The sequence below is a fragment of the Leucoraja erinacea genome, chromosome 7 (assembly GCF_028641065.1).
Source record: "Leucoraja erinacea ecotype New England chromosome 7, Leri_hhj_1, whole genome shotgun sequence".
NCBI classification, from domain to species: domain Eukaryota; kingdom Metazoa; phylum Chordata; class Chondrichthyes; order Rajiformes; family Rajidae; genus Leucoraja; species Leucoraja erinaceus.
The window spans coordinates 68,925,551-69,501,574 of record NC_073383.1 but is presented as its reverse complement, the minus strand read 5'-3'; the positions used below and the strand labels follow the sequence as shown (position 1 = coordinate 69,501,574).

The 576,024-nt window shown below is 44.3% G+C and overlaps 1 protein-coding gene and 1 long non-coding RNA gene across 4 annotated transcripts; one reads left to right on the top strand and one right to left on the bottom strand.

Moving 5' to 3' along the window:
* Positions 1-91,803: 91,803 nt before the first annotated feature.
* On the bottom strand, positions 91,804-140,738 carry LOC129699093 (uncharacterized). The gene is made up of 3 exons (XR_008723780.1): positions 140,462-140,738; positions 100,624-100,674; positions 91,804-92,524 (listed from the first exon to the last, which is right to left on the bottom strand). It is a non-coding gene; the product is annotated as an uncharacterized LOC129699093 (long non-coding RNA).
* gli2a (GLI family zinc finger 2a) lies at positions 123,740-566,428 on the top strand. 3 transcript variants are annotated; one of them, XM_055638741.1, is made up of 16 exons: positions 123,740-124,345; positions 195,711-195,769; positions 251,169-251,316; positions 350,319-350,567; positions 403,491-403,596; positions 438,809-439,020; positions 443,930-444,121; positions 487,245-487,446; positions 490,188-490,401; positions 491,432-491,545; positions 496,426-496,566; positions 506,111-506,260; positions 529,109-529,273; positions 552,906-553,187; positions 561,338-561,671; positions 562,753-566,428. In XM_055638741.1, the coding sequence occupies exons 3-16, from the start codon at positions 251,199-251,201 to the stop codon at positions 565,248-565,250; spliced, it is 4,977 nt and encodes a 1,658-aa protein (XP_055494716.1). In that variant the 5' UTR covers positions 123,740-124,345; positions 195,711-195,769; positions 251,169-251,198; the 3' UTR covers positions 565,251-566,428. The 3 variants fall into 3 exon arrangements, with proteins under 3 accessions (XP_055494716.1, XP_055494717.1, XP_055494718.1); XM_055638742.1 differs by lacking the exons at positions 123,740-124,345; positions 195,711-195,769; positions 251,169-251,316 and adding an exon at positions 346,703-346,833; XM_055638743.1 differs by lacking the exons at positions 123,740-124,345; positions 195,711-195,769; positions 251,169-251,316; ... (1 more) ...; positions 403,491-403,596; positions 438,809-439,020 and adding an exon at positions 443,030-443,224.
* The last annotated feature ends 9,596 nt before the right edge of the window (positions 566,429-576,024 follow it).

Sequence of the window (576,024 nt, the reverse complement as noted above, 5' to 3'; positions counted from 1 at the left end):
TCCCGATGTTGGGGAAGTCCAGAACAAGGGGTCACAGTTTAAGGATAAGGGGGAAATCTTTTAGGACCGAGATGAGAAAATCATTTTTTACACAGAGAGTGGTGAATCTGTGGAATTCTCTGCCACAGAAGGTAGTTGAGGCCAGTTCATTGGCTATATTTAAGAGGGAGTTAGATGTGGCCCTTTGGCTAAAGGGATCAGGGGGTATGGAGAGAAGGCAGGTACGGGATACTGAGTTGGATGATAAGCCATGATCATATTGGATGGCGGTGCTGGCTCGAAGGGCCGAATGGCCTACTCCTGCACCTATTTTCTATGTTTCTATATTTCTATGAAACAGGCCGTTCGGCCCACTGGGTCCGTACTGATCAGCCAACCTCGCACATTAACACTGCCCTACACACACTAGGGACAATTTTACATTAATACCAAGCCAATTAAACTACAAACTTGTACGTCTTTGGAGTGTGGGAGGAAACCGAAGATCTCGGAGAAAACACATGCGGTTATGGGGAGAACGTACAAACTCCGTACAGACAGCACCCGTAGTCAGGTTCAAACCCGGGTCTCTGCAAGCGCTGTAAGGCAGCAACTCTACTGCTGCGTCACCGTGCCACACTTTCATTGTATTTCTTTTTTTTTTTCTTTCCATTAGTCAACAATGTACTGCACAGTTTGTACTGAATACTCTTATAAACCTCCAGCAAACCTTCTCTCAAATCCATACCCTGGGCATTATTGTTTGTCCTTTTAACTCTATGGTCAGTGAGTCATGGTGTCATACACAGGGACACAGGGCCTTCGGCAAATTTGCCCATGTCAATCAAGATGCCCCATCTACATTAATCCCACCTGCCTGCATTTGACCCATATCTCCTTAAACCTTTCCAATCCATGTACCTGTCCAAATTTTGTTTTACGTGTTGTTAACGTTATTTCCTTTCTACATAGGGTATGCAGATCAGAGAGAGAGTGAGAGAGAGAGAGACAGAGAATGTGTGCATGCTTTCACACGTTCACAAGTTTTATGAGTAGAATTAGGCCATTCGGCCCATCGAGTCTGCACCACCATTCAGTCATGGCTGATTTCTGCCTCCTAATCCCATTTTCCTGCCTTCTCCCCATGACCCTTGACACCTGTTCTAATCACGAATTTGTCTGTCTCTGCCTTAAAAATATCCAATTTGATTATGAATGTGAGAGGGAAAGACAGAGGAAGTGTGTATAGAAAAAAGAAATCAATGGGAAAGAGAGAAAGTGTGTGACACAGAGTCCAATGTGTATCAAAAAGAAAATTAGTGTGGGAGGAAGAGAAAGCTAAGTGGGAGATGTATTGAGAGAGAGGGAGAGGCTCAATGTGTTATGGGAAAGGAAATCTGCAACCCTATGAAAGAGAGAGAATGAGAGAGAGAGAGAGAGAGAGGGAGAGAGACATGTGCCAAGGCCAGGACAGATCTTCAGAGATTTGCCTGCTCAGGAACTTGAAGCTGTTCACTCTCTCTAACACAAACCCATCAATGAAAACAAGTTTGTGGATCCCTGTCTTTCCCCTCCTGAAGTCAACTGTCAGCTTCGTGGTCTTGCTAACATTGAAAGCACTATTCAATCAGATTATCAATCTCGCTTCTGTACACTGACTCAATGTTACCCATTAGTTTAGTTTAGTTTAGTTTAGTTTAGTTTAGTTTAGCTTAGTTTAGTTTAGTTTAGTTCAAAGATACAGTGTGGAAACATTCCCTTCGGTCCACCGAGTCCGTGCTGACCAGCGATCCCGATCCTACCGACAAACTATCCTACACATAGGGCCAATTTACAATTAACCCACCAATCCGTACATCTTTGGAGTGAGGGAGGAAACTGGAGTTCCCGGAGAAAACCCACGCAGGTCACAGGGAGAGTGTACAAACACTGTACAGGCAAGCAGGACCAGAGCCAGGTGTCTGGCGCTTGAAGGCAGCAATTCTTCCGCTATGCCACCATGCCGCCCATTCATCCAACAACAGTGGTGTTGTTGGAGAATTTAAAGAGGACGTTGGAGCCGCATCTGGCTACACAGGCGTGGATATAGACAGAGTATTGCAAAGGACTGAACACACAGCCAGCCTTGAGGTGCACCTACGTTGATTATTGAAGAGGAAGTGCCGTTGCCAATTCATGCTGACTGTGGTGCGCCGATGAGGAAGTTGAGGATCCGATTGCATCGGGACAAGCAGAGTCCCAGCTCTGAGTCTGATGATAAGTTTGGAGAGGACTGCGGTGTTGAATGTTGAACTGTAGTTGCTAAACAATAATCCACCGTGCTTACTGTTACAATAAAGCAGTCGTGGTTGATGGAAAGGCTACATGGACAACTTAATGTTCCAGGGTGTAGAAGTTTCAGACGTGATAGAGGGAATGCAAAAGAAGAAGGGGTGTCATATTGTTGATTAAGGAGAAGATAAAGGCAGTACTTAAAGAAGATGTTCAAGAGAGATCTTCAAAAATGAGGCCATCTGGATAGGACATAGAGATAAGAGATCACATTGCTGGGGTTATACTAAAGGCCTCCCAATAGTCAGAAGGAATTAAAGGAATAGGTATGTAAACAAATTGGAGAAAGATGTAAGAGCAATAGAGAGATGCTAGTGGGTGATTTTAACCTTCCTAATATTGACTTGCAATATTAACTGGGATTGCTTCATTGCTAAGGGCTATTTGGATATGTTCAATCATTTTATTTACATAATATGTAGAGGGTCCTAGTTGAGTTGGAGTAGTACTCAACTAGATATTAGATAATTAAACTGGCCAGGTTGTGGCTGTGTAGGAAGGAACAGCAGATGCTGGTTTACACTGAGGGTAGATACAAAATGCTGGAGTAACTCAGGGGGACAGGCAGCATCCCTGGAGAGGAGGAATGGGTGAAATTTTGGGTCGAGATTCTACTTTGGTCAGGGGAGAGCGAAACTAAAGATACGGAAGGGCACAGAAAGAATGTAAAGTGAGAAAAGGTCAGATCAAAGCAGACGATGGTCAAGGAAATGTGGAATGGTTCATTGTTGGCTGAGGGAAAGGTGACAACCGCAAAATTAATCAGGAGGACAGCAAAACTAGTTGGAGAACTATGTCGGGGGATGCACGGAGAGAGAGGAATTGGGTAAGGGGAGCACTTTGGGAACAGTGACCATACACAAGAAATAGAGGGCGCTAAGGAATATTGATGAAGAAAGGGAAGGAAAAAAATTGGCATGTAGTAAAGGTAATGCTACGATTGTTATGGGAGATTTCAACATGCTGGTAGACTGGGAAAATCAGGTTGGAACTGGACCCCAAGAAAGGTAGTTTGTGGAATGCCTCGGTGATGGATTCTTAGAGCAGCTTGTAATGGAGCCTACCAGGGAGAAGCCGATTCTGGACATAGTGTTTTGCAAAGAACTGGATTTAATAAAGGAAATCGAGGTAAAGGAACCATTAAGAGGTAGTGACCATAATATGATATTTTTTAATCTACAATGTGAGAGGGAGAACGGTAAATCGGAGGTGTTGGTATGACAGTTGAGCAAAGGGGCCTATGGAGCCATGAGGGAGGAGTTGGCCAAAGTTGACTGGAAAGATACTCTAGCAAGGATGACAACAGAACAACAATGGCAGGTATTTCTGGGAATAATACAGAAGGTGCAGGATTGGTTCATTCCAAAGAGGAAGAAAGATTCCAAGGGGAGTAAGGGGCGACCGTGGCTGACAAGGGAAGTCAGGGAGAGTATAAAAATAAAAAAGAAGAAATATAACATAGCAAAGATGAGCGGGAAGCCAGAGGATTGGGTAACTTTTAAAGAGCAACAGATGATAACTAAAAACGCAATAAGGGGAGAAAAGATGAGATACGAAGATAAGCTAGTCAAGAATATAAAGGTGGATAGTAAAAGCTTTGTTAGGTATGTGAGGATGAAAAAACTAGTTAAGGCCAAAGTTGGACCCTTGAAGGCTGAAAACGGTGAATTTATTTTGGGGAACAAGGAAATGGGAGATGAACAGGTACTTTGGATCCGTCTTCACTAAGGAGGACACAAACAATCTTCCTGATATAGTAGTGGCCTGAGGATCTAGGGTGGCGGAGGAACTGGTGTTGGGTAGACTGCTGGGACTGAAGGCTGATAAATCCCCAGGGCCTGATGGTCTACATCCCAGTGTACTTAAGGAAGTGGCTCTAGAAATCGTGGATGCATTGATGATCATTTTCCAATGTTATATAGATTCGGGATCAGTTCCTGTGGATTGGAGGGTAGCTAATGTTGTCCCACACTTTAAGAAGGGCTGCAGAGAGAAAACAAGGAATTATAGACCAGTTAGCCTGACATTGGTGGTGGGGAAGGTGCTGGAGTCAATAATAAAAGATGAAATAGCAGCACATTTGGATAGCAGTAGCAGGATCGGTCCGAGTCAGCATGGATTTTCGAAGGGGAAATCATGCTTGACTAATCTTCTGAAATTTTTTGAGGATGAACCTGGACCTGGACTTTCAGAAAGCATTTGATAAGGTCCCACATAGGAGATTAGTGGGAAAAATTAGAGCACATGGTATTGGGGGTATGCTGCTGACATGGATAGAAAATTGGTTTGCAGACAGGAATCAAAGAGTAGGTATTAATGGGTCCCTTTCAGAATGGCAGGCAGTGACTAGTGGGGTACCGCAAAGCTCGGTGCTGGGACCACAGTAATTTGCAATATATATTAATGATTTGGATGAAGAGATTAAAAGTAACATTAGCAAATTTGCAGATGACACAAAGCTGGATGGCGGTGTGAACTGTGAGGAGGATACTATGAGAATGCAGGGTGACTTGGACAGGTTGGGTGATGTGGATTTAACGTGGATAAATGTGAGGTTATCCGCTTTGGTGGCAAAAACAGGAAGGCAGATTATTATATAAATGGTGTCAAGTTGGGAAAGGGGGAAGTACAACGGGATCAGGGGGTCCTTGTTCATCAGTCACTGATAGTAAGCAAGCAGGTACAGCAGGCAGTGAAGAAAGTGCATGGCACGTTGGCCTTTATAACAAGAGGAGTTGAGTATAGGAGCAAAGAGGCCCTCCTGCAGTGGTACTAGGGGCACTAGTGAGACCACGCCAGGAATATTGTGTGCAGTTTTGGTCTCCAAGCTTGAGAAAGGACATTATTGCTATTGAGGGAGTGTGGCGTAGGTTCACGAGGTTATTCCCGGGCTGGCGGGACTGTCATATGTTGACAGATTAGAGCGGCTGAGCTTGTATACTCTGGAATTTAGAAGGATTTTGAAGGATGGAGTAAATGACGTGCTTGAGGAGTATAAAGAATGTAAAAGAATCTTAAGAAAGAAATTAGAAAAGCTAAAAGAAGATATGAGGTTGCTTTGGCAAGTAAGGTGAAAGTAAATCCAAAGGGTTTCTACAGCTATATTAATAGCAAAAGGATAACGAGGGATTTTTATTTTCTTCGGTATTCACCAAGGAGAAGGATATTGAATTATGTGAGGTAAGGGAAACAAGTAGAGTAGTTATGGAAACTATGAGATTCAAAGATGAAGAAGTACTGACACTTTTGAAAAATATAAAAGTGGATAAGTCTCCAGGTCCTGACACAATATTCCCTAGTACATTGAGGGAAGTTAGTGTAGAAATAGCAGGGGCTATGACAGAAATATTTCAAATGTCTTTAGAAACGGGAATAGTGCCGGAGGATTGGCGTACTGGGCATGTTGTTCCATTGTTTAAAAAGGGTTCTAAGAGCAAACCTAGCAATTATAGACCTGTTCGTTTGACGTCAGTGGTGGGCAAATTAATGGAAAGGATACTTAGAGATAATATATATAAGCAACTGGATAAACAGGGTCTGATTAGGAACAGTCAACATGGATTTGTGCCTGGAAGGTCATGTTTGACTAATCTTCTGGAATTTTTTGAAAAGGTTTTTTAGGGAAATTGGTGAGGGCAAAGCAGTTGATGGTGTCTATATGGACTTTAGTAAGGCCTTTGACAAGGTTCCTCATGGAAGGTTGGTTAAGAAGGTTCAATTGTTGGGTATTAATTGTGGAGTAGCAAGATGGATTCAACAGTGGCTGAATGGGAGATGCCAGAGAGTAATGGTGGATGGCTGTTTGTCAGGTTGGAGGCCGGTGACTAGTGGGGTGCCTCAGGGATCTGTGTTGGGTCCACTGTTGTTTGTCATGTACATCAATGATCTGGATGAAGGTGTGGTAAATTGGATTAGTAAGTATGCAGATGATACTAAGATAGGTGGTGTTGTGGATAATGAAGTAGATTTCCAAAGTCTACAGAGTGATTTAGGCCATTTGGAAAAATGGGCTGAAAGATGGCAGATGGAGTTTAATGCTGATAAATGTGAGGTGCTACATCTTGGCAGGACAAATCAAAATAGGACATACATGGTAAATGGTAACGAATTGAGGAATGCAGTTGAAAGAGGGATCTAGGAATAACTGTGCATAGTTCCCTGAAGGTGGAATCTCATGTAGATAGGGTGGTAAAGAAAGCTTTTGGTATGCTAGCCTTTATAAATCAGAGCATTGAGTATAGAAGCTGGGATGTAATGTTAAAATTGTACAAGGCATTGGTGAGACCAATTCTGGAGTATGGTGTACAATTTTGGTCGCCCAATTATAGGAAGGATATCAACAAAATAGAGAGAGTACAGAGGAGATTTACTAGAATGTTGCCTTGGTTTCAGCAACTAAGTTGCAGAGAAAGGTTGAATAAGTTAGGTCTTTATTCTTTGGAGCGCAGAAGGTTAAGGGGGGATTTGATAGAGGTCTTTAAAATGATGAGAGGGATAGACAGAGTTGACGTGGATAAGCTTTTCCCACTGAGAGTAGGGAAGGTTCAAAAAAGAGGACATGACTTCAGAATTAAGGGACAGAAGTTTAGGGGTAACATGAGGGGGAACCTCTTTACTCAGAGAGTGGTAGCAGTGTGGAATGAGCTTCCAGTGGAAGTGGTGGAGGCAGGTTCGATTTTATCATTTAAAAATAAATTGGATAGGTATATGGATGGGAAAGGAATGGAGGGTTATGGTCTGAGTGCAGGTAGATGGGACTAGGGGAAAATAAGTGTTTGGCACGGACTTGTAGGGCCGAGATGGCCTGTTTCCGTGCTGTAATTGTTATATGGTTATATGGATGAGAGGGGATCTTATTGAAACATATAAGATTATTAAGGGTTTGGACATGCTAGAGGCAGGAAACAAGTTCCCAATGTTAGTGGAGTCCAAAACCAGGGGCCATAGTTTAAGAGTAAGGGGTAAGCCATTTAGAACAGAGATGAGGAAAAACCTTTTCACACAGAGTTGTGTGTGTGTGGAATTCTCTGCCTCAGAGGGCAGTGGAGGCTGGTTTCTCTGGATGCTTTCAAGAAAGAGTTAGATAGAGCTCTTCGGGATAGGGGTCAAGGGATATGGGGAGAAGGCAGGAACGGAGTACTGATTGTGGATCATCACATTGAATGGCGGTGCTGGCTCGAAGGGCCGAAAGGCCTACTCCTGCACCTATTTCCTATTGTTTATTGACTTGGGACTTAAATCCATAGATCCTTGAAAATGCCAACAAAGTCAATAGAGTGGTGAAGAAGGCATATCACAAGTTATAGGAGTAGAAGTAGGCCATTTGGCCCATCAAGTGAGTACTCCAATGTCGGTACACCTCGCAAATAAGTACTCCTGTTTGAGTACGGATGGGGGTGACAGCCTACCCGGGGGTAGTGACAGCGGACGGGCCTCCAGCACAGAGACCGGCCCTGTTGCTCCAAAAGGTAGGTAAAAAAAGAGGGCAATAGTAATTGGGGACTCTATTGTTAGGGGGGTCGGATAGGCGATTCTGTGGACGCAGTCGGGAGACCAGGATGGTGGTCTGCCTCCCTGGTGCCAAGGTCTCGGACGTGTCTCAACGCATCCAAGATATCCTTAAATCAGAGGGAGAGGAGCCTGAGGTCGTGGTACATATAGGTACCAATGACATAGGAAAAAAAAGGGAAGAGGTCCTGAAGGGAGGATTTAGGGAGTTGGGAGGAGAGTTAAGAAAAAGGACCAAAAAGGTAACAATCTCAGGATTACTGCCTGTGCCACGCGACAGTGAGAGTAGGAATGGAGCGAGGTGGAGGATAAATGCGTGGCTGAAAGACTGGTGCAGAGGGCAGGGATTCAAGTTCCTGGATCATTGGGACTTCTTTTGGGGAAGGTGGGACCTGTACAGAAAGGATGGGTTGCACTTGAACCCGAGGGGGACCAATATCCTAGCGGGGAAATTTGCAAAGGCTGCTGGGGAGACTTTAAACTAGAATGGTTGGGGCGAGGGACTCAAATAGCGAAAGGTAGTAGACAGAATGGGAGGCAGGAAGCAGAAATGGGAAGCACTCGGACACAAGAGGAGAAAGAAAAAAAAGGAAATAAACAGAGAATAAGAGACGGGGGTTTTCTTAAATGTGCATATTTTAATGCTAGGAGCATTGTAAGAAAGGTGGATGAGCTTAGAGTCTGGATAGACACCTGGAAGTATGATGTTGTGGCGATCAGTGAAACGTGGTTGCAGGAGGGCTGTGATTGGAAACTAAATATTCCAGGATTTCGTTGCTTCAGGTGTGATAGAATTGGAGGGGCAAGAGGTGGAGGTGTTGCATTGCTAGTCAGGGAAGATATTACTGCTTTGGCAGGATAGATTGGAGGGCTCATCTAGGGAGGCTATTTGGGTGGAATTGAGAAGTGGGAAAGGTGTAGCAACACTTATAGGGGTGTATTATAGACCGCCAAACGGGGAACGAGAATTGGAAGAGCAAATATGTAAGGAGATAGCAGAGATTAGTAGTAAGCACAAGGTAGTGATTGTGGGAGATTTCAACTTTCCACACATAGACTGGGAAACACATTCTGTAAATGGGCTGGATGGGTTGGAGTTTGTAAAATGTGTGCAGGATAGTTTTTTGCAGCAATACATAGAGGTACCTACTAGAGGAGGGGCAGTGCTGGACCTCCTGTTAGGAAATGAGACTGGACAGGTGGCGGAGGTATGCGTTGGGGAGCACTTCGGGTCCAGTGATCACAATACCATTAGTTTCAATATAATTATGGAGAGGGTCAGAACTGGACCTAGGGTTGAGATTTTTGATTGGAGAAAGGCTAACTTTGATGCGATGTGAGATGATTTAAAAGGAGTGAACTGGGACATTTTGTTTTATGGGAAAGATGTAGAAGAGAAATGGAGGACATTTAAAGGGGAAATTTTAAGAGTACAGAATCTTTATGTTCCTGTTCGGTTGAAAGGAAACAGTAAAAATTGGAAAGAGCCCTGGTTTTCAAGGGAAATTGGACATCTTGTTCGGAAAAAGAGGGATATCTACAATAATTATAGGCAGCATGAAGTAAATGAGGTGCTTGAGGAGTATAAGGAATGTAAAAAGAATCTTAAGAAAGAAATTAGAAAAGCTAAAAGAAGATATGAGGTTGCTTTGGCAAGTAAGGTGAAAGTCAATCCAAAGGGTTTCTACAGCTATATTAATAGCAAAAGGATAAGGAGGGATAAAATTGGTCCATTGGAGAGACAGAGTGGACAGCTATCTGCAGAGCCAAAAGAGATGGGGGAGATATTGAACAATTTTTTTTCTTCGGTATTCACCAAGGAGAAGGATATTGAATTATGTGAGGTAAGGGAAACTAGTAGAGTAGCTATGGATACTATGAGGTTCAAAGTAAAAGAAGTACTGATACTTTTGAAAAATATAAAAGTGGATAAGTCTCCAGGTCCTGACAGGATATTCCCTAGGACATTGAGGGAAGTTAATGTAGAAATAGCCAGGGCTATGACAGAAATATTTCAAATGTCATTAGAAACGGGAATAGTCCCCGAGGATTGACGTACTGCGCATGTTGTTCCATTGTTTAAAAAGGGTTCTAAGAGTAAACCTAGCAATTATAGACCTGTTAGTTTGACTTCAGTGGTGGGCAAATTAATGGAAAAGATACTTAGAGATAATATATATAAGCATCTAGATAAACAGGGTCTGATTAGGAACAGTCAACATGGATTTGTGCCTGGAAGGTCATGTTTGACTAATCTTCTTGAATTTTTTGAAGAGGTTACTAGGGAAATTGACGAGGGTAAAGCAGTGGATGTTGTCTATATGGACTTTAGTAAGGCCTTTGACAAGGTTCCTCATGGAAGGTTGGTTAAGAAGGTTCAACTGTTGGGTATAAATGCAGGAATAGCAAGATGGATTCAACAGTGGCTGAATGGGAGAAGCCAGAGGGTAATGGTGGATGGCTGTTTATCGGGTTGGAGGCAGGTGACTAGTGGGGTGCCTCAGGGATCTGTGTTGGGTCCTTTGTTGTTTGTCATGTACATCAATGATCTGGATGAAGGTGTGGTAAATTGGATTAGTAAGTATGCAGATGATACCAAGATAGGGGGTGTTGTGGATAATGAAGAGGATTTCCAAAGTCTACAGAGTGATTTAGGCCATTTGGAAAAATGGGCTGAAAGATGGCAGATGGAGTTTAATGCTGATAAATGTGAGGTGCTACACCTTGGCAGGACAAATCAAAATAGGACGTACATGGTAAATGGTAGGGAATTGAAGAATACAGTTGAACAGAGGGATCTGGGTATAACCGTGCATAGTTCCTTGAAGGTGGAATCTCATAAAGATAGGGTGGTAAAGAAAGCTTTTGGTATGCTAGCCTTTATAAATCAGAGCATTGGGTATAGAAGCTGGGATGTAATGTTAAAATTGTACAAGGCATTGGTGAGACCAAATCTGGAGTATGGTGTACAATTTTGGTCGCCCAATTATAGGAAGGATGTCAACAAAATAGAGAGAGTACAGAGGAGATTTATTAGAATGTTGCCTGGGTTTCAACAACTAAGTTACAGAGATAGGTTGAATAAGTTAGGTCTTTATTCTCTGGAGCGCAGAAGGTTAAGGGGGGACCTGATAGAGGTCTTTAAAATGATGAGAGGGATAGACAGAGTTGATGTGGACAAGCTTTTCCCTTTGAGAATAGGGAAGATTCAAACAAGAGGACATGACTTCAGAATTAAGGGACAGACGTTTAGGGGTAATATGAGGGGGAACTTCTTTACGCAGAGAGTGTTGGCGGTGTGGAATGAGCTCCCAGTGGGAGTGGTGGAGGCAGGTTCATTGGTATCATTTAAAAATAAATTGGATAGGCATATGGATGAGAAGGGAATGGAGGGTTATGGTACGAGTGCAGGCAGGTGGGACTAAGGGGGAAAAAAAAAATTTGTTCGGCATGGACTTGTAGGGCCGAGATGGCCTGTTTCCGTGTTGTAATTGTTATATGGTTATATGGTTATAAGTCTACTCCACCATTCAATCATGGGTGATCTCTGCCTCCTAATCCTATTTTCATGCCTTCCCACCATAACCCTTGACACCCATTTCAATCAAGAATTTGTCTATCTCTGCCTTAAAAATATCCATTGACGTGGCCTCCACAGCCTTCTGTGGCAATGAGTTCAGATTAACTACCCTCTGACTAAAGAGGTTCCTCCTCACCTCCTTTCTAAAGAGTGCCCTTTAATTCAAAGGCTATGACCTCTTGTCCTAGACTCTCCCACCAGTGGAAACATCCTTTCCACATCCATTCTATCTAAGCCTTTCATTATTCCGTAAGGTTCAATGAGGTCCCCACCCAAACTTCTAACCTCCAGCGAGTAGAGGCCCAGTGCTGTAAAATGTTCCTCATATGCTAACCCACTCATCTCTGGGGTGGATTAGGTGGGGGGAAAGGGCATGTTTCTGTGCTGTATCTCTAATCCCAACTAATCAGAGAAGAAAAGAAACATTGCTCCACAGATGGACCTAAATACGAATGACTGAAGTCTTTGGGTAATTTTAACAGCCTGGAGTTATATTTGTCCCATTACAGATGTATGTGATAAGTGGATAGTGCAGAGAGGCAAGTGGTGGATGAGTTTTCTCCAAAAAAAAGGGTCCAATGGTCTTATTTTCCTTTCATGATGTACTGTAAGTGGTGATTGCATACATGTTGATTTGGTAGATCGCATCCTGATTTCATTTTCCACTCTTGGTCTAGCTAATAGTTTAACAAAGGGTCGCCAACTTGAACCAATAACTCTGTCTCAGTCTCCACAAGTGCTGCCCGACCTGCTGAGCATTTACAGGGCATTTCAGATTTCCCTCAGCAGAACTTTAGGCTTTAGAGAAACAGGCCGTTCGGCCCACCAAGTCAGCGCCGGCAAGCCCCCCCCCCCCCCCCCCCCCCCCCCACTGTACAAGTTCATTCAAGGGCTCTCCCGAGTTTGCCCTGATTCAAACTCGGAGATTTACGGTAATGGCCGCTCGCGAGTACTCGGGGCTCTCGTGGACATTTTTCAACGTTGAAAATCTTCACGAGTCTTCCCGAGCTTACCGCGTTTCCCAAGTACCTGCCGTTAGCGTTATGAGCCGCTAAGAGACGCCCCCGAGCTCCGACGTACCCGCTACGTTCATTCTACGTGCTTGCCACGAGTTTGATTTGTTTCTAAAACTGCGGAGAGGTCTTGAATGAACTCGTACAGTGGGACAGGGCTTTCACACTATCCTACACACTAGGGACAATTTACAATTTTGGCAAAGAGAGTTAACCCTCAAACCTGTACATCTTAGGAGCGTGGGAGAAAAACAAGGGCACCCAGAGAAAACCTACGCCGGTCACAGGGAGAGCGTACAAACTCCGTAGAGAGCACACGCAGTCACGTTCGAACCCGGGTGTCTGCCGCCGTTAGTCAGCAACACGACTGCTGTGCCACCATGCCGCCCCAACTGTGTTTTGAACGATGAATCGTGATTTGTAGTCAATAATTAACCTCAAGATATAAAACGTTTTTTGTGGCAAAGCAAAATGGCGTAAAGTCAATCCACTCAGACAGGGGCAGAATGGCAGATGCGTGCTTGTGGCCGTGAGCTGGGTGAGGAAGGGAAGAGGTTATGCGGTCTTGGGTTACATGCAATTACAGCGAAGGGATGTGCCAAGTCGAGTCTGGGGTCTTCCCCATGGGTAGGGTCACCCGAGGCAGATCTCACACACCTCCCTCGCAGCCAATTTCCGAGCAGCATTACTAGAAGCCTGGGTGTAGTTGACACCTGCCCTTCTCTGCTGGATATCGATGCATTATCAATGTATAATCCTCCCAATGATGCTACAATCTTTTTTTCAAAAAGTCATTAAAATCCTTTTGTCCTCACAATTGTCGACATAAACATGTGACTTCTGCTTACTCCTTACTTTAAGAAGGCACAAAATCACTGCGCAAAATATTCCACCACGTTAATGGAACTGGCCCAAACCATAGCGGACCATTTGGTCACAAAGCAATTACAAAACTTTCTTTGTGTATCTCGGTGGACGACAATGAATGGGAGTTGCAGGGAAATTTGCATTAACTGCCTTGTGAATGTTGGCTCGGGTCACTCTGCTGCACACTCCAGAAAGTCAGGTTGTCTTGACAGTGCTGGCAGCAGCCACTGTTGCTGCGACTGGTGCCAAATAAAGCAGTCGCTGCATGCTGGTGACGTCATGATGTGTGGATGTACATGGGAGGTAATGAAGGTCTTGCTGCTTTCTCCCCCATTTACTCTGAAGCAAATCTCTACAAAGTTACATTCCATTGTGCGAGTGTATTTGTGGGTAGTACGTGTATGCGTGTATTTGACTATATGTCTGTGTATGTGAGTGTTTGTGTTTGTGTGTTTATGTGTGTGTCCATGTGATCGACGGTGTGTGTGTGTGCTTGTTTGTGTGTGTGTGTTTATGTGCGTGTCCAAGTGATTGACGGTGTGTATGTGTGTGTGTGTGTGTGTATGTGTGTTTGTATTTGATCGTGTCTGTGTGTGTGTAGAGTATGTGTTTGTGTATGTTTATGTGTTTGATTGCGTTTGATTGTTCCATGTTGACTGTATGTGTGCATGTGCATTTAACTTTGTGTGTGTATTTGACTGTGTGTGTGTATGAATGTGTGTGTGTTTAACTATATGTCTGTGTTTGTGTGTGTGTGTGTGTGGGGGGGGGTTGTGTGTGCATGTGTGTTTGTGTGTGTTTATGTGTGGGTTTGTGTGTGCATGTGTGTTTGTGTGTGTTTGTGTGTGTGTGTTTGTGTATGTGTGTTTATGTGTGTGTATGTGTGTGTGTGTGTGTGTGTGTGTGTGTGTGTGTGTGTGTGTGTGTGTGTGTGTGTGTGTGTGTGTGTGCATTTGTGCATGTGTGTGTATGTGTATTTGTGTGTGTGTATTTGTGTGTGTGTATTTGTGTGTGTGTATGTGTTTGTGTGTGTGAAAGAGTATTTGTGTGTGTGTGTGTGTGAGTATTTGTGCATGTGTGTGTGTATGTAACCCACATCTGTTTGATTTAGTGCATCAATTGAACCACCGCTGACTGTAATTCGCAGATATTATTTCCTTGATTCTAGGAGTTCATATTGCATGGTGAAACTAAATGAACAGAGTCGCATTATCATAAGCTGTTTGTGTGTGCAGAAATCTTCTAAAAATAAAAAGCAAATCTGGATTGTTTCAACTCATTGTATTTGAGTTATGGCATTTTAATAGTTTTGTTACATTAATCTGCAAAAGATCATTATATCTTAATATGATCTCTGCCTGTGAAAATACTTCTCCTTAAAAATAGCCACGTTGTCAAGTAATTTGACATGAAAAAATGACACGTATTTAATTGTAACTTTAGATGACAAGGGAAGCTTTTTCCGTCAGCAGCAGATCACAGGTATTTCAGTATCGAAACCAGAGATCAGATTTCAATCCACATTAGTAAAACAAAAAACGCGATTCTTCTCCTGGTTTGGGGCATTTCAGAAAAATTAATTGAGGTGTTATTAAAGTTTACTTGAAGTGAAATTGTGATTGCTATTGTCTCCCTACATTTCTCAGGGAACTAAATACCCATTCACACAGTACATGTTTTATTCCCCCTACGTGAATTCTCCTTTTTTTACTCCTGTGGTTTAACCCGAATTACCTTGGACACGAATTGCTTGGTTCTTAAAGTGACCTGTCCTCAGGAACATTCCGGAACATTTCTTCACATCACAATTCCGTACGAAAGGGTAAATATCGCGATTAGCATTCACGTTTGCACGTTTTGCGCGGATTATTCGACTGAGGAGAAATCTTTTTAAATTTGTGTTAAATGAGCTTAAAAGTGGTGAAAATGTCCGAATTTTTTCATTAAATGATATCGCGGCAGTGCCGTCCAATTAGTGGAAATGTCTTTCGAGGAGTGAAGTATCAATGGGAGAATGAGGTTCGGATGCGAGCTAACAGCTGCTCTGTAATTGACAGCTTTTGTCAGCCCAGCTGGCAGTGTTAGGTTAGTGGGACTCCAGTCACAACACTAATCTGCTTTATTAGCCCCACTAAAACCAATTTGTAAGCAGACTGTGGGATCAGACGGGGCAGCTGTCAGGCAGTACAGAAAGATTACAGCATTTCATTTTATTGCAAAAGATTGGAATTATAAGTCAATTAGGAATTTTCAGCACTCTCTCCCCACCCTCCTCTGCCCCCCCCCTCCCCCTCCTCATCCCCCAAAGAACACATACTTTCTCAGCCTTTCAAACTACTTTCGTAACTTTTGCTTGGCAGATTATTTTCTTTCTCTCTCTTTGGCCCTTGGCAGAAATATTCATTTGTATCAGTAAATGACAACAGTTCCAAAGAATAAGGTTTCCTTTTTTTTTTAAAAACTATTTTTAGGTCCCTTTACTGCTGCATTATGATCAGCACCACTCCCTTCTCCTATTCCATCTTGACATCTCAACAGCTATCCTGACTTCACTTAATCTTACTCACCTGTGACCCACACAAATCTGCAATCGAGATCTTGGTAGCAAAAATGCTCTGGTTTTAGAAATAAAATGAGCGTAGTCTTCCACTGCTTCCCAGTTTGTGTTGTCTTAATCTGTCTTTCCAGTGACGCTATGTTTCAAATCCGGTTTGTCGACAAATCAGGCTTGAGGTGATGCACTTCACTGGTTTATTTTCGTTAAATGTCAATGCTTTTGTATCACCATCGATGAAAGAGTCAGTGGAAAGCTCAGGGTCAAACTGTGATACACAACAAGTAAGTGGATACCCACATATCAACAACTTTTGTCATCTGGAATATACCATGTCAAAGTCGAAGTTGAGGTCAATATTTACTTTTCCTCAAATTGTATACTGAATGAAAATGAAAGGAGAAGTTAACTTTTGAGCAGACATTCCTTGTAATGCTAACTGTTAAGATACAATGCTTATTGTATCTTAGCAGTTCACGTTACAAGGATGATTATTGTAGATCCTTTGTGTTTCAGGAGCACCTGGTGGACAGTGCGAAAGCCAAATGGAGAACTTGCTCAGAAGTTCTGCTGTATTCTTCATACTGAGGGTACCAAGCAAAATGATGAATTCATGTGGCTGGTACATCATGCATTTCCACAAATTCTCCTCAGTCTACACAGCGTTTAATTGTTCATCATCTTGGATAGGCACAACATTTTGGAGTTACTCAGCGGGTCAGGCATCATCTCTGGAGAAATGGAGCAGGTGACGCTTCGGGTCGAGACCCTTCTTCAGACCCGAAACGTCACCTCTTCCTTTTCTCCGGAGATGCTGCCCGGCCAGCTTTTTGTGTCTGTCTTCAGTGTAAAGCAACATCTGCAGTTCCTTCCCACACATCATCCTGGAGAACATGGTATAGTTAATTAGTCAACTGAAAACTAACCATATTATGCACGTTTGCAAAGATTGGAAGAGATGTAGGCAACGGCAACATTGAAAAGAAAAGCCCCTAATTTTTTTAAATTATCTTTTTAATCTTGGTCTTTTCTAATTCTCTATACCTATCCTGCAAATAGTGAATGCTCCTGTGTATCTACGTGGATGTATGAATGTACAGCTCTGCATGACTGTGAAGGATGACGCACAGAAAGGCTCGTCTCAACTCTCCTGAAAATTGTGGAGTCAAAAGGGCAATGTTTTCATCGTGGTTTTCCCTCTCTGTGGTAATGATACAATGTCACCGCTGCTTGTAAACAGGCCTGTTCATACCACGATTAAGTTACCTATTCACATCTACAAAAAGTAGCACTTGCATTTGTATTACTGGTGAATTTGACCAGAACTGTGTTGTTCAGGTCATGAGCATCTGAGTCATCTCAGTAAATCATTCATTCAAGATTGAGGGGGGATCTTATAGAAACTTACAAAATTCTTAAGGGGTTGGACATGCTAGATGCAGGAAGATTGTTCCCGATGTTGGGGAAGTCCAGAACAAGGGGTTACAGTTTAAGGATAAGGGGGAAATCGTTTAGGACCGAGATGAGAATTTTTTTTTCACATAGAGTGTGGTGAATCTCTGGAATTTCTCTGCCACAGAAAGTAGTTGAGGCCAGTTCATTGGCTATATTTAAGAGGGAGTTAGATGTGGCCCTTGTGGCTGAAGGGAATCAGGGGGGATGGAGAGAAGGCAAGTTCAGGATACTGAGTTGGATGATCAGCCATGATCATATTGAATGGCAGTGCAGGCTCGAAGGGCCGAATGGCCTACTCCTGCACCTATTCTCTATGTTTCTATGTTTCTATGTTAATAAATTTCCTCAACACAGAGGCGACACGGTTGCGCAGTGGTGGAGCTACTGCCCTACAGCGCCAGAGACCCGGGTTTAAAGAAAGGCTTCTGTTTTCTTGGTATTATAAAAATGATCATATGGCAAATTGCCTAGATATCCCTAGATTATTGGCCAATATTTAATCAATCAGAGTAATTCGCCATGAAAACAGGCCCTTCAGCCCAAATTTCCACACTGACCAACATGTAGCAATGTTACAAAATTTTGAGATTTAAAAAATCAAGTCTTTAATTTATCCCATCAGATAAAGCATAAAAAGAAGTTTAATTTGGCACCTAATTCACTTTCATATCTCAAGTATTTAAAACGTTATGGCCATTTTCATATTCAGAAATTAGCATCTTGTTCCCTATTGATTTTCTATGGACATAACAAAAAAGCTGTGATCGTGAACAGTCAAAAGCACATAACCTTCTTAAAAATTAAGAGAACTGAATGAAATTTTCAGTTATCATAGATTGAACCATTCTGAAGCAAATATAAAATAATCTTACTCGGATGACCTGAAATTAAAGCATATAATTAGTTAGTTACCCACTTGTAGCTAATTTCAAATTCAATTACTAGATCTAAACATCTATCCATTTCTTAATAAATGATTAACATTTTTAAATAGCCTAAGTGTCCAAATAATATTCTCAAATAATTCACAATAAAACATGATTTTTAAATCTCATTTACATTAATTTATAGGCCAAATGGAAGGAATTTAGTGTTCAATTGCCGTGAATTAAAGTCCATTTTAAATCAGCTTTCTAGTGGGTCCCTGTGAACGCGCTGGTTTAGAACGTTCACATTGCGGTAGATTTGTGCCCTCAAATGCCCAGAAAAATACTGTGGGATATAATGGTCCCAAAATTAGCTACTCGCAATATTAAACTTTGTATAAAGTGATCTTAAGAAGCTTTTTTAATGTAAAAATATACTGCTACCCTTCAGATTTCTGCTCTATAGACCCAGCTGGTTGCGAGCCGTCGGGGGTTTAGAGGTTAATTTTTAAACTATTATAGCACTTAGGAAAAACTCGTAAAACTAATAATAGCTCATGTGAGGGAACCTACCAGCGAATTTTCGTTAATAATTAACTAGGCTGAACAAACTCGATTTGAACAGCCTAGTGAAAATCGCGTTTTAAACCCGCCCCCCTCTAAACGGCGCCAAAATCGAGCACACGGGCTGGGGCAGATTTTCAGTAACGCTTCAGGTACGCTTTGCAACATACCTACAACATGTCCTATTGACAGTAGTTCCACCTGCCTGCGTCTGGCCCATATCACTCTTAACCTACCCTATATATTTACCCGTCTAAATGTTTCTTAAATGTTGTAATAGTACCTGCTTCAATTATCTCCTTGGCTGCTCGTTTTGTGTAAAAAAAGCTGCTCTTTAGGTTTCTATTAAATCTTTACCCCGCATCTTAAACCTATGGCCTTTGGTTCTCGGTTCCCCAAATCTGGGTGAGAGACTCTGTGCATTTACCCAAATTCTGTAACATTGCTACATAACACATACCAAGAGACATTAAAACAAACATTCAAGACATACTTAAAATATTAAAAACAGAGAAGGGACAAGACAGACTGCTGGAGAGGCTGCCATTATGGGTGCCACCCGGTGGTTTAGTCAGTGTTTGTAGTGTTCAATAACCTGATGGATGTGATGAAGATGAGCCTGAACCTGGATGCCATGGTTTTCAGGCTCCTATATTTTCCTGACGCTGACAGGCGTGGCCCAGGGTAGTGTGGGCTGCCGATGCCTGCCTTTTTGAGGAAGCTCCTGCAATAGATCCATTCGATAGTGGGAAGACAGACACAAAATGTTGGACTAACTCAGCGGACCAGGCAGCATCTCTGCAAAAAAGGAATAGCGGACGTTTTGGGTCGGAACCCATCTTCAGACATCTATTAATGATTCTTTGAGTCTTCATGATCTTCTAAGCATAGGGATCATGGTAGACCATGAGATTTGTACCAGGTCTGAGACCTTGCTCTTCAAATAGTTGTTTCAATCGAACAAAGAATTCTAGTGCTTCATTGAAAGTAGTGGTGGATTTCTTCATGGATGTCCAATATCCCCAAGAGCTTCTTCCCTTGAAATGGGAAGTGGTCCAAGTTTTCCAGTCTCATTTGTGAACTTTTACCAACGGAGGACATTTGATGCCATGGAGGCAAGTTGGTAGAGGATTTTTCTCATGTGCATGTTGAGTGTGAGGCTTTTCTTCTTGTGTGCTTCAGTGAATGAGTTGCAACGGCTTGGAGCTCAGCATCTGAGGGTGCACAAACTCAAGCAGATTCTCTATCCCCCAGTTTGACTACTGAATCTCAGTTGTGTCATCAGAACAAGGTTGAACTATTTTTCGATAGTTCTGAAGATTATTTCAACTACCAAAGCGGGTTTGTTGGATGTGAAGTCCAACATTGTGGAGCCAAAGGAGGACCAAGTCATCAGGCAACTGAACCATCCTACCAACAACTATAGAGCAGTCCTGAACTACTGTCTACTAACTATACTAACTATTATCTACCGCGTAAGAGTCCTCGGACTATCTTTGATGGGACTGTACTGGCTTTATCTTGCATTATATGTTATTCACGTTATTCCCTTTATAATGTATGTACACTGTGGATGGCTCGATTGTAATTATGTATTGTCTTTCCGCTGACTGATTAGCACACAACAAATGTTTTTCCCTGTACCTCTGTACATGTGACAATAAACTAAACTCTTAAAAAAAGACTCAACCTTGTTTGACACTGTCATAGATTTTATGGTTAGTATCATGGCCTGCATGCTGCCATGCAACGTGTAAAATGAGGATGAATTTCTGTGGGCAGCCCAATTTCAGAAGAATGTTCCACATTTCTTCGCAATTGATAAGAGTTCCTTGCTTTGGTGAGGTTAAAGCAGGCCGTATAAACCTGCCAGTGCTGCTCAGCATTGGCATATGGTTAACATTATGTCCACTGTGCTTCTGGGGGGACAGAATCCACATGGACGTGGGGAACTGCTCTTTGCCAATGTGTGGGGGATGGTGCTGATGGACCATATAGCCATATAACCATATAACAATTACAGCACGGAAACAAGCCATCTCGGCCCTTCTAGTCCGTGCCGAACACGTATTTTCCCCTAGTCCCATCTACCTGCACTCAGACCATAACCCTCCATTCCTTTCCCGTCCATATAACTATCCAATTTATTTTTAAATGATAAAATCGAACCTGCCTCCACACCTTCACTGGAAGCTCATTCCATACAGCTACCACTCTCTGAGTAAAGAAGTTCCCCCTCATGTTACCCCTAAACTTCTGTCCCTTAATTCTCAAATCATGTCTTCTTGTTTGAATCTTCCCTACTCTCAGTGGGAAAAGCTTGTCCACGTCAAGTCTGTCTATCCCTCTCATCATTTTAAAGACCTCTTGATAGAGGTCCCCCCATTAACCTTCTGCGCTCCGTTGAGGATTTTCACTGTGACAAACATCAGGGAGACCCCACTGTCATTACCACAGACAGACATCGTCCTTCTCTTTATGACGATCATGACTATGGCATCTTTGAGGTTCCTTGATGGTATGTCCTGCTACCTCCAGGAGAACGTGGTCTTGTGGCCGATGATCTTTGCTGTCTGATTTTGGTATTTTCAAGGGTATGCTGTCTACGCCTGAGGTCATTCCTCAATTGGACCATGACTTTCTCAACGTGTAGGAAGGAACTGCAGATGCTGCTTTACATCGAAGATAGACACAAAATTCTGGAGTAACTCGGTGGGTCAGGCTGCATCTCTGGAGAAATGGAATAGGTGACGTTTCGATTCGAGATCCTTCTTCAGTCATGACTTTCTCGACTTCTGGTCAGACAGGTGGGATAGCAAGTCTGGAGAGAATACGCTGTTGTGGGACAGAATCAAAGGTGCTCACATCAAGGGCAGAGGTAGTCTTCAAATTATAGTGGACGTGCACAATTACAGTCAGAGTACAATACTGCATTGAGGGTGTTTACGTCAGAGTACAGTAAAGGGTATATTAAACAATTATTAAATCTTTCATGCTTATTAAGGCTTATTCAAACACCAATACTTTATTCTGGAGAGACACAATGCATTATTAAGAGCCTGTCCCACAAACATGCAACTCCATGCGGCAAGCGCGACCTAACGTGGTCGCTTGAGCCGTACGGCCTCGCGGGGCCGGTCGCACTTCAATCGCCAGAGCCATGTGGAGTTGTGCGGAGCTGGTCCTGACATCGCACGGGGCTCCGAAAAACTGACCGTGTTCAAAAGTTCCGCGCGGCAATGGCCTGCCGGACCGCAGCCACATTGAGGCCGTACGCACCGCCTCGACGGGCATGTGCATCGTTTCGACACCATAAGCAGTGTCTTGACTGTGTACGTACGAGTGAACTTCCCGCGGACTTCGCTCGAACTTCACGTCACTCACTCGACCTCCGCGCGGCCCCCGTTTCCGATTCGGTCGCCCTTGCCGCATGCAGGCGCATGCAGGTGGGACCGGCCCTGTACGGGGATCAGTCGAACTTCGTGCGGCCCCTGCTTCCGGTTTGGTCGCGCTCGCCACATGCAGGTCGCATGCTCGTGGGACAGCCCCTTAAGTATGTGGTAAACCTCTGGGAATAGAATTCAAAAATAATTCTAGAATGCCTGAATTGTTGAAATATTTAACCAATGCATAACAACTTTCAAACACATATCACTTACAAACAATGAGATATATTGAACACCTTTTATGCTATATCATTAACATTATCCACCTCACCCCTCCATTCACTGGTTCATTGTTGCTCAAATGAAACATCATTAATAATCATACCCAATAATTTTATTATGTCTCTGTTTGAAAGGTGGCTTGCTTTTGTGTAACCCAAGAGCGGAATTATTTTAATTTCCAGAATTGTATGGTCTTGCACTTAAGATGGTCCGATCCCATTAAGCGATCTACCTCCTAGTCCTAAGATAGGAACAAAATACTGGAGTAATGGGCCTGTCCCACTGTACGAGTTCACCCAAGAGCTCTCCCGAGTTTTAAAACAAATCAAACTCGTAGTAAGCAGGTAGAGTGTACGTAGCGGGTACGTCGGAGCTCGGGACGTCTCTTAGCGGCTTGTAACGTTAACAGCAGGTACTCGGGAAACGTGGTAAGCTCAGGAAGACGCGTGAAGATTTTTTAATATGTTTAAAAAGCTCCACGAGAGCCCCGAGTACCTACGAGCGGCTATTACCGTAATTCTCCGAGTTCGAAATACGGGAAACTCGGGAGAAGTCTTGAATTAGCTCGTACTGTGGGACAACCGCAGGTCAGATAGCATCACTGGTGAAAAAGTATAGGCGATGTTTCATGTCATTTCTGGAGAAAAATAATAGGTGATGTTTCATGTCAGACTGACCCGCTGATTTACTCCAGCATTTTGTGTCTTATCTTCGGTATAAACGAGCATCTGCAGTTCCTTCCTACACGTTTTGTTTCCTCCCAGTCCTTTCAGTTTTAGACTAGATGAAGAAAGACCATTGCTTCTTAATTTTCCCAAACACTTTAAGGCAGTGTACTATTAATGCAGTGTACTATTCCTATACACTTGTACTTAACTAAGATCATGCTTCCTGTATAACAATACCTTTACTTAACTGAATGCAAAAAAGGAATTTCACTGCATCTCGGTACATGTGACATTAAAGTACCATTGCACCATTGATCTTAGTTCTGCATATGAGAAATATTCCAAATCAGTCGCTGCTTAGCTTGTTTAAACAGGTCTTGCAAATAGCTAATGCTGGCATTATATTGTGAGATTCCCGTCATGTGATCTTTAGATCCGCAATTGCAAAGTGTATTTGTAAAAGAATACTGACTTTATAAAAGAAAGGCTTGCATTTATATAGCATCGTTCCGAACATCCCAACAAACTTTACAGTCTATAAAATAGTTTTGAAGTCATAGGGTCATAGTCATGGTGATGGACAACACAGGAACAGGCCCCTCGGCCTAACTTATCCATGCTGATCTAGAATGGTGCGTATTTGGCACATGCACCCAGGTACAGTGAAATTCCTTTGCTGCGTATAGTTCAGTAAATTTCGTTGTCTCTGTACTGTACACTTACTATAATCTGAATCTGAATCTAAAATCTTACTATACGCAGGCACAATGGTACTCAAGTACAAGAGTGTAAGATTAGTGGATTACACTGAGGGAGTACACAAGAGTTGACACATTTCCGGCACCATCTTGTATTGTTCAAGTTCAGAGTTGTTAAAAATGTTAGCATCCTAAATTGGCCATGAAGGCTAATCAACGCTAGTCCCATTTGCTCACACTTGACCCCGTATCCTTTTGAAGCTTCCCAATCCTTAAACCTGTCCAGGTGTCTTTTCAGTGTTGTTATTATGCATCTCAACCACTTCTTCTGGCAGCTCATTTCATATACCCACCACCCTCTCAGTGAAAATATTGCCCTTCAGTTACCCTGTTAAGTCTTTCCCCTCTCACCTTAAACCTGCGTCCTCTGGGAAAAAGATTGTGTGCATGTGCCCCATCTATGACCCCCATGAAGTGTGGTCACTGGTGTAGTTAAGGGCCTGTCCCACATTGCGATTTTTTTCAGCGACTGCAGAGCGTCAGTGACTGATGCCCGTAAAACCGTCAAGTTGCACGACATACGCGCTGACGTATGCTGTCATGCGGGCGACCCAGTTAGGGACCACAGATGGGCTGTAAAATATTCTTCCTTCAATGCATGGATTTTAAACATTCATATATTAAAATTAATATAATATAAACAATTGTGCAAATGAAAAGATGTCTGAGTCATTCAGTTTTATTTACATAGAAACATAGAAACATAGAAATTAGGTGCAGGAGTAGGCCATTCGGCCCTTCGAGCCTGCACCGCCATTCAATATGATCATGGTTGATCATATTTAGAGATGTATTCGTCCGCTTCTTGATCCAATCACCGTCTCTACAACTTTTCACAGGGATGGATTCAGTGAGTGTACACTGAACTCCCCTCCACTCCCCTCTTCTCCCCTTCCCACCCCCATCCCTCCTTCTCCACTGCCCCCTACCCTTCTCCCCTCCCCTCTCCCCCCCTTCTTCCCTTCCCCCCTCTTCCTCCCTTCTCCCCGCTCCACTCTTATCCCCCTTCTCCACTCCACTCCCCCTCCCCTCACAGCCCCTTCTCCCCCTCTCCCTCCGTTCTCCCATTCTCCAACCCCCCCCCCCCCCCCCACTGCCACTTTCCCCCGATTCCCCCCCATTTGTGGATCCAGCCTGCGACAAGCGATCCCCACACATACTATCCCACACACGCCAGGGACAATTTACGACAAACCTGTGCTCCTTTAGAGTGCGGGAGGAAACCCAAACCATAACCCTATTAGCCTTAACCCTAACCCTAACCCTAGGCTTGGTATAAGTATAAATTGTCCCTAGCGTGTATGGGATGGTGTGCGGAGGATCGCTGGTCGGTGCGGACTCAGTGGGCCGAAGGGCACTTTATCTCTGAATTAAATGTGACACGGGGCCCCAGGGGTTGGACTTGAACCCCCAATGTTTTGCCTGCTCCTCATGGGAACTGAACTGTTGGCCACAAGTTGTCCCAGAGGCAGATCTCTCTTCCAATGGTCTCTCCAAACCCCCAGAGGCAGCGGGCTTTTCAACTGGGTACAGGCAATGTTCTCAATGTACCAGCGCTACCCACATGGTCCGGCCACTGAGTCTAAATACCCACCACCCATTTTGAAGCAAGGTGAGGGGGCGGAAGGGGGGGGGGGGGGGGGGGGGGGGGTGAGAGGGTGTTGTTCCCAAAGTCCGCATTTATCCCATAGTCAATGTTACTAAAACAGATGATGGGGCGTTTTTGCAGTACTATTAAGGGGATCTCGCTGCCGCAGGTCGGGTCCACAAATGGGGGGCGTCAGGGAAAGTGGGGGGGGGGGGGTTGGAGAATGGGAGAAAAGGACGGAGAGATGGAGAAGGGGATGTGAGGGGAGGGGGGGGAGTAGAGAAGGGGGAGAAGAGTGGAGCGGGGAGTAGGGAGGAATAGGGGGGAAGGGAAGATGGGGTGGAGGGGAAGGGAGAAGGATAGGGGGGGAGTGGAGAAGGAGGGATGGGGGCGGGAGGGAGGTTGGAGGGGAGCTGGGAGTTCAGTCTACACTTACTGAATCCATCCCTGTGAATAGTTATAGAGACGGTGATTGGACCTGGATGCAGACCAATGCATCTATAAATAAAATTGAGCGACTCGGACATCTTTTCATTTGCACAATTGATTTTCTTGTATTAATTTTAATATATTAATGTTTAATATCTATGCATTGAAGGTAGAATATTTTACAGCCCATCTGTGGTCCTTAACCCCAACCCTAACCCTAACCCTAACCGGGCGTCACCCGCAAGACAGCATAGACTTCAGGAAGAATAAAACAGACATGGTACCATTGATTATCAGAGGGGACTGTGTGGAGAGGGTGGTGGATTTCCGCTTCCTGGGAATCCATATTGAGGAGGACCTGACGTGGAGCGTGAACACCACTGCGCTGCTGAAAAAGGTCCAGCAGAGACTGCACTTCCTGAGGGTGCTCAGGAAGAATAACATCACTCAGAGACTGCTGCTGTCCTTTTATCGGTGCTCCATTGAGAGCATACTAACATACTGTGTATGCGTGTGGTACACCAGCTGCACAGCGGCTCAGAGGAAAGCGCTCCAGAGGGCCATTGACAACGCCCAGAGGATTGTCGGCTGCCCTCTCCTTACCTTGGAGGACTTACACAGTTCCCGCTGCACCAAAAAATCCCAGAGTATCATAAAGGACATTTCCCACCCCGGACACTCCCTGTTTGAACTGTTGCCGTCAGGCAGACGGTACAGATCTACAAGGACAAGGACGAACAGACTAAAAAACAGTTTTTACCCCACTGCTATAAATGCACTAAATGTAGCCGCCAAGGAACGCAGGGGCGAGACATACTAAGGGACTGTGGTACACTGTGAAATCGACAGAAGGATGGAGGGTTGGGTGTTTATGCGTGCTATTTTCGTGATATTTATTTAGTTGTTTATCATTTAATATTTTACCTGGTATGTATCGTTAGCTTTTAGAAATGTTTGAATGGTGCACTGACTGGCTGACATTTTTAAATTTTGTTGTACATGGCTCATGTTACAATGACAATAAAGAAACTATTCTATACGTCAGCGTGTGACAGGGCGACAGGGAGTCACCGCGCGCCACCTACGTGTCACCGCGCGTCACTACATGCGTCACCACGGGTCACATCCCGACCACGACGCGCCAACCTCTTTCCAGGCTGTCACCGAAAATGTCGCCCAAGTGGGACAGGCCCTTAAACGATTCAAGTTTCTTCTGTGATGCGACACGGTAGAATTGTTGCCTTACAACGCTTGCAGCGCCAGAGACCCGCGTTCGACCCCGACTACGGGTGCTGTCTGCACAGAGTTCGTATGCTCTCCCTGTGACCGCGTGGGTTTTCTCCGAGATCTTCGGTTTCCTGCCACACTCCAAAGACGTACAGGTATGTAGGTCAATTGGCTTGGTGTATGTGTAAAAAATTGTCCCTAGTTTGTGTAGGATAGTGTTAACGTGCAGGGATCACTGGTCGACGCGGACTCGGTGGCCCGAATGACCTGCTTCCACGCTGTATCTATAATCTAAACTGAACCAATAGCAAACCTTTTGACAGAAACCACAAAGCTACCAAATGAGCCACTACTGTGACTTTCAATTGGTATACTGTTCTGAAATATTAACTTGAGTACTGATACTCTTCATCTTGGCCCAAAACATCACCTATTCCTTCTCTCCAGAGATTCTGCCTGATGTGCTGAGTTACTCCAGCATTTTGTGTCTATTTTTGGTGTAAACAAGCATCTGCAGTTCCTTCCTACACATTGAACTACATGTCAGGCATTTGAAAGCTGAGGAAAAATACCTGTGTAGGAAGAAACTGCAGATGCTGGTTTACAGAAAATCCTGGAGTAACTCAGTGGACCAGGCCACATCTCTGGCGAAAATGAATAGGTGACATTTTGAGTTGAGACCCTTCTTTCTATTTGGTTGTTAAATGAATGAATGAATACGTTTATTCACATACAAGAAATTTGGCTTGGTGCTCCGCCCACAAGTAACAACATGACATACAGGGACAGTTACGAATGACACAACAGCACAGCCAATAGACGCACAAATTCATGAGTTTTCTGTTTTCACTTCTGAACCTTCCTGGTAACATGGTCAACAATTTGGTCATTTTAACGCATTTTAATATATTGCAAATTAATCCCCAACTTGAGAGCTATACTCTTCTGTTCTTTGCTTTAAGTTCAAAGAGTAGGAGTAAACGGGTCCTTTCCACAATGGCAGGCAGTGACTAGTGGGGTACTGCAAGGCTCAGTGCTGGGACCCCAGCTATTTACGATATATATTAATGATTTGGTCGAGGGAATTGAATGCAACATCTCCAAATTTGCGGATGACACGAAGCTGGGGGGCAGTGTTAGCTGTGTGGAGGATGCTAGGAGACTGCAAGGTGACTTGGATGGGCTGGGTGAGTGGGCAAATGCATGGCAGATGCAGTATAATGTGGATAAATGTGAGGTTATTCACTTTGGTGGCAAAAACAGGAAAGTAGACTATTATCTGAATGGTGGCCGATTAGGAAAGGGGGAGATGCAAAGAGACCTGGGTGTCATGGTACACCAGTCATTAAAAGTAGGCATGCAGGTGCAGCAGGCAGTGAAGAAGGTGAATGGTATGTTAGCATTCATAGCAAAAGGATTTGAGTATAGGAGCAGGGAGGTTCTACTGCAGTTGTACAGGGTCTTGGTGAGCCCACACCTGGAGTATTGCGTACAGTTTTGGTCTCCTAATCTGAGGAAGGACCTTCTTGCCATAGAGGGAGTAGAGAGAAGGTTCACCAGACTGATTCCTGGGATGTCAGGACTTTCATATGAAGAAAGACTGGATAGACTCGGTTTGTACTCGCTAGAATTTAGAAGATTGAGGGGGGATCTTATAGAAACTTACAACATTCTTAAGGGGTTGGACAGGCTAGATGCAGGAAGATTGTTCCCGATGTTGGGGAAGACCAGAACAAGGGGTCACAGTTTAAGGATAAGGGGGAAATCTTTTAGGACCGAGATGAGGAAAACATTTTTCACTCAGAGAGTGGTGAATCTCTGGAATTCTCAGCCACAGAAGGTAGTTGAGGTCAGTTCATTGGCTATATTTAAGAGGGAGTTAGATGTGGCCCTTGTGGCTAAAGGGATCAGGGGGTATGGAGAGGAGGCAGGGATGGGATACTGAGTTGGATGATCAGCCATGATAATATCAAATGGTGGTGCAGGCTCGAAGGGCCGAATGGCCTACTCCTGCACCTATTTTCTATGTTTCTATGTTTCTATATCTCAATAACTTCTCAACAAACCAAAATTGCTCTAGATTTGCACAGTTTTATTTTATTTTGTCACACTTATCTTAGAATGCAAGAAATGAAATATCAGGTCTGGCCACTGAAATCCATTCATGTTTTAAGCCAAGAATCAGATTTGGTCTGGTTTGTTTTATGGCGAAAATTAGTGAGGGGAAAAAAAATGGTGTTTTACGATTCGGCTATTTCTATTGCAGATAACAAACCTCTTTTGTTTTTGAGAGAATAATGCGCTTAGCGAGAATAATATTTAAATCTCATCCACAATCAGGATGATGTATATTGTTGACTAATCCTGATTTTAAGTCCTAATTAAAACAGCTTGTGGTTCCAACAAGATAAAGTAATTACAATTTAAAATGAGGATTAATGAAGGCCACTAACATACTAATCAGTATTGGGAGTCTTGTGGTTCCCTTTACTTATCCTGGGGGATCATAAAAAGCAGATTGAAATTCAAGAGACCATTGCCATTTCTTAATTACTTACAGAACTATCTTGAAGTCATGACCTTTAGAATTCCCAACCACTAAACACACTTACGGTACTCTTGCTAAGCTATATTCTCATTTCATACAAAGGGCCTTAGTGTTCATTATATTGTGATAGATGTGTATCACAATGTATAGATAAGAAGCACACACTGGACTCTTGATTGAGCATGATGCAGTCCAGTAGTACACAAGTGAAGTAAATGACTGGTGCGATGTTATATGAGAAATCGCATCTTGCCACTGATAGACATTTTTCTATATCGTATTATACTTTAACAAAATAAAATCTGAGCTAAAAATATCCAATTATTTTGCATTTCATTCGATAACAGTTCACTATTTGTAGCCATCAGTTTCTTTGATATCTAATCCCTCCATGACCTCTCTCCAAACTACCTTCCCTAGCCTAAAATAGACACAAAGAGCTGGAATAACTCAGCGGGACAGGCAGCATCTCTGGAGAGAAGGAATGGGTGACATTTCGGGTCCCAGACCCTTCTTCAGACCCCAGTTTAAAGAGCCTACTTCTCTGGATGTTTTCAATTCATATTTCTGCCACATTTCTTTTCATTTCATCATAGATGACTTAAGCTATTGAGACCCTAATTGCTCTGGAATTCCCTTCTTAAACCATTTTGCCTCATTTACTGTAATATGCTCCTTAAAACCTAAATCTTTTAAAACTAAGCTTTTGGCCATTTGCCCTAATATCTCATTTTGTAGCTATTGGACTCATTTCATAGTGCTTTTACGAGGTGCCTCGGGATATTTCGGTAGTTTAAAATTACTAAATAAAAGCAAGTTTTTGTTGATGATGAATTACAACGTTACATATAACTCTGCAGGCCAAGAATTACCCATGGCGAACAAGGGGTGAACTGAGTTGGGATAATGATAAGTTTAGTTTAGTTTAACTTAAATAGATTAGCTTAGTTTAGTTTTAGTTTAGTTTAGTTTAGTTTAGTTTAGAGATACAGTGTGGAAACAGGCCTCTCGACCCACCGATCCCGTGCTGCCCAGTGATCAACTACACAGTAGTTCTATCCTGCATGCTAGGGACAATTTACAGAGGTCAATTAACCTACAAACCTGCACGTCTTTGGATTGTAGGAGGAAACCCACGAGGTCACAGGATAAGCATACAAACCTCGTACAGACGCCACCCATAGTTAGGATCAAACCCGGGTCTCTGGTGCTGCAATGTAGCAACACTACCGCTGCGCGACTATGCCGCCCCTGTGCCACTGTGCCCCGTCTCACTGTGCCGCCCTAGAGTGCTGTGTGAGAGTGGTGTCATTCAAGCCTTAGTCATTTGCAGCAGTTATTGAAGAGGCTGAGGCACATCGAGGTTGGTCCTTTGAGCTTAATGGGAGCCCAGAGGTCCAGCGGAGCATCTGTGGACATTTTGGAAATTAAGAAGGAAAATTACAGTGGAGGCGCTAGCAACAGACATGATCCATTTAAGTCAGCCAATTAGAAACATAGAAACATAGAAAATAGGTGCAGGAGGAGGCCATTCGGCCCTTCGAGCCAGCACCCGCCATTCATTATGATCATGGCTGATCGTCCCCTATCAATAACCCGTGCCTGCCTTCTCCCCATATCCCTTGACTCCACTAGCCCCTAGAGCTCTATCTAATTCTCTCTTAAATCCATCCAGTGATTTGGCCTCCACTGCCCTCTGTGGCAGGGAATTCCATAAATTCATAACTCTCTGGGTGAAAACGTTTTTTCTCACCTCAGTCTTAAATGACCTCCCCTTTATTCTAAGACTGTGGCCCCTGGTTGTGGACTCGCCCAACATTGGGAATATTTTTCCTGCATCTAGCTTGTCCAGTCCTTTTATAATTTTATATGTTTCTATAAGATCCCCTCATCCTTCTAAACTCCAGTGAATACAAGCCTAGTCTTTTCAATCTTTCCTCATATAACAGACCCGCCATCCCAGGGATCAATCTCGTGACCCTACGCTGCACTGCCTCAATCACAAGGATGTCCTTCCTCAAATTAGGAGACCAAAACTGTACACAATACTCCAGAAATTAGGTTTAGGTTTAGGTTTATTATTATCATGCATATCGAGGTATGGTGAAAAGCTTTGTTTTGCATGTGATCCAAACAGATCAGATGTACCACACATACCTACAATCAAGTCAAACTCAAGTACGATAAATAGAACAAAGGGGAAGATACAGAGTGCAGAATATAATTCTCAGCATTGTAGCACATCAGTTCCATAGACAAAGTCTAATGTCCACAGAGATAAATCGGTCAATAAACTAGCTTATGGGAGGACCATTCGGAAGTGTGACAACAGAGGGGGAAAAACTGTTCCTTAGTCTGATGGTGATCTCTTTTAAGCTTCTGTACCTTCTTCTGGACGGGAGCAGGGAGAAGAAGGAATGACCAGGATCGGACCAGGATCGGTGATTATATTGGCTGCTTTACTGAGACACTGTGAAGTGTAGATGCGGTCAATGGTGGGAAGTCTGGTATGTGTGATGGACTGGGCTACATCTACAATTCTCAGCAATGCCTTGCTGCCTTGGGTATAGCTGTCCCAAAAGAAACCCATAATATGCTTTGTAAGTATACTCAATTCTTAAGTAATGGTACAACAACATATGAATGTTTAGTTTAGTTTAAAGGTGCAACATGGAAATAGGTCCTATGGCCCACTGAGTCTCTGATGACAATCCATTACCCATTTTACACTAGTTCTATATGATCCTACTTTCTTATCGAGATTATAGGCAATTTTACAGAGGCGCATTAATCTGAAAAGCCCACACTTCTGTGGAATGTGGGAGGAAACTAGAACACCTGGAAGAAACTCTTGTGGTTACAGGAACAACATGCAAACTCCACACAGATAGCACCCGAGGTCAAGATTGAACCTGGGTCTCTGGCATTGTGGAGGCAGCAGCTCTACCAGCTGCGCCACTAGACCGCCCGGTCATACTCTCCGTTATGCTCTGCTCCTTAAGGTACTATTACGCTCTGTAAGATATTGATTCATACGTGTGTCAGGGGTTACGGGGAGAAGGCAGGAGAATGCGGTTTAGAGGGATAGATAGATCGGCCATGTTTGAATGGTGGAGTAGACTTTATGGGCCGAATGGCCTAATTCCGCTCCAATCATTTATGAACATAATATAAACATACTATCCCAATCAGAGTAATTCTGGAAGAACTCAACAGGTCAGACAGCTTTCATAAAAAAAACAAAGACAAAGTTTCAAGTCAGTGACCCTTTATTACCAGAAAATAGACACAAAGCGCTGGAGTAACTCACGGGACAGGCAGCATCTCCGGAGAGAAAGAATGGCTGACGTTTTGTGTTGAGACCCTTCTTCAGACCTGAAGAAGAAGAGCCTTGACCCAAAACCTCACCCATTCCTTCTCTCCAGAGAACGCTGCCTGTCCCGCTGAGTTACTCCAGCATTTTGTGTCTATCTTTGGTTTAAACTAGCATCTGCAGTTCCTTCCTACACAGCTCGTTACCAGAACTGGAAATGTGAGAAAAAAGGACCTGTTTTAAGTTGGAGAAAGAAAGGAGGGGGGGGGATGAACAGGGGGAATTGCTTGTAATAGGGTGGAGACCAAAGTTGCTAAGGTGACCTTTAATTTAAATACCAACAGATAGAATAAATGAGTGAAAAAAAACATGGAACAAAACATAAAATGACATATTCAGCACCAGCCATGGAAAAAAAAACTAATATTTGGTTACCTGAAACTATTGAATTCAGTAATGATTCCCAAGGGCTATAACATGCCCAGATGGAAGGTTAGGTGCTGTAGCTTGAAATTACATCATTCATTGTGGGAAGTCAAATGCAGAGAGGTGGGAGTGGGGAAGAGCCCCAGCCTGAAGAAGGGACCCAACCCGAAATGTCTCCTATCCACATGCTCCAGGGATGCTGCCTGGCCCACTGACTTAGACTTAGACTTAGACTTAGACTTAGATCCTTTATTTGTCAATCAGACCTTTCGGTCTGAACAAAATGCCGTTGCCTGCAGCCATACATATAATAATAAACAACAAAACACACAATAAACACAAATTAACATCCACCACAGTGAGTTCACCAGGCACCTCCTCACTGTGATGGAGGCAAAAATCTTAGGGTTACTGTCTCTTCCCTCCTCATTCTCCCTCTGCGCTGAGGCGATATGTTGTTACCCCACCGGGCGATGGTAAGTCAGTCCCACGGCTCACTGAGCACAGCGAACGGGCCGGTTCAACCTCCGCGGCCCGGGGTGGTCGAAGCTGCCGCCCTCTAGTCCAGCAGACGCAGCTGTTGCCGCGGGAGCTCCGGAAAACAGGCACCAGCCTGCGACCTGCGAGCTCCCGACAATGTCGTCTACTGGCCCGCGGCCGAGCCCCGGATTCACTGCTTTACTCCAGCACTTTGTGTCTTTCCGAGATTGGAGTGGAAGTGGAACTGAGAACTGAAGTCACAGCCCATTAGAAGCTCAGAGTCACCATTACAAACTGCCTCTACCAAGCAAGGTTTTACATAATGGTTACCTTAACAACTTCAATCTCCACCCCTTCACAAACATTCCTTCTCCTCTTTGTGCCTCCTGCTTTCTGCAACTTAAAACTTTATTTTGTTTCCATCACTTTTCTTTGATCTGCCTGTTTCGCTGAGTTTCTATATTTTTCTGATTCCACCATCTGCAATTTTTTATCGAGTCCAATGAGCTTGCTGCTGGTGAGATGTATTATTCCTTGTTTCTCCCTCGGTAAGATCACCAAACCTCCATTCTTATCCCCACAATGCGGCACGGTGGTGTTCGATCCTGACTACAGGTGGCTGGCTGTGTGGAGTTTGTGCGTTCTCCCCGTGACCACTTGGGTTTTCTCCAGGTGCTCCAGTTTCCTGCAAAACGCAAAGTGATGGAGGATCCCAAAGGGTGAGGCAGCTCCTGTGGACGGAATGGGCAGGCTGTGTTTTGGGTCAGATCTCCTCGTCAGACTTTAATGAATGAAATATTCACAAATTTATTTGAAATATAAATTTCAGGTGGTGCAACGGCAGAGTTGCCTCCTTACAGCGCCAGAGATCGGGTTCGATCCTGACTACGGGTGCAGTCTGTATTGTGTTTGTGTGTTCTCCCCGTGACCTGCGTGGGTTTCCTCTGGGAGCTCCAGCTTCCTTCCACATTCCAAAGATGTCTAGATTTGTTGGTTAATTGGCTTGATAAAATTGTAAAATTGTCCCTAAAGACTGTAGAATGATGCTAGTGTACGGGGATCGCTGACGGCATGGACTCGGTGGGCCGAAGGGCCTGTTTCTCCGTTGTATCTCTAAACTAAACTAAGCTAAACTAAATACGCTACTTCACTGTAGGTTCAGGTTAGCAGTGTAGTCTGACTTGGGTAACATTGGCTTCATTGAATGGGATGAGTTAATGCTAACATAATGATGGGCACAGTTAAAATGATTTCATGGGAGGTGGTGAGAGGGTACAGGAAAGGGGATAGGATGGGAGTGGTGAGGATACTCAGCCCATCTAGTGAAACATTGATGAGACCTAGCCTTGAGTATACAACTATTTTGATCTAAACGAGAGAGAGAGAGTTCAAGTGCGATTCAGATACCACTTCTACTCCCCCAATCCTTCAGGGCTCACTGTCCTATTAAACAATGTCTCAGGTTCAAAATTCTCATCATGGTTTTTAAAGAATCAAGAAGTGCGACATGGTGGCGCAGCTGTAGGATTGCTGCCTGACATCGTCAGAGACCCGGGTTCAATCCTGACCACGGGTGCTATCTGTACAGAGTTTATACATTTCCCTGTGACCTGGTTTTTCTCTGGGTGCTCCAATATCCTCCCATATTCCAAAGAGGTACAGGTTTTTAGGCTTGGTAAATGTATGAATGAATGAATACGTTTATAGGCCAAGTATTCATATACAAGGAATTTGCCTTGGTGCTCCGCCCGTAACATAATAAATTGTCCCGAGTGTGTGTAGGATTGTGTTTGTGTACGGGGATCATAGGTCGGCGTGGACTCGGTGGGCCGAATGGCCTGTTTCTGGTGATGTATCTCTAAACCAAAAGAATCAAGTTAAAAACAACGTTTGAGAGGAGCTCAATGGGTTAGATAGCATTTGTGGAAGGAATGGGCAGGCACTGCTCTGGATCGGAACCCTTCTTCAGGCTGAGGAAGGGTCCCAACCTAAACATCGCCAGTCCTACTGCCTGACCCGCTGAGTCCTCCAGCACTTTGTCGTTTGCTCAAGATCCCAGCATCTGCAGTATTTTGTGTCTCCAAGAGTCAAGACTATACACTGGATATAAATCAGAACAATGGAATTATTACCGCTGCAGTATTACAGGCAAATTGGATACAACATTAACAATAATATATATGCAATAATTTCAGTTATTCTTCATAATCCTGAGTAAATTGGATCATGGTCCTATCCATGTCTATCGCTGCTGCTGTAGAATCATACACACTGTAGGAAGGTCGAATAAGTGGCAGGGCAGCTGCCTCATAATTTGCATGTATATGGCATCTTTTAACTTTGTAAAATGTCACAGACTTTGGCCTTTAGTCTTTGGACTTTCGAGATACAGAGCAGAAACGGGCCCTTCGGCCCACTAATTCCACTCTGACCAGCAATCATCCCGTACACTAACAATCTCCTGCACATTAGAGACAATTAACTATTTTACAGAAACCAATTAATCTACAAACCTGTACATCTTTGGAGTGTGGGAGGAAACCAGAGCACCCGGAGAAAGCCTACGTGGTCACGGAAAGAACGTAAAACTCCATACAGACAGCAACGGCAGTCAGGATTTAACTGGGTCTCTTGCGTTGTCAGGCAGCAACTCTACCGCTGCGCGTCTGTGCCACAGAGTGTAGTAGCGTTATCAAAAACAACTATTAGAAAAATTATTATTGTCTGATCGAAGAAGTAGGATTTAGGATTAAGTGTCTCAAAGATGAGAGTTGAAGATATGGAGTGGTTTAGGATGAAGTTCTGGATCTTGGAGCCCGTACTTTTGAAGACATAGTCACCAATGAATAGAAATTGCAGAATGAAAATTGTGGATGAGTAAGGTGAATAATGGAGGAGAGCAGAAGCACTGTTGGGCAGAAAGGGATGTTTGGGCAACTGAACGGTCCTCTTCTCAGCCACTCTGTGCTCCTGCCCTATCATCTATCACATCAGAGACCTTTGAACTCTCTTGAATTGGACTTCATCGGACTGCAATATTATATCTTGCACTAAATGTTGTACCCTTTATCCTTTATCGACACACAATGCTGGAGTAACTCAGCAGGTCAGGCAACATCTCCGGAGAAAAGGAATAGGTGATGATTTGGGTGGAGACCCTTCTTCAGACCCAAAACGTCACCTATTCCTTTTCTCCAGAGATGCTACCTGATCAACTGAGTTACTCCAGCTTTTTGCATCTACCTTCTGCGTAAATCAGCGTCTGTAGTTGCTTCCTACACCCTCATCGTTTATCTGTGCTTGCTGGAAGGCTTGGTTGTGTTCATATATAGCCTTTCCTACAGTTTTGGTCTCCTGATCTGAGGAAGGACATTCTTGCCATAGAAGGAGTATAGAGAAGGTTCACCAGACTGATTCCTGGGATGTCATATGAAGAAAGACTGGATAGACTCGGCTTGTACTCGCTAGAATTTAGAAGATTGAGGGGGGATCTTATAGAAACTTATAAAATTCTTAAGGGGTTGGACAGGCTGGATGCAGGAAGATTGTTCCCGATGTTGGGGAAGTCCAGAACAAGGGGTCACAGTTTAAGGATAAAGGACAGAGATGAGAAAAACATTTTTCACACAGAGAGTGGTGAATCTCTGGAATTCTCTGCCACAGAATGTAGTTGAGGCCAGTTCATTGGCTATATTTAAGAGGGAGTTAGATGTGGCCTTTGTGGCTAAAGAGGTCAGGGAGCATGGAGAGAAGGCAGGTACAGGATACTGAGTTGGATGATCAGCCATGATCATGTTGAATGGCGGTGCAGGCTCGAAAGGCCGAATGGCTTACTCCTGCACCTATTTTCTATGTTTCTATGTTTCCTTTGACTGGATAGCATGCAAACATAAGCTTTTCACTGTTGCTCAGTACATGTGCCAATAATAAAATTAAGTAAACCAACAAACAAGGGAAGGAACAGCACAGACAAGGGAGGATTTAAAGGGTTGAGACAGCTGTGGTCGCAGCTTTGTCAACAGGGCGTGCCCATGAAGTGAATGGATTCCTGCCCATGGCTTCCGAGAATTTAAAATGATTTAAGCCATTTATTTCTGGAATAATCCACGTCCTGAGATTCCCCAACATTGCAGCTTGTGGTCCACTCCACCTTGCGCTACGGGAGTGGGCATTGGGAACTGCGCAATTACAAAAGGAGGGATCTGATCAGAAGCAATGAGTAAGGTAGGGGAACCCGGTTGACCATGGTCAGGGCCCATTACTGGTCCTGGAGATATTCTTGAGTCAACGGTTTAAAGATAAACTGAGCACACAATATGACTTGATTGGACTTGGTTCGTAGGCCAGGTCACAAACACGCTGTAAAGATCATGTGGTGAGCGTTTGACGGCACTGGGCCTCTACTCGCTGGAGTTTGGAAGGATGAGGGGGACCTCATTGAAGCTTACCAAATCGTGAAAGGCCTGAATAGAGTTGATGCGTAGAGGATATTTTCACTTGTGGGAGCATCTAGGATCAGAGGTCATAGCCTCAGAATTAAAGAACGTTCCTTTAGGAAGGAGATGAGGAAGAATTTCGTAAATCAGAGGGTGGTGAATATATGGAATTCATTGCTACAGAAGGCTGTGGTGACCAAAATGGATATTTTTAAGATAGAGATAGATAGATTCTTGATTAGTACAGGTGTCAGGGGTTATTGGAAGGAGAATGCCTCTCTTTTTCACGCAGTTATGAGTCTGTGGAATTCTCTGCCTCAGAAGGCGGTGGAGGCCGGTTCTCTGGATACTTTCAAGAGAGAGCTAGTTAGGGCTCTTAAAGATAGCGGAGTCAGGGGATATGGGGAGAAGGCAGGAACGGGGTACAGATTAGGGATGATCAGCCATCATCACATTGAATGGCAGTGCTGGCTCGAAGGGTCGAATGGCCTACTCCTTCACCTGTTGTCTATTGTCTATAATGGGGTTCAGAGATAGATCAGCCATGATTGAATGACAGAGTAGATTTGATGGGCAGAATGGCCTTTCTCTTATCACTTATGAACTTATGAAGATAGCACGTTGCAACTGAAACAATTAGATACATCATTTGTTGCAGATATACTTAGATGAGCGACGAAAAGCTCATATAGATCTCAAGGGCTGTAAACAGTAAAGTTTGGCGTGAGTAAACAGGAATTATTCTGATTCCCATTCCCTGATAAAGACTTGATCTATAACAATATGATTATTTTAATGTACATCACTGGTTAAGCTGATTGCTCTGAGTTAGCTGCAATTCAAATCTACCTAGACACGTGAATGCAGTATTTAATTTGCAGCTAATTTAATGATTCTCAAGGAAAACATTGCTAGCCTGTATCCTGTGTCTTGCTTTTGTCTGCATTAAGTTACAACCATTCTGGACTCAAGTTTAATTGTATGGACAGCGTGTCATAAGCAGATTTTACATCAGTCTCAGTTGACCTTTTCATTGAGTTCAATAGCACAGGTCCCCACACTTTGCCTAGAGGGAGGTCAAAAATGACAAATTGAATCACTTCTACAGACCACATGTGAAATAAGTTACTTGAACAAAGCTTACTGAAACTGATATTTCTAGTACATGAAGACGCAATTTCGAAATGTTACTAACGGCTTAATAAATCCTCAGGTCATAAGGGATAAGAGTAGAATTAGGACATTCCGCCCATCAAGTCTACTCCGCCATTCAATCACGGCTGATCTATCTTTTCCTCCTAACCCCATTCTCCTACCTTCTCTCCATAACCTCTGACACCCGTACTAATCAAGAATCCATCTATCTCTGCCTTCAAAATATCCACTGACGGCCTCCACAGCCTTCTGTGGGAAAGAATTCCACAGATTCATCACCCTCTGACTCAAGAAATTTCTCCTCATCTTCTTCCTAAAAGAACATCCTTTAATTCTGAGGCTATGACCTCTAGTTCTAGATTCTCCCACTCGTGGAAACATCCTCTCCACATCCAAGGTAACTCCAAGACATAGGCAAGACGACAGTGCATTTATCTGTATGACTGCATAATTTGCTTGAAATCATTTTCACAAGCTTAAGAGCCCTTAAGACTCAATAACAATGTGAGATGTTAATCCTACCGGTATCAGATGATGGATTTTAAATATTCATTGTTTTCACAAATTAAACATTCCTTGGTAAATTATACTTATCATGTTGGCATTATTTATTTTAATTCCCTTACAACTCCTTCCAATTTTTCCCCTCACCTCCTCTCCATGATAATCTAATTTAGTCATCTGTATCTGTCTTTATTCTTTACTAAATATTTATAGTGATCTTCAACTGAGATAGAATTTAATTCTCTTAATGGAAATATGTTCCATACATATTGTGCTTAGAATTGAAAAAAATAATTTCATATATTCTCTCGGATTGCAGAACATCAGACAAAAAAGTAATTCTCCCTTCTTACTGCCAGAACCTGTGCATAACATAAATTCATAAATTGCGGATTGCAGGCGGATTGGATGGTAATGGAAAAAGGGGACTGCTCCCCGAGTAATATAGGAGCGACTATCCTCTCACCAATAAATTTGAATAATAAAAATTATAATAAAAATCCAATTATACATAACACAATTAGAACATGGAAACAAATAAAACAAAATTTAAAATTAAGAAACCTATCTCTTTTAATAACCAATAGTCAATAATCCATCGTTTAAACCATCAATCATAGACAAATCATTTATACAATGGGAAAGAATGGGAATCAAAACGCTCGAAGATCTGTATGAATTGGGGAAATTACTATCATTTCAACAATTACAACTGAAATATAATTTGAAAAATAACCAATATTGTAAATATCTTCAAATTCGTGATTATCTGAAAAAACACACAAAAGACTATCATAATATGCCTTCCGATTGGATGAAGCAATGAAGACAAAGGCGGAATCAGCTAATCTAATATCGTACCTATATAATATCATTTTAAATATAGAAATACCCACAACAGATGGAATTAGAAGAGATTGGGAACAAGAATTAGCTATAAAAATTTCAAAAGAGAGCTGGGATAATCATTTACTACAGGTGCATAAATGTTCGATCAACGTACGACATACGCTCATCCAATTCAAAACATTACATAGATTATATTATTCAAAAACTAAATTAAATAAAATCTTCCCTAATGTTTCACCAATCTGTGATAAATGCCTGTGTCAAGAAGCTACCATAGCGCACTCTTTTGTTTTTTGTACAAAAATCCAAAAATTCTGGTATGAAATATTTGATTTCTTTTCAAAATTAATCAAAATAAAACTGGTACCAAAACCAGAATGGATTATTTTTGGAATATCGGAAGGTAACCCTGAACTAAACGTGTTTCAGAAGAATTTATTTAATTACGGGCTAATAATGGGAAAAAAGCTTATACTTAAATTCTGGAAAAATGCGCCCACACCAACAATAAAAATGTGGATATCAAATATGTTTGAAACATTACATCTGGAAGAGATGAGATTCCTCTTAGCAGGTAAAGCAGACCAATTCCAAAAGACGTGGTCTATGTTTCTGGACCTATTACAAGTATGAGGTGCAATAGTAATTTTTTTTAAATAAATAAATAAATAAATGGTATCAGGACCTGGTAACGGGAGGTAAAACAACAAAAACAGACTTGGTTGGTAGTCCCCTTTCTGCGGAGTTTAATGTTATAATAGAGCGATTGTTCCTATTTTCTTTTTCTTTCTTTTCTAGGGTCTACTTTCTCACTTTACTTCCTTCTCTAACTTCTTTTCTAAGGGGCTTTCTTTTCCCAACACTCTTGCACTTCACGACTCTTGCGCACTTTCTTTCCTTTCTTTACTTCTATCTTTTACTTAAAGCTCAAAAAAAAAATGAAGCGGTACAAAAAATGTAAAGATATATGTGTTGTGTAGTACTGTAATTTACCGTACTTCTAATTAAAAAAAAATTTAAAAAAAAATTTTTTTTAAAAATTCATAAATTGATGCCATAGGAGCAGAATTAGGCGTTGGGTCCATTGAGTCTAGTTGGCAATTTTATCGTGGCCGATCTATCTTTCCCTCTCAGCCCCGTTCTCCTACCTTCTCCCTATAATCTTTGACGCCCTTACTAATCAAGAACTAATCAAGAAACTATCAACCTCCACTTTAAAAATATCAAAAGACTTGGCCCTTACAGCTGCCTGTGGCAATGAATTCCACAGATTCACCACCCTCTGACTAAAGATGTACTCGACTGATCACATTAGACCACTATTCTCTCTTTAGTTGCAAAATAAAGTCACTGAAGAATATCAGGTCTTTAAGGTGAGAGGGGCAAGCTTAAGGTGAGAGGGGCAAAATGTCCCCTTCGGGAAGCTGAGGGGCAACTGTTTCACTCAGATATGGAACGAGCTGCCGGAGGAGGTAGTTGAGGCTGGACTATAACAGCCTTTACAAGACACGGACAGGTATATGTATAGGAGAGTTTTAGAGGTATACTAGACTAAGTGGGACCCGTTGGGTCCCATTCTCACACAGGATGCCAGGACCCCAACGCAATATGCCACCTCTCCGCCAATTCCAATATTCCACCACTCACGCATAGCCCCCAACTGTGCAGGCACAGGTGACGGTTCCCGTTGTGACGCCCCTGATCCCCCCTCCTCCCCTTATCTCCTCATCCCCCCCTCTCCCCACTCCGCCCCTTGCCCTTCCCCCTCCCATGCACTCGCTCCATCCCTCCCTCAAACCTCCCCCCCCCCCCCAATCCACTCTTAGCGGCTCTCCGGTGGCACAGCCATTCCCTCCCATTGGGATGGAGAACAAGCAGTTATTACTGCGCAGGTGCAGCTGACGGGCACGACAAGTGGAAAAGGGATTTATTAAAGCTTAAAATGTGGATAACTGTTAAAATATAACAACAATATAAACTTTAAAGAGGAGATTTATTCAGGCCTTTCTTTCTTGTTGCATCTCTTGTTGCATTCTGCAGCAGGGGGAGGGGTTTGGCTTCGGGCGGGGGCTGTCGGGGGCCAGTGGAGGGAGCAACCTGCAGCCTGGGGAGGGACACGGCTTCAGGCATGGCTGTCGGGGGCCGGTGGGGGAGCATCCTGCAGTTGGGGGAATGGATTCTTGGACTCACAGTTCACTCACTCATGGCTGGTGGACTCACAGTTCAGTCACTCACGGCTGGTGGACTCACAGTTCACTCACTCATGGCTGGTGGGCTCACAGTTCACACACTCATGGCTTGTGGACTCACAGTTCAGTCACTCACGGCTTGTGGACTGACAGTTCTGGACAGTCCGGAAGTCGCGCTTGAGTCCAGAAGTCGCGCTCAGTCCAGAGGTCATGCTCAGTCCATAAGTCGGGCATGAGTAGAGTCAAGAGAGTTTTACTGTCATATGTTCCAGATGTTTGTGTGATGGAGGGTGTGTGTGTGATGGAGGGTGTGTGTGTGATGGAGGGTGTGACTCAAGCGTGACTTACAGACTCGGACTCGAACTTCTAGACGCTGGTTCGACCTCCGGACTCAGGCTCAACGTCTGGACTCAGGCTCGACGTCTGGACTCAGGCTCGACTTCCGGACTCAGGCTCGACTTCTGGAGTCGTCTCGACTTCCGGACTCAAGCGCGACTTCTGGACTGAAGAGCGACATTCGGACTCAAGCGTGACTTCCGGAATCAGCACGGCTTGTGGACTCACAGTTCAGTCACTCACGGCTTGTAGACTCACATTTCACTCACTCACGACTTGTGGACTTGCAGTTCACTCACTCACGGCTTGTGGACTCACAGTTCTGGACTCAACTCTCACTCACGGCTTCCACGCCGACTGACTCATGTCCAGCCTCCGGGGCTTTATTCACCTCGCCCCCTGACAGGCGAGAAGACCATTCTGCTGATCTCACAATTTTTAAAACCTTCATAACTTTTCTAATATTCCACCGATTGGAACAATACTTGGTGCGCTTGGAGCAGAGGTGAACGATGAGTAAGGTGGCAAAACATCCTAGCGACATAACGTAGTGTTTTTGTGCAAATTTTAAAACAACACAGACCGGAAGTGGTCAAGATGAGAGTTTTAGTAATAGTGTAGATAGATGGGACAATTGCAGCAAATGGATTCATTTAGATGAGGTATCTTGGTCAGCATGAATATAACCATATAACATTTACAGCACGGAAACAGGCCATCTCGGCCCTTCTAGTCCGTGCTGAACACTTATTCTCACCTAGTCCCATCTATCTGAACTCAGACCATAACCCTCCATTCCATTCCTGTCCATATACCTATCCAATTTATTTTTGAATGATAAAATCGAACCTGCCTCCATCACTTCCACTTTTGAACCAAATGAGTTGAACCAAACAACCTGTTTCCTTGCTCCATAACTCTCTGACATTAGTTGTCAAATTTCTGTTTTTACCAGATATGTTAGAGACATTATGATCCTAATTTTTTGGATCTCTTATCCCACAGGTCTATTTAAAAATTCAGTGGTGGTTGGTGCGCTAACTATAATACAATGTTGCTGTAGCTGAGCGAGGTTGATCTCTCTGGCTCAGCTACCGGTTGGCTGCTCAAGGTCTCGAGGTGAGAGACCTTGAGCAGCCAACCGGTAGCTGAGCCAGAGAGATCAACCTCGCTCTAGCCCATGACGTCACGTGCCCGCCCTCGTATCTCCTGACGAGGGTTCGAGCATGAGTGGCCCGTGTTTAGGCTGACGCCACAAGACCACCAAATATGCTTGTGTCCATTACTGTAGTGATACAGATTTATGGTGTAGAGTAGATTTTAGACGTTAGACTTCAGAGATCCAGCGCAGAAACAGGATCTTTGGCCCATCGAGTCCGCATCGACTAGCGATCACCCTGGACACTAACCTACACACGCAAGAGACAATTTTAGAACTTACCGAAGTCAATTAGCCTACAAACCTGTACATCTTTGGAATGTGGGAGTAAACTGGAGCACCCAGAGAAAACCCATGCGATCATGGGGAGAACATACAAACTCCGTACGGACAGCACCCGTAGTGATTAGATGCAGTTGATTAATGCAGTAGCGCTGTAAGGCAGCAACTCTTAACTTTGCCTCCCCGATACCACTGTGTCTCAGCTAAGAGTAAGAGTAATGCTCCTGCTATTAGAACACCTGGGTCACATTTCTTCCTCGTTAGTGGCTCCAAGGCAAACTTTCTAATATGCTGGATATGACCCTTAGGTTTAATTCCATCTACACTTCATGCTGCCTTGGGAAAGCAGCCAACATAATCAAGGACCTGAAGGAGACGAAAGAGAAGAAACATCACCTATACATGTTCACCAGGGAAGCTGCCTGATTAGTTTAGTTTAGTTTAGTTTAGTTTAGAGATACAGGTTGGAAACAGCCCCTTTGGTCACCAAGTACATGCTGACCAGCGATCACCTGTACACTAGTTCCATCGTACTCTCTAGGGACTTTACAGAAGCCATTAACCTATAAACCTGCAGAATCCTTCATCATACTGGGTCTGAGGTTGCCAGTCTGAAGAAGGGTTCTGACCCAAAACGTTGCCCATTCCTTTTCTCCAGAGATGGTGCCTGACCCGCTGAGTTACTCCAGCACTTTGTATCTATCTTCAGTATAAACCAGCATCTGCAGTTCCCTCCTACACCTAGTTTTAGAAACCTGCCTTACTTCCATTTAGATGTATTATTGTTTTCCATATTATGGTCAATATCAAGCAAAAACCCAAGTCTATTGGGTTCCATCTCTTAACACTTTTAAAAAAACTTTATATATATATTTATTTTACAGAACCATGCACATGAGGCATTTTTATGGACGCACCTAGCACTTTTTACTATTACCTGATTTTGGAGAGTCAAATGCAACAAAATTTCATTCAAGGTGCACTGTGTCTATGTGTATATCTGAATGACAATAAAGTTTTCATTCATTCATTCATTCATCTCTGGCAATAAATTTAACAAATAACCTTGCATGTTGTATTGATGGAAGTGGTCGGGTTTGCTGTATCAATTTCATCAAATTCTGGAGATTAGCCAAACAAAATATCCCAGAATATACTTGGAAAAAGGACAAAAAAAAATCTACTGCATCTATTATTTTTGTAACAGTTGATTCCAGTCATGGAACAAAACACAAATTACATTTTCCTTCAAATCCGTTGGTGAATTAAATGGAGGTTCCAATCCCACAGCAAACCTTAGAGTCTAAATGGTAATCTGCAGATTTCTGACCAGCTACCCCTTCTACGCTTCTCACAATTTTATGCACATCGATCAGGTCTCCCTTCAACCTCCAACGCTCCACAGAAAACAGTCCAAGTTTGTCCAGCCTGTCATTAAGGCAGCATTCTAATTAATCACTTATGAACCAATATACAATAGACAATAGGTGCAGGAGTAGGCCATAGGGCCCTTCAAGCCAGCACCGCCATTCAATGTGATCATGGCTGATCATCCCCGATCAGTACCACGTTCCTGCCTTCTCCCCATATCCCTTGACTCGGCTATCTTCAAGAGCCCTATCTAGCTCTCTCTTGAAAGTTTCCAGAGAACCATCCTCTGAGGCAGAGAATTCCAAAGACTCACAACTCTCTTTGGCTTACCCCCTATTCTTAACCTGTGGCCCCTGGTTCTGGACTCCCTCAACATCGGGAATGTGTTTCCTGCCTCTAGCATGTCCAAACCCTTAATAATCTTATATGCTTCAAGAAGATCCCCTCTCATCCAGAATTCCAGAGTATTTGCAAATTCAGATCTAAATTCCAGAATAATTCTAAAGCCTCCCTATCCTTCATGTAAGGGGATGACTAGATACCCTTTGGCAGAATTAAATATTAGAGCTACACCATCGATACACCTACTCAGTTTAGCCTACAAGAGAAGCAGTTTCAAACAATGAGAATAGTTCAAACAATCTGTGAAAATCAATAAAAGTACTGAACAACGTGTAAAAAATTGTGCCTGCACGTACATAATGCAAACCCGTAACCCATAATGCAAACATAATGCAAACATGTTTCTCAACCTGAATATTAAACTTCATTCTCTCTTCCCAGATCCTGGTGCCTAACGTGCTGCAGCACTTTTTGTTTGTATGATTGCATCCATTAACATTAAAGCTAGGTGGGAGAACGACCTTGGTATAGATCTGTCTGAGGAATGCTGGACAGAAGCACTGAAAAGAGTCCATTCCTCGTCATCATGTGCTAGATTGGGGCTCATACAATTTAAAGTTTTACACAGGGTTCATTTAAGCGAAGCCAGGCTTGCTGACATATCTCCAGGGATAGACGCTGGCAGTGACAGGTGCTCCTTCTCTCCAGCCAATCTAGCTCATGCATTCTGGTCTTGCCCCAAACTTGGTGACTATTGGGCAGTGGTTTTTAAAACCATCAGTGAAGTCCTTGGGATGACAGTGAGACCTTGCCCGCTTGTAGCTGTATTTGGTGTAGCAGATAAAACCCTGGGTTTAAACACAACCCAGTCTGATATCATTACATTGACATCACTTTTGGCCCATAGGAGAATCTTGCTGGTCTGGAAATCTACCACTCCTCCATCTGCTGCTGCTTGGCTGGAAGAAGTGATTTTTTTTTAAGGCTAGAAAAGATTAATTCACATTGAGTGGGTCTGTGAAAAGCTATATTTGAAATGGGAACCCTTTTTTAAAATCAAACTTTAAGGGTCTAAAGGAACTACCTATTGACTGAGGGCACTTGACAGTAAGTGGGGAGCTGCCTTTATTCTGCTTTGTTACTTTATTATTGTTAAAATGTGCATTTGATTTTGTGATATATTTGTATTGTGAAAACATTAGCTGCCAAGGGGTGTTTAGGGAGGGTGGGTTAGGGTTATTTTGTTATTATTATTTATTAAAAACAAAATGGAGGGTAATGTAATGCCATACGTCAGATGTACTGTAATTTTTTTTTTCCTCCAATAAAAATAAATTTAATAAAACAAAAAAAACATGTGTTTCTGGTCGATGCTTTACAATTCCCTCTCAATATTTATTTTGTAAGACTAGTGCGTCAAATAAAGTACGCACCTCCAGATTGGTGCTGTAGTTGAGCGGTTGATGGAATTGGCCCAGGGTCTGTGTGCGCTGGAGCACAAAACCTCAGGGGAGAGCGGCAGTGGAAGGTTAACTCAATGAAGGAATCACTTGAAAGTACAGATCATTGGTCAGTTCAACATCGGAGCTCCAAACACCAGATCTTAAAAAGGCAGCCAGCATCATCAGAGACCCACACCACCCTGGCCATGCTCTCATTTCACTCCTCCCATCGGTTAGAAGATGTAGGAGCCTGAAAACTGTAACATAGAAACATAGAAATAGAAATATAGAAATTAGGTGCAGGAGTAGGCCATTCGGCCCTTCGAGCCTGCACCGCCATTCAATATGATCATGGCTGATCATCCAACTCAGTATCCCGTACCTGCCTTCTCTCCATACCCCCTGATCCCCTTAGCCACAAGGGCCGCATCTAACTCCCTCTTAAATATAGCCAATGAACTGGCCTCAACTACCCTCTGTGGCAGAGAATTCCAGAGATTCACCACTCCAGGTAACGTCCAGGTTTAGGAACAGCTTCTTCCCTGGAGTCATCAGGCTATTAAACACTACAACCTCACATAAGCTCTGAACTACATAGACTTCCGAGCATTGTCTTTTTTCACTATTATTGCGTGTGTGTGTGTGTGTGTGTGTGTGTGTGTGTGTGTGTGTGTGTGTGTGTGTGTGTGTGTGTGTGTGTGTGTGTGTGTGTGTGTGTGTGTGTGTGTGTGTGTGTGTGTGTGTGTGTGTGTGTGTGTGTGTGTGTGTGTGTGTGAAATATAGAAACATAATCAGGGCAGGGAGGCACAGATCAGGGAGCCCACAGTCGGTGTGTATTACGAGCCCTGATTATGTTTCTGCAGCCAAAGGTGGGTCCACAGCCTGACTTGTCCATAGTAAAAACATCACTGTAATTAAATTTTCTACTAAATTGGATTTTAAATGGAAATTAAGTAATTAGATTTGCTTGCATTACACTTCAACCCAGCTTACCATTTAGAGTCAATGCAGTATGGTAGGTATAGAAAGGGTTAATGAGTAAAAATGTTGCTCAATCCTCTGCTAATAGTGATTTATTATTCTCTTACTTTTAAGGGCTTTGGGCTTGCCATGTTTTTTATCACTATTTACGTGCTGCTTGTTAAGCATGGAAATATCTTTGGCCAGCCAGCATTTCTGAAAGAAACAATGAGGGAGAGAGGGAGAGAGGGAGAGAAAGAGAGAAAGGGAGAGAGGGAGGGAGAGAGGGGGAGAGAGGGAGAGAGGGGGGGAGATAGAGATAGAGATAATGGGAGAGAGCGAGGGAATGAAATAAAGAGAGAGAGAGAGCGAGAGAGAGAGAGAGATAGAGAAGGAAAGAAAGATAGAGGGAAGAGAGAGAGGGGAGAGAGCGAGAGAGAGATAGAAAGAGAGAGGGTGAAAGAGTGAAAGAGAGAGAGAGAGATAGAGACAGAGAGGGAAAGACAGAGAAAGAGAGAATGAGAAAGACAGAGAAAGAGAGAATGAGAAAGACAGGAGAAAGAGAAAGAGAGAGAGAGAGCAAGAAAGGAAGAATTAGCATTTGCAATTTGCTTTTATTAACCTGAAGATGTCCCAATGCTCACAAAAGCCAATTATGTCATTTTGTGATGCAGAAAATGCTGTATTGATGGGAAACAGGATGTCCACTTCATGTTCACCAAGGTCCCAGAAGGAATAGCATCACAAATGTGCCCGTCATCAGACTAATTGCTAATGAATCCGTTATCTCATCTCTTACAGCGGTGAATCATGAAGCATTTGCAAATCTCTCTTTGTGATGGTGTCAGGAAGCTCAATGCATGAAAGGCTGAAGCAAGGAAGTTTTCAGTCAAGCCTGCCCAGACTGTGGCGTGTAGGAAGGAACTGCAGATGCTGCTTTACACCGAAGATGGACACAACAAGCTGGAGCAACTCAGCGGATCAGACAGCATCTCTGGAGAAAAGGAACAGGTGACGTTTTGGGTCGAGACCCTTCATCAGACCCGTCACCTGTTCCTTTTCTCCAGAGATACTCCAGCTTTTTGTGTCTGTGGCCAGAGTGTGGACTTGGTGCTGCCATTCAGCTAAGGCATCTGTCAGTAATTTATCATTTTATATATTTTTGTAACGTTCCAAATCCTTATGATGAACAAATCCAATTCCTGTGGTTCATTGGGAAACAAGTAATCATCGATGAGTGAGCCAGTGGCATCTGCCCTAAACGAGAGCCCATTTTTGGATTGGATCCACAAGTCCCTCGACCTGTTTTTATTGCTGGACTGCCTCAGGAAACATCTGTTATTTCATTTATTTAGAAGCTTTCGGAACTGGTATCAATTTATTTCAAAACAAAAAAAGTGGCAACAAAACTGGCAACAGCAAGAGGGGAAGGGAGTGTCCTATTCTGTGAGATTGTGAAACGCACTGCCCAGTAAGATATTAGAAGCAGATTATAATGGGAATAATGAAAAGGAATTGGATTTACATTTGAACATAGCCTAAGCTTTAAGAGGGGAAAAAGGAGGGGCAAAATACAAGAATCAGAATCACACTTTATTCACCAAGTATGTTTTGCAACATACGAGAAATTTAATTGGTCAGGTCAGTCATATAATTAAATCTGAAGAAGGATTTTGGTCCGAAAAGTTGCCTATTTCCTTCGTTCCATAGATGCTGCTGCACCCGCTGAGTTTCTCCAGCATTTTTGTGTACCTTCAATTAACAGTAACAGATCACTTCAAAAACATATTTTAACATGAACATCCACCACAGTAACTCCTACACATTCCTCACTGTGATGGAAGGCGAAATGAAGTTCAAGTCATTCCCTTAGTTCTTCCTCGGTCGTGGGCCTCGAGCCCCCGTTGACGGGGCGATCTTGACTCCCGTAGCCAGCGGCGTTCAGGCCCTCCGCGTCGAGGCGATCCGCTTCCACATCGGGGGGGATGTCAGCTCCCCCGCGCTGGACGATCAAACCTCGCGTCGGGGCTGGTGAACCTTCCGCGACGTTGGAGCTCCCGACTTGGCCTCACCCGAGACTGCGGGCCCTAGATGGCAAGTCCACGGTGGCCACGGTGGGAGTGATCCCAGGCAAGGGATCAGCTCCAATGTTAAGTCCGCGCTCCGCGTTGGAGCTCACAACAGTCCGAGGAGGCTTCCAGCTCCAGCGACGGTAGGCCGCAGAGCCTGGAGAATGTGATCCGAAAAATAATCACATCTCCGGCAAGGTAAGAACCTGAAAAAAAGTTTCCCCCGATCCCCTCCCCCCTCCCTCCACATAAAACAAGCCGAAGAACATTAAAACAAAACTTTTAACAAACTAAAAAATAACAAAAGAATGAAAAGACGAACAGATTGCCGGCAGGGTTGCCATCTCCCAGGCAATCCTGTACCAAGGAGGCAACGCAAATGATGGGCCCAATGGCCAACTTAGTTCAGAGACACAGTGTGGATACAGACCCTTCGGCCCACCAAGTTCATGCCCACCAACAATCACCCATACACAACACACAAGGGGCTTTTTTTTTTACTGTGGCAAATTAACCTGGAAAGCTGCATATATTTGTGGAATGTGGGAAGAAACCTGAGAATCCCGAGGAAACCCATGCACTCGCAGGGAGAACTGTGCAAACTCTGTGCAGACTGCACCTGCAGTCAGGATTGAGCACTGGTCTCTGCCGCTATAAGGCCGCAACTCTACCGCTGTGCCAACTTGCCGTTCTTACACAGCGAAGAAACAGGCCTTTTGACCTACTGAATCTACACACTAGGGCAACTTTTTTATAGAGGCCAATTGACCACGAAACCTGTATGTCTTTGGAAACGGGGAGGGAACTGCAGCACCCGGAGAAACCCCACACAGTCACAGGCGGAATGTGCTAACTCTGTGCAGACAGCACCCATAGTCAGGATTGAACATGCTTCTCTGGTGCTGTAAGGCAGCAACTCTACCATTGCATCATTGTGCCAACCATCTTCTGCGCTGCAAGAGTCCATCATCCTATTGGCATTACACAGCTTTCAAAATAGTCAATTGTATTCATATAATGTTGTTAATGCTGCTAAAAGATATCTTATGCCAAATTCAAATGGTCCAAATATAAGATGAGAAGGCAGCAATAAAGCACATGCTTGAAGTGTTAAAGTAGTCATTTCAAATTCTTCACTTTCCACTTCAAAACTTTCATTGTATTTACAGTGTCTTCCTCTGATAACATTGCAGCATACATTTTGGTTAAGTATTTAGCCCCAAGAGCAACAAAGTGCTGTTCTGACTTGTTGCAATGTTCCCATTGAGGTGATGACTCAAGGTTATTAATCACAACTAGACTTTCATCAATCAGCTTGGAAACACAAGAGTCAAGTCAAGAGGGTTTTATTGTCATGTGTTCCGATGAACAGTGAAATTCTTGCTTGCAGCAGCACAACAAGCTTGTAAACATAGTCATCTGTGAAACCCGTAATAAATAAATAAATAAATAAATAACCACACACACACACACACACACACACACACACACACACACATACACACACACACACACATATGTGTGTGTGTGTGTGTGTGTGTGTATATATATATATAGTAATATATATACAGTATACACACACACACACACACACATATATATATATGTGTGTGTGTGTGTGTGTGTGGTTATTTATTTATTTATTAAGGGTTCAAGTCAAGTCAAGTTTATTTGTCACATACACATACGAGATGTGCAGTGAAATGAAAAGTGGCAATGCTCGCGGACTTTGTGCAAAAAGCCAAACAAACAAACAACCAAACAAACGACAAACAGAATGTAACAGAATCACATATTCTTTTTCATATTACAGATTACTATGTTTACATGTCTGTTGTGCTGCTGCAAGTATATATATACATATATATACTGAACAGAAAAGTAAATAATAGGGTAATGTTAAAAATAATGCTATTGCCTATGTAGTTTGGAGCCTATTTGGCATAGTGTTGTAGGGAAGTCAAGTCAAGTCAAGTTTATTTGTCACATACACATACGAGATGTGCAGTGAAATGAAAGTGGCAATGCTCGCGGACTTTTGTGCAAAAGCCAAACAACAAAACGACCAAACAAATTATAAACACAATCATAACACACATATTCTTTTACATAATAAATAATGGAAGGAAAAACGTTCTGTAGAGTTAGTCCCTGGTGAGATAGGCATTTACAGTCCGAATTGCCTCTGGGAAGAAATTCCTTCTCAACCTCTCCGTTCTCACCGCATGGCAACGGAGGCGTTTGCCTGACCGTAGCAGCTGGAACAGTCCGTTGCAGGGGTGGAAGGGGTCTCCCATGATTTTGCTTGCTCTGGAGTTGCACCTCCTGTTGTATAGTTCCTGCAGGGGGGTGAGTGAAGTTCCCATAGAGCGTTCGGCCGAACGCACTACTCTCTGCAGAGCCTTCTTGTCCTTGGCAGAGCAATTCCCAAACCAGATGGTAATGTTCCCGGACAAGATGCTTTCCACTGCCGCTGCGTAGAAGCACTGGAGGATCCTCGGAGACACTCTGAATTTCCTCAATTGCCTTAGGTGGTAAAGGCGCTGCCTTGCCTTACTCACGAGTGCTGAGGCGTGTGATGTCCATGTCATATCCTCAAAGATGTGGACTCCCAGATATTTAAAACAGTTCACCCTATCCACAGGATCCCCATTTATCCTCAATGGAGTGTACGTCCTCGGATGATGTGCCCTCCTAAAGTCCATGATCAGATCCTTCGTTTTTTTGATGTTCAAGAGGAGGCTGTTATCCTGGCACCAGAGTGCTAGATCAGCCACCTTTTTGATGTTCAAGAGGAAGTAGCTACTCCTGAACCTAGACATTACAGTTTCAAGGTAGATCAGATGTAACTTAATATACAATAAACCCTTGTTATATTAAACTGGGGGGGGTGGGGGGTTGGGATATGGTGGCTGTTATTGCCGATTGTCCGTTATAACCGAGAAAGGGTTAGTCCCCCATTGTAATCACTGCCCAGGTGCCGGGTCAGAATGCTGTCAGCCCCGTCATTGAGAGCCCAGTGGGACCTCGCTAACCACACAGAGCACAGCGGCACAAGATGGCTGCCCGGCACCACCGCAATGGCACAAGATGGCCGCCCAACACCACCTTGCCCAGCGCAGCTGGGGAAAGGCGAAAACCGCTGCCCCTGCTGCTGATTCCCGCATTCAGAGATTGAGAGAAATTCTCGAGTTCTGTATTAGTCCACTGCAGTTGTTGAAGTTAAGGAATATTTGAACCATAGAAACATAGAAACATAGGTGCAGGAATATGCTATTCGGCCCTTTGTGCCAGCACCACCACTCAGTATGATCGTGGCTGGTCATCTAAAATCAGTACACCATTCCTGCTTTTTCCCCATATCATTTGATTCCTTTAGCTCCAAGAGCAAAATCTAACTCTCTCTTGAGGAAGGGTTCACCGGCGAGACTGAAATTAAAATTGTTCCACATATCCCTGGCTACACCTGTGATCCAGAGAAAGTGAGTGGAATTGAAGAAGTTGGTCAAATTATGACAAGTTCAACCAGGTAAATGAGTGTGTTGCTGGAGATAGATTGATAGGGTGTCCATTCAAGAAAGAAGCAAAGGGCTCTCAGATCATCCTGGTAAGGGATGCAGATTAATTATACTTCCACGGCAAAAATTAACGGATTGGGACAGGCAATTGGAAGTTGCTGGGAGAGACATCAGAGCCAGTAAATAGAAACAGTGAATTGCAGTGCTGGTTTATACCAAAGATAGACACAAAGTGCTGGAGTAACTCGATTGGAGAGCAGCATTTTTGGAGAAAAAGAATGGGTGACATTTCGGGTTGGGAGCCCACAAGTGGTAGCTCTACTCAATAACCAAAAATCTGTAGCCTTCTTTTGCTCTGGTATTTTATTCACATGTTTAATCAATAATGTTTATTATTAATGTTTATTGTTTTATGTGTCATTCCTAACTGGCACTGTGTGTCGTGTTGTCACTTGCGGGCGGAGCACCAAGGCAAATTCCTTGTATGTGAATACTTGGCCAATAAACTTATTAACTTAAACTTAAAATTTAAATCTAGTTCACTTTTTGCTCTCTTGTCATGCTGGGCATCTATGACAGCCCTGCACATCACAAGGATATTCCCACCATTTAACTACCCCTAGTTCATATATTTTGTTCATTTTCTCATGCTCTAACTGCCCTCATTAACCCATCGATTGATAACTTACCCCCACCACTACCATGGCCCCAAACTTTGTCCTATCCATCTCTCCTTCAACTTAAACAAACTAGTTTTCGCTTATCTCTCCTTCTGACAAAGGGTTTTTGACCTGAAATTTAAATGTTATTTCTATTTCCACAGGTGTTTTCAGTTTTAGTTTTCACTTGAGTTTGACTTGATTGTATTTATGTATGGTATATCTGATTGATTGGATAGCATGCAAAACAAAGCTTCTCACTGTACCTCGGTACACGAGACAATAAAATATCCCACATGCACACCTAAGCGCCATAGTGATACAGAGTCAGCACTGTCCAACGATCACCTGTTCACAGTAGTTCTATACTTCACACTAGGGATCATTTATAGATGGGGCGGCACGGTGGCACAGCGGTAGAGTTGCTGCTTTAAGCCCCTGTCCCACTTGGACGACCTAAACAGCAATTTTGGTGACCGTGCCTGCAACTAATGGTCGCTGCAAGGTCGCCACGAGGTCACAGGAGGTTTTGGTCACTCACCTGGAAAGCCTCGCGCTGGATCGACCGGCCGCGTTGAAACAGCGAGCTGGATCGACCGAAGCGTGAGCTGCATCTACAGACCGCACACACACACACACACACACACACACACACACACACACACACACACACACACACACACACACACACACACACACACACACACACACACACACACACACACACACACACACACACACACACACACACACACATCGAGATAGGGGGCCATGGAAAGCAGAGGGAGGCTGTAGGAGAGAGAGAGGGAGGGAGAAAGAGACAGAGATACAGAGATGGGATGAGAGGGGGAAGGGGAGAGGGGGGGGAGAGAGTGAGAGAGAGAGATGGAGAGAAAGAGAGAGAGGGAGAGAGAGAGGGGGGGAGAAGGGGGAGAAAAGGGGGGAGAAGGGGGGAGAAGGGGAGAGAAGGAGGGGGGAGAAAGAGTGGAGACAGTTTTAAGAAGTTTAATAAAGTTTAGCAGACATTTTACCTACCGGTGGGTCTTCTAGGTCGTGAAACTCCAATGAGCAAATCAAAACGGCCGCTCAGCGAAGGAGATTGCCTTCGACTGCCTGTAAGTAAATAGCGACCTCACTCCACTGGCTTCGACCAAACGGCAAACTATTTTTAGTCGAGGCTGGTTTTAAACATGTTGAAAAAAAAGCAGCGACCTCGATGAAGCCTCGACCACGCTGAAACCATTTTCGAGCATTAGTGAGAGTGACCAAAACCTCCTGCGACCCCATGGCAACCTTGCAGAGACCATGGGTTGTGGGAAAGGTCACCAGAGGTTGCTGTTTAGGTCGCCCAAGTGGGACAGTTGCTTTACAGCGCTTGAAGCGCTGGAGACCCAGGTTCTATCTCGTGTACGGGTGCTGTCTGTACGGAGTTTGTACATTCTCTCCATGACCGTGTAGGTTTTTCCCCCGAGATATTCGGTTTCCTCCCACTCTCCAAAGACGTACAGGTTTGTAGGTAAATTGGCTTGGTATAAGTGTGTGTAGGATAATGTTGTTAATGTGCGGGGATCGCTGGTCGGCATGGACTCGGTGGGCAGAAGGGCCTGTTTCCGTGCAGTATCTCTAAACTTATCTAAACTAAACCTACATGTCTTTGGAGTATGGGAGGAAAACGGAACACCCAGAGAAAATCAAAGATGTCACAGGGACAACATGCAAACTCCGTACAGACAGCACGCAAGGCCAGGATCGAACCCAGGTCTCTGGCTATTGTAAGGCAGCAACTCTACTGCCGCACCACCGCACCAATTAGGTGTTGCCTAACCTGCTGAATGTCTCCAATGTTTTCTCCTTTCATCCCACTTCACAGCTAATTAATTAGTCCATTGCAATGGGAAATTAGTCATCACAGGTTAAAAATGATAAAACTCCATCGAATAAAACCTTCCGTCGGTCAGATAACCAAGACCGAGTTGGCAGCAGGAGGGGTGGAAGATTAAACAAGTGCCCAATCATGCTGAGTATTATTTCCTTCAATCCCCGCAGCATAAAATGTGACAGTCGCTGCCAAGTTCCTGCCATCCGCCTGCCTGTCAAAGATACACTTGGGATCTTTGCATTATTTTTAGGTGCTGCATTTTAATTACTTCTGCTGGTGTTATTTATATGAAAACCACAAAAATAAACAAGAGACGTTTTGCACTCAGAGGAAATAACAGAAGCTGGCGTTACCTCCATCAAAGCAGCGTGCTCCTTTGTGAAAAACAAATGTCACCTCTTCATTGTGTAGGGAGTGGAGCCGCTCCAGCTACTGAGCAGGCAGCTGATCTTCAGAGAAACGAGGAAGTGCAGTTGCTGGAAGCTTGAGCAAAATACAAAATGCTGGAGGAAACTGAGGGGTCGGGTAGCGTCCGAGGAAGGAATGGACAAGCAAAGTTTCGGTACGGGGCTCTTGTTCAGAATAATTCAGTCCTTTAGGCCAAGTCGAGTATTATTTTTAAGGAAAAGATAAATAGATTCTTGATTAATACAGGTGTCAGTGGTTATGGGGAGGAGGCAGGAGAATGGGATTGAGAGGGAAAAGTAGATCAGCTACAATTAAATGGTGGAGTAGACTTGATGGGCCGAATGACCTAATTCTTCTCCTATCACTTATGACCTCATGAACATCATATTGGATGGGGAGGGGGGTAGGCACGAGGGGCCGAGTGGGTTTCCCATGCTCCTATTTCCTTAACTGGTCCAAAGAAGGATTTCCGCCTGAAACGTTGCCTATCTCCTTCGCTCCATAGATGCTGCTGCACCCGCTGAGTTTCTCCAGCATTTTTGTGTACCTCCTATTTTCTTACCTCATAATAGCTGAAGAGGCCAGCTGTTGCTGTTGAGACTAATTGTTCCTGCTCTTTTATGCATGCACACATATTGTGAAGTGGAGAGAGGGTTGGGATGGGGTTTAACTGGTGGTAAGCCTGTTCATCACTCTGCACCCTTCCCCTGCCCTAGATATGTATATATGATACTGCATGTCTATTGAGTGATAGTCTAAAAAGTCCTAAGTGTTCATGTTCCTAGCACTGACTTTGAAGTGAGGGCTCAGGACAATTATGACAGGTAACTTTTTTTACACAAAGAGTGGTGGGTGTTTGGAACGAGCTGCTGGAGGAGATGGTTGAGGCAGGTACTATCACAAAGTTTAAGAAACATTTAGACAGGGACATGGATTGGATAGGTTTAGAGGGATATGGGCCAAACGCAGGCAGATTGGAGTAGTGTACATGGGACATGTTGGTGGGTGTGGGTAAGTTGGTCCGAAGGGCCTGTTTCCACACTGGGTGACTTTGTGACACAAAGAACACACAGTTGCTTCAGCAAAACACAAAGTGCTGGAGGAACTCAGTGTGTCAGGCAGCATCTGGGGGGAGGGGGTGGGGGGGGGGGGGGGGGAGGAGGAATGGACAGACGACGTCACGAAGGGCCGAATAGCCTACTCCTGCACCTATTGCCTATTGTGTCGGGGCCCTTCTTCAGACTGATTTAGCCACCTTTTTTTAAAAATATTTTTATTAGAAGCAATGTACAATAATATAAAGCATGAATAACATAATACATTTCATGTACAACTTCTTGTTTTTAATTTAACTACAAAAAAGTAACAAAAGCAGGAAAGAGAGAGAAAGAGAATATTAAATAAAGTAGTGATATTGATAGTTCATGAACCAATAGAGAGAAAGAGCCCATAAAGCTGTAAAGTGGCATGGCGGCGTGGAAGTGTGGGCGTGGAAGTGGCGGCGGCGTGGAAGTGGAAGTGGAAGTGGAAGTGGAAGTGGAAGTGGCGGCGTGGAAGTGGCGGCGTGGAAGTGGCGGCGTGGAAGTGGAAGTGTCGGCGTGGAAGTGGAAGTGGCGGCGTGGAAGTGGCGGCGTGGAAGTGGAAGTGGCGGCGTGGAAGTGGAAGTGGAAGTGGCGGCGTGGAAGTGGCGGCGTGGAAGTGGCGGCGTGGAAGTGGCGGCGTGGAAGTGGAAGTGGCGGCGTGGAAGTGGAAGTGGAGGTGGCGGCGTGGAAGTGGCGGCGTGGAAGTGGCGGCGTGGAAGTGGAAGTGTCGGCGTGGAAGTGGCGGCGTGGAAGTGGCGGCGTGGAAGTGGAAGTGGCGGCGTGGAAGTGGAAGTGGAAGTGGCGGCGTGGAAGTGACGGCGTGGAAGTGGAAGTGGCGGCGTGGAAGTGGCGGCGTGGAAGTGGAAGTGTCGGCGTGGAAGTGTGTCGGCGTGGAAGTGGTGGCGTGGAAGTGTGGGCATGGAAGTGTGGGCGTGGAAGTGGCGGCCTGGAAGTGGCGGCCTGGAAGTTGCGGCGCTGTTAACAGCTGCGGCTCGCCTGCAGTCCGTCTGTCTTTACTTTTTTCTATTGTTTTTTTTGTCTTGTTTTGGTTAAGTTTTAGTTTGTTGGGTTGTGTTAGAGAATGGGGAGGGTGAAACATGTTCTCTGCCTCTTCCTTCGGGGGAATGCGACTTTTTCGTGTCGTATCCCCCTTCTCTGCCTCCGTCTGCGCTGAGACCTAATGGCGGAGCTGACGGCCTCTAACCTGCGACCGACCCCGAGGCTCCGGAGGCAGAGCCAGCCAGGACTTACCAACGAGAGGCTGGCCGTCTTCGGGGCTAAGGCAGCGGTGGCCCGACTTGCTGGTGCGGCGTTCTGGCTTTCGGCGGCGGCCTGGAGCTGATGCAGCGGGGTTCGGAGCTGAGACTGCGGGACCCGGAGCTGGGGCAGCGGCCTGGAGCTTGGGCGGCTGCCCGGAGCTGGGGCGGCGGCCCGGAGCGGAGACTGCGGGATCTGGAGCTGGGGCGGCGGCCTGGAGCGGAGACTGCGGGATCTGGAGCTGGGGCGGCGGCCCGGAGCGGAGACTGCGGGACCCGGAGCTGGGGCGGCGGCCAGCTGGAGCGGAGACTGCGGGATCTGGAGCTGGGGCGGCGGCCTGGAGCTGGGGCGGCGGCCTGGAGCTGATGCTGTGGCGGGCCGTCTCGGAGCGGAGTCGGCGTTCCGGCTTTCGGTGGCGGCGACATCACCACGGAGGTCCGCTGGAATGGAGAGCGGCATCTTCGGCCTGGATCGATCGCCTCAGCGCAGAGAGAGAACAAGGAGGGAAGAGACGGAGACTAAGACTTTGCCTCCATCACAGTGAGGATGTGCTTGGTGAACTCATTGTGGTGGATGTTTAATTTGTGTTTATTGTATGTTTTGTTATTATTGATTCTGTGTATGACTGCAGGCAACATAATTTCGTTCAGACCGAAAGGTCTGAATGACAATAAAGGATCTATCTATCTAAAGCCCAAGAGAAAAAACAAAAGGGAGAGATGAAACAACAACAAATAAGGATAGAGAAGAGAAAAAAAAGAAAAATTAAAAGGGATATACCGATTTAGTCACCTTCTGACTAAAGGAATTCCTCCTCATCTCCTTCCTAAAGGAATATTCTTTAATTCTGAGGCTATAACCTCTAGTCCTAGACTTTCCCACTAGTGGAAACATCCTCTCCACATCCACTCTATCCAAGCCTTTCAATGAGGTCCCCCCTCATTCTTCTAAACTCCAGCGAGTACATGCCCAGTGCCATCAAATACTCCTGCTTGATCTATGCCATCTTCCAGTTTAGTTTTATGTTTTAGAGATACATCGCGTAAAACAGGCCCTTCAACCCACCGAGCCCACGCCGATCAGCGATCCTCGCACTTCAATACTATCCTACACACACTCAGGACAATTTTTTTACATTTATACCAAGCCAATTAACCTGCAAACCTGTAAGTCTTTGGAGTCTGGGAGGAAACCGAAGATCTCAGAGAAACCCCACACGGTCATGTGGAGGACGTACAAACTATAAACAACTCTACTGCTGCGCCACCGTGCCGCACTTTTGTGCAAGGGAAATAAAGGATGGGATCCAGGTTGATGCACCTGGGAAGACCACACCTCACTTGAGGACGATCTGAGGAATACACAAATATAACTTGAAAGGGGCAAAGTTTAGGGGATATTTGCAGGACTACGCAGAAAGTGGAGGGTGCCTGGAATTTGGAGCTAGGGCTGGTGGTAGAGGCAGATACATCAGGGGCATTTAAGAGGCTCTTAGATATGCAAGGAATGGGGGAGATACTGATCAGGAGATGCGTTTAACTTGGCATTATGTTCAGCATGGATATTGAGGGCCGAAGGGCCTGTCCCTGTGTCGTTCTATGTTCTGTGCCATCCTTAAGTAGGGCCCTTTGCATCTCCAGAGAACCATCAGAACCTGGAAAATCTTCATATATTTCCAGGGGCTGATTAGCAGATCCAAAGAGTTTACAAAGAGTTTTAGAATAAGGGGTAGGCCATTTAGGACTGAGATGATGAAAAGCTTTTTCACCCAGCGAGTTGTGAAACTGTGGGATTCTCAGCCACAAAAAGGCAGTGGAGGCCAATTCACTGGATGTTTTCAAGAGAGTTAGATATAGCTCTGAGGAATAACGGAATGAAGGGATATGGGTAAAAAGCACAAATGGGATACTGATTTTGGATGATCAGCCATGATCATATTGAATGGCGGTGCTGGCTCGAAGGGCCAATTGCCTACTCCTGCACCTATTTTCTCTGTTTCTATGCTTAAAAGTATGCTTCTACTCCATTGAACGCATGTTGACCCAAGACACTGGGCTCTCGAAGCAGATGGATTGTTAAGAAATCAAAGGTTAGTAAGCACAAAATGTACAAAATCAAGAGGCAAATCTCGTCACTTGAGATTTGAATGGAATGCAAAGTAGATAGTCAACACCCTTGAGAGAAATGTGTTGGTCACACAAATATATTGGTCTAATAACATGTTTTTATCAGTCATTCCATTCTTAATCACAGACTCTGAGGAAACCAAAAAGCTGAACTCAGGCATAAAGGGCAGAATCCATGGGATAAGTGCGGCAGGAAAATGCTTGTGGGACAGTGAGGGTCAGAATACTTCTTCCAAACCCAGCAAGCCACCCATAGAATCCTCCTCCTGCCATCAGCCTCCTCCTCCCCAATGGGACTGTTGTCACCATCAGACCCCCCCCCCTCCCCCCTCACTTCCCCCCATAGTTTAGTTTAGTTTAGAGATACAGTGTGGAAACAGGCCCTTCAGCCCATCAAGACCCTGCCGACCAGCGATCCCCGCACATTACAAGAATGATCCCAGGAATAAGTGGGTTAACCTATGGTGAGTGTTTGACGACAATGGGCCTGTATTCGCTGGATTTTAGAAAAATGCGTCACTCAAACATACCTAATAGTGATTGGCTCAGAAAGAGTGGATGTGGAGAGGATGTTTCCACTAACGGAATACTCTAGGACTAGAGGGCCTAGCCTCAGAATTAAAGGACGTTCCTTTGGGAAGAAGTCGAGAAGGAATTAATTTTGTCAGTGTGGTGAATTTTTGATTAATACGGGTGTCAGGGGCTATGTGGAGAAGGCAGGAGAATGGGGTTTGGAGGGAGAGATAGATCAGCCATGATTGAATGGCGGAGTAGAGTTCAAGTTCAAGTTCAAGTTCAAGTGAGTTTATTGTCATGTGTCCCAGTATAGGACAATGAAAATCTTGCTTTGCTTCAGCACACAGAACACAGTAGGCATTTACTACAAAACAGATAAGTGTGGCCATGTACCATAATATAAATATATACACACATGAAAAAATAAACTGATAAAATGCAAATAACAGATAATGGGTTATTAATAATCAGAGTTTTGTCCGAGCCAGGTTTAATAGCCTGATGGCTGTGGGGAAGTAGCTATTCCTGAACCCGGTCGTTGCAGTCTTCAGGCTCCTGTACCTTCTACCTGAAGGTAGCAGGGAGATGAGTTGATGTGCTGAATGGCCGAATTCTGCTCCTATCACTTATGACCTTATGACCTTATGACCAAGCCAATTAACCTACAAACCTGTACGTCTTTGGAGTGCGATAGGAGACCGAAGGTCTCGGAGAAAACCCATGTTGTCTCGGGGAGAATGTACAAACTCCAAACAGACAGCACCCGTACTCGGGATCGAACCCGGGTCTCCGGCGCTGCAAGCGCTGTGAGGCAGCAACTCTGTTGTCTCGGGGAGGATGTACAAACTCCAAACAGACAGCACCCGTAGTCGGGATCGAACCCGGGTCTCCGGCGCTGCAAATGCTGTGAGGCAGCAATTCTACCGCTGCGCCACCGGGCCGCCCGCCGTTCACTGTTCGACCAGTGGATTTGAGAGAGTTTCTGAGAGATATTCACACAGCACAGAAGGACTAGTCTCACTGTGACACCACTTCACCCCACCTCGCACAACATTTGCCTCCTGGCCACAAGCCAGACAGCGACAATATATCTGTTGTTGTGTAAGGAAATAACTTCCTCAAATCAATAATGCTCTGTTCTTAAGTTGCAGGCCTGGAAGACGAGACAATCTGGAGTATCATTTGATCTGACTGAGCGCTGCATTTTCACAAAGGTGCTATATAATATTTGGTGTGAATGGTTGATTAATTAATAATTAATTTGGAAAACAAAACACACCTCCCTTGCAAGGGCTGTGAGGAAGTTTCAGGACATTAAGACATTTAATGAATTGCATCTTTTACCGTCACTGCGTAAGTCTTCTAGTTACTGTGTTATCCGTTACTGATACTCAAATCCACATGTTGAACAGAGAAGCACTGAGAAATTTGGACTGCTGCTGCAATTTGCCTTAAGGCAGACCAATTTGTTAAAATATTATTCAGACTTACTGTCCTACTGACTTACTAGTGTTAACACACTAGTACCCCGTGGAGTGCAACCCATCAGAGCCATGGTTTGTTACAGCACTCTTCACCCACCAGTGTAAACACACACAGGTAAGTGTTTCTAACTTGGGCTAAGCACTGTTTAGTCTAGTTTAGTTTAGAGATACAGCGCGGAAACAGGCCCTTCTGCCCACCGAGTCCATGCCGACCATCGATTCCAGCACACTGGCAAGAGAGCCAATTTGCAATGAAACCAAGCCAATTAGCCTACACACCTGTACGTCTTTGTAGTGCGGGAATGAACCCACACAGGTCACGGGGAGAATGTTAAAAACTCCGTACAGGCAGCACCCATAGTCAGGATCAAACCCGGGTCTCTGCTGCTGTAAGGCAGTGCTCCTAAAACTATTTCAGTGTCATTCACTCTTGAGTCTTTATCACAAAATTTTATTCACCCTCGACTAAATCTTCTGATGTTTTTTGGTAATTTCCGTCTTATTCTCCCTTGTGTATAATTTTATATATGATTTATTTTGTCACATGAGCAAAAAACATAAATTTAACTCATTCCTTAAGTGTTTATTTTATTCGACCTTTTGAACATCCTAAAAATATGTAAAGAAAACTAGGAGTGAAAAAAAAGTTTAACCACCACTGGAGTTGGAAAATCATTCTATTAGAATGATAAAAAAACATTCCAAAGTCTAACCACTGGGCTTCAGCCCCATCCTACCCTTTCGGGCTTTGATTGCTGCAGTTTATTTCTTTGAAAACTAGCTCAAAAAACCATGGAGTATGTTAGATTTGATTAGATTAGATTAGATTAGTTTCGTTTATTGTCATTCAGACCTTTCGGTCTGAACGAAATTCTGTTTCCCTGCAGTCATACATATAATTTAAAAAATGACAAAAACACACAATCAACACAAATTTAACATCCACCACAGTGAGTTCACCAAACACCTCCTCACTGTGGTGGAAGGCAAAATCTTAAAGTCTCTGTCTCTTCCCTCTTTGTTCTCCCTCTGCGCCGAGGCGACGGTTCAAACTCCACGGGTGGTCGCTGCCTCGCCACAGCTCAGAGGCCGAGTCAGGTCTCCGCTGCCGCCGCCGCCGCTGCCACAGCCTCGGGGCCGAGTCAGGTCTCCGCTACCGCTGCCGCCGCCGCCGCCACAGCCTCGGTGCCGAGTCCGGCCCCCGCCGCTGCTGCCGCTGCTACAGCTCCGATGCCGCCAGCTCTGCCATTAGGCCTCGGCGCAGACGGAGACGGGGGATACGACCGAAGAAAAAGTCGCATCCCCCGAAGGAAGATGCCAAAGCATTGTTTCTCCCACCCCACCCACACACACACACAACCCAACAAAACAAAATCAACCAAAACATGACAAGGAACAAAACGAAAGAAAAAAAACAGACGGACTGCAGGTGGGCCGCAGCTGTTAAGCCAGCGCCGCCATCTTGAAACGTGATTTAATATATTAGTGTGGTTAATATAATATAATATAATATATGGAATGTGATTTAATATATTAGTATCCAACTAATATAACTTTCTATAACTCTCCCCGACGAATCCTCACAATTTCACCAAATATCAACTTGCCATATTTGGTATACTTTTCTCCAGAAGCTCAAGAGACAAGCATCAAGAGAGTTTTATTGTCATGTGGCCCAGATAGGACAATGAAATTCTTGCTTGCTACAGCACAACAGTATATGTAAACATAATACAGAAGAGGAGATAAAAGTTCAGTGTGTCTATATACCATAGACCATATATATATACACAATGAATAAACAGATAAAGTGCAATAAGCTGTTGTTTGTTCAGAGTTTTTTTTGGTGGTGAGTTAAATAGCCTGATGGCTGTGGGGAAGTAGCTGTTCCTGAACCTGGATGTTCCTGATTTCAAGCTCCTGTACCTTCTTCCTGATTGGAACGGAGAGATGAGTGTGTGGCCAGGATGGTGTGGGTCTTTGATGATGCTGGCAGCCTTTTTGAGGCAGCGACTGCGAGAGATCCCTTCGATGGTGGGGAGGTCAGAGCCGATGATGGACTGGGCAGTGGTCACAACTTTCTATAATCTTTTCTGCTCCTGGACGTTCAAGTTACCGAAACAAGCCACGATGCAATCAGTCAATAGGCTCTCTACTGTGCACCTGCTGTAGTTCAAGAGAGTCCTCCTTGACATACCGACTCTCCGTAATCTTCTCAGGAAGTAGAGGCGCTGATGTGCTTTCTTTATGATTGCATCAGTGTGCTGGGACCAGGAAAGATCTTTGGGCAATCTATATGCACGCCCAGGAATATGAAGTTCTTGACACTTTCCATCATAAGTGGAAAGTGTCAAGGTGATATATAAGTTAATATAAACGGGATTGTGGGTCCCTATTTTACCCCTTCCAAAGTCCACAATCAGTTCCTTTGTTTTGCTGGTGTTGAGGGCCAGGTTGTTGTGCTGGCACAATTTGGTCAATGTCGATCTCACTTCTATACTCTGACTCATCACCATCAGTGATTCATCCCACAACAGTGGTGTAGTCGGCGAACTTGATGATGGAGTCCGCACTATGTCCTGGCTATAAACTGGCTCTTCTAAATCCAGGTATATTTTAAAAGTTGTGCATGTGTACTGACATGTATATGTCACATGCATGCTCAGTTCTGAATATCTGGCGCCCTCCCATCCTCCCAACCAGGAGTGACAAAAAAATTAAGAACAGAAAAGTTATGAGAATTTTTCTCGTTTACTTAAAGTAAAGTTAGTAAACAACTGTCTTAGAACTTAGAATTAGATTCTTCGAAACAATGTTTTCTTATTGCCTATGTTTACCACAAATAAATGACAAGCAGTATACTTCTACACTTACATATATGTTTTTTTATCATCACTGACTAGGATGTTCCTGTACTCCTGTGACAAGCTTCTCAAACCGAGGTTTAATTTCCTTCTCCAAAGCAACCCGCATTACCGAATCACCTTACTGAAGTGAATTCCGTTTTTTTGGATTTCAGGTCGAAAATCCTTGTTCAGACAGGAAAGTTGTTGTCATTACTAGTGGTTGAAGGGCCTTCAAGGCAATTAATTTGTATTCAGGGAAAGCAAGTAATCCAACCCAATAGTCTCCATAGTAGTAGTACATCTCAAAAGATGATTTTTGAGTGGTTATAATGAAGCTCCATCAACACTTCTGACATTGCCACAAAATCTGCTCGCTTGATAAAATCTGCTTGCTGGTGATAAAAGTATTAACTATCCACATCTGATTTTCCAAGATCCTGCAGATGCTTCTGAGGAAGATACGTTTCAAACTACAGATTGCCCAAAAAACGGGGCTCAGATCTCCTTAATATGGCTAGAATTCATATTGCTTGATGCAAATAAGTGCTGGTAGATTGAAGTACAGTAAATACATATAGAATTCTAGTTCTGGCAGAAAAGTAGCAAAATTGGCACAACAAGGTAAAGTCACTGTTAAACAGTTACCTCGGGCGATCCTCCAGTGTTGCCATTATAAAATTATGATCCCACTAGCTTGTCTAGTCTTCCCTAAATGGTTACATTACAGTAAATTGGGGATATACCCTGCTACTTTAAAATTAGAAAACCATTGGGAGAGAGAAAAAAAATCAAATTTCCAGCTCCACTGCCATTAAAACCAATAAGAGCATTACTAACCACTTTAATGGCAATGCCTTTTTTAAGTATAAAAAACTATATAAATATCTCAATAAATAAGTAATTCACCCTTCGTTCACCCCTCTAGTTTCATTCACCCCAAAATAATTTCATTTGCCCTTGGGTGAACCATTCAGCAGTTTAAGAAGCACTGTTGTAAGGCACTAACTCTACTGCAGTGCCACAGTTACTGCTACTGTTATGCTGGGAATTTGGCATGAATCCCTTCACTTCCCCTCACTGCAAAATTGCACGTCAGGAACTTACATCAATACCCGCTCCCCGAAGGTTTTGTGCTCCACTCCCCTTCACAGTGACTCAGCTGGTCAAGTTGCTGCTTCATGGTGCCAGTATCCCAGGTTTGTGTTGTCATCAGGATTCCAGTGCCTGCACTCCTCTTTGTGTCGTGAGGGCAGGGTTGGCCACACAAAGAAAGGCACAAGGCGCTGGAGAAACTCGGCGGGTCAGGCAGCATCTCCAGAGAACATGGGCGGGTGGCGTTTCCGGTTTGGACTCTTCTTCAGACTGAAGAAGAAGTCTGAAGAAGGACTTAGGGTTTCACAGTGGCACATGGGCAGAGTTGCTGCCTCACAGCACTATTGACATGGGTTTGATCCTGACTACGGGTGCTGTCTGTACCTAGTTTGTATGTTCTCCCCGTGAGCACATGGCTTTTCTCCAGGTGCTCCGGATTCCTCCCACATCCCAAAGACGTGCAAGCTTGTAGGGTAATTGGCATCTTAAATAGTCCACAATGTCTACTCATGTATGGGTGATAGCTGGTCGGCATGGACTCCGTGACCGAAGGGCCTGTTTCGATGCTGTAACTCTCTAACCAGTATCCTTAGGCGGGGGAGAGCTGTGGAGCCAGGCAAAGAGAAGGAAGAAGAGGAACTGATGGAGAGGGTGTCCGGGGTTACGGAGAGAAGGCAGGAGAATGCGGTTAGGAGGGAACGATAGATCAGCCAGGATTCAATGGCGAAGTAGACTTGATGGGCCGAACGGCCTAATTCTGCTCCTATCACATATGATCTTCCAACCCATTCAACAAGTGATGATAGAAGAGTCCCGAATCCTCCTGGGCAGGAGTGGACAATTCCCAGCAATGGCCCCAGCAGCAACGGAGAGGGCAGGTTCCAGAGACACAGTTCCCAGCACAGCAGCACTTCCAGTAACTCATGTCTGTATGTATAGTACTGTCATGACCCCTTGTTAGGACTGATTCCATCAGCTCTCTCATTCCTGGCAACACATCTTGCACGCAAAATGAAATGCCAGAGTATTGCAAATGAATTTCTAGTTTACAAGTACATAAATAGGAATACATCGGTTTGTGATTTTAACATGAGCTAATTTCTTCAAGGCATTGGATAATATTTCAGCCGTCTGACCACAGTGCTGTCTGATCTCAGGGTCACCAACTTTGGAGCTTCAAGTACATGTGTATTCGAATGCAGAAATCCCTACTAACAGAATCAAAAAACAGAACCTTCATCGAACTCTGCATGGACATTAGACTTTTAGCCGACCGATTCTGTGTCTACCAGCGATCGCCCCATACATTAGCACCGTCCTACGCATTTGGGACAATTTACAATTTTTACCGAAGCCAATTAACCTACAAAACTGCACGCCTTTGGAGTGTGGGAGGAAACCAGAGAGCCCGGTTAATCACCCGGGCTTACATTCACTAGAATTTAGAAGGATGAGAGGCTCTGAGAGAAAAATATACAATTCTTAAGTGATTGGCAGGCTAGATGCAGGAAAACTGTTCCCGATGTTGGGGGGGTAGTCTAGAACCAGGGATCACAGTTTAAGAATAAGGGGTAGGCCATTTAGGACTGAGATGAGGATCTGTGAAATTCTGTGCCACAGAAGGCAGTGGAGGCCAATTCACTGGATGTTTTCAAGAGTTAGATCTAGCTCTTAGGGCTAACAGAATTAATGGATATTTTATAGATATGTGAAGAGAAAAAGATTAGTTAAAACAAATGTAGGTCCCTTGCAGTCAGAAACGGGTGAATTGATCATGGGGAACAAGGACATGGCAGACCAATTGAATAACTACTTTGGTTCTGGCTTCACTAAGGAAGACATAAATAATCTGCCGGAAATAGCAGAGGACCGGGGGTCAAATGAGATGGGGGGAACTGAGTGAAATCCAGGTTAGCCGGGAAGCGGTGTTAGGTAAATTGAATGGATTAAAGGCCGATAAATCCCCAGGGCCAGATAGGCTGCATCCCAGAGTACTTAAGGAAGTAGCCCCAGAAATAGTGGATGCATTAGTGATAATTTTTCAAAACTCTTTAGATTCTGGAGTAGTTCCTGAGGATTGGTGGGTAGCTAATGTAACCCCACTTTTTAAAAAGGGAGAGAGAGAGAAAACAGGGAATTACAGACCAGTTAGTCTAACGTCGGTAGTGGGGAAACTGCTAGAGTCAGTTATTAAAGATGGGATAGCAGCACATTTGGAAAGTGGTGAAATCATTGGACAAAGTCAGCATGGATTTATGAAAGGTAAATCACGTCTGACGAATCTTATAGAATTTTTCGAGGATGTAACTAGTAGAGTGGATAAGGGAGAACCAGTGGATGTGTTGTATCTGGACTTTCAGAAGGCATTCGACAAGGTCCCACATAAGAGATTAGTATACAAACTTAAAGCACACGGTATTGGGGGTTCAGTATTGATGTGGATAGAGAACTGGTTGGCAGACAGGAAGCAAAGAGTAGGAGTGAATGGGTCCTTTTCAGAATGGCAGGCAGTGACAAGTGGGGTACCGCAAGGCTCAGTTTTGGGACCCCAGCTATTTACGATATATATTAATGGTTTGGACGAGGGAATTGAATGCAACATCTCCAAGTTTGCGGATGACACGAACCTGGGGGGCAGTGTTAGCTGTGAGGAGGATGCTAGGAGGCTGCAAGGTGACTTGGATAGGCTGGGTGAGTGGGCAAATGCATGGCAGATGCAGTATAATGTGGATAAATGTGAGGTTATCCACTTTGGTGGCAAAAACAGGAAAGTAGACTTATTATCTGAATGGTGGCCGATTAGGAAAGGGGGAGATGCAAAGAGACCTGGGTGTCATGGTACACCATTCATTAAAAGTAAGAATGCAGGCGCAGCAGGCAGTGAAGAAGGCGAATGGTATGTTAGCATTCATAGCAAAAGGATTTGAGTATAGGAGCAGGGAGGTTTTACTGCAGTTGTACAGGGTCTTGGTGAGACCACACCTGGAGTATTGCGTACAGTTTTGGTCTCCTAATCTGAGGAAAGACATTCTTGCCATAGAGGGAGTACAGAGAAGGTTCACCAGACTGATTCCTGGGATGTCAGGACTTTCATATGAAGAAAGACTGGATAGACTCGGTTTGTACTCGCTAGAATTTAGAAGATTGAGGGGGGATCTTATAGAAACTTACAAAATTCTTAAGGGGTTGGACAGGCTAGATGCAGGAAGATTGTTCCCGATGTTGGGGAAGTCCAGAACAAGGGGTCATAGTTTAAGGATAAGGGGGAAATCTTTTAGGACCGAGATGAGGAAAACCTTTTTCACACTGAGAGTGGTGAATCTCTGGAATTCTCTGCCGCAGAAGGTAGTTGAGGCCAGTTCTTTGGCTATATTTATTGCATCTCATTAGGGAGTTAGATGTGGCCCCTGTGTGGCCCTTGTGGCTAAAGGGATCAGGGGCTATGGAGAGAAGGCAGGAACAGGATACTGAGTTGGATGATCAGCCATGATCATATTGAATGGCGGTGCAGGCTCGAAGGGACGAATGGCCTACTCCTGCACCTATTTTCTATGTTTCTATATGGGGAGAAAGCAGGAATGGGGTACTGATTTTGGATGATCAGCCATGATCATATTAAATGGCTTGAAGGGCCGAATGGCCTGCTCCCGCAACTATTTTCTGTGTTTCCATGTTTCACACTGGGAAAATCCACGTGGCCATGGAGAGAGAGTATAAACTCTGTACAGACGGCACCCGTGGTCAGGATCGAACCCGGGTCTCTGCCGCTGCGTCACTGTGCTGCCATAGACTAGCATGGCACAGCACAATCCTGCTGCGATTGCCCAGACTTAAGGCTGGGCACCAGCTCACTCAGCCTGCAACTGCTCCAGCCTTGTGCAAGACCCGCTGGCTTACGTTGCTCAATGGAAATTTTGCAGCTGCAGGGAGAGAGATGAGAATCAGATCTGCTGCATGTTTTCATTCTTTTTACTTGCAGCAATGTTTTTAATTATTAAAAAATACATGTGGTTTTCAGTTTTTAACTGTAACTTGTTTTCATTGTTCGTATTATATTTGTGTTATTTTTGGATGCTCCTGATGTAAAGGATGTTCGGAAGCACTCAAGAGCTTGACAGCTTTATCAAGAGGCAAAAGTTAAGAGTGCTTTATTGTCATATGTGCCAGAAAGGAACAATGACGCTGTGACTTGCAGTGGCACAACAAGTTTGTAAACACAGTGCTCAATAAATAATATAATAAACAGAAATAAAACTGTTCAATAAATAAAAAGCCCCAATATAGTGTAAATCTGCTTCTTCTTGCATGTGGCGTGCACATCCTAAAGTTGTCAGACAACTTGTTTAAGAGGGAACTGCAGATGCTGGAGAATCGAAGGTTACACAAAAAAGCTGGAGAAACTCAGCGGGTCGCAAATCTATGGAGCGAAGGACCAACGTTTCGGGCCGAAACCCTTCTTCAGACTGATCGCGGGGGTGGGTGGGACAAGAAAGGGAAAAGCAGGAGGAGCCCGAAGGCTGGGGGATGGGAAAGTCAGCTAGGCAACTAAGGGGAGGAGATTCAAGGACTAACAAAATTGGGAGAATTCGATGTTCATGCCCCCGGGATGCAGACTTCCCAAATTGAATATGAGGTGCTGTTCCTCCAATTTCCGGTGCTGCTCGCTGTGGCCATGGAGGAGACCCAGGACAGAGAGGTCGGAGACGGAGTGGGAGGGGGAGTTGAAGTGCTGAGTCCCCGGGAGGTCAGCTTGGTTATTGCGGACCGAGCGGAGGTGTTCGGCGAAACGATCGCCCAACCTCCGCTTGGTCTCACATATAGATCTGCTGCATCTAGAGCAGCAATTACGCAATAGATGAGGTTGGAAGAGATGCAGGTAAACCTCTGTCGCACCTGGAACGATTGCTTGGGTCCTTGAACGGAGTCGAGGGGGGAGGTAAAGGGACAAGTGTTGCATCTCTTGCGGTTGCAAGGGAAAGTGCCCGGGGAGGGGGTGGACCGAGAGGGAAGGGAAGAATTGACAAGGGAGTTATGGAGGGAGCGGTCTTTGTGGAAGGCAGATATGGGGGGAGATGGGAAGATGTGGCGAGTGGTGGGGTCACGTTGGAGGTGGCGAAACTGACGGAGGATTACTTTTTGTATGTGACGGCTGGTGGGGTGAAAGGTGAGGACTAGGGGGACTCGGCCCTTGTTGCGAGTGCGGGGATGGGGAGAGAGAGCAGTGTTGCGGGGTATGGAAGAGACCCTGGTGCGAGCCTCATTTATGGTGGAGGAGGGGAACCCCCGTTCCCTGAATAGTGAGGACATTTCAGATGTCCTGGTGTGGAACGCCTCATCCGTGGAGCAGATGCGGCGTACACGGAGGAATTGGGAGTAGGGGATGGAGTCCTTACAGGAAGCAGGGTGGGAAGAAGTGTAGTCCAGATAGCCATGGGAGTCAGTGGGTTTATAGTGTATGTCGGTCAGAAGTCTATCACCTGCAATGGAGATAGTGAGGTCAAGGAATGGTAGGGAAGTGTCGGAAATGGTCCAGGTGTATTTGAGTGCCGGATGGAAGTTAGTGGTGAAGGGATGAAGTCAGTCAGTTGTGTGCAGGAGGTGGCCCAAAGCAGTCGTCGATGTAGCATTTCCTCCAAATACAAGGCGTAGCTATGGGCCCCAGCTATGCCTGCCTATTTGTAGGTTACGTCGAGCAATCCTTGTTCAATACATACCAGGGCCCCATCCCCGACCTCTACCTCCGCTACATCGACGACTGCTTTGGTGCCACCTCCTGCACCCGCACACAACTGACTGACTTCATCCACTTCACCACTAACTTCCATCCGGCACTCAAATACACCTGGACCATTTCCTCCCGGTGGCTCAGCACTTCAACTCCCCCTCCCACTCCGTCTCCGACCTCTCTGTCCTGGGTCTCCTCCATGGCCACAGCGAGCAGCACCGGAAATTGGAGGAACAGCACCTCATATTCCGTTTGGGGAGTCTGCATCCCGGGGGCATGAACATCGAATTCTCCCAATTTTGTTAGTCCTTGCTGTCTCCTCCCCTTCCTCAACCCCCCTGCTGTCTCCTCCCATCCCCCAGCCTTCGGGCTCCTCCTGCTTTTCCCTTTCTTGTCCCCACCCACCCCCACCCCCGATCAGTCTGACGAAGGGTTTCGGCCCGAAACGTTGCCTATTTCCTTCGCTCCATAGATGCTGCTGCACCCGCTGAGTTTCTCCAGCATTTTTGTGTAACCTTGTCAGACAACTTGTTCTATTTGTGTGCACCAGGTTGACCACATTCGTCGAAACAGGGCGGACCACGTGAAGGTTGCAATCTCCCACCCCATAGTGCGAATAAAAACCTCAGAACAAAGTGCAAAGTCCCTAGCGCAACTAAAATTATTCTTATTTTGGAGTTTAGTTGGAGTTCGTAGCATTCGATAGCCTGAAGGGTTTTTTTAATTAAAGAGATACAGGGCGGAAACAGGCCCTTCGGCCCACAGAGTCTGCGCCAGCCAGCGATCCCCGCAAATTAACACTATCCTGCACACACTAAGGACAATTTACACATACACCAAGCGAATTAACCTAAAGACCTGTCCGCCTTTGGAATGTGTGAGGAAACCGAAGGTCTCAGAGAAAACCCATGCGGTCACAGGGAGAACGTACGAATTCCGTACAGACTGCACCCATAGTCGGGATCGAACTCGGGTCTCCGATGCTGCAAGCGCCGTAAGGCAGCAACTCTACCGCTGCGCCACCGTGCCGCTCTTTTGGGAAGAAACTGTTTCTGAACCTGAGTGTAACAGTTTTCAGACTCCTATATCTTCACCCCTAAGGTCGGTCGTTTGGGTTCATGATGATGCTGCCTGCCTTTTACAGGCAGCACATCTTACAGATCCATTCAATGGTGTAGACGTCAGTACACATGATAGACCGGGCAATGTTCATTACTTTTTGTAAACAAATGTCCTTGGAGCAGAGGTAGCTGAGAGGGGATCATATATATGTATATAACTCTATAATGGATAAAAGGTTGAGACAAAAACTGAGGGAAACCGTTTTCATCCAAAGGTGATTGGAATATGAAACCGCTGCCTTGGTCCCGGGCAACCATTTGGCGTAGAAATCAATGAGACAAGTGTTGGTAAATGGGATTAAAATATATGGGCATTTGATGTTCAACGTGGATATGGTGGGCTGAAGAGCCTGTTTCTGTGTTATGTGATTCAGTGTCCCTTGTTTGTCTATTTAGTTTAGTTTGAAGACACAGTGCAGAAACATGTCCTTCTGCCCATCGAGTCCACGCCGACCAGCGATCCCCCCCCCGCACACTAACACTATCCTACACACACAAGGGACCATTTATAATTTTACCAAACCATTTAGCCTACAAACCTGTACGTCTTTGGAGTGTGGGAGGAAACCGGAGGTCCTGGAGAAAACCTACAACATACAAATTCCGCAAAGGCAAGCACCCGTAGTCAGGATTGAACCCGGGTCTCCGGTGCTGTAAAAGGGCTGTCCCACAGGCGATTTTTTCGGCGACTGCGACGTCTGTCATAGTCGGAGCAGGTCGCCGAGAAACCAGTGACTGCATCTCCCTTCGACAATGTCTACGACAAGCTAGAACAACCTACCAACTATTCGACGTCAAGCTACGGCAAACTACCGACAACCGACGACCCATTAGGACGGCCACCTATGACCACACCTACGACAGCCTACGTCCACCCACGACAAGGTACGACCCTGTCGGCGACAACTGAAGGCAACTTAAGACACTTCAGTCGCCGGTTGACGTAGGTTGAAGTAGAACCTACTTCACCAGGCACCAACCAGCGATCCCCGCACACTAACACTATCCTACACACACTAGAGACAATTTGCACTTATACCAAGCCAATTAACCTACAAACCTGCACGTCTTTGGAGTGTGGGAGGAAACCGGAGGTCCTGGAGAAAACCCCCGCGGTCACGGTGAGAACCTAAAAACTCCACAGAGATAGCACCCATGGTCAGGATCGAACCCGGGTCTCTGCCGCTGTGAGGCAGCAACTCTACCGCTGGCTCCAAACAGATCTTGGAGAACTGTCTGTTGACTCCAATGCTGTCCACAGTGACATATGCTGCAAGAATGTTAAGTCTTAAACAGGTTTAACTGAATCTGATATCAATCAACTGTTGAAGCAGCTTGAGGGAAAAGTTAACAACAAAAAATTGGAAGGCACTGCGTTTGTCCACAATGGAAACTTCGGCATGCCCTTAGTCTAATCTGATTCAGATGGAAATACTTCTGATAAATTAGAAAAACATAACAAGGACATTGCTTCATAAGTACAATGTCGTAGAATAGATGCATAGGAAAGTGTGCAAAGAGATGGAACATTGAACAGGAACGGGCCCTTCGGTCTACAATGATTGTGTTGATCATGATGCCTAGATAAACTGCTCATCCGCCTGTACATGATCCATATTGTTCTATTCCGAGATCTTCCATGTGCCTATCTAAAAGCCTCTTAAATAACACTATTGTATCTGCTTCCACCACCACCCCAGGCAATACATTTCAGGCCGCCCAAATGATTCCTGGGATGGCAGGACTTTCATATGAAGAAAGACTGGATAGACTCGGCATGTACACACTAGAATTTAGAAGATTGAGGGGGGATCTTATAGAAACTTACAAAATTCTTAAGGGGTTGGACAGGCTAGATGCAGGAAGATTGTTCCCGATGTTCGGGAAGTCCAGAACTAGGGGGTCAAAGTTTAAGGATAAGGGGGGAGTCTTTTAGGACTGAGATGAGAAAATCATTTTTTACACAGAGAGTAGTGAATCTGTGGAATTCTCTGCCACAGAAGGTAGTTGAGGCCAGTTCATTGGCTATATTTAAGAGGGAGTTAGATGTGGCCCTTGTGGCATCTTCCATGCAAGGCTTTCCAAACAGAATTCCCATTGCAGTTAACTTTGTGAAGCGATAACAGTCGGCACCAATTGTTTCGGGATCAGTCCTGCAGCAAAATCTAGCCCCATGTTAACTACAATCCCATGGGACCACCCAGAAAATTAACATTCATTTCAGAAAGCACCACATTGAATGAGCATATATTGTATGTCAAACCAGCCACCAGCAATAAGAAGCATATTCATTTGTTTGTTTGTTAAGTGTTTAGACAATGAGTATTAACTGATTAGACTGTGTCAGTTTTAAATAATTATGTGACGGTTTGATTTGAAAAGACAATTCTTCCAACAATTTAGTTAATGTACTGCCATCCTTTAAGAAGGCAAACTGGTAATTTGATCCCTAATGACTATGTAAATTAGCTCCTAATTAGAATTTAATCCTGCAGATTTGGCTGTGAGTATTAACATTAAGACATTTACAATGAATATCTCGACGCGCACAAATATTTGACTTGAAGGTAGGAATTAATCTTATCACAACTGAGACTTTAATTCTAATGCAGCAATTAAAATGTTACAAAGCTTAATTGCAATAATGACTACATTTTATTTCAACCATGCAGAGAACAGACAAAATAAGCGTAGGACTTGATTTTTTTTACATTATTCTGCAGGTGCATTGCTCATTTAAAAAAAAAAAACTACTCCTGATGTTTTCCTTGCATCTGGTGCCAACCCATTCCATCTGGTGCCAAGCACCTAGATATGCCCAATAAAACCATCACAACTCCATTTACACATATTTGTTCACATCTCACCCAGTGCGTATCACTCACTGAAGTTAGAAGCAAAGAATTTGGGAGGTCATGTTGCAGTTGGTGAGGCCTGTTACCACACTGCATCACTCTAAAGGGCCTGTCCCACTTTCACGACCTAATTCACAACCTTTTTTTACTCGTGGACATTTTTCATCATGCTAGGAAAACGCCCTGACATACTCGATGACACGAGTACCTACGACTAGCATCACGGCCTGCTACGAACTACCTACGACCTCCTACGACCACCTACATAGAAACATAGAAACATAGAAAATAGGTGCAGGAGTAGGCCATTCGGTCCTTTGAGCCTGGACCGCCATTCAATATGATCATGGCTGATCATCCAACTCAGTATCCCGTACCTGCCTTCTCTCCATACCCCCTGATACCTTTAGCCACAAGGGCCACATCTAGCTCCCTCCCTCTTAAATATAGCCAATGAACTGGCCTCAACTACCTCCTGTGGCAGAGAATTCCAGAGATTCACCATTCTCTGTGTGAAAAATGATTTCGTCATCTCGGTCCTGAAAGATTTCCCCCTTATCCTTAAACTGTGACCCCTTGTTCTGGACTTCCCCAACATCAGGAACAATCTTCCTGCATCTAGCCTGTCCAACCCCTTAAGAATTTTGTAAGTTTCTATAAGATCCCCTCTCAATCTTTCTAAATTCTAGCGAGTCTAGCGACCTAGCGACCTCGTGACCACCATGCTGCGAGTACGAGTCAAGGGCAAACTCGGCAGAGGTCGTGAATTAGGTCGTGGTAGTGGGACAGGCCCTTAACTTCTTTGTGGTTGAATCTATCTTGGTCCCTGTCCCAGGACCTTTCTAAAGGGATATTTTACAACACAATTAGCTATCCCTGACTTTTATGGGATGAGCTGAATCGTAGTTTGTTTTATAAGGCCCAGCAAATGGTTTCCATTGCACACGGGAAACATTGAGACTAGGCAGAAGGTCTCTTCTTAATCCCAATTAAGAGGCATGTTATAAACTGATGGCAGAAAACCCTATTCTGTAAACCTGTAATCTAATCCAGAATCTGAAGCATATCTGCTTTGAGATTTATTGCCAATTTGGTCACTGAAATGAAGGGTTGAAATTGAGTTGAATCTATTTGTCAAAGATTATGCCTCCAATCTCTTGTAATCTGACAGTATCATGTAGTAACCGGCAGCCTGGTGTATCACTATTTGAATATTAGGCTGTTCAGACATGAAGATCGCTTTTATAGGATTTTACAATTTAGCTCAATTTAGCTTGAGCTCTGGAAACCTTTACTTCAGACGAGCTATGCAAGATAATTGATCATGTTTCACCCATTACCCATCATATGTCAAGTTTTAGTTTAGTGTGAAAACAGGCCCTTCGGCCCACTGAGTACATGCTGAACAGCAATCATCCATACACTAGCCTGAAGACCCAGTCAGAAGAAGGCTCTCGACCCGAAACATTATCTATTCCTATTCTCCAGAGATGCTGCCTGACCTGCTGAGGTACTCCAGCTTTTTGTGTCTATCTTTGGTTTAAACCAGCATCTGCAGTTCCTTCCTACACATCCATACACTAGTTCTATCCGACACACCAGGGACAATTTACAGAAGCCAATTAACCTACAAACCTGCACATCTTTGAATGTGGGAGGAAACCGGAGCACCCGGAGAAAACCCACACGGCCACAGGGAAAACGTATAAACTCTGTACAGACAGTACCCGTGATCAGGATCGAACCTGAGTCTCTGGTGCTGTAAGGCAGCAACACTATCGATGTGCCAGTGTGTTGCCCTACAACACCACTAACAATCCATATGCATACGTGCAATAGATAGAAAATCAGTTCGTAAAACTACCCTTTTGCGCCATTAAATCTTTATTTTGAATGAGAGTTTATATTGTGAACAGCTTTCCCAATTGAAAGTCCCTGGCAGACTCCATGCTTAAAGCCTGTTAATTTTGAATTAACAATTTTTTTAGAGATACCATTTGGAAACAAGGGCATTTGGCCCATCTAGTTTGTGCCGGCCAGCGACCTCCATTCACCAGCACCATCTAGGGACAATGTTCAATTCTTACCGAAGCCAATTCATTTACAAACCGGTATGTCTTTGGAATGTGGGAGGAAGAGCTAGATAGGGCTCTTAAAGATAGCGGAGTCAGGAGTTATAGGGAGAAGGCAAGAACGGGGTACTGATTGTGGATGAACAGCCATGATCACATTGAAACTTACAAAATTCTTAAGGGAGTTGGACAGGCTCGATGCAGGAAGATTATTCCCGATGTTGGGGAAGTCCAGAACTAGGGGTCACAGTTTAAGGATAAGGGGGAATTCTTTTAGGACCCAGATGAGGAAAACATTTTTCACACAGAGAGTGGTGAATCTGTGGAATTCTCTGCCACAGAAGGTAGTTGAGGCCAGTTCATTGGCTATATTTAAGAGGGAGTTAGATGTGGCCCTTGTGGCTAAAGGGATCAGGGGGTATGGAGAGAAGGCAGGGATGGGATACTGAGTTGGATGATCAGCCATGATCATATCGAATGGCGGTGCAGGCTCGACGGGCCGAATGGCCTCGTGCTCCATCTATTGTCTATTGTCTATTGAAACCGGAGCTCCTGGGGAAAACCCACGTGGTCATGGGGACAATGTACAAACTCCGTACAGACAGAATCCATGGTCAGGATCGAACCCGGATTTCTGGCGCTGTAAAGCAGCGACTGTCGCTGCACAACTGTGCCGCCCTTTCATTATTTATCATCCATGTGAATATTCAGTGAATGCAACCTTGATGCATTCTCAGGACCGGTTAATGTGTGGGGATCGCTGGTCGGTGCATACTCAGTGGGTCGAAGGGCCTGTTTCTGCATTGTATAAACTAAACTAAACTAAGAGATCCCAATAGTCCAATCCCAATAGTCCAGGGATTCTTCATATCTGCCATAGAATGGACACTCACGGTGGTGCAGCGGTAGAGTTGCTGCCTTACAGCGAATGCAGTGCCGGAAACCTGGGTTCGATCCCGATTACAGGTGCTGTCTGTACGAAGTTTGTACGTTCTCCCCGTGACCTGCGTGGTTTTCTCCGGGATCTTCAGTTTCCTCCCACATTCCAAAGACATACAGTTTTGTGGGTTCATTGGCTTGGTAAATGTAAAAAATGTCCCTAGTGGGCATAGGATAGTGTTAATGTACGGAGGTCGTTGGTCAGCGCAGACCCGGTGGGCCGAATGGCCTGTTTCCGTGCTGTATCTCTACACTAAACTAAACTAAGAATCTCCTGTCTGCCCTCCTAAAGGGCTGTCCCACGGCGACCTAATCCGCGAGTTCAGAAGAGTTTGCCCTCGACTCAAACTCACAGCATGGTCGACACGAGGTCCTAGGAGGTCCTATGAGGTCACTGGAACTCTCCTTCATGCTCGAGGGAAGTTCCCGCATGCTTACGGCCTCAGCTAGGTCGCGGAAAATTTGGTCAGCGTGGTTCTTTTTAACTCGTAGTGCAGTGGAGTGGGGTGGCTATTTAGTTACAGGCAGTCGAGGGCAACCGTAGCCATTTGGCTCATTGGAGTTTTCAGGACCAAGGAAAACCGACCAGTAGGTAAAATGCCCGCTAAACTTGATTATACTGCTTAAAAGTGCCTCTACTCCTTCTCCCGCCTTCTCCCCTCCTTCTCTCCCCCTCTCTCTCCTTCTCTCCTCCTCTCCCCCTTCCTCCCCCCCCCCCCCTCCCCCCCCCTCTCTCCCCCCCCCCCCCCCCCCCCCCCCCCCCCCCCCCCCCCCCCCCCCCCGCTCTCTCTAAAGGACTTACCGTACACTGTGCAGCCATCTTTTACCTTCCTCTTCATCGCGGGTGTTTCAGAATTTCAGAAAGTGCTCCCCCGCTTTCCCTGGCCCCCGCCTTTGCGATGTGTGTGTGTGTGTGTGTGTGCGGTCGGTTAATGCAGCTCGCGGTTTCAACACGGACAGTCGATCCAGGTTGGGGTTTTCCAGGTGAGTGCCCTCGAGCTTGAAGGTCGAAGACACTCTTCTTAACTCTCGGGATTAGGTCTTCGCAGTGGGACAGCCCCTGAGTCTCCTACCACTATGTCTCTGCCTAATGCTACCCTTGTCCGCAGTACCTCAGAGACAGACTCTGTGCCACAGACCTGACTGCTACTGCTGCTCATCCATTATGGGCTATGCTCCCGACAGCATCCAAAAGGGTATACCAAAAGAGTGACACAGTAGAGCTTCTGCCTTGCAGTGCCAGGAGCCATGGTTCAATCCTTTTTACGGGTGCTGTCTGTATGGATTTTGCACTTTCTCAGTAGACTATTTCCGTGCAGTTGCTAATCGGGGATGTTATGGCAATACTCTATTGGACTTTTGTAAGAGAAGAAAAGTGCGTTTGCACTTCACACATGTGACAATAAAGCACCACTGATCCTGCTGCAAGCAAGATTTGCATTGTAACTGTGTTTCACTGCGCTTGTGCATATGGCAGTAACACCAACTTGACTGGACTTGACTTTAAATGCTGCATATCAGTGACTGAAGCTGGAGTGACCTTGCTTCTGTCGTGGAGGTAATGAAGGTTGAAAGGCTTCTCGTTTATCCTCTGGATTAGTTTCACTCCAACACGAAGCTCATTGGAGAGGAGGCGTTGTTGGAAGCAAGGAAAATCGAATAGAGATTTGGAGTGAGAACATGAATCTGCTTGACCCCACCTTCAACACAAGGGTGTGTCCTTTACGACACATTCAAAACAGCTGATACATGTTCTTACATCACATGCATGAGGAGTCCATTACTCACTTGCATGACTTATTTATACGTTTACACATAAATGCAACATAATGCTTCCCCTCTGACAGTAAATGTGAAACACTTTTTGCACTCAGGCAGCAGTTACAGCTTCAGTCTGTTAACTGACATTCACGGACACTTTGACCTTTTCAACTATGTTGGGGATCCTGGCATTGCCGTTATGTCTTGATCTGAAGAACGTGTGAGTCACACTTGACTCAACTCACACGATAGATATCGTCTCTTCAGTAATTGGTTCTTTATCCACTTCTGGAATAAATTCGTCATTGCATATTTTTCTAATATGCCGAGGTATGTAGATTGGTAAGGATATATAGAGTCATAGAGGGATACAGCGTGGAAACGGACCCTTTGGCCCTACTTGCTCACACCGGCCAACATGTTAGGTTGTTGCCGGGTTAAATTTAGCTCTTAGGGCTAAAGGAATCAAGGGATATGGGGAAAAAGCAGGAACGGGCCTACTGAACGGGCCCACTGATTTTTAGATGATCAGCCGATATAGATCAATAGACAATGGTGGTGCCATGGCTCAGGGCCCGAACAACCATACTCCCCAATCAGTATCTATTTTTTAATGCTTCTTAAGAGCTTCTATGTTTATCTATAGAACTCCCTCCACTACGCTAGAATCCACACTCACAATTCTCCATGGCCCATCTGACCTTTCCTCCCTATTCATGCACTTATTTTTTAATGTATTGAAGAACTGTACCTGCCCATCTGAGCTCACCATACTTATATAGCTCACCAATTTCTCATTTCTGTGGGTCATACTTGCTTGTCAGTCTTAACAATCTCAATTTCTGAATTGCTGCTCTGTCTGTCACCAGTGACTAATAATTCATCTTTCCTTTCATCTGCCACCTCTCTCGTCTTTCCTCTGAACAAGGCTACATCAAGCATGAGCTTGTTCGATGCCTGACGCCCACACTGCAAGTAACCGTGTTGCAAGGACCCACCCCATGCTCCCTAATTCTACATTCTGCACTACCAAAGAATCCCATGTATTTAGCTCCAGGTCTTTCTGAAGATAATGGAAAAAAGTAATGTTGACCATTCTCATATATGCAATGGTAATAGTGCCAAAGGGAACATCATTGTCTTTTTGAGGTACTTTTGGACCACCACTAACTCTCAGAATCTTTATTCCGTATATTCTGTGCTTGCATAAACTCAACATGATCCTCTATCGCAAGAATATTGTGAGCCAGAATTTATTTTTCCTTCCTTTTCACGTAGGCTGTGAGTGACTAATATGCTTGGTTTTGGAGCCTTGGGCTGCCTATATAGGCAGTCGTTGCTTGAGTCACCATTTTGTCCAATTTCCTGTCGATTTTGCTGTGGTCAAATCTCGTCCATCTTGGCTGAAAACAACTGATCTTTGTGTTTAATTGGAGCTGCCTGCTCAGGTTTACAGAATTAATATACACCCAGGAAAACATCCAACCCCATTTTCTCTCTCAACGTAAGTGCCACAGGTGGAGTGCCATTGACCTGTGATGATTAAAAGATGACTTTAGACTTTAGAGAAACAGTGCCGAAACAGGTCCATTGGCCCAACATGTCCGCGCCGACCAACGTATACCCCAGACACTAGTACTATCTTACACACTAATGAACATTTACAATTTTTTTTTCTCCCCAAAGCCAAACAACCTGCAAGCCTGCACGTCTTTGGAGAATGGGAGAAAACCGGAGCAACCAGAGAAAAGCCGCGTGGTCACAGGGAGGACATACAAACTCCGTACAGACAGCGCCTGTAGTCAGGATCAAACGTGAGTCACTGCGATGTTATGCCCCTGTCCACTTAGGTAACCTGAACGGAAACCTCTGGAGACTTTGCGCCCCACCCAAGGTTTCCGTGCGGTTCCCGGAGGTTGCAGGTGGTTGCCAGAGGTTGCAGGTAGTGGAAGCAGGTAGGGAGACTGACAAAAACTTCCGGGAACCGCACGGAAACCTTGGGTGGGGCGCAAAGTCACCAGAGGTTTCCATTCAGGTTTCCTAAGTGGGACAGGGGCATAAGGCAGCATCTCTTCTGCTGGCTCCAAGCAGACATCTTGGAGAAACCATCTGTTGGCTCCAATGCTGCCCACAGTGACATATGCTGCAAGGAATGTTAAGCCTTAAACAGATTTAACTGTAACCGATATCAATCAATAGTTGAAGCAACTTGAAGGAAAGGTTAACTAAAAAATTGGAAGAAATTGTGTTTGTCTACAATGGAAACTTCAGAATGCCCTTCAGTCTAAGCAGAGAAAGGCCACGCGGTCACAGGGAGAACATACAAACCCCATACAGACAGCGCCTGTAGTCAGGATCAAACGTGGGTCTCTGGCGATGTAAGGCAGCAAATCTACCACTGCGTCATTATGCCACCCTCTGAATTGGACTGTCTGTAATTGTCACTTTGCAGCAGATGCACATCAGTTGGTGTAAGGGTACTCATGGACAATAAATAAAGTGTCTGGAGTATGTGAACTAGTATTGTTTTAATGATTATCAATTAATTTCTAACTAATGTATATTCATCATTAGGAAACACTAGGAGCTTCAGACAAAGGTCGCAGACTAACAACAGCGTGCCTGCTTATGATACTATCATTATGTTATGTTCTCACAAGACCTATGTACACATTTATATACAAATATACCACAGACATTTCCCTATCACTTGCACAATCAAAGCTTCCAATCAGCAAGACTCAGGCAACCATTAAACATGTGGGTTTTGTGTCATACAGTATGTACACACAATAACATCCTTAGTCATATCACTTGCTTACACAGCTATCCGCAAATGCATCACACTGCTGTACTTTCCCTCTTTCAATGCTCTTCACACGATTCAGTCTGTGAACTGTTTCCCTTAGTCATTCAAGGCAGTGTATGGGTCTTAGGTCCTCTATCAGCAAGTATGTGACCTTTGGATTCAATTCCCTGCAGTAGATAGCTCCAGATCAGGAATGGACTCACCATCCCCCATCACTACCACCTACCGCCGGGTGGAGCCCATAATGGCAACCTCGCTTGCAGTCTGTCTCGTCCCTTCTCTGTTTTTATTATTTTAAGTATGTCTTGAATGTTTGTTTTAATGTCTCCAGGTGTGTTTTATGTGGGGGTGCGGGAGGGGAGCGGGGGAAAACCTTTTCAGTCACGTACCTCGATGGAGATGCAATTTTTCTCCGTGTCGCATCTCCGTCTCCCCCTGCGGCCTACAACGTGGAGTGGTGCGGCCTTTCCTGGAAACCGACCCGGAGCATCAAGCCGTGGACTTACCATCACGGAACCTGGGATCCTTTGCGAGGATCACCAGTGTTGGAGCTCTGACTGCGGGGCCTGTGGACTATAACACCATGAAGCAGCGGTCTCTGGTAAGAAGCGGCTCACTCAGGAGCTCCATACCATGGAGTGTTCCATTCCATCCCGACGCTGGAGTTTCGATCATCCCGACGAGAGGGCTTAAACAGCGGACCGTCGGCAACAGCCCCGTTCAAAGGCCCCGACCTCGGGTAAACAAAAGAGGACGATGACTGAACTTTAGTGCCTTCCATCACCGTGAGGAATGTTGATTCCACTGTGGCGGATGTTTATTTTAAACTTTATTTTATGTGCTGGGTGTATTTTCGCTTTGTACTTAGTGTGGCTGTATGGTAACATCAAGTTTCACTGTACCTTAATCGGTACATGTGACAATTAAATTGAATCTTGCATCTTGAATCTCATCAGAGGGCATAGGTTCAAGTTGATGGTGGAAGATAATTAATAGGAACTTGAGGGGTAACTTTTTCACCCAAAGGGTGGTGGGTGTATTGAACGAGCTGCCAGAGAAGGTAGTTGAGGCAATACTATTGTGCCTTAAATTAAAAGATTTATCAGAATTAAAGGGCGTTCCTTTAGGAAGAAGATGAAGAGGAATTTCTTTAATCAGAGGGTGGTGAATCTGTGGAATTCTTTGCCACAGAAGGCTGTGGAGGCAATGTCAGTGCATAAACTTAAGGCAGAGATAGATAGATTCTTGATTAGTATGGGAGTCAGAGGTTAAGGAGAGAAGGCAGGACAATGGGGTTAAGAGGGAGATACAGATCGAATGGCGGAGTAGACTTAATGGGCCAAACGGCCTAATTCTGCTCCTATCCTTATGTCTAAATTATTTTGGTATTCCATGAAAACCTTCCATCAAAATCCATCTCAACTCTTCAATGACATAGCTCACTGTCACATAAGTGGCTGTACTGATAGTGCTTCTACTTCACATCACTACTTGGGTCCATTGCTGAGCTCCAGTGATGTGCGTAGGGCGAGCATACATTCTCCCTGTGACCAACATCAGTTTTCTCTCACATCCCAAAGTCGGTAGGCTGATTGGTTGACCCCAGCGAGAGGACGATGGGGGTAGGATATGAGAGGCATTTCATGGCGGAGTTGGAAGAATTAAACGTGATTAATGCAGCATTGGTGTAAATGGCTGCTTGATGGGCAGTATGGACACGGTGGGCCGAAGGTTCCGTTTCTTTCCTTATATGATTCTTATTCCCAATGGTGAGTTCCAAATACCAACATGCCTGACTTCTATCCACTTGGAATGTGATTTTAATGAATGCCAGAAGATTGTTGTTTCCTTTTGACAAAGGTTGATGACAACACATTGGAATGATCAACTTAGTCAAATCCAGGTGGTGGGATCGTGCATTGCCTGGCAGGCTGTGTTCACGTGTACATTGACAGAACATCTTCCAAATCTCAGTCAATGATTATTTAATACTCAAAATAACTTCCCACCAGAGTGATTTTGCGTGCTCCTCCTCCACATCATGATCACCCAAAGCACAGATGCAAGATTTAAAAATATGTATAAAATCATGAGAGGAATAGATCGGGTAGATGCACAGAGTCTCTTGCCCAGAGTAGGGGAATCGAGGACCAGAGGACATAGGTTCATGGTGAAGGAGGAAAAGATTTAATAGGAATTGTAGAAACATAGAAACATAGAAAATAGGTGCAGGAGTAGGCCGTTCGGCCCTTCGAGCCTGCACCGCCATTCAATATGATCATGGCTGATCATCCAACTCAGTATCCAGTACCTGCCTTCTCTCCATACCCCCTGATCCCTTTAGCCACAAGGGCCACATCTAGCCAATTAACTGGCCTCAACTACCTTCTGTGGCAGAGAATTCCACAGATTCACCAATCTCTGTGGGAAAAATGTTTTTCTCATCTCAGTCCTAAAAGACTTTCCCCTTATCTTTAAACTGTGACCCCTTGTCCTGGACTTCCCCAACATCAGGAACAATCTTCCTGCATCTAGCCTGTCCAACCCCTTAAGAATTTTGTAAGTTTCAATAAGATCCCCCCTCAATCTGCTAAATTCTAGCGAGTACAAGCCGAGTCTATCCAGTCTTTCTTCATATGAATGTCCTGCAAGAGAATCTGATGGGTAACTTGTTCACACAAAGGGCGGTGGGTGTATGGAACAAGCTGGCAGATGGGGTAGTTGAGGCTGGGACTATCCCAATGTTTAAGAATGTTAGACGGGTACATGGACAAGACAGATTTGGAGGGATATGGACCAAACGCAAGCAAGTGGGACTTGTGTAGCTGGGACATGTCGGCCGGTGTGGGCAAGTTGGGCCGAAGGGCCTGTTTCCACAATGTATCACTCTATGGCTGTTAAATTCCGCAATAACTTCACCTGTTCTAATTCTGTGGAGATCCACCTCTGTGACTTCTCATCAGCAAGCTGATTTTTTTTTCAGTTGGAAACAATACTCTTAACTAGGGTTCTGAACCCAAACATCGCCTATCCATTCCCTCCACAGATGTAGACAAAAGTAACTGCAGATGTTGGTTTACGAAAAAAAGACACAGCATGTTGGAGTAACTAAGTGGGGGCAAGCAGCATCTGTGGAAGACATGGATGGGCAACATTTTGGGTTATGTCCTTTCTTCAGATGCTGACTGATCCATCAAGTTATCCCAGCATTTTGTGTTTAACTTGAGATTCCAGCAATCAAAGTTCCTTGTGTCTCCATTCTTAACTACTTGCCAGGGTCTGATCCACCCCAACCTCTCTTTTTCCAGTTTCCCTCCCTACTCTAATCAGACAGAAGAAGGATCCCGACCCGAAACATCACCTGCCCATTCCCTCCCTAGATGCTGCATGTCCCGCTGTGTTCTTCCAGCACTTTGTGTTTTGCCCCTAATTACATAGAAACATAAAAACATACAAAATAGGTGCAGGAGTAGGCCATTTGGTGCTTCAAGCCTGCACCGCCATTCAAAATGATCATGGCTGATCATCCAACTCAGTATCCTGTACCAGCCTTCTCTCCATACCCCCTGATCCCTTTAACCACAAGGGCCACATCTAACTCCCTCTTAAATATAGCCAATGAACTGGCCTCAACTACCTTCTGTAGCAGAGAATTCCACAAATTCACCACTCTCTGTGTAAAAAACGTTTTTCTCATCTCTGTCCTAAAAGACTTCCCACTTATCCTTAAACTGTGACCCTTGTTCCGGACTTCCCCAAGATCGGGAATAATCTGCCTGCATCTAGCCTGTCCAACCCCTTAAGAATTCTGTAATGTTGCTTTGTCTTTGTTGCTTTGTCTTTGTTTTTGCCTGCTACCACCATGTGCCCTTTCATCTGGCATAAGCAGTTTAATTTTGTTTAGTTTAGTTTAGTTTATTGTCACGTGCAGCAAATATGAGGCCGTTTGTGCATAGAATATAGAACATACGTAGCCAAGTACAGCACAGGAACAGGCATTTTGACCCATGGTGTCTGTGGCTAACCTGATGCCAAGCTAAACTAATCTCATCTGCCTGCACGTGATGCAAATCCCAAGATATCCATGTGCCTAGCTGAAGACCGCCGATGAAACATCGCGGAGCTGAGGGTCTGCGGAGCGGCCACCTGCGGGCGGCGGCGCCGAACTTTTCATCGGGAGCCGGGGATCTCTCGCCGAGATCACCAGTTGTGGAGCTCCATCCGGCGCTGCCTTGTTGGCTTCGGAAGCCGCGGTCTCCGGTAAGGGAGGCGCCCGTTCCAGGGTTCCCATGCCGCTGAGAGGATTCTCCCGACGCCGGAGCACCATCACCCGGCGAGAACGGCCTGGAACATCGGGCCTCCGTAAAGGCAACTGTGGAGGCCTCAATAGGCCCGACTATGGGTGGACATGGGATGGGGACTGGACATTGTGCCTTCCCTCATAATGGGAACCATTGCGGGGGGATGTTTGTATGTTTAAATTTCTTTATTACTGTTTGGTCTGTATTCTTTCTTTATGTGCTGCATTGGCAAGAAGCATTTCACTACACCTACTGTAGGTGTATGTGACTAACAAAATTAACTTTGAACCTTTGAACCTATCTAAAATAGACAACAAATGTTGTGGTAACTCAGTGGGTCAGGCAGCATTTCTGGAGGAAAGGAGTAGGTGTCTTGGTTGAGACCCCTCTTCAGACTGAGTCAGAGGAGAAGGAAATTAAAGGTATGCCTACCTAAAAGCCTCTTAAGCACCACCATAATATCTGCCTCCACCTCCATCATTCCATGCATGCACCGACCACTGTGTAAAAAAACTTGCCCCCCACATATCATTTGAACTTTTCCCCTTTCACCTTAATGCTCTGCCCTCTAGTCTTTGACATGTCATATTTGTAGTGCTGATTGAATCATTTAATCATTTAAACCACACATGAACTGCTCTCTTGCAGTGCAATCTGCAAGCTCCGCAAACTTACATTGGCAAGATGTCCAGTGCTACAATGCAATTCTTCACATACTTTGGTTGCATCTGCTGTATATGTAGCTCCCTGTTATCTTAAATGGCTGTGGGTTACAATACAGCCCAGTTTCTGGATTATCTCTGCAAAGCAAATAGCTATAACTTTTTATGGAACGGCTAAATTTGGATGTGATAATCTCTGCATCTGATTTATTTGAGCAAGCCAAATCTGTTGGGCCGTTTCGGGGCAGCTCGGTGGCACAGTGGTATTGTTTATCCAACATTTCGTATGTCGTTGTGTACTTATACTGCCTGCCTTGCTTTAGTTTCATTTTACAATCAGTAACTACCTCTTTAAGACCAAATGCGGCTGTTTCACTCAAACATTACCTCTCACTAAGTTAGTTTGCTGCTGTTCATTGTTTGGAATCTCCAACACTCAAGGTTTTTCTGTTAAAAAACAAAGCCCCAAGTGCTGGAGTAACTCAGCGGGCCAGGCAGCATGTCCTCCACAGATGCTACCTGAACCGCTGAGGTACTCCAGCACTTTGTGCAGAAAAATAGAAAATAGGTGCAGGAGTATGCCATACAGCCTTTCGAGCCAACACCGCCATTCAATATGATCAGTGTTTAAGAAGGAACTTTCAGACCGAAGATAGACACAAAAAGCTGGAGTAACTCAGCAGGATAGGCGGCATCTCTGGAGAGAAGGAATGGATGATGTTTCGGATCGAGACCCTCATGGCTAAACATGCAAAATCAGTACCTTGTTCCTGCATTCTCCCCATATCCCTTGATTCCGTTAGCCCTAAGAGCTACAGTATATCTGCCTCTCCCTTGAATATATCCAGTGAATCGGCCTCCGCTGCCTTCTGTGGCAGAAAATTGCACAGATTCACAACTCTCTGGCTGTAAAGGGTTTTCCGCATCTCAGTCGTTAAATGGCCTACACCTTATTCTTAAACTGTGACCCTGGTACTGGACTCCCCCAACATCGGGATCAATTTTTTTGCATTTAGCACGTCCAATCCCTAATGGGCCTGTCCCACTTAGGTGATTTTTAGGTGACTGCAGGTGACTAGGCTGTTCCCACATATTCGCTGGGGTGTCGCCTGTATGTTGTCGCCAGGTTAAGGTGGGTTGTCGCTGGTGCTGACTTTGTTTTTTTTGGTTGTTAAAGTAATGATTCTACTTCAAATTTTATGTCGAAGGGGGGTCCAGTGGCCAGTTTTTCGGCGACCTGCTGCAACTATGACAGTCACCGACAGTCGCCTAAAAATAGCCTAAGTGGGACAGGCCCGTTAAGAATTGTACACATTTCTATAAGATACCCTCTCATCCTTCTAAATTCCAGTGAATACAAGCCCAGTCGATCCATTCTTTCATCGTATGTCAGTCCAGCCATCCCGGAAATTAACCTGGTGAACCTACGCTGCACTCCCTCAATAGCAAGAATATCCTTCCTTTTTTCTTTGGCAAACCAGCATCTGCAGTTCCTTGTGCCTGGGCCTCTCTGTTGCTCGTGCTTTGTGATTGCAACACATTCTTGCATTCTTGCAGCTCAAATTAGGAAATATCCTTTGAAGGTGACAACGGCAAATTGTTTTTCATGACTTGTCCACAGATGGCTTTCCTGCCAGTAATTAAGATGATCCTCAGCACCTATTGCACATATTTGAAGGCAGGCCTTGGGCCTTACAGGGAGAGCGCTGGTAAGTTCTAATTATTAATATAGCCAGAAGACATCAAGAGGTTCAGAGTAGGGTGTGTACGTTATTACATACCAACAACATTTATTAACAACTAAAAAATCACATATCATGATGATGTCATCATATTCCATAGTTACATCAATTATTTACATAACTATGTACAAATGCAAGGCAGAATGGCGAAAAACTACCCCGACATGGTCTTGTTATAAATTCTGAATGCAGAACCAACAGTGTTGGAATAGTGGAACAGTGTAGGAATAGTGTGGGAATAGTGCTACAGAATAGTGCAGATACGATACGATACGATGGCACTTTACTGTCAGACCAAGGTTTGAAATTTGTTTTTGCACATACAGCCATACATTAAAATAAAGAACACAACACACAATAGAGTCCAACATAAAACATCCCCATACAGCAGAATCCAAAGGTTTCCCACTGTGAGGGGCTTCCGGAGACCTCCGCAGTTGCCGCTGCGGGCGGCCTGCCGCTCAGGCCCACTCGCTGGGATGATGGAACTCCGACGTAGGAACGGGAGGCCTACCTCAGCGGCTTGGACCTCCGAAGCGGCCGCTACCCACCGGAGTCCGCGGCTCCCGAAGTCCCCAGGCCGCGCCGGGCAGAGATTCACGCTGACGGCCCTCGGCATAGGGCCCCAGGGACTCCGCGGTGTTGTTCATCGCCGCCCGCGCTGGGAGCTCTGCGAATCACAGCTTCGCGATGTTGGTTTAAACCGAAGATGGACACAAAAACCTGGAGTAACTCAGCGGGTCAGGCAGCATCTCTGGAGAAAAGGAATAGGTGACATTTTGGGTTTGAGGTTTGGGTTTGGGTCTATCTGCACAACCAACAGGACTGCTCGGAACGGCATTTCAATGCTTCAAAGGCATCATGTACCAGAGAAATGCAAATTCAACTTTACAGTCAGTAACCGCGCATTGTAGAAACACAAAGTGCTGGACGGACTCAGCAGAACTTTGTGTTTTACTCAAGATTCCAGCTTCTTTCTTGTGTATCTGGCTGTTATTTGTACTCTGTTATTTCACTCTCCAGTTTTTTTTCCTCTATAGTTTTAAGTGGGACTTGAGGCGGCTGCAGTTCCATATTGACATCTTTTACGACCAAAGATTTAAATTCCTCCTTCAATTCCTCGGCTCTCTTGACAAGATGATGCGTTCCCACATAAAATTACACTTACTGGCTCAGGTCTCCCCAGCTTCATCATTGTCAGCTCTAAACAAACACTAAAAGGGGGAGGAGGGGAAATAGATTTTTCAACCAGATTTTAATTACAGCTATTCATTACAATTCACTCTCTGGCTAACTACTGCCAGAGATGGCAAATTACTGGGGAATATTTTCAATCTACCAAGGCACAGTGATGCCTCTTTTGATGAGTGGCTGCTGTTGAAATGCAAAGGCCTTTCTTACCTATTGACCTCAATTGACCATTGTTACTTACTGCAGTGTGTGGTCCTGTCCATGGTTATTCTCCTTGTGGGTACAGTGAAGACTAGCTGCAGCAGTCATTTCCAAGTCAACAAGGGAAGACATATGGCACAATGGGCTAAGTGTTCGGCTGGCGACCGGAAGGTAGCCGGTTCAAATCCCGCTTGGAGTGCATATTGTCGTTGTGTCCTTGGGGCAGGACACTTCACCCACCTTTGCCTGTGTGTAAAATGTAATGTAATTATGTGAAGCACTTTGGGGTCAATGCAAGTTGACTAAAAATGTGCCATATTATAACAACGTTCATGGGTGTCCACTGTCAAATGCACAACCGCGGCATGGTGACTCAGCGGTAGAGTTGCTGCCTCACAGTGCCAGAGGCCCAGCTTCGATCCTGACTACAGGTGTTGTCGTTACAGAGTTTGTACGTTCTCCCCGTGTTACCCCGTGTGTTTTTTCCGGGTGCTCCGGTTTCATCCCACACTCCAAAGATGTACAGATTAATCGGCTTCAGTAAATTTGTAAATTGTCCCCAGTGTGTGGACTAGTGCTAGTGCACGGGTGATTGCTAGTCCGCATGGACTCGGTGGGCCGAAGGGCCTGTTTCCGCGCTGTATCTCTAAGGCAAAATTAAAGTAAACTAAACTGCTGTTAACACAATTGCCCGCATTTCTTTTTTGAAGTATTGTTATTTTAGTGCGGTTTTCATAGTCAAAAGTTTTTTACAAATTTGATATTAAAAGTGCCAAATGACATTTTTGGAAACAATCACCCCACTTATACAGTTTATAATCCACAGAGCAATGGGCAAAAAATTCCCATTCACTTAACCCAAGCTGGTTTTGACAGATCAAACTAAATCTAGAACATGGAGCATTGGAACATAGGACAGTCCCACACAAGAACAAGCTCTTCGGCCCACAATGTCCATGCTGAACATAATGCCAAGACCAACTCATACCTGCCTTCATATAATTCATATCCTTCCGTTCCATAAGACTGTAAAAGCCATAACAAATAGGAGCAGAATTAGGCCATTCAGTCCATCGAATCTGCTCTGCCGTTCAATCATGGCTGGTCTATTTTTCCCTCTTAACTCCATTCTCCATAACCTGTGATGCCCTTATTAATCAAGAACCTGTTCATCTCTGCTTTAAAATACCCATTGACTTGGCCTCCACCGCTGTCTGTGGCAATGAATTCCACAATTTCACGACCCTCTGGCTAAAGAAATTCCTCCTCATCTCCATTCTAAAGATACATCCTTTAACTCTGAGGCTGTACCCTCTGGTCCTTGACTCTCGCTGGAAACATCCTCTCCATATTCACTCTATCATTATTTGGTGCATATCCATATACCTATCCAAAGGTTCCTTTAATTCCACTATCATATTGTATTGTATTGTATTGTATTCAAATTTATTGTCATTGTCTCAATTTGAGACAACAAAATGAATTTCCCTTACCATTATCATTCCCGTATCATTAAAAAAATCACAAAAAAATATATAATAATAAATAAATAATAAAACATTAAAAATAAAATTGAAATTGAATTAAAAAAAAGCACAAACACAGAAAGTCCACGACACAACATAACATAAATGGCACCAAGGTGAGGATGGCACCATAGTCCAGCCAGCCTCCCCTCCGTGTTCATCCGTGGTCGGGGCCCTCCGAGCACCCGCAGTCGCCGCCCCGGTTGGCCCGATTTTCAGGCCCTCACGCCGGGCTGGTGGAACGCCGACGCCGATCCCCGACGGTGAGCATCCTCCTCCTCAGCGGCCCGGACCTCCGAATCAGCCGCCTCCCACCTGCTTCCACCACCAACAATCACCACCACCACCACCACCAATCCTCAGGGATCCGCTCCTTCGGCCGCTTACACCAGGTGTCTGAGTGCACTTGGTCTAGTCTCCTTTAAACTTTGCCCCTTTCACCTTAAAGCTATGCCTTCTAGTATTTGATATTTCCATCCTGGGGAAAAAAGGTTGTAACTGTCTACCCTATCTATCTATGCCGGCGAAGGCTTTGCCCATGGCAGTCGATAGCAGCCTGGGTCCCTCTTGACAGAAGTCCTCAAGTACTTGTAGATTGTCCCCTTGTTTTGATAAGGCCCGTGAGGTGCTTGTGGCCGTAGCAAGAATACAAAGAAAAGGGAACTTGGGCAGCAGCAGCAGCAGCAGTGTGCACGCATGCATTTCTGAAACACCTTGGGCATGCAGTAATTAACAACTGTAAAAGCATCTCTCAGCCAGCACTCGCAGGGTGGCCCAGTTAGTAGCTGCTTTTCACAAATACAGTGCATGCCTTTGAAATTCCTCAATGCAGATTTACAACTCAGCAGCTGATATACCTCAATGCTATCATTTTAATTAACTCTGTTGTTAATGTGACCTGCACCTAGGTTCATTTTCTTTTACTGATTTGATTCCTGTTTTGAATATAAAGAGAATTTACGGCCACTCACAATTTGTGAGACTGTACAAACTTGGGAAATGAGAGAAAACGCTTCACTGTTACACTATTCACATGATGCCCTTTGTTGGCGGATGTAGCATTATTTATGACTGACAAGATCGGTCATTGGCATCGAATTTGAGGTAATTACTTTTGCTCCGTACTCCACTTGCTTCTCATTCAACTAAAAGGGATCTCGGGATTTTTTTTTTCTCTCTGCCCACTTTCAGTGAATTTCATGGCAGGGAATGAAAGGGCTGGAAATTCCTGGCACTTTAATGCGTCGCTGTGTGAGGCCCAGGCCAGTTTTATGTGTGTGCCCCCTTCCCTCCCCTCCTTCCCCCGCCCCCCTTCAACTTTGGCAATGAAATTTTAACACGTCAGAGGCCCAAGGTAGGAGCGTGACAGAATGTTTATGGAAGGACAGGTCCTCCTTTTGTTCACTACACCATTGGGAAGCTGGTGGAGGAAGTCATATAGGCCACATTGCAGAACTTGGGGGTGGATGGGGATGGAGATGGGGCTTGGAGATAGGTCTTAGAAGGTGGTAGAAGGATCCGGACAGGAGATGGGGAATGGAGTTGTCAGAGATTCATTCATCAGGTTGTTGGTCTTCTGGAGATGGTAGTTCAAGGAAGCTCATGTGGTCACCTGGGTGTGGGATTGAAAGTGAAATCAGGCTGGTGCTTAGGAAAGGTGAGGATGGAAGAAGGTCAAGTATGATGAAGGACAGGAATGACCACCAACGAGCGTATCGGCCAAAGAAGATAGACATGCACGCATTGAAGGTCCACATAGAAACATAGAAAATAGGTGCAGGAGTTGGCCATTCGGCCCTTCGAGCCTGCACCGCCATTCAAGATGATCATGGCTGATCATCCAACTCAGTATCCTCTACCTGCCTTCTCTCCATACCCCCTGATCCCTTTAGCCACAAGGGCCACATCTAACTCCCTCTTAAATATAACCAATGAACTGGCCTCAACTATCTTCTGTGGCAGAGAATTCCAGAGATTCACTACTCTCTGTGTGAAAAATGTTTTTCTCATCTCGCTCCTAAAAGATTTCCCCCTTATCCTTAAACTGTGACCCCTTGTTCTGGACCTCCCCAACATCGGGAATAATCTTCCTGCTTCTAGCCTGTCCAACCCCTTAAGAATTATGTAAGTTTCTATAAGATCCCCCCTCAATCTTCTAAGTTTTAGCGAGTACAAGCCGAGTCTATCCCGTCTTTCTTCATAACAGGCATCACTTACTGGGGGGAGAAAATGTCTTAAAAAAGAGGAAAATTCTTGACTTTACTGTAGACTTTAGACTTTAGAGATATGGCATGGAAACAGGCCTTTCAGCGCACCAATTCTGCGCCGACCAGCGATCACCCCGTGCACCAGCACTATCCCACGCACTAGGGACAATTAAAAAAATTGCCAAAGCCAATTAACATACAAATCTGCATGTGTTTGGAATGTGTGAGGAAACCGGAGCACCAGGAGTAAACCCACGTGGTCAACGTACTAACTCCGTACAGCCAGCACCAATAGTCAGGATCGAACCCTGGTCTCTGGCACTGTAAGGAAGCAACTCTACTACTGCACCACTGTGCCACCCCATTGAGGAAGTACTTAGACTCATATTCATAGAGTGATACAGTGTGGAAACAGGCCCTGCGGCCCAACTTGCCCACACCGACCAACACGTCCCATCTACACTGGTCCCACCTGCCTGCGTTTGGCCCATATCCCATCTGTCCTATCCATGTACCTGTCTAAATATTTCTTAAACGTTGCAATAGAACCGGCCTCAACCACCTTCTCCGGCAGCTCGTTCCATACACCCGCCACCCTTTGTGAGAAAATGTTACCCCTCAGGTTCCTATTAAATCCTCCCCCCCCCACTTAAACCTCTACCCTCTGGTTCTCGATTCTGAGCCTTACTTCTGAACAAAGCTGTGGCTAAAGCAAAGGCTGGTGCCTTGGATGAATGAGGATCATTCTCCTCCATCCATTGGGAATGGAGATTGCCAGGCATCTCCTCTCCTGCCATTGCCACCAAATTGTGGACCATGTGAGATATCTTGGCACCAGAAGGTGTAACAGATGGTGACTCATGGGACACAACTGTTTAGGACCTGTGGCAGGAGAACAAGATGGAATCGGTGCCAACGTTCCTCAGGGACCTACCTGGTGTTGAGGAAGAGTATCCTTGCTTCCCATTAATGATGATATTTCAGATGAATTAATTCCCGGTAAAACACTTTTCCCATGTCTTGAAAGGCCCGTGAATGTTTCTTTATTATTGCTAGAATTTATTTTTCATTTTATTATTATTATTATTCACTGCTGGGCCTCCAACATAGCATTGGGTAGGTTTGCCAGGCTCAGTAATTATCAGGCATTGCAATATAAAAGTTGCGATGCTGCCTGCAAAGGATGCCTGAAAAAGAGCTTTAACATTTTGCTTTTACTGTCACCCAGTGGCATCTCCCCTGACCTACAACTGGAGACAAATCCAGTCAGAACTCTGTGACACTCAACTTCCTAAACAGTGATTAAAACTGAAATCAGCAGCTATTCACCAAGTAGTCCAAACATTGGGATTAGAGATTACATTCTCCAGGAGTCTCCATGAAATTAAAAGAAACATTCTGATTGTTAAGGGCTTGGACACACTAGAGGCAGGAAACATGTTCCCGATGTTGGGGGAGACCAGAACCAGGGGCCACAGTTTACGAATAAGGAGTAAGCCATTTAGAACGGAGACGAGGAAACACTTTTTCTCACAGAGAGTGGTGAGTCTGTGGAATTCTCTGCCTCGGAAGGCGGTGGAGGCAGGTTCTCTGGATGCTTTCAAGAGGGAGCTAGTAGGGATCATAAAAATAGTGGTCGGGATATGGGGAGAAGGCAGGAATGGGTTACTGATTGGGGATGATCAGCCATGATCACATTGAATGGCGGTGCTGGCTCGAAGGGCCAAATGGCCTGCTCCTGCACCTATTGTCTATTGATACCTCATAACTAGCGAGCAAGGGTAGGTAGTTGGGTGTAGTTGAGGAAGGAACTGCAACTGCTGGTTTACACTGAAGATAGACACAAAATGCTAGAGTAACTCAGCGGGACATGCAGCATCTCTGGATAGATGGAATACGTGACTTTTCGGGTCGAGACCCTTCTTCAGACTGAGAGTCAGGTGAGAGGCAGAGGTTCAGCTGCACCTCCTCAAACCTCACCTTCTGTATCTGCTGTTCAGGTGTGGACTCCTATATATCGACAAGACCAAGCGCAAACTCGGCAATCATTTTGTGGAACACCTCCGCTCAGTCCGCCTAAACCTACCTGATCTCCCGGTTGCTAAACACTTTTACCGCCCCCTTCCAATTCCCACACTGACATTTCTGTCCTGGGCCTCCTCCACTGGCATAGTGAGGCCCAGCACAAATTGGAGGAACAGCACCTCATATTTCACTTGGGCAGCTTTTACCACAGCGTTATGAATATTGACTTCTCTAACTTCAAGTAACCTTTGCTTTCCCTCACTCTCCATCCCTCCCCGTTCCTAGTTCTCCGACCAGTCTGACTGTCCACCTGATTAAATGTTATCTCTGAATACTTCGTTGTCACCTTCTTCTAGCTAACAACGATCTATTCTACATTTTCCTTGATCTACATCCCATTTGATGTTTTGTTTTCACACCTTACACTTTATCTCTGTTGCTCCCTCTTTTGCAGATGACACAAAGCTGGGTGGCAGTGTGAACTGTGAGGAGGATGCTAAGAGAATGCAGGTTGGACAGGTTGGGTGAGTGGGCAGTTGCATGGCAGATGCAATTTTATGTGGATAAATATGAGGTTATCCACTTTGATAGCAGAAACAGGAAAGAAGATTATTATCTAAATGGTGTCGTTGGAAAAAGGGGAAGTACAACGGGATCTGGGGGTCCTTGTTCATTAGTCAATGAAAGTAAGTATGCAGGTACAGCAGGCAGTGAAGAAAGAGAATGGTATGTTGACCTTCATAACAAGACGAGTTGAGTATAGGAGCAAAGAGATTTTTCTGCAGTTGTACAGGGCCCTAGTGAGACCACACTTGGAGTATTGTGTGCAGTTTTGGTCTCCAAATTTGAGGAAGGACATTCTTGCTATTGAGGGAGTGCAGCCTAGGCTTATTCCCGGGATGGCAGGACTGTCATATGCTGAGAGAATGGAGTGGTTGGGCTTGTATACTCTGGAATTTAGAAGGATGAGAGGAAGATCTTATAAGATTATTAAGGGTTTGGACACGCTAGAGGCAGGAAACATGTTCCCGATATTGGGGAAGTCCACAACCAGGGGCCAAAGTTTAAGAATAAGGGGTAAGCCATTATGATCGGTGATGAGGAAACACTTTTTCACACGGAGAGTTGTGAGTCTGTGGAATTCTCCACTTCACCCTTCGTCCCTTTAATGACTTCCGCTTTCCGAGCCCCCACGCCCTCATCTTTACTGTGGACGTTCAGTCTGAAGATGGGTCTCGACCCGAAACGTCACCTATTCCTTTTCTCCAGAGATGCTGCCTGACCCGCTGAGTTACTCCAGCATTTTGTGTCTATCTTGATAGTTCTTTAATTGAAGTGCAGCGGTGGCAGGGGCTGGAGGCAGCAATGCTCGGCTAGTTCACTGAAGGGCAGGTGAAATGCTGAGAAGGATCCAAAAATTGGGTTTTATTGTGTGCGAGGAGTACAAATGCCACCAGTCTCTATTGGGTTACAACCAGGCTACTTACACTTGGACATGGACTTGAAACCACATCATGTCAGCACAAAAGGAAAGAATGTAAGACATTGTATCAGTAATAAGTAGGGCAGGATAGACTTGCAGGTTGGTATGTGACCTTTCCTGCTATGCCATACAGGTGTCACAACTCCCCCCCCCCCCCCCCCCTCCCCCTTCATTCTTCACTACCCCTCCCCACTCCATTACTACCTTTACCCAAACATACCGAGCCAGACGATAGGAGTGTGAGCGATTCTTATTCCAACTCCGTGACCATCTGTAAGTTAAAGCAAAGATAGAGAAACATAATTTTGTTTTAAAACCCTCAAAGGAATTTGTGCTGTTGCAAATATTCCTTGATCTGTAACTTTAATAAAGAGCGTGCCCTTTATTCCGAATTTGGAAATTACATTTGGAATGTTTTTTCATGTAGGGCTTGTTCAAGATGCTTTTGTCTCATGTTAGTGATTGTAGCCACACAATAATATCGTCGGTCCCAGGCTGTCTATGTAGGCTGTTAGCGTAGCTTTATTCTTGTTTCATTCCGTCGGGCCTCATTCAACAAACCCAACTATTTCTACTTTCATTTTGTTTTATTTTTGTGACTTTTCGAAGTGCTCGAGGGCAATTGTGCGGCCCGCTTCAAATTTCTCCTGTGTCTTCTACCTGCTAGCCCTTTCAGGGCTGCAAAGAGCTAATTGAATCACCTACACCCTAAATTCCAACATATCCAGCCTTAGTTTCCCTCATCTCATTTTGTAATTTAACCCTTGGAATCCAGGTTTCACGCTTGTAAACACATCCTGCACAAACTTCAAGACCAATATATCCCTCCTAAGGTGTGGTACACTGAGCTGCTCATAATACACCAGGTGCGGTTGCCTGAGGATTCTGTGTGGCTGTAACATAACTTCTATCTTCTTGTAATTCAGTCCTTTGAATATAACCCTAGATTTCATTAGGCTTTTTTAATTACTTTCTTCATTTCTCCAGGGCATTGTAATGCCTTTATTTATAAAAGTCAAATCTAACCTCTTTGAGGTGAAATTCAAGGACATAACATTGGCCCATGTTGAAATCCCCTTGCCACTTCTCCAACTATTTATTCTACGACAGAAGGGGCAGTAGTTGTACAGTTTGATAGCCACAGGGAAGAAGGATCGCCAATCTGTTGCTGAAGGTACTCCTCAGGTTGACCAGCGTGTCATGGAAGGGGTGAGCTGTATTGCAGAGATGCAAATAATGCAGATATGTCTGAGGTCCCAAACCAGGGCAGGACCTTCACGGTGAATAACCATATAACCATATAACCATATAACAATTACAGCACGGAAACAGGCCATCTCGGCCCTACAAGTCCGTGCCGAACAAATTTTTTTTTCCCCTTAGTCCCACCTGCATGCACTCATACCATAGCCCTCCATTCCCTTCTCATCCACATGCCCATCCAATTTATTTTTAAATGATACCAATGAACCTGCCTCCACCACTTCCACTGGAATCTCATTCCACACCGCTACCACTCTCTGAGTAAAGAAGTTCCCCTCATATTACCCCTAAACTTCTGTCCCTTAATTCTGAAGTCATGTCCTCTTGTTTGAATCTTCCCTATTCTCAAAGGGAAAAGCTTGTCCACATCAACTCTGTCTATCCCTCTCATCATTTTAAAGACCTCTATCAAGTCCCCCCTTAACCTTCTGCGCTCCAGAGAATAAAGACCTAACTTATTCAACCTATCTCTGTAACTTAGTTGTTGAAACCCAGGCAACATTCTAGTAAATCTCCTCCGTACTCTCTCTATTTTGTTGACATCCTTCCTATAATTGGGCGACCAAAATTGGGCGACCAGAATAACAGGGCTCGGGGGAGGGTTGTGTAGAGCATAGGCAATAGACAATAGACAATAGGTGCAGGAGTAGGCCATTCGGCCCTTCGAGCCAGCACCGCCATTTAATGGGATCATGGCTGATCATCCCCAATCAGTACCCCGTTCCTGCCTTCTCCCCATATCCTCTGACACCGCTATTTTTAAGAGCCCTATCTAGCTCTCTCTTGAAAGCATCCAGAGAACCTGCCTCCACCGCCCTCTGAGGCAGAGACTTCCACAGACTCACCACTCTCTGTGAGAAAAAGTGTTTCCTCGTCATAGGGATAGCGCACAGTGCAGATTCATAGTTCTGATCTATCTCTCCCTCCTAACCCCATTCTCCTGCCTTCTCCCCGAGAACCAGGAAAGATGTTGGTAAGCTTCAGCTTGAAGATGCTTCTTCAGAACTGGGAAGGAGAGAAACGAAGCTGGTGATGCCACAGCAAGGGTTGGGTAGGGTGTGCCAGTGTGAACAGGAGAACAAGCAGTAGACAAGGTCATCTGCCCAATGAGTGAATGGGAGCAGTTAGGGAGTGACATCATGGACAAAATAATGTAGGAGTCATGAAGACATGCTCAACAGGTCAGACTGGGCATGTGCACCACTACCAGCATGAGAAAAACAAACACAAATTGAGCCAATACATTTGTACCGGCAAGTTACTCCAGCATTTTGTGTCTATCTTTGATTTAAACCAGCATCTGCAGTTCTTTCCTACACACATCCGTACTAGACTAGGCTAGGTGAGGCCGCAATTTGGGCTCTTTGGTGCGTGCTTGCAAAGTCGTCACCAAATCTGAATTTGTTTTCATCAGTGCAGTGGAGATCTCATTGTGAACACCAACCCCATGGTATCATTAGGAGGACTCTCAGGCAGTGTATCGGCATCCAGCAGAAAGTGTCTGAAAGGTGGACAGGGGATAATGACAAAGCACAGGGGTGAGTGTGAGATTACTGCAGCAATGGCATTCGTTTGAATGTTCCTTTCTTCCCAGCAGGGCTGGAATGTGGTTAGTACTCTGCATTTATTCAGGGACATGCGTGATACAAATATGGTGACCAACCCAGGCGACTATTTGCGTGCTAGCCACAGAAGCAGATCCCCAATCACCTATTACAATTGCTCCACACTTTTAAATCTCTACTCCTGCAACAACATTATTTACTTTCCCTTTATCATGTATCTCGTACACTGTGAATGGCTCGATTGTAATCAGGCATTGCATTTCCACTGGCTGGTTAGCACGCAACAAAACCTTTTCAACGTACCTCGGTACACGTGACAATGAACTAAACTGAACTCAAGAAGATTCAAGAAAGTTTATTGTCACATGTCCCAATGAAATTCTTGCTTTGCTTCAGCACAACAGAATATAATAGGCATGAATACAGAACAGATCAGTGTGTCCATATACCATTATATACTGTAAATATATACACACATGAATAAATAAAAACAGATAAAGTGCAAATAAACAGATAATGGGCTATAAATGTTCAGAGCTTTGTTTGAGTTGAGTTTAATAGCCTGATGGCTGGGAGGAAGTAACTATTCCTGAACCTGGACGTTGCAGTCTTCAGGCTCCTGGACCATCTACCTGAAGGTGGCAGGGAGATGAGTGTGTGGCCAGGATGGTGTGGGTCCTTGATGATGCTGCCAGCCTTTTTGAGGCAGCGAGTGCGATAAATCCCCTCGATGGAAGGGAGGTCAGAGCCGATGATGGACTGGGCAGTATTTACTACTTTTTGTAGTCCTGTATCTGCTCAGTAACTGAACTGATACAGACTTTCAAAGTCAAAGAGAAAATCATGACTTCATTGCAGACATAGGGGTTGCACAAAAAGGATCAAGGCCTTTGTGCCCACAAAGTGGTAGTGAATCAAATACCCTTTGCATCATTCCTTCTTTTTCCTGCTCCCATCAGGCTAAGATACAGAAGCTTGAAAACAAGCAGCACCAGACTCAAGAACAGCTTCTTCCCCTCTGTTATCAGGTTCTGAATGGTCTTTCCATAAGCTAGGGTACTGTCCCATTCACCTATATCCCATTGCAAATATTGGACTTTGTCTATGGATCTGTCTTACAATAGACAATAGACAATAGGTGCAGGAGTAGGCCAGCACCGCCATTCAATGTGATCATGGCTGATCATCCCCAATCAGTACCCCGTTCCTGCCTTCTCCCCATATCTCTTGACTCCACTACTCCGCTATTTTTAAGAGACAATGATGTATTACAATGCTGAACACGATATTCTGCATTCTGTATCTACCACTTTGCTTTACCGATTGGACTTGAGTTTGACGATTATATGTATGCATCGTATAATCTGATCGGATTGCATAGCATGCAAAACAAAGCTTTTCACTGTACCTCAGTATGCATGACAATAATAAACCGGACTCCAGATCTCCAGATCTCCAGGTTCTACTATTATTACATTAAGGCCCATGTCTTTGGGATGCAGGAGATAACCAGGGCACCTGGGAGAAACCCAAGTGTCAGACAAGAATATGTTTATGGACAGCACCGAAGGTCAGGATTGAACCCTAGTTGCTGGGACAGCTCTGTAACGTGTCGCCTGTTCAAATAATGCAGGCGTTCATACAGCCAGCAATCTCCACCTCAGTTCACCCTGTGGAAGCAGTGCAGTGGAAGAGTTCATGTTGCTATCACCTGCCCCATTACAGCCCCTTGTCATGAATGATACATTATCTGAGGTGTTGTGGAAGGAGCAGAAAGTGGTGCAGTGGAAGTAACAACACTGGGGCTCAGGGTACAATCCCTACAAAAGTCACAGCAGGTACTTGCTGCTTGGTGGAAGTTTATAAAATTCATAAATGCATAGACAGGGTCGAGAATCAAAACCTTTTTCTCGCAAAATGGAAATGTCAAAGACTAGAGGGCATAGGCCAGAGGAACAAAGCTGTAAATGAGATGTGAGGGGTAGGTTTTGCTTTTACACAGAGAGTGGTGGGTGCCTGCAAAGTCCCATGCACGGAGTGGAGGTGGGGGCAGATATGGTAGTAGCATTTAAGCGTTTGCATTGGCAGATGGATATGCAGAGAATGGAGAGATATGGATCACATAGGCAGAGAACATTGAACATAGAACAGTCCAGGACAAGACTGGCCCTTCAGCCCACAATGTCTGTGCCGAACATGATGCCAAGACCAACTCTTTGTAAGTGTAACACTTGAATTCTGTGCACTGCATCCTTCCTCTATTCACGCTTCCTGATGTACTCATGTGTGGTATGATCTGTCAGGAGAGCACACAAAACAATGCCTTGCACTGTATTTCAATAACATGACAATAATAAATCAACACCAACCCAATCCAGTCCAATAAATGGTCTTGTCCATTGGCCTATATCAATATTAAAATCCTAAGCACAGCAGCATGGATGTATTATGTTTATTATTATGAATATATTATATTATTATCATTTATTATAGAATAGGGCGGCACGGTGGTGCAGCGGTAGAGTTGCTGCCTTACAGCGTTTGCAGCGCTGGAGACCCGGGTTCGATCCCCTTGGGATCTACGGGTGTCTGTATGGAGTTTGTAAGTTCTCCCCGTGACCTGCGTGGATTTTCTCTGAGATCTTCGGTTTCCTCCCACACTCCAAAGACGTACAGGTTTGTAGGTTAATTGGCTTGGTATATGTGTAAATTGTCTCTCGTGTGTGTAGGACAGTGCTAATGTGTTGGGATCGCTGGTCGGCGCAGACTCGGTGGGCTGAAGGGCCCTGTTTCCGTGCTGTATCTCTAAACTTAACTAAAGATAAACTCAATCATAGAGACGTGTGGAATGTGTAAAAAACTCACCAGATCCACACTGATCATCAACCACCCATTGATACTAATGCCCCTGTCCCACTTAGGAAAGCTGAACGGAAACCTCTGGAGACTTTGCGCCAGTTTTTGTCAGTACCTGCTTCCACTACCTGCAACCTCCGGCAACCATCTGCAACCTCCGGGAACCGCATGGAAACCTTGGGTGGGGCGCAAAGTCTCCAGAGGTTTCCGTTCAGGTTTCCTAAGTGGGAAAGTCTACATTAATACCATTTTTTTCCCCACTATGCCAGCAGAGGGGATAGTGAGGCAAGTATTCTCCCCCACTGAAGATGTACTCAGATGAGCACTTGAATTGTCGAGATTTAGGAGTCTGAGAAGCAAGTTTCGGTAAATGGATGAGTTTTGATGGGCTTTGATGGCCAGCATGGACACGTTGAAGGGCCTATTTCTGTACTGGATGGCGGTATGAGCATGAGCAATAACATTTGTTTATTTATAAAGATGCACATCAGTAAAACTTGCCTGTGGCTTTGCAGGGAGCAAAGGAAGACATAGGCAACATCCATTTCACTAATGGCCTGGGCTTTGCTTTTGCCATTCATGTTACATCCAGCAGCCCATAGTTTATTATTGCATTGTGTGGCCCTGATTAGTGTTCTGCTGGCAAGTGTTTGAATTTGGTGCCCTCTGCAGGGAAATCTGTGAACAGATCAAGCACAATTTTAGAGTAATGGAGTCATAGGGCACAGAATAGGGCCCTTTGTTCCAACTAGTCCATGTTGACCAAGGTGCTTATCTGAGCTGTTTCTTAGCCTTCTGCACTCTAGGGGAAAGAAGTCCCAGCTTAACCAGCTTCTATTTATAGCTCAGCAGAACAGTGGTGCTATGGTAGAGTTGCTGCCTCAGACTGAGCACCAGAGATTCGGATTCAGTCCTGACTGTGGGTGCTGTCTGTACGGTGTTTGTACATTCTCCCCGTGACCTGCGTGGGTTTTCTGTGGCTGCTCCAGTTTCCACCCACGCTCCAAAGACACACAGGATTGTTGGCTAATTGGCTTGGTAAAATTGTAAAATTGGCCCCAGTGTGTGTAGGATAGTGTTGGTGTGCGTGAATCTCTGGTCGGTGCTGGCTCGGTGGGCTGAAGGGCCTGTTTCCACGCTGTATCTCTGAACTAAACGAAACTTTCAGTTCCAGCAACAGCCTTGTGATATTTTTTCTGCATCCCTTCCAGCTCGATGACATCCTTCCTGTATCTGGGCGACCAGAACTACGCACAAAATACTCCAAGAATACTTCAGCCCCACTCTTCTGATCTTTGGGCAGGGATCTTCTGGTTAGTTTGCTGCTGGCATTCAATCCATTCGTGGGTCATGGCACCAGACAGCTGAGAGCTTCACCCGATCAAACCTCTTGTCCCTCTTCCAGGTTTACATCCACGCCAGGGTTCACAAGTTCATACGTTCTAGGAGCAGAATAACATCATTCGGCCCATCAAGTCTACTCCATCATTCACTCTTGGCTGATCTATCTTTCCCTCTCAAACCCATTGTCCTGCTTTCTCCCCATAACCCCATGACACCCGTACTAATCAAGAATTTGTCAATCTCCACCTTAAAAGTATCCATTGACTTGGCAATGAATTCCACAGCTTCACCACCCTCTGACTAAATTCTGTGGAATTCTCTGCCTCAGAGGGCGGTGGAGGTTGGTTGGTTGGATACTTTCAAGAGAGAGCTTGATAGGGCTCTTAAAGATAGCGGAGTCAGGGGATATGGAGAGAAGGCAGGAACGGGGTACCGATTGTGGATGATCAGCCATGTTCACATTGAATGGTTCGAAGGGCCGAATGGCCTGCTCCTGCACCTATTTTCATTTTTTTCCTTTTTTATAATTTTATTTATTAGTAGTGTACATTACAATAATATAAGTCAAAAATAACATAATACATTTCTTGTACCACTTCATAAGCTGTAAAAAAAAAGTAAAGAAAGTGAGATAGGATAGTGAGTGTGTGAAAGTGCTAAAAAAAAGACCCTTAGACACAGAGAAATGGAAAAAAAAGTTAAGAAGTAAGCCGTAGAAAAGGAAAAAGAGAAAAAAAAACAGAAGATATGTTAAAAAAAAAAGAGCTAAAAGGGATATACCAACCTGCATATCCTGCACCTATTTTCTATTGTCGAAAGGAAATTCCTCCCCATCTCCTTTCTAAAGGTATGTTCGTTTATTCTGAGGCTACGGCCGCTTCCACTAATAAAAATCCTCTCTACGTTCACTCCATGCAGGTCCATCCTAGATGTTCCTGAGAGAGAATATGCTGTGGCCACAAACACTTTGGCTGGCTTCTGGGTCTATTGGGCATCACAAAGGGTTGAGTGCATTTAGAATAAGAATGATTACATTTTGCGTTGATACTTGCTTGTATGTAGATTTTCTTTTAGATTTGCGTTTCCTTACAATAGTGTGTACTCGTTGCCTTTTGAACCTGTAATAAACTTAATTTTGTGAATTAAATGTGAGAACGAGAGCCATAGTCATACAGCATGGAAACAGGCCCTTCAGTCCAACTTGTCCATGCCGACCAACTAAGCTTGCCCCATTTGCCTGAAATTGGCCCATATCCCTCTAAAGACTGAAGACTGCAACAACCAGGTTCAGGAATAGCTACTTCCCCACAGCCATCAGGCTATTAAACCTGGCTCGGACAAAACTTTGATTATTAATAACCAATTATCTGTTATTTGTACTTTATCATTTTATTTATTCGTGTGTGCATATATTTATATTATGGTATATGGACACATTGATCTGTTTTGTAGTAAATGCCTACTGTGTTCTGTGTGCTGAAGCAGAGCAAGAATTCCATTGTCCTATCACTTGAACTTGAACTTGAACTAAACATTTCCTATTCATGTACCTGTCAAAATGTCTTCATTTTTCAACAGTCTTGATATGCAGAGAATAGAGGGGTATGGATCACATACAGGCAGAGGAGATTAGTTTACTGTAAATCATGATCGGCATGGACATGTTGGGCTGAAGGGTCTGCTCCTGCCCTGTGCAGTTCTATGTCTTTGACTCTTCTTCTGTTGATGTTTTTATTTTTTTTAGAAAACTTTAATAATCCTTGATTTTTTAATAACTTTTATATTAGGTATTATGTGTTCTTGAATGGCAGACATGTTCAGAAACATTAAAATAAGGTGACAATTTTGCCAAAACAGGGGGGGATCTCTCCTGGTCCACACACATATAAGACAATTCTATCACCGGGAGCCCTCCTTTTATCCACATCCTCACCACTCATCTCAAGGAACATTTTCCAGTAGAAAAAAAGTTAAATTGCAGAGAATGGAGAATGCGGGAGATGAAGCAATGGGTGACGTTTCGGGTCGAGTCCCTTCTTCAGACTTGTTCAGACTTCTCGACCCGTAACATCACCCATTCCTTCTCTCCGGAGATGCTGCCTGTCCCGCTGAGTTACTCCAGCTTTTTTTGTGTCTATCTTTGGTTTAAACCAGCATCTGCGGTTCCTTCCTACACATGTGGGAGATGGATACAGGCTGTGCGGCCCACTCAGAAGAATGCAGGCCAAAATGATGATCCAGAATGGCAGTGAAACAACCTCTCCAGTAACTATAAATATTGGCAAAGGTCTTTCCAGCAACCTTAAAGTTCAAAAAGCCACGTTTTTTATGAATGTTATTGATGTACAGATCACTCTCACAGCTCCCTACTGCCCTCTAGTGCAGGATTTGAAAATAACCAACCTTGAACCATTTAATTTATGGACTGTAGTTTAAGAACATGTAATAATAATAATACACTTTATAGTCATTGTAAATACATACAACAAAATTTCAGGTGCACTGCCCGAGCGGAGCTCCAACGTATCAGATAAATAATAACGACAATGGAAGCAGCAAAAACGGCAAGTGAAACTTCTTAAAATTCCATTTGTTTACTTGGCCATATATACATACCAAAGTGAAATTATTTTTTATTAAAATGAAGATGTCTAATGGTATCTTGAGGAAAAATCTGTAAATGTTTACTCTTCAAGTGAAATCTCCACGGCTACCATTTTAGCATGGTCATTATCCAAGCATTTTAAATCTTTCACCTCTCACCCGAAATCTGTCTCGACTCAAAATGTCATCGAACCCACCCATTCCTTCCAGCTAATCTCATTTTTTTTAAATCAATGTCCTGGAGTTTTAGACCACCCTATCTGGGTGAATATGTCCATCCACCTTATCCATGCCCCTCATGAATTAATTTTTTTTAAGGTCCCTGCTTAGCCTTCCTTGCTTCAGAAAAATAGTCCCAAACTGTCCTGGAGTTTTCAGACGGTACAGGAGCCAGGTCATCTAGGGATGAGGATAGCTTCTACCATACAATCACACTTGAACTCGGAGTCCCGCCGATAGCTCCTCCCTCCGAATTGTTTAATTTTTTTTTTTTTATTATTCTGTATCTTCCCTGCTTATTTTTTTTATTTCTTTATGTACAACTACTACGGACTGACGCAAAACTGTTGTACTCATACTTGTATTTGTGCGATGACATTAAAGTTGAATTGAATTGAATTGAATAAGCATAATCAAGGACTAGTCTCACCCCAGTCACTCCCTCTTCTCACCTCCCCTATCAGGTATAGAAGTGTGAAAACGTACACCTCCAGATTCAGGGAGTTTCTTGCCAGCTGTTATCTGGCAACTGAGCCACCCTAGCAATAACTAGAGAGCGGTCCTGAACTACTATCTACCTCATTGGAGACCTTCAGACTATCTTTAATTAGACTTTACTGGACTAAACGTTATTCCCTTTATCATGTTTCGGTACACTGTACAACCTACCAGATCCTTCGACCTCCTGCCAACCCACCTACAGCTCGCGAATTCTCGCTACTCTCCATGGAGGCTTCATTCTAGTCGCCGATAATTGTTCAACATAAAAATTGACAGCGACCATAATGAGGCCGCGACTAGTTCCCAGAATGCGGGAACTCCTCACGACCATGAAGGCGACTCCCCGGCAACCGCCCACGATCATGTGGCGACCATATGAGACCACACCTGGAGTATTGCGTACAGTTTTGGTCTCCAAATCTGAGGAAGGTCATTATTGCCATAGAGGGAGTGCAGAGAAGGTTCACCAGACTGATTCCTGGAATGTCAGGACTGTCTTATGAAGAAAGACTGGATAGACTTGGTTTATACTCTCTAGAATTTAGGAGATTGAGAGGGAATCTTATAGAAACTTACAAAATTCTTAAGGGATTGGACAGGCTAGATGCAGGAAGATTGTTCCCGATGTTGGGGAAGTCCACGACAAGGGGTCACAGCTTAAGGATAACGGGGAAATCCTTTAAAACCGAGATGAGAAGAACTTTTTTCACACAGAGAGTGGTGAATCTCTGGAACTCTCTGCCACAGAGGGTAGTCCGAGGCCAGTTCATTGGCTATATTTAAGAGGGAGTTAGATGTGGCCCTTGTGGCTAAGGGGATCAGAGGGTATGGAGAGAAGGCAGGTACGGGATACTGAGTTGGATGATCAGCCATGATCATATTGAATGGCGGTGCAGGCTCGAAGGGCCGAATGGCCTACTCCTGCACCTAATTTCTATGTTTCTATGTTTCTATGACTGCATAGTCTCCTGCAGTCACCTAAAAAGTCGCCTAAGTGGGACAGGCCCATTAGTTAATAAATTCATCTCAATTTCGCCCAAGCCATTCTGGCAGACGCTCCTCAAATGTATTCATAAAATATATCTTGTTCTTGCCTTAGTTGGAGAGTGCATACTCAGAATACCACAAAAACAGTTGAAAAGTATAAAGTACAAGTTTTACCTCAGGGTATTAATGCTGAAGTATGGCAGCTGTACACTTGAAATATTTTGCTGATAAATAATTCTTAATTTTTACCAATTCACATTTGACTGAAACTAGGATAGTTTGCTATCCACCTGGAAAACACAAAGTTTTCCAGGTGGATAGCTTCAACTTCAACTCCCCCTCCCATTCCCAATCTGACCTCTCTGTCCTGGGTCTCCTCCATTGCCAGAGTGAGCAACATCGGAAATTGGAGGAACAGCACCTCATATTCCGCCTGGGTTGCTTGCGTCCGGATGGCATGAACGTTGAATTCTCCCAGTTTTGCTAGCCCTTGCTGTCTCCTCCCCTTCCTTAACCCTCGAGCCGTCTCCTCCCATACCCCCGTCCTCGGGCTCCTCCTCCTCGTCCCTTTTTCCTTCCTTTTTCCTTTTTCCTTCCTTCTCCCCCCCATCCCCCATCAGTCTGAAGAAGGGTTTCGGCCCAAAACGTCGCCTATTTCCTTCGCTCCATAGATGCTGCTGCACCCGCTGAGTTTCTCCAGCATTTTTGTGTACTTTGGAAAACACAAAGTGCTGGATTAACTCAGTGGTCAGGCAGTATCTGGGGACCGGAAAGGCAGGCGATGCTTCAGGTCGGGGTCCTTCTACAGACCGATCCTGAAAAGTCACCTGTCCATTACCTCCCCAGATTCTCCCTGACCCAGTGAGTTCCAGCATCAACAGTCTCCATCGTGACATCTGCCTGCTGGTTTTACATGACTTGGTCTGCTTTCTCGACCTCTGTCTTTGCAGTTTTTGTTGCTGTAATCAAAACCAGAAAAAGAGGAGGACAGGAAGAGAAGGGAAGAATAAAACAGAATCATTAAAGCTCTGAGAGAGGCCATTTAGCCCGTCGAGGCCATGTCAGCTTCTTCAAGAGCGATCCATTCAATTCAATATCCTCAATCTTTCTCCAAAGCCTTGTATGCTGAATTCTCGATGCAATTACATTTTAAGGGCCCCGGTTTACCCTGTTTTCATCATCCTTTACTGACAGTGAATTCCAGAACAGCATTACCCTCTGCACAAAAAATTTTCCGAAATTTCCTTTGTGATTTTTCCCATCACTTTCAATCTATGTCCTCAGGTTCCCAACCCACTCTCTGGTGAAGACAACGTCTCTCTATTTATGTTGTTGAAACCTATCATCATCTTCTAATTTCTATCATATCTCCTCTTAACCTCTATTGATCTAAGAGCTCCAGCCCACCCTCTACAATCGAACGTTGTAACTGAAATCCTGCACCGCTGGATTATTTCTAGTAAATCTCTTCTCCAACCCCTCTACGACCATCACATCCAGAAAATATGGTGACCAGGGAGAAAAAAAAGCCAATTGAGGACAAGTTTGTGGGCGGCAATAGGATTAACAAACACATCAGAAAGGCTGGCTCCATCCTGGGGGGGGCGGAGTTGGATTCATAGGAGGTGGTCTTGGAGGGGAGGATGCTCCTCAAACTATGGAGCATCCTGGACAATACAGCTCGCTCCCCTCCATGACACACTGGTCAACCTGAGGAAAACCTTCAGCACGGCAGGCACAGGTTATTGATTGAGGACGATCAGCCATGATCACAATGAATGGCGGTGCTGGCTCGAAGGGCAAAATGGCCTCCTCCTGCACCTATTTTCTATGTTTCTATATTTCTATGTTTCTATGTTACTATGTTTAACAGACTGCTTTCACCAAGATGCAGGGCAGAACACCACAGGAGATCCTTCTTCCCTGTGGCCATCAAACTTTACAATCCTCCCCCTTCTGTTTTGGGGTAGACTGAGACTGACTCCCCTCCCGCCCCCGTTTGCACATCCACAATCCTTTCCACTCGTCAATTTAATTTCATGATTCATGTATTTTTTGTTCTTTTTGTTGGCAGTTCAATTTCCCACCTGGGATAAATAAACTTTGATCATATCATATCATAAGTTGTATTGTTTAGTTTAATTTACTGTATTGTCACATGTAGCACGATACTGTGCAAATCATTTGTTGCGTGGTAACCAGTCAGCGGAAAATCTTATACGTGATTATAATTACGCCATCCATGGTGCAAGATAGTAAGCATGCAGGTACAGCAGGCAGTGTGGAGAGCCTTAATTGTGAGAGGATTCAAGGTTAGGAGCTAGGAGGTCCTACTGCAGTTGTACAGGGCCCTGGTGAGACCACACCTGGAGTATTGTGTGTAATTTTGTTTCCTAATTATTTTTTTTTAATTTAAAAAAAAAAAAAAAAATTTTATTAGAAGTTGTGTACATTACAATAATATAAGCCAAAAATAACATAATACATTTCCTGTACCACTTCATATTTTAAACTTTAAAAAGAAGAAAAGTAAAGAAAGTGAAATAGGATAGTATAGCAATGTTACAAAATTTTGAGATTTAAAAAATCAAGTCTGCAATTTATCCCATCAGATAAAGCATAACAATAAGTTTAATTTGACACCTAATTCACTTTCATATCTCAAGTAATAAAAAAGTTATGCCCATTTTCATACTCGGAAATTAGCATCTTGTTCCCTATTGATTTTCTATGGACATAACAAAAAAGCTGTGATCATGGACAGTCAAAAGCCCATAACCTTCTTAAAAATTAAGAGAACTGAATGAAATTTTCAGTTATCATAGATTGAACCATTCTGAAACAAATATAAAATAATCTTACTTGGATGACCTGAAATTAAAGCATATAATTAGTTAGTTACCCAATTGTAGCTAATTTCAAACTTCAATTACTAGATCTAAACATCTATCCATTTCTTAATAAATGATTAACATTTTTAAATAGCCTAAGTGTCCAAATAATATTCACAAATAATTCACAATAAAACATGATTTTTAAATAACATTTACATCAATTTATAGGCCAAATGGAAGGAATTTAGTGTCCAATTGCTGTAAATTAAAGTCATTTTTAATCTGCTTTCTAGTGGGTTCCTGTGAACGCGCTGGTTTAGAACGTTCACATTGCGCTGGATTTATGTCCTCAAATTCCCAGAAAAATACTGCGGGATATAAAAAGCCCAAAATGAGCAACTCGCTATAGTAAACTTTATATACAGGGTTCTTAAGAAGCCCCTTTTAATGTAAAAATAAGGTACATACCTTTAATTGTTTGCTTTATAAAACCCTGGGGCTGCGAGAGGTTGCGGGTTGAGAGAGTGATTTTTAAACTACTATAACTATTATACAAGGCCATAAAAACGAATAATACCTTTTGCGACGGGGTCTTTCAGCGATTTTCCGTTAATGATTTACTAGGCTGAACATTTTCGATTGCAACAGCCTAGTAAAAATCGCGTTTTAAACCCGCCCCCTCTAAACAGCGCCAAAATCACACACACGGGGCTGGGACAGATTCTCAATGACGATTCAGGTAGGCTTTGTAACATACCTAGATAGTAAGTGGGTGAAAGAGTGATCAAAAAAAGACCCTTAGACACGAAAAATTCATTAAAAAAAGTTCAGTAGTAACTCATAGAAAAAGAAAACGAGAAAAAGAAAACAGAAGATATATTAGAAGTAGAAAAAAGAGACAAAAGGGATATACCAACTTCGTATTTTTCCTCACCCCTCACCAGGTCCTGAAACCATTTATTTTCAGAATTCTGTTGCACCTTATACTTGTAGTAAGTCGATAAATGGAGACCAAATCTTTTGGAAATGGTCTGGTTTGCCTGCTAGAAGGAATCTCATATCTTCCAGGTGTAGCATTTCGGACATATTTGAAATCCACATATTTATTGTTTCCTAATTTGAGGAAGGATATTCGTGCTATTGAAGGAGTGCAGTGTAGGTTCACCAGGTTAATTCCTGGGATGGCGGGACTGACGTATGATGAAAGAATGGATCGACTGGGCTTATATTCGCAGGAATTTAGAAGGATGAGAGGATATCTTATAGAAACATAAAATTCTTAAAGGATTGAACTGGGTAGATGCAGGAAAAATGCTCCCAATGTTGGGGGTCCAGAACCAATGGACACTGTTTAAGAATAAGGGGTAGGCCATTTAGGACTGATATGAGGAAAAACTTTTTCATCCAAAGAGTTGTGAATCTGTGGAATTCTCTGCCACAGTTGGCAGTGGAGGCCAATTCACTGGATGTTTTCAAGGGAGAGTTAGATTTATCTCTTAGGGCTAATGGAATCAAGGAATATGGGCAAAAAGCCAGAACGGGGTACTGATTTTGGATGATCAGCCATGATCATATTGAATGCTGGTGGTGGCTCGAAGGACCGAATGGCCTACTCCTGCACCTATTTCCTATATTCTATGTACAGATACATGATAAAAGAATAGTGTTTAGTGCAAGATAAATTCCAGTAAAGACAATAGACAATAGACTCTGCTATCTTTAAGAACTCTATCTAGCTCTCTCTTGAAAGTATATAAAGAAGTCCACTGCCCTCTAAGGCATAGAATTCCATAGACTCACAACTCTCTGTGAGAAAAAGTGTATCCTCGTCTCCATTCTAAATGGTTTACCCCTTATTCTTAAACTGTGGCCCCTGGTTCTGGACTCCCCCAACATCGGGAACATGTTTCCTGCCTCTAGCGTGTCCAAACCCTTAATAATCTTATATGTTTTAATAAGATCCCATCTTATCCTTCTAAACTCCAGAGTATACAAGCCCAGCCACTTCATTCTCTCAGCATATGACAGTCCCGCCATCTCGGGAATTAACCTTATAAACCTACGCTGCATTCCCTCAATAGCAAGAATGTCCTTGCTTAAATTAGGGGACCAAAACTGCACACAATTCTCCAGGTGTGGTCCCACTAGGGCCATATACAACTGCTGAAGGACCTCTTTGCTCTTATACTCAATTCCTCTTGTTATAAAGGCCAACATGCCATTCTCTTTCTTCACTGCCTGCTGTACTTGCATGCTTAATTTCATTGACCGATGAACAAGGACCCGCCAGATCCCGTTGTACTTCCCCTTTTCTCAACTTGACACCATTTAGATAATAATCTGCCTTCCTGGTTTTGCAACCGAAGTGGAAAACCTCACATTTATCTGCATTAAACTGCACCTGCCATGCATCTGCCCACTCATCCAACCTGTCCAAGTCACCCTGCATTCTCAGCATCCTCCTCACAGTTCACACTCCCACCCAGCTTTGTGTCATCTGCAAATTTGCTAGTGTTACTTTGAATCCCTTCATCTAAATCATTGATGTATATTGTAAATAGCTACGGTCCCAGCACAGAGCCTTGCGGTACCCCACTAGTCACTGCCTGCCATTCTGAAAGGGACCCGTTAATCCCTACTCTTTGTTTCCTGTCTGCCAACCAATTCTGTCCATGTCAGCACTCTATCCCCAATACCATGTGCCCTAATTTTGCCCACTAAGCACCTTTGTGGGACCTTATCAAATGCTTTCTGAAAGTCCAGGTACGTTACATCCACTGGCTCTCCCTTGTCCATTTTCCTAGTTATATCCTCAAAAAATTCCAGAAGATTAGTTAAGCATGATTTCCCCTTTGTAAATCCATGCTGACTCGGACTGATCCTGTTACTGCTATCAAAATGTTAATTCATCTTTTATAATTGACTCCAGTATCTTCCCTGCCACCGATATCAGGCTAACTGATCTATAATTCCCTGTTTTCTCTCTCCTGCCTTTTTTTAAAAGTGGGATAACATTAGATACCCTCCAATCGACCGAAACTGATCCTAAATCTATAGAACATTGGAAAATTATCACCAATGCGTCCATGGTTTCTAGAGCCAATTCCTTAAGTACCCTGGGATGCAGACCATCAGGCCCTGGGGATTTACCAGCCTTCAGTCCCATCAGTTTACCCAACATCATTCCCTGCCTAACGTGGATTTCCTTCAGTTCCTCCATCACCCCAGATCCTCTGGCCACTACTATATCAGGAAGAATGTTTGTGTCCTCCTTAGCGAAGACAGATCCAAAGTACCTGTTCAACTCATCTGCCATTTCCTTGTTCCCTATAATAAAATCACCTTTTTCAGTCTTCAAGGGTCCAACTTTGGTCTTAACTATTTTTTTCTTCTTCACATACTTTTACTATCCTCCTTTATATTCTTGGCTAGCTTACCTTCGTACCTCATCTTTTCTCCCCGTATTGCCTTTTTAGTTATCTTCTGTTGCTCTTTAAACATTACCCAATCCTCTTGCTTCCTGCTCATCTTTGCTACATTGTACTTCTTCTCTTTTATTTTTATACTGTCCCTGACGTCCCTTGTCAGCCACGGTCATCCCTTACTCCCCTTGGAATCTTTCTTCCTCTTTAGAATGCACCTTCTGTATTATTCCCAGAAATACCTGCCATTGTTGTTCCACTGTCATCCCTGCTAGGGTATCTTTCCAGTCAACTTTGGCCAGCTCCTCCCTCATGGCTCCATAGTCCCCTTTATTCAACGGTAACACAGACACCTCCAATTTACCCTTCTCCCTCTCCAATTGTAGATTAAACTTGACCATATTATGGTCACTCCCTCCTAATGGCTCCTTAAACTCATTCCTTTATCAAATGCGATTCATTACATAACACTAAATCCAGAATTGCCTTCTCCCTGGTAGGCTCCAATAGAAGCTGCTCTAAGAATCCATCATGGAGGTACTCCACAAACTCCCTTTCTTGGGGTCCAGTACCAACCTGATTTTCCCAGTCTACCTGCATGTTAAAATCTCCCATAACAACCGTAACATTACCTCTACTACATGCCAATTTTAACTCCTGATTCAACTTGCACCCTATATCCAGGCTACTATTTGGGGGCCTGTAGATAAGTCCCAATAGGGTATTTTTACCCTTACAATTCCTTAGTTCTATCCATACTGACTCCACATCTCCTGTTTCAATGTCACCCCTTGCAAGGGACTGAATTTCATTCCTCACCAACAGAGCTCCCCCTCCCCCTCTGTCCACCTGTCTGGCTTTTCGATAGGAGGTATACCCTTGAATATTCAGTTCCCAGCCCTGGCCCTCTTGCAGCCATGTCTCTGTCATTCCCACAACATCATACTTGCCAGTTTCTAACTGAGCCTCAAACTCATCCACTTTATTTCTTATACTTCGCGCATTCATATACAACACTTTGACCTCCCCTCTCTGGGGTTATGGAGACAAGGCAGGAGAATGGGGTTGAGGGGACGATAGATCAACCATTATTGAATGATGGAATAGACTTGATGGGCTGAATGGCCTAATTCTGCTCCTATCATTTATGAAATTATGGACACTGGACATTGTCTGTGGAACTGACGTGCTACAATGCTCAGGACTACATTCTGCACTCAGTTTCTTCCCCTTTGCTCTACTTGTCTTTGACTTGATTTTATTTATGTATAATGCATCTGATCTTTTTGGATGGTGTCGAAAGCAAAGCTTTTCACGGCACCTCAGTACACAATAACAACAAACCTAAAACTTGAACTGTTCCCCTGATTGAAAGTAGGGGCAAGGGATGCATAAAAATATGGTTTAAAAGAGATAGTTTGTGGTAGAGAACATACATTATATTTACATTCCTTATTGATCTTGGATTAACGATCAATTTTAGCAATGGAGATGACAACTATGGTACTTTGATTTTTAGTTTAGTTTAGTTTAGAGATACAGCGCGGAAACAGGTTCTTCAGCCCACCAGACCATTCAGTGAACCCACATATTAATACACGAGTGACAATTTTACAATTTACATTTATACATTCATACCAAGCCAATCATCCTACAAACTTGTACGCCTTTGGAGTGTGGGAGGAAACTGCAGGTTACGGGAAGAAGGTATAACCTCCGTACAGAGAGCACCCGTAGTCAGGATCGAACCCGGGTCTCTGGCGCTGTAAGGCAGTTGCTCTACTGCTACGCCACTGTACCACCCATATCTCTCTCTGTTGATAGATGCCTAAACAGGTTCTCCACCATAACTGTTCAAATTTTAATCTCTTATATTTAAGGAAATGGAGATAATGGATGCACCAGTGAGAATAACTGGAATTAAATAAACGACTTGTTTTAATGTGGACAAAGATATCCAAGGAAAAGAACAAGCTCTGGTTTAGGAAGTTGGGGGCAGCAGAGAGCCCATGATGAACCCTATCCATTTAACCTGGATGACCCAATGATGCTTTATTGTCACCAATACCTATTTACAGTGAAATGTTTTGCTTTTGCATACAACCTGGTAAAACCATGCAACAGACCTCACCTAGACAGTGCACGTGTAACCATGTTCCTGGCACCAACTAAGTACCAAAAGTTCAATAAACATTCCTACCTACTGCCTGCCGCTGCACATGGCAGTGGGCCTCCTCCGCAACAGCCCCCCACCCCCATCCCCCCCCGTCGGGTCCCTCTTTCGTTCTTTTGTGCATCCTTTGATGAATGCAGCTCCAACAGCGCTCGACAATTTGGACAATACAATCTGGTACTACCTGCGACTTTCATGGCCCCGTGGCTGCAGATCTAACAAATGTATTAAATAATAAGCAACACATACGTCCATCTAATGAAAAAATTACAGGACTAATTTTTATACTGGGACCATGTAATTACTTTAAAACAAATGAAGGATGACTGGTTTAGATCGAAACTTTCTAAATGTTCTGTGATTTTTGTAACTTTGTTTACTTTTATCAACGGAAAGTTTAATCAGATGATTTTTTAATGTATATACAATTACAAAATGTTGGAAGTCTGAAATTAAAAGTGGAAAAACTGAAAATACTTAATAAGATAATTACTAACCAACACCAGAATAAATTTAGAGGGTTTGTTAGGCAGAGGCTAATTAGAACATGCAAATTACTTCACGGGAAGTTATGGAGGGAAGTGTCATTTACGCTGTAAGCTGAAAAGAACATAAAATGCTTTAGATGGAGTTAGACAGAATAGGTGGGAGGGTAGTGCTTGATGTTGGCACGCTCTGGGATGTGAATATCATTGACCCTGAGAGCATTTATCGTCCATCTCCATGTGACATGTCCATGATTTATTAGGGGTGGCACGGTGGCGCGGCAGTAGAATTGGTGCCTTGCAGCAAAAGCAGCACCGGAGACCCGGGTTTGATCCCGACTACGAGTGCTGTCTGTACGGAGTTTGTACGTTCTCCCCGTGACCTGCATGGGTTTTCTCCGATACTCCAAAGATGTACAGGTTTGTATGTTAATTGGTTTGGTAAATGTAAAAATTGTTCCTAGTGGGTATAGGATAGTGTTAATGTGCGGGGATCGCTGGTCGGCGCGGACCCGGTGGGCCAAAAGGGTCTGTTTTTCCAAACTAAACTAAACTAAGTTATGAACTGAATCAGCCAGGTGATGAAGGTTTTCAAAATTAATTAATTTGAGGATGTATCCTTTCCCTCATGTAAAATGTCCTATTTCAACACTGGGGAGTTATACCTGCAGGGAATATAGACACACAATGCTGGAGTAACTCAGCGGGTCAGGCAGCATCACTGGAGAAAAGAATTAGGTGACATTTTGGTTCAAGACACATCTTCAGACTGAGAGTCAGGGGAGAGGGAAACTAGAGGCATGAAAAGGTTCAGAACAATTCAGAGCCAGCACCGAAGACCAAGGAAAGGTGGAGCCCACAATTGTCACGTTGTCTGTGGAAGAGGTGACAACAAAGGGATATATGGATGCAAACAGTGGAACCAGCAGGGAGCAACTAGTGGACATGCTGCCTCACAGTTCCAATGATCCGGATTCAAACTTGATCTCTGGGTGCTGTCTGTGTGGAGTTTGCACATTCTCCCTGTGGGCTGCCCCCAGTTACTCCAGCATCTTAGAGGAGCCTGGGTTGGTAGGTTAATTAGCCACTGTTACTTTTCCCCAAGTGTGCAGATTAGTTGTAGAATCTGTGGTTGGTCTGTGCTTTCTGTGGGGTTGATGAACTCAAATCCTAAATTACAAATTACATAGAAACATAGAAAATAGGTGCAGGAGTAGGCCATTCGGCCCTTCGAGCCTGCACCGCCATTCAATATGATCATGGCTGATCATTAAACTCAGTATCCCGTACCTGCCTTCTCTCCATACCCCCTGATCCCCTTAGCCACAAGGGCCACATCTAACTCCCTCTTAAACATAGCCAATGAACTGGCCTCAACTACCTTCTGTGGCAGAGAATTCCAGAGATTCACCATTCTCTGTGTGAAAATTTTTTTTTCTCATCTCGGTCCAAAAAGATTTCCCCCTTATCCTTAAACTGTGACTCCTTGTTCTGGACTTCCCCAACATCGGGAACAATCTTCCAGCATTTAGCCTGTCCAACCCCTTAAGAATTTTGTAAGTACTCCATAAAGTACTTGACGAGGGCGGCACGGTGGCGCAGCGGCAGCGTTGCTGCTGGTCGGCACGGATTTGGTGGGCTGAAGGGCCTGTATCTGCGCTGTGTCTCGAAATTAAAACCTAAAGTGATATCTATCTATTCCTGGTTAAGAAGGAACTGCACATGCTGGAAAATCGAAGGTAGACAAAAATGCTGGAGAAAGACTGGATAGACTTGGTTTATACTCTCTAGAATTTAGGAGATTGAGAGGGGATCTTATAGAAACTTACAAAATTCTTAAGGGGTTGGACAGGCTAGATGCAGGAAGATTGTTCCCGATGTTAGGGAAGTCCAGGACAAGGGGTCACAGCTTAAGGATAAGGGGGAAATCCTTTAAAACCGAGATGAGGAGAACTTTTTTCACACAGAGAGCGGTGAATCTCTGGAACTCTCTGCCACAGAGGGTAGTTGAGGCCAGTTCATTGGCTATATTTAAGAGGGAGTTAGATGTGGCCCTTGTGGCTAAGGGGATCAGAGGGTATGGAGAGAAGGCAGGTACGGGATACTGAGTTGGATGATCAGCCATGATCATATTAAATGGCGGTGCAGGCTCGAAGGGCCGAATGGCCTACTCCTGCACCTAATTTCTATGTTCTATGTCTATGTTTCTAAACCCAGTGGGTGAGGCAGCATCTATGGAACGTAGGAAATAGGCGACGTTTCGGGTCGGAAACAGTGCCTATTTCCTTTGCTCCATAGATGCTGCCTCACCTGCTGAGTTTCTCCAGCATTTTTGTCTACCATCTATCTATTCCTGGAACCCCTTCAATCTGCCTGTAATGCGAGGATGTACATGGATTAAACTGCAGGGGGGCAGAGGTAGGTTCCCAGCCACAGTCAGAGGAAATCGGAAACACAAACACCTGAATGATCTGCCAGTAGAGGTCAGCAAAGCACAGAAGAGCACCAGCAACTCCAGTGGGGAAAAAAAGTCTGAATTTAAAGCATCCGTAACCAATGCAGACATTGCGACGGTTTCATATGAATTCTGAAAATATAGATTTTAATATGCTGGCCTAAAAAAAATGATCACATCACACCCGTCCCAGAAAAAAAAGTAGTTGATATAAAATGATTGGAATCACAACATAACGTGTGTGTTAATTTCAGTGTTAAGAAAGAACAAAAAAAATCTCGTTCCAAAGTTACATGAATAATTTAGAAAGAATATCAAACATTGGGGAAAACGCATGGCTTTGATTCAAGGTATATACCAAATTCGTGGATTGTTTTTGTTGTTCGAAATTCGTGCATTGTGTGCATCATTCTGCATTTCTCTGGCACAATAAAAGTTAAAAAATATATAAGACTCTACATTTGATATTCAGAAAACGCAGCTTGGCATAAGGCGAAAAAAAAACCCCAAACTGCAAGAAAGTAGCTCGAAAGAATCTCTGATAAATCCATTCCCGGGTTTCTGAAACTCCGTCTTTGGGAACGAACTGCTACCGAGTAACAAATGATTGGGACTCACCGGGGGGAGAAAAGCGGGGAAAGGATCAAGTCAGACAGTCACACACACAACTACTCCAGTGAATGCTATTGCTGGTCAGAGTTATTGACTAGTGGGACTGAGAGAGAGGAGGGGAGAAAGAGAGAGGGGCAGAGTGTGTGTGTGTGTGAGAGAGAGAGAGAGAGAGGGAAAAAAAAAGTTTGGAAATTGTCCTCTGCCCTCCCTCTCGGCGAACTGAGCAGAGAGGAAAGTCTTTTTTTTTATTCCCGCGTGTATCTTGTCTAAGGAGTCACGGCGCAGGCAGACACGCCGGCAGCGGTCCCAACTCGTCAAAGTCCGACACTGAATTGAATCCTTAAAAACGCACACACACACACAGAGAACAGGCGCTGATTTCTTCGCTGTTACTTAAAACCGTTTTGGGAGCTTTACTTTTGACGTGTGGAATTTTGTTTTTTGGCAGTCTGCTTTTGCTGATAACGGTTTCAGTAGTTTCTTGTTTTGTTTTTAAAAAAACATCTTCTGTATGTGAGGTTATTTCGTTTTTTTCTTTAACGTAGTTGTTTCTTGAGTGTTTGAAGACTCGCAGCCAAGCACACGGATCAGATTTCACACCAAAATCTTCACTGCTAACCAGGTAAAAGTTTTGCATTTCCCCAGTTTGTTTAAAAAAGGACTGCACTTCCTTGCGGTACCTGCCCGTCTCGCTGTACTTTTTTTTATTATTAACTACGGCTTTCACTTAATTGATGCAACTTTGTTAAATATTGTTTATGCTCTTTTCGAAACTTTTTGCCGCTGGGTTTTGGGGGGGAAGAGGAATTGTGATTCTCAGTAAACCGTGACTTTCTTGTGCGGGGTGGGAATTTAAAAAAAAAACTTCCCCAAAAAAGTTTACAAACAAACTGCTGTTCGTTCACGCTCCTTTCCCAAACGCTGCCCTCTTTTGTCCTGATTACCTTTTATGGAATTCCAAATATTTTTTCGTTCTTTGCAACCTGATCCCAATTTTTTTTTTTTTGACGGGTATTTTGTTGAGTGTCGGGCGCCAGGCTTATTAAGGAGTTGAAATTAGAGGGGGCGGAGGGGTTGTTAGGGGAAGTAAATCTCTCTCTTTTTGTGCGGAAAGGGAGACTCGTATGGAGCAGAACAATGTTCGACGGCAACTTTCCTTATCGTTGTCACTCTCTTTAGTCGATCCCCTCCCGCCCTATGTGTAATATTGCTTTGTGCGATATTTTGATTGCTACCCTTGTACCAGTGAGTTTGGCAAAGAGGCGCCCTTGTATGTTTCCAGTTGCAATTTCGGAGCCCAAATTTTCCTTCTACCTCTCCCGGTAACCAGAAACGGGTCTTCCCCTGAGTTTTACATTACGTGAAACTCCTAACCCAATTCATGGTTACAACTATTTTAACTATCCAATTTACCATCATCCTGCGCTGGGATTAACTCTGCGCCTTGGCATCACTTTCAGCCTTTAAGAGCAAACTGTGTTAGCAACTGCGTGTTTTCTTTAAAGCAAATAAAAATCAGGGGAGCTGCAGCTGCGAAAAGTACGCTGTTCCTTCATCTAACTACCCCCAACCTCCCTCCCCAGCCGAGGCGCAAAACTTCACTGCACTGATTTGACCTTAAAGGTACAGTGCTGCAGGAATATAGCCGAGATATTGTTACTTACTAAACGTACACATGTGAAGATACTGCTGCTGCACTTCACAACGTAGAGTGATGTCAATGTAATCATTGTAATGTCTTTTTTTCTTCTTGATTTATTTTATTGATAATAATTATTAATTGGCAACTGGCAATACCCCCCAGTGAAGTGTGAGACGCTCACGGGGTACTTCGTGGACCTCTGAGAGGGAAAAATAAAGGTCTTGGTCCAATCATGAAAGCACGTGATCGTTCTATTAAGGGGGGAAAGCATTTTAACTTTTAAGATGTCTTATGTTTTGGCCAAAAAAAAACCCGTTCTGGATTAATTGCATGAAAGCTTATTTCTCTGCAAACTTTGTAATCTTGAAATTATCCAACTGCTATTTTTTTTTAAAACGTTGGCATCAGTTTGAATTGTGGTTTTCCAAATGTACTTTTTTTTTGTGTCTGTGCAGTTTTGGCTTGCAGAGAACACATTTGTGATTGCATTTAAGGATAAAAGTGGTAATTTAGTAAAGCAGCACTAGGAAATAGTTTTTTTTAAGCAAACACCCAACATATTATGTACAAATCTGGATGTCTAAATTACACTTACAATTTCTTGGATCATTCTGTGGTGTAAGGCCAATTTGAAGGGAAACTTCTATGAAGTCCAACAACATGAATCGTGTAGAACCATCTTGCTTATTTACTCCAAATCGGCCTCGTTGAAAGAACTACAGACAATTGACTGGAATTTGGTTAATTAGTTAGCTGACAGTTCAGCGTTACCATCAGGCAACATTATATTGAAAATTCGCCTTGATACCAGTGTTTACTCTTGTTTACAATGTGTATGTTTGATGCCATGTCTGATGGTTCTTAATGCCCTAGTGGTATTTTGAATACTCACAGTTTCGACATGTGGAAACGTTGATTTAATTATCTTGCATGCCCAGAAAGGCTCGTGTTGTCTTTTAGTAATATATATATTTAGTTTTCAGTAAGCCCTTCTTTATCTCTCCTGCTTGAACTGCAGCTTGTGTGTTGTCACATCTTGAGGTCATTTTGGAAAATTTGTATCAGCAGATCTTATTGGTGACGAGCACGGATGTTGTAAGATCACGTGATAGGAGCAGAGTTAGGCCATTTGGCCCATCAACTCTTCTCTGTCATTAATGGCTGATCTATCTCTCCCTCCTAACCCCATTCTCCTATCTTCGCCCCATAATTCCTGACACCTGTACTAATCCAGAATCTGTCTATCTCTTCCTTAAAAATATCAATTACCTTGAGCTCCTTGGCCTTGTGTGGCAAAGAATTCCACAGATTCACCACCCTCTGATTAAATAAATTCCTCCTCATCTTTCTAAAGGAATGTCCTTTAAGTCTGAAGCTATGACTAGTCCTAGACTCTCCCACTAGTGGAAACATCCACTCTATCTGAGCCTGTCACTATTCGGTGAAATTCAATGAGATACCTTTGATTCTGTGGTCCGAAGCAGGCTGTTATAGTGACTGAGAGGTGGTTTACAAAGGCATGCATATTTTAAAGATGTACTTCCAAGTACCCTGGGTGCCGGTTTCATAGGATAAGTTGCTGGACCATTACAGCGATCAAACATATTTTAATTCTACCATGACTTCTGGGGAATTAAAATCTAAGTAATTAAACAAATCGGGAATGAAAAGCATGTATCAATTAGAAAACTACAACGCTACCAGATTGTTTAAAAAAAAAAAATGGTATCATTCAGGAAAAGACTTAGGCTGGACAACTGTGTGATTTTAAATCTACATTTCTTCCCCCTTTGGGGCAGGTATATAGATAAAGTAGGTTTAGAGGGATATGGGCCAAAAGCAGGAGTGTAGATGGGGCAGGTTGGGCCGAAGGGCCTTTTTCCACGCTGCATGACTCTGTGACTACAGCATTGCGATTGATTCCCAACTGACCTTAAACTAATTGTAACAATAATAGTAACAACAGAGATAAGCCCCTAGGCCCAATTTACAAATGCCCAACCAATCTAAGCTAGTCCCATTTGCCCACGTTTGGTCCATATCCCTCTGAACCTTTCCTGTCCGTGAACCTGTCCAAACGTCTTTTAAATGTTGCTATTGTAAGGAAACAATTCAGGAAATAGTCCAGGAAGCAATTAGGGAAGGGCAATAAATGATGGCTGTGCACTTCTCAACAGGAGTGATAACAATTTTCGGGAGTGCTGTGTCTCCTCAGCAGAGAGAGAGAGAGAGAGAACATACGGTGACAGAGCCTGGAAATGAAAGCACAGCACAACATGTTGGACACACGGACATAATTTCTAATTGAGTGGGAAGGAACTGCGGATCCTGGTTCATACCGAAGATTGACCCAAAGTGCTGTAGTAACTCAGCTGGTCAGGCAGCATCTCTGGAGGAAAGGAACAGTTGACGTTTCGGGTCAGAACTCGAAGAAGGCAGTCTGAATAAGGGTTCCGACCTGAAACATCACCTTTTCTCCAGAGATTCTGCCTGACCTGTTGAGTTACTCCAGTATTTTGTGTCTGTCATCATTTTTAATTGCTAGGTTTGCTTGAGCAGACTCTTAACTGATTACTCGGTCATTAAAATCATTAAAATGTACTGCTGGAGGTGCTGCTATAGATTGACTTGCATACTTGCTTATAAGCTGAAGCACAAATCATGTAGCCTTCAGTTTTAATGTTTTATGAGTTTTGAGTGTGGATTTACCGCACAATTCATAATTGTAAGTTAGCAATCTAATGGCACAGTGAAAACATTAATGTGAATTTTGCTTCTGTTTTGATGTAACTCTTCAATTAAAAAAAAAAAAAATCATATTCTGGGGAGCACATGTACTGACATAAACATGAGTAATTTAATTATTATGGAGTGTGTGGACTGGCACATGAGCGATGTGGTGACTCCTTTGAGTACTGGGGCTGCGGTGAAGATTGTGGAGACTGTAAATAGGTTGATCTTCACTGGCTCTGGGGCTGCAGAGCCAGCCACTCACACTGGGGCTGTCATGACCCTTCACTGGGGCTGCGGTGACCTTCACTGGCACTGAAGATGCATTGACTGCCACTGGCTCTGGAAATATTCTGATTACCAGTGTCGCTGGAGTTGTAGTGACTGCCACAGTGGTTGCGGTGATCGGCACTGGGTCTGCAGTGTATAAAGGATCTACGGATGCTGGTTTACACTGAGGATAGCCACAAAGTGCTGGAGTCATTCAACGGGTCAGGCAGCATCTTCGGAGTAAAAGGAATAGATAACGTTTTGGGTACATGCCCTTCCTCGGGGTTTGTAGTGACTGTTAAGGGCCTGACCCACTGTACGCGGTAATTCAAGAGTTCTCCCGAGTTTGTCCGTAGCGGGTCGGTAGGAGTTTGTGGATGTCTCGTAGCGGCTCGTACGAGTAACGGTAGGTACTCGGGAAATCCGGTAAACTCGTGACGTTTTTTCAACACTGTGAAAAATGTCCACGAGTAAAAAAATACTCGTGATGAAAAAGATTGTTACTTTTTATTTGTACGAGACATCCACGAACTCCTACGGACCTGCTACGGACATTGTCCCAGTTCGAATCGGGTGGGGGGGGGAAATTCGGAGAACTCTTGTATTATCTCGTACAGTGGGACAGGCCCTTTACTGGTTCTAGGGGTGTGGTACCTGGCACTGTGGATCAGATGATTAACGTTGGATTGGCAGTGTTCTGATGGGGTGTGGAGAATGATAGCCATGCTGAGGATATGGTGACTGACAGTAAGTTGGGCATGGTTGAACTGTGGATGATGGGGATGTGCTCACTGACACTAGTGTCGGGTACGGTGATTGACATTACTGCTGGGAACCTACTGTCTAAATGTCAGTAACAGCGAAATAATAATTGACACGAATAACAGGGATATGGTCTCTGAAATTATCACTGGTGATGTTGGGACTGATGCTCGGAGGGCAATATGGTGACTGACTGTTACTTTGGCACATGGTGGCTTACAAAAACACTGGTCTTGTGCCGACTAACATTAGCTATACTCTGCACTCTGTATCTGTCCTTTGCCCAACTTGCGTTTGACTTGATTGTATTTATGTGTAATATTATCTGATTTTGTTTTGCCTGCTGTCCAATTAAGTTTTGCACTGTGCCATGGTACACGTTTAATTTAGAGATACAGCATGGAAAAAGGGCCCTTTGGCCCACCAAGTCCAGGGTGACCATAGATCACCCATTTATACTACTACAGGTGCACAACCAATCCGAAATTCCAAAAAAGAAAAGCTCCGAATAGCGGACGTTTTTTCAGTCCTTGAAGAAAGGTCCTTGAAGACATTCACTGAGGGCGGCCCGCAGAGGTGACAGCGGGACCTCCGGTCGGTCCTCGAAGAAAGGGGAACTAAATCCCCATTCATAAAAGAGAAGGTGAGGGTATATTGCGCGGGAGGGTTAATAATTGGCAATCTGCTGCTGCCTGCCCGCTGAGTTAAAACGTTCCCACGCAAGACTCACGATACACAGTGTATCGTGAGTCTTGCGTGGGAACTTTTTAACTCAGCGGGCAGGCAGCAGCAGATTGTCGCTCCCTTCAGTTTCACCCCACCTACCCCCCTCTGCTTCCCGGCCATGTTTGTGACCCCTTCCCTCCCCTCTCCAGCTCCCCGCCCATTGCACCGGCGAGGGGGCTTTGCACTGTCTTCACGTTGGCGATGCCAGCAGGTCAGTGCCAGTCACCGGAGACATCAGGACCAACAGGACACCGACCCCCAGGCCCACTGCAAGCACGGAGATCCCAGAGACCCACAGCCAGCAGCAGCCCAGCCCCGTTCCAACTCCAGAGGAACACGCTCCCCGTAGGGACAGAAGCTGATGGTGTGCAAGGTACGTCTTGTTCTTGGGTTTGCGGATGAGGGGGCGCAGCTCGGGCTGTGACGTTTCCGGCCACCCCCCTGTACAGGAGCTGAGATTGGGAACTGTGCCGCTCTTGCAGGAGAGTGGGGTTGTTTGCAGTTGCAGAGGGAGGGGGCAAGGGCGGTACAGTTCACTGTCTCAGCTCCTGTCCAGGGCGGTGGCCGGAGACGTCAGGACCAACGGGACACCGACTGCGAGCACGGAGATCCCAGAGACTCACAGCCAGCAGCAACTCTAGCCCAGCCCCGCTCCAACTCCTGAGGAACCCGGGTTGCGGATGAGGGGGCGCAGCTTGGGCTGTGGGCGAACTGCCACTTGTCGCTGTAGCGGCGCATCGAGGAGCGGGTTCCTGTTGGTCCTGACATCTCCGGCCACCCCCCTGGACAGGAGCTGAGAGACGTCAGGAGCACCAGAAGCTGCTCCCCGATGGGCCGCTACGGCGACATGGCAGTTCGCCCACAACCCGAGCTGCGCCCCCTCATCGGGACACCGACCCCCAGGCCCACTGCAAGCACAGAGATCCCAGATCAGCAACTCCAGCCCAGACCCGCTCCAACTCCAGAGGAACACACTCCCCGTAGGGGCAGAAGCTGATGGTGTGCAAGGTACGTCTTGTTCTTGGGGTGGCGCAGCTCGGGCTGTGGGTGAACTGCCACTTGTCGCCGTAGCGGCCCATCGGGGAGCGGATTCCTCTGGAGTTGGAGGGACAGGGAGACACAGCGGCTTTTGAGAATGGTGGGCAATCACTTCCAAAGTTCTGCCCACACAGTCAGTACACCTCTCCTACACTTGTCTCCCGCACTAAGATCATCTCGCAGAGAATGATCCCAGCCTAACCCTCTCTATTCTCTCCTATTCTGCAAGAAAAAACTACATTGAAGACTCAAACTCGCGATCGAGTAACTGCCGGGATCGAGGCGCAAACTCGCGACCTTGCGGATATGAGCCGAGCACTCTACCACTGCGCCAGCCGTTAAAATCTACGCTAAAAATCTTCCATTCCGAAAGTCGAAAAATTCCGAATTATGAAAAGTGTCTGGTCCCAAGGCTTTCGGATAAAAGGTTGTGCACCTGTACTGATATTACTACTACAAAATGGTGCCTCTTGCATCTGAACTCAGTGGGCTGTTCTATGCATCCTGTGATGATTGTGCTAATGTATTGAGATAGTTTTGCTGAGCTGTATGCAAAATATATTTTGCCGTACCTGGTACGCGTAACAATAAATAAACCATTGAACCATTATCCCACTTTCTCACCCACTCCCTACATGCCTGAGGCAATTTTTACAGTGGCCAATTAACCTACAATCCCGCACGTCTTTGGAATTTGAGTGGAAATGGGAGCACCCGGAGGAAACCCACGTGGTTACAGGGGGATCGTGCCAACTCCATACAGGCAGCACCTGAGGTCGGGATCAAACCTACATCTCTGACGTTGTGAGGTAGCGGTTCTACCAGATGCGGCACTGTGCTGCCTTCCAACCAGTCAAGTGAAACATAGAAAATAGGTGCAGGAGTAGGCCATTCGGCCCTTCGAGCCTGCACCGCCATTCAATATGATAATTGAGCAGTGAAGCAGTGAGAAGGAGAGGGGTGGGCGCCAACAAATAAATCTGTAGCAGACTTTGTAAACAAATGTCAACAATAACCCACTACCCTTGAAATGACAATAATAAACCTAAACTTAAACCTAACACTGGAGATGTCATCACAATAGTTGTCATCACAATAATTTTATAGGCATCTGAGGGGTAACCTTTTCACACAAAGGTGTATGGAATGAACTGCCGGAGGAGGTAGTTGAGGCGGGGACTATTGCAATGTTTAAGAAGCAATTGGACAGGTACATGGATAGGACAGGTTTAGATATGGGCCAAATGCAAGCAAGTGGGACTAGTCTAGATGGGATATGTTGTTTGGTGTGTGCAAGTTGGGCAGAAGGGCATGTTTCCACACTGTATGACTATGACTATCACCCTATGACTGTAAATGTGTCGATTCTCACTGATCCAGGGGATGTGGCGACTACCACAGGTACTGGGGAGATGGTTAATCCTACTGGTACTGTGCTGTGGTGACAATCATGCCCACTGTAGATGTGTTTATTGTCACCGACATGGGGGAAGTAGTGACTACTCGCAGAATGGGGTGAGCTCAGTTGGAAATACACTGAATAACACCAACACTGGGGATGTGATGACTGGTTGTTACATTAATGCTTTTCTGCATGTTTACTGGATCTGCTAATATTTTTAACATTGTACACCGATCCATTTACCCTTCTGGAAAAGTAACTTGAAGGATTATTTTGCAGATGTTATTGTCCCTAACTGTATCTTAGTGAGGAATGCACCACCATGATTAAGTGCTTGTAGGCAGTTTCTTTATCCACAGAACCTTGATAACTACATTAAGATGTCATTCTGGGATGTTTTGATATGAACACCACTTATTTCTAGCAGTAGAAATTAGCATATGAGGTATATTTTGACAGTAAATAATGAAACCTACACTATCTGCACTACCAATGCACTAAACATAGTTATTTTGAATTTTATCTCAGATTATGTATGGTTTACTTCCATTGTTTAGTAATATAGTGGTTAATTTGTATACATGATGTAGCTCTGTTGATTAAAGTTTATTACTTTTACCTTGAATCTATCATTGATGAAATCTCTTCTTTTTAAGGAAAATGTGTTAACTAATTCATTGGAAATATTGTGTTAAATACGGTTTACAATACCAGATATTGTAGGCAAGTTTATTTTAATTGGTTTTGGGCATGTTGGAAAAGGTGATATGATGTCTTTTTAATATCTCTGGACCAATTGACCTCTGGCTTTGTGCTCAGCTCGTCTAAACATTCCATTTTTCTTCTTTTCAATCCCGTGCCTTTGATGTTTAATGTCCTGAGATTGCTCCAGAGAAAGTCATTGCAAAAATGCTCTTTGACCACAGTCAATATAATTCCATGCTTAATCCCCCCCCATCATTTAATGTCTTCCCTGTAACCGTCCCCACTTTTCAATTTCAATTCTTAGCCCTCGTTGCCTCATCTTTTCAATGAACGACCTTCCCTCTCGTACTACCAGAGTACCCCAAGAGTGAAATCAGTCTTGATGCTACTTCACCTGTTGTCCCACCAGAGACATGGGTTCGATCCTGCTTCGGGCTTGTGACGAGGTTCCGTATGTATTTTTGCAATGGCCCAATGAGTTTCTGTGCACTAATCTCGATAGCCACTTCATGCTTCTGAGGTTGTCTATTCTAATACCTGGATGGGTGTGTGGCAGAACTCTCTTCAATGAAATGTTGGGGAAACTAAAGCCAGTTTATTTATTCTTCACTAAAGGCTGTATGTCTGTCTTTGCCTACAGCTGGCTGAAAAGTACTTGGGGATTTGTTAATGCAAAAAATATCCCTGTTGTTGAAGGGGTCCATTTGATGAGCTCTGTGGGAGCACGTATGGTCATAGAATTATGATGACTTGGAAAGAAGCCATTCAGCCCATCAAGTCCATTCTAGTTTCTCACTGGGCCTTTCTGACAGTCACATTTTCCTGCTCCTTCCATACTCCCTTGCAAACAATTCTTTTTTTCAAGCCCACCAGATTCCTTTTTGTAAGTACCAATGAATTTTATTTCCATCACCTTTTAAAAGCAGCAAATTGTAGGCTGTAACTAATTAGAAAAAAAAATTGAAAAACATTTGGGGGGAAAAAAAATATTGAAGAAAAAAACTTCTCACACTTAGGTGAAAAATTGTTCCCAGCTATTACATTCATTTTCCATGGGAGCTGATTGAGATTTGTTATAATAACATGAACAATTTAGGCTGTCAGGTTATCCAGCACAGATTTACTAAAAACAACTTGCTTGAGATGGTGGGGGAATATTTAAGTGTTTGCAGGGCTGAAGGTAATGCAGTGCCTTCCTTTCACCAGCAAAATAATTAAACAGTTTATCTATTGTGTAGATGAGGAGGAATTGGTTACCATACATTGATAATGTCCATTAACTTTGTGTGGGGTAAATTAGGGTGGTGCGGGTGGGTAGAAGTGGCGTGGGAGGGTATCTGAGTTAGGGCTGTGTTGCCGAGTAACCTGAAGTGCGATTCGGAGAGCAGGGGCAATTTTAATTATTATTACAGCAATTATTTTGGATTTTGTTGTGGAGAGCCCAATGGTTTCTGTGACTCTAGGCTTCATAGAAAGTTATTTGGTGTGAGGGCCTGATGGCAGCGATTTGCATAAGAAGAAAGATTTAGTGTGGTTGCTATTGTGCTCAATGAAGAGTTCCAGCAGTCAGGCCAGTGGGAATGAAAAGACTGCTAAGAAATGATGGGCTATTCAGGTTTTCTCACAGCCTAAAGCTGTGGTCATCTCCCTCTGAAATCGACGATCAGGATGTCACTTTCATCTTCAAGAACACCATTATGTTGCGTTTCTCACACATTCACTCTTGTCAGGGATTATTGATCAGATATTCTCTTTCTTCACTCCGGTGGAAACCTGTTGTTTTTCCGTCTTAAAAGTTTAAATAGGACCAACCCCCCCCCACCCGCTCCGAAACTTAATCTTAGGCTCCTTCGTACAATGGCGCTAAAATCATTCTCAGCCGATTGGGTCGAACTGCTGATAAGTTAAAGTATCGTCAAGGAAAGGGCACCCACATTCTTGGGACCACAGAGGGGAGTGTGGAAAATAGCAATGTGTCACCGCTGTCGTTGCTTCTGAGAACAAATGGTACGAATTGTCATTGAATGTGAGTGTCCGTTATCAAAATATTTCTTTAAAATACGAATTTACTGGTGCACCATTTTGCTGGTGGGCGAATTCTTTATCTGCTATGCTTTGACGCGTTGCGCGCAAGTTTTTTCAGTCCCGCCTGCTGTGTGTAGTCAAATATAAAGTTTAAAGTAGGGTCCCAACCCAAAATGTCACCTATCCATGCCCTCCAGCAATGCTGCCTGACCCGCTGAGCTACTCCAGCATTTTGTGTTTAACTTAATATAAAACCCTTAAGTTTTTTTTTGTTGTCAACTTTCGAGTCCTTCTACTTGCACCTCAGGGGGGCAAGCATGTGTGCAGTCATCCTGTGCTTGTGATCAAGAGAGAGTTGAGATCTACAATGCTGAAGACGGGAATTAATCTGGTAGTTCTGTGTGGGGACTTGGTCAAACAAGGTGCTGGTGATTTATCTGAGAATACAGAGGGATTCTTTTAAAAAAAACAGGTTTACGGTGGTGCACTCTATCCTTGTTCGAGTTCCTGCCTCAGCGTTTTTTGTGCTGCCCATAATCTGTTCATTGCAGGGAAAGCTATAATTAAAGTCTTGTAAAGTTACCTTCAGTACTTCAATGACTGTGAAGTAGTTTGAGTCACCCCAGAATTCAGAAAAGTGCTTTATGAAAGGGTTTTAGAGAAAAACATTGCGCATTCTACTTTTTTAGAAAACGTTCATAAGCGCATTGGTGTTAACTGTCTTGCCTTGTGTCTTGAGCTTCCAGCAAAATACAGGAGAGGAATTTACTGACCAGCGAGTGACCAGAGCAGGCTATCCAGTGGGGTTTACCCACTTTATTGTTTATGATATCCTTACAAGCAGCTGCCATGTGTCCTTATTACTGACAGTTCTCCCGACAAGTACCACATGAAAGGCTGTCAGATTTTGTTTTAAAGATCCAGATAACTCTCCTCACAGCGTCTATCAACACAGTTCTTTGTGCACGGGACAATGCGAGAAAGTCTGGCAGATCTTTTAGTTCCTGCTGTGGAGAGCTGTTTGGTTGCTGAAGTACACTTATGCTAACTTGAATTGATTTAACTTAAATGGCTGCTGGTGACCTTGAGAGGTAATGATTTCCTGATGTGTTGCCGTGCAAAATGGATGAAGTAACGGTGTATTTGTTTAAATAAATAGTTGAATTTAAAAGACACTTTGTTTATAGCAGCCTCTTTCTGTTTTCTGTCCAACTGGATTCCCTTATCATCCTGATGGCTCATCAGATAATCTGGGACTCGACCATAAAAATCCATCGGGTCCTGACTTTGGTCTATGCCCAAGTAACAGAATGAGTGCCTTTATTTCTGCTGGTCTGGGACGGTGAAATATTCAATCATGGTTTTTAAACTAATGATTGCTTTTCAGTGATTACTCCAGGAATCGCATCCAATCTTTCTAATCTCTTCCAGCGTGCACTCCTTTGAGGTCTCTGTCCTGCTCTGATTCTGGCCCTTTGATCATCCTCGAATCTCTTTCCCCTTTCCTTGTTTCCACTGCCTTCAGATGCGAAGGCTCTTTAAGTTCTCGATCTCTTCCTTTCATTTTACCCCTCCCCTCATTCTACCTCCCTTTATCTCTCATCAGTGGCGCAGTGGTAGAGCTGCTGCCTCACAGCACCAGAGACATAGGTTCGATCCTGACCTCGGGTGCTGTTTGTGCAGAGTCTTTATACGTTCTCCCTGTGACTGCGTGGGACTTCTCCGGGTGCTCCGGTTTGCTCCCACATTCCAAAGACGTGCAGTTTTGCAGCTTGATCGTTTTCTCTAAATTGCCCCAAATGTGTAGGGTGTACAAGAGGGATAACGTAGAACTTGTGTATGGGTGATCGATGGTTGGCATGGAGGGGCAGAAGAAGAACCTGTTTCCATGCTGCATCTCTGAACTTTTCCTTCAAGACATGCTTTAAAAACGACCTCTTTGAATGAGCGTTGTGCCAATGTAAATTGAATGTGTGACTGTGCTAAATGGTGTTTGGTAAAGCTGCTTAGAGGTGCCTTGAGTCATTAATGGTTCTTCATATTGTTGGAAGAATGTGTTTGTGGTCTCATGAACATCCAATTGGGAAGAAAGTAGGTTTATTGTGCACAAAGAGTGAATTCACCCTGTTTTTCTGGCATATATTGAACCCTTAAGCAGTGTCATTAAACCAGATAATGTAATTGTTAGCACATTGCTGTTTGTAGTAGCTTATACATGACGTTCTCATTTGTTAACAGTAAAGGGCCTGTCCCACGAGCAAGAGACTCCATGCGGCAAGCGCGACCTAAAGGGCCTGTCCCACGAGCATGCGACTCCATGCGGCAAGCGTGACCTAACATGGTCGCTTGAGCCGTACGGCCTCGCGGGGCCGGACCCACTTCGATCGCCAGAGCCGTAGGGAGTTGTGCGGAGCTGGTCCCGACATCGCGCGGGGCTCTTAAAAACTGACCGTGTTCAAAAATTCCGCGCGGCAACGGTCTGCCGGCCCGCAGCCCCCTCAGCGCCGTACGCACCGCCTCGACGCTGTACGTCACGCGTGAACTTCCCGCGGACTTCGCTAGAACTTCATGTCACTCACTCGACCTCCGCGAGGCCCCCGCTTCTGGTTTGGTCGCGCTTGCCGCATGCAGTCGCATGCACGTGGGACCGGCCCTTTAGGTCGCGCTTGCGGCATGGAGTCGCGTGCTCATGGGACAGGCCCTTAACTCCATTTCAGAAACATTTAGTTGGATATCATGGGTACTAAATCAATACAGGTTTCTGTCTGCAAATATGTTCAGTTACAATGAAGAAATCACTCATAAAATGAAGAAAATGTCAGGAGTTAATTCTCGGACCATAAGTTCATAAGAAATAGGAACATAATTAGGACATTCGGCCCATCAAGTCTACTCCGCCATTCAATCATGGCTGATCTATCTCTCCTCCTAACTCCATTCTCCTGCCTTCCCCCCATTATCATGGACGGCCTTACTAATCAAGAATCTATCAATCTCCGCCTTAGAAATATCCATTGACGGCTTCCACAACCTTCTGTGGCAATTAATTCCCCAGGTACACCACCCTCTGACTAAAGAATTTCCTCCTCATTGTTCTAAAGGTACGTCCTTTTACTTTGAGGCTATGGCTTCAGGTTTGAGACTCATCCACTAGTGGAAACATCCTCTCCACATCCACTCTCCGAGCATTTTTACTATTCATTAAATTTCAATGAGGCACCCTCTCATCCTTCTCAACACCAGCGAGTACAGGCCCAGTGCCATCAAACGCTCATCGAATGTTAACCCAATCATTCCTTGGAACATTCTCGTAAACCTCCCCTCGACCATCTCCACAGCTAGCATATCCTTCCACAGATATGAGGCCCGAAACTGCTCACAATACTCCAAATGTGGTCTGACCAATGTCTTATAAAGCCTCGCCACTACATTCCTGTTTTTATATTCAAGTCCTCTCATAATAAAGCAGGAAATGGTTCATACACTCCTGGACCAGACTTCTCTCAACTGCTGTCTTCATTAGTTGTGCAGAAAGAGTTGCTAAATGATTTTGATTCTGTACATGTTGTGCTCAGTAACTCTGGCCTTGTTTCCATGTTTTCTGCTTTCTTATTTTTTGGTGGTGGATATTAGGAGAGTTGCCTCTTGCCCTGAGCTGTCACTGTTGCTTGGTCTCTGAAAGCTTTTTTTTTTTTCCCCCCGAACCTGATTGCTGTTAGCGAATGTTTCCTCAGAAGCTGAAGGGTGGGGAATTCTTTAGCGATATCTGGTTGTTTCAAAGTCCGGATCTGTCATCTAGATTTCCCCCAGCCAAAATTCATCTTCCAATATCCCTTAGATTTCTCAAAGCTTGCAATTGCTTTGAATTTGCACGAACTGTAGTCAGTTTAGGATGTTCAAGGAATGGAATGATGCGTGCTTTCTGCTGGGAGGGATAATGGAGGAAAGATGGAGAGGCGTTGGTTTAGTTTCAGTGCTTCCTGAAGGTGTCGATGATAGCTGGAGTGATTTTTCCTTTCTATGTCTGTTCTTTCAGAGAGAGAGAGAAGGAAGAGAGAGAGAGAGAGTGTCATGTGGTGCCATTATACCTGGAATGTCTTCAACTGTACTTGGAGCACAGGAGGATGAGGGGTGATCTTATAGAGGTGTACAAAATCATGAAGATTTAATAGGAACCTGAGGGGTAACCTTTTCACGCAAAGGCTCATGGGTGTAATTGCCAGAAGATAACTACTTTAAAGTAGACACAAAAAGGTTATTAATTAGTATCATAAAAGTTTCTTATAGAAACTTACAAAATACTTAAGGGGTTGGACAGGCTCGATGCAGGAAGATTGTTCCCGATGTTGGGGAAGTCCAGAACAAGGGGTCACAGTTTAAGGATAAGGGGGAAATCTTTTAGGACCGAGATGAGAAAAACATTTTTCACACAGAGAGTGGTGAATCTCTGGAATTCTCTGCCACAGAAGGAAGTTGAGGCCAGTTCATTGGCTATATTTAAGAGGGAGTTAGATGTGGCCCTTGTGGCTAAGGTGATCAGGAGGTATGGAGAGAAGGCAGGTACAGGATACTGAGTTGGATGATCGGCCATGATCATATTGAATGTCGGTGCAGGCTCGTAGGGCCGAATGGCCTACTCCTGCACCTGGTTTCTATGTTTCAGCGGGTCAGGATGAAGAAGGGTCTCGACCAGAAATATCACCTATTCCTTTTCTCCAGAGATGCTGCCTGACCCACTGAGTAACTCCAGCATTTTGTGTCTATTTTTGTTGTAAACCAGCATCTGCAGTTCCTTCCTACACCCGTTATTTAGGCTGTCTGAAAAAGGGTCTTGATCCCAAATGTCATCTATCCATGTTCTCCAGGGATGCTGCCTGATCCACTGACTTACTTGGGCACTTTGTGTCCTTTTGTGTATTAACCAGCAACTGCAGTTCTCTGTTTCAACTTTCTGAATTGTATTTGGTTGCAGATACAACAATGTACACGTTCTCATTGACACCTTGACTAATACAGAAGAGCACCCTCTGAGATGGCGTAATGAGCCATGTTCAGAAGGCAATTCGGACCGAACAATATGCTGATCTTTCCAACAATGTTCACATTGAAAGACTAATATGTTTTTTTTTAATGGAATTCCAAAAAGGAAAAGTAAAATGTCTTGCAACTTTGCTTTTCGTCTAGTAGCCATTGCTGGATGTAAATTGAAGATGGCTGATCCACTAACTAGAGTGTTAAAGGTCATGCATGAAGTAAAAGCCAGTGCCGGTTTTGAATAGAATTGTATTTCTGTTTAAATGAAAATACTTTAGTTTACGGTGAGAGTGAAGAAAAATAATGAGAAACTAATTATCACCCAAAACTCCAAACATTTAACTCGGTGGTGCAGCTGATAGATTTGTTGCCACCAGTTTCAGAGACCTGGGTTTGATTCCTACCTCTAGTGCTGTCTGTGTGGAGGTTGCATGTTCTCCCTGTGACCGCATGGGTTTTCTCCAGCTGCTCCGGCTTCCACCCACGCACTAAAGACATACAAGTTTGTGGGTTAATTGACTTTGGTAAGATTGTAATTCCTAGTGTGTAGGATAGTGCTAGGTTGCTGGGCGATCGCTGGTCGGCGCAGACTCGATGGACTGAAGGGCCTGTGTTCACTCTGTCTCTAAAGTCTAAAGGGCTGTTATGTTGCATCTTTCCTTCTCAGCGAAACATCTGCATCTTTTCTATGCTATGTCGCTCTTCAAACATCTGCATCTTTTCCCCGGCAAAGCAAGCAGCTCCCAGACCACGACCATTCCTGGAGTGTGTCTTCGGTGCTTTTATTCCCCTCCTCCTCCAGCGGATCCAAAGTTTCTGAGCAAGATCATTTTCTGCTCTCCAGTGAATTAGTTGCACACACACGTCTGAAGTATCATTTCAAGACAATTCGATAAATTAGCGAGCCTGTTGCATTCGAACAGGATCCACACTTTATCTGCAGGGGGTGAAATTCCTTTCTATGCTTGAGCTCGCTGTGGCGTGATACAATTTAGATCAGCTGCATTTGATTTTTCACCCAAAGCCTTGGAGCAAAATCAGAAAGGTCTGGGGGGGGGGGGGGGGTTGGAGGGAAAGTAGTAACAAAGTTGGTTTCAGGAACACGATGCCTATCCAAATGTTTATTTACTGTACGTTTGCTGCTGAGAGTTTCCAGAGCAATTGAAGTAAGTATAATAAATGTCATCGCTGTTTGTGGTTTGTATTATCAGTAGGCATTGTGCAGATCTGTACAATGTTTACTCACCTCAACTTGGAATAGAGCTAATATACTTTCTTTCACTTTCGGCCCTCTTTGCTAAGCCTACCCTGAATAGATTGACTTGTGCTGTGTGCTACTTCCTCCCCATTCTTCGAGTGTTAGTTTAACCTTTGTTGTTCTAACGCGGAGCTCATCATTGCCAAGTGCAGATCCTCTCTCTTGTTGATGCTTCTGTACATATTCTTTCTTAAAACCAATGCAAATGCTCCATGCAGCAAACCTCTTTGGAAAGTAATGGGGATAAGGAACTTTAAGAAAGAATCTTACCGCAGAGGTGCTGCTGGGTGGAACATCTGGTAGAGCTGCTGCCTGACGGTTGCCAGAGGCTCGTGTTCGATCCTGACTCTGCTTGCTGTCTGTGCGGTGTTTGCACGTTCTCCCTGTCACCGCGTGGGTTTCTTCCGGATGCGCCGGCTTCCTCCCACATCTCAAAGGCTTGTGGATTAATTGGACTTTGTAAATTGCCCCTCGTGTGCAGGGAGTGGATGAGGAAACGGGACTATGTAGAATAACTTGTCTAAACGGGCAATGAATAGTTGGCGTGGACTCAGTCGGCCAGAGTGCCTGTTTCCAAGCTGTATCTCTATACTAATCTGCTCCATGGTACCGCCCTCTCCTTGATATACATCTTTGTTCTATGTCAACCTGCTTGCACATACATTCCCTATGCATCAAGGGGCAATTTTACAGAGGGCCAATTAATCTATAATCCCGCACGTCTTTGGCATGTGAGACGAAACCAGAGCACAAACCGGAGAAAACCCACATGGTCGCAGGGAAAACGTGCAAACTCTACGCAGCCAGTAGCCGACGTTTGGATTGAACCCGTTCTCTGGCGCTGTGGGGCATTGGTTAGAGTCATAGAGTGATACAGTGTGGAAACAGGCCCTTTGGTCCAACTTGCCCACAGTGACCAACAATGTCCCAGCTACACTAGTCCGACTTGCCTGCGCTTGGTCCCTATCCTTCCAAACCTGTCCTATCCATGTACCTGTCTAACTGTTTCTTAAACGATGGGATAGTCTCAGCCTCAACTACCTCCTCTGGCAGCTGGTTCCATGCACCCACCACCCTTTGTGTGGGAAAAAGTTACCCCTCTGATTCCTATTAAATATTTTCCCCCTCGCTTTGAACCTGGTGCTCTGGTCCTGGATTCCCCTAATCTTGGCAAGAGACTGTGCATCTACATGATCTATTCCTCTCATGATTTTCTACACTTATGTAAGATCACCCCTCATCCTCCTGTGCTCCATGGAATAGAGACCCAGCCCACTCAACCTCTCCTAGCTACGTCACCATGCTGCCTTGTGAAGTTCACTTTGCATATCTGGAGTAACAAGCTTCTAACACTGAACATAAAGCAATGTCTATAAGGCAGATATAAGAGATAAAAGGAGATTATTGTTGACTCAGGCAGACCAGGGAGGCAGTCATACCCCCATCCATGGGGGGTGGAGCGCGTCTCCAAAAATTCCTCGGAGTACATATCTCGGGCCTGCCCTCAACCCTCGCTGATCAAAAAGGCACAGCTGCGCCTTTATTTAAAGCTATGAAAGCCCAGTGATCCTGACCAACTTTTACTGCAGTACCATAGAGAGATCCTGACACCTGCTTTCACATGGTACAGCAGCTGCACTTTCTGCGACAGGAAGGCACTACAACGGGTGGTGAAAAAGCACATCTCGTGTTGCCATGGATGCCCTCCACCGAAAACGGTGTCTGAGACGGGCTGGGAAGATCATCAAAGACCCCTCACACCCCAACCATGGACTGTTTGCCCTCCTCCCATCAGGGAGGCGGTACAGGAGCCTCAGGTCACGTACTAGTAGGATGAGGAACAGCTTCTACAATAATACCATCACATTGCTGAACTCTGAGTCCCGCCGATAGATTTCTCCGGTCCCTCCGTCCCCATTGTTTAATTATGCTGTATTTTTTGATTATTCTGTATCTTCTCTTTCTATTTTTTTTTTTTTTAAATTTCTTTATGCACAACTACTACGGACTGACGCAAAACTGCATTTCGTTGTACTCGTACTTGTATTTGTGCAATGACATTAAAGTTGAATTGAATTGAATAAAATGCTGGTGGAACTCAATGGGTCAGGCAGCATCTTTGGGGGGATAAAGGAATGGGCTGCATCCTCGGTGCTGTTATTTAAAGCTATGAAACCGGGTGATGTATTCTGATGTATTCAATATGTTTCCGAAGGTGCGAAAATTCTTCAGTGTTGCACAGGAAGAAGGGAAGCCTTCTGGCAGAGGGCTTCACTACACCCTTGTACTGGTTGCTTGGAGACAGGTGGAGATGGAGGAAGGCTGTGCTTCGTGGCAAGTCGAGGATCTACTGGAGAGCCCAGCTCTGAAACGGTGACTAGGCCCAACTTGCCACACCACTGCGCAGGCCCAAACTGAGACTGCCCCTTCACCAGGCAGTATCTCTGGAGAACATGGATAGGTGACATTTCAGATCAGGGCCTGATTGTATTTGTAGTTGGAGGAAATTGGAAAAGAGGCAGGGGTGGGACAAAGCCTGGCAAGGATGGTGGGTGCAGGGGGGGGGGGGGGGGGGGGGGGGGGGGGGTGATTGGCAAATGGATGGAATAAGTGACAAAGGATATACATGAAACAAAGACAAATGTGTGTTGGATAGAGTTTACCAGTTCTAGGAGCAGAATTAGGCATCAAGTCTGCTCCATTCAATCATGGCTGATCTATATTTTTCCCTCTTGGCCCCATTCTCCTGCCTTCGCCCCATAACCCCTGACACCCGTACTAATCAAGGATCTGTCAATCTGCACAGGCGTTCGTGGAAATGAATTCCACAAATTCACTACCCTCTGACCCAAGAAATTCCTCCTCGCCTCCTTTCTAAAGGTATGTCCTTTGATTCTGAGGCATTTGCCTCTGGTCCTAGACTCTCCCACGAGTGGAAACATCCTCTCCCCTTCCGCTCGATCCAGGCCTTTTACTATTCAGTAGGTTTCAATGAGGTACCCTCTCATCCTTCGAAAATCCAGCGAGAACAGGCCCAGTGCCGTCAAATGTTCTTCATGCAACTCAAACTGAGGTCTGGTGTAAAACCAGAGGGAGGTGATTAGGTGGGTGAGGGGGGGAGGGTGAGGCATATTGAGAATGTTTGTCCGCTCCTGCAATGGGTTCTTCATACCACTACCAAATGGCATGAACCGCCTGATTATTCCGTGTCTCCTTTCAGCTGTCAAATCCGTCCGGACAATTTTCAGCCCTTTGTTCCATCTAAGAGCAGCCAACATTTTGTTTAGCATTGTGGTTTGCAAGCTTCAGACTCGTGCTCTGCTGTCTCTTGTACTTAAATAATTCGATCATGTCTTGTACACGCCCCCAGTAACAGTGGCTGTCATTCTGTGAGTGACTCTGGATAGAATAAGGAGAGGGGAGGACAAGGGGAGAGAGAGTAAGATAGTTTCAGTTTCTTTGACTCGGAGGCGGGGGGGGAGGGGGGAGGTTTGATATTTCCCCCTCTCCGCTTGATTGTTGCTCACCTCCTTTGACACCTTCCTGGAATTCTCGGAAGCATCAGCGCACTCGGCTCGAGACCACGTCTTTTTATCAGAAGAAATCTCTGGAGCTAGGGAGCGATTCCTTTGTAGCTCCGGCATCTGCTTGTACACTATCAAAAATGAAGTGCAGACTCGGAGAACTCAGTTGTGCTGCTTCTCACTGAATAATGAATGGATCTTGTTTGTCTGCTCGCTGTGATTGCGTTTTGTAGAGAGAGAGGGAGAGGGAGAGAAAAATAAATCATCACCTTTCAGATTTGTGTGCAGCCCATGACTTGCACCACAACGCACAGATCTACCGGTGGAATACTCGACCGACTGACCGAGTCAAAGGTGATTGAGAAGTTCCATCGCTGAACAACATTAAGTTTTGTGCCTCGAGTTGCAGGAATTCCTGTAATGTCGATGAGTCTGTTCATACTTCTCATTAGAGAGTAAAGTTTCAGGATACTCCCATCTTACCGGATGAATGGCATGCCGGTGGAGCTGCTGCCTCGCAGCGCCAGATAACCCGGATCGATCCCGACCTTGGGTGCTGGCTGTGTGGAGTTGGCACGTTCTCCCTGTGACTGCATGGGCTTGCTCTGGTTTCTCTCATACCACCAAGGGTATGTGGGTTTGTAGGTTAATTGCCCCCCTGCAAATTGCTCCCAGTGTGTGGGAAGTGAATGATAAAATGGGATAACATAGAACTAGTGTGAACGGGTGATCGATAGTCGGCGGGGACTCAGTGGGCCAAAGGGCTCTTTCCGTTGCTGTATCTCCAAACAAAACTATCATAAAGCCGAACATTGAAGACACGGGGAAATGCAGATGCTGGAATCTTGAGCAAAAAAACAAAGTGTTGTATCAAAATTCAGATGCAATTAACACAGCACAATAATAGGCCTTTAAGCCCACCATAACCTTGCCGATCATGAGGCCAAGGACCATCTCTTATCTACCTGTGCATCACCAATATCCCTCCATTCTCTGCATACCCACATGCCTATCCAAAAGCCTCTTAAATTACGCCATTATATCTACCCCAACCACCAACCTTGGCCACGTGTTCCAGGCACTCTGTATCTTTAAAAAAAATGTCCTGCACATCTCGTATTATACTTTGCTCCCCTCACCTCAAAGCTATTGTCTATTGAAGGCAGGAACAAGGTACTGATTGGGGATGATCAGCCACGAACATAATTTTGTTCAGACCGAAAGGTCTGAATGACAATAAAGGATCTATCTATCTATCTATCTATGATCACTATCTATCTATCTATGCTGGCTCGAAGGGCCGAATGGCCTCCTCCTGCACCCAGTGTCTATTGTCTCTGCCCGCTAGTATTTTATTTATTTTTTTCCCCATCCTGAGATTAAGATTCTAACTGCCTACCCTATATGTGTCCCTCGTAAATCTATATACTGCTATCAGGGCTCCCCGTCACCTCATGTGTTCCAGAGAAAGCAATCCAAGTCTTGTCTAACTGCCTCTCCCAATCGTTAATCCTCCCTAATCCCGGTAGCATTCCAGTAAACCTCCTCGGTACATTTTCCAAAGATTCCACATTCTTCCGAAATGGGGTGACCAGAACTGGACGCAATATTCCATATGTGGCCTAACCATATCCTGACTCCTATACTCAATGTCCTGACCTATGAAGGCAAGCATACCATGTGCCTTCTTTGCCCCTCTTATTTACTTGGGTTGCCACTTTCAGGGAACAATGAACTAGGACACCGAGATCCCTCCGAGTATCAATGCTGTTGAGGGTCATGCCATAAATTGTATATTTGACCTCCCTGTCTGCCATCTACTACATCTACCATTTCTCTGCCCATTTCTATAGCTGATGTATATCCGTCTGTACACCTTGCCAGCCTTCCTCTCGGTCTGGAACCCCATCAATCTTGGTGTCATTTACAAACCTCACAAGCAACCCGTCTATGTTTATGTTCGAGTCATTTATACAGATAAATAATTCCGAATATTTATAGATATCCAATCCCAATGGGATCTTGCAATATAAAGCTGGATCCCATTCGGATTGGATTATGTAGCTGGGATGTATGCTAGGAAGGTTACAGTCGAGAGTTACAAACCTTAAACCAGAGCTGAAAGTTTTTCGCATGTCTGAACATGCTGAGGCTCCTTTCTTCAAAAAATGGTCAGATCTTGGAAACATAAGACCCAGAGTAGGCCACATGGTCCCTCAAGCCTGCTCCCCATATAATTAAACTATGCCTAATCATTCACATCACACGCCATAATTCCTATTCTATCCGTGATCCATTTACTATCCAGAATTTGGATGATTGCTATGTTCAACACAATCAATGATTGAGCCTCCACTGCCATCTGAAAGAAGAAATCTCTACTTATTTCCATTCTAGATCACCTACACCTTCCTTTGGGGCAATGGGATGATCAGTTGGGTACCGGGAACATTGGGTACAATTCCTTTGTTGTAGAGGCATTTAGACAGGCACTCTATCAGGCAAGATATGGAAGGTTGCGGAGCCAATGCAGGCAAATGGAATTTGTGTAACTGGGCAAAATATGTCAGTATGGACATGGCAGGCTCAAGGGTCTGTTTCTGTGTTGGACTACCTATCAAATTATAACTAAGGTGGATAATAGTGGAACATATTGGCTGAGGCAAATGGTGTAGATTGTTTTCAAGGGAAACTGGGTAATTGTATGAGAAAGAAAGGGTGAGAAAGGTATACTTAGAAACATAGAAAATAGGTGCAGGAGTAGGCCATTCGGCCCTGCGAGCCTCAATATGATCATGGCTGATCATCCACTCAGTATCCTGTACCTGCCTTCTCTCCATACCCTCTGATCCCTTTAGCCACAAGGGCCACATCTAACTCCCTCTTAAATATAGCCAATGAACTGGCCTCAACTACCCTCTATGGCAGAGAGTTCCAGAGATTCACCACTCTCTGTGTGAAAAACGTTTTTCTCATCTCGGTCCTAAAAGATTTCCCCCTTATCCTTAAACTGTGAGGGTCTTGTAAGGTCGAGGGAGGAAATGTGTAGAAATACTAGAAATTTGGGCCAAGCTGCTTGCTTTGGTGCTGTTAATTCCACATTCCACATAAAGTAGCAATGTTACAAAATTTTGAGATTTTAAAAATCAAGTCTGCAATTTATCCCATCAGATAAAGCATGAAAATAAGTTTAATTTGACACATAATTCACTTTCATATCTCAAGTATTTAAAAAGTTATGGCCATTTTCATACTCGGAAATTAGCATCTTGTTCCCTATTGATTTTCTATGGACATAACAAACATTCTGTGATCGTGGACAGTCAAAATCCCATAACTTTCTTAAAAATTAAGAGAACTGAATGAAATTTTCAGTTATCATAGATTGAAGCATTCTGAAACAAATATAAAATAATCTTACTTGGCTGACCTGAAATTAAAGCATATAATTAGTTACCCAATTGTAGCTAATTTCAGACTTCAATTACTAGATCTAAACATCTATCCATTTCTTAATAAATTATTAACATTTTTAAATAGCCCGTGTCCAAATAATATTCACAAATAATTCACAATAAAACATGATTTTTAAGTCTCATTTACATTAATTTATAGACCAAATGGAAGGAATTTAGTGTTCAATAGCTGTAAATTAAAGTCCATTTAAATCAGCTTTCTAGTGGGATCCTGTGAATGCGCTGGTTTAGAACGTTCACATTGCGATAGATTTGTGCCCTCAAATGCCCAGAAAAATACTGCGGGATATAATGGGCCCAAAATTAGCTACTCGCAACATTAAACTTTGTATAAAGGAATCTTAAGAAGCCCTTTTTAACGTAAAAATAAACAGCCTACCTTCTGTTGTCCCCTGTATGAGATCCGGCCGTTTGCCGGCGGTCGAGGGTTTAGAGATTAATTTTTAACCTACTATAACAAGTATAGAAAGCCCTTAAAACTAAAAATAGCTCCAGCTACGGAATCTTCCAGCGATTTTTCGTTAACAATTAACTAGGCTGAAAAACCTCGATTTGAACAGCCTAGTGAAAAATCGCGTTTTAAACCCACCCCCCTCTAAACGGCGCCAAAATCGCGCACACGGGCTGGGACAGATTTTCAGCGACGCTTCAGGTAGGCTTTGCAACATACCTACATAAAGTTCTTGTTTGTTGTGATTATTGACGTGGGGAGGTGGTGCAAGTGATTAGAGTTTAATTATTTTCTCTCAATTCTCTGATTTCAGTGGTGGTGGAGGCAAATACGATAATGGTATTTAAGAGAGCTCTAGTTAGGCAACATGGATGTGCTAGGAAAGGAAGAGTATGGATCATCCATAGGTGGAGGAGATTGGGTCCAGCAGAGATGGGGTCAGCCTGGACAAGTTGGGCTGAAGGTCCTGTTTCCACGCTCTACGAGTATAAGAATAAGGGGAAGGCCATTTAGAGCAGAGATGAGGAACAACGTTTTCCCCCAGATGGTTGTGAATCTGTGGAATTCTCTGTCACAGAAGGCAGTGGAGGCCAATTCACTGGATGTTTTCAAGAGCGTTAGATTTAGCTCTTGGGGGCCAATGGAATGATGGGATATGGGGAGAAAGCAGGAACGGGGTACTGATGTTAAAGGCATCCAATACTGGAGTTTCGATCATCCCAACGAGAGGGCTTGAACAGTGGATCGTCGGCAACAGCCGTGTTCAAAGGCCCTGACTACGAAGGAGGAAGATGCCTGAACTTTATTGCCTTCCATCACTGTGAGGAATGTTGATTCCTCTGTGGTGGATGTTTATGGTAAACTTTATTTTATGTGCTGTGTCTATTTTCGCTTTTTACTTAGTATGGCTGTACGGTAACTCAAATTTCACTGTACCTTAATTGGTACATGTGACAATTAAATTGAATCTTGATTTTGGGTGATCAGCCATGATCATATTGAATGGTGGTGCTGGCTCGAAGGGCCGAATGGCCTACTCCTGCACCTATATTCTATGTCTCCATGGTACACAAAAATGCTGGAGAAGCTCAGCGGGTGCAGCAGCTGAGTTTCTCCAGCATGTTTGTGTACCTTCGATCTTCCAGCATCTGCAGTTCCTTCTTGAACACTTCTATGTCTCCATGACTTACTTTCCATACATTTCATCAGATACCTCTGCTGTTGAACTTTGTGGTTTCACATCTCTGTCCTCATAGCTGCTTGATGCCTCAGTCCTATGCCCAGGGAGGGCTGCACTGTCGAGGGGGTGAGTAGTCATCAGCGGAAATGTGCAATTCATGCTCCATCTCTCTGTGTGGGTGGATGTAAAAATCCCTTTGTCCTTTTAGAATGATCAAAGGAATTCTTCCATGTGCTGGACAATAATTATCCCTAAAGCAAATGTGTTTTTTTTTTCCAAGCAAAAAATGTCAGCATGTGTGCACATTGACTGGCAAGTTTCCTACGTTTGTGACCACGACCGTGCTTCAAAAGCGGGTAACGGCAGCAAAGTGCCTTGGGATGGCCTGAGGTTGTGATGGGCTGCTATGTAAATGCAGCTCTCCTTCTGAAGAAGGGTCTCGACCCGAAACGTCACCCGTTCCTTCTCTCCAGAGATGCTGCCTGTCCCGTTGAGTGTCTCCGGATTTTTGTGTCCATCTCCTTCCCACATGTCAGGGTGTCCTGAGGTTGTGAAAGGCTGCTATATAAATGCAGCGCTGCTTCCTGCGCGAATCTCGACAGGAAGGGCAGTTTGAAGGGCTAATTTCTTAGCGGGGAAAAAGGAAGGGTGCGACTTGGCATGTGTTTCCCCTTCCACATCTCCCACGGGTCACCCCCGAGTTATCTTGGCCCTGACTGGGGCCTCCCCACATGGGATTGGCTACCAACCTCTCCACTTCAACTGATAGGCCTTGCTGACAGTGTTTTCAAGGCAACAGGTACTGCCTTTAACAAAAAAAAGTTTCTAACTGACAGGGGGGGGGGGGGGGGGGGGGGAGAGTGTAGGCCATGCGCCAGAACCAGTTCCTGGAACCCAGTTCTAAATTACCCATGTGTTAGCAGGTGACGTGACAAATTTTCTCTCTTTTGTTTATTTAATGTCACAGGCTGTGAGATCGCAGGCCCCGGCACCAGAAAGTGTGATGTTTAGGATAAATATGTTTTCTTAAAGCAGATTGACAACCCGTGACAGTCGGATCAAATTGGGAACAGAGTACAGTATAAATATTTGTGAGCTAAAATGCAGCCAGACCTCAGACTCGGTGGTGACAGGCTGGAGGATGAACTACATTTGTGTAGTTAGGGAACGCAACATGCCAACATGTGTTTCTCGGCCCTTATTCCCCCCCACCCCCCGACACACTTGACGCTTAGCATCGCCTCTCGTGCAAAGGGGCGGTCTGTGTTTTTTTTTTTAATCGGTGGACTGCCCGGAAATGTCTAAAATGGTCACGACTGGCAGAAAACATCTGCTTGTTTTAAAACGTGGCCCTTGTTTTCTTTCACCCCCCTGGGTCCCATGACATGGGCGCAGCTATTCGCAGCCAGAAGGTATTCAAGGAACCTTTTTCCTATCATCAGCAGAACAAATCTCGAGCTGACCCCTCCTCTCCCTTCAGCGAATAAACTCCCTCTCCTCTTCTCCCACCCCTCACACAAAACCCCTGCCATTCACTCGCAAAGAAGTGCATTTGTAATGGACCGAAACTTGCCACCGGGCAAAACAATAGCGTACACTTGGTCCATGTTATGTTTGATGCCTGATTTGCAAAGAATTAATTGTAGTGCTCACATCATCTCTCCTATTTGGTTCAATTTTCTAACTCCTGCCCCCCCCCCCCCCCCCCCCCACACCTTGAGTATTGTTGTCTGGAATGGGACTTCGAGAATTGAGGAATTTTAAAATAAATTGTGTGGGAAGGAACTGCGGATGCTTGTTTAAACCGTAGACACACAAAAAAGCTGGAGTAAATCAGCGGGTCAGGCACCATCTCTGGAGAAAAGTAATAGGTGACGTTGCGGGTCAAGACCCTTCTTCGGACGTGATTTAAATAAGCTGTGGGCCATCTTTTTGAAGTTTGGGGTTATTTCAGAACAGAAATTAAAATAAGCTACGATTTGACGACTTTCTTAACGAAGGGGTTGTAGTAGGGTGGCTCGGTTTGTTAACATTCTTGTCCGTGTTGCAATCCTTCGTATGCAGAACTTTCTCATTAGTTTCAAAGGGGTTGCTTTTAGGCCGTGGGCTGGTGTAATTCGAGCCTGCTGTGATGCATCAATATTCCTTCTTTAACTGCTGTAATTGGCAGCTCACTAAAGTCATTGTTCTTGGACTTTATACAGATCGACAGATCACATCCATAAAACAGTGGTAACTTTCCCCTTCCTGCTCTCCAGAGTGGAGTCTTGTGTTGTGGAAACATCTGTTACACATTCAGGGAGCTTGAGGAGCTCTCACACAGGATATTGCTGTTATTTATAGGAGGTGCCGTTGGTTCCAAAGACCACCTTCTGCTTGCCGTTCACAAACCTCACTCCTTTCTCATGGCCCGCAACAAAACGTGGGCTTTGGGCTTTTTTATACGCTCGCTGAACCAGAAAGAATACGCTTAACCCGTCTACTGGTCAATAATGATTAGTGTTATGCAGCAGAGGAAGAAGAGGCTGGGGTTATGCTCCATTGTTTCAGGCACCCAACTGGACCAACAGCATGTGAATCCCAGGCCCAACCCACCTACAGCCCCCACCCCCCACCACCCACCACTCGCTCTCTCCTCTCTCTCTCTCTCCTCTCCCTCTCATCCTCCTCTCTCTCTCTCTTCCTCTCTCCCCTTCTCCCTCTCCTCCCCTCTCCCCTCCTCTCCCCCTCTCCCCCCCCTCCCCCCTCCCCCCCCTCCCCCCCCCCCTCTCCCCCCCCCCCCTCCCCTCCCCCTCTCCCTCTCCCCCCCCCCCCCCCTCTCCCCCCCCCCCCCCCCCTCCCTCTCCCCCTCCCCCCCTCCCCCCCCCCCCCTCTCTCCCTCTCCCCCCCCCCCCCCCCCCCCCCTCCCTCCCCCTCCCCCCTCCCCCCCCCTCCCTCCCCCCCCCCCCCCTCTCCCTCTCTCCCCCCCCCCCCCCTCCCCCCCCCTCCCCCCCCCCCCCCCCCCTCCCCCCCCCCCTCTCTCTCCCCCCCCCCCCCCTCTTTATTAATCAGGATTGATTAGTGCTAGAAGATAATTTAAATAACCATGGGGAAGTTGTATCTGTATGGGGAAGGAAGGGGTAACAATGTGAAAGTTATTTTTGAAGAGATTGGGATTGTTTTTCCCCCTCTCTCGTTTTCCCCCTTTTTTTTGGGCAAATATTTCTTTCAAGGAGCCTCTCTCTTTTTTGATTAATAATTGGTCAGCTCTTTTTCATATAGAGCCGTGCAGCAAGGATACAAGCCCTGCGGCCCTTCCTGTTTATGCCAGTCTTCCACCTATCCATAATGAATCCCTTTTCCCAGCACTAATCAGGTTTCTTTATTGATGGACCAGTGCAACGAAATTAGGTGCAGATAATTTAAAAGCTAACCATGGGGAAGTTGTATCTAAATATGGGGGCAAGGAAGGGGTATCAATGTGAAAGTTCTTTTGAAGAGATTGGGATTGTTTTCGAGGTGCAGTTTGTGATGATCTGTTTGATGTATTATTAGTTGCTGAAGATCTTTGTGTTCTTTCTCTGAGGAATCGTTTTCAATGGGTATGATAAACCTTTTTTGGGCAAATATTTCTTCAAGGAGCCTCTCTCTTTTTTGATTAATAATTGGCCAGCTCTTTTTCATATAGAGCCGTGCAGCAAGGAATCGAGCCCTGCGGCCCTGCGGCCCTTCCTGTTTATGCCAGTCTTCCACCTATCCATACTGAATCCCTTTTCCCAGCACTTGGCCTGTTGCCTTCTATGGCATGTTTTTACTTGTACTTATCTAAACACTTCTTAAATGTTGTCCGTGGACCAATCTTAACCCCCTCAGAGAGTTCTGGGTTTTAATCACTCTCTGGGTGAAAATACCATCCTTAATCTAGTGTGTGTAGGATAGTGGTAATGTGCGGGGATCACTGGTTGGTGTAGACTCGGTGGGCCGAAGGGCCTGTTTCCGCGCTGCAGCTCTAAACTAAACAAAATGTAGAGTATAAACCCGCATCTCACTGCTTCATAGCACAACATTTTGGCAGTGATTGAAGAAGGTACAGGAGCCTGAAAATTGTTGCGTCCAAATTTGGGAACAGCTTCTTCCCTACAGCCATTCGGCTATTAAACACTACAACCTCCAAATAAGCTCTGAACTATATAGACTAATATTGCTTTTTTGTGTGTGTGTGTGTGTGTGTGAACGTGTGTGTGTGTGTGTGTGTATATGTGCATGTATTTATGAGTATTTGTGAGTATGTGCGTAATCCTTAAACGGTACACGTGACAATAAAAGACCAATGACACCTTTATTTCCGCACACTGAACTTTTTTTCTCGTTTATTGTTTACCGTCTGCTAATGTTTACATATTCTGTTGTGCTGCTGCAAGTAAGAATTTCATTGTTCCATCTGGGACAGATGACAATAAAACACTCTTGACTCTTCTTGATGTAACCAATCACATTGTGAGGTCCTCTGCAAATTATGAGGTCCTTGCTTTAAACTGTTACATTGGACTGGATGAATTCTATGGGCCGTAAGATTTCAGCCAAAGTTTTATTTTCTTAAACGTCCAAAGCATTCCTGTCAATAGTGTTAATCTACAAAGGAATATTCTGCTTAGCTGCAGGGATATGGGGAGGAAGCAGGAACGGATGATCAGCCATGATCATATTGAACAGTGGTCCAGGCTGGTGAATCAGAGAGTGGTGAATCTGTGGAATTCTCTGCCACAGAAGGTAGTTGAGGCCAGTTCATTGGCTATATTTAAGAGGGAGTGAGATGTGGCCCTTGTGGCAAAATGGATCAGGGAGTATGGAGAGAAGGCAGGTACAGGATACTGAGTTGGATGATCAGCCATGATCATATTGAATGGCGGTGCAGGCTCGAAGGGCCGAATGACCTACTCCTGCACCTATTTTCTATGTTTCTAATATTCTGTTTAAAGCTTTGTGTGTGTGTGTGTGTGTGTGTGATTAACGTGGAAGGCATGAGGATGAAGGAGTGTTGCAGAAATCCTGCATACCTGACGAATTGAAAGATAATCAGTGTAATCGCAATCAATGTCGTGCCAGCAACATTGTTTATTTATGTACGTGACGTGACGTGCTACTTTGAATCTCCATCTATGTTTTGCAGTCGGTAAAATGCGAAGGTGGAAGGTTGCAGATTATTAGCATTATTGCAGCGTTAGTGGCAGAATTCCATTCCAGACTTATCAGCCGTGAGGCAAAACACATTCTCAACACTTTTTTTTTTGCTCAAGACACTGTACTCTGTGCCAAGCTACCAGCATGGAAATAAACGCATGTCTAAAAGTTAGTTTTGGCTGGTGTTTTGCCCAACGCGTAAGCTATCCAAATGGCGGCGCAAGGAACTGCAGATACTGGAATTGAGGGGGGAAAAAAAGCAAAGTGGCTGGAGGAACTCAACAGGATTTTGATTTCATTCTCAAGGAAAGTTAATTGGATTCGCAAAGTTAATGAATTCACTGTGTAGAAGTTTGCAAGCCCTTTCTGGTTGGTGATTCTCATCCAATAGCTTGAATATTCTTGAGTAGAAACATAGAAAATAGGTGCAGGAGTAGGCCATTCGGCCCTTCGAGCCTGTACCGCCATTCAATATGATCATGGCTGATCATCCAACTCGGTATCCTGTACCTGCTTTCTCTCCATACCCCCTGATCCCTTTAGCCACAAGGGTCACATCTAACTCCCTCTTAAATATAGCATCTGCTATAACTTCTCAAAGACAAAATCAGCTGCACAAGGGAATGTGTTGTTTATTATCACATGAACCGAGGTATAGTAAAAGCTTTGTTGCGTGTTATCCACTTAACGGAAAGAATATGCGTGATTACAATCTAGCCATCGATAGTGTACAGAAACGGGATAATGGGAATAACATTTAGTGCAAGGTAAATTCCGATTAAAGATAGTCCAATGAGGTAGGTTGTAGCTCAGGACCACTCTCTAGTTAATGATAACATGGTTCAGTTGCCTGATAACAGAAGGAACTGTCCCTGAATCTGGAGGCATGTGTTTTCACACTTCTGTATCTCTTGCCTGATGGGTGAGGGGGGAAAGAGGGAGTGACCAGTGTGAGACTTGTCCTTGATTAAGCTTGATTATACAGTGAAGAATATGTTTTCAATGTAAAGGTTCACAGAGAAGGTTCACCAAACTGATTCCTGGGATGTCAGGACATTCATATGAAGAAAGACTGGATAGACTCGGCTTGTACTCGCTAGAATTTAGAAGATTGAGGGGGGGGTCTTATAGAAACTTACAAAATTCTTAAGGGGTTGGACAGGCTAGATGCAGGACGATTGTTCCCGATGTTGGGGAAGTCCAGAACAAGGGGTCACAGTTTAAGGATAAGGGGGAAGTCTTTTAGGACCGAGATGAGAAAAACATTTTTCCCACAGAGAGTGGTGAATCTGTGGAATTCTCTGCCACAGAAGGTAATTGAGGCCAGTTCATTGGCTATATTTAAGAGGGAGTTAGATGTGGCCCTTGTGGCTAAAGGGATCAGAGGGTATGGAGAGAAGGCAGGTACGGGATACTGAGTTGGATGATCGGCCATGATCATATTGAATGGCGGTGCAAGCTCGAAGGGCCGAATGGCCCACTCCTGCACCTATTTTCTATGTTTCTATGTGGCTGAAACCTTTAGTCCCTAAATGCAGGGTCCCAATGCATTATCTGCATTTACAAACAATGTAAGCGTTATTGATCATAGACTTCAGAGATATAGTGTAGAAACGGGTCCTTTGGCCCACCGATTCTGCACTGATCAGCGATCGACTGATACACTAAGCTTCACGCACTAGGCACAATTTTCCAACTTACCAAAGGCAGTTAACTTAAAAACCTGTACGTCTTTGGAGAGTGGGAGGAAACCAGAGCACCCGGAGAAAACCCACGCGGTCACAGGAAGAATGTGCAAACTTCGTACAGAGAGTACTCGTAGTCGGGATCAAACCCTGGTCTCTGGCGCTGTAAGGCAGCAACTATACCACTGCACCTCTGTGCTTCCCATCTCTGGGATGTGGGAGGCAATCAAAGCAGCTGGAGTAAACCCCCACTCACAGGGATGAAAGTGCAAACTCCACACAGACAGCATCTGAGGGTTGGATCAAAGCCTGGTCTCTGGCACTGTGCTATACCAGCTGAGCCAGTGTGCAACGTGCCTATCCATCTGCCTATCCAAAAGCCCCTCAAATGCCATTACTGAATCTGTAATAAATACAGATGCTGAAAATATGAAGTAAAAACAAAAGATGCTGGTAAAACTCAGAAGGGCGGAGAGAATCTATGGAAAGAGCAATGGTTAATGTTTCAGGTCTGGGAACCTTCATGGGAACAAAAGTTGTGCAAGAGCCAATATATTCAGTCACACGAGCTCTTTCTTTTTGTGGTGCAATGATCGCCTGGCATTCCAACTGGCAGGAAATCTGTTCCCAAAGGATGCAGCCCAAGTTGAAAATGGACTCTGCCAAGCTCAGCGGTGAATGGGGATAGTTTAGTTCAATTTGGAGATAGCAGGAACAGGCCCTTTGGCCCACCGAGTCAGCGCCGACCAGGGATCCCTGCACATTAATACTACTCTACACACACTAGGGACAATATTTCCATTTTATACCAAGCCAATACAAACCTGTACATCTTTGGAGCAGGGGAGGAAAACGAAGATCTCGGAGAAAACCCATGCAGTTCACGGGGAGAACGTACAAACTCCTTACAGGGACAGCACCCGTAGTCAGGATTGAACCTGGGTCTTTGACGCTGTGTCGTCTGTCAGTTTTTAACACTTTACACAGGACAGTTGTGTGATCTTGCCCATTGTTGCAGGTTTGAGGCTTGAGCCATTTGGAGGGACTAGACTTTTTTGATTAAGATCTGGCTGGTAGTTAGCGCATCCCATACCAGCACTGCTTGGAGAAGGTGGGGAATCTGCTGCCTTCCCTATATAACCATATAACAATTACAGCACGGAAACCGGCCATCTCGGCCCTACAAGTCCGCGCTGAACAATTATTTTCCCCTAGTCCCATCTACCCGCACTCAGACCATAACCCTCCATTCCCTTCCAATCCATATACCTATCCAATTTATTTTTAAATGATAAAATTTAACCTGCCTCCACCACTTCCACTGGAAGCTCATTCCACACAGCTACCACTCTCTGAGTAAAGAAGTTCCCCCTCATGTTACCCCTAAACTTCAGTCCCTTAATTCTGAAGTCATGTCCTCTTGTTTGAATCTTCCCTACTCTCAATGGGGAAAAGCTTGTCCACCCACTCTGTCTATCCCTCTCATCATTTTAAAGACCTCTATCAAGTCCCCCCCTTAACCGTCTGTGCTCCAGAGAAAAAAGACCTAACTTATTCAACCTTTCTCTGTAACTTAGTTGCTGAAACCCAGGCAACATTCTAGTAAATCTCCTCTGCACTTTCTGTATTTTGTTGACATCCTTCTTATAATTGGGTGACCAAAATTGTACACCATACTCCAGAATTGGTCTCACCAATGCCTTGTACAATTTTAACATTACATCCCCACTTCTATACTCAATGCTCTGATTTATAAAGGCTAGCATACCAAAAGCTTTCTTTACCACCCTATCTACATGAGATTCCGCCTTCAGGACAACTATGCCACCGCTTTCCTAGATCCCTCTGTTCAAAAAAATTCAAGAAGATTAGCAAACATCCTTCAGGCACTGCCATTTGACTTCCTATGTACGTCCTTTATCCAGATTTGTCCTGCCAAGGTTTCTAGCACCTTTTCACACTTTGCCAGCCACTGAATTCAAACTAACATCTGCCATCTTAGAACCCTTCAAACCCAGTCTTCCAATCCTCCTAAAGAAATCTCTGTAGCCCCCTTTGGAAATCTGCAATTCATTATCCACAGGACACCTTACCTTTCTTAATATCAAACGTCTGCATACTTACTAATCCAATTTACCACACTTTCATCCAGATCATTGATGTACATGACAAACAACAAAGGACCCAACACAGATCCCTGAGGCACCCCACTAGTCACCTGCCTCCAACCCGACAAACAGCCATCCACCATTACTCTCTGGCTTCTCCCATTCAGCCACTCTTGAATCCATCTTGCTACTCCTGCATTTATACCCAACAATTAACCATGTCTTCTTTTTGAGCTTTTCCTAATTTCTTTATTAAGATTCCTTTTACATTCTTTATACTCCTCAAGCACCTCAACCCCCCTCTTAACCAACCTTCCAAGATACAAGATACAATTTATTTGTCATTTGGATCCCTTGAGGTCCAAACGAAATGACGTTTCTGCAGCCATACATTACAAACAAATAGACCCAAGACACAACATAATTTACATAAACATCCATCACATTGCTGTGATGGAAGGCCAAAAAAACTTATCCCTCCACTGCACTCCCCCCCCTCCCCCCCCCCGTCTCATTTCCTAACAGGAGGTCCAGCACTGCCCCTTCTCTAGTAGGTACCTCAATGTATTGCTGCAAAAAACTATCCTGCACACATTTTACACTCCAAACCATCCAGCCCATTTACAGAATGTGTTTCCCAATCTATGTGTGGAAAATTGAAATCTCCCACAATCACTACACAATCACAACCGCAATTCCCTATGGAAAGAGATATTCCTTTATGAAAAACTTTCTGGTTTTAGTGTCGTTTTGAGCGGCAACAGGCCCTTCGGCCCAGCAAGTCACCGCCAACCAGTACACTAGCACTATCGTACACAGACTAGTGACAACTTACAATCTTTGCCAAAGCCAATTAGCCTACAAACCTGTGCATATATGGAGTGTGGGAGGAAACCGGAACACCCGGGGAAAACCCATACGGCCACAGGCAGAATGTACAAACTCCGTACAGACGGCACCCGTAGTCAGGATCAAACCCGTGTCACTGGCGCTGTAAAGGGCCTGTCCCACTTGGGAGACCTCCACCGCGACCTCTGGTGACCTTAAACGACTAAAAGAAAATCAAGGTCGCGGTGACCTATGACCTCCTACGACCTTCCTCGACTGTGTACGACCTCCTACGACTATGTTGAAGACCTCCCTCGACTATGAAGAGGACTTCCTTCGACTATGTTGAAGACTGGCTTTGACCATGTACGTTTTACTCGAGCATGGTCTCTGGCAAATTGGTCCATGAATGAGCACGAACCCCTTGCATCTCGTCGGACCACACCGAAAACCAACAACGACCAGCGACGAGTGTCTGCAGCTCAAATGATCGCCAGATAAAATGATGTCATGTCTGCATTTTTTTTTTCACACTAAAAAAAATGCCCATCAGGTTTTTTTTTAAATCATTCTGAACCATGCAAGCAAGGAAGGAACTAGTTTGGAGGATGTTGGTTAAAAAATACAACTAGTGCTGTTTGCAGTAGCCCTTTTGCTTCAGCAGCCTTTTAAGAAAGGCAGAAGGGGAAGAGCAAGGGTGAAGAGGAAACACAAGAAGAGGTCTCAATGGGTGAATGGAGATGATGTGATGGACTGGCCCAGTACACCAGATGACTGGAAGAAAGTGACGCTGGGCTTTGATAAAAGATGGAACTTTAAGCACACATGTGGGGCAGTGGATGGCAAGCATGCCATTCTTGTCCCTGTCCCTGTACCCCTCATTTTCCTTATCGTACAGGATGGCATTCTGCTGGAACTATTCCTCAAGGTCCCCCTCCTGCTGCCTGGTGAAGGTGTAGGGCATAACCTTCCTCCAGCCCTCCCTCACCACCAATGGGGCATCTGCCTCTGATGCTGTGTCAGACACAGGAGAAAGGGCTGCGTTGCTGCCTTCAAACGAGGCTGTGAAGGATGGGGTGGTGGTGGGGACATACACTACCACCCTGGTCTCCTCCTCCAGGGGTCTCCCATGCGGGGCTACCTCCTCCTCCAATATCACCTCCTGTGGCATCACCTCCAGCCAGTCATCCTCCTGGGTGGGCAACACCTGCATGGCAGGTATTTTTGAGGGTTGTGCCATCCCCCTGCACTGCTGCCTTTTTGGTGCCATCTCTAAAATCTCCATTTGCCGTCTCCTCTCCAAAAAACTCTCCAGCTATGAATGAACATGCCTTGGAGTGAAAGAGGTGAAGTTCTGCTGTTTAAATCACCTTTTATTTTTCTACTGACCTATTTTTCACCCCGGAGCTATTACATTCGACCACCTTCGACTACCTAGGACAAGCATCCCGATCCACTACGACCGGCTTCGACTAGACCTACGACTAAAAAAATATCGATTTTTCCCGCGGCGACCTATTTTAATCGCGGCCAATTCTTAACATCTAGAAAAATACGCTGCGACCCAGCTGAAGCCTCGACTACGCGGAGACCACTCACGACCATGAAGGAGAGTGACGAAGACCTCCTACGACCTTGTGGCGACCTTTCCGCGACTATGGGTCGCGGGCAAACTCGCCAGAAGTCGCGGTTGAGGTCGCCCAAGTTGGACAGGGGCTTTAGGCTGCAACTCTACTGCTGTGCTGCCCCTGGTTATACGGGCATAGTTAAAATTGCTTCTCAGAATTACTTCTGACGAAAACAAAATATTTTTTGGCAAAGATTTTATAAGGTATTGTTGTTTTCTTAGTATTTTTCGGGGGGGGGTGGGGGAATCTCTAGCTTGTTGATTCAAATTGGAGAGTATGTCTAAACTCTTTGGAGATAGATGGACTGATTAGATTGCAGCCATGGATGCTGGAAAAATAAAGAACCACAGTGTAATGAGTGTTATGTCGAAAGGAAAAACGTATCTGAATCTGAACCTTTAGTGACCCCAGAACATGATTCCAACGTGCATTAATTTGGTGGAGTGGGAACTATTCTAATAAGGAGTAACTTTAGGATATTCTACTGTTTACATGCTACAAAAGTGTGTTGTTATTGAATCGAACTGCCCCAAGAAGATATCAAAGGAAATGTATAGGAAGGAACTGCAGTGGCTGGTTTCTACCTAAGACAGACACGAAAAGCTGGAGTAACTCAGCGGGTCAGACAACATCTCTGGAGGAAAGAAATAGGTGGCGTAGATGAAAGCTAGAAATGAAGTGGTGAGTTTTAGAAAATTTATTCTAGAAATTAAGACTTCAGCAGAAAAGTGTGTGGTTTTCAATATTAAAATTCAGGGATGAGTGAAACGTTCAGAATTAGAAGTGCTTATATCTTGTTGCGTTTTAAGGTCATAGATCACTGGAGAGAGGGAAGCAGGGCCGGATTTAGATGAAGAGAGGCCCTAAGCTATTTCACTTGTGAGGGCCCCCCCCCCAATCCCGCACCCCACGAGTAGAGGACCATGAGTACTCGACAGTGACAGTGTGATACTTTTAGATCCTACTGGATGTTGTCATTATACAGTTGGTTTTAAAATACATATTGGTTTCACCACGGAGCGAGCGATGCTTTACCTGGATCGCGGTTTGAAACTCTGGAGTGTTGGGCCTGCTGCTTCAACATCATGGAGCTGTGGTTTACGGAGCTCCCAGCATCGGGCCGCGCAGATTTCAACATCGCAGAGCCCTGCAAACCCTTTGCTGAGGGCCGCCAGCATGAATCTCCACACAGCTCCAAATTTCATGCCAGCACCGACATTCACAATGATCATGGCTGATCATCCACAATCAGCACCCCTTTCCTGCCTTCTCCCCATATCCCCTGACTGCACTATCTTTAAGAGCTCTATCCAACTCTCTCTTGAAAGCATCCAGATAATTGGCCTCCACTGCTTTCTGAGGCAGAGAATTCCACAGATTTACAACTCCCTGGGTAAAAAAAGTGTTTCCTCATATCCGTTCTAAATGGCCTACCCCTTATTCTTAAACTGTGGCCCCTGGTTCTGGACTCCACCAACATCGGGAACATGTTTCGTGCCTCTAGCGTGTCCAATCCCTTAATAATCTTAGGTACACAAAAAAACTGGAGAAACTCAGCGGGTGCAGCAGCATCCATAGATGCTGCTGCACCCGCTGAGTTTCTCCAGCTTTTTTGTGTACCTTCGATTTTCCAGCATCTGCAGTTCCTTCTTAAACCGTTAATAATCTTGTATGTTTATAGGGATTCTCCCCATATGTTTCTGGGGAGAACGTGCCATCTCTGCACAAACAGCACCCAAGATCAGGATCGAACCCTGGTCCCTGGCACTGCGAGGCTGTGCCGCTGTGATGCCCAGAAGTAATCTTCAGATATTTGCCAAAGAGAGGGATGGAAGCAGTTGGCAAATCTGAACTTTGTAATAGAAACTGAGAATGTTACTATGCCAATTCTGTCCATATAGAGCATTCATAAAAGGATTGCAACCAAAACGAAAGTTAATGCTGAGAAAGAGCAGAAGCTGGTATTAATTGCTGAGTGTGTTTCCAGTGGTCCCAATATTTGCATTGAGTTTTAAGTATTTAAAATGTTATTCAGAGTTGGTGCGCGATATAAATTACCATTTCATAAAAACTTCAATATCAGACTCAAACTAAAATAATCTCAATAGAATGGATTATTAAAGCATTAAAGAACAAAATACTACAGATGTTGGAAATCTGAAATGAAGACGGATAGCACTGGCTTTATTTAAGTTATAGCAGGTTTTATGATTATACCAGTAGTTGACATTATGATTCTCCTCCCCCTCTTCCTCTCCAGTACCCCAGAGCTGTAACAAATTCTTGCTGTCCCTTGAATGGTCTTTACTTTTAGTCTCATTGTATGCTGTGCGGCGGCACTGTTTATTGTGGGAGTCAGTGGAAAGCAAGATTGTCGACGGCTTCTCAACAAAAGCCTTTCACTGTACCTCAGTACACGTGACAATAAACTAAACTCAAACTCGCAGTGTTAGCAACCAATGTCCCTGCCTGCCTTTGAAGTGTTGAGTTGGACGTTTGGCAACATATAAAGGTGGGTGAAGAATATCTGGGAAGTTTGCTAAGGGTTAGTATGAGATTGGTGTGTCTGATAACATGCTGAGAAAGAGAATGAGAATGTAAAAAAATCTGCATCTGTTAAAACGACTCGGTCTGAAGAAGGGTCTCGACCTAAAACTTCACCCAATCTTGTGGTTTAAACTTTAAATCTTTGGTTTAAACCAGCATCTGTAGTTCCTTCCTACACAAAAGGATTTTAATGTTTTTGCATTACCGCAGATTGCATTACACTTTTTGTGACATTCTGCTGTTTGGCATAGTGTTTATTTGTTGTATCCATCATTAACATGTATACTGTTTAGTCTATGCAGTTCATGAGAACAAGGAATTTCATTGCACCCTGGTGTATATCACAATAAACTAATCTGATCTGAAAAACTGGATAACACAATGCAAATGTTTATTGTCCATTTGAATTGAAGAGTCACTTGAGATTCGGATATGTTGGTAGGTCCGGAGTTACATATAAACCACTCCAAGTGGTTAAGATAATAATAAGTTATAGGAGCAGAATTAAACTATTGGGCTCATCAAGTCTACTCCGCCATTCAATCAAGGCTGATCTATCTTTCCTTCTCAACCCCATTCTCCTGTCTTTTCCCCATAACCCCTGACACCTGTACTAATCAAGAATCTATCCATCGCTACCTTAAAAATATCTATTGACGACCTCCACAGCCTTCTGTGGCAGTGAATTCCACAGATTCGCCACCCTCTGACTAGAGACATTCCTCCTTATCTCCTTTCTAAAGCCACATCCGTTTATTCTGAGGCTATGGCCTTGGGTCCTATACTCTCCCATTAATGGAAACATCCTCTCCACATCCAAGTCAGGTTATTAATGAACGAAATTAATGCAGATGATTTGTGCCCAAATAAAATTTTTTTTGATTTATTTGAACGTGTTTATGTATCAGTGGGTCTTGAATTTTAGCTGCTGGTTAAAAGTAATGACCATTATTCTCCCATATCCTGGAATATTCTATTAAAAGTAACCTAGTACAGTGTACTTGCAATCTGTGAGGCTAAAGTTAAAGGCTTTTGGGACGATAGCCAGGATGATTGAATCAGGAGGCCATTTGGAGTGTAGAAGGAATAGAAGAAGCATAATGCAGTGGTTCAGTTTAGTTTATTGTCACGTCTGCCGAGGTACGGCGACACGCTTTTGTTGTGTGCTAACCAGTCAGTGGAAAGATAAAACAAGACATGATTACGCTCAAGCCATTTACTGTGTATAGATGCAGGGCTGCCAACATTGGGTGAGAGTTGAGAGTGAGAAATTGCGAGTGAGCGTAGGGACCGAGGGGGGAGGGTGTGTTCCCCCTCCCATAGTAGGCTCGGGAGGCAGCACCAACGCCTCCACTCACCCGGTCCGCTCCTGGCTCCGGGCCGGGGTTAAAACTCCATGGGGTGTGGACAGAGCGGTCGACGGACATGGAGGTGAGGGTGGGAGGTGTGTGCCGTGCCTCAGGGGGGAAGGGGGAGGGGGGTTGGTGTTGTGTCTCACCTATCACACCATCTGCATGGGAGAAACTAACCAACTTTTTTCCCCCCCAAAATCATCCCACAGGCTGGTAATTTGATAGCCCTGCTTTAAACCAATCCCCACTAGTGCTTGAATCGCATATCCTGGGAAAAAGACTATGCATTCACCTGATATTCCCCTCGTGGTTTTTTACTCGCCTCTAAAACAATTTTTGTTTTATTTTGAACTTTCAGCACCCGCAGATATTTGAGCGTGAGAAATTTTGTGATCAGCGTGAGAGCATGAGAATTTTGTGAAATGCGTGAGTCTCACGCTCAATGAGTGAGAGTTGGCAGTCCTGCTAATAATGCAAACATTTTATGCAAGTTCCAATTGTTTGGACAAAAATCACTTATTACTGCTTGATAACAGTTAAGTTACTTTAAGACCATTTCAGAAATGATGGCACTCAACATAAGTTGATTAACTAACAAATTAAAGCAAACTAAAAAGAAATAACATGTTCCCTTTCCTGACTCGACCTCATAAGTACTTTAACGCTGTTAACAGAGCAAAGGGATATTAATCTCAAGAATCAAAATGGGGAAAGTGGGGGCAATTTTGCTTAAATGGTCATTCTAAGCCCATTCAGATCTTCATAGAGTCAGAGTTATACAACATGTACATGGCTGGCCCAATTTGTCCATAATGATCAAGTTGGCATTCTGCGTGCCCAGGGACTGGCTGCCGTTCCCAGATCAGCTCGCGTCCCAGGGACTGGCTGCAGTTCTCAGGTCGGCTCGCCTGCCCCGACCCTGCGAAAACAAATTGAAAAAAAACGTGGTTTTTCGGGTTACGGGCCGGATTCAGCCCGTGTGCCGTAGGTTGCCGAACCCTGTCCTAGATGTTTGGCCTCATTGTGGTCCTCCCCATGTTTTACAACCGATTCACCCGGTTAGTTTTATCTCCGGCTGCTTCATGTTGTTGGCGGCTGCACATCCAACCAAGAAAGAAGAGAAGAGAAGAGATGCAACGTCACTTACAGCCGCCAACTGACGCTCTTCCCCAGACCGCACAGATCGCTGTGATGTGGCGCAAAAAGACAAACTGTGCAGGGAGACGCACACACACACACACACACACACACAGGCACACACACACACACACACGGGGAGACACACACACACACAGGGAGACACACACACACACACACACACACACGGGAGACACACACACACACACAGACACACACACACACGGGAGACACACACAGGGAACACACACACACACACACAGGGAAACACACACACACACACACACACACACCTTTCCTCCCCCCCCCCATCCTCCCCATCCCTCACTCTTTCTTCCCCTTCCTCCCCCTCCTCCCTCTTTCCTCCCCCCCCTCCCTTTCCTCCCCTTTCCTCTCTTTCCTCACCCTCCCTCTTTCTCCTTCCCTTCCTTCATTCCCCTACTCATCCCCTTTCTACATTCCCTCCCCCTGACTCTCTTTGCCTCCATCCCTCCCTTTTTTTTCTCTCTCTCTCTCTCTCTCTCTTTCTCCCCTTCCTCTCTTTCCCCGGCCACCCAATGGGGAGTCTGGCAGGCACGGTGCAGCGTGGATTGGTGGCATTGGCGCTGCCGTGTGAGTTGAAGGGCGGGAGGGAGCGAGGTTGCCGTGACAGCGCACAAAAGCGCTGACACCCGCTGCCCGGGACCGACGCGCTTCCCCAATCCGTGCAGATCGCTGTCATGTGGCGCAAAGAGACAAACTGTGCAGCAAAGATGCTATAGCTCCGCTATATAGCTCCGCTATAGGGTCTTTGCTGTGCAGGGGACTGAAGACAGCGTGAGAATTCTGTCTTCAGCGTGAGGGCGTGAGCATTGGCTGAAATGCGTGAGTGTCATGCTCAAAGCGTGAGAGTTGGCAGCCCTGAGATGCATGATCAGGGAATAAAGTCTAGTGCAAGGTAAAGCTGGTCAAATCCAACCAAGGATTGTCCCCGAGGGTGACCAATGAGGTGGGTGTAGTTCAGCACTGTTCTCTGGTTGTGGTTGATTCAGTTGCCTGATAACAGCTGTCCCTGAATCTGGAGGTGTGTGTTTTCACACTCCTACTCCTTTTGCCCGATGGGAGTGATGGAAGATCCATCATGAGAGGAACACATGGCATACGCTGAGAGTCCTATATACCTTGCGCCAGGGTATATCTCATGGTGCTATTTTCATGCACCAGTCACACAGACCTGTCAGAATCATTCTTTAGGGAGTAATGTTTGTGTTAAATGAAAATACAGGATAGACAGAAAAGTACAAGGAGTGACCCCTTCAGGTCATGGACACAGGAGTGATAAACTGAAAATAAAACAACAAATACCGGGCATTCTTGGCAGGGCAGGCAACATCTGTGGATGAAAATATATCAGGTCAATGACTGTACTTGTCTGAGTTATCGTGGTTAGTGATTGAAGTGCTATTCCTGGTCCTGCCTCCACGAATGCTGTGTTTCTGTTTTCATTTCAGATTTCCACCCAGTGCAAGTTCTTGCTTTGGGTTAAAAGGTGAATGTGTAAAGGGGAAAAAAGATATAGGATTGTTGCAGGTCGCTGTTTAAAATACATTTGGACAGGTATATGGACAGGAAAGTGTTTGGATGGATGTGGGCCAAACACGGGCATGTGAGTCTAGTGTAGATGGAGCAGCTTGGTCGGCCTGAGCTGTTTCCCTGCTGTATGACTATGACGTGGACAAGGACAATTTAAAACTGAGCAGGCAAGAGATAGAACCGAGATGGTCTTGGGTGAACTGAGCAAATTAACCATATAACAAACCATATAACAATTACAGCACGGAAACAGGCCATCTCGGCCCTTCTAGTCCGTGCCGAACACTGACTCTCACCTAGTCCCATCTACCTGCACTCAGACCATAACCCTCCATTCCTTTCCCGTCCATACACCTATCCAATTTATTTTTAAATGATAAAATCGAACTTGCTTCCACCACTTCCACTGGAAGCCCATTCCACACAGCTACCACTCTCTGAGTAAAGAAGTTCCCCCTCAGGTTACCCCTAAACTTTTGTCCCTTAATTCTCAATTCTTTAATTCAAAGAATTAAAGACCTCGAGGTCTATAATCAGGCCAACTCCATCTACACTTTACGCTGCCTCGGCAAGGCCACCAGCATAATCGAGGATGAGTCTCACCCCAGTCACTCCCTCTTCTCCCTTCTCCCATCAGCCAAGAGGTACAGAAGTGTGAAGATGCAAACCTCCAGATTCAGGGATAGCATCTTCCCAGCTGTTGTCAGGCAACTGAACCAACAACTAGAGAGTGATCCTCAGCCACTATCTATCTCATTGAAGACCCTCCGACTATCTTCAATCAGACTTTACCTTGCTCTAAATGCTATTCCCTTGATCATGTATCTGTACACTGTCTCGGTACACGTGACAATAAACTGAACTAACATCAGAATTTATAGCAACGCTTAGCTGGTGTTAAGGGCCTGTCCCACAAGCATGCGACTCCATGCGGCAAGCGTGACCTAACGTGGTCGCTTGAGCCGTACGGCCTTGCGGGGCAGGTCCCACTTAGATCGCGGGAGCCGTATGGAGTGTGCAGAGCTGGTCCCGACATCGCGCTGGGCTCCGAAAAACTGACCGTGTTCAAAAATTCCGCGCGGCAACGGCCTGCCGGCCCGCAGCTGCGTCAACGCCGTACGCACCGCCTCGACGGGCGTGCGCTCCGTCTCGACGCCGGACGTAGCGTCTTGACACTGGACTCGCACGCAAACTTCCCGTGGACTTCGCTCGAACTTCACGTCACTCACTCGACCTCCGCGCGGCCCCCGCTTCCGGTTTGGTCGAATTCGCCGCATGCAGGCGCATGCTGGTGGGACCGGCCCTGTACGGGGATCACTCGACCTCCGCGCGGCCCCCGCTTCCGGTTTGGTCGCGCTTGCCGCATGCAGGTCGCATGCTCGTGGGACAAGCCCTTAAGGATAATTATTTTTGTGAGGTGGAGATGCAGTTAAAGGAGTAAACTGCTAATGAGGGCCACCATTTTATGAGACGGTGTCACTGGGACAGGGTCCTCACAAGTTGACATGAGGAACATTAGAAACAGAATGGTCACATGGAGTAAATTTAGACACGAGCTAGATGAGAGGTTTATAATACGTCCTGAAAATCTTGAAATAATTGAAATGGGTTTATTGGTAGAAAGTGTGCTTTAGGCAATGCTGGCAAATGGGAAAGCCAAGCAAGGTATAGGGCCAAAACTAGGAAAGAGAATGGAGGGATGTATGCAAAACATTAAAGTAAGACAGGTTAGAGTTAGTAGTCCAAACAAAACATTCTTTCTCTTGAGCGTAAGGATCAATTACAATGAATTATAGGTGGTAATTAAACTTGACTTTTGGATGATCCAAACTGGGGAATAGAACATGGAACAGTACAGCACAGGAACAGCCCCGTTGGCCAAAATTAACATGAAGCCAAGGCCAACACCAACCACAGCACTCCATATAACACAGTGCTGGCACAAATGGCCTAGTCCTGCACCAATTTTCTGTTTTCTAAATGCAGAGGTGAGATGAGGAGATAGTGTGAAAATGATGAAGGACCGTGGAGGATATGACAAGCGGGTAGTGAAGAATTTTATGGGTAGAATTAAGAAATAGTATAGCTTTTAAGACTTCAAATGTAGAAACTGGCTAAGTATGGGGAAAAGGGTCTGTGATTTTAATGGGTGATATTAACTTTCATATAGATTGTAAATGGCAGTCTAGCTCTTGTCCAAACTGTAGTAAGTGCCTGTATTTTATTCAGGATCGGTTTCTGCAGAGTTAGCTGAGTTAGGAATAGACATGACATATTAGATTAGATTAGATTAGATTAGATTAGATTAGATTTGTTTATTGTCATTCAGACCTTTCGGTCTGAACGAAATTCTGTTTCCCTGCAGTCATACATATAATTTTAAAAAAATGACAAAACACATAGTCAACACAAATTTAACATCCACCACAATGAGTTCACCAAACATCTCCTCACTGTGGTGGAAGGCAAAATCTTAAAGTCTCTGGCTCTTCCCTCTTTGTTCTCCCTCTGCGCCGAGGCGACGGTTCAAACTCCGCGGGTGGTCGCTGCCTCGCCACAGCTCAGAGGCCGAGTCAGGTCTCCGCTGCCGCTGCCGCTGCCTCCGCCACAGCTCCAGGGCCGAGCCAGTTCGCCGCCGCCGCCGCCACAGCCCCGGTGCCGGGTCAGGTCTCCGCCGCTGCTGCTGCTGCCGCCGCCGCCGCCACAGCCTCGGTGCCGGTCCAGGTCTCCGCTGCTGCTGCCGCCGCTGCCACCACAGCTCCAGGGCAGAGTCAGGCCTCCGCTGCTGCTGCCGCTGCCGCTGCCGCCGCCACAGCTTGGGTGCCGGGTCAGGTCTCCGCCGCTGCTGCTGCTGCTGCCGCCACAGCTCCAGCCGGATCAGGTCTCCGCCGCCGCTGCTGCCGCCGCCGCCACAGCCTCAGGGCTGAGCCAGGTCTCCGCCACAGCTCTGCTGCCGCCAGCCCCGCCACTAGGCCTCGGCGCAGACGGAGACGGGGGACACGACCGAAGAAAAAGTCGCATCCCCCGAAGGAAGAGGCCAAAGCATGTTTCTCCCACCCCACCCACACACATACACAACTTAATAAAACAAAATTAACTAAAACATGACAAGGAACAAAACGAAAGAAAAAAACAGACGGACTGCAGGTGGGCCGCAGCTGTTAAACCAGCGCCGCCATCTTGGAATTAGCGCCGCCATCTTGGAATATTATGGAATATATTAGATATATATTTAATTAACAGCCCATCTAATGTGCATAATCATTTAGTTATTGATAATTCTACTTTAATCAAGTTCGGTGAAGTATTCAAATGAAGGCAATGGAAAGATAACCAAGATTCTAGGCTTGGGTAAGGCTTTTATTCCATCCAATGGGCCAGATAATCCCTGGTAAACTGCACACGTCTGTTAATGGTAGAGCAATAAAGAAGAAACCAAGGCTCTGAGAGCAGCAAAATCCATGAACTTGATGCTTTTACATTAGGGTCTTATAAGAAGTCGGCAAGAACATTTTGATGTCCAAATTATAATCTTCTATAGTTTCTTATTTTTGAACTCTTGGGTTAGGTTGTCATAGAGTCACACACGCACCCTTCAGTGTGACTTGCCAACACCGATAAAGATGCCCCATCTACACCAAACCTACTTGCCTGTGTTTATCCCATATCCCTCTAAACCTATCCTTTCCATGTACCTGTCCAAACATTTCTTAAGCATTGTCATTGTACCTGCCTCAACTACCTCCTCCAGCAGCTCATTCCATATATTTACCAACTTTGTGTGGTGGCACCTGGTGACAACCCAAGGTTACAATGAACCATCGGCTCTAATAATAATAATAATAAATTTTATTTTCGGGCGCCTTTCAAATCTCAAGGTCACCTTACAAAGATTAAACAGAAGAGAAAAAAAAACCATATAGTCGGAGAAAAATAAATAATAAGGACATCATCAATACACAAATTAAAGATAGAAATCGCTCCAAAGACACAAAATCAAAAAATAAAAAAAACACAATGTGAAGAGAGAGCAGCGGCAGCTAAAGCGCGCTAGCGTCCACTCTCTCTTCTGACAGCCATCTTGGACACAGACTAACAAAGTACCTTACACACAGAAAAATCATCCCCCCACAGTGGTTACCACTGTGGGGGAAGGCACAAAAGTCCAGTCCCCATCCCCAGTTCTCCCAAAAGTCAGGCCTATTAAGGCCACCGCTGTTGCCTCAACGGAGGCCCGATGTTCCTGGCCGTTCTAGCCGGGTGGTCTTGCCCCGGCGTCGGGAGAGTCCTCACAGCGGCTGGGCCACCTGGAACGGCCGCTTTCTAGCAGGGGATTGTCGGCTTCCGCAGCCGACAAGGACGCACCGAGTTGGAGCTCCCAGGCTCCCGATGTTAATGTCGGCGCCGCCCGCTCCGCTCCGCAGACCCGCAGCCCGGAGGTGTTGCTCTCGGCGGTCCAGCTCACCGGAGCTCCAGCGCGTCGATCCAGCGTGGCGACCCAGGCAAGGCATCGCCCGTTCCGCTCCGCGATGGCGCTCCAGCGCTGTGCCGCCACCGAAGCCGAGGTGCTGGGCGGTCCCCACCAGGAAACGGCGCTCCACGCCCGCTGGTAGGCCACGAGGACGGGTCGACGGGCAGCCCAGAGAAAAAGCTGCCTCACCGACCAGGTAGGGACCTAGAAGTAAGGTTACCTCCTTCCCCCCACAATAAGAAGTCAATTTCTCCGAAAAAACGACGAACAAAACTAACTAAAAACTGAAAAAAAAAATGAATTAAACGGACGGCTGCTGGTTAGCAGCCGTTCCCCAAGATGGCCCCTCCTACAGGCTCTAGAGGGCGGCGTCTTGGTGTGGGAGGTGCTAGTCACGGGGTTGGTACCTGGTTTGATATTTAAGGCCGGGCAACGTCTGTGTCCTTGAAGGAGTAGGGAGCTGTATTAGAGAGATTAAAAACGTCTAGTGCACACAACTCGTGTCTGACTAGTTTATGGCTGGACTCCTGCGAGTCCCCGCTACACTGGTGACCCCGACGTGATCCGAACACGCAGCCTTTTAAAAGTCACCCCTCTAGTTGCTACTAAATCTTTTCCTCCCTCACCTTCAATATATGTCTATGCCCTCTGGTTCTTGACTTAAACCTATGTCCTCTGGTTCTTGAACTATGTAAGAAAACGAGGGAAAACTCTACCGGTTTAGCCTAATGTCATGGTTGGGAAATAACCAGAATCTGTAATTAAAGCAGCAGAACATTATGAAAGCCTTCTGCTTCTCGCGGAGAGCCTCGATGAACATAAAAAGTAGGTTATGTATGATGTAACTATAATTTTTTTGAAGAGCCAACGCAAGTAGTGTACGGGAAAATGTTTATAGGATTTTCAAAGACTTCAAAAGGCGGTTGATGAATTCCTTCATAAGGGGCAGTTGGCAAAAGCTGTAACTCGTAGAATTGAAGGGAAGTTATTGATCAGGTGAGGAATCTATCCGAGCGGCAGGAAACAATAAGTAAATAAAAAATACAAGTTTTGATCATAAATTGTTTCTCTTTAGACAGGACTGAGGGGGGAGACCTTATAGAAGTGTATAAAATCATGATATGCATGGACAAAATGGATGGTCATTGTCCCAGGGTTGCGGAAGTTTAAAACTAGAGAGCATACATTTGTGGTGTGAGGGGGGGAAAAAAGGAACTTGAGGGGCAACATTGGTGGGTATAGAAAACAAGCTACGAGAAGAAGCTGAAGAGATGGTCCCTGTGAAAATGTTTCAAATACATTTGGACAGGTATGCAGAAAGGATATGCAAGGATATACAAAAGCAGGAAAGTGCATACCAGCAGTTTCAAGATTGCCTTATTTCCAGCTGTTATTAGACCACTGAGCTGTGCACTCATAAGCTTTTGGGCTTATGGTAGGTTGGGCTGTGAATACCATCATGTTTCCTCAAATCAATAACTAGCTCCTTCATCTTTCTCCATCTCCTTCCTGTACTCCGCCTCATCCCTGTTTGAGATCTGCACAGTATGGTGGCATCACCTGCAAATGTCTATTACAGCAGAATTTGTCGGCACAATCATGACTGTATAAGGAGTATAGAATGGGGGTTTGATCTGCGGATGCAGGGCAACAGTGTTGAGAATTATCGTGGAGGATTGATGCCACCAATCCTCACTGATTCTGGTCTATGGGTCAAAAAATCGAGGATCTCGTGACAAAGGGGGTTGGTGAGTTACTAGTTTTAGTGAAATTCGACCCACCGAGTCCGTGCCGACCAGGGATTTCCCTGCACACTTACACTATTATACACACCAGGGACAATTTACGATCATACCAAGCTAATTGGCCTACAAACCAGTACGTATTTGGAGTGTAGGAGGAAACCGGTGATTCCGGAGAAAACCCATGCAGGTCACGGGGTAAACGTACAAACTCAATGCAAACCGGTAGTCAGGATCGAACCCTGGTTGTCTGACACTGTAAGGCAGCAACTCCGTTGCTACGCCACCATGCTGCCCTTTGTTTGGGATTATAGTGTTGAAGGCAGGGCAATGGTTATTAAATTGGAGTGTGACTTGGGTGTTCTTAGAAACATAGAAAATAGGTGCAGGAATAGGCCATTCGGCCCTTCGAGCCTGCACCGCCATTCAATATGATCATGGCTGATCATCCAACTCAGTATCCTGTACCTGCCTTCTCTCCATACCCCCTGATCCCTATAGCCACAAGGGTCACATCTAACTCCCTCTTAAATATAGCCAATGAACTGGCCTCAACTACCTTTCTGTGGCAGAGAATTCCACAGATTCACCACTCTCTGTGTGAAAAATGTTTTTCTCATCTCAGTTCTAAAAGATTTCCCCCTTATCCCTAAACTGTGACCCCTTGTTCTGGACTTCCCCCAACATCGGGAACAATCTTCCTGCATCTAGCCTGTCCAACCTCTTAAGAATTTTGTAAGTTTCTATAAGATCCCCCCTCAATCTTCTAAATTCTAGCGAGAATTCTAAATTCTAAATTTCTAAATTCTAACATCTTGTTATCAAGATGTTCCAGTGGTGTGTATAGGGGCAGGGAGATGGTGTCTGTCATGGGCTTCTTGCAGTGGTAGGTGAACTGCAGTGGATCTTGGTTGCATGGGAGGCTGCAGTTAACGTGCTCCAGGATTCCCTTGCAAAGCATATCAAGATGGTGGCGGTCAGAGCCATTGGATACTGCTGTTGCGGACTTAGTAATCTGTTGCAGGCCCCTTGTGTTAGCTTTGGTTTTATTCTACATTTGAAACGCTTGGCTGAAGCACTGATCTTCTCACTTGCAACCTTGCGCGCAATTTATCTCTTAAACCAGAGCGAGATATTATAGATGGTGAAAATATGAAATAAAAACAGAAGTGCGGAAAACTCTCAGCAAGTCAGACAGACTTTGTATGGAGAGAGGAAGAGAGAGAGAATCAGGGTTAGCAACTCAATGACTAACCATGATAATTTTAGAGCAACCCGATGTATTTGCATCTACAGATGTTGCTTGCCCTGCCAAGAATGTCCAGCATTTGGTGTTTTTATTATTTTGGTTTATCGCTTGTGTGATCCTGAACTACAAAAGTCACTTATCTTACTTTTCTGTCTGCCCTGTATTTTCATATTACACAAACATGAATCCCTAAAGAACAATCCAAGCAAGTTTGTGACTGTTATACAAATGTAGCACTGTGCATCGATGACATTGAATACTCCAGAGAGAGCAATTTAAAACACACTGAAAACTGTGTAGTATTCACCAACAAATACAGCCTTTCAGTGAGTTTGCTACTTTGGTGGCAATATTAAATGCTATATTTTACCAAAGCTAATGCTACTGAAAGTCATCGCAATTTCATTCTGGAAAACATCTAGGCAAATATGCTCAAAGACAATGCACAATAGGTGCAGGAGTAGGACATTTGGCCCTTCGAGCTTGCACCGCCATTCAATATGATCGTGGCTGATCATCCACAATCAGTACCCCGTTCCTGCCCTCTCGCCATATCCCCTCACTCTGCTATCTTTAAGAGCTCTAACTCTCTTGAAAGCGTCCAGAGAATTGGCCTCCACTGCCTTCTGAGGCAGAGAATTCCACAGATTCACAACTCTCTGGATGAAAAAGTTTTTCCTCATCTCCGTTCTAAATGGCCTACCCCTAATTCTTAAACTGCAGCCCCTGGTTCTGGATTCACCCAACATCTGGAACATGTTTTCCACCTCTAACATGTCCAATCCCTTAATCTTATATGTTTCAATAAGATTCCCTCTCATCCTTCTAAATTCTAGAGTATACAAGCCCAGCCGCATCATTCTATCAACATATGACAGTCCCGCCATTTCGGGAATTAACCTTGTGAACTTACGCTGCACTAACCCTGTGTGAGAGTCTTTCAATCATACAGCACAGAAACAGGCCCTTCACCCCAACTGTCCATGCCGACCAACATGATCCATACATTTACCCATTGTTGTTTAAAAAAAAATGATGCATGTGGTTCTTGTGGGAATGTGATCAAAGTTATTTTCCAACTTAAATATCCGTGAAAACAAATGAACAGAATTACTAATATTGAATAAGTCAGAGGAAGTGTCCCGACCCAAAACGTCACCTGTCCTTGTTCTCCAGGGATGCTGCCTGAACCACTGAGTTATTCCAGCATTTTGCTTCTTCTTTTGTAAACCAGCATCTGCAGCTCCTCGTTTTTCTACTCATTTTTACCATTGTAGAATCTACACTTCCCTGCCGAATACTAACTACCCTACAAAGAGTCATTTTGGATGAAGCAATAAGAGATTGTTCAGCGATGTGGCCTTGAATATACATGTGTGCACACAGAAGCAGAATTCCAGCTGATCTATATCGCACTGTATCCTTAGACAACCATCTTCACTATCTATGATTCCACCATGTTTAGATATTTACAACTTACTGGTCAGACCATCTACACCCAACCAAGATCCCAGCACTGATCCCAGTGACACATCAATTGAGTTAGAAAAATACTTGTGCACGCTGCCTTCCATCACTAATTTTGGATCCAGTTTGTCAGCTCATCTTTGATCCCTTATTTAGTTTTTATTAGTTTAGATATACAGCGTGGAAACGGGCTCTTCGGCCCACCGAGTCTGCACTGACTAGCAATTCCCCGCACACTAACACTATCCTACACACACTAGCCATAATTTACAATTTTACCAAGCCAATTAACCTACAAACCTGTATCTCTCTGGAATGTGGGAGGGAACTGGAGCTCCCGGAGAAAACCCACATAGGTCACGGGGAGAACGTACAAACTCCAAAGAGTTAGCAACCATAGTCAGGATCAAACTGATCTCTGGTGCTGTAATGCAGCAACTGCTGTACTCTACAGCTGTACCATAGAAATAGGTGCGTAGGCTGCCCTTCGTGCCTTAACTTTCATGGATCAGCCTACAATGCACAAGGGCCACATCTTGTCAATATAGCCAATGCGTTACCCTCTGTGGCAAGAGTTCTTCTCTGTGTGCTCAAAAGGATTTCCATGTCACTTCCCTAACATCGGGACAATCTGCCTTCATCAAGAATTTTGTAAGTTTCTTAGTCCCCTCTCACTCCTAAATTCTAGAGAGTATAAACACTGTCAGTTTCAAAGTCCTGGTGAGACACTCCCTCTATGGCATAATGTCCTCTCAGCACAAACCATGTGTGACTTACAACTGCAGTCTCCCTGCATACTCAGTTTGTGCTTTTTTGCAAACCATGGCCACACTGCCTCATCAATTTTCTTAGTTACATCCATAAAACACTCAGTCAAATTGGTGAGACATAATTTCCTCTGCACAAACCCATGTTGACTTGTCATCAGTTTGTGCTTTTTCAAGGGAACGTAAATGTTGCTCCTCAGAATCTTCTCAAACATCTCCCCAACACCTGCTTCACGTCTCAATGCCTTGTGGATTTTGGTTTTATCCCTACTATCATCATCGCCGTTGAAAACATCAACGGGCACGGTGCCTTACAATGCTATCTATGACAGTGATTACAATATCTACTGAAGTGTAGATGGCCGTTGGCTCGCTAGGAGCTCATCCACCCTTTGACAGGTCTTTTTTTTGTTCCTGCTGCGAGTCCACAGCCCCCTCCTCACCTGGCAAACCAGGTGGGGGAGACGATTTAGTCGCCGACTATCTGAGCATGGAGTAGGTAGCACGGGATTACATGGTACCCGGTGGGGGGAACTCCCCCCTACTATCCCGTGTAAATAATCTGGCAACATGAGCTATTGTCCAATGTGCTGGTACTTAACCTTAGCTAATGAAGATGCCAAATTCCCAGTTCCCAAACAGTCTCCTCCCTTGCTTCCCTTAGCTTCCTGATTTTAATACCATCTGGCACTGGGGGATTTATCATTCCTGAGCCAGATTCAGATTCCCATTCAGAGTTTGATTAGTTTATTGTCAAGTACAGCAGGGTGCAATGAAATTCTCTGTCTTCAATCAAGTGGAGGACTGGAGACTCCATCTTGAACTTGTTGTCTTTTGTCTCCTAGTCATACTTAACCCTTCCCAATGCCCTTGATGGGGCACTGACCTATTGCTTGTTTGAAAGAAGAGTCTTGAAAAAGATGCTTCTGTTAACATTTCTTTAGCTCGAATGTAATTGGAATAAACCTGAAGACTGATTTTTTCCAAGGCAAAAGAACCATGTCAACCCTGGTGTGTGTCATTAGATTGGGGCTGTGGAATGCTGGCCATTATTGTGGACCATATCTTTAAGGATTTAAACATGGGTAATGTCCAGCATTTATGCCTCCGTCATCAAATTGCAACAATTTCTTTGGTGATCATATTCCAGATTGAGGGAACTTACTGTGCACTACTTGGCTATATGCTCTCTGCACAGCAACAGTTACAAGACTGTTGAATAATGTGAAAACACAGTTATTCAACAGTCAGCAAGGGGTGTGAAGGTCTTGTATAAATGGAAGCCTTTGTTTTATCTACTCCAGCGTGATCCGTGCTCCAGGGCATCATTTGGCTTGTTGCTTATGTAGTCCTCAAATTTGGACCTGTGCCCATGTGCTCTATACAAGTCTAGTTCTGTGTCATCTCCACATTCCTGGTTCTTGTTATAACTCCTGCACATGTTAAATGTTTTTTTATACACTTTGAGCCATAGAGTCACACAGCATGGAATCATGCCCTTCAGCCCAACTCGTCCCTGCCATCAATGATGCTCCATCTAAGCCAGACACATTTGGCCCATATCCCTGTAAACCTTTCCTGTACCTGTCCAAATGTCTTTTAGAGACGCTAGACACACAATGCTGCAGTAACTCAGCGGGTCAGGCAGCATCTGTGGAGAAAAGGAATAAGACGTTTCGGCTCGATGTAATTGAATGTTGTTATTGTATCTGCCTCGACTACTACTTCCGCATAAACTGGGTGTTGTTAATATGATATGGCATACAATGGACAGAGCTAAAGATAGACCATGACTTTATATAGATAATAGCTGTTTAATGATCTCACAATTTGACTTTCATAGTAATAACATTTGAAGTGATGATTATAATAATAATAATAATACATTTTATTTACGGGCGCCTTTCAAAGTCTCAAGGACACCTTACAGAAAATTAACAAGAGAGAAAAAACATATAGTCGGAGTAAAATAAATAATAAGGACATCACCAATACACAAATTAAAGACAGAATTCGCTCCAAAGACAAAAAATCAAAAACACAATGTGAAGAGAGAGCAGCGGCAGCTAAAGCGCGCCAGCGTCCACTCTCCCTTCACGGCAGCCATCTTGGACACAAACTAACATATTCACATTACACACAGAAAATCATCCCCCCACAATGGTTACCACTGTGGGGGAAGGCACAGTGTCCAGTCCCCATCCCCAGTTAATGTGCGGCATGGCGGCACAGCTGTAAAGTTGTTGCCTTGCAGTGCTCACAGCGCCCGAGACCCGGGTTCGATCCCAACTACGTGTGCTGTCTGTACACAGTTTGTACGTTCTCCCCTTGACAACGTGGGTTTTCTCCGAGATCTTTGGTTTCCTCCAACACTCCAAAGACAAACACATTTGTTGGTTAATTGGCTTGGTATAAGTGTAAATTGTCCCTTGTATGTGTGGGATAGTGTGAAAAGTACGGGGGTCGGTGCGGACTCGGTGGGCCGAAGGGCCTGTTTCCGCATGTGTCTCTAAACTTAAAAACTAAACCTAAACTCATCTCCTGAGCCTGCACATGATCAGTATCCTCCATATCCATGTGCCTATCTATAAAACCTCTGAAATGCCCCTGTCATATCTGACTCCACCACCAGCCCTAAAAGAGCCATTTAAATTGATAGTGAATGAGTTGCAAGCTTTAATGTGCAATGGAAGCCAACATGTAATGGGAGGGCCATGATACATCCCATAAACAAAGATATAGGCATAGCCTGCACTGACATAAGAGAACCAAAGCTCCAGGCCCATTAGAATGGGCATGCAAATCACCTTATTTCTTGGGATCAAATCTAGCTGAGACACAATGTCAAGCTTGTTTTTTTCGAGTGTAATATCCAATATTTAATCTAGTCACTCTGCCTAAGGCTACATAAATGGACTTGCAAATACACAGTGCAATATACAGACTGGGGCAACATTAGACCGGGGGATCAATAGCTGCACTCAGTTGAAACTTGTTGCTACTCAAGGATCCCAAATTCCTTTTGCTCGTAAACAGTAAAAATTTAGATGCGACAAGCAAAATACCATGCATTGTGGAAATAAACATCATCTGAAGTTCTAGTTTTAGCAACAATAATTTTCAGCAATAGGACGGGTTTGCTCTGTAAATGTAAAGAGAGATTTGATTTTTTTGGAATAAAGGGATTGAGTTTTTATTTCGAGATTTCTATTTACAACCGTAGGATCTGCTGAGTGTTTTTAGAAAGACGTTTTGAGGGTTAATATTGGAATCTAACCTCCATGAATGGTCTCCACTGTTGACAAAGTGTGGTTAAATTGAATGAGTCCTTCATTCAGTTACAACCCAAGGCTTGACATACACTTTAACTCGTTTGCAGTTAACAGTGCCATTTGGTGTCGGCATGACTGAGTGCCCTTTTGCTGCTAGAAATAACATTTGGCATCACTGATGACCTTAACAGGCCTTTAATGCTGGCGTTAAGAAAGAGCAGAGTGCCTTGTATTATATTCAGCCTTGTGGATGGAATGATTGATTGTCTAAAGAGCTGCCTATCTGTTCAAAGGCAAACCTCAACCATTTTATGTGCAAAGACAGCAAGGGAAATGCCAATAAAAAAAAGAGCATTTGTGCAACTGTTTGAACTGAAATGCATTAACTTTTATGCTAAAAAAAAATATCCCCAAGGCTTGGTATTTTAATATTCTGTGAAGATGTTGAGCAGTTTATTTTGAACTCTAACCTACTGTAGGATTACTGTATTTTCTGTTTAAGACGCAAAATCACTGTCCATTCGAGATGTTATATTTTATTTCATTTATAAGGGACTTCATAATGTATATAATCAGTGTTACGCAATATAAACATACAAGGCTGAAAACATTTATTATTATGCCGTGTTTCATAGAGAGGTGTTAACTGTGGAATGTGCTTTAATTTGAAACGCTGAAAGTGTGGGGGCTGCAAATAAAAGCGTGCACAAGCTGTCACTATCACTTTTCTCCGTCATCCACCATATCTTGACATCGGGAGTTTGACTGAGGGTATGGAAATGCAGACTCTCTGTAGACTGGTACCCCGCTGGCACTCTTGCCCTGCGCTGTGAACGATTGCACATACTCCTGGCCCCGATCCAAGCTTGTAGCCCAAGAAGCATTTGGAAAATAGATTTGTGTGTTCATCCGAGACCAATTCAGCCAGATTCAGTTCTGAGGGGGGGACTAAAGCTCGGAACCGACAACCCTGGACATTCAAAGGCAGGCCAAAAGGGACTTAAAAGATTGTAATATGTCCAGACACTGCAAAATCCAGCAACACCATTTGATTCATTGACTGCTTGTCAGGTACAGCATTTATACCGGCCCTTTGGCCCATCGAGGCCCTGCCGACTATCAATCACCCATTCACAACTAGCTCGGTGTTATCCTATCTTCTCAACCACTCTTTCACTTTATCTCAGTGAGCATGACAATAATAGACCAATACTAATAGAGACCTGAACTATTAATCTGGAGGGTACACAAAAATGCTGGGGAAACTCAGCGGGTGCAGCAGCCCCTATGGAGCAAAGGAAATAGGCAACGTTTCGGGCCGAAACCCTTCTTCAGGTATGAGTCCAGAGACATGGGGAATATGAATTCGTAACCAAATATCCCAAATTCAAAAATGGTAAGGCATAACGTATAACTTGTGGAAAGAAAAACAGAGTTAATCTTTCATGCCTAATCTGGACCTCTGCCTCCACAATCCCCATATGTCTGATTGTATTTGAGAATTCTACCAGAAACCCCTGAGAGTTATTTAAAAGCAGTTTTGAAAGATTTAAATAGTTTGAAAAAGCAGATTTTTAAAAAATTAAAGAATAATTCCTTTCTTTGGAAACATGCTTGCACGTTATAACTAATTAAAGCATTAAGATGAAGTAAGAGAGAGAAGAATAGTGTTTACTTGTATTTATATTTATAATCAGCCAAATACATGTGTCAGGAATCTCTGCCCTCGAGCTGGGCTCCATGACTGGATTCCATGTTAAGTCCAGAGGTGGGATGGGTACTCGCATGTAGCAGCATTGGATGCCCATCTAGTTTCTGGCTTGCAAGTTGCTGCATTATGGCACAGATGTATGTCGTGTGGACACAGCAGCCAACTGAGGGCTGTCCATGAAACCACCATCTGAAGGTCACAAATAACATGTCTCCACAATCGCATTTTCAGATTCTGCAGAACTTGGCATTAAAAGTTGGTTGCTACAAAACATGCATTAAAAATAATTATAAGCATGCTTCTATGTTATTAATTAAGGACACTTCTCCATGTTCCAGTTCTCTGAAGGTTGTAAATAAGGTTGAGTTTAGAGATACAGCACGGAAAAAGGTGTTTCGGCCCACCGAGTCCGCGCTGACCAGCAATCCACGTACACAAACACTATCCTACACACTAGGGGCAATTTACAATTTTTAACAAAGCCAATTAACGTACAAACCTGCTCGTCTTTGGAATGTGGGAGGAAACTGGAGCATCCGGGGGAAATCCATGTAGCCCAAGAAGCATTTGGAAAATAGATTTGTGTGTTCATCCGAGACCTATTCAGCCAGATTCAGTTCTGAGGGGGGGACTAAAGCTCGGACATTCCGACAACCGTGGACATTCAAAGGCAGGCCAAAAGGGACTTAAAAGATTGTAATATGTCCAGACACTGCTAAATCCAGCAACACCATTCGATTCATTGACTGCTTGTCAGATACAGCATTTATGGGAGAATGTACAAACTCTATACAGGCAGCACCCGTAGTCGGGATCGAACCTGGGTCTCAAGTGATGTAAGGCAGCAACTCTATTGCTGAACCGCCTCCACCGTGAGGGTTGGTGCACAGATTTTTTTAAATCATTAGGTTACGATAAGCTTTTCGCTGCATCTCGGTACACGTGACAATAATAAACTAAACTATTATTTCTCAAAATAACTAACCTATAAAGAAACATTTTGGGCAGAACATTTATCTTGGATATTGGAAAGATAGATGTTTTATTACTAGGATGAATAGTCTTTGTGTGACAATGAACGAGATTCTTAAGTCTAGACTGCAGCGGATAAGGAAAGCCATAATCAGGCACTCTGCCGGAAGCCAGCAGTGGTACACAGAAGATCTTTTATTAGCAGCACAGGTGGAAACAACTCTGGCTCACCACAGTTCTTTCCTGCCTTCTTGCTTGTATTTTATGATACACTGATTACTTGTAGTTTAGAAACTCTAACAACTTGGCCCAATTTTGAATGGTATTTGTAGCAATTTTCCTTTCAACTTAGCCAACTCAATTAAATTTGGACACAAAGTACTGGAGTAACTGGAGTCGGGCAGCATCTCTGGAGAACGTGGGCTAGGTGACGTTTTGGGTCTGAACCTTTCTTCAGATTTGAATTCTACCTTCTCCAGTGCTGAGTTATGCCCCTGTCCCACTTAGGAAACCTGAACGGAAACCTCTGGAGGCTTTGCGCCCCACCCAAGGTTTCCGTGTGGTTCCCGGAGGTTGCAGGTGATTGCCGGAGGTTGCAGGTAGTGGAAGCAGGTAGGGAGACTGACAAAAACCTCCGGGAACCGCACAGAAACCTTGGGTGGGACGCAAAGTCTCCAGAGGTTTCCGTTCAGGTTTCCTACGTAGGACAGGGGCATTACTACATAAATGTTATTATACATTACTACATAAATTGTGTCTTTTGTTTTGTAAACCAGCATCTGCAGTTCCATGTGTCTCACTTAAATTTGGCTTTAGGATCTGGACCATTGCGTCTAATGTGCTGTTGGTCATGTTGATATGAATGCATTAAAAGAAAAACACTAGAGATGCTGGGAAATTTAAATAATGATCAAACATAGAGAAAATAGCTGTAAAGAATGCATGCAGTGAAAAAAATGTGGGGAGAAGACAAATTAATGGGGTTGAGAGGGAAATATAGATCAGCCATGATTGAATAATGGAGTTGACTCGATGGGCCGAATGGCCTATTTCTGCTCCTATGACCTATGAACAAAGTTAATGTTCCAAGTCAATGAGCTTTCAAACCAGGCAAAACCAAACTGCTGGAGGGATTCAGTGGGTCAAGCACCATCAGTGGAAGAAACTGTGGATGTTGCAGGTCAGGACCTTTCAGCATGCTTTGAGTTACAGCAATAAGGGCAGGTTGAGTGAACATTGGAAATGTTTATAAGAGCCAGTGATGGAAACCATAATGGTACGGGAGGTGTAGGAAGGAACTGCGGATGCTGGTTTACACTGAAGATAGACGCAAAATGCTGGAGTAACTCAGTGGGACAGTAGCAAGATGAATGGAGAGAATAAATAGCAATGCTGGAAAGTGAGATCCAGAATATCACATGAAGACCATCTCGGCTAAGGATAGCAGCCATCCTTATTTGAAATGCCTCAATGAAACCACTTAATTTTTTGAGATAATTGATTAATTAATCAATTATGGATACTTGCTTTCTTTAAATAAATAAAAATGTCCAGATTTAAACACACAATGCTGGAGTAACTCAGCGGGACATGCAGCATCTCTGGACAGAAGGAATGAGTGGTGTTTCGGGTCGAGACACTTCTTCAGCCTGAAAAGTCCAGATTCCATGATCATATTGAATGGCGGTGCTGGCTCAAAGGGCCGAATGGCCTAAGCATGCATCTATTTTTCTATGTTTTTCTATTTGTTTGGTTACATGAGTCTATTTCCCAGCTGCCATGGGAGAATTGGAACTTGCATCCCCAAATCACAGGGATTTTGGCGGCCAGCCATATAATTTACCCATGATGCTTCTCTTTTCCCTAGGTATCAAATGTTGTGCCCAGAAATTGGCTGGTAGTCAATAGCGCTACACTCTCAATATATATGCATTGTACGTGATTTAATGCATTGTACTTTATCTCGCAAATTCATTCTATTGATGCTAAAGGAGTGACTTGAATGCCGTTTACAATGCTTTGGTCTAACAATGTAGCTTGTTTAGTGCTTCCAATTGGGGATAAATGTCTTGGTAGTGATGTCTCCAATGGAACTTTGTCAAGGGAAAACTTCTGGCAAAAAAAAAGTTAAGTCTGCGAATAATTGGAGGTTGGAAATGGAGCCTCCATTGTGATCTTGCCAGACCTGCCATACGGTGACAAATAACTCCTGGTCCAAGGTTCACTCATTACCTCCTCAGTAGTTTGTTTTACATTTCTGTCAGTTTTCCCCAATGCCCGAGTTAAAATTGATTTCCTCTCTCTTGCCACTAGCATTGTTGTTAAAAGAGGCCAGTGTAGCCAAACCCATATGATCTGTATTTTTCACACAGAGAGTGGTGAATCTCTGGAATTCTCTGCCGCAGAAGTTAATTGAGGCCAGTTCATTGGCTATGTTTAAGAGGGAGTTAGATGTAGCCCTTGTGGCTAAAGGGAACAGGGGGCATGGAGAGAAGGCAGGTACAGGATGATCAGCCATGATCATATTGAATGGCGGTGCAGGCTCGAAGGGCCGAATGGCCTACTCCTGCACCTGTTTTCTACCTTTCTATGAATGCTATCTCTGAATGCATTGGTTTGCAGTCTTATTCATATTCAGTAAAAGGGACCTAATAACTTCGAAGGAGAGAAACAAGGCAAAACTCAAGATTCATCTTTGACTTCTTACTAAATCCTATTCTAATCTGGTTAAGAATTTGAGGAGGTCAATAAAAGTTTAGATAGGGAGAATCAGGGAATCGGAGGATGCGGCGCTTTGGGATTTTAAGAAAGGATTTGATAAGGTCTCCGCACAAAATTCTGGAAGGTTCTATGCTGACATAGATTGAGAATTAGAATGGGAAGAAATAGATTCTGTTTGGCAGGGCAGACAATAGGTGCAGGAGTAGGCCATTCAGCCCTTCATGCCAGCACCGCCATTCACTATGATCATGGCTGATCATCCACAATCAGTACACCTTTCCTGCCTTCTCACCATATCCATTGACTCCCACTATCTTTAAGAGCTCCATCTAACTCTCTCTTGAAAACATCCAGATAATTGGCCTCCACTGCCATCTGAGGCTGAAAATTCCACAGATGGCTCATGTGGAGCCATGCACATCTGTTCTTGAGCCCTAACTATTCACATTCTATATTCAAAGATTAGGCTGAGAGGGTGAAATGTCACCCGTACAAGTTTGCTGGTGATGCTAAATTCGGTGGGAATTGCAAGGAGGATGCGAAGAGGGTTCTTGGGGGTCATGGACAAGCTGAGTGAGTAGGTGAGAACATGGGAGGTGGGATATAACATGGGGACATTTCAAAGCATGTAACCGAGGCAGAGAATCTGTTAAATGGTGGGAGAAAGGGTAGTGTTGATTTTATGATTGTGCACGCTGACGGAGATCAACATGCAGGTGAACTAATCAATTAGTTACAACGTTGAATAATGATGATGATACTTTATTGTCACTTGGTGTAAAGTATCAAATATCAGAATGGTCAGCAAATTCAACGTGATGTAGAACGGGTACTAGTATCATCCATATCATCGGAAGGGAGAGTGGACGCTGGCGCGGTTTAGCTGCCGCTGCTCTCTCTTCACATTGTGTTTTTGATTTTTTTGTCTTTGGATCGAATTCTGTCTTTAATTTGTGTATTGGTGATGTCTTTATTATTTATTTTACTCCGATTATATGTTTTTTTACTCTTATTAAATTCTGTAATGTGTCCTTGAGACTTTTGAAAGGCGCCCATAAATAAAATTTATTATTATTATATCATATGTATTCTCACTGTATGGTGAGTGGTTGATTTTCAACCATGTAAAGTCCCAGCTTTGAACCCTGGGTTCTCCTGAGCTGGTTCATCTGAAGTCTGAAAAAGGGTTTCAGCCCGAAAACGTTGCCTATTTCCTTCACTCCATAGATGCTGCTGCACCCTGCTGAGTTTCTCCAGCACTTTTGTCTACCTTCCATTTTCCAGCATCTGCAGTTCCTTCTTAAACGCTGGTTCATCAGGTGATGTTCGTTCTCCTCTCTGTGCAGTGGGGAGAGAATCAGGATGTTTACCCTCCATCGCTACCTAAATGCTAACATGAGGCATGAACAAGATCTATTCACTTCTTGCGGAAGCAAGCCAATCAAAGAAGCATTTTTTTTTTCTCTAACTGGACTAACATGAGTGCAAATAACATAGTGCCAAAACACATAAACCAAGGTATAGAGCACTCTGTAAGGTTTAGTTTCTAGGCGAAGTATGTACCCTTTTCCCTCTCAGTCAAGGGTTTCAATCAAGCCGTTCACTACAGGAGTAAAGAGGTTCTTCTGCGGTTGTCGAGGAGTAAAGAGGTTCTTCTGCAGTTGTATAGGGCTCTGGTAAGACCACATCTGGAGTATTGTGTACAGTTTTGGTCTCCTAATTTGAGGAAGGACATCCTTGTGATTGAGGCAGTGTAGGTTCACGAGATTGATCCCTGGGATGGCGGGACTGTCATATGAGGAAAGATTGAAAAGACTAGACTTGTATTCACTGGAGTTTAGAAGGATGAGGGGGAATCATATAGAAACATATAAAATTATAAAGGGACCGGACAAGCTAAATGCAGGAAAAATGGTCCGAATGTTGGGCGTCCAGAACCAGGGGCCACAGTCTTAGAATATAGGGGAGGCCATTTAAGAAACAACTTTTTCACCCAGAGAGTTGTGAATTTGTGGAATTCCCTGCCACAGAGGGCAGTGGAGGCCAAATCACTGGATGGATTTAAGAGAGTTAGAGAGAGCTCTAGGGGCTAGTGGAATCAAGGGATATGGGGAGAAGGCACGCACGGGTTATTGATTGGGGACGATCAGCCATGATCGCAATGAAGGGCCAAATGGCCACCTCCTGCACCCATTTGCTATGTTTCTAAGCCAAGTCTAAGAGCAGGTAAAGCCACTGGAAGATTCGAATGTCAAAGACATTTTCTGCCTTGACTCGGTTCTTGAACGCCATGGGCTCACGGTATCAAAATGCTGCTAATTCAGTATTAAATTGGTGATTTTATTCAGCAAGGCTGGGCAGTTTGGAAATAAAAATAGCCGCACTGGTGCAGCTGAGGGCAAGGTGATCGAGTTGAGGTAAAGGACCAAATATTTAAAAAAAACATTTTGTAACATCTAACCATAAAAAGCTGAATGTGCAAGATAGGAAGGTGTTTGACTAAACCCAATATCCTAATTTTGATGAGTGCAAAATTAATCATTAAAAATGCAGAAAGATTCAGTATCTGAAATGGTTGTCACACCCAAGGGTAAAAAAAAAATCTCATGGCCATCTTTTTTTTGTACTTACAAAGGTAAGTTCTTAAAAACCCCCCCCAAAAAAACACTGACAAACAAGTGCTAGGAAGGAACTGCAAATGCTGGTTTAAACCGAAGATAGAAACAAAAAGCTGGAGTAACTCAGTGGGACAAGCAGCATCTTTGGGGAGAAGGAATGGGTAACGTTTCGGGTTGAGACCTTTCTTCAGAACTGCTGCCTGTCCCACTGTTACTCCAGCATTTTGTGTCTACCTTTGATTTAAACCAGCATCTATAGTTCTTTCCTCCACAGAGATACAATGTAATCGGTGACAGTCACGCTGATCGGAGAACTGGGAAGGTTGAGGGGTGGAGACAGAGAAAGCAAGGATTACTTGAAGTTGGAGATCAATATTTATACCGCTGGTGTGTAAGCTGCACAAATTTGTGCTAGGCCTCACTCTGACAATGGAGGAGGCCCAGGACAGAAAGGCCAGTGTGGGAATGGGAGGGGAAGTTAAAGTGTTTAGTGCCAGGTAGGTTTAGGCAGACTGAGCGGAGGTGTTCAGCGAAACGATCGCCGAGACTGCTCTTGGTCTTGCCAATATATAGGAGTCCACACCTGGAACAGTAGATGAGGTTGGAGGAGAGGCAATTGAACCTCTGCCTCGCCTGAAAAGACTGTTAGGGTCCTTGGATGGAGTTGAGGAAGGAGGTATTGGCCGACAAGCCTGTATGTCTTTACAGTGTGGGGGGAAACTGGTACTCCCAGAGAATACCCACGCAGGTCACGGGGAGAAAGTACAAACTTCAGACAGAAAGCACCCGTGGTCAGGATCGAACCCGGGTCTCTGACGCTGTAAGGCAGCAACTCCACTACTGTGCCACTGTACGTAAAATAAATTGATCATCATACGTAATGCTTGGTACTTTAAGGAAAAGACAGAAGGAATCGTAGTAGTCTTAAATTGGAGAAGGACCTGACATTCATTTGTATTCAATGAAGAAATATTTAGTCCACAGTGCAGCATGTGGACTAAATAAACCGGTGAACATGTGGCAACAGCCAAGTCGCCCATGTCGCCTAAATAATCGCCTAAGTGGGACAGGCCCATAAGAAGTAATTCCAAACAAAAGATATTTCAATTCTTGCTACGTAGGCAGTCGGGCATTCAATGGTATTCTGATATTATTCCAACATATCAGCATGTTGTCCATTGATACAATAGTGAGACCCATAAAGAAGGAGGCAACCATGAAGTTTATAGTGGGGAGAATGTTCTGCCACTCTTTATATTGACGCATAAGCACAGTCATTTAATAATTCACACAGAAAGAGTTGAAGACCAGTTATTACTTCATTGAATGGCTTGCAAGTGTCAGTTAAGTCATACAATTATTCCATGTAACTGGACAGAACAGAGCAGGGGCATAAGTTCTGTTCCAAATGCAGGATGTAATGACACTTCCAAATCTTCGATATTAATTTGGCATTCCAGTCAGCATCCTCACAAGATCCGAAACTCAAGCCGATAAGGCATGGATTATTGCAGCAGGAACCAGGCTGAAGGCAAAGTGTTCCATGATATATGGTCACTGCTATTCGAATTAATTTATGTTTAGTTATAATCCCTGAAGGGCCATGGCAATCCTATAAGACAGGCAGAGTGTTACAGGAATCTCTTTTCGCAAGAGAAAGAAAAAAAAATATTTTTGGATGATTGTATGAATGAAGTTATTCAGGAACTCTGCAGCAGTCTGACCTCGATGAACTTGAAGCCTTATACCAGCTGTGGCTCATCAGTCACCAAACAGGCTGGCCACACAATTGAGGAAGTGCTGTCAACCGTGGGCATGTTAAATAACTCGACTAGGGCTCTTTTAGTTGGCGGGGGTGGGATGGATCGCTCTGCAATGGTTATCATCTTCCCTCTATTGTTTGCAGTTTATACTGTAGCGATCAACACGATTTTTCTTTGATGGGCACAAAAAGCAGGAGTAACTCAGCGGGACAGGCAGCATCTCTGGGGGAAAAAAAGAAATGGGCGACATTTCGAGTTGAGACCCTTCTTCGGGCTGAAAAGTCACGGGAAAGGGAAACGGGGGATAGAGACGGTGATGCAGAGATATAGAGCAATGAATGAAAGATATGCAAATAAGTAACGATGATAAAGAAAACAGGCCATTGTTATTAGCTGTTGGTTGGGCGACAAGGAGAAGCTGGTATGACTTGGGTGGGGGAGGGATGGAGATAGAGGGAATGCAGGAGTTATGAAGTGAGAGAAATTAATATTCATACCACTGGGTTGTAAGCTGCCCAAGCAAAATATGAGATGCTGTTTCTCCAATTTGCGTTTAGCCTCACTCTGACAATGGAGGAGGCCTAGGACAGAAAGGTCAGTGTGGAAATGGAAAGGAAAATTAAAGTGCTTAGCAACTGGGAGATTGCTTTGCAATGGTCACTGATATCCTAAGATGATCACAACTATAAGTAATCCACTGAGATACAGATGCTGCTGTTGCAAATATTTTTGCGGAACCCGTCAGTTAACAATGAAGATTGACACAAAAAGCTGGATTAACTCAGTGGATCAGGCAGCATTTCTGGAATAAAGGTATCTACCCTGTCCTGAACTTCAAGGATCTACAAAGTGTAAATATGGTTACTCCCCATTCTTCTAAATTCATAAGAATATAATAAATGTAATTTCTGTATAAATAAGGAACTGCGGATGCTGGTTTACAAAAGAAGACACAGGGCTGGAGTAAATCAGTGGGTCAGGCAGAATCTCAGGAGAACATGGATTGGCGACGTTTCATGTTGGGACTCTTCTTCAGACCGATTAAAGAAATGTGATTTATTTAACCTCTTGTGCTAGGGTGACCTTCTAATTCCAAGATTTAGCTTAGTGAATTTCTTTTGGACCGGTTCCAATGTCAGTATGTTCTTTTGTAAATAAGAGGTCTAATGTTGTGCACAATACTACAGACATGGATTCAACAGTACCTGGACTGTTGCAATAATACTTCCTTGTTTTCTAAACTCCAACCCTCTCACAATACAAGCCAATATGTTCTTTATCTTCCTGATGATCTTTTCCCAAAAAGCTTTTGCCATTTGTGCATACAAACATCTGGATCCCTCTGCACTCCGGTCACCTGTGAGCAAGTTTGGGCCCCATATCTGAGGAAGGACATGCTGTCGTTGGGGAGGGTTCAGAGGAGGTTTATGAGCATGATCCCAGGAATGGTTGGGTTAGCATATGACAAGGAGGAATTTCTTGTCAGAGGGTGGTGAATCGGTGGAATTAATTGTCACAGAAGGCTGTGGAGACCAAGTTAATGGATATTTTAAAGGTGGAGATTGATAGATTCTTGATTAGTAAAAGAGTTGTCAGGGGTTATGGGAGAAGGCAGGAGAATGGTAGGAGAGAGAAAGATAGAACAGCCAGGATTGAATGATGGAGTAGACTTGATGGTCCGAATAGCCTAATTCTGCTTCTCCAACATATAAACTTACCTGCAATCTTTCACCATTTTGATAATACTGTGACTTACCAAAGTACAAAACCTCATATAGTCCTATATTAAGCTACGCTCCATTTGCCAGGTTTTTGCCCACTCAGTCAAGCTATTTATATTAATCCTAATATCATAACTACAAAATGCCCTCCCATCTATTTTCCTTTTATTGGCAAACTTTGCAGTCTACACTCACCTGACTTTCCTAAATTAGTATAAATGTGGCTTTTAAAGCACGTAAGAAAACATGCTTTATTGACTCGAGACATTTTTAAGGGTATTGCAAGGAATGATCTACATTCAAAGTAAGTTCCCTTTTGCAATATATAAATTATACTCTGGGAACTGAATTTTTGGTCTTAATCGATAATAACTGAACAATCACTCTCAAAAGATCCATCTAGAATTATTTTTTTTCCTCTTAAAACGAAAATACTTTGTTGGCAATATATTTTATAACATAAGCACTTTGGTTTAAACATTCGACTTTCTGTGCAGAGAATTTTGATCAGCTGGGATTGTGCATGTATAGAATATGCTGGTCGATGATGCAAGTGGGAAACTGTGAAAGATGCCAGAGTTATAAAGATCTGAGAGGCAGTGAAAGTCATTTAATGTGCAGCATTTATTGTTGCCCAACCAAATCTTGAGGCAATTGTGACTAAATGTGGGTGCTCGAAGGTCTTTTTAATAAAAGAAGTGCCCCGTGATAATAACCAAAAGAAACTTCAAAGGACACTGAGTGCTGGAGTAACTCAGTGGGTCAGGCAGCATCTCTGGAGAACATAGATATTGGACGTTCTCCAGAGTATCCATGCTCTCCAGAGATTCCACTTGACCTGCTGAGTTAAGGGCCTGTCCCACTTTCCCGAGTTATTCACGAATTCTCCCGAGTTTTCAAACTCGCAGAATGCTCGTAACGAGTCCGTGAATACATCGTAGCAGCTCGTTATGCCAGCCATGGGTACTCGGGGCTATTTTTTTTACTCGTGGACATTTTTCATCAGGCTGGAAAAAACCTCCCGACTTACCTGATGCCTCGAGTACTTACGGTTGGCATAACGAGCCGCAGCGATATATCCACGGACTTTTACGGCCTCGTTATGAACATTCTGCGAGTTCGAAAACTCAGGCGAATTTGTGAACAGCTCAGGAAAGTGGACACTTTTTGTGTAATAACCCTTAACACTTTTTGTGTATTAACCAGCACCCACTGTCTTTTGTTTAGAAACATAGAAACATAGAACATAGAAATTAGGTGCAGGAGTTGGCCATTCGGCCCTTCGAGCCTGCACTGCCATTCAATATAATCATGGCTGATCATCCAACTCAGTATCCCGTACCTGCCTTCTCTCCATACCCTCTGGTCCCCTTGGCCACAAGGGCCACATCTAACTCCCTCTTAAATATAGCCAATGAACTGGCCTCAACTACCCTCTGTGGCAGAGAGTTCCAGAGATTCACCACTCTCAGTGTGAAAAAAGTTCTCCTCATCTCGGTTTTAAAGGATTTCCCCCTTATCCTTAAGCTGTGACCCCCTTGTCCTGGACTTCCCCAACATCGGGAACAATCTTCCTGCATCTAGCCTGTCCAACCCCTTAAGACCCTGTTTCTACAAAAGAATGCTAAATGTAACCAACAATTGTAAATTGGGTGGGGGGGGAGTAGGCCTTGTTAGTGCAAATATATATGGAGTTAAATTAGATGACCGACAATTACAGTCATGTGCAAATCCAATACAGGTGACTCCCACATAATGGCCATTGGGGGTCACAGAAATTCACCTTCGCAAAATTTGCAGATCGCCACCCAAAAATCTATAGTTTGGAATAAAATTTCAGAATTTTCTTACAGAAGCCATATGAATTTTTTTTATTTTTTTTAACATTTCGATTGACTTTTCTTGATGCATGTGCAGATGACAGGGTTTCACATTGCAGAAAGCCACGATACAAAGAGGCCAACCCAGGCCAAATATGTGCCATACAGTGAGGTACAGGGACAATGCAAATTTACCATTTTACCAAAGCCAAACCCATACGTCTTTGGAGTGTGTGGGAGAGGGGATTAGAGAAACCAGAGCACCCGGAGAAAACCCACACTGTCGCAGGGAGAACGTACAAACTCTGTATGGACAGCACCCGTAGGATCGCACCCGTGTCTGGATCGAACCCAGACGGGTCCCTGGAGCTGTAAAGGCACCAACTCTACCGCTGCGCAACCATCCTCCCCCTAAATGTTGTAACCAATCCACACTGATTGAGGTCTGCCGATGGGGAAGTTAAAAATCTAGTCGCAAAGTTAGCTTCAGGGACCCGGGTCTTGGAGCTCAGTGACAAGTTTGGAGAGGACAGCTCTGTTTAGAGGCGGGATGTAGTTGATGAACAGCAGCCTGACGTGTCTGTTCCTGTAGTCAAGATGGTCCAGAGTTGGGTGCAGAACCAGTAAGATGGCATCTGCTGTTGTGGTGATAGGCTGTAATTTTATAGAATGTACTTTGTGTTGTACAGATATAGAGTAATTATCATTTTCAGCTATAAAATGGTGACATCTGCAGTGAAAACTTTGGCAGATTTGCTTGCATTGCAGCATTGCATTGTATTAATATAATCCATTGTATATGAATTTCTTTGAGATACTGGATGTTATCTAAGTACACAAGCCTTCATTCTGCCAACGCCTTATTTGTGAGGATTTTCTTTTCAAATGGCATAATCTTACATCAAAATATTTAGTATGTAAAAGTGCAATATTATTTGGAGCTGCGTTGTTGTTGAACTCAAAGTGATTAGAGAGTAGGTGGCATACTAACTTTTAAATTTTACAACTAAACTAACAGAATGATGGAAGATCATTTTTATTGCTGCAGAGAACTGCAAGGCTTGCGGGATCCTAATAACAATTCTCCACGCATTAAAAATCTGCAATAAGGTAGTTGTTTGCAATCGACAGAGGTGGGATCTTAGAAATGGATAAGGTAGATCAAATTTGCACCTATCGCAGATTAGAATTAATGCAAAGACCAAGTTTTTTTTTTTGATTATTAAAAACGCTAAGTGTGATTTACTTGAAATTCCTGGGGGTGTTAACAATATCATTTTGACAAACAGAGGCAGGAACACCTAAACTGATAACGTCCTGTCCTGAATTTCTGATTTAATCGGCTGCATATTAAAATTCTGTGGTTCCATTATCCCTGTAATTGCCAATGTTAAAGCACTATTGCTGCCATTATAGATTTCATTAATTGCGCCTTTGAATTTTCTGTTGGCAGATGATAGCAAATACACCTCGATAAGGTGAAGAAGGCAGAGCTTCCTTATTGAACGAGAGGTGAGTTAAATCAGAATCTGTTTCCACTACTTTTTCATTATAGCTCACGTATTCAGATAGCAATTGTTTTTCCTGCCTCGTGATGTGTTTGAAATTTGTGGTACACTGTTGAAATGATGCTTTGTTAATTATGGCTCCTGCTACAACAGTGGTTCTCCACCAATATTATCAAGTTTGTGACTGAAGAACCTTCACCTGTGGTTACATAACAAGTACCGTCTGTAGTATTGTGACTGAATCAAGTATGATGATTTCTTCTATGTGACAAGTTTAATATGAATAGGACAGGCACAAAACCTATGAGACTGGATACATGGATAGGACATGTTTGGAGGGATGTGGGCCAAACGCAGGCAGGTGGGACTAGTGTAGCTGGGACATGTTGGCCGGTGTGGACAAGTTGGGCCGAAGGGCCTGTTTCCACGTTATATCACTGTGTGGCTGGAGTTGAAGTGCCTCTAGGCTCTTTTGCAGTGCAAAAACAGAATGTGGTATAGAGCTATCCTTTAATAAATGCAGCAAACTCTCAACTATTGGCAGTGTTTAAGAAGGAACTGCAGATGCTGGAGAATCGTAGGTACACAAAAAAGCTGGAGAAACTCAGCGGGTGCAGCAGCATCTATGGAGCGAAGGAAATAGGCAACGTTTCGGGCCGAAACCCTTCTTCAGACTGATCGGGGGTGGGGGTGGGCGTGGACCAGAAAGGAAAAAGGAGGAGGAGCCCGAAGGCTGGGGGATGGCAGGAGACAGCAGGGGGACTGAGGAAGGGGAGGAGACAGCAAGGACTAACAAAATTGGGAGAATTCGATGTTCATGCCCCCAGGATGCAGACTCCCCAAACGGAATATGAGGTGCTGTTCCTCCAATTTCCGGTGCTGCTCGCTGTGGGCATGGAGGAGACCCAGGACAGAGAGGTCGGAGATGGAGTGGGAGGGGGAGTTGAAGTGCTGAGCCACCGGGAGGTCAGCTTGGTTATTGCAGACCGAGCGGAGGTGTTCGGCGAAACGATCGCCCAACCTCCGCTTGGTCTCACCACCGATATAGATCTGCTGACATCTAGATCTAGACATCTATTGGCAGTGCCTGGTACAACAATGTATCAAACAACATACTGCATGATGTGCTCACTTGCATTTATATGCACCAAATCAATGAAAGAAGTATTATGGTAACTTATTTGGAAATAAATTTGTAAGTAGGTGTGTTTGTGTAAACTATTAATTTATTTTTAACATGGGACTGGATTTGCAAAGGAAGCATTTGAATCCTACCTGATAGTTCGTCCATATTCAAATCCTCTGAGAGCATCAGTAGTGTCGACATACAGTAGAAAATGTTAAATGTCATAAGTGATAGGAGTAGAATTAGGCCATTCGGCCCATTTAGTCTACTCTGCCAATCAATCATGGCTGATCTCTCTCTCCCTCCCAACCCCATTCTCCCCATAACCAATGACACCTGTACTAATCAAGAATCTATCTATCTCTGCCTTAAAAATATCCACTGACTTGGCCTCTTCAGCTTTCTCTGGCAAAGAATTCCACAGATTCACCACCCTCTGACTAAAGAAATTTCTCCTCATCTCCTTACTAAAAGAACATCCTTTAATTCTGCGGCTATGACCAAGACTCTCCCACGATTGGAAACATCCTCTCCACATACTGTATGTCCTACAAATAACGGGAGAAGCTCAGCGAGTAACTATGGACTGGTTAGGAATGGAGTGGCCGGTTAGTGCTGTAACTCCGAAACTCCATTGATCCCAGTTTGATTCTGATCAGAGGTACAGTCTGTGTTGAGACTGCAGATTCTCGCTAAGACTTTAGTTTAGTTCAATAACGAAACTCCATGGTTTCACCTGCATGCTCCAGTTTCCTTCCACATCACGAGAAAATCTTCTGGTAGGTTGCAGTCAATGTCAAGGAGGGTTTGGGTTTGAGGGGTGTGCAAAATACAAAGGTTTACAGAGAAATAAGTGGGATTGATAGACATGTTCTAAGAGCTGGCATAGAGTCAAAGGGCCAAATAGCTTCCATAGAGTCATGGAGTAATACAGTGTGGAAACAGGCCCTTCAGTCACCAATGTCCCATCTACCCTGCTCTTGGTCCATAACCCTTCAAACCTGTCCTATCCATGTACCTGACCAACAGTTTCTTAAACATTGGGATAGTCCCAACCTCAACTACCTCCTCTGGCAGTTTGTTCGACACACCCACCACCTTCTGAGTGAAAAAATTACCCCTCGGATTCCTATTAAATATTTTCCACTTCACCTTGAACCTATATTTTGCTATATTTAAGAGGGAGTTAGATGTTGCCCTTGTGGCTAAGGGGATCATGGGGTATGGAGAGAAGGCAGGTACGGGATACTGAGTTGGATGATCAGCCATGATCATATTGAATGGCGGTGCAGGCTCGAAGAGCCGAATGGCCTCCTCCTGCACCTAATTTCTATGTTTCTATGTTTCTATGTCCTCTGGTCCTCCATTCCCCTACACTGGTTAAAAGACTCTGTGCTTCTACCCGATCTCATGATTTTATATACCTCTATAAGATCTCCCCCCATCCTCGCTTGATGCACCATCATTGCTTATTAATGGCACCAGACCCACTGTGTTACTCCAGCACTTCAAGACTCCAGCATCTGCAGTCCCTTGTGCCTCCAGCTTCTTTCTTTGTTGTGACAAAAACATAAGTTGTAACAAAGAGAAATGTACTGGGACTCCGAGTGATCATTCAGGAGAGTCGAGTGGAAGTTGCTGTGGTATAAACAGCCTTGTATCATCTCTTGCATTGGTTTCCCAGCTGAATGTGTGAAGAGCCTTAAATGTAGCAGAATGCCTCCGAGGAGCTTCAGTGAAATGGTGTCTGACTGAATTTGACACTGGGCCACATAATTGGTCTGATGAATAAAGGCTGGCTGGTTCAAGGGACCAGGGACATTTAGAAGGGTGATTCCAAATTTTAAGTATTTGACATCTGACTGGATTAAAAAAAAAAAATCAAAATTCTATCATTCTCTGCCAATGTAGGCAATGGAAGCAGATAATCTCACTATATTTAAAATGACCATCAAAGCACAGAAATCCATGGACCAAGTACTGGAAATTTGGGATTAATATAGATGGGTAGACACAAAGTTCTGGAGTAACTCAACGGGTCAGGCAGCATCTCTGGAGAATAAGGATGGGTGACATTTTGATTCGGGACCCTTCATCAGACCTCCTTTATATTCTTCTTTATATATTCAATATAAACCAGCATCTTCAGTTCTTTTCTGCACACACTGCACTCATTTCAATTGCACCAACAGGCCTGCTCTGTGCTCTATGCTTTTTATGACTCTATTGTTGTATAACTCAATATTGCAGGTTAATTCTACATCCACATAGAATTTCAGGACTGCGAGGCATTTATTTGCCCAGACCTTGACTATTTAAGAGTCTAAGGGGATATTGAAAAGGGGTTTCCAATGATATCTTCGGAATGTGTCAGGATTCTTTCATTAAGGAGATGACCCGTTACAAAGGATGTTCCCAATGTAAGGCACTTTGAAGTTGCAGACTGGGATTAAGAATCATGCTTAGACCCAGGATTTGCCAAACCTTCTGTCATGCGCAAAGTTAAGAGCAGAATGAATCAACGGCATCAATAAACAAACATCCTAAAGAAGAGTCTCGACCCGAAACGATGCCTATTTCCTTCGCTCCATAGATGTTGCCTCACCCGCTGAGTTTCTCCAGCATTTTTGTTTACCTCCTATTTCTCCAGCTCCGTCTTCTGCGATCAATACATTTCAAATTCCTAATTCCTGTTTCGATTCTGAGATCTGGCCTGGTTGCATTCTTCACTCCAACTTGAGGATTGAAAGCAGTTTAATTTAATGCAGCATCACATCTTTAGACGCCTCAGTTCATTTAGGGCGGCATGGTGGCGCAGTGGTATAGTTGCTGCCTCACAGCGCCAGAGACCCAGGTTCGATCCTGATTACGGGTGCCGTCTGTACGGAGTTTGTACGTTCTCCCCATGACCTGCGTGGGTTTTCTCCAGGTGCTCCAGTTTCCTCCCACACTACAAAGACATACAGGTGTGTAGGTTAATTGGCTCTGGTAAAAATAGTAAATTGTCCGTATAGTGTACGAGGATTGCTGGTCTACACACTAAATTGGTGGGCCGAAGGGCATCCGGTATTTCTAAACTAAACTACACTAAACTTTCAGCCATGGCATGGATTTTGGAAGCAACGTGCAACCAAAGAGTAAGGAAAATGAGTAGAGAGTCTGTATTTTGGAGAGAGGGTCTGTCTATATACTCAGCTGATCCTGCAGCATTTATGTGAGAAAGAACAAAAGAGTAGTCCTCAGACCCTTGAGAATATCTATCGCTCAACCAACCTCACCGATGCAATAACCAAAATATTATAACATAGCTGTTTGCGAGCCAGTGGTGTTATCATATACCTTGGTCCAACTGATGGATTTTGGAGAGTTAATCCAGGGCAGAACATGCACAGGAAATACCTGGGCCATGGGGAATGTTGCAGAACAGAGTGACTAAGGGGTACAAGTACATTGCTCCCTGAAAGTGGTGAGACAGGTAGACAAGGTAGTGAAGAAGGCATATGGCCAGCTTTCCTTTATCAGGCAGGATATCGCGTTCTAGAGTCAAGAGTATTTTATTGTCATTTGTATCGAAAGGGAACAATGAAATTCTTATTGCAGCAGTGCAATATGTTTGTAAACACAGTGCTCAAGAGATAATGTCATAAACATTTTATTAAAAATTCAATAAATTTAAAAAAATCCAATTTGTGCAAAAGAAAAACAAGGCAAAGGCCGAAGCGCCAAGAGCAATCAAGGTAGTTGGTAGTTTATTTGGTGTCTGCAGCGTTTAATAGCCTGATGGTTGTTGGGAACAGTTGGGAATACACTAGAATAGTGTAAGCAGTTCTTGTCCCCACAGGATAATTAAACTATAGAGGGCTTGATTAGGATCAGGATAGGCTGGGACTCTTCCTCGGAGCGAAAGACGATGAGGGATGACCTTAGAGGTTTCAAAGATCTAGAGGGCATATAAAAGGTGTACTACTGGTCTTTTTGCCCCAGGGTAGAGAAGTCCAAAACTAGAGGGTATAGGTTTGGGATAAGAAGGAAAAGATAAAGGGACCTGAGGAGCAACCTTTTTCACAGATTGAATGAGCTCCCAGAGGAAGTGATTGCGATGGGCAGATACATGATTAGGCAAAGTTGGGACAAGTGCAAGCAAATGGGACTAATTCACGAGAGCATCTTGGCCAGCACAGACAAATTAAACCAAAGACCTGTTTCTGTGCTCGAAAACTCTGTGAGGATAAATTGAAATTGCCATGATAGTTAGTGAGTAGATATTTTATCAGGTAGGTTTTCCTGTCATTTTCAGAGATCCAGATACAATATCAATTGCTTAAAGAGCAAAACTGATCAATTCTATAAATAATTGTGATCACATGTTTTACATAAAGAAAAGATCTGTATTTATATCTCTATACAGTATCTCTCTATGTCGCCGTCTATCTCTCTTTTCCCTTTCCCCTGACTCTGCCTCAACACCAAACATCACCTATCCCTTTTCTCCAGAGATGCTGTCTGACTTGCTGAGTTACTCCAGCTTTTTGTATCTATCTTCTTGTATTTATATGGTGTCGTTCAAGGCTCAGGGCATCCCAATGTGCTTTAGTTGTCGCGATCTATCTTTGAAATGTTGCAGTGTAGGCAGCCAAATTGCGTTCGGCAATACCTCACAAGTGGAGAACTGCTTGTGACCAGCTAACCTTTTATTTTTGTGTTTGTGAGGGAAATCCATGGGAAACTCCCCTGCCTTATTATCTTGGGATCTTTTTTGCATCTACCTGGGAGGTCAGATATTTAAAATCTCATCCACAAGACTCCACCTCTGGGAGTCAGTGCTCCCTCGGGGTTACTTACACTGGGGCGTTAGCTTGGAATTTGTGGTTAATCCATGGGCACTTTTGAAGACGTTTGCGGATGATATAAAAGTTGGCTGTGTGTTTGACAGCGAGGAGGAGAGGCTTGGATTTTAAGAAGACATAGATTGGCCAGTCAATTGGGAAAAATAATGGGGAAATAGAATTTAATGCAGAGAAGTGGGCGCAACAGTAACACCACTAGTAGTGTTGTTGCCGTACAACTCCAGTGACCTGAATCAGGTCTGATCTCTGATGCAGTCTGTGTGGCGTTTGCACATTCTCTTTGTGACCATGTGGCTTTCCTCTGAGTGCTCCAGTTTCGTCCCACATTGGTAGGTAACCTCCCACATAGATTGGTAGGATAATTGGCCATTGAACCTTGTAAGTAGGTGAATGGTAGAAGCTGAGGGGAGTTCATAGAGTGAAACAGCGTGGAAACAAGCCTTGTTAAACCAAGGCATATCAGTCCTCTCTAGTTGATAGGGAAGATCCTAATGCCCCTGTCCCACTTAGGAAACCTGAACGGAAGCCTCTGGAGACTTTGCGCCCCACCCATGGTTTCCGTGCAGTTCCCTGAGGTTTTTGTCAGTCTCCCTACCTGCTTCCACTACCTGCAACCTCCGGCAACCACCTGCAACCTCCGGGAGCCGCACGGAAACCTTGGGTGGGGCGCAAAGTCTCCAGAGGTTTCCGTTCAGGTTTCCTAAGTGGGACAGGGACAGGGGCATAAGCAAGCAATTGAAAGATGAGCAGCGGGTTTTTTTCTAGAGCAGTGGACAATACTCATTCTCAACTAACACTACCAAACGCAGTTTATCTGCTTGTTATTGCATTGCTATTTGTGGAAGCCAGCTGTGCACAGATCAGCGGACACGTTTCCCATATTGTACCAATGTGTGTCTACAGCGATGGCCTGAGATTATGAAGGACATAAATCCAAGTCTTTTCTTTAAATAAGTAACATGGACTTAGATCTAGTGAGTATAAAGCTCTCGTTTTGCTCAGATTATTTGGTAGCGTTCTCATCTGTGAATCTGTCAGAATGAAAGAATAAAATGAAATCACTTCTGGATTTAAGCCAGTTGATCCAGTCTGGCACTGTAATGCTGATCCGGCAGATTCGTCTTCTCGTGAAATCCCTTAGGATTGAGGGTTTAGAGGTTAAGATGACTTGCTTTCAGTTCAGTTGCATGGGTTCTGAGATGGCTAATGAGGATAATGGGGGAATCTGCAAGCTGGGCCACCGGTTCAGAGAGAAATGCTTGATGGGCGGGTGGTTTGCTTGTAAGATGCTTTGCTCTCTACATTATTTTTTGTTGAACTGTCATCTACTCCTGTAACATTGAGTTGTGTCTCAGTGCCACCCAATGCTAATTATCCCTTTTTGAGCAGTTGTAGTCTGGGAATCCGTGCCATTCATGAGCATGTTGCACTTATTTCAAGAAGGCTTTAAGAATATCCTTGAATTAGTTTTTTTTAAATCTTTAGATGGAGCTTGAAATAGTTTCGTTTATTGAGTAAAACTTTTGTTCCGTACTAACGAGTCGGCGGAAAGACCCTCACATCAGTCTGAAGAAGGGTCTTCGACCCGAAACGTTGCCTATTTCCCTCGCTCCATAGATGCTGCTTCACCCGCTAAGTTTCTCCAGCATTTTTGTCTACCAGCGGAAAGGCAATATATGATTACGATCGAGCCATCTACAGTGTACAGATACATGATAACGGGAATAATGTGGATAATATTTAGTGCAAGGTAAAGTCCGATCAAAGATAGCCCGAGCACCTCCAATGAGCAAGATAGTAATTCAGGACTGCGATCTAATTGTTGGTTGGATTATTCAGTTGCCTGATAACAGGTGGGAAGAAACTCTGCCTGAATCCCGATAGCATTGGAATAGCATCCACGTTTCAGTAGTGGATGTCCAAACTTGCCTATTGCAGGTGGCTTGGATAAACCCGAGCATTAAATGCTAAGGATGTTGAGCTGGTCGAGGACACTGGTATTAGTCAGCTTGTTCTGTCGGAGGATTTGGGAGATTCTGTGAAGATATATTTGCTGTACCTCTCCAGTCCCATGTGATTCCTGCTGTTGCCAGTTAGAGAGTACATGTATTCCTCAATTTATAAATATCCCATTTATTCCTTTTCAATATAAAGCCGGTGACCTCTTGAGGTAGGCAACTTCTCACTTACACCATTTTCATGCTTTGAGGGAAAGAAAAACCGTAAGCACGTGTGAATTTCAGACAGCGCCCGCTAAACTTCCCCGGGCCCTTCTTAAAAGTGTCTCCACCCCCCCCCCTTTCCTGGACCCCGCCTTTGCGATGTGTGTTCATGCGGCATGTGTATTTCCGCTCTGACGGTCGACCGTTCCCCCCCGCAGTTTTTAAGGCGAGTGTGTGCGCTCTGACGGTCGCCGTTGAAGTGCCTCGAGCTTGCAGGTCTCAGGCAGTCCGCTGAAAAGTCGCCTAATGGGGCTGTCCCACTTGGGCGACCTAATCCGCGAGTTCTGGTGAGTTTGCCCTCGACTCGTACTCGCAGCATGGTCGACACGAGGTCGTAGGAGGTCTTCGTAACTCTCCTTCATGCTCAAGAGTAGTCTCCGCGTACTCGAGTCCTCAGCTAGGTCGCGGCGTTTGTTTCAATATGTTAAAAAATGCTCGTGAGTAAAACAAGGTCGCCATGGAAAAAATCAATACTTTTTTTACACGTAGGTTTAGTCGTAGTAGGTCGGCATGTTAGTCGTAGGTAATCGAGGGTAGTCGAAGGCAGTCGTAGATAGTCTTTGTCATAGTCGAAGGGAGGTCGAAGGAGATCGAAGGAGGTTGTCTTCACTCTCCACTATTCGGTGTTCACGAGGTTAGTCGTAGCTAGTCGAAGCTGGTCTTCAACATAGTCGAAGGAGGTTGAAGGAGGTCTTGTACATAGTCGAAGGAGGTCTTCAACATGTCATTTTTTCAAACTCTTCTAAACTCGCCAATTAAGTCGCCCAACTGGGACAGGCCGTTTTATTTTCATTGATGCCCATGGAATGTTGCCAATATTGAAAGCCTTCTCCACATTAAACATTGCAACAATCATTGCACCCTGGAATACAACTCTTAAATGGGATATTTTAAACGTTAAAGCTGGCCCGTTAATGGTATTTTGAAAAAGTGACAAAATGTTCTTCAGCACAAATAATTAAATTTATTAATCAGTGTTAGAAATTGTAATGAGTCGAGTCGTACACACGTCAAGATACAACACACATTTATTAAAGTTAACTTACAGCATTGGTCTGCAGGACATTACAGTAACTAGCAGCTACTCAGACTGAAATACGTAGGCAAGCTCTGGGTAATATGTCACATATAGGCGGAGCAACTACTAACAAGCACTACAATTGGTTAGTAGGAAATAACCAATCTACAGAAATGTCATAGTTTCAGTTGAGTATGACCCCACTAATGACGTGGAGCATCTTGCATTGGGCATAGGCTTTGTAGTGGACTATCGTATATTTGGGTGCAATCTGTTTATGCACAGTTCAAGCTATGTTGTATTGTCTTAACAGAGAGTGTATTTACAATGCCCCTTGGACAAACATGTCTGCCGTTTTAGTTTAGTTTAGAGATACAGCGCGGAAACAGGCCCTTCGGCCCACCGAGTCCATGCTGACCAGTGATCCCTGCACGTTAACACTATCCTACACACACTAGGGACAATATATACTTACACCAAGCCAATTAACCTACAGACCTGTACGTCTTTGGAGTGCAGGAGGAAACCAAAGATCTCAGAGAAAACCCACGTGGTCACGGGGAGAACGTACAAACACTCTACAGACAGCACACCTTCCTACACAATAGATTGACTCATATATTTTGTATCCAAGGTACGTCTAACATATGAAGCTTCCTCCCTTTTCAGTTCCAGACATATTGGTGTATAATTTTGCTGAGAGCTTAGGACAAGTCAAGTCTTATACATTCTACACATGTTTCAGCATGTGTCCGATCTAATCATCAAAATTTGATGAGACAGCCTCATTAAGGGTTTTGCTTTTATGTGTATTCATGGGTGATGCTTTGTGGGTTCTGTCTTTGCTGCAAAAAAGGATACTTCATTCAGATATGTATTTGCACGGTAGATAAAACAGATTTAAAACATTTGGAATATTTGGAATATGTTTAATTTAAACGTAGTTTGTCATCCTCATAGCGCATGACTGAAAGAGCAAGGATCATTTATAAGTAGGAATGAGCTGCAGATGCTTGTTTAAATAGAAGATAGACACAAAGTGCTGGAGTAACTCAACGGGACAGGCAGCATCTCTGGAGAGAAGGAACGGGTGATGTTTTGGGTCGAGACCCTTCTTCAGACTGAAGAAGGACATCAGTCTGAAGAAGGGTCTCAACCCAAATCGTCACCCATTCCTTCTCTCCAAAGATGCTGCCTGGCCCGCTGAGTTACTCCCTCATTTTGTGTCTATCAAGGATAATTTAAAAAGTACTTTACAACTTATAAGGTAATGTGGCAATGAAGACATGGTTAGAATGTAGGCAACATTGCAGTAAATTCACAGTAAATTGCCATGTACAGTAATGAAACAAATAGCCAGTCGATCTATGGTCTTCAGTGAATAATGGCTGAGGGGTCTATACAGGTTTGGAAATGCAAAATACCTCTTCTCCTTTTCAACAAATATTTCCAGTGGGATCATTATGGACAAATTAGGCAGCCATGGAAGAGACCAAGTTTTAACATTTAATGCAAAAGATATTTGAACAACATAAACAATTATGTTAAACAACATAAACTAGATGAGTTGTGGGACATCCTGGCAATTAAAAGAAGTTAGAAAGATGAAGTTGCTATTTGTGAAGAAATAATTCTGTGGGGTGCATTTCATAAAAATTCACTGGGGTACCTTGTGGCATTCCAAATGTTCATTGAGATTTCTATCAGTAATCACCATAATGTGGATATTGTCTGCCTGTCGTGTTACAGGATAAACATATTGTGAACGCATTATTTACAAACGTATGTGAATTAGATTCCCAAAGTGTATCCTTTTTTTAAAAATCAAAAATAAATGAAATGAATTATTTACAATAACATGAACAGTACAAAACAATACCAATAAACCCACCAACATGAATACAAGTAAAACAAATATTCTTAAATACTGAACGTTAAATAACTATATCACCATCGTTGTTAAGGTTGGACTCCACCACCTGTGGTGTCCAGAGGCCACGGAAATCCCCCGGGGTGCCCGTGGACAGCGCATATTCTCTCTCTAGTGACATCCGGGCACGGGCGTAGCGCTGTAAAAGGGGCAGGTAGCCAGCTCGGGCAGAGCCCTCTTCCGCCTGGCCCCGTGACCTCAATCTTAAATGACCTCCCCTTTATTCTAAGACTGTGGCCCCTGATTCTGGACTCGCCCAACATTGAGAAATTTTTCCTGCATCTAGCTTGTCCAGTCCTTTTATAATTTTATATGTTTCTATAAGATCCCCCTCATCCTTCTAAACTCCAGTGAATGCAAGCCTAGTCTTTTCATAGAAAAGGTTTATAAGAATGATTCCAGGAATGTGTGGGTTAGCATATGATGAGCACTTGACAACACTGGGCCTCCACTCGCTGGAGTTTAGAAGGTTGAGGGGGACCTCATTGAAACATACAGAATAATGAAAGGCATAGGTAGAGTAGATGTGGAAAGGATGTTTGCACTGGTGGGAGAGGCTAGGACCAGAGGTCATAGCCTCAGAATTAAAGGGTGCTCTTTTAGAAAGGAGTTGAGGAGGAACTTCTTTAGTCAGAGGGTAGTTAGTCTGTGGAACTCATTGCCACAGACGGCTATGGAAGCCAAGTCAGTGGATATTTTTAAGGCAGAGATAGACACATTTTTGATTAAAATGGGTTTCAAGGGTTAGAAACATAGAAAAATAGATGCAGGAGTAGGCCATTCGGACCTTTGAGCCAGCACCGCCATTCAATATGATCATGGCTGATCATCGAAAATCAGTATCTCGTTCCTGCTTTTTCCCCATATCTCTTGATTCCATTAGCCCTGAGAGCTAAATCTAACTCCCTCTTGAAAACATCCAGTGAATTGGCCTCCACGCCTTCTGCGGCAGAGAATTCCACAGATTCACCACTCTCCGGGTGAAAACCTTTTTCCTCATCTCAGTCCTAAATGGGCTACCCCTTATTTTTAAACTGTGACCCCTGGTTCTGGACTCCCCCAACATCTGGAACATTTTTCTTGCATCTAGCCTGTCCAATCCTTTAAGAATGTTATACGTTGCTATGCCGACCCCTGGTTTAGAGATACAGCACGGAAATATGCCCTTCAGCCCACCAAGTCCGCAATGAACAGCGATCCCTGCACATTAACACTCTCACACTAGGGACAATATATACATTCAAACCAAGCCAATTAACCTACAAACATTTGCAGTTTAATCTTTGGAGTGTGGGAGGAATCCAAAGTTCTCAGAGAAAACTCACAGAAAGAAAGTACAAACTCCATACAGACAAGCGCCCGTAGCCAGGGTCTAACCCGGGTCTCTGGCGCTGTAAGGCTGCAACTCTACCGCAGTGCCACCGTGATGCCTCATCCCAGATTCAGATTCAGATTCAATTTTAATTGTCATTGTCAGTGTACAGTACAGAGACAACGAAATGCATTTAGCATCTCCCTTGAAGAGCGACATAGCAAACGATTTGAATAAAAAAAAATAATAATAATAAGTGTCTGGGGGGGGGGGGGGGGGGGGTGGTGATTGGCAGTCACCGAGGTAGGTTGTTGAGTAGAGTGACAGCCGCCGGAAAGAAGCTGTTCCTCGACCTGCTGGTTCGGCAACGGAGAGACCTGTAGCGCCTCCCGGATGGTAGGAGGGTAAACAGTCCATGGTTGGGGTGAAAGCAGTCCTTGGCGATGCTGAGCGCCCTCCGCAGACAGCGCTTGCTTTGGACAGACTCAATGGAGGGGAGCGTGGAACCGGTGATGCGTTGGGCAATTTTCACCACCCTCTGCAATGCCTTCCGGTCGGAGACAGAGCAGTTGCCATACCATACTGTGATGCAGTTGGTAAGGATGCTCTCAATGGTGCAGCGGTAGAAGTTCACCAGGATCTGAGGAGACAGATGGACCTTCTTCAGTCTCCTCAGGAAGAAGAGACGCTGATGAGCCTTCTTGATCAGAGTAGAGGTATTGTGGGTCCAAGAGAGGTCATCGGAGATGTTGACTCCCAGGAACCTGAAGCTAGAAACACGTTCCACCTCCATCCCGTTAATGTGGATGGGGGTGTGCGTGCCGCCTCTGGACTTCCTGAAGTCTACAATGAGCTCCTTGGTCTTCTTGGAGTTAAGGGCCAGGTTGTTGTCAGCGCACCATGCTGCTAAGTGCTGGACCTCCTCCCTGTAGGCCAGCTCATCGTTGTTGCTGATGAGGCCAATCACCGTTGTATCATCTGCATACTTGATGATGGTGTTAGTACCATGTACAGGTGTGCAGTCATAGGTGAAGAGGGAGTAGAGGAGGGGGCTCAGCACACAGCCCTGAGGAACGCCGGTGTTCAGGGTGAGGGTTGAAGAGGTGTGCTTGTCTAACCTCACAGACTGGGGTCTGTTGGTTAGAAAGTCCAGTATCCAGTTGCAGAGGGAGGGGTCGATGCCCAGGTTACCGAGTTTGGTGATCAGTTTTGATGGAATAATGGTGTTGAATGCTGAGCTGTAATCGATGAACAGCATTCTTACATAAGTGTCTCTGTTGCCGAGGTGGGAGAGGGCGGAGTGAAGTGCCGTTGAGATGGCATCCTCCGTACTCCTGTACTCCTCATCCAGAAGCCTGCTTCTTTTTCACATTTAATATGCTCCAAAGGTCATCTAATTTGCATTGGTTGTGTGTGTGTGAGAAAGTTAGTGTACATGCTAAAGTACTTGGTCAAATTTTTACCACAACTTGCAAGTCTGACTCTTGACTTTGAAAGATCCAGAACAGGGAATGGCGAATTAGTCTGTGGCAAAGAACATAGCAGAGGACTTTGGCTGTGCAAGCTTAGGTACCCACAAGCCTGACCACTGGGCAAAATAGGTTCACTTGTCCCACAGGATTGAAATCATCAGGAAAAAAAATAAAGTTGAAATATGAATAGATGACAACTAAACTCCCGATCCAGTCGTTTTGTTTAAACAGCCAAGTCGTCTTCTTATTATGCAACATCCCACCCAAGATATAGTTGAGTAAAGGAACTCTGACCTAGTTCCGACTTCAAACGCAGTGGCACTTTCAGATCTTTGGCAGAGTGACTGAATGTGCATCCTCTGAACTGCTGCCAATTTTATGCTCATAATGTCTGTCATTATAACACATTTATTTTTAAATGCTGCCAACATTTCTGCAGTGATTGCAAAGCGATGCCTGGGGAACGAGATGGAAGTTCACACAGGCCTGGTAAGGTCTGGACCATTCATGATGGAACCTGCCTTTGGAGGGAAGCTAATTTATGTGCGCATGGGTTCACTTGTATCGGTTTTTGGCTGGGCAACAACTTGGGGCTCATGGTCAACCTTAGACACGCCACACAACAGAAGGTGGAAAACAAATCCCTCGGGCTTTCCACTTACCACAACCAAAGTTTGAGTTTGAGCTCAGTTTATTGTCACATATACCATAGAAACATAGAAAATAGGTGCAGGAGTAGGCCATTCGGCCCCTCGAGCCAGCACTGCCATTCAAAATGATCATGGCTGATCATCTAGAATCAGTACCCCGTTCCTGCTTGTGCCCCATAACCCTTGATTCCGTCAGCCCTAAGAGCTATATCTAACTCTCTCTTGAAAACATCCAGTGAGGTACAGTGAAAAGTTTTTGTAGTGTGCTACCCAGTCAGTGGAAAGACAATACATGATTGCAATCGAGCTATCCATCCATAGTGTACAGATACACGATAAAGGGAATAACGTTTAGTGCAAGATAAAGTCCAGTAAAGATAGTCCGAGGGTAGGTTAGGACTGCTGTCTCGCTGTTGGTAGTTTGGTTCAGTTGCCTGAGCATTATTCCATCTAAGGAAGCACTGGCATTTTATATGACTGTTTTTGTGGTTGCTGGACAAGATGACATGCTTCATGGTCAACAAATCCATCAATGAGAAATCCATTGATAGAGAAACTTCAGCAGTGAATTTGCTCCACAATTAAATAAATAACCTGGTTGCTCGTTGAGCTGAAGCTTATATGATCTCCAGGAAGAAGGGTGAATTAATTTGAATGTTAAGAAACAAAGGACATTGGAGCAGGAATAGACTATCCAATCCTTTGGGGCGCGCTTCATCATAGCTTATTCGCTAACTCCGTGCCATTTCCCCAGCACTCTGCCTATATCTATCAATCTATATTTTGAATTAACACAATAATAGAGTTTCTACAGCCAACAAGTAGGTGAATTGCAAAAGTTAACTACTCTCTGAATAAAGGAGCATCTGAGTCCCTAATGGCCTAGCACTTATTCTCAAATGTGCCCCCCGAACATAGACTCCTTAGTTAGGGAAAAAGATCCTCTTTGCCTCTGATCTGTTGAGTCCAAGGATTTCATATGTTTTGAAATGGAATATGTTTTGAAAAATGTTTTGAATTGAAAGAACAAAGCTATTCTCACGAAGCATCCCACCACAACCAGAGAGCAGTGCTGAACCACTATCAACCTCTGATTGTCCAATCCGTAATTATAAAAGCACTGGACAAGCTAGATGCAGGAAAAATGTTCCCAATGTTGGGCGAGTCCAGAACCAGGGGCCACAGTCTTAGAATAAAGGGGAGGTCATTTAAGACCGAGGTGAGAAAAAACGTTTTCTCCCAGAGAGTTGTGAATTTATGGAATTCCCTGCCACAGAGGGCAGTGGAGGCCAAACCACTGGATGGATTTAAGAGAGAGTTAGATAGAGCTCTAGGGGCTAGTGGAGTCGAAGGGATATGGGGAGAAGGCAGGCATGGGTTATTGATAGGGGACAATCAGCCATGATCACAATGAATGGCGGTGCTGGCTCGAAGGGCCGAATGGCCTCCTCCTGCACCTATTTTCTATGTTTCTATCCTGGACTTTGCTGGCTACACCTTGCACTAAACATTATTCCTGTATCATGTATCTATACACTGTAAAGGATTGATTGTAATTATGTATTGTCTTTCCACTGACTGGAAAGCACAAACTGTACCTCGTCACAATAAACTGAACTGATCACGAGTATGGGAAAAATTTGGGGAAAAAGATAAAGTGATTAAAATTTTCTCTTCGTTAGACAATGAGATTTGGAATTCCTCCCCGGTAAGGAATGTGAAAACAGGATCAATTAGAGCCTTCAGATTTAAGTTGGATTGACACTTGCACGAATAATTTGCAGAATTATGAGAAACTAGGGCAGGATGGCACCAATGGAATGTCCATTAATGGATGGGTTGAATGACCTAGGTGAATAACCCTTCTGTAATCATATTACAGCAGGAAGGGGATTTCCCTGACCAGAACTGTGTAGGAAGGAACTGCAGATGCTGGTTCACACTGAAGACTTTTTCCTGCCTGTCCCGTTGAGTTACTCTAGCATTTTGTGTCTATTTTCCCCTTTCTAAACTTCTGTTTAATATTGATGACAGGATATCTGAGAACGCAGCAGCGAGACTGATATAAAACAGAAGCAGTAACATTTCCTTCTTTCATACACTCAGTAAGATCATGAATAATCTACCTAAATTGCACTTTTTCACCTGGTCCCATCATCTTTCAATGTTTGGACTGTGAGAAATAGTTTGGATCAGTCATGAATACACACAATCCTCACTGGCAGAAAATCACAAATCATAAACCGACCTCCTCAGCTAACCCCTGGCAATCAAGCTGTTGCACTCTGCGAATATTATATTTCAATGCAATCCCCTCTTCTTCTAAACTCTAAGAACCTTATCCCACTTTAATCAACTGTTCGAATTGGCCAACCCACTTGTCCCAAGATTCAACAATTTGAACATCATAGCCTTCTTTCTTCAGGTTCCAGTTTCCTCCCACACCCCATTTGAGGTTAAAAACAGCACACAAAAACAGCACCCAGACACGTGCACTACTGCCATCTCCCAGTGACCAGTCGCTCAGGCTGTCCGCAGCCAGAGTTAAAAAGGCCTTTGCCAGCGTCAATCCACGCAAAGCTGCAGGGCCGGACAACATTCCTGGATGCGTTCTAAGAGACTGTGCCGAGCAACTGAAAGATGTCTTCACAGACATTTTTAACATCTCACTCAGCCAGGCAGTAGTGCCGAACTGTCTTAAGAGTGCCACCATCGTCCCTGTCCCGAAGAAACCAAACCCAGCCTGCCATAATGACTTTCGACCTGTGGCCCTAACACCCATTGTAATGAAGTGTTTTGAGCGACTAGTTATGCAGCACATCAAAAATAGTCTACCTGCCGACCTAGACCCACTGCAGTTCGCCTACAGAGCCAACCGATCCACAGAGGACGCAGTCTCAACAACACTGAACCTCGTATTGTCACATCTCGATCGGAGAAATACCTATGCCAGGATCCTCTTCATAGACTTCAGCTCTGCTTTCAATACAATCATTCCGCAGCAGCTGGTGGAGAAGTTGGAGCTGTTGGGGGTTGATGCTGGCACATGTAGCTGAGTCCTGAACTTTCTGTCGCAACGGAAGTTCTTAGGACTACATCTGTCTGATGACCTGACGTCCACGGCCAACACCACAGCTCTGGTCAAGAGAGCCCAGCAGCGACTTCACCCTCTCCGAAGACTACGGAAAGCAGGCCTCCCCACCACACATCTACGGACTTTTTATAGGGGGACTGTCGAGAGCACACTGACATACGGCATCACTTCCTGGTTCGGGAGCTGCAAGGCGTACGAACGGCACCAACTGGACAGGATAGTGAAGACCGCAAGCAGGATTATTGGTGCTCCACTCCCCTTCCTGCTGGACATATGCAAGAAAAGATGTATCAACAGAGCCATCTCCATCATCAAAGACCCTTACCACCCATCGCATGACATTTTCTCCATCCTCCCATCTGGGAAGAGGTACAGGAGCATTAGCTGCAAAACCAGCAGGATGCTCCTCAGCTTCTTCCCACAGGCTATAAGACTGTTAAATGGACTTTGCCCCCTGCCAAGTATCGCGCACAAACCCCCACACTGCAGCAGAGCCACTGTTGTGCCGCTGCCGGTCAGAACGGCTGTTGAATGTTTAGTAGAGTGTTAAATTTGTTCATGACATGTATTTTTTAATTTTAATTCCTATTTATTTTTTAATGCAAACTGAATGGACACTGGTTGAGCAACGTTTTTTTGTTTCCTCAGGGTATGCGAATACTCAGGAAATGACAATAAAGATTTACAATTACAATTACAATTAGACGTCCAGGTTTGCAGGTTATTTGGCTTCAGTAAAAATTGTAAATTGTCCCTAGTGTGTAGGATAGTGCTGGTGTGATTCCTGGTCGGCACAGACTTTGTGGGCTGAAGGGCCTCTTTCCACGTTGTATATCTAAAGGTCTCTACAACGTGTTCACTTGCCCCATCCATCTGTATTGTTCGGGGGCATCAGCCTAGAATTCTATCATCCAATTCCTAAACTGGAAATTAAAGCCAAAATATTTTGACTCCAATGTAACCTATGAGTAGCAGTTGGCTGCACCAAGTCTGAAGAAGGGTTCCGATCCAAAATATCACCTATTCTTTTTTTCCAGTGATGCTGCCTGACCTGTTGAGTTAGACACATTTTGTGTCAGTCTTGGGTATAAACCAGCATCTGCAGTACCTTCCTACACAATTAATTTAAATTCCTTAATTCCCACACATTTTGTCTGCCCCAAGCACCCATTGCATTTCCTCCATATCAATCAGGTTTATTGGTGTCTTGTGTACTAAGCTGCAGTGAAAAGTTATTTCTTTTAGTTTAGAGACACAGCATTGGAATGGCCCACCGAGTCCACACCGACCATTGATCATCCATTCACACTAGTTCCATGTTATTCCACTTTCTCACTTACTCGCAACACACAAGGGGCAATTAACAGAGGCCAACTAACCTATGAACCCGCACATCTTTAGGACGTGGGAGGAAACTGGACCATCCAGGGGAAACCTACATGGTCACAGGGAGAACTTGCAAACACCTCACAGACAACACACTAGGTCAGGATTGAACCAGTGTCCTTGGCGCTGTGAATCGTCAGTTCTACCAGCTGTACCAATGTGCCGCCCTCAAAATAATCAAATGCTATCCAATCAAATCAGATGGTACTCTACATAAATACAATCAAGTCAAACTCAAGTACGATAGGTAGAGCGAAGGGAAAGATACAGACAGATTCAGATTCAGATTCAATTTTAATTGTCATTGTCAGTGTACAGTACAGAGACAACGAAATGCATTTAGCATCTCCCTTGAAGAGCGACATAGCAAATGATTTGAATAAATAATAATAAGTGTCCGGGGGGGGGGGGGGGGTGATTGGCAGTCACCGAGGTACGTTGTTGAGTAGAGTGACAGCCGCCGGAAAGAAGCTGTTCCTCGACCTGCTGGTTCGGCAACGGAGAGACCTGTAGCGCCTCCCGGATGGTAGGAGGGTAAACAGTCCATGGTTGGGGTGAGAGCAGTCCTTGGCGATGCTGAGCGCCCTCCGCAGACAGCGCTTGCTTTGGACAGACTCAATGGAGGGGAGCGAGGAACCAGTGATGCGTTGGGCAATTTTCACCACCCTCTGCAATGCCTTCCGGTCGGAGACAGAGCAGTTGCCATACCATACTGTGATGCAGTTGGTAAGGATGCTCTCGATGGTGCAGCGGTAGAAGTTCACCAGGATCTGAGGAGACAGATGGACCTTCTTCAGTCTCCTCAGGAAGAAGAGACGCTGATGAGCCTTCTTGATCAGAGTAGAGGTATTGTGGGTCCAAGAGAGGTCATCGGAGAGTGCCAAAGACCCACACACCCGGGTTCGATCCTGACTACGGGTGCTGTCTGTATGGAGTTTGTACGTTCTCCTCGTGACCTGCATGAGTTTTCTCTGGGTGCTCCGGTTTCCTCCCACACTCCAAAGACATAGACGTTTGCAGGCCAATTGGCTTGGTAAAATTGTAAAATCCTTCCTAGTGTGTGTAGGATAGTGTTGGTGTGCGGGGATCGCTGGGCGGCGTGGACTCGGCGGGCCGAAGGGCCTGTTTCCTCGCTGTATCTCTAAACTAAACTAAACATTGTAGTGCACCAGTTCGAGAGACAAAGTCCAGGATCCCCCATGGGGTGGAGTTGAATTGGATTGTACCCCAACCTATGGAAGGACCGTTCAGATGTCACAGGTTACTCATGGTAGGGTGAGGTGGTTTGGACTACGACGGCTTTACGCACTTGTACAGCTGCTTTTGAATAGCTGAACAATGCCGACTGCCTGGCCACTTGAACAGAGGCTAGGCTGTGTGCCACTGTCAGCCAGCTCTCCAAAACCTTCAGGGAAAAACAAGGAAAAAGTGATGTTACTGAAATGCAGACGAGCACCAACATCTTGTTTGCACCAGGCAGTTTTGTTATTCTAGGGTATAATTTTGTTTATACACTGAGCGCTGAATTATAATTAGGGAACTGGGCTGTGAACTCGAGAGTGTGGAGAATGCCAGTTAGCATTAGCAGCTAGTCATTAATCCTGGGCGTGCTGGCAATGCTGATTTAGCTGCACTGTCTCATTCACTGTGTCATTTTGCAAGGCCTAACAATTTTGTCCAAGCGATTCCCAGTGATGTCTTCAGCATTCTGCATGGAGCAAAAATATTTACCAAGTAAACAAAGAAGGCAATTGTACTTGATCTTCCAGTATTAGGCTCTTTACAGCTCCGAGTGCTGGTCTTTAACCTTTTTTCAAAGCTTCCTTTGGATTCTCTGCAGAAGGTCTGCTGGAGGGGCCCGAATCCCTATTATTGAATTGTTCTTTGATCAGCCCGCGTGTTTTTATATTTACTCTGATAGTTGAAGACTCAGAAGCTCGGGCATTTAAGAGTAAACCTGATCCAAAGGGAGTCTTGTGGAACCCCAGGAGTTTCACGAGTCCAGTCTCCCCAATTGCGACTGAGAGTCGGAACTCAGGGAATGTGCGGTGGAAATGGATGTTGATACTACTACCGATGGGCTGCATGTTCTGTGGAAGGCAGGGAGAGTGGTTTGGCTTCTGCCCATCTGCCCTCAGTCACTCACTCTGCTCCCCCCCGCTAGTCAAAAGCCACGTGCTCCTCCTGATTGCTATCCCACCAAGATCAATCCATGCTTCTCATTCAAAACAAAATTCTCCCTCTACCGAGTCTCACAGGAAAATATATGTCTCTGGCTTCATTTAAAAGCTGATCTGTGTGCTTGCATGCAGGAAATAAAAAATATCATTATTGCTGGACTGAGCACTCCCCCGTATCATTAATGTAGAGTTGTATTTAGTTGTTTTTTTAATGCACATATGCATAATCTTTGATTTTTATGCTTAAAAGCAGATGAATATTATTCCAAATTATAGGAAGGACTGGCCAGGATTGTTCATATACATAGTGCTAGTCATATCTCAAGTTACTACCCGAGATAGACGCATAGTGCTGGAGTAACTCAGCGTGTCAGGCAGCATCTCTGGAGAAAAGGGATGGGTGGTGTTTTGGGTTGGGGCCCTTTGTCAGAGACTCGAGTTAATCTCAAATTAATCTGTTTTTGAAATTGGTTGAAAGAGCGATATTGTTCAAGACTGCGGAAGAAATTTTCCACTCTTTCAGATACTGCCAAGGGATCTTCAGTCTCCTTCAGTGCAAGAATTTAAGATTAGCATTTGATCCAGGAGACAGAGCCTCCAGCGGTAGAGCATGCCCTCAATGCAGCACTGTCGGGCCAGCCTGGATTATGTGCTCAAGACTTGGTGTCAGACTTCTAAACGATATTATTTTACTCGTAGACACACTGAGGATATTTTTATTGCAGCTGAAGTGAGAGTATTTTAGGGTCAGCGTGTCATACAGCCCGATCTACACGAATCCCACCTGCCTGCTTTTGGCCCATATCCCTCTAAACCTTTCCTATCCATATACCTGTCGAAATGTTTCTTAAACGTACCCGCCTCAACTACCTACTCTGGCAGCTTGTTCCATACACCCACCACCCTTTGTGTAGAAAAAAAAAGTTACCCCTCAGGTTCCCATTAAATCTTTCCCCCCTCTGCCCCTCACCTTAACCCTATGTCCTCTTGTTCTCGATTCCTCTACTCTGGGCAAAAAAACTGTGCATTGATCTGATCTATTCCTCTCATTCATTTATACACCCCCTACAAAATCATCATTCATCCTCCTGTGCTCCTAGGAATAGAGCCCTAGCCTGCTCAACCTTCTCCTATAGCTCAGTCGCACAAGTCCTGGTAACATCCTTGTAAATCCACTCAACGCTTTCAAGTCTGACCACATCTTTCCCATAACATGGGGACCAAAACTAAACCTGCCTTCTGCCTTCTGCCTCTGCCTCAGAAGGCAGTGGAGGCCAATTCCCTGGATGCTTTAGAGAGAGTTAGATAGAGTTCTTAAAGATAGCGGAGTCTGGGGATATGGCAAGAAGGCAGGAACGGGGTACTGATTGTGGATGATCAGCCATGATCACATTGAATTGTGGCGCTGGCTCGAAGGGCCGAATGGCCAACTCCTGCACCTATTGTCCATTTTCTATTGTCTATTGTCTAATACCCCAAATGTGACCGTGACAACATCTTATATAACGGTAATATTCATTTATTTATTAAAGGAAAAGGATCATAGAATCGTACAGCACAGAAACAAGCCCATCAACTACCCATTTACACGAATCCTATTTTTATTAAACTATTCTTATTCCCACCTTCGCAATCAACTACCTGCCAGATTCTACCATTCACATCCACACCAGGGGAAACTTACAATGACAAATCCTTAAGTATTTGGGACATGCAAGGAAACCAGGGCACCTGGAGGAGACCCACATGGTCACAGGGAGAATGGGCAAAGTTTGCACGGACAATGATTCAATGCGGCACTCGAGATCAGTCCAATCCCCAATTAAGTACATAGTGTATAGAAATAGTCCACTGAGTCCATATACAAGAGTCGCCAGGTTTTGGTGCCATTTTCAAAGTCCAAGTTGCTTTAATTGCGGCTGGCCATAAAGGCCCGTTGTCCTGGCAACGTTGCAGGGTCGGCCTGGCCCAGCATAGTTGTAGGTATCTTTCACTGCTCCGTTCTGTAGCAGGCCTCTTTCGGTCACTTAGAGCAGCGCTCGATCCAGTCGAGCCTCAGGCTGCTACAGGGCCTTCAGCTGTTGTCCTGATCCGGATCGGCAAGCTAACCGCCCTCTCGCTCCTCGTCCAGCCACCATTCAGCCTTTGGGTCCCGGAGGTGCCTCCAGCAGCCAACCTTGAGGGCACGGAAGGCAAGATCGCGGTTCATCTTAACAGCCCTTTGCCCTTGCGTCTGCTGCTGTCAACTCACTCCACCCTCCTCTCCACTTTAGGGTCATTGGGGTCAACAGAGGCTGTGCTCGGCAACCTCCCTCTACAGTCTCCATGGTGGGTGAGCTGGGCCTACTGCCAGGGGGTTGCTGTGGCACCATGATCTTTTACAGCGTGGCACCATGGGAAAAGTATACAGTTAATGGCAGGATCCTCAACATCATTCATGTGCTAAAGGATCTTGGGGTCCAAGTACAGAGAACGTACAAACTCCGTACAGAAAGCACCCGTAGTCAGGATCGATCCTGGGTCTCTGGTGCTGTAAAGCTGTAATGCCCCTGTCCCACTTAGGAAACCTGAACGGAAACCTCTGGAGACTTTGCGCCCCACCCAAGGTTTCCGTGCGGTTCCTGGAGGTTGCAGGTAGTTGCCGGAGGTTGCAGGTAGTGGAAGCAGGTAGGGAGACTGACAAAAACCTCCGGGAACCGCACGGAAACCTTAGTTGGGGCACAAAGTCTCTAGAGGTTTCCGTTCAGGTTTCCTAAGTGGGACAGGGGCATAACTCTACTGCTGCGCCAATATGCTGCCTTTGGAGAAGTGCAGATGAAATTTACCAGGATGCTGCTCAGATTTGTGGCTATTAGTTAATAGAGAGGTTGGAATAATGTTTAGAGCAAGATAAAGAGCAGTAAAGTCCGATTAAAGGGTCTCCAATGAGATATATCGTGGCTCAGAACCACTCTCCAGTTGTGGATAGGATGGTTCAGTTGCCCGACAGCTTGTACTCTCTAGAATTTAGAAGATTGAGGGGGGGAGGGATCTTATAGAAACTTACAAAATTCTTAAGGGGTTGGACAGGCTAGATGCAGGAAGATTGTTCCCGATGTTGGGGAAGTCCAGAACAAGGGGTCACAGTTTAGGGATAAGGGGGAAATCTTTTAGGACCGAGATGAGAAAAACATTTTTCACACAGAGAGTGGTGAATCTGTGGAATTCTCTGCCACAGAAGGTAGTTGAGGTCAGTTCATTGGCTATATTTAAGAGGGAGTTAGATGTGGCCCTTGTGGCTAAAGGGATCAGGGGGTATGGAGAGAAGGCAGATACAGGATACTGAGTTGGATGATCAGCCATGATCATATTGAATGGCTCGAAAGGCCGAAGGGCTGAATGGCCTACTCCTGCACCTATTTTCTATGTTTCTATGTTCCTCGTGCCTAATGGGACAGGGGAGAAGGGGGTAAGGTTTGTCAACATGCTGGTGGATTATGCTGCTGGCCTTGCAGACACAGCGTGCAGTGTAGATGGAGTCAATGGTAGGGAGGGTTTAGTTTATGTGATGGTTTGGGCTGCATCCTGCAATTTCTTGTGGTCTCCGATGGAGCTGTTCCCAAACCATGCTGTGATGCATCCCAATAAAATGCTTTCTACGGCGCCAGGGTTGGTGTGGAAGAAATACGATAGTGGTATTTTAGAGGCTTTTCAGATTCAGATTCAGATTCAATTTAATTGTCATTGTCAGTGTGCAGTACAGAGACAACGAAATGCATTTAGATAGATATGTGAATATGTAGGGAATATGTAGGGAATATGGATCAGATGGATGTTGAATTGCTTAATTTAATTTAGCATCATGTTCGGTACAGACTCCATGGGCCGAAGAGCCTGTTCCTGTGCCGTACTGTTTTCGAATTTCCATGAATCATCTACTCACCAGCTAACACAACAATTTAAATACAGTCAATTCTTCACAAATCTTGCAGTCTGAAAGGAATTGCAGCATGGTGGTGCATCATGAGCAGGACAATGGTGCAGCGGTAAACTTGTTGTCTTGCAGCACCAGAGACCCGGATTTGATCCTGACTGTGGGTGCTGTCTGTATGGAGTTTGCACGTTCTCCCTGTGACTGCATGGGATTTCTCCCGGTGCTCCGTTTCCTTCCACACTTCCACACTCCAATGCTGGAGAATCGACGAAAACTCAGCGGGTGCAGCAGCATCTATGGAGCGAAGGAAATAGGTTTTCGGGCCGAATTGAAGAAGGGTTTCGGAAATTTGTATTTCCTTCGCTCCAAGATGCTGCTCCCGCTGGTTTGGTTTGTTAGGTTAATTGATGTTTTATACAAATTGTCCCTGATCGGTTATGTTGATGTACGTTGATCGTTCGTTGGCGCAGACTCGATGGGCCGAAAGGCCTGTTTCTGCTTTGTATCTCTATAGTCTAAAGTAAACTCTAAGGAATCCCAGAAAATACACTATCTGAACTAAACTGACCAAAAGCTTATGAAAATATGTGACAGGTTTTGTTATTCTTGATTATTTTTTTTCATGAAACTTAGGCATTTGCCCAGAGTTTATTGCCTATCCTCAATTACGCTGCCATCTTGAACCATTCAGTTTGGTGCAGTTCAATGGCTTGCCCGACAAGTCCAGAGAACTGCTAAGAAATACACAATCACTGTAAAATTGGAATTGTATCTGGGTCAGACTGGGTAAGAACAGAAGATATCCTTCTCTAACATGAACCAGATGCGAGTTGATCCACAATCCAGTCGTTTCATGGTCACCATTACTGATCCTAGTCTTTCCGCTCCTGATTTACTCCAGGCCGTACCTGTTGCTTGAAGATTAGCATTTAATGAGCAGCAGCGCAGACAAGCGGGCCTTGTTAGAGTGGGTAGCTCATTGTAAACGGAGCTGCGTCTTAGCTCCAGCCCCGGCACATCCACACGCACATTCCAGAGAGTTGCTGATACCCTCATCATGCTGGCTCTCTCCCACAGGTAAGGCAGCAGATGAAAGGCAGCCAGGCTTTCACAAGCCGTGCACGGAATCGAGGACCCGCTGATCCTGCTGGTCGCCTCCTTAATGCGCGAATCCCACATGCTTTTGGGAACTGGCTAGAGAGCCGAGCCACTGTTCCTTTAATGATGATGGATCCTGTGGAAGTTTTTCAAGTCAGCATTTTATTCTGCAGAGAGTAAATGCCAGTGCGCCCATTGGCAGCTTCTTATTTAATTCAGAGGGGCTATATTTACACATGTCGGAGGCTGGTTAGACAACATGATCAGCTGCTTTGTCTCCTGAAGGGGAAGGCTTTCAATATCTAAAGTCAACTCTGTTTCTCTCAAGTGGTTTAAGTGAACTGTCGTTTAAACATCTATAAAATAACTTCTCGGCTTAAACAGTTTAAGGCTGAATAATACATTTTTTTTAAATCTTAAAGATAAAAAAAACCCCAAGATTCATTAGATAGTTGGCTCGAACAAGAAATCAATGCAGGCAGACTATCGCATCAAATGACTGCAGTAGATTTGTTGTTTTGAAAAGCAGGAAAGCATTTCCTCGAAGAGTATTAGGTTACAGAGTGTTCCAGCACAGTGCTTTCAAAGACAACAAACCTGGAAGGAAAATCATTAATCATTTCACTGAGCTTTATCCTGCATTTCAGAACTGTAGCATTGTAATGGCATTCATACTTTATCTGGGGATATTGCCTGCATTGTGCGGCATGTAAGATTTTCATTTAGCTCTATTTATGTGCTGATCAGCAGAAAGATAGGACAAACAGACAAGGGAGGGGGGGGAGAAAAATACCAAGTATTAAGTACCTTTTTCCACAGCCCGACCTTTGACAAATGCGTAATTTAATTTGCAAAGAATATGAAAGACTGGATAAACTCGGCTTGTACTCGCTAGAATTTAGAAGATTGAGGGGGGATCTTATTCTTAAGGAGTTGGACAGGCTAGATGCAGGAAGATTATTCCCGATATTGGGGAAGTCCAGAACTAGGGGTCACAGTTTAAGGATAAGAGGGAAATCTTTTAGGACCGAGATGAGAAAATCATTTTTTACACAGAGAGTGGTGAATCTGTGGAATTCTCTGCCACAGAAGGTAGTTGAGGCCAGTTCATTGGCTATATTTAAGAGGGAGTTAGATGTGGTCCTTGTGGCTAAAGGGATCAGGGGGTATGGAGAGAAGGCAGGGATGGGATACTGAGTTGGAAGATCAGCCATGATCGTATTGAATGGCGGTGCAGACTCGAAGGGCCGAATGGCCTACTCCTGCACCTATTTTCTATGTTTCTATGAAAAGAGAGTGCCGGACATCTGCCTATCAAATCTCCCCTCGCCCATGTGTAGAAACAAAGAACTGCAGATGCTGGTTAAAACACGAAGTGCTGGAGTAACCAAAATGTACAGGAAGGAACTGCAGATGCTGGTTTGCACTGTAGATAGATACAAAGTACTGGAGTAACTCAGGCAGCATCTCTGGAGAGAAGGAATAGATGATGTTTCGGGTGGAGACCTGAAGAAGAATCTGAAGAAGGGTCTCGACCCGTAACGCCATCAATTCTTTCACTCCAGAGATGCTGCCTGTCCCGCTGAGTTATTCCAGCACTTTGACTCTATCTCCCCTCGGCTATTACCAACCACCTTTTGTCCAATCTCTCCCCTTTCCCAGCTTTCTTCTTTCTCGCCCACCCCCCGAAGAGGAGAATGAACCAATCCACGTTTCCTTTTCATCGTCTGCCTGGATCTGTTGTTTTCATACCTTACCCATCCCTCTCCCCTGCATCCATATTCTCCAGGGATGCTCCCTGAGCCGTTGAGTTACTCCAACCCTTTTGTGTCAAGGCTATCCTTCAGTCTATTGATATAGGTTTGGTTTCTGAAATAAATCACTTTAAAGGTTGTGCATCTAGCTGTCCCTCCAATGCACTCTCACAGCTCCTCGAACCATTGCAGTGATCACAAGAACTTCTTTTTAGGGCGGAGAGTGACATATTCTTGATTAGTGCGGGTGTCAGGGGTTATGGAGCAAAGGCAGCAGAATAGGGTTGAGAGGGAAAGATAGATCAGACATGATTGAATGGCGAAGTAGACCTAGGGTAGACACAACATGCTGGAATAACTCAGCTGGGCAGGCAGCATCTCTGGAGATAAGGAATGGGTGACATTTCGGGTCGAGACCCTTCTTCAGATGGGCCAAATGGCCTAATTCTGCTCCCAGACCTTATGAACTATATTATCTCTGCTTCCTGATTAGCTCAGTGGACTGGTTAGTGGTGAGAACTATAGCCACGATGACCATGGGAGTCACAGTTTTGAGCTTCGAGCTTAATCACATGTGGCACCCTTGGGAGCTGACCTCAGTCTTCTTTGGCCCATGGGGAGAAGCTGCTGACTTCATTCTAAATCTTGAGTCATTTGTTTAAAGGGAATCTCACAAATCCTGATATGGGCCAGGTTTATCTTCTCCGTCTTTGAATCAGGACCACACTTTGGAGCTAAATGTCAGCTGTTTTGTGTAAGATAGTGCTGGTCAATAGTCAATAGTCAGTTTTATTCATCACATAACATATAAGCAGTGAGATGAATTTGCCAGCAGCGGTACAATTAAAAAAGAACATATAATACACAATAAGATTTAACACAAACATTCACCACAGCGTTCTTCACTGTGGTGGAAGGCACAAAGCACAGTCAGTGTGCGGGGATTGCTGGTCGGCACGGACTCGGTGGGTTGAAGGGCCTGTTTCCGCGCTGTATCTCTAAAGTCTAAAGATGGTCTTTGCATCATGTTCAGCATAGATGTCATGGGCTGAAGGGTCTGTTCTTGTCCTGTACTGTTCTATGTTCTAATAACAACTCAAACGTAATAAGTTCCTGTGCCAGGTCTCGACCCAAAACATGCACAACTCCTTTCCAAGGGCCTGTTCATGTGCTGTACTATTCGTATGTTCCAAATCTAGAGTGACGCATTGCTGGATGTGCTCCCTGGTAAATGCTCATTAAACTAAACTAAAGTCCCATCTTCTTAGCGAAGTGGAAGCAAATAAATCTCAAAGCCTTGTTCCTCATTCAGTATCGGAACAGAAAATGGTGAAAAAACTCAGCAGCTCGAATTGTGATCGGTGAAGAAAGAAGCCAATCTTATATTTGAAGTGTACGATCTTTTATCAGAAAATAAAGTTTTTTTTCCGTTTCTGAAGATGAGTCTCACACCTTGGGCTTGGGCGCAAGACCACACTAGTGGAGATGGTCCTTGATGCAATCTTTGTACTGCTTCATGGGACGCCCACAGTTCCTTTGTCCCTGGGAGAGCACGCCGTAGAAGACCTATCGAGGCATGCGGGTTTCATCCATCCTGATGAAATGGCCCAGTCCATCGGATCTATGCTTTGATGATCATTGCCTCAATGCTTGTGAAGCTGGATCTGTCCAATTCTTCTAGGTTGGCCACTTTGTCCTGCCAGCGAATGCCCATGATGGACCGTAACGAGCGCATACGGAACTTCTCACGTTGACGGATGTGATTCCTATACGAGGTCCACGTTTCACAGCGATAGAGTTTCACAGCGATAGAGCAAGCTGGAAAGCACAACTGCTTTGTAGACTTTGAGTGTAGTTGACAGCTTGATGTTGTGGTGGTTCAACACTCGTGTACGCAGTCGTCCAAGTGCTTGACTGGCTTTGCCTATTCCTTTTCTCCAGAGATGTTGCCTGACTCGCTGAGTTACCCCAGCATTTTGTGTCTATCTTCTGTGCTTGTCCAAAAGTTTCCTAAATGCCACTGCCTTATCTGCCTCGCCCATCGGTGTTTAAAACACACCGTTTCCCTGTACATCTGCTCAGACCCCCAAATCCTGGTATCATTCTGGTGAACATCCTGTGCACCCTTTCGAAAGCCTTCACATCCTTCCTGTAATGGGGCGACCAGAACTGTATGCAATACTCCAAATGTGGCTTTGTGTCATATAAAATGCATTTTGACTTCCCGTCTCTTCTACTTAATGTCCTGACAATACCTCTTATTGTTGTGTGTGTGTGTATGTGTGTGTTTGTGAGTATGTGTGGGTATATACACACATTGAACCTTTTTTCCTCTCTCATGTATTATATTGTTTACAGTGTACTATGTTTACATATTCTGTTGTACTGCTGAAAGTAAGAATTTCATTCTTCTATCTGGGACATATGACAATAAAACACTCTTGATTACCATATGCCTTCTTTGCCACTCTCATGGAGTTATGGACTTGGATCCCAAGATCCCTGTGTACATCAAAGCTATTGAGGACCATGCCATTAATTGTATATATTTCCCCTTGCATTTGCTCTACCCAAAGTGCAACACCTCATAATTGCTTGGATTAAACTCCATCTGTAATTTCAATAACAATCATTTATAAACAAAAAAATGCGATTAATAATGCCCAATTTATAAAAAATAAGTCAAGTAATGAGCAGCAATATTTGGCTGAGGGTTGAACACTGAATGCAGATGAAGGTGACTCCGCCTCACTTCAAACCTGGTATTTAAAATGCTGATGCATTCAGAAAAGCAACCAGGCAAGATGAATCAGTTCAAGGCATTATTAGCCTTATGGAAAGAAAAACCATGCATTTCTCCAAATGTCTGAAAGCTTTCACAAAGTGCTACGGATGTATTTTTTTAGTTTGTAACGCAGTTTCCAGCAATTATTGTTTCTATATTTCTAAGTAGGTAACTGAGCACATTGATGATGTGTCTAGTATGTTCAATAAACCAGAGATGTTGTTTGCTGGTTCCTCAGTTATATGGTTCTTTATTTTAATAATGCCAAAATACATATTTTTTCAGTCATTCAGGCTGCTTCCTATTTAAGTTGGGAAGGAAATGTTTGTTGGAAATGCATTGATGTGCAAATATCCAGAATCACATTCCAAGAAATTACAACTAAAGTAAAGTTATCCTTCACTGCGGATGGAACTCTAGATTAATTTGGAAATGAATATCTGAAGATGTTATCTGATGTGTTTCCCCATGCGAACTGTTTTATAATCCAAATTTCATTCCTAATGACTATTTAAAAGTGGATCGGTTGCATTTATAATCCACCCTACAAGTTCCTTGGATGCTCAAATACACTTTGTTGGGAGCAGGGTCTTTTGAAATGTTTTAATGTAGGAATTATTGTGACCAAGGTGTTGCAACGTTTAAGAAACATTTAGACAGGTACATAGATAGGGCAAGTTTGGAGGGATATGGGGGAAAAAAGCAGGCAGATGGGACTTTTCTTGCGTGCTAACCAGTCAGCGGAAAGAAAAGACACAGTTACTAGCAATGTTACAACATTTTGAGATTTTAAAAATCAAGTCTGCAATTTATCCCATGAGATAAAGCATAAAAAGAAGTTTAATTTGACACCTAATTCATAGAAACATAGAAACATAGAAAATAGGTGCAGGAGTAGGCCATTCGGCCCTTCGAGCCTTCACCGCCATTCAATATGATCATGGCTGATCATCCAACTCAGTATCCTGTACCTGCCTTCTCTCCATATCCCCTGATCCCTTTAGTCACAAGGGCCACATCTAACTCCCTCTTAAATATAGCCAATGAACTGACCTCAACTACCTTCTGTGGCAGAGAATTCCACAGATTCACCACTCTCTGTGTGAAAAATGTTTCTCTCATCTCGGTCCTAAAAGATTTCCCCCTTATCCTTAAACTGTGACCCGTTGGTCTGGACATCCCCAACATCGGGAACAATCTTCCTGCATCTAGCCTGTCCAACCCCTTAGGAATTTTGTAAGTTTCTATAAGATCCCCCCTCAATCTTCTAAATTCTAGCAAATTCTAGCGAGTGAAGGTGGGGCATATGGGCCGGTGTGGGCAAGCTGGGCCGAAAGGCCTGTTACCACGCTGTATGATTCTAAGCATTACTCACCATTGTGCTGGATTGAGTATGTTCTGCGTTGTTTGTTTGGTGCTTGAAGCCACCATCTTCTGACTGGGCATGAAGAATGCAAATCTGAAGCACATCATGACCCACAGGGAAACAAGATCGAGAGTGATAAACGGGAAGGAATGTTCATGTTTGCAACAAAGCAAAATAGTCATAAATTCATAAGTGATTGGAGTTGAATTAGGCAATTCGACCAATTGAGCCTACTCCGCCATTCAATCATGGCTGATCTATCTCTTCCTCCTAGCCCCATTCTCCTCTCTTCTCCCCATCACCCCTGACACCCGTACTAATCAAGATTCTAGCTATCTCTGCCTTAACAAATCCATTGAAGGCCTCCACAGCCTTCTGCGGCAATGAATCCCACAGATTCACCACCCAAAATGAGACCAGCACAACAGGATATCAGGCAAAAACCCTGGCACTCTGAGATTTGTCAACTGCATTGACGGTTTCTGTGCAACAAAAAATGTCAAAAGGCCTGCTACAGATCATTTAAGAAAGAAAATAATGATCTTGAGCCACATACAGAGGTATTAGGGTAGATGAATACATGGGAGTCAAGAGGTTTCGAGAGATAATGAGATTATGTTGTTCAGGCCAAGAGTGGATCAGCCATTGTCTTAATAGTAGAACAGGCTTGAGAGGTTGATTAGCTTACACCTGCTCCTGTTCCATACGCTCTTATGACCAAACACTTGGTCAAAGAAGTATCTTCATAAGTTCATACGTTCTAGGAGCAGAGTTAGGCCATTCGGCCCATCAACTCCACCATTCAATCATGGCTTGTCTATCTTTCCCTCCCAACCCCATTCTCCTGCTTTCATCCCATAACCCCTGGCACTAATCAAGATTTTGTCAATCTCCGTTTTAAAACTATCCACTGATTTGGCCTCCACAGTGAATTCCATAGATTCGCCACCCTCTGACTAAAGAGATTCCTCCTCATCTCATTTCTAAAGGTACGTCCTTTCATTCTGAGGCTATGGCCTCCAGACGCAGACTCTCCCACTCGTGGACACATCCTCTCCACATCCACTCTATCCAGGCCCTTCACTATTCGGTACGTTTTCAATGAGTTCCTTCCTCCCCTCTTAAAGGAGAAAAGTGAGACGAGAGGTTCAGGGAGGAATTTGTAAAAATAACTTCCAAAATGACTGCCAATGGTGGAGTGATTAAATTCGGAGGGAAACAAGAAGCCAGAATTGGAGGAGAATTGATTCCTTGGGGTAGAAGGGATTACAAGGTGAAGGAGGGGAAAGTCCGTAGAAGGAGTTGAAAACCGGGATGAGAGTTTTAAAATTCATCCCAGCATCTTAGTAATGAGAGGAACAGACTGTGCGGGTGATGCAGCAGCAGCTGTCTCTGTCACTCTGTTAAACTTTGCTCACGCTGTCTCTCCGATACCTTTTTAATGCGGGCACATTCCACGTAAACACCCCCACTCCTTAATGGAGGTCGATCCCCACAGGCACTACACAACAAGTCCAAAGTCGGCATTTCCTGCACTTCAGCGAGACAATGCGCCAGAATTTGTACACTGCCTGGAAGCCCCGACCTTAACTCAAATACTCAAAGAATTAACTCAAAATGTGTATCGGGTCTTCTTAAAGGAAAGATTAGGCCATCACTTGAGACTCGCTCCGTTAATAATGACTATCCCAGCTGTGATAACCCTGGTTGATAGCACCTCTGTTGTTCCTGATCTGTTTGTTTAGATGAAGCGCTGTTTATTTTGCTTCACCACTGGAACACTGCAAGGAATTTCTGAGCACAAGAGGCTTCCCCAGCTGCTGAGAGTTTGTCTCTTGAAGCAGAAATAGTGATAAAGTAGAGAGGGGAAGAGGATGGGTGGGTGGGGGGGGGGGTTTGAAAAAAGCGCAGTTCAGGCTCTTAGAGCGTCAACGCCTGTAGGTTCCTGATAAAATCACTTCTTTACATAGGAGGTGAAAGTTGTTTTCCTATGCTGTTGATTTTATTAAATGGAGTTTTTATGGTGTGACAAGATTACTCTTGTGAAAACTTGAAAACCACACACAAAAGCTGCTTTATTGAAATGTTGCTATGGTGGAAGCTCATAATCCTCAACATTGAGACAGTTCAACAATGTTTACATTGCAAAGCAAATATATAGCTCACTTAAAGGTAATCTGAATATCTGTGAGAGATGTTTTCTGGGATAGCAAAACGTCACTTGTACCAGAGTCAGTGTGTTCACTTTAGTGAAATGATGAGCTCCCATTGCAGTAAAAGTGTATGAAATATGATTGTATAATGTTCTAAGAGCTGCTATTTGACATTATTCAGACCTCAAGAAAATAAGTTGAAATTAAGACACAATGAACTGCAGATTTAGTTTGGTTTAGAGATACAGTGCAGATACACTGCACTTTGGCCCACCAAGTCCACACCGACCAGCGATTCCCTTACACTAGTTTTATCCTATACACTAGGGACGATTTACAGAAGCCAAATAACCTATGAACCTGTTTAAGTAGGAACTGCAGATGCTGGAAAATCGAATGTACACAAAAATGCTGGAGAAACTCAGCGGGTGCAGTAACATCTATGGAACGAATGAAATAGGCAACGTTTCGGGCAATAGGCAACGTCTGAAGAAGGGTTTCGGACCGAAACGTTGCCTATTTCCTTCGCTCCATAGATGCTGCTGCACCCGCTGAGTTTCTTCAGCATTCTTGTGAACCTATGAACCTGTACGTCTTTGGAGTACAGAGACAACGAAATGCATTTTGTTGTCTCTGTACTGTACACTGACCATGACAATTAAAATTGAATCTGAATCTGAGTGTGGGAGGAAACCGGAGCACCCGGGGAAAACCCACATGGTCACGGAGAGAACGTACAAACTCTGTACAGGCAGCACCCATAGGCAGGATCTGAGCCTGGGCCTTTGGCGCTGTAAAGCAGCAACTCTACCGCTGCGCCACCCTGCTGCACGTCCAAGATGAGAGAATGTTCTGCAAAAAAAAAAAAGAGTAACTCGGCAGGTCAGGCAGCATCTCTGGAAAACATGGATAGGCAATGTTTCTACTCGGGACCCTCCATCACACCGGTTGTGGTAGGGGGCTATTACAATCGGAGGTTGATAACACCCCCTACCACAATCAGTCTGAAGAATTATATCCATATAATTGGATAGTTATATGGACGGGAAAGGTATGGAGGTTTATGGTCTGAACGCAGGTGTATGGGACTAGGGGAGAATACGTGTTCGGCACGGACTAGAAGGGTCGAGATGGCCTGTTTCCGTGCTGTAATTGTTATATGGTTATATAAGGGTCCCGATCTGAAACATCACCTATCCATGTTTTCCAAACTTACTGCCTGATCCAAGTACTCGAGTACTCTGTATCTTTTTTGTAAATTGCAAATGATGCCCCGTGTGGCAAAGTTGACCTGTTATTGCCTCGGATTAAAACAAATACATACAGTCTGCCGTCTCCATGGCATCAAGACAACCAGATGAAGCTCCTTTTCGGAGGAAATGGGTTTGCCCACTTTTACTGCACCTAGATACCGCAAACACCAATGTCATTATGGCTCAACGTTCAGCTTGAAGTGCAACGACAAAGGAATTCTTCTCTGCTCTTCAATGAGATGGGACTGTGGGATTATCTTCATCCATCTGTGATCCATCCAACTATGAAGCTGAGGGGAGCTCTTACAGTAGTATATAAAATCACGAGGGGCAGTGTTAAAGTGACAGGTCATAGGTCTTTTTCCCACGATGGAGGTGTTTAAAACAAGAGGGCATAGGTTTAATGTGAGAGGGAAAGGTTGAACAACAACTCGAAGAGCAATATTTTCACATAGGTAGATGGGTATAAGCTTGGTAGGTATTTGGAACGAAATTCCAGAGGAAATTGTAGACGTAGGTACAATTATAATGTTTGACAAACAAATAGGCAGGTACTTGAATAGGAAAGGTTGGAAATGGACCAAATACAAGCAAATGTGCCAGACTCAGGTCGGCAACTTTGAAGGGATTAGATAAGTTGGCCAAAGAGCCTCTTTCCTAAATAGAGTGGATGTGAAGAGGATGTTTCCACTAGTGGGCGAGTCTGGGACCAGAGGTCATAGCCTCAGAATTAAAGGACGTTCCATTAGGAAGGAGATGAGGAGGAATTCCTTTAGAGGGTGGTGAATCTGTGGAACTCATTGCCTCAGAAGGCTGTGGAGGCCAAGTCAAAGGATATTTTTAAGGCAGAGATAGATAGATTCTTGATTCAGACGGGTGTCAGGATTTATGGGGGGGAAGGCAGGAGAATGAGGATGAGAGGGTAAGATGGATCAGCCATAATTAAATGCTGGCGTAAACTTGATGGGCCGAATGGCCTAATTCTGCTCCAATCACTGATGAACTTCCTCAGAGTTGCATAGTCATGCAGCATGGAAACAGGACCTTCGGCCCAATTTGTCCATGCTGCCCACATGCCCATCTAAGCCGGTCTCATTTGCCTGTGTTTGACTCTATCTCTAAGCGATTCCGATTTTTTTGCCGTGTAACCCTGAGGAGTAAAATCTCAAGCATTTGCACCCCCAAGCCCTCAATTCACCATTGGAGTGCCCAGATTTGTTATGGTCTTGTTCTTGCGTGTTCCCTGGGTTGTATCGTTGTGCTGCCCGCTGAGTCACTGTTGACACTAATGAGCAGGAAGTCATTTCTCTTGACTAAGCAACTTCCCGTGGGACATATACGATATGATTGTGTATTGATTATAGCACTGGAATCCCTCGGGCTGTTTTTGCCCCCATTAGAGGAAGGACACAAGTGCTTGTTGTTCTTGTTAGTAATGAACTAAACACCCCAGGTTCCAACTCCAACCTGGCAGATGCAAACCTCACTTGGGGAGTACTGTGGGGTCAACTTGACATGGTTCTTGATGAGCCAGCCATGTTATTGCCTGCTGTGATTTTGGTATGCATGTATGAGTTCAATTAGTCTGGTAATTTGGGGGATTAACAGCAGGAGTAGTGACTACAAGAAATTGCTGGGTTGTTGCAAAACCTCTGTTAGTTGGCAAGTTTATTAATGAACTTTAGGAGAGGAAACTTGCCATCTCTACCTGATCTGACCTACATGTGGTTCCAATCATACACAGCATGACTGGGTCAGAAGCTCCTTTGATGAGGTCTTGCAAAGCATCTCGTTGCTGCTCCTCACGTAAAAGTCCCACCAACTTCCCCAAGGCATTTGGAATTGCCAATAAGTGAGTCCAGGTTAGTTTAGTTGAGTTTAGTTTAGTGTCACGTGCACCGAGGTACAGTGAAAAGCTTTTGTTGCGTGTTAACCAGTCCGCGGAAAGAAAATACACAGTTACTAGCAATGTTACAACATTTTGAGATTTTAATAATCAAGTCTGCAATTTATCCCATCAGATAAAAGTACAGTTTAAAGGACAAGAGTGAGCAGCTGTTTGTGAGTCAGATCCCTGCTGATTTCTTCCAGCAGTTTGTATTGTATTGTACTTGTATTGTATCCAGGGTAAGGCGGGAGAATGAGGGCCAGGGCAGTTTACTGTTCTGGATGTCAGATGTGGGAGGTTATGAAGTCGGATAGCCCTCCAGACGTCCACATCTGCGCCAGGTGCATCGAGATGGGGCTCCTAACGGACTGTAGTAGGAACCTGGAGCAGCAGCTCGATGACCTCTGTCTGGTCAGGGAGAGTGAGGAGGTCATAGAGAGGAGTTATAGGGAGGTGGTCACTCCAAAACCACGGGAGACAGACATGTGGGTCACGCTTAGGAAGGGCAAGGGGCAGAGGCAGGGACGAGTGAGTACCCCAGTGGCTGTACACCTTGAAAATAAGTACTCCTGTTTGAGTACGGTTGGGGGGGACACAACCTGCCTGGGGGTAGCGACAGCGGCCGGGCCTCCAGCACAGAGACCGGCCCTGTTGCTCAGAAAGGTAGGGAAAAAAAGAGGAGGGCAATAGTAATTGGGGACTCTATAGTTAGGGGGTCGGATAGGCGATTCTGTGGACGCAGTCGGGAGACCCGGATGGTAGTCTGCCTCCCTGGTGCCAGGGTCTCGGATGTGTCTCAACGCGTCCAAGATATCCTGAAATCAGAGGGAGAGGAGCCTGAGGTCGTGGTACATATAGGTACCAATGACATAGGTAAAAAAAGAGAAGAGGTCCTGAAGGGAGAATTTAGGGAGTTGGGAGGAGAGTTAAGGAAAAGGACCAAAAAAGTAACAATCTCAGGATTACTGCCTGTGCCACGCGACAGTGAGAGTAGGAATGGAGCGAGGTGGAGGATAAATGCGTGGCTGAAAGACTGGTGCAGAGGGCAGGGATTCAAGTTTCTGGATCATTGGGACTTCTTTTGGGGAAGGTGTGACCTGTACAGAAAGGATGGGTTGCACTTGAACCCGAGGGGGACCAATATCCTGGCGGGGAGATTTGCAAAGGCTACTGGGGAGACTTTAAACTAGAATGGTTGGGGGGAGGGACTCAAATAGAGAAAGCTAGTAGACAGAGTGTGAGGCAGGAGGCAGAGAAGGGAAGCACTCGGACCCAAAATCTAGGGGAGAAAGAAGAAAGAGGAAATAAACAGAGAATAAGAGGCGGTGGGTTTCTTAAATGTGTATATTTTAATGCTAGGAGCATTGTAAGAAAGGTGGATGAGCTTAGAGCCTGGATTGACACCTGGAAGTATGATGTTGTGGCAATCAGTGAAACATGGTTGCAGGAGGGCTGTGATTGGAAACTAAATATTCCAGGATTTCGTTGCTTCAGGTGTGATAGAATTGGAGGGGCAAAAGGTGGAGGTGTTGCATTGCTTGTCAGGGAAGATATTACAGCAGTGCTTTGGCAGGATAGATTGGAGGGCTCGTCTAAGGAGGCTATTTGGGTGGAACTGAGAAGTGGGAAAGGTGTAGCAACACTTATAGGGGTGTATTATAGACCGCCAAATGGGGAGCGAGAATTGGAAGAGCAAATATGTAAGGAGATCGCAGATATTAGTAGTAAGCACAAGGTAGTGATTGTGGGAGATTTCAATTTTCCACACATAGACTGGGAAACACATTCTGTAAATAGGCTGGATGGTTTGGAGTTTGTAAAATGTGTGCAGGATAGTTTTTTGCAGCAATACATAGAGGTACCTACTAGAGGAGGGGCAGTGCTGGACCTCCTGTTAGGAAATGAGACGGGACAGGTGGCGGAGGTATGCGTTGGGGAGCACTTCGGGTCCAGTGATCACAATACCATTAGTTTTAATATAATTATGGAGAGGGTCAGAACTGGACCTAGGGTTGAGATTTTTGATTGGAGAAAGGCTAACTTTGATGAGATGCAAAATGATTTAAAAGGAGTGAATTGGGACATTTTGTTTTATGGGAAGGATGTAGAAGAGAAATGGAGGACATTTAAAGGGGAAATTTTAAGAGTACAGAATCTTTATGTCCCTGTTCGGTTGAAAGGAAATAGTAAAAATTGGAAAGAGCCCTGGTTTTCAAGGGAAATTGGACACGGTTCGGAAAAAGAGAGAGATCTACAATAATTATAGGCAGCATGGAGTAAATGAAGTGCTTGAGGAGTATAAGGAATGTAAAAATAATCTTAAGAAATAAATTAGAAAAGCTAAAAGAAGATATGAGGTTGCTTTGGCAAGTAAGGTGAAAGTAAATCCAAAGGGTTTCTACAGCTATATTAATAACAAAAGGATAAAGAGGGATAAAATTGGTCCATTAGAGAGACAGAGTGGACAGCTATCTGTAGAGCCAAAAGAGATGGGGGAGATATTGAACAATTTATTTTCTTTGGTATTCACCAAGGAGAAGGATATTGAATTATGTGAGGTAAGGGAAACAAGTATAGTAGCTATGGATACTATGAGATTCAAAAAAAAAAGAAGTACTGACACTTTTGAAAAATATAAAAGTGGATAAGTCTCCAGGTCCTGACAGGATATTCTCTAGGGCATTGAGGGAAGTTAGTGTAGAAATAGCAGGGGCTATGACAGAAATATTTCAAATGTCATTAGAAACAGGAATAGTGCCCGAGGATTGGCGTACTGCGCATGTTGTTCCATTGCTTAAAAAGGGTTCTAAGAGTAAACCTAGCAATTATAGACCTGTTAGTTTGATTTCAGTGGTGGGCAAATTAATGGAAAAGATACTTAGAGATAATATATATAAGCATCTGGATAAACAGGGTCTGATTAGGAACAGTCAACATGGATTTGTGCCTGGAAGGTCATGTTTGACTAATCTTCTGGAATTTTTTGAAGGGGTTACTAGGGAAATTGATGAGGGTAAAGCAGTGGATGTTGTCTATATGGACTTTATAGCCTTTGACAAGGTTCCTCATGGAAGGTTGGTTAAGAAGGTTCAATTATTGGGTATTAATGGTGGAGTAGCAAGATGGATTCAACAGTGGCTGAATGGGAGACGCCAGAGAGTAATGGTGGATGGCTGTTTGTCAGGTTGGAGGCAGGTGACTAGCGGGGTGCCTCAAGGATCTGTGTTGGGTCCACTGTTGTTTGTCATGTACATCAATGATCTGGATGAAGGTGTGGTAAATTGGATTAGTAAGTATGCAGATGATACTAAGATAGGTGGTGTTGTGGATAATGAAGTAGATTTCCAAAGTCTACAGCGAGATTTAGGTCATTTGGAAGAATGGGCTGAAAGATGGCAGATGGAGTTTAATGCTGATAAGTGTGAGGTGCTACATCTTGGCAGGACAACTCAAAATAGGACGTACATGGTAAATGGTAGCGAATTGAGGAATGCAGTTGAACATAGGGATCTAGGAATAACTGTGCATAGTTCCCTGAAGGTGGAATCTCATATAGATAGGGTGGTAAAGAAAGCTTTTGGTATGCTAGCCTTTATAAATCAGAGCATTGAGTATAGAAGTTGGGATGTAATGTTAAAATTGTACAAGTCATTGGTGAGACCAATTCTGGAGTATGGTGTACAATTTTGGTTGCCCAGTTATAGGACGGATGTCAACAAAATAGAGAGAGTACAGAGGAGATTTACTAGAATGTTGCCTGGGTTTCAGCAACTAAGTTCCAGACAAAAGTTGAATAAGTTAGATCTTTATTCTCTGGAGCGCAGAAGGTTAAGGGGGGACTTGATAGAGGTCTTTAAAATGATGAGAGGGATAGACAGATTTGCCTTGGACAAGCTTTTCCCATTGAGAGTAGGGAAGATTCAAACAAGAGGACATGACTTCAGAATTAAGGGACAGAAGTTTAGGGGTAACATGAGGGGGAACTTCTTTACTTAGAGAGTGGTAGCTGTGTGGAATGATCTTCCAGTGGAAGTGGTGGAGGCAGGTTCGATTTTATCATTTAAAAATAAATTGTATAGGGATATGGATGAGAAAGGAATGGAGGGTTATGGTCTGAGTGCAGGCAGATGGGACTAGGGGAAAATAATTGTTCGGCACGGACTTGTAGGGCCGAGATGGCCTGTTTCCGCGCTGTAATTGTTATATGGTTATATGGTTATAAAGCTTAATTTGACACCTAATTCACTTTCATATCTTCAATATTAAAAAAAGTTATGGCCATTTTCATACTCGGAAATTAGCATCTTGTTCCCTATTGCTTTTCCATTGACTTAACACAAAAGCTGTGATCGAGGACAGTCAAAAGCCCATAACTTTCTTAAAAATTAAGAGAACTGAAAGAAATTTTCTGTTATTATAGATTGAAGCATTCTGAAACAAATATGAAACACTCTTACTAGGATAACCTGAAATTAAAGCATATAATTAGTTAGTTACCCAATTGTAGCTAATTACAAAATTCAATTACTAGATCAAAACATCTATCCATTTCTTAAGAAAAGATTAACATTTTTAAATAGCCTAAGTGTCCAAATAACATTCACACAAGAATTCACAATATAACATGATTTTTAAATCTCATTGCCATGAATTTATAGGCCAAATGGAAGGAATTTAGTGTTTAATGCATGTAAATTAATGGCCATTTTAATCATCTTGCGAGTGGGATTTTGTGGAACGCGATCAATTGGAACGTTGCGGTGAATTTAAACCCCATGTCGGCAGGAAAAACACTGCCAGTTCGTATGGGGCCTAAATCACCTTTTCGCAACGTAAAATGTGGATTAAGGTAATCCTGAGAAGCACGTTTATATGTAAAATAAATGGCTTTCCTTTAGCTGTCCCGTACCTGAAATCCGTCCCTGTTGTCGGCGTTCACGGCATTAGAAGCGGCTTTTTAGTTTACTCCAGCGCTGAAATTGTCGGATGATTAAAACAAAAATCTTCAGCATAAGCTGCAGCCGGAGAAAATAAAACTCCGGCAGGCAGGAGAATTTTTTTTTTTTTAACCCCCCCGCCCCCCTCAAAGGCGCCAAAGTCGCGCACACGGCCAGTGACAGAACTGCAGCGCCGCTGAAGGTAAGTTTTGTAACATACCTACAGTTACAATCAAGCCATCCATAGTGTACACAGTGTACATCATCCCTTGACATGATAAAGGGAATAACGTGAATAATGTTTAGTGCAAGCACCAAATAATAAAATAAAAATCACTTTGGCAGCTACAAAGCCAGAATGTAATCAATATACAGGACAAAACAGCCCTTAATTCAACACAGGTTGCTACTAAAATAACAAGATAAAAATTCTGGCAAAACTCGGCTGACCCAGCAGCATCTGCCAAGAATGAAACATAGGGTAGTACGGTGGCGCAGAGTTGCTGCCTTGTAGCACCAGAGACCTTGGTTCAATCCTGACTGCAGGTGCTGTCTGTACGGAGTTTGTACATTCTCCCCGTGACCTGCATGGGTTTTCTCCGGGAGCTCCGGTTTCCTCCCACACTCCAAAGATGTACATGTTTGTTGGATATGTGTAGGAAACTGCAGATGCTAGTTAAAATCAAAGATAGACACAAAATGCTGGAATAACTCAGCGGGACAGACAGCATATCTGTAGAGAAGGAATCTCTCTGCATTCTTCAGTCTGAAGAAGGGTCTCAACCCGAAACGTCACCCGTTCCTTCTCTCCAGAGATGCTGCCTGTCCTGCTGAGTTACTCCAGCATTTTGTGTCTATGTAGGTTAATGGGCTTTGGTAAAATTGTAAATTGTCCATGCTTTGTAGGATAGTGCGGACTCCGTGGGCCGAAGGGCCTGTTTCCATGCTGTATCTCTAAATGACGCTAAAAAAGTGTGTACATTGGAAAAATTACATTGAGGTTTTAAAATGTATTCAGTGATGGGATATGGAAGTCGCCAGCATTCACAGTGCCTCCTTATTGCCTCTTCTGTGCCAAGGAGGTAATTAAGAGTCAATGTCATTTGTGGGTGAAGAGCAATAGATAGTTTAGACCAGGTCAGGATGGGAAATCTCCTCCTTAAAGGGCATTAGTGAAAGGTGATTTTTACAACAATTCAGCATGATCGGAAAGGTTTAGAGGGATAAGGGACAAAGTTTGTTTGTAGTGCAGGTGGTGCACTTTGGTCAGCATGGACAAATTGGGCAGACGTACCTGTTCCCTTGCTGTATGACTCTAGTAGTGTTCACCCCAAGTTTAAACAACATGCCGTTCCCACACGTGGCCCCCCTGGGTTGATGTCCTTTCCCTTGTTTGAGAGTTCCCTAGACCGGGCTCCATCCATCCTTCAATGTCCAGTGGTGGAAGGACCATAGATTGTGGGTCCTATCCCACAGAGCCTCCATGTTACTGTGTCCATGAGTACACATAGAAAGATCTTGCATTAACAACACACCTTTCGCTAGCTCAGACCGTCTCAAGTCAAGTCAAGTCAAGTCTATTCGTCACATACACATACGAGATGTGCAGTGAAATGAAAAGTGGCAATGCTCGTGGACTTTGTGCAAAAAGACAAACAAACAAACAACTAAACAAACTACAAACAGAATGTAACAGAATCACATATTCCGACACATCACAGACCGTCTGCAGGTACTTTTCAGTTCATGATGTACTTTTGAAAAATGGCCACTACTGTTATGCGGGAAACGTTTCAACGAACCTCCGTCATTGTAGATAATTGATTAAGAGAAGGAACAGTGTCTATGCAATCACCGAGTCAGAGGAGTAGGTGGGGTTGGCTGCAGAACAAAAGGGGTAGGTCTGTGACAAGAGGATGAGTAATTAAATAACAAAAGGGATGCAGATGTAAGCAAAAAACAGCTCATAATGGCACTAAATTGGTCACTTAGTAAAGGCCGTAACAGATGCCTGGGGAAGAGGCATGCTCTTGAAATGGGGATTGTCCTCCAGTGTTTGCAATTACTTGACACCTTCTGGGGGCAGGATGAAAGACCTTTTAACCTGCATCTGACCCAGGCACACTCAGTAGCAATAGAAAAGAACTGGGCTCATGTTCCATTGATCAACCACAATACACAGGAAAATAATAATGGATGCCAGCTCCTGAACAAAGGATCCTCCTATAAACTCACTCTCTCTCTCTCTCTCTCTCTCTCTCTCTCTCGTGTGCTTCTTCCTGTGTGCGGGATGAAGTATAAATCTGCTTGTAATTCGAAATAATTATTCGCAGATACTTTCCCCCAGAGAAAAACGGAGTTACTAAACATCACAGTAACATTCCTGGCATCCTACTTAATTTTTTTGGTTTTGACCAATTTCCCATGAGGATAAACAGCTTTCAAAATGGACTTGCTTAAGTCTAATTCCCAAAAGGTAGGTATATGCACATTAGTTACATGTGAGGCAAGCCCAGCCAAACTTTTATATGCAAGTTATTTATTTTCCCTGTAGAGTTTCACATTTTTGCTAGTTTTGCTTTCCTTGCCTTGGAGGTTAATTCTTTTCATCGTGATTCAACAATACATCGCACTTCCCTCTCTGCCCAACCAGTGCCTATTCTTCCTTTGTTTGTTCACTCTTTGCTGGCAAAGTGTCTGTTTATTGTTCTTCCTTAATTGGCCTTGAGGAGGAGATGATGAGATGCCTATTTCCAGCTGCTACAGTTCTTGTAGTCCAACACTATCTATTGGAAAGTTCCAATATTTAGACATCTTCCTAGTCAAGGTGTAATGTGCATTGTAGGGAAACCTGTTGGCGAGTTCCTTCTCTCCAGAGATGCTGCCTGTCCTGCTGAGTTACTCCAGCATTTTGTGTCCATCTGTGGTTTACACCAGCATCTGCAGTTCCTTCATACACAGTGTTCTAGTTTAGTTTGGTTTACAGATACAGAGTGGAAACATCGTGCCACCGAGTCCATGCCGACCAGCGATCTCCGCACACTAAAACTATCCGACACACACTGGGGACAATTTACAATTTTACAAAGTCAATTAACCTGCAAACCTGTACGTCTTTGGAGTGTGGGAGGAAACCAAAGTTCTCGTGGGAAAACCCACGCAGGTCACGGGGCGAACATACAAACTCCGTACAGACAGCACCCGTAGTCAGGATCGAACCCGGGTCACTGGTGCTGTAAGGCAGCAACTCCACAGCTGCGCCACCATGCTGCCCGTTGTACTTCTTGTTTGTGATGGTTGAGTTTGAGTTTAGTTTATTGTCACGTGTGCTGAGGTACAGTGAAAAGCCTTAGCTGCGTGCGAACTAGTCAGAGGAAAGACAAGACATGATTACAATCGAGCCATCCACTGTGTGCGAATACACGATAAAGGGAATAACATGAATGACGTTTAGTGCAAGATAAATTGCAGTCGGGTAATGAAAGATAGTCTGAGGGTCTCCAATGCGGTAGAGTGTGGCTCAGGACTGCTCTCTAGTTGTTGGTAGGATGGTTCAGTTGCCTAATAACTGCAGGTTTTGGAGGTGCTATTGAAGTAACTGAGGTGTAGCAAGATGTTGCAAACTGCTACTTTGATGGTAGGGGGCATAACCATTCATAAGCAAATGGATGGCTGAGCAAGCAGGCAGAATCCCAACCACTGGCCTCCTGTTACAGCCGCAATGGTTCTTCCAGTTAGGTTTCTTGTCAGTGGTGATCCTCAGGACTTCAGTGTTGATGGACTTGGTGGTGGTAATGTCACTGAATGACAATTTGTTACTTCCACCTCTTAACGTATGATGAGCGTTTGAGTACACTGGGCCTGTACTCGCTGGAGTTTAGAAGGATGAGGGGAAGGTACCTCATTGAAAATTACCAAATGGTGAAAGCTTGGATAGAGTGGATGTGGCAAGGATGTTTCCTCTAGTGGGAGAGTCAAGGACTAGAGGTCATAGCCTCAGAATTAAAGGACATTCTTTATGAAAGGAGATGAGGAAGAATTGTTTTAGTCAGAAGGTGGTGAATCTGTGGAACTCTTTGTCACAGAAGGCTGTGGAGGCCAAGTCAATGGATATTTTTAAGGCAGAGATAGATAGATTCTTGATTGGTACTGCTGTCAGAGGTTATGGGGAGAAGGCAGGAGAATGGGGTTAGGAGAGAGAGAGATAGATCAGCCATGATTGAATGGCGGGGTAGACTTGATGGACCGAATGGCCTATTTCTTTTCCTATCACTTATGACCTTACGACCTTCTAGTCTGTGGTCTCAGAGGGGTCTGTGGCCCAGTCTATAATTAAGTGCTATATTGATGCAGGAAGGGGGAGACGGAAGGAAGAGTGAGTCATAAGAGACTGCAGATGCTGGGATTTGGATCAAAATCACAAACCATGGAAGAACGCAGCATGTCAGGCAGCATCCGCGGAGGCAAGGCGGGTGGTTAATGTTTTAGGACGAGAGCCTGTATCAGGACTGAATGTGCAAATGGGTGATAGCGAATATAAAGAGGCGAGGAGCAGGCCTGAGGTACAAGCTAACAGTCTGAAGAAGGGTCTCCACCCGAAACGTCACTTTTTTTTCCTCCAGAGATGCTGCCTGACCCACTGAGTTACTAGCATTTTGTGTCTAACTTCAGAGCCACAAGGTGATAGGTGGACACAGATGAGGAGAGGTTGATGGGCAAATGGAAGGAGGTGGGGGAATAGCGACAGAGAGAAGATAGATAGATAGATAAATGGAAAGAGTAAGGGAAGGGGAGCTGAGGTCATGTACACGCTCAGCTAGAGAAAAGGGCATGTGTTAAGAACTGGTACAGTATTGAAGGAAACTAGAACGGAGGAAGTAAAAGAATAAGGCATTTAATATGATGAGCTTTGGGTCAATACAGTACCCTCCATAATGTTTGGGACAAAGACCCATCATTTCTTTATTTGCCTCTGTACTTCACAATTAGAGATTTGTAGTAGGAAAAATCACATGTGGTTAAAGTGCACATTGTCAGATTTTAATAAAGGCTATTTTTTATACATTTCGGTTTCACCATGTAGAAATTATAGCAGGTAGAATTAGAATGTAGAATGTAGAAATTACCCCCCCCCCCCCCCCCCCCCCCCCCATTTTCAGGGCACCATAATGTTTGGGACACAGCAATGTCATGTAAACGAAAGTAGTCATGTTTAGTATTTTGTTGCATATCCTTTGCATGCAATGACTGCTTGAAATCCGCGATTCATGTCCATCACCAGTTGCCTGGTGTCTTCTCTGGTGATGCTCTGCCAGGCCTGTATTGCAGCCATCTTTAGCTTATGCTTCTTTTGGGGGCTAGTCCCCTTCAGTTTTCTCTTCAGCATATAAAAGGCATACACTTCAGAATTCATTATGCTACTACCATCAGCAGTTGTATCATCAATGAAGATAAGTGAGCCAGTACCTTCAGCAGCCATACATGTCCAGGCCATAACACCCCCACCACTGTGTTTCACAGATGAGGTGGTATGCTTTGGATCTTGGGCAGTTCCTTCTCTCCTCCATATTTTGCTCTTGCCATCACTCTGACACGAATTAATCTTCATCACATCTGTCCACAAGATCTTTTTCCAGAACTGCGGTTGCTCTTTTAAGTACTTCTTGGCAAGCTGTAACATGGCCATCCTATTTTTGCAGCTAACCAGTGGTTTGCATCTTGCAGTGTAGCCTCTGTATTTCTGTTCATGAAGTCTTCTGCAGACAGTGGTCATTGACAAATCCACACCTGATTCCTGAAAAATGTTTCTGATCTGTCAGACAGGTGTTTGGGTTTTTTTCTTTATTATAGAGAGAATTCTTCTGTCATCAGCTGTGGAAGTCTTCCTTGGCCTGCCAGTCCCTTTGTGATTAGAAAGCTCACCAGTGCTCTCTTTCTTCTTAATATTGTTCCAAACAGTTGATTTTTGTAAGCCTAAGGTTTGGCTGATGTTTCTAACAGTTTTATTCTTGTTTCTCATTCTCATAATGGCTTCTTTGACTTTCATTGGCACACCTTTGGTCCTTATGTTGATAAACATCAATAAAAGTTTCCAAAGGTGATGGAAAGACTGGATGAAAGACTAGGTGCTGAGAGCTCTCTTATACCTGCATTAAGGAGGCAATTAAACACATCTGAGAAGCCATGTGCCCCACACATTATGGTGCTCTGAAATGGGGGGCTATGTATAAACACAGCTGTAATTTCTACATGGTGAAACCAAAATGTATATAAATACCCTTTAATAATATCTGACAATCTGCTCTTTAACCAAATGTGATTTTTTTCTATTTCAAATCTCAAATTGTGGAGTGCAGAGGCAAATAAATAAATGATGGGTCTTTGTCCCAAACATTATGGAGGGCACTGTATCTCCTTAATATCCATGTGTGTTGGTTTCAATTCATTTTCATGGCGAGGAAGGTTTCATTCCTGCTAAAGCCAGCTTTACCTTTTTTTTGGAGTAGATTATTTTAAGAGGCTTGACTGAAGTAATCAACAGCTAATTCCTGCTTAACTGGAAGTGTGCTTGAAGCTTTGGCATACCCTCCCGGACGTGCTCAAATGCAGAAAAATTAAATAAATATTCGAGTGATATCCATCAACTTCCAGCCTCTGGGTAGAGGCTTGGATAAAGGGCCGCACTTAGTCATACAAAATATGTGTACATTTCGCAGACCACTTCCTTGATTCATAAATCATGTCCAAATCTTTTGTTTCAGAATTACTTTTCTGTTTCCATTATAAACCTCCAACAATGCAGCACAGAATTATAATGTCTCATTTACTGTGCATTGATTTTGCCTGTGTCCTGAACCGATAAATCTCTGTAGCTCTGACCATGGTACACTGTTCCCCCCACCCCCAGGCCAATCTCTCCTTAACTTCAACACTCTCCTGTTCCCCTTTCAAGGTGGGACTAACATGGTAAATGGCTCGGGCCTTTGAGAACCAGAGAGCCACAAGGGTTTAGATACATAGTTTGATGAATCATAGAAACATAGAAAATAGGTGCAGACTCAATATGATCATGGCAGATCATCCAAAATCAGTACCCCGTACAGAGTTTTTCCCCATATCCCTTGATTCCGTTAGCCCTAACTCTCTCTTAAAAACATCCAGTGAAATGTGGACTCCACTGCCTTATATGACAGAGAGTTCCACAGATTTACAACTCTCTGGGTGAAAAAGTTTTCCCTCATCTCAGTCCTAAACGGCCTACCCCTTAAACTGTGACCCTTGGTTCTGGACTCCCCCCAACATCGGGAACATTATTCCTGCATCTTGCCTGTCCAATCCCTTAAGAATGTTATATATTTCTATAAGACAGACGTAGGTGGAGTGGTGAAGTCGCTTGTTTTCATCGGCATATATATTAGAGAAGTAGTAACTCAGCGGGACAGGCAGCATCTCTGGAGAGAAGGAATGGGGGACGTTTTGGCTCGAGACCCTTTCTTCAGACCCAAAATGTCGCCCATTCCTTCTCTCCTGAGATGCTGCCTGTCCCGCTGAGTTACTCCAGCATTTTGTGTCTGCCTTCGATTTAAACCAGCATCTGCAGTTCTTTCTCACACAGGGAAGTTGGGATGTCATGTTACAGCTGTACAGGACATTGGTAAGGCTTCATTTGGAGTACTGTGGAGTACTTCATTGAGTGCTGCATACGGTTCTGGTTTCCCCACTGTAGGAAGAGCATCATTGAACTGAAAAAGATGCAAAAAAGATTAACGAGATGTTACCGGGTCTGGAAGGTTTGAGTTTTATGAGGGCGGACAGGCTGGGTCCATTTTCCCTGGAATCTAGAAAGCTTATTGTGACCAAATTGGGGTGACCTATGGGCATTTCATAATCAACAAAGATTCCCCTTTCCACATCTGGCTTACTTTAGACCTTAGAGATACAACGAAGAACCAGGCACTTCAGCCGACTCAGTCCACACCCGCCAGCGATCACCCCGCACGCTAACACTACCCTACACTCCTCCAGAGGAGGTTTACAAGAATGATCCCAGGAATGAGTAGGTTAACCTATGATGAGCATTTGTCACCTCTGACCCTGTGCTCGCTGGAGTTTAGAAGAATGGGAGGGGACCACATTGAAACATACAGAACAGTGAAAGGCATGGATAGAGTGGATGTGGAGAGGATGTTTCCACTAGTTGGAGAGTCTAGGACTAGAAGTTATAGCCTCAGAATTAAAGGATGTTATTTTAGGAAGGAGAATTTTTTTTTAGTCAGATGGTGAATCTGTGGAATTCTTTGCCACGGAAGGCTGTGGAGGCCAAGTCAACTGATATTTTTAAGGCAGAGATAGATTCTTGACCAATACAGGTGTCGGGGGTTATGGGGAGAAAGGAGGAGAATGTGGTTAGGATGCTGAGATAGATCAGCCATGATTGAATGGTGGAGTAGACTTGGCTACTCCACGATGGGTTGAATGGCCTAATTCTACTCCCATTCCTTATGACATTTCAGATCAATACACTTCAGATTCAGATTCAGATTCAGATTCAATTTTAATTGTCATTGTCAGTGTACAGTACAGAGACAACAAAATGCATTTAGCATCTCCCTGGAAGGCGACATAGCAAACGATTTGAATACGTAGTGTCCGGGGGGGGGGGGTGGGACTAGCAGTCACCGATGGTTGACAGCCGCCGGAAAGAAGCTGTTCCTCGACCTGCTGTCGGCAACGCGTGGGCAAGTCCATGGTTGGGGTGAGAGCAGTTTCCAAAGGGTCTGTTTCTCCATGCTTTAGTTTAGAGGGACATGACTATCACTCTACGTAGATGGTACAAGCGTGGGCAAGTTGGGCCAAAGGGCCTGTGTCCACGCTGTATGACTATTACTCTACGTGGTCAACGGGCGGTGGTCGAAATATTCCAAATTTCTACGTTCAGCAAATTGCAGTTCAGCACCAAAACAGTTCGATGGTTCACTTGTCTAATGGATTTAAATTGAATATTGCAGGAAAATTTGCTTAAAGCTGACCTGAGTTAAGGGAAATGGGAAGGAGGGATACAGTTCTCTCCCATTTCTGCGGATGCTGCCTGACTTGCTGAGTATACCAGCATTCCTGTTGTTGTTTTTGATTTGCGGCATCTTCAGTTTTTTTTCATTTTTGAGTTACACAAACATTTGTCTGAGATCTCTTGCCTGTCTAGGAATGTTGCGATCTTGCCATATCTGAGACATTTTATTGTTTAAATTACAAAATCCTGATTCATTTTCCAAGGTCTTGCATATTATTCATCTCATTAGCATCTGTGGTGTCGGAAGAAACGGCAGATGGATGTGGACAGGATGTTTCCACTAGTGGGAGAGTCTAGGGATCGAGATCAGTGCCGCAGAATTGAAGGGCGTACTTTTAGGAAGGAGATGAGGAGGAATTTCTTTAGTCAGAGGGTGGTGAATCTGTGGAATTCTTTGTCACAGAAGGCTGTGGTGGCAGAGATAGATAGATTCTTGATTAGTGCAGGGGTTATGGGGAGAAGGCAGGAGAATGGGTTCGGAGAGAGAGACAGATCAGCCATGATTGAATGGCGGGCTAGACTTGATGGACCGATTGGCCTATTTCTTTTCCTATCACTTATGATCTTATGATGCTAGTATATACAGAAGATAGAGATATAATGCAGTATTAACTCAGCAGGTCAGGCAGCATCTCTGGGGAAAAGGAGTAGGTGATGTTTCGGGTGAGAACCCTTCTTCAGATCTGTGGCATCAGCCTGGATAAACCTTCGAGTGACATTACCGAACCGCCAACATTTCTAGTTTACTTGCCGTATGGAACATTTTGCCTCACTAAAATAACTTTCCAGATTTGAAAGAAAGCTGCGGTTTTTTTAAGATAAATATTAGTCCAAGCTGCAAAATTTTAGTTGTACAGTCAGTTATATTTAAACAAGCATTTCAAACCCTTGTATAAACCTTACAACTCCAAGATTTTATTCTTTTGTTTAGGATTTGAAACAATAGGAAAAGCATGGTACATTTTAAACAATAGACCAAGTGAAAACCTGAATAAATAACCAAAATGCTGGAACAATTCAGCAGGGCAGGCAGCATCTCTGGAGGGAAATGGACAGGCTACGATTCAAACTGATGGAATGGAGGGGAGGAAGCTTTAGACTTTAGAGATACAGCATGGAAATAGGCCCTTCGGCCCACCGAGCCCGCGCTGACCAGCGTTCATCCCGTACACTAGCACTATCCTACACATTAGTGACAATTTATTATAGGCCTAACCCAATTATTAACCTATAAATCTGAAGGTCCTTGGAGTGTGGGAGGAAATCAGAGCACCCAAAGAAAACCCATGCGGTCACTGGGAGAAGATACAGACTCCTTACAGACAGTAAAAGTAGTCGGGATGAAACCCGGGTCTCTGGCGCTGCAAGGCAGCATCTCTACCACTGTGCCACCAAGCTGGTAGAGAGACGTGAGGGGGAAGACTGCATTTGCAGTTTTTTGGGTCATGATTCCAGAATCGGCAGTCACTTGGTTGTCCAGGTAAATAATTGAAACACATTGATTGATTGATATTTTATTATCACGGTGAAATTCTTTGTTTTGCATACCATACACAAGGTATGCAAAGAGTCGTCACGGATAGGGTGTCGATAAAGGTATAACGTAGAAACATAGAAACATAGACAATAGGTGCAGGAGTAGGCCATTCGGCCCTTCGAGCCTGCACCGCCATTCAATTTGATCATGGCTGATCATCCAACTCAGTATCCTGTACCTGCCTTCTCTCCATACCCTCTGATCCCTTTAGCCACAAGGGCCACATCTAACTCCCTCTTAAATATAGCCAATGAACTGGCCTCAACTACCTCTGTGGCAGAGAGTTCCAGAGATTCACCATTCTCTGTGTGAAAAATGATTTCCTCATCGGTCCTAAAAGATTTCGCCCTTATCCTTAAATTTCCCCCTTGTCCATAACATGTTAAATGTAATCCCAATGGACTACATTCTCAAGTAGGAAGATTTTACTTGCAGCATAACCTTCCTGACTATGAATCTTCACTTTTTGCTTTAGTGCCGAATATCTGCTATGTTTCCAAACCATTCTGTTTGGGAATGAGGAGGGTTGTTTCTGCCAAATCTACTGGCCAGGGAGTAGCTCGATTGGAAATGAGTTTGGATGGCTCTATTGTGAGGCCCAATCAAAAATAACAGTGCGCATGATTTGACCTGACAACTCATTGGAAATGTCAGTGTGAACCAATGTCTGACCCACTGAGTTTTAGTTTTTAAGTTTCCAGTTTTAGAGATACAGTGTGGAAACTGGCACTTTGGCCTACCGATTCCATGCCGACCAGCGATCCCCGCACACTAATAGCCCTGTCCCACGATACGAGTTCATTCCAAGAGCTCTCCCGAGTTTAAAAAAAATCAAACTTGGGGCAAGCACGGAGAATGAACGTAGCAGGTACTTTGGAGCTCGGGGATGTTTCTTAGCGGCTCGTAACGCTAACGGCAGGTACTCGGGAAGACTCGCTAGCGGCAGGTAAGCACGGGAAGACTCGTGAAGATTTTTCAACATGTAGAAAAATGTCCACAAGAGCCCCGAGTACCGTCGAGTGGCCATTACCATAAATCTCCGAGTTCGAATCAGGGCAAACTCGGGAGAGCTCTTGGAATGAACTTGTACCGTGGGACAGGGGTTTAACACTATCCGACACACACACACACACTAGGGACAATTTACATGTATACCAAGCCAAGTGGCCTCTAAGCCTGTATGTTTTTGGAGTGTGGGAGGCAAACGGAGCTCCCGGAAATAAATCCACGCAGGTCTCGGGAGAACGTACAAACTACATACAGACAGCACCTGTGGTCAGGATCGAACCCAGGTCCCTGGCGTTGTAAAGCGACAACTCTACCACTGCGCCACCATGCCGCCCCACAGTTACTCCACCACTTTGCGTCCTTTTTTGTGAACCACTGTCTTTTGGGGGCCTGGATCGAACCCTGGAATCTGTTTAAATCACAGATGTGTGGAACAGGAATCTTGCAACTGCTTTGCTTGCCTGCTCCTAAAATGACCAATTGGATTCACCACATTAGACTGCCTGCTGATGTTAATAAATTGATTCACAAAGCTGTCATTATTTGCACAAAACAATGATATTGTTAGAAATATGCTACCCATTGTAAAGAATGGTTTGATTTGACAATTAGTGAATAAGAATAGATTACCAATATATTAATAAATAGGTTGGTGTACATGCTCTTCATCATTCATGCTCCCACGTTCCATAAGACATGCAGGTGTGTAGATTAATTGGCTTCTGTAAATTGCCACTGGTGTATAGGATGTGAAAGTGGGATAACATAGAGCGAACGTCGACTAACATAGATACCAGCGATTGATGGTTGCCATGCTATGTGGACCACAGTTCCTGTTTCCACGCTGTATCTCCAAACTAAACTACACTAAATTTAAAAAGTGGAGGATAAGATGGGGAAGTAGATTTTCCACTTTCATAACTGCTCATTTCCCTCCAATTTCTATTTCTCATTTCGGAGTTCCAGCACCAACAGTATTGCACTTTAAATTGCCTTTGATCCAACCAGCAGATGTGTTGTGATTAACATGAACGCTGTAAACCACAGTGAGTAGCTCCAGATTGTATATTAGGGAGTAAATACCGAGCAAGGGCTCCAGATTCTAACATATCAGCAATAACAAGTACTTTTATTTAGTTCTGTAATCATTGCTGTTTAAGGGCAATAAACATAGCAATCTGTGATCGTACTTGGCCGGGACAAAAATGGGCTCCTGTGTACTATTAAACACCTTAACTAGTGGTCTTAATGTTTATTCAAGAAAGAAGCTATTTAATTCCTCGCACACCCTATAATTGCCCAGCATATAAATGTTTATCGCTCCGTTAAGAAACTCTATGTATGCCACCTGATTCATTTAGTATTTTTTTTCTCCTGTATTTATTGTTTGAACTCGTATCTTAGGTTCCGTTTACTGAACTATGACCAGCTACCATGGCAGCCCAAGCACAGACCACTGCCTCTGAAAAGAAGGAAGGCAAGAGCTCCATCATTGAAGGGGATGTCTTCACAGAGACCAACAAAAAGTCGTCAGCCTCTGCAGCATCACGAGGTACGTAGGAAAGCTTTGTTTTTTTTCCTCTGCAGTTTGCGGGCCGCGGACATTGCCGGCATTTGTTGCCCACCCCTGTCCTTCCTTCAACTGAGTGGCTTACCAAGTCGTCTTAATTCATAAATTCACAAGGTCTGGGAGCAGAATTGGGCCATTCGGCCCATCAAGTCTACAAAACCGTTCAATCGCGGCTGAGCTATCCTTTCCCTCTCAACCCCATTCTCCTGCCTTCTCCCCATAACCCCCTCACACCCATTACTGATCAAGAATCTACCATTCCCCGCTTTTAAAAATATCCATTGACTTGGCCTCCACCGAGGTCTGTGGCAGTGAATTCCACAGGGTCACCACCCTCCAACTAAGGAAATTCCTCCACATCTCCTTTCTCAGAAGACGATGAAGTCAAACAAAATACACTGGATATGAAGCTGTACTTAACGAGACCAGGCAGGGACAGCAGTTTTCATTCATTAATGGACGTTAGTGAGCCAGATGAGGTTTAAAGAGCAGCCCTGCAGTTTCATAGTCATGATTAGTTTATTTAATTCCAGATTTGCGTAATGAACTGATTGTAAATTGCTGAGCTTTCATGGTGGGATATTGAACTCGTGCCTCCAGGTCATTAATCTAGGCCTCTGGATTATAAATCCAGACAGGTATCTGCTGGGAACCTGCACTATTTACATGAGAACCTGTACTGAATCACCCCCTCAAAATGTACAGAAAAAAAATAGTACTCTCATTCAGATGTGATAATGGCATTTAAGGGGCTGTGACAGAGGCGCATGGATATGCAGAGAATGGAGGAGTATGGATTATGTTCGGCATGGGGAGGTTAGAATACCTTGGCATCCTGTTCATCATGGCGTTGTGTTCAGTTCTGGGCACCATGTTGGTGGAAAGACGTCAAGCTGGAAAGGGTACAGTGAAGATTTACGAGGATGTTGCCAGGACTCGAGGGTCTGAGCTATTGGCAGAGGTTGAGTAGGCTAGGACTCTATTCCTTGGAGGATGAGGGGTGATCTTATAGAGCTGTATAAAATCATGAGAGGAATAGATCGGGTAGATGCGCGGAGGCTCTTGCCCAGAGTAGGTGAATCGAGGACCAGAGGACATAGGTTTATGGTGAAGGGGGATTGATTCAATAGGAATCTGAGGGGTGATGGGTGTATGGAACAAGCTGGTGATGGGCGTATGGAACAAGCTGCGAGTGGAGGTAGTTGAGGCAGGGACTATCTCAACGTTTAAGAAACAGCCAGACAGGACAGGTTTAGAGGGATATGGACCAAACAAGGGCAGGTGGGACTAGTGTAGCTGGGACATGTTGGCCGGTGTGGGCCAGTTGGGCCGAAGGACTTGTTTCCACGCTGTATGACTTCAGCACGACCATTGGGGGCCGAAGGGCCTGTTACTGTTCTGTACTGTCCTCTGTTTCATGTTCTGTTTATCCAGCACATGCCCTATTTATTAGACAGGAAACAGCCAGAAGCTGCCAGAGTGCAAGGCAGTACTGAAGGGGAGTTGTCTTGAGTATAAACACTAACGTGGGCTGCAAGGGCGAAAACACATGTTTCCGGATTATTTATTTTCTGTACAGTTTAATGAATGGCGTGCTCGAATACAGGTTGCAATTTGGCATCGCTCGTTTCTCTGAGGAATCCTCTGTCTGCGCAACGGGTTCATGTTTGACCCAAGTGGACGGGGTATTGAAGAAGGTGGATTTCTGGTCCCTGTGCAGTCACCAACCGGTGACGGACTTTACTCCTGTGGGTTGCCAATCAGCTGAGTCCTGCTGACATAAAGGCAACAAAACCAAATGATGATAACTTCATGGCTAACATTTTGTATTCACAGCTAGGTTTCCCAGATTCCACATGATTATGGAGTAGTAATTTTGAATTCTCTTTTAAGCAGAGGTAATTGCGTAAGGCATGTATTTATTTATTCCAGATCCTATAGAATGGGATAGGTTTTGTACGCATTGCACTCAGAGTTTGCTCTTGACTTGTGAAAACCCCCCAAACACTATAAACAACCCAGCGCTGTATATATTGTTTGTTTGGGCCTGGTTTCATGCCAGCGATGAAGTGAATCATCTGAAGCTTTTGGCCAGCTGTGAGCTGGAAAAGTTGTTACTTCCTGATATACACTTGAAAGGATGTTAATCTTTGGAAATGTTCTTGATTTTGGGATGACCCCTTTTCCCTCAGAGAGCGTGCAGAATGTTTTCTTTGGTGGGAACAGCAAAAGAGCTCAGCCTAAACATCTCTTTGGAGACCGGGCTTGGTCATCATGTCTTGTAACCATGTGAACAATGTAACAATGATGTGGTTGACTGATGTCGGTAAGCAGTCATTCATTTCTCTTTGCCTGTTTCGCAACCCCCTTGTAGTTATCTCAACTAATACAGTACCTTAGCGTGGAGAAACTCAGCGGGTGCAGCAGCATCTATGGAGCGAAGGAAATGGGCAATGTTTCGTGCCGAAACCCTTCTTCAGACCCAAAACGTTGCCTATATCCTTCGCTCCATAGATGCTGCTGCACCCGCTGAGTTTCTCCAGCATTTTTGTGTACCTTCGATTTTCCAGCATCTGCAGTTCCTTCTTAACCAGTACTTTAGCATGGCAGCTTATTATCGAATTTCCATTACAAAGGAAAAAAAAAACCCTTTTTGGAAGAACTCAGTGATTCAAGCAGCTTCCGTGGGGGGAGAAAGGAATAGTTGATACTACTGTTCGAGGATCTGGATCCTCGCTGCACCATCGAGAGCATCCTTACCAACTGTATCACAGTATGGTATGGCAACTGCTCTGTCTCCGACCAGAAGGCATTGCAGAGGGTGGTGAAAATTGCCCAACGCATCACTGGTTCCTCGCTCCCCTCCATTGAGTCTGTCCAAAGCAAGCGCTGTCTGCGGAGGGCGCTCAGCATCGCCAAGGACTGCTCTCACCCCAACCATGGACTGTTTACCCTCCTACCATCCGGGAGGCACTACAGGTCTCTCCGTTGCCGAACCAGCAGGTCGAGGAACAGCTTCTTCCCGGCGGCTGTCACTCTACTCAACAGCGTACCTCGGTGACTGCCAATCACCACCCCCCCCCCGGCCACTTATTATTATTTATTCAAATCGTTTGCTATGTCGCTCTTCCAGGGAGATGCTAAATGCATTTCGTTGTCTCTGTACTGTACACTGACAATGACAATTAAAATTGAATCTGAATCTGAATCTGAATCAGGACCCAGTATTTAAGGTCCGGCAGTTTGTGTTTTGCTCCAGATTCCAGCATCCACAGTCTCCTGCATTTCCATATTCTGTTACAACATAGAAGGAAGCCACTTCAGCCTGCTCGCATTCGTCCCAAATTTTCGCCCTATAAACTATTATTCCCACCAACCTGCCCCATATTGTACCCAACAGCGACACACTAGGGGCAGATAGCCGACCGATCCGCACGTCTTTGGGATGTGGGAGTAAACTGGAGCACATGGAGAAACAGATGTCGACACGGGGAGAACAAGCAATCTCTGAGACAGCTGCCGAGGGGATGCTTGAACCTGCGCAGTTTGAGTTGAGAGTAGCATCGACTAACTATACCACAGTTCCATCATGTTGGAACAGACAGGGCTTTCTTCGTTGCATCTGTTTTGGACAGGTATGGGTATAGTGAAGATTATGTTCCTCTCTATGCTATTTCTGGAATAGTGAATTCTCTGCTAGGATACTGAAAGGCTTGGGTATAGTGGATGTGGAGACGATGTTTCCACTAGTGGGAGAGCCTACGACTAGAGGTCATAGCCTGAGAGGTCAAAGGACGTTCTTTTCGGAAGATGAGGGGGAATTCATTCAGTCAGAAGGTGGTGAATCTGTGGAATTCCTCGCCCCAGAAGGCTGTGGAGGCCAAGTCATTAGATATATTTAAGGCAGAGATAGATATATTCTTGACTAGTAAAGGGGTCAGAGGTTATGGGGAGAAGGCAGGTGAATGGGGTCCTTCAGTCTGAAGCTTTTTGTGTCTATCTCCAGTTTAAACCAGCATCCGTAGTTCCTTCCTACAATATTTCAGTGCCATTGTGTTGAAATGAATCTGCCCACCCCCACAGGTAGCAAATCTCAGACCACAATCAGGCTTGGCCAGGTCGGTGGTTGGGCGAGCTCCACCTCCCTGCTTGAGTGCAACCCCGGGTGCTCATCCATTGAGGAAAAGGCAGCCCAATTGTGTGGCATGCCATCCCAAACTGAACCATTCACTCCTCCACTATTGGTACACAGTGGCTGCAGTGTGCAGCATTCCAGTTCTTTACCTAGGCTTTCTTGCAAACGGGATGTAATGCTGAGGCTCTATAAGGTGTTGGCCAGGCCATATTTGGAGTGCTGTGAGCAAATATGGGCCCCATATCTGAGGAAGGATGTGCTGTTTCTGGAGAGGGTCCAGAGGAGGTTTACAAGAATGATTCCATAAATTAATGGATTAGCATATGATGAGCATTTGACAGCACTGGGCCTCTACTCGCTGAAGGTTGAGCCGGGACCTCATTCAAACATACAGAATGATGAAAGGCATAGATAGAGAGGAGGTTACACAAAAAAGCTGGAGAAACTCAGCGGGTGCAGCAGCATCTATGGAGCGAAGGCATATCTTGAAGAGATAACGCAGTGGAGTATACACAGTGTTTAAGAGGATGTGGAAAGGATGATTCCACAGATGGGAGAGTAGCACCAGAGTTCAAACCCTCAGAATTAGAGGGCACTCTTTTAGAAAGGAGGTGAGGAGGAACTTCTTTAGTCAGAGGGTAGTTAATCTGTGGAACTCATTGCCACAGAGGGTTGTGGAGGTCAAGTCAGTGGATATTTTTAAGGCAGAGTTAGACATATTCTTGATTAGAACAGGTGTCAAGGGTTACGGGGAGAAGGCAGGACAATGTGATTAGGAGGCATAGATCAGCCATGATTGAATGGCAGAGTAGACTCGATGGGCCGAATGGCCTCATTCTTCTCCTATAACTTGTGTGAGGCTCATCCATTGAAGACAAGACAGCCCACTTGTGCAGCATGCCATTCCAAACCTAAACATTCATTCCTCCACTATGGGTACACAGTGGCTGCAATGTGTAGCGCTTCAGTTATTTGCTCTTAGGTCTTTCTTGCAACGGCACTTCTAAAGCTGTTGCATCTGGAGGTTCCCTTCCAAGCCACACCTTATGCTGATTTAGAAATATATCACTAATCCCTCACTGTGTCTAAGTTTAAATCCTGCAACTCCCTTGTTATCGACACTCTTTTGCCTCTTGTCCGGCCATCTTCCATAGCACATCTTTCCGGTCGGTCAGTGACGGTTGACGGTCGGTGGTTGCAGAATTGGCTGCTTTAGTCGATCACTGTGGTACAGTTTCTGTCGTCAGCATTGCCCGGGAAGCGCCACGTGGAGCCTTTTGCTTGCATCCCACTATCGACACTGAAACATCGAAACATAGAAACATAGAAAATAGGTGCAGGAGTAGGCCATTCGGCCCTTCGAGCCTGCACCGTCATTCAATATGATCATGGCTGATCATCCAACTCAGTATCCCATCCCTGCCTTCTCTCCATACCCCATGATCCCTTTAGCCACAAGGGCCACATCTAACGCCCTCTTAAATATAGCCAATGAACTGGCCTCAACTACCTTCTGTGGCAGAGAATTCCACAGATTCACCACTCTCTGTGTAAAAAATGATTTTCTCATCTTGGTCCTAAAAAACTTTCCTCTTATCCTTAAACTGTGACCCCTAGTTATGGACTTCCCCAACATCGGGAATAATCTTCCTGCATCTAGGAAGAAAGACAGCACCGGTTTAAGACTTCCAACACTGCCTCCTCAAGTGCATTTAAGGCCTGGACCACTTGCTGGACCACTTGCTGGCCTGGCAAGTGGTCCAGATGCCCATAAATGAATGTAAATACTAAAACAATTGACCAAATTATCCTTTAAGGTGAGGGGGGGGAGAATTAATGGGAACCTGAGTGGTTACTTTTTTTTACACAAAGGGCGGTGGGTGTATGGAACAAGCTGCCGGAGGAGGTAGTTGAGGCTGGGACTATCGCAACATTTAAGAAACATTTACGCAGGTACATGGATCGGATGGGTGTAGAGGGACATAGGCTAAAAGCAGGCAGGTGGGACTAGTGTAGGTGGGACATGTTGGTTGGTGTGGGCAAGTTGGGCCAAAGGGCCTGTTTCCACACTGCACGACTATAACTAATATTTTAATAGCACAATAAGTCCCATATTTTTTTTTTTCAACTTTTGTCAGCCCCCTCTCTCTCTGCCTATCTAATACCTTGGAATATATTTGCCCTTCCAATCATGCTGTATCCCTGACACTCTAACAATCGCACATCCCAGATTTCTAACATTTCCCATCACACTTCAGACGCTTCTCAACTCTCCATTGGCCATAAATGAGGCCTGATCTCGACACCGCAATCATACCTCCACTCTTGGCCGTCTTCCTTCCCAAGGTTCCACCTGTCCCCTGACCCTTCCTTGCCTGTAGTTTCCCCCGCTGCTCCAGTCCTGCAATGCAGACCTCCTCCTCCCCCACCCCAGCCCCAGACTCTGCTTGTCCATCACGCCATAGCCCTGTCTACCTTTGCTTTCTCTCTGCGTTACTCCCATACAATCGGCATTTTGTTTGCCTCCCTCACCCGTAGCCTAACCCCTGGACCCATGCCCAACTTAGGGGCAACACCAAGTCCCGGGTTAGATCGTGACCAGTTGCTGCCTTACAGCACCAGAGGCCCGGGTTCGATCCTGACTACGGGTGCTGTCTGTGCGGATGTTTGTACATTCTCGCCGTGAACGCGTGGGATTTTTCTGGACGCTGTGGTTTCCTCCCACATTCCAAAGACGTGCGTGCAGGTTTGTAGATTAATTGGCTTCGTACATTGTCTCTAATGTGTAGGCTTAGATAGGGTGGCCGTTGGTTGGCGCGGACTCAATGGACCGAACGGCCTGTTTCCACGCGGTATCTCTAAAAACTAAAACTAAATTATATATAGGTTGACCAGGCTATAACACTAGATCCATCTCTAATTAGACTTCCTACATCATTGACAGAATGATGGGGCTTCTAATCACTAGATAATTTCAATCAGTCCTCCCAACTACAGCTACCTGATAGATTGCTGGCACCAAAGGTCATGGACCACAACAGACTTCACCGTGTTGCTACCTTAATTAAACGCGATTGGAAGCTGATTTCCTCCTTTAATAATGTTTTAAAAAACGGATTATTTTTGGAAAGTAAAAAAGAAACCAAGCGGTGGGTCATGTGGGTTTATGTTTTTTGATCAGCACTTATTATTTTTATCATGTTTGAAGATGTCAGATGAGAAATGATAAAAGTCTGGTGTAATAAAGTTTAAAGAGTTAGTCGTTCTGAATTCAGGACCAAATCCGCTGACCATTATGTAAAAAATAGTAATGAATTACTCGATCGGCTGGCTTGCAGTAAAATTGTATCCTAATCCAAGAAAATGCATACAATCTCCCCGAATGTGTTGCAGGTGCTGATTGAAAGGCATCTTTGAAGTGGAAATTTGAATCCTTTTTTTCTCTCTTAACTTTTTTCGTTTTGATGTTCTAATGAAGAGCCTGCTAGCCTGACCCATCGAGGTAATGACTAGTACTTGATTGATCATAAGAAAGGGGTTTCGGGAACTGCTGGAGAGCAGCAGGCTTTCTTTACAAAAGAAGAATTTAACAAGTGAAGCTGGCAGGTTATTAAGTGTGCACACATTTTATTTATTACATCTTTGCGCTTGTTGCGGCTGCCACACACATCCGTGTAATAGTGACAGGCATGCACGCTGCAGAGCTAGTCGTTGCTTGCAGTGCTCTTTGACGTATTTCTGAGGGAAATAAGGTGTTCAGCTCAGTTTAGTTTATTGTCACCTGTGCCGAGGTACAGTGAAAAGCTTTTGCAGCGTGCTAACCAGTCAATAGAAAGACAATACATGATTACAATCGAGCCATTTACAGTGTATAAATACATGATAAGGGAATAACGTTTTGTGCAAGGTAAATCCAGTAAAGTCCAATCAAAGATAGTCTGAGGGTCAACAAAGAAGTAGATAGTAGTTCAGTACTGCTCCCTGGTTGTGGTCGGATGATTCAGTTGCCTAATAACAGCTGGGAAGAAACTGTCCCCGAATCTGGTGGTGTGCGTTTTCACACTTGTATACATGTTGCCTGACGGGAGTGGGGAGAAGAGGGAATAGCCAGGGTGCGACTCAGTAAACACCTCCCTTGGTACAGGATCAAGTGGTCACTGTGGTAGCTCTGCTGCTGGAAAGCCCAATGGACAATCTGCCAAAAATTGATGTTTTAACCATATAACCATATAACAATTACAGCACGGAAACAGGCCATCTCGGCCCTACAAGTCCATGCCGAACAAATTTTTTTCCCCTTAGTCCCACCTGCCTGCACTCGTACCATAACCCTCCATTCCCTTCTCATCCATATGCCTATCCAATTTATTTTTAAATGATAAGGGAATAACGTTTTGCTCTTTTTCTGGGAAAACTACACTACCGTGTGGTGAAAAAAAATCCGTGGAGATTCAAATCATTTGCTTTCAATTCAAATGAAACAAGGACATCACTGGCAGAGCCAGCATTTTTCATCTATCCCATTACTGGAGTGGCATAGTGGTAGCGTTGTTGCCTTACAGTGCCAGGTTCGAACCTGACGACGGGTGCTGTCTGCACAGAGTTCGCACGTTCTCACTGTAACCGCGTGGGTTTTCTCCGTGTGCTCCGGTTTCCTCTCACGCTGCAAAAACGTACAGGTTTGTAGGTTCATTGACTTCTGTAAATTTTCCGTAGGATGGTGCTAGTATATGAGGTGACCGCTGATTGGTGCAAACTCGATGGGCCAAAGGGCCTGTTTTGCGCTGTATCTCTAGAAAGTGAACTGAGGAAACAGATCCGCGTAAATTGATAGGTCCACAGTTACACCTACATGCAACAGCAAAGAAGGATAAGCAATCTTCTTACGCGGGAAGGAACTGCAGATGCTAGTTTAAACCGAAGATAGACACAAAATGCTGGAATAATTCAGCGAGTCAGGCAACATCTCTGGAGAATAGGAATGGCTGACGTTTTGGGTTGAGACCCATCTTCGGACCTGATCTTTCATGACAATTCAACTGTGTCACAATCATCATTACTGAGCTTAACTTTTCATTACACAGTTGTTTAGTTACGTGAACTTGGCACAGGGAGCATTGACAGTCAGAAACTTTTTCCAAGGATGGAAGTATCAAATACAAGACGGCATAGCTTTAAGGTATGAGGTGCAAAGTTTAAAGGAGATGTGTGGAGCAAGTTGTATTACACAGAGGGTGGCGAGTGCCTGGAATGCGCTGCTGAGGGTGGGAGGTAGATATGACAGTGGCATTTAAGAGAATTTTGATTATGGCATGGATTTGCAGGGAATGGAGGGATATGGATTATGTGCATGCAGATATGAGTCGGTCTTGGCATTAGTTCGGCACTGATATTGTGGACCAAATGGCCTATTCCTATGCTGTACTGTTCTATATTCTATATCGTATGAATTCCCCTGGCCACTGTGATGGAATTTATATTCATTTCCTAGATTAATGAACCAAGGCTCAAAACACTAGTTTAATAATGTTACCTCAATTCATCCATATCCATTGAATGGCTCCAAGACATTTTCCCTCCCCATTTTCTGTTTACAATTGTCATACTATAACTATGGTTGTTAGTTTCAATAATATAACACACTCAAAATTGCTTCACACACTTCACTGATGACAACTAGATTCTACCAAGCCAATTAACCTACAAACCTGTACGTCTTTGGAGTGTGGGAGGAAACCGAAGATCTCGGAGAAAACCCATGCAGGTCACAGGGAGAACATACACACTCCTTGCATACAGCACTCATAGTCAGGATCGGGGCTCTGGTGCTGTAAGGCAGCAACTACCGCTGCGCCACCGTGCATTGTAACCAATATGAAAGGTTGTTGGTTTTTAAATCAGTGCATGATACTCTTCCTCTTAACGTAGCACATGATATTTCCAATGAAAGATGTAAGCTGTGTTAGTACAAAGTACACTTGATGTTCAGTAAGGGAACAGCAAATTCTCGGTCCAGACAGCACTGGCAAAGCTCACATTGACAGATTAATTTCAATCACTAATGAAAATTGGTTATTCCTCAAAACATATTAAGAATTACCTCCTCGTGACCCTCCTGGAGGGCTGGGGCCACATTCCTGGGTTTAAATGACACAGTCTTACCGGGTTTCAGTCGATTCTATAGATGTGCACACAGTCATTGAACACACACTGATAAATTAATCCTGAAAAAGATCACTCAAAGGCCACCCCCACCCAACCTAAAGAAAACTCTTTTACTGATTCAATATTTCAATCCGAGTCTTTTTAAATGTGGTCAGGGCAAACAACAATTTTGCAATTGCAGAGACATAAATATCTTGTCATGTATTTGGTGAAGAGAATAAAATATGCATGAAGACTTTTTCCACTTCTTCTGTCCTGAAGGATGTGGGTGCTCTCAAATATTGTTAAAATACAACCTTATTACCTTCATGTCACAGTGTAATTTACTATTACAGTGTTTCTCAGGCTGCAGATGCAGAATGAGAACGTGTTCACTGCTCTGTTCCTTCAGTCATTTCAGCACCTCTCCGGCAGTCAGCTGCTATTATATCAGGGTTAGTTTACTTTCTTGTCCATTGTAATTTATTTGCACCAATTTGCTCACTATCAAAGGACACACATATTGTTCAGTTTTAATGTGTTATTTACACATAAAACAACCTATTTACAACTGTGAAAGTGCCGCGGGGAGAATGAATGGTCTTCTGCTCCCACCTATCTGTTATATCGGAGTTTAACAATCTGTTTTGCTAATAGAATCATTTATCACACTGCGGTAATTTATTGTGCGTTAGCTGTACGGGTCTCTTTCCCTCTGATCAAAAGAAACAGAATAGGTTTAATGAACTCAAGAACATTGTTTAACCCATTGCATGACTCAATTCTGCCAGATGAAAATTTATGATTATTATATCTGCAGGGTGGGAGGATAAGGAAGTACAAATTAATGACATATGCTTGAATTTTAATACTTTTGAGTTGAATTTATTTTTGTTATAAGCCCCTATCCTATATTGAAGCAGTACAAATCGTTTGGTAATAAATTCTAATTGTCTTAAAATAATCAAAGATATTGGCCAGGTCAAGAAAAATGTTGAAGACAATTGGAAGAACTGTTGGAAATGCCGGCTATTCATCAAAGACTTTTCCTTCACGTTACAATACAATACAATACAATACAATTTATTTGTCGTTTGGACCCCGTTGAGGTCCAAACGAAATGTCGTTTCTGCAGTCATACATACAAAACGAAAAAGACCCGAGACACAACACAATTTACACAAGCATCCTTCACAGCGCATCTTCTCCTCGCTGTGAAGGAAGGCAAGGTTACAACTGTGAATCGTGGCTGGAGTTTTCATCAAATGCATTCTTCACTGCAACCATCTTGTCTAATAAAACAATATTTAAAAACTCATAAATGAAACGTTAAAAAAAAAGACAAAATTGCATGGCGGCACAATGGCGTAACTGGTGTAGCCGTTCCCTCACAGTGCCAGAGAACCCGCGCTCCAGAAATTCATAGTTGAGATTATTGTTGCATAGTCTTCAAGAGTCTCATGGTTGTTGGGAAGAAGCCTTTCTTGAAGGAGTTTTTCAGGCTCCTGTACCTTCTTCCTGATGGTGGTAGCAAAATGAGAGCATGGTCAGGGTCTTTTATGATATTGGGTGCCTTTTTGAGGTGCTGCCTCTTATAGATGTCTTTAGTGGTGGGGTGGTCAGTCCCTGAGATTCACTCAGATTTACCAGCAGTTAACCGAATAACTGGAGCCATGAAGTCCAAATATTTGGCACAGTAGCGCAACAACTAAATCTGCTGCCCTGCAGCTCTAGAGACCCTGGGTTCTAGACTGACCTCAGGTGCAGATTGTGTGTAGTTTGCACGCACACTGAATTTCCTTCGGGTGCCTCTCACATCCCGAAAGCACCCAGGTTGGTAGACTTTAGACTTAAGATTTTAGAGATACAGGCACCTCAGCCCGTCGAGCCTCCACTGACCAGTGATCATCCCCGTACACTAACACTATTCTACATATTTGGGACAATTCACAATTTTTTCCAAAGCCAATTAACCTATAAACTTGTACGTCTTTGGAATGCGGGATGATACTAGAGTTCCTGGAGAAAACCCACGTGATCACGGTGAGAACGTACAAACTCTGTACTGACACCATCCGTAATCAGGATCGTACGCGAGTCTCTGGCGTGCAAGGCATAAAATCTACCGCTGCACCACCGTGCTGCCCCAAACGATGGTAGGATAATTGGCCACTGTAAATGGCCCCGGTGTATTGTCAAATGGTGGATTCTGGCCCCGGTGTATTGTCAAATGGTGAATTCTGGGACATTTGATGAGAATGTGGGCAATATAGGATTAATATAGGGTTCGTGTAAATAGGCAGTTGATGTCAATGGGAGGACAGGCCTGTTTCCGTGCCGCAAGTCTCTATAATTCTCTATGACTCTAAAGCAGCATGGATCTCTATATCTCCGGTGGCGCAGCGGTAGAGTTGCTGCCTTACAGCGAATGCAGTGCCGGAGACCCGGGTTCAATCCCGACCACGGGTACTGTCTGCACGGAGTTTGTACATTCTCCTCATGACCTGCGTGGGTTTTCTCCGAGATCTTCGGTTTCCTCCCACACACCAAAGACGTACAGGTATGTAGGTTATTTGGCTTGGTGTATGTGTAAATTGTCCCTAGGATAGTGTTAATGTGTGGGGATTGCTGGTCAGCACAGACTCGATGGGCCGAAGGGCCTGTTTCCACGCTGCATCTCTAAACTAAACTAAACTAAACTAAACTAAACCTCCCACTTGTCAAACTGTCAATCAGCAGACTGAACCTTCACCAGCATTTTGTGTCTTTATTTTGGAAAACCTGCATCTGCATTTCCTCGTGTCTCAAGAAATGGAGAGGATTTGGCTGGAACTAAAACCCATTACTTTTGTTTCTCGTTAATCAGTATTGAAACCTGAAGCACAAAATCTTGCAACCATGAGATATATGAAATACATGTCATTAATTATATCTCAAGTAACACGGTAGTTTTTGCATCCTTAAGTCAAACACCTGGGTTCAGTATGTTGTTATTTGTTGCTTAGGATCTAAAGGGGTATTTGTCAGGTATTAAAGAAGTACAAAGAGAATTAGGGCAGAAATGAAGGCACCACTAAGCAGGCAAACGTCCTCATATTAGGAACAATTAGTTCAGCTCCAGTGAGAAAGAGTAAATTATATGTGTTTCACCAGTAAGCCTGTTAATATAAGGAAACTGAAAGATATCATTGGGTTTCTCTTTATTTGATGAATTATTTTAACACACCCACACACACACACACAAGATGTGGCTATCAGGGCAAATGGAACCAAACAAAGTGCCAGAACAACACACAATTAAATTTAGTTGACTATGGTTCAGGAGACATATTCTGGGGAAAGATAGCAAAAGAGAACGAATGGCACTAGCAGATTACATGGAGTTTCACACAACAATCCAATGATAGTCTAACAGTGCAGAACCAGCCCCTTCAGCCCAGCTTGTCCAGGCTGACCAACATGTCCTACCTTCACTCAGCCACCTGCCTGTGTTTGACCCATATCCCTCTAAAACGATAACTATCTAAATGTTTCATAAATGTTGCGATAGGACCTGCCTCAACTCCCTTCTCCAGAAGCTTGTTCCAAACACCCACCACCCTTCATGTGAAAAAGTTACCCCTCGAGTTCCTATTCAATCTTTCCCCCCTCACCGTAAACCTATGTCCCCTGGTTCTCAATTCCCTTACTCTGGTCAAGAGACTCTGTATGGTTTACCTGATCTATTACTCTCATGATTTTGTACAATTTAAAAAAAAAAAGTTTGTTTCACTACTTAAAGTTAAATTTTTCAAATGCGGTCACATTTATGTTTAAACATGTCTCCGGATCAACAATTCAACCTCCAAGTATGGGTCATAAAATGTAACCACAGTGCTAACGCACCCTCGTTTGACATCAATCCTCTTAGCTTGCCAGCTTTGTTCTTTTGGCAACCTTCTTGCCTTGGTCCTTGATTGTACACAGTCAAGGATAAAATTGAGTTGACATCTTGAAGGTGTGCCACATGAAAAGATTTTGGGTTGAAGACTTACTTCTCACCATATGAAGCCTGTGAAAACCAGACTTCCCCCCCTAGGCTAGGTGTGGATTAACCCTTCATTTATTTTGTTCCTCTTCTTGGGCTTTGCGGTGTAATTTATTACTTCACTGGTGGGCAATAAGGGGCCTTGCAGTCTATTTTGTAGTCTGGCCCTCCTTAGTGACACCAACCTGGCTGACCTCTCTGTGTTTTACCATGACTTTCTGCGAGTTACAAGACATATTTGAACAGATAGTCATCAAAAATTGAAAACAAATGCTCTGAAAACAGACCCTTGCCATTGTTGCAGTGGAGAAGCTGGGAATAGCTTTGGATAAATTCATGACCAAACACAGGCATGGGCGGGGGGGGGGGGGGGGGGGGGGGGGGTCAGAAATTTTAATGATCTCATCCAAACAACTTCTAAAGCTCGACAACTGCCTTTAGTGCCCTCGATCGGGAAAGGGGGATAATTAACCCAGGTTCCTCTTCCTGATTGATATCCTGCAGCTCTTGCTGGAAAGGGGGATTATGTGGCCATCAATTAAGGATAGAATTGGCTTGGCAATGTGGCCCATTATCAACGGGTGCTCATAAAAACCTCGAGCTTCACACCTCTACTAAGTAAGCCTAAGAGCAGTTCAAAAAGTATCAAAGAGTACGTTTGAACGTTGTTTTCCTTGGATAATGTTAGATGATGAGTTGGAACATGTGACAATTGAAATAAAGTCGGAATAAATACTGCTTTTTAGAGTTTAGTAAAAAATAAATATCAATGGAGCAGGAAGGTATTATTACAGTTGATAATCTGGTTTGGAACTGCAGATAGACCAAGCAAACAAACAACTCCCAGTGTTAAATCATTCGGCTCACTGAACTGCTGTTACCTGTCAAATACATCAGCTTTCCGTGCTTCTGGGGAACAAGGAAGGGAGAGTGGAAGGGCGGAAATAATCAACTGGTTTGCAATTGTGAACCTTTGCCTAATGTAAAATACATCGAGAGGCTTTAACTATACAAACATTGTCCTCTGCTGTAAGATTTTTCGAGTTTTATTTGAACATAATATCATGGTACTCAACCATTTCTGTAGCCTTGTGCCCAGCCAGGCCTTGTATAGGAACATGAATTAAGGGTGTATCACTGATTGTATGCTGCATTGTCACCTTCCCCTCAGCTAACAATGAACCATTCTACATTTCCTTATCACCACCCGCTTTGATCTGTTGTTTTCACACCTTACCCTTCTATAAGGGTAAAAAGGGGGCGCTGTCCTGTGCGCGGCTGCCCTGCCAGCAGTTGTCTGTCTTTTCACCGTTTTATTTTTATTTAGTTAAAGTGTTTTGTTTGGCGGTCTAGACTTTTTTGTGTGGGGGGGGGGGGAAAGGGGGAAACTGCCTTTCAGGGTCCCTATCTGGTCGCAGAGGCAGCTTTTCTCCGGGCTGCAGCTTCGACCCGTCCTCGCGGCCTACCAGCGGGCCTGGAGCGGCGTTTCCTGTCGCGGACCGCCAGAACCTCAGCTTCGGCGGCGGCACAGCGCTGGAGCGCTATCGTGGAGCGGGCGATGCCTTGCCTGGGTCGCCGCGCTGGAGCTGAGACCGCCGGGTAAAACATCGCGGAGCTGCGGGACTGTGGAGCGGCCAGCTGCGGGCGGCGGCGCTGAGTTTTACACCGGGAGCCTGGGATCTTGCGACGAGATCGCCAGTTGTGGAGCTCCAACCGGTGCGGCCTTGTCGGCTTCGGAAGCCGCGGCCTCCAGTACGGAGGCGGCCGTTCCAGGGTTCCCATGCCGCTGTGAGGACTCTCCCGACGCCGGAGCACCACCACCCGGCGAGAACGGCCAGGAACATCGGGCCTCCGTAGAGACAACTGTGGAAGCCTCAATAGGCCCGACTATGGGTGAACTGGGGTTGGGGACTGGACTCTGTGCCTTCCCTCATGGTGGGAGCCATTGTGGGTGGATGTTCTTTGTGTTTAAGACTCTCATTGGTGTTATGTCTGTATTCTTTTGTGTACTGCAAAATGGTAAAAAGCATTTCACTTCATTACACCTCGGTGTATGTGAATGTGACTAATAAAAACATTTGAATACTTTGAATATACCTCTATGTCTCCCTCTCCCCTGACTCTGTCTGAAGAAGGGTCTCGACCCAAAACGTCTGAGTTACTCCAGCGTTTTGTGTCTGTTGTTGGTCTAATCTAGCATCTGCAGTTCCTTCCTACACATACCAAACATTCTTTTGTTGAGCAATTGGGCACACTCACACAGTTTTCATGCAAAATTTGCATTTAAAGGATGTTCAATTGCACCAGCTATTATTTAAAAAAATCAATTTGCAAGCATCAGAAAATTGACCCAGGAATTTCCAAATGAAAGTCACTTCCGCATGTCTGATATCAGCGGGTATCATTCAATGTGCAATAGCTTTTTCCACATTTACCAGTGGAAATTATATATTATCGGTGTGTTCTGTGATTTTTAATTCACAGTCAAACAAGAAATAAACACCATAGAGGCATCAGTTAAATAGCCCCCCATTCCAATGAAGTATTATTTCCTGAATCTTTCTGTTTCAGGTTTTTTAAGACTCACTCTCGGCCTCCCCATTTGGTCACTCTCGGCCTCCCCACTCTCACATGTGCCTGGATAAAAGATTTCCTCACCAACCGGCCCCAGACTGTGAGACTCGGCCCCCACCTCTCCTCCACTCGCAGGTTGAGTACCGGCTCCCCACAGGGCTGTGTGCTAAGCCCCCTCTTATACTGTCTCTACACCTACGACTGTAGTCCGGCCCACAACAACAACCGCATCGTCAAATTTGCTGACGACACTACTGTGGTCGGACTTATTTCAAAGGGAGACGAGGCAGCCTACAGAGAGGAAGTCCTGAAGTTGACAACCTGGTGCTCAGAAAACAATCTGGCTCTGAACACCAGGAAAACAAAAGAGCTCATTGTCGACTTCAGGAGGCACAGCACCGACTTAGTCCCCCTACACATTAACGGCGAGTGTGTGGAGAGGGTCAACACCTTCCGGTTTCTCGGTGTCCCATATCGCTGCTGACATCTCCTGGACGGACAACACGACAGCGGTCATCAAGAAGGCTCAGCAGCGGCTGCACTTCCTGAGGGTCCTCAGGAAGCACAACCTGGACTCTAACCTGCTGCTGACCTTCTACCGCTCGTCCATCGAGAGCCTGCTGACATACTGCATTACAGCATGGTATGGCAGCTGCACCATGGCAGACAGGGAGAGGCTTCAGAGGGTAACTAGGACAGCACAGAAGATCATTGGCTGCCCTCTCCCCTCCCTGATGGATATTTACACCTCCCGCTGCCTTAGCAGGGCAAAGAATATCATCAAAGACAGCTCCCATCCTGCGTTTGGACTGTTCGACCTGCTGCCCTCTGGAAGGCGCTATAGGTGCATCAAATACAGGACAAATAGACTCAGGAATAGCTGTTTTCCGAAAATTATAACTACTCTAAATTCACACATGCACTGACTTTACAGCCCAACACCCGGACTTCCATCTGTATATATGTATATAGCGCCGCAGAATTGTGCACCTATCCCCCCCCCCCCCCCCCCTTCTCCCTTTTGTTTTTTTGTTTCTGTTTTTTGTTTTTTGTACTAAATTATATGTATGCACTGAGTACGAGCAGCTTTTAATTTCATTGTACATGTATAGTGACAATAAATGGCATATCATATCATATCATCCTTTATGATACCACATTACTGGGTCTTCCATTGCTTATTTGTTAAATTTGTTTGAATTCACAGTAGAGGTCAATGCTGTGCTACCTACCAGAGCGAGGAGTCCATGTTATGGCATGAGGCATCTCATGGCGATACGATCAGGCTAGTGTACATACTTGTGGGGCTGGGGATTGGCCAGGCATGTAATGACTCGGGTTCCCCCATGCCTAACCTTGCCTCTAATGGCAGCCTTTTCTGTAGTTACTGCATAATCACCATGGTGGGAGCACTTTACAATACGGTACTGTCCAGCCTACTGTTTCATGGCAATGATGTAGCCACTGCCATCTTTTCAGGCTGCTGGCTTTTGAAACTGAAGATAAAATGTAACTGATGTAACCGCACGAATCAGTGTGAAAACAACCCTATTCGTTTAGCTGTTTTATCACTAATTGCCTGGTGCTTTTGTGAATCACCGAATTGAATGCTTATAGGGCGGCGCAGTGGTAGAGTTGCTACCTTACAGCGACAGAGACACGGGTTCAATCCTGACCACGGGTGCTGTCTGTACGGAGTTTGCACGTTCTCCCCCGTGACCTGCGTGTGTTTTCTCCGCGATCAGCGGTTTCCTCCCACACTCCAAAGACGTACAGGTTTGGACGTTAATTGGCTTGGTAAAATTTTAAATTGTCCCTAGTGTGTAGGATAGTTTTAGTGTAACGGGGATCGCTGGTCGGCGCGGACTTAGTTGGGCCTGTTTCCGTACTGTATCTCTGAAACTAAAATAAAAAAAAGCTCTATAGGTTGTGCATGTTAGATCACCAACAAAGAATGAAGTCCAGGTTTTTGCACACCTTGGGTATGCAAAATAAAGAATCTCACTGTTACATGCCATATGTGATCATAAAATATCATCCATTTTAAGCTTCGTATTTTCAGACCCTGTGCATTCACTATGCATGAGTTCTTGATTCTGTTATGTTTCAAGGACCCCCTAAGACCACTCACTTTCAGTGTTTCAATCGCCCAGCAGTGATGTGTGATGTGAAATCTACTTAAGGGCATACTTTTGATGACTGTAATTAATTTAGTGTAATATGAGCCGCCTTGTATTGTCTGCCGTTCAAGCAGCAATTGCGAGTGAATAGCCTGAAATTAAATTAGCTTGGTGCAGTGGATGTAAAGTACACACATTTCCTCCCACTGTTGGCAGCAGATGTCAATTTTTACTCGAGATCAAACAGGTTAAAAAGTCCAGTGGATGTGCTAATTTTCACAATAACAGCAGGGATCTGTCTTGTTAGCCTTTTAAAAGGAACAGGCTTGATTGACCAGTGCTGTTTTCACACAAGAAATTAAACTTTGTAAAGGTCAAGCGGAAGCCTGGTCCTTCTAGACAATAAGTGCAGCCTGACCTATCATCGTCCCTGCCCCATATGTTAACAATGAACACAAACCAATGCATTAAAGTTGTACTTGATCTCCAGAGTTAAACAAAACTTTTATTCATTTGCACATCAACCCTCACCGTACTTCCTGCAGAGAACTTCCTCCGCCTTCAAAGTAACATTTCGTGCTATATCTCTGTGTAATCCAGCAGTAAAGTAACATGCAATTGAAATTAGCGATCAGGCGATGGGCATCTCGTAGTTTAAATAAAAACAGTAGGTGCTGCAAACTCTCAGTGGGATGGACAGTGTCGATGGAAAGAGAAACAGATTTAACGTTATGGGTTGCAACCCCGTCATCAAAACTGATTTTCATCTCGGTATTTCATGTTATCTAAAATGCACGTACGCAAATAGTTAGAAGCTGGAAGTGGAGATAATAAGCACAAAGACAGACTCAGTAAATGGAGACTGGTTTATGTTTAGTCCTGTGCAGATGCAGGTTTAAACCAAAGATAGACACAAAAAGCTGGAGTAACTCAGCAGGTCAAGCAGCAACTCTGGAGAAAAGGAATGAATAGGTGACGTTTCGAGTCTGAAGAAGGGTCTCGACCCGAAACTTCACCTATTCCTTTTCTCCAGAGATGCTGTCTGACCCGCTGAGTTATTCCAGTTTTTTTGTGTCTGTCTTATGTTTTGTCCTACTCATTTAAATTCTGTTTTAGTTTTGTGCCAAATAAAATAATAGTCAATTCCCTGGCATAAAATAGTAACCGTGACTAATGTTGTTTATTGTGTATTGTTGTTGTTTGTCCTTCGTCGTCGAAGAAGACTTCAGTGTTTCTGCTTGTGGGTCCAGAGGTAACTGGTGAGACCGATCCGGGCCTGGAAGGCTCGCCCGCGTATGGGACACAGTTGGGTGGGCGCTGCAGTAGAAGTTGAAGTGGCTCGAACCTTGAGCGCGGCACGTCTCCTCTGAGCTTCTGTGTAGCGCTTCTTCTCAGCTGCACGCGCTCCTGTGGTGATCTTACTTGGCCCAGTTGGGCGGTACGGGTCCTGAAGTCATGACTTGCGCTTGACTTGGATTAAAGTGAGGTTAAAGTGGATTAAAGTTGTGCAAATTGTCAGCCTCACTCTCTTGTCCCGGCCTAATCAGGATCCAGTGGCAAGACATAGTCAAGATGGCTGGCGTTAGGTCAGGATGCAGTGGATGGCCACCAGTGGTCTACGTGAACATTGTGCCCTAATTGCGCTCCACGACGCTTTGCTAGGTCCACCTTCCTACACGTTGGACCGCCAAATGGTGGTCTCCTCCGCGTAGTCCGCCGGATCCTGTCTTCACCTTTCCTAAATAAGGTAATAACCACAAGGCAGTGGAGGTTTGCATTTGGTGTTTTCCATCACCCCTCCAGGGTGCCGTATGGAGGACACCTGCGCATGACTTTGTTTAACGTGGGCAGACTGGTGCACAGACAGCTACCCCGTGGTCCTTGACAGATCTGGGTCAGGATCCAGTGGCATGGAGTCCAAGACGACCGGAGACCCTTTTCTGCTGCAGCCTTTATCTGCCTTCCTAGCCGTTGTGATGCTCCATGTGGAGCCTTATTAAAGGCCGTACTGAAGTCCACTCAGGCAATGGCTATGACTTTGCCCTGTCAAACCTCTTGGTTACTTCTTTAAAAAACTCAATCAAATTCGTGAGACACGACTTCCCCCGTACACAGCCATGTTGACCATCCCGAATCACCCTCTGCCTACCAAAATGCTTAAACATCTTATCGCTCAGTATCCTCTCCAGTAACTTGCCTATCACAGATGTTATGCTCACTGGTCAAAGGTTGCCAGGCTTTTCCTTGTAGATAGATCTCTGAATGTGGAATTGGAGGTAGACTCAGGGTGGTGGAGCAAGTGTTGGCATGTTGGCCTCCATCAGTCAGGTAATTGAATAAAAGAGTTGCAACGTTATGGTGCAGTTGGACAAGACGTTGGCAAGGCCTCACTTGAAGTATCGTGTTTAGCTTTGGTTGCCATGCTATAGGCAAGACATTGTTGATCTGGAAAGAGTACAAAGACGATTTATGAGATTGTCACCAGGCCTTGAGGATCTCAGCTATAGGGAGAGGTTGGACTTTATTCCTTGAAATGTACGAGATTGAGGAGTGACCTTGTAGATGTATATAAAACAATAAGGAGCACATATATTGTGAATGCTCATGATATTTGTCCCCAGGGAATGGAAGTTAATAAAATAAGTGAGGACATATTTAAAGAGGGAGAGGAAGGAGACATGAAGAGCATCTTTTTTGCACAGACGGTGGTGGGTATATGGAATGAACTTGCAGCGAATGTGGTTAAGGCAGGTACAACAGCAACATTTTAAAGACATATGGAGAGATATATGGATAGGGAAGTTTTAAAGGGATGTGGGCTAAACATAGCTAAATGGATCTAGCATAGATGATAATCTTGGTCGGAATTGGACGAGTTGTCTCCTTGCTGTATCACTATTTGACTATGATTGTAAAGCCTGGCAGACCTGAGGAGTCAGGTTTCAAGTCATGAATTGGGAGGTCTCTACTGTTGAATGTGATATTTGACTTCCAGTTCTGTGGATGCCCACTTGAAAACTGAGCCAAGCGCCCAGCTCCTGATGCTGTTCAATGATTTAGCCCCAGGATTGTTTGTGGGCTCAGACTGGTGACACATTTGGATATCACGTCTCCAGTAGTACTACATACCTCCTTGATTCAGGGACAGATTGTTCCCCGCTGTTATCAGGCAACTGAACCTTCCTATCACCAACTAGAGAGCCCTCCGGACCTGCCATCTACCTCATTGGAGACCCTTGCACTATATTTAATCGGACTTTACTGGACTTCATCTTGCGCTAAACATTATTCCCTTTATCCTGTATCTGTACACTGTGGACGGCTCGGTTGTAATCATATATCATCACGCGACACACAGCTCTTTGCTGTACCTCGGTACACATGACAATAAACCAAATTAAACTAAACTAATTCACAAAGAATGAAGATTTAGGCAATCCTGGTGTAACGATATTGGCACCTTTCTGCTCTGCCAGAACTGAGAGAACCGTGCATGTGAAGCTGTATACATGTTCATATTATTAAGAGTGCAAATATGAATAAAAATGATAGGTAAAAAGTGCTCACTTCAGCAAAGAAAGGCCCCTTGCTAATTCCAAATGCTCAGGAGCTGTGTAACTTCAAAGATTAAGTGCAGCGGCACCAGAATACTTTGCATTCAGTTGATTAACTAGACTTCCCAACCTATCGCATCTGTCTTGGCACAGGCGGGTTTGGTTGCTGTGAGCAGATTGATGTCATTAGGTGTTACTGGCTCTGCCTCTGCGAGCTGAATCTTAGTCCGTGTTCAGCCTCATCCTGGGAACCACTAACGCCAGCATCACTCTCCAGAGGTCTTCCTGTAACTCCTACACCTCTCCTTTGCCCTTTAGGTAAAGTCCCACATGCAGAGTGCAGAAAGGACTTTGCCACGGTAAAAGTCGTATGATCAGGAATGTTATGATTCTTTTTAATGCAAGCTTTCTGTTATTCTGGAAACCAAATCATTTACTCTTCTCAAAGAAAAGCGTCTTGGGAGAAGTATTTATGTAAAAAATAAATAAAGGGTTGGTTGTATTTTCTCATGTTTACTTTGTTTTTATCACCCCCGCCTCGCAACAACTGCATTGGCTCAAAGGCATGAGGTTAACATTATTTGAAATGTTAAACCTATATATTTAACACCACACTTTTTCCTAATTTCTAAGTCGATTTGCAGTCCCCTAGTTGGACGTCACCCATTGCAATTATTTTCCGTGCTGGCATTAGTGGTTCCCAGGATGAGGAATACCTTATCCAGAATCGTGCAGTGCAGAAACAGGCCCTTCGGCCCAACCTGTAAATGCTCGGGATCCTGTAAGTGCTCAAAGGGCAGACCTCGGGTGGTGATCAGCCCTATCACTGGTCTTCAGAAGCTGACACAACAAGGTAGTCATAAAGCCACACAGCCCGGAAACAATGGGGCACAGTGGCGCCGTAGTAGAGTTGCTGTCTTGCATCCATTCCATTCGATCCATTCCAAGGCCGCTGTCTGTAGAGTTTGTATGTTCTCACCGTGACCTGCGTGCGTTTTCTCCCTGTGGTTTGGTTTCCCCCCACACTTCAAAAACATGCGGGTTTGCAATTTGATTGGCTCCTGTTAGATTCAGATTCAGATTCAGATTCAAATTTAATTGTCATTGTCAGTGTACAGTACAGAGACAATGAAATGCATTTAGCATCTCCCTGGAAGAGCGACATAGCAAACGATTTGAATAAATAATAATAAGTGTCCGGGGGGGGGGGGGTGGTGATTGGCAGTCACCAAGGTACGTTGTTGAGTAGAGTGACAGCCGCCGGGAAGAAGCTGTTACTCGACCTGCTGGTTCGGCAACGGAGAGACCTGTAGCGCCTCCCGGATGGTAGGAGGGTAAACAGTCCATGGTTGGGGTGAGAGCAGTCCTTGGCGATGCTGAGCGCCCTCCGCAGACAGCGCTTGCTTTGGACAGACTCAATGGAGGGGAGCGAGGAACCGGTGATGTTAATTGTCCCTAATGTGTAGGATAGAATGGGTGATCACTGGTCGGTGCAGACTTGGTGGGCCGAAGGGCCTTTTTTCCAGGACGTATCTCTCAAATTAAAGTCCTTTGGCCCTTGGGTCCACACCAACCATCAAGCACCCCACACGCATCCATTTTATTTTTAGCCTTACCACAATCCCATCACCTCATCTTCACCACCCCAGATGCTACCACTCACCTACACTCGAGGGGCAACTGACAGTGGCCAATTAACCTGGCAATCTGGAATGTGGGGAAACAAATCTGAGCACCCAAGGGAAGCCTGTGTGACAGCAGAGAGAACTTGCAAACAGCACACAGACATGACAACGGGCACTGGAGCTGTGAGGCAGCAACACCGTGAAGAGGCAGAATCTCGGTTTGCGTATTAGATTGCACCATAGTTAAATAACTGCTCCTGAGAGGAATTTATGGATGATTTGTTTGCAATATCTAACAATACTCATGCAAACTGAAATGCTGTGAAAGAATGGAAATTTAGCTCAAGAATGGAACTAAATTCATCTTTAAACCAATGGAGAGATACAGCACGTAAACAGCCCCATTGGTCCACCGTCTACATTGACCATTTGCACTAAGCTAAGCCAACTTTATTATTTCCATATTGTTATCAATTCCCTCCAGATTCTACCACTCACATACACACGAGCGATAATTTACAACCAATTAACCTACCAGCCCACATGTCTTTGGGATGTGGGGGAAATGGAACACCCACAGGGTCACAAGGAGAACATGCAAACTCCACACAGACAGCACTCGAGGTCAGGATTGAACCCGGGACTCTGGGTTCAATCCTGTGAGGCAGCAATTCTACAGCTGTGCCACCATGCTATCCATTTAAAGTATTTCATCAGCCTTTATCTATTAGAAAACAAATATTCCTTTCCCACAACTCGTCGCTTTAAATCTGTAGATTGTAATTTTTATTTAAATGATAGACTTTTGTTAGATGGTTATCTGACCTTGGACTAACTAAATACCTATTACCTGTCCATGCACACTTGACCTGTCATTTTTTGTCAATCTCCCTGGCGCCTGCATTTAAAAAGCTTCTTCTATGACTTCAGAGCTTCCCAAAATTCTTTGTAGATAGTGTAGGAAACATGGAATCCAAGTTGCAAGCAGTTTGTGAACTAACAATGGTCTGATTTAGTTTTGTCAATGTTGCTTAAGATATAAATATTGGACAGGCTTCAAGGATAACTTCCCTGCTTGTCTTTGAAATGGTGCCATGAGATTGTGTTATCACTCATTTGAGAGCGTTCGATTTAACATTTCATTTTGCAGAAACTCAGCATTCGGCGCTGGAGTTGTCTGCCTGGAGTTTTGTGGAGTGATACTTGAAATATCTCACAGAGGCATCAGTGCTTCCAGCTGAGCCTCAGATGACACTGACAGAAGAGACTGGTAACTCACCTGGGGGTTGTTGTGTTTCAGCCACAATGCAATACTTAAAGGGCTATTCTGCCACTGGACCAAATGTACGATCCAAAGCGAAAGAACAGGCCTGTGCTCCAGCACAACAACGTTTCTTCCTGAAACACAACAACAATTAGGTCAAGCGTCTGAATTGTACAAACCTCCCTTTTGTGAGATGCCCTTAATGAACATTTACAAATCGAGCTTGATGGCACTCCGAAGGCTTTTGTGGAATTTTAATTATAGCTTCACCAACAATGCAGATATTCAAAAGACCCACTTGACTGTAATGTAAAACCAGAAAAGTTGCATGCCACTTAGAGTTAATCACCTTCATGAAAATGCATAAATTATCCATTAATGGACACAAAACCATCATTTTTTTTAATCCTTGCTGGCGACCAAGACCTCTGTTTGATTATAAATAATTTATGGCGTTGCAAAGTGTGGTATGCAGCTGCATCTGGGAAGCAGAGGGACTGCTCTCAGGGTCAAAGAAGTGGCAGAGAAAAATGCACCTTCGGAAGAAAAAAATATCTGCATCCTTTATAGACATCAGGTAATGGGAGTCCGATTCACAGCATCATTAAAAGAAGTGGCAGCCTGGTGCTATCTGGCACTTGTAGTTTACAGATACGTAAACCATTCCTAGATGAGTATTTGCCCTGAAACCTCTCGAAAACAGTTTTAGAGATACAGCGCGGAAGCAGGCCCTTCGGCCCATTGTATCCACACCGACCCGCGATCCCCACACATTAACTCTAACCTACACACACCAGGGCCAATTTATATTTATATTAAATTAACCTACAAACCTGTTCGTCCTTGGAGTGCGGAAGGAAACCAAAGTTCTCGGAGAAAACTCATGCAGGTCACGGGGAGAACAGGCAAATTTCGTACAGATAGCACCCGTAGTTAGGATCGAACCCGGTTCTCTGGCGCTGTAAGGTGCAAATTATATCTGCAAATATTGTGCTAATCACTTTCTTTGAGCATGTTGAAGATAGATCATGCAGAGCCAAGGTAGCCAATCTTCCAACCTGGGGGAAAAAAAGCATTGCTAAACACAATCGTGCTTTATTACACTTTTTAAATGTCGAACATTTTTAGTTACTAATTATAAAAATAGCAAATGAGAGGAGAAAAACTCTTGATTATTAGTCCCCAGCTACCAAACTCTGTACAGTTCTTATCACAGGCTACTGAAGCAAAGCCCAGAGACTGTGTGAAGATATATGAGCATGTTTTCAAGACAGAATTGTAGATATAGTCAGAGTCACAGAGTCTGTGGGTGGCATAGTGGTTGAGCTGGTAAAGCTGCCTGCTCCGCAGCACAAGAGATCCTGGTTCAATCCTGACCTCAGGTCTGTGTGGAGTTTGCACGCCCTCCCTGTGACCGCGTGGGATTCCTCTGGGTGCTCCGGTTTCGTCCCACATCCCAAAGATGTGCGGGCTTGTAGGTTAATTGGCCTCTGTATATTACCCTGAGTGTGAAGGGAGCGGATGAGAAAGTGGGATAATATAGAACTGGTGTGGACTCAGTGGGCTGAAGGACTGTTTCCACACTGAATCACAAAACTAAACTAAAGTCTGCAGCAGAGAAAATGATCTCTCACCCTATCACACCCATGCTAAACTTCTTGCCCATCTACGCTAATCATATATCCTTGCATTAAGTTTGTTTCGTTCTATGCCTTGTCTGTTCAGGAGCATGGCTAAATGCCTCTTGAACATAGTGACTGTATTTGATTCCACCACCTTGTTCAGCGTGTTGTCCAGATGGCGTGATTGTAATCTTGTACAGTCTTTCCGTTGACTGGATAGCACGCAACAAAAAAGCTGTTCACTGTACCTCGGTATACGTGACAATAAACAAAACAAAATAATTCTTTGTGTCGGAAGGAACTGCAGATGCTGGTTTAAACCAAAGATCGACAAAAGGCTGGAGGTAACTATATTTTTAAATTCTCATATCCACATTAAAACTCCAGCCTTCACTTAGAATTATTCCCTTTTGTTTTAACACCCCAACCAAGGGAAAACAATCCTGATGATCCACCCTATCTATGACTCTCATCATTTTATATAGCTTCGACAGGTCATCACTTGGTCTCCTCTGATCCATGGAAAACAAGCCTGGCCTATTCAATCTCTCCCCCGAGCGACCGTTCTTCAATCTGGCCAATATATGGTGGAATCAGCCAGAGAAAACCCATTCAGTCACAGAGAGAACATACAAACTCCATACACACAGCACCCGTGGTCGGGATCGAACCTGGCTCTCTTGCGCTGTAAGGCAGCAACTCAACTGTTGCGCATCAACACTTGATGACAAAATTTAATTAACGCGTCTCATTGCTACCGTTGAGCAGGAGGTACTGACGCCTGATATCCCACATCACCAGGTTCAGCAACATCTACTTTCCTGCGACTATCAGATTCTTGAACCAACCTGTACAATCCCATTCCTACCTCAGCAATGGAACACTATGGACCGCCTCTTGCACTAATAGGTCTTATAGTAGGTTTTTTTTGCATTGTCTTTCTTTTCACTGTCCTGTAGAATTTATATGGAATTCATGTTTGTGTGTGTTGGCTGGGTCTATGTGGCTAGGATGCTGTTGCGAGCAAGGTTTTCATTGTGCCTGCACGTAACTACATTGACAATAAACTTGACATCCAATGAATTGCCTCTACTCTCTCTCCCAGGCCATCATGTCCTTTCTATACTGTGGTGACCAAAACTGTACGCAATATTCACGTGTGTCTGACCAGTGCTTGTAACGTTACCACATAACATCCCGACTTTTATATTGGCTGCCATGACGTATGAAGGAAAGTATGTCATATGCTCCCCTTCACCAACCTATCTGCCCATGCTGCCATTTTTCAGAGGAAACCTAGATCCCTCTGTTCATCAACATCACTTACTGTGCTGCCATTTACCAGACATGTTCTATCCTTATCTAACCTCAAAATGCAGAACCTTTGAAGTTCTGGAGAGAGACTGCATGGACAAGGATTGCTTTCTTCGGAACACTGAGGGAAGAATTGATTGAAGTTTGTAAAGTTCTGAGACACCGAACAAAAAGACCTATTTCCTTCAGCAGACAGACCAGCAATTAAGCACATCAGTTTATGCTAATTGGGAGACAGATTAAAAGTGGGGAGCCAGAGGAAAAAATGCTGTTTGCTCAACTCGTGTTGGAGTTCTGAAACTCATTACCTGAGAGGCTGATTGAAATAAGTATTATAATGCGTTTCAGGCGAAGTTGGTTAAATAAATCGGGGAGAAACAGGCAGTTAGTTATGATCGGGCTATCTTAAATCAGACCTTGCTGGAATTTTTCCCCTTTGCCATGTATCTGTACACTGTGGATGGCTCAATTGTAATCATGTATTGTCTTTCCGCTGACTGGTTAGCATTGCCTAGAGTGTGTAGGTAATGGATGAGAAAGTGGGATAGCATAGAACCGGCTTGGACAGTGGGCCGAAGGGCCTGTTTCCACACTGTATTTCTAGACTAAACTAAAGTCTACAGCAGAGAAATGGATCCCACATTATTTCTATCATGTTCACGTCAAACTTCTTGCCCATCTACACTGATCACATTTCCGTGCATTTGGTCTGTATCCTTGCCTGTGTTGGAGGTTGGCTTAATTCCTCTTAAACTTAGTGACTGAATTTGATTCTACCACCTCCTTCAGCGTGTTCCACATGGCTTGATTGTAATGTTCAAGAAGGTACTGCAGATGCTGGAAAATCGAAGGTAGACAAAATTGCTGGAGAAACTCAGTGGGTACGACAGCATCTATGGAGCGAAGGAAATAGGCAACATTTCCGGTCGAAACCCTTCTTCAGACTGACGTAATCATATGTCATTGTAATCATATACTGTCTCTCTGCTCTCTAGATAGTATGCAACAATATGCTTTTCTCTGTACCTCGGTACACGTGACAATCAACAAAACTAAACAAACTAAATAATAGAGTGCAATGAAGTAGGGTTCAGAGGTGGAGGAAGGAACTGCAGATGCTGGTTTACACCGAAGATAGACACAAAATGCTGGAGTGACTCATCGGGACAGGCAGCATCTCTAGAAAGAAGGAATGGGCGACGTTTCAGGTCAAGACCCTTCTTCAGTCTGAGAGTCAGGGTAGGGGGAGACACAGAGATAAAGAAGGGTAATGTGTAAATACGAGATCAAAGGAGATGCCGCTCAAGGAAAACAGAATAGATCATTGTTAGCGAGGAGAAGGTGACAACGAAGCATACAGAGATAAAATGTAATCAGGGGAACAGTTAGACTGGTGGGAGAACAAGGAAGGGGGAGAGAGAGAGAGAGAGAGAAAGCAAGGGTTACTTGAGGTTAGAGAAATCAATATTCATACCGCTGGGTTGTAAGCTGCCCAAGTGAAATACAAGGAGCTGTTCCTCCAATTTGTATTGAGCACATCTTTTGGGCTGAATGGCCTGCCTTAGGGCTACAAATCTTACGTAAATGCCATTTTATTTATTTGACCCCAAAAGCTGCAATTTGCCGAGAGACTTTTTCCAGTTATAAATTTTGCTGATTAGCATTTTTGGAATGAAATGCAATAAATTCAGAGAAAGGTTAAGATGTTTTTTTGTTACAGTGACTGAAGCCAAAATCCCAAGGTTCCAGACGGTGCAGTAATCTGTAATTAAAACTGCATATTTTGTAAACAGAAAGACTACATTTTGTACTGACTAAGCTAGTGTCAGTAATATTCAAATGCTTGCTCACTTGTGTGACAAGCTTGATGTCTCCCCCACATTTAGTCACCAGTGTGTGTAGGAAGGAACTGCAGATGCTGGTTTAAACCAAAGATAGACACAAAAAGCTGGAGTAACTAAGCGGGACTATGGGTGACATATCATAGATCATAGAAACATAGAAAATAGGTGCAGGAGTAGGCCATTCGGCCCTTCGAGCCCGCACCGCCATTCAATATGATCATGGCTGATCATCCAACTCAGTATCCTGTACCTGCCTTCTCTCCATACCCCCTAATCCCTTTAGCCACAAGGGCCACATCTAACTCCCTCTTAAATATAGCCAATGAACTGGCCTCAACTACCTTCTGTGGCAGAGAATTCCACAGATTCACCACTCTCTGTGTGAAAAATGATGTTCTCATCTCGGTCCTAAAAGACTTCCCTCTTATCCTTAAACTGTGACCCCTAGTTCTGGACTTCCCCAACATGGGGAATATTTCGGGTCGCGTCTGAGGAAGGGTCTCGATCCGAAACGTTGTCCCGCTGAGTTACTCCAGCTTTTTGTGTCTATCTTCAGTTATTCACCAGTTTGTTGGTCTCAGACCTGGTTCCAAGCTGACCGCTAGTATTAGAAGCAAAATACAGCAGATGCGAGAAATCCAAAATAAAAATAGAAAATGCTGCCTCTGGTTGTCTGACCTAAATGTTTGCAGCACATCTTGGTTCCACTTGTACTGTTAGGCCTAATAGGAAAGATTCAAAATGTACAGCAAAGTGAAGAATGACGAGACATTAGGATGCTTTAGGATGAAGCACATAGCTGATGAGTTCTGTGTACAGTTGTCAAGATTCCATTCATAAATTTGGCTTGACGTTTCTGTTTTATTGTGGTTTACATTCAGGACAAACAGATGTTGTGATATGCGGTGAAGAAGGTAAGCTGCTGCCAAGCTGGTGGCCATGTGGCTAGTGGCAAGAATTGCTCCCTCAAAGCACAGTGAAGTTGTGCCACATTCAACAAATCACCATAAATCATGCTCCTGAGTGCAGGCTCGAAGGGCCGAATGGCCTACTCCTGCACCTATTTTCTATGCTCATAAGTTCATAAAGTGATAGGAGCAGAATTGGGCCATTCGGCCCGTCAAGTCTAATCTGCATTTAATCATGGCTGAACTCTATCTCCCTCCTAACCCCATTCTCCTCCCTTCTCCCCATAACCCCTGACACCCATTAGTATTAGAATATTTCTATCTCTGCCTTAAAAATATCAATTGACAGCTCATTCCTGGGATCATTCTTGTAAACCTCCTCTGGACCCTCTCTAGAGCCAGCGCATCCTTCCTCTGATATGGGGCCCAAAATTGCTCACAATATTCCAAATACAGCCTGACCAGCGCCTTATAGAGCCTCAATCCTGACAACCACTGCCGAAAACCACAGGGCTTTCTCCTGTTAGCGGATGTGTTCCCCGTCACTCCTACACTGTGTATTTGATCACTTAGTGAAACAAGGAGGTATTGTTTTTTTACCAGGGTTCCAACAAATTAATAATTCTTGAGGTTTATCATTACAATTTAGAAGGAACCGCTTCTTGAGATTTCTCCCCAGGAATCATTCCCTGAAGTCCATTATTGTTTATGTAGATTATATAGGACCTGTAATGGTATTCACACATTGGAAACAAAAAGGTAGATATAATATCTGTACAGGAGAAGCACTTGTGTCTGTCAGCACTATATTTCACTAAAAATCGTTTGATCAGAAATCACCTCGGGTATTACCTCTAGGTAATGACATGGTGTATATGGGAAACTATGTGGATCAGTATATCAAAGTCTTCAGTGATAAATCTAGGGAGGCAGATTTATGCTTGAATATATTCCTGAAGAAGAATATAATTCCATTTCTGCCTAAGCTTGGCAATATTGGAATGGGATAACATGCATCTTTATGGGCAACACCTCTCCTCATTTTTAATCCACATATCTATTTCTACACAAGGATAGACACAAAATGCTGGCGTAACTCAGCGGGACAGCCAGCATCTATGGAGAGAAGGAACGGGTGACGTTTCAGGTCGAGACCCTTGTTCAGACTCTTCAGTATTTCTACATATTTGAAATAAAACCATATCCAGCCACAACTCTTTTTGATTGTGCTTTTTAGACAATAGTGTAGTGTACGTTTGATGGCTAGCTCTTGGAAAGGTTCATGTGCAAGATACCTGATCCAAGTTTGATCTTGCACAACGAGGTACATCTCACTGTAACAAAGCTGTTAACTGAAGCCAGAGCATCCACTAGGAAATCCTCACACACACGCTTCAGGGCGGCACGGTGGAGCAGCGATAGAGTATGCTGCCCTGCAACGCATGCAGCGCCAGAGGCACGTAGTCAATCCTGACTGCGGGTGCTGTCTGTACGGTGTTTGTACGTTCTCCCCATGATCGCGGGTTTTTCGTCCGAGATCATCATTTTCCTCCCACACTCCAAAGACATACATGGTTGTGGGTTAATTTGCTTGGTATAAGTGTAAATTGTCCCCAGTGTGTGTGTTGGACAGTGTTAGACAATAGGTGCAGGAGTAGGCCCTTCGAGCCAGCACCGCAGTACACTGTGATCGTGGCTGATCATCCACATTCAGTACACATTAATGGACGGGGATCGCTGGTCGGTGCGGTCTCGGTGGGCCGAAGGGCCTGTTTCCACGCTGTATCTCTAAACTAAACTAAACTAAACTACAACATGTGGGACACCACTGTTTTACTGAAGAAAATAACAGATTATTTTTGCAAATCCTAAGATGACCAGCTTTTGTATATTTGGCAATGCAGGCTTGGTGAGGTGGCAGCTTTCAGATTGCTTCTGGGACTTTTGTTTACAAATAGTTTTAAATTCCAACTTTTCAAAAGAGATTCCTTTTACTTCACTAAAGTCCATACCCATTACGCATGTAATCCTCTCTTCAATGCATCATTTTGAGTTTCTTTCTGTTGAACTGTAATTTAATTTGATTGCCATTTAATCCTGATCATTTATTTGAATTGCCAAATTCAGATAAATTCCCACAAGTACTAGGTTTGTTTTTATATATGATGGTCCTTCCAATGAGGTCATCTAATGAGGCTGTGATGCACAGACCAGAGGGATAACATTTAGACACAGAAACATAGAAAATAGGTGCAGTGGTAGGCCATTCGGCCCTTCGAGCCAGCACCGCCATTCAATATGATCATGCATGATCATCCAAAATCAGTACCCCGTTCCTGCTTTCTCCCTTGATTCCGTTAATCCTAAGAGCTATATCTAACTCTCTCTTGAAAACATCCAGTGAATTGGCCTCCACTGCCTTCTTTGGCAGAGAATTCCACAGATTCACAACTTTCTGAGTGAAAAAATGTTTCCTCATCTCAGCCCTAAATGGCCTACCCCCTATTCTTAAACTTAAATTTAATTCTCATTCATTAGTGCTGGGGTTGTATGACTGCCGTCAGATTCTGTTTAGTTCATGAGTGCTTGTGGGTCTGATATTTAACCTATTGACCCTTATTAGGTGAATGCAGGAACAACAGTGGGCAAGGATAGGCTGGGACTTGTGATTCTTCTTCCAATTGAATGTGGAACTCTTCGTTGTAGTAATGCTTGAAAAATGTAGCTTTGGTTTTTAGTTTAATTTAGAGATCCAGCGCAGAAACAGGCCCTTCAGCCCAGCGAGTCAATGCCGGCCAGCAATCCCCACTCTCTTGCAATATCCTGCACCCACAAGGGAAAGTTATACTTTTACCAGGACAATTAGCCCACTAACCTGTACTCCCTCGGAGTGTGGGAGGAAACCAGATATTCCGGGGAAAACCCATGCGGATATGGGGGGAGATTGTACGAACTGACAGCAGCTGTAGTCAGGATTGAACCCGGATCTCCGCCGCTGTGAGTCAGCAACTGCGCCACGGTGACTTTGATGTTTTTAACCAGGCAACTAGATGACTATGAGAGCGAAAAGGCAGGAGGTGGTGGCATTGTGGAGGGTGCAGAGGAGATTTATCTGAATGTTGCCTTGATTAGAGCACTTCAGTTATAAGGGGAGACGGGATCGTTTGGTTTTGACCTCCCTGGAGTTCAGGGGTCTGAAGGATAGCCTGATAGAGAGGTGTAAAAACTTTGAGGGAGGTAGATAGTAAGAATCTTTTTCCCTTGGTTGGGAATGTCAAAAAACAAAACTGATTATGGGTAAATGGTCAAAGGTAGGAAGTTTAGAAGGGATCTAAGTGGTATTTCCTGTAGAATGATTGGAATCTGGAACACAATATCTAAAGAGGTGTTAGAGGCATATCATCTCAAAGCATGTATGAAACACACGGACAATCACTTGAGTTAGGGTGGCACAGCGGTAGAGTTGCAGCCTCTCATCTCCGCACACCCTGGTCCGATCCAGACTACTGGTGCTGTCCGTACGGGCTTTTATACCTTCCTCCTGTGACTGCATAGGTTTTCTCCGGGTGCTCTTGCAAATTGTAAATGGTAGACGGAAGGGCCAGTTTTTGTGTTGTATCACAGCACCAGAGACCCGGGTTCGATCCTGACTACGGGCAACGTCTGTGCGGAGTTTGTGCATTGTCCCTGTGACCGCGTGGGATTTTGCCGGGAGCTCTGGTTTCCTCCCACACTCCTGGTTTGTAGGTTAATTGGCTTCAGTAGAAATTGTAAAGTGTCCCTAGTGTGTGTGTGCCGTATATGCTGCTGTTGTGCGGGGATTGCTGGGCAGCGTGGACCCGGTGGGCCGAAGGGCCTGTTTCCACGCTGTTTCTCTAAACTAAACTGAGCCACCTAAACTCTCCTCATTGCAGACTTCCATCCATCTGTTGGTGCATTGCCAACGTACAGATCAGTGGTCTCTAAGGTCAAACTTAAGAAGGACCTAAAAAATGTGCTTCTTGCACAGAGCATAATCAACAACTGGAGTGGCCCTTCAAGAAATGTGGTTGCAAACTGAGCACTGGACCTCTTCATGAGACAATGGGATGTCATAATGGAAAGGCGTTAGAATTGATCATCTGAAAGGATAGGATCAAGTGGGTTCAAGGGCTCTCTACATCCAGAGTTAACACATTACCTGGCACTCTTATTGATGCACTAAATCTGATAATGTTGGAATGCATGACACTAATAAGTAAACAATGAATTCCCACTGGTATGAATACTCTGAGTAGAGTATGTGGCACAACCCGTTTAAAATCCATTTGTTGTAGATGAGCCAGCTATTAACATGCAACGAAACACGTTGTAATAATTCAGTAAATAGCGTATGCTTCTATCCGAAAGATCTGATTGCAGGAAGCCAGGTTGACCTGCCTGCACTTTTCCTGCCATTAGTAATGCCACATGTTATCTCTAGTCCGATCCATTTGAAAACAGAACAATGATCACTTCTATCTCTCTGCACATGGGAAAAAAAAAAAGACCAAGCCCCAAATGTTAAGGGCAGTTGCAAGCAGCATAATGAGTCTCATGCTTGACATATTTATGTGGCTTTTATGTACTTTTGACTTGAAAAGTATCATTGCCATCCCCTTTTTATCTCGGGTTTAGCTAATAGAGTTCTAAAGAAAATGAAAGCATTAAAATGATACAATCAGCATTTGCAGGGAAATTGGAACAACATGTGGACAGAAAGTGATCCATTTTATGGAAGATGTATTGCTGGGAATTACGGCAAAAGTTAAGGCAATCCTTTTCACCTTACATTAGTTAACAGGAGCGTGGAGTTTCACAAAATATCCATTAATGCTTAACTTTGAAGGCGAATGATAGAGTTAAGCTTTTACGGCTGGACTTCTACATGGCAAACTCCTGTTAGCTGGCTGTGATGGAACTGTTACTGATTGAGCTAAGTCATGAGTCTGATTCGGCTATTCCCAGCCAAAACAGAGGTTGGAAATCACTGAGAGCTGTATGTTATGAATCACACTCTAGGGTATTGAGCAAACGGATCAGTAGTTCTGTGATACGTGTGGCATTGAGAAGAGGAATAGATTCTGCTTTTTCCACTGCGCGTTTGGACCAGCTCTGAATCACACGGAAAAGTGTTACATTAGAAAGTCTCAATATACTTTCCCCAGTAGATATCATTGTCAAATTAGGACAAATGGCTTTGGCCAATCCATCATCACATCGCATTTATTTTGTATGAAAAGGGATGAACTTGCAATTAGAAAACCAAATGTTAAGGGTGGCGTGGCAGTAAAGCTACTGCCTCACAGCGCCAGAGACCCGGGTTCGATCCTGACTACGGGTGCTGTCTGCACAGAGTTTGCACGTTATCCCCGTGACCTTCGTGGGCTTTCTCCAAGAGTTTTGGATTCCTCCCACACTCCACAGACGTACAGGTTTGTAGTTTAATTGATCGCCCCGACAGATGGTTCGACTGCCCAGACCACGGGAGAAATGAATAAAGAGGAAGAAGATTGGACTTTATTGCCTTCCATCACAGTGAGGAATGTGGGGAATCCGCTGTGGTGGATGTTTACGTTAACTTCCCGACGGGCCGCACGGCCAGAAGGATTCCCGGCGCGACGCGGCTGAGGACTGGGAACGCGGCTGGAGGCCTTTATCGAGGCGCCGCGGTCTCGATGCCTCCCGGAACTGGTGGTGAAAATTGCCCAACGCATCACCGGTTCCACGCTCCCCTCCATTGAGTCTGTCCAAAGCAAGCGCTGTCTGCGGAGGGCGCTCAGCATCGCCAAGGACTGCTCTCACCCCAACCATGGACTGTTTACCCTCCTACCATCCGGGAGGCGCTACAGGTCTCTCCGTTGCCGAACCAGCAGGTCGAGGAACAGCTTCTTTCCGGCGGCTGTCACTCTACTAAACAACGTACCTCGGTGACTGCCAATCCCCCCCCCCCCCCCCGGACACTTATTATTTATTTTTTATTCAAATCGTTTGCTATGTCGCTCTTCAAGGGAGATGCTAAATGCATTTCGTTGTCTCTGTACTGTACACTGACAATGACAATTAAAATTGAATCTGAATCTGAATCTGAATCGGAACGCCACGTAGAAGCCCGGGTTGGGGCCCAGCCGGGGCCTTGCGGATAGAAGCATGGGTCGGGCAAAGCGGCCGCTGCTGGAACCCGGATCGGCACCACGGAGGCGTGAAGGATGGCGTCGACAGGGGTGAGGCCTCGATGATGCTAGTGGTGAAGACTCGCGACGATGGGGCCTCGCTGGTGGTGAAACCTCGCGGGTCGACCCGTGGTCGACGTACGATGAGAGAGTGGAGAGCAACCGCGAGGGGGGAGGGGAAGAACAATGGAGGACCCGGCATGGGGGGACCGCTGTGAGGGGAGAGGGGGGGAACAATGGACAATAGGGGGGGGGGACAAAGGACAATGGGGACCTGTCGTGGGGGGAGCCGCGGGAGGGGAGGGGAAATGAGGACAAAGGGGGGAACCGGCTTGCTTTGTAACTTTGTCAGCTGCTATATGTATACATTACAAAGAATCTCACCGTGCCTAGTCACACGAGACAATAAAGTATTCCTATTCCTATTCCTATCTTTTATATATTTGTGTCTTATTGCTTTATTCATCATATGGCTGTATGGTAATTCGCATATCACTGTACCTTAATGGGTACATGTGACTATTGAGACGTTTGAGCCCTTTGAAACCTTTAATTGGCTTGGTATGAATGTAAATTGTCCCTTGTTTTATGTAGGATAATGCTAGTGTACGGGGATTGGTGCGGACTTGGTGGGCCGAAGGGCCTGTTTCCACGCTGTATCTCTAAACTAAACTAAATTTCATAGTTAGAATCTTTCACTTTATACAGATACAATCTTTGCAGCAACCTGTTGTTGTATTTATAGTTGCTTGCATCATCACCATAAACTACCCTGAGCTTCATGCAAACAAGGAATTTCATTTCACCTGGTGTATATGACAGTAAACTAACCTGAATCTGATTCAACAAATAATTTATAGTCGATTAATTCCTGTGCAGGTGATCTTTCTGCCTAACAGACAGACGTGATAATCAATTAGTAGACATGAAAGTCCCCCGGTGAGATCATTTGGATTAGCAGTGTTATATGTTCATAAGTTCATATGTTCTCGGAGCAGAATTAGGCTATTCGGCCCATCTACTCCGCCCTGGCAGATCTATCTTTCCTTCTCAACTCCAATCTCCTGCCTTCTCCCCATAACCCCTGATCCCCATACTAAACAAGGGATTGTCTGGAGGTAGATGGTAGGAGTGGAGAGGTCTGGTATGGGGGGATTGTCTAGAACATAAGAACACAAGAAATAAGAGAAGGAATAGCCATTTGCTGTTCAATAAAATCATTGACTGATCTTTTATGTCATCGCTACTTTCCTGTACTGACCTCATTTTTCTGATTCTCCCAATACCACAAAATACCATCACCCTTTATCTTGAATGTATTTTATACTTGGGTAGAGAATTCTGAAGATTCACTGCTCTCAGGGTATGGAAATGTCTTCTTAGCTCATTCCCGAAAAACCTGGCTACTTATTCTGATGTTGTGGCTGTTGGCTTCAGGCACCCCAGCCAGGACACCCTCAGCCTGCATCTACCATGTCAAGTTTTGTAAGAATTATGTACGTTTCAATGATATCCTCTCTCATTCTGACCTAACTGAAGAATACACACTTGGTTTGTATCAACTTTGCTCCAATGACGCTGAGTTCCATAGATGCTGCTGCACACGCTGAGTTTCTCCAGCATTTTTGTGTCCATAGATGCTGCTGCACCCGCTGAGTTTCTCCAACATTTTTGTGTACCTTTGCTCCAATTACTAAATTTCTTCATCGCAAATATTGCCATCCTTAAGCCAAAAGTCAAGAGTGTTTTTGTTGTCAAAATGGAACAATGAAATCCTTACTTGCAGCAGGAGCACAAGAGGTTTGTAAAACCCAGTGGGGGGACTAGTTGTATTCCAAGCGGAGATTTACCAGAGTCCAATGTAATGATAGAACGGTATTTTTAATGTTGTACCTGTATTCGAATGATCATAAATTCACCAACTAGAAAGCGATCCTGACCTACCATCTACCTCATTGGAGACCCTCGGTCTAACTTTAATTGCACTTTACTGGACTTTATCTTGCACTGAACATCATTCCCTTTATATTGTATCTGTTTTACAGCTTTATTGTCATCGCGTCTAGTCTTTCCGCTGACTGGATGGCACGCAACAAAAAAGCATTTTGCTGTACCTCAGCCCACGCGACACTAAGCTAAACTAAGCTGAACTACACTAGAAAAATTAAACTAAACTAAAACCAATGTACCGTTGAGTAAGAAACCTAAATGTAAATCTAAACCTAATGCACTCTGTGATTTGGAGCTCAACCACAGGGAGGAGCCAGTTGAAGAGAGCCTGATGGTGAATTTCCCTGCGGTGGCCCATTACCACAATGGGTCCTGACTCATTTCTTAAAGATCATCAAGGCTCCAACATCGGCTGATTCCAGATATGGATAATGAGTTCATGGATTTATGACTAACATTCTTCACCGTCAAGATTTAGGCCTTCAGTGGGGGATCCAAAAGCCTTATATTTAAGTTGGATATATTGCCTTCTCCATTTCAGTCAGGGGTGGCATCGAGGCTAGCTTAAATAGGTTGCTGTGAGATGGAGCCCAGAGCACTCTCATCAAAGAAGAATCATAGTTCTTCAAAGTATTCCCACTGACTGCTGTCCTTGGTGGGTTCACCCTGGTTCATTTCCCTCATTGAATTGGGGCTTGGTGTTTGTAGCGGTTTATTATTGTCATGTGTACAGTGGAAACGTTTTTTGTGCTATCCACTTAAATCAAACTGTAGATTGACACAAAGTAACTCAGCGGGTCAGGCAGCATCGCAGGAGAAAATGAATAGGTGACGTGTTGAGACCCTTCCCCACTATACATGAGTATAATCAAGCATTACACAAGTACAACAGGCAACACAAAGAGAAAATAGTGCTGAATACAGTGTTAAACGTTATAACTACAGAAAACGTGCAGATTAAAAAAAACTGCAAAGACTGCAATGAGGTAGGTTGGAAGATGTCCTTAGCTTATGTGAGGTCTGTTAACAGCATGTAAGAATCTGTTCCTGAATCTAGTAGTGCATGATTTCAAGCTTTTGTATTTAATGCCCTACGGGAGAGGGGATGACCAGGGTGTAAATAGGCATTGATGGTGCTGCCTTAGATGTTTGGACCTTAGATGGCTTTTACAAAATGCAAGAGCCCATGTATGTCGTGGCTGTCAACAGGTTACTGAGTCTCCTGGCCTCACTCCATCCACCATCTGTGCCTCAGGTCACAGGTTACACAGTCAATGAACCGCAGCCCTCTGCATCGGTCAGCTGTACTTGTTTTGGCATTCCTCCATGCTCGCTCGCTCGATTCCTCAAGTTCATTCCAATATTTATTTATTGTTCTATCCACCCAGCATTATCGCACTTTCCAAAACTGGAACATCTTGCATACTGTGGTACATGTTCGAAGAACTCTGGAGAATAGCGCAGAAGTACAGAGGCACACATTCACACCTTGATGTCTGTCGGCTGTGGGTGAATTGGTAGCACTTTCCCCTCTGGGACAGAGGCTACATGTCCCCCTTCCCAAAAGAAAGCACAGAAACATACTGAGGGAGGGGTTACAGGGACGACAGCTTAGGTGGAACATGCAGGAAGATGAATTGACGTGTCACCTTACACTTAAACTGCTCCAAAAGACAATAGACAATAGGTGCAGGGATAGGTCATTTGGCCCTTCGAGCCAGCACCATCATTCAATGTGATCATGGCTGATCATCCCCAATCAACACCCCGTTCCTGCCTTCTCCCCATATCCCCTATCGGACTTTACTGGCTTTATCTTGCACTTGGAGGAGATGTTGATTTTAGGATTTATATTGAAATGATTCTATTTAATCCAACTTCATTGACGCAATTAAATGGAGAGGTCATCACATGTAATTGCAGAGTTATAGACAGGTAAACACTCATCAATATTTAGATAGAGAGTAGCCAGAAGGAACTGCAGGTTTCTTGGACGAGTCACACCCCGGCCACTCCTTCTTCTCCCCTCTCCCTTCGGACAAAATGTACAGAAGTGTGAAAATGCACATCTTCAGATTCAGGGACAGTTGCTTCCCAGCTGTTCAGACTCAGATTCAATTTTAATTGTCATTGTCAGTGTACAGTACAGAGACAACGAAATGCATTTAGCATCTCCCTTGAAGAGCGACATAGCAAACGATTTGAATAAAAATAAAAAAAATAATAAAAATAATAAGTGTCCGGGGGGTAGGAGGGTAAACAGTCCATGGTTGGGGTGAGAGCAGTCCTTGGCGATGCTGAGCGCCCTCCGCAGACAGCGCTTGCTTTGGACAGACTCAATGGAGGGGAGCGTGGAACCGGTGATGCGTTGGGCAATTTTCACCACCCTCTGCAATGCCTTCCGGTCGGAGACAGAGCAGTTGCCATACCATACTGTGATGCAGTTGGTAAGGATGCTCTCGATGGTGCAGCGGTAGAAGTTCACCAGGATCTGAGGAGACAGATGGACCTTCTTCAGTCTCCTCAGGAAGAAGAGACGCTGATGAGCCTTCTTGATCAGAGTAGAGGTATTGTGGGTCCAAGAGAGGTCATCGGAGATGTTGACTCCCAGGAACCTGAAGCTAGAAACACGTTCCACCTCCATCCCGTTAATGTGGATGGGGGTGTGCGTGCCGCCTCTGGACTTCCTGAAGTCTACAATGAGCTCCTTGGTCTTCTTGGGGTTAAGGGCCAGGTTGTTGTCAGCGCACCATGCTGCTAAGTGCCGGACCTCCTCCCTGTAGGCCAGCTCATCGTTGTTGCTGATGAGGCCAATCACCGTTGTATCATCTGCATACTTGATGATGGTGTTAGTACCATGTACAGGTGTGCAGTCATAGGTGAAGAGGGAGTAGAGGAGGGGGCTCAGCACACAGCCCTGAGGAACGCCGGTGTTCAGGGTGAGGGTTGAAGAGGTGTGCTTGTCTAACCTCACAGACTGGGGTCTGTTGGTTAGAAAGTCCAGTATCCAGTTGCAGAGGGAGGGGTCGATGCCCAGGTTACCGAGTTTGGTGATCAGTTTTGATGGAATAATGGTGTTGAATGCTGAGCTGTAATCGATGAACAGCATTCTTACATAAGTGTCTCTGTTGTCAAGGTGGGAGAGGGCGGAGTGAAGTGCCGTTGAGATGGCATCCTCCGTACTCCTGTTCTTGCGGTAGGCAAACTGATAGGGATCCAGTGTGGGGGGTAGGCAGCTTTTGAGGTGTGCCAGGACCAGCCTCTCGAAGCACTTGGTGATGATGGGGGTAAGTGCAACTGGGCGGAAGTCATTGAGGCTTGCCGCAGTGGAGTGTTTTGGCACTGGCACGATGGAGGTGGCTTTAAGGCAAGTGGGGACAACTGCTTGGGCAAGTGACAGGTTGAAGATGTCAGTCCAGACGTCTGTCAGCTGCGCAGCACAGGCAACTGAAACATCCTACCAACACCCTGAACTACTATCTACCTGATTGAAGACCCTCGGACTTTACTGGCTTCATCTTGCACTAAACACTATTCACGTTACTCCATTTATCATTACTCTATTGTATTTGTGTATTATCTTTCCGCTGACTGGTTAGCACGCAACAAAAGCTTTTCATTGTACCTCGGTACACATGACAATAAACTCAGCTGCAAGTTTACAAATAAAGACACTAAATCAGTCTGAAAAAGGGACTTCTACCCGAAACATCACCTATCCACGTTCTCCACAGATGCTGCTTGACCCGCTGATTTACTCCCACAATTTGTGGCATGTTTCATTCATGAATATTCCTGCCTCTCCTGTCTTCTGATAAACGTACCAGATCTGGCGGCATTAGATGCCATTAACCAGCAGGGTTATATATTCAAGCAGGAATCACTGGAGGATGGAGAAGCAGGAGACTAGGCAGATATCCGGCCCTTCCTCTCATCATTCCCAACCAACCATGCTCACTTCTCCTGAGCGCAAGTGTCGCACCTGAACTGCTCCCATATAGAGGATGAATGAACTTGGAGATTCACTGGAGACTAACCTCAAGAACCAGATGCATGTTATTACTGCAGTGGTGGAACAGAGGCGCAGCGGTAGAGTTGCTGCTTACAACGCCTACATCGCCAGAGACCTGGGTTCGATCCTGGCTTGTCTGCACGGAGTTTGTACGTTCTCCCCGTGACCACCATGGGTTTTCTCCGAGAACTTTTGTTTCCTCCCACACTCCAAAGACGTACAGGTTTGTAGGTTAATTGGCTTTGGTGTAAATGTAAAAATTGTCCCTGGTGTAGGACATAGAAACATAGAAAATAGGTGCAGGAGTAGGCCATTCGGCCCTTTGAGCCGGCACTGCCATTCAATATGATCATGGCTGATCATCACAGGACAGCGTTAATGTACAGGGATCGCTGGTCGGTGCGGACTCGGTGGGCTGAAGGGCATGTTTCTGCGCTTTGTCTCCAATCTAAACAAAACTAAACCAGGTGCACGTTATTACTGCAGTGTTAATGTCAGTGCAATGCAATGCAGTAGTTCCGAATTCATATCTGCAAAATGTAAGGCTTAGAACATGTAGAGATCATAACATGTTGTTGTGCAAGGAAATGTATTCAGAGAGTCAGTTCTCAGACGACCTGCTGAGAATGTCTTATTTCATAAACCATAAATAAAGGATGTATCAGGTAGAAAGGCTGCTGCTGATTGCACTGTGAATGGAGACAGCGTATTAGCTCTGTAGATGTCCAAAGTAATCCTGCATCCTCAGATTTTGTAGCAATACCACATCATTGCAGCCACATGTTGAAAACTCTCAATTGGAGTTAAACCCTTCTTTATTTTTGTTTCAATGCTGTTGCACGGTGTATTAATGGAATAATATTTAGCACTGATGTGTCGTAGCACACACATTTGTTATTAACGAATTAAATGCAAGAAGTGGCTCGATGAGGGAGTAATTCACTTCATGTAATATGTGTTATCTTTATCATTTTAAAAAAGGATGTTTAGATCTTTTTTGTACGTGAAGAGACAGATATTTTTCTCTGCAATCCCCCTATGGGGACTGTGTTTCAAAGTACTTAATTATAGAGTCAATGTTGCATTTAGAAAAACATCCACTTATGAATAGCATTATATCAAAATTAACTTAATCGTTGTGAAGGAAACAATTGTGCCTGTCAGCTGCCTGCAGGAGAGAAGTCAGTGCCTGTACCGGAGTTGTCAAATTCCTATACATGCCTTTTAAAAAAAAAAAACTCTAATTGATCCCTCACACATAAAAGAGACATGTTTAATCTTGCTTTCCTTTATAGTGAAAAACTTTTCACGTTAATTAATGCCTTGAATCCCACTTGTTGCTAATGTTGTGTAGAGTCCATCTCCACGCCCGGCATACATTTAATTGTTACCCCCCCCCCTTTTATGTGCACATTATTTGATTGGCAATGATGTGATGGGATTAATAAATCTGACTTTATATGATCAGCAATGCAAAGTTACAGTCTAAAGGCACTGTGGATGGTGGGAGATTGGGGTAAAGGCAGGGTACAGTGTAGAGATGCATTGTATTCCTTCCTCTGTAACTTCTGTGTGGGCCGAAAGTGGTTTTCATGGGTTAGGCCTAAAACACAAGTAATCCTCCAGGAGGAAATTTTAAATCTGTGAATATGTTCCAAAAAAATGACAGAAGTTATGTTTCCACTCTCGAAAGTTATCTGTGGCCTCCGAAAATCTGACGAGAGTGCCAGATCTTGGAAACATCGGCATTTTTGTTCAGACTTTACTCAAAAATAGTTGTTCTGAAGTTGCACAAATGCCTTTCTAAACAAAATGGTTTGGATTATTATTTCAGCATTGTGGGGTTTGGGTCAGACAGGCATGCAGAAGGCACTGGGGGTGGGGGCCACTTGCCGGATGATTGCAAACAATGAATTAAATAACTGTAATGGAAGAGTCTACTTGAATTGAAATTGCATTTTTAGCTTTAACAGCAGGGAAGCAGGCATTTCAGCCCACCAAGTCCATGCCAACTATTGATCACCCATTTACACTAGTTCTACCCACTAGTTCAATCCATTCCCTGCAGAATGGTCAATTTATAGAGGTCAATTAACCTGCAAGCCCACACGACTTTGGGTTGCGGGAGGAAATCGGAGCACCCAGAGAAAACCAACGCAGTCACATGGAAAGCATGCAAGCTCCACACAGATAGCATCCATAGTCAGGATCAAACCTGTGTCTCTGGCGTGTGAGGCAGCAGCTCTACCGCTGCGCCACTGTGCACGTGAGCTTTCAGTCGGAAATATAATGGCGTACTCAATGAAATCACAGTCACGAGCAAAATCACAAAGCAGCCAGCATAATTCGCTTATCTCTTCTGGAAATAGTTTGTTTTTAGTTTCCTAATGCTAGATTGACTGAGTCAAGTCAAGAGTGTTTTATTGTCATATGTCCCGGATGGGACAATGAAATTCTTACTTGCTGCAGCACAACAGGATATGTGAATATGTAAACATAGTACATAACAGGGAGAAGAGAAAAGAAAGAAAAGAAAAACAAAAATAAACTGCATTATTTATTGAAGTGGAAATGAAGCATGCCTGCATGCATGTATGTGATGCTAACATGACTCTCTGACAGCTAGAAAAATGTTTCCTCAAGATTTAAAGTAATGCAGTGGCAGCTCAGTCATGTTCCAGCTCTACTTCATGCATTTCTCAGCTTAAAGGAGCCTCATTATTTTGTTGGGGTGGATGGTTGATATGATAATCCAGCTTGTACAAGGGATGGATTTCCTCTCTGTGAAGTTCATAGTCCTTTTTTTTATATTAAAGGTTATTGGAGTTTTGTGGACAAAATTAATTGACAAGCTGTTCCACTATGATGTAAAACTCAGTAAAGTACCCATTTTGAATCTGCCTCTGTAGCTATTTTTAAAGGGAATTAAATTGTGAACTCATCTTGTGAGAACTTTGGTATCAACACTGCATCGGCTCAGTGGCATATTACGTCGCTCACTGTTGGATAACGTTGAAAGGGCTGTTTGTTTACTTAGGGGACTATCAGATCTGAGTGTTGGAAATGCTTCTAACAACACCCCTATAATTTAACCTCAATGAATTTGTTTGAAGTTAATTGCACAATTATTTGTAATTTACTGTACAAATTTTAACTCTTGATGTATAACACTTGAATTATCGAGAAACTTTACAAAGGTACAGGTACTGTCTTAGCAAAACACTTGTTATAATCAGTTTTGAGGCGGCACAGTGGCCCATTTGGTAGAACTGCTGCCTTACAGCACCAGAGTCGCGGGTTCGATCCTGACCTCGGTTGCTGCCCATGTGGAGTTTGCACCTTCTCAATGTGACCGCGTGGGTTTCCTCCGGATGCTCCGGTTTCCTCCCACCCCCCAAAAACGTGCGAGTTTGTAGGTGAATTGGCCCTCTGTAAATTGCCTCTAGGGAGTGCATGCGAAAATGGGATAACATCAAACTAGCGTGATTGGTTGATCGATGGTCAGCGTGGACTCAGTAGGCCGAAGGGCCTGTTTCCATGCTATATCACAAAAACTAAAATTGAACAACTCTCTGAAGGGGAATTGACTCTTTTGTAAGTTGGCTGCCATCTTCTCCTCGGTACTATTTTCACTGCAAATGCTCAACTGATGCATTGACTGATTGACTGGTGCCCATGAAGGAAGTGTCCCATTTGCCATTTGTCACAACAGAATGCATCAGTGGTCGTTGTGAACTCTTACCAATAGTTTGCAATTCAACAAAACCAGAAGCATTTGTTTTTAGCCTCAACATATTGGAGGGGACAGTCTATTGACCTAACCTATTTGGACCTAACACTTTAATTTAGTTTAGAGATACAGCGCAGAAACAGGCCCTTCAGCCCACCGAGTCTGTACCGACCAGCGATCCCCGCACGTTAACACTATCCTACACTAGGGACAATTTTTACATTTACACCAAGCCAATTAACCTACAAACCTGTATGTCTTTGGAGCGTAGGAGGAAACCAAAGTTCTCGGAGAAAACCCACGCATTTCACGGGGAGAAGGTATAAACTCCGTACAGACAGCACCCACAGCCAGGATCGAACCCGGGTCGCTGGCGCTGTGAGGCAGCAACTCTACCGCTGCGCCACTGTGCCGCCCTTAGCCCTTAACACTAATGTGGTGGATTATTCTTTAATGCCACTTTATCATTTCCCACAACAACCATCATTTGCCCTTTATAATTCAAATGGCCAAGATAGTGTCAATTAGTGCGGTCTTGAGGTCAGCTTTCTGGTTTTTTGTTTTTTTTTGCTGTCTTTCCCAACACCTGGATTGGGATTGGTGAAAATCATTTTGCGTTGGACACTCAGAGCCAGCAGAAACTCAGCGGGGATTTGCAGCAAATATATTTCACGATCCATTTTATTTTTAACAGCCAGTAAATCTCAGGGTCTTTGCCAAGCCATTGCAAAATAGCAATTGTGGAAATATGGAAACTAAGATGCCATACAAGTATGAGAAACTGCAGCCAAATTTTAATTTGGAACTTCAAAATCAGACTGTTGCCATCTGCTCCAGACCCAGAGCCAAGTTGCTTGACAGCTTGGCTCATTCCTCATTTAAACCAGCAGTCGTTTAGATCTTTCGTTAACAGAGGAGATTCATTATATGCGTCACCCCAATTTATTGATGTACATTTTTATGGAACTGCTTGATTCCAATTTTCAAACCTACAGCAGCTGCTGGATCAGTCCAAATGAAACCCTACACGTTTCCTGTGTGTGTGGGTCTAGACAATGTGTTCTAGCCTGTTTTTACCTGGAGATCGAGCCAGTCATGTCCTTGCCCACTTCCTGTATATGCACATTGTCTAGCACACCTTCTACTTGTATAGTGTCCTTAACCTTGCAACAATGTTCCTGGTGCTTCTCTCTAAAACTGATCCATGTAAGGAGATATTAGAGCAGATGACCTCAAAAACATTGGAACAACCGTGGGCCATTTGGTCCCACAAACATTTTTGTCTACCTGCATTTCAATGTTCAATATGATCATGGTAGATCAATGCTGGCCCCAACTTCTTTTCTGGCCAGTTCCCCGAACCCTTAATTCCTTGGTCTTTCAAGTATTTATCCACCTCCACCGTCCTCGGTGGAGATAACTTTAGAGGTTCACTACCCTCTGACAGAAGGGATTTCAATGCACCTCAGTTTTGCATGTCCGGCTCCTTATTTTTTAGCCTTGTCTTCTCATTCGTGACTCTCCAACTCATGAAAACTCATGGAAAAGGGGCTGTACAATGATCTGTAAAAAAATTAACGTTACTGGACACCAAACGTTACTGGACACATTGGGCAATTTTCCATTATTCGTTTGGTTTAGTTCAGTGATACAGTGCGGAAACAGGCCCTTCGGCCCACCGAGTCCACACCGACCAGCGATTCCCACACACTAACACAAGCATGGTAGGGACAATTTACATTTTTACCAAGTGTACAAACCCAAGCCAATTAACCTACAAACCTGCACGTCTTTGGAGTGTGGGAGGAAACCGAAGATCTCGGAGAAAACCCTCGCAGGTCAAGGGGAGGATGTACAAACTTCCGTAGTCGGAATCGGACCTGGGTCTCTGGCGCTGCAAGCTCTCTAAGGCAGCAACTCTACCACTGCGCCACCATGTTGCCCATTGTGTGGACATTGACTTCATTAAAAAAGTAAACATCGAGAAATAAAAGGAGTAGTCAGCTCTGGGGCCCAACGCGAGTTTGCTTTGCCCTTCAATGACATTCTGGCTGAAACTTAGTCACATTCCAACCAAGTAACTATATTCTCTGGTACCCTTGGATATGCTCAAAAGCAGAGCATGCACAGTACTCTTAGGAGACAGAATTCCAACGATTTAACACTCTCTTTGTGAGGAACATATTTCTCATCTCAGCCTTAGATGGCCGACCCATTATTCTGAGCCTTTGCTGCCCAGTTCCACACTGGATAGTGCCTCAGAATCCCGGATGTCTCAATCAGATCATCTTTTATTCTTTGTAACTCCAGTGAGTGTAACCCACAAAGTGCAGGTCAGTCTTCATTATATAACTGCCGAGTCCCAGAAACGAGTCTCGTGTATCTTTGCTCAACTGGCTACAATGAGGAGAATAAACTGCCATCTATATTGATCAGAACGACATCTAGGTTTGTTATAAGTGGCTTCACCAAATCCCTGCACAAACATCAAGACGTCCTTATCGTTGTACTCACACCCTTGCAATAAAGGCTGACATGCCATTAGCCTCTCTAACTGTTTACAGTACTTGCATGATTTGTTTATTTTGAGATCTCTGAACCAGCTCACCAAGATCCCTGTGTATACCATTATCTACTGCTTTCTCACTGTCGAAAAAAAAAATTACATTTTCAATTATTCCTGCTAAGGCCTCCAATCTCAAATCATACCTCTCCCCTTCACGTTTATCTGCATAAAACTATTTTTAAACTCACTGCATGCTCGCCGAAACTCATCTTCACACACAGATTTGTGTGATCAGCGCTGATACTTATTCCTGCAGTGCTTCACCAGCCACAGCTTGTCGTCTGATTCCCACTGTCCTCTGTTTCTGCCCTGTAACCAACCCTCCATCTTGATAATACACGAACCCCCCAACTCCATGTATCCCTTTTTTGTTAAAATATAGAACGGTACAGGCCAGGAACAGGCCCATCGACACATGACGTCTGTGCCGAAAGACTTTGGCTATGCAGATAGAGGTGATACCAAAGGGATACAAGGATGAAAACAGTGGAACTAGTAGCATGACTAGGATGGGGGAGAGGGGGGAAGGGAGGGAATGCAAGGGTTACTTAAAGGCAAGGGCCTGTCCTACTGTACGAGGTGATTTTAGAGCTCTCCCGAGTTTAAAAAAAATCAAACTCATGGTAAGTACATAGAATGTACACAGCTGCTACGTTGGAGCTCGTGGATGTCTCATAGCGGCTCGTAATGCTAACGGCAGGTACTCTGGAAACGCGGTAACTCGTGAAGGGCTCTCGTGGAAAAATGTCCACGGGAGCCCTGAGTACCTATAAACGGCTATTACCGCAATTCTTCGAGTTCGAATCAGAGGAAACTCGGGAGAACTCTTGAATTAGCTCGTACAGTGGGACAGGCCCTTTAGAGAAATCAGCGTTTATACCGTTGGATTACAAGCTGCCCAAGCAAAATATGAGGTGCTGTTCCACCAATTCATTCATTCATTCCTCATCGTTGAAAACATTTGCGACACAGTGGTGCTGGTTTCCCACAGGAACGGTGACGGACGCACCACACATCTCTGTCCTCCAGTTCTTGCGTACTTCCGCCACTGGAAGTGTAGGATTTTGGTGTGCGTGCGCGTTTTATCATCACTCCTTACAATGGTACAGTTATGTACTATAGTGATCGCAACTTCTACTGTTGTGCGGATGGGCGTTGGCTCGCTGGAAGCTCATCCATCCTTTGACAGGTCTTGTTTTTGGTCCTGCTGGGGGTCCACAGCCCCCTCCTCACCTGGCAATCCAAGTGCGGGAAACAGTTTAGTCGCCAACTATTCAACCATGGGGCAGGTAGCACGCATTACATGGCACCCGTGGCGGGGGGAACTCCCCCCGAACTGACACAGGACCTTTCACCAAGGCACCAGGCATTACTCCAAACAACATGCCAAATGAGACCATGATGATTCTTACTGTGTTTCTCCACCTCATTCTCAATGGACATGCATCACTGGTAAATCAAGTATCTATTTCCCACTCCTAGTGTATGGAGAAATTGGAGGTGAGCCATTCTCTTGAATGTTTGTAGTTCTTACAGTGGAGGTACTCCTGCAGTATTATTAGGTTAACAAAAGTTCCAAGGCTTTGACCTGGTAACAAAGAGATTTGGAAAGTTTAAACTGCCCTCGTGGCTCGTGAGGAGATACAATAATTTTTACATGAGGTGCTCCTGTGGTATGATAAATTCAAGAGTGTTTCATTGTCAGATGTACCAACATTGGAATAATGACATTCTTACTTGCAGCAGCACAACAGGCCTGTAAGCACAACACACATAGAGAATGTATAATAAACACTAAATTAATAACTCTAAAACTGGTGCAAAAATGCCTGAAGTCCTTTGTGCAACCAAAGGCAGTCCATACAAGTTCACAGTTGAGGTTAGTGTTGTGTAGTGTTCAAAAGCCTGATGGTTGTTGGGAAGAAGCTATTCTTGTACCTGGTGGTCACAGTTTTCTTCACTTTTAGACTTTAGAGATGTGGTACGGCCCACTGAGTCCATGCCAACCAGCGGTCACCCCATACACTAGCACTATCCCACACATTAGGGACAATTTATAATTTTACCAAAGCCAATTACGGTAGGCGGCGCGACTCTCGTCAGCAGCGGCCTCTGCAGCCCGTCTGCGTTTTTATTATTTTTTGTCTATGTTTTTATGTAGTTTTTGTTATTTTTTGTTGGGGTGTGTGTGTGGAGGGAGGGGGTAACTTTTAATCTCTCCCTTGTCGGGTCTCCGTTGTCGTTGGGGCTGCAACGAGGAGCGGCCTCCAACAGGAAGACCGGGGGCTCTGGTGCCGACGACTCACCTCACCGTCGCGGAGCTGTCCGAGTCCAGAGCGGGTGGAGCGGTGGTGGAGCGCTGCTGCGGCCCGACCTCCGGAGATTCGGAGGCTGCAACTGCGGGTCTGGCGGACGGCGGCACCGGGAGCCCGCGGGTCACTGGAGGGAGACCGCTTTTCAGGGCTCCCGCAACGGCGACTTCTCCCGCCCGAGTTGCGGGGTCGAAGAGCTCCTGGAGCGGGGCCTTACAGCACCGCCCCGCGCGGCTTGGAATGGCCGCGGGACTCTGCGAGCGCACGCCGGGGGCTCTAACATCAAGAACCTGGTGTGCGACCTTGCATCACCCGGCGTGGCTTTAATGGCCGCGGGACAATCGCCATCGCCAGCCGGGGGCTTTGACTTTGACTCTGACATCGTGGGGGGGGGGGGGGGGGGGGAGAGAGTGCAGTGGAGAGATAAGTTTTTTTTTGGCCATCCATCACAGCAATGTGATGGATGTTTATGTAAATTATGTTGTGTCTTGGGTCTATTTGTTTGTAATGTATGGCTGCAGAAACGTCATTTCGTTTGGACCTCAAGGGGTCCAAATGACAAATAAATTGAATTGAACTGAATTGAATTAACCTACAAACCTGAGGTACACAAAAATGCTGGAGAAACTCAGCGGGTGCAGCAGCATCTACAAACCTGTATGTCTTTACTGACTCCTGTACTTTCTTCCCGGTGATAGCATGGTGTGGGTCTTTGATGATGCTGACTGCCTTTTTGAGGGTTGCTCTTTAAAGGGTTCCAAACTAAAAAATATCATCACAAGGGCAAGACTTCTGAGACGGTGAGATATAACTTCTCTGAGGTGGTTTTGGCCTCAAATCAAAGTCTCTCTCTTGCTCTACCCCCAAACTGATAACAATTAAGCCCTGTGAATGAATTGTATCATTTTCACATGTTCTAAGTCACTTTAACACAGTGAGTGATTCAAATGTTCATTCCCTTTCTCCTCCCCGAAGACGGTGTTATTCTTTGACCATAAATAGTTAAATGCTTTTCACCAAAGCATTTTTCCCACAGCAATGGGCATTTGCATGTCTAAACATTCCAGTTTGGGTTTTTGACGACAATGCAGCTTGATTGACGTTGTGTTCACATTGTCAGTGCTGAATATGGGATGCCTGCTCTCACTTCTGCTGCTTCACTCTTAAACAGCACAAAACAGCAATGTGAATGGAAGTGACCGAGCCAGAATCTACAGTGTGTGTGTGTACAATTTTCAGCTCCAGGTGCTTGTTCACTTCCTGTTACCAGAAAGTTTGAAAAAGTCTAATGTTTTCCATTCACAAAAACTGGTTTCCCCACTTGAAGTCAATGAAGCATGTTTTTTCTAAAAAGATGATCATATTTCTCAGAAGAACATCCATCGTGATAGATGATATAGATCTTGGGCAATGATTTTTAATTGGGAATCACACAGTGAGCTGTTCTTCCTTTATCTTTAGATAGTTTGCTGAATGTCTGGGTTTGAATTAGGATGTTAATAGGCGGGTAAATGTTTGTGTCTATAAATGTCCGTGTATATTTGTGAGGTTTGGTGTGTGATTTCATTGTGGGTGTGTGATTCCGTGTGCATGAGTGTGTTTCTCAGTATGTAAGCGTTTTCCTCGGCATATGAGTGTGTGTGTGTGCACACGTGTGTACATGTTCTGATGCAAGTGTATGTGTGGGTTTTTGTGTGCCAGAATTCCATCGAGGATGTGTATTTTCCTGCTTCAGACTACAAGTATCTTGACTGAATGCATCTGCATGAGTTTTGTAAGTTGCTCTTGGGAGCAGAGCCAATTTTCGGATGCTCCTTTTCCGTTGCTGCTAAGAGTGCCCTCTATTGACAAATACTACATTTCATGCATTAACTTGGAAAACTGTTCTTCCTGTCACCACAAGTCTTTACATAAACATTTCCAACAACAACAAAAAATAAAAATGCCTTCAAGATTATCCACAGTTGAATGGATTTGTAGGCTGATCAGATGGCCTTGCTTTACTCGTGGGGTTTGAGACTATACAACTCATCATCAGCTGACATCTTCTAGCTTACTGGTGACCTGATAATACAGCATTACCTTCTTTAGCAACCAAGAATCGCCTATATTGAACCACAACTATTGAAAATTATTCTTGTGAACATACTGAATAGGAAACGGCCTGGACTTCATATTAAAGCTGCATTCAAACTTTACTTTAAAATAAAATCTACTATGGACAGGCTTTGAATTCATAACTCCGTAAGTCATAGGAGCAGAATGCAGAATTAGGCCACTAGGCCCATCAAGTCTACTCCGCCATTCAATCATGGCTGATCTACCTCTCCCTCCATTCTCCTGCCTTCTCCCCATAACTTCTGACACCCGTACTAATCAAGAACTACATATTACGCCTTCATTGGTATTTGAGATGTATTACATAGAAACATAGAAACATAGAAAATAGGTGCAGGAGTAGGCCATTCAGCCCTTCGAGCCTGCACCGCCATTCAATATGATCATGGCTGATCATCCAACTCGGAATCCTGTACCTGCTTTCTCTCCGTACCCCCTGATCCCTTTAGCCACAAGGGCCACATCTAACTCCCTCTTAAATATAGCCAATGAACTGGCCTCAACTACATTCTGTGGCAGAGAATTCCAGAGATTCACCACTCTCTGTGTAAAAAATGTTTTTCTCATCTCAGTCCTAAAAGATTTCCTCTTTATCCTTAAACTGTGACCCCTTGTTCTGGACTTCCCCAACATCGGGAACAATCTTCCTGCATCTAGCCTGTCCAACTCCTTAAGAATTTTGTAAGTTTCTATAAGATTCCCCCTCAATCTTCTAAATTCTAGCGAGTACAAGCCGAGTCTATCCAGTCTTTCTTCATATGAAACTCCTGCCATCCCAGGAATTACACCGTACCGAACTAGATGTACTCCTCTATCAACAGAATTAGCAAATGCAAGTAACCAACAACAATCCATTCAGCTGATATTTCCCCATTCCTTGACATCAATATGTCATCTCAGTAAATGCAACCACGGCGATTTAATGAAAACAGTATTGCACGGAAGCAGAACATTTCAAATAGCTTCCAAAATATGGGAAGGGCTTGCCAGGACTTTGCATTGCCATTCAATTTGTGTCTGATCAGAGTGATCACTCTTCGCCAGTAAGATTTGCATTGGTCAGAATTCCACAAGTTTTCCAACACTTAAAACAGCCAAGAAGGGGGAAACAAAATATGGTTAGGAAAACTGCTTGAATCTTTATTTTTTTTCTTTCTGATTTGGGGACCACAAAGGAAGGACATGCAGAAGGTCATATAGAATCTAAACATAGCAGGCTTCGATCTGTCTTTGCGCATGTCTGTAATTAATTCGTTCTATGTACCTTTTCATATCACTCGGTTCCCTCTCCACTAACTCTCAGCCTGAAGAAGAGTTTTGACATGAAACGTCACCTATTCCTTTTCTCCAGAGATGCTGCCTGACCCTGAGTTACTCCAGCTTTTTGTGTCTATCTTCATGGTAAATCCAAGCCTCTTGGTGACTGTACTTGCTGGCCGGCGGAGTGACTAGTGTTTCATTCCTGTTCATCAATCATCTTTACGACCATCTGCTTCTGAAAATATTTAAAAGTCAGACGAGGTAAATGCGAGAACTGTAAATTGGGACGTGATGAAGATGAACCATCCAAAGCTGATGAGGTGAGAAAACCATGAACTTGGTTGTAGAATCCGCTGACATTAAGCTGCCAAGAGGTCTCTGTTTGTTTGTTGTCTTATTTGCAAAGGGCTGCTAATGAGATTTCTGACACATTTTACACTGACACTACGAATGAGAGCTACTAATATCAATTTTCTTAACAATCTCTTGAAATTATTAGAAATTAGAAACATATAAAATCCTTAAGGGATTGGACAGGCTAGATGCAGGAAAAATGCTCCCGATGTTGGGGGAGTCCAGAACCAGGGGTCACAGTTCAAGAATAAGGCGTAGGCCGTTTGGGACGGAGATGAGGAAAACAATTTCTCCCAGAGAGTTGTGAATCTGTGGAATTCTCTGCCATAGAAGGCAGTGGAGGCCAATTCACTGGAATCATTCAAGAGAGAGTTAAGGGCTTGTCCCACTTAGGCGACTGCCAGGGACTTGTTTTAATGAAATTCACCGACGACATCTGGCGACAACCCACGGCAACTACGACAACCTACGACAGCAAAAATTGTCGCCACTGTCACCAAAAAATTTTCAACATTGTGAACATTTTGCGGCAGTCCCTTTTAGTTTCCCAAAAATTCACTTAAGTGGGACAGGCCCATTAGATATAGCTCTTAAGGCTAGCGGAATCAAGGGATATGGGAAGAAAGCATGAACGGGGCACCGACTTTTGTTGGTCATATTGAATGATCATATTGAATGACGGTGCGGGATCGAGGGGGCCGAATGGCCTTCTACTGCATCTATTTTCTATGCTTCTAATACTTTGATATATATTTTGCTCAAGTTATTTTTCAACTTGTAGAAACTGCAGATGTTGGTTAGTACACAAAAGGACACAAAGTGCTGGAGTAACTCAACAGGTCAGTCAGTTTCTCTGGAGAACATGGATAGATGTCATTTCGAGTTGCGACCAGTATTGTGTGCACTGTGTATAAATATACAAGCTTTTAACATAGAGTCATAGTATCACAGAATAATACAACACAGAAACAGGCGCTTCATCCCAATGCGCTCACCAACAATGAAACTTTAACATGCTACTCAGAAATGTTTATTTGTACACAATATCTGCAATATCTCAAAATATGTAAATTACGGTACATCAGTACAGTTATTAGTGTTTTAATTGATCTATTATTTCAAGAGAACATCTCCTTTGTCAATTTGTCATGTAATTACACCCTCTCATTTTGGAGCTTATCAAATTACAATTATTTTTTGTAATTTATCCATCAATAATAATATGAAGATGAATTATTATATATGCAAAGGTTCCAAAAACAATATTTTAATGTACCACATGTTTCATCGCCATATCCTAGTAGCATTATTTTCAGCCCTTGAACTTCAGTTTATCTGAAGAACAAATTTGACGTTCATGTGCAAATCTACCCGAGATCAACCTGTACGTGTCTACAAATAGTTGTTTACAGAAACTGTATGAAATTCAGGTCATTCAAAGCTCCTCCATCCTAACTTTGGCTTGGTCATCTTCCCCCATCACCTCTGTGCTCTGTCGGCGTTTGTACCCTTGCTCCTGATTTGGCAAAGCTTTGATTTTGCAATGTTCACTCTTGTGTGGCGTTACTTCCATGGTCTAGTCCTTCCCTATCTCTGCCTATTCTTCCATTTTCAGTTCAGTTTATTGTCACGTGTACCGAGGTACAGTGAAAAGCTTTTGTTAACCAGTGCGAACCAGTCAGCAGAAAGACAAATCATGATTGCAGTCGAGCCATTTACAGTGTGTAGATCAGGGATGGGGAACCTTTTCATGTTGGAAGGTCGCAATAAGTTAGCTGTAATCTAATAAGGCCGCATCCAAGAAACTTCAATTAAACATAGGATTATTTCGTGGAATCTTCTTTTACTCTTTGGTATTTTAAATACGCTCATTTTAAGATTAAAATAAAAATAATAAAAGACGAACAAAAACATATTAATAAAAATAAAAGGATTTGTTCTACAAAATTTGGATTCATTCAAAAGGCCGCACTTAATGGCCTAGAAGGCTACATGCGGCCTTAAGGCCACAGGTTCCCCAACCCTGGTGTAGATACATGATAAGGGAATAACGTTTAGTGCAAGGTAAAGCCAGCAAAGTCAGATCAAGGATAGTTCAAGGGTCACCAATGAGGTAGATAGAAGTTCAGCATTGCTCTCTAGTTGTGGTAGGATGATTCAGTTGCCTGAATTCAGTTGGCTGTGTTACTACCAAAACCTTGTAAGATGACTACACTCCTTTTATTCTGACACCATTTTAGCTTTAGTTTATTTTATTGTTGCGTGTATTGAGATACCGTCAAGAGCTTTTGTTGCATTGGCCATTTCCAAATGTAATCGGTCCACCACAGGGAGATGTGCTGTCTAATGCAAGCTCGGCACGCCTTTCCTCAGCTTATCCGCTCCTCTTTCCATCTTCTAAATGCTCCTTAATACCCATTTCTTTGGTAAATTGTTTGGTCTTCTTCCTCAATAATTCCTCAAGTGGCTGAGTAACAATATTTTTGTCTATGAAGCATCTCGGAAGATATTTTGCCCTATTAAGGGTGCTGTGTGAATGTTGTTATATTTCGGATTGCCCCTTATGTAATAGCACTTGTTCCAAAGAGGATTCAACGTTGAATGAACTTCCTTAACACTGATCTTTTACAAATGCTTCATGCTTTAGTGTACTCTGTCTGGTTCAACTTTACCTGAAAGAACAACACATGAAAGATGCATGATTACAAGACGATCCCATCTTCCTCTAGGGGACTGATGGTTGTCAGGATTACAAAATCAAAATCAAAAATGTCTGGTTTTGCGTAGCTGATAATTAAACATATTAAAAAGTATCATTTAGTGCTGGACTTATTCCGAAATCCCACTTAATATGGGCAGGAAGTGGACGCTAACGATTCTGTATGAGGGAAGTGACATTTGAAACTTTTGTCTGATTATTTTTGAGTGAGATGGCTCTAACCCAGAGACACATTCCACTTTTATTAACAGCAACAAAAGAATTTCCTTTGCCGAGTCCATGATTACTGGGGTATGAGTGGGAAGAGACTTCGCCATAGTACATGGTCACTAATGGATAGAAAAATGCTACTTTCTTCTGATTGTTTCGCTGCACAAAAGGAACCGCTGGCCCTTTTAATTTGTAAATGGATCGCTTCACACGGACCACTCTTTTTTTTTTAGAAAGAGGGTGGTGTCGTGGGGGGGGGGGTGGGGGGTGGGTTGGGGGGAAGAAAATCTCGATTTAGTTGACTACACTTGCATCATAAAGGGCATTGTGCACGGTGACAAGGAATGAAGCTGGCTTGTGTGAGGCCAAAGCGGTTAACACTGCACATAATCAACTGAAATCAAGATGGAATTACTTGCAGCGAGTTCTTCGGTTCTTTTCTTCGGAGCAGTCTGCCAGCACTGGTAACAGCGCCACACCTTATACTTTTTTCTTTCTGTCACAAACTTGAGCTTCAGGATCCGGAAGTGAAAATACACTAACAAGCATGTCCAATGCGCAAGGATTGCTCAATGGTAACGAAGAAGAAACTACTGCCCATCGCAGCATGCTTTAAATAGTTAGAACTACTTAAAGCACTAATGAGCCTGTTTACCGGTATTATTCTCACAAGTCTGGTTGCTTTGCTTTCTACCGATGGCCTTTAATGGGGCCGTGGTAAGGTGCGAATGCGCTTGTGCGAGAATCTTGCCTCCCGTTTCCCTGACCGATTTAGAAACTTACCAATTGGCCTCTGACCAATTTAGGTGATTTTCACCTCCGCTGTTCAGTTCATAAGCTGTAGCAGCAGAATTAGCTGTGCCACAATGCTGCCATGTTGTGCCACTGACAGCAGGCTGATACATGTGACCTAGATGGCAGTCCCACCTCTGAGGATACAGTCCACTGCCAACTCCTGCAAGATTGTACAAGGGTCGCTGAAGATTCATGTCCCTGGGTACTCGGAGCAGAATTAGGCCATTCAGCCCATCAAGTCTACTCGATCCATTCGATCATTGCTGATCTGTTTTTCCCTCTCAACCCCATTCTCCGACCTTCTTCTCATAAACCCTGTATTTATATTTTACTATTAACTGTACATATGTGCATTGGTGTCGTGTTGTATTTCTTTTAACGGAGGAGAAGCAAATGGAATTCCGTTGCTCAGTTTTGTGCAATGACAATAAACATATTGTATTCTATTCTATTCTATACCCGGACTGAACAAGAAGTTAAGCAAGTTAAATGATAGGGCACAACAATTGCCCTTCTACAATCCCCTCCTCTCCCCCCTCCACCCTTTCCTCACCCTCCGCCTCTCCCCCCCCCCCCCCCCCCATCCATCCTCCTAGATGTTTAACTAGCTCCTCAAGTCTCCACATTGTACCCCTATTAATTTCATACCATCACTAGCCACCAATGAGGCAACCAGAGCATTACTCTATGGTAATTTGTGGTTGTTCCTGATCGTTCCCCACCTATAGCTCTTCAACCCCCTCTCCCCCACCTGTTGTGATGGTAGGTGAATCGCAGTCGATCAAGGCTGACCAGCCTCTTGAAACACTTCATGATGGTGAATGTCAGAGCCAACGAGCGGTAATCATTAAGGCACCCTACCTTGCATTTCGTTTTTTAAAAGTTTAATTTAGAGATGCAGTTCGGCCCACCGAGTCAGCCCGGACCAGCGATCCCCGCACATTAACACTATGCTAAACACACTAGGAACAATTTACATTGATACCAAGCCAATTAACCTACAAACCTGTACGTCTTTGGAGTCTGGGAGGAAACCGAAGATCTCGGAGAAAACCCATGCTGGTCACGGGAAGAACGTGCAAACTCCGTACAGGCAGCACCCATAGTCAGGTTTGAACCCGGGTCTCTGGCACTGTAAGCACTGTAAGGCAGCAACTGTGCTTCTTTTTTTTTAATTAGAAACAATTGCACAAAGATAAAATGTTCGGCATCTAGAGTTATACAATTATTGGACAGCTTCATTTTTAACCTTCTAACCTCAATTGAAAAAACAGTTTCACTTTTATTCCAATTTATTCTATACCCTGAGAAGGAACCAAATTGTTCTATGAGGTCTGGGATGCTGACTTGAGAGTGGGTAATATTTAAAAGTACATCGTCTGCATATAACAAAATCTTATTATTGGTATGTTTAGTGTTATAACCATGAATGCCCGGATGTAATCTTATACTTTCAGCTAAGGGTTCTATGCAACTGTGCTTCCATGCCACCCCAATGAGATGGCAATGTGATGATAGTGGCCTTCTTAAATTCTCAGAATTCAGTCGGGAGAGGTTAAAGATGTCCACGAATACTCCTGGCAGCTGGTCTGTGCAGTTTCTCCTTGGTCAATTTGTAATTTAAATGTGAGGCTAATAGTCTTTTATTAACCAGAGGCATTAATAAAAGAGGACAGAGGAAGATAGGCTGGAGATCTGTCATGGAGAGGTCACAGTTTAGGTCGGGACCCTTCTTAAAGTGGGTTAGCTCCAAACCTGAAACGCCGCCTATCCATGTTCTCCAGGGTTGTTGCCTAGCCCAGCTAGGTTACTCCAGCACTTTGTGTTTTCTTCGGTAAACCAGCAACTGCAGTTCCTTGTATCTGGAGATCTGACGCGGTCATAATGAATGAAGGGGTTTAAATGGTTTACTCCAATCCTCTCTTTATGTTCCTGATGGAAAATGTAAGCATTGTTTAAGAATGGAGAATCTTTGGCAGTCATGAGGAGAAGCAGAAGAATGGAAAGACAAACGTGGCACTTATTCATCAGTGAGGAACACTGCCTCGTTTTAGTTGTACTCTCCAGGTTTGATTTAACACTGGCATATCCCTTCAGAAGTAAACAAGCCTCACTATGTCTGAACGGGTACATAATTTATCCAGATCACCCAGATCATAAATCTCAACCAATGTCAACACTCTAAGTTCAAGAAGATACTGCCTGGTCTTTCTCTGCTTTGAAGGGTGGAAATGGAAAAAAAAAAAAAAATCACTGGGAAAGAGAGGGAGAGGGGGGTAGAGACACCAAGGAGAAGAGAGAGGGCGAGAGAGAGAGACAGAGAGACAAACAGAGAGAGAGAGAGTGACAGAGACAGTGGGAGGCAGAGAGAAGGGACGGATGAGAAAGGGGGCAGAGAGAGGGAGATAGAGGGGGAGGGACAAAGACAGAGATGGAGACAGAGACAGAAAGAGAGAGAGAGAGTGGGACACAGAGGGAGAGAAAAAAAGAGGGGGGGGGGACAGAAAGGAAGAGACAAAGAGAGTGAGATGGACAGAGAGAGTGAGATGGAAAGAGAGAGAGAGATGGGCTGAGAGAGAGGGGGGCAGGGAGAGAGTGATAAAGGGATGGACAGAGAAAGATAGAGTAATAATGTGAAAGAATAAAAGGGATTATTAAATTTATGTGAAAAAATAACTGGGTAATGAATTGGAAACAGCATATATTTTGCATTGTTCCTCTAGTGGGAATGAAAGTGAATGAATCAAGCTGCTCTGAAGATGCGAGAGTCATCATCTTCGAAGCAATTACTGTATCTCTATGAGTATCTTCATGTGTTGTGAATTGCTAAGTCGCTTGAGCCCACATTATTTCAGTTACTAAGCTCACAGTACTTAGCTTTTGTTTGGGTCCTCCCATGTTGGACTTGGCACACAATTGAAACAGCTTCATCTGTTGTAAACAATGGCGAGACAATTTTAACTTTAAATCCCTCCAAAGTGGAGGGAATGCTGGAGTTTGTTGAAATGAGTTAGTTCGGGAATTACTCCTTTTCTTCTCATGATAATAATGGTATCGGGCTACTTAAGGCTCAGTTTGTGCTGAAGAATCAAAGAAGTTCCCATTAAGAACCTTAAGGGAGGAAAAATGAATATAAAGTTTATTGATGCCAGTTTTACTGGAGCTGATAATTATATATTTCAATGCCATCAGCCTACAATTTAAATTTAACAATGTTAAATTTGGTCATTCATAAACAATCCAAGTTTGTCCAACCTCAGCATGATAGTAGACTAAGCAGACTAAGACTAGCATTTAAGAACTAAGATACAGTTTATTCCAAACATATATATCAGCCAAGGCACAAAAGCCTAACAGGAACAGTGGTCCAGATGTGGCTTGGAAGAAAACAAAGATAGTGTTAGATCAAAAGAAAAGGATAAAGAAGTTAGCCAGAAGACTTAAATCGGAATTTCTTGGGACTAAGAAATTGATAAAAAAATGGAGAGTCTAGCACGAGAATCCTAAAACAGATTGTAAATAGATGATATGACATAGGTTCAAGGTGAAGGGGAAAAGATTGAATAGGAATCTGAGGGATACCTTTTTCACACAAAGGGTGTATGGGACAAGCTGCCAGAGGAGGTAGTTGAGGCTGGGACTATCCCAACATTTAAGAAACAGTTACATGGATAGGACAAGTTTGGAGGGATATGGATCAAATGCAGGCAGGGGGCACTAGCTTAGCTGGGACATGTTGGCCGGTATGGGCACGTTTACACACTATATCATTCTATGACCCTATACGATGTGTCCAAATGAGATTTGCAAAAGTTATTGAGGACACCTGTCGGAATGAGTTTTGTCAAAATTACATTGTCAATACAGGTGTCATAGTTCTAGCCATCATCAGCCATTTCATTAATAATCTTGCCATCATAAGCTCAGCAAAATGTTCAGTTCTTCAGGAATTGAAGCAGCCCATGTTAGCAAGATCCAGACAACATTTAGGCATGGGCAGCAAGTGGTAAATACTATTTGTTCCACAAATATGACGGACAAGAGAGAGTTTAATCTACCTTCCCTTGCCATTCAATGACCAAATTCTCCACCAACAATCTCCGGGGTGGGGATGAACCGCTTGTTACCATTGACGAGAAGCTAAACCGGATCAACCATCTGCCAGGGTGGCCCGGTTGCGTAATGGCAGGGCTACTGTCTTACAGCGCCAGAGACCCAGGTGTGTTCCTTCTCCCCGTGACCTGCCTGCGTTTTCTTCAAGATAGAAACATAGAAACATAGAAATTAGGTGCAGGAGTAGGCCATTCGGCCCTTCGAGCCTGCACCGCCATTCAATATGATCATGGCTGATCATCCAACTCAGTATCCCATACCTGCCTTCTCTCCATACCCCCTGATCCCCTTAGCCACAAGGGCCACATCTAACTCCCTCTTAAATATAGCCAATGAAATGGCCTCAACTACCTTCTGTGGCAGAGAGTTCCAGAGCTTCACCACTCTCTGTGTGAAAAAAAGTTCTTCTCATCTCGGTTTTAAAGGATTTCCCCCTTATCCTTAAGCTGTGACCCCTTGTCCTGGACTTCCCCAACATCGGGAACAATCTTCCTGCATCTAGCCTGTCCAACCCCTTAAGAATTTTGTAAGTTTCTATAAGATCCCCTCTCAATCTCCTAAATTCTAGAGAGTATAAACCAAGTCTATCCAGTCTTTCTTCATAAGACAGTCCTGACATCCCAGGAACTGAGATCTTCGGTTTCCTCCCACACTCAAAAGACCTACAGGTTTGTCGGTTAATTGGCTTGGTATAAAAGTGCCTGGTGTATGTAGAATAGTGTTAGTGTGCAGGGATCGCTGGTCGGTGCGGGCTCGGTGGGCCAAAGGGCCTGTTTCCGCGCAGTATCTCTAAACTAAACTTAAAAATCTAAATATTGTGGCTACAAGAGCTGGCTGCACATTGAGTACCCTGTCGTAAGCGACACACCCTGTTCATCCCAAAGCCATCTACAATTCGCATGACAGAAAATGTGATGGAACATGGTCCTATTGCCTGGCCATACACAATTCTTGACAATTTTCATGGAGCTCAATGCTATCCAGAACAAAAAAAACCCTGCCAGACTGGCACCCTATCAACCGCCCGTAGAATTAATATTCTTTACCCTTTGCTTAAAGGTAGTAGAGAAGAGGGACACAAAATGCTGGAGTAACTCAGCGGGTCAGGCACCATCCATGGAGAAAAAGGATAGGTGATGTTTCGGGTCGGAAGCCTTCACTCGGACTGCCCCCATGCTGCTCAAAATAAATCACAGCTACAATGCTTCTTGCTCCCCCCTCACTGTTGAAATCAAAAGGCTCACTCCAACAATTCCTTCGCCTGCTCTTTCTTTCCAAAAACTTCCAGAATGTCAAATTCCTTGTCTATTCCTTGTACCATCATTCTTTGATCCATGGGTTTTTAAAACACACTTGACACCCTCATGTTTATAGAAATATTGCCTCATGAGATTTCTCACTCAAAGGAAATGTGCAAGCAGAATTTACTGTTTGGGTGGTGCACTACATCAATGACACCAGCAGCCATTGATTCTTCTGAAGTGAGGAGAGTAAAGTTTGATGTCCTTTTCACTGTTCTTTTGTACTATATTGGATTGTACAGTAAGTAGTTTTATTGTACTGTAATCCATTAACAATAATTTATCTTTGAATGGACAATGGTTTACGTTTTGGAAGGCCCTGGTTCTCTATTATAAGATCATAAGACATTGGAGCAGAATTAGGCCATTCAGCCCATCAAATCAGCTCTGCCATTCGATAGTGGTTGATCTATTTTCCCTCTCAATCCCATTCTCCTGCCTTCTCCCAAATTCTTTGACGCTCTTACTAATAATCATGAGCTTATCAATCTCTTTAAAAAAATATATCCAATGACTTGGCCTCCACTGCTGTCTGTGGCAATGAATTCCAAAGAACCACCACCCTACCCCTTATACTTTGGAAGTAATGACAGGAGACCACAATCAAACTTTAATTCTCCTTCTCATTCCCACACAGACCTTTCTGTCCGAGGTCTCCTCCATTGTCAGAGTGAGGCTAAACGCAAATTGGAGGAACAGCATCTCATATTTCGCTTGGGCAGCTTACAGCCCAGTGGTATGAATATTGATTTCTCTATCTTCAGGTAGCCCCGGCATACCCTCTCTCGCTATCCCTACCCCACCCAAGTCGTACGCACTTCTCGTTTTCACCTAACAAACAGCTAAAAATGGCCTGTTTCCTTTATCATCGTTAAGGGCCTGTCCCACCAGCATGCGATAGCATGCGTCTAGCGTGACCAAACGTGGACGCTTGAGGCATACGGCCTCGCGGGGCCGGTCCCAATTCGAAACACGGAGGAGTGTGGAGTTGTGCGGGGCTGGTCCCGACATCAAACACACCAATCAGCTGGGCAGGAGGCGGGCCGACTGAATTTGGATGTCGCACGGCGTCGGGCGGTGACGTCATCACGCAACGGCATGCCGGGCGGTGACGTCATCGCTCAACACCACACGCTAGGCGTACGGCGCCAAGACGCTGCGTACGGTCTCGATGCGGCTGCTTACGGCCTCAATGCGGCTGCGGGCCGACAGGCCGTTGTCGTGCGGGATTTTCGGACAGTGCAGGATTTTCGGAGCCCCGCGCGATGTTGGGCCCAGCCCCGCACAACTCCATACATCTCCGCCGATTGAAGTGGGACCGGCCCCCGCGAGGCCGTATGCCTCAAGCGACCACGTTTGGTCGCGCTAAACGCATGCTATCGCATGCTGGTGGGACAGGCCCTTTACCTTTTTGCATATCTTTCATTCACTGTTCCTTATCTCTCCACATCACCGCCTATATCTCTCATTTCCCCTTATCCCTAACCAGTCTGACGAAGGGTCTCAACCCGAAACCTCACCCATTCCTTCTCTCCAGAGATGCTGCCTGTCCCGCTGAGTTACTCCAGCATTTTGTGTCTATCTTCAGAAAAAATCTTACGAAGTTTTGGCAGGGTAGATGTTGATTTTCATTGGTGGGAGAGTCACGGGGAAACAGTGACAAAATAGGGGTCATAAAGCATGTAACATAGTAACAAAATAAGTGGCCAGTCATTTAAAACTGAGCATGAATTTCTTCTCTCAGATGGTAGCAAACCTCTGTAACAATCTGGCTCAGAAGTCGGTGGAGGCCTGTCTTTTGATCTATTTAAGATGGAGATAGATTGATATTTAAAAGATTGAGGAATTGGGGGTTATGGGGAACTGTCACAGAAGAGGAGTTGGGGCATGCATGGATCAAATTCATCATATATTGAATGATGGAGGAAGGAACCACAGATGCTGGTTTACACAGAAGATAGACACAAAAAGCTGCAGTAACTCAGTGGGTCCAGCAGCATCTCTGGAGAAAAGGAATAGGTGACGTTTCAGGTTGAGACTGTTCTGAAAAAGGTCTTGACCTAAAATGTCACCAATTCCTTTTCTCCAGAGATGCTGCCTTGACCCGCAGTTACTCCAGCGTTTTGTGTCTATATTGAATGGTGGGACAGATTAAAGGAGACTTGCAGCCGACCAATGTGGCAATTTTCATGTGTTCGTGCAAAATAACGAGGGGTAATTCATAATTGATGCTATATGGAGTTGCTTGCTGGTTTGATTTCAGGTTCCTAGGTTCTAGGAGCAGAATTATGCCATCAACCCAACTCCACCATTCAATCATGGCTGATCTATCTTTCCCACCCAGCCCCAGTCTCCTGCCTTCTCCCCTGACGCCCTTGCTAATTTGTGAATCTGTCAATCTCCACCTTAAAAAATATCCATGAATGTGGCCTCCACAGCTGTCTGTGGCAATGAATTCCACAGATTCACACGCTCTGACTAAAGATATTCCTTGTCATCTCCTTTCTAAAGGTACGTCCTTTTAATCTGAGGCTATGGCCTCTCGTCCTAGACTCTCCCACTAGTGGAAACATTCTCTCCATATTCACTCTATCCAGGCCTACCACTAGTTGGTAAGTTTCAATGAGGTCCCCCCCCCCTCATCTTTCTAAACTCCAGCGAGCACAGGCCCAGTGTCATCAAATGCTCATCATATGTTAACCCACTCATTCCTGCGATCATTCTCGCAAACCTCCTCTGGATTCTCTCCAATGCCAGCACATCCTCCCTCAGATATGAGGCCCAAAATTGCTCACAATTGTGGGCTGCTCACGTTTGTTAATGTCGGTCCAATTGCTTCTCCCTGACCTCTCTGGTAACCTCACCTCCCATTGGGATAGGGTGTTGTTGAAAATGTTCCATTCATTTTCCATCATTTCCAAAGAACAGATATGAAGACCCAAGAAAAGAAAAAAAATCATAGGTATTAGTGGAAGAGCACACACTTAATGTCCCGAAAGACTGGAGTGTAGTCAAGCATTGTTTATGTCACATGGAGGCTTTGGAGAAGGTGCAGAAGACGTTTACTAGAATGCTGCCTGGATTAGAGGGTATTGGCTTTAGGAGAGGATCAATAAAGATGGATTGTTTTCTCTGGAGTGCCCGAGGTTGATGGGAGACCTGATAGAGGCACAAGTTGGGTAGTCAGTCGGAACCTCTTTTCCCAGGGTAGAAATGTCAAAGACGAGAGGGCACAGCTTTAGGATCAGAGTGGGATTGTTTAAAGGAGATGAGTGCAGAGCAAGTATTTTACATGGAGATTTGCCGGTGCCTGAGACACGCTGCCAGGGCTGCTGGCGGAAACATTTATGATCGTGGCATTTTATAGTCTTTAGATGGACACATGAATATGGAGGGATATGGAACATGTGCAAGGCAGAGGAGACTGGTGTGGTGTGGCAGCATGTTGGGTTCAGACATTGTGGGCCAAAAGGAGCTGTTCCTGTGCAACGGTGACTGGCCTCATCAGCAACAACGATGAGTCGGCCTATAGGGAGGAGGTCCAGCTCCTAGCAGCATGGTGCGCTGACAACAACCTGGCCCTTAACTCCAAGAAGACAAAGGAGCTCATTGTAGACTTCAGGAAGTCTAGGGGCGGCACGCACACCCCTATCCACATTAACGGGACGGAGGTGGAACGTGTTTCCAGCTTCAGGTTCCTGGGGGGTCAACATCTCCGATGACCTCTCTTGGACCCACAATACCTCAACTCTGGTCAAGAAGGCTCACCAACGTCTCATCTTCCTGAGGAGACTGAAGAAGGTCCATCTGTGAAGTTGAATCTGAATCTGAATCTTTTCTTTGAGCAAAAGAACAGGACCAAAAAGTGTTCAGTTCTGTCAAACAATGTTCTCAGTGCAAAAGGATGAAGGGACACCTTCTGTGTCGAAAACCTCCGTGTGGCTGAGAAACCACAGAAATCACAATAGCCAGCGTCTTTGTACTGGTTAACGTGCTCTGCTGGCCTGCTGTTCAATACCATTTACGATCCTCATGTTAAAACAGGCTTTGACTGCACACCATGTCTGACTGTTCATCTTCCTTTTGTGTTTGGAACACTTCCCAGTTGGAACATTTTCAGACCCTTAAATAAAGGCTTGTTGTACCTCACAAGTGATTCAAGCTAGCGAGGTGGAGAAAGACTTACAGTCTAAGTGAAGCCAAGCAATTTCTCCCCCCTCCCCCCCTCCAGGCATAGAGCTTGATTAAACAAACAAGATAATTTATTACTTATTCCAATCTTACAATTATCATTTAATTTTCACGATGGCACATCTAGATTGTTAGGTGCTCTCTTGATCATTTTGTCAGTTACTTAGAAAATGACTGTTTATACTGTAGGTGCCATAATTATGTGGTTTTAAAAGTCAAATATTGTTTCTGAATATTTGTGATTTATGCCGTTGAATGAAATAATTGATGCTTGGATTGTTGTGCCATTAATGTTCTGATTTATAAGCCAAAACCAGCATAGAAGAGCCTAGCACACAGCCCATTTGAAGCATGCTAATTCAGTTTAGTTTAGTTTAGAGACACAGTACCGACCAGCGATCCCCGCACATTAACACTATCCTACACACAGGAGGGACAATTTACATTTATAGCAAGCCAATTAACCTGCAAACCTAGTACGTCTTTGGAGTGTGGGACATAGAAACACTGAAAATAGGACAAAACCGAAGATCTCGGAGAAAACCCATGCGGTCACGGGGAGAATGTACAAACTCAGGTACACACGGCACCCGTAGTCGGGATCAAACCCGGGTCTCGGCAGCAACTCTACCACTGCGCCACTGTGCCGCCCTAGTTCTCCCAAACAGTTTACAATCATTTGCACCTTTGCTCTTACTGCATTGTCCAACAAATTTCTTTATTTTTTAATATATATCCAATTTCCTTTTGAAGTTAACTGTTTAATCTGTTTTCAGCATTCTTTCGTTAAGCTTTCCATATCATAACATCCTTCTCATTCAAAACATCTTTCTCAAATCCCCCCAGGCTTTTTCCTCTAGTTATCTTACATCTGTGTTCTTGATTTCTTGACTTTCCGCACAGCCTGAGCATTTTCCAGGTTACCCTTTAGTGAGGGAACAAAATTCCCTCAGGTGTAACCTGAACAGTCAGTCAAAGCAATCTAATCACAGTGTTAGGTTAACACTTGTTACTTAGTTTGGTTTAGTTTAGTGATACAGCGCGGAAAAAGGCCCTTCGGCCCACCGAGTCTGCGCCGACCAGCGATCCCCGCACACTAACACTGTCCTACATACACCAGGGACAATTTCCACATACACCAAGACAATTAACCCACACAGCTGTGTGTCTTTGGTGTGTTGGGGGAAACCGAAGATCTCGGAGAAAACCCACGCGGTCATGGGGAGAATGTACAAACGCTGTACAGACAGCACCGCCCGTAGTCGAGATCGAACCCGGGTCTCCGGCGCTGCAAGCACTGTAAGTTAACAACTCTACCGCTGCCCCACTCTCTACATGGTTGAATGAGTGCAGCGGCAATAGAAAGGAAGCAAGTCACGAAGCAAGAATAATACAGCCTGCTTTCCACCTCCACTCCATTTATAACCTGCCTTTCTAAAAAATGCTCTGTAGCAACCCATCGCAGGTTCTCCATCAACTCCTAAATGCACAAGCTCTACCTCTAAGAGGTTCAAGGCCAATAGGCCCGCATGTATGGAAACATCAATTTGAAGAAGGGACATGTACATAAGAGATAGGAGCAGAATTAGGTCATTCTGCCGATCAAGTCTGCTCCGCTATTCATTCATGGCTGATATATCTTTCCCTCTCAACCCCATCCTCCTGCCATCTCCCCATAACCCATGACAGCCTTGCTAATCAAGAATCTGTCCATCAATTCCCAAACCGAGACGTCACCTATCCAAGATATGCTGCTTGACCTGCTGAGTTGATCCAGCACTTTGTGTCCCTTTGTGTGAACCGGCATCTGCAGTTCCTTGTTTCCTCATCGTTTCTCCCCTGTTGGGGATAAAATGCTGCAACTCCCTATCTAACCACATTGTGCAAACATCTTCACCAAGAATGCAACCGTTCAAGAAGGTAACTCACTGCCAACTTTTGAACAGTAATTAGGATTGGGGAATTGAATGCTCACCTTGCTGGTGTTCATGAGAAATAATATAATAATCTAAAGAGTATTTTTGATCCTCATGACTTTTCCTTAAATTTTAATCCAGTGTCAGATTTAAACAGGTTCAGGAGGGACAAGGTTCAGAGGTACAAAGCTAACATCAAACCTGACTATGGATTTGAACCTGACTACGGTTGCTGTCTGTACTGAGTTTATACGTTCTCCCCTTGACTGTGTACTTTTTTCCAGGCGTTCCAATATCCTTCAAAGACCCAAAAGTTTACATTTGGTAGAAATTGTAAATTGTCCCTAGTGTGTAGGAGGAGTGCTGGTGTACGGGGTTTGCTGGTTGGGCTGAAGGGCCTGTTTCCACACTGTATCTCTAAACTAAACTAAACTAAACTAAACAAGAGAAATGATTAGATCTGAATGCTTGTGCATTTATTGCACTCCAGATGGGGGATTCCTTCTCTGTTCAGGGAGAGCAGAGTATTCAAGGCTCCAGTTGATGGGGAAATGGAAAGGCACAGCGGTGACCAATTGCAGACATGAGGAACTGCAGCAGCTGTAATCTTGAACAAAACAGGAAGTGCTGAAGGAATTCAACGGTCAGACAGCATCTATGGAGGGAATAGTTGGTGTCCGCGGGAGAAGAAGCAAGGAAGAGATGACTTTTTTTATCTTCCATCACAGTGAGGAAGTGCTTGGAGGAGAGTCACTGTGATGGATGCTTGTGTTAAATTGTGTTTCATTGGGTGTTTTGTTGTTTTTTTCACTGTTATGACTGAATGGCAACAACATTTTGTTCAAATGTGTTTTTGAATGACAAAAAAAGAAATTCAATTCAGTTCAATAGAGAGATCACGTTTTGGGTCGGGACTCTTCTTCACACTGAAGAAATGTCATCCATCCATTCCCTCCGCAGATGCTGCCTGATATGCAGAGATCCTCCAGCACTGTGTGTCGCTAGTAAGACCATTGTTTTCTGTTCTGCATTTATTTCCCTTGTTGGTGACTCTAAAAGGGTGTCTGTGAGGAAACTGTGTTAGGTGTTGTTGGCTGGGATTCCTTACAGTTCAAGTTTGGAAGTGAGCAAAAAAGCAAACATATTAATAATTTTATCATATCAGCCTGTGGTGCAATTAAAATAACCATCATCCTGTGTGCATGGTCATTGATTAATGCTGGCTTGTGAAAATGAACAACCGCTTTCCGACAACATCTTTCCTACAACAGGGTGACTAAAAACTGAAATCCATACTCCAAATGTGGCCTCACCAATGTCACACCTGTTGTTTTTTTTTAGTCTTAGATCTCCAGGACTAAACTGGAAGGAGTGCAGCAAGGATTCACAAGGATGTTGCCAGGACATGAGGGCCTGAGCTATAAGAAAAGGTTGCACAGCCCAGGACTTCATTCCTTAAAGTGCAGGAGGCTGAGCGGTGATCTTTTACAGAGGTGTATAAGAACACGGGGAGAATAGATGGGGTGAATGCATAGACAATTTTACCCAGGGTCAATGAAATTAAGGAGGGGGCAACATAGGTTTATGCGGAGGGATGTAATCGGAACCTGAGGGGGAACTTTTTCCACACAGAGGGTGCTGGGTATAAGGAAGGAGCTATTAGCTGAGGCAGGTACTATAGCAGCATTTAAAAGATATAGGAACATTTTAGAGGGATATATTGGGCCAAATGTGATGAGCTCAGATGGGGCAGGTTGAGCAACATGAACGAGTGGGTTGAAGTGTCCGTGGCTCTAGGATTCTAAGAGTAGAAATGGATCCAGGTTACCACACTGTTTTTAAGAAGGAACTGCAGATGCTGGAAAATCGAAAGTACACAAAAAAGCTGGAGAAACTCAGCGGGTGCAGCAGCATCTATGGAGCGAAGGAAATAGGCAACGTTCCGGGCGGGTTTCGGTTGCCTATTTCCTTCGCTCCATAGATGCTGCTGCACCCGCTGAGTTTCTCCAGCATTGTTGTGTACCCAGGTTACCACACTATCAGCTTTACAGGAAAGTGAGAGTCAGCAAACACAAGAGCAGGCTACAATACAATAGCTGGGTTTACCAGCCTGCAAGATCAATGTCCAAATTCACACCTGTTGATTGGTTTTGTGCAAAATCCTGCAGATTAGTTAGCACCTGCGATGCTATATCCCGCTATAATTTAGCACCATCCAGCAAGGGTTAGGATTACCAAGCAGGGGAAAACGCACGCACATGTACAAATTATTCTTTGTTCTTCACTTTTAAAAAATCCTACCAAAGCATTCCATCGCTGTAAGTGTGAAATAGCTCGTATCATTTTTTTTTTAAAGGAATAAATCAATCCTTGCTGTGTAGCATATATTTACACCCAATCTCTTTCAGTGCATATTTTTTGGTGTGTATGTACAGGTTGTTAGCAGCCAGTTAAACACTCGGCAGCACATTGCACGGGATCTAATGAAATGTTATCCCACCATACTGTAAAACAATAAAAAATGGTCAGTGGAATTAATGGAAAGGAATAAAATGATGTCATGATTTTGCTGAGGAACACAGATATTTGAGACAACTTCAAATATTTCCCATCCAGATATCTTTTTATTACCATCAGACCACAGTCTAATTTGAACCAGAAGTTTGACTTGCCTCCTGCAGTCTCTGTTAGCATTGGGGTTTTAGATTAAAATATGCCATCGTGTTTTATTGAAAACAGAAAGTGGTTAGCTCTTCACAATATTGGGAGCAAATAATCTGTGGAACCAATCTTACAAAAACATATTTATTCTGCAACAAAAAAAGCCTCACATTATCGAGAACAATAGTGTCCACAATTATTTAGTTCCGAGCCAGGCTATACATTAGTATTCAACTTCCTGGTTAGTGTTTCCTTGCACAAAATTAAAAGACTGATGTGGAAACTAATCACGTGAGTTTACTACTTGGCGAGTTTGAAATGGAAATTGCAAAAGCCATGACCAATACTTTGAAAGCTTTGCTCACTTTTCTTAGTGGGTTAAGATAAGGGCGGCACGGTGGCGCAGCAGTAGATTTGCTGCTCTACGGTGCGAAAGCCCCGGGTTTGAACCTGACTACAGGTGCTGTCTGTACAGAGTTTGTACATTCTCCCTGTGACCGCATGGGCTTTCTCTGGTTTCCTCCCACACTCCAAAGACGTACAGATTTGTAGGTTAATTGAATTCTGTAAACAAAGTTGTCCCTAGGTACACAAAAATGCTGGAGAAACTCAGCGGGTGCAGCAGCATCTAGGGAGCGAAGGAGATAGGCAACGTTTCGGGCCGAAACCTTTCTTCAGACTGATGGGGAGTGGGGGGGAGGCGGGGAGAAGATAGGAAAAAGGAGGAGGAGGAGCCCGAGGGCTGAGGGAGAGGTAGGAAGGGGAGGAGACAGCAATTGTGAGAATTCAATGTTCAAGCCCCCAGGATGCAGACTCCCCAGGCGGAATATGAGGTGCTGTTCCTCCAATTTCCGGTGTTGCTCACTCTGGCCGTGGAGGAGGCCCAGGACAGAGAGGTCGGATACGGAATGGGAGAGGGAGTTGAAGTGCTGAGCCACCGGGAGGTCAGGTTGGTTAATGCAGAGGCTAGTGCTGGTTCACGGAGTGGTCGCTGGTCGGCGTGGATGCTGTGCGCCGAAGGGCCTGTTTCCACTCTGTATCTGTAAAGTAAAGTTATATAATGGAGACGGGAATTGCAGGTGCTGGAATCTGGTGGTCTCCATTTCCAGAGTGAGGCCACATGCAAACTGGATGAACAGCACCTCATGCTTTGCTTGGGTAGCTTATAACTCAATGGTAATAACGTTGAGTTCACAAATTTTAGGTGAGTTATCCCCCCTCCCCCCCCCCCCCCCCCCCCCCCCCCCCCCCCCCCCCCCCCCCCCCCCCCCCCCCCCCCCCCCCCCCCCCCCCCCCCCATTCCAGTGCACAGCCATTTCTCTAGTACCATTCTAACTATAACTCTTCCTCTGGTTTTACAATTCACTGTTCTTCTCCACTTATCTTTAGCATCCGACCACTCACCGGCCATTCGTGCCCCTACAACCTCGCCTGTATCCACCTATCACTTGCCAAACTTTGTCCCACCCACAAGATTTATCTGGCTTCCTATCCCCTCCTCCACACATCCCCTCACCCCTCCGGCCCCAACTACAATCAGTCTGAAGAAGGACCCAAAACATCGCTCCGCCATGTCCTCCAAAGATGCAGCCTGACCCACTGAGTTACTCCAGTGTTAAGATAAAGGTCTGCTTTTCTCTTCTATCTGGAGCCTGGTTTTGGCTTCAGTTTCAATAAATTCCATCCCTGTTACGGTTCCATTAAATCTAAGAGTGAGGGAAGGGGGGTCAGGATAGGTGTGGGTGTCGTTCAACCTTAAACCATGTACCTCATCAAAGTAAAGGCAGCTTTTCCATTCTTGCCCCAGCTGTGCTTATAAATTATACAACTGCAGCAGGGAACGTAGCATTTGGTCAATTGCCCAGAGTAGGTGAATCGAGGTCCAGAGGACAAAGGTTTAAGGTGAAGGGGAAAAGATTTAATAGGAATCCCAAGGGTAACTTTTTCACACAGGTGGTGGGTGCATTCAGATTCAGATTCAGATTCAATTTTAATTGTCATTGTCAGTGTACAGTACAGAGACAACGAAATGCATTTAGCATCTCCCTGGAAGAGCGACATAGCAAACGATTTGAATAAATAATAATAAGTGTCCGGGGGGGGGGGGGGGGTGTGGTGATTGGCAGTCACCGAGGGACGTTGTTGAGTAGAGTGACAGCCACCGGAAAGAAGCTGTTCCTCCACCTGCTGGTTCGGCAACGGAGAGACCTGTAGCGCCTCCCGGATGGTAGGAGGGTAAACAGTCCATGGTTGGGGTGAGAGCAGTCCTTGGCGATGCTGAGCGCCCTCCGCAGACAGCGCTTGCTTTGAACAGACTCAATGGAGGGGAGCGAGGAACCGGTGATGCATTGGGCAATTTTCACCACCCTCTGCAATGCCTTCCGGTCGGAGACAGAGCAGTTGCCATACCATCCTGTGATGCAGTTGGTAAGGATGCTCTCGATGGTGCAGCGGTAGAAGTTCACCAGGATCTGAGGAGACATTTGGAACAAGCTACCAGAGGAGGTAGTTGAGGCTGGGATTATCCCAACATTCAAGAAGCAGTTAGACAGGTACATGGATAGGTCAAGTTTGGAGGGATATGGACCAAATGCTGGTCCATAACCCTCCAAACCTGTCCTATCCATGTCCCAGCTACACTATTCCCTGAGCTATAAGAAAAGGTTGTTTAGCCCAGGACTAGTGTGGGACTAGTGTAGCTGGGACATGCTACGGGCCAGTACGGGCAAGTTGGGCCGAAGGGCCTGTTTCCACACTGTATCACTCTACGACTCTAATGTAAAGGAGGCTGATGGCGATACCTGGACGGCATGCGTACGGATTCTCTTGAGATGAAAAAAAAAAACTTTGTTGCAAAGGCCTTGTGCAGTCATTTTACTGCTTTGAGGAGAGCCGCTGAATGTCACTTGGCTACAAGACCCCCTTTTGTTCACACAAGAGCTTTGCGGCATTAAATCTATTTAATACCCCCCTCTCCAGTTGTCCATCATTGTGACATATGTTTTTATGAAAGATTTGGGTTTTGTTTGTTGCTACAGTATTTTGTCCCATGAGTAGCAGCTGTTGGCAGCAGCGAAATGTGCAAAGCGTGTAACAATTTGTCACATTTTACATAGTTACGAAGAGAACAAATTAGGTGTGTTTTATTTAGCTCCGATGGAAAACTTTGATGACATCCTAACAAAAAGTCGTTAGGCCATGTGGCGAGCAACTTTCACTTAGTGCCGAGATTGATTAAAAAAAGTATACACAGTAATGTTAACACACGCCAGGCTAGAAATGCAGTGCGGATGTTGAATGATAGACCACTCAGAACTGTACATAATGTTTTAACATTAGCAGCCCTCAGCGAGAAATGGGCATTCATTTCTGGTCCCATGTCATTCTCCGAGACGCATATCCTAATATGAAACCTGTCGGAAATGACTGCACTCTCTAGAATGGGGGAGGGTTCGGTTACATAGGTAAAAATAAAGTATTTTATGTATGCTTTAAACAAGACGGATAATATCAATGTAAAACACAATGGAGGCTGGCAAATGGTCCTCAGTAGGGACATTGCTCTTGAAGAAGTATTAATGCAGTTGGCTGGTGCCTTTCCTCTCAAAGTATTTCTATATTTCAACTTATGATAAAGCTCCTGTAGTACCTGGGATCCGACAATGAAACCAGGAACCCAAATAAACTTGGTTGAAATTGTTATCCTTCTTTGCAAGACGGTGCTGGTCGGTGCGGACTCGGTGGGTCAAAGGGGCTGTTTACACACTGCATGTCCAAACAGAAGCCAAACTAAGTGTGATCCCTGGTTCGCAGTTGAGAACTATGTTGTTAATCAGCCTGAAAGACCTGATAACTGCAACCCAGCGTTTTCAAAGCGTTGACAATAGAGATAGTGGGGACTTGGGATATAATCTAGAGGGTAGCAAATATGAACAGTGGTGCAGCGGTTAAGATGCTGCCTTACAGCGCCAGAGACCCGGGTTCGATCCTGACTATGGGTGCTGTCTGCATGGAGTTTGCAAGTTCTCCCCATACCCTTTGTGGGTTTTCCACTTGTGCTCCGGTTTCCTCCCGCATTTCAAAGACACCCAGGTAAAGATAGCGCTAGTGTACGGGGATCCCTGGTTGGCGTGGACTCGTGGGCATAAGGGCCTGTTTCAACGCTGTATCTCTAAACTAAACTAAACAAGAATTGACCTCCTCAAAATATAAGAGGTGGTTCATTTAGGACTGAATGAGGAATAGTTTATTCACTGGGGTTCTGTGGATGCCAGTTCATTCGAAACTGAGGCTGTTTAACTTTTGGAACTTAGAGGGTGAATCAAGTGATATGGGTAGAGGGCAGGAAAAGAGTGTTGGGATAGGAGATGATGTTAAATGGTGGATGTGGCTTGAGGGGCCATAAGGCCTATTCCTGATCCTAATCTGTATGTTCCTATTTGCACACCTGGATGTAATTGTGTGGACTGGATTGAATATCTTCCTTCCTGCCCCGGGGCCCAAACATAGGTTGCTCTCTTTCACATCAGCACTTTCTCAGAAGGAGAAATAAGAACATGGCAGTAAGGATTCAACTCCATTCCCAATTTGGCGATTATTAAAGGTTACTGCTGCTCTCTGAGTTTGTTTCCTGAGTTATTTGGCTACTGATCTTTCATCTTTCAAAAAATGCTCCCGATGTTGGGGGAGTCATGAACCAGGGGTCACAGTTTAAGAATAAGGGGTAGGCCATTGAGGACTAAGATGAGGAAAAACGTTTTCACCCAGTTGTGAATCTGGAATTATCTGCCACAGAAGGCAGTGGAGGCCAATTCACTGGATGTTTTCAAGAGAGAGTCAAGGGCCTATCCCACCAGCATGCGATTGCATGTGTCTAGCGCGACCAAAGTGGTCGCTTGAGGCGTACGGCCTGGCGGGGCCGGTCCCACTTCGATCGGCGGAGGCGTATGGAGTTGTGCGGGGCTGGTTCCGACATCGTGCGGGACTCCGAAAATCTTGCACTGTTCGAATATTCCACGCATCAACGGCCTGTCGGCCCGCAGGCGCATTGAGGGCGTACGCAACGTCTCGACGGGCGTACGCAGCGTCTCGATGTCGTACGCAGCATCTTGACGGCGTACGCCTAGCGTATGTCGTAGCGCGATAACGTCACCGCCCGGCGTGCCGTTGCACGATAACAACACTGCCCGACGCCGTGCGACGTCCAAATTCAGTCAGCCCGCCTCCTGCCCAGCTGATTGGTAAGTTTGACGTAAATTACGTCACGCATGAACTTTGCGCGTACTTACCGCGTACTTAGCGCGTACTTACCGCAAACTTAGCGCGAACTCCGCTTCCGTTTGGTCGCGCTAGACGCATGCAATCGCATGCTGGTGGGACAGGCCCTTTAGGTATAGCTCTTTGGCTAATGGAATCAAGGGATATGAGGAGAAAGCAGGAATTAGGTACTGATTTTGGATGATCAGCCATGATCATATTGAATGCACCTATTTTCCTTGTTCCTATGTTTCTGTCCATGTTCCAATGCCATTAGTGTTCTTGCAGAGGATGGCTTGAAGGGTCTAGGTTCAGTTACAAGACCCTCAGTGGCATAATTATAGTGTGTGTCTCTCACAAATAAAGTTGTTACTGCAGATCTTGTGTGGCTTTTGTCAGAGTTATTGTCACCAGCATTAGTCTTAGCAGCAATCAGACATTGGAACAGCTAAGAAGAATTACCTTGCACAGTCAGGGATCTATTTATAACTGGAGGATATCTGAGAGCACATTACACCATGCCCAGATATGAAGTTAAACATTCTGCCTTCTTGTGCCTCATAAAAGTCGCCTTGATGTTACTTGGAAGTAAAGGAGGGGAGTTCTTATGGGACCAGTATTTATCCCTAGACTAACATTACTAAAATAGGTGATCTTGGTGCTGTGTGTGAATTACCTGCTGGCATCTGTACATTTCGACAGTGAGTAGACTTAGAAACATAGAAAATAAGTTTAGGAGTAGGCCATTCGGCTCTTCGAGCCAGCACCGCCATTCAATATGATCATGGCTGATCATCCAAAATCAGTACCCCGTTCCTGCTTACTCCGGCTTCACTCCAGTTCACTCCAGAGGCCTCCAGTTCAGCTCAGCAGCTTCCGGCTGGTTGTGCTAGTCCCCACAGAAGCAGTCCGCAGGCTGCTCACTCTCCTTGAGCTGCTCAACACACTACGCTCCTTCAGCTTTTTATTCTCCTCTCTGCGTTATTGAAAGCTTCATACCTTTTGTACTATTTCACCGAGTCAAGTCAAGTCACTTTTATTTCTATAGCACAATTAAAAAACAACTCTCGTTGACCAAAGTGCTTTACATTGGTGGAGGTACTAACATAGAAACATAGAAAATAGGTGCAGGAGTAGGCCATTCGGCCCTTCGAGCCTGCACCGCCATTCAATATGATCATGGCTGATCATCCAACTCAGTATCCTGTACCTGCCTTCTCTCCATACCCCCTGATCCCTTTAGCCACAAGGGCCACATCTAACTCCCTCTTAAATATAGCCAATGAACTGGCCTCAACTACCTTCTGCGGCAGAGAATTTTTCCTCGTCATCCACAGGGAGTACAGAGAACGTTCACCAGACTGATTCCTGGGATGTCAGGACTTTCATATGAAGAAAGACTGGATAGACTCGGCTTGTACTCGCTAGAATTTAGAAGATTGAGGGGGGGATATTATAGAAACTTACAAAATTCTTAAGCCGTTGGACAGGCTAGATGCAGGAAGATTGTTTCCGATGTTGAGGAAGTCCAGGACAAGGGGTCACATTTTAAGGTTAAAGGGGAAATCCTTTAGGACCAAGATGAGAAAAACATTTTTCACACAGAGAGTGGTGAATCTCTGGAACTCTCTGCCACAGAAGGTAGTTGAGGCCAGTTGATTGACTATATCTAAGAGGGAGTTAGATGTGGCCCTTATGGCTAAAGGGATCAGGGGGTATGGAGAGAAAGCAGGTACAGGATACTGAGTTGGATGATTAGCCATGATCATATTGAATGGCGGTGCAGGCTCGAAGGGCCGAATGGCCTACTCCTGCACCTATTTTCTATGTTTCTATAAGGTGATTTAAATGTGGATGCATGGTTAGAATCCTGTCAAACACGTCATAATTGTTTTTTTTGGAAAGTAACGTTGTAAAATCATAGCTATTTCAGTTTTTTCTGTGTTGGCGAGTATCATCATACCATTGAGAAACATTGCCCTTACCACCAACAGTAGGCAGCGGTATGACAAATGGTCTTCATATGGACCATTGATGATAAACCTTCAGTAGTTTACTGGTGGCATTCTCGTCACTGAGCCAGCAAGTTTGTAGGTTCAAGTCTCACACCAGTGACTTCTGAACTAATACTGAAAGAGATACTGACCTTATGATGGAATGGTAAACCAAGGTCCACTTGAATGGATTGACAAGGTTCTTAAAGCTCGTGAACCAACCTGCAAATAGTTGTAATCCAGTGAGTATCTGGAGCAGGAATGGATGCTGTAAAAAGGCTCATTTCTTTAAATGATCGAATTTAGCCCAAGTCGATTCATTTGAGGGTACGAGTTTCATGACAACAGATAAATTAACAACTCTTGACGAGCACTAAATCTTTAATTAGATTATAAAGTCCAAACATTTAGTGCCTTCAATCTAAACTCTCCATTTTATCACCTTCTCTAACCTTTGTTTAATGCTTTACTGGTGATGTCATGGGCTGAATATCTCTTGTGGTTTTCCCATTATCTATTCAACCGCTGACATCATTCAGGCAGATGAGGCAGACATTCCTGTTTAATAATATACCTTTTCTATTGCGCATTCAGCATTTTGAAATAAGGTTGTAATCATAGGTGTCTATTGTGCTGCAGGAGTGGGAATATCTCAGTCAATGGGTAAATGTACGATTAGTATTGAGCCACCCATGCCGGAAGCTCCCACACGATCTATCTCTAGTTTATATTTAATTATGTCACCTCATATAGACATGACTACATTGTTGTTGGTCATAGATTCTTGGCTAAGATCGGGAGAAATGAGTAGGAAGGAACTGCAGATGCTGGTTTAAACTGAAGATAGACAAGAAGGGTCTCGAACCGAAACGTCACCCATTCTTTCTCTCCAGAGATGCTGCCTGCCCTGCTGAGTTACCCCAGTTTTTTGTGCCTATCTCTGGGGGGGAAATCAGCTAGGATACAGCGGCGGTGCCAATGCTAAAACATTTAAATAATCGAAATTGAGACGCAGTGATGATAAGTGAGGAGGGATATGGAGAGGGTGCGTGTAATATGGCGAAGATAGATTAAGGTAATGAAAGAAATTACAAAGTGATGCTGGTGCGTAGGCAGGTGAAGGAGAAAGAAAGGAAGGATGAAGAATGGGAAAGGGGACGGGGGAAAGACAGACAGCTAATGGAGCATTTTCTTAGCAATTAAGTAAATTATAGGTGCAGAATTAGGCCATTCGGCCCATTAAGTCTACTCCACCATTCAATCATGGCTGATCTATCTTTCCCTCCTAACCCCATCCTGCTGCCTTCTCCCCATAACCCCCGACACCTTTACTAATCAATAATCAATAATCTATCAATCTCAGCCTTAAAAATATCCATTGACTTGGCCTTCTGTGGCAAAGAATTCCACAGATTCACCACCCACTGACTAAAGAAATTCTTCATCTCCTTCCTAAAGGTATGTCCTTGGTCCTAGACTTACCCGCTAGTAGAAACATTCTCTCCACATCCACTCAATTCCTCTGCTTTACTTCCAAGTTATACTGTCGAAAATAGGGCAACTAGTGTGTACATCAAGCTCCCAAAACAGCAATTTAAGTCAATGTTGGAACTGTATTTGTAGCCATGCTCCAGGCGGGAATATTGAAGGAAAGACTATACAGCGTTATACAACCTGAGAATATCCTACACCATTTCACGAACATAGAAGCAGCTCTGAAGAGCAGTGCCCGATGCAGTATGAACAGCATAAAAGCCAATTTGGGTAGACAAACATCAACACAAGAAGTGCTGTAATGACCAATTCATCAGTTGGCTCCGATATCAGAAATGTTCTCCGACTCTTTGAAGGGGTACCATGGACCTTTTATTTTCACTTGTGAGGATTCAAAAGGCCTTGGTTTCATATCGTAGCTGGAAAACAGAAGTTCCATAATACCGCTGAATTATTAGTGTGGTCAAGTGTGTTACATTGTCTCATGTACCAACAATGGAACGATGACATTCTTACTTACTATGAGTATTGTATTAGAGGCCTGTTATGTCTCATATAATAATCCAAAAAAAAAAAATTAAAGATAAATGGACACTTCTTGAATATTTTAAATCACTGGGGTTAATTGTATTTTTTTGTGATTAAGGAAACATATTTAAGATTCATGATTTGATTCTTAAGTTGACTTCCTTTATTAATATAATTTCTTAAAGGGGCCCTGTCCCATGATGCGAGTTTACCCAAGAGCTCTCCCAAGTAAAAAAAAAAATCAAACTCGTGGCACTTCATCACGAGTATTTATCTTCTCTTGGAAATTTTTCACACTGTTGAAAAAACTTCACGAGTTTCCGCGATTCCCGGGTACCTGCCGTTAGCATTAGGAGCCGCTACGAGACATCCACGAGCTCCGACGTACCTGCTACGTACATTCTACATACTTACCTTACTTTTTTTTTAAACTGGGGAGAGCTCATTTGTTTTGGCACACAAATTAATACCAGGCCCAGCATGAATGGACCCTTATTGTATAAGTGAAGTTATACAGGTTCCCCTCATCTATTACCAAATACAAATCAGTGGGCAAATTGGTTGTTGGGAAATGCTTTCGGGTTTCTTTACTTTGACCTCAGTCATTCTCTGAGCAGTGATAGGAGCAGAATTAGGCCATTCAGCCCATCAAGTCTACTCTGCCATTCAATCATGGCTGATCTATCTCTCCCTCCATTCTCCTGCCTTCACCCCATGACTCCTGACACCCGTACTAATCAAGAACTACATCTTACATCTTCATTGTCATTTGAGATGTATTGCACTGTACTGAATTAGATGTATTGCTATCAACAGAATTAGCCAATGCAAGTAACCAACAACAATCCATTCAGCTGACATCAATCTGTCATGTCAGTAAATGCAACCACAGCGACTTAATGAAAACAGTATTGCACGGAAGCAGAACAGTTCAAATAACTTCCAAAATATGGGAAGGGCTTGCCAGGACATTGCACTGTGCATTGCCAGTTGCATTGCCAGGAATAGTGGCTGAAATCAGTACGATGCGAAAGATAGCAGCTGTAACTCCACTGAGCAGCCTTTGCTTCTCAGGAAGGAAGGAAAACGCAATGCTAGCATTTATTTGGAGAGGACTAGGAAATAAAAAACAAGGACGTAATGCTGAGGCTTTACAAGGCACTGCTCGGACCACATTTGGAGAATTGTGAGCGGTTTTGAGCCCCACATCTGAGGCAGGATGTGCTGGCGTTGGAGAGAGTCCAGAGGCGGTTTACGAGTATGATCCCGGGTTAGCAGATGATGTGCATTTGACAGCACTGGGCCTGTACTTGCTGGAGTTTAGAAGGATGTGGGACCTCATTGAAATGTACCGAATAGTGAATCTGTGGGATTCATTGCCACAGATGGCTGTGGAGACCAAAAGATTGATGGATTCTTGATTATTAAGGGTGTCGGGGGGTTTGGGGAGAAGCCAGGAGAATGAGATTGAGGGGGAAAGATAGTTCAGCCATGATTGGAAGGTGGAGTAGACTCCATGGGCCGAGACTTGACCATCAGAAACTCTGAACAATCGGATGTTGGATTACTCTCACTCTCTGGATAACTCAGCAGGTTCCAATATCCTACATTTGTTTTAAACCCACCAAACGCCTTGTTTCCCGTCCTCCTATCAAACTTCCCAGAGCTTGTTCCACGCTCCTTTTAAACATACTGTGTTTTCTTTCAACGCTGTCTGTAAACTCACATGGTCCACTGGAAAAGTTTATTATACTACTGTGTAACATCTTAAAGAAAAGTGGGTGAAAAGTACTTCATATTCCGCTTGGGTAGCTTACAACCCAGCATATGAACATTGGATTCTCCACGTTTAGACTACTAACCACCAACCCCCACCCCCCTCCCATTTCATCCTTGTGCATTTATCTCCTTATCCCAACCCCCCCCCCCCCCCCCCCATATTTTTCCTTCCATTTCCACCTCTACCTCCCTCAGGCTTTAGATTCCACACATCTTCTTTCCCTATCTCACACTCTCTTGTTTTCTTTTCATCTATGGCCTTTGTCCACCCATCTTGCAAACAAGCCCACCTCACCTCTCTGTACCTGGCTTAGTCCATCCCCCATCTCTCCTCCAGCTTCCACCCCCCTACTACAATCAGTCTGAAGAAGGGTGCTGACCTGAAACAATGGCCTTTCCATATTTTCCCGCTGAGTTACTCCAGCACCTTGTGTCTTTTTATAATTCAAAGGGGGATGGGCTATTAATAAGAGTGACCTCAATTGCCCCTGAAAATCTGTCACTACTTTATCACCAAAGTCCCATGGGTACCGGAATATCAGAGTATATACAGCGCATATTTACTTCATTGCAATCAATGGAATGGATTCAGGAATAGATTCAGGGCGGCATGGTGGCGCAGCGGTAGTTAGAGTTGTTGCCTTATAGCACTTGCAGCGTCACAGACCCCTGTTCAATCCCGACTACGGGTACTGTCCGTACGGCGTTTGTACGTCCTACCCGTGACCGCTTGGGTTTTCTCCAAGATCTTTGGTTTCCTCCCACACTCCAAAGATACAGGTTTGTAGGTTCATTGGCTTGTCATAGATGTAAATTGTCCCCAGTGCGTGTTGGATAGTGTAGATGTGCGGGGATCGCTGGTCGGTGTGGACTAGGTGGGCCGAAGGACCTGTTTTTGGGCTGTATCTCTAAACTAAAAACTGAAGGTACACATAACAAAACATGTCACTACTATTGTGCACACCAACTGGTGATGAATTTCCACACTATAGTGTATCTCACATTGTCTAGACATCCCAAGATTATTCACAGCCAATGTCTTACTATCTGCCGTACATTCACACTGGAGAAGACCTGGCTGTCAGATCTCTCAGGTGTGCACAGCTGTGGGATAACAAAGGAACCAAGGAATGATGTGAAGGGAAAAAAGGAACAAGATGATGTGAAGAAATGCAGGCAGGAGAAGTGGTATAATGGGATGAGGACATTCATTATTAAAGACTCAAACCACCTGAAGGACAGTTTTACCTGGGGGAGCTTGTTACATGGGGAAAGCCCATGGTAAGTATAAATCTTGAACGTTGAAGATGATTCCAGCTGTAGTGATTAATCTGCCTTTGTAGTGCCAGCAGCTATCTTTAAACTGTGCTGTAAATGCTCTGCACTGTTGTATCCATAAAGTCACCAGAGACAGAAAACCCATCTGTATGCATGAACTTTCCATTTTGTAGTTAATATTAACATAACTCTTAAAGATCAAACCACACTTAAAAAAACAAAATGCTACAGCAGATTAAGACTGATTTGGGGCCTCATTCACATGTTTACTGCAGAGGGTTTTTGCTTATTATTCTCCATTAAAGCGAAAAAATATTCTCAACCCCATTATTGTAGGGCAGGTACACATAAATGCTGGAGAAACTCAGCGGGTGCAGCAGCATCTAGGAGCGAAGGAAATAGGCAACGTTTCGAGCCGAAACCCTTCTTCAGACTGGGCAGCCCCAATTTTGGTGCTGCTGGAGTCCCTGGGTCCAGGTGAATTACACTCTGCAAATTCATAGATTTATACAACATGGCAACAGTTCCATTGGCCCGACTTGTACTTGCCGACTACAGTCAAAGAGTTCCCAAGGAACTAGGTCCTTTGACCCACCTTCGACCCACCTTGTCCATGCCAACCAAGTTGGCAGTTGGGCTCGTCCCATTTGGCCCATCTATCTATCTATCTATCTATATATATATAAAACTCAAATCAGTCCGCCTGCAGTACGGATCCCTTCCTGCCTTTCGATTCGTTGACGGCTGCTCCTTCCTCAGCTTCCAACACACTTCGAAACAATGTTGCAAGACAGGAACACTGAACTTTTCACTGCTGCAGCAGGCAGGGATTTTTTTTAAAGAGGCAGGGCAGTGCTGGAATCTTACTTTTGAGAACGGCTTCAGTTCCATTGGAGGAGACGGGTGCATGGTGGAATATTGGGTTGGGGGAATCACACCAATTGGGGGAGCAGACCCAACGGGTCTGCACTTGGTCTAGTATCTCTCTAAAATCCTCCTCCATATATCTGGAGGAGAGGGAAAAGAGAAGGGAAACGTGGGTCTCGGGAATGGGGGATGAGTGTAGGGAGGAGGGGAAAGGAGAGGGGTGACGGGGGTGGAGGGGAGATGGTGGGGGAAATGTGTGCGCACCGATGTGGGTGGGAGGAGGGGGCAACGGAATGGGAGGAGAGATTGGGGGGGGGGGGGGGGGGGGGGGGGGGGGGGGGGGGGGGGTTATTTATTACTTGAAATTGTAGTATTCAGTGCTCATACCGTTGGGTTGTAAGCTACCCAAGCTAAATATGAGCTGCTGTTCAGGCAGTCTGCCTGTGACCTTGCTCTGGCAATGGAGGAGGCTTCGTTCAGAAAGGTCGGTCTGGAAATGAGAAGAGGAGTTAAAATGTCAAGTAACTGGGAGCACCAGCAGGCCTTGGCGGGCAGAGCACAAGTCTCTGCTTTGTCTCGCCAATGTACAGGAGGAAATATGAAGTCCTTCTCTGAATCTGACAGTGAGAAACACAGCCTAATGTCCCTGTCCCACTTAGGAAACCTGAACGGAAACCTCTGGAGACTTTGCGCCCCACCCAAGGTTTCCGTGCGGTTCCCGGAGGTTGCAGGTGGTTGCCGGAGGTTGCAGGTAGTGGAAGCAGGTAGGGAGACTGACAAAAACCTCCGGGAACCGCACGGAGACCTTGGGTGGGGCGCAAAGTCTCCAGAGGTTTCCGTTCAGGTTTCCTAAGTGGGACAGGGGCATTAGTTAGGTAAGTTGAGGAACCTCATCCACTTGAAACAGATTCGTCAGTGGCATTGGAAAGACTTTTGGACCGGCATATGGACATGCAGGGAATGGAGGGATATGAATTATGTGCATGTAGATAAGTGATGGGCATGGCATCATGTTCAGGACAGACATTGTGGTTCTTGTGCTGTACTGTTCTAGGTTCTATCTTCTCCCCAGTTGCAGATGGATCCCATTGCTCTGGACCCTAAATTAACAGCCAGGGGATTACTTGGCTTAAAATCTTCCACCTTCATCAGTCAGTATATTGAGAAGTTGGGAGGTCATGTTGCAGTTATATAAGACGGTGGTGAGGCCGCATTTAGAGTATTGTGTTCAGTTCTGGTCATCATAAGAAATATGTTGTCAAGCTAAAAAGGGTGCAGGGATGATTCACGAGGATGTTGCCAGGACTTGGCCTGAGCTATAGTGAGAGGTTGAGCAGGCTGGGATTGAGGGGTGAGGGGTGATCTTATAGAAATTTATAGAAATCATGAGAGGAATAGATCGGTACAGAGTCTCTTGCCCAGAGTAAGGGAATCGAGTGCCAGAGGGCAGAGGTTTAAATAGAGAGAGAATAGATTTAATAGGAATCTGAGGGGTAACTTTTTCACACAAAGAGTGGTGGGTGTGTGGAATGAGCTGCTGAATGAGTTAGTTGAGGCAGATACTATCACAACTTTTAAGAAACATTAGACAGGTACAAAGATAGGAGGTACACAAAAATGCTGGAGAAACTCAGCGGGTGCAGCAGCATCTATGGAACGAAGGAAATAGGCAATGTTTCGGGTCGAAATCCTTGGCCTGTGAAACGTTGCCTATTTCCTTCGCTCCATAGATGCTGCTGCACCCGCTGAGTTTCTCCAGCATTTTTGTGTACCTTCGATTTTCCAGCATCTGCAGTCCCTTCTTAAGCACAAAGGTAGGACATGTTTGGAGGGATTTGGCCTAAATGCCGGCAGGTGGGTCTAGTGCAACAGGGACATGTTGGTCAGTGTGGGCAAGTTGGGCCAAGGGTCTGTGTTCATGCTGTATGACTCTATGACCAAGCAGAGTAAACCACTCCATATACAATTCTGAGCAGTGACTGGTGAAGAGCAGTGTGTGGCTGTCTTTGTCAGTAGATCCCATCCCTGCAACGCACACTGGAATTGAATATTTCCAGGCCGGGTGCCCACTGGTGTGTCATCCTAGGAAAGTCACAACACAGGGATGTGCAGAACTTGGGAGCTACATCTGTACAGCATATGTGACTGTTGGTTTTTAAATGCCACAAAAATATAAAGAGTTTAGATACATAGATACATAGAAAATAGGTGCAGGAGTAGGCCATTCGGCCCTTCGAGCCTGCACCGCCATTCAATATGATCATGGCTGATCATCCAACTCAGTATCCCGTACCTGCCTTCTCTCCATACCCCCTGATCCCTTTAACCACAAGGACCACATCTAACTCCCTCTTAAATATAGCCAATGAACTGGCCTCAACTAACTTCTGTGGCAGAGGGTTCCAGAGATTCACCACTGTCTGTGTGAAAAAGTGTTTTTCTCATCTCGGTCTTAAAGGATTTCCCCTCTATCCTTAAGCTGTGACCCCTTGTCCTGGACTTCCCCAACATCGGGAACAATCTTCCTGCATCTAGCCTGTCCAACCCCTTAAGAATTTTGTAAGTTTATATAAGAGTTAAGAATTTTGTAAGTTTCTATGAGAGCATGTAATAATTTTACCTATAAATGGGAAAGGATACGACAAACTGAACAACTGACTTTCTGACTAATGTGTGAATATTGGCTTCCTTGTAGCATTACGGTAGCATTACTGCCATGGAGTAAGTGGAGGGGCGTAATCAGGTCTGGTGTTGTCTCTCTTGCCCACTTTGTTGTGCCAATGGTGTAGGTAGGGTACACTGTAAGGTACGGGGTGATAGCAGGTCGAAGTAGGCTTGGTGGGCCGAAGGGCCTGTTTTGCGCTGTGCCTCTAAAGTCTAAATATGGTTCTGCCACTCCCGCCTTTCCGAGCACCGCACGCCCCTCTAATCCCAGACCTATCTGGTTCCATGTGTGCCGCAGGGAGAGCTACTACCCATGCTAAAAACCAATGTATGCATTCCGTTCCTTCAGGGAAAATAGACTATAGTTAGAAGCAAGCACTCACTGTGCAATTAAAAAAGAAAAGTGTGTGAAATTTGACTCAGTCTTAACATGCCACTTAATGTTTTTCTATTGCCACTCTACTGATCCTTGAGGTAGTTCATGAATTCATAAATTCATAAATCATAGGAGCAGAATTAGGCCAATTGGCCCATCAAGTCTCCTCCGCCTTTCAATGGTGGCTGATCTATCTTTCCCTCTCAACCCCATTCTCCTACCTTCTCCCCATAATCTTTGACACCAATACTAATTAAAAATCTGTCAACCTCTGCTATAAAAATTACCCAATGAAGGCCTCCACAGCCGTCTGTGGCAATTAATTCCACAGATTCACCACCCTCTGTCTAAAGAGATTCGCCCTCGTCTCCTTTCTAAAGGTAAGCTCTTTTATTCTGAGGATGTGCGCTCTGGTCCTAGACACTCCCCCTAGTGGAAACGTCCTCTCCACATTCGCTCTATCCACGCCTGTCACTGCTCGTAAGTTTCATTGAGGTCTCCCCTCATCCTTCTCAACTCCAGTGAGTTCAGGCCCAGTGGCGTCAAACGCTCATCAGACGTGAAGCCAATCGTTGCGGGCATCTTTCTTGTAAAAGTCCTCTGGACCCTCTCCAACGCCAGCTCACCCTCCCTCAGACACGGGCCCACAAAACTGCTCACAATACTCCAAATGCGGACTGCCCCGCGCCTTATAAACCCTTAGCATTACATCCCTGTTTTGTTTTTTTAATATTACAGTCCTCTGAAAATAAATGCTAGCATTGCATGTACTTTCCTTATTACTGATTCATCTTGCAAGTTAACCTTTTTGTAGTCCTCCTGTGCTTGAGTTTACTGAGCCAGCGATGTCCCTGAGATGACTGGTGGGGGTGGTTTGGATGGAGACCAAGCAGCCTAGGTTCAGTCTCAGGAGCAAAGCTTCATCCAACCCCGCTGTGAAAGCATGTGCCAAAATAAAATAAAATTGTACCGAGTCAACCCCCGAAACCCTTCTCCTCTTCCTCCCGCCCCCTCTCCTCACCTCCTCCCCGTTGAGGCGATGGTAAAAATAAATCAACTCATACTTATTTCAACATAACTTATTTTGTTTGCTGACTCATAAAGCGCACACACACACACACACACACACACACTACCATCGATGTTACATGTAACTTTCTCAACTCAATGGCACGTCGTTTATAAACTGGCAGTGATTAATCTACTGGGAGTTGTGTTCAGAAAGCGCTGGTAACATTTTCCTCCGTGTCTGGAGAAGGGCTTTTTTTTCCCGGCTGCTACTGTTTCAAGAGGCGGTGACTTTACCCGTTGAATTACGTGTGGTTGCTCGCTCGTTAACATGGTGTCAGCCAAACTGCGCTGGATGTTGCAAGCTACTAGTTGGTTTTATTGTTTTCTGAAATGTTATGTTACGAACTACTGGGCTTGCGGGTTTACTGGGTTTTATTTAGCTATTGGACAACACATATTGCCAATAATCTCACTTTCTCCTCTTGGTGTGAGTGGTGTGTGGCACGGGAAAATAAATGCAGTTTATTTGTCCGTGGAGAACATGTGAAAAAAAGACCTTGACATTTAATAATCACCCCCGTTTCCTTTTTCAATGTATTTATTCCTTAATTTTTTATTAGGCTTTGACCTGGCCAAAACTTATCCTCGATCAACGTGTCTGCATTCGTTGTTCTTCGAGGGATATTGATTTACACAACGCGATTCGCTGCACTATAAATAATTTGGAGGGATTTTTTTTTAGGAAGTTCCGAGGCCGCGAAAGGTGCAAATAAAAAAAACAACTTTCTTCACGCAGAAACAAAGAACTGCAGATGCTGGTTAACACACAAAGTGCTGGAGTAAAATAAATGTGTAGGATGGAACTGCAGATGCTGATTTACGCCGAAGATGGGCACAAAATGCTGGAGTAACTCAGCGGGATAGGCAGCATCCCTGGGTGGGTGACATTTCGGGTCAGTAACTCGGCGGGTCGGGCAGCACCCCCGGAGAACATGGATAGATAGAAACATAGAAAATAGGTGCAGGAGGAGGCCATTCGGCCCTTCGAGCATGCACCGCCATTCAATATGATCATGGCTGATCATCCAACTCAGTATCCTGTACTTGCCTTCTCTCCATACCCCCTAATCCCTTTAGCCACAAGGGCCACATCTAACTCCCTCTTAAATATAGCCAATGAACTGGCCTCAACTACCTTCTGTGGCAGATAATTCCAGAGATTCACCAATCTCTGTGTGAAAAATTTTTTTCTCATCTCGGTTCTAAAATATTCCCCCCTTATCCTTAAACTGTGACCCCTTGTTCTGGACTCCCCCAACATCGGGAACAATCTTCCTGCATCTAGCCTGTCCAATCCCCATAGGAATTTTGTAAGTTTCTATAAGATCCCCCCTGAATCTTCTCAATTCTAGCGAGTGTAAGCCGAGTCTATCCAGTCTTTCTTCATATGAAAGTCCTGACATCCTAGATGATGTTGCGGGTCGAGAACCAGTCTCGACCCGAATCGCCACCTAACCACGTCCTCCAGAGATGCTGCCCGAGTTACTCCAGAGCTTTGTGTCCAACTTTCTTCATGTAACCTGGTCCACTCGCCGTAGGCACAAGGAACTGCAGATGCTGGTTTACAAAATAAAGCGCCAAGTGCTGGAGTAACTCAGTGGATCGGGCAACATCTCTGGGGGACATGGATAGGCGACGTTTCGGATCGGGATCCTTCTACAGACTCATTCCCTAACAGACAAAATAATTCTGGTGTCTTAGACTGGAAAGCCGTTAGCTGGTCCGATGACTTTAATATGTAGGTAACTAAACGGGGCAGCAAGTCTGGAGGAAGGAACTGCAGATGCTGGTTTGAACCACAAGAAGCTGTAGTAACTCAGCGGGACAGGCAGCATCTCCGAATGAATGAAGGTAGACAAAAGTGCTGGAGAAACTCAGCGGGTGCAGCGGCATCTATGGAGCGAAGGAAATAGGCAACGTTTCGGGCCGAAACCCTTCTTCAGACTGATGTTCTTCAGTCTGAGGAATGGTCCCGTTCCGAAACGTCACCCATTCTTTCTCTCCAGAGATGCTGCCTGTCCCGCTGAGTTACTGCAGCTTCTTGTGCCTATCTTTAGTTTAGAAGCCGGTGTGTTGGGCGGTGCTGTAATAACAAATTCAAATACACTGTTCCAGTGTTGGGAAATTAAACACGTCCACAGTGGAGACCAAATCAGTGAATACCGGGGACGAGCAATAAAAAGGGGGGGATTTGGGGGATGCAGCCTTAAATCATCCACATCAGCGGTGGTCGTAAACCTACACGGACTTTGAGAGTGAAATATCGGGATTTTCGATTCCTCGGTGTGAAAATGCGTGTGAAAAATGCTCCTGATTCATTTGGAGATTAAAACATGCTGCGATTCGGGCAGCTGAAGGGTTAACGAAAGCAATGAGAAATGGCTCTGTCTACATGCTCCTAAAGCAATTCGAAGTTGATTTATAGAGTGGCATGTGCAAATACAAACTAGCAGCGGCGAGTTGCCCCAATTAGATGCACACACAAAAAGCCGCTCGCCGCCACATTTCACCACAGGTTACCACTGTGTCAGTAAATTGGTGTTGTTCCTGAATGTGTCGGTGATATCCTAGCGTTACCACTTCGCGCGAGTAGCTATTTAGCGTTTGTTTTTTTTTAATATAATTCGTCAATGAATAAATCTGAGTTTTTGGGGGGCAATTCGGGCGCAACGAAAACAACGCGATTATGTTGCCTTTTCTGATCAGTCAGCTGGAAAACGGGAGGTGCAAGAGCTGTAACCAAAATAGGAAGTGGGTGTGGTAGAGGCAGAGTGAAGGAAGATGTCTGGCAAATTAATATTAGTGGAGAGAAAAAAAAGTTAATTTGGCGATCTATCTGTCGTTCAGCAAAATATCAAAACCAACAAAAAGCTGCAGGAACATATTTCCACCCTAATCAATCTCCAGACCCGGTGAGATAAAGAATTTGAAGATAGACACAAAATGCTGGAGTAACTATCTTCCATCTCTAGTGATCACCAGCGTCTGTAGGTCATTGCAACAGATAAAGGATGTGGTTGTGTATTAAAGACAAGTTACTTTTAAACATTTGCCCCGTGGGAAGAGATGCAATTGTTGATGTTTTCTTCGGTAAATGTTTGCAATCCGGCGATGTGTTTTGTTTCGCTTTGTATTTGTTCGGCTCGGTTTGTTAACGACATGAATGCGGATAGGGGATTCATTTTCAGACCGCTCTCTCTCCTTCTCTCTCTCTCTCTCTCTCCGCGGCTTGCACCGTTACTTAACACGCCCATGTCTGCCTCCCTGTTTTTTTTTGTCTGCCATGCCAATTTGCATTCTTTGATGGATTGCAGGGGTCTCAAAGAGCACTTCCAGGGAAGCGCTGAAGTACCATCTCGACAAACTCTTAAGAGAGAGGCAACAGTGGTACAAGTATTTGTCCAAACTCGTTGAGTCCACTAAGGCATTCTCTGAGCCCGTGCAAAGATCAATATTGCAGTTTGCCGATGGGCTTTGTACATGCACTCACAGTTTAGGTATTTTAACAATATTAGCTCACAGCTCAATGAAGGGCCGTGCGCGGAGTCGTTAGTCCCAAGTACTGAGAGGAGCGCTCCCTTGAAAACTCGCCCCCAGTTCCCATCACGTCCTGAAATGAATAACCAAACAAAAAGTGCAGGAAAGAGAGAAGCACGCGTCCCCTTTCATTTGGAATCAGGGACTCGCTCCAAGCTGTTTCAAAATTTACTTGGCAAATATTAGCAACATACTTCCAGGCCAATAACGCCGTCTTACTTTTCTGGTTAGAACTGAAGGGTGGGATGGGGCGAGGAGCGGTGGAAAAAAAGAGGAGTCTATTCTGTTTTACTTTGGGGGCGGCTAACAGCTATGAAACATGTTGATCGCATGGTTCAAATGGAACTCCCGGCCACAATTAGCCCTGGAAGTTTTTGAAGGGAACATTTTTTTTTAAAAGAGTTCCTCTGGCTCCTTGTCATTAGGTTTGCGAGAGAACAAGCGATTCTTTTTTCACGGCTGGGTTGCCCCATTGAAAAGTTTGGGTATTGTGCGTCTAAGCCGTCGCAGTGAAAGAGTGGTGTGGGTTCGAGATTGGGCCGGGACGGGTCCTTGGAGCACAGATTGCACATTCCCCGACTTTTACAGCTTTGCCTTTTTTTTTACTGCCGAGAGAGAAAACGGGAGAAAGCTGTTTGGAAAACAATTTGTTAAAAAAAACATGCCTTAACCAAATGCACTGCAGCCAGCAGTCCCGGTGTAAAGTTTTCTTGCAATTGATGCCATTATGACCCTTTTAAGAAAAATTCCTGCGAATGTTTTCTGGAGTTATTTGTCCCACATAAACTGGAAGAAATAAACCCTTTCTTTTCAGCCGGAGTAATTGTGAAAGGATAACACAAGTTTGATTTAATGATTAGCCACCTGACCCTCTGCTCCTCCGAAACCTTTAACTAGAAAATAACTCGCCTTTTTCTAAGGGCATGGGTCTGAATGTTAATCGCACGGAGTAGGGGAGGGGAGGGGAGAGAGAGGGGGGGAGAGAGGGAGCTTCATATTGAAATGGGCTCATTGTTCTGGGTAGCATTTGAAAAGCTGTCGATCCATTCAAGGCTTTATGCAAGTTTAAGGCAAGACACGGCTCAAATCCTTCCATCGCCCGAACGAATGGTCGAAACCACCCCTGTGAGTACACGGCTAATTTTAATGACAATTTTATAACTTTCCAGGTCATTTTATTTTGCAAGCGTTCACAATTTCAGTCCATTTACCATCTGCCATGATTGTGTCCGTCCCCCCCCCCCCCCCCCCCCCCAAGAAGGAATAGCTGTCTAATTTTGAGAGGTTGTATAATTACTTAGGAGATTTTGCTTTTAAGTAAAACATTTTAATTGAAAGCTTCTTTTGCGCCAGGCTTGGGGAGTAAGACTACAGGGAGTTCGAAAGTTTGAAAGATAAAACGCTGTGTTCCTGGTCTCTTCTTGACTGTACATTTTCGGCATGTTGATATGATACAGCTGTGATGTTTAATTCTCTCCCCCCCCCCCCCCCCCCCCCCCCCCCCCCCCCCCCAACCTCCAATAAATCCTGCTCGGTGATGTATATCTCTGCTCCAGTTCGAAAACCCACAGGGAACTTACCATAAAGGAAAATGTAGAACAACCCAGAGAACAATATAGATCGATGGCACAACACACTTGTACCATTCATGCTGCAGTTAACTGCCCGGCAGCCTGTTGTGGATCTTTGATGCGCCGCGGTAAATTGCAGTTAGGAGAAAAAAAAACGCAGTCTGATAGTTTCCCGAGTCTGTTGGTGTCTGGCAGGGACATTTTCTCTCTCTCTACGATAAGGTAAACTTGACTTCTCTTTTGAAACTTAACAGGCTGTTACTATTTCTGTCGCGCTCCGCCGTTGAACTGTCTGCTGCTCTTTAAAATTTGGCAACGTTTACTTTTTCCTGTTGCAACTTTTGTGGATTTTGCTCAAAAATATTATTTGAAGCGTCGAAGAAAGTACTAGTTTAGAGAAACACTGATTTTAATTTTTGGGGTTCCGAGAAAAATGTCCTTGTCTTTTGCTGTTAACTTTTTTCCCCCCCCTTCTTCATCACTTGTTATTCAAACCTCCAGCCCAGGATGACTGAAAATACATTAAAGCTGTTTTGGACAATGTCGTGACTGTACATCTCAACAGGATCACTTGATTCCAGACTGGGCGATATCCTGATCTTTAATTTCAATTAGTGTCCTACAGAGTGGAAGCAAGCCATTCTACCCAACTTGCTCATGCTGACTAACATGTCCCATCTACACTAGTCCCACATACACTAGTCCCACCTGCCTGCGTTTGGCCCATATCCCTCTACTCGTCCTATCCATGTACGTGTCCAAATGTTTCTTAAACATTGCGATAGTACCTGCCTCAACTATCTCCGCTGGCAGCTTGTTCCACCCACCACCTTCTGTGTGAAAAAATGTTACCCCCTCACATTGCTATTAAATTTTTCCCCCTCACCTTAAACCTATGTCCTCTGGTACTCGATTCCACTACTCTGGGTGAGAATCTCTGTGAGTCTACCTCATGTATTCCTCTCATGATTTTGTACATTGGACTGTACACTAATGCCAATGCACTCTTGGGCGATGTATGGCACCAGCATCCTCTGGAATGGCACCCTCTTTGGAATGGTTCGCTAGTGCCAGCAGTGTCTGGGCTGGCATTCCGAAGTCTGTCATTACTGGCTTGGTGCATAGGTGCCAGCCACTAAGGCCAATACAGGTAGGGGTTTGGTGTAATCCCAAACACCCCCCCTTCCCCCTCACACTGGCACTGATACCAGCACCTGCCGCACTGCCTGTGCCAGCTGCAACAGGACGGTGCAAAGATGCCAGCCCCCCTGCAGGATCTTGCACTGATACCAACCCTGCCAGATGGCACATTGGTGCCAGGCCCCTGTAGGACTGTGCCCCTTGGTGTTGCTTGCCACAATGAAATTCCTCGTATGTTGCAAAATTCTTAAGGGGTTGGACAGGCTAGATGCAGGAAGATTGTTTCCGATGTTGGGGAAAGTCCAGAACAAGGGTTCACAGTTTAAGGATAAGGGGGAAATCTTTTAGGACCGAGATGAGGAAAACATTTTTCACACAGAGAGTGGTGAATCTCTGGAATTCTCTGCCACAGAAGGTAGTTGAGGCCAGTTCGTTGGCTATATTTAAGAGGGAGTTAGATGTGGCCCTTGTGGCTAAAGGGATCAGGGGGTATGGAGAGAAGGCAGGTACAGGATACTGAGTTGGATGATCAGCCATGATCATATTGAATGGCGGTGCAGGCTCGAAGGGCCGAATGGCCTACTCCTGCACCTATTTTCTATGTTTCTATGTTTCTAAAACATACTTGGCTAATAAAGTATTATTGTGATAGTGATTGATTGCCATTGGTGCTATCCCCTCGGAGACTGTGCATTGGTGCTGGGCCCTGCAGGACTGCATGTTGTTGCCAGCCGCTTCAAGACTGCATGTTGGTGCCAGTTGCTGCATGACCGTGCTTTGGTGCCAGCCCCTGCAAGGCTGTGAGTTGGTGCCAGCAGTCTCATCAGGACGTGCATTGGTGCTAGCTCCTGCAGGACTGAGCGTTGATGTTATTCGCTGCAAGACTGCGCATTGGTGTCAGCCCTATAGGGCGGCTCTTCAATGCTGATCCCTCCAGGACAGCATGGTGATACCGATACCTTGTGGCATCACACACGGATGGCAGACCATGTGTGGTGATGCCAACCTTTGAGGAGGGTCTTCTGATGCCAACCTTCACTACAGCCAGTGTGCTATTAGGAGCCCCCTGTGGAACCATGCCAGTGTTAGTGCCTTCCCATGTGCCAGGTTGCCTGCAGAAATTCACCCAATTTCCTTTTTTTGTTAAATGAGGACAGAAAATGTTGGAAACACCCAGCAGGTCAGGCAGCATCCGTGGAAGAAGAAACCAAATTAACATGTCAGATTCCCAGCAAAAAACAGTTTTGTAATTTTCCGTCACTTTTTTCTGCGGCTGCATTCATTATTCCAAAATCATTCATGAACCTGAGAGTAATTGGAAAATGTATCTGGAAAGCCTTAGAAATAATCTCACATCAATGGGTTTTACACAATTAGATGTAAAAAGAGACATGATTTTCCGAAAATTATAACTACTCTAAATTCAAATTCACACATGCACTGACTTCACAGCCCAACACCCGGACTTCCATCTGTATATATGTATATAGTGCCGCAGAATTGTGCACCTATCCCCCCCCCCCCCCTCCCCCCTCTCCCTTCTGTTTTTTGTTTTTCTGTTTCTTGTTTTTTGTACTAAATTATATGTATGCACTGAGTACGAGCAGCTTTCAATTTCACTGTACATGTATAGTGACAATAAATGGCATATCTATCTATCTATTTCAAATGTCTGAAGATCTGCATGGAGTTAGAGTGTTACAGTTACAGTTCTGAATATTATAAAATCAGTTCCAAACCTTTTCAATTTTAATTGTATTAAAAGTATTGATCAAAATCAATAGCATGACGAATACCTTAACGGCAATAAAACATATTGGGGGATAGAATTATTGCTTAAGTTTCAATAAAGATATCCATGACAGGTAAATTGTTATTGTTTCCCCTTGCTCCATACAGAAATCGAAAGCCCCTGGCCTGACTATATAAGGGAGCGCAGGAATGCAATCTCGATGCGGCCCCACGGGACAGGGCAGTCCTATTGCAAGATAAATGAAGATCCGTGCAGCTCCAGTGAAGACACTAGCTCTTCCTCAAAAATCAAGAACTCTCTGGGCTCACTGCCGCATTTAACCGAGCCGCAAACTCCCTACCGGGCAGTCTGTTTGTCAGTGGACCCCCGAAATGGCTACATGGACCAACGCTATTGTACGTATCCACTCATCATCTACTCATTTATGTTTTACACTCTCACTGGGCTGCGATTACACTTGATCATGTAAAATAGTGAATGAATCAGAATAGTAACACTTTTTTTTAAATAGACCTGGATGATCACTCATATTTGTCTGGTCCATCAAAGCCTTGTATCGCTGTAATTTCAAACTTTTTGTTTAACACTATCTATCTATCTGATGACTTGCCTGATGAAATCATTCATATTGTAAAGTGATTCTGCTGCTACATGGTAAACATTTGCATGCTGCTTTGTGTTGGGAAATGGCATGCTTCCAGAGGTACAGGTCAGTACGACTTTTGATGGGATATTTTTCAACAGTAGATGTAATTTATTATAGGAAGGTTACAGGTCAAAGGTATCTTAACTCGGAGCAAAGGCAAGATCTGTGGGGATTATCCGAGGACATTAAGTGATGTCTTGGAGGAGAGTGGATAAGCACAGCCAATTACTTTGCTATCCTTTTGACACATCTAGAGAAACTAATTGGCAATGGGCTCGCCTTTGACTGGAAGACAAATTTGTTTTTTGAATTTCTCAGGACGAGGGAAGAAGGGTAGGAAGTCCAAAATGTAATTTGCATTTGGTTATATGTTACGCTACAAGTCAAAACTCAGGAGCAGTTGCAGTTAAGATTGCGGGGAAGAAATTAAACGCTGGATTTGTTGTCTTCAAGATGATGTTAAGAATGCAGAGGGGAAATTACTGTTGACCGATACTTTGAGCTGTGTTTAGCATTGATCATTAAAGCTCAATTCCCTGCATTGTGGTAGATAGGCTACGTGAAATGCATTAAGGAAGGAAAATGCCAAAACACGTGATGGGGGCTCCACATTAAAAGTCTTCTCTAAGTTTCTCTGCCTGGTATTTTTTATCTAAATGATTTTGAGTGGCATACAGAAGCTTATGATCCAAGGCTAATTAATCCACACTGCATTTTGATGACACATTTCATGCTTTGCTGCAAAGCAAAATGGAACGATCCTTTTATGAATTTCAAATGATGGTACTGTGAGAGCACTCATGAGGAGTGAGAAGTATAAAGGAGATCTGACAATTATTTTTTTCCTACACTGAAGGGCGACTGCAATCTGAACTCACTGCCTGAGTACGTGGTGGAAGCAGATGCCACTAAATGTACAAACATTTTCAGTAGCATCTGGACAGACATTTAAATCACCAAGGTGTAGTAGACTCCAAACCAAGCATTGGTTAATGGGATTAGTATAGACAGGTACTTGATGGTTGGTGTGGATGTAATGGGATGTAATGAGTCTAATTCTGTGCTGTATCATTCTCAGACGCTTCCAACATTCCCAGTGTATTGAGGTTCAACTAATGTGAAAAAAAGACACAAAGTGCCATAGTAATGCCCCTGTCCCACTTAGGAGACCTGAACGGAAACCTCTGGAGACTTTGCGCCCCACCCAAGGTTTCCATGCAGTTCCCGGAGGTTGCAGGTGGTTGCCAGAGGTTGCAGGTAGTGGAAGCCGGTAGGGAAACTGACAAAAACCTCCGGGAACCGCACGGAAACCTTGGGTGGGGCGCAAAGTCTCCAGAGGTTTCCGTTCAGGTGTCCTAAATGGGACAGGGGCACAGCAGGTCAGGCAGCACCTCTTGAGAACATGGATAGGTGGCGTTTTGGGACGGGACTCTTCTTCAGTCCCTTCTTTCCCAGTGTGAAGAAGGGTCTGGACCCGAAACGTCACCTATCCATGTTCTCAAGAGGTGCTGTCTGACCCGCTGAGTTACTCTGGCACTCTGTGTCTTTTTTTTTGTAAACCAGCATCTGCAGTTCCTTGTTCCTCCAGGAAATGTGTAATTCTGTTAATTGGGTTTATCCAAGAATTCCAAAGCAATGGCTTCAGTTCTGTCCTTTGAGTTCCCAGAGAGAAAGTTGGGTGGTCACTTATTGGATTTCCTAAGATTATTTATGGTGAAATCCTTTTACAAACTCCAAAAGATTCGAGTTCAATTAGCTGTTTCTGCAAGTTACCAAAAAATATAAGTGGCCATTGATTTTCTCTCCAGGTGAGTCCTCAAAATAGCATATGCAGTGAGCTCTCAGCAAGTCACAAAATGTCCCAGATAGTAACGCACTCGCTTGAATTCAGCAGGAAACTTTCTGCAGAGCAGCACTTACTTCTGGCTGTGGTCAAGGTATACTATACGTAAATAAATACTGTCTAATATTCCCTAGTTGCCGATTCTCCCCAAGCGCCTTCAAAGAAAGTCTACATGTGTTCTCAGAAGTAAATGAAAATCCCCCGAAAAAAAAAAAACTGCCCGTATTGTAAATCTGAAATAACAAAACAGGAAGCCTTGGAAATGCTCAGCGGGTCAGGCAATATCCACAGTGGAAGATACAGAGTTAAAGGCTCAAGTAGATGGCATTTCATATACGTTCTGTCTGACCTGCTGAGTGTTTACAGTTTCTGCTTTTGCCCTTGATGCCATCTGAGCTTTATGTGTGGCTCAAGTTATTTCTTCTACATCCTGATATAATTAAGGTCTTAAGTGATAGGAGCAGAATTAGGCCATTCGGCCCATCAAGTCTACTCCGCCATTCAATCATGGCTGATCTATCTCTCCCTCCTAACCCATTAATAATAATTAACTTACTTTTCTCTTCCAGTTCTACTATAAAACTCTAAACATGATTTCTGTGTTTTCGAGAGAACAGACATTCCAGTAAGAAAATGAGCATCAGTTTGGAGATTAATGAGGAGAAGGGTTCTGATGGAATGGGTTAAATTGAGCGACGTACAAAATATCAGTGCACACAGAACAGTGCAGCCCAGGAACAGGCACTTCAGCCCACAATATCCATGTCGAACATGATGCCAAGTCAAACTAATCCGCTTTGCCTGCATGCGACCCACCTCCCTCCGTTCCCTGCAAAACTATGTGAATGTAGAATGTAAGTAAAGAACTGAAATGCAGTAATGTGTAAAGAAAGTGTGTTGGAGATAGCAATTTACCAGATGCACCAGACGAGCTAAAAGTGCGGAGAGAACTGACAAGGGAGAAATGATAATTTGATCTGACTCTGTCAGTGAAGTGAGAACCACACAGATTGAACCAAATTAACAGTTAAAAAAATCTTTCCGAAATAATTGAGAAAAATAGAGTCAAATTACTGTGGCCTCATTAATTGGACTGAACCTTTGACGTAATTCTTGCAAGAAGGGGCTGAAAAGGCTAAAAAATCCCTTTGATTTTTCTCAACGTTGCCACATGAGGAGTGCTGTGTCGTTAAACTCGGTCTGCATTCATTCTGTACAGTTCACTGTCGGAGGAGCATGTCTGACAGCCTGTTTACGAAGTAGTATTGTTGAAAATATGTCACTGAAGTTTCTTTAAGGTGTAGCTTTTTTAAATAGAGACTGTTTTCCTCTCTAACATAAATCATCAATGTGAGTAGTTTATTTTCAATTTACAAGCAGCAGGAGACCAAGAAGGCAATGATTATTGGGGCGGGCACGTTATTGCACTGTGCAGTGATTTGGGTGTGTTTCAGAGAGTTTATGTGTGTTTTTTTAATAAGAGAACGCAAATAGACTCCCTTTGTAAAATCTAAGCACAGCGGTCCAGAAGTAATCGGATCCGACTTTGCAACTGCATCCGTCCTACTAATTTAGCAATGATGCTAATCTAGTTGATAAATATATGAGTGAATGGTTTGCGCTGAACTGGAGGGGAGAAGAACTTCAGGCGTAGGTGTTTAGTTCTGTATTGCTACAACATCTTTTCAGTAGTTACCTACTGACTGATACCCTGGTGGCATTACTTGCTCCTCTGTGTGTCTTTTTCCCCCACTACTTGATCGGCGGTGTGCGTTTTTGTGCCATTGATCATTTTCTCTGTATCCTCCCACACTGTGGAAGAGAGAAAAAAAACTCACGGCCACCTCTTTGCTGGGAACCAAGACGTGCTTTAATCTTCTTTTTATGTGGGTATGGCTTACAACGCTGAAAGGATTGAATCACCCTTAGCCTCAGACTTTGTCAGCAGTTTTGCAGTTCAGATATCATATTTGCAGAAACAATTTTAATTAGGTTTAATGATGCTAAAATAAGGCAGTTTGGTAAATGTGATACGATTGATTGCAGTTCCTGCCATTTCTTGGCAAACTCTCCATCCTAGCATCAGGGTTTGATTCCTTAATTAGAAGCTTCCCGAGGTGGGTCTGTTCATAATTATGTTTTCCAACTAGATCTTTGTTGATTTTGTTTTGTTTATGTATTATAAAAGAAGCAATGCTGCTTAATCAAGAGGAAGTCTAACTCTATTTTGAAGTGTTCTTGAGTGCTGGTACTGAACCCGATCACATAACTGAGTTGCTGATGGCTGTAGGCATCTTCCAATAATCCTATGGGAGCCACCATTTCATGCGCCCCTCCCAAAGCAGGGAAGATAAAGACTCTTAATGGGAACACATCTTTTCCATAGATATCTTTCCCAGGAACTTGTGTCGGAAGGAACTGCAGATGCTGGTTTAAACTGCAGATAGACATCAAATCCAGCATTTTATGTCTATCTGCAGTCACGACCCGAAACGTCACCCATTACTACTCTCCAGAGATATTGCCTGCCCCGCTGAGTTATTCCAGCATTTAGTGTCTATATCCCTTTCCCAGGAACTTGCTGAGTTTTGATTGTAACTGAAGAAGAAGGGGCAGAAGTAGATGTAAAATGGCTGCCATCGCCATTGACAATTAACTCCATAGTCAGAGATTAGGGTCTGGAAATGTTAATCTCACTCTCATCTTTCACTCCTCAGTCCACCAATCTCCGACTGGCCCCTGTCTCGTGACTGCCCCTCTCATATTACTCTGCTATCCTCCCTCTCCACTCTTAGTCCCAATGCATGGTTTTGACCCAAAATGTCGACCATCCCTTTCTCCCTCATCAATGCTGATCGACTCGCCCAGTTCCTCCAGAGATTGTAGAAACAAGGAACTGCAGATCCTCGTTTACATAAAAAGATACAAAGTGCTGGAGTAACTCAACGGGTCAGACAGCATCGCTGGAGACAATGAATAGGGGACGTTTTGGGTCGGACCCCTTCTGCAGATTGAAGGGTCCTGATTCAAAACATCACCTATCCATGTTCTGCAAAGATGCTGTCTGACCCGCTGAATTACTCCAGCACTTTGTATCTTTTTTTTCCTCAAGCAGATTTTGAAGGGTCTTGACCCGAAACGTCACCTATTCCTTTTCTCCAGAAATGCTGCCAGACCTGCGGAGTTACTCCAGCATTTTGTGTCTATCTTCATTGCAAACCAACACCTGCAGTTCCTTCTTGCACTCTATGTTGCTTGGATAGATTGACTGACTTCTGTGTTTACCTTGAATAGTGAAGCATTTATGTCAAGTGAGTTAAATACTGACTTGCTGTGAACTATTCCATGCTAACGTGAGATCTACTGTTAAATTGCTAGCATGCGAGCTCCACTGTTTGGTGAGTTAGTAATTACATTGTGCGATCAGCCTAATTGTCGGAGTGTGTGCTGAGGTTAAGTGATCTCAGTCAAGGCAGCAATAGTGATACAATTTGCAACACTAACCTTGAGTTGTGAGATGGAAAATCAGTCCAAATGCATGCACTTGATCAAGATGCAATGGTCTCTGCAACATAATAGTGATAACATGCAGGATAGCCCAGTGGAATTTTCCTGCTATTTTGGTTGGGAGGCACCAACCTACTTAGAAATTGCAATAATACCTGCCCCAACTAATATATGAACCACTCACAGAGCCATAAAGCATAAAATTCCTGGGATGTCAGGACTTTCATATGAAGAAAGACTGGATAGACTCGGCTTGTACTCGCTAGAATTTAGAAGATTGAGGGGGGATCTTATAGAAACTTACAAAATTCTTAAGGGGTTGGACAGGCTAGATGCAGGAAGATTGTTCCCGATGTTGGGGAAGTCCAGAACAAGGGGTCACAGTTTAACGATTAAAGGGAAATCTTGTAGGACTGAGATGAGAAAATCATTTTTTACACAGATAGTGGTGAATCTCTGGAATTCCCTGCCATAGAATGCAGTTGAGGGCAGTTCATTGGCTATATTTAAGAGGGAGTTAGACGTGGCCCTTGTGCCTAAAGGGATCAGGGGGTATGGAGAGAAGGCTGGTACTGGATACTGAGTTGGATGATCAGCCATGATCATATTGAATGGCGGTACAGGCTTGAAGGGCCGAATGGCCTACTCCTGCACCTATTTTCTATGTTTCTATGTTTATAAAAAACAGGCCACTTGGACCAAATTGCCCACGCCAACCAACATATACACTAGTCCCACCTCCCTGCATTTGGCCCATATTCCTTCAAATCTACCCTGTTCTAAATGTTTCTTAAACATTACGATAGTACCTGCCTCAACTACATCCTCCAGCAGCTTGTTCCATACACCCACCACCTTTGTGAAAAAAAAGCTTCCCCTCAGGTTCCTATTAAATCTTTCCCACCTCACCTTCAACCTATGCCCTCTGGTTCTCGATCACCCTGCTCTGGGTTTACCGATCCATTCCTCTCACGATTTTGTGCACGTCTATAAGATCACCCCTCATCCTCCTGCGCTCCTGCACAACCCCTCCATATAACTCACGTCCTCGGGTCTTGGCAACATCCTTGTAAAAAAAGTAACCATTTTTACAGACCGCAATTTCAAAGTGAATTATTCAACGAGGAATAAGGGAGAAAAGTGGGTGGTGACTAATGCTCTGGTGAATTTTAGTTGCTGGCAGTGAAATAAAAAAAATCTTGCAGTATCCATTTTACGAAACATACTCTCAGATGAATGAGAAGGAAGTTTATTAAAACATACAGCGGCACGAGGCATCTGGTTCATATTTTGCCTGAAAGTCAGAGTACATATCAAACACAATATAGAATTGTTGTGACTTCAATTCTCTTGAAAAAGATTTTGCAGTTGACATCAGATGTTTTTTTTTTTCCCAAGGAAATGGGATTTTATGAGTTAGAGCATCATTAGGCCATTCGGCCCATTTAATCATGGCTGATTTATCTTTCCTTCTCAACTCCATTCTTCTCCTTTCTCTCCATTGCCCTTGACACCATACGAAACAAGCATCTGTCAATCTCCGCCTTTAAAATATCCATTGACGACCTCCGCAGCCATCTGTGGCAATGAATTCCACAGATTCACCACCCTCTGACTAAAGAAATTCCTCCTCATCTCCTTTCTATAAGTACGTCCTTTTATTCTGAGGCTGTGGCCTCTGGTCCTGGACTATCCCATTAGTAGAAACGTCTCCTCAACATCCACTCTATCCAGGCCTTTCACTATTCGGTACATTTCAATGAGGTTACCCCTCATCCTTCTAAACTCCAGCGAGTACAGGCCCAGTGCAGTCAAAAGCTCATCATATATATGTTAACCCACTCATTCCTGGGATCATTCTCGTAAACCTCCTCTGGACCCTCTCCAGGATCTATCCAGGGTTTGTTTGGTTATGAAAAACCAAACGATGCAGCGATGGTTGTGTTTATCTAAGTAACATACCCACGCACGGGCCCTGCATTGCTTTTTTGTACTCTACACTGTAGTTGTTTACGGTGAGCGTGGCAGAGTATCAGCCTATGTTTTAAAGAGAGATCGTTTTAATAATGTAATTGACCTGCTTTCCTGCAGCAAATTTTTCTTTTGTGAAACAACCGTAGCATCTTGTTTGTGTTTGTCCCAGAGATAAAACGAATAGTGGAAGTTGCTAAGAAAATTGGCAGAGCAAACTGTAACATCGTGTCAGTTTGAGGAGTAATGGCATAAGAATTCCACATGCCCTGGATGAGTCCTTTAAGTTTAATTTCAAGGCAGCTCTGATCTGCTGTACTTTTTCAAACGTGAATACAGCCGCATATGGTAAAATTAACCTGTCCTGTGCTCCAGTGCTGTGGTGTAATCCTTCGCTAAATTGCCGCTGATTATCTTCAATTTTAATTAACTTTTGTTTTGATTGAGCAATTAGCTTTACTTTCTTTCCTGATCCCTCGTTGATCCTCCCACTGAAGCTGTCAGTTCAGACAGGGATTACATTCCACAGGGGCGCTCCGCTGCTCAACCAAATTAGTTGCCGGTGCGCGGGAGGCAAGACAAGCTATTTGACCGCTTAGGCACAGGGTATCAATGCCAGCAAGGGACAATCAGGAACCTGCTGGTGGATTCCTCCCATTCTAGGCTTGATAGTTTAATGCTAATTGGAGGTGGCCTCCAATGCTGCTGTGGGCTTATGTTCATAAGTGATACGAGCAGAATGAGGCCATTTGGCCCATCAAGTCTACTCCGCCATTCAATCATGGCTGATCTATCTCTCCCTCCAAACCCCATTCTCCTGCCTTCTCCCCATAACCCCTGACACCCGTACTAATCAAGAATCTACCAATCTCTGCCTTAAAAATATCCATTGACTTGGCCTCCACAGCCGTCTGTGGCAATGAATTCCACAGATTCACCACCCTCTGACTAAAGGAATTCCTCCTCTTCTCCTTCCTAAGGGAATGTCCTTTAATTCTGAGGCAATGACCTCTGGTCCTAGACTCTCCCACTAGTGGAAACATCCTCTCCACATCTATTCTATCCAGACCTTTCACTAGTGCAAATGCAGCATGGGACAACTCTCGTCAAGTTTGTATCAGTCACTTTTAAGTCAGTCACCATTGGAGCCACCAAGCACCTTAGATGGAATATGCAATGTAAAACCATGCAGTCCTTGGAGACCGCAGCAAACCACAAGCACCCATTCATATTAATCTTGCAGTAATCCTGATTTAACCTCCCTCCACAGACACCACCAACAGATTGCTATTCTGTTCGGGGCAATTAAGGACAAGTTAGACTGGCACTGGGAAGAAACACACTCAATGTGTGCAGGGAGAACATTCATTGGGCGAACGTTCAAACTCCACACTGACAGCATGGGAGGTCAGGATTGAATGAGTGTCACTGGTGTTGTGAGACAGTGGTTCTATTAGCTACACTACTCTGTCACCCCATGGACACCTCACTAATGTCTGACCTCTCTGTCTTAAGGAATTAGTCATTGACATGATTGCAGCAGAAGAGTAGAATGAGCTGCTGAATGTACTGGGGACTGCTCTCTAGTTGTTGGTAGGATGATTCAGTTGCCTGATTACAGCTGGGAAAAAAACTGTCCATGAATCTGGAGGGGACAGTTTCTTCCCAGCTGTTATCAAGCAACTGAACCACCCTACCACACTACAGAGCAGTCCTGAACTACTATCTACCTCAATGGAGACCCTCGGATTATCATTGATCGGACTTTACTGGCTTTTTCTTGCACCAAACGTTATTCATGTTATTCCCTTCATCGCGTATATCTGTACACTATGAATGACTCGACTGTAATCATGTATTGTTTCTCCGCTGGCTGGTTAGCACGCAACAAAAGCTTTTCACTGTACCTCGGTACACGTGACCATAAACTAAACTGAACTACCCTGACTGGGACAAATGGTACTGAATGAAGTATTGGAGTAACTCGGTGGATCAGGCTGCATCTCTGGAGAACATGAATAGGTGGCGTTTCAGATCAGGAACCTTCTTCAGACTGTCTCCAGAGATGCTGCCAGACCCGCTGAGTTATTCCAGCACTTTGTCTCCTCTTTTGCAAACCAGCATTTACAGTTCCTTGTTTCTACTGAATGAAAAATGATAAGAGGAAGTGTGTAAAATCATGAGAGGAATAGATCGGGAAGATGCACAGAGTCTCGTGCCCAGAGTAGGTGAATCGAGGACCAGAGAACATAGGTTTAAGGTGAAGGGGAGAAGATTTAATAGGAATCTGATGGGTAACCTTTTCACACTAATGGTGGTGGGTGGGTGTATGGAACAAGCTGCCAGAGACGTTGTATAAGACGTTGGTGAGATTGCATTTAGAATATTGTGTGAAGTTCTGGACACCATGTTATTGGAAAGATATTGTCAAGCTTGAAAGGGTTCAGAAAAGATTTACAAGGATGTTGCCAGGACTAGAGGGTGTGAGCTATAGGAAAAGGTTGAGTAGGCTGGATCTCTATTCCATGGAGCGCAGGAGGATAAGGGGTGATCTTATAGAGGCGTATGAGATCATGAGAGGAATAGATCAGGTAGATGCACAGAGTCTCTTGCCCAGAATAGGTGAATCGAGGACCAGAGGACATAAGTTTAAGTTGAAGGGGAAAAGATTTAATTGGAATCCGAGGGGTAACCTTTTCACACAAAGGGTGGTGGGTGTATGGAACAAGCTGCCAGAGGAAGTAGTTGAGGCAGGGACTATCCCAAAATTTAAGAAACAGTTACAGGTACATGGATAGGACAGGTTTGGCGGGATACGGGCCAAATTAAGGTACTGTACCTGGGACATATGGACAAGTTGGGCCAAAGGTGCCTGCTTCCACACCGTATCACTCTATGACTATGAAAACTGTTTTGCATTGTTTGTGCTTGTGCTTGACAATTGAATAGTTGAATACAAACATCAAACAGTGAAGGCAAATATTAATATGCACTTTTGGAGATCAAACTCACTGACACATTCATCTCCTCTCATTCGTGACTCGGGTTAATATTGTTATGAAGACAAGTCTCTCCCTTTTCCCAAAAAACATATGTATAAGATCTGACCTGGTGTTAGATTTATTAGCCACTAATTAGACACAGAATAATTAAAGGGAAAAATCCTGCATTATGGAGCTAGTTTATGTTTACTTCAAAGCACTCAGTGTCATTGTCGTAGAGCTATACAGGATGAAAACAGGCCCTTCGGCCCGACTCATCCATGCTAACCATGTTGCCCAACCAAGTTAGTCCCATTTGTCTGTGCCTGACCCATATGCCTCCAGACCTTTCCTATCCGTGGGTGTTACTGCACTGGTCATAGCATATTTACACTAAAAACCCATTAAAGTCATTTGCTTATCATTCAAGAAGTGACTAGGTGGTTAATGGAAAACTGTACTGCAGAGCAGGAAGAAATCAATGAGTGGACATTCAAGTGAGGTCAAATTATGAGTTCAAATCCCACTACGGCAGCCAGGAAATGTAAATTCACTTAATTAGTTAAACAGATCTGGAAATAAAAGGTGGATTCTTTAATGATGATGATAGAACTACCAAACAGCTGAAAAAGCTCCTCTGGTTCGCTCATGTTCTTCAGGGAAGTAAACCCTTATGGTCTGGCTTGTATCTTTCTCAGACGCACATTAACAAGGCCGCTTCTGAATTGGTTCAAGAGTATTTGGTACAGACAGTAAATGCTGACCTTCTTGTGACTCCCACACTCAGTGAATGAACCAAAACAAAAATCGAGGGTGAATCATCCTGAGTGTGACTGGTGATGTAAAGGGGGCTGCTGGCACTCTGCCATTCCTGCAGACGTCCTGGCTTTAGCCAAGATTCATTGACAGGCAGATGGTGTTGCATCTATCCCGACACTGTGTGTCTATACTCCATGTGGAATCCAGCAATGGGAGCCAGTATCGCTGGGATTCACCAAACACAAGTCAAACCAAACCTCCTGGTTTCAGAGGCAATTTTCACCCTGTGGATTAGGAGGCAAGGAGAAAGGTGACTAGTTTGATTTCGTTTATTTTAACGTTTTTAATTATTTCTGAATATTTAAATAAATTTTTAATCCTCAGAAACATTTAAAAAATCTATAACAGTTCACGTGTGATGATAATTTTTTATAACGTGAACTGTTATTGTTTTTTTAAATGTTTCTGAGAATTAAAAATTGATTTTTAATTAACCATCTACATGAGCTTTTAAAAAAAAAAAATGTTTCTAAGTATTAGAGATGTTTAACATTTGTTAGACTTAATTGTAGGCTTACACAGAATACAAATCTTCACCGTTGTTTCCCATCCTATCAGAACCTATCAGGCAATTCAACTGCGGCACATGAAACCTCTTTGCTACATTGGCGAGAACAAGCGCAAACTCGCCGATCGTTCCGCTGAACACCTTCGCTCAGTCAGCCAACGTGATCTCCCAGTTGCCAAACACTTTTAAGGGGCTGTCCCACTGCGGCGACCTAATCCTCAAGTTGCCCTCGACTCGTACTTGCAGCATGGTCGCACACGATCGTAGGAGGCCTTTGTAACTCTTCTCCATGCTCGAGAGTAGGCCCCGCGTACTCGAGGCCTCAGCTAGGTTGAGGCGTATTTTTCAACATACTGAAAAATGCCCGCGAGTAAAAAAAGGTCGCCATGGAAAAAATCGATACTTTTATTACTCATAGGAGTTCGTAGTAGATCGTCATGTTATTTGTAGGTAAACGAGGGTAGTCGAAGGTAATCGAAGGTAGTCGTAGATAGTCTTCGTCATAGTCGAAGGGAGGTTGAAGGAGATCGAAGGAGATTTCTCCACTCTCCACTATTCGGTGTCCAATTTTCCCGAAGTTAGTCGTAGCTAGTCGAAGCTAGTCTTCAACATAGTCGAAGGAGGTCTTCTACATAGTCGAAGGAGGTCTTCAACATGACATTTTTTCAAACTCTGCTAAACTCTTCTAAACTCGCCAATAAGGTCACCCAAGTGGGACAGCCCCTTAACTCTCTTGTGTAGGAAGGAATTGTAGATGCTGGTTTAAGCTGAAGATAGACACAAAAAGCTGGAGTAAGTCAACGGATCAGGCAGCATCTTTGGAGAAAAGAATCATGTGACGTTTCGGGTCGAGTCCCTTATTCAGACCATTCCTCTCATTTCCATGCTGACATTTCTGTCCCGGACCTCATCTGTCGTCAGAGTGAGGCCAGATGTAAATTGGAGGAACAGCATCTCATATTTCGCGTGGGCAGCTTACAACCCAGCGGTATTAATATTGATTTCTCTAACTTCAAGTATCCTTTGCAACCCCTCTCTCTCTGTCACTCCCCCTCCCTAGTTGTCATACTAGTTTTACTGTTTAGTTCCTCTGTCCTTATGCTCATTGTCACCTCTCCCATGGCCTATGGTGTGCCCCACATTACCTTGATTATCGTTGCTTTTTGCATATCTTTCATTTCTCCCAGATACCGTCTATATCTGTTGTTCCCCTTTCCCCTGACTCTCAGTGTGAACAAGGGTCTCAACCCGAAACGTTGCCTATTCCGTTTCTCCAGAGATGCTACCTGACCTGCTGAGTTACTCAAGCTTTTTGTGTCTGTCACCCACTTGTTCCTGATACTTCACTGCCTGAGTCCAGGGTACAAAAGATCAGGCAGATTATCCTTCTGCACCCAGATTATCCAGTTGAGTGTTGGCGGCCATCCAATGTTAACGGCCATTTTGGATAATAAACTGAGGCCAGGACAATCTCACTGCCTCTGGAAGCCCCCCCCCCCCAGTCTGCCAACTATAACATGGGTACAGCACTGAAGCACGACACCTACTTGCATTCCAAGTTGGCAAATACTTTATGTTTGATGGTGTGTTGTTGTTGGAGCGATGAATCATTTCTGTGTTTGTACCTTTATTCAATAATTCGTCTCTTACCAGTTGATCCCACAGTTTCCAGTCATGAGTTTGCAAGTTCAGAACTAGGCTCCCTCTGCTGGGCAGGCAAGTAATAATAAAATAATACACAACTCCAGACACATAATGCAAAACTATAAGGTGTCAATTAATTTCAAACAATATTTTGACATTTTGCTATGTTAATGTTAGCATACAAAAATATAGTGCAATTTGTTACGTTTTAGGGAAAATAATGTAATTAGGGTTCTATCATGCACCAATAGAGTGGGTAGAGCTGTGGCCCCACAGAACCAGGGGCCCGGATTCAATCCTGACCTCGGGTGCTGTCTGTGTAGAGTTTGCATGTTCTCCCTGCGACTGTGGGTTTTCTCTGGGTGCTCCAGTTTCTCCAAGCCACAAGCCAAAGATGTGCGGGTAGGCAGATTAAATGTCGTCTGAAAATAGCTACTTGAGTGATTCATTGGTGGTTCAAAGGTTGAATAGTGTATACAGGGTCTCTGTTCATTGAAGTTTAGAAGACTAAAGAAATAACCGTCAAAACACGCAACATTCTTTGAGACTTGACAAGGATCAATATGGTGATAATTCTAGAACTGGGGGTCATAATCTCAAACTATTGTTGTAGTGTATCCTATGTGTACAGCATGTGTACAGCCCTGCCAAACAAGATACCCATCCAAGCTTTTCCCATGTGCCCATGTTTGGCCTATGTCCCTCTAAACGTTTCCTATCCATAAGTCTAAGACCATTTCACTCAAAGGGTGGTGGATCTTTGGAATTCCCAGCCCCAGTGGGTTGTGGAGGCTCAGCCACTGATTTCATTCAAAACTGGTGTAACTCTAGGATATTTTTGTGTAGAATTACTCCAGTCACTGGGCGGTGGGTAATAATCAGGCCACAGTTGGGTTGCTTTACTTTTCTTTAATCACAGGTAATCACAGAAGCAGGTAACTCAATATTCCATTTGCTGCACAAACATTAAATACAACAATTGCTGGCAGGAACCAAAATTAACGTGGGGGCGAGCCTAACGAAACAAAATCTGACATGGCACCAATTAGTAGTTGAGGCTTTAGAGATACAGCGCAGTAAGTGGCCCTTCAGCCCACTGAGGTCGCGCCAACCAACGTTCCCTCCATCGACTGGCATTATCCTGCACACTAAGGACAATTTACAATTTTATTGAATCCAATTAACCTACAAAAACGTACGTCTTTGGAGTGTGGGAGGAAATTGGAGCACCCGGAGAAAACCCACAGGGGGAACGTACAAACTCCGTACAGACAGCACCCAGGTCCAGGATCGAACCTGGGTCTCCGACGCTGGAAGGCAGCACCTCTATCACTGCGCAACTATGCCATCCATTAATTAGTATTAATTAAGGCCCCCTTCGGTCATGACTGACCATGGGTGATGCATCCTAGTTTGCAGGTGATGTGTGGTCAGATGCAAGCCTGGGTGATGTCATATGGAGGACAGGCTGTTGCCCATGCAGCACGTCCCCCCTCTCCATGCCGCTGATCGATCCAAAGGAACAGCAGGGCCGTTACAGTTTGGCACCAGCGCCATCGCAGGAGCTGCCAGAGCAAGGTTGTCGACAACGACGAACTGCCTTAGGGGCTCCGGATTTTCTTGAGGTTTACTCCAGGAGCCTTTTCCATGACTGGATATGGCCACAAGGCAGTGAAGGTTTTAAATCAGAGCTTTCCCTCTACTAGATGGACTGCCTTCCTAGGCTGACTAGACCCATCAGCCCGAGACTCATGGGGGCGGGAGCGTCTACCTTCCCGTGCAGGTCTATAGCACCTGCCCACTGCCCATTCATTATATTAGTTGTATAACAATAACTTTAGAGACAAAAACGCCAATAATACAGGAACAACAAACAACAAAACTGTAATATAACAAGCAAAGATTATACCTGTTATTGATAACTCTTGGGTATTAGAGAAGCCAAGGAGGGTTTGATCATCATGATCTTGATGAATGACAGAGCAGGCTCAATGGGCAGAATGCTCTACTCTTATTTCTGCTGTTCTTGTACCCTAATCTTGAATCTCAGGTTGGATATGAGAAGGTGTGTGTGATATCTAGCCAATACCTACCCAACATCTCCAATGATGCTAATTATCGGGGCTTGGAACAAGAGTTGCTTGCAGGGATTGTGAAATGACGTCAAAATGGCACCTCTTGCATACAGTGTGGTGATCTGTACAGTCTGTGCTATCCGGGGGATTGGGCTTATGTGTGCTGATAGTCTTGCAAAAAAAGCTATTTCACTGTACGTTGGTAGGGAAACAATAAAGAAACCATCAACTGGCTGTTGCCTTACCTGCACTGTAACATTTCAAAGAAGTATTTGAACAACTTAGTTTATGATGCTCCATAATGCCTTTTTTTTTTTGCATTGGTATCACAAGTCCCAAAGTATCTAGCTGCATACCTGGCTCATGTAGCCTTAAAATTCACATCCAACATGTAAGCTTCCACCCAGCAGTTAATTGGCTCAAAGTAGCAGAGTATCCTTTCTGTGGCCGCTTTTAAACCACATTTGTTCTGCTTGTCTATGCACCATTCTAGTTATTATTTTTATTGCTATCTCAAAAGATAGGGGAGTCAGTGCATTATTCATAAAGCTGGGTTGGTTGAGTTTAGTGATGATGAATAGGTTCAAAGGAGAGGTTTTGTCTGTCAGTGTTCCCGCTGATGGCAGGAAACCTGGCAGAAAATTTGTTAACATGCTTAATGTCTGTGGTTACTGTCACCCATCCATAGTTAGCTTGCAGGCACCGTGATTCTTCACAGGCCTGCTCCTTTGCTGTGCAGCGCTGCAGTGTGACAGCAGCCGAAGCAGACCCATTAATTTGGAGGATGAAATATGCATGCTGCTGATAGATAGTGCGTGTGATGCCTCTGTTATCTAATGAGAAATCTGTTGTGTCAAGAGGGCTTGGGCAAATGGGACTCGGGGTAGAGTTGCCTGTGTTTGATTTAGTTGACTGGAGAGTAAATGTGAGACAAATCTTCTTTATAATTCAGAAATACCCACTGAATCTTAAAAGTTATTCAAAGCCATGCATTAGAGAGAGAGAAAAAAAACAGTATTAGTGTTATTTTTCCAGCTTCCTTACATGGTGAATGGTGAATTAATATTATTTGGTGAAAAGTGAATAATATTAGAACCATATAAAGTGATGGGCTTCACAAGTTCATACAGGATAGGCAGAGTCCAGATGTAAGGTCTCAACTTGAAACATCGACTGTCCTTTTCCCCCCGCAGATGCTGCACGACCTACTGGGTTTGTTTGACCCCCGATAGCTCGTTTGCTTGCAGAGTCAAGTTGGATATAAAGTATGCTTCCTCTGGATTGTCAGAACTAGACAATAGGAGAATCAAGAAAAAGGGCAGGAAAGTGTAGCTGACACGAGTAATGAGTTCAACCATGATCTTATTGAACAGGCTTCTGTACATCATAGCCTTTTGCTCCAACATGTTTGTGCTCAGCTTTAAAAGACTAGTTCCACTTTAGTCCATTTGATATGTCTTTAGACTTTCGAGATACAGGGTGGAAACAGGCCCTTCAGCCCACCAAGTCCGCGCAGACCAGCTACCACCGCATACACCACTGTCTCCTACACTCTAGTGACAATTGATGATTTTTACCGGAGCTAATAAATCTACAAGCCTGTGTGTCTTTGGAGTATGGAAGAAAACCCACATGGTCAAGGGGAGAACATGCAAATTCCATCCAGGCAGCACCGTTAGTCAGGATCGGACCCGCGTCTCTGGCGGTGTGAGGCGGCAGCTCTTCCCATCTAGGGGAATGTGCAACAAGGGAGGATGGGAAGCAAGGTGAAGGATGGTTGTTCAAGCAAGTTAAGAGGCAGGATGGAGGAAAACAAAGGCAGTAACTCTACCACTGCGCCACCAAGCAGCCGCCGCTGTAATTCAGTGGAAGTCGGATTGTGAATTTGGGTCTCACTCAGGAACCAGGCCATGAAATATTAGAATGGCACTCCATGCAAGTCTTTTGTTCATTGATGGTTTAATGGGCATTGGTTCAGATGGAGTATGGACTTGATGGTCCATTTAGCCTCCTGTCCCAATATAATTTAATGATAAAACAAAAAGTGAGGCATAAAAACACATTGGCTGTAAGGGGAATTCACAAGATTGCCAGATTCTGACCTGTCATCTGCAGGGCATTGCTTGAATTAATCTCCGATTCTTTAAATGTGAATCATTCCTGTTATTGTAGACTAACAGAAATAATATTTTATTCTGATATAAACACCATTTACCTTTGAATAGTTAGTGCTTCCTTTCAAACGGCTAGATAGGTTAAGAGTCAAGTTTTATACAGGGTCAAAATATATCAAGTAGAATATAGTTCTCCATTTTGAACATCGTACATCAATGTCTAAGCATGAATTGAGTTTTCCAGCACACCCACTAGATACCCTTGCAGGGAGAGATTGATAATCAGACATTGGTACTGTGGTGATCCTTTGAAATGCCTTCCCTTAAACTATGGGACCCTGGTGGTATTTTTAATAAATATATTCATTTGCAGGTCATCATTGGCCATTGATAATTAAGCTTGAGAAAGTAATGCTGAGTCACGTTCTTAGTCATAGTGATACAGCATGGAAACAGGCCCTTCATCCCAACTTGCCCATGCCGACACATGTCCCATCAGCACTAGTCCCACCTGCCTGCGTTTGTCCCATATCCCTCCAAACCTGTCCTATCCATGTACCAGTCTAATTGTTTCTTAAACATTGCAATAGTCCCTGCCTCAACTACCTCCTCAAGCAGCTCGTTTCATGCACACACCACCCTATGTGTGAAAAGGTTACCCCTCAGATTATTATTAAATCTTTCCCCCTTCACTTGAAACCTATGTCCTCTGGTTCTCAATTCCCCAACTCTAGGCACAAGAATCTGTGCGTCTACCCGATCTATTCCTCTCATGATTTTATACATGTGACTTGTTGAAGTTGCTCCCATTGAAACATATAAGATTATTAAGGGTTTGGACACACCAGAGGCAGGAAACATGTTCCCAATGTTGGGGGAGTCCAGAACCAGGGGCCATAGTTTAAGAATAAGTGGTAAGCCATTTAGAACAGAGATGAGGAAAACATTTTTCACACAGAGAGTTGTGAGTGTGTGGAATTGTCTGCCTCAGAGGGCGGTGGAGGCTGGTTTTCTGGTTGCTTTCAAGAGAGAGTTAGATAGGGCTCTTAGGGATAGTGGAGTTAAGGGATATGGAGAGAAGGCAGGAACGGGGTATTAATTGTGTATGATCTGCCATGATCACATTGAATGGCGGTGCTGGCTCGAAGGGCCGAATGGCCTACTCCTGCACCTATTGCTTATTGTCTATTGTCATTGCACTGAACTGCAGCATTTATATGAGAAATGTGTGATTTATTTCCAACTCTGGATAGAAATACAGAATGCAGAACCACTGATTTTTACCATATTCAGGTCAGACGGTTTAGGAAGGTTAAGTTGTGTTTGCTTAGCCTAGGTCTTAGCGTCTTTGGTGTGTGACTTGCTGTAGTCATCTCCTAAAGGGGGTTTGGTGCAGTTCCTGATTACAATCTTGTTGAAAAACGACATTCAGAATCAGAATATATTCAACAGTGCCCTGCTTGTGTGTGGTGGTGCAGGAACCATGTGGTGCTGAAAGAGTTAATGCTCTTCGGGTTTTGTGATCAGTTTTGTGAACTGAAGTGATCAACAGCAGGGAACGCCATTCGCATTGGGGGAAAAAAATAAATCATCCAGTGTTATAAACAGGAAAGCGGGAGGTGAAGCTTGACAGGGCTGGGCTTGAATGGGCCGTTTCTCCATGTCGGCACATCACACGCATTCCTAGACACACAGGATGAGCTGTGGTTCCAACTGTCTCAGCTACAGTGCAGGCCAAGCGCGACGGAGAACAGGAAAGAAGGGCGAGAAGTTGCGTAGGCCAGCAAATGTTGAGTTTTCATTTTTTGCATCAGGGCAAGTTGAACGAGACAGTCTATGTATTTTTCATTCCAGCCATTTCCTCTTCTCTCCCATTGAGCAGAAGCTTCAGGAACAGCTTCTTCCCCGCTGTTATCAGACTATTGAAGGGTCCTCCCATATGTTAGGATGTAGTCTCGATCTTCCAACCAACTTCATTGCGGACTTGCAATTCCTTGTAACTGTAATGCTACATTCTGTACTCTGGTATTTTTCTCATTGCATTACCTGTTGTACTGGTGTATGACTTGATTGTACTAATGTGCCATACGGTTTGACTGGATAACGCCCCAACCAAGCTTTTCACTGAATCTTAGTAGACGCAGCAGTACAGTTGTTGCCTTACAGCGCCAGAGACCCAGGTTTGATTCTACTATGGGTGCTATCTATACTTGGTACGTTCTCCCAGTGTCCGTGTGGGTTTGCCCCAGGAGCTCTGGCTTCCTCCCACACTCCAAAGACGTATAGGTTTGTAGGTTAATTGGCTTTGGTAGAGATTATAAATAGTCCCCAGTGTGTAGGGTAGTGCTAGGGTATAGGGATCGCTGGTCGGCGTGGACTCGGTAGCCAAAGAACCTGTTTCCGCGCTGTATCTCTCAACTAAACTAAACGTGATAATGATATACCAATATTATAGTGATGTTCAGTTGCAGGTATAGTTTCTCCCAAGTAAAGAGTAAAATTCTCACAGAGTCCGTGCTGACCAGCGATCCACACGTACTAACATTATCCGACATACACTAGGAACAATTTACAATTTTACCGAGCCAATTAACCTACAAACCTGTATGTCTTTGGGGTGTGGGAGGAAACCGGAGATCCCGGAGAAAACCCACGAAGGTCATCGGGAGAACGTACAACCTCTGTACGGACAGCACTCGTAGTCAGGAACGAACCCGATTCTCTGGCATTGTGAGGCAGAACCTGTACCACTATACTCCTGTGCCAACATATTGTTCTACTTTCTATATTCAATGGTGGTGCTTGAATAAGGACAAACAAATTCCCTCTGGGGTCCAATGAAAAATATGTGAAAATAGAAACACTTGCATGTTTCTCTCTCCACAGATGCTGCCTGACCTACTGGGTGTTTCCAGAATGTGGTGATTTTGCTTTAGGCATTAGTGTTGTTATGTGTGTCTGGGCTTGTTTATTGGCCTGAGTGGCTAATAACATGAGTGAACCAGCTGGGATTTTACAGCTTAGGAACAGCTTGAAGGTTTGGTTTTTTTTTACCCATATTTGACCCATAATCAGAGATATAAAAACTCAAGGAAGTGCAGATGCTGGAATCTTGAGCAAAACACAAAGTGTTGGAAGATCTCGGCAAATCAAGCAGCATCTGTGGAGGGAATGAACAGGCGACGTTTTGGGTCAGGATCCTTCTTCAATCCAAGAAAGGATGCCCACCCGAAAAATTGCTTATCCATTTGCTCCTTACTTGCTGCCTGATCCACTGAGTTCCTCCAGAGTTATGAAACCAGGTTCAACTTCTCAAACTGGCCTTGGTGGTAACTGAAGTGGCATTTTCTTGATTCTCAATCTCGGCTTTTGGCATAGCATATGAAATAGAAACATAGAAACTAGGTGCAGAAGTAGGCCATTCAGCCCTTCGAGCCAGCACAACCATTCAATATGATCATGGTTGATCATCCAAAATCTGTATCCCTTTCCTGCTTTTTCCCCATATCCCTTAATTCCGTTAGCCCTAAGAGCTACATAAATCTTACTCTCTTGAATACATCCAGTGAATTGGCCTCCACTGCCTTCTGTGGCAGAGAATTCCACAGATTCACAACTCTCTAGGTGAAAATGTTTTTCCTCATCTCAGTCCTAAATGGCCTACCCCTTATTCTTAAACTGTGACCCCTGGTTCTGGACCTGGACTCCCCCAACATGGGGAACATTTTTCCTGATTCTAGCCTGAAAAAAACTAGCGTAGATGTGGCATGTTGGTCGGAGCAGGCAAGTTGGGCCGAAGGGCCTGTTTCCACGCTGTATGACTTTATTTCACTAATGTAATCACACATTGAATGAAACCTGGTAGACAAAAGTGCTGGAGAAATTCAGCGGGTGCAGTTGCATCAACGGAGCGAAGGAAATAGGCAACGTTTCGGGCCGAAACCCTTCTTCAGAACGAAACCTGGTTGTCAACAGGAGAAATGATGGGGTGAAGTTCAGAGAGTGGTGAGCAATGGTCAGACGCATCGAGAAAAATATCCTGGGGTCCACTTTAAAACTCGTCTTGTTCAACGCAGTATTTGCTGTGCCACCTGGAAATGCATACCAGGGTGTAAGTTCAAGTAAAGAGTGAGAAAGGCCATCGTTGTGTTTTAAAGTCCCAGAGGTCCCCCAGGAGGTGTCTTCTAACAGTAGTAAATAATGGATACACCTGCCTGCAGAGCACTTGGGCAAAATAATTCCCACAACAGGGAAGTGCTAACTCCCAGCTCAGTACGGGGCCGAGATTATCCCCAGTAAAGAAGGAAATCTTAAGTAGCTGGTATCACTTCCAAAGAAATACCTTTGGAATTAATACCTCTTTATTGCTGTTGAATTTTTTTTGCTGAGTTTGAATTACATAGCCCAGCTGAATTATGCATTTTCCCACGGTACCGTTGAGAAAGGATAATCTTATATTCATCTCCTCAGCATTTTTTTTTGTTTTGCTGGTCGGGTATTTGGTGCTTGGATGCTTTGCTGCTGCAGGTGGAGGAACTGCCCGCACAACAATGCGGCTGAGAGGGTAGTCGCGAGCTGCATTTCTGCCAGTGGAGTTGCTCAGACGCAGAGCACACAAAACAGATTGTTGTTATGGGGAGCTTGCCGCGTGCTCTCCTTGACACTTTGATTTCCTTTCCTATCTTTCATCTGTCGTTTCATTTCTCTATGTGTGTCGGGTCTTTATTAGATGCTGAAAGACCTCAGCTTTGTACCTTGTAGCTGTGGATCAATGAAAGAAGAAAATATTTTATGAGCAGGCGCCAGGGAGATGTTCACGACCCATGCAGCACCTTGCGCATTTTTTTTTTTTTTTTTGCATTATAAAGGAGCCGTTAATGTCTCTTGGCAGTAATTATATCTTACATAGTTAAAGAAGTTCGAGAGGAGCTGCTCACTCTGTGCCTCTGAATTCCTAACAATCTGCTTAATGGCACTGCCGGTTAGCCTTATAGGCTGTGTCTCTTGCAGTTATGGTTTGCTAGAAGCCAAAGGCAACCTTAAAATTGAGAACAAATTTTCAGGCGGCACAGTGGCACAGCGGTTGAGCTGCTACCTTACAGTGCCAGAGACCCGGGTTCAATCCTGACTAAGGGTGCTGTCGGTACGGAGTTTGTATGCTCTGCCGGTGACCATGTGGGTTTTCTCTGGGTGCTCCGGTTTCCTACCGTGCTCCAAAGATGTACAGGTCTGTAGGTTAATTAGCTTTGGTAAAACTGTAAATTGTCCCTAGTGTGTAGGATAGTGCTAGTCATCGCTGGTTGGTGGGCAGAAGGGCCAGTTTCTGCGCTGTATCTCCAAATTATAACGTAAAGTTTGAAGTCTAACATTGAAACATTGGGTTAACTTATGATGAACGTTTGACGGCCCTGGGCCTGTACTTACTGGTGTGTAGAAGGATGGGGGGGAACCTCATTGAAACGTACCGAATAGTGAAAGGCCTGGACAGAGTGGATGTGGAGAGGATGTTTCCACCAGTGTGTCAGTCTAGGACCAGAGACCATTGCCTACGAATAAAGGAATGGACCTTTAGAAAGGAGATGAGAAGGAATTTTGTTAGTCAGAGGGTGGAATTCATTGCCACAGACAGATTTGGAGGCCAAGTCAATGGGTATTTTTAAGGTGGAGATAGACAGATTCTTGATTAGTAAGGGTGTCAGGGGTTATGGGGTGAAGGTAGGAGAATGGGGTTGAGAGGAAAATATGGATCCGACATCACTGAATGGTGGAGTAGACTTGAGTCAGAGTCAGAGTCAGAGTCAGAGTCAATTTAATTGTCATTTGGACCCCTGGAGGTCCAAACGAAATGCCGTTTCTGCAGCCATACATTACACACAAATAGACCCCAGACACAACATAATTACATTTTACATAAACATCCATCACATAGCTGTGATGGAAGGCCAAATAACTTATCTCTCCACTGCACTCTCCCCCCCCCCCCCCGATCAGAGTCAAAGTCATAGCCCCCGTTTGGCGATGGCGATTGTCCCGCGGCCATTAAAGCCACGCCGGGTTGTGCGAGGTCGCACACCGGGTCTTGGTGTTGGAGCCCCCGGTGTGCGCTCGCAGAGTCCGCGGCCATTCCAGCCGCGCGGGGCAGTGATGTAGGCCCCGCTCCAGGAGCTCTTCAACCCCGCAACTCGGGCGGGAGAATTCGCCGTTGCAGGAGCCCCGAAAAGCGGTCTCCTTCCAGGGAGCCGCGGGCTCCCGGTGTCGCCGTCCACAGACCTGTCGTTGGAGCCTCCGACTCTCCGGTAGCAGCAGCAGCAGCAGCAGCAGCAGCAGCAGCAGCAGCGCTCCTCCACCGCTCCACCCGCTCCGGACTCGGCCAGCTCCGCGACGGCAACGGTGAGTCGGCACCAGAGTCCCCGGCTTCTTCCCGTTGGAGGCCGCTCCTCGTTGCGGCCTCAACGACACCTGAGACCCGACGAGAAAAGGTCGGGTCTCCAGTGCAGGGAGAGATTCAAAATGTTTCCCCACCCCCGCCCCCCCACACACACACCCCAACATAAAATAACAAAAACTACATAAAAACACAGACAAAAAATAATAAAAACGCGGACAGACTGCAGAGGCCGCTGCTGGCTAGAGCCGCGCCGCCTGTGGGCCGAATGGCCTAATTCTGCTCCCAGAACATATGAACAAGATATCCTAACTGATATCTACCCATCTACACAAGAAAATATGTAAGTGTAGGACTCTTGACCAACCTGCACTCACATCCCCACCATTCCTATATCTCACCCCCCCCCTTTCAATATGATTATAGATCTCTGCCTCAGATCTAATTTGTGTAGGAAGGAACTGCAGATGCTAGTTTAAACCAAAGATGGGCAAAAATAGCTGAGGTAACTCCACGGGACAGGCAGCATCTCTAGAGAGAAGGAATGAGGCGACGTTTCGGATCGAGACCCTTGGTTTCGACCCAAAACGGCACCCATTCCTTCTCTCCAGAAATGCTGCCTGTCCCGCGGAGTTACTCCAGCTTTTCGTGTTTACTTTCAGATCTAATTTGTTCCCTTCACCACTGGTGGATGCAGCGAGAGCAAGCTCTCACAGACTATAAAATGACAATTATGATTGGGTCACACGTAGTGGCTGGGAGATAAATAAACAGGGACATTGACAGAATTTTCACCTCATTCCTTCAATTGATTCCAACGGACTCTATTTTTTCACTCAATGGCTTTCTGTAGCTCATTTCTCGTGTGAAGCTGAAACCAGTTGGGTATTTTCAGCGGAGCCGACAACCTGTGTTGGAAAGGAACAGCAGATGCTAGTTCATAAGGAAGATATGATGGAGTAACTCAGCTTGTTCAGGCAACATCTCTGGAGAAAAAGAATAGGTGACGTTTCCAGTCGGAACGCTTCTTCAGACTGAAAGTAGAGATGAGGAAATAAATCGGAGGTGAGGAAAGGCCAGAATAAATCAGGGCTGGCAAAAGATAACCCTGGGATGGATGGATGGAGCCCATGATGGCCCATTGATGGCTGGGAAGGGATACAAGGATGTGAACAGTGGAATTACAGAGATGCTGCCTGACCCGCTGAGTTACACCAGCATTTGGTGTCTATCTTGGGTATTTCCAGCATTCGGTTTGTGGGTTCCTATTGGTGATGCATGACAACATTATGGAGCACTAATGTGCAAATGAAATTGAGTACAGATCAAATATGATCCAATTGGATTGCAGTAGTAGATAGACTGAATAGTCTTTGAGAAGGAACTGCAGATGCTGGAAAATCGAAGGTACACAAAAATGCTGGAGTACCTCAGCAGGTGGAGTAGACTTGGCCGAGTACGGGGCCGAGATTATCCTAATGTTTCGGATTGGATTATCCTTCGGTTTCGGCCCAAAACGTTGCCTATTTCCTTAGCTCCATAGATGCTGCTGCACCCGCTAAGTTTCTCCAGCATTTTTGTGTACCTTCGAGCTGAATAGTCTGTTCCATGGGTCCTATGAAGCACTTTGGTACTTTCCTAAACATTAAAAAGCTCTATATAAATCCAAAAGGAACATACTATTGATACTAAAATATTGAAATAAAACCAGCAACGCTTGGATAAAATCAAATCGGGCATCATCAATGGAAAGAAAAGTACGTTTGCTCTCTCCACGAATGTTCCCTAGCCGCCTGATTTGTATCCAGACTTCTGTGTTGCTCAACCAAAGCACAATCTTTTTTTCCATGAATCTAATGCCAGAAGATGGTTCTGCACCTCATCCAAGGTAGAAATTCATCTTCAACTGAATGCACCAGATGTGCTAACAGAGGCACAAATGAAGTGCAGGTACTGGATTCTTGAATAAAACATGAAGTGCTGGAGGAACTCAGCGGTCAGGCATCATCTGTGGAGAGAATGGACAGGCACTGTTTTGGGTCGGGACCCTTTTTCAGACTCTTTTTGGGATTGCTAATTAGCCTGATTAACCTGAATGCTACACATTCAGAGGTGGTGACATTGGAGTGGGTAAGGGGAATGGGGAAGTCGGAAGTAAGGTCCCAACTTGAAACGTCGCCTCCCCTTTCCCTCCAATTATGCTGCCTGACCCACTGAGTTCCTCCAGCATTTTGTGTTTTACACCGTATAGACAATAGGTGCAGGAGTAGGCCATTTGGCCCTTCGAGCCAGCACCGCCATTCACTGTGATCATGGCTGATCATCCACATTCAGTACCCTGTTCCTGCCTTCTCATCATATCCCCTGACTCCACTATCTTTAAGAGCTCCATCTAACTCTCTGGAAAACATCCAGAGAATTGGCCTCCACTGCCTTGATGGAGGGCCAATGAGCCAGAGAATTCCACAGATCCACAACTCTCGGGGTTGAAATAGTGTTTCTTCATCTCCGTTCTAAATGGTCTACCCCTTATTCTTAAACTGTGGCCCCTGGTTCTGGACTCCCCCAACATCGGGAACATGTTTCCTGCCTCTAGCGTGTCCATTGAAGTTAGCTTCTGAAATCTGGTGCTATTGATTTCAGTGGAATCGTATTTCTGGTCTACATGCCACTCATTGAGTATCTAGATTTTTTGCTTGCACACTTTCCAATTATATTAGATCATACCATGCATGAGTACACTCGAGCCACACACAAATATAACAGGTAGCGCAAAGAGAAAAACACTTAGAGAGAAAATGTCCAGCATCCACAATGAAGGTAGGTTGGAAGATCGGGACTATCCCCTAACTTATTTAGTTTAGTTTAGAGATACAGCGCGGAAACAGGCCTTTCAGCCCACCGAGTCCAAGCCGACCAACGATCCCCGCACATTAACACTATGCTACACACACTAGGGACAATTTACGCCTACACCAAGCCAATTCACCTACAACCCTGTACGTCTTTGGAGTGTGGGAGGAAACCGAAGATCTCGGAGAAAACTCATGCGGTCACGGGGAGAACGTACAAACTCCTGGGGGAGTTGGGGGAGGTGGGACCAGTACAAACAGGACGGTCTGCACCTGGACTGGAATGGAACCAATGTCCTTGGGGGGGGTGTTTGCTACTGCTGTCGGGGAGGATTTAAACTAATGTGGCAGGGGGATGGGTACAAGAGCAGAGGGGCAGGGGGGTGTAAAATGAAGGTAGAAGCAATAGGTAGCAAGGTGAAAAGTAAAAGTGGCAGGCAGACAAAACCAGGGCAAAAATCAAAAAGGGCCACTTTTCAACATAATTGTATAAGGGGTAAAAGCGTTGTAAAAACAAGCCTGAAGGCTTTGTGTCTCAATGCAAGGAGTATTCGTAATAAGGTGGATGAGTTGAACGTGCAGATAGCCATTAATGATTATGATATAGTTGGGATCACGGAGACATGGCTCCAGGGTGACCAAGGCTGGGAGCTGAACATCCCGGGATATTCAATATTCAGGAGGGATAGAGAGAAAGGAAAAGGAGGTGGGGTAGTGTTGCTGGTTAGAGAGGAGATTAACGCAATGGAAAGGAAGGACATTAGTTTGGAGGATGTGGAATCGGTATGGGTAGAGCTGCGAAACAATAAGGGGCAGAAAACGCTGGTGGGTGTTGTGTACAGGCCACCTAACAGTAGTAGTGAAGTTGGGGATGGCATCAAACAGGAAATTAGAAATGCTTGCGACAAAGGCAAAGCAGTTATAATGGGTGACTTCAATCTACATATAGATTGGGTGAATCAAACTGGCAGGGGTGCTGAGGAAGAGGATTTCTTGGAATGTATACGGGATAGTTATCTAAACCAACATGTAGAGGAACCAACGAGAGAGCTGGCTATTTTAGACTGGGTATTGAGTAATGAGGAAGGGTTAGTTAGTAGTCTTGTTGTGTGTGGCCCCTTGGGCAAGAGTGACCATAATATGGTTGAGTTCTTCATTAGGATGGAGAGTGACATTGTTAATTCAGAAACAATGGTTTTGAACTTAAAGAAAGGTAACTTTGAGGGCATGAGACGTGAATTGGCCAAGATTGACTGGCAATTAATTCTAAAAGGGTTGACGGTGGATATGCAATGGAAGGCATTTAAAGACTGCATGGATGAACTACAAAAATTGTTCATCCCAGTTTGGCAAAAGAATAAATCAGGGAAGGTAGTGCATCCATGGATAACAAGGGAAATCAGGGATAGTATCAAAGCAAAGGATGATGCGTACAAACTAGCCAGAAAAAGCAGCATACCGGAGGACTGGGAGAAATTCAGAGACCAGCAGGGGAGGACGAAGGGCTTAATTAGAAAAGGAAAAATGGATTATGAAAGAAAACTGGCAGTGAACATAAAATCTGACTGCAAAAGTTTTTATAGATATGTGAAAAGAAAGAGATTAGTTAAAACAAATGTAGGTCCCTTGCAGTCAGAAACAGGTGAGTTGATCATGGGGAACCAGGATATGGCGGACCAATTGAATAACTACTTTGGTTCCGTCTTCACTAAGGAAGACATAAATGATCTGCCGGAAATAGCAGGGGCCCGCGGGTCAAAGGAGGTGGAGGAATTGAGTGAAATCCAGGTTAGTCGGGAAGTGGTGTTGGGTAAATTGAATGGATTAAAGGCCGATAAATCCCCAGGGCCAGATAGGCTGCATCCCAGAGTACTTAAGGAAGTAGCTCCAGAAATAGTGGATGCATTAGTAATAATCTTTCAAAACTCCTTAGATTCTGGAGTAGTTCCAGAGGATTGGCGGGTAGCAAACGTAACCCCACTTTTTAAGAAGGGAGGGAGAGAGAAAACGGGGAATTACAGACCAGTTAGCCTAACATCGGTAGTGGGGAAACTGCTAGAGTCAGTTATTAAAGATGGGATAGCAGCACATTTAGAAAGTGGTGAAATCATTGGACAAAGTCAGCATGGATTTACGAAATGTAAATCATGTCTGACGAATCTTATAGAATTTTTCGAGGATGTAACTAGTAGCGTGGATAGGGGAGAACCAGTGGATGTGGTGTATCTGGACTTCCAGAAGGCTTTCGACAAGGTCCCACATAAGAGATTAGTATACAAACTTAAAGCACATGGCATTGGGGGTTCAGTATTGATGTGGATAGAGAACTGGCTGGCAAACAGGAAGCAAAGAGTAGGAGTAAACGGATCCTTTTCACAATGGCAGGCAGTGACTAGTGGGGTACCGCAAGGCTCAGTACTGGGACCCCAGCTATTTACAATATATATTAATGATCTGGATGAGGGAATTGAAGGCAATATCTCCAAGTTTGCGGATGACACTAAGCTGGGGGGCAGTGTTAGGTGTGAGGAGGATGCTAGGAGACTGCAAGGTGACTTGGATAGGCTGGGTGAGTGGGCAAATGTTTGGCAGATGCAGTTTAATGTGGATAAATGTGAGGTTATCCATTTTGGTGGCAAAAACGGGAAAGCAGATTATTATCTAAACGGTGGCCGATTGGGAAAGGGGGAGATGCAGCGAGACCTGGGTGTCATGGTACACCAGTCATTGAAGGTAGGCATGCAGGTGCAGCAGGCAGTAAAGAAAGCGAATGGCATGTTGGCTTTCATAGCAAGAGGATTTGAGTATAGAAGCAGGGAGGTTCTACTGCAGTTGTATAGGGTCTTGGTGAGACCACACCTGGAGTATTGCGTGCAGTTTTGGTCTCCAAATCTGAGGAAGGACATTATTGCCATAGAGGGAGTGCAGAGAAGGTTCACCAGACTGATTCCTGGGATGTCAGGACTGTCTTATGAAGAAAGACTGGATAGACTTGGTTTATACTCTCTAGAGTTTAGGAGATTGAGAGGGGATCTTATAGAAACTTACAAAATTCTTAAGGGGTTGGACAGGCTAGATGCAGGAAGATTGTTTCCGATGTTGGGGAAGTCCAGAACAAGGGGTCACAGTTTAACGATTAAAGGGAAATCTTGTAGGACTGAGATGAGAAAATCATTTTTTACACAGAGAGTGGTGAATCTCTGGAACTCTCTGCCACAGAGGGTAGTTGAGGCCAGTTCATTGGCTATATTTAAGAGGGAGTTAGATGTGGCCCTTGTGGCCAAGGGGATCAGAGGGTATGGAGAAAAGGCAGGTACGGGATACTGAGTTGGATGATCAGCCATGATCATATTAAATGGCGGTGCAGGCTCGAAGGGCCGAATGGCCTACTCCTGCACCTAATTTCTATGTTTCTATGTACAGACAGCACCCATAGTCAGGATCGAACCCGGGTCTCCGGTGCAGCAAGCGCTGTAAGGCAGCAACTCTACTGCTGCACCACCGTGCTGCCCAAAGACTATTGTGAGGACTATTAAATAACAGAGGGAAGAAGTGATTTCTGACTCTGATGGTACATGCTTGCAGGCTTTTGTTTCTTCTGCCTGATGGGAGAGGGGAGTGAATTCCAGTGCAAGCATGCCAACAACACATCAAACAGAAAACCTATTTCTGGATATATTTTAGATGTCAAAAGTATATTTTTAGTTTGTTTTAAGCGTTCCGCAAGGATCCTCCACCATGCTTAGCGGTTTTACCTTGTGCATCTTTCACTGGCCTTTGGATGGTGGCTCTGTCCCTTTCGCAGTGTAAAACCTTTTATCCTGGTTAATCTTGGAGATAATAAACTTTTTGTTTAAAGCAATTACTTAATCCTGGTGATCTCCAGCATTAAGTAGGACTGTTATTGAGTTGGTAATAAATCACAGCTTAGCCAGGTGGGTGATTACTCAGAACTGCAATCACTCTTCGGGACCAACGCGATACCTTGGCAATTTTAAGTGCTGTAATTATACAAACAGCATGTTAACAACAAACAGTTTGTATGCAAGACAGTGAGTTGCCCCATGAATTTTTGCTCATTTTCATTTTTTTACTGCGCGCTCCTCCCGAGCAGAATGATACATAGATGTTATTAGCAGGTACTGGAAACACATCTGCTGGATGCAGATAATTTAGTCATCTAAGCACAATCTGTTTTTTTTCTCGAAAAAAGGACTAGATAGCACTGTCGTCAAGTGCCTTACACGCACCGTGCTTCCCAGTAGTATTCCTATTTAAAGAGGCCTCAACAACAACATCCCACTCATTGTTTGCAGCTTTAGGAAGAAATCTCAGGATTAGCACACTTACGAACGTGTTCTGCTGTTTACTCCCTGCCACTACATAAGGTGTTGATTCCTTGTGCTTCACGCATATCTACCTACCTACTAACCTCCCCGCATTGCCACCACAATGGCCATGAAAATTGCTCCCAATGGCCATGAAAATTAACAAGCTATGTGATAATGAATGATTATACAATAAGCCTGATCTATTGAGTGCCCATGTTCTTGTGTACATATACAAGGAGCACTCAGATGCTTGCCATAGAGGAAGTACAGAGAAGGTTAACCACACTGATTCCTGGGATGTCAGTACTTTCATATGAAGAAAGACTGGATAGACTCGGCTTGTACTCGTTAGAATTTAGAAGATTGAGGGGGGGATCTTATGGAAACTTACAAAATTCTTAAGGGGTTGGACAGGCTAGATGCAGGAAGATTGTTCCCGATGTTGGGGAAGTCCAGAACAAGGGGTCACAGTTTAAGGATAAGGGGGAAATCTTTTAGGACCGAGATGAGAAAAACATTTTTCACACAGAGAGTGATGAATCGTTGGAATTCTCTGCCACAGAAGGTAGTTGAGGCCAGTTCATTGGCTATATTTAAGAGGGAGTTAGATGTGGCCCTTGTGGCTAAAGGGATCAGGGGGTATGGAGAGAAAGCAGGTACAGGATACTGAGTTGGATGATCAGCCATGATCATATTGAATGGCGGTGCAGGCTCGAAGGGCCGAATAGCCTACTCCTGCACCTATTTTCTATGTTTCTATACGCTCACGCACTAATGCTCGTTCCCCTAACTCTTGCCAGCACAGATTTCTTAATAGGATCTTTGTAGATTCTCCAGTGCCCTCATTTTGCCTGTTGTAGCACAGTGATCCCCACCATGTTTAAATCAGCACATCACAGTGATTCTTTGAGGTGAGAGGGACAAAGTTTAAAGGAGATGTGCAAGGCATGTTGTGTACACAGAGGGTGGTGAGTGCCTGGAATGTGCTGCCGGGGGTGGTGGTTGAAGCAGATATGTTAGCGGCATTTTAAAAGATTTTTGGCTCGGCTTACAGATACGCAGGGAACAGAGGGCTATGGGTCTCGTGCAGGTTGATAAGTGATGGTCTTGCTATCGTGTTCACCACAGACATTGTGGGCTGAAGGGCCTGTTCTTGTGCCGAACGGTTCAGTGCACTCACATGCCACCAAATTGCCCAGCCTTTGTCATTAAACCCAAATGTAAAAGCAAACTATCCCATGCCATCGGGATGCAGGACGAAACTGGAGAAAACTGCAGGTTTACACTTATGCCCCTGTCCCACTTAGGAAACCTGAACGGAAACCTCTGGAGACTTTGCGCCCCACCCAAGGTTTCCGTGCGGTTCCTGGTGGTTGCAGGTGGTTGCCGGAGGTTGCAGGTAGTGGAAGCAGGTAGGGAGACTGACAAAAACCTCCGGGAACCGCACGGAAACCTTGGGTGGGGCGCAAAGTCTCCAGAGGTTTCCGTTCAGGTTTCCTAAGTGGGACAGAGGCATTACTCTGCAACGTTGCCTCTCGGTTCACTTTAGTTTATTGTCACTTGTACCGAGGTACAGTGAAAAGATTTTGTTGCTTGCTAACCAGTCAGCAGAAACACAGTAGATGATTTACAATTGAGTCGTCCACAGTGTACAGATGCATGATAAAAGGAATAAAGTTTGGTGTAAGACAAAGTCCAGTAAAGCCCAATTAAACACAAAAAGCTGGAGTCTGAAGAAGGCTCTCGACCCAAAACGTCACCCATTCCTTCTCTCCAGAGATGCTGCCTGTCCCGCTGAGTTACTCCAGCTTTTTGTGTCTTCAAATCTTCAATTTAAAGCAGCATCAGCAGTTCCTTCTTATACAAAGTCCATTTAAAGATAGTCAGAGGGTCTCCATTGAGGTGGATGGTAGCTCAGGACTATTCCCCAGTGGTTGATAGGATGGTTCAGATGCCTGATAACAGCTGGGAAGAAACTGTTCTTTAGAAAGAAGAAGGCAGGTGAATGAGGTTGAGAGGGAAAGATAGATCAGCCGTGACAGAATGGCGGAGTAGACCTGATGGACCGAATGGCCTAATTCTGCTCCTAGAACTTAATGAACACATGAATGTGGAGGGTTGATCCCAGCCTGCTGGAGCTGTGAGTTAGCAGCATGAACAGCTGTGCCACAATGCTGCCATGTTGTGCCATCAATAACAGCTGTGACTCGTGACCCAGATGGAAGTCCCACCTCTGAGGATGCAGCCCCCTGCCAACTCCTGCAAGATTGTACGAGGGTAACTGAAGATTCGTAAGTTCTTAAGTTTCTAGGAGCAGAATTCAGTCCATTAAGCCTACCCCACCATCCAATCATAGCTGATCTATCTTTCCCTCTCAACCCCATTCTCCTGCCTTCTCCCCGTAACCCCTGACACACTCACTGATCAAGAATCAGCCAATCTCCACCTTAAAATACCCATTGACTTGGCCTCCACCGCCATCTGTGGCACTGATTTCCACAGATTCACCACCCTCTGACTCAATAATCTCCTCCTCATCTCCTTCCCAAAGGTACAACCTTTTATTCAGAGGCTATGGCTTCTGGTCCTCAGCTATCCCACTAGTGGAAACATCCTCTCCACACCCACTGTATTCAGGCCTTTCACTAAGGTCTCTGGGAATGCAAGGCAATACAAGTGCGGCCTTCGTGCAACTTTGAATAGAGTAGAAAGTTGCAGCGCATGGCTCAGTGGTTTAATAACATTGACAACTCGCACTAATGCAGCAGCTGCATTGTAGGGAAAAAATGCCCTGGGCACTCAGCAGCGAAATAGAGAAAAATATATTCCTAAGCAAATGAAGAAATATTAGACATATCCAAAAATATGGTTAAAGAGGTCAGTCGTAAGGAGAGTCTAACTACCTTAGATCGGTGTCTTGATTGACCTCGGGTTTCTGTAAGAACTGATGTCAGGAAGGAGATTTCCTAAAACCCCTCTTTTTTTTTATATACCTTCAGCATCACACCGGATCAACTGTTAATTCTGTGAAAATCTTCTTTACTGGCCTGATCTTGCCTTCCTCCGGGGCTTTGCCAAAGCTTTGATCAGTGGAACATTATTTTTTTCCTTCCTCTTTCAAAGGTTTCCAAAATGCAGGCGGAATAGAAATGTTGCAAGCCATCCAAACCATTAAAGGCGAAAGCTTGAGACTAAGGGCTTAACCTCCGAAAGGAAATAATATATCGCCAGGCTAGGAAACAGATACAAGGGGATGGTCAGCTGGAAGGAACTTGGCAATCTGCAAACCAATTCTAGCTTTTACACCTTCCCTCTGAAGAAGGGTCCCGACCTGAAACTTTGCCTGTCCATTCCTTCCTAAAATGCTGTCTGTCCCACTGAGTTAGTCATTGTCATATGTACCGAGGTACAGTGAAAAGCTTTTGTTGTGCGCCAACTAGTCAGTGGAAAGCCAATACATGATTGCAATCGAGCCATCCACAGTGCACAGATACATGATAAAGGGAATGTTGTGAATGACATTTGGAGCAAGATAAAGCCAGCAAAGTCCAATCAAAGATAGTCCAAAGGTCTCCAATGAGGTGGATATTAGTTGAGGACTGCTCTTTAGTTGTTGGTAGGATGGTTCAGTTGCCTGATAACAGCTGGGAAGAAACTGTCCCTGAATCTGGAGGTGTGAATTTTCACACTTCTACCCCTTTTGGGGAGAAGAGGGAGTGGCCGGGGTGCAACTCATCCTTGATTATGCTGGTGGCCTTGCCGAGGCAGCGTGAGGTGTAAATGGAGTCAATGGAAGGGAGGTTGGTTTGTGCAATGATCTAGATTCCAGCATCTGTAGTTCCTTGTGACTCAAAATCTGTTCCATCCATTAAGGGGGAAATTCATGACATTTGGTCAATCTTTGGCTGCTCAACACCCGGCTTGAGATCTAAATATTCTGTTGGTTTATGTTTCATTCTCAAGAAGAAGAGGTCATTCTTTGCCATTCGCTCTTTGACCTTCTTTGCTGCCTTATTTTGTTTTGAAGGACCATTTGCAAATATAAGTAAAAATTTGAATGTTTGATTTAACCTTCAGGTAAGAATCATAAATAATGAATCCAGCTCCCCAAGCAGGCAATTAGTTTGCACAATTGAATATAGTATTACATATGTAAATCTAACCCAGACACCCAATGAGCATGGCTTCTTTTAAGAGTTCAGGAGTTTTTCCAATTAAAACATAATCATAAAATGCTGAAAATATACAGCAAGTCAGGCAGGATCTGCAGAGAGAAAGAAAACAGAGTTAGTATTTAGGTTTTGTAGAAAGGAACTGCAGATATACACAAAATGCACCTCTGAAGAAAAGGAATAGGTGCCGTTTCGTGTTGAGATCCTTCTTCAGACGGTAGATGCTGGTTTATACCGAAGACCGACACAAAATGCTGGAGAAACTCAGCAGGTCGGGCAGCATCTCTGGAGAAAAAGTGTGGGTGACGTTCTGTGTCTGAAGAAGAGTCCCAACCCGAAACGTCACCCATCCTTTTTCTTCAGAGATGTTGCCTGACCCGCTGAGTTGCTCCAGCACTTTGCGTCTATCTTTAGTATGTTAGGTTGGCGACCTTTCATCAGAACATAAGCAGTTTTAGACACGGGGAAAACGGAGGGATGTGATGGAAGGCATGGTGAGGAGATACACGTGTTATTTACGCTAATTCTGGCACTGCAGCATGTTCATTCTGTAAAGATGTAAGAGCGCACACTATAGCTTTTGTTACGGAGGAAGAAAAATGTCTCAGCTAGTTTGCAAAGGGGGGCACCTTTTATCGTAATTGCTTGAGGCAGTCGTTGAATCTTCAGGTGCTCGGCAAGTTTCATATATGCATGAGGTTGGCAGTGCTGCACTTCCCACCCATCTTATGCCCTGAGAGGATAACAACAGAGCCTCTTGTAACTTAATAAAATATGTTCTTGATGTTATTCATTGAACAAAAATATTTTGGCTTCCTTAAAGGGGAACAGTGGAGGACCAAAATGGAGGTGGGTGGACCTCCACACCTTTAATTAAATGATAAGACTTTAACGATGGGCTCCTGGAGTAAGTCTTGTCATGCCTCTGACTCTGGGACAGAGGAATGTCAACAAAGTGGAGTTGCATTTTGAAACATAGAAACATAGAAAATAGGCGCAGGAGTAGGCCATTCGGCCCTTCGAGCTTGCACCGCCATTCAATGTGATCATGGCCATTTGCTTGAAGATAGACGCAAAAAGCTGGAGTAACTCAGTACGTCAGAAAGCATCTATGGAGAAAAGGAATGGGTGACGTTTTGGGTTGAGACCCTTCTTCAGTCTTCAATCTTTGGTTTAAACCAGCATCTGCAGTTCCTTCCCACTCATTTTGCTTGAGACAACTTGACTACTTTAAGGAGCCAAAAAAAATACAGACCATTGGAGGAACTCAGCAGGGTCAGGGTGCATGTGTGGAGGACAACTGGGGTATGGACAGTGGGTGGGGGGGGGGGGGGGGGGGGGGGGGGGGGTGCAAGGTTGGGTAAGGCAAGTGGTAGTGAGATTTGGTGGGTCCAGAGGGTGGAGGAGGGATTCGGGGGCGGGAAGGATGGGTGGAAATAGTCTAAATGTAGAAACAAGGAACTGCATATACTTGTTTACAGAAAAAGACACAGTGTTGGAGTAACTGAGCGGGTCAGACAGCATCTCAGAGAAAGTGAATAGCTGACGTTTCGGGTCGAAACCCTATTTCATAATTCATCCAAGGAAAGACAGCAACTCGGGAGAACGTGAATAGGTGACGTTTTTGATCATTCTGAAGAAGGGTCCTGACCCAAAATGTTACCTTTCGCTGTTCCTTTCTCTCTCTCGTTTGTCATAACATACTGTGTTTGCATATTCTGTTGTGCTGCAGCAAGTAAGAATTTCGTTGCTCTATCTGGGACATATGACAATAAAACACTCTTGACTCCTCTCCAGATATGCCGCCTGACCCGTGGAATTCCTCCAGCACTTTGTGCCTTATTTTAAAAAGTGGAAACAGTATCTGTTGTGTCCGTGCTTCTTTCAGCTAATCGTTTGCATCCGCAAACTCATCCTTCCTGCCGTTGGGTGGGTAAAAGGGGTGTGTAACGACTTGCCTGCTCCTACAGCTCCAAACTGTCACTTTGAAAGCCGTGGCGCTCAATTATGTATTTGCCTTCTTTTGTCCAGAATTGACGTCGCTGGCTGTCTCAATACATCTCCCGTATAAACTGTTCCTTTGAGCATTTTTTGCGCCGAGGGCATTAACACTGATGATTCACAAACACGGAATAATAGAAGCAGACGTGTGTTGCTACCTTCCTAAAGAACAGACAAATATTTACATAAGGAGCTGTCTGCCGCGGATTCCCATGTGATTTGCAAACGCAAGTATTCTTTTCCCGACTGGCAGATTGGTTGGAACTTTCTGTGCAGAATAAAAGTTGTTAAAAATGTTTTCTGAGGGAACAGTTTTGCCTCCATTCCACATTACTGTGGGCCACAGTGTGTCTGGTGGAATATGATCTCAGTTTCTCTTCTGTTTTAAAAGAGCCCAACTCTTTACATTGAAGTCTGAAGGAGCGTCTTTTTGTGTCTATCTTCAGTTTAGACTAGCCTCTGCAGTTCCTTCCTACACTCTTTACGTTGAATGGCGAGGAGCTGGGAAAGTGGGTGGACTGTTGTTATTATCCCAGGACACGGTGATTCCCTGCTTCCTTTTCGATGATTGTGTTTTTCCCACCAGCTTGCACGTCAGTCGCTGCTCGTCACTCATGATGCTCGAGGCTCAAGCAACTTGGATTCAGCGTTATGCCAAAGTAGTTCGCCCAACTTTCAGCAGACTTTCAACCAGGTTCCAGTCATTTTCTGTAGACGCAAGAGACTGCAGATGCTGGGATATGGAGCAAAAATCAGACTGCTGGGAGGAACACCGTGATTGCATCGAGCACCATTTTGTGGGGGGGGGGGGGGGGGGGGAATTGTCAATGTTTTGGGTTGAGAACCTGAATAAGGACTGAGCGGACATCCTGGATCGGGAACCGAACGCGCGGGCAGAGAGACCTGGATGTGGAAATGGTGCCAAAACATGCATGTGGAAATGTAGGAATTTCACTGTGCAGTTACAAATAAAGCCCCTTTGAACCAATATAAAAAGGAGAGAGGGAGAGGGATGAGACAGAGGCGGGTAGGTGTTAAGGAGGACTGAAAAGGGGTGAAGAATGAAGGGCAGATGGAACCAGGTGGGGGAAACAAGGAACTGCAGGTGCTAGTTTATTTTTTAAAAATGGGCGGAATGTGCTGGAGGACTTTGGCAGGTCAGGCAACAACTGCGGAAGGGGCGGACAGGAAATGATTCGGGTTGCAAACTTTCTTCAGGTGGATTGGAGCTTTCTCTCCCCTACTCCAATCTGTCTGAAGAAGGGTCCGGATTCGAAATGTTGCCTGTTCATTCCTTCTAACGTTGCTGCCTGACCTGCTGACATCCTCCAGATTTTGTGTTTTGCTCACAAATTGAGCGTCTATAGTTCCTTGTCGTCTTCATTTCTGCCGGGAATCACCGTACCCAATGGGATGCTGTGCCTGGATATATGACCCATGCCAGAGATAAGGGAGGATGATAATACTTCCTTCTTCCTTAGGTTTAGTTTGGTTGATACAGCGTGGAAACAGGCCCTTCGGCCCATCGACCAGCGATCCCCGCATATTAACACTATCCTGCACATACTCCCCTCTACTGTAAATGTACTATAATACACTGTGAATACACCGTACACTGTATGGTTCGATTGAAATCGTGTATTGTCTTTCTGCTACCTGGATAGCACGCAACAAAAGCTTTTCACTGTATCTCGGTACACGTGACAATAAACCAAACTGTAACAGGAAGGACACTAGGGGAATGTATAATTATACCCAAGCCAATTAACCCACAAACCTGTACGTCTTTGGAGTGTGGGAGGAAGCCGGAGATCCCGGAGAAAACCCACGCAAGTGACAGAGTGAGCGTACAAACTCCGCACAGACAAGCACCCGTAGTCAGGATGGAACCCGGGTCTCTGGGGCTGTAACGGGCCTGTCCCACAAGCATGCGACGGCATGCGGCAAGCGCGACCAAACCAGAAGCGGGGGCCGCGCGGAGGTCGAGTGAGTGACATGAAGTTCGAACGAAATCCGCGGGAAGTTCGCACGTGATGCACGGTGTCGAGGCTGCTGCAGGCCGTTGCCGCGCGGCATATTTGAACACGGTCAGTTTTTCGGAGACCCGCTTGATGTCGGGACCAGCTCCGCACAACTCCATATACAGCTCCGGCGATCGAAGTGGGACCGGCCCCGCGAGGCTGTACGGCTAAAGCGACCACGTTAGGTCACGCTTGCCGCATGGAGTCGCATGCTCGTGGGACAGGCCCTTTAGGTCGCGCTTGCCGCATGGAGTCGCATGCTCGTGGGACAGGCCCTTAAGGCAGCAACTCTACCACCGTCCCCATTGTAGACAAGAAGGGTAAAGAAAAGTGCATGCTGAGAATCCTAGTTGCATTTACAGGTAGAAGGCATGGCCAGTGTGTGTGTTCCTTGCATGAATGAAGGGTTAGGGTGACAAAGGTCCTAGTTAACATTCCCGTGGTCATTGGAAAATAAATAAATTAAAGCGAGTGCCCGAGGCTAGGAGGTCTTGTGGTTTCCATGGGTTAGCAGGCTGCTTGTTGTTCAAATCCAACACATCTAAAGGGGATGAAAGCTTCTCCAGACTATTGGATCAAAGCCTCCTGTGTGGAATGAAGTTTGGGCTTTTCAGTCATGAATCCTTAGCACAGAATTATTCTTCATTCAAGATCAATTGCACTCAGATTAAAGATGAGTGATGTGGGAAGTGAAGGAATTCACACTGCTGCTGTGGGGAATACTATAACGCGGTAGGGAATATAGATATGAAAGAAAATACGATTTCTATTTATAGAGCATCTTCTTTAAATGCAAGCACTCCATGTCCAATGAAATTTGCTGCCTTTGCAGCACTGTTCTTTTCATAAGTTCATGAGTAATAGGAGCGGAATTAGGCCATTCGGCCCATCAAGTCTACTCCACCATTCAGTCATGGCTGATCCATATTTTCCTCTCAACCCCATTCTCCTGCCTTCAACCCATAACCCCGACACCTGGTCTAATCAAGCATCTATCTATCTCTGTCTTAAAATGTCCATTGTCTTGGCCTCCACAGCCTGGCGTCTCTGCTACTACGCCACCGTGCCGAACTGTTGTAAAGTAAAGAAGTGACAAATTCCACCCACAGCTTTGGGATAATGACTGGTTAAAATAATAGTATATGATTTTGGTTATGGATAATATTTCCCTGCTCTTTGAACAGTGTTGTGCAAATATTTACATCTACTTAAGGGTGAGCGAAATTTCTTGATTTAAGGTCTTGTTCAAAAGACAGAGGGAGCATTTGCAATGATTTTAGTCAATAGTCAGATTTATTTGTCCCACACATACACAATGAAGTGCAGTGAAATGAACTTGCCAGCAGCGGTACAATAAAAAAAAGTACATCCCCACAATACTGCACTGAAGCACCAGCCTCGACTATGGTTTCTGAAGTGATCTTTTGACTCGCAGCGTTGCCGAAGAGAGCACTTTGCCTTGAATTCATCGATGAAAGCAGCAGCAGGAATGTCACAAAACCATTAAACAGCTCATCAATCGGATAAATTCTGCTGGTACACAAAAAAGCTGGAGAAACTCAGCGGGTGCAGCAGCATCTATGGAGCGAAGGAAATAGGCAACGTTTTGGGCCGAAACCCTTCTTCAAATTCTGCTTCTCCCTGCGGACGTTGCCAACATTGCTGGGTATTGCCGTCATGTTGTGCTCTCATTTACTGTTCTGTAGCCTTGCACCTCCCCCACTTCAATCCTTCTAGGTCTGGCCTCTTGTAAGAACTGATAGTTACTGGCTTCTCCATTGCTGGCAGTGCATTCGTCTGCCTGGCCCATTGGTTCTCCTTGCTCCGCAAGCCTCTGACCCAGTGCCGTCACCAGGACAACGGGTCTTCATGGTCAAGTTAGGACTCTAACGTTTATAAAACATTTCGGGACTTGAAGAGTACAAGATGGCACCTTAAATGCGGCAACTCTTGTGCACAGACTCAGTATGGTCTACTACCTTACACTCTTATACATAGTATGATTGTGCCTAATGTAGGGCAGGTTTATTACTGAACAGTATTTAGAATATTGCGTTCAGTTCTGGGCACCATGTTATAGGAGAGATATTGTCAAGCTTGAAAGGGTTCAGAGAAGATTTACGAGGATGTTGCCAGGGCTGGAAGGTGTGAGCTATAGGGAGAGGTTGAGTAGGCTGGGTCTCTATTCCTAGGAGCGGAGGAGGATGAGGGGTGATTTTATAGAGGTGTATAAAATCATGTGAGGAATAGATCGGGTTGATGCACAGAGTCTCTTGCCCAGAGTAGGGGAATCTAGGACCAGATGACATAGGTTCAATGTGAAGGGGAAAAGATTTAATAGGAATCCAATGGTTAACTTGTTCACACAAAGGGTGGTAGGTGTGTGGAACAAGCTGCCAGATGAGGTAGTTGAGGCTGGGACTATCCCAACGTTTAAGAAATAGTTGGACAGGTACATGGTACGTGAGGCTACCTTGATCTGAAACTGACCTGGTGCATGCAGTCATTTCATGTATTGTTAGGACAGATGCCAGCTTATTCTGCCGGAATTTCCTGTATTGGTCTCATTTCCTCTGTTCTGCAATTGAGCCACTAAAGCTATTGTGCACCATGGATAGGACAGGTTTGGAGGGATATGGACCAGGCAGGCAGGTGGGATTAGCGTAGCTAGGACATTGTTGGCCGGTGTGGGCAAGTTGGGCTATGACTATATGCAAGAAAAATAATTTCACTGTACTTGGGTACCGGTGGCCATAAAGTACCACCAACTATCCTCTCCATTTGTCCATGTCTTTACAATGTTGCTGAAAACTTCCTATCTCAATAAGTTTCCGGTCTTCCATTTCTTATGTAGTTTAGAGTTACATTTTCTATAATACGTGAAAAACCTGCCAAAATAAAGGTACCATATGAATTCATTTAAAAAAAAAAATACAGTAAGGGCTCCATTTGCTCTGACTTCAAGAAGCACAGATGTTAATTAATGCACAAGAACCCGTTGGTGTGTTTTTAAATTCGTCTAGTTCTAATAATCGGTCTAATAATGGTATACATTTTAATTTTAATTGGTAATGGGAATCTTTCATAAAGTTTTGCAACTGGTGCAGGCAGCAAAGAGCTGCTGCATGAGGCTACCTTGATCTGAAACTGACCTGCCGCATGCAGTCATTTCATGTATTGTTAGGACAGATGCCAGCTTATTCTGCCGGAATTTCCTGTATGGGTCTCATTTCCTCTGTTCTGCAATTGAGCCACTAAAGCTATTTAATTACACTAAGAGTCTGCCCCGTAGGATATTATTATTGTCTGGCTACTTCCTGGTGAGGTTGAAGTACAGGACACTTGCAAAAAAAGTGCGTCTATTGTGGAAATGAAGATGTACTGATCTCACCCCCTCCCTCTTCATTGTGCGTGAAAACAAGGAATTCCGTTGCATTTTAAAAGCAAATGCCTAGTAATTGGATCAATTGGAACCTGTTTTTCACGAGCACATAGGAGTGTTGTTGCCCACATTGGATTGTGCTAATCATTTCTGCGTGAATCCATGTCTATCGGGAAATGGAGCCTCGGCATTTCTCTGCACTATTCACAATGCAACATTCCCTGCATCAATCACGCAAGTTCCACGAGTTCATGTTCGTTCCGGTGAAGGCGCTGTGCACGCGACAGCCAGACAGCCAACAGTCGCTTGTTTTTTCCTTTTTTTCCCTTTTAATTTAATTTTAATTTCAAGTTTTCATGTACCTTGTTGTTCGCTGTGACTGTTGGGAGACCAATTTCCCTCAAACTGTACCACACCCTCTCCTCCTTCTGTGATGGGATAGATGGACTCTCCTTCCCCCTCCCCAATCTTTGCACATCCCCAATCCTGAACTTTCCCCTCTTCACTTTATTTTCATGTATCATGCATCTTATTGTGTTTTATGATTGTTGGCAGACCACTTTCCCTTCTGGGATAAATAAAGCTCTATCGTAGCGTATAAACTGGTGCACCTATGATTTTTGCGCCAAATTGTTGCGTAAAATTCAGGAACATATTAGGTTGAAATTCCACTTGCGACGCCGATTACAAAGTTCTGTTCTACATCCATATAATGTTAGACTCATTCTACCTTCAGCTTTTCTTCCTACTCATTATTCGTTTGTGTTTTATCTTATCGTCCTTCGGCACTTCACGTCGCGATAACTACTTCACTGATCATTCCGCACCTTCCCATGGCATGGAGTCCAGGACTATCGAGACAAGAGATTGTGAAGGGGCATGCCACATGCAAGCACACACGTACACAGACATACATACGCACACTTATAATCCTCCCTTGTGGTTTGTCTCTTTTGTAGCTTATCTGTGGCGGCTGTAGGAATGCTTTCCTTAAGGTCACCGAGTCATATAGCATGGAAACAGGTCCTTCAGCCCAACTTGCCCACACCCACCAATATGTCCCATCTACACGTGTTGCACCTGCCTGCATTTGGCCAATATCCCACTAACCTGTCCTATCCATGTACCTGTCTTAAACGTTGAGATAGTACCTGCCTCAATTAGATCCACCAGCAGCTCGTTCCATACACCCACTGCCCTTCGTGTGAACATGTTACCCCTCAAGTTCCTGTTAAATCTTTCTCCCCTTCCTTCACCCTAAACCTATGTTCTCTGATTCTTGTTTCCCCTACTCTTGCCAAGAGACTCAGTGTGTCTACCTGATCTATTCCTCTCATAATTCTGTCCTGATGATGAGCGTACCTATGCACAGCACAGCAAAGACTCGGTGATGATGAATTCCCATCAGGAAATGCACAGATCCTCTTTTAGTGCATCTCAAAGTGTGCAAACCACACTGGAGCAGCTCCAAACCTCATCATCGTTGACATTTTTGTGCAGGGTGGCACGGTGGCGCAGCTATAGTGCTGCTGCCTTACAGCGCCAGAGACCCGGGTACGATCCTGACTGTATGGAGTTTGTACATTCTCCCCGTAAACTGCGTGGGTTTTCTCTGGGTGCTCCGGTTTCCCCCCACCCTCCAAAGACGTACAGGTAGGCAATTGTAAATTGTCCCTAGTGTGGTCCTAGTCCCTAGGATAATGCAATTGTGCGGGGATTGCTGGTCGGCGCGGACTCGATGGGCCGAAGGGAGAGTTTCTGCGCTGCGTCTCTAAACTAAACTAAACTAAAAACAATTGGGTGTAAGTCTTGCACACCGTGACAGTTTAATACACTGTACCTACTTCACTGTAGGTTACAGTGTTTAAGCTATTTTCTGTACTGGAAACGGGACAGGCTATTTATTGATGGGCCAACATAGAGTGGCACAATTTTTGCATAAAGTTTTGTGGTTTCAAGCTTGCAGCCGCTATCCTCGAGCGGGCGGGCTCTTCTCGAGCATTCCATTTGCGAATGCCATGGGGGATTTGCCCTGGTAAATCAGGTAAATGTAACCCTTGAACTCGCGAGAGTGCTTCGCTTTTGTTCATCTTTATAATCCAGAACAATGGAGCTGTCTGGGTGATGAACTGAGGTTGCTCCATCAAGCTCCCTGATCGCGGGGTTTGCAAACCCACCGCGGACGGTCTGCAAAGTCTCAAGTTTTAAAGAGATCACTAACAGGATCTCTCTGTGTCAGGAATTTCCTTTCTGTTTTGCTGGCTTTAAAGTTCCCGCAGAGGGAACTCGTTTAAATCTGGCGTTACACTAAGAGGAAAATTTAAGAGCAATCGATTTCTATTTATTTTTCTCTCGTTCTTCACGGACTAACTAATCACAACGAAAAATGTAGTTTGAAGAACTTTATTTTATCCCGTCGTACTTTGTTGGTAGAACTGAATTGACTTGGCCAACTCAACCTTCTTAAGATACAAAATGCTAGTGTAACTCACCAGGTCAGGCAGCATCTCTGGAGACTCCCGCACTTTGTGTCTTTTTTTTGTAAACCCGCATCTGCAGCTACGTGTGTCTACTGCTTTCTCCATTAGCATGGAATCTAAAAATGTAAATCCTTGATTTTGATTCAGTCAGCTCTGCCACCCCCCCCCCCCCCCCCCCCCCCCCCCCCCCTTCCCTCCTGGACCCTCCTTCCCCCATAAAAATGCACTACTACTATTGTATGTACGTATATATATAGTATATATATATTTTATTGCTCATTGTTCTGTGTTCACTCTTCTGGGTGAGATGCTAACTGCATTTTGTTGTCTCTGTATTGTACACTGCACAATGACAATAAAGATTGAATCTGAATCTGGAGGAACTACAGATGCTGGTTTACACCGTAGATAGATATAAAATGCTGGAGTAACTCAGCGGGACCAGCTGCATCTCTTGTAGAGAAGTCTGACGAAGGGTCTCGAACCGAAGCGTCACCCATTCCTTCTCTCCAGAGATGCTGCCTGGCCCACTGAGTCACCAGCATTTTGTGCCTATCCATTAGCCACAGTGTCTGGTTAACCATCAAATTAATACTAAAAAATGTTTGCTGGAATTGTTTGATTTTCTGTCGTAAATTCATGTAAAATAAGGACTAACGAAGAAAGGTGTCTGATATTTAACATTATTATATTGGCCCTGTCTTAACATTGAAGGCAGTAATTCTTAAACCAGATAGGTTTAAAATATGTAGTGTCTGGTACAAGTCTCTTCACGCTGGTCTGGCAACTTTAATAAACAATGCCGTTTGCTGATGGTTAAGTGTGAAACATGGCTTAATTTACTGCTTCAACACGTGTTCTTACTTGAAGGAATGTCTTTCTGCTTTATTTTCCACCAGCCTGTAATCTATTTATAACCCTGGAGGGCAGTCTGGACAAGAGGCAGGAACTGAGGCGGGTAATGCAGAATGAGGTGCCCCCGTGAGCACCAGTCTAGAGCATGAGCACCACTGTCCTACTTTGCAATGATAAAGTGGGACCCTAATTCCAGCATTGAAGCTCATTTTAGCAAAGTTGGCACGGGGAATTTGTGTGATGCGGCACTTTCCCATGATATTTATGGTATTCCCATGATGTGTTCGCTGGAATTTAGAAGGATGAAAGGCTATCTTATTCCAATTTTTTTATTTGTTTACTTTTTTTTTTTTCCCCTATCTACTTAATTTTATATTTTGATTGCTGTTTTTCTTAATTTGTTTTATTTATGGTGATGGTGATGCAATGTTTTATATCTCTTAAAAATCAATAAAAATGTAAGTGAAAAAAAAAATAGAAACATATAACATTCTTAAGGAATTGGACAGGCTAGATGCAGGAAAAATGCTCCTGATGTTGAGGGAGTCCAGAACCAGGGGGGTCACAGTTTAAGAATAAGGGGTAGGCCATTTAGAACTGAGATGAGGAAAAACGTTTTCACCCAGAGAGTTGTGAATCTGTGGAATTCTCTGCCACAGAAGGCAGTGGATGCCAATTCACTGGATGGAGTTAGATTTAGCTCTTGGGGCTAACGGAATCAAGGGATATGGGGGAAAAGCATGAAGAGCGCATTGATTCTTGATGATCAGCCATGATCATATTGAATGGCGGTGCTGGCTTGCAGGGACGAATAGTCACTTCTTGCACCTACTTCCTATGTTTCTAAATTTAATTTAATTTTAATTTTAGCATGGACACAGGCCCTTTGGCCCTCCGAGTCCGCGCCGACCAGCGATTTCCGCATAATTACACAATCCTACACACACTGGGGACAATTTTCAATTTTCCAAGCCAATTAGCCGACAAATCTGTACGCCTTTGGAGTGTGGTAGGATACCGAAGAAAACCCACGCAGGTCACGGGGAGGATGTACAAACTCCGTACAGGCAAGCACCCGTAGTCAGGATCGAACTCGGATCTCTGGCGTTGCAAGTACTTTAAGGCAGCAACTCCACCGTGCCAAAGTTGGTATGGGGAATTTGTGCGATGGGGCACTTTCCCATGATATGAACAATACAAGTTTCAAAGTAAAAACAACTGTATGTTGCTTCACCAGAAGCTGATCATTCAAATGCCGTGGCTATCTGACCTCCAGCACTGCACCTTTTGCACACAATATCTCAAGCACCCTGAAGTCTGGACAGCCTATGGGCTCAGCTTATATAGTATCATTTTATAGAGACATCAAACACTTTTAAAGTTGTAAGATTCACAAAGTTTGCAGTGGTTCTATTAGTCCAGTGTTTTTTCTGTACGTTATTATATCAAGTGTGCACATTTGACGAACTCTTCCAAGCACATCTCGGCATAATGATCCAGGGTACATCCCCTCTGAGGTAGCTCTTAATCCAGCTCTCGTTTAAACCACCAAGCTTGCCAGCCCTTCAGAGCAATATAACCATAATACTACTCGTTGACCAGGCTTACAGGGATATGGGCCAAATACAGGCAAGTGGGAGTAGTGTACATGGGACATGTTGATCGGTGTGGGCAAGTTGGGCCGAAGAGCCTGTTTCCACAAAGCATGACTTTATGACTCTAAAGGTCCCAACCCGAAACGTCATCTATCTATGTTCTCCAGGGATGCTGCCTGACCCGCTGAGTTACTCCAGCATTTTGTGCCTTTGCTTAGTAAACCAGCATCTGTAGTCCCTTGTTTCTACCTTCTAGGGTTCTAGTAACCAACGTGTGCCAAAGTATGTACATGTGAAAACTGGAGTTCAGACCTCCCCACTTTGAAACAAACCACTGTATTCATTAAACCTGAGAGAAAACAAACTGCTGTTGTTGCCAGAATTAGTCGAAACATTTTCCAAATGTTCATTTACCGTGTAAGTGCAATAGATTTTTTAAATTAAATTGATTTGATGGCATCTACAAAGCAAAACATTGCCAAAAATACATTGTTTAGTTCTTGGTCAAACTGGCCACTCAGAATAAACAGGAGGGAAAATTGCTTCAATTCCAACTAGATCTTCTATTGTGTTTGGGTTTTCTTTTGTTGTTCATCTCTTAGGTCAATAGATTAGCTTTTTTTTGCATGAAAGGGTTAAGAATTGTTTCTGAATTCCGCCTCGGCCTATCTCAGGTCGGCACGGCGACAGGTGCTCAGTGACCTGTGACCTCGGGCAGTTAATCAAACTGATTTGTGCTATTCGGAAATCTGAGACTGATAAATGGCCTTCTGAAATCAGAATGTGACTGGAGCTCGCTCAACACGACGTGGCTTTAAGCTAAATTCTGAAGTGTTTCGTTAATACTGTGCTGTGGAATGCCATGGAGCAATATATTGGCCAGTTTAATTGTGATATTGATCAGAGGGTGAGCCTCTAATCTGGATTACTGGATAAAAGAAGAGGGGGAGTGAAGCAACGACCAAACCTTTCTTGGAGAGAGAATTTCTTGGAGAAAGTGTTACAAGTAAGTTTAAACCCATTTAGACAGGTACATGGATAGGATAGGTTTAGAGGGATATGAGCCAAATGCAGATGGGGGCGACTAGTGTAGATGGGACATGTTGGTTGGTGTGGGGCAAGTTGGGCCGAAGAGTCTGTTTCCACGCTCTATGACTCTATGTAGACCACTGTCCATCCTGTTGTTATGGTCGATTTGCAAAAAGCCAGGCTTAATTTGAGTTGCACAGCATGGAAACAGAACCTTTGGCCCAACTCAGACTGGTCTAGAATTCAGAGGATCTATGAAGTAATTTAGAACCAACTGAAAATGATGGGAATGAAAGCATGATTTCACCTAACATCATCTGATTTTCACCCAAAGGATTGGGGAAAGCAGGAACTCTCTCAAAAAGCTTGAGTAAGTTGTTCCTGTAGATTTGAAAATTAGGGGGTGGGGGGGGTGATTTAGTTCAGGTTAGAACATAGGACAGTACAGCACAATAAAGGGCCCTACGGCCCTTGATGTTTGTGCCAAACATCTTGGCATGTTAATCTGATCTCTTCTGCCTGTACATGTGCCATATCCCTTTATCTTGCCTATCTAAAAGTCTCTTAAATGTCACTATGGTACCTGCCTCTACCACAGAAATCTCACAAATCTCACTTTGTGTACAGCAAACTCCCTCATGCCCAAAAAATCAGAATTTTTGTGATTTTGGACAGGGGCGATAAATACTGATCACTACACTGGGAATAATCCCTGCAATCTTTTTCTCTCCAAAATAGTGCTATTTGATATTATAACGTCCACCTGAGAGAGTATGTGGGTTCTTAGTTAAATAACCCCCATTGGTCAGACAATAAATTGCTTTGATTTCATAAGATCATAAGTTATAGGAGTCGAATTAGACCTTTTGGCCCATCCAGTCTACTCTGCCATTCAATCAAGGCTGATCTATCTTTCCCTCTCAACCCCATCCTCCTGCCTTCTCCCCAGAACCCCTGACACCCGCGCTAATTTCTGCTTTGCTCTCACCAAAAGATTGTTTTATTTTCTACGGGTTATTGGTGAATGCCTAGGAAGGATCTATACTGTGAGAATGAAACAAAACATAAACGTGCCAGTGGAACTCAGCAGGTCAGGTGACATGTGTGGAGTGAATGGACAAATGACATTTCGGGACGGAACTCTTCTTCAGACTCCATTTTACAGCACCATTGTAAAACCTCCTCACCTTATGGCTACCTTGAAGAAGGTCTCTTCTTGCAACCGGGAGCTCTGTGAGACACTCTCTCACAGCTCCCCCTGTTCCTGCTCTTCGACCGAGCTATGACAGGGTTAAAAATCCATGAAGTAAAATCTTTCTATATAGTAAAATCTTAAAACCTTGAACTTTTATTAGTTATGTTTGCCAAAATTATAATATTAATAATCCAGCAGTACATAAACACATTTGTTTTTAAACATTTTATAACAAATTCTTCCATTTCTTTTTCAACTTTAATATAATTATGTGCCCCAAAACATTTTACAGGACCAATATTATAAGAAATTGAAGCTGGAATAGGCCACTTGTTCCCCCCTTCTGCTTATTCTGTCATTAAACAAGACCTGGCTGATATTTTAACTCAACAGCCTTTTCTCCAGTAACCCCTAAACACCTTGATTGTCTTACGATTCAAAAGTTTATTGAACTCTCACTTGTCTATACTCAATGACAGCTCTTAGGTGGAGAATTGCAAAGGTTTCAAAGTTGATAGCAAGTCGTATAAGATGTTGGGGCAGAACAGATCAAGTTCAGTCAAGCTGGTGGATTATAAGGAACATTTTAAAGGACCATAGAGAGGTAGAAAGGCAAAGAGGTTCAGGGAAGGAATTCAAGGACTTAAGATTCAATAACAAGGAACTTCGGATGCTGGTTTATATCAAAGATAGACACAAAATGTTGTGGGTCGAAGGGCCTGGTGTTGTGATGTACTGTTCTTTGTTCTAAGCCGAAGGAAGCTTATCTTGAAGATAAACACAAAATGCTGGAGTGCGGCATGGTGGCACAGTGGTAGAGTTATAGTGCCAGAGACCCGGGTTTGATCCTGTGCGGAGTTTGTACATTCTCCCCGTGACCACGTGAGTTTTCTCTGAGATCTTTGGTTTCCTCCCAAGACATTCAGGTTTGTAGGTTAATTGGCTCGGTGTAAATGTAAAGTGTTCCTAGTGTGTGCAGGATAGTAGGGATCGCTGGTCGGTCGGACTCGGTTGGCCGAAGGGCCTGTTTTCCACGATGTATCTTTAAACCAAGCTAAACTCAACCAAATCCAGCAGGTCGGGCAGCATCTCTGGAGCAAAGGAATAGGTGACGGTTCGTGTCGAGACCCTTCTTCAGACTGAGCATTATTCTTCAGACTGAATCCGTTAACGCAGTGTGGAACCATGAGAGGTTTTCCCGTAAACACCAGCCGGCGTGTTACCTCTACTCGCTGAATTCCACCACGGCAGCATTTGCTCTGGGTCCAATCAAGCATCACAACTTAGTTCAGTCTCCTAGTGACAGCCAGTGTTTTCCCTGCTCCCGGTTTCCATGAGGGCAACTCTCTCTCGTCATTCACTCAGACCGTTATTAATGGTGCATTAACTTCAGCCACGAGTTAAATAAAGCCCCGTGGCTCGCACCCACTTAGTGGCTGGTGCAGCCAAACAGAGACCCATTATTCTGGTTGCCCGGCGCATCCCTAAAGCATCCCGTGCCTGACTTGTCAAAGCCAGAGCCAATTTGTCCGATACGGTCCAGGCTGGAGAACCTACAGGGGCAACTTGGTCTGCCTGTTCGACAGCAGGGCAGCAGAAAGTATGAATCTAGCATCATTCAGCAGAAAAGTGTGAAATTTAGTACAAGTGAAATCCAGTTTACGATCAGCACAATGTATTTGACATAAAATAGAGCTATCTTCGTCACTGAAGCCTTTGCCCTTTCTTTCTCACTTCATGCCTTTCCTTATTACCTGATGTCAGAATATTTGGCCCCACGCTGGGAAATTTCAAACCACATCAGAACAGGCCTAACAAATCCAGAAATATCGAGCCTTTTGTCCCATATCTGCAAACGCACCCTATCTCTCATGCTGCACAAAAGAGAGAGAAACCTAATGCTAAATTTTTCAACCTTATGTAAAGACTGATTGAGCTGCTGTTTGTGATTAAGATGGCTGTCAGTCTCTGCACATGGATTGCACATTGACAGGTAAACGTTAACACTGAGCTGAGCACAGTTTACTCAACTATCAAAGCAGGAGATTGTATGATAAATGAAAAGCTGGGGGATTCTAATACATTTGGCTCTGCTTCAGCAATTTCAATAACCAAAGGGTAGTCATCATCTGAAGTATGGTCAGAAGCAAGGAAGAGTTGACAGGGGGCTGTAATTTACTTTGCAGCCACTTCAGATGAGATGTGCTGAAACTCACATACTATTCCAGGCGTAATTGGCCTGCGCTTGATGTAATTTTTTTGAATGTGATAAGTCTGAAGTCCCTGCGCTTAAATCCCCCGAAGATTTCGGCATCATCGGCCTGTGTAGAAGCCAGTCACACTGGCTTTGTTTGTCCTTGCAACCTTGTGCCGTACAAACACCCTGGTCCACTATGCCAGACCAGCTTCCCTATCTGCCCTCTACCCCCCCCCCCCCCCCCCCCCCCCCCCCCCCCCCCCCACACAGCCCTTCCACCCACAGCACAAGACCTGCTGCTGTAGTCGACACTCATTCCGACCTGTGATTCCGCACTCCCAGCCCTGTCATGTTCTGTTTCGTGTCCCTCGCTCCGGCTTCTTTCACACTTCCTGCCATCTTTTAGAGTTCAAAGCATGTGTAGCTGCAGGTCTTTGTCAGAAACCCAGTTGGAGGCCTTTAATGTTTGTGATGTAGGAACGCTGCAGTGAAGGACTTTGATTATTTATTCATTCTGCTTCTCTTGTCTGATTGAGCCAATAGCGAAGATGAAGGTCCTTATCTTTCTTTTTGCTGAACACGCTCTTGCTCCGAAACATCTACAGCTTTGTGGAAGACATTGCCTTTTAACTTTTTTTTTTTTTTTTAACAATTCTTTTTATTTTGTTGCTGCACCACCTTTTTCCTAATGTCTCGTTTTCTTTATTTGTTTCAGCCTCGCACCACATCTTCCCGGCGTTCCACACGCCGATACCCATCGACATGCGGCACCACGAGGGAAGGTACCATTACGAGCCGCACTCTATCCACGCCATTCACGGGTAGGTGGGGACTCGAGCTCGCCGACTGTACGTTGCCACCATTCTCACTCTTCCACTGAAAGGATGCACAAAAGGCCTTATGGGGCTACTCAATATTTCCCAATGTCCCACTCCAAATTGGTGACTCCTTTCTCACTTGACCTGATGTCAGTGGTTGAGGGGAGACTTGATGGGAGTTTATATAAAATGATGAGAGGCATAGAGAGGGTAGATAATCAGAACCTGTCCAACACTAGAGAGCACAGCTATAAGGTGAGAAGGGGAAAAGTTTAATGGGGCAAGTTTTTTTTACACAGAGAGTGGTGGGGGCCTGGAACACCATGCCAGGCTTGGTGGGGGTGGACAGATAGGATAGTGTTGTTTATGAGGCTTTTAGATAGGCACATGGAAGTTCATGGCATAGAGAGGTATCGATCATGTAGAGACAGAAGAGATCAGTTTAACTGACATCATGTTCGGCACAAACATTGTGGGCCGAAGGGCCAGTTCCTGTGCTGTACTGTTCTACGTTCTATAATGTTCAGTTATCAGTGCTGAGGTTTCAGCTACTTATGATCTGTATTAATAACCTACGGGAATAGTCTGACAGCCTTATAGTGTGATTTGGTGATGATACAAAGATGGCTGGTTTGGGAGCAGGATGCAAAGAATGTGCGAGGGGATGTGGATAGATTGAGTGAGTGGACAAATGTTTGCTGGAGTACAATGGCTGGAAATGTCAGGTTGTTTACTCTGCTTGAAACGAAAAGGAGGACACAAGAGACTGCAGGTGCTGGAATCATGAGCTGGAGGAACTCAGTGACGTTCTGTGGAAGTTCCCAACCCAAAACATCATCCCCGGATGGAAAAATAATATTAATAATAATAATAATCTTATTTATATAGCACATTTTTTGTCAACTTGCATTGACCCCAAAGTGCTTCACATAATTACATTACATTTACACACAGGCAAAGGTGGGTGAAGTGTCTTGCCCCAAGGACACAACGACAGTATGCACTCCAAGCGGGATTCGAACCGGCTACCTTCCGGTCGCCAGCCGAACACTTAGCCCATTGCGCCATCTGTCGTCCCAAAAAGGGTCCCGACTCAAATTATCGTCAACAGTCTGAATGAGGATGGGTCCTGAGTTGGATAATCCTCTGTCCATTACCTCCACAGATACCACCTGACTCCATGAGTTCCTCCAGCACTCCTTGCACGTACCATACAAGCCAAGTGTGGAGAAATCTCCGTTACCCATAATTTTAGTTTTTCCTGCACCTTGTATATCCTCCTAAATATTGTAGGAGTACTGTTTAACCATGATGGTTGTCACAATCCAAGCTCTTCCCTGAGAATATATCTGAGCGCGATGCACCAGAATACAAAGTCCTGGTGTCGTTCAACTCCTTATCCTGGAAAAGCCAAGGAGATCTTGTTGCTATCCAGTCTGTACACCTTCTCCAAGGAAGGGCCAGAATTTTATCCTGGACTTGCAGGCTTCTCCTGATGGCTGTTTGTGGACTGCTCATGTTAGCTAGTAGTATTTCTTTTAAGCTTCTCAGAGATGGATGGCCTTGTTTACCCAAGTACTTATTCCCGCAAATCTGCTAAGATGAGAAAGCATGGGTCGGAAGAAAATTCTCGACCTGAAATGTCACTCATTCCTTCTCTCCAGAGACGCTGCCTGTCCCGTTGAGTTACTCCAGCATTTTGTGTCTTGTCTTCGGTTTTAACCAGCATCTGCAGTTCCTTCCAAGACATGATGAGTAAGTTGGCAGACCTGGTTTTAGAGAGCACCTATTCTCTCAAAACACCCGAATTAGCACCAGTTGATCGAAAAGGAAGTACTTCATTGCTTCTTTGTTTGTGTTGTGTTGTTTATGTTTTTCCTAATGCTTTATAGCAATGTCTTAAATGATTAAAGCAATGTTGTCATCATCGTGAGGTGACCTTTAATTTCCTTGCATGTTCTCTGTGTGGGTGACCTGTCAATGTGCAAAATAGGAGCAAGTGTAGACAATGTAACTTCTTGTGTGTACTATACCTTTCACTGCGATTGAGTTGCTAGGTTAATTGACCACTGAAAATTAAAGTGTTTTGCAACCGGTAGATCTTGCAGGCCAAGGCGGACTGAGTCCAGTCTGTGCTTGGTCTCGCTGATATATAGGAATCCACACTTTGAACAGCCGATAAAGTAAATGAGGTTGGAGGAGGTGGAAGTGAACCTCAGCCTAACCTCAATAGACTGTTGGGGTTCCTGGGCAGAGTTGAGGGAGGAGGTATGGGGACAGGTGTTGCATCTCCTGTGTTGTTTTTTAAAGGTAACAATTTCTTCCCCTATTATTAATGTCCTGGGTTGTCTGCAGCATTGTTTGGGAGACGAATCTTTGATTTCAAGAAAGTTGTCACATTAGTATGAAAAGAGCAATAGTCCTTTAATGGAGTAAATCCATTTAATCTGGTGGGACGGAGTTAAAATTCTGCTGATGGACATAAACATGTTATTTGGCAAACAGAGTTTCATGGGCACCTATATTTGATGATTTAGTCACACACATGCACACTTGCCCATGCCTAAACTCACAGAAATGTAACTCGATGGTTACATAAGCTAAATAACGAAGGCCATATAAGCCCATTTGGGTTATGAGCCAGAGACCATCGTATAAACACTAGCACATATTGGACTGCTGCCCCTGCCCACTGTTAAGGATACAGAAACGTCATGAGCAATTTAATCAGTAATTATTTACTGTCACAGTCAATGGAATTTAAATAAGCAAAATTTCCATAAAGAGTCACAACTCGTTCAAGACAGCTCACTTCTACATTCAGCCTGCATGTGTCTCCAACCTCGATACATCAATTCTACTTGGGTTAATTCACCAGTGTGGGTGTCTCTGACAAGGGCAGCATTTACTGCCTATCCTGAATTGCCTTTGACTTTACTGTAGACTTCGGAGATACAGTGTGGAATCAGGCCTTTCGGCCCACCGAGTCCGCGAAGACCAGTGCTCACCCCCCCCACCCCCCCTTGTACACAAGCACTATCCTACACACTAGGGACAATGTACAATTTTTACGGAAGCCAATTAACCTAGAAACCTGTACGTCCTTGGAGTTTGGGAGGAAACCAAAGCACCCGGTCACAGGGAGAACGTACAAACTCTGTACAAACAGTGTCTATAGTCAGGATTGAACCCGGGTCTCTGGCACTGTAAGGCAGCAACACCACAGATGTGCCGCCCTGCGTTGACTGGTGTACTAGGACATTTCAAAGTTCATTCCATTGTTCTGGGCCAGGAGTCACAGGCGGACCAGGCTAGGTAAAGATGCCAGTTCTCCTCCTCTACAGCAAATTGGTTGCCAGAGTGGGCGAGTGGGGCAGGGAGAGAAAGGCAGGGCGGTGCTTAGCTTCTCACAGAAATGAGACCGAGAAAGAGAGAAATGCATACTCACGGTAGGGAGTTGTTGTGCCACAGGTGAGCAATGATGTTGTCAAGCTGGAATGGGTACAGAGAAGATTTATGAGGATCTTGCCAGGACTAGAGGGTGTGAGCTATAGGCAGAGGTTGAGTAAGCTGGGATTCTATTCCTTGGAGCGCAGGAGGATGAGTGGTGATCTTATTGAGGTGTATAGGATCATGAGAGGCATAGATCAGGTAGATGCACAGAGTCTCTTGCTCAGAGTAGGTGAATCGAGGACCAGAGGACATGGGTTTAAGGTGAAGGGGAAAAGATTTTTAATAGGAATCCGAGGGGTAACCTTTTCACACAAAGGGTGGTGGATGTATGGAACAAGCTGCCAGAGAGGTAGTTGAGGCAGGAACTATCCCAACATTTAAGAAGCAGTTAGACAGGTACATGGATAGGACAGGTTTGGAGGGATATGGACCAAATGCTGGCAAGTGGGACTAGTGGAGCTGGGACATGTTGGCCGGTGTGGGCAAGTTGGGCCAAAGGGCCTGTATCCACACTGTATCACTCTATGACTTTCTCCCTATGACTCTCTTGGATATTGCATAAGGGAGAAAAAAATGTCATTTGACGATATCAAAGTTCTACTTGCTCTCCCCCTAAAGGCAGAGAGTGCAGGAAAGGAGGTTTGTAACATTCACAAGTTTTTATCGATCCTATCCCTTTATTTAGTTTAATTTAATTTTGAGATACAGCGTTGAAACAGGCCCTTCGGCCCACCGAGTCCGTGCCAACCAACGATCCCCGCACACTAAAACTATCCTACACGCACTAGGGACAATTTACACATATACCAAGGCAATTATCCTACAAACCTGCACATCTTTAGAGTGTGGGAGAAAACCGGAGATCCCAGGTCACGGAGAGAACGTACAAACTCCTTACGGACATGATCCGCAGTCAGGATCGAACCCGGGTCCTGGGCTCTGTAAGGCAGCAACTCTACCGCTGGGCCAACTGTGCTGCCCTAAGCTATCTCTCTTTTGCAGCAGCTGGCTAATATAACCAGACACTGAGTACATACACTTCTATCACATCACACAGTGTACTTCACTTAAAATGCACGCTCCCCTCCCAGCACTACATTGCGTCTCATCCAGTATACCTCGTGTTGCATTTTGTTCCTTCGTACTGGTAGGAAAGTGCAGTCAGCATTCTGTAGCTGGTCAATAGAAGCTTTTAAGCAGGATGCAACCCTATTCCCGGCATTTCACAGCTGTTCCTTACGCAACATTGGTTGAGGCTGGATCATCCCGTACTGGCCTGGAATGTGTCTCAGGCTCCAACAGGATGCAAAAGTTTCCCAAGCTTCGCTATCTTGCCTTCCGCAACCACAGAGCACAACAGGCTATTTCCAGCACAGGTTGAATAAATCGCATTCTGCATTTACTGCACAATTCTGGGATGTTTATGCAAGGTTTGGGAGGCACATACTGCAGCTTTTAGTTTAGTTTAATCTAGTTTATTGTCGCGTGTACCGAGGTACAGTGAAAAGCTGTGGTTGCGTGCTAACCAGTCAGCGGAAAGACAATACATGCTACAATTGAGCCATCCACAGGGTACAGTTATATGATAAAGGGAATAACCTGAGTTTAGTGCATGGTAAAGTCCAGTAAGATCTGATCCCAGATAGTCTGTGAGTCTCCAATGAGGTAGATAGTAGCTCAACTTCTTCAACATGTGATGGGGTTGGTCAAATCCCATTTTTTTATGAATGTGGTTTAACTGCCACCTTAAGTTGAAGGCGCTTAGTGGCCGCATCCGTTTTAATAAAAAGATATTCAATGAAACATAGAAATTGTTAAAATAGACACAAAATGCTGGAGTGTAACTCATCGGGACAAGCAACGTCTCTGGATAGATTGAATGGGTGACGTTTCGGGTCGAGACACTTCTTCAGACGTATGAAAAAGGGTATAAGGAAATAAACTTCTCTGCTTCCTGACAATCAAAGCATACCTTAATGCCAAGTTCTTTCTTTCTCATTATTTTCATACATTGATTTCAGGCTTCAGAGATATAGCATTGAAACAGGCCCTTCGGCCCACTGAATCCGCGCCGTACACAAGTACTATCCTACTCACTAGGGCCAATTTACAGAAACAAATTAACCTTAAAACCTCTACGTCTTTGGAGAGTGGGAGGAAACCTGAGCATCCGGAGAAAACCCTCGCGGTCCCGGGGAGAACGCACAAACTCCGTACAGACAAGCATCCGTGGTCAGGATTGAAGCCGGGTCTGTGGCACCGTGAGGCAGCAACTCTACCGCTGTGCCAACTCTCGCCCTAAATTGGTACATTTAGTTTTTTAATTTGTGAGGAGGAAGCCCTGCTTTCTCGCACCTTTTTGCCGTAGCCAGCCGAAGGGATGTCAGGAGAGCGCAGCACTTGCACGACTGGGTAGCTTAAGTCACAGTCCCGTACCTGCAGGTGATGTGAGCTGTGATTAACATTCCTTTGGGTAACCCTTGGCCTGATTATTTCAAATGATTGGCTAGATTACCTTCGGTCAATCCTTTGAACCCAATCCTTTTTGCAGCGCCTTCAAAAACACAGGATGAAACAGCATCTTAACGTGGATTTGTGTCTTTGTACTGCAGTGACTGCTAGAGGGAGGGGGAGGGGGGGGGGGGGGGTGGGGGTGGGGGTGGGGAAGGGGTGAAGCCGATGCTTTTGTGTCGTTCACCTTCTAACAAATATTCATTCTTACAGGATTTATATTTGATTTCTTCTTTTTAATTAGACTTACTGACCCTAAAAAAAGATCTGACACACGAGCTTTTGAGTAAGGTTGACTTCGGGGGTCTGTCGGATATCTGATCTGATCTCAAACAGTGCGATCAGTTGTACACGGGTGCAAACATAATGGCTGCGCTGAGATTACTGAATTGAGGAACTGGACTGTGATTTTTTTTGTTTTGTTTAATTGTCCTGCTGTTTTTCGAAGGACTGGGACTCTGTCCTTCCGATAGTTTCCATATTTAGTCGCTCCGAGATCTCTTTCTTCAGAACTTCTTTCCATGTATTTATTCTGCCTCTTTTAGACTTTAGAGATACAGCACGGAAACGGGGCCCTTCGGCCCACCAGCGATCATCCCATACACCAGCACTATCCCTCACACTCGGGACTCTTTACGATTGTGGAGTGCGGGAGGAAACATAGAAATTAGGTGCAGGAGTAGGCCATTCGGCCCTTCGAGCCTGCGCCGCCATTCAATATGATCATGGCTGATCATCCAACTCAGTATCCTGTACCTGCCTTCTCTCCATACCCCCTGATCCCTTTAGCCACAAGGGCCGCATCTAACTCCCTCTTAAATATAGCCAATGAACTGGCCTCAACTACCTTCTGTGGCAGAGAATTCCAGAGATTCACCACTCTTTGTGTGAAAAATGTTTTTCTCATCTCGGTCCTAAAAGATTTCCCCCTTATCCTTAAACTGTGACCCCTTGTCCTGGGCTTCCCCAACATCGGGAACAATCTTCCTGCATCTAGCCTGTCCAACCCCTTAAAATTTTGTACGTTTCTATAAGACCCCCCCCCTCAGTCTTCTAAATTCTAGCGAGTACAAGGCGAAACCAGAGCAGCCTGAGAAAAAAACTATGCTGTCACGGGGGAAGAACGTGAAACCCCTGCGCAGACAGCACCTGCAGTAAGAATCAAACCTGTGTCTCTGGCACTGTAAGGTTACAGCTTTACCGCTGCACTACTGTACCTCCTCTTGAGGTAATGGCTAATCTGTGCCTCAGATCTACATGCCTGCATTAGTTTACAAACACTTAGGTTTTTCGTTGTTATATTAATTATTGTACCGAGCTAGAGTGAAAAGCTTTGTTTTGCATGCTATCCATTCAGTTCAGATAATACTATACATAATACAATCAGGTCAATCTCAAGTTCAATAGGAAGAGCAAAGGGGAAGATGCAGAGTGCAGGATATAGTTCTCATCATTGTAGCGTACCAGCTCCATAGAAAACGTTCAAAGTAACCGCAATGGCGTAGAGGTGAATACCTCAGCTTATGGAAGGACCGTTCAGAAGCCTGATAACAGAGTGGAAGAAGCTGTTCCCCGAGCCTGGGGGTGTGCGTTTTCAAGCTTCCGTCCGTACCTTCTGCCCGACAGGAGTGGGGGGGGAAGGGGGAATGACCGATGAGTTGTAAGTTTCAGAACGAATAGTTTCAATGATGTTTACATTTGTATGAAATATGGTCTGTGCTCGAGCCCACCATTGAGAATAGTTATTGACAGGAGGGATTCCACCTCCGGAATTAAGAAGCTTTTGGAATCAAGAGCCCCGGCCTGAAATTCCATTGGGATCAAGCCAGGCTGTGACTGAAATAAAACACCTCCACTTCCCCCTGCCCCCACCAACCCACTAACACCATTCCATTCTCGCTCCCACACAGTCCAATATTCTGCTGAAAGGCAGCTACTGTCTGGGACTTTAGCCTTAAAGATGACAGATGCGTGAGATGCCGAGATCATATCACAATCAGGCTTATCTTTTAAATTGGTGTTGTTAATCAGCTGTCTCATTTTGCAGCATTGCAGGATGTATCTTGCTTGAGAATGAGCATTGAGTTCAAAACATTCACACTCGAACAGAATTCTCCATAGAGATTGTGGGCCAAATGGCCTGTTCTTGTGCTGTACTCCTCTCTATCATGTGTTCCATCTGACGCCCTCACAGTGCTGCTTAGGACAAAACATGGGGAACTCTGTTAAAGGATGCTGGCTTGTCTCTGCCTCCACTTTCTCACCATCATAATAGACGATAGGAGGTATCACGGCTTTCCTTTGATCATGTCAACACTTGTACTTGTAATTGGGTTAAAATTGGGCTATGGGGCAATTTATCGACTCCGTGACAGGTTATGTTGGTTGATGGCTTATAGACAATCCAGATCCCTCAAAAATAATTTGAAAAGAATTTCTATTGGTTTTGGGTAGAACTAGCCAAGACATGATGGGCCAAATGGCCTCTGCTGTGGTAAAACCACTCTATGATTCTATCAATCATTATTATGATTAACAATATTGAACCAAACACACAATCAGAATGGAAGTGCAACTAGTATCAAGGACTAATAATTGGGCGGCACAGCAGTAGAGCTGCTGCCTTATTGCGCCAGATACCTGGTTTGATCTTGACTACGGGTGCTGCCTGTACATAGTTTGTACATTCTCCCTCTGACCAAGTTTTCTCCATGTGCTCCGCTTACTGCCCACATTCCAAAAACGTGTAGGTTTGTAGGTTAATTGACTTCTGTAAATTGTCCCTAGTGTGTAGAATGGAACAAATGTACAGAGATCGCTGGTCGGCACAGACGTGGTGGGCCGAAGGGCCTGTTTCCACGTTGTATCCCTAAACCAAATCAAAGATTGTAAATCTCTGCTCTTCTCAGCTTACCATTTTATTACCAAAGTAAATTGAAGACAAATTTTGATCGGGTACCAAAACTTTATTTTTGGCCCATTTTAGCTGCCACCCAGGATCAATTTTTACCTTGGATCTCTCTAAATTGTGGACGGATTTTGAGATTAATGTATTTTATGCTTAATTTTGATTCTGCAAGTAAGGTTAATACTATCAATTATTTGAAATAGAAAAAAAATCTTGCCTTTAACCACATGATTAATGGTTGTTAATCCTGACAGAAGACCCCAATTCATCAACAGCACATTCTAGTTGTCTTCCCACTTGCCTGCGTCAAATTTAGTTAATTACATGAACAACGTAAAGAAAATTAAACATGTCTAATTAATTGTGAACCATGGGGTCCTTTATTACTCACGTCCCGTTTCATGTCGAAGGTTTGACTTACTGACAGTTCACCTTGCCAGGTGCCTGCTGCTTTCTGCCAGGTTTCAACACTGAAGTTCCCCTCCAACAGGTATGTTTTCACTGTGAAAACATATTCACATTTTTAGCCTTATGACAACCGAATACAGAACTCTTCTCAAACCAGTCGGTCGTGTGGAAATCTGTCCTGAGTTGCCCAAAGCTTTCATTGTTCATAATGCTTGTGGATAGATATTGAACTACACAGGGTAAGAAATTCCCAGTCTGTCTCTCTGTATTTATCTGATACCATTGGAGAAATACAGCATGGAAATAGGCCCTTCGGCCCATCTCGTCTATGCCGACCAAGATGCACCTTCCAAGTGTGTCTCATTTAGAGTCATAGAGTGATACAGTGTGGAGACAGGCCCTTCAGCCCAACTTGCCCACACCAGCCAACATGTCCCAGCTGCACTAGTCCCACCTGCCCGCATTTGGTCCATATCCCTCCAAACCTGTCCTATCTATGTACCCGTCAAACTGTTTCTTAAATGTTGGGATAGTCCCTGCCTCAACTACCTCCTCTGACAGCTTGTTCCATACACCCATCTTACTTTGCGTGAAAATGTTACCCCTCAGATTCCTATTAAATCTTTGCCCCTTCACCTTAAACCTATGTCCTCTGGTCGTCAATTCACCTACTATGGGCAAGAGACTCTGTGCATCTACCCAATCTATTCCTCTCATGATATTATACACCTCTATAAGATCACCCCTCATCCTCCTGCAATGCAAGGAATAGAATCCCAGCCTACTCAACCTCAGACCCTCTAGTCCTAGCAACATCCTCGTAAATCTTCACTGTACCCTTTCCAGCTTGACAACATCTTTCCTATAACACAGTGCCCAGAACTGAACACAATACTCTAAATGTGGCCTCACTAATGTCTTATACAACTGCAACATGACCTCCCAACTTCTATACTCAATACTCTGGCTGATGAAGGCCTGAGTGCTAAAAGCCTTTTTGACCACCCGATCTACTGGTGTCTCCACCTTCAGGGAACTATGCACTAGCACTCCTAGATCCCTCTGCTCTACAACACTACCCAGAGCCTTACCATTCACGGTATAGGTCCTGCACATGGTAAACTTCCTAAAATGCAACACCTCACATTTTTCTGCATTAAATTCCATCAACCATTCCTCAGCCCACTTGGCCAATTGATCAAAATCCTGCTGAAAAATCTTCACAACACTTGCCTGCATTTAACCCACATGACCCTTAACCTTCATTAGTTATCCATGTACATGTGGAAGTGCATGTCCCTTTAAATGTATTTTCTTACCTACCTGAACTACCTCCTTTGGCAATTCATTCCATACACCCAGAACACTCCGAGTGAAAAAATTGTCCCTCAGATTCTTTTAAAATATTTCCCTCTCACCCTAGACCAATGTCCTCCGGTCATTAATTTACTGACCCTGGGTAAAATAAGCTGTGCATTCACCCAATCTATTCCCCTCAAGATTTTATACATCTCTATAAGATCACCCATCAGCATCCTGTGCTCTAAGGAATAAGCTCCTATCCTACTCGCATATAAACATAGAAAATAGGTGCAGGAGTAGGCCATTCAGCCCTTCAAGCCAGTAGCGCCATTCAATATGATCATGGCTGATCATCCAAAATCAGTACCCCTTTCCTGCTTTTTTCCCCCATATCCCTTGATTCCGTTTGCCCTAAGATCTAAATCTATACTCTCTTGAAAACATCCAGTGAATTGGCCTCCGCTACCTTCTGTGGCAGATAATTCCACAGATTTACAACTCTCTGGGTGAAAACATTAGCTTAGGCCCTCGAGTCCTGCAAAATCCTCATGAAAAATCCTTGTTGCTTAACTGCTTGGTCCAGAATTAAAAGGAAGTGACTTAATATTCAACTCTTTTAACCCCAGTGCTATTTTGTGGATCTGATTCAATTTTAAGCAAATTCATAGTGGAACTGTGCCTCTTTCAGGGAGAAACTGAAAGAAATGGGAGCTTAAAACAAATCTTGCATCATTTATTTTGAGAATGTCTCGGATTTGGAAATGATCCCATTTCAAAAATATGGCTGCTCCACTACTGAGATATAAATAATGGGGTGATGTAAGGTTGTGGGATACTCTTGGAGAGTGGCTCCCAATGGGAGATAATACTTCTGTTCAACAACAGCATGTGTAAAAGCAAAATAAAAACGGCAGATGCTGGAAATTGGTCATAAAAGCAGAAAATACTGGAAATACTCATCAGGTGAAGCAGCATCCATGAAGGGAAGTCTATGTTTTGTTTGTTTGCCTTTCACATCACCTTGTTTTATTATGCCATTGATCATAGAACAGTACAGCACAGGAACAGGCCCTTCTGCCCACAATGTTTGTACTCGCTAGAATTTAGAAGATTGAGGGGGGATCTTATAGAAACTTACAACATTCTTAAGGGGTTAGACAGGATAAATGCAGGAAGATTGTTCCCGATGTTGGGGAAGTCCAGAACAAGGGGTCACAGTTTAAGGATAAGGGGGAAATCTTTTAGGACCGAGATGAGAAAAACATTTTTCACACAGAGTGGTGAATCTCTGGAATTCTCTGCCACAGAAGGTAGTTGAGGCCAGTTCATTGGCTATATTTAAGAGGGAGTTAGATGTGGCCCTTGTGGCTAAAGGTATCAGGCGGTATGGAGAGAAGGCAGGTACAGGATACCGAGTTGGATGATCAGCCGTGATCACATTGAATGACGGTGCAGGCTCAAAGGGCCGAATGGCCTACTCCTGCACCTATTTTCTATGTTTGTGCCCAAAATGATGCCAAGTTTTGATTTAGTTTAGTTTATAGAGACAGCATGGAAACAGGCTCTTCAGCCCATCGAGCCCACGCCGGCCAGTGATCCCCGCACACTGACACTATCCTACACACGCTAGGGACAATTTCCCTTTTTACCAAAGCCAATTAGCCCACAAACCTGTACCACTGGTATGGCATGAATACGAGTGTGGGATGAAACTGAAGATCCCAGAGAAAGCCCACGCAGGTCACGGGGACCATGTACAAACTCTGTACAAACAAGCACCCGTAGTCAGGATTGTACCCAGGTCTCTAGCACAGTGAGGCAGCAACTCTACCTCTGCGCCACCGTGCCACCCAATCTCATCTGATCCCAATCAATCTGATCTCATCTGCCTGCATGTGATCCAAACTCCCTCTACTCTTCGCACTTCCCTGTGCCTATCTAAAAGCATCATACCTGCCCGTACTGATAAAAGGACGAATTAGTTTGGGACACACGACTTTCCAAAGGGCAAACTGCATCAGCAGATAAATTATTCCTGACATCCTTATCCGTCAACCAACATCAACATCATAAAGAAAGCCGTGTGTAGGAAGGAACTGCAGATGCTGGTTTACACTGAAGGTAGACACAAAATGCTGGAGTAACTCAGCTCTGGATAGAAGGAATGGGTGACGTTTCGGGTCAAGACCCTTCTTCAGACTGAGAGTCAGTCGAGAGGGGAATGAGAGATATACAAGGTGTGAAAACGAGAGATGAAAGTGGACAAAGATCAAGGAAAATGAAGAGTAGACCATTGTAGTCTAGGGGAAGGTGACAATGAGGCATACAAAGTAAAATTTAATCAGGAGTTCTGTCAAACGAGTTGGAGGACTAGGATTTGGAGAGAAGAAAGCCAGATTATCAATTTTTTATTGTATTGCCTTTTATGGGATTGTGCTATGCATAAATTAGCTGCCATATCATTGGCTCGCAGCTGTGGCTATGCTTTAAAAATATTTTGCTGTCTGTAAAGAAATACAGAATTCCTGAGATTGTTAAAGGCGCTATATAAACACAAGACTTATTTTTTTCTTTGTCAGGTGCCAACTCGGTCCAAGAAAGCTCATGTAGTAAATCTTTATTTGGTTAGCCCTAGCACTTGAACCTTGAACTTTCAGGTCATACAGTTAAGACCACTTGAGCTTCCAGTTATATTTAGTTGCTCTCATTTTTTTTTCCTGAGGAACTGTGTAAATACTAAAATTAGTCTATTTGTGTGCTTGACAAACAGTGGCAGAACAAGCAGTAAATAGATAACTGAAAAAACATTAGCGGTTATATATCAGATTACAACTACAATTAAATCTGACATCCACTTTTGTCTTTATGTCAGGAACTTGCTCATATAAGTGATGAAGGGGTGGAAGTTATTTCATAATATGTACCCTCCCCGAACTGATCTCTTTGCGTTCAAAATTAATTGTAGCTTTATTTTCAAAATATGGGTAATCTTAAATTTAAAACAACTACATCTATTGGCCATTATATCAGCGCACTCTTTACAAAGCTGCATTCTAATCTCTACAGTGCCAAGCTAAGAATCATTGTAGGTTTAGTGCGACTTAACTGTTTATTTAGTTTTACTTTTTAGAGATACAGTGCGGAAACAGGCCCTTCGGCACACCAAGTCCACACCAACCAGCGATCTCTGCACATTAACACTATCCTACACACACTGGGGACACTTTAAAATTATACCACACCAATTAACCTACAAACCTGTACGTCTTTGGTGTGTGGGTGGAAAACGGAGATCCCGGAGAAAGCCCACGCAGGTCACGGGGAGAACGTACAAACTCCGTACAGACAAGCACCTGTAGTCGGGATTGAACCCGTGTCTCTGGGGCAGTCAGGAATCAACTCTACCGTTGCGCTACCGTGCTGCCCTCTGTCGCTGTACAGTGTTCAAAAGCCTTACTCATCCAAATAGTTCCAATTCAGTCCCTCATCCGAGGATTCAAACACTGCTCTACAATGAGCTGGAATTAGCAGCAAAGTTGGGGGAAGGAAATGCCATTCAATGTTTACGCTTCCAATTGTTATCCTCTAATTCCCACTGCAAAGAGTTGTGAGTGAGGCTTAATTGTGGGGTTTTCTACAATTGAGGAGTCTGTCAACACTCGTGTTCAGGTATATTTTGACGAGGCAGAAGACTATTAGCACAAATTTAATTCTGCTTCAGAGTGAGTTGATAGCTCCCGTATAGGAGCAGGAATTAATGATGACTGTTAATCCGCGATCTTTCAATAGCTCACGGTCAGTTCATCGGGAGAAAAAAAATGGTAAAGGCAACAGAGTTCATTATTTTCCCTTCAGAAATGGAAGTCTTTAAAACAACTACTTGTATTTAAATTGGGCCATTAACATAATGAGCATTTTCAAATTACATTCGATAATCAGCAGCATGGGAAGATTTTAAAGCAGATTAGGTTAGATTGAAGAGCATTGAGGAAAGGTTTTGACCCGAAACGTCACATAATCCTATTCTCCAGAGATGCTGCCTGACCTGCTGTTATTCCAGCATTTTCTGCCTATCTTAAAGGAGAGGCAAGTAGTTTTAGGCAGCTATTTCCCGAGATTTAAGTCTTGGCTGCTAAAACGATGACCAACCATGGGTGGGTGTTAAAATTGTAGATAACCAAATGAAAACAATATTTCGAAGGGATATATAGTTGGAGATGATGACTGAAGTAGGGAGAGGCAAGCTCACAGAGGGGTATTTTTTTAAAGTGAGGCATGGCTTAACTGCAAGACTCGAAGGGGAAGTAGGCAAAAGGACCAGTCGTCAAACAGGACGATGTGCAATGCCCCTGTCCCACTTAGGAAACCTGAACGGAAACCTCTGGAGACTTTGCGCCCCACCCAAGGTTTCCGTGCGGTTCCCGGAGGTTTTTGTCAGTCTCCCTACCTGCATCCACTACCTGCAACCTCCGGCAACCACCTGCAACCTCCGGGAACCACACGGAAACCTTGTGGGGCGCAAAGTCTCCAGAGGTTTCCGTTCAGGTTTCCTAAGAGGGACAGGGGTATTAGAACACAAATTGATGGATGACAAGATATAGGTGACAAGAAAGTTTACAATGCAGGGAGGTTAGCATGAAGTGCATTAAAAATAATCTAATTTAGAGTAAGTAAGGCATGGACTGGGGTAAATGGTCTGAAGCAGGAGCAATATCATGAGGTAAAAATAGTGATTGCATAGATATCTGGTCTAAAATTACTCTGTGGGCAAATATCACAGCAAGGTTGCAATCAGCCTTAATAATGTATCAGAGACCAGGAAATAGTCAGTAACTAATGAACGATAATAAAAGTAGAAAATGTGGGGAAATACTCAACAGGTTAATCTGCATTACTTCAACCAGAACCATTAACTCCCCACAGATGCAGCCTGACCTACTGAGCATTTCCAGCATTTTTTCTTTTCATTTTAGATTCCCAGCATCTGCAGTTTTTTTTAATATCAATGAATGAGCAACTGGTCACTGGACACCAAAGACAATAGCTTTCTGCATTCAGGGAGGCACAGTGGCACAGCAGTGTTGCTGCCTTACATAGAAACATAGAAACATAGAAATTAGGTGCAGGAGTAGGCCATTCGGCCCTTCGAGCCTGCACCACCATTCAATATGATTATGGCTAATCATCCAACTCCGTATCCCATACCTGCCTTCTCTCCATACCCTCTGATCCCCTTAGCCACAAGGGCCACATCTAACTCCCTCTTAAATATAGCCAATGAACTGGCCTCGACTACCCTCTGCGGCAGAGAGTTCCAGAGATTCACCACTCTCTGTGTGAAAAAAGTTCTTCTCATCTCGGTTTTAAAGGATTTCCCCCTTATCCTTAAGCTGTGACCCCTTGCAGCGTTAGAGTTCCGAGTTCGATCCTGATTATGCGGGCTGTCTGAATAGAGTTTGTACGTTCTCCCTGTGACCGCATAGATTTTCTCCAGTATCCGGTTTCCTCCCACACTCCAAAGATGTGCAGGTTGGTAGGTTAATTGGCTTCTGTAAATTGTCCCCAATGTGTAGGATAGTTTTAGTGTATGGGGATTGGTGGTCAACATGGGATCGCTGGGCCAAAGAGCCTGTTCCTACACTGTATCTCTAAACTCAACTAAGCTAATTCCATTATTTAGTTGACAGAAAATTCTACTCATTCATTTCAAATATTAGACAAGCAATCTGAACAAACTTGAGGAAGACGGTCAGAGTAAAATTGGCTTCCATTAAGTCAAATATTGGAAATTGCTCTGTTTGTGTGGATGAGAAATAAGAGCGGTCAGGAAAAAATGCTTGGGGAGTGTCAAAGTAACAGTGGGTAAAGAAGCCATTGTTCCCATTCTTTGGGTGTAACTGGACAAAGAATAATGAAAGCAAGGAAACTCAACCTTGCCCAGCTATGTAATGGTGGTGCAAGATTAGAGATGGATACACATGGAAGTGCAGATGCTGAAATCTTGAGCAAAACACAAAATGTTGCAGTAGTTCAGTGGGTCAAGTCGCATCCATGGAAGGAATGGATAGGCGACGATTCGGGATCAGGACCCTACTTCAGATTGACTGTAGTAGGAAGGAGAAAGTTGGAAAAGAGATGGGAGATAATAGGTGGATACAGATGAGGGGGAGGAGGGAGATGGGTGGAATAGGTGCTGAAGGTAGGTAGTTTGGTCAACCATATTAAAAGCTGTGGATGAGCTGAGCAGAACGAAATAGGGGAACATATTTTTGTCACTGTCAGAAAGGGTATCAGTTAGATATATGCCATTATGGAAGAATGGCAATGTTAGAAACAAAAAAAAGGAAGATTGGAGATGGGAAGAGATTCAAAAGGAGGAATGGATCTGGGACTTAATTCTTGCTGGATAGAGTGTGATTCAGGCCGGCAAGCTCAGGGACATTAAGCAGAACGATGCACTTTAGGATAGACACAAAATGATGGAGTAACTCAGCGGGACAGGCAGCATCTTTGGAGAGAAGGAATTGGTGGCGTTTCTGGTCAAGACTTTGCTTCAGACATCAGCCCTAAATCACTACTTTGAATGTTCTTTCCAGAATACTCCCTCCCCTACTACAAGGAGATTCCTTCGTTATTCCCAGACTCAGCATTGGGTGGGAATTATACAACACTTGTATTCTAAGCCAAATTTGAGGGGAAACGAACCATAAAAGGCATCTGTCAATGGGAATAATTGTCACTGCGATCCAGTCTCAGTGCAAAAATCATCAAGTAGAGTTTCAAAATATAACTTCCCATGCTCTGATACTTCCGCGCTCAACTGATTTATTTGTGTCTGGTGGGTGAAATCAAAATCTCCAAAGCTTTAAGATTATTGAAAGTGATTTATGGCATTTGGCAAGGTGGATGCTTGATTTTCGTGGTGGATGCAGTCCCGTGACTGACTGTTCTATATTTGGGGCCAGGAGGCTATATTTTACCACCCAGGATGAAATGAGGGAGAGCTATTGCTCTGACAGGTGTTCATTGTCAATGATGTCTCCCGTTCCTCCTGCAGCCAACACGCATGCCTTCCGCCTGACGCCGGAGTCACTGTGTCTCCTCTTTCATTCACTGCAAGACAATGTTCAAGTTGCATCATGTCAGAGTGGGAGGATCAGTTGTGGCTGGGTAATAGGATCTGTCAAACAGGTCTGATATTTGATAAATTGTGCTGCTTGCTTTGAAGGGTAGGATAATAAATTAAGCCTAATTGTCACAAAGCTTCATGCAGAACCGTGATGTTAGCTGTATCGCCTGTTCCCGCTGTTAACTTTACCCCTGCCGTTGTTCACCACACCATTTCAGAAAGTTGCAGAGTCTTACAGCCCACCCCCAACAACGTTCTCGCCCCACCCCAAACAAACCAGGGTCAATTCAGCGAGGATCATGAATGTAGAAACAAGGAACCATGGATGCTGGCTTACAAACCAGCTGGTTTACATGGATAGGACAAGTTTGGAAGGATGTGAACCAAACACAGGCAAGTGGGACTAGTGTAGCTAGGACATGTTGGCCGGTGTGGGCAAGTTGGGCCGAAGGGCCTGTTTCCACACTGTATCTCTCTATGACACAAAAGTCACATAAACATTTTCCCTGGCCTCTCTTATTACTCATCCACAAAAGCAACAGAGCAATTTTTGACTTAATATTTGACTTAATGGCAGCCATTTTTTTTCTTTGACCGCCTTTCTCAAGCCTGCCACTGTTCAGATTACTTGTTGAATATTTGATATGAATGTAGAAATTTCTGTCAACTGAATAATGGAATTAGTTTAGCTTAGTTTTAGTTTAGAGATACAGCGTGGGAACATGCCTTCGGCCCAATGAATCCACGCTGACCAACGATCCCTGTACACCAGTTCTATCCAACAAAAGATGTTGGAATAAGTCCGCGTAATAAGGCAGCATCTTTGGCGGACATGGATAGGTGACTTTCAAGTTGGGGACCTTCTTCAGACTGTCTGAAGAAGGGTCCCGGCCTGAAACGTCCCCTATCCATGTTGTCCAGTGATGTTACCTGGCCCGCTGAGTTAGTCCAGTACTTTGTGTCCTTTCAAGGATAATGTATTCCCTGCAATATGGGGACTAGATTGAGAGGACAAAGGACATTTGTTGTCACATACACCAATTGGTGCAGTAAAATTTGAGTTACCAGGCAGTACACAAATAAGATAAACGCAACACTATAGAATTTAACATTAAACATAAAAACATCCCCTCATAGTTTCCCACCGTGAGCAAGGGAGATGAAGGCTGGCAATAAACAGGCTGCTGAGTGCTACTAATGCCCTGGTCATATCAGACACGTGCTTGGTCAAACTAGTTGCTGCTGTTGCTGCTCTAGTTACAATCCTTAGAACTGTAGCATTGTATGTGTAAGTCCAAGAGGCAGTCCAAGCCAGGTGACTATTCGTATGCTAGCCACAGGAGCAGATCTATAATCGCTCCACTCTCTTAAATCTCTACTCCTGCAGCAACATTTCTTATACACTGTAAATGGCTCGATTGTAATCATGTCTTGTTTGCAGCAGACTGGATAGCATGCAACAAAAGCTTTATCACTGTACCTCGGTACATGTGACAATAAACTGACTTGAACTGAACTGCTTAACGTGATTGACCTCGTGATTCAGAAGTGGTTGCAGAGCAAAGCAGTGTTATCAATGCCCCCTCCATGTCGCACACTGTCAAGTGCAGCTTTGGAATGTGGTATCTAGGAAGTGGAGGGCACTTCTAACTCTGGCGGGCTTGAGCAGTTCAAGAGCTTTTCTGATGAGAAACACGTGGAGCTCTCCAACAGCGAAAACCACCACTTTGAAAATGAGCAAAGTTTTGCATTTGTAATTGTTCTTCCTGGCATACAAGTTGGTAGTGTTATTGATAATGACGAGGTTGTCTTCAACCACAGAGCAATATCTTTAAATAGTTTACATGGCAAAGCAGCAACAGTTGGAATTTCATCATGTGTGACAATGTATTTGGGTGAACTACTGAGGCTAGAAAATGTACAATGAAGAGTAGGACCTTAGGAAGTACTAAGGAGTGATGTTTCTGTCCAAGATTTATAAGGTCATGTCATAATGAACAGTAGTAGAATTAGGCCATTTGGCCCATCAAGTCTACCCCGCCAATCAATCATGGCTGATCTATCTCTCCCTCCTAACCGCATTCTCCTGCCTTCGCCCCATAACCTCTGACACCTGTACTAATCAAGAATCTATCTATCTCTGCCTTAAAAATATCCACTGACTTGGCCTTCACAGCCTTCTGTGGCAAAGATTTCCACAGATTCACCACCCTCTGACTAAAGAAATTCATCCTTATCTCAAGTACATGGCTGGCACAGTTGGCGCAGCTGTAGAGTTGCTGCCTTTCAGTGCCCGAGACCATGGTCGATGCTGACTGCGGATGCTGTGTGTACAGAGTTTGTACAATCTTCCTGTGAAGGTTTTCTCCGGGTGCTCCGGTTTCCTCCCACACTCCAAAGACGTACAGGTTTCTAGGTTATTTGGCTTCGGTAAAATTGCACTTGAAGGCTGATGTGGACATGGAGGACATGTTTCCATGCTCTCGGACGTTGTGCTACCAACTTTGGTCACAACATATCTGCTCCAGCATTTCAAACAGACCCAATTTTGCAATATATGTTGTGTTATGGTGTGGTTTCGCATCAATGTGGAGAGGATGTTTCCACTAGTGGGAGAGTCTAGGACCAAAGGCCATAGCCTCAGAATAAAAGGACGTATCTTTAGGAAGAAGAAGAGGAATTCATTGGAATTCATGGAATGCATGGAATTCATTGCCACAGAAGGCTGTGGAGGCCCAGTCAATGGTTATTTTTAAGGCAGAGATTGACTCCCCTCCACGACAGATAGATCAGCCATGATTAAATGGTGGAGGAGACTTGATGGGCCGAATAGCCCAATTTTGCTCCTATCAGTAAAGAACATAGAACAGTATAGACTGAAAAAAGGTTCCGCCCCAAAACGTCACCCATACTTTTTCTCCGGAGATGCTGCCTGACCTGCTGAGTTCCTCCAGCACTTTGTGCCTTTCTTCGGTATAAATTGACACCTGCAGTTCCTTTCTACACAACGATTTACATGGTTGGATTATTTAAATTCGGAGTGGGAGGGAAGTAAATTAATTGACTTTTGGAAAAAATTAATCTATGGAATGAGGATTCTTGTAGCTGTGCCAGAGAGAAGGCCAGCGGGCTGTGTATTATGAGTGTTTCACATAATATACACGGGCAAGATACTATCTGAAGCTAGATGAATGGAGTCAGTCTGCAGTGCAGTGTTAATCTGGATAATCACTCAGGACATTAATTAGGCTTGTTTTTATTTTTCAAATTCAAGACGACAGATTTGTGGAGTTTGATGCTTCATGTGTGGCGAGGAAGAGCGAGATGCGAATGTAAAGGAGCGTGAGTGTTAAAGATCAGTAACGCAAACGCAATCAAAAAAGCAATGAAACTTTCCCTCCCAACTAAGTCAGTGTCACCTTAGTAGGAAAAAAGAACTGCTGACAGACAGAGAAAGCTGGAGTAACTCAGCGGGTCAGAATAGGAATAGGTGACGTTTCGGGTGGAGACCCTTCTTTAGAATCAAGGGAAAGGGGAACGAGAGATATAGACGGTACTTAGTACAAATGAATGGAAAATATGCAGAAAGTAATGATAATCAAATACATGTGGAGCCCACAATGGTCCATTGTTTGCTGTGGGATAGGTGACAACGAGTTGACACGTTGCCTATTCCTTTTCACCAGAGATGCTGCCTGACCCGCTGAGTTACTCTGGCTTTTTGTGTCTGTCTTCGGTTTAAACCACCAACTGCAGTTCCTTCCTACACAAAGAACTACAGATGCTGGCTTATACCAGAGATAGACACAACCTTCTGGAGCAACTCGGCGGGTCAGGCTGCATCTCTACTTCAAAATAATCATCAGTGAACTATAATGAGGGTCATGTTAACTGGTCTAAGTTAGGCAAAAATGAAGGAGCTGGCACTAGCCTTTGGGTAGAGGAAGAGGGAAATGTTAACTCATCTTAACGATCTTGATTACCATTCTGTGATCTGTGCTGGAAAATATGTTATCGGATATCAACAAAGGCAGGATTGGGCTTGATAATGCACCCATAGTGAGATATCCTCCTGACGCTATCTGGCACGGCTCTGCATGATGAATGCAACTTGAATGAGGTCATGAGGCTGCAAAGCAACACATCTATCAGTAGGCAGTGGAGAAAGCCAAGCAGAGGAATGCTTTCTAGGCATAATCCTTTCAGAAGGCAGTGTTGAATTGCCACCTATTAGTTACAGTATCTGTATCTCAACAACTCAGTGAAAGTGATTTTTGCTGATTTTTTTTTACAGGCATACCTTGTTCTATAATGATCAGCAAACAGGAAAGACAGTTGGTAAACATTTGTGGTTAAACTCTGTGTTTTAAATAGACTGATAAGAGCAATAAAGTTGAGCAGTGAATGACGAGGTTAAGCTCTTTACCCAGATTGTCAAATACTTTAACCAGAGCATATTAAATGACAGCAGTTAATTTGCATTGTACAACCCCTACTCTTTATAATTTAATTAGAGGCATGTAACAAATAAAACAGTTACATTCAAGTGTTTATTTTGCGCAGTATTGCGTCTCCTGTCATTATTAACAGTGCTTGTTGGCTCTAATGGGCCTGTCCCACTTCGGCGACTTTTTAGGCGACTGCAGGAGACTATTCAGTCTCCACATGATCACCAACATGTTCGAGGGTGGTTGCCGGGGAGTCGCCTTCATGGTCGTGAGGAGTTCCCGCATTCTGGGAACTAGTCGCGGCCTCATTATGGTCGGCGCAAACTTTTCAACCTTGAAAATTTAGCAGCGACTAGAATGAAGCCGCCATGGAGAGTAGCGAGAATTCTCGTGCCGTAGGTGGGTCGCCAGGAGGTCCTAGTGGGTTGCCAGGAGGTCGAAGGTTCTCGTAGGTTGTAGACGGTGCTGACCAGTGAATTTCATTGGAACAAAGGGAAAAAAACGTAAGCAGTAATTTTCAGAACCAAGGATAACCGACCGGTAATGTTAAATGTCCGCCGAACTTCACAGCCGTGTATCTCTGGCTTCTTAAAAGTTGTCTCCACTACTTCTCCCTCCTTCCCCCTCCCTCTTTTAAAGGACTTACCATGCACTGTGCTTTTTAGCTTCTTAATTACAGCGCCAACCTTTCCTGTTCCTCGCGGTGTGTGTCTGTATCACATTGGCTTTGCACCGTGTGAATTTCACTCAGACAGCGCTCCCCCCTCTAGCCCTGTCCCCTGCCTGCATAATGGGCTGGAGAAGGAAGCGGTGTGTTTGTGTGTGTGTGTGGGTTCCACTCTGACAGTCGCCGTTCCAGTTACCGGATTTTCAGGCGACTACCGGCAACTTGACAGTCACCGGCAGTTGCCTGAAAAATCACCAAAGTGGGACAGGCCCATAGGGGTGATGGGCTGGGGGTGACACAAATGCAGTAAAATGGATGAATGGGTTGCCTTAAGGAGCGATAAAGTACACCAGGTGTGGACTCCTGGATATCGGTGAGACCAAATGCACGCTCAGCGATCGTTTCGCTAAACTTCCCTGCTTAGTCTGCCTAAACCTACCTGATCTCTCGGTTGCTTAATACTTTAACTCCCTCTCCCATTCCCACACTGACCTTTCTGTCCTGGACCTCCTCCATTGTCAGAGTGAGGCCAGCACCTCATATATTGCTTGGGCATCCTACACCCCAGCGGTATGAATATTGACTTCTCTAACTTCAAGTAACCCTTGCTTTCCATCTCTCCATCCCTCCCTATTCCTAGTTCTCCGACCAGTCTGACTGTCCCCCTCAATTAATTTTTATCTCTGTATGCTTCGTTGTCACCTTCTCCTAGCTAACAATGGTCTACTCTGCATTTGCCTTGATCTGCATCTTCTTTGATGTCTGTTTTTCACACCTTGCCCTTCCTTATCCCGATGTCTATCTCTTCCTCGACTCACAGTCTGAAGAAGGGTCTCGACCCAAAACATCACCCATTCCTTCTATCCAGAGATGCTACCTGTCCTGCTGAGTCACTCCAGCATTTTGTGTTTATCTCTAGTCTTTACTTCCTTGAGTTTGGTGGAACGTGGTGATCTCATACAAACATCCCGTGGAGCTTGATAGTGTGGACGCAGTGCGGATGCTTCCTCTGACCTGAGGTGTCTAGAACATGGGGTCATGAGAAGACATTCCTTCAGCCTGTATTGGTTTGGTGTGGTTTATTTCCATTCCATGTGCCAAGATGCAGTGCAAAACCTTGCAAGCTATCCAGTCAAATCATACTGTACACGAGTACAATCAAGCCTGACACAAGTACAGGAGATAGGGAAAGCTTTTGAAATTCTCAGTAGGGTTCAGAGCAGCTGTCATTGAGTAGATTCGAAACTGAGATCAACAGATTTTTGGATACAAAGTGAATCTAAGGATAGTTTAGAGAAAAAAAATCAACATTGGTCTTTTTGTATGTCGGAGCTGGCAGAAGAAGCCAATGGCCTACTCCTCCTGTTTCTTTTATTGTTGTGTTTGGCTTCAGCAACTTTGATCAAGGAAAGAGGAAAGAATTGAATGAAAGATGCAGCGTGGAAACAGGCCCCTCGGCCCACCAAGTCCACGCCGACCATCGATCACTAGCTCGCTGTTTTCCCACTTTCTAATCCGTTCGATTTAGAAGATTGAGGGGGGATCTTATTACAAAAATCTTAAGGGGTTGGACAGGCTAGATGCAGGAAGATTATTCCCGATGTTGGGGAAGTCCAGAACAAGGGGTCACAGTTTAAGGATAAGGGGGAGTCTTTTAGGACCGAGATGGGAAAACCATTTTTTACATAGAGAGTGGTGAATCTGTGGAATTCTCTGCCACAGAAGGTAGTTGAAGCCAGTTCATTGGCTATATTTAAGAGGGAGTATGGTGAGAAGGCAGGTACAGGATACTAAGTTGGATGATTAGCCATGATCATATTGAATGGCGGTGCAGGCTCGAAGGGCCGAATGGCCTACCCCTGCACCTATTTTCTATGTTTCAATGTTTCTCTGAACACACTAGGGGGAATTTACAGAGGCCAATTAACCTACAAACCTGCACGTCTTTGGGATGTGGGGGAAAACTGGAGCACCCAGAGGAAACCCATTTGATCACAGGGAGAACGTGCAAACTCCACATAGCACCTGATGTCATGATCAAGTCTGGTGCTGTGAGGTAGCAGCTCTACCAGCTGAGCCTCTGTGCCACCCAAATTCCTGATGCGTTTATACCAGAGTATCAGTTTCGGAAATTAAAAGTAATCTGAAGCAATTTAATTCCTATTAAGTAATAATATGTGCATCTAAGGTTCTTGAAAATAATTGAAGAATATTCCATACAGCCTTTCTGGAAGATGCTACATAATTTCCAAAGGCTGGCAAAGTTATGACAAAACTCTGAGACAATTTTACGGCCTTTTATCCTCTCCCCATTTTTTGGTTTCCGACAATTTTTATCGTTACATAGTTGCATTTCTTTTCTCTTAAATTAATATTTTAGTGTTAATTAAAGAAATGTAGACAATTTAGTTAAATCTAATTAGGTGCAGATGAGATATTTGTTTTTTTTTTTGCAGTTTATATTGAGAAGCATTCATAAATTGTACGGTAGCTTTGATTTTTGATGTCTTGATTCCACGCCAAAATAACGAAGCGAGGGACCCACCCCAGAGTGAAAAGCTTGATCATTCCACTCCGATTCCTTTGTACTCCGATCGTTTTCTCATGATTTATAATAATTAACAATTTTGTATTCAGTTAAGTTTAGTTAATTGTCATGTGTACCAAGGTACAGTGAAAAGCTTTTGTAGGGTGCTACCCAGTCAGTGGCAATTACAATTAATTACAATTGAGTCATCCATAGTGTACAGATAGATGAGAAAGGGAATAAAGTAACATTTAGTGCAAGATAAAACCAGTAAAGTCCGATCAAAGATAGTCCGAGGGTCTCCAATGGTGTAGATAGTAGGTAGACTTACAGAGAAAGGTTGAATAAGTTAGGTCTTTATTCTCTGGAGCGCAGAAGGTTAAGGGGGGACTTGATAGAGGTATTTAAAATGATGAGAGGGATAGACAGAATTGATGTGGATCAGCTTTTCACTTTGAGAATAGGGAAGATTCAAACAAGAGGACATGACTTCAGAATTAAGGGACAGAAGTTTAGGGGTAACATGAGGGGGTACTTCTTTACTCAGAGAGTGGTAGCGGTGTGGAATGAGCTTCCAGTGGAAGTGGTGGAGGCAGGTTTGTTGGTATAATTTAAAAATACATTAGGTAGGCATATGGATGAGAAGGGAATGGAGGGTTATGGTATGAGTGCAGTCAGGTGGGACTAAGGGAATAAAGTTGTTCGGCACGGACTTGTAGAGCCGAGATGGCCTGTTTCCGTGCTGTAATTTTTATATGGTTATATGTTATAGACACAAAAAGCTGGAGTAGCTCAGTGGGACATGCAGCATCTCTGGGGAGAAGGAATGGGTGGCGTTTCGGGTCGAGACCCTTCTTCAGACTAGTTAGGAATAAGGGAAAACGAGAGATATAGACGGTGATGTAGAGAGATAAAGAGCAATGAGTAAAAGATATGCAAAAACATAATGATGATAAAGGAAACAGGCTATTGTTAGCTGTATGTTGGGTGATAACGAGAAGCTGGTGTGACTTGGGTAGGGGAGGGATAGAGAGAAAGAGGGAATGCCAGGGTTGTTTGAAGTTAGAGAAATCAATATTCATACCACTAGGCTGTAAGCTGTCTAAGCGAAATATGAGATGCTGTTCTTCCAGTAGATTGTAGTTCAGGACTGCTCTCTAGTTGTTGGTTGGATGGTTTGTTTGCCTGATAACAGATGGGGAAAAAATGTCCCTGAACCTGGAGGTGTGCGTTTTCACTCTTTAGCTTTAATATGACATTTTTTTGGTATTACAATGCGCCAGTGAAGTACTTATGGGTGCTTGACTGTTTCAAACATTCCAATAAACAGAACTTCTTGCCTTTTAGCCATCTGGAGCCTAAGCCCAGAACCGAAATCCTTCAAAAGGCAATTTTACAATGTTCAATTGCATTTAAACTTGCCTGGACTAAATTAAACTCAAATCCCCATGAAAACTGTGGGTAATTGAAGGTACAAGCACGGGAATGTGGATAATTGAGGCTCTATTGTACTGGCTCCATTCTTAAAGCTCCATTTAGGCCAGTTAAAGATATAAGTGCAATTTAGTGAATTCTGAACCAGTACTAACGCTGTACAAAACAACGTCTTTTACTTTAAAGTCGAGATTTTATTTAAACAGACATGAATTACGATGGCCAACTTAAATATTTAAGAGTGCACGTAAAATAAGCTTTGATATTGTTTGCTGTCAATACTTGCCTTTTCTGTTTAAGACATTGAATGTTTTGGCTCCAATATTAATCCTACTTGTGCTTAGCTAGCAATTACAGACACGGAAAGTAATTTAACAATTGGTTGAAAACCTCCCAGCGCTGGTGTGCAAATAGGGTGTCATCTTGATATTAAACCAGGCCTGAGCTGAATATTCTCCCAGACTGCTGGTTGCTGTGAATGCAAATCCCACACTTTTTTATTTGTGGGAAAAGGAAGCGAGCGCCTGTGTTGGGGCTGGAGGCAAGTTCCTGTCGTGGGACGTGAGCCAGGTCTGTCTCATTCATTGACGCCGAGAGAGATTGCACTGAGGGCAGGTCAATTGTCTTGTCTCGGTGTGCAGTCGAGGTGAGGGCTAGCAGGGTGTGTGTAGCAGGACATATTACTAACCTGCCGTTTACTGTGAAAGGTTATGCAACAACGCTGATCAGGAATAGAAAGCATTCCACATGCAGGGGGCTGTTCCCTTTGAGAGGTATCTGCCGCTGGAAACTTAATTAAGCCTCCTTCCTGCCCTGTCATTCATAAAATCGCCAGCGTACAACAGCACTGATTCTCATTCACAAGATTTGTACTGGAGGGTGGCAGCGATGTCAACATGTGTGAGACAAGTATTATTGAATGACTAATTGGGTAATTGTCAAAAATGAAAGAAGAGTTTCAGAGAGGACACAATGAATTTATTATAACCTATTCTTGCTCAATTTTGCTCATTACTTAGTCAGCCAAAACAAAACGAAGGAAAGATTCGCTAAGGATGTTGTCATGTTTTGACAAATTAAAAACAATGAATTTTCTCCCTGACTCTTCTCCCTGCCTTTTCCCTTATGACAGTAGCTTAGGCCGTTTGATTGTGGCCGTTAACACTGAAACAATTCAAAGTATCCTCTTTTAATCTGTCCAATTGTCTATCTAACAAGGGAAAAAAGTAGGTTTTCTTTGCATGTGTGTCGAGACACTTAGGAAGATGAGAGGCTGTTAGTGGACAAAGCACTTAAATTGTCAATAGCTTTTTTTTTTAAATCTCTTTTTATTTTCTCATTGCCAGACAAGAATTTATGTGCCAAGTCAAACAATAGCAAGAAATAAAATGGTACAGACTTGGCAAAGTGCCAGTCTCTTTAAGTAAATAAATGCATTTTGAATCAAAGAGCTCTTGTTTGCAGTAGGGAAACGAACTTCGATTTATTCATGGTGATTAATTCATGTTAAAAGTTTATTAAGATTAAAAACAAAGATAGTGGTTGGATTATGCATTTGTTTTCTGTCCTGATTGTGTTCAAATTAACCCTCTTAGCATTGGGCAGTTAAATTCAGGGCTAAAAGTTGGATTTCAATGCAAAATATGTCCTCTCCTGCTGAAGTTTAGTCGTGTTTGTTAAGCTGATGCCCAAATAGTCATGACAACAGCTGTAAGTGGGTTTAAAAATGTTTTGAGCCTTGTGATACTCTATTGCCGCCCTCATCCTTTCCACTCGTCGCGTTAATTTCATGTTTCATGTATTTTGTGTTTTTATGACTGTTGGCAGATCAATTTTCCTCCTGGGATAAATAAATTTCTATCGTATCGTATTGTATCGTAACCAAAGTGATACAAGCACAAAAGGCAGCAGATATTGGAAATGTGGAGTAAAAGTAGGAGATGTTAGGGATACTCAGTCGGTCAATCAACATATGTAGAAAGACAGAACGAAAAGTTTCAGCCTGATGGACTTGCTTCACATCTGGTGTGATGGATGGTTTGGTCCAGATCCAGGGGGGATAGAAAGAAAAGCCAAAGGAAAGTTCTCCAATGTCAGCAGGAGAGATTAAATGATTAAAAAAAGGGGGGTTAAAATTGCATGGCAACAAAAGTCTAAAAGAGGTGTAAATGCAGAATAATTATCTGGAATGCAGGAAATGCTGGAAGTGTTCATTACCTCAACGTCAACTTGATGTTGAGTGTGTATGGCCCTTTTGCCTAGTCAGAAGATGAGGTGTTATTCCTGGAGTTTTAAATTCAGTTAATTGCAAAACTGGTCTCAGTAAAAAAAAAAAACAAGCAAATTCTTGTAAAAGACCATCTGATTCACTAGTGGTCTTCAAGGAAGAAAATCAACTTTCCTCACTATGTTTGGCAGTTACACAACTCGAGACCCACAGCAATGTAGTTAACTCTCAATTGCCCTCTGAAATGGAGAACTAAGGGCTCAAAGTGGATACTCTTAGTAACGGGCAATAAATGCTGGTCAAATTGTTCACACCCATGTTCCAAGGATGAACGAATGGTCTCATCCGACCAATATTTGGGATGCTGTAATTTAATCAATGTCGTTAAACAGTGAAGATGGGGAGACCAGGCTTGTGATTGATCATTGACTTGTGGCCTCTGCTGGTGCAGTGGTGCAATTTTCTGCCTTGCAGCACCGTAGGCCCGGGTTCGATCCTGACTATGGGTGCTGTCTGTACGGAGTTTGCATGTTCTCCCTGTGACCACGTGAATGCTCCGGTTTCCTCCACAGTCCAAAAACATGCACGTTTGTAGGCTAATTGACCTGCAAATTGTTCATAGCATGTAGGGTGGTGCTAGTGTACAGGGTGATCGCTGGTCCGTGTGGACCTGATGGGCCAAAGGGCCTGTTTCCATGGTGTACCTCTAAAGTCTAAAGGATGTTGGTTCAGGGCTGGAATGGAATTCACTTATATGCTTTCCTTCACAACGAAACACCCCTGTGAAATTTAATTAAGTCCATACATGTAAAATGGATAACATGATGAGATATCAGAGGGAAGCCATGAAGTATGGAAGTGCTGTGGAGCCATCCAGCATCTGGAAAGTGGGGACCGGTGGGAGTGTGTATTATTTCAAAAGCTGTTTCTAGTTTTGTGCTTCTCAATTCAAATTGAATGCTCTAAACCTGTTCAAAATTCCCTTTTATTTTTTTGGCTTTGCTTTCTAGTGCTCAATTTCATTTTCCATGGTTCTACAGTTTCAATGTTTAAATGGGTTTGCTGACAGTTTTTAAACTGGTTCATTTAATCCTTCTTAATCTGACCCCATCTGTTCACTTCTGCTTGCCATGCGGGTTGAGTTACGCCCTACGGTGACACTGAAATCCCAAATCCACCTTGAAAACAGATCTCTTAAAATGCAGTGCGCACACACACGATACGATACGATAGAACTTTATTCATCCCAGGAGGGAAAGTGATCTGCCAACAGTCATAAAACACAAAATACTTGAAACATGAAATTAAAGTGGCGAGTGGAAAGGATTGGGGATGTGCAAAGATTGGGGAGGAGTTGGGGAGGGGGGGGGGGGGGGGGGGGGGGGGAGTCAGTCTACCGCACGACAGAAGGGGGTGGAGTTGTACAGTTTGATAGCCACAGGGAAGAAGGATCTCTTGTGGCGTTCTGTCATGCATCTTGGTGGAACCAGTCTGTCGCTGAAGGTACTCCTCAGGTTGACCAGTGTGTCATGGAGGGGGTGAGCTGTATTGTCCAAGATGCTCCGCACTTTTGAGGAGCATCCTCCCCTCCAAGACCACCTCCCGTGAATCCAACTCCGCCCCCTGGATGGAGCCAGCCTTCCGGATGAGTTTGTTGAACTATTGGCGTCCGCAGCCTTCGCCCTGCTGCTCCAGCACACGGCAGCGAAGAAGATGGCACTGGCTACCATCGATTGGTGGAACATCTGCAGTAGACATCTCTGCCCCTTCTTGTACACATCCACGGAATATCCCGACAGTTTGGAAATGCGCCCAAAGTCTCTGTCATTTTGTATCAGTCCTCACACCTAGCCTTGGGAAACAGGGCATGGTTCTTTACTAAATGGCCAATCTACTGCGTAGAAAAACATGAGTGATTTTCATCACCTTCACATGATGCCTTCACATCAAGGCTGTGATACAATCTCTGCATCACTTTAAAAGACAGGCTCTCTCTGCCAGCTGTAAAGTAAGAGCTTCCAGTGTGTGAATTCTATTATTGATGTGCTTAGCCCGACACAGCACATGCTGTGGGCTTCTGCTAAGATCAGGAGGAGGCACCCTTCAAATAGTGGCAGCTTTTAAATTGAAGAAGGCAAGCCTATGAATAATGAGGCAAGAGTCAGAAATGTTTAATTGTAATATATACCGGCTACTCTTACATGTGGCTGCTTACCAGCCCCGTTAATGCAACAACACATGATGATGATGATCATCATTAACATATGATGAGCGTTTGAAGGCACTGGGCGAGTACTCACTGGATTTTGAAGGATGAGGGGGAGACCTCATTGAAACTTACCGAATAGTGAAAGGCCTAGTTAGAGTGAACGTGAAGAGCATAGAGTCATAGGGTGATACAGTGTGGAAACAGGCCCTTTGGCCCATCTTGCCCACACCGGCCAACATGTCCCAGCTACACTGGTCCCACCTGCCTGCATTTGGTCCATATCCCTCCAAACCTGTCCTGTCCTGTCCATGTACCTGTATAACTGTTTCTTAAACGTTGGGATAGTCCCAGCCTCAACTACCTTCTCTGGCAGCTCGTTCCAAACACCCACCACCCTTTGTGTGAAAATTTACCCCTCAGATTCCTATTAAATAATTTCCCCTTCACCTTAAACCCATGTCCTCTGGACCTCGATTCACCTGTGGATGTTTCTACTAGTGGGAGTGTGTAGGACAAGAGGCCTTAGCCTCAGAATAAAATAACATACCTTTAGAACGGAGATAGGAAGGAATTTATTTGGTCAGAAGGTGGTGAATCTGTGGAATTCATGGCCACAGATGGCTGTGGAGGCCAAGTCAATTAATATTTTTAAGGCGGGCACTCGGCCCTACGAGCCAGCACCACCATTCAAAGTGATCATGGCTGATCACATGACTTCCCCCCCTTTTTGCAATTTTATTTAGGTTATGGCATTTGTAGATTAATTGGCTTGATATAAATGTAAATTGTCCCCAGTGTGTGTCCCATTAGTGTGCGGGGATTGCTAGTTGGTGCAGACTCGGGTGGGCCGAAGGGCCAGTTTTCACACTGTATCTCTAAACTAATCTACGCTATGACCTATTGCACTGGCGAAGCTTTAAAGAGCACCCAGGAGCAAGAGATTGAAGTCATGAAAGGCTTAAGGTATCTAATACACTCAAGGCAGTGACCATTGGCTACAGACAGTTTGCAAAAGTAAGGAACTGCAGATTTTCTATCTTCCAACTATCACTTGCCAAGCTTTGCCCCGCCCCCCTCTCTTCCGGCTTTCTATCCCCTGCCACAATCAGTCTGAAGAAGTGTCCTAACCTGAAACATCCAGCTTCACCAGAGATGCTGCCTGAACCACTGAGTTACTCCAGCACCTTGTGTCTGTTTTTTTAATTAACCAGCATTGCAGTTCCTTCCAACACATTGCTTTTTTGACGAGACATTGCTGCGCCCACATTAACTGTTGTATTATCCCGCATTACAGCAGCGACTGTTCCGTCGGGAATAAAGTTCACCAGCACTTGACACATACATGATTATCAACCACTGTGTAATCATCCCAGCACGTTAAGATTCAGTGTGAAACAGAATGCACGGCATTAACTGGCAACCTGAACTCGTGCAGGCACCCAGTGCACAGCTGGCAATAGCCTCGCGTCTTTCTCCAGATGAAGGAAGCCAAATAACTGAAGTTCTTTATAAGAAACCCTGCTAAACTCTTTAAGATTGAGCATTGGTATAAATCACTAGAAGTACCCTTCAGCTTTCAATTCTGCATTCAAACATGCACACCTTGGTTTAATTAAAGCCAAATTAAAGTTGGTCTGCTATAAAAGGTGGCAGGAAACCACACCCAACTATTAACGGTGAACAGTGTTCACCAGGGAAAATGTGCACACATCAGCCCTTTTCTTCCATAAAGCACCAGAAAGGGACAAGGCTGTCTGATCACTTTGACCAGGCTCCATTAGCAGCAGAGGAAGTGTGTGCCTTTTCTGCATGATTAGCCTGTGAATTTAAGTGTTTCTGCTACCTGTTGCTTTTGAAATCCTTCTGTCAGACTGATGACTTGGGTTTTGTTTTGGTCAATCATTGCAAGTAAACTTCTGATTCTGTGTTCATCGGACGGACTTTGGCGTAGTGAGAGCACCACCGATAGCTGAATGGTTTAATTTGAGTTTAGTTTAGTTTAGTTTAGAGATCCAGCACTTCGGCCCCACTGATTCCACACCGACCACCCATCACCTGTTTACACTAGTTCTAAAGTTATCCCACTTTCGCCTCCCCTCCCTACACATTAGAAGCAATTTACAAAATTCAATACAATTTAAACACCGCCTGCCATTCCTCGGCCCATTGGCACAGTTGGGCGGCACAGTGGTAGAGTTGCTGCCTTGCAGCGCCTGAGACCCGAGTTCGATCCTGACTACGGGTGCTGTTTGTATGGAGTTTGTACATTCTCCCCGTGACCTGCGTGAGTTTTCTCCGAGATATTCGGGTTCCTCACACACTCCAAGGACGTATAGGCTTGTAGGTTAATTGACTCGGTATAAACTAAATTGTCCCTAGTGTACGTAGGATAGTGTTAATGTATGGGGGTCGCTGGTCGGCGCAGACTGGGTGGGCCAAAGGGCCTGTCTCCACACTGTATGTCTAAACTATAACCAAATTAGGCTGTTGCTTAAATTCTAGATAGCCTTCTTTACTAGCCACTATACAACTGATTTTAGTGTTATCCAAAAACTTACTAACCATGCCACCAACATTTACGTCCAAATTGTTAAAGTAAATAACGGAGAAAAGTAGGCCTAACCACATGGTACACCACTTGTTACATGCCTCAAGTCTGAAAATGTTGTATCTAAGTGGCTAGTTCTCTGGATTCCATGCGATCTAACCATCTGGACCAGTCTACTATGTGTGAGTAGTTGTCAAAGGACTTGCTAAAGTCTATGTAAATAACATCTACCACACTGTCCCCATCGATTGTATTGTTAACCTCTTTAAAAAAAAAAACGGAGTCAAATTGGTGAGACATGATTTTCCATGCACAAAACCACGCTGACTATTTCTAATTAGTCCTTGGTTTTTTCCTTAGATAGAGGCACCACATTTGCCATTCTCCAATCTTCTGGTGTCTCATCCGCAGCTATTGATGACACAATGATGTCTGTCAGTGGCCCCACAATTTCCTCCCCAGCTTCCTACAATGTTCTTGGATACATTTGATCAGGTCCTGGGGATTTATCTACCTTAATGCATTTTTTCAATGTTCAGCTGGTGACAATACCTCCAAGTACTGTTATTTCAGTCCTGCTTTAGCCATAAGCCGTAAGACTTTCATGTTGGTATTTTTCCTGGCAAGATGTCAATGTCCTTCTCAAGGAGGAGTTTTCAAAAACGTGACCATTTGTAAGTGAAGCTGTGGGGGGAGAGACATGAAAGAGCCATGCACTCGGCGTTGTGCGAGGAATGACATTACTCTGAAACAGTAAACCACTGACCTTTGTTCCACATTTCCAGCTGCTTTGAATCAAGATGCACAATGTAAATATGAATTTACTTAGTTAGTCCACAGTGGAAACTCAGCCTCTTGTCTACTTAAGAAATACCGACCTGAAATCTCGCTCAAGCAGAATTTAACATTGAGCTTCGAGTTGGCTTTTTGCTCCAGCCCGCTTCAGCCAGCGTTGTATCAAGGTGGAGTTGTGTGGCACATTGTAGTTTGAGACAGAACGATAAGTCGGGATGTTAAGCAGCATTGCACATAAACCAGTAGATCAATTTCATCATTCCTGAAGAAGGGTTTTGGCCCGAAACGTGACCTATTTCCTTCACTCCATAGATGCTGCTGCACCCGCTGAGTTTCCCCAGCATTTTTGTGTACCTTCGATCTCTTTCATCTCCCTGCCACGCACTTGAACCGATTTCTGAACTGCTCCTTTTCGGACACATACGATTTCATTTATTTATAGATATTGTTTTTATGACACTTTATAAATATTCTTGTTTTGTTTTTTGTATGCTGTTTCACACTTGCTTTTTATTCTTTTATTCTGTTCGAAATAAAGAATAATAAATAAAAATAAAATTAAAACATTTCTATTTACAGGCTCCTTGACGTTCGTAAGATAAGCAAAACTGAGTGATCTTTAAGGAATATTTTGCTTCTGTCTCCTCAGGCCCCCCGCCTTGGCCGGAAGCCCCGTCTTCTCGGACATCTCCCTCATCCGGCTGTCTCCTCACCGGAACCCAGCAGGGACAGGGGAGTCCCCCTTCAGTCCGCCCCATCCGTACGTCAACCCACACCACATGGAGCATTACCTGAGGACCATGCACGGTAGCCCCACGCTGTCCATGATCTCTGCTGCAAGAGGCCTGAGCCCAGCCGACGGTAAGCCTCGCTGCTTTCTTTATCCAAGTATCTCTGTCTAAAATAGACGCAAAGTGCCGCAGTAACTCAGCGGGTCAAGCAGCATCTCTGGAGAAAAAGCATGATGTTTCGGGTCAGGACCCTTCTTCAGACCCGAAACATCACCCATTCCCTCTCTCCACAGATGCTGCCTGACCCATTGAGTTATTCCAGCATTTTGTTTCTCTCTTCGGTATAAACCATCATCTGCAGTCCTTCCCACACATATCTCTATCTGAGGACATGACGAATTATTCCACAAGATATAATGTGCACATGTTATTGTGTGCCATTCACATGGCGATTCAACTTCCCTCTCAATCTGCAGAAGGGTCTCGACCCGAAACGTCACCTATTCCTTTTCCCCAGAGATGCTGCCTGACCCACTGAGTTACTCCTACTTTTTGTGCCTTAACCTCAGTTTAAACCAGCATCTGCAGTTCCTTCCAACACATTGCTTTCTTGATGTTAGCTAAGGGAATGGTCACTTGCTTATTTTGTTCACTTTTTCAGACGGTGACCCTTCTGAACTAGATAAAGTGAATGCAAAAGCCAAAAATCAAGTTTCATTTTCCCCTCTGCAGAAATCTTATGGAAAAACACCTTTCCTTAAACACCCAGGTTTAAGCAATGGAAAAAATAGTAAATGAATAGTGCGGCACAGAGGTAGAGCTGCTGCCCCACAGTGCCAGCCAGAGATCCAGGTTCAATCCTGACCAAGGGTGCTGTTTGAATAGAATTTGTGCATTCTCCCTGTGACCACATGGGGTTTCTCCGGGAACTTCAGTTTCCTCCCACATTCCAAAGACGTGCAGGTTTGTAAGTTAACTGGTTTCTATAAATCACCCCTAGTGTGTAGGATGCAAAGCTGAGATAACATAGAATGAGTGTACGGAGGATTGTTGGTCAGCGTGGACTCAGTGGGTCCAAGAGCCTGTTTCCATGCTGTATCTCTAACTCTAAACTACGCTCAAATATTTAATTTGTTCTCATTCCATGGGCATAATTGGCAAATCAGCATTTAACATCCATCCTTAATTGCTCTTGAAGTCAGTGGCTAACCAGATAATTTCAGGGTCAACCATATGGATAGGTCTAAAAATATCAAGAAAGACTGTGGATGCCGGAAAATAAAAAAAATGCTCAAGAGGTCAGGCAGCATCTGTGGAAAGAGAAACAGCTATCTGAGGTATAATTTATCAGAACTGAGAAAGAGGTTGACAGTGCATTGAGGTAGGGGAGAAGGTGAGGGAAGAGTTATAGTTTTACAGCATGGAAACAGGCCCTTTGGCCCAACTTGCCCACACCGACGAACATATCCCATCTACACTTGTCCCACCTGCCTGCATTTGGCCCATATCCCTCTAAATCTGTCTTATCCCTGTAGAATGAATGTAAAAATAGTTTCTCCAATCATTGAGTCATACATTGTGGGGTGAGGTTTGCTGACCTGATGTGGTAGTTAAGAGATAGTGAAGATAGGCTTCTTTGACTGTGTGTTGTGCTACTAATGATAAGGTGTGGGCCTTGCCCAGCAGACCAGACCATACAAGGAGGGTCAAGGAAAACCTGAGCCAAAATGATAACAGTCGGAGATGGCCGTTTCTCGTGCAAACAGATGAAATGTGTGTCCTAAAGTTGTAGAATTTGGCGTTGAGTCCTTCAGGCTGCAACATGCCCAGTCGGAAGATGTTGTTCACGATGGGCCTCACTGTAGCAATGCAGAAGGTCTGAGCAGAAGCAGGATATGGAATTAAATCAGAAGCAGGCAACTGGGGAACTCCTGTAGAATGGACACCGATGCTACACAAAACGATCGCCCAATGTGAGTTTTATTCTCTAGTATAGAGGGGGCCACATTGTGAATGTCAAGATCAGTACACCAGACAGGAAGAAGTGCAAATGAATAGCTGCTTCACCTGGGAAGACCGTTTGGATTCACAGTTGCTGGGAATGGAAGAGGAGAAAAGACTGGTGTTGCATTAATGGTTGTATGAATGACCCATAGAGTGGTGAGCATGAGGCAGGAATGGAAGAGAATACAGAAGTTCTATTTTGAGTATAGATGTTGGGGGGGTCATGTTGCAGTTGTATAATACGTTGGTGAGACCGCATTTAGAGTATTGTGTTCAGCTCTAGGCACCATGTTATAGGGAAGATGTTGTGAAGCTGGAAAGGGTACAGAGAAGATTTATGAGGATGCTGCCAGGACTAGAGGGTGTGAGCTATAGGGAGAGGTTGAGTAGGCTGCATCTCTATTCCCTGGAGCGTGGGAGGATGAGGGGTGATCTTATAGAGCTGTATAAAATCATGAGAGGAATAGATCGGGTAGATAGAATAGAATAGTAGAATAGTTTCTTTATTGTCATTGTAACATGAACCATGTACAACGAAATTTAAAAATGTCAGCCAGTCAGTGCACCATTCAAACATTTCTAAAAGCTAACGATACCTACAAGATGCATGGAGTCTCTTGCCCAGAGTAGGAGAATTTAGGACTAGAGGACATAGGTTCAAGGTGAAGGGGAAATGATTTAATAGGAATCTGAAGCGTAACTTTTTCACACAAAGGGTGGTGGGCGTATGGAACAAGCTGCCAGAGGAGGTAGTTGAGGCTGGGACTATCCCAATGTTTAAGAAGCAGTTAAACAGGTGCATGGATAAGACAGGTTTGGAGGGATATGGACCAAACACAGGCAGGTGGGACTAGTTTAGTGAGGACATGTTGGTCCGTGTGGGCAAGTTTCCACACTGTATCACTCTATCACTCTATGACCATGGAGTTGTGAATGGAACAATCCCTTTGTCATGTTGTAAGGGGAGAGAAAGCGAACATCAAGCACAGGACCAGGCCCTATAATCCAGGCAGCATTCTGTGTAAATCTCTGCTGCACCAAAGCCTCCACATCCTTCCCATAAGCGGTTGACCAGAGCAGCAGGCACAACTCCAAATGCAAGCTAGTCAAAGTCTTATAAAGCTGCAGCATGACTTGTTTATCATTCCGTGTGCCTTAATATTAAGTGCTGATAGTAGAAAGATCACGTAACATAGAAAGTAGAAGCATGAATTGCGACATTTCACCTTTCAAGCTTGCTCTGCCACTAGGCCATGTCTCTGACCAGCGCCATCTCCCTATGTGTCAGAAGATCTATCCATTTCGGCCTTGAATATAACCGGCAACTGGGTGTCCACAGCCCCATGACAGAGAATTCCAAACATTCACAAATTCAACTCGGTCTTAAAAGGTTAATCTCTTATACTGTCACCTCGTTGGCCATTCCTGGTGAAACGTGACATAGCACTGTGTAGGAAGGTGTGAATGAAGTGGCGGACCCACCACTCGTTGTGGTGGGGGCGGAGGGGAACGACGGTGAGGCCTATGAAGAAGAGGGAAGAGTTATAGTCATAGCGTCTTAGACCCAAACTGTCACCTATCCCTTTCCTCCAGAGATGCTGCCTAACTCCAGCTTTTCGGCCCACAACGTTAGTGGGAAACAAGGTGCCAAGTTAAACTGATTCCAAACATGATTTGTGATTCAATAGACAATAGGTGCAGGTGTAGGCCGTTCGACCCTTCGAGCCAGCACCGCCTTTCAATGTGATCATAGCTGATCATCCCCAATCAGTACCCCGTTCCTGCCTTCTCCCCATATCCCCTGACTCTGCTATTTTTACGAGCCCTATCTAGCTCTCTCTTGAAACATGACGTGAGACGTGACTCCACTTGCGGCGTGATTCCGCTGGTTCCCAACACGGTCCAAATTCAAATAAACATATCATCTCTCGAACACTGAACATTCAGCGGGTTATTCAAAGCGTTTCTCTGCATATCTTCTGGTTATTTTCTGAAGTGTGCGATGAAAATTGCTGTGTTCATAAAGCAGCTACAGGGTTAAGTCATTACTCCTCTCTTGGCAATTAGATTGTGATTAGGCAGTCAACATTGTAAAAGCTACCATTGTGTGACCACATCAAGAGCAATGAGCCAGGCCCACCGGAACCTGAGAGCTTTTCTGAATGAGTGGAAAACACAGGAATCCTGTTGTGTCTTGTTGGAGGTGGGAGTTCTGGAGGGAGCTCCTCCAGACCCTCTGGGGTTAATTTAGCGACTCAGCTTTGTGTTTCAACACTGCAAAAGTAGGTACTGGAGTAAGGGGGACAGCAAAGGCATAATTCCTTTAACAAGTAAGGTTTCAAATTATTATTTTTATGTGCATGCGAGTATGAGTTAAGAGTGTACCTGTAATTCTGTATGTGTGTGAAAGCAGGCAGAAGACAAAGTGCACAGATGCAACCGCATGTGTAAGTGAAGGAGCATGCTTGTGTTATATTATTATATTATTCTGTCATAATCAGTCTGTAGAGGGGTCTCGACCCGAAATGTCACCCATTCCTTCTCTCCAGAGGTGCTGCCTCTCCCACTGAGTCACTCCAGCATTTTGTGTCTACCTTCGATTTAAACCAGCATCTGCAGTTCTTTCCTACACATGCTTGTATTGCTGTTACCGATTAAAGACCCCCTTGTTGACACAAGTTGTGGAGTTGCCACGATTCCGAGCACTTCCATCTCTGCTCTTGCAATGACTTTTTTTTTCCTCTCTCTCTCTCTCTCTCTCTCTCTCTCTCTCTCTCCCCTCTTCGTTGCCGAAGTCATTTGGTGCAGTCAGGCTTTGTTTATGAGTTTGAGGAAACTCTGGAATGTGGAGGCCCCAGCTCGATCAGCTCCTTTCCACACAAACACGCCCAGACTACCGTCACTGAGCTGCAGCGATCGCTTCCATCTGGGTAGCAGAGGGCTGACTGCCTGACGTCAGTGCAGAAGGGGGAAAAAAAATCGCAAAAGGCTTCCTACAACTTTAGGAACGGTATCTTGTTTTTTCTGTCCCGCAGTTCCTCATGAGCACTTGAAGGACAGAGGTCTGTTCGGCCTGCCTCCTCCTCCGCCAGGAGCTAATCCAGCTGAGTACTACCATCAAATGACTCTCATGGCAACTCATCGAAGCCCATATGGTGACATCCTCATGCAGACTAGTGGAGCAGGAGGTCCGGCACACATCACTGAATACATCAACCCCGTGGACAGTAAGTATTGTTCAACTTTCTCCTTTTTCATCCTCTTCATCTCAGGGATCAGGAAGCCCACTGCTGTTCAGGGCTCCGACTTTCCCAAAGGAAGTCACTTTTGAAAGAGTGCAGTTATCCTTGCTGGTGTTAACCCTTTTTTGACAGGCGTGTGTCAGCCTCCGGAAATGGGAGCAATCTTCCTGATGTTCCCTGCCACATGTGTGTGTGATAGTGTGTGTGTGTGTGTGTATGTGTGTGTGTGTGTGTATGTGTGTGTGTGTGAGATAGTGTGTGTGTGTGTGTGTGTGTATGGTGTGTTTGTATGGTGTGTGTGTATGTGATAGTGTGTGTGTGTGTGTGTGTGTGTGATAGTGTGTGTGTGTATGTGATAGTGTGTGATAGTGTGTATGTGTGTGTGTGTGTGTATGTGTGTGTGTGTGTGTGTGTGTGTGTGTGTGTGTGTGTGTGTGTGTGTGTGTGTGTGTGTGTGTGTGTGTGTGTGTGTGTGTGTGTGTGTGTGTGTGTGTGTGTGTATGTGTGTGTGTGTGTGTATATGTGTGTGTGTGTGTGTGTGTGTGTGTGTGTGTGTGTGTGTGTGTATGTGTGTGTGTGTGTGTGTGTGTATATGTGTGTGTGAGTGGTGTGTTTGTGTATGGTGTGTGTGTGTGTCTACTTTGGTTTCAATTAATCTGCAGCCTTTACTTACCACAGTAAAATTCCAATCACTTTCAAGTTTCCTTCAAAACCGGAGAAAATGATTTCTGGCAATTGACAGCAATGGGCAGGCCGGCCGGTGAAAACAAACCTGATTTAAAACTATTGTGTCAAGTTTTAGTAACATTTACTTTGAAGTTGTGGAAAGTTTAATTTACCACATATTATCACAAATCTGAACAAAAATAGAGCTATTCCAGAATAGAGGCGCACACAATGCTTTGGATAGACATTTGTATAAACTGTGGTTTGGAATTCACACACGGCATTCCCTAACAATAGCAAAACCTGTGCAGATACAGGTAACTCCACCCTGTGGGCTAATTTCCGAAATGATGCACTGTTTACAACTGACTACACTGTGTTATTCCAGACCAACTGGGACTCATGCTGCTTCCTGGTCAGTTTGATAGTGATTAGAATGGCTTTCATAAAAGTAGGGTTGGCGTTCTTGTGCTTCTTAACTGCCTGTAGGCAATGTGAGCATGGAAATATTGCCTTGGAGGAGATCTAGATTACTACGAACGCCTTAGAGTGCGTTTAGTGAAAAGAGCCAGCAGCTGCTCACAGCCCGGCCCCACTATTTACAGGCTAAGCTAAGGAACTAACAAATACAGGATTTTGTACATTTTTCTGGTTTGTTTCTTTCATATTTCTCCCTCGGCGGACTGCTCGGGCAAGCGACGGTGCACAGACCTGCTCTTTGTCTTTCAATTTTTGTTGAGAGGATGTGTGTGTTGTGCAGAATGTGTGGAGCTCAGTCTGAAACCACAGCGTGTCACTAGTAGGAGCCACAGGTTCCAGTTCTTGGTCAGTCGCAGATTCCAGGCAATCCAGATTTTTGCAGAGCGTGGTGCTGGCAGTGTGGATGCCCTGTACCTAGCCCTTTCCTGGGAACTTGGTACCTATGGAGCATGGATAAGCTTCTCTCTCCCTTGGACGGAAGCTTCCTCACCAAGGGAACCGTGGGGTAGGGAGGGACTGGCAGCCAGGGAGACTCTTGCAAAAAAAAGAGCCCTGTAAAGAAAGAGTGAGTAAATGTGATCAACTAAACTGTGTCAGTCAGAACTTGGGCAAATCTGATGGCTGGTTTGCGATGAGTTAATTGAACAGACTGCTCCAAACCGTGTTAATACCCTCAGGCTAGGGAGGCAGAAAATAAACAGTAGCGTTCTTAATCCTAATTTCCTACTTTATAAAAGTGACTTCACTTTAAAAATTACTTAATTTGCTGTAAAAATCTGTGGGAGGTCCTGAGGCTGCCAAAGTTGCAATATTAATACACGTTCCTTTCATGGTCACTGTATAATAAGCTCATGCAGAAATGATTTTAGAGGACTCCAGGTTAGGTACACAGTTCAGGTCATTGTTGCTACCCTTCAAAGCTAAATCGCCTGCAGTGTCGTGTTGCGTGTGAATGCTCGTGAAGAAGCTTCAATTCAGTGGGCGGCCAGTTGCCAGGTAGTGCTGTGGACTTACTTCTACAGTGGGCTGTGCAATGGCATATTGCTGTGCACCATCTCCTTTGTGAAACGAGGAGAGAAACTTAGACAGGGGGAGAAGAGCTAAAGTTGCGATTTTGCAAATAGGTATAAAATACTGGCTGTGAAAATCTCTGCCTTGTTCCTGTTTTTAATAAGATGAATTGCTCAGAGAGTGGTGGAATGGGCCACCAGAGGAGATAGTTGAGGCAGGTATGATAACAGCATTTAATGGACACTTGGACAGGTACACGGATAGAAGGTTTAGAAGGACATGGTTTAGAAGGATATGGACCAATTGCGGGCAGACGGGACCGGCTCAGGGCATCTTGGTCGGCATATTCAAGTATGACTGAGGGGCCTGTTCCCATGCTCTAAGTCTTCTCATTCAGTGGACAACATCAGTGAAATTTAAATATCCATTCAGACTCACTATACTTTATTTGCATGCCTGCCAATTCATAGAGTTCAACGTTGAAGAAAATCCTAATTTGGTATTGAAGGAAAATTTTGGCTGGAAGTAAGAGATGAGGAAATACATTTGCACTCGGGCCACGGGTTGAGGCTGCGTTTATGTTGTGTTGGTGAGCGGGCTCCCTTGTGTACATTGATACTGACCCTGAGATGCAACAATGACATAAGGTACCTCCGAATGTGGAGGGATTCAATCCCAAGATCTAAGTAATGATGCAAGGGCAAAGCTAATAGCGACTCACCACTCCTTGCACCCAGTTCAATCCTGACCTCCGGGTCTGTCTGTGTGAAGATTGCACACTTCCCCTTGGTCTACTTTCCTCTTCCATCCCAAGGGAAAGCGGGTGGGAGGTTAGTTGGCCGCTGCAAATTGTCCCCAGAGTGTAGCTGAGTGGTACAATCTGGAGGGGGTTTGATGAGAGTGCGGGGAGAATAACAAAGGTCGGATTAGTGCAAATCGATGGTCGGAAGGGCCTGTTTCTGTGCTGCGTTAAACTTTATCACTAACCGCTCAATTTGGAAGATGAGGATATAAAGGTAAAATCCAAACATAGCCTGAGTCCTTACTTGAAATATTCTTGTTGCCTAACCACAACGAGCACAGTTTGGTGCCTCACCCGCTACCCAACCCTAGTGCAGGTAATCAGACTAGTTCCTGTTGGATTTAGATTATGTAGCTATGGGCTACCTTAACCTGGAAATAATATTACACTGTGCTTTTTATTCAGCTCCGTGCAATCTAAAATGGATGTTCCCCATAGTGAAGCATATCAGTGATCATGTCAAAGAGATAGAAACATAGAAAATAGGTGCAGGAGCTTCAAGCCTGCACCGCCATTCAATATGATCATGGCTGATCATCCAACTCAGTATCCTGTACCTGCCTTCTCTCCATACCCCCTGATCCCTCTTAAATATAGCCAATGAACTGGCCTCAACTACCTTCTGTGGCAGAGAATTCCACAGATTCACCACTCTCTGTGTGAAAAATGTTTTTCTCATCTCGGTCCTAAAAGATTTCCCCTTTATCCTTAAACTGTGACCCCTTGTCCTGGACTTCCCAAAGTCTGATGATCATTGACAAGGTTCTTGGTATCTTGTCTAGACACAGGTGAGGACTGGACTGGAGAGTAACCAATGTTGGTTCTTTGTTTAAAAAGGGAAGTAGAGACAATCCAAGACTGAAGAAGGGGTTCGGCCCGAAACGTTACCTTTTTCCTTCGCTCCATAGATGATGCCTCACCCGCTGAGTTTCTCCAGCATTTTTGTCTACCTACAATCCAGGACATTGTTGGCCTGTGAGCCACACATCAGTATTGGAGAGATATTCTATAGGATAGGGTTTACTCACATTTGGGAGAGAATTAGCTAGTTATGGACAGTCAGCATGTTTTTTTTCCACGGCAGGTCACGTCGCATTTTCTGATCAGGTGACAAAGGTGATCGATGAAGGAAGGGTGGTCAATGTTGTCTGCTTTTCGTGAGGCATTTGATAAAGTCTGATAATAGATCCAAAATGCTGGAGTAACTCAGCGGGTCAGGCAGCACATCTGGAGAAAGTGAATAGGTGACGTTTCGGGTCAAAACTGAGAGTCGGGGAGAGGGCTCTTTTATGTCTATCTTCGGTGTAAACCTCCATCTGCAGTTCCCTCATACACATTCGATAAAGCCCCTCATGCTAGTCTGATCCAGAAGATTAAGATGCATGGGAACCATGGTGACTAGCTCTTTTGGATTCAGAACTAGCTAACTAATGGAAGACCGAGAGTTGGGTGAAAGATTATTATTCTGGCCGCATCCCTGTGACGAGAGGAGTTCCGCAGGGATATAGAAACGCCATTCATTGTGATCATGGCTGAACATCCACAATCAGTAACCCGTGCCTGCCTTCTCCGCATGTCCCTTGATTCCACCAGCCCCTTGAGCTCTATCCAACTCTCTTTTAAATCCATCCAGTGAATTGGCTTCCATTGCCTTCTGTGGCAGAGAATTCCACAATGTGCTGGAACCCCTGTTGTTGGTGATGTCTATAAACAAATTGAATGTAATTGTAGATGGGTTGGCTAGTAAGTTTGCAGAACTTGTCAAAGTTAGTTGAGGTGCGACAGTGAGGAAGGCTGTCAAAGTATAAAGCAGGATATTGATCAGCTGGGAAATAGGCAGAGATATTGCAGATGGCATTTATTCCGAGCACGTATGAGGTGCTGCATTAAGTAGAAAGTATGCAATTAAATTTATGACCCTTAACGCCATTGATCTATGGAGGGATTTTGGGGACCATGTCTGTAGCTCCTTGAAAGTGAAACTGTCCAATTTCATATTTGACCCTGCATCATTGACTCAATAGAAGCAAAGAGTACACATACCTCAGTTTGCATTGACGGTGCCGAAGTAGAGATGGTCGAAAACCTCAAATTCCACACAGCCAATGTCACCAACAAGTTGTCCTGGACACTCATATTGAAGCAGCGACCAAGGAGGCACACCAGCGCCTCTACTTCCTTTGAAGGCTTAGGAAGTTTGGCTTGACCCCTACAACTCTCACCAACTTCTACAGATGCACCACACAAAGCATTTTATCAGGATGCATCGCAGCTTGGTTTGGGAACAGCTCCATCCAGGACCGTAAGAAATTGCAACGAATTGTGGACGCAGCCCAGGCCATCACACAAACCAACCTCCACTCTATTGATTCCATTTATACCTCGGCAAGGCCAACAGCATAATCAAGGATGAGCCGCACCCTGGCCACCCCCTCATCTCCCCTCTCCCATCAGGCAAAAGGTACAGCAGTGTGAAAACACACCTCCAGATTTAGGGTCAGTTTCTTCCCAGCTGTTATCAGGCAACTGAATCATGCTAACACAACCAGAGAGCAGTACTGAACTACTATCTACCTCTTTGATGTCCCTTGGACTATCCTTGGTCAGACTTTGCTGGCTTTACCTTGCACTAAACAGTATTCCCTTATAGAAACATAGAAAATAGGTGCAGGAGTATGCCATTCGGCCCTTCGAGCCTGCACCGCCATTCGATATGATCATGGCTGATCATCCAACTCAGTATCCCATCCCTGCCTTCTCTCCATACCCCCTGATCCCTTTAGCCACAAGGGCCACATCTAACTCCCTCTTAAATATAGACAATGAACTGGCCTCAACTACCTTCTGTGGCAGAGAATTCCACAGATTCACCACTCTCTGTGTAAAAAATGATTTTCTCATTTTGGTCCTAAAAGATTTCCCTCTTACCTGTGACCTCTAGTTCTGGACTTCCCCAACATCGGGAACAATCTTCTTGCATCTAGCCTGTCCAACCCCTTAAGAATTTTGTAAGTTTCTATAAGATCCCCCCTCAATCTTCTGAATTCTAGCGTGTATCATGTATCTATATACTGTGAATGGATTGATTGTAATCATGTATTGTCTTTCGGCTGACTGGTTAGCACAAAACCAAAATGCTTTTCAATGTACCTCGGTACACATGACAATAAACTAAACTGAACTCATAAAATACCATCCAAAATTGGACTTCCATAATCAGGAGAAGAATTATATCCATGAACACAGGCATCCCAACTGGTGACATTACCGTTCAGATATTAATTACAGGCTCTCCATCTGATAGAACCATGCAGTGTGGAAACAGGCCATTCAGCCCTACTTGCTTACAATGACCAACATGTCCCATATACACTAGTCCAACCTTTAGCCCATATCCCTCCAAACCTGACATATCCATGTACCTGTCTAATTGTTTCTTAAACGTTGTGATAGTCCCAGCCTCAACTACCTCCTCCGGCAGCACATTCCATGCACCCATCACCCTTTGCATGAAAAAGTTACCCTTCAGATTCCCATAATATCTTCCTCCCTTCACCTTAAACCTATGCCCTCTAGTTCACAATTATCCCACTCTGGGCAAGAGACTGTGTGTCCACCCAATCGATTCCTCTCACGATTTTATACATCTCTATAAGATCACCCCTCACCCTCCTGCGCTCCAGGGAATAGAGTCCTAGCCTGCTCAACCTCTCCCTATAGCTCAGACCCTCGAGCCCTGGCAACATCCTCGTAAATCTGTTCTGCACTCTTTCCAACTTAACAACATTATGTTCCCGATGTTGGGGGAGTCCAGAACCAGGGGCCACAGTTTAAGAATAAGGTGTAAGCCATTACAGTTTTTCACTCAGAGAGTTGTGAGTCTGTGGGATTCTCTGCCTCAGAGGGCGGTGGAGGCCAGTTCTCTGGAAACCTTAAAGAGGGAGCTAGATAGGGATCTTGAGGATAGTAGAGTCAGGGGCTATGGGGAGAAGGCAGGAACGGGGTACTGATTGTGGATGATCAGCCATGATCACATTGAATGGTGGTGCTGGCTTGAAGGGCCGAATGGCCTACTCCTGCACCTATTGTCTATTAAGTTGCACCCTGGCTACTTTCTCTTCTCTCCTCTCCTCTCCCATCAGGCAAAAGAGTCAGCAATGTGAAAACACACACCTCCAGATTCAGGGAATACAGTCCAAGCCTGCTCAACCTCTCCCTATAGCTCAGACCCTCGAGTCCTGACAACATCCTTGTAAATCTGCGCTGGACTCTTTCCAACGTAACAACATCTTTCCTCTAACATGGTGCCCAGAACTGAAAACAATATTCTCAATACGGTCTCACCTGCGTCTTATGAAACTGCAAAATGGCCTGTCAACTATCCTCAGTAGCCTGACAGATAAAGGCAAATGTGCTCAAAGCCATTTTGACCAACCCATCGAGCTGTGACACCACCTTCAAGGAACCATACACCTACACCCCTAGATCCCTCTGCTCTACAACACTTCCCGTAAACCCCACCATTCACTGTGTAGGTCCTTTCCCTATCCAAACTGAAACGCCTCACATTTCTCTGTATTAAATTCCATCAATCGTTCCTCTGCCCATCTGGTCAACCGATCAAGATCATGCTGCAATTTTTGACAAGGATCATGCAATGATCATTATAAAGCCATGATTCTTTGGCCATTCCATGCCAGCAGCCTTTAGTTTCTGCCCCTCAATGCGTGCTGCTGTCATCTCTGGAGTTAGCTGGAGTACAGATGGTGCCCACACACACACACACACACACACAGATGTTTGTGGTGTCTATGTTAGCCAGCATCTTCATGCCAGCATTTTAGGCAGCAGCTCTGTGGCTTTTGAAGACCATGCACATGAACTGTTTAGTGCAGTTTACAAATACAGCATGGAAACAGGCCCTTCAGCCCACCAAGTCCACACCGACCATTGATCATTCGCTCACACTAGTTCCATGTCACCCCACTTTCGTGTTCACGCCCTACACACTAATTTCCTCCCACATCTCAAAGATATGCAGGTTTGTAGGTCCTCTGTAAATTGCCCCTAGGGGCAATTTGCAGAGGACCTACAAACCTGCATAACTTTGAGATGAGGGAGGAAACCGGAGCACCCGGAGGATTTGGACACGGTCAAAGGGAGACCGCGCAATCTCCACGCAGACAGCACCCGAGGTCGGGGTTGAACCCACATCCCCTGCGCTGTGAAGCAACGGTTCTACCAGCTGTGCCCCTGAGCCGCCCTTGTGGCAACAACGCAGAGAGAGCAGGCTGATCATCTAGCTGCCATCAGGGAGAATGCAGTTGAAGATGCAACCACCTCTGCTGAAGTAGAAAAAAGCAGAAGTAAGGAACTTCTTTTAGGATAAGAGGGAAGTTTAAGGATAAGGGGGAAATCTTTTAGGACCGAGATGAGGAAATCATTTTTTACACAGAGAGTGGTGAACCTGTGGAATTCTCTGCCACAGAAGGTAGTTGAGGCCAGTTCATTGGCTATATTTAAGAGGGAGTTAGATGTGGCCCTTGTGGCTAAAGGGATCAGGGGGTATGGAGAGAAGGCAGGTATGGGATACTGAGTTGGATGATCAGCCATGATCATATTGAATGGCGGTGCAGGCTCGAATGGCCTACTCCTGCATCTATTTTCTATGTTTCTATGAACACTTCTCTGAAGAACAATAGCAGGCTTTCAAAGAACAATCTCACCCATTTTGGTGTGCTTATTTCCTTTCATGGGACCCCGAGTGGTGTGGCAACTAAACCGGCCCCGTCTGATTTCTTGGCATGACTTTCATTTTGTGTGGTAATTTTTAAATGCATAGTTAATATTTAAATATAATCACATTTTGAATAACCATTGCATGCTACATTACAAGGTCAGTCCAACGTTTAAGGCAGCTGATATCACAGTCCCGAGAGTCTATATCTCATTTTTTCCTGGCTTTGTTTGAAGAGCAGCTGAGAGAGCAGTTTCCCCGGATGCAACTGAACTCATCCAACCTCCGGCCGGAGAGAGGAAAATTGAACGCACACCTCCACTGCTCCTCTCGTGACCCTTGGTCCGAAGAGGGGCTGTTTGTTCTCCAGACTGGGATCTTGCAGGCGTGATGAGGTTGTTGTGGAGCCTCCCTGCAGAGAAGGCCAGCTGCCTGTCACCAGAGCAGCAGATGTTCGGAACAGAGCGTTACAAATGAACCCTTTCGAAAAAAATAGCTCAGCGCTACGTCCTCAATACTAACATCGGTACCAGTCAGGCTCCATTAAGACACTAGACACTAGTCTGAAGTAGGGTCTCGATCAGAAACGTCACCCATTCCTTCGCTCCAGAGACGCTGCCCATCCCGCTGAGTTACTCCAGCATTTTGTGTTCATCCACTAGGACATGGTATACATCAGGGCCTACTTCTTAAAAGCGAATAAAATGTAAGGCACGGGATGAACTCTGTGGTCCTTATAAAATGTCTTCATTCCACCGCCTCGTGACAGACCTGCATCAATCCTTTCCAAGTTTTGTTATTTTTCCAGGCGCCAGAGAGGATCTGAGCAAAGTTCGTAAATTAAATGCACTCGTTGCAAGATGAGGAGCTTAATTTAGATTCCAGCTGATATCACTTACTACGGGGCAACAGTTCCTAACAGTGCTCTGAATCTCAATTGTGTTTGAAGGCTAAGAAATCACTGGAGGAGCGGTATTGTTATTCTTTCCATAAGATGCCAGTTAATTTTACAAGTGGTATTACTCAGGTTTTATGACAACAGAGTCTGCACTTGCACTTCAGATACTAATGACTGATACTGTTGACGATAATTGTGCCATTATTCCTGCAAAACGTTTGAGAACTACAATTTGTCGAAGAGCAGGACACGTGGACTAATCAGCCAGTGAGGGAACTCTTGGAATTATTGCGAGCAGAAGGCAACAATTCGGCCCATTGTACCTGTGCTAACTTTCTGAAAGAGTTGTCCAATTCATCCCAGTTACTACATTTTCCGTACAGCCGAGCAAAATAAAGCTGCATTTGCTGCTCTGAAGTGAATTCTTGCATCTCTTTCTAGAGGGCATTCGAACAGTCACCTTTGCCCTAAGACCATAAAATGAATATTCTCTTAGAATAAAGGGGAGGTCATTTAAGACTGAGGTGAGAAAAAACTTTTTCACCCAGAGAGTTGTGAATTCCCTGCCACAGAGAGCAGTGGAGGCCAAGTCACTACTTGATGGATTTAAGAGAGAGGTGGACAGAGCTCTAGGGGCTAGTGGAGTCAAGGGAGAAGGCAGGCACGGGTTATTGATAGGGGACGATTAGCCATGATCACAATGAATGACGGTGCTGGCTCGAAGGGCCGAATGGCCACCTCCTGCACCTATTTTCTATGTTTCTATGAAGGAGCATAATTAAGCCATGTAGCCCATTGAGTCTACTCCACCATTCAACCATGGCTGATCAATTTTTCCCTCTCAACCCCATTTTCCAGCCTTTTCCCCGTACCTTTTGACACCCTTGCTAATCAAGAACATACCAATCTGTGCCTTAAAAATATCCAACGTCTTGGCCTCCATAGTGTCTTAGTTTAGTTTAGAGGTACAGTATAGAAACAGGCCCTTCGGTCTACCGAGCTCGTGCCAACCAGCGATCCCCACACACTGGCAGCACTAGGGACAATTTACAGTTTTAACCAAAGCCAAATTAATTTACAAGCCTGAACTTCTCTGGAGTGTGGGAGGAAACCAGAGATCCTTGAGAAAACCCACGCAGGTCACGGGGAGAACGTACAGACTTCGTACAGACAGCACCCATAGTCAGGTTTGAACCCGGTCTCTGGCACTGTAAGGCAGCAACTCTAGCGCTGTGCCTCCCCTGATGAATTCCACAGATTCACCACCGTCTGGCTAAGGACCCTTTGCCCCATGGTGTCCTGGGCAAGTAAGGGCTAGAGTGTTTGCCAGCTTTGAGGGATGAGCTCGCAGTGATGTGTACCCTAGACAGCAGCAACTCCAACATTGGGCTATTGTGAACAGGCATTCTGAGGCTAGGTGGCACAGTGGCGTAGCCAGTAAAGCAGCTGTCTCATCACTCCAGCGATCCAGCTTCAATCCTTACTCCAGTGGAGTCACTGTTGAGTTGGCATGTCCTTCCTGTGATAATATGGGGTCTTCTTCTTGCATATGGCGTGCACAGCCTAAAGTTATAGGACAACTTGTTCTATATGTGATTGTGCACGCCGGGTTGATTGCATTAATCGAAACAGGGCGGACCACGTGAAGGTTGTAATCTCCCACCCCATAATATGGGGTAAACAGTCAGAACCTTTTTCTGGGGTGCAAATATCAAGAACTAGAGGATATAGCTTTGAGGTGAGAGGGGTAAACTTTAAAGAGAATGTGCAGGGAAAGTAAATGTTTTTGGCCACAGAGGGTGGTGGGAATGTGCCAACAATAGTGGTGGGGATGGTGATGTCCAAGATGCTTTTAGATAGGCACATGGATATGCAGGGTATAGAGGGATATGGATCAAACGCAGGCAGATGAGATTTGGCACGGACATCGGGGGCCAAGGGATTTGTTCCTGTGCCATACTGTTCTATTTTCTGTGTGTGTTGTGTGTGTGTGTGCGTGTGTGTGTGTGTGTGTGTGTGTGTGTGTGTGTGTGTGTGTGTGTGGGTGTGTGTGTGTGTGTGTGTGTGTTGATAGGTTAATTGCCCCCTAGATTTAACATTAGTGGTATAATCTGGGGGAATTTGATGGGAATATGTGCTGATGAAAAAGGGATTAGTATACAGTTAGTTCAATTGGGTGCTTGTTATTCAGTGCAAACTCCCTGTGTGGAATGGCCTGCTTCACTCTTTGACTCTCAATATTTGCTTCCTCCAGCCTTTCTGATAGCTCACTCCAAATCATAAATATCAGGATTAAGAAAGGATAAGGTTTAATCTGTTTATGCTGTATTACCTGATCTCATCATCAACACTAAAATTAATTGGCATCCAGACTGGTAATACAGACTCGACAGTCTTGGAGTGATAGACAACTGACAATAGACAATAGGTGCAGGAGCAAGCCATTTGGACCTTCGAGCCAGCACCGCCATTCAATGTGATCATGGCTGATCATTCCCAATCAGGACCCCAATAGACAATAGACAATAGGTGCAGGAGTAGGCCATTTGGCATACGGTGATACATTCAGTGACCATTTGGTGATACAGCGTGGAAACAGGCCCTTCAGCCCAACTTGCCCTTACCAGCCAACATGTCCCAGCAACATTAGTCCCACCTGCCTGCATCAGGCCCACACCCCTCCAAACCTGTCCTATCCATGTACTAACTGTTTCTTAAACATTGCGATAGTCCCTGCCTCAACTAGCTCCTCTGGCAGCTTGTTCCATACACCCACCACCCTTTGTACGAAAAAGTGACTCCTCAGATACCTATTAAATCACCTTAAACCTATGTCCTCTCATCCTCGATTTCCCCTACTCTGAGCAAGAGATTCTTTGCATCTACTCGATCTATTCCTTTCATGAACTTATACTCCTCTATGAGATCACCCCCCTCATTCTCCTGCGCTCCTAGGAATAGATGTCGCAGCCTACTCAACCTCTCCTTACAGCTCAGACCCTCGGGTCCTGGCAACATCCTCGTAAATCTTCTCTGCACCCTTTCCAGCTTGACAACATCCTTCCTATGACACTGTGCTTTCATTGCCCCATCTTTGCACAGAAACAATGCCCTGGGCTTCTCTACTGCCGTGCTGACCGAGGTCAGTTTACAAATTCAACGAAGTCACTCTTCAATGTCCGTCAAATCAGTTATCATCCCAGTCAACCCTCTTGCATTGGCTGTGGTTCATTGTACCGGCTAAGAATGGCATGTGTTTTTCTCCCTGTGATGGAATGGATCATCCGGGTTCATGTGTGAAGAGCAGCCACTTGGGAGAGATGCGAGGAGGTGTCCAGGGTACACATGCCGGCAGACGTCAATGTGGTGAACACGCTCAGGAAGAAACATTGGAGGGTTTTGGAAAAATAACTGCGACTCCCAAACACTTCAGGCAAATATGTGGTCTCACACACAAAGCCTCTGTTGACAATTTGTTTTTATTTAAGTGGTTCCAAATTTGCATTGCATTAGTGGAGCTCAATTTCAAGCCCACACATGCAGATATAATTTTTTAGAAAAACACAATTTCTAGCATTTATTGTTGGCATACTCCGGTACTGTCTGATCCAAACAGCGTAAAAATCTTTCATTAAATTTGATTTGAAGGGACTCAGCAATGAAGCCACATATTACTGAAGCTAATAAGATCATTTATTTCTGCCAGAAGGTCAACAGTGATTACCAGGTTATTGATGGTGGAACTCTTGGTGATGGTAATGCCATTGAATATCAAGGATAGGTAGTTAGATTCTCTTCTCTGGAGATGGCTGTTGTCTGGAACTGGTTGGCCCAAATGTTATTTGTCCATGTCTGAATGTTGTCCACGTTGGCTGTTTCATTTGGGGCGAGGAGATGTGAATTAAATTGAAACATTATGCAATTATCAAGAAATATCCCTAATTCCAAACTTATGATGGATGTAAGATCATTGATATAAGTGAAGATGGTTGAGTCAAGAAGCTCTGGGACTGGTCAGAATTGACTGACAATCACAGCCATCTTCTTTTGATAGACACAAAATGCTGGAGTCACTGAGCTCACATTGTCTGTGCCAAACACAATGCCAATGTAAACTACTCTCATCAGCCTGCACAAGAGCCACATATGTCCATTCCCTGCACATCCATGTGCCTGTGCAAAAGCCACTTTCTAATCCCATTATCAGCATATGATCCGTAGCCTTCAATGCCTTGGTGACTCAATAGCTTGTCCAGATACATTTTAAACGTGGTGAGAGTGAGTGTTACCACCACCTCCTGGTGTAATGCTTTCCAGATTACCAAACACTATTTTGTGAGTAAGTGCCACTCAATAGAACTGTTGGTGACTGCTTCGACCACTTTGAGGGCAGACTGATTGGGTGATAACTAGCCAGATTGGATATGTTCTGCCTGGAATGAACTGGGCATACTTCAACAATTTTTGTCGGGTGGATGCCAGCATTTTATCTGTACTGGAACTGCTTGGCATTAGTTGAAGGTTTTGTGGCGAGGTCTCTTGCAAAACAACAATGTCTCATTACTCCATTCCAGAGTCATCTTGGACTATAGGCTCAAGTCTTTGGAGCGGGTGTGAAACTCATGACCTTCTGCAATAGGGGTGAGAATCCAATCCTCTGGGTCACGTTTGATTCTGGGACCAGTCGCAAGAGCGATATCATGATTTCTGAGAGTGGAGTCATTTGGTCACTTGTGTTTGGTTAAGCTTAATGTTGAAAACTTTTGCAACTGAAGCAATCGTTGCAGATCTGACCTTAAAATACCAGCCCGAATAGTTTTGATTCCCGTGGGCAGTTCATTTGCGGAGCTGGAGTCAAAGAATCCACCACCTTGTCTCGCACTGAATGCTGGTCCTTGTTGGATAATTGTACACGCAAGGACTGTGGGAAAAGCAAGAGTTCCCGACCTACAGCTGGGTCTGAATTTAAAGTGCAGCATCCGCTTGAGCCAAAGTAAGCTCACTAACGCTTAGAAGTGAGCTGCAGCCAGTTGTTTTAACACCACCAATATATTGGCTTGTGCATGTAAATCAAGACCTGCTCTGTGTGCAACCTAACCCACTTCCACTGAAGTTTGGCAGTCGAATTGTTGATCAATATAAGACCGCCTGTAGAATTTTTCTAAATAAATACAACTTTGAAACTGTTTGGAGTTCTCACTGGTACGGTTTATTATTGTCACGTGCACCGAAATACAATGAAAAACTTTGTTTTGCAAGTTATCTTGGCAGATCATATCGTACATGTGTACATCAGGTAGCACAAAAGAGTAAGAAACTAAACTGCAGAATATAGTGTTACAGCTATAGAGAAAGTGCACACAAAATAAAATGGAAAAAACTGCTAAAAGGTAGATAGGAAGATCAAAATAAATGCTTCTCAGCATAGGAAAGATGTCTGATAACATCAGGGTCTTGAATCTGGTAGTACGTTCTTTCAAGTTCTCTATTTTCTGCCCAATGAGAGAAAATAGAATGCATGGCTTGTGCGTGTTTTTTGATTATACCAGGTGCTTTCCCCGAGGCAGCGTGAAGTATAGGTGGAATCAATGGAGGGAGGCTGGTCTGTGTGGAGGACTGGGCTGCGTTCATTACTCTGCAATTTCCTGGGGTCCTGGAGTAGACCAGTTGCCATAACATGCGGTGATGCATTCGAATTGGATGCATTCTATGGTGTATCCACAGAAATTGGTAGGACTCATTGGAGACATGCCAAATTTCTTTAGCTTTCCAAGGAAATAGTAATTTGTGTGTAGTATTGGCTGTAGCATCAAAGTGGTTGTACCAGGACAAATTTTGAGCATATGTTGAGTGCTTGACAGCACTGGGCCTCTACTCGCTGGAGTTTAGAAGGTTGAGGGGGGCCTCACTGAAACTTACGGAATAATGAAAAGCATAGATAGAGAGGATGTGGAAAGGATGTTTCCACGGGTGGGAGAGTCTAGGACCAGAGGTCATACCCTCAGAATTAAAGGGTGCTCTTACAATGGAGGTGAGGAGGAACTTCTTAATCAGAGGGTAGTTAATCTGTGGAACTCATTGTCACAGAGAGCTGTGGAGGCCAAGTCAGTGGATATTTTTAAGGCAGAGATGGACAAATTCTTGATTAGAAAGGGTGTCAAGGGTTATGGGGAGAAATCAGGAAAATGGGATTAGACAATAGACGATAGGTGCAGGAGTAGGCTATTCGGCCCTTCGAGCCAGCACCGCCATTCAATATGATCATGGCTGATCATCCACAATCAGTACCACGTTCCTGCCTTCTCCTCATACCTCCTGACTTCATTCACTATCTTCTACCCTCTCTAGCTCTCTCTTGAAAGTATCCAAAGATCCAACCTCCACTGCCCTCTGAAGCAGAGAATTCCACAGACTCACAACTATCTGTGTGAAAAAGTGTTTCCTCATCTCCGTTCTAAATGGCTTACCCTTTATTCTTAAACAGTGCCCCCTAGTTCTGGACTCCCCCAACATCGGGAATATGTTTCCTGCCTCTAGCATGTCCAAACCCTTAATAATCTTATGTTTCAATAAGATATCCTCTCATCCTAAATTCCAGAGTATACAAGCCCAGCTGCTCCATTCTCTCAGCATATGACAGTCCCGCAATTCCGGGAATTAACCTTGTGAACCTACTCTGCACTCCCCCAATAGCAAGAATGTCCTTCCTCAAATTTGGAGACCAAAACTGCACATGATACTCCAGGTGTGGTCTCACTAGGTCCCTGTACAACTGTAGAAGGACCTCTTTGCTCCTCTTCTCAATTCCTCTTGTTATGAAGGCCAACATGCCATTTACTTTCTTCACTGCCTGCTGTTCCTGCATGCTAACTTTCATTGACTGATGAACAAGGACCCCAGCTCCCATTGTACTTCCCTTTTCCCAACTTGACACCATTTAGATAATAATCTGCCTTCCTGTTTTTGCTACCAAAGTGGAGAACCTCACATTTATCCACATTAAACTGCATCCACTCACCCAACCTGTCCAAGTCACCCTGCATTCTCATAGCATCCTCCTCACAGTTCACACTGCCACCCAGCTTAGTGTCATCTGCAAATTTCCTAATTTTACTTGTAATACATTCATCTAAATCTTTAATATATATTGTAAATAGCTGTGGTCCCAGCACCGAGCCTTGCGGTATCCCACTAGTCACTGCCTGCCATTCCGAAAGGGATCCGTTAATCCCTACTTTTTTGTTTCCTGTCTGCCAACCTATTTTCTATCCATGCCAGCACTCTACCCCCAATACCATGTGCCCTAACTTTTCCCACTATTCTCCTATGTGGGACCTTATCGAATGCTTTCTCAAAGTCCAGGTGCACCACATCCACTGGCTCTCCCTTGTCCATTTTCCTAGTTACATTCTCAAAAAAATCCAGAAGATTAGTCAAGCATGATTTCCTCTTCGTAAATCCATGCTGACTCGGACCGATCCTGTTACTGTTATCCATAGGAGGAGGCAGAGACCAGCCATGATTGAATGACGGAGTGGACTCAATGGTTTAATTCTACTCCTAAAATGAGTGAACTTGTGTGTGAAAATGTGGGCGATATTTACATCCTGAGACTTTAGGCTGTCAATCTTCTCCACTTCAGTACCATTGATACAGACTAGGGCTTGTATTCCACCCTGCTCCCTGAAGTCTGCAGTCAACTCATTCCTTTTGCTGACGTTGAGGGAGAGGTTGTTATCTTGATACTTTGCTACTAAGGTCTCTATCTTCATCCAATTTCAATTCAATTAAAAAACTTTATTGTCATGATAAAAATACATTGTTATATTGCCAAAGTATAAAACATGACATACATGTTTAAAATGCATAAGTATAAATACAAGTATACAGTGCATGAATAGATATGTCCCTGTACATAAACTCGCAATAGGCCTATAGCCCTTTATTGATTGCTACACGTTCTTGCAGCTGTAAGCAGTACAACACAATAGCAAGTTTAGCAATTCAATATTAATTTCTTAGTGTTAGTTAATGTCAATTAGTGTGTGCGTACATATGTGCATGTTGGTCATTCACCGTCTCTCAGGTTATGGCATGCTGTTACGTATTGTGCACCAAGATGTGCCGTATTTCCTTAGCCAAGGATTATTCTTAGTTTTGATGTATCATCGAGTTCTTTAAAATCAGGGGTTGCCACACTGAGTTTGTCAAAGTATGCTTTCCTTGTTTTGTCAATTTTTTTTGCATTTTAGGAGGATGTGCACCTCTGTTTCAACCTCATCTGTCAAACAGTGGCGGCTGCTCTCCTCTGCTCTGTCCCGTCATTGTTTAAGATCCAGCCCACTACACTATTTTGGTAAAACACGGGTTTAAGGCCATGGATTTCTGAAGTTCAGTGTGATAGTACATTGCCTGATCAATACTTAACCCTCAATCGGCATCACAAAAACACATTATCTGGTCATTATCACCTCACCAATGGTGTGAATTTTGTGTGCAAGTTGACATTTCCTGCACTACAACAGTCATTTCGCTTCAGAACAACATTGGCTCCAAAGTGCTTTGGGACAAATGAAGGTCATGAAACAGTTTTTTATTGGGATGCGGGCTTTCCTGTCAAGAGCAACTGCTATAACCTATTCGTAATTGCCACGAGGAAGGCAATGTTGGGGTGCTTTCTTGAACAGCTGCTCTACACGTGCTACAGTTAGAGTTTAATACAACTTTGTAAGGCAACTTCACAATGTGACAGGCATTTTCAATGCTCAAGTTCATGAAGCCCGAGGAGCAGAATTAGGCCATTCGACCCATCTAACCTACTCCGCCATTCAATCATGTCTGATCTATCTTTCCCCCTCAACCCCATTCTCCCGCCTTCACCCTTGACACCCCTTACTAATCAAGAAGGGCCAGTCTCGACCTTAAAAATATCCAATGACGTGGCCTCCACAGCTGCCTGTAGCAATGAATTCCACAGATTCACCACCCTCTGAGTAAAGATATTCCTCCTCATCTCCTTTCTAAAGGTACGTCCTTTTATTTTGATGCTTTGCCGCCTGGTCTTAGACTTTCTCACTAGTGAAAACATCATCTCCACATCCTCTTTCTCCAGCCCTTTCACTATTTGGTAAGTTTCAATGAGGTCCTCTCTCAACCTTCTAAACTCCATCACTTTGGTGATGATCTGGAGTCACATATTGGCTCAACTGCAGAAGGAAGGGACAAAAGACTATTCACCAAATGGGCTTTTGCGATAAGGCTCATAGTCACCAGATCGAATGCTAGCTATTTATTCAGGATTTATTTCATTATTTAAATTTAAATGCACTCCACCTCACCACGGTGAGATTCAAAGTCATAGAGGCATGTTGGTGCAGCGGTAGAGCTACTGCCTTACAGCGCCAGATACCCGGGTTTGATCCTGTCTCTGGGTGCTTGTCTGTATGGAGTTTGTACGTTCACCCCGTGACCTGCATGGGATTTCTCCAAGATCTTCGGATTTCTCCCCCACTCCAAAGACGTGCAGGTTTGTAGGTTTATTGGCTTGGTAAAAGTGTAAATCGGCCCTAGCGTGTGTAGGATAGTGTTAATGTGCGGAGATCGCTGGTCAGTGCCAATTCGATGGGCCGATGGGCCTGTCTCTTTGCTGTATATCTAAACTAAACTAAACCAAAATATCACTCAGTAGTTCATTCAGAACACCGGATTACTAATCTGGTAAAATATACCATTCCACCACCACACTCCCTCAACATGCTAATTAAATTCTAAGGTCTTTCTTTCATGCTTGGATGGGAACATGTAGTTGAGAGTTTTGAAGCTTTTTATCAATTGATGCTTCTGACAGGCCCAGTGTGTATCCGAAATCTGTCTGAAGAAGGGCACTGACCAAAAATGTCGCCCATCCATTCCCCTCCACGGATGCTGCCTGACGTGCTGAGTTACTCCAGCACTTTGTGATTTGCTCAAGATTCTAGCAGCTGAAGTTTGTTGTGTTTCCATTGAGTATCTATTTTGCCTCTGTGTGGCATAGCTTTCAAGAAAATACCCCCACCTTTATACAGGTTCCTAGTGCACATTTTACATATTATTTTTCAAGATGTTGGCATAAATGGCAAGGTTAGCATTTATTGCCCATCCAAAATTGGCCACTTGAATGTTACCCACCACCCACCTCTACCTTCAGTCCGTGGAAGGGTTCAGACACAAAATGTCACCTATTCATTTCTCCGGAGATGCTGCCTGACCCGCCTAGTTACTACAGCATTTAGTTTCTATCTCTTGAATATTTGTGGACTGTCACGATGGTGTCTGGAAGCTTGTTTCAGGATTCAGACCCAGCAACTTTGAAAGACGGCACGGTGGAGCAATGGTAGAGTTGATGCCTTACAGCACTTGCAGATCCCAGTTCGATCCCGACTACGGGTGCTGTCTGCACGGAGTTTGTACGTTCTCCCTGTGACTGTGTGGGTTTCCTCCCACACTCCAAAGACCTATGTAAATTGGCTTGGTAAATGTAAAAAATGTCCTTGGTGTGTGCAGAGAGAATGAGGCAGGAAACAACATTTAAATAAATAGTGTTAATAGTGTTGAAGGTGGTGTCACAGCTAGATGGGTTGGTCAAAATGGCTTTGAGCACATTTGCCTTTATCTGTCAGGGTACTGAGGATAGTTGACAGGCCATTTTGCAGTTTTATAAGACGCAGGTGAGACCGTATTGAGAATATTGTTTTCAGTTCTTGGCACCATGTTAGAGGAAAGATGTTGTTACGTTGGAAAGAGTCCAGCGCAGATTTTCAAGGATGTTGTCAGGACTCGAGGGTCTGAGCTATAGGGAGAGGTTGAGCAGGCTTGGACTCTATTCCCTGAATCTAGAGGTGTGTGTTTTCACACTGCTGACTCTTTTGCCTGATGGGAGAGGAGAGGAGAGAAGAGAAAATAGCCAGGGTGCAACTTAATAGACAATAGGTGCAGGAGTAGACCATACATCCCTTCAAGCCATCATCGCCATTCAATGTGATCATGACTGATCATCCACAATCAATACCCCATAGCCCCTGACTCCCGCTATCTTCAAGAGCCCTTTCTAGCTCTCCCTTGAAAGGTTCCAGAACACCGGCCTCCACCGCCCTCTGAGGCAGAGAATTCCACAGTTAATATTCCATATATATGTGGTTAATATGCGGGGATCGCTGATCAGCAGGGACCCGTTGGGCCGAAGGGCCCGTTTCCGTGCTGTATCTCTAACCTAAACTATACTAAACACAACATATTTTCAAGTCACAATGGTGTACATAGAAACATAAAAACAGAGAAAATGGGTGAAGGAGTAGGCCATTCGGCCCTTCGAGCCAGCACTGCCGTTCAATGTGATCATGGCTGAACAATCACAATCAGTACCCCGTTTCTGCCTTCTCCCCATATCCCTTAATTCACTAGCCCTAAGAGCTCTATATAACTCTCTTTTGAATGCATCTAGTGAATCGGTATCCACTGCCTTCTGAGGCAGAGAATTCCCCAAATTCACAACTCTCTGGGTGAAAACATTTTTCCTCATCTCTGTTCCAAATAGCCTACCCCTTCCTTATTCTTAAACTGTGAATAAAGGATAGGCCAAACTATCGTCCCTGGTTCTGGACTCCTCCAACATTGGGAACATGTTTCCTGCATCTAGCTTGTCCAATCCCTTAATAATTTTATATGTTTCTATAAGAACGCCTCTCATCCTTCTAAATTCCAGTGAATGCAAGACCAGTCGTTCCATTTTTTCCATCATATGACAGTCCCGCCATCGCGGAATTAACCTCGTGAACCATGGGGGTGGCACGCTAGCACAGTGGTAGAGTTGCTGCCTTACAGCGAATGCAAAGTCGGAGACCCGGGTTCGATCCCGACTACGGGTGCTGTCTGTATGGCTTTTACGTTCTACCCGTGACCTGCGTGGGTTTCCTCCGAGATCTCCGGTTTTCTCCCACACTCCAAAGACTTACAGGTTTGTAGGTTAAATGGCTTGGTATAAACTAAATTGTCCCTAGAGTGCGTAGGAGAGTGTTAATGTATGGGGATTGCTGGTAGATCGTGTTAATATGCGGGGATCATTCATCGGCACGGACCCGGTGGGCCGAAGGGCCTGTTTCCGCGCTGTATCTCTAATCTAAACTAAACCTCCGCAGCAATCCCTCAATAACAAGAATGTCCTTCCTCAAATTAGGAGACCAAAACTGCACACCATACTCCAGGTGTGGTCTCACCAGGGCCCTGTACAACTGCAGATGGACCTCTTTGCTCCTGAACTCAAATCCTCTCATTATGAAGGCCAACATGCCATTAGTTTTCTTCACTGCCTGCTGTCCCTGCATGCTTAAGGCTTTGAGGGGGAGGAGACCAGAATGCAGGGGTGATTCTATAGTAGAGACAGTTTTGCGAGGTGTTGGCAGAGTGACATTGGCGAGTTTGGAGAAAAAGAATACACAATTCTTTGGCTGGTCAAAATGGAAATAGTGTTAGTTGGGGACAGTGTTCTGTTATATGCTTATTAGAACTATTCATTTATTAAGTGGCGAGCCTTCCATTTCATTACTGACTTGTACCCTTCTAAATGAGTGTAAAGCTTTTGGTATGTATGTGCAATCACTAAACTGTATAATAGATGCTTAAAATATGGTTTCGCTCCAATATCTGTAAACATTTTTTGAACAGCCGTCTTTCCTCCCCATCCTCTTAATGTTTCAATTTGAAGACCCAACATCAGAAAGTGAGAAAATAGAAACATAGAAACATAGAAACATAGAAATTAGGTGCAGGAGTAGGCCATTCGGCCCTTCGAGCCTGCAAAATAAACAAAATACGTTTGTTTTTATTTATTGTGGTCAGGTGAGCTTAAAGTTTTTTAAGTGATTCTGCTATTTGTGGAGTTGTCTGATTATAGAAACATAGAAAATAGGTGCAGGAGTAGGCCATTCGGCCCTTCGAGCCAGCACTGCCATTCAATATGATCATGGCTGATCATCCAACTCAGTATCCTGTATCTGCCTTCTCTCCATACCCCCTGATCCCTTTAGCCACAAGGGCCACATTTAACTCCCTCTTAAATATAGCCAATGAACTGGCCTCAACTACCTTCTGTGGCAGAGAATTCCACAGATTCACCACTCACTGTGTAAAAAATGTTTTTCTCATCTCAGTCCTAAAAGATTTCCCCCTTATCCTTAAACTGTGACCCCTTGTTCTGGACATCCCCAACATCGGGAACAATCTTCCTGCATCTTGCCTGTCCAACCCCTTAAGAATTTTGTACGTTTCTATAAGATCCCCCCTCAATCTTCTAAATTCTAGCGAGATTATCTGCCAGATGAACCCGTGTGAGAGAGACAGAGGAGCAGAGGGATGTTTTGAGAGTCTTGCTGGTGGGTGATAGCTGGAAACAAATCAGAGGAATGAGTGAAAGAGGAAGCATAAAGATATATAAATGCTGTGACATGTTAATCATACTTGGTGGTGAAACCTGAAACCTAAATAGGGTGGCACAGCGGTAGAGTTGCTGCCTTACTGTGCCAGAGACCCAGGTTTGATCCTGACTACGGGTGCTGTCCGTACGGAGTTTGTACATTCTCCCCATGACCTGCGTGGGTTTTCTCTGGGGTTTCCTCCCACGGATCTCTGGTTTCCTCCCACACTCCAAAGACATACAGGTTTGTCAGATAATTGGCTTGGTAAAGATTGTAAATTGCCCCTTGTGGGTTTAGGATAGTGTTAGTGTGCGGGGATCGCTGGTCGGCGCGGACTCGGTGGGCCAAAGGGCATGTTTCCACGCTGTATCTCTAAACTAAACTAAACAAAAGGAGAATGAACATTGGAATTGGTCAGCAGGTCAGGTAGCTTCTGTGGAGAGAAGGAAAAAAAAAAATCAGTTTTGTGTTACAGACGGATTGTGTTACAAACTTGCAGTTGAGCTAGCCTGTTCCAATGCAAACAGAAAAAGAAAATTACCTGAAATTTGTGAATTTGGCAGAGAGCTGAAAATTGCAATGTGACCAGATGGGAAAGGAGTTAGTCTGACGAAGAAGTTAATAATCCCCAATCATCACTCTCAAATTATGACTCATTGAAAGAAGAAGGAACTGGGGGAACATTTCTTGATGCAGAGGTTTGGTTCAGGGAAGGATTTGTGGAAGCGGAGGCCATTGCATACTTTGAGAGCAAATTGAATAAATATTTGAGGCAGAAGGAAAAATAGGACTAAAGATAGGCGTTGGGAATAGGCAGACTCATGAGACACAAGCCACGAGAGTTGCAGTGGACTAACTGACTTTCAAAGTTCCAGAGCTAAGGGATAGCTGAGAATAGACTTCAAAATGTTTCTCATGAGAAGGGATTGGTCATTTTATATACATATTAGGCTCACATTGTGGACAAAGTAATACATGCAACATAGTTTGATTTCTATTATCAATCATCACTTACTGATGCTTTAGCAGTAGTTCTGGGAGCGTCATTTTGAGTGTAATAGCTTAGTTTGCAGATTGCTATTAGCTGGTTTAAGATAGGGAACAAACAAAACAAATTGCTGAAGGAACTCAGAGAGTCAGGCAGAATCTGGGTGTCTCATTGAAGGTAGGCATGGAGGCAGAAGAAGGTGAATGATATCTTGCGTCAAGAGGTATCAGTGCATCAGGTGACCAAGAGGATTGCGTAGAGGGTCTCCAAGAGGAGCCATTCTAAAGAGGGAGTTCAGAGAGGTTCACCAGACTAGGGAGGGGTGTCTTATGAAGAAAGAGGGGATAGACTTGGTTTAGTAGGTGATAGACAAACAAAATGCTGGAGTAACAGGCTCAGCAGCAGCGATCAGAGAAAATGGGGACAAAACTGATGACGTTTTTTTTCAGGAATCTCTGGAACTCTCTGCACAGACCAGTTCTTCAGATATAGAGGTAATGAAGTGACCCTGGCAGCATCAGAGAAGAAATGGACAGATGACGTTTGATCAGGTCATTCTTCGAAGGGCCGAGACCCTGCACCTAATTCTATGTTTCTATCTATCTGTGGAGGCAAAGATGATAGGTGTAATGCGGTGACCTGGGTGTTGTCGGGCAGATGAACCTACGTGGGGGGAGTGGGAGGGGCATGGGGCAGTTTTGACAGACAGGCTGGTGGGTGGGAGGGGCATGGGACAGTTTTGACAGACAGGCTGGTGGGTGATTGGTGGAAACAAATTGGGGGGGAAGAGGGGAGGGGGAAAGTAGACAGCGTGGCTGGAAGGTGTTGAATGGAACCAAATAGGGGACAGACTAGGGTAGACACAAAATGCTAGAGAAACTCAGCGGGTGAGGCAGCATCTCTGGAGAGAAGGAATTGGCGATGTTTCGGGTCAAGACCCTTTTCCCATATGTCTACTTTGAAGAGGTTCTGCTCCTCTCTCCGAAGAGAGTTTAGCAACATCCTCTCTCACTGCTCCCCCTCTGTGATTCCTCCTTCTCTCCGACTATACACCTCCATCCCCCACCAGGAGAATCTTAAAGCCCTCCGTTCCTTCCTGCACCGCAGAACCAGTCAATTTCCATCCACAAATGCACTCCGCCTAGCAGAGCTGGTCCTTACACTCAACAACTTCTCCTTCGACTCCTCCCACTTCCTCTAGATCCAAGGCATAGCTAGGGGCACTCGCTTGGGTCCTAGCCAAGCCTGCCGCTTTGTAGGGTACGTTGAACAATCCCTGAGCCAGGCGTACACTGCCCCTATCCCTGAACTCTACCTCCGCTACATTGACGACTGCACTGGTGCCACCTCCTGCACCCATGCAGAACTAAAAAAATGTTAAAAAATGTAATTGTTTCTCTCCATACATGCTGCATCGCCCGCTGAGTTTCTCCAGCATTTTGTGTCTACCTTCGATTTTACCAGCATCTGCAGTTCTTTCTTAAACACAGGGGCAGGCTAGGATGGGCAGGTCAAGCCTTTCACAGTATCTCAGTAAACGTGACAATAATATTTCAATATCAAAACCAATACCAACCAAAACCAATATCAAGCAGGAAAAAGACTAATGGAAAAAGACTAAGCGAGGTAGAGAAACGCAGCGGGTGAGGCAGCATCTATGGAGCGAAGAAAATGGGCAACGTTTCGGGTCGAGACCCTTCTTCAGACCCGAAATGTTGCCCATTTCCTTCGCTCCATAGATGCTGCCTCACCCGCTGAGTTTCTCCAGCATTTTTGTCTACCTTCGATTTTCCAGCCTCTGCAGTTCCTTCTAAAACAATATGAACAGAGGTGTGAAAAATAGTCAGGTAGAACAAAGTGGGACAGTGTTCATCTCTACCTTTATACTGAATAGCTTTATGCTTTAAATAATTGTACATTTGCAGTGGAAAAACAGCCACATGTTTTCTTTTATTTGAGGACCCACATTTAAATAATCCCAATCCATGGCTTAGGTTGAGGAAGGCCCATTTTCCAAATAGAAAAAGGCTTTTATCGAACAATAAATTGGATGGCAAAATAGTAATTTTAATCAAAGTGTTTTCACTAATTTATCCCTGCTGCTGTCGTCAGTTTGTTTACCCCCCCTCTCTGCCAGGTTCTGTTCTCTAATCGAAAGGGCTATTTTTGTACAGAGGTGAAAAGGTAAAGTTGTTGTGGTAAATTAATGAGGATTAGTATGCCTGCGAATTCATCCTCATTATCCTGGAGGTGCATAATTTACAATACTGAAGACTTTTTATGTCTATCACAGAGTACTGAGGTGATAATCCCCCTCAAATTATATCTCCCTCAATCCTTTACTGCTTCCCATCTTGTTCCATTGCCAGTTTTCAAGCCCGAGTCAAGAGTGTTTTATTGTCATAAGTCCCAAACAGAACAATGAGATTCTTACTTGCCCACATTTCCCTAGCAGTGCTTTATCCCTTCCTTTCTCTCTTCCAGCAGAGAAATACATGGCTTTCATTTGGCAGTGCGCCTCCATTGCAATAGTATGTGCAAGATTAAAGGTCGTGCGTTGGGACCACAACCTTGTCCAATTGTTCCAAGGCTTGATGCATCATTGCGTTTTTGGCAGAGATTTGGAGCCTCAAATGCAGCAAGTCAGTGTCAGATAACATGCAGGGTCTTTCCTTTAGGCCAGAGATATTACAGCTGTCCCCACCCTGCCATTCTGAGTTGAAGTTGCACTACAGTATTATGTGTTTAAGAAGGAACTGCAGATGCTGGAAAATCGAAGGTACACAAAAATTGGAGAAACTCAACGGGTGCAGCAGCATCTATGGAGTGAAGGAAATGGGCAACATTTCGGCCCAAAACGTTGCCTATTTCCTTCGCTCCATAGATGCTGCTGCACCCGCTGAGTTTCTCCAGCATTTTTGTGTACCTACAGTATTATGTGCTAAGTGTGTAACTACTGATTTCACTAAATGGATAGGGAAGGTTTAGAGGGATACGGGCGAAACGCGGGCAGGTGGGAGGAGCATAGATGAAGTATCTTGGTCCATCTCTCCTATCCTACCATTTGATGCTTATGTAATGCGGTGTTGGTCCCACTATTCCAGATAACTCTCTGTCCTGCTGTTGAAAAACTGGGCAACTTTGAAGCATGTACTACCAACTGCAGATACCTTTGATTCCATTAGTAATAGCTAATTGACAAGACTGAAGACCACCTGTAGTATCAGGCTTTTCTTCATTGAAGGAAGTCCGGTATAATGGGTGACAGCTTGTTTGGTTGGAATATAAAGGGGTGCACTAATGGGAGAAAGAGAAGTCAACGTTAGAAGCAGGTTGCTTGTGGCATACAATGGAGGCAGTAGCAGAAATCATACTTAGTAACAAACGTTAAAGAAATCTAGCAACAGAGAGGGAGAGTTTGAAGGAGATGGAGTAGTTTATATAGTGTGCACTCTAAGTAAAGAGAACAGATGGCGAATATTGTCCAGTGACTGAATGTCCCACACATGATGAAGCAGATAGAAGATAATAGGTACGCATGTTGATTCATGGTGCTGGCTGCTTCCACTGCACCCCGATGGTGTGCCTGGTATTAAAAATAAACCTAGAATTCTGCTTCACTCTGCAGAAATACGACTGAGAAACCACCAGCTCACATTTGTTTTATCGTTTAAGTTCCCAATAATGTTCTCTCGCGGTAGAGAAATGCAAAAATACTGAAATATGATTTAATGGGGAGGAGGTACAACCCTGAACCAATATCCCATTCATCACCTGCAATTCCTAACCCAGACTCTTATTTCAACTGGTTGAGGTTAGGGTGAATGTGGATTGTTAATTGAATCATTAAAATTTGAATTGAAGGTTATGTTATTGCTCCATTGGGATTATGACAGTGCTTTCTCTTAAACTAAACTTCTGAATGTAGCTCCACGTCCTAGGAGTCACAAAGAACTGCAGATTGTGGAATCGTGAACAAAATGCAAAGTGCTGGAGAAACTCAGCAGGCCAGGCAGCATCTGTGGAGGGAATGGATAGGCGACGTTTCGGATCGGGTTCCTTCTTCAGTCTGATTTGGCTGAAGCAGGGTCCCGACCCAAACCATCGCATATCTATTCGCTCCACAGATGCTGCCTATCTGTTGAGTTCCTCCAACACTTCGTATTTTGACCACTTCGTGGCATCAATGTGACGTTGTTACTCGACGTGTCTTGCTGCAAGACTGATGTTGTCACTCAGAATGAAAGCACTCGTACTAGTCCATTCCATGTAAGTTCATAAGTGATAGGAGTAAAATTAGGTCATTCGGCCCATTGAGTCTACTCCGCCATTCAATCATAGCTGATCTATCTCTCCCTCATAACCCCATTCTCCTGCCTTCTCCCCATAACCTCTGACACCTGTACTAATCAAGAATATATCTATCTCTGCCTAAAAATATCTACTGACCTGGCCTCCACAGCCTTCTGTGGCAAAGGATTCCACAGATTCACCAACCTCTGACTAAAGAAATTTCTCCTCATCTCCTTCCTAAAAGAACATCCTTTAATTCTAAGGCTACGACTTCTAGACTCTCCCACTAGTGGAAAAATCCTTTCCACATCCACTCCATCCAAGCCTTTCACTATTCTGTTTGTTTCAATGAGCCCCCCCCCCCCCACCCCCCTTATCCTTCTAAACCCCAGCGGGTACAGGCCCAGTACAGGCCCAGGCTGACAAATGCTCATCATAGGTTAACCTACTCAGCTGGACTGGCAGCATCTCTCTCTCGACCCTAAACGTCATCCCTTCCTTCTCTCCAGAGATGCTGCCTGTCCCGCTGAGTTACTCCAGCTTTTTGGGTCTTACTTGGACAGAGCGATGAGAATTCCATCCAAGTACTAATAAGGACCTGTCCCACGAGCATGCGACTGCATGCGGCAGGCGCGACCTAACGTGGTCGCTTGAGCCATACGGCCTCGCGGGGCCGGTCCCACTTCGATCGCCGGAGCCGCATGGAGTTGTGCGGAGCTGGTCCCGACATCGAAAAACTGACACTGTCCAAAAATTCCACGCGGCAATGGCCTGCCGGCCTGCAGCCGCATTGAGGCTGTACGCACCGCCTCGACGGGCGTGCGCAGTGTCTCAACGTCGTATGCAGTGTCTCAACGTCATATGCAGCGTCTTGACGCCGTACGCAGCGTCTTGACGGCATACACCTAGCGCGAACTTCCCGCGGACTTCGCTCGAACTTCACGTCAACTCGTATGCGATCACTCGACCTCCGCGCGGCCCCCGCTTCCGTCGTGCTCGTCGCATACTGGTGGGACAGGCCCTGTACGGGGATCACTCGACCTCTGCGCGGCCCCCGCTTCCAGTTTGGCCGCGCTCGCCGCATGCAGTCGCATGCTCGTGGGACAAGCCCTATAGGCTTGTTATGGGGCACTGTATCTGTACCCTGAGTCAATCCAAAATCTGAAGTGGATGACAGTGCAAGGGAAAGATAATCTGAATCCCGGAGTGTTGAACCTTATAAAAGGGGTTAAGTTTTCTTTAGTGAATGAATGAAATTTGCCAGCACCACTTCTTTGAGCTGGCTCTTTGCTAAATGTCAAAAAAACATTTGTTTTCAAAAGGAGGCCTTGTGTAAATTGTAAATTGTGGCACTCTCCCTGGAATTGTACATCAGACAATTAACCCTCTCTATAGAGAAAAAACTGTCAGAAGATTTTGAAGATCACTCTCTGTCATTGACATCACAAACACTGAAAAATAATCCAAAAACTGTTAGAAAATAACCATACTGTTGAAAATTCACACCTCCAGATTCAGGGACAGTTCCTTCCCAGCTGTTATCAGGCAACTGAATCATCCTACCACAACCAGAGAGCGGTCCTGAACAACTATCTATCTCGTGGGTGACCCTTGGACTATCCTTGTTCAGACTTTGCTGGCTTTGCCTTGCACTAAACCTTCATGTATCATGTATCTATGCACTGTAAATGGCTTGATTGTAATCATGTATTGTCATTCCGCTGACTGGATATTACGCAACAAATGTTTTTCACTGCACCTCGGTGCTTGTGACAATAAACTAAACGGAACTGAAATAATTAAAGATTGAAAAACGGATGATTTGAAATCAAATTTACAATTAAAAGACTTAAAACTCTAATAAAATGTAAAAACATGGAATACATTTGAGTTACTGATTAAATGCATTTTAAATTATCTCAATTAATTAGAAAAGTTGTAAATTAGTGTGACTTTCATCCTTAGAGCAATTCCTCTTGATAGAAATGAATGGGGTGCCTGTATCTGTGCCAATTCTAATAAGACCTTGACACAGTGCCCAGATTTCCCAGTATTATTGCTGGGAAATTGCAAACAGTTGTTGCTCTGCCAATGACTGCAGGAGAACTGCCGGAATGACAGACGCAAGGACCTTTCAGGGAGTTTGGATCTTTCCACCTTTGTGTCAGTCACCATTGGAAAATGTTCAGATTGTCAGTCTGGCCGTCCGCACGAGAACTTTGTGCTGGGCTAGTTTAGAGGGATGTTATTAGAAAGCTGGGTGAGGGCAGTAATCTTATCCCTCCAGATTGAATTGGTTAATGGCCGATAATGATTGCATGGAAATAAAGATAGCATAACTGATGAACCTCTTCCACTTCCTCTTCTAAAACAACAAGAATAACGATGCAAGTTTGCTGCCTAGGTCTTTGAACAAAACATTTTATTCCATTCCCAGCCAATATCTTTGAAGTCGCTGCTGAAAGTGATTAAGTCTATTATTTTTTCAATACTTGAAGCATGGCAATATTCTGGTGAAATTATTGACTAAGTAATCAGAGGCCTGGGTACTTAATCCAGAGACACATGATATCAAATTGTCTACACAGTGGCGTAGCGGTAGAGTTGCTGCCTAAAGGGCCGGTCCCATGAGCATGCGACTGCATGCGGCAGGCGCGACCTAACGTGGTCGCTTGAGCTATACGGCCTCACGAGGCCGGTCCCACTTCGATCGCCGGAGCCGTATGGAGTTGTGCGGAGCTGGTCCCGACATCGCGCGGGACTACCAAAAACTGACACTGTTCCAGGGATGTAAATTTCTTTGAGCTATATGTTTTTAAATACTTTATTAAGAGGTAGGACCTAGTGAAGACAAATTACTTGATAAAAGTCAAGAGAACAATCTGCGCCTGCGCAGTTTCCACGATTCTTTTCAAGATTTTTCAAAGCCACTGCCTACCCTGACTAATTATTCACAGCACGTGCCTGACCAGAACCAGTCAGTCAATGAGAAAAAATATTGTCAAATCCAGAATCAACAAATTTACCCCCTGGGCAGGTGAAATTTACCCCCTGGGGGGAAATTTACCCCAGGTTGGGAAACCTTGGTCTAAAGTATCATCAAATTGTACAATTTGAAAGATTAACACTCCGTGGGCTGAAGGGCCTGTTTCCATGCTGTATCTCTAAACTAAACTAAACTAAAAATATGCAAGGGCAGTTTGAGATCATGGAGGTGGTACTGCATCTCCAGAAAGGCAAGGCCTAATGGCATTTATCCCAGGTTACTGAAGCGACACAAAGGAGGAAATTGCAGGAAGCTTGACAAATATCTATGAAGCTTCGCTGGCCGCTCGTGGTCCCGGAATACTGGAGAGTAAGTTGTTCCTTAGTTTAGCATTTATTTCAACAGGGCCAGAATACAAAAACAGGGATGTAATACTGAGGCTGGACAAGGCTCTGGTCAGGCCGCATTTGGAGTATTGTGTGCAATTCTGGGCACTACGTCTGAGGAAGGATGTGCTGGCCTTGGAGAGGTGTGAAGTTGCTTGTATGACCTGAGAGTAAAGAACCAGATGCAAAACGCATCCTGACCTTCAGCTACATGCAGTCTACAAACACCAGCGGAACCGATGGTGACTGAGTGCTAACACAGACCTCCAGCGCATTTCAAACTTTCATATATTGCAGTGCACAGATGTTGAACTGTTGCCCCCATTTGGAGCTCGACCCATTAAAGTGTGTGTGTGTTGCATGCACTGAATGCGTTTTATCCGCTTGGGTTTTCAGTCTCATTCCCTCTTCTCCAGCTATCTCCTTCACTCCCCCACATGTCAAACTGTTAAAGTTCCTGCTTTTCCAAAGGCTGTGCGAGGGGAAATTTTCTATGTATCCAAATTTGCTCCTTGGATGTTCCACAAGCATTAAAATTATTCCGAGGAGATTTCAAAACAGCGCTCATCTCTTTAAAACAATATGTGCTCTTTGCTCCTCTTGTGTTTGAGGCATCTGGCTTACATCAGTCTTTAGTGAGCTGTTTCTTCCAGGCATTTGTCCAGTCAGAACTAACTTCATCACTGCTTGTTGAATTATCAGCTTCTTCCTTTTGGTTCTGTCATTGCACATTGAAACAAAACAAGTGGGTGCTGAGTATTATTTTTTATCAGGTCATGCAGCTGCTCCAGATTTGTTGCTTTTTTTGGGTGGGGGGGCGGTTTCAGTTTTTTCAGAACTGAAAGGAGAAATCAATTGTGTGTCTGTGTGCTTGGGATCTGCAGCCCCAGTGGACCTCTTGCATGCCGTGCTGTGGAACGCACAAAATAATAAGTTCCTTGCCCCAGCCCTGCGTTGCAGTGAAAGATGCAAATTAAGCTGGAGCACGCAAATCTTGAGTAATTAATTGTAGGCCGGCCCTGGGAAAAGGCTGAGCAGCGTAACGACATCCGTTCTGACGGCCTGGAACAGTGTGTAACACAGGGCAAAGGCAATACCAAGTAACGTAAAGGGCCTGTCCCACTTACGCGACCTTTACAGGCGACTGCCGGCACACGTAACAGGCCGGCAAAATTTTCAACATGTTGAAAATTCAGCGGTGACCAGAAAGACGCGAGGACTCTTTGGAGACCTCTCATGACCATAGGCCGTATGGTCGTGAAAGGTCACCTATGGTTGTGAGAGGTCACCGGCAACATGTCGCCAGGGGTCGCCTGTATGGTCGAGAGAGGTCTCCAAAGAGTCGTAGCGTCTTTCTGGTCGCCGCTGAATTTTCAACGTTGAAAATTTCAGCGACCTATGACGGGTGCTGGCAGTCGCCTGTAAAGGTTGCGTAAGTGGGACAGGCCTTTTACAGTTCACAAACAGTATAGTGAGCTTTTAAAGTGAACTTACCAGGATCCTAAACGCACTAAGGCAATATTGTAAATGAGTCCATGCCTTTGGTTTGTTTGAAAAAAACAGCAATCCTAGTCACAACACTGCTCCCGTTGTCAGCCACTTGGCCCTTTAACAACTTAATAGAGTTTCAGCAAATCTTATTGATTCTCTCCTTGAACTCTTGTCACCTTTTGTCCATAAACAGATTTTTGCAAAAACGAACCTTTTTTTATTTGCACTAGATTTAATAACCATACTTTAGTTAAAAATAGAAACATAGAAAATAGGTGCAGGAGTAGGCCATTCGGCCCTTCGAGCCTGCATCGCCATTCAATATGATCATGGCTGATCATCCAACTCGGTATCATGTACCTGCCTTCTCTCCATACCCCCTGATCCCTTTAGCCACAAGGGCCACATCTAACTCCCTCTTAAATATAGCCAATGAACTGGCCTCAACTTCCTTCTGTGGCAGAGAATTCCAGAGATTCACCACAAAATGTGGCATACCTGGGTCTGAGGGTGTCCACAGTATTACCTGGGAACAGAAATAGCTTAATTTAACAACACAGATCTCTGACCAAACAAAATCACTTTGAGGCCTTTCTCATTTTTTTTAGTTTGTCTGTTTTGTATCTAAGTTGTGTTCATCAAATCTGATGAAAGTGCTTGATGAAATTAATTTAAAAAAATGAACTTGAGTCCGAAGAAGGGTCTCAACCCGAAACGTCATCCATTCCTTCTCTCCAGAGATGCTGCCTTTCCCGCTGAGCATTTTGTGTCTATCTTCGGTGAAAACAAAGCTGTTGTAGTGTAAAATATAGCATTCCCATTAAGATCAAAAAGGAGGAGAGATAACTTTATATGGAAAAGGCACTTCATTAGAACGTACACAATATACAAGCCCATCCTACATAGCTTATTATTGTAACAGGTACCGAGGTACAGTGAAAAGCTTTTTATTGCATGCTATCCAGTCAAAGAAAAGACTGTACATGATTACAATCAAGCCGACCAGAGTGTAAAGATCAAGGATAAAGGGAACAGCATTTGGAGCAAGATAAAGTCCCATTAAAGATAGTACGAAGATCTCCAATACTGAAAAATCTTGTGTGTGTTTAAATATATTGATTTTTGGCTTTTCATTGTTTACTGTTTTCATGATATCAATTCCTTTCCCAATTCATGGTTTTCTTTCAATAAATGGTCAGGAAACGAGCGCAAAGTTTACTGCTTGGACTGTTCGGTGAACTTTTGTCGCCAGAAACGTGGCGACTGTCGTGTACTGCCTAGGTGAGGCCTGCGGTGTGATTTTACCGGGTTGTATGCAAAATCAAAATATTTAATGCTCAGAAGATTTTTGTATTGTGCAGCATTGTATTGTGCAATACTCCAAATGTGATCTGACCAGTGTCTTATACAGCCTCAGTATTACTCCGCATGTGGAGTATTGTGAACAGTTTTGGGCCTCATATCAACTTTGATACCTCATTCCCTAATCATACATTGTGAGATTCATGGCACATTGGCAGCAGGGTAAAATCATACGCACAAGTGCAGGGTGGCACGGTGGCGCAGCGGTAGAGTTGCTGACTTACAGCGCTTGCAGCGCAGGAGACCCGGGTTCGATCTGGACCACGGGTGCTGTCTGTACGGAGTTTGTACGGTCTCCCCATGATCGTGTGGGTTTTCTTTGAGATCTTCGATTTCCTCCCACATCCCCAAAGACGTACAGGTTTGATTGGTTTGGGTGTGTATACTTGGTATAAGTGTAAATTGTCCCTTGTGTGTGTAGGCTTGTGTTACTGTGTGGGGATCGCTGGTTGGTGTGGACCCGCTGATCGGAAGAGCCCGTTTCCGCGCTGGATCTCTAAACTTAACTAGGTTTTAGCTGATAATAAAAATAATCAAGGCAGAACTCTACTTCCTAAATTTCATTTTATTGTCAATAAGGTGCAGGGGAAAGTCAATGATTTAGGTAAACAAGTGCCTTGACTTTTCAGTTTACCGTGGCATTTTCACATCTGTGTGTTTTGGCTTCTCACTACATTCTGACTGCTTTTTGACAGCCTCCCAAAGCGACTCTATCAACACAAGCAGGCAGACTCTTTTCCTAGTTGCAGTCCAACTTGTCTGAGGCCAATCTGCTCGAAATACCTTCAGTACCCAGACTGTGCGGGTCAAAGCAGAAATTCCCCAAAGATAAATCACAGTCAGGATGAAAAGAAAAGGAAAGAGCCACCTCCTCGTCCTTCTTTTTCTCCCTCTCCTCCTCACCCTCGCTCATCCCTTCCCCCCGGAATTGAACAAAGGCCGAGGAAAGTCAGGGGAGATGCAGTCAAATTCATGCATGGACAGAGGACGTGTGCAGTGGAATATAACCAGCCAACAGTTTATTTAAGAAAAGTAATATGGTTTAGATGGCTCTTGGGAACGCAAAACTTGCTGTGACTAATCTGAATATAGCGGACTTAATAAAGTTTGAGATGTTAACACTTGGCAGAATTGGCTCATCAAACTGAGTGTTGCAGGGTGAAATTCTAATGCCAAATTAGAATTGGATTTGATCTTCATCAGATGAGGAATGGAATGACTGTTCAAATGGAAATACTACGTCCCATTATAGGGCATTCACCGACCAGGAGGTTGTCTTATCACGAGATCCTGGACAGTTTTGGTTGGTTTTGCTTGGAGTTGAGAAGAATGAGAGGGTCACCTCGTTCAAACAGATCCTAATGGAGCTCGACGAGGTTGATGTTGAGATGTCACCAGTAATGGGAGAGTCCCGAGCAAAGGGACATGGATACAAAGAAAGGGTGGGTGTGGGGGTCATTTAAAAGGGAACTGCAGAGAAATGTCTTCTTTCAGCGGGTAGTGAATCTCTGGAATTCTCTTCCCCCAAGGGTGGTGGAGGACAGATCATTAGATGCATTTAAGGGTTGGACAGATAATTATTTGAAAAATTGAGGAATTGAGGGTTATGGGGAACTGGTACAAAAATGAATTGAAGTCAGTATAGGTCAGCCATGGTCATATCGAATGGTAGGGCAGATGTGGGGGGCCAACTAGCATACGTCTCCTTTCCTGTATTCAAGCTGCAAGTCATTTGCAGATGACCATTAGCAGTACAAGAGTAGGCTCTAGCTGTGCTTTGTTTGTTGTGGTGGTAGTATTGACTGGTCTATCCTACAGAGCAAATGATGCTTTGGTCCAGTTAAGACCAAGGCACAGACCCATGAGATGTTGGCTATTTACTGAATTGTGGATCATTTTGTGCAATTGTTCCTCTCCGATTAGACCACTAATCTGTGTGGGTATCTACCACACTAGAGATGAGGCTTGAGCTAGATTAGCCATGATAATAGTGAATGGCAGACCAGGCTTGAGGGTCTGAGTGGCCCCTTTGGGATTAGATTAGTTTAATTTTGTTTTGTTTATTACTGTCATGTGTAATGAGGTACAGTGGAAAGCTTTAAGCTGTGCTATCCAGTCAGTGAAAAAACTATACATGACGGGCAGCACGGTGATGCAGTGGTAGAGTTACTGCCTTCCACTGCCAGAGATCCTGGCTACGGGTGCTGTCTGTACGGAGTTCGTACATTCTCCCTGTGACCTGCGTGGGTTTTCTCCGGGAGCTCCGGTTTCCCCCCACACTCCAAAGACGTACAGATCTGTAGGCTAATAGGCTGAGTAAAATTGTGAATTGTCCCTAGTGTGTGTTGGACAGTGGTAGTGTGTGGGGACCGTTGGTCGGCACGGACTCGGTGGGCCGAAGGACATGTTTCCGCGCTGTATCTGTAGACTAAACTAAACTAAGATTACAATCAAGCCGTTCACAGTATACAGATGTAGGATGGCAGGCAGTGACTAGTGGGGTACCGCAAGGCTCGGTGCTGGGACCGCAGCTATTTACAATATACATCAATGATTTGGATAAAGGGATTCAAAGTAACATTAGCAGATTTGCTGATGTCACAAAGCTGGGTGGCAGTGTGAACTGTGAGGAAGATGCTATGAGAATGCAGGGTGACTTGGACAGGTTGGGGGAGTAGGCAGATGCATGGCAGATGAAGTTTAACGCGGATAAATGTGAGGTTCTCCACTTTGGTAGCAAAAGCAGGAAGGCAGATTACTATCTAAATGGTGTCAAGTTGGGAAAAGGGGAAGTACAACGGGATCTGGGGGTCCTTGTACATCAGTCTATGAAAGTAAGCATGCAGGTACAGCAGGCAGTGAAGAAAGCGAATGGCATGTTGGCCTTTATAACAAGAGGAGTCGAATATAGGAGCAAAGTGGTCCTTCTGCAGTTGTTCAGATCCCTAGTGAGACCACACCTGGAGTATTGTGTGCAGTTTTGGTCCCCTAATTTGAGGAAGGACATTCTTGCTATTGAGGGAGTGCAGCGTAGGTTTACAAGGTTAAAAAATGGAGCAGCTGGGCTTGTACACTTTGGAGTTTAGAAGGATGAGAGGAAATCTCATTGAAACATATAAGATTGTTAAGGGTTTGGACACACTAGAGGCAGGAAACATGTTCCCGATGTTGGGGGAGTCTAGAACCAGGGGCCACAGTTTAAGAATAAGGAGTAAGCCATTTAGAATGGAGACGAGTGGTGAGTCTGTGGAATTCTCTGCCTCAGAGGGCGGTAGAGGCAGGTTCTCTGGATGCTTTCAAGAGAGAGCTAGATAGGGATCTTAAAAATAGCGGAGTGAGGGGATATGGGGAGAAGGCAGGAACGGGGTACTGATTGGGAATGATCAGCCATGATCACATTGAATGGCGGTGCTGGCTCAATGAGCCTACTCCTGCACCTATTGTCTAGTGACTATTGTGTATTGATAAAGAGAATAATGTTTAGTATGAAGTAAGGCATCTAGATATTTATAGACCCATACACCGTGGAAAAAGGCCCTTCAACCCAACCTTCCCAGACCAGCCAGCATATCCCATCGACACTGGTCCCACCTGCCTGCAGTTGGCCCATATCCCTGTAATTCTGTCCTATGCATGTACCTGTCTAAATGTTTCTTAAAGGTGATTATGTTTGTAATGAAATAGAATTCAGTGCTGTCAACATGGGCATCCAAAGTTAACACCCAGGATGTTAACCTGAAGAAGGGTTTAAACCCGAAACGTTGCCTATTTCCTTCGCTCCATAGATGCTGCCTCACCCCCTGAGTTTCTCCAGCATTTCTGTCTACCTTTGATTTTCCAACATCTGCAGTTCCTTCTTAAACATGTTAACCCAGCTTCCTCCTTGATTGATCCCCTGCGAATTTCCTGGGGCTCCTGCAGCAATTTCAGTGTTCCAGCTTTTAGCTGTTTTCCTTTTCTATCTCCTGTAAGCCGCAGCTCCTCTCCGAACACTCGCCGTGGTACAATGCCCTCCCTGGTACAAAGGCACGAGAACCGTCAAAGGTTCCTGAAGGCACCCGAATTAGAAGAGGCGTAAATCAAACGCCAGTTACTGGTTACGTGGTGGAAAGGTCCCAGACTGGCCCACTAAAGCTGACATTCGCCATCAGAGCTTTACAGATTAGGTTTACATTTGCTCAGTCGACCACTAGACACACCAATGAGCTCGAGCTGGCGGAGGGCGTCACAGCGTTGCTTGCAAATTAATGGGGGCCAATGTCTGAGCAGTCATCATGGACATAAATCACAGGAAATGGGGGGAGAAATGAGTACAAGGCTTTTCTTTCTATTTAGTAATTTATCATGGGAAGTGGCACATTAATAAACACAGCTCCCCCGAGGAGAGGGGTAACAGAGATAAATATGACTGCCAAATCCAACTTGCGTCTCTAAGGCCATAGAAAGCAGAGGACTGTGGGAATGCAAATTTAGAAAATATATGTCTTGTGGGTTTTTTTTTATAACAGATTTCCTTTTTTTTTTAAACTTGCAAACAGTGTTCATTCAGTCATCCTGCAGTCACTGCTACTTCAGCATGCTGTTCTTTCGCAGCTTAGACTGCATGTACGCTTAAAGTATAAATACCTATCGATCGCTGAAAGAAGCAGGAGGGAAGTGAATTTATATATTTAATGCAGCGAGTTGTTGCAATCTGCAAGGCGCTGCTGGGCGAGGTGGCGGGACGGATTTGAGAGGAACGTTTCCAATGGGATTTGGATATGGGGAAGAAAGTATTGCAGGGCCTGTGGGAAGGAGCAGAGGAGGGGATTCATTGGGTGTGTCCTGCCCGTTACCGCTAAATAAATAACACCAGCACATTGGAATCTGTCTCCAAATTTATTTTGTTGACTTCAGTGGTGAATGTCTGAGGCCGTGTACAAAGCATAGAGATTAGTTTAGTTTAGATTATTATTGTCACGTGTACCGAGGTACAGCGAAAAGCTTTTTGGTGTGTGCTATCCAGACAGCAAAAAAATCTATACATGATTACAATCAACCTGTTCACAGTGTACAGATAAAGGATAAAAGGCACCACGTTTACTGCAAGAAATGTCTCCAATACTGCAAAATCTTCTGTGTGCGTTTAAGTATTTTGATTTCGGCTTTTCATTGTTTACCGTTTTCAGACATAGTATAAAAGATAAACGTTTAGTACAAGGTAAAATCCAATCGAAGTACCACTGAACACGAATAGTTTTCTAGACCATAGTTCTTTCACTAGTTCTTTTGGTTTGATTAGGTGACCAGAGTCCCTTAATCCTGTATGATTCTATGACATGGCAGTTTGTAGCTGAACTTGTTGAAGCGATCTTTACTTTGGACTGTTTATAAGTGCAGACTGTCTTTGTTGAAGAGGCTTCAAAATGCACCATTCTGTCACGTGCATGAATCTGCACATCTTTTCACCTACAAAGTAAACATTGAAAATATGTGCAGGAATTGGCCATTCGGCCCTTCGAGCCAGCGTCAGCATTCAATGTGATCATGGCCGGTTATCCAAAATCAGTACCCCATTCCTGCTTTCTCCCTGCTATATCCCTTGATTCTGTTAGCCCTAAGAGTATTCCTTGAAATGTTACGGAGGCAATAACAATGTAGGATCAGAGTTGCCATTGGATTGTGATTGAGTTGAAGCACTGATTGCCAACCGGGTGTGTCCTGTGAGGTATGTTATTTGTAAATGGAGAAAGCTGTGAATTTTGTTTTACAAATGGAGGCTTCTGCTCCAGATGCTACGGATTGCCTGCATGTCACGATTTGATAACAGCAGCCCCATAACTGAAAAATGTCCAAAAAGGGGTTCAAACAGAAACAGCATCTAGATGAGTTAATGCAAAGTTTGAAATATATGTATGCAGCTCTTTGCCTAACAAAGAATTACTGTTGTACTTATTTAAGCATTCACCTTATTACCTAATACACCAGTATGTCAGCATGCTTTGAGCCATGGAGAAATTGCTGCCAGTCCTGTAGTATTGGTCAGGATTTCCACTCATATCCTCACTTTAACATTGGAGAATAGAATTATTTTGCTTCACTGGTTTCGTTGACTAGCGAGAGCTATTATCATTGATCCAGAGACATGAGCTTAAATTCTGCCATGGCAACCGGAGAAATTAAATCTCACGAAATTAAATATGTTGGAATTTTTTTCAAAAAATGATCACTTCTGACAACTCTGAAACAGTGCGGCAAAATGCCACAGCGGTAGAGTTGCTGCCTTACAGCGCCGGAGACCCGGGCTTGATTCTGACTATGTCTGTACGGAGTTTATACATTCTCCCTGTCACCGCGTGGGGTTTTTCCGGGTGCTCCGGTTTCCTCCCACATTCCAAAGATGTGTGGGTTTGTAGGTTAATTGGCTTCTGTAAATTGGCCCGACTGTGCAGGATAGAACTAGTGTACTGGGTGATGGTTGGTCAGCACAGACTCGGTGGAGTTTGCATATTCACCCGGTGACTGTGGGTTTTCTCCGGGTGCTCAGGTTTCCTCCCACATTCTAAAGGCATGTAGGTTTGTAGGTTAATCGGATTTTGTAAATTGTGCCTAGAGTGCAGGACAGAACTGGTGTACCGGGTAATTGTTGGCCAGCGTGGACTCGATGGGCCGAATGGCCTGTGTCCACCCTGTTTCTCTAAACTAAACTAAACTGAACTTAATTGTTGTAAAAGGACATCTTATGCACTAATGTTTTTTCAGGGAAGGGAATATTCCATCTGCTTCTGGCCCGTTCAATATGTTACTCTGGATTCAACGACATGGTTGATTCTTAAGTCATGAGATTAGAGAGAGTAACTCTCCATGGAGAGGGGCCAAATGATCAGCATTGACGTAGTGGGATGAATAGCCAGAATCTGTGCTGTATGACTCTATGACACCATTGACAACATTTACTGATAACCTTATTCAGTTTGTATACAAAAAAGCTGGAGAAACTCAGAGGGTGCAGCAGCATCTATGGAGCGAAGGAAATAGGCAACGTTTCGGGACGAAACCCTTCTTCAGTCTGAAACGTTGCCTATTTCCTTCACTCCATAGATGCTGCTGCACCCGCTGAGTTTCTCCAGCTTTTTTGTATACCTTCGATTTTCCAGCATCTGCAGTTCCTTCTTAAACACCTTATTCAGTTTGTTGTTTAAAAGTGCTTTATTTGATTGCAAGCTGTAAGTTCTATGCCGGCTATATAATATTCTGGGGAGCCCAATACGGACAATATGTCAACCAGAGCTGGGAACAGTCAGATCTGTCAGTAGATGCAACAGCAAATATCATTCCTGTGCTGAGAACACAGGTGCTCAAGAAGTGCTGGCAGCTCTCTTTTAGTTTAGTTTAGTTTAGTTTAGAGATACCCTACGGAAACAGGCCCTTTGGCCCACCGAGTCCGCACCGACCAGCAATACCCGCACACGTACACTATCTTACACACACCAGGGACAATTTTACATTTGTACCGAGCAAATTAACCTACAAACCTGCACATTTTTGGAGCGTGGGAGCAGGGCTGTGGAGTCGATAAACAAAATACCCGACTCCGACTCCCGACTACTTGATTTCTTGTGTATCCGACTCCGACTCTGATTCCGCCCCCTAGGTGTAATCATTCTAAATCGGCTATGATGACATTACACAAAATGGCATTTCATAAGAACTACATGAGTCATCAGGCTTCCTTTTAAACCCGTGTCCTTAGTTTTGAGCCTAATGGTTGTAGCTATGCTATTGTGGCCTTTTTATTGTTTAATCTTGAATAGAAAAACATAATTCAATATGCAAAAGGAAAAAAAAAAATTACATATGGGACTATGACAGAATTCAAATTCCATTGAATTAAATAAAAATTATAAAAGCATTACTCCAAAATGTATTAAACTAAGGCCACAGGTATGAGCTAAATGGCTAAATTATGACAAAAAAAGAAAGGAAATAAAGTATGCAGTATGTTTAACAAGCAGGATTTTTTCCTATTTACGTAGTCTCTGAAATTTATGTTGTCAGAGTAGGAGTCAGGACATTTTTACTGACTCCAACTCCAGCAACACCAAACTTGCTCCGATTTGACTTCTCCGACTCCGACTCCACAGCCCTGCGTGGGAGGAAACCGAAGTTCTCGGAGAAAACCCACGCAGGACATGGGGAGAACATACAAACTCCGTAGAGACATCACCCTTAGTCATGATCGAACCCGGGTCTCTGGCGCTGTAAGGCAGTAGCTCTATCAAGCATAAAATGCACTAAATATAAAAGTTAACAGATCATGAGGGAACGATTTTTATAAGGTGCCATTTCACTATAATTAAATGGTTTATTTCTTATAAACTCAGTTTGTATGAGATTGAAAACACTGATTTAATGAAACTGGTGAGATTTCTGCGTCCCAAGGCTTTAAGCTGCACTGAAAGATACAAAGAAGCTCTAATTGATCAAGCATATTTCAGTTGCAGTCAATGTGAGAAAGTTTGGTGGAAACAGTTTTGTTTTTTGTTTCCTTTCCTGAAGTTTTCCACATTCCATTCCTCAGTGTCGAGGTTCTCCAGCCCTCGTCCAGCCCCAAGAATGAGCAGGAAGAGGGCCCTGTCCATCTCGCCGCTCTCTGATGCCAGCATTGACCTCCAGACGATGATCAGGACATCCCCGAACTCGCTGGTGGCTTACATCAACAACTCCCGGAGTAGTTCGGCAGCAAGTGGGTCGTACGGGCATCTGTCGGCGGGTGCAATCAGGTGAGTCCTTTACCATTGAAACAACCATTCACTCTTCCCCAGGGTGGACCAGGATTTGCAGGGTGACCAGTAGTAACTGAGGCTGAATGGTTTGCATTGAAGAAACCAGTATGTCATCTTCAAGTCATGACGAGTGATTGTCATGCTGACTGCATCCCAGTCAGACGTTTCTGTCAACAGCATCTCCTGTTATTCATGTCGACATGTTCGCTGGATAACTAACAAGTGGTGATTACCAGGGGTCATAAGTTCATAATGTAGTCCTTGCCAAATAGAACTCAACTTCCTTAAATATGTGGCCTGGGTAGGTAGATAGTAGTTATTAGGGGTGTGCAAAGATTCAAGGCACCAATAATCCCCTGAAGATTGGCATTTTGCTGTTCAGTCTCTTACGAGGCACATTGTTTACCATAATATATGTTTACATCATGGAATGGGCCAGGTGATTTTGGAACGTTTAAATCCTGAACTTTTCCAGTTTACAAAGGACATCACCCTATTATTTTTTAAAATACTAACCTCTGCATCAAAAAAGTAATCAAGCACAGGCTGCGACAAAATAGGTTGCAAAAGTGACTATAATTCATAGGGTCGATGATCTATTTCTGTAGGCAAATTCAGAATCAACATCAGATGGGCAACAATTATGTTTTTCCAGGGATGTGCATGTAACGTTGTGCACTCTGTGGCCAGCTTTACACGTTAGGGTCAGTTCATTGTACCCACTGATCAAATTTCCTGATAGCAGATCACTGCTATGTCACTGTGCCTCGGTACACTTGAGGCCCATTCTTTGGAAAGTGAACCAGAAATGTCACACACGTGACCAGATGTCATCGCAAAGTCCACAAAAAATGCTGGAGAAACTCAGCGGGTGCAGCAGCATCTGTGGAGCGAAGGAAATAGGCAACGTTTCGGGCCGAAAACCCTTCTTCAGACTGTCACCACAAAGTGATACATTAAAAAAAATTCTTGCAAGAGATTATTATTCTTATCCATTGCTATTTTCATACCTACAGAACCGTAAAGCATGTCTGCTAACGGTATGAACATTCTAGCTTTTTTAAATACACAGAGTTTGTATAATGCTTCCGTGTGATGTCACGCACGTGACCAGTCATATTTTACCTCTGACCCTAAACAAACATTGTCAGCATAACATATAAAAATGTCACTCGACAAACCCCCCCAAAAAAAGAATCATATATACAGTACAAAAACAATATATCTGTAATGCTTTCAGAATTAGAAGAGATATATTCCACAAAGTTTCATGTTTTTGGTCACACACGTGGCTAAGAATGTGTGTGGGGGGGGTGCCTTGACAATAAATCAAACTCAAACTCCGATTAGCGAGGGTCCAGTCACAGCCCAACTGTGGTGCAATGGTAATTTTTTCCTCATAATCGTTTTGCATCAAATATGTATGGGCTGCACCAGACATACTCTAAACCTTGACTATACTTTGGTACAAACATTGGTACATCTTCTACCACTACAACCAAATGTTGGTCCAGTTGCAGAAGAGCACAGAAATGAATAGAAAATGAGGTTCAAATAATATGTATTATTTATGATACCGTATATATCAAGAATTTAAGGGGAGTGATTTTGGAGATACGTCCCCACTTTTCCCAAGCTGACAAGGCTTTGCAGCCGACCAATTAAGAATAAAGCTGAAGGTACACACAGAATGCTGGAGTAACTCAACGGGACAGGCAGCATCTCTGGAGAGAAGGAATGGGTGACATTTCGGGTCGAGAGAGAGAGATGCTGCCAGTCCCGCTGAATTACTTTAGCATTTTGTGTCTATCTTCGGTGTAAACCAACATCTGCAGTTCCTTCCTACACATAGAAATTAAGCTGGATGGTTTGGGTATTGGTAATTATGAGCTACATAATTGCTCATATACTACTTTTTGTGGTATTTACATTGCATTTATTGCTGTTCACAATGCAATCTGCTAAGCAAGTTATTAGGTTTAGAGTGGATGCCGAAGAGAAATAGTCTAATATATGTAAAGGTTAACTCACCACATCTATATTTTTGCCAAAAGAATTCGCTCAGGTTCAATAAATCTGAATGTTTTTTTGCCCCTGAAGTGAAGATGAAGGCTCTGACCTTCCTTCCGTCGAGGGGATTTATCGAAGTCGCTGCCTCAATAAGACTGGCAGTATCATCAAAGACCCACACCATCCTGGCCACACACTCATCTCCCTGCTACTTTCAGGTAGAAGGTACAGGAGCCTGAAGACTGCAACGACCAGGTTCAGGAATAGCTGCTTCCCCACAGCCATCGGGCTATTAAACCTGGCTCGGACAAAACTCTGAACATTAATAACCCATTATCTGTTATTTGCACTTTATCAGTTTATTTATTCATGTGTTTTGTAGTCAATGCCTACTATGTTCTGTGTGCTGAAGCAAAGCAAGAATGTCATTGTCCTATCAGGGACACATGACAATAAACTCACTTGAACTTGAACTTGAAGATGACATTTTATAAAATCATTTTAGTGTAACGTTTGGTTTGAAAACACTGACAAGTTTTATTAATTTTACTGATAGCATTTGGCTAATATTGTTTAAAAGCAGTTAAAGTTTAGTTTTAGCAAAGGGGAGGTGAAGCATTCTTCAAGCAATGCCATAAAACAAGGAGGAATTCAATTTCTGCGAGTGTGTATTTCCATGTTGAAATCATTTAACTCTGCATGTCCTGATATCTCTTGCCTGATTGCAGCCCAGCATTCAGCTTCCCCCATCCTATCAACCCGGTGACCATCCAGATGCATCAACAGATACTGAACCAGCAGCACAGCCTCAACTCTGCATTTGGCCACACTGCACCCCTCATACAACCATCTCCAGCCTTTCTTCCACGGCAGCACATGTCCAGCACCTCTGCAATGTTGCCACCCACCCAGGCCAACAATGCCTCTTCCGAAGTTTCTCAGGTAAGCAGCAAATCACCCGTAGTGCGACATGGAGGGATGGCGTAAAATCGGGAGAGAGCTCTCGGCTTTGGGCACGAGGAGTGAGCCGGTGGAAGGGTGAACCGGGGTAATGCCTCCAGCGCCTTCAAGTTCGGCTGCAGGAGGTGCTCCTGGGACACAAAGATGACCAGGAGAGGGAGAGGAGTGGGACGGGACATCGGTTCGCAGGAACTACTCCGGGCCATCGAGCGCTCGGGCCGACCGGACTTTGAACTTGAAATAATGCCGCCAAAAATGGCGGCGCCAGCACGTGTAAAATATACAAAAGGAATTTCACTGTGCAGTTGCATATGTGTACAAATAAAGCACTATGGATCTGTGGAGACTTAAAATGTCCTACAGAGTAGGATTATGGAGTTGAGGATTGGGTATGTTCTTCTGCATTTACCTGTATGCATTCAATGGAAGGTGCTCTATCTTCCAGCAATGTCATTCGTTAATTTGCTGGGTATATCATTTACACCCTCTTCCCACTTCCTTTATCCTCAATAAGGATTGCTACTCGGGTTCAATCCTGACCTCGGGTGCTGTCCTGGTGTTATTTGCATATTCTCTCCGCGACCGCATGTGTTTCCCCCGCGTGCCCCGGTTTCCTCCCACATCCCAAAGATGTGCAGATTTGTGGTTTAATTGGCCTCTGTAAATTGCCTTTAGTGTGTAGGGAGTGTATGTGAAAGTGGGATAACATAGAACAAATGAGAATGGCTGATCAATGGATTTGGTGGGCCAAAGGGCCTGTTTCCATGCTGCATCCTTCGAAGGCACATTTATTTTCTGAGCCCATCAGTTCATTATAAAGAGTGGATTATGCCTAAGAAATTAGCGGATTTGATCCTTGATCACAGGCACTAACTGTACTCTCTGGTGGAATATACATATTGTGATTTCAGCTACAATAGAACTGAATTTCAAAAGCCAAGATCAAAATGCAAACAGCATGTCTTGCCGGGTTTGTTAAAACTTTTAACATGGCCTACTTTTTATGCCGCAGAGCAAGTTGAGTGGCGAGTCTGCTGTGAGCAGCACTGTGGATCCATTGATTAATAAACGCACCAAAGTTAAAACAGAGGTGGAGGGACCACGGACTGTCTCGCCCATCACTGAGGTGAGCAAATCTGGATAAGATAATAATAATAATAATAAATTTTATTTGTGGATGCCTTTCAAAAATCTCAAGGATACCTTACAGAGATTAACAAGAATAATAAAACATATAATCGGAATAAAATAAATAATAAAGACATCACCAAAACACAAATTAAAAACAGAATTCAATCCAAAGACAAAAAAAATCAAAAACACGATGTGAAGAGAGAGCAGCGGCAGCTAAAGCGCGCCAGCGTCCACTCTCCCTTCCGTCAGCCATCTTGAACACAGACTAACACGTTTACTTACACACAAAAAAAATCATCCCCCCACAGTGGATACCACTCTGGGAGAAGGCACAATGTCCAGTCCCCATCCCCAGTTCACCCAAAGTCAGGCCTATTGAGGCCACCGCTATTGCCTCTACGGAGGCCCGATGTTCCTGGCCGTTCTGGCCGGGTGGTGTTGCCCCGGCGTCGGGAGAGTCCTCTCAGCGGCTGGGCCACCTGGAACGGCCGCTTTCTGACTGGGGACCGCGGCTTCCGAAGCCGACAAGGCTGCGCCGGTTTGGAGCTCCCAGGCTCCCGATGTTAGAGTCGGCGCCGCCCGCTCCACAGACCCGCAGCCCGGAGGTGTTGATCTCGGCGGTCACAGCTCACCGGAGCTCCAGCGCGTCGATCCAGCGCGGCGACCCAGGCAAGGCATCGCCCGCTCCGCTCCACGATAGCGCCCCAGCGCTGTGCCGCCACCGAAGCCGAGGTGCTGGGCGGTCCCCGCCAGGAAACGGCGCTCCACGCCCGCTGGTAGGCCACGAGGACGGGTCGACGGGGCAGCCCGGAGAAAAAGCTGCCTCACCGACCAGGTAGGGACCTAGAAGTATAATTACCTCCTTCCCCCCACAGTAAAAAGTCCATTCTCCAACAGACAAAGGACAGGACTTACTAAAACTCCAAAAAAAAGTGAGTTAAACGGACGGCTGCTGGTTAGCAGCCGTTCCCCAAGATGGCCCCTCCTCTTTTTTTGTGATGCACATTCCATGCACCCATTTTAACCTTAATTTGCCCATTGGATGAAACTATTTACATGTACAGCACTGACAATAAATTGACCATCTGAAATATAGGTAGACAAAAATGCTGGAGAAACTCAGCGGGTGGGGCGATATTTATGGAGCGAAGGTATAGGTAACGTTTCGGGTCGAGACCCTTCTTTAGACTAATGTGGGGGTGGGGGGGGGGGGGGGGGAGGAAGAAGAAAGGAAAGGGCGGAGACAATAGGCTGTGGGAGAGCTGGGAAGGGGAGGGGAAGGCGGGAGAAAGCAAGGACTGCCCGAAATTTAGTCAGACAAAGGAAGATTTATGAAAGAAAGAAGAATACAGTCCGTATATTATCCACAGCGTCACTCTTTGCTCAGCCTCCTTGCCAAAGCCTCTTGAGCCAAAGTCTCAGCACTTACCCTCCACAACGTACTTGCACCTCTACAGAGGCTCACCCCAACCACAGCCGCTCCCATATGATGGGGGTTATGCCTTGTGTGAGCTTTCTCCCACAACTCTTCATGAAAGCCCATCAGCAGATAGAGGTATTTCTCCGTAATCTCTTTTCCCTTTGAAGACATGTATCCTGGTTGTCCCAAATAATCCCGCTTGTAGCAAGCCCCACATTATACAATTCTCCAGAACTTATAGTGTGCACTCGGGAACATAATACACAGTATTATTTGGCAGCACGATGGCACAGCAGTAGAGTTGCTGCCTTAGAGAGACCAGAGTTCAATCCTGGCTATGGGTGCTGTCTGTGTGGAGTTTGCATGTTCTCCCCGGGGAAGAAATGACCACATGTTGGGAGAGTCCAGAACCAGGGGCCACAATTTAAGAAGAAGGAGTAAGCCATTTAGAACGGAGACGAGGAAACACTTTTTCTCACAGAGAGTGGTGAGTCTGTGGAATTCTCTGCCTCAGAGGGCGGTGGAGGCAGGTTCTCTGGATGCTTTCAAGAGAGAGCTAGATAGGGCTCTTAAAAATAACAGAGTCAGGGGATATGGGGAGAAGGCAGGAACGGGGTACTGATTGGGGATGATCAGCCATGATCACATTGAATGGTGGTGCTGGTTCAAAGGGCCGAATGGCCTACTCCTGCACCTATTGTCTATTGTATATTGTCCATTACAGTTTTAAAAGAAAAAATGTTGTCGGGTACAAAAGGCAATTAAATCCAATACAGTTGCAAAAAAAATCAACAGATATCTGTACAGAGATTGTACGTTCTTCCCGTGACCGCATGGGTTTTCCCCTGGTGCTCCAGTTTCCTCCCACACTCCAAAGACGTACAGGTTTGTAGGTTAATTGGCTTCGGTAAAAACTGTGAATTATCCGTCGTGTATAGGATAGTGCTAGTGTGCGGGGATCGCTGGTCGGCATGGGCCGAAGGGCCTGTTTCCACGCTATATCTCTAAACTATACTAAACTAAACTAAATGTCTAATGGAAGTTAGTCACATTCAAGAATTATCTCTGAAAATGACTTGCTGCAGCCAAAAACATGTGATTGTAAAGTCGAACCCATTATTTAGCTTTAATACACACCTGCTCTGCTAGAAACGTTCGCTAACTTAAATTCCAGCATTGGCCCAGGTTCATAGTATTTTCACATCAGTGGAGGATTCTCCATGAAAAGGGGTGACTATATCAGCTGGCATTTCCGATTTCAGCCTGAACCTGAATCCCAGGCATCTTCCTCACTGCCGTGCTTGGAAGTGCGTACTGTGTGTTGGCGAGTTATTAATGGGTCGCTTCCTCAGTGTTATAAAGTACAGCGTTGCAGACTCTCTGCCACTGGTCAAAGGCACTCGGATTTGATACAGTGGAGCCTTTAGTTCCTGGTCTCCATCCCACTCTGCTGAGTGAGGATTAGCAGCAGGAGCAATTTATCTCCTTTTCTTCTCAAATCATTTTTTATTGTAACTCTAAACTACACGAAGTGTCCCTGCACTACATTTTAATGAAATATACAATACCTTGCTGTCACTGGGACAACGCAAGCTTTGACTAATTCCTTGTTCTGCTTTAGTCCAGGGGCAGCCTCAGTCAGGCTTTGGAATGATGCATGGGGACAGCTCTGTTTATAATCATCTGGGGCCAGGAAAATTGATGAAGATAGCATATCAGAGAAAGATAAACATGCTGTAGTCAGCACGTTAGGGGCAAGAGGCACATCTCACGAGTTTTAAGTTTGGAGCACGTTGACAGCAGCTAGCGCGTGACCTAAAAGCATCTCCAGCTGTGATGTGGCAGACGCTAATGAGACAATCTTTAAAAAAAACACACAATTGGCATCTGAAATGCATTAATATCTTATCGGTAATATGCCTTCATTAGCTCAAACAAATTGCGAGTGCGCTTGTGGCTTTTTAGTTTATTCAGAGGGCTCTTTGTTACCGTGAGGTGGAAAATAACTAGTCGTGTTTCTGCTGTTGCTTAAATATGTTTGCATATCAGACCCTCATTGGACGATGCCAAGACTGTGGTGACCCTACAGCGGACACCACATTTGTATTCTCAGGTGCTTAATTCTGTTGGTACCCAGTCTGAATCCAGTTGCTTCCTGTATTTCAGGAATCATAGACAATGAGGTTATTGAGTAGGGAGCTTCAACATTTAGCCACACAGCCATACAGCGTGGAAACAGGCCCTTCAGCCCAACCCTGATGCCCCATCTAGGCTAATGCCACCTGGCCACGTTTGGCCCACATACTATCCATGATCCTGTTCAGTGAATTTCTTGAGAGAAAATAGATCGGGTAGAAGCACAGTCTCTTGCTCAGAGTAGGGGAATCGAGAACCAGAGATCATAGGTTTAAGGTGAGGGGGGGAAGGTTTAATAAGAACCTGAGGGGTAACTTCTTCACACACAGAGTGGTGGGTGTATGGAATGAGCTGCCAGAGGAGGTGGTTGAGGCAGGTACGATTGCAACGTTTAAGAAACATTCAGACAGGTGCATGGATAGGGCAGGTTTAGAAGCATATGAGCCTAATGCAGACAGGTGGGACTAGCGTAGATGGGACATGTTAGCCAGTGTGGGCAAGTTGGGCCGAAGGGCCTGTTTCCATGCTGTATGACTCTATGATGCTAAGAAATGGCAATATATTTCTGAGGAGAATCTGTGGATAGTAATGTTTCCCAGCCACATTTTCACTTGACCTTGTGAGTCGGGAGGAATTGTCAGAATAGCCTCGGGGAGCAGCAGATAAAAAGAGCAAAAGGAGGCTAGCTGCTGGAAGAACTCTCTGGGTCAGGCAGCACCTGCGGAGAAAAATCGACAGTCAGCATTTCTGGTCATCTGGATGTACTGATGATGAGCCTCCACCCAAAGTGGCAACTATCCATTTCACATAGATGCTGCCTGGCCCACAGATGTCCTCCAGCTCCTCTCTTATTTTTGCTCCATATTGCAGCATCTGTAGTCCTTTGTGCATCTATTAGAACATAAACAAATATAGCACAGAAACAGGCCCTTCAGCCCACATTGTCTGTGCCGAACATGATGCCGTTAAACTCATCATCTCTGCTGCATTTGATCCATATCCCCCCATTCCCTGGATATCCATGTGCCTCTTAAATGCCACCATCGAGAATGGAGACTGGCCAAGCACATGAATAACAGTGGTAATGGCAGAAGATACTGCCATTTGATTTGGTTTTAGGTTGTGATGTATACATAAGATTGCCAAGCAAATTAATTCAAAGCATTTATATTTATCGGCGTACGGGCAGATGAAAGAATTGTTACAAGAGCTATTTAATTCAGGGCCATAGATGCTGCTGCACAAGAGCTGTTAAATTCAGCGTAGCTAACCTCGATATCTTCACTTCTTTCCCTTTGTCAATTGCAATTGCTCAGGATCGTCTAGCAGGGCTGACCGAGGTGAAGGACGACTTGGATAAGGACGATTGCAAACAGGAGCCAGAAGTCATTTACGAGACGGTGTGTCACTGGGAAGGCTGCAGCAAGGAGTACGACACTCAGGAGCAACTGGTGCACGTGAGTAAGGCCAGAGTTGGGTGCAGAGCTGCAAAACTGGAAACCAGTTGGGATAGCTGGGTGATAGATGTGGACATTGTCAGCTTTCCCATCACAAGTTGCATTGTCCTTATTTTAGTGCAAGTATGCAGTTACTTTTTGCAGATGCTAATCAATCAGATTTATTCATCACATACACAATAAAGTGCAGTGATATGAACTTGTCAGCAGCGATACAATAAAAAAAAGAACATACAATACACAATAAAAAATTAACACAAACATCCACCACAGCATTCATCACTGTGGTGGAAGGCACAAAGTACAGTCAGTCCTCCTCCATTGTGACATCGGCTGTCTCTATTTTCAAATTCTGTAGTTATATCAACATTGGTTGTTGTGGTGTGAATTCAACCATGTTCTCATAAAGGGTGGTGGGCGTATGGAACAAGCTGCCAGGGGAGGTAGTTGAGACTGGAACTATCCCATCGTTTAGGAAAGTTAGACAGGTACATGGATAGGACAGGTTTGGAAGGATATGGACCACACACAGGCAGGTGGGAATAGTATAGCTGGTACATGTTGGCTGGTGTGGGCAAGTTGGGCCGAAGGGCATATTTCCACACTGTATCACTCTATGTTATATTGTCTGAGACTGATCATGAAGGAAGGAGAAAGATTTTGCATTCATATAGCACCTAACACAAGTTTGAAGCAGTCGCAATCTCTTTGCATGCACTCACTACTCTTGAAAGGTAATTGTGGTTGTAATGTGAATTAAAAGATAGAGGCATGGTTTTGCAATGATAGAGTTGCTGACTTACAGCACTTGCAGCGCTGGAGACCCGGGTTCGATCCTGACTACAGGGTGCTGTATGTACGGAGTTTGTTCGTTCTCCCCGTGGGGTTTCTCCGAGATCTTCGGTTTCCTCCCACACTCCAAAGACCTACATGTTTGTAGGTTAATTGGCTTAGTGTAAATGTAAATTGTCCCGTGTGTGTGTAGGATAGTGTTAGTGTGCGGGGTTCGCTGGTCGGCGTGGTCCCGGTGGGCCGAAAGGCCTGTTTCCGCGCTGTATCTCTAAACTAAACCTAAACCAATGTCGGGAACAGCAAGATACCAGTAAATAACAATAAGATAAATTAACCATGTGTTCAAGAAGGAACTGCAGATGCTGGAAAATCGAAGGTACACAAAAAAGCTGGAGAAACTCAGCGGCTGCAGCAGCATGTATGGAGCGAAGGAAATAGGCAACGTTTCGGGCCGAAACCCAGAAGGGTTTTGTCCCAAACGTTGCCTATTTACTTCGCTCCATCGATGCTGCTGTACCCGCTGAGTTTCTCCAGATAAATGAACCAGATGCTCTACTTTCCTAAAGGGACGAAGGATAAATGTTGGCCTGAGCTCCTTCTTCGGTTTTCTGTGAATAAAGCAATGTTGATCATTAAGGGTAAGTGGGACCTTAGTTTTCACGTCACAATAGCACCTCAGGGCAGCTGTGGTAACACATTGAGGTGTCAGCCAACTCCTAGAATGAGGCTTTGCTAAAACTATCCCACTTCAGAGCCAAGGGTGCTGCTTGTGAGACAAGATCATCTTCTTGCATGAGTTCCTCACTACCTTTGGTAGCAATTTGCCTGATTTCAATCCCACATTTGGATCCAAGAGAATGCTCTGTTATTTAATTCTGGATGCAGCAATCAGGCGAGATGAGGCTTTTGTCAGTAAAAGTGCAGGGTTTAGGAAGAGTCAACATCTGGCTCCACAACCCTTGGACCCCTTGAGACTGGGTCAAAGAGCAGATGTCCGTCTATCCCCCCCAGTTGTCCTCCTCCCACCCAGCCTCAAGGGAACATGAAGAAACATTGCCTCTAAATATACAATGAGCTTCCACAGCCACCACTATACCAACAGGGACTGGACACAGATTGCTTTTCTTTCCGTCACCATTCTTCTATCCCCAAGATTAATTAGCCCACCATAACAGCAGCGAAAAAGGATTATTATATCATAGACTTTCACAACAAGAAAAAACAGAGCATTCAGCCAATAACTCTAAATGACCTCGTTCTGTGTTATGAATGTCTGTAACATCCATTTGATCCAAAACTCTCCATTACATTATCAGAGAATTAATTTGCGGCATTGTATCTCCCTCCCTCTGGTATTAGGCATTCATGTTAACAGTATGTTAAAATGAATATAGCAATATGATAAATAAAGCAGACCCTTAAAATGTATGATCTGCTGGTCTATATGTGAGCTACTTAGCACCATGAAGGCATTCAACATTATGTCAGGCATGTATTAGGGAATATATCAAACATTTAACAAGCTTTCCTGAGTCCAATTTAAGGACCTAAATAGGCCGCAAATCAGTAAATTAAAAGACCATTCAGCCCATCAAATCTAGGCAATGCTAATGTCCCACACAAGCCTCCCTTCACCTACCTTTATCCCACGGTAACAATTTATTCTGCCTTTAGTTTATCTTCCCTTAGAAGTTTCAACGTTATTTTTTTCGTAACTATGCACGTGTCATTCAGTTCCACATTCTCACAATTCCCAGAGACAAGACTTCTTGTGAAACGGAGGATTTGATTTATTAGGGACGCTATTGTACATAAGGCCTCAGGTAAGGACTTCCCCAGTAGTGCAAGTCGCTCTCTGCTGACTTTCACCTAACCCCTTCAATGTTTTGCAGTCCTCTATCTGCGCACTGTAGGGCATTGTCTCAGCTTGGCTTCATCTTCCTGTCTACAAATTGCCTGGGTTCATCACAGCGCCTGCTTGAAGAAAAATCACTGTGTCTTTTACGATTAAAACTGGCCGATTTCCTGTGGGCTAGGATTGTAGTTTCTTGACGAGCTGCATATTAATCTCTGTGTAGCAGAGTCCTTGCCTCCTGACTCCTTGCCATCTTGAAATTAGAGACGCAGTCAGGAAATTAAATCTCCAAAGCTGCCTTTGGCATGATATGAACAAGCTGTTGGGCAGTCGAGGTCTTTGGAACTCATTTCATTTATTGCTTATTTTCTAGAATAATCACATTAGCGTTATCGTACCGGCCATGATGTAGATATATTTTACATAATATGCCAAGACCTTCACTCGAGGAACTGTGCACATTTTTTCTCACCCGTACAAAATCAGTTAACCCAGGAGTAAAATTGCTCCATGGAACCACAGTAGCACTTTGCGGGACGTTTGCAGCTTGCACCGTGACCTCTGATATAACAAGGGCATCACTTATGGCTTTTTTTCCCTGTGGTAGGGAAACAATATAATGGCAGTTTAACATCCAATAACATGACACCCTCCCCTCTGCCAGCAACATAAATGCTTGGGTGACCTGACCTGAAAGTACGTGCAATTCAAAAAATGCGGGAACGGTGCAAGCCGTGGGCATTTGCTTGGTATTTTCCTCCCATACGTTTTTTGTTTCCAGGCAGCGCAAGTACTTTCATTCCACAGTTCTCATCATTTCACTCCGCTAGGACTGCAATCCTAAAGTAGTGGAAATGTTCTTTGATGACCCTCGGACTATCCTTGATCGGACTTTGCTGGCTTTACCTTGCACTAAACGTTATTCCCTTATCATGTATCTATACACTGTGAATGGATTGATTGTAATCGTGTACTGTCTTTCAGCTGACTGGATAGCATGCAACAAAGGCTTTTCACTGTACCTCGGTACACATGACAATAAACTAAACCGAACTGGTTTTCATCGAGTGCACTCTGGCCTGTTGGGCATAAACCACAGCCCAGCTGTTTATGCCCCTGTCCCACTTAGGAAACCTGAACGGAAACCTCTGGAGACTTTGCGCCCCACCCAAGGTTTCCGTGTGGTTCCCGGAGGTTCCTGGAGGTTTTTGTCAGTCTCCCTACCTGCTTCCACTACCTGCAACCACCTGCAACCTCCGGGAACCGCGCGGAAACCTTGGGTGGGGCGCAAAGTCTCCAGAGGTTTCCGTTCAGGTTTCCTAAGTGGGACGTGGCATTAGCAACCTATAACACAAACAAAGTAGCTCAGTCTGCTCCCAGCAGCCACATTAACTCATTTGGACTTGTCTTATCAGAGATATTCCCTTTCTTCCCCAACCTTCTCTGCTCTTGAAAACTATGCCTCTGCCAATCACCCCTCCCCCACCCCACCCCTTCAACTGTATCCACCTATCACTTGCCATGGTCTGTCCTGCCCCCTCCATTCTTTATCATCTTTCTCCACCCCCCCCCCCCCCCCCCCCCCCCCTACAATCAGTCTGAAGAAGGGTCCCGACCTAAAATGTTGCCCATCCTTTTCCTCAACAGAGTTCCTTCAGTATTTTGCGTTTTGCTCAAGATTCCCACATCTGAAGTTTCTTGTGTCTCCTTCTTTCTCTCTTTCCTGGTCATGATGAAGGGTGTTAGACCTGAAATGTGAATTATTTCTCTTCCCACTGGTGCTACTTGGCCTGCTGAATATTCCCACCGTTTTCAGTCTTCATTCTAGCAGGGCGTCATTATTTAGACCACACAAAATAGTACAATACAGGGAGCAGATCCTTCAGCCCACAATGTCTGTGCTGAACAGGATGCCATGTTAAACTAATCTCCTCTGCCTGAATGCGATCTATATCCTTCCATTCCCTGCATGTTCAAGCATGTTCATGTGCCTATCTAAGAGTAATTTAAATACCGCCATCATATCTGCATTCACTCCCACCCAGGCAGCACCTTCCCGGCACCCATACTTTCATCTCCTTTGACCTTAAAACTATGCCCTCTAACCATTGACCTTTCAACCAAGAGGAAAAGATCCTGATTGTCTACCCATCTTTGTCTCTCATAATTTTATACACAGATCTCCGCTCCATATGTTCAAGAGAAAACACTCCAAGTTTGTCCAATCTTTCCTCACAGCTAAATAGCCTCTTATTTACTACTTTATCGAGCTGCAATGTCACTTTCAGGGCATTATGTACGAGCACTCCAAGATCTCTCTGCTCCACAACTCTACCCAGGGCTCTACCATTCTCTGAGAAGGTAGAAGATTGAAGGTAGAAGGTCCTGCCCCGGTTTATTTTGCCAAAATGCAACACCTTACAATCAGCGGAATTGAACTCCATTTGCCATTCCTCAGCCCACTTGCTCAACTGATCAAGTAGCCGCTGTAATTCCTGATAACCCCCTTCACTGTCTACTATACCAGCTATTTTACCGTCATTGGCAAACTAACTAATCATGCCCTGTACTTTTTCATCCAAAACCTTGATATCGATGACAAACAGCAATGGGCCCATCATTAGGCACACCATTAGTAAAAGGGCCTTCCGATCCGAAAAACAATTCCACCATCACCCTCTGCTTCCTACCATGAAGCCAATTCTGAATCCAGGCGGCTGGCTCTCCCTGAATCCCATGCAATCTAACCTTCCCGAGAAGGCTATCATGCAGAACCATACCAAAGGCCTTGCAGAAGTCAGTGGAGACTGGGTGTTCCTGCCCACATCAAACTTCTTGGTTACTTCAAATAACTAAATCAAGTTTGCGATACACAATCTCCCACACACAAAATCATGTGACTATCCCTAATCCACCCATGTCTTTCCAAATGCATTTCGTTGTCTCTGTACTGTACACTGCCAATGACAATTAAAATTGAATCTGAATCCCGTATTATAATTCTGTCTCCTGCCCATAGGGTGGATGATAGGGGGGGGGGGGGGGGGGGGGGGGGGGTATGAGGGGGTGTGGGATTTACGAGAGGCACACCCACAATGCGTATTCTTTATTGCGTGGAATCAGGAGACCAAAGACCATGTCACGCCCAAACTGACTCTGGATACTTTCTCCAAATCCAAATCTCATCCTCCTGAGATGATTAATCCCAGTCTGGGATTCAATTGCCCCCTAATTAAAGGCAAATTAATCTAAATTGCATCTGTTTGGAGTAAGTCAATTGTTCACATATTGTTTAGGCACAAAGTGGAGACAGATGTAAAGGGAGAAGTAATGGGAGTGTCCTCGAGGAAAAATAGCAAAGTTTTGTGTGGGTGGGAAAGGGAAGATTTATCTGTTCACAATGCAAGAGCAGCAGAAAGAAAATTATGATCTGTAATTAATGTCCACCATTCCCAGGGCCCGTATTCATCACAAGCCCCTTCTTCTGTCCTGCCAAAGGCTTAAGCTGTTGACAGCAGGTGCATTTTATTGTGGAGTTCAGCTAATAGACGACATGCCTTCATTCGGCCTCGTTGTTTTCTAAAGACCAGCGTCTGCTCGAATACCGCAGATGCAGTGAAGCAAAGCAAAGCAGCATGTGTTTCACATTACCGACTTGTGTGTCAGTCTGCTGAGATGTGAGGCATTCGCCTGCAGAGACTTTCATGCGCTTGCCAGGACCACACTCCTTCAGTGCGGCAAGCCCACTGATGCGAGGTTTCCTCCCTCCCCTCCTTGCCCGATGAGCAGCAACAGAGAGCTGCAGATGCTGGTTAATCCACAGAAGGAAGCAAAGTGTTAGAATAACTCTGCAGGTCTGGCAGCACCTCTGGAGAACATGGATAAGTGATGTTTCGGGTCGAGACCTTCCCCAGACTCTTTTTGAGTCTTTTGAACAGTCTCGACCTGAAATGTCACCTACCCATGTTCTCAGAATCTGAGGAAAGGTCTCGAACAGAAATGTCACCTGTCGATAGATACAAATATGCTGGAGTAGCTCAGCGGGGCAGGCGGCATCTCTGGATAGAAGGAATAGGTGACGTTTTGGGTCAAGACCCTTCATCAGACTTCATCACCTGCCCATGTTCTCCGAGTCTGAAGAAGGGGCTCAACCCGAAACGTCACCTATTAATGTTCTCCTGAGATGCTGCCTGACCTGCTGAGTTACTCCAACACTTTGTGTCATAGAAACATAGAAAAAATAGGTGCAGGAGTAGGCCATTCGGCCCATTGAGCCAGCACCGCCATTCAATATGATCATGGCTGATCATCTAAAATCAGTACCCCGTTCTTGTTTTTTCCCCATATCCCTTGATTCGTTCAGCCCTAAGAGCTAAATCTAACTCTCTCTTGAAAACATCCCGTGAATTGGCCTCCACGGCCTTCTGTGGCAGAGAATTCCACCGATTCACAACTCTCTGCGTGTCCTTGCTGATGAGGTTTATGTCAACATTGGTGAATCTAACACAGGGATGTCTTGGATTGGCGTTGGCAGATTTACATTGAAAACCAAAATAGAAAACGCTTGAAACACTCAACAGGTCAGGCAACCCCTGTGGAAAGACAAACAGAGCCAAAGTTTCAGAACAAAGACCTTTCTGAGTGTTTCCAGCATCTTCTGTTTTCGTTTCAGTTTTCCAGCATCTGCAGTGTGACAATGAAACTTCTGAACTGTGGTAAAAGCCCAACTAGTTTACTCAAGTCCACCTAGAGATGAAATCTGCCAACTTACCTGATGTGGTGTCAATTTGATCAGCTGTTTCCTGCTCTCTGTTTAGTTTAGAGATACAGCATGGAAACAGGCCTTTTGGCCCACCGAGCCTATGCTGACCACGATCACCCATACACTAGTTCTATCCTACACACGAAGGACAATAGGTGCAGGAGTAGACCATTCGGTCCTTCGAGCCATCACCGCCATTCAATGCGATCATGGCTGATCATCCCCAATCAGTACCCCATTCTTGCCTTCTCCCCATATCCCCTGACTATCCCCTCCTATGTTAAAGAGCCCTATCTAGCTCTCTCTTGAAAGTATCCAGAGAACTGGCCTCCACCAGGCAGAGAATTCCACAGACTCACAACTCTCTGTGTGAAAAAATTTACAGAAGCCAATTAACCTAGAAACTTGCACGTATTTGGAAACCGGAGCACTCGGATGAAACCCACGTGGTCACAGGGAGAACGTACAAACTCCGTAAAGACAGCACCCATAGTCAGGATCGATCCCTGGTCTTTGGCGCTGCAATGGAAGAGCAATTCTACTGCTGCTCCACTGTGCTGCCATCTGAAACATTGTCTCAAATGTTTTAGCAGCTCACTGACTTCAGGGACAATTTAGGAAAGGGAATTAGTATGAGACGAGCCAGTAGCAGCCACATTCCAGGAAAACATTCCAAGTAAAAAATAAAATTAAAAAGTGCTGGGCTTAATTCTTTAAACATGAATGAAAACCTGTTTCAGATTTCCTTGTCTTTGAGAGATACATATGCAGTCGAGCCATATAAATACGTCTCTAAAAGTAGCTGATTGCCAGCATTAAAATCCTTCCTCTTGGATTCGAAATTGGTTTGACTATATCAGGGGGCTGGTGGATGTTTACTTCCCTGATTGGAAAGAGTTGCCGCCTTACAACGCCAGAGACCCAGGTTCGATCCTGACTAAAGGTGCTGCCTGTAAGGGTTTGTACGTTCTCCCTGGGACTGCATAGGTTTTCTCCGAGTTTCCCGGTTTCCTCCCACACCCCAAAGACGTACCGGTTTGTAGACTAATTGGTAGAAATTGTAAATTGTCCCTAGTGTGTGTAGGATAGTGTTAGCGTGCAGGGACGCTGGTCGGCGCGGACTCGGTGAGCCAAAGCTGTATCTCTAAACTAAACTAAAAAATTTAAAAAACAATGCTGCGCTGATGGGATCGGTGCTGCGACAATTATTGTTTGGGATGTATACGGGTGAATTTATTATAGGTTGCTGAAAATCTCATCATAAAATATATATGAACCCTATTGGCCATAGAATCATAGAATTCTTGCAGCATGAATGGACATTGTTTAGCCCATCAGAGCTTCTCTGAAGCAAACCTATTGTCCTGCTTTTCCTTGCATCTTTTTCTCTCTTAAGTGTGTAGATAGCTCCCTTTCACAAGCATGAGCTTTCTTGTACTGCTTGGCCTTGCTGGAAACTCCTGCCAAATCTGATCCTGATCCATTACCTACTATAGTCCAGATGGGCAAACTTAAAGCCTTAACCAGTTTAGTTTTGAGACGCAGCACGGAAACAGGCCCTACAGCCCACCTAGCCTGTACTGACCAGTGATCCCCACACACTTACACGATTCTACACACACTGGGGACAATTTACAATTAAACCAAGCCAATTAGCCCACAGCCGAATGAATGAATGAATAAGTTTATTGGCCAAGTATTCACATACAAGGAATTTGCCTTGGTGCTCCGCCCGCAAGTGACAACATGACATACAGTGACAGTTCGGAATGACACATAAAACATTAAACATTAATAATAAAACATTATTATATTATTAAATGTATACCTGTAAGTCTTAGCGGTTGTTGAGGTAAATTTCAATTCTCTTTGAAGGCTGAATACTTAGCCATTATATTGGTTTATTGGATGATATTAAACCATTGTATCGACTACATTGCCGCAAATCAATTTAATGATGAGCATTTTAATGACTAAAGATCATATTGTTCAACGATGCACAAATACACTTGCAAACAAATTGGCGTTATTCCTAACCTTTGTCTGCAGGTATCACAAGCTTTTGCCTGCAATTTGCGCCGAAGATCTTATTCTTTTTTTCTGAATCCTCTGCATGTTTCTTGTCTTATTTGCAGCATATTAACAACGAACACATCCACGGGGAGAAGAAGGAGTTTGTTTGCCGATGGCGGGACTGCTCTCGTGAACAGAAGCCGTTCAAAGCACAGTACATGCTGGTTGTGCACATGAGGCGACACACAGGGGAGAAACCGCACAAGTGCACTGTAAGTCATCGCCACAATTGGTGTGGGACCTGAGGGGGGGGGTCGCTCAATAACCTCAGTGAGAGAGAGTTCTCAACAAGTCAAAGTTGTTGCAGGAATTTATGGCGGTGTGATGGGCAAATATAATAGGGTGAATCATACCAACAAAATTATTTTTTGAGTTTAGTTTATTGTCACACATACTGGGGTACAGTGAAAAGCTTTTAAAGTTGTAAGGAATATGAGCAGAATTAGGCCATTCAGCCCATCAAGTCTACTCCGCCATTCAATCATGGCTGATCTATCTCTCCCTCCTAACCCCATTCTCCTGATTCTCGCTGCCTCAAAAAGGCTGGCAGTATCATCAAAGACCCACTCATCTCCCTCCTACCTTCAGGTAGAAAGTACAGGAGCCTGAAGACTGCAACAACCAGGTTCAGGAATAGCTACTTCCCCACAGCCATCAGGCTATTAAACCTGGCTCGGACAAAACTCTGATTATTAATAACCATTTTCTGTTATTTGCACTTTATCAGTTTATTTATTCATGTGTGTATATATTTATATCATGGTATATGGACACACTTATCTGTTTTGTAGCAAATGCCTACTATGTTCTGTGTGCTGAAGCAAAGCAAGAATTTCATTGTCCTATACAGGGACACATGACAATAAACTCACTTGGACGAACTTGAACTTCTCCCCATAACCTCTGACAGCTATACTAATCAAGAATTCCATATTCACCACCCTCTGACTTTTGTTGCGTGCTAACCAGTTAGCGGAAAGACAATACATGATTACAATCGAGCCATCCACAGTGCACAGAAACATGATAAAGGGAATAATGTAAATAGCGTTTAGTGCAAGATAAAGTCCAGTAAAATCCAATCAAATATAGTACGAGGGTCTCCAATGAAGTGGATAGTAGCTCAGGACTGCTGTTTAGAGATACTGGGCAGAAATAGGTCCGTTGGCACCGAGCCTCCGCTGACCATTGACCACCTGTATGTACACCAGCTCTGTTATCCCAGCTTTGCATCCTACACACTAGGGGCAACATGCAGAATCTACAAACCTGCACGTCTTTGGAACATACGAGGAAACTGGAGCACCCAAAGAAAACCCACGTGATTACAGGGAGAACGTACAAACTCCACAAAATATATGAACACCATAGGCCATCGAATCATGGAATGCTTACAGCGTGAATGGAGACCAATTATCCCATCAATTTTATTCTGAATTTCTCTAGAGCATTCCTATTCCCCTGCTTTTCCCTGCATCGTTTTCACCAAGTATGCATCTAGCTCCCTTTTGAAAGCATGAGTTTTCTTGTGCTGCATGACCATGGCAGGAAGCCACCAGTAGTCAGGATTGAACCCGGGTCTTTGGCGCTGCGAGGCAGCAGCTGTACCGCTGCGGAACTGTGAAAACAGAAGTTTTAGCTTTCTTGTGGATTCAGTGTGAATCGGGAGGTCAGGTGCAGAGCTGTTCCCCTTTTTGCCACTAGTCTCTGTACGTAGTCCAGCAGTGGCATGCTATGCTGGTGAGTGGATGCCTTTGGCTTCCCAGGGTTATACCAGGGATGTATGGTGTCATCAACCATGAGCATATAGGCAAATTGGGGTAACTTTTTATTTAATTCATCAAGTTTCAATTAATTTCTGATATATTTAATGAAAATCAAAACATACCCAAAATGTTGTCTGTTTATTTCCCTCCACGGATGCCACCTGACCTTTAAGAGCTCTATCTAACTCTATGAGGAAAATTTTCTCTGCGAGGATTGACACAAACTCGAAGGGCCAAATGGCCTCCTTCTAAGTCTTGAAATAGGAAACCAGTGCTTATCTTCAAACTGTCATGTCCCCATAATGTACACTGGCACCATCTTGCTCTGGCCAGTGATATATAAAAAAAGATCAGCTTGATTAGATTCTAGTCAAGTCAAATCAAGTCAAGTTTATTTGTCACATACACATACGAGATGTGCAGTGAAATGAAAGTGGCAATGCTCGCGGACTTTGTGCAAAAAGACAAACAACCAAACAAACTATAAGCACAATCATAACACACATATTCTTTTACATAATAAATAATGGAAGGAAAAACTTTCAGTAGAGTAAGTCCCTGGTGAGATAGGCGTTTACAGTCCGAATGGCCTCTGGGAAGAAACTCCTTCTCAACCTCTCCGTTCTCATCGCATGGCAACGGAGGCGTTTGCCTGACCGTAGCAGCTGGAACAGTCCGTTGCAGGGGTGGAAGGGGTCTCTCATGATATTGTTGGCTCTGGAGTTGCACCTCCTGATGTATAGTTCCTGCAGGGGGGCGGACCAGGCGGCTTTGTGGTAGAGAGTTTAATTCAGGTAGAGAGTCGAAGAAGCCTGTTAAACAATGAGCTCTTTACCACAACGCAGTGGTAGTCGGAGAGAATGGCGACTCTAGCCTGAGAGGGCCTGCATTGCTGTCACCAGTGGAGCAAGTAATGTGACCCTAATCACAAGGAAACTGTTTTCTTTACTGAATGCTTTTTTTTTCAATGTTAATTAGCCTGAGCTTTCAGGATGGGTTGTTTGCAATGATCAATCTGCAGTACTTAAGACTTGGATCGTATTTCAGATGCGGCAGTGCAGAAGGAGTGTGAATTCAAAGTTCCCCTTTTCCTTGAAGGAAAAGTGTGGAAAAATAGAAACAAAAATAAAAGAGGGTGCCTTAATCAAACTCAGCCAAGTCGCCCGGCTAACATGATAGCAGCATTTCAAGAACATCCATCAATACCTCAGGGCAGAGTAAAGCAATAATAAGCACAGGGATTCATTGCAGAGGACCAATCTCTCACCTTGTCTTTGAACTTTCTAAGAATCCTTGCTACACTTTTTTTTACAAAAACTGTGGGCAATTCAAATGCTCAATTAGTAACAAAATCTATCTTTTTGATTACCCAATATTTATAAATAGCAAAATGATTAAACCTCGTAGACCATTTTATTTTCAGTGGGGTCACTCAACATCTTTGCAGAGTGTTTGTTTGCCCCTGCTTTGGTGGGAATGTGTATTAATTCCTTTGTAAATAGAGCAGAGGGGAATTTCATCCACTTTTCTATCTGTTGTCACCCTCTTGTCTCGTGGATAGTTCGTGGATACTGGTTCAGGAAACAAGGACAGGATAGAAGCCATTTTATTACCTTATAAATTCATTGGACATAGGAGTAGAATTCGGCAATTCAGCCCGTCGAGCCTATTCCGCCATTCAATCATGGCTGATTTATCTTTCATTCTCCTGCCTACTCCCTGTAACCTTTTGACAACCTTGCCAATCAAGAACCTATCAATCTCCGCTTTAAGCTCATAAGTTATAGGAGCAGAATTAGGCCTATCATGTCTACTCTGCCATTCAATCATGGATGACCTATCTTTTATTCTCAACCCCATCCTCCTGCCATCTCCCCATAACCCCCGACACCTGTACTAATCAAGAATATCCAAAGACTTGGACTCCACAGCCATCTGTGTCAATGAATTCCACAGATTCACTACCCACTGGCTAAAGAAATTCCTCCTCATCTCCTTTCTAAAGGTACATCCTTTTATTCCAAAGCTGTGCCCTCTGGTCCTAGAAGCTCCTACTGGTGTAAACATTCACTCTATCCAGGCCTTTCATTATTTAGTGAATTTCAATGAGATCCCCCTCTACTCTTACAGCCTAAGAGAGTTGGCAGTTACACAAGGGTGCCTGGTGGCCCATAAGTTGCTTCCAACTCTTTGCTGTCACAGCCCTTCATGTAGGAGATGAGAGTGCAATTTGGTTTAAAGCGAGGATTCCGGCTGTTAGCTTTAACAAGGACCTGAAGAAAGACTGGATATACTTGGTTTATACTCTCTAGAATTTAGGAGATTGAGAGGGGATCTTATAGAAACTTACAAAATTCTTAAGGGGTTGGACAGGCTAGATGCAGGAAGATTGCTCCCGATGTTGGGGAAGTCCAGGACAAGGGGTCACAGCTTAAGGATAAGGGGGAAATCCTTTAAAACCGCGATGAGAAGAACTTTTTTCACACAGAGAGTGGTGAGTCCCTGGAACTCTCTGCCGCAGAGAGTAGTCGAGGCCAGTTCATTGGCTATATTTAAGAGGGAGTTAGATGTGGCCCTTGTGGCTAAGGGGATCAGAGGGTATGGAGAGAAGGCAGGTACGGGATACTGAGTTGGATGGTCAGCCATGATCATATTGAATGGCGGTGCAGGCTCGAAGGGCCGAATGGCCTACTCCTGCACCTAATTTCTATGTTTCTATGAAACAGCTCCCAGCCTTCGTGAAACTGTGGGGCCTCGTTTCTGTCACATCTTTGAAGGTCATGTTCAACCACATAACCGTGAGACTAAGTTCCACCCACAATCAGTGATATTCCTTCAGGATGAACCAGCTTCCTTTAATTCCCCCAATACCACGTTGCTGTTGACACCAGCAGCAGGAACAGGTGCAGCAAATCTGTTTTGCTAGCATTGAGCATTTCTTTGATTAACAAGAAACAATAAATAGAAACAGACCGAAATACCCGCCAGTCTTCTGGGGAAAAACAAGGAGCGTTAACATTTTGAGTACATCTTGTGGTGAAACGTGATAAATGGTGTAAATATTAGAGCAGCTTTTCCCTTTTCCGTTGCATTTATTTTTTATTCAGAATTTCCATTAATTTTGAATCCACGGAACTTTAACATAAGCAGAAACAATAAACAGAATCATAGAGCAATTCAGCATGGAAACAGGCCCTTCAGCTCAAGATCCCCACACCAACCAACCTGTCCCATCTACACTAGTCCCACCTGCCTGCATTTGGCCCATATCCCTCTAAACCTATCCTATCGACGTGCCTGTCTCAATGTTTCTTACATGTACAGGTACAGGATACTGAGTTGGATGATCAGCCATGATCATATTGAATGGCGGTGCAGGCTCGAAGGGCCGAATGGCCTACTCCTGCACCTATTTTCTATGTTGTAATAGTACCTGTCCCAACTACCTCCTCGAGCAGCTCGTTCCATACATCTACCATCCTTTTTGTGAAAAATGTACCCCTCAGGTTCCTATTAAATCTCCCCCCCCCTCTCACCTTAAACCTCTGTCCTCTGGTTCTCGATTCCCCATCTCTGGGCAAGAGACTCTGTATGTCTGAAGAAGGGTCTCGACCCGAAACCTCACCCATTCCTTTTCTCCAGTGATGCTGCCTGTCCCGCTGAGTTACTGCAGCATTTTGTGTCTACATTCGATGTAAACCAGCATCTACTGTTCTGTCCTACACATTTTGTACGTCCACCCGATCTTTTCCTCTCATGATTTTGTGCACCTCTCTAAGATCACCCCATATCCCCCCGCACTCCAAGGAATAGAGTCCTCGCGTGCTCAACCTATCCCTGCAGCTCAAGCTCCTGGCAACATAAATCGTCTCTGCACACTTTCCAGCTTGACAATATCTTTCCCATGACATGGTGCCCTGAACTGAACACAATACTCTAAATGTGGCCTCACCAACGTCTTATATAACTGTAACATGATCTCCTAACTTCTATACTCAATACTCTGACTGATGAAGCAGTTAGAACTCTTGGCCAATGTGCCAAAGGCCTTTTTGACCGCCCTTTTTGATCTTAGTAAGGGTATTACTAAATGGAATATTAGACTATGGAACACCATACCGGCACTTGAGTTAAATACTGGAGCTTATAAGGAACTGGAAAAACATAAGATTTTAATATAGGTAGCAGGGAATGGGTCAATAAGTCTAGATAGTGCCTATTGAAGTTATTGATAGGAGCAGATGTGTTAAATGGCCTTGCTATTGCTGTCATTCCCATGATTCTGCCCCTTGTGCAGTGCTACTGTGGTCTGCTGTTTCACGTAATCGGCCAGTGAATTTGGTGAAGTATATTGGAAGTGTCACATTCAGGAAGTCATCAGATTATAAAAGGACTTATATGAATGTCAGTTGTGCCTCTCTCATCCTTCTGCCCACCTTAAACTTCCATTTATCCTGGAAGTTCTGCTGCCTGAATCCTAACTTGTTCTGTTCCGTTTGCCTATTACCTCTGCATTGGCCGACCTCTACAGGTTCATGGCTCAGTTTGCAGCGGTAGAGTTGCTGCCTCACAGCGCCAGAGACCCGGGTTCGGTCTTGACTGCGGGATCGCTGTCTGTGCGGAGTTTGTACGTTCTCCCCGTGACACCGTGTGGGTTTCCTCCGGGTGCTCCGGTTTCCTCTCATGTTCCAAAGACACACAGGTTTGTAGGTTGATTAGCTTTGGTAAAATTGTCCCCAGTGCATAGGATTGTGCTAATGTATGGGGATCGCTGGTCAGTGTGGACCCGGTTGGCTGAAGGGCCTGTTTCCACGCTGTATCTCTTAATTTTACTTCGGAGTCACGTGAGTGACTACGTGAAGAACCCACCCAGCGCGCAGGCGCGGCATTACGTCAGCAGTGCAACAGCGGCAGCAGCTGGAGCCAGGCTCTCCAGCTGCAGCATAAAGACGAGACCTCAGGTAAGTGCCTTTTTTGTTTCAGAGTCGCGCTAGAGAGAATAATGGCCTCTCGCAAGCGACCAGCCAGGAGGACTGCCTGCCCTACTCCACCCGAGGACGGGTCCATAGCGGGACGGCAGCCTCTCGCAGCGGAGGAGCTTTTTCAACGCTCCCGCTCACCCGACACCGAGCCGCCCCCAGTGCTGCAAATCTCGACGCCCCGCACAGGGAGGAAGGCGACACAGAAAACCGACCGGCCGGTGTCCTCCGATGATTCGGAGGAACGGGAACACTCTCCCCCACCGAAAAGGGGAGACGTTCGGATGAGCTGCATGAGGCAGCTCCTCGAACGTATGATTAATGAGGAGATGCGGCATCTCCCAGGAGGACGGGCTTTGGCCTCCTCCTCTCCACACCCTTCTGTACCCTCTATATTCGAGGGCAGTAAGGGAGGCCAGGACTGGGCTGGCCTATCCCAAGGGCAGGCGGAGGATATCGTCAGCATGCCGGGCGTGCCGGAAGAAGAGCTACTGGGTGTAGTGGGCCGATATGCGGCACCACCAACAACTGGGATGGTGTTGCCACCCAGAATGGCGGCAACTATAAACAGGCTGTCCAACAACCCGCTGCAGGACAAGGCTGTCCAGCAGGCCCTTGACAACTACATCGCGCCCAAAAATTGCGAGGCGCTGAAGGTCAAGACGGTAAATGGGCAGATCTGGAACCAGCTGGGGCAGCACATAAGGGCTCAGGAGGTAAAAATGCAGCGAGTCCTGAAGCTACACTCAGCAGCCGTCACCGCCTTTGCTCGGTCAGTTGGGGAGGAAGACCTGACCATACCCCAGCAAGATGCCCTCGCACTGATGTGCGGCACCACGTACGAGCTAAACAACCTACGGCGGGACAACATCAGGCCTGCCCTCAACCCAACATATGCGGGCCTCTGTAAAGCTCCAGCGCCCGAACGACAGGCGCTGCTATTTGGTGCGGATCTGCCCAAAAGGCTCAAGGAGTTGGAAGAGGCGGCAAAACCAGTAGGCCTCATGAGGGCAGGGCCAGGACCGAGCAGGGCGAAGACACCCAGTTGGCCGCACGCCTCGGCAGCCACCAGCAGATACCGAGCTGGTGAAAGCCTGGTGACCGCCTCCCACTACCCCCAGTGCTCTTTTTTAGAGCGGGGCCCAGGGCGGAGCCGTGGGAAGATGCGCCGCCCCACCGCAGCACCAACACGGACAACCTTGGGCCAGACCCACCGGAAACGACCCCACAAGTGAACATGGAGGTAGGTGGGTCTGGTTCCTGTCAACATACACAGACAAAGGGTGTAGTATTAACAGGGGGACGTTTGAGGTTCTTCAAGCATGTTTGGTGCTCCCTTACTAACAATCAGTTTATACTCAACAGTATTAGTGGATACAAGATTGAATTCAAACCAGGCGTAGAACCGCCAGTTCAGCACATGCCCCAAAGGGTGTTCCTTCCCTCGGCAGTTGAGAAGGTAGAAGGACAAGCTGAACTTGATCGGCTCGTGGCTAAAGGCATCATAGAAATGACCACACACGAGCCGCAAGAATTTGTATCAAATATTTTTCTCAAAACTAAAAAAGATGGTGGATGTCGCATTATTATTGACCTGACATCACTTAATCAGTCTGTTGAGTATCAACATTTCAAAATGGAGACATTTGTCACTGCCAGACAACTGATCTCCAAGGGATACTACATGGCAAGCATAGATATCAAAGATGCTTACTATTTGGTACCCATTCATAAAGATTACTTTAAATATCTGAAATTTATCTGGAGGGGCCAGCTATGGCAGTACCGAGCTTTGCCCAATGGTTTAACGACAGCTCCCAGACTATTTACGAAAATTCTTAAAGTGGCCATGAAGAAATTGAGAGAATTAAAACATTTAGTAGTGGCCTATCTGGACGATGTTCTCATATTAGGAAGAACACGGGATCAAGCTGTCGCAGGAGTGTTAGCCACTAAACAACTCCTTGAAACTTTGGGTTTTATCCTCCACCCAGATAAATCAATATTGGAGCCTACTACTAACATGGATTACTTAGGCTTCACTATTGATACGATTCACATGACTGTCACTCTGCCCAGAAACAAAACAGTTTCACTCATTGAAGCTTGTAGCCATTTAATTGCCACACCGCAACCTAGAATACGGCATGTAGCCAGAGTTATTGGCTCTATAGTAGCAGCATTTCCGGCTGCCCAACATGGGCCCTTGCATTATCAAAATCTCCAAAGAGCAAGGACTCATGCATTACGCCTTCATAGGGGGCATTATGATCGCAAAATGGATTTACCCGCTGAAGCCAAATTAGAACTTCAGTGGTGGGTTGACAATATTTGGCACAGTCACAGTCCTATCACCGTAACCAATCCTAACATAACCATTGCAACGGATGCCAGTGCTTTAGGCTGGGGAGCTACTAACTCCAAAGACAGCACAGGTGGCAGATGGACTAATTCAGAGGCATCGCTACTACACTCACTGGGCATTAACTTTTTGGAAATGCTCGCCGCCTTTTATGGGCTAAAAGCATATGCATCTGGTATGCGACACGTGCATGTTAGAATTATGATCGACAACACTACGGCAGTATCTTATATCCAGCACATGGGTGGCATTAAATCAGTATCATGCGACAAATTAACTGCTATAATCTGGCAATGGTGTGTCGAGAGACATATTTGGCTATCAGCTGCCTATTTACCAGGCAAGCTAAATTTAGTGGCGGACACCAGGTCACGAAAATTCAACGACAACATCGAATGGATGTTGGACCCAAAATCATTTGCTAAAATTATCAAGCAATATGGTACGCCAGATATAGATTTGTTTGCGTCTAGGTTAAATCACCAACTACCCATGTATGTGGCTTGGGAACCAGACCCAGAGGCAGCAGCGGTAGATGCCTTCACGCTGGACTGGGGAAATTTCTTTTTCTATGCTTTCCCTCCCTTCTGCCTCATCAGTCGGGTACTCCAGAAAATTCAGGCAGACTCAGCCTCTGGCATTCTGGTCGTGCCCGACTGGCCTACCCAACCATGGTTCCCAATGTTCCACGACATGGTGGTAGAGACACCAATGGTCCTTCAACACCACCCCCAATTATTGACTCACCCGGTAACTGGCATTAGCCATCCATGCCACCAAAAATTGAAACTCCTGGTTTCCAGATTTTGAACAGGCCTTACCGGGGATTGGGGTTATCAGACAGAACAATCACCACCATGTCGGCATCCCTGCGAGTTTCCACCAAGAAACAGTACCTGACCTTCATCAGGAAATGGGAACAGTACTGTCTGGACGCAGGGACATCCTACACGACGACTTCGATCTCGGATGTGCTGGAGTTCCTGGCCCACCTGCACCATGATCTCAAGATGAGCTACAGTGCCATCAACACGGCTCGGAGCGCACTGTCCGCATATCTAATGCCGATAGAACAGCATAGTGTGGGATCCCACCCTCTAGTCATCAGACTCCTTAAGGGGATCTTTAATACCAAACCCCCTACGCCTAGATACACTCACATGTGGGATGTGAGTGTAGTTCTCACACACCTTCGAGGTTGGCCTCCGGTGGGATCCCTGAGCCTGGAACAGGCCACTTACAAAACCCTCATGCTCATGGCGCTTGTCTCAGCTCAAAGGGTCCAGTCGCTCCATCAGCTTAATCTAAACTACATGGTGACCACCCCAGATACCATTACTTTCACTATGCCGGGGTTGGTAAAACAAAGTAGACCAGGTACATCAAACTCCCCGATGATCTTCCGGGCTTACCCTCCAGAACCTAGGCTGTGTGTGGTGACCCACCTTCAACATTATCTAGACACTACCCAAACGCTAAGAGGGAGAGAGAAAGCCTTATGGGTTAGCCACAGGAAGCCTTTTGGACGGGTAACCAGCCAAACATTATCCAGATGGTTGAAACAGGTCCTCAGCATGGCAGGGATTAACACTAATGTTTTTAAATCCCATTCAACCAGGGCAGCGTCCACCTCAGCGGCGGATAGGATGCAGGTTCCCCTCGACCACATCCTCAGAGCAGCGGGATGGTCAAGGGAATCGACATTCCAACGATTTTACAACAAACCGCTGATGGAACAGGACGTCTTTGCGGATACTGTTTTACAAACCGCAAAGTTATGATTTAAAGCCCATGGGAGCTATTTTGTTTTTGTTATAGTTAATAAATATTTCTTTTATAACTAAACAAACTTGTTGGTCTCTAGCTACCACTTCCTCCCTCGATGACCTTTCGGCAGTGAGTGATATAACTGTTACACGGTTTGAAATCACAGACCTTTGAAGTCTTCACGTAGTCACTCACGTGACTCCGAAGTAAAATAGTAAGATTAAACGAGTACTTACCAGTACGAAGTTTGATCTGTATTTTATGAGGAGTTACGATGAGGGATTACGTGCCCTCCGCTCCCACCCTCATTATATAGATCAAATTCGGACTAATGTCTCGTTGGTCTTCACTATCTTTACTTCAACTAGTGTCTATCTGTGATTCCACACCGCTGCTTGGAAGTATGCCGCGCCTGCGCGCTGGGGGGGTTCTTCACGTAATCCCTCATCGTAACTCCTCATAAAATACAGATCAAACTTCGTACTGGTAAGTACTCGTTTAATCTTACTATTAAACTTCGCATTTTAATATCTTATTCTCCAGGGGTTCAAGTTTCCCCATGCCTTTTAATCCTCTCTTTCTTTGTAACTTCTTCCAGCAAGAGATTTCTGTACTTCTAGGACTCAGTCCTCTTGTACATCCTTCACATCCATGCTCTAACCATTGGCACCTGAACCTTATGTACATAGTACATGGAAATCATCAGCACAGTAACAGGCCCTTTGGCCCACAATGACTGAGCCAAACAATGCCAAGATAAACTAATATAATCTGCCTGCACATGATCCAAATCCTTCATTCTCCGCATATCCATGTGCCTATCTAAAAACCTCCTAAATGCCGCTATCATGTGCATCCATCCGCATCCCTGGCAGTGTGTTTCAGTACCCACCGCCCTCTGTGTAAAAATACTTGCCCCGCGCATCAATTTGCCCCTCTCAACTTAAAGCTGCACCCTTTAGCAGTAAGCTCTGGAATAACCCAACTAAGCTTTGGAATAGTCTCAGGTTTTCACATTCAAACTTTTCTCCTTCAATTGCAATGCTCCTTAAAACCTACTCTTTGACCATACTAAGAATCATGGAGAGTCATAGAGTGTGGAAACAGACTCTTCGGCCCAACTTGCCAACACTGGCCAACATGTCCCATCTACACTAGAAACATAGAAACATAGAAAATAGGTGCAGGAGTAGGCCATTCGGACATTTGAGACATTCAATATGATCATGGCTGATCATCCAACTCAGTATCCCGTACCTGCCTTCTCTCCATACCCCCTGATCCCTTTAGCCACAAGGGCCACATCTAACTCCCTCTTAAATATAGCCAATGAACTGGCCTCAACTACCTTCTGTGGCAAAGAATTCCAGAGATTCACCACTCTCTGTGTGAAAAATGTTTTTCTCATCTCGGTCCGAAAAGATTTCCCCCTTATCCTTAAACTGTGACCCCTTGTTCTGGACTTCCCCAACATCGGGAACAATCTTCCTGCATCTAGCCTGTCCAACCCCTTAATAATTTTGTAAGTTTCTATAAGATCCCCCCCCCCTCAATCTTCTAAATTCTAGTGAGTACAAGCCGAGTCTATCCAGTCTTTCTTCATATGAAAGTCCTGACATCCCAGGAATCAGTCTGTGCTCCCTCTACGGCAAGAATGTATTTCCTCAGACTAGTCCTACCTGCCTGTGTTTATTCCATACTTGTGCTTGATAGCGCCTGTCGATGATACCAGGCTTGTAATATCTTTGACTCAGGATTAACTTTTTACCGGCAATGCTTTGTATCTACCACATTAAAAGTGCGAGATAATTAAATATTGTAATATGAATGGCTTCACTCGTTTAAGTTAATATGTTTGTTTTCCACACCCAAGTGTGGCAGAGTGGTGCAGCTAATAGAGCTGCTGCTTCACAACTGAAAGAGGCAAGTTCAATCCTTACTGTTGGCCAAACCGTCTGAAGAAGGGTTTTGGCCCGAAACGTTGCCTATTTCCTTCGCTCCATAGATGCTGCTGCACCCGCTGAGTTTCTCCAGCTTTTTTGTGTAACCTTCAATCCTTACGTCTGGTGCTGTCTGTGTGGAGTGTGCACATTATCCATGGGACAACATGAGTTTCCCCCGAGTGCTCTGGCTTCTTCAGATATCCTAAAGGCGTGGAGGCTACGAGGTTAATTGGCCATTGTTAATTGTGTAGGGGAGTGGTGGGGAGATTAAAATAGTTTTGGTGTAGGATTAGTAGAAACAAGTTAATTAGGTGAGTGGGGACCAATTAACCGTAACCTGAGGTGCAACTTTTTCACTCAGAGTGGAGCGTATATAGAATGAGCTGCCAGAGGATGTAGTTGAGGCAGGTACAATAACAACATTTAAAGGGCTGTTTGACAGGTACATGGATTGAAAAGGTTTAGAGGGATACGGGCAAACCAGGGTATGTGGTCCTTGCTCAGATGGGTCATCTTGGATGGCATGGATGACTTGGGCTGAAGGGCCTGTTTCCATGTTACATGCCTCTCTGACTCTGGCCATGCAGACTCAGTGGGGGCAACGGGCCTGTTTCCATGTTCTATGTTATATGGATCTTATTGAAACATATAAGATTATTAAAGATTTGGACGTGCTAGAGGCAGGAAACATGTTCCCGATGTTGGGGGAGGTCCAGAATCAGGGGCCACAGTTTAAGAATAAGGGGTAAGCTGTTTGGAACGGAGACGAGGAAATGCTTTTTCTCACAGAGAGTTGTGAGTGTGTGGAATTCTCTGCCTCAGAGGGCAGCGGAGGCAGGTTCTCTGGATACTTTCAAGAGAGAGCTAGGTGGGGCTCTTAAAGATAGCGGAGTCAGGGAACATGGGGAGAACGCAGTAACGGGGGACTGATTGGGGATGATCAGCCATGATCACATTGAAGGGTGGTGCTGGCTCGAAGGGCTGAATGGCCTCCTCCTGCACCTATTGTCTATTGTCATCTTCAGTTTGGCTTCATCAGCCACCACATTTAACCAAAATCTCTTGTTAAAGTCAGTTATCAATGCTATTGCTACCATAGTAGGAAGAGTTGCTTCCACATATGGGAGAATTCTCTTTATCTTGGAAATGAACTGCGATGCAAGTTTAATTTTCCAGCACAGCGGTGGAAACATGTTAGCCTCACTCTAATGTCTCTTGAATATACAGTGCTTGTTGAAAATACGCCCTCGGGTCACGAAAACTGTTTCATTGCTCTGACATGTGGACTTTTAAACAAAGCATGATGAATAAATTGACAAGACGCTGTAGCTCAAATGATGAAAAGCTATGGTGCTTTCATTATTATTTCATGAAATTTTGATTCATGAATTAGAACAGTGGGTGTTTGTATTTAAACAGCAGAAACCCTCACTACCTTGCAGACTTGTTTAAAAGATTGATAGGATTTGAAAAGATACATTAGGGAAATCTGAACATCTGATTTTTAATCCAGTCCACCCACTCAGCACAATGCGCTTAACGTTAATCCTTAGATAGACACAAAATGCTGGAGTAACTCAGCGTGTCAGCATCTCTGGAGAGAAGGAATGGGTGACGTTTCGGGTCGAGACCCTTCTTCAGATGAAGAAGAACATCAGAAACATCAGTCTGGAGAAGGGTCCCAACCCGAAATGTCACCCATTCCTTCTCTCCAGAGATGCTGCCTGTCTCGCTGAGTTACTCCAGCATTTTGTGTCTATCTTCGGTTTAAACTGGCATATGCAGTTCCTTCCTATACATAATGTTAATCCTTGATGGGAACTGGTGATGCCACATTTGAAATATGAAATTTGAAATGAGAGCAGTTCAAAGGAAAGGTGCACTGGTTTTGGACAGGATCCAGATGAAGTTTACGAGAATGATCCAGCAACTATTGTTAACATTTGAGGAATTTTAACTAGAGTTAACATTTGAGGAATTTTTGAAGGCACTGGGCCTGTACTCGCTGAAATTTAGAAGGCTACAAGGGGGATCTCATTGAAATTTACCAGATAATGAAAGACTTTGATAGAGCGGGCATGGAAAGGATGTTTCCAGCAGTGGGAGAGTCTAGAACTAGAGGGCACAGCCTCAGAATAAAAGGATGTACCTTTAGAATGGAGATGATGAGGAATTTCTTTAGCCAGAGAGTAGTGAATCTGTGGAATTTATTGCCACAGACAAATTTGGAGGCCACGACATTGGGTATTTTTAAATCAGAGATTGATAGGTTCCTGATTGGGAAGGGCGTCAAAGGTTATTGGGAGAAGACAGGTGAATGAGGTTGAGAGGGAAAAATAGATCAGCTATGATGAAATGGCTGAGCAGACTCGAAGGGCTGAATGTCCTAATTCTGCTCCTATGTCTTATGTTCCGTTAACCCAGTTTTCTTGCTCTTTTAGCTCTTAAGTTTGTGCTTTGGGATTTTTAAGTAAAACACGTCCCCGTTGTTTAGCCAGTACGTTTGATTTCTGTACAGCTGAATGAATGAGAAACGCATATTATCAAACTTGGAACCTACAGATTTGAAATAAATGTTTGGACATATTGCTTTTAGATAAAGCATCATCATCACATTGCAAGAGGAATTGCAATCATGAAAAGATAACTCCTTTGGCAACATAGCTAAACTCTTTTGCTTCAAAGACATTGTTTAAGACTCAGTTTAGCAGTTTTGGCTCCGTAGATGTAAAATGAGTCATAAGGGAGGGTTGCTGAGGGAAGAAATAGTCTTGTCTCATCCAGCCAGGGCTTAGACGCACATTGCCTTCAGACCACCAAGTGGCAAAATTCAATCTTCTCCACCCCGTGGTTAATGATTAAACATTTGATGGGTATGTCACTATCTGTCCCAACAAGCCACTGGGGAAGAGAGACAAAGTGGTGACTTAATATAAATGCACCAGTTAAATAAATATTTACTGCAGAAAAAAATCACACATGACATTCTATTGAGCCCATCTTTGTTATATTCCAGGCACTCAAAGCAGATGGAATTTATTCATATTGTGAATGAGGTTCAGTTTCTCCTTGTGAACCGCTTGACAGGTCTCCCGAAAACTCCTCTCGATCACCTGCCTCACCACCTCGTAACTGCTCCAAAGCTCCTGCAAGCCATTCACCTTCCAATCTCCCCCTCCATTCATACCCATCAATTCCCCAATCTTGAAGTTTAGTTTATTGTTTTATTGTCACGAGGTACAGTGAAAAGGCATTTGTTGTGTGCTAACTATTCAGCGGAAACACAATACATGATTACAACCGAGCCATCCGCAGTGTTAGGGAATAACGTGAATAGTATTTAGTGCAAGATAAAGTCCGAGGGTCTCCAATGAGGTAGTTAGTAGTTCAGGACTGCTCTTTAGTTGTTGGTAGGATGGTTCAGTTGTCTGATAACAGATGGGAAGAAACTGTTTCTGAATCTGGAGGTATGCCTTTTCACGTTATTTTACCTCTTGTCCGATGGGAGAGGGGAGAAGAGGGAGTGGCCGGGATGCGATTCGTCCTTGATTATGCTGGTGGCCTTGCCGAGGTGCAAATGGAGTCAATGGAAGGGAGATTGGTTTGTGTTAAGTTCTCCCCACACATCAAAATCCTCACCCTTTGTCAGCCACGTTCCAATAAAAACATCCTGTTCCCACTTCCTCAGTGAGCAGTCACTCAGCAAGGGGGTTCCTGAGCTTTCTGAATGGAAACCCCATGATTCCCCCTCACCCCCTTCAAACACCTAATGAGGTCATGGACTACAAGAAGCTGTGGTGATACCAGTAGTTGCGTTTAGTTTAGTTTAGTTTAGAGATACAGTGCGGAAACAGGCAATTCGACTCAAATGAGTTCGCACCAAGCAGCAAACCTTGTACAGTAACACTATCCTACCGACAGGGGGGCACACATACAGGTTTGTTGGCATACAACAAACCTGTATGTCTTTGGAGCATGAAAGGAAACAAGAGCGCCCAAGGAAAATCCAATGTGTTTCTGCATTTCCAGGACAACTGAGTCATGCATATGTTTATTTTGTTAGGGAAGTTTCTACTCAAATTATCTGAATATTATTAGAGCCTCATGGGCTCCCCGTTATCTTTGAATTCACCATCGCAAACTGAGGGGATTTGCACAGTCCAAGTTGGGAGCAGCTGGTCCAGACTTTTGCTTGGCGCCTGTATCTGGACAAGGCTCAGGATCATATCATGGATTATCATTACGCTGCTGCCTTCTGGTCAAAGTACTCAGCCTATTTTGGAATCCAGAAAGGCCCAAATTCAATCCCCACAGTTGTGCATCTCGGATTTTAAATGGGTGAAACTTTAGTTTAGTGATACATCGCGGGGACAGGCCCTTCGGCCCACCTAGTCCTCGCCGACCAGCGATCCCGTACAGTTTTCAATCTTTACCGAAGCCAATTAACCTATGCACCTGCACGTCTACGTCTAATTGGAGCACCAGGAGAAAACCCGTCACGTGGTCGCATGGAGAACGAACAAACTCCGTACAGACACTACCCATAGTCAGGATCAAACCCGGTTCTTTGTCACTGTAAGGCAGCAACTCTACCTGCGCTACTGTTACGCTCCTATGAAAACTAATAGCAGCCTTTTAAAAAATAATTTGACTAATTAATTCCATTCTGGTCACAACTTTGCAAATATGGTGAACTTAGTTCAGTTTAGTTTAGTGTCACGTGTACCAAGGTACAGTTAAAAACTTTTGTTGCGTGCTATCCAGTCAGCAGAAAGACAATACATGATTACAATTGAGCCATTCCAATGTACAGATACTTCTCTTCTTGCGTATGGCATGCACAGCCTAAAGTTGTAAGACAACTTGTTCTATTTGATCATATTTGATTGTGCACACCAGGTTGATTGCATTCGTTGAAACAGGATGGACCACGTGAAGGTTGCAATCTCCCACCCCATATAGATACATGATAAGGGAATATCATTTAGTGCAAGATTTAGCAATGTTACAAAATTTTGAGATTTAAAAAATCAAGTCTGCAATTTATCCCATCAGATAAAGCATAACAATAAGTTTAATTTGACACCTAATTCACTTTCATATCTCAAGTAATAAAAAAGTTATGGCCATTTTCATACTCGGAAATTATCATCTTGTTCCCTATTGATTTTCTATGGACATAACAAAAAAGCTGTGATCGAGGACAGTCAAAAGCCCATAACCTTCTTAAAAATTAAGAGAACTGAATGAAATTTTCAGTTATCATAGATTGAAGCATTCTGAAACAAATATAAAATAATCTTACTTGGATGACCTGAAATTAAAGCATATAATTAGTTAGTTACCCAATTGTAGCTAATTTCAAACTTCAATTACTAGATCTAAACATCTATCCATTTCTTAATAAATGATTAACATTTTTAAATAGCCCAAGTGTCCAAATAATATTCACAAATAATTCACAATGATTTTTAAATCTCATTTACATCAATTTATAGGCCAAATGGAAGGAATTTAGTGTTCAATTGCTGTAAATTAAAGTCAATTTAAATCGGCTTTCTAGTGGGTTCCTGTGAACGCGCTGGTTTAGAACGTTCACATTGCGCTGGATTTGTGCCCTCAAATGCTGGATTTGTGCCCTCAAATGCCCAGAAAAATACTGCGGGATATAAAGAGCCCAAAATGAACTACTCGCTATAGAAAACTTTATATACAGGGTTATATAACAAGCCCCATTTAATGTAAAAATAAGGTACATACCTTTAATTGTTTGCTTTATAAAACCCTGGGGCTGCGAGAGGTTGCGGAGTGAGAGAGTGATTTTTAAACTACTATAAATATTATACAAGGCCATAAAAACTAATAATACCTTTTGCGACGGGGTCTTTCAGCAATTTTCCATTAATGATTTACTAGGCTGAACATTTTTGATTGGAACAGCCTAGTAAAAATCGCGTTTTAAACCCGCAAAATCCGATCAAGGAGAGTCCGAGAGTCACTAATGAGGTAGTTAGTAGTTCAGCACTGCTCTCTGGTTGTGGTTGGATGATTCAGTTGCCTGATAACAGCTGGGACGAAACTGTCCCTGAATCTGGAGGTGTGGAAGTAGAGGCAACTTAAAGTCTATTAATAGTAATTTGGTCTACAGTAGTTTCACAATAATATTTCACAATGACATCCTGTATAACATGCTGGAACCCTCCAAGCTTTCACATTTGTTTGGAAGGATTGTATGGGAGGTTTGCCAAGAACCCATTGGAAGTCTGTCAGAAGTTGGCAAGGATGTAAGATTAGATATTTCTTCTCAGTAAGAGCATTACAGAGGATCACTACAGCCCAGTCCTTCTGAAGTGCATTATTTACAGCAGTTTGGAGACACGTATCTAATTGTCAACTGAAAGCAAATGCTTCCTGAATGAAATAATAGTTGCTTTGAAAAGTTGGGATCCAGCTGTTTATAACCCCTCCTCTTATTTCCCAACTCTCCTTCCATTGAAAATTTGTTTTCAAAGTATCAAAGGGGGAACGTTATATGTTGAATACGGGGATACGAGAAGCAATAGGAATAGCCTATCAAGCCTATTGAGCAAGTCCCACTCAACATAATCCATCTTGTACACACACCATGCAGCAAGCTCCCTCCCAAGAACAACTCTTCCATATCCCCACCCCTGGTATCCGGTAAAAGCCTGTTGAAGTCCTTCGCAATTCACGGGGTTAAGCATAGGAGAAAGGATTAGAAGATTGTTCATTCTCCCTCTTGAATGTACAAAATGAAATGGGATCAACTTATTATTGGCAGCTACATCAACTTAAAATGTGACTTTTTGTTCTCTTTTTTCAGTCTGAACTAAATGTCTAAATATAGCCCACTCACATGGACAGTGTCCAATTTTTGATTTGCTGATCTGACAATATTTTCTAATCTTTGTTTATCCTGCATTTACCTAACAAGACATTTGCTTTGCTAAATATTAGCTCGGTTTTATATATAGCAAGTCATTAACAGTCGGTAGGCAAGCCGAGAGAATTTTCCTCTCACTTTAAAAGATTGCCTTTCAAAGTATCAGCCTATCCTTCCTGCATCCGATGTTGACTAAGTCACTTGATATCACCAGCCCAATATTTATTTCAGAATTCCAAGATTTACACTTTTCTCACTGGTGTTTATTATTTTCTTTATTGAGCAGCCCAGTGCCAACCATCTGTTTAATGACACAACATCGTAGCTGAGTTTATCTTGAACTGTGCAACTGGTTATGAAAATATGAGGAATGCTAGGTCAATGCCACGTTGTACAGTAAATTCTCCTCATTGCAGCGTTGTGGTGCTGAGTTAATGGATGAGGGAATTTAGACTGGAGAAGGTAAGGTTGCCTTCAGCGAAGGGAAGAAGGTTGAAAGAAGATTGAATTGGGTCATGAGCAAAACACAAAGTGTCTGAGAAACAGGCAGCATCTGTGCAGGAAATGGATAGGCGACGTTTTGTTTCGGACATGACTTGCACAGGAAGGCTAAATAGAAGGAAGCGGTTCCCAAAGGACAAGGAAACTATTCAGTTATCTGGACATAGAAGGTAGCATTCTAGGAAAAAATAGCTTGGAAGGAACCCGGCGCACCTGTGTGATCTAAAGGAGAACGTACAAACTCCACACAGACGGTATCCATTGTTAGGATTGAAACCGGGTCTCTGGCGCAGTAAGGCAGCAACTCTACTGCTGCACCACTGTGCCTCCTTCCTGTACAGAGGAGGCAATACTCTCTGTGTTTAAGAGTATGGAAAGTCTAAGAAAGTTTAAGAGTCAATTGGGGTTTTTGAGACAGAATTGGTTAGACAATTACGAGGAAAATTTGCAAGTCTGAAGAAAGGTCTCAACTCGAAACGTCACCCATTCCTTCTCTCCAGAGATGCCGTCTGACCAGCTGAGTTACTCCAGCTTTTTGGGTCTATCTTCATCTTAAATACTCAAGTCTTTGGTAATAAAAACAGGGAATGGGACTGATTGGTTTCTCTCCGGGAAGCTAGCATTCAACGGATAGGCTGAATGGCCTCCAGCTTCATAATAATTCTGTGTTTCTATGAAACCAACGCTCTCAAGCTGCTGTTCTTTAACACTCCTGAAAGCTTGGAGTAAGTCAGACCTTTCAAGCGATATTCATTTCAATGCAAGCGGGCGGATTCGCTGGTCTCCACGCGAGGGAACGGATTTATTTCGTTTGACATTTGGTTCATTAACTGTCGAACTTTCCAAGCATGCCGAGGAACAGACCCTTCCATTCACAGAGTACTCCCTCCCTGCCGTTCATGCTCACTGTCAGCTCACCGCTGGCTGATGATGGATTTGGTCATGGCCTACTTCCCCACAAATAATTGGTGTCAGATGCTAATGCCTGCAGCCTCGCATAAGTCATTTAGTTAGCCTCTGGCCGAGCAAACCAACTGCGTCGAGAACAAAAACCCACCTTTTTTTTTGTCATCCGCACAAACGCTAGTTACATCAGGTAAAATGCATTCCATTTCCAGATCATTTATTTCTATTTTTGCTCCAGCAATTTACTTATACATTGCACTTAACCGTCATTTAATAAAAAAGATGTGTAATAACTTGTGAAGTCTGCAAATCAATAATGGGTTAACAGCAGTCATACTCAGGGAAGGAAGTGATATATTAATGCCAGGGAATTTTTTTTGTTTAGTTTAGAGATACAGTGCAAACAGAACCTACTGCCCGCCGAGTCCATGCCGACCAGCGACCCCCACACACGTTAACACTATCCTACAAACACCAGGGACAAATTACACTTATAACCATATACCCATATAACAATTACAGCACGGAAACAGGCCATCCGTGCCGAACTCTTTTTTTTTTTCTCCTTAGTCCCATCTACCTGCACTCAGACCATAATCCTCCATTCCTTTCCCGTCCATATAACTATCCAATTTATTTTTAAATGATAAAATCGAACCTGCCTCCACCACTTCCACTGGAAGCTCATTCCACACAGCTACTACTCTCTGAGTAAAGAAGTTCCCCCTAATGTTACCCCTAAACTTCAGTCCCTTAATTCTCAAGTCATGTCCTCTTGTTTGAATCTTCCCTACTCTCAATGGGAAAAGCTTATCCACATCAACTCTGTCTATCCCTCTCATCATTTTAAAGACCTCTATCAAGTCCCCCCTTAACCTTCTGCGCTCCAAAGAATAAAGACCTAACTTGTTCAACCTTTCTCTGTAACTTAGTTATACCAAGCCAATTAACCTACAAAACCTGTGGGAGGATACCGAAGATCTCGGAGAAAGCCCACGCGGTCACGGGGAGAACTTACAAACTCCATACAGACGCCTGTAGTCAGGGTTGAAACCAGTTCACTGGCACTATAAGGCAGCAACTCTACTCTTGTGCCTCCGTGACGAATTCAGTTATGCAGTCGGACATTGGTGTTCCCATTTTGTTCTCATTTTGTTGCACTGTGAAAGGGGAGGGAAGATCACAACGTTTCTGTTAGTTTGTGGCCTTGGTCCAGTGAGCAGCTGGCCAAAGAACACATTTTTTTAAATCTTTCAAGTCATCAGTCACTAATGATGTGAAAGTCGCAATAATGCTAGAGTAACTCAGCATCTCTGGAGAAAAGGAATAGGTGAATTTTCGGGTTGAGACCATTCTTCCGACTGAGAATCGGTGAAGAAGGGTCTCGACCCGAAACATCACCTATTCCTGTTCTCCAGAGATGCTGTCTGACCCGCCGATTTACTCCAGCTTTTTGTGTCTATGGTTTGAAACCAGCATCTGCAGTTCCTTCCTACACAATAATGTAAAAGGTTCTGTTCACTGTGACCAAACTTTGTCAGTTATCTACTCAGCAAATAAATATTGCTTGTATAACCCTAGCCAGTCCCTTAACCAGGATTATATTTCCCCCCTCTCTCCCCTCCCCCACCCTAGTCATCCTAGCAGTTCCACTCTTCGCATCCTTGTATCCCTTTCATTATCATCTCTTCCCCTGCCAACAATGGGCCATTATGGGCTCCACCCATCCTTGGTCATCTGTTGCCAGACCCAATCTGTTCTGGCCCACTCCTACCTCCAGTTTCCCTCCCTCCCTACTTTCAATGTGAAGAAGGATTCCGACCCAAAACGTCACCCATCCTTTTCCTCCAGAGATGATGCCTGACCCGTCGACTTACTCTGGCACTTTGTGCCCGTCTTCCTTAATCATGATTTTTGCCTCTCTTTCTCCAGTTTGAGGGTTGCAACAAAGCTTACTCACGACTCGAGAACTTGAAGACTCATCTTCGGTCGCACACTGGAGAGAAGCCGTACGTCTGTGAGCACGAAGGCTGCAACAAAGCGTTCTCCAACGCATCAGACCGAGCCAAACATCAGAATCGGACTCATTCCAACGAGGTATGGCAAACCCATCATAGTCTAAGCTCACCGACACATCGTGAAAATCTCTTGGGTTCGGAGAATCGAGGATGTTGCCACGGGGCCTGAGCTGATAGGGAGAGGTGGAGCCGGCTAGGACTCTTCCTCGGAGCGTAGGAGGCTGAGGGGTGATCTTATGGAGGCGTATAAGATCATGGGAGGGTTATGCATGGAGTCTTTCACTCAGAGTAGTGGAATAAAAAAAACAGAGAACATTGGTTAAGATGAGGGGTGAAAGATTTAATAGGAAGCTGAGGGGCAACTTTTTTATACAGAGAGTGGTGGGTATATGGAAGAGGATGTAGTTGAGGCAGGTACTATCGCAACGTTAAAAACATTTGGACAGGTACATGGATAGGACAGGTTTGGAAGGATATGGGACAAGTGCAGGTAAGTGGGACTGGTGTAGACGGGATATGTTTGTTGTCATGGGCAAATTGGGCTGAAGGGCCTGTTTCCATGCTCTATGACACTAAATCGTGCCAATTTTTTTCCATTTCTCTTGCTATCCATGCTTGTCCTATTCCTGCAATCAGGTTTCTGAGTCCATTTGGCTACAACATGGAATGGATCATGTGCAACAACGGAGTTTCAGGGTCCTAAGTTTCATACCCCTTTTCACCTCCTGGCAACTCAGAGAGCCAAATGTCAGCTCACTGCTGTCAAGGCTTTGGAGCGGAGAGATTAAAAATTATTAAAAATATATTTTTTTAAATTGTTGAAACATATAGCAATTAAAATAATACATTTATCAAAACATCTTTACGTGCTATAACTTAATTAAAAACATTAATTAATGATATAAACAAGGACAAAAAGTCAATATGGTCACCTGCACTTAGCTTTTCAATGTAAAACTGACCGACTCTATTCAAATTAATGAATGGGGTTGTGATATTCATTCAAAGTGCAGCAAACCTTTAGTTCAGGATCTCTACGCTGAATCCAGCATTGGAGAAGGCAACCGGATCCACAAGATTGTCTAGCCTGAACCATCAGCAAAAGGTACATTTATTTTAGGACAATATCTTGGAGTCATAGAGTGATACAGTGTGGGCAAACAGGCCCGGCGGCTCAACTTGCCCACACCGGCCAACATAGTCCCACTTGCCTACATTTAGCCCATACACCTCCTAACTTGTCCTATCCATGTACCAGTCTAACATTGGGATAGTCCCAGCCTCAACTATCTCATCTGGCAGCTTGTTCCATACTCCCACCACCCTTTGTGTGAAAAAGATACCCCTCAAATTCCTATAAAATTGTTTCCCCTTCACCTTAAACCTACGTCCTCTGGTCCTCGATTCCTCTACGACATTATCTTTTCCCATCAGGTTTTGCAAATGTGGCCAAAAATCTTTATTGTATGATTTTCAATTTTTCATGTATTCCCTTGTGGTTCCCGCTGCCCCGTCCTATTTTTTTTTCCTTTTCCCGTCCAGTAATCAAATGTATGTATGATGAAGATAGACACAAAAAGCTGGAGGAACTCAGCAGGACAATACGATCAATAGGCACAAGCTGATTAAGCCTGCGTTTGGACTGTTCGACCTGCTGCCCTCTGGAAGGCGCTATAGGTGCATCAAATCCAGGACAAATAGACTCAGGAATAGTTGTTTTCCGAAAATTATAACTACTCTTAATTCACACATGCCCTGACTTCGCAGCCCAACACCCGGACTTCCATCTGTATATATGTATATAGCGCCGCAGAATTGTGCACCTATCCCCCCCCCCCCCCTTCTCCCTTTTGTTTTTGTTTTCTGTTTTCTTGTTTTTTGTACTAAATTATATGTATGCACTGAGTACGAGCAGCTTTTAATTTCATTGTACATGTATAGTGACAATAAATGGCATATCCATATCTATCTGATTACAATTAGCAGAGAAAATGGTTGGATATACCTGAAAGGTCAGACATTAATTGTAAAAAGGTAAGACGGGTTACGAAGTGAAAGTGTGAGCCCAAAACATTAACCTTCCTTTTTCTGCTTGTGAGCAGTGCAATTTCAGCGTTTTCTACTTTTATCTTAGATTTCTTTCAGTCTTGTACCAAGTCCAGAGATGGGGAAATAAAAGCTGAATTTTATTCCAGTAATCAAGGGATCATATATTTTTGTTTCCTTTCTCGTGCCTTTATCTCCTTTATTTTTTTTTCCACTTTCTTGTATTTGTTGCCTTTCTTGGGTCAGTTTAGTCCCCTTAACTTTCCAGTGACTTTCAGAGAAGAAATTAACCTATGTTCAGCATTGATTAAATAAAGCCAGATTATTTCGAGGTTGTTCTTACCTCTGCATTTGGTTCTGCTGAAGTCAACGGAATCAAATATGAACAGGGGGATACAACAAATATCCAATACTCACACACATATAGCATTGGTGACGAAAGATAAACTTCTTTCCCCGGAATTTATGTTTATTCACATCCTAACGATTGCCTTCTCTCTGTGCACCGAGATTTTATGTTTACTAGATTGTGCCATAAAAAGTAAAGCCTGCAGTGGCAAGACTGTGATACCCCTAATAACTAAAAAGCACAACTATCAGAAACCCAGCTGTGGGTTCCAATTGTGCGAAGCCTCAGGTTGTGAGTTGGAAAACATTTTGTTGAGTTTCTGATTCGGTCTATTGTTGTATTTCAGGAACTTGAGATTTAGTTTAGTTTAGATATACAAAGCGGAAACAGGCCCTTAGGACCACCAGTTCCGCACCCACCAGCGATCCCATACACTAGCACTATCCTATACATTAGCGACAATTTACAATTTTTTGTACTGCAGCCAATTAGCCAACAAACCCGTACGTCTTTGGAGTGCGAGAGAAAACTGGAGCACACGGGAAGACCCATAAAGGTCATGGGGAGAACGTCCATCTCTGTACCTTTGACCTTTGACCCGTAGTCAAGATTGAACCCAAGTCTCTGGCGCTGTAATGCAGCAACTCTGCCACGACGCCACAGTGCCGACCATGATGATGCAGCACAGAATATCTTCAACTGTTCTTCGTGGAGGCTGCTATAATGCATTGTGGAGGCTGCTATAATATCTGGCCTCCTTAATGCATTGATGCAATCAACACCTTTATGCACTCTGTAACAAACTGCTCTTTTCGATAGACTGCAGTTTTTTGAGCTGTCTGATCCAGGAAAAGAAGTTCAAGTTGCAGACATGAATAAAAACTACTGCTGGATCTGGATATATTCCTTTCAAGGAATGCGTCAGATTCCAAACAAGTTATATTTAGCACAGAGAACATCCTTTCTAGTAACCAGTTTCTGGCAGCATTCTCTTACGACTCACATCCCCCACATATAGGTTTCAAACAGCATTTTCCTTTTCCCAACCACTTACTAAGTTGGAAATGTCTGGAGCAACTTTTCATTGCAAAATTATCATAGATAATAGGTGCAGGAGTAGGCCATTCGGTCCTTCGAGCCATACAATGTGATCAAGGCCCATTCAGTACCCCGTTCCTGCCTTCTCCCCATATCCCCTGACTATTATTTTCTTTTTTTAACTGTTAGAGCATAACAAGTTAGGGGTGGGAAGTATCGCACTGATTAAATTATTCTTTATTATTCATTATCTTTATTATTCATTATATATGATTAAGACAAATTATAGGATATAAACAGGCTTTTGCATTCAACATCAAAAATGTCAACATGCATACTGAAATTTTACTGTGCTCTGCTCGCCAGCTGGTAGCTACAATAATTCCATGAACTGTTGGCAAAAAGTCTGCCCGAAATGTCACTGAAAGAGATTAATTGTTATCGATAACCATAATACTTCATTCATACATGACGCACGTACATACCTACACAAAAGGTGTGATGAGCATCTGACGGCACTGGGCCTGTACTCGCTGGAGTTTCGAAGAATGAGGGGGAACATCATTGAAACACACAGAAATGCGAAAGGCTTGGATAGAATGGATGTGGAGAGGATGTTTCCACTAGTGGGAGAGTCTTGGACTAGAGGTCATAGTCTCAGAATTAAAGGATGGTCTTTTAGGAAGGAGATGAGGAGAAATTTATTTAGTCAGAGGGTGGTGAGTCTGTGGAATTCTTTGCCACAGAAGGTTGTAGAGGCCAAGTCAGTGGATATTTTTAAGGCAGAGATAGATATATTTTCGATAAGTACAGGTGTCAGAGGTTATGGGGCGAAGGCAGGAGAATGGAGTTAGGAGGGAGAGATAGATCAGCCACGATTGAATGGCGGAGTAGACTTGATGGGCCGAATGGCTCCTATCACATGACCTTATGACAAAAGCTTTGATTCACTTGCCAAGTTAAAGCATGTGAGTTAAACACAAAGGACTTTTGTCCATTTTGATTCCTATTCCCATGTTCCCCATTCATTCACGTGGGCCCCAGTTCCCATGTTCTTTCTAAACCCACCTGGTTCCAACAGCTCCTCTCCCTTGAAACCTAACTTGTTCTTTTCCCCACCCTCCCTTTTAATTTACTGCACCTATGTTCCCACGCTTTCTTTAAACTTACTGGGTTCACTGAAAAAATGTCATTCAGCTGTTTAAAGGACATTTAAAGGGAAAAAATGAATTCAAAGTGGGTTGGAGCATTAATAGACTCACATCGGACAATCCTGAAACTCTATGTAGGAAGGGACAGCAGATTTTGTTTTTTACACCAAAGATAGACACAAAATGCTGGAGAAACTCAGCGGGACAGGCCGCATCGCTGGAGAGAAGGAATGGGTGATGTTTCAGGTCGAGACCCTTCTTCAGACTGCTTCTTCAGTTTGAAGAAGGGTCTCAACCCAAATTGTCACCCATCCTTCTCTCCAGCGATGATGCCTGTCCCCCTGAGTTACTTCAGCATTTTGTGTCAATCTATTCCTAAAACACTGCTGGTCTGGCACCATTGAAATCTCCAGCTTGTTGCATTTCCCTGAGTACTGGATTTATAGGAACTGGAAATAGATATACCCAACTTTCACAATATCGATGAAATGACAAATGATTAACGTTGAGAAACAAAGTGAAGTTAAGATTCTTGTCTCGGGGCACAGAACTATCCTTCACACCAAGATAAATTTTGACGGCAACATTATGCGGCCAGAATCCATTCCACACAGTACCAATGGAAGAGCAGATTAGTGGAAAGCAACAATTTCCTGTCATCAAGAGAGTGCAGAATAAATGCAGAATCCCAATGAAAGAGAAATCTGGGAGAATGCTGATAAAGCACCTCTCCAAAAATGCCTCTGTTTTATGTTGACCTGCTGTGAATTTACAGGCATTTTCTGTATTAATTACAGTGCGTTGTTTGTGAAAAATCATTCTTCACTTGTCACCATATAAAACACATAAGATAAGGGAACAACTACATATTAATTGCACGTATACTAACATGAACAAGTGTATTCTTGTTAATAGTTTGTCTTTTTATTTGAAAAGAAAAATACTCCAGGTATTAATACATGTGATACACAATGGGACCAGAGGATATTATGTAAAATGATGCTCGGACTGGTGGTGGATGGTGCAGAAAAGGTACTATCACTATCAATGTCCTTTGGTCTACCATGGGCTTTCCACAGCACTTTCCAAACATGTCCCATTTGGAAAGCAAAGGTGGCAGGCAGATCTGAATGCATTGAAAGGGCGGTACAGCGGTAGAGTTACTGCCTTACTGCGCCAGAGACCCGGGTTCGACCCTGACGGGTGCTGTCGGAACGGAGTTTGTACGTTCTCCCTGTGACCTGCGTGGGTTTTCTCCGCCTGTTCCGGTTCCCTCCCACACTCCAAAAACATACAGCTTTGTAGGCTAATTGGGTTGGTTAATTGTCCCTAGTGTGTGTGGGATAGTGTTGGTTTGCGGGGATTGCTGGTTAGTGTGGACTCGAAAGGCCTGTTTCCGCTCTGTATCTCTAAACTTAACAAAAGTAAACTAAACTTGCATGCCCTTTTCCAAATGCTCTTTATCCTGCCATGGAAATATATCACCATTCATTAATCTCAATAGAGTTTAGATCTTGAAGCTTCCTCCCAACAACATTAAGTGCATTTACCAGGCAGATGACCAGTGGTTCAAGATGATAGCTCGCCATCACTTTCTCAGGATGATAAGCGCTGCCGTTTCCAATGACACCCACACAAAGTTGATGGTTGAGCGGAATTTTTTGGATTGTGTATTTGCTCTTAATCTCTACCTTTTCCACGGGCCCAAAACCACCCTTGTGATGTTTCAATCAGTGTTACAGAGCGCGAAGAACAGGCAAGGTACAAGCAGTGCAAAATGTTGCTACCAGTGTACGGTGACAACATACTGGTTTTGGATAGATCACAAAGTGCTGGAGTGACTCAGGGGTCAGGATGCATCTGTGGAGCACATGGATAGGCGGCGTTTCAGGTCGAGACCCTTTTTCGGACGCTTATTTTGGAATCATACCTACTTAAATCCCAGTCGATGGCCAAATATAAACTCAATGTGCTGGTGTAATTCAGCGGGTCGGGCAGCATTTCTGGAGAGAAATTAGGTGGGACATTTTGGTTTGGGATCCTTCTTCATACCCAACCAGATACGTCATCCATCGTTTTTCTCCAGAGATGCTGCCTGACCCGCTGAGTTACTCCAGCACTTTGTGTCTACAGTGTAAACCAGCATCTGCATTTCCTTTCTACCCAAATTAAATGGCCAGTTCCATAGTTATATTTTACAAAGAATTCAAATGGTAGTTTATGAAAGAACTTTGTTTGAGTATAGAGAGACGTCGAGGAGGCTAGGACTGGATTCCTTGAAGCGCAGGAAGATACGGATTGATCTTATAGAGGTGTATAAAATCAGGAGAGGAACTGATATGGTAAATACACAGTCTTTTGCCCAGAGGACTTTGGTTTAAGGTGAGGGGAGAAGACATAATAGGAACCTGAGGAGCAACCTTTTTATACAAAGGGTGGTAGATGTATGGAATGAGCTGGCGGAGGAGGTAGTTGAGGCAGGTACTGTCACAATGTTTAAAAAACATTTGTACGGGTACATGGGTTGGATAGGTTTACAAGGATAGGGGCTAAACACAGGCAGGTGGCACTGGTATAGATGGGGTCTGTTGGTAAGCATGGGCAAGTTGGGCCGAAGGGTCTTTTTCCACACGATACTACTCTATGAGAAGGATTCTATTTAATAAAGGATAATGATGGATTGGTTTTGGAGAGAAATGGGCTGTACGGCTTACTTTCCTTTCTCTGGATTTGATCTGTGATGTGTAATGCTGAAACACTTCAAGTTGTAGTTTTTTGACATTGAGCTTGTATTTGAAGTTTAGTACTAATGTACTAAGTTTAGTACGAATGTCGAACTCCCAGACTTCTGGTAAATTAAGAGTGATTCTAAGCCTTTCTCCAGACAATAACATTGCCTTATATAGGTAAATATTTGTTTCAAATGTATTGAGCATGTGAGCAAAACCTCTCTGAATATCAGACCACAATCCCACAAAATAATTCCATCATTTACGTCAAACACAATCGCTTAGTTGAAACATTTTTTAGTACCCTTCCCAAATGTTTGTGGAACTGGTCATACAATGGATGTTGTAGCACTGTGTTTAAGTTACTGGACCACTTTTAAAATATATAGATTTATGGAGTGAAAAGATAATATTCGTAATATTGAACATGGAACTGCCATAAAAACCCATCCAGCTCACTGTGTCTGCAGTACCTTGTGTCCACATTCAGGTCATTAATGTGGACACAAAATCTGCCATCCTTACCTCGTATGGACCACACGTAACTGACTCTTGAACCCTGCTATAAAATGGTTTGGGGATTGTTCGTCAAGGCTGGAAACTAAATACCAGTCAGGCCAGTGATGTCCACGCCCTTTGTATGAAATGTGAGCCTGAGTCTAAAATCCCCAAGCCATTTGGTTGAGTATAGAGATACAGCGTGGAAACAGGCCCTTCGGCCCACCGAGTCCACACTGACCAGCAATCACCCCGTACACTAGCACTATCATGCACACTAGGGACAATTTACAATATTTACTGTAGCCAATCAACGTACAAATCCTTACGTCTTTGGAGTGTGGGAGGAAATTGAAACATGGGGGGAGCGTACAAACTCCATACAGACAGCACCCGTAGTCAGGATCGAACCAGGGTCTCTGGTGCTGTGAGGCAGCAACTCTACCGCTGCACCACCGTGCCAACTCTTGACTGAGGAAAATAGTCTGGCGACGTTGTGCAGGTATTGCCTTAGACGGCACGAACCATGGAACGGAGGTTACCCGTCAGCTGGTCTAAAACGGTGGTGACATATGGTTGCTCATTGGTGAGGCTCTGGTGGTGACGGGAGTCAAACCAGCCTATTGAAGGCGCTCTCAACCACCTGAGATAATTCCACCAATCACCAGTGGAAATTCTGGAAAGTATGTTTAGGGTTTAGAGGTACAGTGAAGAAACAGGCCCTTCGGCCCAATGAGTCCATGCCAACCACAGATGACCCGTACTCTGCTTCCATGTCCTTCACACTAAAAGCCAATTAACTGACAAACTTTATCTTTACATCACTTTAAACTTTAGAAATACAGCATGGAAACAGGCCCTTCAGGCAGGAAACAGGAAACAGGCAGAGAAAGGCCAATTCACAGGATGTTTTCAAGAGAGATTTAGATATAGCTCTTGGGGCTAACGGAATCAAGGGATATGGGGAAAAAGCAGGAACAGTGTACTGATTTAGGATCAGCCATGATCAGATTGAATGGCTCGACAGGCCGAATGGCCTACTCCTGCACCTATTTTTTATGATTTTATGGTTCTATGTTAGAACTGATGTTACCAATAGGCCATGGATCAAATCTGGACCTTCCTCAGTAATTGCTTCCAATAGTTAATAATGCACAATTATGTTTTGCTTTCAACTCTCCCGCAAGATAAGGAGAATGGGCTCCCATTATAGCTTAAAAGACATTTTTATTTGTGTGATGGTCTGCTGATATTTGCTCATTTAATCTGCACTAGAATATAGAAAGATTGCTTCAACGGACCATAATGAATGTACCAGATTAGTAATTTTGCTGGAATTTCTTGTGAAGATGCAGGTCTATTTTTGGAAGTGGAAACTTATTAATAGTTTCATATGGGAACTGCAAGTCCAATAAAATGCAGTTTGTTTTCCAGCTTCCACTGCTTTTCCTTTCCAGGTGTCCCTGCATCACTTGCCAAATCTAGCTTGAGAAAGGATGCACCTAGCCAAATTCTATATCTTTTATTGCAAGCATGTTTTATTTGGATGATGACTTGTTATAGAGTCATAGAGTGATACAGTGTGGAAACAAGCCCTTCGGCCCAACTTGCCCACACCGGCCAACATGTCCAGCTACACAAGCTTGGTCCATATACCTCCAAACCTGTCCTATCCATGTAGCTGTTCAACTTTTTCTTAAACATTGGGATAGTCCCAGCCTCAACTACCTCTTCTGGCAGCTTGTTCCATGCACCCACCACCCTTTGTGTTAAAAAGTTAACCCTCAGATTCCTATTAAATTTTTGCCCCTTCACCTTGAACCTATGTCCTCTGGTCCTAGATTCCCCATGAGACTCTGTGCATCTGCCCAATCTATTCCTCTCATGATTTTGTACACCTCTGTAAGATCACCACTCATCCTCCTCTGCTCCAAGGAATAGAGACCCAGCCTACTCAACCTCTCCCTACAGCTCACACCATCTAGTCCTGGCAACATCCTCGTAAATCGTCTCAGAACCCTTACTAGCTTGGCAATCTCTTTCCTATAACATGGTGCCCAGAACTGAGCACAATATTCTAAATGTGGTCTCACCAACGTCTTATACAACTGTAACATGACCTCCCAACTTCTATACTCAATACTCTGAATGATGAAAGCTTTTTAGCTGCAGAAGAGGTGAGATTTGAGGGAAAATGTACAGGCTTAGGAAAAACAACTTACTTTCATTTCCAACTAACGAATATTCTATTCCCTGCCCACGTGCTGTTAATTCTTGTCTCCACACAACCTATCCTATGTTATTTTGCTCTTGACCACCTTCAGTGAGATTGGCTTTACTGTATTGCACAACCAGGGCTTTAGACTTGTGGCCATAGGATGGAATCTAATTACAGGACATAGATATTTTTGAAAATATGTCACAATGTGTGTGCAAATAATGCCCAATTATCCACAGTGCTCATTAAAAAGTAAATCTGTAGCCTTTGTGAAAATGTACTTTCAAACTTTTCTTTGGTAATTGAGAGCGGGCAGAGTTATTTTTATTGCAATTAAATTATTTGAATGTTGACATCTGTTATTGCATGTGCACTTTCAAATGAATAGAACGTCTGCCCAACAGTAATTCATAAGGATAGCGTCCTTTGAAGATTAAAAATTCACAACGGCCCATGGTTGTTTCTGGGGAGCCTGCAAAAAGCATTCCTGCTCCTCCCTGCCTTGTGTAAGTAAATTATAACTTTCCATCTGGGCTCCACTACAGTTGGACTGTCAGCTGTAACTGAATGTGTGCCGTGCACACTCCACCCAGTGGTATCCACGGATGGTTTTCAAGGTCCCATACATAGCGCAGGAGTACAATTTTCCACTCCAAATACACCCAAGTTTACATAGAAACATAAAAACATAGAAAATAGGTGCAGGAGTAGGCCATTCGGCCCTTCGAGCCTGCACCGCATTCAATATGATCATGGCTGATCATCCAACTCAGTATCCTGTACCTGCCTTCTCTCCACCCCCCCCCTGATCCCTTTAGCCACAAGGGCCACATCTAACTCCCTCTTAAATATAGCCAATGAACTGGCCTCAATTACCTTCTGTGATAGAGAATTCATCAGATTCACCACTCCCTGTGTAATAAAATGATTTTCTCATCTCGGTCCTAAAAGACTTCCCCCTTTATCGTTAAACTGTGACCCCTTGTTCTGGACTTCCCCAACATCGGGAATAATCTTCCTGCATCTAGCCTGTCCAGCCCCTTAAGAATTTTGTAAGTTTCTATAAGATTCCCCCTCAATCATCTAAATTCTAGCGAGTACAAGCCGAGTCTATCCAGTCTTTCTTCATATGAAAGTCCTGCCATCCCAGGAATCAGTCTGGTGAACCTTCTCTGTACTCCCTCTATGGCAAGAATATCTTTCAGTTCAGTGGCCTAAGCATTGATTGTTGAACCTGGGTATGATAGGGATGCCTCTACTCTCGCCGAAATAAAACGGTTTCAGTTTTAGTTTATTGTCAGGTGTGTACCGGGTTACAGTGAAAAGCTTTCCTTGCGTACTGACCAGCCCGGCTATACATGAATACGATCGAGCCATTCACTGTGTTCAGATACATGATAAGGGAATAGAGCTTAGCGCATGGTAAAAAACAATTGTCGCTCCTGTGCTTGGACAGATAGAGAAGGTTAGTTGAACACTGAAACTGCTCAGTGGATCAGGCAACATCTGGAGAAAGAACGAGATGGACATACAAATTCTAGTGGAAGGACAGTCAGAGATAAGGGATGTGGTGGGCGAATGGTGGTATTAGAGTGCTGATGGGCAGAGGAGGAGAGAAGGACAAAAAGGAAAATCCATGGAAGAATAGATAGGAGTTACGGTAAAACAACAGAAGGGGATGATGGTGCAAGATAATAGGGGTGTTATTAAAATAATAGCTGGGTCTAGGTTAGGGAGGGTCCAACAACAGAACCATTAACAGCACCTGCTATCAGGCAAGTGGAAGCAGAGCTTCTGCATATTAAAGTTGTTGAGTGCATTGCTTTTGTCCAGAAGGTGTTGGTGCTGAATCTAAACTTGAGACATTCCCTGAGCTTACAGTGTGTACACTGTGGAAACTGTCTCTTTTAAGATTTAACATCCCCAAATTGATAGTTTAGTTTCATTTAGAGGTACAGTGCGGAAACAGGAAACAGGCCATTTGGCCCACTGAGTCCATGCCGACCAGCGTTCCCTGTACACTAGCACTATCCTATGCACTAGGAACAATTTGCAATCTTTACCAAAGCCAATTAACCTACAACCCTGCACGTCTTTAGTGTGTGGGAGGAAATCGGAGCAGCCGGGGAGATCCTAAGCAGCAGGAGGGAGAACATACAAACTCCGTACAGACAGAACCCGTGTAAATTGCTCGTTCTAAGCTTCCCCCCAGTCTAGTTTCAGTCAAAAACCATTGAATCAAGCATTTTCACAACTAATCTTTATTTTGACAAAACACAATTACAGTTCCAACTACTGTACCTCACAACTGCAGGTTCGATCCTCCTATCTGCCTGATCAAGCCCTCGCTCAAACAGAGACACTCCAGAAGGTCATGCAGTCCTAAGCGCTCTCGCAGAAGATCGACGTAGGACCGCGTGGCAGCGGAATTTTATAGGTCCCCGAACCTTGAGTGGCCGAACTACATGGGGGTAGTCTCTTTACAATCCAATTACAGTTATCGATTAGCCCCATACATGACAGACATTTCCCTAACCCAGTAATACAGCAGCCAATACATTGTATTCAAACAGGACTTCTCGGAGAAAGCAAACATCACAACATTTGCCCTGATATGCAAGAAAACCAGACAAGGCTCAATACCTCATCCAATCAACATTCAGTCAAGTAAAGCTTTGCAATATTATTTGCAATTATTTACAAGGTGTATGTCTGGTTTTCAGTCATCCAATCCATTCTATGCATTTTGCACCTAATTGTCAGGGTCTGCAGATGTTCCTATTCTCTTCCTGCAGTTTAGATCTAAGCTCCAAACAAACTGGAACCATTCTGCAGCTTGTCCCATTTTAACAGAGAGCACTTTCAAATTGACCAAATGGCCTAGCAGCCCTGAAGCCTTTACTCAATTTTAGAGTCCTAGCCTCTCCAATCTGGCCAGGATTAACGCCCATAGTCAGGATCGAGCCTGATTCTCTGGCGCTGTAAGGCAGCAACTCTATCACTGAGCCACCGTGGTGCCCCAATGCTGATTTGATTCCTTATTTTCCCGAAAGAGGCAATCTGCTCAGAGAGAATTATAGGTTTCATAAAACATCAAAGACATAAATATTGGTTTTATGCAACTCAAGGGTCTTGGTGAAATTAATGGTGGTTTGTGTAGATTTGAACTGTGTGATAGGGGTCATTCCAATTGTTAATTTATTGAGCTAGAGGACAGACACTGGCAGAGTGAACTGTCAGAACATAGAACAGTACAGCAAAGGACAGACCCCTCAGCTTACAATGCCTCTGCCAAACCTGATGTAAAGTTATACTAATTTCCTCTGCCTGTTCGTGATCCATATCCTTCCCTTCCCCGCATATCCAAAGCCTCTTAAATCATATCTGCTTCCATCGCCTTCCCTGGCAGCACGTTACAGGAAACAACCACTCTGTGTAAAAACAAAAGTGCCCTGCACATCTCCTTTAAACGATGCCCCTTTGACCTTAATGCTATGCCTTCTAGCCTTTGGCATTTCCACCCTGGGAAAAACGTTCTGAATATCTCATGCCTCTCGTAATTCTATACACTGGTTTTCCCTCAACCTCCAACACTCCAGAGAGAACAAGCCACGCTTGTCCAACCTCTAATACTCGCTAATCCAGGCAGCATTCTAATAAACTTCTTCTGCACTCTCTCCAAAGCCTCAGCATCCTTCCTGTGATGAGATAACCAGAACTGCACACAATACTCTTAAGTGGGGCCAAACCAAAGTTTTGATTTTTTAAAATCACCACCTGCAGCAGGGTGTAATTATCGCATTACATTAATAGTTTCTGAATCTACTGTAAAACAATAAAAGAAAAGCTTGTCTAAACTTTGTAACTTTCAAAACTTGGGATAGCCTCAATTCTTTATCGGCAATTCAGCATGTTTGAAATGTCATCCGTGCTGTAGTGCTGTGCTGTAAAATACACTATACTTGCCCACAGACATAAGTTACCCGGAAATCTCCACTGCAGAGTTGACTCCACACACTCAGGTTAAGAAAAATGTTGATGACTCCATTTTCATAAAGATTCCATTTTACTTAATCTAGGTATCAGCAGTCACAGTGCAAAGCAACACTTGGGGACAGAAGAAACCAGTTTTCAGTATGAAATTAAAAAAAACACTAGTATAAGCAAATTAGTTCACTCGTAAGATATAGAAACCCAGTCATCTATTTCCCTAAAAGCAGCTTATGTAAATATGCCAGACTAAATTATGATTTTGCTTACAAGTCCAAACGTATAATTTTCTTTCAAGGAGCAATGACTGAAATCTGATCTGATCTGAGAGGTGGAGAAATAAGAGAACATCCATTTAAAAGTTCTGCTGTTGCCACTTACAAAGGGATTGGAAAACTGTAAACCCTCGTTATAACGGACCATGGTAGGGGGGGATGTTTCGTTATTGTCCGTTATAACCCAGTTGGGGATTTGTTCCAACCACCTGGTAGTCACTCCGTGAAACAACCTTGCTTTCAAATGTAGGTCCACCACCGATTTTCCGGCACCCTTGGTTCCTGAGCCGATCTGGATTATCCAACATACGGCCTCCAAGAAGGGTCCAACTGTACCTGAACGGTCCACCTAGGCTGGCACGGAGCCATAATGCCAGCCTGCAAAGTCGGCATTGGATCCCCATCGGTTATGGGGATGGATCTTCCGGCTCCGCCCGGGCCGGAGTTCCAGAATCCCGGCTGTAGGGGGGGAAAGTCAACCCGTCAATCGGTGCGGAAGTCCAGGTGACGTGGAGATTGGCTGCCTCACCCGGCGTAGACGCCACATTTTTGCGGAGACTTCTGGGGAGGATTTCAAGTAGGCAATGTAATTTTATGGTCATACTGTAGTGATAGGAGTGGAATTAGGCCATTCAGCCCATCAAGTCTACTCCGCCATTCAATCATGGCTGATCTATCTCTCCCTCCTAACCCCATTCTCCTGCCTACCCATAATCTCTGACACCTGTACTCATCAAGAATTTATCTATCTCTACCTTACAAATATCCACTGATTTGACCTCCACAGCTTTCTGTGGCAAAGAATTCCACAAATTTACCACCCTCCGACTAAAGAAATTGCTCCTCATCTCCTTCCCAAAGCAACGTTCTTTAATTCTGAGGCTATGACCTCTAGTCCTAGACTCTCCCACTAGTGGAAACATCCTCTTCACATGCACTCTATCCAAGCCTTGCACTGTTCGATACATTTCAATGAGGTCCCCCCCCCTCATTCTTCTAAACTCCAGCGAGTACAGGCCCAGTGCCATCAAGCTCGTGCTGATCGTATGTTAACCCTTTTATTCCTGGGATCATTCTTGGATCCTCTCCAGAGCCAGCACATCCTTCCTCAGATACGGTGCCCAAATTTGCTCACAATACTCCAAATGTGGCCTGACCAACGCCTTAGAGAACCTCAGCTGGATTAAAGTAGGTGTCGGACCATGATTGCTGCAACATCAGTGTTGGACCTGAACAAAGTTCTTTTGAACAGCTAAACATGTGTTACCCACATGCGTACAAGCTAAACATTCCTATCTTCTCAGCTGTAATTGCCATTGTCAAGGGGAGGTTGTTTTTTTTTTAATGCTTGGATAAGAGCTATTCATTTCCAAAAGATCCCACAGAGTGGCTAATCATTATGAGACCAAATTAAGTGATAAAGTGTATCTTTTTTCTCTCCCAAGATCACTCTCCCACTCTCGCTACAGATGCCTTATTTGCTGTTTCCGAAAAGACTATTTTGAGCGTACTAAATGTGTGCACAATAAAACTGACAGAGTATATGTAAGCTATGTCTTCTTACAATGCAGGCACTTAAGAATCTATAAAAAAAGATTATGCATGCAGAGTAGCCATAACATGATAGCAGATGTTGTCAGAGGCTCAGGGTGATCGGTGTTGGTTTCCTGGATTTGAATCAAAAAGAGTTTAGAAATTGGAAAGCAAAACAAAATCCACAGATGGGATCGGAGAGGAAATCAACCCTACTCAAAATACCCAGCAAGTAAGGCAGCATCCGTGGAGGAAGAAACAGCTCATGTTTTAGGTCAATGATACAAATCAGAATGAAAAAATGTTTGAAATCAAGAATGTTTTGAGTTGCAAAGAGGAGGGGTGGAGAGAATAAAGAGAATGTATGTGATGGAGTGGAGATTTAGATGTATTAACCTGCTCCTGTTCTGTTTAGGTACATACAACATTTTTTGTGCATTCTATTTCACTGGAATTGCACCCATTTCTGAAGGAAGTCCCATCCATTATTGGGCCTGGTACCTCCACATGGGTGACTTGCACATATGATATCTTCATCAATATTGATTCATCTCATCAAGAACGTGCAGCATCTTTCACAACCTCACTGTCCCATCCCAGAATATTTCTGAAGTGCAAATGGACACAAAATGCTCAGCGAACTCAGTGGGTCAAGCAGCATCTCTGGAGAACACGGATAGGTGGCATTTCGGGCTGGTACCCTCTTTCAGATTGAGGAAGGGTCCTGACCCAAATTGGCACTTGTCCATGTTCTCCAGCGATGCTGCCTAATATGTTGAGTTACTCAAGCACTTTGTATTTGGGATGCGGCATTAAATTCATGCAGGGTAAAACCCCGGAAACTGTACTAATATCCTATTCTGGTGCCACAGAATAGGATATTAGTACAATATTGACAAAATTGCAAGAAGAACTCTCCATCCCTGCTTCATAACAGTGCTATGAACCCTTTTGCATTTATCAGTCACTGTAACAGCTCACTTGAAAATCAGTATTTGAGAAGCTGCGATATCCATTAACACTGCAACATTAGTGTCAGCTAGGTTTACGTGGCCATGTATCTGAAGTAGAATATGAACTCACAGCCCTCTGATTTGATCAAAATGTGCTTATTTCTATATTTTCTTTCTCTTTGAAAGCCTGATTTTATGGAAAGGTGTATTTATTAATTTTCAGTCACAGATGGGAATATTTGTAGACTAAATTTGTCCAAGCTGTATTTAGAAATCTCATTTAAGGGAAGTTTACAAAAAGGTGTTTATGCGCCACGTCTGTTAGTACATTGAATGTGTTCATTTCACTGTGAAACCTTGGTGTGTTAATGCCTCCTCTGACCACAGTAGAAATGAGCTGTTCATAAATTGCCTAGGTTTCCATTGTCCATAGCATACATCCATTGACTGACGCTGCCCAGAGCATGCATGATCAATGATCAGAAAGCATGAAAAAAGAAAATGTGAGCCTTCCAAGGAACGTACAATTTGTTCTCTCATGAATACCACACACCTCATTTAATCTCCTGATGAAAGAAAAAAACGGTTTTCAAGTTAAATCAAGCATAATTCCCAGACCATTCCTGGAGCTGACTCTAATCTGAGCCATTGCTATGATTAACATTATTGCTATGATATTATCTCCTCCAAGACCATCATCAACATCATATTCAATTGTATCAGGCTAAACATATAATCGATCATTGCATCCTCTTTCTAAATGAACACAAAAATTAAGAACACAATAATAACAAATTGATGTTAATCATTTAAAAATTGTTTTATGATCATCATTACAATTACCATCTCTTTCATAAGGTCATAAGATAGGAGCAGAATTGGGCTATTTGGCCAATCAAGTCTACTCTGCCAATCAATCATGGCTGATCTATCTTTCTCCTGCCTTCTCCCCATAACCTCACCCACCGCAGCCGATCCCACCTTTCTTGGATTGTAAAAAAAAATGCATTTGATTTGTCTTCGTTCAAGCATCTTAGTTTTACACTTGTGCCCTGGAGTTTTTTATTCAGGGGCCACATCAGGTTATCTGCTTAATCCACTAGCTTGGCTTCTTGACACTTTAGGAACATGGATTAGGCTGATCTCCAAATCTTTTCTCAGTTACAAACTTCTGCTGTATGACTGTGACCTTGTAGCTTAGAGCCTTCCACGCCAGAATTTTCCCTTGTAATCCCCTGTGAGCCTTTGCCGATAAATTAATCTCCTAAAAGGAAAATATCCAAGGTGGCCAACAGTATTTTGAAAGTACCTCCATCCCAAAGATCTACGTGAGACATGAACAACGTATTTAAGTTATAGCCAGATACTGTCATAGAAAGATAGAAAAAAAGGTGCAGGAGTAGGCCATTTGTCCCTTCAAGCCAGCACCGCCATTCAATATGATCATGGCTGATCATCCAAAATCAGTACCCTGTTCCTGTTTTTTCCCCATATCCCTTGATTCCTTTAGCTAAATCTAACTCTTTCTTGAATATATGAAACTGCATTTCGTTGTCTCTGTACTGTACACTGAAATGCATTTCGTGCGACAATGACAATTAAAATTGAATCTGAATCTGAATTGAATATATCCAAGTGAATTGGCCTTCTGTGGCAGAGAATTCCAGATTCACAACTCTCGAGATGTACCAAAGTTCACTGAAATAACGGTCGATGGCACCTTGATATTAATAGAAGATATTTAGAAATCATTGCATTCAGTTGTTTTTCTTAGATATAATGTTTCCATCTTTTGATGCAGACACCTTTACCAGTTAATATTCCAGTGTGCATGAACCTTCCATAATTTTTCATACTATTGTTATAATTATCACACCGACACTAGATGCTTTCAATGGCAAGTACAATACGTACTATGCTGCTCATCGTAGTCTGGGCCCCAAACAGCAATCAGTGCCACTTCTCTGGTCATTGCCCATGAGTTAAAGCTCTGTCAAGTTTTTTTTTTATCCTGTTGCTGTGAGTTTTAAATCAATGCCACAGATTCCATTAAATCTTCATCATTAGCATCATATATGAAACATTTTTGGATGCTTCCCAAAAATCCTAATCAATCCCTACTGGATAACTCTAATACCCTGGACACTTCCCTCTCCATAAGATCTGCCAGTAGTTATCGCTGCTGCCTTCTAGTTCCAGCGACTTGTTCAATCCTAACTACAGATGGAGTTAGGATTCTCCCAATGACAGTCAATGGTCAATGGTGTGTCCATTGTCACATGTGCGAAGTGCAAACGCACAGTGAAATTATTTTCTCACAAACAGTCCAGTAGAGTATTGTCATACCTATGCACATTTCCCATGAGCAAATTGTACAGAAATAGTCCATGGATCCCACGTGCAAGAGGTGCCATGTTTAGGCGCCATTTTCAGAGTCCAGTCCACGCTCTAGTTCTTATGAGCGGTGCCCGATCCAGGCAAACACCAGGGCATGGATTTCCCTCTGATTCTCTGGTTTCCTTCAGCATCCCGAAGACACGTAAATGACCCCATTTATCAGTGAGAACTGGACTAGCTGTGCTTCAGTCCTACTGATCTTAACACTGCAAAATACTACACTTAACTTTTATTTACTTCAGGCCAATGGATTTCAAAATCCTTTTTGATTTTTTTTTTACATTGCTTACGTGGGGAATAGTTTACGTGGGGACATTTTTTTTTTACATAGTCCGCTTATGTGGGGGAAAAACTATTGGAAACAAACAACTTCTAAATAACCATCAGTTTTAGTGACTGGTTATTTGACATACATGCAAATAACCACTCGATGTGGGGAAGAAGAGTTAACTAGTTCTGATTTTTGGGGTTGAAATTCTATCTGACCATCATTTTTTCTTAACAGTGGTGTGCCATCAGAGGGATTAGATTACAATCTCTATTGCTGACCGCGCTCTGAATAAGAGTGGTTGTGGTGGGCAAAGTATATACTTAACTTGCCCGAATAAGCTTCAAAACCACCACAGATATGAAAATTAAACTGCCTCTCTGGGAGATGGGAAAACACAAAATGTGCACATGAAAGAGATGGGGGAACGACATGATTGTAATGATAGTCATAAAACTGAGAGAGAACAAACAGCTCTAAGCACACTACTTGAAGACATGTGTGGTAAATTGGATTAGTAAGTATGCAGATGATACCAAGATAGGGGGTGTTGTGGATAATGAAGAGGATTTCCAAAGTCTACAGAGTGATTTAGGCCATTTGGAAAAATGGGCTGAAAGATGGCAGATGGAGTTTAATGCTGATAAATGTGAGGTGCTACACCTTGGCAGGACAAATCAAAATAGGACGTACATGGTAAATGGTAGGGAATTGAAGAATACAGTTGAACAGAGGGATCTGGGTATAACCGTGCATAGTTCCTTGAAGGTGGAATCTCATATAGATAGGGTGGTAAAGAAAGCTTTTGGTATGCTAGCCTTTATAAATCAGAGCATTGAGTATAGAAGCTGGGATGTAATGTTAAAATTGTAAAAGGCATTGGTGAGACCAAATCTGGAGTATGGTGTACAATTTTGGTCGCCCAATTATAGGAAGGATGTCAACAAAATAGAGAGAGTACAGAGGAGATTTACTAGAATGTTGCCTGGGTTTCAACAACTAAGTTACAGAGATAGGTTGAATAAGTTAGGTCTTTATTCTCTGGAGCGCAGAAGGTTAAGGGGGGACTTGATAGAGGTCTTTAAAATGATGAGAGGGACAGACAGAGTTGATGTGGACAAGCTTTTCCCTTTGAGAATAGGGAAGATTCAAACAAGAGGACATGACTTCAGAATTAAGGGACAGAAGTTTAGGGGTAATATGAGGGGGAACTTCTTTACTCGTTGTCTCTGTACTGTACACTGACAATGACAATTAAATTGAATCTGAATCTGATCTGACTCAGAGAGTGGTAGCGGTGTGGAATGAGCTTCCAGTGGAAGTGGTGGAGGCAGGTTCATTGGTATCATTTAAAAATAAATTGGATAGGCATATGGATGAGAAGGGAATGGAGGGTTATGGTATGAGTGCAGGCAGGTGGGACTAAGGGAAAAAAGTTGTTTGGCACGGACTTGTAGGGCCGAGATGGCCTGTTTCCGTGCTGTAATTGTTATATGGTTATATGTTGGAGCAGTAGTTTAATTTAGTTTAGAGATACAGCGTGGAAACAGGCCCTTCGGCCCACCGAGTCCGCGCCGACCAGCGATCCCCGCACACCCACGATAGCCTACACACACTAGGGACAATTTTACAATTATACCAAGCCAATTAACCTACAAACACTGTATGTCTTTGGAGTGTGGGAGGAAACCGAAGATCCCGGAGAAAACACACAATGTCAGGGGGAGGACATACAAACTCCATACAGACAGTACCCGTAGTCAGGATCGAAACGGGGCCTCTGGCAATAAAGTGTCATTTATGTTAATCGACAAAGAAGTAGAGGCCTGCATTACTGTAGTCCTTTCCAAAGCATGTTACAGCAAATGATGGTTACTCCCTGTTTTAAGCATCACAACTGCCAGATGGTCCTGAGCATGGTCCCACAAATAGCAATGTTCTAGTGAGCTGATAATCTATTTAAAAAATGACACTGGCCAGAAAAGCACAGTGGTCTCTCAGTTGCCTGCCAGCCCCTATTTTTGTTTATCAAATCTCCAGAGTAGATTTTGACCCCCACTATTATTTCTGACTCAGAGGTATTACCAGCCAAAAGAGTCACAGCTACCAATTAAAGAGCAAGGGTTTAATTTTATTATTGACATATGTACCGAAATACAGTGAAAGGATTTGTTGTACATGCTATCCAATCAAATCAGATAATACCATGCATAAATACGATTAGACAAAACTCAAGGTAGGGCAAAGGGGAAGATGCAGAGTGCAGAATATAGCTCTCAGCATTTTAGCACACTGTTCCAGCGACAAAGTCCAATGTCTGCAATGGGGTGGAGGTAAATCGGACAGTACCCTAGCATGGAGGGACCATTCAGAAGCCTGATTACAGAGGGGAAGAAACAAATGCTGGAGTAACACAGCGGGTCAGGTAGCATCTCTGGAGAAAAAGGGCCGGTGACATTTCAGGTCGGGACCCTCCTTCCGACCCAAAACATCATCAATCCTTTTTTCCCAGAGATGCTCCCTGACCCTCTCAGTTACTCCAGTACTTTGTGTCTAGCTCCGGTATAAACTGGCATCTGCAGTTCCGTTCTACACTAGGAGGCACGGTGGCGCAGCAGTAGAGTTGCTGCCCTACTGCGCTTGCAGCACCGCAGACCTCGGTTCTCCCCGTGACCGCGTGGGGTTTCTCCGATATCTGCGTTTTTTTCCCCCACACTCCAACACACACGTACAGGTATGTAGGTAAATTGGCTTGGTAAATGTAAAAAATTGTCCCTAGTGTGTGTAGGATAACGTTAATTTGTGGGAATCACTGGTCGGCGAGGACTCGGTGAGCCGAAGGGCCTGTTTCCGCGCTGTATCTCTAAACTAAACGAAACAAGCTGTTCCTGAGTCTGGCGGTGCACACTTTCAAGCTTCCCTACCTTCTGCCTGCCGGGAGGGGGAAGAAGAAGGAATGACTGGAGGTGAGACAAGTCTTTATTTTAACTCCGAGAAGAGCACCGGCCGGCTCATAAAGACTTAAACCTCTGTTAAGGCTGAACTACCCACTCTCTCACTTAAGTTCCGATCAGCAGCCTCTCTTTCCGACTCTCACATTAATCAAGTAGATCTATAAACCTCTTTCAAGCTCGCCATTCTTCCTTTCAACAGTTATTCATTCACTGCTTTGCAAGAGCTTAAGCACACAACGTTTTTCTCATCCCTAACCCTGCTCGGGATGTGAGTTTTGTGCCATTTCCCAGAAGGACGACAGATGTGTGAAATAAGCTGTCAGGCAGGGAAATTGAAAACAATGATTTAAAATAAAAGTAACCCACGAGACAATTCGATATATTCCAAAGAGCCAAGGGGAAACATTTCGAGATGGTTTAAGTGTGCTGGGTTGTTAATTTAGGTAAGTATTTGTTTTCTTGAAGCTTTATGTGTAAAAAAATGGGAAGTTGAGTAGAATTATAGAACAGAAATAGAACATTTGCAAGAAGTCTATTCCAGTGTGCTTTATTTTTAATTTATTTCTTCATTTGCAGGATGCCGACATCTCTGGCAATGCTAGCATTTATTATCAACCAATAACTAGAGAGCAGCCCATCTAACTCATTGAAGACCCTCTGACTATCACTATCTTTGATCAGACTTCACTGCTTTATCTAAACGTTATTCACATTATTCCCATTATCATGTGTCTGTACACTGCAGATGGATTGATTGTAATCATGTATTGTCTTTCCGCTGACTGGTTCGCACACAACAAAAGCTTTTCACTGTACCTCAGTTCACGTGACAATAAACTAAACTCAAACTCAAACTATCCCTTGCTGCCTCATGAACTGAGGAAGCAGTCAAAATGCAATCACACGAGTGGGTCTGAAATTACATGCAGGCCGGACCCAGTAAGGCCGGCAGAGTTCCAAAGAACATTAATGCTTCACTGGTTCAATCATACTTTTTTGACATGTGTATCTCAGTACAGTGATTTTTTGTTGGTGCATACAATTCAGTGATGATCCAGCTATACATTAGGCATGATCATACTAAGTATAAGTGTGAAAGATAATAAGCCGCATAGTCACTTGACAAGAGTCACCATGTTTTAGCAAAGGTCTGGAACCAACGGTGCTGGAAAATCGGTGGTGGATCTGTAGTAGGTTCCACCTACTCACCACTGGTGGAGTAACATCTGGAGTAACAAGTAGTGCCGAGAGTCTTACATTTGTGACAACAGTGCTTGGCCCCCGTCTGATGTCACCGATTCCTTTTTTGCAGAAACCTTATGTTTGTAAAATTCCTGGATGCACCAAGAGGTACACAGACCCGAGCTCACTCCGGAAACACGTGAAGACCGTGCACGGGCCAGACGCCCACGTGACGAAAAAGCACCGCAACGACGTGCATCCGAGGCCGCCACCAGCCAAAGAGCCCGGAGACCACGATGTGGCCTTCGGCCACGGTAACAGGGTGTCTGGGGAAAAGGCAGAAGCCAACAGCACCAGTGGAGGCTTGGAGGACAACCTGCAAATGAAAACCATCAAGACCGAAAACTCTGTGGTAAGAGCACTAAAACACTGGCTCGTGACAAATAGGAAAGGTGACACAACCATTAATTGCAAGCCTCCATGCAATTAGATTTGGCAATGAAGATATTATTATCATAAAACTATCCATTGCAGAAAGACACCATTGGCCCTGCCAGGCCCATGAGTGTTAATTAATTGTAATCCAGAAAGAAAATATGATCAGTGTAGATACCACATTGAAGTACTAAATATTGTAAAGTTAATTACTCGTATTGGGGAATCATGTGATTTACTACTATTATTTAACCAATATATTTTCCAGTCTTATTCCTAACATTTGCTCTGTCAAGCCAAATCTGTTGCTGTCATATCCCATGCTCTGTGGGTAGTATGGTGGTGCAGTCATAGAGTTGCTGCCTAACAGTGCCAGAGACTTGGTTCGTTCCTGACTGCAGGAGCTGTCTGTGTGGAGTTTGTATATTCTCCCTGTGACCACGTGTGTTTTCTCCGGGTACTCCGGTTTCCTCCCACACGTCGAAGACATACAGCTTTGAAGGTTAATTGGCTTCTGTAAATTGTAAATTGTCCCCAGTGTGTAGGATAGTGCTGGAGTACGAGGTGATCGCTGGTCGGCATGGACTCGGTGGGCTGAAGGGCCTGTTTCCACGCTGTATCTCTAAAGTCTAATAACTTTGACGTAGCGATCAATACCAGGATTGAGAATGTTTTTATTTGTACAGTTAAGAGGCAGAAATATCCGGCATCCCTACTCAGTACAACAGAACTCAGGCAGTTGAACAAGAAGTCAGCTGCAATAGTGTCTGAACTTCATTGGATTCCAAACACAGCCACATAGGTCAGGAGCGTGCTGACCCACATTATGTGATTAGCGGGTAATTCTCTCTGGAGCTTTCAACTAAAGAGAACCACAATATAGGATGCTAGCTATTGGATTTCCAGTGTGTCCTGCTTCTGAACAGACCTATGGGCATAAATCTGATTTATTAGCGGCCACGGAGGTGCAGCGGTAGAGTTGCTGCATTGCTTACATCGCTTGCAGCGCCGGAGACCCGCGTTCGATCCCAACTACGGGCGCTGTCTGTACAGAGTTTGTACGTTCTCCCCGTGACTGCGTGGGTTTTCTCCGAGATCTTCAGTTTCCTCCCACACTCCAAAGACGTACAGGTGTGTAAGTTAATTGGCTTGGTGCATGTGTAAATTGTCCCTAGTGTGTTTAGGATGGCGTTAATGAGCGGGGATCGCTGGTCGGTGTGGAATCGGTGGGCCGAAGGGCCTGCTTCTGAGCTGTATCTCTAGATTAAACCTGACACTATTTAGATATGCAGTTTTATGTCATGCCATGGAAGGGAGCTCCCCTAATGCATGCTCACGTTGGACAGGGTTTGTGCCTGAAATTGGGTCAAGACTTCTGAAGGAATTCAAGCACAGAAGTTCATAAGTGATAGGAGCAGAATTAGGCCATTCAGCCCATCAAGTCTACACCGCCATTCAATCATGGCTGATCTATCTCTCCCATACTGCCTTCTCCCCATAACCACTGTAACCTGTATTAAACAAGAATCTATCCATCTCTGCCTTAAAAATATCCATTGATGGCCTCCACAGCCTTTTGTGGCAATGAATTCCACAGATTCATCACCCTCTGACTAAAGTAATTGCTCCTCATCTCCTTCCTAAAGAAATGTCCTTTCATTCTGAGGCTATGACCTCTGGTCCTAGATTCTCCCACTCGAGGAAACATCCTCTCCACATCCACTCTATCCGGGCCTTTCACGGGAAAGGCTGTAGAATGAATAGCCCCTGATCCTATCAAAAAGACGTGGGCTTTTACCATGACATTTCCAGCCATTCCTTTGGTGACCCTTTAATTGGGAAGGTATGGCTACAGTTACTGGGATCAAGGGATATCAAATTGAACGCCCCAGGATCAGACAAAAAGTCAAATAAGGTGAGAGGAGAACTACCAAAGTCTCCTCACACTTAAATTAAATAAATGTTGTTAGCCTGCAGCTGCTGTAGACCGAGGTGTTTTGCTTCTGCCTCAGGGACAGACCCCAGAGACAGACCCCAACCTCATTTAGACATGGATGATGGGCCATCATACTGCTTCCTTGAATGCACCCCTCAATTCTTTGAAGGAACGGACATTAGATTTCTGAAATAAGATCACAAAATGTTGCAAATACTAAGCTGGTCAGGAGAGCTAAAGTTGTGTCAGCTTCATGTTCCGGTGGCAGAGTGGTAGAGTTGCTGCCTCACAGCGCTAGCGACACGGGGTCGCACCTGACTACGGGTGCTGTCCGTACTGTGTACGTTCTCCACTTGATCTGTGTGGGTTTGTAGGTTAATTGGCTTAGTATAATTGTAAATTGTCCCCAGTGTGTAAGATAGCGTTAGTGTGTGGGGATTGCTGATCGGTGCGGAGTCGGTGGGACAAAGGGCCTGTTTCTGCGCTGCATCTCTCAACTAAACTAAAGAATCTTTGAGGAACTTGTAATCCGATTGAATGCAGTGTCTCTTAATTGTTTTGTGTTTTACACGTGTGGAAGAATGCAAAACTAACCCACTGTGTGTCTTTACTAACCAACTAACCGTGTTTCTTCCTCTTCTTCCACTGCCTACACATGTTTGTCGCCTCTCATCTTCTTTCCTTCCTCACTGTGCCTTCCTAAGGACAGTCGGTACTAAGGTGAGCAAAGCAAAAGTTACCCAAGCCACTGTAAACTGTCTTTCCTTTTGACTGAACAACACTTCAGTCATTATAAGAGTAAACAGCTTGGAATTGCCGCGGGACTTTGTGAGCACCCGCCGGGGCTCCAACACCAAGACCCGGTGCTTGGCCTTGCATCACCCGGCGTGGCTTTAATGGCTGCGGGACATTTAACATCGCCCGCTGGGGGCTTTGACTCTCTTTGACTCCCTGGGGGGGAGAGGGAAGTGCCTAATATTCTATTTGCATCACCTAAAGTCTTCTTGTTTTCAATTGTGTTGTGTCTTGGGTCACAGCCTAAAGTTGTAGGACTGCAAAACGACATTCTATTTGATCAACGTCCAAACCAAATAAATGTGCACGTCGATTGTTTGATTGCATTAGTCGAAACCCTTTGGCGGTGCCTCACCACGTGAAGGTCTTCTTCAATCTGGCGTGCACAGCCCCTTGTTCTATTTGATCATCCATTTTGCACGTCGAGTTGATTGCATTAGTCGAAACAGGGCGGACCACGTGAAGGTTGCAATCTTCCACCCCATCACCTGAAGTAAACTTACCACGATTAAATCCAGTCATTATAAGAGTAAACAGCATAGAATGCTTTGGGGGAGAGGGAGGTGATCCATTGCACTTGTGCTGCATCTTTGAGAGACTGCATGTTGAGAGTTCATTATTGTGATTAACTATTTGTCCGATTTTATGAACTTCCTATTCCCTTTTGATTAATAATGCATTGTGTGGTGACTGCTAATGTTGCCCTTAACCTTGCTGTCAGTAGGTACACAAAACTGCCTTAGGCAATTTGGCCTGGGCGACACTATGATGTAGCGAGCATAGCTGCTGCCACACAGTTCCAATAACTTCAGACCATGTCTATGTTTAGTTTCCACGTTCTCCCTGTAACAGCGTGGGCTTCCTCTGGGTGCTCCAATTTCTTCCCACATCCCAAAAACTGGTGGGTCAGTGGGTTAATTGAACGCCGTAATATACTGCTCAAGTGTAGGCGAGTGGTAAACTGTGTGGGTTGATGGGAATGTGGGTTAAGTAGGTTGAAGGGAAAATTGGTCAGGAGACGGGAAGAGACTGGCACTGATTTGATGCACTGAATTAGCTTCCATTTATGTGGTAAGGAAGTTCGGTAATTGCTCCCACTACGGTAGACGTGCATCAGGACTCTGCTTGGCCTCACCTGGGGTTAAGATCTTTCCCTCGTGGCGAATCGTGATAATTTGCGCTGAACTTCTTTGTTTAAAAAAAACATGGAATCAAACTTGGAATGCTTAACAGCTTTAAATTAAATCAGAGCATCTCATGGTCCTTATGAAAATATTTTGATATGAAGGTTGGAAAGGGAGTCGGAATTTAAGAGGAATGACCTGACATAGGAAGACTGGCATGTACAACTTGATCCCTGCTCGAATGGATGAGACCTAGCAGAGTGGGGTAATTTCTCAAAGAAGCACAGGAGGACAAAATGGAAGCGAAGAAGGTTTATGAAGGAGGAGAAGGGGTAATTAGGTGAAGGGGAAGGAGAAACGGAGGTTTTTTTTTGTGGATGTAGTAATGCCAGCACAGTTCAGTTGGACTGAAGGCCTTTTTCTGACAATCATTTCCTCAAGTTCATAGGTTCTATAGACAATAGGTGCCCGAGTAGGCCATTTGGCCCCTCGAGCCAGCACCGCCTTTCAATAGGATCATGGCTGATCATCCACAATCAGTACCCCGTTTCTGCCTTCTCCCCATATCCCCTGACTCCGCTATATTTAAGAGCCCCACCTAGCTCTCTCTTGAAAGCATCTAGAGAACTGGCCTCCACCATCCTCTTGGAGCAGAATACATAGAAACATAGAAAATAGGTGCAGGATGAGGCCATTCGGCCCTTTGAGCCAGCATCGCCATTCATTGTGATCATGGCTGATCATCCCAAATCAATAACCCGTGCCTGCCTTCTCCCCATATCCCTTGATTCCATTAGCCCCTAGAGTTCTATCTAACTCTCTCTTAAATCCATCCAATAATCTGGCCTCCACTGCCCTCTGTGGCAGGGAATTCCACAAATTCACCACTCTCGGGGTGAAAACGGTTTTTCTCACCTCAGTCTTAAATGACCTCTGGACTCGCCCAACATTGGAAACATTTTTCCTGCATCTAGCTTGTCCAGTCCTTTTATAATTTTATATGTTTCTATAACATCCCCCCTCATCCTTCTAAACACCAATGAATGCAAGCCTAGTCTTTTTAATCTTTCCTCATATGACAATCCTGCCATCCCAGGGATCAATCTCATGAACCTATGCTGCACTGCCTCAATCACAAGGATGTCCTTCATCAAATTAGGCCCATCAAGTCTACTCCGCAATTCGGCCCATCAAGTCTACTCCTAATTCAGTCATGGCTGATCCATCTTTCCCTCTCAACCTCATTCTCTTGCCTTCTCCCCATAACCCCTGACACCCTTACTATCAAGAAATTGTTAATCTCCCCCTTAATAAATATCCATTGACTTGGCATCCACAGCATCTGTGGCAGTGAATTCACCACCCTCTGACTATAGAAGTTCCTTCTCACCTTCTTTCTAAAGATATGATGGCCTCAAGAAGGGTAAACCTGTAGAATTCATGGCAGAATATCATGACTGAACCATCACCAGTTGTTCAGTATTATTTCCTTGATTGCACCAGTGTGTTCACTTCAAGCCTTCCTCTCTTGAGGTACATCTCAGATTGCCATTGCAGAGGTCACTTCAGGAGACCTTAGTTCTCTGACCTTCCCCCTTCAACCTTATTCCAACTAGACCCTGAGACTAAACCAAGGGTCAGAGCCATGGGCAGCCATGGAAAAGTACACACACCCCACATACCAGTTCTTGACCTCCAACGAAAATTCCAAGCTCGGACACACCGATGACAGTATTAATGAGTAGCATAAGGTTTCTTTAATGAGTGGCTAAACAGCATCCCCCTCCTGTAGATAGACACAAAATGCTGGAGTAACTCAGCGGGGCAGGCAGAATCTCTGGAGAGAAGGAATGGGTGACGTTTTGGGTCGTGACATCACCCATTCCTGTCTGCCTGTCCCGCTCAGTTACTCCAGCATCTTATGTCTATCTTCGGTTTAAACCAGCATCTGCAGTTCCTTCCAACCCCTCCTGCAGAGTGTGGGAGATCAGGCAAGCTCCTGGTGTCCCTGGTGACTACAACTCTAAGGGAAGTGTGCCCAGATGTAGCTCTTGACTACCATTCATATGGCATCTGAAGAAGGGCCTTGTCCCGAAACGTCACCCATTCCTTCTCACCAGAGATGCATTTTGTATCTATCTTCCATTCATATGGCATGGACAGGTTTGACCAAAAGGGCCCAATTCTGTGCCATACAGTGATATGATTCTACTGATATCTAGGGTTAGCACTCATTGTTCTTAATTATTGGTGTTATTATTAGATTATCCATTTCACATTTCCCTCACTAGTTTTGCCTTGGACTTTAAAAAAAAATCTCTTGCCTTGGACTTTAAAAAAAAAAACATACCATTGGCATCATTCCTACTTGCTCGAGAATCCAATTGTGATCGAGGACATTTGCCAACATCATTCCCTCCCCACCCTGTTCCTACACAAAAAAGCTCCTGTTTCCATCTAGAATTTAGAGATCAGGGGATTTGGTGTTTTTAAAGTTTGGACAGGCTAACCCCTTTTTCCCGATGACACTGGGGTCACAGCTTAAGGATTGGGGAAATCTTTAAACCTGGTCAACTTAAGGTGCTGAATCTCTGGAACTTTATACAACTAATTTAAGTTAGATGGGCTCTAGTGGGGGGGTATGGAGAGAAGGCAGTCTCTGAATTTGTCTTTATGTGGCGGAAAGGGCCAAACTTTAAATGTTTCTAGTAAAAGTGCAGTCCAACATGAATTTGCTTCCACATTGCAAGTTTTGTTTGTGTGACCAGCAATGAATTTTTACCATTCTATCTCTGAGCCAGGGAGGCTAGAAAGGTATGAAAGAATAACGAAAGTGAACACAGTTGCTCTACTACATACAGCTAAACTTCATATTAATACTGCAAACAGAAGAGTTTGACATAATTGCATTGTTTTCTCTGAAACGTCAGAGGTTGAAGGGAGACCTGATAGAAGTAGATAAAATTGTGAGGGATATAGATAGGGTAGACAGCCAGAACCTTTCCCCCCCAGGATAGAAAGGCTTGGATGGAGTGGATGTGAAGAGGATGTTTCCATTCTTGGGAGAGTCTAGGACCAAAGGTCATAGACTCAGAATTAAAGGATGTTCTTTTGGGAAGGAGATGAGGAGAAATTTCTTTAGACAGAGAATCTGTGGAATTCTTTGCTACAGAAGGCTGTGGAGGCCAAGGCAGTGATTATTTTTAAGGCAGAGATCGATAGATTTTTGATTAGTACATGTTATGGGGAGAAGGCAGGGGAATGGGGTTAGGAGGAAGAGATAGATCAGCCATGATTGAATGGCGGAGTAGACTTGATGGGCTGAATGGCCTAATTCTACTCCTACTCCTTATGACCTAATATCAAAGACTAGAGGGCATAGCTTGTGCTTGTACGAGGGGCAAAGTTTAAAGGAGATGTGTGGGGCAAGTTTTTTTACGCAACTGGTGGTTGTGCACAGAACACACTGCCAGGGGTGGTGTGGAGGCAAATACGCTAGGAGCTTTTAGATATGATAGAGGCTTTTAGATAGGTACATAGATACATGGATGTGCAGAGAATGGGAGGATATGGATTATGTGGTAGTTGAGGCCAGTTCATTGGCTATCGATGGCTGTCGGAAGGGAGAGTGTACGCTGGCGCGGTTTAGCTTCTGCTGCTCTCTCTTCACATTGTGTTTTTGATTTTTTTTGTCTTTGGATCGAATTCTGTCTTTAATTTGTGTACTGGTGATGTCTTTATTATTTATTTTACTCCGATTATATGTTTTTTTACTCTTGTTAAATTCTGTAAGGTGTCCTTGAGACTTTTGAAAGGCGCCCACAAATAAAATGTATTATTATTATTATTATAATATTTAAGAGGGAGTTAGATGTGGCCCTTGTGGCTAAAGGGATCAGGGGGTATGGGGGTATGGAGAGAAGGCAGGTACAGGATACTGAGTTGGATGATCAGCCATGATCATATTGAATGGCGATGCAGGCTCGAAGGGCCGAATGGCCTACTCCTGCACCTAATTTCTATGTTTCTATGTGCAGGCAGATAATTAGTCCTGGCATCATGTTTGGCACAGACAATGTGGGCAAAAGGGCCTTATCTGGTAAAAAAAACGATACAAAGTGCTGGAGTAACTTGGCAGGTTTGGGCAGCATCCCTGGAGAAGGTGACAAATCAGGGTGGCACCCTTTTTCCTTGTTACTGTGATGTACTGTTCTATGTGATCTTTGCAATGTTGCTCACGGATGCTGATGGGATTCCCTTTGTCCACCTCAGATGTATCAGTCCAGTCCTGGTGGCCAATCTTCATGCAGCAGTGAGCCATCGCCACTTGGCAGCACCAACAACAATGACAGTGGAGTAGAAATGAACATCAACAGTGGAGGTAGCCTGGGAGATTTGACCGCATTAGATGATTCCCCAATTGTGGACTCCACCGTTTCCTCCGGAACTTCAGCAATCGGCCTTCAGATGAGAAAGCACATGACAGCCTCCCAAAGACTTGAGCAACTAAAGAAAGAAAAATTGAAGCAGGTCAGAGATATTCCTTCATGGGCAAACCCAGTGCCATCAGTCAAAATCACCAAGCTTCCTCTCATCCCCTTGAATGGTAAGTTGAGTTCCTGGTCTTGGCTGGGCAGTAGAAACTTAAGCACTATTTAAAATAAAAGGACTAATATTCCATTTAAATGGGGAAAATAAGCTTTTGTACAGTTAGACCATTCATCCCAGCTCGTGAATGTCCTCATTCTATATTGTCAAATCTATTTCCACGTCCTAAAGATCCTTTCGCCCTCATGAACTTTTCTAGTTTCAGGTTTGAACTAGCAGTTCAGTGCTGAACTACCATCTACCCCTTTGTTGACCCTCGGACTATCCTTGATCGGCTACTCCTAGTTGGCTTTACCTTGCACTAAACATTATTCCATTCGCATGTATCTACGCACTGTAAATGGTTCGATTGTAATCATGTATTGTCTTTCAGCTGACTGGATAGCAGGCAACAAAAACTTTTCACTGTACCTCAGTGTACATGACAATACACTAAACGGAATTAAAACTAAACTGAATTAGAGGTTTACTGAGCAGAAACAGTGTGCAAACAGGCCCTTCAGCCCAACTTGCCCATGCCGATCAACAGGTGCCTTCTACACAAGTCCCACCATAACCAAACCAAAGTCCAAAACAATCCAATCCATGTACCTGCATTGGGCAGCAGGGTGGAACAGCGGTAGAGTTGCTGCCTTACAGCGCCAGAGAGCCGGGTTCAATTCCGACAGTGGATGCCGTCGGCAGGCAGTCTGTACGTTCTCCCCACGACTGCGTGGATTTTCCCTGGCTGCTCTGGTTCCTTCCCATTGTCCAAAGACGTGCAGGTTTGTAGGTTAATTGACTTTGGTAAAAATTGTAAGTTGTCCCTAGTGTGTAGGATGGTGCCAGAGTATGGGGATCGCTGGTTGGCGTGGACTCGGTGAGCTGAAGGGCCTGTTTCTGCGCTGCATCTCTAACCAAAACTAAACCTGTGCAAATTATGATAAGTAAACATCAAGATTCAACCGAGTTGTATGCAAAACAAAGCATTTCACTGTAGCTAGATACATGTGACAATAAATTATAATTGAGTCCTTGATAATACCTGCTTCAACTACCTCCTCTAGCAAACGTCATGTGTGCATATTTTTTTTTTTCAGGAACTTCACTGGAGAATTCAGGTACTGGTGGTTCTACTGTTGTCTTGCCTAACCCCAGAATAATGGAACTGTCCAACAGTGATATCACAGTGCTGAATCAGCTGAACGATCGCCGGGACAGCACCACCAGCACCAACAGTTCAGCGTACACGTTGAGCCGAAGATCGTCTGGCATCTCCCCTTACTTTTCCAGTCGGCGATCCAGCGAGGCTTCTCACATTGGGGGTCGGCTGAATAACATCAGCTCTGCTGACTCTTACGACCCTATCTCCACTGATTTGTCGCGGAGGTCCAGCGAGGTCAGTTACTGCGGAGGCTTGCTCAATCTCACGCCGGTCGAGCAGTACCGGCTGAAGGCTAAGTATGCCGCCGCGACCGGTGGACCTCCGCCAACGCCGCTGCCCAACATGGACCGAATGAAGGCCAGAGCATCTCTCCTGGGCGAGGGCCTCAATTCGATGTTCTCCCCCTTCCCTCCCCCCGCTTCCCAGAGGCGATGCAGTGACGGCGTCCCGCGCGGATACGGGCCCATGGCGCTGCGACCCCACGAAGTGGGCGGCAACGGCGCCCGGCGAGCGAGCGATCCAGTGAGGAGGACGGCGGCCATGGAGCCGATGTCCCTCCCAAGGGTTCAGCGCTTCAACAGCATGAACAGCATGAACCCGCTACCGTTGCCGCCGGCCATGGACAGGCGGCACTTCGGCCTTCAGAACGGCGCCCGCTCCGACGGGAGCCTCCACCGGTGCGCCTACTCCCCACGGCCGCCGAGCATCAGCGAGAACATTGCCATGGAGACGGTGGGGGCGGACATTGAGACCCAGGCCGTCGACGATGACCTCATGCTCCCCGATGATGTGGTGCAGTACATCAACTCTCAGGAAAATCGGCTGGCCCAGGATAGCAACGTACTAGGCTTTGCCGGCCAAATGCAGGGTTTCCAGGACAACGTGAGCATGCAGAGTCAGAATGTGTACGCCCAGCGAGCGATGGCAATGGTGGACGGCAACATGAACCAGTCCGCTTCGATGATGGCCCCGTGCCAGATGAGTCCGGGAAGTCAACCGTGTCAGGGGTCAACTAACATGAATAAGAACAGCATGCCAGTTCAATGGAATGAAGTTAGCTCAGGTACCGTTGATATCATCCCCGACCAGTCCAAGCAGCAGCAGTTCCCGCGATCAAACTTGGCCGTGGTTCAGCAAAAGCAGATGTTCGACCAATACCAGAATCTCAACCCTGCTCAAGCCACCGTGACAATGAACCAGAATGAAATGACTCTGGTGCAGCAGGGTTTATTGCAGAGGAGCGTTGGCATGAATGGACAAAAAGTGAACTATATGCAGCAGCCTCAGCAGATGAGCTTGTGTCAGAATGCTAATCTGCCTCTCAGCCCACCGCAAGCCTACAACCAGCCTAGCCAAGTGCTTAGTCCCAACATGGCAAGCAGGACCCTGGGCCAAACATCGTGCAGCAATATGACTGTGAACAATATGATGGGTTCACCTGCGCAACCTGGTACTCAAGACTTTAAGCAGGTAGCAATGAATCAAACCAAGGACCAAGCCCTCAAAAGCTACATTGCAGCTGAGCAGGTCCATGCACCAATTCATCAGCAGATGGCACCAGCAAATGAGGTATCTATGGCGATGAGTGGGTGCCATGGGAGAAGAGAAGTAGGCCAGGGTATGCATCTTGCAGGCCAGCAGAATTATGTCCAGGCTGGCCGAGCTCCCGACTGTGCCACCTTTGCGGCTCATGGCGTCTTAAGCCAAGCTAATTCCCACGTCAGCCCGAGTCAGCAGAACTTCAGCCAACAGGGACAGAATGTCATGAATTCTGTTGGGCACAACTTAAGCCGTGGAATGATGCAGCCCCATCCAGCGCAGAGGCCAAATCCATCAGCCAGACCGCATGGTTTGATTAATTCTTTGAACATGCAACCACAGGGTTATTTGCAAAGACCACTTCAAATGAATGGGATGGGCCCCAGTCGTGGGCACTCTGAAGTAAGCCAAAGGCAACCTAATAACAATCAACTGCCCATGCAGTCACAGCAGTGTAATAATGATGGTCCAAACAGCAACCTGATGTTTTATTCTGGTCAAATCCACATGTACGAACAAAATGGCAACTTCAGTGGACAAATGGACTGCGCTGTTCAGCAGCAACAGCACATGTCAAATGTCAAAGCTGCAACCATGTCTTCACCGGGCACCAACCAGGTATCAAGTACTGTAAACTCTCATAGTCTAGACCAAGCGCAGATAGATTTTGATGCTATTATGGATGATGGTGACCATTCCAGCCTGATGTCGGGTGCCCTCAGCCCCGGCCTTCTGCAGAACCTCTCCCACAATTCCTCCCGTCTCACCACCCCCCGGAATTCTCTGACTCTGCAGCCCATTCCAGCCGGATTGACTAATATGGCAATAGGAGACATGAGCTCTATGTTGACTACTTTGGCCGAGGAAAATAAATTTCTTAATATGATGTCTTAAGCGTTCAAGAACAGGAATGAACATTGTGGAATTTCCAAATCCAGTCAACTTCAAAGCAAAAATGTCTACAACAGATTCTTTTGAAACATTAACATTCCTAAGGAAAGCAATGTTTTTTTTAAATAGACTTTGTATTTTAATGTATAAATAAAAACCTTTATTCTGCAATGTACGTTCTGCAAGGGAATCTGGACATTTTACAAAGGCTTATATATTTGTGAATAGGGATTTTCTGCTGTGATTTGATGAGATAGCCAATCCACTGATATGTTACATCAAGAGATGTGTTATTTGAACTGGGATTCTTGGCTTGTTTTAATTTTGTGGTAAAGCACTGATAATGTACACTAGACCAAACAGACAAGGGCACAAACCAAAATTGCCCATTTCTTTCCTGTAAATAGTAGATGTGTGCTTCCTTGTATTTCATTAATGTGAACACTTAAAGCGTGCCATCAGATTGATTCAGCGTCACTGAAAATTGTTCCAGGTCGGCTGAGGTAAAGAACAATAGGTACATTGACAAGTGCCATCAAAGCCATATTGTATACCACTTCCTTCTCAGAGATTAGCTCTTAATATTCTGCATTGGGCCAAAGTGTCATTATAAAATCCCAGACTGAATAGTTTGTGAAACCTGATCGTTGTAAATGATACAGCATCGAAGAGCTAAGAATGCCCATATTATAGCATCAAGAAGTGCCTTACTATGTCATGTTATTTTTGAATAGTGAAGGCATCCTTTCAGTTTCAGCCATTTTGGGAACATTTTCCAGCAATTTGCTTGTAATATGGCAGTGCTATTGGTCCAATAGTAGTTAACATGCAGTGGTTTAATGAAAATAGTTTCTTTATGTGTGAGGATTATTGTGAAAGATATGCAACGTCTTTTCAATATATATGAACGGAAATGTGTTCTTTGTCGTGCGTTCTTAGTGCATAAAGCATCTCATGTAAAGAAATTTCAAACATTGGACAACTATTCCAGTCTGTAAATACACGTTAAAACTGTGTTTTGAATAAGAGCGCCAAGCTATTTTTGATCAACATTATAGCCAGGACATTCCCTGTAACCAATTGCTTTCAAAACATGGAATAGATCCAGCGATCAAAATGTATATACACTTTTTGTACAATAACAAACTTTTCTTTAATAAAAACAATGTTGAATGTACACCATTTTACTTCTTAAAAAACTTTGTAAAGTGTGGAGAGGGTATTGTTTGCTGAACAAGCAAAATGGTCAATATTTGAGTAAAATAGTTCAATGAGAGTTTCCACCTCACTGCAATTGATGGGTCTCTGCATCAATGGGTTTCTGGTTGATAAGGGTGCACAGTGGTGCAGCTGGTAGAGCTGCTGCCACACAGCACCAAATGTGCACACTCATTCTGACCTCCAGAGCTGTTTATGTGGAGTTAGAACGTTCTCCCTGTGACCGCATGGATTTCCTCCAGGTGCTCCGGTTTACTCTCACATCCCATGCGAGTTAGTAGGTTAATGTCTTTGATAAATTGCCCCGAGTGTGTCGGGAGTGGGTGTGAATAACAAAGAATAACAAAGAACGAGTGTGAATAGTCGGCCTGGACTCGGTGGGACGAAGGGCTTGTTTCCATGCTGTATCTTTCAATTAACCAATTATACCTTTTTTAGACAGAATTTTATATAGATGAGGGTTTCAGTAGAGCAGCTCCCTAAAAGGAAATGCTTTCAAAGGTGTATGTAGATGGGAGATGGGGGGGGGGGGTTAACTTAAGATTATTAATAATTAATGGAATCAGAGTAGCTAGTAGAGCTACTGTATCACCATATAACCATATAACCATATAACAATTACAGCACGGAAACAGTGCCAGAGACCTGGGTTTATTTCTGCCCTCGGGTGTTATCTATGTGGAGTTAGCATGTTCTCTCTGTGACTACCTGGGTTTCCTCCTACATCCCAAAAGACGTGCAAATTGGTGGATTAATTGTTCAATTGTTGCTAGTGTGTCGGTGAGCGGTTGAAACTGGACGGAATTGACGAGAATGTGCAAAGAATAATGAAACATGAGAGGATTAGTGTAAATGGGTGTTTGAAGGTTGGTGCAGCCTCAGTGGGCCAAAGGCCTTGTTTCCTTACTCTATCTCACTGTGGCTCGATGATTCTAACAAATGCCACTTCTTTAAAAGTCTATCCAATTAGTGCTTATTCTCTGTCCTTTCCCATTACTTTGCTCATTATTCCTGTAATTTCATAGAGAAGATTAGAATTGATTGAGACAGGAGTAATAAAAACACGAACTTCCAATTAGTGGATAGTTCAAGAACAAGGAAGACAAGGTTTCCAGGTGTTGGGCAAATATGAGGAAGATGTGAGGAAAATCTTTCTTTATGGAGAGAATGGCTATGAGATCTGCATGTAATGATGGTGTAACAATCAATTTGGATTTGTGAAGGGAATGGACTCATACTCGATGAAGAAAGAGTGGGAGGATAAGACATTAGATTGCTCTGCAGAAATTTGATATGGACGCCTCGTTGCCTATATAGAGAGGGACATCACTCCAAGGGAGGCAACGTCTGGAGGTCCATAGCAGCCTGGGGCTTGCCTGGATCGGGCACCGCACATATCAACTGGAGCGCGGATTGGATTTTAAAAATGACGTCAAAACATGTTGTCTCTTACATGCGGGCTGAGTGAACTATTTCTGTACTCTTGCTAGTGGAGGCTGTGGTTAGGTATGGGAATACTGCACTGGACTCTATTTAAGAAAGGAATTTCACTGTACATTTGCACATGTGACAGTGAAAGCACCATTGAATAATGGGCTGAATGGCATCACATGTCATTGAGATTTGTGATTTATCAAACTCTGATCTAAGAATCAGCACAGGATCTTCCTGCAGTCTTCGAGGCTGTGTGTTCTAGAATTTAGCAGGTGGTTGCATTAAAATATGTTTCCTACTGGCTCATGTTGTTTATTTGCCAATTAAACTGCATCTTTTGATTATTGACCCTTACACCACAGGTAAATGTTTCTCCTTATTTATTCTGTCAAAACCATTCATTATCCTGGACACCTCCCTTGCATGTTTGGTTTTCCTTGCTGCACAAAGGAGAATAACTGATGACTTCCATCTTTGGCACTATTCTAACAAAATTCCTCCCTGTTCTCTCCAAGATGTTGATGTGATCTTGGTGGCAACACTCTAGCTGGAACCTAACCAACATTTCATAAAGAGGTTGCACAGTGGCGCAGTGGTAGAGTTGCTGCCTTACAGCGCCAGAGACCTGGACTCGATCCTGATTACGGGTGCTGTCTGTATGAAATTTGTACATTCTGTGACCACGCAGGTTTTCTCCAGGTGCTCGAGCTTCCACCCACACTCAAAAGGTGTTTGTAGGCTAATTGGCTTCTGTAAATTGTAAATTGTCCCTCGTGTGTAGGATTGTGCTAATGGTCGGCGTGGACTCAGTGGGCCGAAGGAACTTGTTTCCACGCTGTATATCTAAAGTCAAAAGTAAAGTATAACTACGGAATTGACCCTCTCAAGTTCCTCTTCTTATTTTTTATAATATTAATATTTGTGATTCTGAAAAAAACTGTCCTCTACAATTGCTCAACTGCCATGTTAGGGCAGAATTAAAAAAAACTAATTTGCAAGTTCCGAGAAACCCATCTGGTAACATCACTCTCCATTATTGAAGAATATTGTACCCTTGAGTCTCTGGGGAGAAGGAATGGGTGACGTTTTGGGTCGGGACCCTTCAAACTGAAGAAGGGGTCTCGACCCGAAACGTCACCTATTCCTTCTCAGTCTGATGATGTGTTTCGACCCAAAACATCACCAATTCCTTTTCTCCAGAGATGCTGCCTGTCCCGTTGAGTTATGCCCCTGTCCCACTTAGGAAACCTGAACGGATATCTTTGGAGACTTTTTGCCCCACCCAAGGTTTCCGTGCGGTTCCCGGAGGTTGCAGGTGGTTGCCGGAGGTTGCAGGTAGTGGAAGCAGGTAGGGAGACTGACAAAAACCTCCGGGAACCGCACAGAAACCTTGGGTGGGGCGCAAATTCTCCGTTCAGGTTTCCTAAGTGGGACAGGGGCATTACTCCAGCTTTTTTGTGTCTTTCTTTGGTTGAAACCAGTTCCTTCCTACACATTGTACCCTTTGTAATCCATCCCTGTTGCAAATTACAAAGCTCAAAATCCTAATCTTGACCTGACCTTTATAATTTAATTTTGGTGGTTAGGTTATGGTTGTTAACATCAATATTTATTTCCTGTCCCTTATTGGCATTGGTGAGCCATCTTAGTGAATGCTACAATGTTTATGGTGGTAAAGTTCCTCAGTGCTGGTAAATAAAGAACTCCAAGATTAGACCTAGCAAAAATGAAGAAACACCGATTATATATTAATATCAGGATAGTAAATGACTTGGAGGTGAATCTGCTGGTCATATTCCAATCTATAGCCGACGGTGGTAGAGTTTTAAAAAATCCTTTTAAAGTTATGGAGTCATACAGCGTGGAAACAGGCCTTTTGGCAGAACTTGCCCACACTGACCAACATGTCCCATCTACTCTAGTCCCACATGCCTGCGTTTGAACTATATCTCTCCAAACCTGTCCTATCTATGTATCCCTGTCCCATTTCCATTCCGAATCCTATCTGTCCTGGGCCTCCTCCATGGCCAGAGCGAGTCCCACCGCAAATTGGAGGAGCAGCAGCTCATATTTCGCTTGGGTAGTTTACACCCCAACGGTATGAACATTGACCTCCAATTTCAGGTAGTCCTTGCTTTCTCCCTCCTTCCCCTCCCCTTCCCAGCTCTCCCACAGCCCACTGTCTCAGCCTCTTCCTTTCTTTTTCGTGCCCCCTCCCCCCTCCCCCGACATCAATCTGAATAAGGGTCTCGATCCGAAACGTCACCTATTCCTTCTCTCCATATATGCTGCCTCACCCACTGAGTTTCTCCAGCATTTTTGTCTACCTATTGTTTTTTAAATGTTGCCTCAACTACCTGCTCTGGCAGCTCGTTCCATTCACCCAACGCCATCCTTTGTGTGAAAAAGGCGCCCCTCAGATTCCTATTAAATCTTTCCTCGTTCACCTTAAACCAATGTCCACTGTTTCTCGATTCCCCTACTCTGGGTAAGAGACTGCGTCTGCCTGACCTATTCCCAACTTAAACACAATTCGCTACGTGATGCCATCTGGGTATCTGGGAAATTGAGTTAGCCTTGGTGAAGAAAAATGTGTAGAATGCACACAGAGCACGGATAGTGATCTTCTAGATGCCAGTAAGATACTAATCAAGCAGTGTTTTGAGTATTGAAGATAGACACACAGTGCTGGAGTAACTCCGCAGTTAACTCTAGCACTTTGTGTCTATCTTTGGTATAAACCAGCATCTGCAGTTCCTTCCTATACAGCTTCAAGGTTTCAAAGTCAGTTGATTGTTACATGTACCAATTAAGGTACAGTGAAATTTGAGTTACCATACAGCCATACTAAGTGAAAAGCAACAAGACACACACCCACATAGAAGTTAACATAAACATCCATCACAGTGGATTCCACATTCCTCACTGTGGTGGAAGGCAACCTTCTTCCTCTTGTTCTTGAGTACTGTTAGACTGCACTCATTGTACCTTATGTCTAAGGTGTTCGTTTGTGTTACTCCCATGTACATGTAGAATTTCCACAAGAACAATGAAGTTCAAACGTCACCTAACAATGCAGTAAAATAAGCTTCAAGTTTTAAAAAAAAACCCAATGTCTAGATTTAATGAGGTGACTTTTCCTCCTTGGGTACTATCAGCCATACAAGTGTAAATTATGTCCAGAATTGCACTTTTTCTGATAAACCTTTTGGTTCCCCGCATTTCTATTCAATTTATTTAAAAGTTGGCATGAATCATTGCAACCCGGCAACATGCTAATTTTTATTTTTTTATTTGCTTTTAAATATACTTTTGGAGATAGTTAAATGTGATAGCATGGTAAAGTCTGATTAAAATATACACTTAAAATTACCGTCAACAACATGTGTTTAATTCTAATTTAATGGAAATTGCATAATTATACAAGTTTATTTTATCCAAAGTGGATTATAGTAGTTAGTTCAGTAGTAAACAATGTTATTCAAAGCCTTTTAAAACATATCTATTAGTGCCTTTGCATCCGAAAGATCCCGTTTAACTTTTGTACCCCAGGCAAATGTATGCAATAAGCAGAAACTCCCAGTGGTAATGCATTAAGCCTGAAGGCTTGGGCAGCTTTTTGGGCAAGGCTGTCCTCCATTATAATGGATGTAAATACAGTATCAAAAAAGTTGAAATATAATTTGCACCTAAAATTCAGCAATATTTTGTGTCTTTTACATGGATATTGATCAGCTGATGCCTAATAAGGACCCATGCCATAGGAACCAGGATGGTGGAGCAGCAGTAGAGTTGCTGCCTTACATCGCTTGCAGTGCCGAAGATCCGGGTTTGATCCTGATTACGGGTGCTGTCTGTATGGAGTATACACGTTCTCCCTTTGACAGCACGGATTTTCTCCAAGATGTTTGGTTTCTTCCCACACTCCAAAGATGTACGGGTTAGTAGGTTAATTGGCTTGGTATAAGTGTTAATTAGGGTGGCCACGGTGGCGCAGTGGTAGAGTTGCTGCCTTACTGCGCTTGCAACGGCAGAGACCCGGGTTCAATCCCGACTACGGGTGCTGTCTATACGTAGTTTGTACGTTCTCCCCGTGACCGTGTGGGTTTACTCCGAGAACTTCGGTTTCCTCCCATCTCCAAAGACGTACAGGTTTGTAGGTTAATTGGCTTGGTGTATGTGTTATTGTCCCTAGTGTGTGTAGGATAGTATTAGTGTGCGGGGATTGCTGGTCGGTGCAGACTTGATGGACTGAAGGGCCTATTACCATGCTGTATCTCTAAACTAATCTAAAGCTATAGGGAGAGGTTGGGCAGGCTAGGACTGAAGTATGGTTTGAAGAAGGGTCTCAACCCGAAACGTCACCCATTCCTTCTCTCCAGAGATGCTGCCTGTCCCGCTGAGTTGCTCCAGCTTTTTGTGTCTATCTTTGGTTTAAACCAGCATCTGCAGTTCCTTCCTAGAGGCTGGGACTGTATTCTATGGAGTGCAGGAGGATGAAAGCTGATCTTATAGAGGTGTTCAAAATCATGAGGGTAATAAATAGGTAGATGCACACAGTTTTTTTACCCAGTGTAGGGGAATCAAGGCTAGAGGTTTAAGGTGAGATTGGCTCGATTGTAATCATGTATTGTCTTTCCACTGACTGTATAGCACATAACAATAGCTTTTCACTGTACTTCGGGACACATGACAATAGTTAAACTGAACTGAACTGAACTAAAGAGGAATCAGAGCTGCAACTTTTAACATAGAGACTTTTAACATGGTGGGGTATATAGAAACATAGAAACATAGAAATTAGGTGCAGGAGTAGGCCATTCAGCCCTTCGAGCCTGCACCGCCATTCAATATGATCATGGCTGATCAACTCAGTATCCCGTACCTGCCTTCTCTCCATACCCCCTGATCCCCTTAGCCACAAGGACCACATCTAACTCCCTCTTAAATATAGCCAATGAACTGGCCTCAACTACCCTCTGTGGCAGAGAGTTCCAGAGATTCACCACTCTCTGTGTGAAAAAAGTTCTTCTCATCTCGGTTTTAAAGGATTTCCCCCTTATCCTAAAGCTGTGACCCCTTTGTCTGGACTTCCCCAACATCGGGAACAATCTTCCTGCATCTAGCCTGTCCAACATGGTAAGAATATAGAATGAGTTGCCAGAGGAGGTAGTTCAGGTAGAAACAATAACAATATTTAAAAGACAATTGGGCAGGTACATGGATAGGAAAGGTTTTGAGGGATCTGGGCAGGTGGGACTAGCGTGGATGGGACACCTTGTTGGCATGGGTAAGTTGGGCCAAAGTGGCATTTTTCCATGCTTTATAATATGATTGAGCCAATGCAATAAAATGGAGCTCCGGGCAAATGTTTCAAAACAAGACTTGACGTTGGAATAAATAAACAAATTAAATATCTGATTGCAAAGCCTGGTCAGTCCTAGAAATGGAATGCATGAAGAACTTAAGAAACGAGGTTGGCCATTTAATGTTGAAATGTGGAATTATTTCTTACCACCATGAATGGAAGTGATGGTATTGGTCCAAATAGTGAGGGTATTGATTCAAGTAACAACCAAAGAGCCCAAAAGGACAAGATATAGGAGCAGAATTAGGCCATTCGGCCCATCAAGTCCACGTTATTTAATCATGGCTGATCAAGCTTTCCCTCTCAACCGCATTCTCCTGCCTTCTCCCCAAATCTCCGCCTTAAAAATATCCATTGACGTGGCCTCCGCACCCTTCTGTGGCAATGAATTCCACAGATTCACCACCCTCTGGCGAAATAAATTCCTCCTCTTCTAGGTATGTCCTTTTATTCTGTGTCAATGGCCTCTGGCCCGAGACTACTCCACTGGTGGGAACATCTTCTCCACATCAACTCTATCCAAGTCTTTCACTATTCGGTAAATGAAGGTCCACCGTCATCCTTCTAAACTCCAGCGAGTACAGGCCCTGTGCCGTTAAACGCTCAGAATAGGTTAACCCACTCATTCCTGGGATTATTCTTGTAAACCTCCTCTGGATCCTCTCCAATGCCAGCACATCCTTCCTCTAATATGAGGCCCAAAACAGCTCACAATACTGCAAATGCTGTCTGACCAGTGTTTTATAAAACCTTAGCATTACATCCCTGTTTTTATATTCTAGTCCTACCGAACTAACCTTCTTGGTAAGGGATGAAAATATAAAGGAATTGCATGAACATAGTGAGGATGACATTGTAGCAGCCGATTCGGAGGCTCTGGGCCGCTGAGAGCTCCCAATTGGGCCCCGCGCCTATGGGGGCCCCGCGCTGGAGTAATGTACTCTCGGCTCAGGTAGATCTACCCCGGGTGGAGGGGGGAGAGAGGTGTGGAAAGAGAGTAAAGGGGTGGAGGAGGAAGCAAGGGGTAGACGGGGAGGGGGGTGTGAGGGGGAATGGAGAAGGAGGAGATGGGGAGGTGGGTCATTCCCTCAGTCTCGGGACAACGCTCCAGCCCCTCCAGTCGCCGTGCTTCACGCACACAGCCCCAGCTCCACTCCTCTCTCTTCCCGGGATGACGCAGCGAACAATAGAGGGCCGGGCCACTGATAGTAGCCAGTGCCTCCCCAGCCATTGACCTCACCACACGTCACTGTATTAGCAGCAAGCATTGGAATATCTTCAGAACGTAGCACAAATTGTCAGTATACGCTGATATGTAACATTGTTGCAACACAGATAACTGCAGAACATATTGGAAGCACTGAGCAAGTTGAGCAAGATCTGGGGAAGGAGAAAACGTTAATATTTTAGGTCAAATGCCTTCTCATATTGAGTTCATATTGCCTAATTTTTAATTTTGAAAATCACGATTCTAATTTGTAACTTGGAGACAATCTATTTCCCTCTTTCCTCCTTATTAAAGGGATTGAATTAGAATAATTAGGAAAAATCAGGCCTGCATTCCCTGTTGCTTGTAAATTGAGGTATTGAGAGAGAGAGAGTTTACTCTGTTGAAAGTGGACACAAAATGCCGGAGTGACTCAGTGGGACTGGCAACATCTCTGGAGAGAAGGAATAGGTGACGTTTCTGGTTGTTTCAGACCCTTCTTCTCGACATGAAACGTCACCCATTCCTTCTCTCCAGAGATGCTGCCTGTCCCACTGAGTTACTCCAGCATTTTGTGTCTATCTTCGGTTTAAACCAGCATCTGCAGTTTCTTCCTACACATTTACTCTGGTGAAAGACCATCATCAGGTCATCATCTAGATGTGTAGATGGTAGATGGGACTAGGGGAGAATAAGTGTTCGGCACGGACTAGAAGGGCCGAGATGGCTTGTTTCTGTGCTGTAATTGTTATATGGTTATATGGTTATATTATATAGTCTCAAACCGGGAACGCCAGCTCTTTCTCTTCCCACAGATGCGGCCTGACCAGTATTTATATTTTTATTTCAGATTTACAGCATCTGCAGATTATTTTTTCATTTGCTGTTTCACTCTCCCCAGAGTTCCCTAAACCAATGAATATTTCCAGCATTTTTTCTTTTTATTTTACGTTTCCGGCACTTACAGGATTTAAAAAACAGCATCTCATATTCCACGACCATGAGGGTAGCTTCCAACCTAATTGAATTGTCAATTTGAGGTAATTAACCCACAAGAAGCCTCCCCCACCCCCCTTTTCCCCCCTCCTCCTCTCTACCCTGTGCCCCACCTCAATTCACTCAAATTTCTCCCTTTCAGATTCAGATTCAGATTCAGATTCAGATTCAATTTTAATTGTCATTGTCAGTGTACAGTACAGAGACAACGAAATGCATTTAGCATCTCCCTTGAAGAGCGACATAGCAAACGATTTGAATAAAAAATAAATAATAAGTGTCCCAGTCACCCCAGTAGAGTGACACCGCCGGAAAGATGTTCCTCGCCTCCGGCAACTTGCTATTTTTCCCATTCCTCCCCCAACCACCTGATCTGGCTTCACAATTTGAACCTCTTCTATGCTTATCTCACACTTGTTGTCTTCTCATCTCTCGTCTTTGTCCAACTATCTGCCTTTAAAGGTGGCACGGCAGCACAGCGGTATAGTTGCTGCCTTAGAGCACCTGAGACCCGGGTTCAACCCTGGCTTCAGGTGCGTGTCTGTACGTGGTGT

Excerpts from the sequence above, each read along its gene's own strand:
- gli2a (XM_055638741.1), top strand. The coding sequence starts at position 251,199 with ATGGCAGCCCAAGCACAGACCACTGCCTCTGAAAAGAAGGAAGGCAAG. Across the intron at positions 439,021-443,929 it reads AGGCCTGAGCCCAGCCGACG|TTCCTCATGAGCACTTGAAG; the intron begins GTAAGCCTCGCT and ends TCTGTCCCGCAG. Across the intron at positions 444,122-487,244 it reads ATACATCAACCCCGTGGACA|TGTCGAGGTTCTCCAGCCCT; the intron begins GTAAGTATTGTT and ends TCCATTCCTCAG.